The sequence below is a fragment of the Eurosta solidaginis genome, chromosome 3 (assembly GCF_040869045.1).
Source record: "Eurosta solidaginis isolate ZX-2024a chromosome 3, ASM4086904v1, whole genome shotgun sequence".
Classification (NCBI taxonomy): Eukaryota; Metazoa; Arthropoda; class Insecta; order Diptera; family Tephritidae; genus Eurosta; species Eurosta solidaginis.
The window spans coordinates 79,143,794-79,720,509 of NC_090321.1; the positions used below are offsets into that span (position 1 = coordinate 79,143,794).

Genomic DNA, 576,716 nt, shown 5'->3' on the forward strand with positions numbered 1-576,716 from the left:
TGGTGCCATACCATAACGCCCTAGCCATAACCATACCATAGCCAGCCAATTGGTTTAGGTTTTTCGCCATATCCGTAACCCAAAAATATTTGAGTTGGAGGATTTATTAAGTTTTTGTAGATTTTATTTATTGTTTTGGACACGTTTTGACTAAGAGACTTATTTTTTGTGGTATATGTTTGTAATTTTTTGCGTTTTCATCTTTTTTTTTTTAAATTTCAGAATTTTTAGGTTAAGGCACCAATAACTGATGCCAATTGCTATGGATAAGTAAAAATATGGATATGACTATGGCGTTATAACTATGTTAACTTTGCCAGACCCTTTATTGTATATTATGTTGCACAAATCACAGAGAGAAGATTGCGCATTCACGAGTTAATTGCTTCGTTCTGGCAACTACGTCACAATTGACTGCTTGAGCGAATGAAAGAGAGAAAAAACAAGAGCTAAAGGAAAATGTCTTAAAAATTGCCCATAAAAAAACCTTATCTTTTGTTTATATGCGCAATGCGCAATCTTGTGAATGTGATTTGTGATTATGTGCTGATAGCCAGGGCTGCCGCTACATTTCTTTTTGAAAAAGAACCAAACCTATAAAGTAGTGGCCAAATAAAATTCAAGGCAATATGTGGTATATCAAGTGTTTTTGAAATTGTTTCTCTTTATCTGGCTTCACTAATCCAGTTGCGTCGAAGAGCTCTTGATGGGTAACATCTCAGAACACAGTTTAAAAAAGTGTCATTCGCTTTTTTGATTGAGCAGTTTTTGCGGTCCTAAGGAGCTCATTAGATTTTACGTCTTTGTAGATTTTGTTACCTCTTCAGGCCGATTCCGTCCCAGTCCAGCTCTTCCGAAAACCTGTTGTTATACAATTAGCGGTTTGCAAGACGCTTAGATACAGTTCCTACATTGTCTCGAAAGATCCATCTTTCAGGTTAAGAAGATAATGTCGAAATTTTGGTAAAAAAACACCGACTTTTGCTACGGAACGTATTTTGCAAGACTACCTACTCACTTCCAGGACTGCTTGATTTTCGTTGGTAGCGCCAGAGAAGAAGCATAATTCGTTGCCTTGAAAACTATTAGCCCTGTGTCGCTTCAAACAAAATCAATCGGTTTGAAATTAATTTCAAAATTTGTTTCGTTAGTTCGAAAGCCCACAGGAAGTATGTTTATGAGGTCTTCAACGTGCACGTTGAACTCTAATAAATGGCTGTATACGAAACATATTTCTGGAGGCAATATAATGGTTAGGCAAGGTTAGGTGGCAGCTGTCCAGGTCAATGGTAGCTATACGATCTGCGGTTAAGCTACGCCGTTCCAGAAAATATTACTAGCCCGACCATAGCGGGAACGATTTGATATGATCACGTTGAACCTTCGGACCATACAATCCCCTCCTTCCTTGAGGAAATTGGGATCGCTGGAACCTCGCCTGCTTTTCGGTTGGAGACGCTATAAATTGCGCTGGCAGCATTTTGGAAGGGATGCGCTATATAGCCCCTCGTCCTCGTAAAGGTTGAACAGCTGAGCATAAAGTGGCTGGATGATTCCTCCACGTCGTCCTCAATACAGCCAACACAGTTGGGACAATCTAGGATATTAAGCCACGTCGCCATGAATCTCACAGTGGTAGAGCATAGAGCTTTGATAGCAGCCTATGTAAGTTACTGTTAAATACAGATACAGCGGCGGATATCATCCCATCTACCATATCCTTCATAGCAGCGACCACGGCCTATGGAATGCTGCAGTGCTTGGGTAGCTTAAATTCCTTTCTTGAGAGCTTTGCAAATTGATTTAGGAGATGACTTGTAATAATATCCTTGCCATCGCAATAAAAACTACTAACTTTAAAGCATTTTGGTGATTCTGCTTACTTTAAACATTTTAAAATCTTCAATGCTGAGGTAAGTTTTCACTCAATTGACAAAAAATACTAATAGTAGTCTTACAATTCAAAACAAAAATATAAAAAGGTTCTCATGTGACTTGATGAAATTGTTGAAATTGTTCCTTTTTGAGAATATTTGCTATCATTAACTCAAAAATGCCAAAATGGACTGAAAAACTTTTACATATGTTTGCATTATCTACTTTAGTTTTATATCAGGAGTATACGCAAGGTATAGGCCAATATCTGATCATACGATATCACATCATGTAATCCATTTGCTGATCATCAGTACATCACATGTTATCTTTGCAGTTTGCATTTACCACAACACATTTTTTCAACACACTTTTTGCTCATACTCTCATGACACACAAACAGACCCAGACACAATTCCTTAGAAAAGTTGTTTTCTTAGCATTGTAGTAAATCTTTAATATTAGTTTTTTCTTTGAAATTTTTTGTTAGTAACATTTACAACTTTACGGCATAATTTTTATGAAAGAAAACAAGTGAACTAAACACATAATGAGTATCCGCTCAACTTTCTTTCTTGCGTCGTTTTTGAAATCAAATATATTTTAATGACTGATTTATTTACAGCGCTCAGCCCTTCATTCTTCTCTACGGCATATTTTTTTCTTATTTATGTACAGCGACACGCGCGCGCTTTGCTTATTTACTTCAACGCCTCCTTGGCGCGTTGCTCCCATTCAGCGCGCCTTTGATGAATACCCTTAAATTCGCTAACCGTTGCTGAGCGTTCGATTGTTTTGTTATTTGAATTATTGCTGCTAGTGAAGAAGCTTTTGCTCGTATTGCTGCTGTAACTGCTCTCAATCAGTTTAGTATTCAATGACTGTCGTTCGTTCGATTTGGCATTCGTTGACTGGTGGTGGTGATGGTGTTGATGATGATTTTGTTGATTCGTGTGATGATTATTATTATTATTTAGATTGTTGCTGTTGTTATTGTTGTTATTCAATATTTCACAAGTCGTAGTTGGATAAACTTTACTAACGCTATTATTGCGTTCGATGGGTATGGGGCGAAAGCCGGCGACTTTGACAGGTGGTAGAAAACTCGTGCGATTCGCGCCCACGACGCCGTTTGAGGAGGTGGTATTGTTAGCGGTATGTACGCAAATAGTGATATTGTTACTGTTTGCGGCAGTGTTGTTGTTGTTGATATTACTATTGTTATTGCTGCTGTTACTGTTATTCAAGCTTAAGCCATTTGAGAGCGCAGCGCTGCCGATACCGCCATTACCAACAGCTGATTTCATACGAAAATCCGCCAATGAACTACGATTATTAATGCCATTTGTCAATTTACTGCCACCGCTCCCCATAAATATTTGCGACTCAACTGGCGCTTCTAATTTTGGCAACTTATCGAGTTTCTCATCGCTCGCGGACTGATTCTCTTTGTCACTATCGACATTGTGTTGCGTGGAGGTGATCTTCCTCGTGCCATTGACGCTGCCATTACTTGCGTGCAGTTTGTCAGCGAGCGTATTGATATCCTCATCTTTGATTTTTAAGGAGCGTCGCGCAAAAACTTTCATTAGCTCAGGCGTCGGATCTTCACGATTGCCGCTCGATGATGTTGCGCTTGCTTGCGTTGTGGCACAGAAAGATTTCTTACGCATCATCACCACGCTCTCGGTTGCCAACTTTTCACTAGTTTCTAACTTTTCCTCAGATTTCGCAAGGGGTTTGCGATAAACCTCTTCAGTGATGGATTTCTTGCGTTCATTGCGTAACTCCTCGATGCGCTTGTCTGTTTTAAATTTCTCCTCGTTCAAGAAGAGACGCTTACGTTCTTGTAATGACATCTTATTGTTACTAACAGTACCTGCATCAAGAGGCGCGTCTACAGATTTAGCGCGCAGCAAAACGTTATCTTCAACATTCATTGATGTTGGCGGTGTTGTGGGCGTAATCGTAGCCACACCTCCATGTTTCTTTATGGGACTTCTTGGCGGCAAGGCGCTGGCTAAAACAGGCGCTTTTGTGGGTGATTTACAATTGTTGTTACCATTATTTTGACTACTCATTTCGAATACAGCCTTCTGCTTATCCACTTCTGTTGGGGAAGCCTTCTCAATTATTTCCACACTATCATTACTCAAGCGTCGCAAGCAGAGATCTTCCAAATTGGAGTTGCGCTCTTTAGCCTCTTTGGTCATTGATTGCCGTTGTTGATTTTGCTGTTGCGGTTGTGCCGTGTGTTGTTGCTGTTGTGGCGTGTGCGTATCTCGCACATTTTTAGCCAATACTACATTTGCGCTTTTGGCAATACGCGCTGGATCGACACGATTCAATTGGATGCGCATGAACTCAGGCACAGCATCCTCGCCGTTAGGTGTACTGCTGCCACTAGCCGGTTCAGCAACCTGCAGGAAAACAGAAAAAATTATTTAATCACAAAATTCTCTTATCAGAGAAACATTATATATTGATGTTAGACCCAGGGATCGAGTAACCTCCTAGCTAATATATATAAGATAAGACAAACACCCTACCTGTCGTATTTTGAATTTGAGTGAACAGGTTTACTCAATGCATATATTTTCAACCAAAACCTAGACCTCCATAAAAAATACATCTTTAAATAATCACAGCTGAAGCTAACCAGGCAGTCAAGCTTTCCCAGGCTGCTTCATCTTTACAAAGTGCCGAAATAGATTGTCTAATAGGCGGCTATTGTGTATGCGTAAAGCTTTTAACCTATCGTATCTATTGTTTCGAGTTCGAAGACCAAAGGATGCAATAAGTCAAAAGGGTAGACTGAAGCGGCTTAGAGACCAAAAATTAAGACTCCTTGCAGGTAGGCAAACTTGTTGGTTCGTCTTTCCGCGGAGGAGAAGATGCTAGAGCAGCTTCTTTAATGCCGACCTGCATTAGATTCAAAGGGAAACATGTTTCTTCTTTCGGGCGTGCCAGCGGCATATAACGTCTATAGTACTGCAGATATTTTTAGCATATCTGCCATTATTTTAGGAAACTTGACCCAAGCGGGCTTGGAATTACGACTCCAATTTCTTCCTGCAATAGGTAGAATGAGATCTTCTCTGTATACGGATAATCGGAATATCGCAAGAAAAGCTCAACATAATATTTGGGGCTTCTCAAGCCTTCACATCTAGGACCAACAAGATGTTTCAAGCTCCCTACATATCTAGCCATTCTGAGACTGACCATTTAAACTCACCTTTCCCGAAGTATTTCGCTCCCCAGTGCCATTTATACTATTCGGCGGGTTGTCCATCAAGCTAGTACACCGACGCGTTGCCTGAAAACTCTGCGCTTTGTTGGCCTGCTGCACATGTGCTGGTGCTGATTTTCTATCTACATCTTTGGCGTTTGCTGTTAATACTTCTGTTGAACTGCGCACATTGGATGTTGGCGCACTTGATTTAAATTTTGATTTCTCACGTAACGGTACCGCAGAACTGGTGGGCGTAAGATTTAAGTCATCGGTTGAAGTAGATGTTTCGATACTGGTATTAGAGTCACGTAAATTCAAAACTTTAGGACGTAACTGGTGTTGATCGACGACTTGCGACATATCTGGTGATGGTGGCACCACAGCGATTAACGATATAGAAGATCCCTTTGAAGCAATACTCTGTTCAATTGATTTTCTGTTGCTGTTTGTGGCGCCCAATGTAAGTACAGCCGGTTTTTCTTCTAAGCTCGTGGTACTGGTGGGTTTGCGCAATACATTAATAAATGGTGATTTAGGAAGTAAATCCGTATTTGTTTCATCCGGATCGCCAGAGGAAGCGCTGAGTGAAACTACTCTAGTGGGTGAGCTCTTCACGGCAATATTTTTAGAAAAGTTGTGATTGTTTGCAGTCAAACTGCCTGTAGACTCAGTGCGCGGTGTAAAAATACGTACCGGTGCTGGTTCATTCACCTCAAAACCCAATGAAGTGCAGCGATCTGGAGAAGTAACTGGCTTACATTTCAGTTGGAAGTCATTGTAGTAGGGTACGCGTAGATTTAGTGTCAAATCGGGTAAACTAGGCATGTTGTTATGCATTGTGTTGGTAGTAGAGTACGAAGTATCTTCTTGGTATGTGCGGAAGCTACGCGATTTCTCTACTAATTTACGCTGCTTTTCTGGCTCTTGGCTTTTGTAGGCAACACACACATCGCCAGCGGCGTCCAAGGAGCTGGTAGAATTTGAGCTGCCATAATTTGCATAACGTCCCACAGAATCATTGGAACGTGATATTTTCTGCTGGAACGCGCTGAGACCAACAATTTTTGGCTTCTTCTCGAAATGATGGTCCGGCTTATTTAAGCTGCTCATTGAATTAACACTGGATGCCTGTGAGGCTGTAATTTCACGTATAATCGAAGTAGATTGGAATATCTCCTGTTGAGAGCATTTCGAGAGTATGCTGCTTGTACTGCTGGTATAAGAGTCTGAAGTTGTTGTATTTGTGGAGCTATGCTGCGCACTGACTTTGCGATCAAGCGAGGATACAATCTCTTGCGGTACATAACGTTGGCGTGCAGCAGCGCCCGATTTGGGTTTTGAGGGCGATATTATGGGTTCCTTACTAGTGTTGAGCGATGATATCAGATTTGGTGTATTCAACAACGCACTCAAGCCCGCATTGCCAACAGACCCAATTTCACGCTTAATATCCTTGCGCGTTTCTTCGATATTTTGTTCGTAACTCAAAGCGCTGCGCGATTTATCCAACTTTGTCAAACTGGACTCCGTTGTCGGTTGTATATCTAGACATGAAGTGGAGATTTGTACCTTGGATTTCGAGTCACTTTCATTCGGGCTGAAATCAATTTTATCTTCCCCAGCACAAGGGGCTATAACAACACCGCTATTGTTGGAATTAGTGGTCGGAGTGGGACGCGACATTGAACGTTTGGAATTGCGTTGAATGAGGCGACGCAGAAAACCACTTTCTGTTGTCTCAGTAATAACATTATTTGTAGGCTTCTCTTTGACCTTTTCCTTTTCTTTCTCTTTTTCCTGCTTTTGTTCTTGTTCACTGGGTGTTGGATCTGTGGAAGATTCTTGTGGTGGCTCAAAGAGCGCGGTTGCTTTGGCTGTAAGCGTACGCAAACCAAACAGATTTGTAGCAGCTGTAATGGATGTGCTGCTGGTTGAGATGGATCTGCTGCTTTCATTGGTCTTCTCTAATTTCTCGATTTTCGAACGTTTAATATCTATCGTTTGCTCGTTGCTTGAAGACATTGAAGATTTCGTTTTCGATTTCGTAGGCGAAGTAATCTTCTTCGAGTCTACAGCATGTTTATCTAATATTTTGGTGTTAACGCCAGGCGGTAGAGAGCGACTTTTGGCTTTGATGTCATGTTCTATGAAATAAAAAATAAAATTCACTTCGTACTCAGCTTTAAATCAAGTTCATAAAAAGTCATACCTGATATATCTAGTAGTGCTGTATTAGCGAATCTCAGGTTCTCCTCATTGGCTTCTGGTATAGAAGTCTGGAAATAATTGAGAGAAAATTTAATAAATTTAAAACAAACAAAACTTAACTTCAGTTCCTTACCTCCAGCGTGCGTCGATGCTGCCGACTGGGTCCTTTCTTTTTAGCTGGACGCAAAGCCATCTTATGTTTGGCAGCCGAGTGTGATAGTCTTTGACATTTTGCATCAAGCAAATCTGGCTCATCTCGGCTTGAGTCAAAACTGCCCAAGCTGCCGCTTGATGAATGCCTATAAATCTCCGACGAGACGGATGTGGTTGATACCGTTGAAGAGCGTGTTATGCTACGTCCTAGCGCTGAGGTTGACGTCTTTGAACGTCCTTGCGTAATATCTTTGGTGCTAATCGTAGAGTTATTAGCTGTAGATGCAGCTAAAATCTCATCGCCATCTCCACTATTCATACTCAAAAGACTTAAGGAAGAAACTTCACTCTGATTGCCTGTAGCGGAGGAAGATGTGGCAATGTTGTTGTTGGTACTCGTAATCTGTTCGCCACTACCATTTGCGACATTGTGGCTACGTGATGTACGCTCCGTACGTCTTTGTGGCGATGCTGGACTTCGTGGTAGTCCGAGATCTTCTTCGGAAGCATCAGGGCGATTGCGATTACGTTTGCGTAGCACATCAGAAAGCTCAGCCTGCAAGGAGAAGCGAAAGAAAAAAGAAGAGTTATTAATGTAAATGCTTAGTTGGTAAAACTCCTTGTACTTATATTTGGATTTTTGTACTGATCGTAAGGTGAATCTTTTCCGCTAAACATACCCAAGTTTTCCAACGAAAAACCAGACGTGCTCGCAGGCAATTACGTTTAGTACGATTTTCTCCATTGCTTAATGGTTTTATTTTCATTTTAAAAGGATTATGTTTAAAGTCAATCATTTTCGTTTAATTTTTCTTTATTAAATATTGGGATCAATTTATATTTGTGATGTGTAGGTTGTTTTCGTATAATCTCGCAGGAGTTTTCGGGAAATCATAAGAATGTAAAACTTTACATGAGAAAAGTAAGAATTTTACCAATAATAAACTGAAATAAATAAAATAATAAATATTGCTCTAACAGATAGGATTTAATCGAACAGCCAAGCTCTGAGCTTGGTAAGCATCTCACACTAAAACATGCACCAGTTGGCTACCATTGTGAGATTATTTCGTCGGCAGAGTGGAACATCCCACTGTCCGCGCTGGCGATTCAAACCAGAGTTGTTAAGGAATGCAATCCATGCCTTCAGATTCCTGGACTAGAACTTTTAGATTGCAGCCTTTGTTCCTTTTTAGCCATTATTCTTTCTTGTTAGTTTGAAGTAATTATTCCTTATTGCAATCCTTACGTGGAATAATATAATTTAAAAGCATTGTTCTTATGGAACAACAATATCAAAAGCATTGCGCAAGTAAACAATAATAACTATTGAAAAACAAATGGAATGCAAAGGATTGCGGAATGCATTCCTCCGAGTATTGCAGTCCAATGAATGCAATCCATGAAATAAAAAAAAGAGGAGTAAAAGAAGGAAGGAAGGACGGAAGAACCGGAGAAATAATGACTAAAATTTTGTGTTCAATGTTCCGGACTAACAAAAAAGTATTACAATCCTTTGGGGCGGCAATCATAGGAATAATTTATGCAAATAAACTGCATTCCTCAATAACTCTGGTTTAAACAAACCACTATCATAAAAACTTTTAAAACGTGCTCTATCTGAGATTTTTTCCATTCACCCGAAAAAGAACCATTATTATATTTATTCGAGCTGTTGAGGAATGCATTCCATTTGGAATAATTATTCCTTTCATTGATGCCTCAGAGGATTGTATTCATCTATATCTTGTTTAATGCTTCAATGATTTATTCCGAATTATTACTTACCAGCGTTGGACTGATAAAAAAGAACAACGGGGAATGGTCACACAGTAATTAAGTCCCCTAAGGCACTATTTCACAGACACTTCCTATCAGGAGATGTTGCGGAAGAGTTATGTGAAAACGTCTTCACTCCTAATACGGAGCGAGATGTAACAGGATTGGTGACAAATACCAAAATTAAATGGGCAATAAAAGTTTTGCAAATTTCAAATCCCAAGACCTATATGGGATATTCCCTGCTACGCTGCAGATGTAAGGTAGAATGATTATAGAATGGCTGAGAATAATCTTTGAGGATTGTATACAACTGAAGCCCGTCCCGCAAGCTTGGAGAACGGCTCGAGTTGTCTTCATAACGAAAGCTGGGAAAACCAGTCATCGCAAAGACTACAGTCCTATTGATTTGAAATCTTTTCTGCCCAAAATACCGGAGTGATTAATAGATGTGTATATAAAATCAAATATGTGCGACGAATTATTCTCTTCAGCACAACATGCTTACATCATAGGCAAGTCAGTCGATACTGCATTGCATAGGGTGGTCATGAACATAGAGAATACATTGGAACCCCAGGAATAGCCCTAGGTATTTTTTGGCCATCCCCGGAGCTTTCAACAATGTCTCGAAATGAGCAATCATGAACAGTCTCAACTTGATTGAAGTTTATCCGGCCTTAACAAATTGGATCGGCTCCATGTTAAACTGCAGAAATATAACGTCGCAGTTGGGCTCTATGAGAGGCAACAAAAATCTGTAAACAGACGAACGCCGCAGCGTGGGGTTTTATCACCAATGCTGTGGACGCTGGTTATCAACCGACTACTTAGGCTGTTCGACCGAGGTCCATTCAAACTTACCGCATATGCAGATGACGTTGCAGTCAATAAGTCAACTCTCTGATAGATCAGGCACTTCGGGATATAAATGCCTGGGCATCTGGAGTCGGGTTAACCGCCAACGCGGAAAAAAGGATATAATCTTATTTACTAGGAAACATAAGGTCCCTATTTGAACAAAGCCAAAGCTTTTAGGGGTAACCATATAAGAAAAATCTAGCACAAAATTTCAAGAAGTCATCCTAGATAGTAATTCGTGAAAATACCATGTGGAAATAAGAACGAAGAAGGCCTCCGCGACACTATGCATTCGAGAGGATGCTAGGATGAATCGTATTACGGCAATTGTCAAACCCATACTTTACTATGGGGTGTTTGTTTGGTGGACAGCCACACAAAAAAGTACGTATACCAAAAAAACTGGAGGGGTATTATGCAGATTTTCAATGATAAGCATAAGGGGAGCATTAAAAACTACTCCGAAACCAGCATTGTATGCCATTCTACACATCCCGCCTGCAGACCTAACGGCTAAAAATATCGCGTTAGCCAGGCTCGACGCCTCGGGGCAGCTTGATCGCAGGCTGCATAGCCATAGCAGTATAGCGTCATCCAATATCGGGCAAACGGAATATATGGTCCCGCGCCTCAGCTTCGAAAGAGTTCTGCGACCACAATTGAGTCGGAGGATTGGCGCCTGGGTGCAGAAATGCCATAGGATAGTATAGTATATACTAACGTTATACTGATGTTTCCAAATTAACGGAAGGGGTCGGGTCTGCTGTTTACTGTGTCGTTCCAGAAATAAGTAGACCCTACGGGCTGCCAGATTACTGCAGCGTCTTTCAGTTTGAAACTATAGACGTGAAGAAAGCAGCAGAAATTCTGGAGGAAGCGTGCTAAAGCTACAATCGCGTCAATATATATATATATATATATATATATATATATATATATATATATATATATATATATATATATATATATATATATATATAGTCAGGCGGCGATTAAGGTAATAATTTGACAGAGTACTTCATCAATTAGTGTCCGGGAATGCAAAGAAGCTTTGGAAAAACTTCGCTCAGGCCGGACCATACATCTTTACTGGGTTCCCGGTCATAAAGGGATAGAAGGTAACGAAAAGGTCGACGAGTTGGCAAAGGTGGGTGCAACACTCGCTGAAACGACAATAGACTTCCCAATCCTTTTGGGAGAAATTAAAAGAAGACAGGAGTTGCATATGATCCATCAAGCAGGAAAGGCGTGTGCAAAAGCGCGGGGATGCAAAATTTCTTACATCACAACGTGGCTCATATCTCTGCAGAAAGAAGACTTATTGCTCACGATGGGCATACTAAGTAAGGTCTCCTCAGAAACAGAAGATGTAGGAAGTACGAGTTGCAGGAAGAAACCGTTGAGCAGGCTTTGTGCTCGTGCCCTGCGCTCGCCAGGACAAGGCTCTAGCTACTAGGGCGGCAGAGTTGCCAGATTCCAGGCAGCTATTAAGCTATATCCTAAAAAACGTGTAGCCAAAAGTACGGAGTTATTTTATAACGTCAGTCCTAAGTACCTAATTGGGTTGTATCCGTTTGGCCATCATATAAAGTCTGGCAACAGTATGAACACATTCAGTCTATTTGAAGTCTTTATTGACCGGCCAGTTCAACTTAACCATGTGTGATAATATTTAGTGCATCTTTTACAGCTCCGCATTTAAGGACTGACGAGTATAAGCTCCATGCAGTTGTTAATTGAAAATAATTTTTCTATTGCAATTTTCACTGTCAGATCAAGTACTTTTGGGACAACCCTTTTAGTGTATGGATGTAAGTCAATCGGTCAAGGGAATAGTTCGTACAACTTTTGGCACAATAAACAAGCAAACACAATGACCTAGCGGCGAATACTAAAAAGGATACATGTCCCAAATACAAAAACAAACAAAAATAGTTCTTCACACTGCGGTATATTGACCCCGGAACACATTTGATAAGCGGGATTAATTTTAAATAGTTTTTGATTACACAAGACATGGGCGAAGCCAATATATACTCGTATATGCGTGCACCGAAAGAAATGAAGCAAGTAAAATGGACAAATCAGGTTTGTTATTCTTGAATTAACAGCTATTCTGTAAAACTAATCGCATTGTGGTTGATTGAGCGGAGTTTTTTGTCAAGAAGACAAACTTGTATAGTAATTTCAACAGAAAAAACTGTTGGTATCAAGTTAAGGATATTCTGTAAAAATTAGAGATTTTCAATTAATCTAACTGATGTTTCTGTTAAAAGAATTTGTTTTTATTGGTAATCTCATCAGTTCACAGCTGTCAAAATGATGCAAATGCATCAGCTAATTTTCAACTGAAAGTTACGCTCACCACTTTGTTCTTATAACTATCGTGCGACAGAGATATCTGCCAGGGATGCACCTTAACGTTAAGCTAATCGTTTATCAAAAAATTTCCACCGTTTCCGTTGAAACACTTCGAAATATTATCGATAAAGAAATTATCAAGATAAATTGTATCTCGTTTTTAACCGAAACGAAAACGTGATACTTTATGTTTGAATTGTGCTGGCAATGCTATAGCCATGGTGAAGCCGTAAGGTGGCAACAACGAGCGCACATACACACACAAACTCTATGTAATTTGTTTGTGTAATTCGTTGGTGGTAATGTAAAAAATACTCTGAGAAATGTTCGTACTGTCAAAATTCATGAGAAAAGTTGCAATCAGCTTGGATAATGCTTTCACCTTTAATGACTCCGCCATCAATCAGCTTTGCCAGCATAGTTTGAAATTAATAATCAACATAAACGATTTGATTTCGTTTTGATATGGCAGAAAACGAAACGAAATCATTTCGTTAATTTGACGATCTTAACGTTAATAAACGAAACGAAATGACTTCGTTTCGTTTATTAACGTTGATTATCGTAACGAAATGATATCGTTTCGTTGGTTAAGCATGCCTGATATCTGCAATATCAACAGCCACTGTTATATTTTAACAGTTTTCATTGTTATTTTTAGGATGACGTTAATAACTGTTAGTTAGCACAGTAAGGTGACCACCGTGGTGTGATTGTAACGTACTACACTCACCACACCAAAAATCCTGGGAAAAACAACATCAAAATCTTCAGATAAATTTATTCATCGTTAAATATCAAAAACAATACACCATATTACAAACTTAAATCTTTTTTTGTTAAATGGCAGCCATGTTAATTTTAATTTTTCTATGCCAATTTGCGCTACTTGTTTGTTTTTCCTGGAAATTAACACAGACCTTCAGTGTGTGTGCAATATTAAAGGTAAGTTTCACTGTTTCAAAAAGGCTGAACATTGACACAGACTGAGGAAATATAATAGAAAACAAGAATTTCATGATCAGACCGCTGGGTAGTGGGATTATCGCGGCCAGCACCTCCTTATAGATAGAGAGGCCCTACGTAAAATGTGAAAAATTTGATCTAAATGCTCCCTTTCTCTTAAGGTTGAATTTCTGTAAGAGAAAGCGGTTTCGTGAAATTTATTTTCTTAAAGCGTAGAATGGGCACAGTACTAGGAAATATAATATTAAGCGATAATTCAATGATCACTGTGAAGAAGCGTGAAAGTCGCGGTCATCACCTCTTAACAGTCCAAGAATCGCACAAAAATTGTGAAATAAATTTTTAAAGGGTCTTTCATCCAAGTGAAGTTGCATTTTAGGAATAGAAGGCTGGTTTGACGTTCCTCGGTACTGCAGCTTGGGGAGAGCTTTCATAAAATTTGTATGTGACCTCTTGGATTATAAAGGTTAAATGTCCGAGCATTCATGTGTATATGTGAAGCGGCAAAAAAACGCTTTTAGTTCAACAAAAAACTTTATTTTTAAATCAAGAAAATAAATTTAAATAGAGTAAATTGTTTGGCGACCTTTCATATTTAATATATATTTTTGCCGGCTCGAGGTCAATTTGTTGTTACTGTTTCATCAATATTTTGTTTATATAATGTTATTTGTTTGTATAGATTTTGCAGTTTATATCCCTGAGGACGGTTACCGCGGAGTAACCGAAATATATCGGATTTTTAAAGAAAACTTGTGTTTATTTTTTAATTGACCTCGAGCCGGCAAAAATATATAATAAATTTAAATATTGATATAGAAATTGAAAATCAGTTTGGAGGTCGAGCTAATTATTATATTGAACGGAAGTTGAAAATATTGAAATTATTGAAATAATTGATCAAAAAATTTAAAAAAGATGTATTCTTTACCAAGTACCAGTAAAAAGTAATTGTACTTGTTAATTAAATTTTTTAACTACCAAATACTTGTAATTGACCAATTACCATTACCAAGTATATTCATTACTGCACAGCTTTGCTGTGGGTGATACACTTTATTTGTTGATTTAGCTGTTAAACCGGTTAATTCAGAATCAACAATTTGTGGAAGTTGCTTCAACAGCTATTTATGATGGATAAACATTTACAGAAATATGGGTTGAATCGACCCCAAGTTTGGCTGATTTCACCAGTGTTTTTCTTTCAGTGTAATAGGTAGGCGACACGAAAAGTATTGTGTATTCTAGCCAATTGTAATGCAACTAAACAAAAAATGCAAAATATTTTTTTTTGTTTTTCATACAAAAAATGTTTCTTTTTATATAACATTTTTCACATATTTTTTTTAGATTATAGTATTCGTTCTTTCAACAGATTTTCACTGCTAGATGTTACGAATATGTACTGCATAGCCAAATTATCTTCAGATTCCTGAACGAATAGTAATATTTCATAGGGAATTCTCACTAAAATTCTTCGTTATTTTTTTTTTTTTTTGTTTCCTTTTTTTAGTTTTAACGAATATTGGCGAAAACCAGATGATTATTCTTACCGCCAATGATTGCCTTAGATGCGTATTTTGTACTTTTATGGTGCCTTTAGCACCGGCCACCATTATGCCACACCACAATTCACTACGAATATCTGTTGGCACTGCAAGGCAATTTGCAGACGACTAAAATTGCAATAAAATGAAAAATTCAAAAGGAAAATTGATTTTCTGTTTTAATTGTTTTTTTTTTTCTGCTAACGAATAGCAATGCAAATTACAATCGCAACAATGAGTATTTTATATTTAAGTTTTTGCGACCGACAGACTATAAGAGTACTAAAATTAATATGTTTACTAAGGCACGTGCAATATGCAACTAAATCTACCGTTCGACGTAGTGCATAGTGAAAAGCCTTAGTACTATATTTTCCTTATGACTAAGTACCTACATACATACATATTTGTTCGCTGTTTCCCTTATTGCCTTCATCCCAACAAACAACGGGAGTCGTGTATGAATCAAAAAGGAGTCCTAGATCAGTGTGCTGGTTTTTTTCTCGTTTATGTTTAGCTGGTTATTAACTAGGGTTGCCAGATTGCATTTTTGCCCCGAGATGTATGCGTTTGGGATCGAGTTCTAGCAACAAAATTTCATCGTATATTTGGTATTGTAAAGCACTGATTGATAGCAAAAATAAAATATTAGTGTCACAAAGATCAACCAAACTCTAACATGTTAACTAGTTTCGCTGAGATATCTTTTAAAATTTACAATTGAAAATTTTTCGATTAGCTTTTAGGATTTTTTAGACGAGTCGATTTACTGGATGATTTTTTGACCTTCTATTAAAATTATAAAGCAGTTGGTGTTGGAACGTCAAAAGCTCGACAGTAAATCGACTCGAAAAAATTACTTTTTTTCAATTTTGTGTTGTCGTTTTTTTCACCACACCCCGCAGTGAAATGGAGAAATGCTCTCTGACAAACCAGTTGACGACCACTTTTCATGATGCATAAAATAGACAAAGTCAAGAACCTTTTATAAGTCCCTAAACCTAATGCACTCGAAGTCAAACTTCATAATCGCATGTTTAAAGCTCCGGGTTAGGAATAAGAAAAATAGTTACCCTACTCCTAACTTTAAGAAGATTTTAGCGGAACCGCAAAAAAGTGCCATCTTATGCCATTTAGAAACATCAAAATCAGCAAAGTGATTCTTCAACTAGTCTCATTATATAGGACTCGGATGATACTGTTATTTGCCAATATATAAGCATGCCTCTCCATTTTATGCAATTAATATTTTCCATATATTTCCCATGTATTTATGTAGCACTCCGGCGTTCCAGTTTTGGATCATGATCTAATTTCATTGGACCGCCACGTACCGGTTCTATCAGAGTTGGGAGCACTTAGCTCATGTGAAGATGCTTCTTGTTTACTAGAGCCGACTCCTGTATTTTTAGTTTAATTAATTTATTAAAATAACTTTTTATTAATTTAAACAAAATCACCAAACTAGGAACTGGTATAATTTATTTAAACGAAATTGCTGCATATGGGTCACATTGTTGTTGCATTTGTATGTTAAATCTCTATCCGTATCTGGATCAAGTTTCATTGGAACACGAACATTGATTCAGAGAAATAACAGGATTACAACGTTGTGTTGCATTTGGATGTTAAATTTTTAACGGGATTTGGATCAGCGTTAATTGCAATTCAGCTTTTGTCACTCCTCAACTAAAATCGGTATGCAAATGTTTGCTGGGTTAACTGTGTGTGTGTATGCGAGTATTTAGTATAGCAGGGAAGTGCATAGCCAGCACAACCTACTAGCGACAAGAAAACGAAAACAGACCAAAATAACGACAGCTCATCTGTTCAACATCAACAATGAATTAAGAGAATATCGTGAGTAGGCAAGCAGGGAGAAAGGTCTGTTTTAGGCAAATGTATATCATACAAGCAAGCATTCATTGCACTAGGATAATCCCATAGTCACCCCTTTAGGAAAATCTTATGAGAAAGTGATGTCAAGCTTTATTCAAAAGAAGGGAACTGTTATAAAGAAATACTTGGCGCGATGTGCCAGAGAGATTTTGGCGAAGCTTCTCCTCCAGTTTTTGTCGTGCTAAGAAGAACGTTTTCTTAAGTACTTTGGTGTTGCTTTCTCTGGGACTTAGATCAGGGGTTTCGATGTGTAAGGCGAGAACGCTATAACCACAATACGGCTGCCCACGAGTACAGATATAGACGATTGTGGCATATTACAAATCCTATTGTAGTTCAAGGAAACAAATCCAAACATCTTTTAAGGAAAATGGATGTAGAAATGCATAGAAAAGGGAAGTGTTGCGGATGTATAAGCAACAAGAAGTGCTAACGGTAATATAAAACTCGACTCCTTTCATCAAACAAACCATTCAATAAAAAGGAATGGCCTACCGGCAGTCAAAGAACAATGCTTTATGAGGTGGGTTTTGTCTAAGGCTGGGGTAACGCTCAGTCAATCCAGAGTCGAGTAAAGGTCCCACAAACCCCTACTGAATAAATACACGATATTTATGTTTTACGAACACACGCACACACGGCTGGAGATATTAGGCGGACAGCAGCTTTCCGTCGCAAGATGGCGAAGGGGTGGAGCGGCGGCTAACGGTCGTTGGAGTAGAGGAGGTTCGGTAGGGCGGTTGAACGGTCGGGTAACGGACGGACTCGTACGGTGGTACGAAAGCAGCGGCTTAACGGCGGTAGGATGGCAAGCGGCCAGTGGCTAGTGTAGCAGCGGCGGGACGGATGCAGCGGCTTAACGGCGGTAGGATGGCAGACGGCCAACGGTCGTCGTGGCAGCGGCGTGACGGATGCAGCAGCTTAACGGCGGTAGGACGGCGAACGACCAACGGTCGGCGTAGCAGCGGCGGGACGGATGCAGCGGCTTAACGGCGGTAGGATGGCAGACGGCCAACGGTCGTCGTAGCAGCGGCGTGACGGATGCAGCGGCTTAACGGTGGTAGGATGGCAAACGGCCAACGGTCGTCGTAGCAGCGGCGTGACGTATGCAGCGGCTTAACGGCGGTAGGATGGCGAACGGCCAACGGTTAGTGGGGCAGCGGCGCCATCAGCAAGGCGGGATGGGCACGGCAGTATGGCGGACGGCCAACGGTCGGCGTAGCAGCGGCGTGACGGCGGTAGGATGGCGAACGGTCAACGGTTAGTGGGGCAGCGGCGGCACCAGCAAGGCGGAATGGGCACAGCAGTAGTATGGCGGACGGCCAACGGTCGGCGTAGCACCGGCGGGATGGAAGCAGCGGCGGCACCAGAGGGGCGACGATGCGACGGCAGCGGCGGTGGGCTACGGAGCGCGTACCAGGGCCGGGGAGAGAGGGGAAGTAGGCTAGCGATGGTGTTTGCCTGGCCAGTGGCGGCTCGTTCCGGGCGGGGTCGGTTGACGGTATCGGCAGTCTTCGGCAGAATCGATAGTAGGCCGGTCGGTCACCTGGGGATGAGACTGCGAGGGCTCGTTAGTGCTGGTTTCACCGCTGGACACCCCCGCCTCCCTAGTTGCACGCTAATAGAAGGTGCGTAAGAGGGACGGGGCTGTACCAGCCGATACACCGTGGGTCGATCCGTGCGCGGAGGGGAAGTGCACCCTAACGGCACAGCGGTATCCCCTTATGCGCACGCATCGGTTCACGGCCGAAACCAGAGTTGAGGGGGAGGGCGGTATAGTCATTAAGGCGTCGGGCCGCTCAACACCCGGGGGGCGACGGGTGGCAATAGCACAAAGGCATCCGCCCCGCTCGTCCTTACCCGGGTGAAGGGTGACCCGCGCCATGACGGCGCCCCTTCCACTCAACTAGCCGTGGCCAGAGCTGAGGGGGAGGGGGTTATATAGTCATTAAGGCGTCGGGCCGCTCCACACCCAGGGGGGCGACGGGTGGCAATAGCACAAAGGCATCCGCCCCGCTCGTCCTTACCTGGGTGAAGGGTGACCCGCGCCATGACGGCGCCCCTTCCACTCAACTAGCCGTGGCCAGAGCTGAGGGGGAGGGGGTTATATAGTCATTAAGGCGTCGGGCCGCTCAACACCCAGGGGGCGACGGGTGGCAATATCACAAAGGCATCCGCCCCGCTCGTCCTTACTTGGGTTAAGGGTGACCCGCGCCATGACAGCGCCCCCTCCACTCAGCTGGCTAGCCGGAGTGGCAATTTTGTCTTTAAAAAGACAACCACTCCCGCTGGCTCACCTGCGAGAACTGAATTGCAAAAATGCAAATTCGCTGTTTATATGGGTGGTGCCGCAAACTGGTTGAGAAGTCAACATACCATTATTGTGCTTTTCATTGGTTTGCTATCAGTGGTTGTTGACTATGCTATACAAGCATAAGTACAAGGAGGTTTAGGTGGCTATGCTATAGAAAAATAAGTACAGGGAGGTTCAGGTTTAAGTGAATAAGGAAATAAAGGGGGGTTACGTTATTGTAACGCTACGTTACAGCCTCCTTAAAGGTTTTACTGTTGCATATAGAAACCATTACAATGCTCCAGACTGTGCTAAGGGAGTCCATCCGATTAAACCCTAAAGGATGTAAAATTTCGTCCATCTTCCTAAAACTAGAGTCATCAACAAGTTACACACAACACACACTATAGTAATAAGGTTTCTTGAGATTTTCCTGCTGGGAAACATGTAAACAAAAAAAAAAAAAAAAAAAAACACAAATAAAATGCTGATGTTGCAAGAATATGCATATTTATATTGTTTGATGAATGGGCATTTTTATTTGTTTAAGCGTGTGTGCTCTGTGCTAACACACAAATCTTGTAGACAAACCCTGCAGCAGTCGATGACTACCCGTTGTTGACACTGTCAATGTCAGCCGTCGCCACAGTGTTCAATTGGTTGCCTCTGCAGCTACCTAAGCTCGTATAAACTGTGGCATTGATTTATCAATACGCCCGATTGCATACCCAACCTTCTTGATTCGTTTGTTTAAGGTAAATGCTGCAAGTCAATCGTTGAAGACTTAACACTTGCCTTGCCAACCAAACTCAATCAAAGTAGATAAGGCCTCGCTAGACTGCCTCCCTCAACTAATAGTGAGTTGGGTCTGCGTTGTTTGGATCGCAGTAATACATTCACATAAAAACCGTTACATCTATGTAGTTCCTTCCGTATGGAAATAATTCTGCTAATTTTATAATAATGCTTGTATTTGGCTGTCAATGTGTATTCCCTGACACCACTCGTACCATCATCAACTATGCAATCAACGTCAGTATCCGATTCTCTTTAATGCATCATATACAATGGTGAAGACTAAAATGATATTGACGGCGATGATATTGTTAATGTGTGGGAATACCCAATAGGAAGCGGATTTCACACAAAGGATGGAATAGGAAATACTGTGGGACAGAAAAGACTATGTGGGGACTTTAGGATTCTATTCGAAATTTGTGAAATTGATTCCCAATTTTTAACAATTTTGGAAATATTTGAGGATCATTTCGAGACTATTTTATAATAAACTAGCAGACTCGCCAGACGTTGTTCTGCCCTGAATTTGGTCTATCTGCATACATTTTAATAAGTTTTTCCGTCTAACTCTGCCCTCGCCCCTCTACACTTTTTCCTAATCTTTGTATTCACTCCTCCCTCCGTATTTTTCGCTTCATCTATCTCCATCTTCGTTTCATTCTATGTCTTTCTCAGTCTCCTTCTCTCTTTTTTATTCCCTCAAGTTTTTCTCATTCTCCTTCATATCTTATTACCAGTCCCAGAAGGTGTTATGTATTTTTTCCAGTCCCAGTCCCGCTCCGAGTCTCAGTCTCAGTACAGTCCTAGACCTAATCCCAGTCCCAGTCCGTCTCTGGTTTACCTCCCGGAAAAAAGCGTCGTAAATATTAATATAAGCAAATTTATATACCAAATTTCAGGCAAATCGAATAAGACGTATGTAAATAGGTATGTGGGTATTATTAACTCATGTCTTTATTTCGGCTTCGAATGCATATTTATCAGTTTTGCCAGGTTGATGCGACTAAATCGAATATCACAATGAAAATTACTTGAAAGCTCTCAGCAACAGCTTTCATTTGATATCCATAATACTCACACATTCTAGGGGTATCCGGGTCCATGTTTTGGCCTATATCTCGAGACCCTAGTCACCCAGCGGTATAAGACTTACTCTGTATTAAAGCATACAGCAACAGCTTCAATTTGAAACCCATAATGTAAAAACACATCCTAGGTGTATCCGGCTCCACGTTTTGGCCTATATCTCGAGACCCTAGTCACCCAGCGGTGTAAGACTTACTCTGTACTAAAGCATACAGCAACAGCTTCAATTTGATACCCATAATGTAAAAACACATTCCAGGTGTATCCGGTTCCACGTTTTGGCCTATATCTCGAGACCCTAGTCACCAATAGGTATGAAAACTATCCTGTACTAAATCACTCATCAACAGCTGCAATTTGATACCCATAATGTAAAAACACTATCTGGGCGTTCACGGGCCCACGTTTTGGCCTATATCTCGAGACACTAGTCACCCAGGGGTATGAAAATTACAATCTACTAAAGCACTCATCAACAGCTTTCATTTGCTATCCATATGCTATAAACACATTCTAGGGGTACCCGGGTCCACGCTTTGGCCTATATCTCGAGACCCTAGTCACCCAGGGGTATGAAAATTACCCCCTACTAAAGCACTCATCAACAGCTTTCATTTGATATCCATATTCTATAAACACATCCTAGGGGTACCCGGGTCCACGTTTTGGCCTATATCTCGAGACCCTGTGCGTCGATCCTGAATTTTCGCTATAAACCTTATGGAGCCCGAGACCTTTCCAACGAATGCAAAACCGTGGAAATCGGTTCGTGCGTTCTGGAGTTATAGCGTCAGGAAGGAAAACCGGACTTATTTTTTCAAATTTTGAATTTTTTCTAAAAAAAAATCATAACTCAAGAATGGCTAAACCGATTTGGGATTTCAAAATCAACTAGCCATCACCTCTCCCTCCTGTATCTTTCCTAAAAATTTCATGGCAATCTTTCTATCCGTTCTCGAGTTATGGAGTGACAATCAAAATGTACACTTCTTTTTATATATATAGACTAGTAGACGCGGCAGACGTTGTTCTGCCCTAAATTTGGCCTATCTGCCCTACCCCTCTACACTTTTTGCTAATCTTTTTATTCACTCCTCCCTCCGTCATCTCCATCTTCGTCTCATTCTATCTCTTTTTCAGTCTACTTCTCTCTTTTCTCTTCTCTCAAGGTTTTCTCCTTCTTCTTCATCTCTTATTGCCAGTCCCAGAGGGTGGTATGTATTTTGTTCCAGTCCCATTCCGAGTCTCAATCCCAGTCCCGCCTCGAGTCTCAGTCTCAGTCCCAGTCCTAGTCCTAATCCCAGTCCCAATCCGCCTCTGGTATACTTCCCGGAAAAAACATCGTAAATACTAATATAGGCAAATTTATATATGAAATTTCAGGAAAATCGAATAGGATGTATGTAAATAGGTATGTGGGTATTATTAATTCTTGTCTTTATTTCGGCTTCGCATGCATATTTATCAGTTTTGCCTAGTTGATGCGACTAAATCGAATATCACAATGAACTTTAGAGCTCTCAGCAACAGCTTTCATTTGATATCCATAATACACACACATTCTAGGGGTATTTGATATCCATATTGTTTTGACCTATATCTCGAGACCCTAGTCACTTAGCGGCTTAAAACTTACTCTGTATTATAGCACACATCAACAGCTTCAATTTGATACCCATAATATAAAAAAACATTCTAGGTGTATCCGGCCTATATCTCAAGACCCTAGTCACCCAGCGGCGTAAAACTTACTCTGTATTATGGCACACATCAACAGCTTCAATTTGATACCCATAATATGAACACACGTTCTAGGTGTATCCGGGTCCATGTTTTGGCCTATATCTCGAGACCGTAGTCACCCAGCGGTGTAAAACTTACTCTGTACTAAAGCATACATCAACAGCTTCAATTTGATACCCATAATGTAAAAACACATTCTAGGTGTATCCGGGTCCACGTTTTGGGCTATAAATATAGACCATAGCCTCCCAGTTGTATGAAAATTATCCTGTACTATAGCACTCATCAACAGCTTTCATTTGATATCCATATTGTATAAACACATTCTAGCGGTATCCGGGTCCACGTTTTGGACTATATCTCGAGACCCTAGTCACCCAGGGGTATGAAAATTACCCTGTACTATAGCGCTCATCAACAGCTTTAGTTTGATATCCATATTGTATAAACACATTCTTGGGGTACCCGGGTCCACGTTTTGCTCTCAAGATCGTAGGCACGTAGCGAAAAAAAAGGTAGGCGTTGGCCGATTCTCAGACCTACCCAATATGCTCATAAAATTTCATGAGAATCGGTTCAGCCGTTTCGGAGGAGTTCAGCCTCTAAAACCGTGACAGAAGAATTTTATATATTAGATATGTACATATATATATTAGATTTGAGACTATGCAATTTTGTCGCGTTCGCGATTCACTTTCACTTTTGTCGAGTTTCAGAACGCGATATTAGATCCTCCAACCCGCACGCGAATTTGAACTTTATGCAGGGGTAATAAATTAGAAATTGACTCTCCATTTTATTTAGAAAACGTTTGTATGGGAAATAGAAATATGCTGTTTTGAGTATTTTCCCGGCAAGTATTCGAATTTTTCTCACCTTTTAAACCTTCCCTAGACCTCCACGAATAATTCAAGACCAAGATAAGATAAATCCGTTCAGCCGTTCTCGAGTTTTAGCGAGACTAACGAACAGCAATTCATTTTTATATATATAGAAGATAGATTAGGACTGGTAAAGGATCACCTCAATATTATTTTGGGAATTATTTCAAGAGTACTCTGGACCACTTTGGAACTAGTTTGCGCTCACCTCAGGATTATTTTAAGTATCATTTTGAAAAAACATCTGGATTATTTAGATACTATATCTAAACCATTTTAGGACTTTTACAGGATCACTGCCATTATTTTAGGTATCAATCCGAAAACTTCAGAATAGTTTCGAGACTCTTTCGGGACAATTTAAATTATTATTTTAGAATAAACCGATCTTGAAATGATAGTTATCCCTAAATGAGCTCGAAATAGTCTCGAAATGATCCAGAATCTGTCCAGAAATGATATCGTAAATAATCCTGAAGTGAATTCGAAATTGTTCCAAATTGTTAGTCGGGGAATGATTCCGAAAATATTCACGAATTTATCCCATAACAGTTCTAAACTGGTTTCGAAGTAATCTAAAATTGATCGCGAACTAATCCTGAAATTGACGATAACTGCTTCATATACAACCTTCACCCCAATCATTCCCCCGAGAGAGGAGTGGGGAAGAGGAATTATCTGGGGCAGGGGACCGGTTAACTTGTTCACGGATGAGTAGAATTTGGTCGGAAAGGTTGGGGGGGGGGGGGGGGGGTATTTTGTCAAGAGCTAAATGTAAGCTGCAAGTTTAAGTTGGCTGATCACTGCAGTGTATTCCAAGCGGAAGTTGCTGCGATTAAGGATGTCTTGGATGAAATGCTATCCAGTGCTACTACGGTTAGGGAATTTAACATCTATTCTGATAGCCAAGCGGCTATCAAGGCCTTGAGTTCAACTACAGTGCGATCGAGGGTGGTCTGGGAGTGCCTGATCTAGTGTGTCTTCCTCTTATGAAAAAGAAACGATAAATCCCCGTTTTATAATATGAATCGATCTGCCTTCATTTTAACGGAAAAAGTCCCGCTTTTACTCCGTTTTATTCACTCTTAATATAAATCCCGTTTTTACTGCCGACTGTCTTTTATCATATGAATTTTGGTCCACACGAGAAAAAATGACTTTGGATACAAATGGCGGCTTACGCTGAGTTACAGATAAGCTGAAAATCAGATATATGTACCTCACAGTTTTCGCAAAAATCAAGGGATTTTTTTGTCCCATACAGGATTGTTAAGAAGAACATTTAAAAATGCTTAAGCAAATAAAAATGCTCATTACCCCTGAAGATGATAACAAACATTAGAGGAAGGAACGAAACGCGTGAAAGAAATATTAAGAATGTATGAAAGAAAGTGATCATTTTATTCGAACTCGCTCTTTTTAAAAAAATTTCGGACCCTCGGCATGAGTTCATCGTTGGTCTCACTATTTTAGCTGCTATCGACGAACATTCGAGCGCAGATTTCTTAAAGGGTATCTTCGCATTTTCCTATACTTCAGACCAGAGTCTCCAGTGAGTTGCCTTAATGAACCAAAGCGTATTTACTGCATTTATGATGGCTGATCGATTTCGATGCGTTTATCACGTGTTACTTTCTTTCTAAAGTCTTTTGTTTAGGTAGTGATGAGTTGTAGTTTTCTATTGTTTTTTCCATTTTCCTAGAACCCTTATGCTGCTCGAACTTGATTTCGGAGCCAGGTTAAAGACCTCAACTTTTATTTCAGACTCCGTTAAATGGATTTACTATCTCATTGAATAAGAACTGAATTTTCATATTGTGAATAGGTGAAGTTCAATACGCTTCAATTGACTGTGTTTCAATAAAAAAGTAATTGTTTGAAGGTATTCCCCTAATTATTGTGCAGTCACTCTTTTGGAAGGGTAACACTTACCTAGATTAGATACAGCAGCGAACAGAAAAATAGCAGTGTCAGTTTTTGTAAAATTTCATTATAGTTTTATGTTTTTTAATTTTCGATATCTTAAAAACAAAATCTATAAAGTTTGAAATAAATAAATTCAAGGCGCTATATCCTCCGAAGAGATTTAATGCCAAGCTTTTCTTGCAATTTGTGTCGTGCTCCTTTTAGATTTTCCTATAAATTCGCGCTTTACGCCAACTCCGAACGGCATCTTCAAGACATAAGAGTTTTCACTGAGAATTTTTTCATGGCAGAAATACACTCGGAGCCTTTTTCTAATCACTTCCGAGGGACGACCCCGCTTAGCAAAGCTTTATTCTAATTAAAAAAGATTTTTTCTAAATTTTGATATTACTTTGCCCGGGAGTTGAACCCAAGACCTTCGGTGTGGTAGGCGGAGCACGCTACCACCGCACCACGGTGGCAACCAGTGTTTGGAAGTCTGAACTAAAACTATGGGAACCAATATCCGAAAGGTTTTAGAAAAAAATCGGAAATATGTACATATATGAAAATTTCGAACTTTTTAATTGAAGTTCTCGAAAACATCCCTTGGAAAGAAATAATGGGTGCCCCGTCATAAGGCAATAAAAGGTCAAAGTGCACCACTCCATGAATATACGATAGACGACCTAATCCGTTTGGAACAAATTAAAAGGAGACGGCAGTTGCATATGATCAGTCCAGCAACGCTTTCTTGAATTGAAGCGCGGGACAGACGAATTTTTATGTGTGCAAGTCTTACGAAATCAGGCTTACAAAGTTGCTCATATCTTTAAGCAAAAAGATTTGAGGCCCTTGATGAGCGTGCCAGCAGGGCACTGCTTTCTAGCGTCGCATATTTTTTAGGTGTCGTCAGTAAAGGTAGATGTTGGATATGTGGCCTGCAAGAATACACGGCCCAGCATGTTCTATGTTCGAGCTCTGCACTCACAAGTTCAAGGCTTCTACTACTAGGGGCGGCAGATTCGTCAGATTTTGAGGCACTCATTAGGTTGTATCCTAGAAAACTTCTACATAGCTAATATTTTCGTGGAGAACGGAATAATTTTATAACATATGCAATTCTTGGATACCTAATTGGCTCATCCGGTTTATGCAAGGTATTCATTGACAGACTCCAGAATAAAGAATTGCATCAGTACTAAAAACGGAAACCCTTTTAGCTTTAAACTGAAGGGTATCACATGGACAAAATTCCCATATATTATGGTTAAGGAGTCTATATTCTCTTTCAGAGCCGGCGTTAACAGAGGACTTAAGGTTATTGTTGTTATTGATGGATTATAAAAGCTTTGCGCTGGTATGGGCATACTAAAGCGAATAAAAGCAAATGTTATGGTAATAAACACAATAGCAAAGGACGGGGGAGAACGCCACTTAGTTGAGAAAGAGGTTGAGGGTGACGGACCAAGGGCTGCCGTCTCACTATAACTCATTTAATTTGTTGCGTAACTGTCAAAAATTTTCATATTCGGAGCAGACCTTTGAATCTGAATTGCTCCATGGTCTCTTGCTAAGAAACGGTATCCAACTCATTTCACCTTCAAAATGGTGGGTACGCTGCCGCTGCTTCTTCAAAACTTTCGTGGCTCCTTTGCTTTTCTCGATCAAGGGTGTCCTGTGTCCTTCCCTTCCCTTCGTAGCAGCCACGGTGCTCTCAGCTCACACGGCTGCTTCCCATAACTTCGATCTTAGTTGTTAATTGAAAATAGTTTTTATAATTACAATTTGCCTGTCAGTGTTATAACAACAACAGCAAGAACAACAAAAGCCATAAATCCAAAAATTTATTAAAAAAAAAAAAATATTTAAGCATTTTTAATATCTGATTTCCGGAGGGCGGACTTCGCTCGCGCTACAGAAAAGTAGCCATATCTCATTATGTGGCTCTACACAGCGGTCATATGACCTATCCTAGCGTACGAAGCCAAAGGTGTGGTTGGCAGCGCCGGACAAGTAGTACATCCACATACTCCGGTCAGCAACTAGCTCAGCCATCCGTATTATGGAGGCTAGACGTTGAAACGAAAAGCTGTACGGCCACAACGGTAGCCTAAGAATGTTCCCCATCGTGGATGTGACAACATGTTACATACCATCCACATTGAGCTTCACAAGAATTTCAAGGTAAGTTTTCCCTCAAGAACGGATTTGTCAGGCGACAAAGTCTACAAAGAGGACGTAACTTCACTTTACACTGACGGGTTCAAAACAGCCTGCGGTGTTGGTGCGAGGTTTTCTCCAAACTCAGCTAGTATCTTCCAAGCAGAGATGCTAGGTATTTTCCTGGTAGAGAATCGGGTAAGCGACAGTGGGATACGCATGATGATGAATCTCTGTAATTAAATCCAGTAAAGGACCATCGATATGAACCTAATAGTTTATGTGAAAAAAGTACTAAGTGGCATATTTTACTCCTGAAAAATGCAAAAAGCACATTTTTCGGGGACTTCGGGGACAACACTGGTGAAACGACAGAACAAACAAGAATTTAGAGCAAGACAATTGAAGGCTTACTTCACCTGGTTACTTCGTCATGACCTAACCCATAATAAACACGGGTATATTGGTTTTGAAAAAACATGAAATTTTACTATTTTTTTATTAATAGACAAAAGCCTAAAATTATAAGTAACCAAAGGCGATTTTTAACAAAAGATTAATTTACGTTCAATAAAACTTTCACAAAAATTATACTTAAAATATATGTATTTGCCTTGAAAATGATTTTCTCATATTTAGTTTATGTACTGTAATTCGTATTTTTATTTGGTCACTTCCTTAATGCAAAAATCTTTCACTTTTAGACAGTCGCACTCGATGGGCCGCATTGGTCTAGGCGGTAGTTTTTTACATTCCGAAAAACTCGGATATGGCGTACAAGGTTTTTTACAATCATCTTTTTCTCGAAATATTCTGCATTTAAATTCACATCTCTTTGTACGACAACCAGGCCATACGATTTTTGCACATTGCGGATGAACATTGTTAGGACATTGCCTTGCCATTTCACACATTTCGGATTGGGCTATATTCTTTCGTACGATTTTGCGCCGTTCTGGTTTAGGTACATCAAATTCTTGATAGCAACAGATGGGCCAATTTAATGTTTGCAGTTCACCAAATTCACACCAGGTTATTTGATATTTCCGGTTTTTATCAGACGGAGCATAGTATAAATCATCAAAACGAGGTAGCATATCAATACAGGGATTGGGACAACATTCTGGTGGAACATCTGCTGGTTTCACTTTTTCCTCACAGGGTTTTGTTTTACTTTTAGCCTTGAGCACCTCTTCGCTACATATAGGAACTTTGTACATCGTACAATCACGTGCGGGTTTAATTTTTTTTGGAGCTTTTGTTTTTGACTTCGGTATATAACAGCCACCTTTCGTGCTCGTAAGTCTTATTGGTTGGCGGAGGACAACTGGTTTGGCTATTTGTGAGCCGGTTAGCGCAGATATGCGAACGATATTTTGCAATGCCATTTTTACACACGAATTTTTGCGACACAGGTTTTAACGGATTAAAGAATTTAGATAGATGCCAAAAAAGTTTTAATTTATTGAACAAGAAAATATTAGTTCAGAATTTTTGAATTATTGTAAAATTTCGTGCTGTTTTCATTACTTAAAAATTTGGGTTACTTTTCCTTCTTAAAAATTTTTTGTAGAGTATAAAAGGGCATGAGTAGGGAAACATAAAATAAAATTAATTTCCACCAAATACAAGCAGTTCAACATCTAAAAAAAAAATACTTGGCACGATCCAAAGGTGGTATGCATTAATGATAAGCCTAACGGGAGCCCTAAAAACTACCCCGACAGCAGCATTGCATGCCATTCTGTACATCCTGCCACTGCAACAAGGCTTAAGACTGCACAATAGAGCCGGAGGGTTGGCGCAAGGGTGCGGAAATGGCGGAAAATACTACGCACGGTTATACCGATGGTTCTAAATAAACGGAAGGTGGCGGCTCAACTGCTTACTGTGTAGATGTAGAAATAAGTCGATCCACCAACCGCCAGATCACTGCAGTATCGTTCGTGTTTACGCTTCAGTCGCGTCAATACAAACATGCATATGTTGGTAGTCAGGTGGCGACCAAAGTAATAATCTCACACAGTACTTCATCAAAAAGTATCCGGGAAAGCAAAGAAGTATTAGACAAACTTTCAGGCCGGACCATACACCTATACTGGGTTCGTGGTCATAAAATTATAGAAGGTAACGAAAAGGCCAATGAGTTGGCGAATAAGGGTGCAGTACTCCATGAACGGTAGACGTCTCAACCCGTTTGGAGAAATCAAAATAAGACAGGAGTTGCATATGATCCGTTAAGCAAGAAGGGCATGGACAGAAGCGCGGGCTGAACATTTTCTAGGATCATACGCAAATCCCACAACATTAGACTCACAAAGTTGCTTATATCTCTAAAGAGAGAAGTCGTCAGGCTAACGACGGACATAATAGCTGGGCACTGCCTTTTGGCGTCACATGCTTATGTAGGAAGTGCGAGGAAGAAAAGGCTTAATACATTGTGCGTTTGGGTCCTGCGCTCGCGAGGCCAAGGCTCCAGCTACTACATACGTGCGGCAGAGTTGCCAGATCTCGAGGCAGCTATTAAGTTAGATCCTAGAATACTTCTCAGTATTTGCCAAGAGGACAAAGTTATTTAAAACATGAGTCCTGGTACCTCGTTGGGGGTTTTCCGTTTAGTCGTCAAAAAAGTTCTGGTAACACTTTGGACACATTCAGTCTATGTGAGGTTTTTATAGACTGGACAGTTCAACCTAGCCTAACCTGGGGCGATTTATGTATATCCGAAAAGATTTGGCCCGAACTTCTCTTCCAATTTGTTCCTGCTCCTTTTTAGTTTTTCCTAGAAATTGGAGGGACGAGACCTACTTGTTTTATGCTGACTTCGAATGGCAACTGCAATGCAGATGAGTTTTCACCGAGAAGCTTTTTATGGCAGAAATACACTCGGAGTGTTTCGTAAACCACTGAAGAGGGGCGATCCTTTTCTAATTGAAAAAAAAAACTCTTTCGAAATATTTGTTGTTGCCTTGCCCGGGACTCCAACACAAAAAGGTGGTCTGCGCAAAAATACTACCTTCGTAGCGATCCGTGGTAATTTTTCGGTTTCTCGTAAATATCTTTTAAAATAGTAATTTTTTTATTTCCGCCTTCGGATTACTAAAACACACAAAGCTCGTCTTTTGACACCTCTCCCGACGTTTTTGGACGTGTATTAGCCATCGACCCCTATTGTAAACTTACTAGGACTTGTTTGATCGCCGAACCCTTGGGCCGTAGAAGGGTGCTTGTTAACACTGCGGCCAAAAGTGGAGAAATTCAGGCAATTAAATCGTGATAGGTAGTCGGCTTCTTATCCGCCAACTATCTTATTGCACCCTTTGTAGACACCCTCTTCATTCGTTAGATTTATAGAGAAATCCTTGACTAACAAAGGGCTGGATTGCTTGACAAGTTGCCTTCAATAATGCTAAAACGTGGGCCATCTGCAGGCTACTTTTGCAAAAAATCTATATTGCAGCAACTCAATGTTTACATATCACCTATGGTATAGGGCTACTGGCTGAGTGAACGCGTCCGAAAAGAAAATCAAATACATGTAAATAGGGACAGCTAAGATCTCTAAGACAACTGCGTTTTTATTGTAAATTTTTCATGGCAGAAATGCTCTTGAACCACTGCCAGGGCGAACTCATTTTTCAAACACTTTTGTCAGGCCTTTGGAACTTTTGGTATGGTAGGTAAGCACACTAGCCCGACACCACGGAGGCCGTGATTCAAATAACAGTCGCAAAAGGAGATTTACAACTAAAGGAGTTCAACATCCGGAAGCCATTACAGTATGGACCCGCTAACGTATTAGATTATTAAGGGATGTCTTCTCTCTTTCCTTCTACTGTTGCACATTCCTTGTTGGCAATTCTTGGGGTGCCTTTATCGCTACAACAACAACAGGGGATTGTATGATATAGAAGTTGAACGTGGTCATATCAATTCGTTCCCGAGATGGTGGGACTAGTATCTTAATGGTGCTATTTTCCGGAACGCACGGGATCTGTACACGTCAAAAACTACTCAGGTAGTCTTCTTATCGCTAGAAGAATAAGAATATCATTCATGAATTGTCATTGAAATCTTCTAACTAACGGAAGTCCAAATTGACCATAGATAGGCGTTAGTGCCACATTGCCATTTAAAATATGGAGGTGTCTTGTGGGGCCAATGACATGCAAAATATACATACATACGTACATAGGTTGCAGATGTCGAGCTTGATTCTGGTTAAGTATTACAACATACAGATCGAAGTTGAGGTGAAGTGACCTACTCCATGGGAAGTCTGCTTTATTTTATTGCAAGACTTGGATATTCAACTCTGAAACTAGTGTGAATAAGGCTGAGGGCACATGATCAACCAAGCGGGAAAGGCGCGGGATCAAGCACGGGACTGTAGTGTCGAAGATTATGTATAGGTCTTACAACCTTAGACTAACAAAGTTGCTTCTATCATTAAAAAGAGAGGACTGTAGACTCATGACGGGTATTCTGACTTGACACTGCCGTCTGGCGTCACATGCCTTTAGATTAGGCTTGGTCAGTGATAACAGATGTAGTAAGTTCGGGTTGGAGGAGGAAACGATCGAGCACGTTCTGTGCTCGTGCCCTGCGCTTGTCAGGCTAAGACTCCAGCTATTAGGAGTGATACAGCTGTCAGATCTGGAAGCAGCAAGTGGCTTAAGTCCTAGGAAACTTCTAGTATTTGCTAAGAGGACGGAGTTATTTTATACCATAGGTCCAGGTTTTTGATAGGGTTTTTCAGTTCGGTCGTTAGAACAAACTTCTGGTAACACTACGGACTCATTCAATCTCCTCATGGACCTAACCTAAGATTGAGGGCTTTCTTATTTCTGATAGTTTAATAGAAACTATATGTTCAGCATATCATTACGCCGCTTTACGATGACTATTTTCGCTTCATTGGGTAAATTGTTTAGGTATCATAAGGAGATATGCCTTGGCAGTTCTGATCGCGGTATTTTAGCAGACCTGCAGCTTCTTACAGTTTGTTTCTTTGAAGTTAGGCGCCCATATCAGAGAGGAATAGCGCATGAGCGACTGGCCAATTGCTTTATAAGCTGTTAGCAGTATCTCTTTTACCTTGCCTAAGTGCTGCCAGCATCGTAACCATCATTACTAGATATAATTATCATCAGCATCATCATTATCATGACATACCTTATATTATCATTACCTTCATGTAATTTTTTAAAATTTGGTTTTTTTCTTTCTCTGTTCTTTCCATTTCTTTTCAGTTGCTCGTAAATTCCCTGGCCCCCTACCAAAAACAAAGATATTTAAATAGCGTTAACTTATCGATCATGACCAACCGCAAACAGAAAATGATAGGGATAAATCAACAACAACATTGCTATGTTCAATTGTTTATGCAAATATGTATGTATGTAAGTTTGCGCAAAGTAATCAAAACATAGCGCCACAAATTAAAATGTTACCGACGGTGTATGCAACGGATTACTTAACTAACTAAACTTGCATAATCATAATGGCAATCGATTTGAAGTATAAGCTGGTATTTGAGATGTAAGTTAAGAAATTTCGTTGAGTTAAAGTCAGTTGAGCTCAGCCAGACTAAATGTGGAGGATAGAAAAAAAGGGGAAGGTGTGAGGTGTATTCTTCCACTTTCAGAACTTACAATTTTCTAGAATTGGATCACCTGGGAAATAGAAGCGTAACTCTGAGCCCACGAACCGGTCCGGTTCAAGTGGTTCAACTCTTTTATACCAAGTGGTAAATTAGCAATGAGATATCTAATGGCAAATGTCGCATTCAGATGACCGCTCTTGTATAGCATTCACATTGCGCGATAAACTCTAGGTTATGATCCATTTTAGAGTTTACCAGTACTGCTAAACTCCAAATGGGGCCATTAACTCGAGTTTATTGCGCAATGTGAATGTTATGTGGCGAGGTTACTTGGGATTGAATATCTTTTGGGATAGATGAAATTGCCGGGCCTTTCAAAATGTCACTAAATGGGCTATCAAGGATACTCCTCATTTCATCGAAGTGCGTCCAGCCTTGGTGATAACAAATGCAACGACACACAAAGCCTCCAGGCCAGCTTGGCTGCTTGAAACCATACGGTCATAGTAGTACAGCACCATCAAAAAACGATTACTGGATCCCGTACTTGTACTTCGTTGGGATCTAAGAGCCAAGATAGAGGTGAAAGGTTGCCGCCAGGGGCGTATATGCGGGACGAAGCTATAAACATATATACTCCAGTGGTTCCAAACTAATAGATATGGTAGGCTCTGCGGTTGTAGTGTCTTTCAGGGGGAAGTAGTGCCCGTAATAAAAAAGTAGTAAATACACTATAGCTTAAACAACAACCGCGTAAAATTTTATATTGACTGCCAACAGCAATTAAGGCAATAATCATTCATAACAGATGGCAATGAAAAAGCGAGTGATCTCGCCAACCAGAATGGGCGGAATAAAAAGAATGAAAGAGTTGCTCATGATCGACCAAGCAGGAAAGGAGTTAGGCTGGGCACAGGCTATGTCGAAGATCATGTGCAGGACTGAAGACCTCTGACCAACCAAGTTGCTCTTAACACTAAAAATGGGGGACAGCAAGTAGTAAAGGTCCTAGAATGATTTTAGTTTCTAGGGTGTTTCAGTTTTGTCGTCAAACAACTACTACCAACACTTTGCGTACATTCAGTCAATGTAAGGAACTCAGGGAGCGACCAGTGCAACCGTATCTAAGATGAAAAGTTACATATAAATTTGACGTTATAACAAATTGAAGGGCTCAGAACCAAAAGGATCTAAGTGAAATTTTTTTTAAAATTGAGTTATACCCATATTTGTTGACAATGCGATCCAAGCCATTTTGGACATTTTAGTGCCCATATATTTGCTAGGCCAAAAACGTACTAAATTTTATTGGCATTAATGATTGGAGCCAAAAGGATCTAAGTGCGCTCCTCCAAGCAATAAAATTTAGTTGCTCTGCCAAAAGAACATGCAGAATTTTTTCAAGTATGCAGTTTTGTAGCCCGTTTAATTTTAGTATAATAAAGTGCTAAACTTAGGTTCGTAGGAAGTCTCACTGAATTGAAAGAGGTGAAGAAGCCTCTCCCCTCTCTCGTCTGTGCCGCAGACTTGGGTTCAATACTTGACTAATGTAAAAGCAGGCTTACATGTATGTTGTATTTTATGTTGTATATTTTCTGTAAATACTTAATATAATGTCACTATGCCTAATGTATGCCAAATTCGCGAAAATTTGTTATTTTGGCCGAGCAATCAACGTTCGAAATTTTATTGCAACAATTTTTGGAGCCAAAAGGGTCTAAGTGCGCTTGGATACAGAAAAAAAATTGCCAAAAATCAGCGAGACTTCCTACGAACTTAAGTTTAGCACTTCATTATACTAAAATTAAACGTGCTACAAAACTGCATACTTGAAAAAATTCTGCATGTTCTTTTGGCCGAGCAATCAACGTTCGAAATTTTATTGCAACAATTTTTGGAGCCAAAAGGGTCTAAGTGCGCTTGGATCCAGAAAAAAATTGTCAATAATCAGCGAGACTTCCTACGAATTTAAAGTTTAGCACATTATTATACTAAAATTAAACGGGCTACAAGACTGCATATTCGAAAAAATTCTACATGTTCTTTTGGCCGAGCAATCAACGTTCGAAATTTTATTGCAATAATTTTTGGAAATTTTTGCAATAATTTTTGGAAATTTACAGTTATTTTCCATCTGCAGTAAACATCCTTTGAATTAGTTGACTAACCTGCATTCATTTAGACAGGAATCATTTCAAACTCATTTACCCAGAATTTACAATAAGTAATTTACATTATAGGGTGGTGCCCTAGTACATAATATGTGTTAATGTGTATCAAATGCCAGCTAGACAAGCAGACGGTGTTAATACTACTAGCATATCTATGTATGTATGTTTAATATATCCAACCTCCCCATTTGCAACGAACAGCCTTCGTGTGGTGCCATAACTTGCAACACATTATTGTGGTGACTGGACAGCGCATGCGCGTCGACTTTTCATTCTTTTTTGCACATTTTTGTGTGCTCTATCATTTATTTGCTTTCTTTTGCATGTACTATATTAAATCTTTTTATAGATACATATTAGTGGCGAAAATGAGGAAAAAAAAACAAGTAAGTGCTTAGACACTTTGTAACCGAACATTATATACTCAGCGCGAGTTTCAATTGTACAGTTAATTTCAGATAAATTACTTTTTATAATTTTGTCACAAGGGATTTATTTTTTTGAGGCTCTAAAACTGTTGTGTAATGCTTGATCGGAAAAGGGGCGTGGCCCATTAAAAAATTTCTCCCAATCTCCTCTTACAATAAAACTTGGTAAGTGAAATTTAATTGATACAAAAGTATTTTTAGATAAGATACATCTTATTATTCTAGTCTCCCACATTCTTAAACATTCTTTTTATATAAAAGTGGGCGTGGTCTTTAACCGACCTGATCCATTTTTACAGTCCTGCTATAAGGAAAATATGTGCATTAATTCTTACTAGTATCGCCTGTGGTCAAAATTCGACCAACTTGTATTTTTTTCAACTCAGTCTATGCATCAAGTGTTGGAAATATATCAACTGGTCTAACTTACTTAAATTTTTCATTAAAATTTTGAATTTGATCTAAGACGTTGTACTTTTTGATTGTATTTTCTTAAATTTCCTACAAACTTTTCACATGTAATTATAACGTTTTGGTATGGAACTCCTTAAAAAAATATAAAAATTATGTAAAATCAAATGAAATTGACATAGAATTATGGTGAAATTACTTGAAATTGAATTGAACCACCCGGAAGGTCCCCGTTGGCGCGCTACCGAAGTTAGTTTTATGTGCTCGGTTCCCCAGTAGGCCTATATCAGCCATATACATATATCGCCCATTTACTTCAATAGTGTCATAATTCAAAAAACACGGAGAGCTAAACCGAAACACGCTTAAAAAACAATCAAAATGAAACACTTCTTTCAACACATGAGGTACAAATATGACGACGACACCACCTACATCATCAAGCAGTACAGCAAGAACAACAAGAAACTCGCAAAGCAACAACAACGGCTTAAATTTCTACCACAATGTAAAGACTACGGGATAACGCCATCACATCTAAAGGGTAAGACAAACAATATTATACATGGATTCAAATTGGACAAAACAAGAAAAGAAATGGAAAAAATACAGCAACAATTTATACACAAAATCCTCAACCTCGAAATAAAGGAAGCGAACATTCAAATCAAAATTGCTAGCAACAGTATGAATCATATTAGGGAGGATCTTAAAAAGAGATTCGACGGACAGGACTTAAACTTAGTTTTGAAAACCAAATACAATTTACCAAGAAAATAAACACTGCTACAGAACAACATTTAAACTCAAAATACGAACGCACGTGACAAAAAGTTTTGATACCTTTGGATTCAGATATAATGAGGACTGGTTTGTGAATGAAACGGATATAATTGTACCCCCAGAGAGCCGTTCGTAGTTATCAATGGGGAAAAAGTTTGCACTGCCAATATCAAAGAAAACATTTTCTCCTATTCACTTGATTGCAGACCTGGAACAAGGTATTCAAGAAATAGGAGATGACAGAGAAAACGATGCACTTAGATGCAATGTGGCAACAAAAATTAATACATTTAAAAACAAGATACGCAATAACCCGAAAGAAAAAATGATACTGAAATTTGTTGAGGGCACTAGACAGTTCATCAAGAAGCACAAAGACATAACTATCATTACAAACGCGGATAAAGGTAATAAAACGGTCATGATGTACAAGGTGGATTACAAAAACAAAATGGAACAATTATTGCAAGACAGACAAACATACAAAACAATGCGGACGGATCCAACGCAACAATTATTAAGGAAAAACAATAATATTATAAACGAGATATACAAACAAAAGAATATTAGTCTGTATTTAAAAAAGCAATTAACTTGTACTACAGCCACAGCCCCAAGACTATACAAAAAAAAAAAAAACTATACGGCTTAACAAAAATACACAAAGATAACATCCCACTTAGACCTATATCATCATCAGTAAGTGTGCTATGTTTCGTATTATCAAAATACATAGGGAAAACACTGAAACATATTATCTCGGATAGTCTCAATATACAAAACTCTTTTCAACTGAAGCGCACCTTAAATGATATCACAATTGCCGAAGATGAAATCCTAGTATCTTTCGACGTGGTATCCCTCTTTACTAATATACCAATTCACCTAGCGATAAATACGATCATGAAACAGTAACCTAGAAATGCACACAACATTATCGAAGAAACAATTTCAAGCCTGTCTCGAATTCTGCTTGAGGGATAACAACTATTTCACCTATGATGGTGCGTTCTACCAACAGGTGTATGGCATGCCTATGGGTAATCCTCTATCGCCCACTGTAGCTGATATAGTCTTAGACAAAATAATTGACGACAGCATTGCTGAGCTTAAATTAAAGGACATATATATCAAATACATAAACAAATATGTAGATGATATATTCGCTATAATTAAAACTAAGGACGTGGAAGAAATACTTAAAGCACTAAATAAACAACATACCAAAATAAAATTTACAGTAGAGAAAGAGAAAAACAACAAGTTGCCCTTCCTAGATATCGAAGTTATAAAATCGAACCAAACCCTAAAAACTAATTGGTATGCTAAAGCCGTATTATTTATCTATCATCTAGAATAATAAACTCAAATCACCCATGGATGCAAAAAAAGAACACGGCCATAAGCTTTATAAAGAAAATCTACAATTTAAGTAAACAGGAGTTCATGACCACAAATTTTAAAAAAATTAAAAATATTTTATATAAGAATGGCTACCCTAATACATTAATAGACGCATGGATAACAACAACAATTAGTCAAACCAACTGCGCGCAAAGCATCACTGAACAAAAGAATGTAAAAGAAAAGCAAATATATGCAGGCGTCAATTACATACCAGGATTAACGGACAACAAAACATTGTATAGCATCACACGCAACAACAATATAAAATTTGCGCATAAACCGAATCGAACTTTGAACACAATCTTTACACAAACAAAAGACAAAATCGACAAAGAACAACAACATAATGTGGTATACGAAATAAAATGTAATGGGAGCGCAGGAGAAACTTGCAATCGAATATACATTGGAACGACGAAGCGATCGCTAAGTGTACGAATAAACGAACATAGACTAGACGCCAAAAATAGAAAAACAATAACAGCACTATGCGGACATTTGACCAACAAAGGACACACAGCGGACTTCGAAAACGCGAAAATATTAGACGTTGAGGGGAAAGAACGAACACGAATGACGCTGGAAGCTCTACGAATACAACAAAAAATCAATACTGCAATGAATTTCAAAGAAGACGTCAACAATATAAACTGCGCTTATATGACGGCATTATCAGCCAATGGACGAAGCAGGAAACATGAATGGAGGCAGTAAATTAAATGTGAAGTTTTGTTTATTTATGTGTTAGATGTTGAAAATTTCAATGTTATAAATTGAATTCTAACTAATGTGTTAATGTTTGTTTTGTTTTATATCATATTTTATTATAAATATACAGTCTCCCTGATGAAGATGAAAAAATTTCATCGAAACGCGTAGGAGGAAAAGAGAAACTTTGTGTTTTGTCTTTATTTTATCGGTCGAAAAGCTCCAAATAATTACAATTGTAACAAAAAATTGGCCCAAAATAAATATATTACGAACTTTTAGTGAAAAACGAAGAAATGTACTACAGGAATTTAGCCTATTTCACGCCACCCGTTAGGTATGCAATTGGGGTTTCTTTTTTGTTTTTTTAATTCATACATAGTTTTTTTTTTAAGTTTTTTTATTTTTATTTTTGGTTTTTTGTATCCTAATTCTTTTTTATGTTTTATTTACAGTTTCTACTTTTTTTTTGTTACCGAGTCTTTGAGTCTTCGGCTTCTTAAGCGCCGAGATCTAAAACCGCTGAGCTACAGAGAAACTCATCAGTTGAGAAATATAGATTCACAAACTACAATATCTTAAAAGTATAAATATAATTTTTTTTTAATCATTAAAAGATAGAACCGTGTTTTTTATGGCAAAGAGCGAGTCCGAAACATCAATTATTCTCGAGTGAGAGTTATAATCTTCACACAAATACAGATACGGTTCGTTTAGTTGGAAATTGCTTCTGCATTGTTTAAGAATTATAGGTTTATAATGCCTTGAAACTCGGCATGGAACATTCAAGTTTACTTCGTTCAAAAGAAATGGGCTGGAAATCGATCTATTTAAAAGTCTAGCCATAAATAGTACACCTAGCATTTCTCTACGACTTTCAAGGGTAGGAAGATTTATTAGTTTTAACCGATTAGTGTAAGGAGGAAGATTATACGGAGTTAATTTTGTATAAATACATAGTATGTAATATGTAGGTGTGATACAAAACGAAAATTTCGAGTAGAATAGAGGATACATTCATAAAAAATTTAATTAAAATATAAAAGAATTATGTAATGCGAAAGAAGGCAGAATTTACTTAAATAATTTTTTAATGAAAGAAAAAAAATAAAGTACTTAAAGTGTGAAAAAATTAAGTGAAGTGAATAAACAGTTCCATATAAAAACGCAATAAGTGCACTTAGACTTTTTTCCGGGTTTTAATGTTATCATTGGTAAAACTGCCAATATGAAGATTATAATGTTCGGATATTTAATGTTTGGATTCCCTTTGAGATCTATGTACGTAATTAAATCCTTTAAATTTTTAAACACTCCATTTCATGAATATATATGACCATATCTACCATAAAATATCGTCTGTGAACGATATAGTACTAAGATATAACAAAGCAGAATAAATTAGAAAGAAAAGAAAAACAAACAAAAACATTGAAATTATTCACGCAAACATATTTACTAAAATGAAATTAATTTCATAACTTTAAGCTACATAAACAAATTAGGGTTATGGGATCTAAGCATCCGACTAATAAGCATATAATCCAACAAAGTTGGCCTAATAATAAATATAGCGGGTATTATACTGCCTATGCAATACGGCCGCCATGATTCCGGTTGCCGTTTTAACCTAAAATCAAAAACGTTTTTGGGACGTTTTTTTTCGTTTAATATACAACGTAAAATTTTCCGATTCAGTCAAGTTGCATTTAAATAATAATAAACTAAGCTGAAATAAAAGAATATATAATAAAATAAAAAAAGAAATAAAATAAATTAGCATAAAAGACAATATAAAAAATTGTATGTTATATTTTTGTAACTTTTTTTTTAGTATAAGACGTACTTTATCTAAAATGAGGACAAAATCTGCAAATGCAAAAACATTTTCGGACAAATTTGCATTAATTGTTATAAATAAATTTAGTTAGTTTCAACAAAAGTTAACTCATTATTTGTGATTTCATGTTTTTTTGAAAACAACTAAAATAAAAAACAAAGAATCTGTTAAATAAAGACCTGTGTATTTACGTGTAAGTGAAATTTGCCACAAAAAATGGGCCGGTCAAAAATTTATTCTATTTAAGATTTTTTGGTACGCTACAAATTATTTTGGAACAATTTTTTAGGATTTTGGTAGAGGCTATTATAGGTAAGTGGCAACAATGGGAAACCATGTTTTAATCTTTCATTGTATAGCGCGTACGCTTATGTAGGTTTGTGTCTTAGAGAACTTATATAATTGGTCCACAGATGGCGCGCTTTTGTGCAAGAAAGTAAATATCGATATTTGGAGAGATTGTTGGATTTACAAAAAACTGTTTCTTTAATTATAAACAAATAGAGTAATATTTGAGCCGTTTATTTTGAAAGTGGCATAAGTCATTTCATGTCGTTTAGGTTCAGTGGTAATTTGTTTGTATCTCTCCTCGCCTTCAGTTTTTTAGAGTCCAATATCCAAAAGATGCAATTCTTATTATTATTTTATAATTGTAGAACCATCTATATATGCATTCGTTCAAAAATAACAATGCATTTAAGACCATGAGTTGGAAATGACTTATGCCACTTTCAAAATAAACGGCTCATTTGTTAACACAAATAGGCCTATGCACTGCGGCTGATCCATACGAATCGATTCATATAACCTTTATATGATTTTACGTACGAGAACTATGCGAAACCGCCTGTCAATTGGTTGTATGGAATTTTTGTTAGCGTATTAATATATAGATTACGATCCGTTAATTTCTCTTTGAGTAATGGCTCCCGGTGGTGCCACGCCCATTTTTTAAATTTTGAATTATTTATTGTTATATTTCCACTTCGGAAATGAAACACCATTGATATAAAACTTTTTTTGCAAAGATGTAGCTTTTATCTAGAAAAGTAAACGTGGTTCTTAACCGATTTCTTTGACTTTTTTTCGAAGCATTCTTTCTAGTAAAGGCAACCTCTCTGTCGAATTTTGTTATGATAGCTTTAACGGTTTTTGATTTATGATTAATATTTATAAAACTGATTTTATCACAAGTGGACGGTCCACGCCCATTTTCAAAAAGTTTTCCAAATTTGTATCAAGAGTTTCAATATCAGTCCAACCATCAAATGTCAACCTTCTAGGTGTGTTATTTGCTTAATATTCAGGTGTTTTGTGTTTTCCAAAATGTTTTATATGTAAAAAGTGGGCGTGGTTAGCAATAGATTTCAATAAGATATCTCAATATTTGCTCAAGTTATCGTGTGCACAGACAGACGGGCGGACATGGCTAAATCAATTCCTGTTTTCACCCTGAGCATTTTGATATTTGCAATTCTATATTTATCTCGATTCGTTTATGCCGCGATGATCAACCGTTATGTTACCAAAGTTAATATACTCTGTGTGCATTGCACGCTAAGCACAAAAAGTGGGTGTGGCTTTCAGGCGATTTCGCTTATTTTCAGAGAATGTTTATGCCAAATTTCGTTCGGATTAGGAGATTCGACTTATGGCATTAAAAGTATTTTGGAAAGAGTAACAAAAAAAGGTGCAGGTCACGCCCATTTTTAAAATTTGTTTAAGTTTTGTTCTTAGCTCAACTATACCACTACTAAGGTAGAATATCAGTCAAATGTTATTAAATTAAGGAAAAGTGGGCGTGGTCTTTAACCGATTTTGATTATTCTATCTCGATTCCTTCATACCTGTACAACCAACCGTGCAGAGCACGCTGAGTATAAAAATAAATAAATAAAAAATATGTTATAGCTGCGTTTAATGGTGCAGTATTGGTGTCTCGCATTCAGTTTTCGCTTCGCTCCAATAATTGAGTTATAAAAAAGTAGAAATAACAAATGGTAATAAACTGATATGCGCAAAAACTTATGGTTTAACTACTATCGCCTCATTTAGCAACTTAGCAAATACACCATCGATACTTTTAATTAAACACAGGGACGAAGAGGCAAGTAAAGCTGTACTTAAGTTGTAGTTTTGGCGTTAACTTCCTGTTTGTACACCTTTTTCCATATTAACATAATACACCGGATCCATAGATAACTTTTTCGCTGTGTAATAAATACAAATGCACCTTCCTATAACTGATTTATTGATAATTTTTTAGGACTTGATATGTAACGTTAAAAGTATTTTCACTTCTCTTGTTAAGCATGTTGTATAAAAAATATATATATTTTTTGGACCATTACATTAAGTGCAAAAATCAATATTAAGGCGATTGAGATAAATACAGATGTTTCGCTCACGATTCGCTGATTTAATACTTTTTAACACGCTTATATTAGCTTCACTTGTATGTAAGTTTGAAACTCTCTAGGCTAGGCGTGCAAAGGAGAGTTAGATAATATTTAGGAGACCGATCTAGCGGTAATTATCGAAGACTCGCGGCAGTGGTTAAATAACTCGCTGCAAAACGAGTTGTGCTTAATAGCGGATACACGAACCTCTGTTAGCCATAGCCTATAGCTGAATGATCAGCTGCGATGAATAGTGGACACACACACTTAGTGGAGAATAGTGTAGAGATAAAATGGAGAGACACACTTCAGTTGCAGCTGAGTATAATGCATACTGAAATTTAGTATTTGTATGGACTACAAAACTTAAAAGTGTTGATGTAATGCGCATAAAAAAACACCGCTAATATCGAACTAAAAAGTTAAAAATTATTTTTTAAAATATGAATTGGAAAGCTTATACTCCAAGAAGGATGAGATAAATGCCGCGTTATTATCTATTCATTTAATATTGGCAGAACAACTATCTACGACTACATTAATGGAATGTTTCGACCGCATTAAGACAGAAGTCGATCAGGAATTACAACAAAAATACAGGTCGCTGAACCGGAAATTGGACAAGCTGGCAGGACGACGAGAAGGTAACCAAAACCAAAAAACTCACCAGTTTCATGACAAGTTCGTTAACCTCACAACAGTGGCCATTACCAAGGAAGAGGCACAACTTCTCGAAAAGGGGCTGAATCACAATATCATGGACCAAAATATAGTAAGAAAAACGGAGCAGGCGATTGTAGATGCGGAGATCGCAATATCATTGATACCACAGGAAGAACAGGAGCACGCAAGACACATGTGCAGGGAAATAATAAAAAAGGAGGTGAAAGCACAGGAAGGACAAAAATCTAATGCAGAGGAGAAAACAATAAAGAATCTACGGCATAAACTAAGGAAAAACAACATTGTCACAACGAAAGCGGACAAAAGAAGCACCACTGCGTTAATCGAAAAAGAGAAATATATATCCAAAACCGAAGATCTCATAGAGGAAATGAAATATCGTAGAATAAGAGAGGATCCCACAGATGAATACCAAAAACAAATCAAAGTTGCTATAAAAATGCAACAAATATAGTAGATTCTAACATGGCACATAGATTGGTCCAAATGAACCCTTCGGCTCCTCCACTGATTTCGCTACCAAAAATCCACAAGCCGGGCACGCCAATGAGGCCCATCATAAATTTAAAATCTGCACCATGTTACAAACTGACCAAATATTTAAAAACGATATTGAAAGATACTCTGGAGCTAAGGAACGAATATGCAATAGCTAACACAAGAGAACTAACAGGGAAACTTGAGACCGTAGAACTAAAAAAGACCAGGGAATTGGTATCTTTTGACATAAAGGATTTATACCCATCAATACCACTATCGGAGACTTTGGACATAGTTAGCTCAACAATAGTACATAATACAAAAAACAAAGTGAAAAGTATGCAAATCACAAATACGCTAAGAACCACTTTACGTCAAAACTATTTTCAATTCAACAATAAAATATACAGACAAACAAACGGTCTTGGAATGAGAAGCCCCACATCAGCAATTCTCATGGAAGTGTTCATGCAAAATCTGGAAGAAAAGTACATACAGGAGCTGAAGTCCAAATTAGGCGTGTCATTTTATGCTAGATACGTGGATGACATAATATGCGTTTTAACTACTAATAACGAAGAGCTTGTACTGGAAAACCTCAACAAGCAGCACGGTAATATAAAATTTACAATGGAAACCGAAAAAGGCGGAGGAATCAACTATCTAGACCTCACGATAAATATTGAAAAAGAAGCCAAAAGATTTAACTATGACATATATAGAAAGCCAACGGCCACCGACACAATAATACAGAACACCTCTTACACAAGAGGCATATAAGAGAGAACTTGAGGTCATATATAATATCGCTGCAAACAACAGATATAAAAAAAAGCACTGGTAGATAAGATCAGAAGGACAAATGGAGAACCAAAAAGAAATAATGAAAAGGAAAATAATAGCTGGACGACTATGACATATACTGGAAAAGCAACATATAAATTGGCAAACTTCTTCAGAAAATACAACATTAACACAGCATTCAAAACATCGGACAATCTACGGCGAAAACTAAGAACTAACACTAACTCAGAGCATCCGTTTAGAATCACGGCGTATTATACAAGCTTACCTGCGGATGCCAACATAGTTACATAGGACAAACGGGACGGCAAATAAGAACGAGGTTCAGAGAACATATTAGAGATTACAACGAAAAAATACGGAATCCAAATATTATACCAGAGTTCAACTTCGCGAATCACTTGGTCGAGAATGAATGTTCCCCAGCAAACAAGAATAAAACAGTAAGGGTTCTTCACATACAAGCAAAATGCCGACGTCTCAACGTACTCGAAAACATGGAAATCTACAAACAGAAAACATTCGACGGTAGAATAATAAACGAACAGATAAACACAATTTCTGATTTATTTTATACTAAAAAATAAAAAACACACACCTTAATGTCACTTAAATAATAATTTTTATTTTGTAACTTAAATTACAAAAACAATACAAATTGTTTCGACACTCGCGTGGTGCCTTCTTCTGGTGATATTATAATATTTTAATTATTGTTAAGTATTGCTAGGCTTTATTTGCCATCTGATGGACAATGGTTAGTTGACACAAACAACTGAAGAAGGCACCACGCGAGTGTCGAAACAATTTGTATTGTTTTTGTAATTTAAGTTACAAAATAAAAATTATTATTTAAGTGACATTAAGGTGTGTGTTTTTTATTTTTTAGTATAAAATAAATGAACGTTGTCACTTACCACTCAAAACAAAACATTCAACAATTTCTGATACAATATTCGATCTTTTAAAACTTGTTTACAAGAAACAAAGTAATCACACAGGTACAACAGACAAACACACAACAACAAATAAACACATAACAATTAACGCACGAAAACAACAAACCCACAAAGAAGGTCAAATGAATAAAATTACTGATTTTTACCTGCCTAGTCGATCAGTAAAAACTACCCTCGGTTCTGAGTGAAAACACAGCACATACACCTAAGTATGCGCAAGCATAAATTTTGACAATACCTGGTCATGTACCTACGAACTATAAATACAGGACAAACGACAACAACAGATCAGAACGAAAATCGACACTGATGTTGGCACAACGCCGAAACCGGTTTGTCTCAAAACCAAATTTGGCAAGTTTACGGAAAATCCTTCCAATATACATCATTTCAAAACAAGTTTAGTACAATAATACTTAAAAAGTAAAAACAAAAGTTTCAAGCTAATAACTAGTATTATTAGTTCTTTAAACCATGCCACAAATGCGATATATTTTTTTCCATACAAAATTGTATGAGATTTTGCTCACGTTTGTCAGCAGCTTTGTTCAAAAAGCAATTGCATATTCTGTTGCGATTCATGTATTTTTCAAATAAAAATTGTACAGGTTTTCTATCATGATTTAAAATAAAAATAATGTAATTATTTATGGGTTATCGAGTGGAAAAAATTTGTAAGATATCGGATGCCCTAGTGCATATGTCTGTAAGTGCTACCGAGTACAGAGGGTATGCTGTCAAACCTTTTCAACAAAAAACCAAATCAACAATCCGAAATTTATCCAGATAGATATCAGGACCACAGCTTTGTTGTTGCATTTGCATGTTAAATTTTTATCGGTATCTGGATCAGGTTTCATTGGAACGCAACTAATGTCAGCCCTATTACCAACAAATCTCACTTTGAACTGAGAATGAAGTTCTCAACCGAACAGCTCTCTCACTTTCATTGTACGTGCGCCTATATACGGTTAGAAATCATGAAGAGCGTCGATAAGATAATATAAAATTGGGTGGGTCTACAAGTGCGAGAGAAAAACGTGTTTTGGGAGACTTATAGCTCTTGTGCTGGTAAGGCCATTGCATTCGTTGGAATAAATTATTTCGTCTATGAAGGTATGCCTATCGAAACTTATCGAGCGGTATCAGGGGTCTGCTTCTATTGGTGCTTCTAAAAGGCGACGCTTATTGCAAAACAGGGATGACTAGGGAGTTTTGTTGAACTCGGTTAAAATTGCCTAATCGGTTAAGCACTCCCACGCCCACTTTCGATCCCACGGCCACTCACACTTTCAACTCACTGACATTCCCACCTCCTCTTACACTCTTAGCCCCACTTTTTTCTCACTTTCACTCCCACTCACATTTCCACTTCCACTTTCACTCCCTCTTCCACTCCTACTGTCACTCTCAATCCGACTTCCACTCCAACTTTTATGGTTAGAGATTCTTCAACCGAGATACGGCAACATCGTATAGAACTCTGCGATCGGACGCTTTTGAACAAAATTTTTGAGGTCGGGCGTCTTGAAATTGCAGTCAAGATAGGGTAATTTCACTCAGCAGTCGGAATGTGACTTTCAAAAGTTTTCTAGGGAATTTATGAGGCAGATTTTTGTGCCTTTGATATTGGAAACCTTGCAGTAGCAAAAATAAGCTCAGGATCGTGAACAAGGCATATGCCGAAGATATCACACTTGACTTATCCACAATGGACCTAAGTTCTATGAAATTATAACACTAAATTTTTTTTTCATACATTAAAAGTTTTTTGGCCAGAAGTGCAACATGTGAAGCAAAAATTGAGATTCTTTAAAAGTTGCTTGTCGTACACCCATTTAAAGGTTTTGGTTTTTTAGCAACACAAAAGCGCGTAAGCACGACTAGGTTGTTTCTGTTCTCCCTAATGCTTTCATTTCTCTGAGCTTATATCATAAGTCTTTCGATAAAATGAACTAAGCTTTCATTTCTCTGGGCTTACATCATAAGTCTTTCGATAAAATGAACTAAGCCTTATATAAAGTGCAACACTTTCAAACGGTGTGCACAAAACCTACAAAGTTTTACGACGTAAAAATTTTATTAGCCATCACCATTAAAGTTTACAGTAAGGACTGTATGATGCATAGAGAGACTTGTTGCTGACCGGCATTTCATGTCGCAAACAGCTGTGTTATATCGGTTAGTTGTTGCATGCTGCAACTGCAAACACTTAATTTTTTTCCTTTTTTTTGCCTCGCCACGTTTGAGTTGAATTAGGTCAGTTGCTCTCTTGTAACGCCGCTGCACATCGTTGCAATGACTTTCCCACATAAACGTTGAATAGAAATGGTGACGATGCAACTAACTCTAGGCGAAGTTATGGCTACATAAACAACGGCAATATCCTGTTTATGGGAATTTATTACCTACATGTTGTGACGAGTTGACAAAGGAGGAAAACTAACGGCAAAATAGTTGATATATTGGAATTTTTAGTAATCGCCGGCTATAAAGTGAAGAAACCCATAAATTTATGTTTGTAATATTAATGAGACATTTAATAGGCAATTTACACAATTTAAAATATTTATTAATTTCATTTAAATGGCATTGAGTTCTATGAAGCTTATATTTGGTATTTCATTAAACAGTAGTTTCTCTTAAAGACCCAAAATTTGTTATTGAAGAGCCATTTATTAAATCTTAGTAAATATTCTGAAATATTTGGATAAATAGGGAGACGTTTTCTGTAAACAAAGGAGTGACTTGTCGTCTTGCAATCTCCATGATAAAACTTCCAATGAAGACCTTTGCAACTAACCAATCACCCTATTTCTAGAGATAACTATAAGGCGGTTCGGATATTTCTATTAGTATTGGGCGACATCAAATGGTAACCACGCCCCCATTTTCGATATCAAAAATTTCGAAGAATAGAAAAAAAGACTCACAAAGTGATGAAACTTGGTAAGTGTTTGTTTTGATGACACAAAATATAAATTTCGTCAAATTTTGCAAAATGAAAAAAGTAGAAATGTAAATTAAAGTTTTGCCAGCTGTAAATCAAAGGCATTGAAGATATCTCAATGAAATTTTCCGGAAAGCAATGAGAACGTTACATACACAGGGTGAAAATAACAAAGTCAGTTAGCGACCGCGCCCACTTAAGATATTGTTTAAAATTCCAATCTAACAAAATCTTCAACGGCTTTAAATTACTAAATCCTCCCTCCCCCGCATCTTTTAGGTAGTCTTGCTATAACTCAATATATTGGTATTAAAGGTTTGCAAAATCAGACTATAACACCGCCCACTTTTTCAATATATCCATGAATATACATACGAGTATATAACCTTAAGTTATAGTACCAACAATTAGGTCAAACTTCGTAGTCAATTGTTTTCAAATTTGAAAAGTTAAGCGCTGGCATCTTCACTCTTTACTTCATTTCTTCCTATATATGTATATCTTGGGGTGTGTCTATTTGCGTGGTATATTTTGAAAAAGTAGACAGATCTTCCGCAGGACTGCATGAGGTCTTTTAAGACACAATCAAGTTTTGTTTGATTTTCACTTCGTGTAGGATTTTGACCATTCAGGAACCATTTTCGGGTCATTACGGCGCTCTTTAAGGATCATTTGTGAATTATTTTCGGTATAGTACCGGGCTATTTCGGGATAATTTCAGGATTGTTTATAGGGATCTTTTCAGACTCTCAGCCTATCACATCTGAATTGCTTTCGGGGCTACTTTTAGCATAATTTCGGGGCTGCCGGGATTATTTCGGTACAGGGGGTGGCGCAGTAAAGCAGCTTATTTCTATTTAGCAATATTGACCCAGTGAAGGTTCAATACCGGATTGACCGCTCACTTGACCCTAGAGAGCCAACGGACTCAGAATATTAATCACAGATCACAGCGTACCGAATTATCCAAATCTTCACAAAAACTTCGGGGTGTCGGGCAAAATACTCATCTTTTCCCAACGTTACACGCTTTTACTCTAATCTAGCACATTTCCTTCCTTAGCTAAAGAGTATTTAGAAGCGTGGTTGTTCGTTTCCGCAAATCCGACATCCTTTGTGTATGCTTTGCAAAATGATTGATGTGGTGAGTCCAAAGCCCAGCGCAGAGGCCAGACTACCGGATTGTAAAATATAATTTACACACTTACAAAAATGAAAAGACAGACATCACTTGAAGCTACATTTTTAGGATGTAATAATACAATGATTGCTAGAAAAGTTATGGTGTCTTGTCGGGATAATGTATCGACGGGATTTGGTCGAGTTTGACTTATGCCTGGTAGGCATTTCAGCGTATATGTGTTTTGCAGGAAACAATTTTAATAATTTCTTCTTATTTGAGTGGAAAAAGTTCGAGCAAAAAATTTTCCTATGTTAAAGTTTTGGGGATCGCGGGGATACCCATAGCATTTTCATGACGAATCATGCATAGCTTTTATTTTTCGGACTTTTTTGAAAAAAAAAAAAACATAAAAATCCGGACTTTTATTTTTTGAGGGCAGAATAAAGCTCCGTCTCTATAACTAAGTCATACAAAGGACCTTTAATAGATCGTTTTCTGTTGAAACAAGAAGGATTCGGTATGAAAAAAGTTCGTTTCATTTGGATGTGCCGTTTCATAGTTATATGAACGGACGTTTATGCTTATTCCATATAAAATACATGTCCGGATTTAATATGCTCCTACGGACTAAACAATTAAAAGTCCGAAAATAATAGCTGTAGCTTCCGTCCCACCAATTTATAGGAAAAATTAAAAGGAGCGCACGTAAATTGGAAGAGAAGCTCGGCCTAAAATATCTTCGGAGGTTATCACGCCTTACATTTATTTATTTTAAAAAATGAAAAGAAAAAAAGAAAAAAAAATCAGTAGAAGTTTTGATTTCAGAAAATGTGATCTCTAAATTAATTTATATTGGACGCATTGCTGTTAAGCTATTTGTATAGCTAATTTTGGCAATCACCAATCTTTAATAATATTTTGCCAAATCGCAATGCCAATTACTTCTTATGATTTCCCAAAAATGGATTAAATAATAAACCGCTCGCCGTTGTGAGCAAAAACTGCTTGTCTATTTAGCTTTTCGCTTAACACTCTGTTGTATGTGTGTATGTAATAATGCTGGAATTTAGATCACAAATATAATAAATAAATCGCTTTAAATCAATTATGATTTCTATTTTTTTATTATTATTTATGTGACACACTAAACGCCATCGATGGCTACGCTCAGATTTTCCACTTTTTCATGCCACCAATTCGCTCTAACCGAAAGTTATCAAATTTTTTCAATTATTGTAAGCGGATTAAAATTTCAAATAAACTCAAATCGCGACTAACAGCGCGTAATAATAATAACAACAACAAGAGCAGCAAATACGAGATGAAATTTATTGAAAAAAGATTCTTTGCAGAAAATGACTGACACTCCGAAAACTTTTCGACTTGCGATAACACTTTTCTAGTATTCTTCGATTGTTGTTGTACACTTTGGAGCGTCTGCTAAGGAACTGATTTAGTAGAAAAGTTGGTTGGAGTTCAATAGCATAGAAAGAAATATGATTTATTTACTAACCAGATTGCACAGTTACAAATTTTGTGTCTAAGTGCAGTGCAGCAGAGAAAGAGAGGCAGACAGTTGTTGCAACAAAAGCGCACATGCACCGGGGGCGCTGGTAGAAGTAGCAACGCAAGCGGAAAGAAAAATAGTAAGAAGACGTTAGTTGAAGCATCGTTGAATACATAGTTAGCCGCTTTAGTTTTTCCTCGCTTCAAAAATCTGCGCTTCTGCAACTTTTTTCTTTATCTGCATGTTGCAAGTTGCAACCGCAGACATCTAGCGCAGTCATGGCTCTCGGCAACTTGTTGGCCATTTGGTCAGTCTAGCTGTGTTGAGAAGACCAGTTAAGTCAGCTTGAGGTACGCATTGGTGTTTTCTTTTTCTTTTGTACATGCGGCATTGCGTCGATTTTTGTTTAACTGCATTAATCGGCCAAGCGTGCCACAAAGCCAGGTTCCAGTTGTGACTGCTTATCGTAAAGCAGTTTTGAGCAGCTGTTTTTCTACTTCTTCTTGAACTGATGCTCTTAAATTTCAAAAAGTATTGCCATATTGCTCGATGGCTGTGGGTGTCGGTGGGAAATCAAATGTAGTTTTTCTTGGCTTTAACAGGTTTTAGCTGCCGCGGCTGTTCTTGCTGTTATCACATTAGCGGTTGTAACCAGGTTCGTTAACTACTTTTTTGGAATACCGTTAGGCTTATTAAGGTTTACCAAACATTTCAGATGTGGATAGAGTTAAGGAATCTTATCACACACATTAATCACTATCGAACCTGAACAACTCCGCTCAGTCACTGTTCTTTACTGAATTGATTCGAGATGCAGCGACATGCACATGGAAAAATAGGTGGGGTCATTCCACGCAGGATATACATTTCGTAGGTCTGGGTTGAATCTGAATAAGCAAGAGTTTAGCGTAGCTGTATCCAGGTAAGAGTTGTGCCAGAATGACATGCTTATCCGTGGGGAGTCTGCTTTTATCAACTGCGAGCTTCGGGGTACGTGGGATTAGCCGACTCTTCATGGGTGAGACTAAGAGTCTCAATCAGAAGTCTGCTTGGATTCCAGGTTTAGTTTCTCTGATTTATGGGGAGTATTCCCGTCTCACTGTGAAGATGATGTTCGGGAGCCATATGAAGACATCCCATAGCATTTCTGAGCCTGGCATTTTAAGAGGCCTGCAGCTGCCCCAAGCCCTGTCAGCGAGGGACTTGAGAATTGCGGCTACATGCTCGCCCAAATTCAGTTCGTTATCGAACGTCACACCCTAAAGTTTTGCATGCCATGGACATGGATGATATTGCCAAAAACTGCCACGTTCACGTCGGAAATAAGATCACCGTGGACTTGGTCTTTGATAGTGCCAAGTTACGCGAGGCGAAAAAATTTGAGGCTAGAAAGATAGTTAATTTTACGGTATAGATTATTAGGAAGGGCTATTGTTGCCGTTAGCTTGCAAACAATCTTTGAAGAGACGTTACAGATGAGAGTAGTTAAGCTCTGAGCTTCACTTAAAACAAAGGGTCATCGCCTAAAGTACTCAACTCATCTATAGAAAACAGCTCCCATTCCACTCGGGAAGTTTTTGGATAGTGCTGCCAACTCCGGCCTGATTGACATGGGAATGAAGTCAAACTACTAAGAGATTTACTACTGTCGTTAAGCGATGGTCAACTGTGAAATCTTTGCTTAACCTGAGTAACCACAACAGCATGACATCAATGGGGGGGGGGGGGGGGGGGGGGGGGGATTGGAGGTGGGACTACAAGTGGGTATTCGCGTCGAAGACAATACGCTATCGTTTGTCGATCAGCCTAAAATCTTGGCAGTGGCTCAACATACTTGTCTAACGTTCTCTTACAACCCCAAATAACTTGTCGACTGTAGTTCTGCAAAGGCAGGGAGATATTACTGGCTACTTACAAATCAATAGGGTATGAGCTAGGGATCATTAATATGATTGGAAAGTGAAAATTAATCTGCTTTCAAAGCAAATAAATATCATCATCACGAGATCCGGATATCAAAGATATCCATAAGGAATAGAATGAAGTTAGCCTTGAGTGACGCCGGTACGACGGTTGGCTACCTCGAAACTGTCAGTAGCCTAATATGTTTTTATCAGGGGCCGCACAACAGAGACTGCGAACAAGCAATTTTTGGACACAGAGGGAGCCTTCAATAACGTTCGGCTAGAAGCAGTAAAAACCGTTTTTATATTTGTATACCATTTGTAATTATAGATTCGGAAAGATGAGAAGTGATCTGGCCCAGCATATGCGTGGAGAGGGACTCCGCCAGGCAGTTTACCGGCGCCACTCCTCTGGCCTTGTGTTATAGGTAGGATACTTTGCCAGCCCAACATTAACAGGGTTAAAGTGGTGAATACTGGCATCGGGTCCGACGTGGTAGAACAGTTGCTGTCCAGAGACGGCAGAGCTAGACGTGAACCTCTCATATACAGAACTAATATTCATCACCACTAGAATGCAAATCACAAAGTTTTAACCCACCTTCTCTTAATGGTCAAGACATAAGACTTTCCGAGAGTAGCAAATAAGTAACTGGGAGTGCTTTTGATAGCTAAGTATTACTCGAGACTAAACACGGAATATAGGGTCAAAACAGTTTACGGGTTTATGACTGCCTGAAGGGAACATTAGGCAAAAAGTGGGGTCTGAGACCAGAACTCCCGCCATGGATTTAGAAGGCCATTATGTGACCTATCCTAGAATGCGGACCACTGGTGTGGTAGAAGGCGGCCGAAAAGTGCAACGATCTGCAAATGGGGCTATCACAGAGGCAATGAGATCATGCCCTTTGATCACCTTATCAAGGAACTATGCAGGTAACATGAGTTAAGCCTCTCTCTATCCTGCTCAATGTAAATTAATTCTACATTACAGGAAAAACGAACATTATATGTCCTATGACAGTCCTTTTTCCCACAAGAAAAGATGGGACGCTAACCCAGAGATTAGACATCTCGCTTTTATAAAATAAAAAAATAAATGTAAGGCGCGATATCCTCCGAAGAGATCTGAGGCCGAGCTTCTCTTCCAATTTGCGTCGTGCTCCTCTTGATTTTTCCCTACAAATTGGCCGGACGGGACCTACATGTTTTATGCCGACTCCGAACGGCATCTGCAAAGCAGATGAGTTTTCACTGAGAGCTTTTCATGGCAGAAATACACCCGGAGTGCTTGCCAAACACTGCCGAGGGGCGACCCCGCTTAGAAAAATTTTCTTCTAATTGAAAAATCTTATTTCTAAAATTTTGATGTTGCTTTGCCCGGGAGTTGAACCCAGGGCATACGGTGTGATAGGCGGAGCACGCTACCCATCACACCACGGTGGCCGCTTTTATAGATGGATGAAAAATGAACTGTGGCATCTATGCGTCTTACGAACTCAGCAAATGTATTTAAGTCCGAAATGATGGCTAACCAAGATATGTAGTATTGCCAGGCGGTTCCATCGGCTTTCTTGTCAATGACCATAATATCAACAAGTCAAGGAAAGTCTGCGTAGAAAATGCACACAAGAAGGTCAAATGCCGAGCAGATAACTGATAAGAGCAGGAATTAAAGTGGGAATGAAGTCAAACATAAAGATTAGGGGGAAAGGAGCTTAAGAACTAGAAATTAAATGTATAAAGTCCACCAAACACTCATCACACTTCGTCTAAAGATCTCATGATACCACGAAGTGAATGCCTTTCTATGGAGGTCACTATTGTTCCGTAATTGCTGATGTCAACTGCAGCGCATGTGACTACCCACCAAGTCACCCACTAACCAGACAATCAATGTAATCAAACTGACGATGTGAATACCTCCCGCATTCGCCTGACTGTCGGCGCATTGTCAACAACAAAGGCTACAACAGCTATTCTAATCAAGAAAGCTTGTTACGTGTTTTTGTTGCATTTTCTTGTATTTGTTGTTGTTAATTTATTTCATACCAACATTAATAAATTAAATTTGATTAAAATCAATTTAAATTGATTGCATCAGCGATGTTGTTGGGTAAAAGCAAAAACAGTATTTACAATGTCAAGCTTAGGCACAAATAATAACCAAGATAATCAACAACATTGCACAACAGAAAATACGAATAAAGCAAAGAAATAAAAATAAAAAGATAGTCGTACTAAAAGCTATTTAGAAGCACACACACAATGCTAATAGCAAACTTTTGATCTGATTGCTGACCGTCCAGTGGGCCCCATAGCTCATAGCATTAAATGAGTTGAATGTACACTATACATACAAACATTTATCATACAATGCGCTGATTTAATTAAGTTGGTGGTGCCGGTTAGCAGAGATTGACTGCCACAAATGCCGCAGGTCCCGGCCTCGGCCACTGTCATCTCTATTTTCTTACTCACTACTTCCTTTTTTTATATTACGTTGATATTTTAATTTTATCTGCAATCGTCTTTAAGGTATTGTTATATCTTTTGAAGAGCTAAAAACTAATTTATATATTTAAATTATATGAAAATAGGATTCTTTATACATATACATGGCGCATAGACGTGATATGAACATTAGTTTGATTCATGAGCTATAATGGTGATTGAATCATCTGATATAGTGACATGATATGATGTAGTTTGTTGCATTCATTCTCGAAGTAATGTGATGTAGTAAAACAAATGGCCTATTCGCGTCACCATGATTATCAATTTACATGTTTAAAAATTATTTTTCTAGTTCGTTTTACTTTTGTAATAGAGTAACAAAGGCAATATATAATAAGCCCGAAAGTGTTGGTAGTTTGTATAATGTTCAATTAATGTTGACAAAATGAGCCACGACGTAATTTTCAGGTGATGTAAAAAACCAATGCAAGTCATGCAAGTCCATCTGCAACACGGGTAAACAAAGGATATGTACGTATATCTTCGTTATTGACCGATCTCTGCTATATACACGCACCTTCTGGGTAAATTGCATGCGTCATAGTTGCCAGGACTTTAGCAGCCATCTTGCCCAAGACCGATACAATCACAACGAAGAATCTCTGGCCGAACAAAGGTTACGCTCTATTAGTTTCTTATCATTTCCGATCTGATATATGACCTTAGTGAAAGTTTTCCAGGGTGCTAACTATCGAAGGGGATTTAAAGATGAGTTGCACTATTATAATACAAAGTCACGTTATACGAATTCATTAAAAATCACCGACTTAGAAGGTGTTCCGATCCGTACACGACATAACCAGCAGAAGAAAGTTGAGTCTCCCACTGCATTCGAAGGTGGAAGTTATCTTGGACTAATATCCCGTTTTTAATTTGCTTAAAAAGACTTTAAGTGGTTTGTGGTGTGGCAGCAATATTTTTTAGACAATAAGCGCCGATTGATTAGATGAACAAATCTTTTTAGATGCTGTGATGTCGTAGCGATATTATGTACTTATACTTAACACTGGTGGACAAAATAGCATGGAGTTTTTCTTTTTTTCTCACTAATTTGGGGTCGCTTAGTTCAAATCTGCCCTCAAATTCCTTCTAGCATATTTCAAATACATTTCTAAATCATTTCCGAAACCGAGCTCTGAAAAGGTAAAAGCTAGGATTGTCGATGCCCCACAGAACAGATAACTAATTTGGGATACAGAGTTCACTAGCCGCATGGAAGCACCCGAAAGATCTACAAGGGACGAGATCTTTGGGTTTGAAAAAACTTTACAGGAAACAGGAAGTCACCTCACTTTTCTGAGCATATCGATCAACTGATGCTACACTTTCAACATCTGGGTGTAAACACGAGTATCAAGATGCACTTACTCCAAATCCACCTGGATCGTTTTCCTGAAAATTTAGGCGACCTCAGTAAAGAGCAGGGTGAGCGGTTTTATCAGGACATCTGCACTATGGAATAGCAATATCAAGGAGATTGGAACGCGCATATGTTAGCTGATTACTGCTGGAGCATTCAGAGTAGCCTTCCTGAATCAACTCATTAAAGAAAATCTCTTAAAAGAAAACTTAACTCGATGTAATTGATAATAACAAAGTCTATTTATTAAAAGAAAAAATATTTTTACTAAAAACTTTACTACTAAATATTTCGGAGACTAGAGCTGCTAGGAAAAAAATTGCTTCTATATATGAAATAAGGACAAAAAAGTACACTGAACCAAAAACGTACATGTTTTCTTGAGAAAGTTTCATAGAAATTCACTCCGACTTTTTCTTAAAATTTAAGAAAAATTGCATATAATTTAAGAAAATTTGCGTATAATCTAAGAAAAAATTCGTAAAATTGTATTTATGACAAAAATTCCTTCTTATAATATAAGAAACCATGTATATCTTAATGTATTTATATTCTTAAATTCTATGAATACCGTTTTTGGAGGTTTTCTTAAAATATACGCACTTTTCCTTAGTATACATGCACTTTTTTGGTTCAGTGTACTTTAGCAATCATGCATAAGATCCCATCCAACTGAACCTGTGTCGACCGGTGTAATATATCAGTAGCACGAACGAGTTTATAAGTTATGTGATATTGTCATGGTCTAGAGTAGATATTGTCAAAATCAAACATAAATTGAATTATATCAGCTGTGATGTCAAAGTGTTATGAAGTAGAGAAACACTATCAGAAATACCCAGTGACGCCGCGACAATGTGATGTGATCATGTTACAATATGACGGCGAAGCGATGTGATGAAAAAACTCACTTATGTAAATATGACGGCGTTAGCATTGTTGTGACAGATTTCTTATAACTTAATTTAGTGCCATGACGACGAGTTGGCAATGTGTAAATAAACTATATAACTACACACAATTCCTTGTTATATGAGAATATTTTACGCAATGTTATTGTTACCATTTTGTCTGTAAGAATATTTTGCAATTTTTTAAAATGTTTTGGTCTGGGATGGACACGCACAACGAATTTGCCTTCAATTCGGGCCAATCTCCCACCTTGCGCCCACTTTCCAACGAAGGTTTTTTCGCTTTTACTTATTTATAATGTTATCGTCCACGATTCGAGTATTTTGAGTTTCGTCAAAATTGGTGAATGGATACTTTGGGTTTCCCCGGTACGTTTACAATTTAAGAAAGGGACTCGGTGTCGAATCGAGAACTTGGCGACCAGCCATAACCGGAGGTAAAAATAAAATTAGTCTGTAATTTAGCGACAGAGTACTCTTCTCTGATACGGATGAGGGACCAACAAAGCACAACATCCGGGGGTGTTCCTCAGGTGTGCTGCAAATCGGCCTTCCAGGAGGCAAGCAAATTGTCGGCTATGCAGATGATATTGTCGCAGTAGCAGTGGCCAAGAAACTGGATCTGCTCCAAGTATTATGCAATGACGCCGTAGCAAGGATAAAGGAAAGGTTGACGAACATGGGGCTGGAAATGGCTAGCAATAAGAGAGAAATGGTGTTGGTGACCTCAAAGCGGACTGTGTATGAGTTATTTCTAACCATAGGAGATTATCAAATAAAGTCAAAGCCTTTCTTGAAATATTTAGGATAAAACCTTGACTCAAAACTAACTTTTAAGGAGCACTTCAGGGCGGTGGGGGAGAAAGTCTCTACAGTTAGTGGAGCCCTAATGCGAATAATGCCCAACATTGGCGGCCCAGGCGAAGCTACCCGTCAGCTATTATCCAACGTAGCCAGCTCGATATTATATGCAGCACCAGTATGACAGAGGTCTAAAATGACCCACCAAAAAGAGATACTAGCAGCCTACAGTATTACTGCTATACGAATAGCATGTGCTTATCGGAAAGTGTCCGACGACGTGATCTTTGTTTTATCTCGAAAAGTCCCAGTAGATCTACTGTCAAACCGATCTGTATCGCATTGGAATCGGCCGACCATCTGAAGATGCCAAGAAGAGAGCAAGTTCACGAACATTAGTTAGATGGCAAGAAAGGTGGGAAGAATCGAGGAAAGGGCGCTGGACCTTCATGTTAGTTCGGATATAGCGAACCACCACCTCATGCAGATATTGACGAGGCTCGGCGGTTTCTCGGAGTATCTACATAAGAGTAGGATAGAGGAGGATCCTTTCTCTCTACACTGTCCCACCGCATTGGAAAACGCAGAACACGTAATGCGTCATTGACCTCATTTTCACGGTAGGCTTTCGCTTAAGCCCCGAAGATCATTGGGTTTCTTTTAAACGGTTTTATTTAGCTTGACTTGACAGGCTGGTTGGCTGGCTGGCACGAATTTTGTAATTGAAATTTAAGTAACTTCCCGATAAGCTACAAGGTTGAAACTTGGAATATAGTTCAGAACCCGTTGGCAATGCAATAATAAGAAAAAAATCGCCGCTAGGTGGCGCAAGGATTGAGATATTCACAAAAATCGTATTGGTGGTCCGATTTGGCTCATATTTGGAACACATAATACATACAAGAATAGAAAGCGACCTATGAAAAAAATCGCCGCTAGGTGGAGCAAATATCGAGATATTCAAAAAAATCGTATTTGTGGTCCGATTTGGCCCATATGTGGAACAAATATAAATAGGGAAGCTGCTTTGACGACAATCAATCATTATACTCAGCGTGCTTTGCACACAGAATATATTAACTTTGATTGGATAACGGTTGGTTGTACAGGTATAAAGGAATCGAAATAGATATAGACTTCCATATATCCAAATCATCAGTATCGAAAAAAAATTTGATTGAGCCATGTCCGTCCGTCTGTCTATCCGTTAACACGATAACTTGAGTAAATATTGAGATATATTCACCAAATTTGGTACACGAGCTTATATGGACCCATAATAGATTGGTATTGAAAATGAGCGAAATCGGATGATAACCACGCCCACTTTTTATATATATAACATTTTGGAAAACACAAAAAACCTGATTATTTAGTAAATAATACACCTAGAATGTTGAAATTTGAAGTGTGGACTGATATTGAGACTCTTGATAAAAATTTGAAAAAAAAAAATGTTTAAATGGGCATGACACCGCCCACTTGTGATAAAATCAATTTTCAAATATTATTAATCATAAATCAAAAATCGTTAAACCTATCGTAACAAAATTTGGCAGAGGTTCCCTCTACTATAAGGAATGCTTTGAAGAAAAATTAACGAAATCGGTTAAGAACCACGCCCACTTTTATATAAAAGATTTTTAAAAGGGTCGTGGACGAATAAAATAAGCTATATCTTTGCAAAAAAGAGCTTTATATCAATGGTATTTCATTTCCCAAGTGTATTTATAACAATAAATAGGAAAAACTTCAAATTTAAAAAAATGGGTGTGGCACCGCCGCTTTTATGACTAAGCAATTTTCTATGTTTCGGGACCCATAACTCGAAGAAAAACTAACGGATCGTAATAAAATTGGGTACACAAATGTTCCCTATAGTAGAAAATATTTCTTGTAAAAATGGACGTCATCGGTTAAAGACCACGGCAACTTAGATATAAAACAAGTTTAAAAGGGTCGTAGACTAAAATAATAAGCTATAACTTACCAAAAAATAGTTTTGAAACAATGATATTTCACTTATCAAATTTTATTTTAAGAGGAAATGGGGAGACATTTTTTTTAACGGGCGGTGCCACGTGTTATGTAGAAAAGCAATTTATCTGAAATGTACAATTGAAGCTCACGATGAGTATATTATGTTCGGTTATACCCGAACTTAGACATCTTTACTCGTTTTAAGTTGTGCTTGTTTTACGGGCATGGCACTAATTGAGATATGAAATTCAATGACGTAATTTAGTAGATTCTACATTTTAAGATGCCACATTGAGCAATCTGGCATTTGATCCCTTCCTTTTTTTGTCATTTTAATTTTGGTTGTCCCTATTCGTTAGCCAATTCTTCGATCTCATTTTTCTGAAAAGGAGAAACGTGGACAAGACACAGAGATAGAGGAGATTTTATAGAAGAAAGGGAAGTAGAGGAAGTGAAAGTTATTGAAAAGCTAATAGAAAGAAGACACAAAAATGAAAATTGAGAGGAAACCATTTCGGGTAAAGGGAAAAAATGTATTGCTAAGTTACACCCAGATGAAATGAGGAAGACAGATAGCTTTGCAATCGGGAAACGTCTACCAGGCGGATCCTGCTCCATGTACCAGTAAGTATTAGTATTTATAAAAACAAAAACAACAGGATTTATGTAGGCCAACTTTCGTTAAATCTGACAGGTTCGTTCGTTCCTGTGAAGTGCTAGTCAGCTATACATTGAACTTTTTAGGATAGCATACCTCAGAAAAGTATTCGATCGATACACATTGCTAAATAATTTAAAAAATAAAGTAGCATTTCTTACCTGATAGTCTCTGTTAGAAAAGAGACTCGTTGATGCTGATTCAGAAAATACGCTGTCATGTGATTGAGAGAGTGGATCGTGGCTGTAGTCACTGTAAAAGATATCAGATGATAGTACTTAGAAATTTAATGATTTTGTGTATACATTAACAATATATGTAAGTATGTTGAACTCATTATGTAAGCTACACCTTTTCCAACTGAGTTTGTAAAAAGGTAAAAGGATAAACTCCGAAGAAATTTTAGGCCGAGCTTCTCATCCAATTTGCGTCGTGCTCTTTTTTAATTTTTGCTACAGATTGGAGGGGTGGGACATACTCGTTTTATGCCGACTCCGAACGGCATCTGCAAGGCAGATGAGTTTTCACTGAGAGCTTTTAATGGCGGAATTACACTTGGAGTGCTTGCCAAAACAATGCCGAGGGGCGATTCCGCTTAGAAAAATTTTCTTCTGATTGAAAAACCTTGTTTCTAAAATTTTGATGTGCTTTGCCCGGGGCGTGAACATAGGATCTTCGGTGTGGTAGGCGGAGCACGGCGGCCTCCGGTTTTATGGAAACAAATAACAAAGGATAGAGATCTAGGAGTTTGTGATCGTTCTCAGTTAATTTTTATACTCAGTTGAGCAGAGCTCACAGAGTATATTAACTTTGATTGGATAACGGTTGGTTGTACAGGTATAAAGGAATCGAGATAGATATAGACTTCCATATATCGAAATCATCAGGATCGAAAAAAATTTTGATTGAGCCATGTCCGTCCGTCCGTCCGTCCGTTAACACGATAACTTGAGTAAATTTTTGGTATCTTGATGAAATTTGGTATGTAGGTTCCCGCGCACTCATCTCAGATTGCTATTTAAAATGAACAATATCGGACTATAACCACGCCCACTTTTTCGATATCGAAAATTTCGAAAAACCGAAAAAGTGCGATAATTCATTACCAAAGATGGATAAAGCGATGAAACTTGGTAGATGAATTGAACTTATGACGCAGAATAGCAAATTTGTAAAATTTTGGACAATGGGCGTGGCACCACCCACTTTCAAAAGAAAGTAATTTTAAAGTTTTGCAAGCTGTAATTTGGCAGTCGTTGAAGATATCATAATGAAATTTGGCAGGAACGTTACTACCATTACTATATGTATGCTTAATAAAAATTAGCGAAATCGGAAAACGACCACACCCACTTTTAAAAAAAAAAAATTTAAGGTCAAATTTTAACAAAAAATTTAATATCTTTACAGTATTAAGTAAATTATGTCAACATTCAACTCCAGTAATGATATGGTGTAACAAAATACAAAAATAAAAGAAAATTTCAAAATGGGCATGACTCCGCCCTCTTTCATTTCATTTGTCTAGGATACTTTTAATGCCATAAGTCGAACAAAAATTTACCAATCCTTGTGAAATTTGGTAGGGGCTTAGACTCTAGGACAATAATTGTTTTCTGTGAAAAAGGGCGAAATCGGTTTGAAGCCACGCCCAGTTTTTATACACAGTCGACCGTCCTTCCGCTCGGCCGTTAACACGATAACTTGAGCAAAAATCGATATATCTTTACTAAACTCAGTTCACGTACTTATCTGAACTCACTTTGTATTGGTATAAAAAAATGGCCGAAAACCGACTATAACCACGCCCCTTTTCGATATCGAAAATTACGAAAAATGAAAAAATGCCGTAATTCTATACCAAATACGAAAAAAGGGATGAAACATGGTAACTGGATTGGTTAATTGACGTAAAATATAACTTTAGAAAAAAACTTTGTAAAATGGGTGTGACACCTACCATATTAAGTAGCAGAAAATGAAAAAGTTCTGCAGGGTGAAATCAAAAGCCCTTGGAATCTTGGCAGGAATACTGTCTGTGGTATTACATATAAAATAAATTGGCGGTACCGACAGATGATGTCCTGGATCACCCTGGTCGACATTTTGGTCGATATCTGGAAAACGCCTTCACATATACAACTACCACCACTCCCTTTTAAAACTTCCATTAACACCTTTCATTTGATAACCATATCGTACAAACAAATTCTAGAGTCACCCCTGGTCCACCTTTATGGCGATATCTTGAAAAGGCGTCCAACTATAGAACTAAGGCCCACTCCTTTTTAAAATACTCATTAGCACCTTTCATTTGATACCCATATCGTACAAACACATTCTAGAGTCACCCCAGGTCCACCTTTATGGAGATATCTTGAAAAGGCGTCCACCTATAGAACTAAGGCCCACGCCCTTTTAAAATACTCATTAACACCTTTCATTTGATATCCATATCGTACAAACAAATGCTAGAGTCACCCCTGGTCCACCTTAATAGCGATATCTTGAAAAGGCGTCCATTTATAGAACTAAGGCCCACTCCCTTTTAAAATACTCATTAACACCTTTCATTTGATACCCATATCGTACAAACACATTCTAGAGTCACCCCAGGTTCACCTTTATGGAGATATCTTGAAAAGGCGTCCACCTATAGAACTAAGGCCCACGCCCTTTTAAAATACTCATTAACACCTTTCATTTGATACCCATATCGTACAAACAAATACTAGAGTCACCCCTGGTCCACCTTTACGGCGATATCTTGAAAAGGCGTCCAACTATAGAACTAAGGCCCACTCCTTTTTAAAATACTCATTAACACCTTTCATTTGATAACCATATCGTACAAACAAATTCTAGAGTCACCCCTGGTCCACCTTTATGGCGATATCTGGAAAAGGCGTCCACATATAAGGCCCACGCCCTTTTAAAATACTCATTAACACTTTTCATTTGATAACCATATCGTACAAACAAATTCTAGAGTCACCCCTGGTCCACCTTTATGGCGATATCTTGAAAAGGCGTCCACCTATAGAACTAAGGCCCACGCCCTTTTAAAATACCCATTAACACCTTACATTTGATAACCATATCGTACAAACAAATTCTAGAGTCACCCCTGGTCTACCTTTATGGAAATATCTTGAAAAGGCGTCCACCTATATAACTAAGGCCCACGGCCTTTTAAAATACTCATTAACACCCTTCATTTAATACCCATATCGTACAAACAAATTCTATAGTCACCCCTGGTCCACCTTTATGGAGATATCTTGAAAAGGCGTCCACCTATAGAACTAAGGCCCACGCCCTTTTAAAATACTCATTAACACCTTTAATTTGATACCCATATCGTACAAACAAATTCTAGAGTCACCCCTGGTCCACCTTTAAGGCGATATCTTGAAAAGGCGTCCAACTATAGAACTAAGGCCCACTCCTTTTTAAAATACTCATTAACACCCTTCATTTAATACCCATATCGTACAAACAAATTCTATAGTCACCCCTGGTCCACCTTTATGGAGATACCTTGAAAAGGCGTCCACCTATAGAACTAAGGCCCACGCCCTTTTAAAATACTCATTAACACCTTTAATTTGATACCCATATCGTACAAACAAATTCTAGAGTCACCCCTGGTCCACCTTTACGGCGATATCTTGAAAAGGCGTCCAACTATAGAACTAAGGCCCACTCCTTTTTAAAATACTCATCAACACCCTTCATTTAATACCCATATCGTACAAACAAATTCTATAGTCACCCCTGGTCCACCTTTATGGAGATACCTTGAAAAGGCGTCCACCTATAGAACTAAGGCCCACGCCCTTTTAAAATACTCATTAACACCTTTAATTTGATACCCATATCGTACAAACAAATTCTAGAGTCACCCCTGGTCCACCTTTATGGCGATATCTTGAAAAGGCGTCCACCTATAGAACTAAGGCCCACGCCCTTTTAAAATACCCATTAACACCTTACATTTGATAACCATATCGTACAAACAAATTCTAGAGTCACCCCTGGTCTACCTTTATGGAAATATCTTGAAAAGGCGTCCACCTATATAACTAAGGCCCACGGCCTTTTAAAATACTCATTAACACCCTTCATTTAATACCCATATCGTACAAACAAATTCTATAGTCACCCCTGGTCCACCTTTATGGAGATATCTTGAAAAGGCGTCCACCTATAGAACTAAGGCCCACGCCCTTTTAAAATACTCATTAACACCCTTCATTTAATACCCATATCGTACAAACAAATTCTATAGTCACCCCTGGTCCACCTTTATGGAGATATCTTGAAAAGGCGTCCACCTATAGAACTAAGGCCCACGCCCTTTTAAAATACTCATTAACACCTTTAATTTGATACCCATATCGTACAAACAAATTCTAGAGTCACCCCTGGTCCACCTTTACGGCGATATCTTGAAAAGGCGTCCAACTATAGAACTAAGGCCCACTCCTTTTTAAAATACTCATTAACACCCTTCATTTAATACCCATATCGTACAAACAAATTCTATAGTCACCCCTGGTCCACCTTTATGGAGATACCTTGAAAAGGCGTCCACCTATAGAACTAAGGCCCACGCCCTTTTAAAATACTCATTAACACCTTTAATTTGATACCCATATCGTACAAACAAATTCTAGAGTCACCCCTGGTCCACCTTTATGGCGATATCTTGAAAAGGCGTCCACCTATAGAACTAAGGCCCACGCCCTTTTAAAATACCCATTAACACCTTACATTTGATAACCATATCGTACAAACAAATTCTAGAGTCACCCCTGGTCTACCTTTATGGAAATATCTTGAAAAGGCGTCCACCTATATAACTAAGGCCCACGGCCTTTTAAAATACTCATTAACACCCTTCATTTAATACCCATATCGTACAAACAAATTCTATAGTCACCCCTGGTCCACCTTTATGGAGATACCTTGAAAAGGCGTCCACCTATAGAACTAAGGCCCACGCCCTTTTAAAATACTCATTAACACCTTTAATTTGATACCCATATCGTACAAACAAATTCTAGAGTCACCCCTGGTCCACCTTTACGGCGATATCTTGAAAAGGCGTCCAACTATAGAACTAAGGCCCACTCCTTTTTAAAATACTCATTAACACCCTTCATTTAATACCCATATCGTACAAACAAATTCTATAGTCACCCCTGGTCCACCTTTATGGAGATACCTTGAAAAGGCGTCCACCTATAGAACTAAGGCCCACGCCCTTTTAAAATACCCATTAACACCTTACATTTGATAACCATATCGTACAAACAAATTCTAGAGTCACCCCTGGTCTACCTTTATGGAAATATCTTGAAAAGGCGTCCACCTATATAACTAAGGCCCACGGCCTTTTAAAATACTCATTAACACCCTTCATTTAATACCCATATCGTACAAACAAATTCTATAGTCACCCCTGGTCCACCTTTATGGAGATACCTTGAAAAGGCGTCCACCTATAGAACTAAGGCCCACGCCCTTTTAAAATACCCATTAACACCTTACATTTGATAACCATATCGTACAAACAAATTCTAGAGTCACCCCTGGTCTACCTTTATGGAAATATCTTGAAAAGGCGTCCACCTATATAACTAAGGCCCACGGCCTTTTAAAATACTCATTAACACCCTTCATTTAATACCCATATCGTACAAACAAATTCTATAGTCACCCCTGGTCCACCTTTATGGAGATAGCTTGAAAAGGCGTCCACCTATAGAACTAAGGCCCACGCCCTTTTAAAATACTCATTAACACCTTTAATTTGATACCCATATCGTACAAACAAATTCTAGAGTCACCCCTGGTCCACCTTTAAGGCGATATCTTGAAAAGGCGTCCAACTATAGAACTAAGGCCCACTCCTTTTTAAAATACTCATTAACACCCTTCATTTAATACCCATATCGTACAAACAAATTCTATAGTCACCCCTGGTCCACCTTTATGGAGATATCTTGAAAAGGCGTCCACCTATAGAACTAAGGCCCACGCCCTTTTAAAATACTCATTAACACCTTTAATTTGATACCCATATCGTACAAACAAATTCTAGAGTCACCCCTGGTCCACCTTTACGGCGATATCTTGAAAAGGCGTCCAACTATAGAACTAAGGCCCACTCCTTTTTAAAATACTCATCAACACCCTTCATTTAATACCCATATCGTACAAACAAATTCTATAGTCACCCCTGGTCCACCTTTATGGAGATATCTTGAAAAGGCGTCCACCTATAGAACTAAGGCCCACGCCCTTTTAAAATACTCATTAACACCTTTAATTTGATACCCATATCGTACAAACAAGTTCTATAGTCACCCCTGGTCCACCTTTATGGAGATATCTTGAAAAGGCGTCCACCTATAGAACTAAGGCCCACGACCTTTTAAAATACTCATTAACACCCTTCATTTAATACCCATATCGTACAAACAAATTCTATAGTCACCCCTGGTCCACCTTTATGGAGATATCTTGAAAAGGCGTCCACCTATAGAACTAAGGCCCACGCCCTTTTAAAATACTCATCAACACCTTTAATTTGATACCCATATCGTACAAACAAATTCTAGAGCCACCCCTGGTCCACCTTTATGGCGATATCTTGAAAAGGCGTCCACCTATAGAACTAAGGCCCACGCCCTTTTAAAATACTCATTAACACTTTTAATTTGATACCCATATCGTACAAACAAATTCTAGAGTCAGCCCTGGTCCACCTTTATGGCGATATCCCTAAATGGCGTCCACCTATAGAACTATTTCTCCCTCTTTAAATACTCTTTAATACCTTCCATTTGATACATGGTGATTTTCCCTTATTTTGTCTCCATAGCTCTCAACTGAGTATGTAATGTTAGGTTACACCGAACTTAGCCTTCCTTACTTGTTTACATTAGAGAAGCGCGGGAAAATATTCACCCGGACTCCCCTCATCCGGATATTTGACTGCTATGTACGTTCAAAGCTTAGACAGAATTATCAATGTTATTTCATATTCAAATATCAAAATTTTGGTTAGAATTAATGAGATTACCTTGGTATTTGTTTTTTCGGATCTCTAATGTATAGGTCAGGTTTTCTAAGGCCCGTTTTTATAACTCCAGTTAATTCCAAGCATGGTTTACTAAAGAACTTAAAGCTTTAAAAAATAAAAAGAACCCAGTCATTTTAGTTATACAAGAAATCAGGTTGAAGCAAAGACTATTCAATTTTACGTCAGAAGTATTTTGAACTCAACTGAAACAGTGTTATAAAAAAAAAATATAAACAATTGTTTTTGTTTTTATCGGCCTAATGATAAATGATTAAAGATTCGATTCGAGCTCAAGGCCAGAACAATAATTTTTTTCTAATGATAATTATTGATATCTTTTTTTTTAATTATTCTAAATTTGAAAATTGTATTTTGTTTTTGGAATAGTAAGTAGAAAAAATAACAATAATTATCATTAGAAAAAAATTATTGTTCTGGCCTTGAGCTCGAATCGAACCTTGAATCAAAAAAATATAAATATGTAATAAAATTATTAAAAACAAGTTAGGAAGGCTAAGTTCGGGTGTAACCGAACATTACATACTCAGTTGAGAGCTATGGAGACAAAATAAGGGAAAATCACCATGTAGGAAAATGAACCTATAGGGTAACCCTGGAATGTGCTTGTATGACATGTGTTTCAAATGGAAGGTATTAAAGAGTATTTTAAGAGGGAGTGGGCCATAGTTCTATAGGTGGACGCCATTTAGGGATATCGCCATAAAGGTGGACCAGGGGTGACTCTATAATGTGTATTTATGATATAGGTATCAAATGAAAGGTGTTAATGAGTATTGAAAAAGGGAGTGGGCCTTAGTTCTATAGGTGGACCAAGGGTGACTCTATAATGTGTTTGTACGATATGGGTATCAAATTAAAGGTATTAATGAAGGTTTTAAAGGGGAGTGGTGGTAGTTGTATATGTGAAGGCGTTTTCCAGATATCGACCAAAATGTGGACCAGGGTGACCTAGGAGATCATCTGCCGGGTACCGCTCATTTATTTATATATGTAATACCACGAACAGTATTCCTGCCAAGATTCCCAGGGCTTTTGATTTCGCCCTGCAGAACTTTTTGATTTTCTCCTACTTAATATGGTAGGTGTCACACCCATTTTACAAATTTTTTTCTAAAGTTATATTTTGCGTCAATAAACCAATCCAAATACCATGTTTCATCCCTTTTTTCGTATTTGGTATATTATTATGGCATTTTTTTCATTTTTCGTAATTTTCGATGTTGAAAAAGTGGGCGTGGTCATAGTCGGATTTCGGCCATTTTTTATACCAATACAAAGTGAGTTCAAATAAGTACGTGAACTGAGTTTAATAAAGATATATCGATTTTTACTCAAGTTATCGTGTAAACGGCGACCACCGTGGTGTGATGGTAGCGTGCTCCGCCTATCACACCCTATGCCCTGGGTTCAACTTCCGGGCAAAGCAACATCAAAATTTTAGAAATAAGATTTTTCAATTAGAAGAAATTTTTCTAAGCGGGGTCGCCGCTCGGCAGTGTCTGGCAAGCGCTCCGATTGTATTTCTGTCATGAAAAGCTCTCAGTGAAAACTCATCTGCCTTGCAGATGCCGTTCGGAGTCGGCATAAAACATGTAGGTCCCGTCCGGCCAATTTGTAGGGAAAAATCAAGAGGAGCACGACGCAAATTGGAAGAGAAGCTCGGCCTTAGATCTCTTCGGAGGTTATCGCGCCTTACATTTATTATTTTATTTATCGTGTAAACGGCCGAGCGAAAGGACAGACGGTCGACTGTGTATAAAAACTGGGCGTGGCTTCAACCGATTTCGCCCTTTTTCACAGAAAACAGTTATCGTCCTAGAATCTAAGCCCCTACCAAATTTCACAAAGATTGGTAAATGTTTATTCGCCTTATGGCATTAAAAGTATTCTAGACAAATTAAATTAAAAAGGGCGGAGCCACGCCCATTTTGAAATTTTCTTTTATTTTTGTCCTTTGTTGCACCATATCATTACTGGAGTTGAATGTTGACGTAATTTACTTATATATACTTTAAAGATATTAACTTTTTTTTTAAATTTTACTTAAAAAAATTTTTTTTTTAAAAGTGGGAGTGGTCGTTCTCCGATTTTGCTAATTTTTATTAGGCATACATATAGTAACAGGAGTAACGTTCCTGCCAAATTTCATCATGACACCTTCAACGACTCCCAAATTACAGCTTGCAAAACTTCTAAATTACCTTCTTTTAAAAGTGGGCGGTGCCACGCCCTTTGTCCAAAATTTTACTAATTTTCATTCTGCGTTATAAGTTCAACTCACCTACCAAGTTCCATCGCTTTATCCGTCTTTGGTAATGAATTATCGCGCTTTTTCGATTTTTCGAAATTTTCGATATCGAAAAAGTGGGCGTGGTTATAGTCCGATATCGCTCATTTTAAATAGCGATCTGAGATGAGTGCCCAGGAACCTACATACCAGATTTCATCAATATACCTCAAAATTTACTCAAGTTATCGTGTTAACGGACGGACATGGCTCAATCAAATTTCTTTTCGATACTGATGATTTTGATATATGGAAGTCTATATCTATCTTGATTCCTTTATACCTATACAACCAACCGTATGAAATGGACGAAAACCGATGGTGTAAATCGGACTGAAAGACGACAGAAAAGTGGAAAGCTAACTGATCTTGTTGCATATATATCTGGCTTGTCGGCGCAATTTTTAATACATAGTTTTAACAAATGCGAGCAGTCCGAAGTATTTAATGTTCATGATCGCCCAAGAGCTCTTAGTGTGAATTATGCCGTAGAAGGTCTCTTGCAAGTGGATTTTGCGGAGAATTTCGTTTGCGAAAATCAAGATGAAGTCCAAAGTGCACACTGGAATCAACGGCAGCTTTCAATTTTTACCAGTGGCTTATATTATAACGAAACCTTCACTGCCAAGGTGCTGGTATCAAACAATTTGTCACATACAAAAGACACTATTGTTCCATACTTGTATATATTGTTTAAAAATTTGCCAAGTACAGTTAGAATTTTAAAAATGTGGAGTGACGGACCATCCTCACAATTCAAAAACAAATATATTGCAGCTTTAATTCCTCACTTTGAAGAAATATTTGGAATGAAAATTGTTTGGAATTACTTTGCAACATCACATGGCAAAGGTTGTATAGACGGGATTGGTGCAACCATTAAAACAATCGTTCGGAAACATGTAAGAGCGCGTGATATAGTCGTCAACAATGCATCTGACTTTATACAGGCAGTCCACATGACTCCATCAAAAATTATGATTGAAGAAGTAACAAGCAATCAAATTGAAATGATTAACGCTGAATTGCAAGTTGTAGAGCTGTTTTCAAGAGCAAAGCCCATACAAAATATTTCCAGCGCCCATCAGATACAAGTTCGCGATAATAAAATAGCTACTTTTAAGACATCCAGACAAGGATATAACTAATAACCTGTATAAATGTTTCTTTAAAATAAGATTTTTTGTGTATAGGTACTTAGAATAGCTAACCTATACATTCAGAATAGTTTGAAAATTTTAAAAATAAATCATATAAAAAAGCCGTTATTGTTTCACTTGTATTAGACCCTCCCATGAGCAAGTCCTATATATTCCAAAAGAGGAGCTAAAAAACAGAGTCTCATCCTGTCTTCATTTATCAACTAAATCAATTCGTTTACTCCTATAAAAAAGCAAATGGAAATACATAGAGTCAATATTACTCATACGCCCAGTGCTTATAAATTTGTTAGTTATATTTTTGGAACGTTTTGTGTATGCAGCTTAATAGCATAATTAAGTGCAAGTCGTTAGAAGTTATATATATTTTTGAGTATCTATTCACTTTCCCCAATAGCGTTTTCTCAAAAAATCGTACGTGTAACGTCGCAGTGATATGTTGTAACGTGGCAGTGCTCAAAAATATACTTATAACGTATGCTGTAATGAGCTCTTACGGAAACAGAAGGTGTCTATCTATGATTTCCTCTTTTTCCCATGACACATAAAACAGGGAATATTATCAGATTCGTAGATTCGCAGATTTTTCACAAAACTTCCCATAACATCCAAAACCACTTCCGAAATTACGTAACGTGGCAGTGCAACTAAAAACGGCTTAACTTTAAATTTATAACAGATATAAAGAAATGCCAATATAAATGCAATGCTATTCATCGGTCTCTTTATACGTGTCTAGTAGATTATTCATTTAGTATATACTCTGATAGTTTTAAGCTTAAACAAAGTACGACTGTAACGTGGCAGTGGGAAATTTTGACCATATAGAAGTCTATATCTATTTCGATTAGTTTACGCCGTTACGGATTACCGTTATGCGAACAAAGTTAATATACTCTGTGAGCTCTGCTCAGCTGAGTATAAAAATAAATGTTAACACAGTTTGGCACGACCTGCAACCTCAACCCAGGCGTAGTCACCCGTCACTTACCCCCAGAGTGGCGACGTCTCCCCTCATGCACTTCAGAATTCTGCAGTTAAATTGTAATGGGTTAACTGGGAAGATTACGGAGATAGTCAATTTCATGAAGCGGCACAACATCCGCATCGCTGCGATTCAAGAGACTAAACTCACAGCACGATCTGCATTGCAGACCTGCTCTGGGTATAATGTCCACAGAAAAGATGGCGAGAGCAGAAATGGAGGCGGCCTCGCGTTTATAATACACCACTCTGTGCAATATCACATATTTGATCCTGGCATCGACCGCAGGGACAACGTCTTAGAACGTCAAGGCCTATCTGTCCGGTCAGGCGATGCAAACCTAGAAATCATCAACATCTACATCCCCCCTGCCACCTGTTGCCCCGGTGGATACCGCCCTAATATCAGAGCCTTACTCACTGGAAACAATCGCATTATTTTAGGCGACTTCAATGCCCATCATGATCTATGGCATTCAAATTTTCGGGCGGACAGTAGGGGCGAGATGTTGGCGGATCAAATAGAAGAAACGACGTTCTGCACAATAAACGGAGACGCCCCCCACACGTATGGTAGGAAGCTGTCACAGTTCGCCAGATATCTCAATCGTGAGCGCAGAACTCGTAAACTGCGTCAACTGGCAGCCGATGGTATCATTGGCATCTGACCACCTGCCTATACTTGTTTCGCTCGAGCGTACCGCCGACTTCATCGTCACCGAAAAACGCACTTTCATAAACTTTAAAAAAGGAAAGTGGGAAGAATATAAATCCTTTACAGACAACCTCTTTGCTGCCCTCCCTATCCCGACTGATGCCCGCCTAGGGGAGCGTACCTTCCGCAAGGTCATTGAATCCGCCTCGGCACGTTTCATTCCCGCCGGGAGAATTCCCGAAATCCGGCCCACTTCCCGGCGGAGGCCGCAAACTTAGCGAGAGAACGTGACGTTATAAGGCAGCTTGATCCAGGCGACCCCCAAATAAGGGATATAAACCAACGCATCAGATTGCTTGTGGATGAACACAAGCGGGCGAAAAGGGAGGAGCACCTAAGAGGTTGTAACCTCTCTACCGGTGTGGGTAAACTTTGGTCCACCGTAAAGTCCCTATCGAATCCGACTAAGCATAAAGACAAAGTTTCCATCGCCTTTGGCGACAAAGTGCTGTCGGATGCGAAAAAATGCTCGAGCGCTTTCTGCCGACAATATATAATGCATTCTACGGTCGACAAAGTTAGACGGAGGGCCAACAGACACGCACATAAACACAAATTCAGCGCGTCACCAATCACCATCACCGCTAAAGAGGTTGAGGACGCCATTCGTCGCGCTAAACCATCCAAAGCAGTGGGCCCAGACGGCATAGCCATGCCGATGCTTAAAAGCCTAGGGAAAGAGGGTTTCAAATATTTAGCGCAGGTCTTCAACCTGTCTCTTTCCACCTTTGTCATACCCGAGAAATGGAGAATGGCCAAGGTGGTCCCGCTACTAAAGCCTGGTAAACCAGCTAACATAGGAGAGTCGTATCGTCCGATATCTCTCCTATCGCCAGTAGCAAAGACGCTCGAAGCCATTTTGCTCCCTTATTTCCAAGCAAATTTGCAACTAGCCTCCCATCAGCATGGCTTCAGAAAACTCCACAGCACTACCTCCGCGCTAAATGCCATTAGCACCCAGATAAATTGCGGTTTAAATCAAAACCCCCACCATAGAACAGTACTCGTAGCGCTAGACCTATCAAAAGCTTTTGATACGGTCAACCATGGCTCGTTACTGCAAGACCTGGAAGGGTCTACCCTTCCCCCATGTCTTAAAAGGTGGACCGAAAATTATCTGGGTGGACGCCAGGCATCGGTGCAATTTAGAAACGAAACATCTAAACCAAAGGAGAGTTAAACAAGGGGTGCCATAGGGTGGTGTCATATCCCCACTTTTGTTTAACTTCTACATATCTAAGCTACCTTCACCACCGGAAGGAGTCACAATCGTTTCCTACGCCGATGACTGCACAGTAATGGCCACAGGCCCAGGCCCACAGATCGATGAGCTATGCAATAAAATAAACGGCTACCTCCCTGATCTCTCCAGTTTTTTCGCCTCGCGAAACCTGGCATTATCACCGACTAAATCTTCCGCGACCTTATTTACAACATGGACGTCCCAAATGTCGACCATTTTGAACATCCACGTCGATGGCTCTACGCTACCGACTGTCCTATACCCCAAAATCTTGGGTGTGACGTTTGATCAGGATCTACATTTTGGTGAGCACGCAGCCGCAATTGTTCCGAGAATTCAGAGCCGTAACAAAATCCTCAAATCCCTTGCTGGCAGTACCTGGGGAAAAGATAAAGAAACGCTCATGACTACATACAAAGCAATTAGCCAGCCGATTACGTGCTGCGCGTCACCCATATGGTCGCCAAGCCTAAAAACTACCCACTGGAAGAAGCTACAGGCCTGCCAAAATACTGCTCTCAGAATTGCCACGGGCTGTCTTCTTATGTCCCCAGAACACCATCTACATAATGAGGCGAGAATACTCCCCATCAGGGAAAGAACCGAGATGCTGACCAAACAGTTCCTGTTCCCAGAAACCTGGGCATCCCAACAGACATCTGATTGACGAGCCAGCACCGCCTAGGGGCTTAAGGAGTCATGTCCGTAAGCATTTCGAGGAAATACGGCATCTGAGAACACAGCCGTATGAAGCGAAAAAACACAAGCAGGTCCTTGGTGAACTCCACAAACAGGCGTCGGACCTTTATGCCGGGAATTGCCCGGTGAACCCAGTACTCAAAGTAAAGTATCCAAAACTTGCGGAAGAGGAACGCATACTCCCCAGGGAAACGCGTGCCACTTTGGCTGAACTTCGTTCTGGATACTGTAACAGGTTAAACTCTTACCTATCCAGAATCAACCCCGACATACAAAATGTATGCCCCGCTTGCAATGTGTCCCCACATGACACCAACCATCTCTTTAATTGTAGTGTGGAACCAACGCCTCTAACACCCCTTTCCCTATGGTCCACCCCTGTTGAAACAGCAAGTTTCCTTGGACTCCCGTTAGAGGATATTGATGACAGTTTGTGATTGGTCGCGTCTGTTAGGTGGGGCGAAGCACTGCTACAACAACAACAACAACAACAACCTGCAACGTGACTTGAAAATAATTGCATGAAAATTCGAATATCTGGGAATTAACTTAACATCAATAAAAATGTCAGTCTAGAAGTATGTATGTATGTTAAAATTACATGCCAATAATAGCTACTTTGGAATCAAAGGGCAATTGTGCTTTGGAATATCTATGGGGCAGTTTGAACAAGATGATGTTTTTTTTTAATATTACAAATAACAAGTAAGAAGGTTAAGTTCGGGTGTAACCGAACATTACATACTCAGTTGAGAGCTATGGTGACAACATAAGGGAAAATAACCATGTAGGAAAATGAACCGAGGGAAACCCTGGAACGTGTTTGTATGACATGTGTATCAAATGAAAGGCATTAAAGAGTATTTTATGAGGGAGTGGGCCATAGTTCTATAGGTGGACGCCATTTAGGGATATAGCCATAAAGGTGGATCAGGGTTGACTCTAGAATGCGTTTGTACGATATGGGTATCAAATGAAAGGTGTTAATGAGTATTTTAAAAGGGAGTAATCCTTAGTTCCATAGGTGGACACCGTTTCGAGATATCGCCATAAAGGTGGACCAGGGGTGACCCTAGAATTTGTTTGTACAATATGGGTATCAAAAGAAAGGTGTTAATGAGTATTTTAAAAGTGAGTAATCCTTAGTTCCATAGGTTGACGCCGTTTCGAGATATCGCCATAAAGGTGGACCAGGGGTGACCTTAGAATTTGTTTGTACAATATGGGCATCAAACGAAAGGTGTTAATGAGTATTTTAAAAGGGAGTAGGCCCTAGTTCTATAGGTGGACGCCGTTTCGAAATATCGCCATAAAGGTGGACCAGGGGTGACTCTAGAATGTGTTTGTACGATATGGGTATCAAATTAAAGGTATTAATGAGGGAGTGGTGGTTATTGTATAGGTGGTCGCATTTTCGAGATATCGCCATAAAGGTGGACCAGGGGTGACCCTAGAATTTGTTTGTACAATATGGGTATCAGAAGAAAGGTGTTAATGAGTATTTTAAAAGGGAGTAATCCTTAGTTCCATAGGTGGACGCCGTTTCGAGATATCGCCATAAAGGTGGAGCAGGGGTGGCCCTAGAATTTGTTTGTACAATATGAGTATCAAAATAAAGGTGTTAATGAGTATTTTAAAAGGGAGTAATCCTTATTTCCATAGGTGGACGCCGTTTCGAGATATCGCCATAAAGGTGGGCCAGGGGTGACTCTAGAATTCGTTTGTGCAATATGGGTATCAAACGAAAGGAGCTAATGAGTATTTTAAAAGGGAGTGAGCCTTAGTTCTATAGGTGGACGCCTTTTCGAGGTATCGCAATAAAGGTGGACCAGGGGTGACTCTAGACTTTGGTTGTACGATATGGGTATCAAATGAAAGGTGCTAATGAGTATTTTTAAAAGGGAGTGGGCCTTCGTTCTATAGGTGTTCGCCTTTTCGAGATATCGCCATAAAGGTGGACCAGGGGTGACTTTAGAATATGTTTGTACGATATGGGTATCAAATGAAAGGTGTTAATGAGTGTTTTAAAAGGGCGTGGGGCTTAGTTCTATAGGTGGACGCCTTTACGAGATATCGCCATAAAGGTGGACCAGGGGTGACTCTAGAATGAGTTTGTACGATATGGGTATCAAATTAAAGGTATTAATGAGAGTTTTAAAAGGGAGTGGTGTGAAGGCGTTTTCCATATGTCGACCAAAATGTGGACCAGGGTGACCCAGAACATCATCTGTTGGATACCGCTAATTTATTTATATATGTAATACTTGCTAAGATTTTAAGGGTTTTTTATTTCGCCCTGCAGAACTTTTTCATTTTCTTCTACTTAATATGGTAGGTGTCACAACCATTTTATAAGCTTTTTCTAAAGTTATATTTCGCGTCAATAAAACAATCCTATTACCTTACCATGTTTCATCCCTTTTTTCGTATTTGGTATAGAATTATGGCATTTTTTTCATTTTTCGTAATTTTCGATATCGAAAAAGTGGGCGTGGTCATAGTCGGATTTCGTTCATTTTTCATACCAAGATAAAGTGAGTTCAAGTAAGCACGCGAACTAAGTTCATTAAAGATATGTCGATTTTTGCTCAAGTTATCGTATTAAAGGCCATGCGGAAGGACAGGCGGACGACTGTGTATAAAAACTGGGCGTGGCATCAACCGATTTCGCTCATTTTCACAGAACACAGTTAAAGTCATAAAATCTATGCCCCTACCAAATTTCAAAAGGATTGGTTAATTTTTGTTCGACTTATGGCGTTAAAAGTATCCTAGACAAATTAAATGAAAAAGGGCGGAGCCACGCCCATTTTGAAATTTTCTTTTATTTTTGTATTTTGTTGCACCATATCATTACTGGAGTTGAATGTTGATATAATTTACTTATATACTGTAAAGATATTAAATTTTTTGTTAAAATTTTACTTTAAAAAAATTTTTTTTTAAAAGTGGGCGTGGTCCTTCTCCGATTTTGCTAATTTTTATTAAGCGTACATATAGTAATAGGAGTAACGTTCCTGCCAAATTTCATCATTATATCTTCAACGACTGCCAAATTACAGCTTGCATAACTTTTAAATTACCTTCTTTTAAAAGTGGGCGGTGCCAGGCCCATTGTCCAAAATTTTACTAATTTTCTATTCTGCGTCATAAGTTCAACTCATCTACCAAGTTTCGTCGCTTTAGCTGTTTTTTGTAATGAATTATCGCACTTTTTCGGTTTTTCGAAATTTTCGATATCGAAAAAGTGGGCGTGGTTATAGTCCGATATCGTTCATTTTAAGTAGCGATCTGAGATGAGTGCTCAGGAACCTACATACCACATTTCATCAAGATACCTCTCAAAATTTACTCAAGTTATCGTGTTAACGGACGGACGGACGGACATGGCTCGATCAAATTTTTTTTCGATCCTAATTATTTTGATATATGGAAGTCTATATCTATCTCGATTCCTTTATATATGTACAACCGACCGTTATCCAATCAAACTTAATATACTCTGTGAGCTCTGCTCAACTGAGTATAAAAAGGGTCTAAGTACCAAGTACTCGTGAAGTTCGATATGTAAACATAACTAGAGCTCGCTCAGTGATTGAAGTTAACAGCAGCAACTTTACTAGAATCAAATAATCTCGGGCTTTTTGAGAAGAGCTTCGTCGGCTTCTTATCGGTAGCAGCCCATATTGGAAAGTTATTGTTCTATTATATAACGGCTTATTATCGAAAGCGAATTATTATCGTCGAGTTATCGGTTTGTTATTCTTATTTGTTTCTCATCGGTTTGTTGTAGCTGAGTTAGAGATGTGTCATCACTTTTGTAGTGAAATTTTATCGGGATCTGTTTCGTAACAAACTGATGAACAATCGACAGCAAATCGATAATACGCCGATATAAAATTGAGAAAATGCCCATAAAAAATTATTAAATAATTATTTCTACAAATACTCGGTAACTTTTCGATAATAAATCAATAAATTATTGATAAAAAGTCTTAACCTGTCGATAGCTTGTGGTAACATAAAGTTAATTGCTCAATAAATATCGAATCTATAACTTTTTAATAACAAACCGATAACTCGTCAATGAAAAATCAGTAGCTCAGTCATAAGCTTTTTTATCTACATCAAATTTATTGCACTTCGATATCAAGTCGACAACTCGTCTATAGTCCTCAAAATTTGCTATAAGAGGAAGCCTAATGGTATTTTTTGGTGGTATTAAAACGGGGCTAGTTACAGTGCCCCCTGTGTCTTCTGCTTCAGCCCAAACTTTGACACACACTTAGTCCGGTTATAAACATATAATCTAAAGTAAAGACATGAGACAAGAGACCTCGAACAAAAAGTACTTGTTTTAAATAATTTGTGCTAACAGGTTTAGGAAATGTGGAAATAAAATAAAACATGCAAGTAATCGGCACGAATGCTCTGTAAAGTAAAGATAAGTGTTGGTGCCCAAACATCCTTTACCAAAACGACACTTTGATTACGTAGAAACTAAGCACAGCAGAATGAAATCTAATTGTACATTATGCAGGATTAATTTCCTACAATTCGAACTACTCAAAATTACATAACCCTTAAAACCGCAAATGTGAGTATGCAATGTTTATGAACTCATATAACACTCACCTATCCACTAAACGCCCCTCACTGAGGCTGCGTTGACTATCAGTCATCTCATTGCTTGCACAGCCATTCGTTCGACCACCGCTTGTACCGCTTGTACCGCTTGTACCGCTCGTATTATTGACACTTGTGGTGCCGGTGGCGCTGCCACTATCGTTGCCACTACTGTCCAACTCTTGCGATGAATCATCAACACTGCGTAACTTCTGACGCTCAGCATAGAAGCTACGGTTCATGGCGCTTGGCAAAACAGCCACGCCCAGCGACTGTCGTACTGAATGTGGTGGCTGGAAGAGCACACCACCACTACTGCCCACCTGTTGATGTTGATGATGATGATACATAGACGATGTTGTTGTGTACATTTCACTACTTTCATGCACTGCTTCGTCTAATTGTTGTTGTAGCTGTTGCGTCAATTGTTGTTTTGTTTGTAAATGTTTATGTTTAATTCCTAATGCCGATGCCAACAATGCATCTCGATGTGGTGATTTGGATGCGCTACCAGTGTTAACAGTACCAACGCTATCACAACCAGCGCTGCCACCGATACCACCAATAGAATAAGATTTTGATTTTGGCAGCGATTGCGACGAATATGCGTCCTGCAGTTGTTGTTGGGTTAGTGGTGATGATGGCGATGAAGCTGAGACCACTGACGATATCGAAGAAAGTGTGGCGCTGCGCAAATTCTTTTCGCTGGTGCTGCTGGTGGGCGGTGGTAATGTATTGGTGGAATTAGCGTTCGGTGGCGTATCAGTGACGCTGGTGATGGTGCGACGACGAAAGATGCGGCGGAGATTGCGCAGCGGGTGGAAGCGGCGACGTTTCGGTTCTGGAAGTAAAAAAGATATATTGATAGACTATGATTAGAATTTGTTGTGGACTTTAATTACTAACATTTTGTATTTTTATTTTGTTTAATAAACTGCAAATTTATGGTCGAAAAATTACTTTTAAAGTTTTTATTTATTTAATTTTTAACAAAATTGGAAAATATGAGAATTGAAGAATGACAAAGTTTTTGAAGTCAAATAGAGAACAGCTGTTTTTCGAAGCTCATTCCAGCAGGAAATTTTTTTTCGCAGGAAACAGTAAAGGCTAATTTCTAAGGACAAGGATAAAAGCAAATATATCAAGTGTGATATCTTAAGCATAGACGTCAAAATAACAAACAGACCTAACTACAATTAATTTTTAAAGGGTAAAAGTCTTGAACAACGGTCGACTGCTAATACGCGTCCAAAGACGAGTCTTGAAACCAATAATCTTGACAATAATAGTTGAAAATTATCATGTGGTTGTTGTAATTTTGATAATTTTGTTGTACACAGTAAAAAATTGTTTAGGTGTTTGGCGCGGATTTAATTTCGATCCCAAGTCGGTGTTGGAGTAGTCTTTTTACAAGCGCCTACGAAGGCCGCCAAAATAGAGAGGTTTTCTGCACAAAAACACGGTTTCGGAGATGTTCAGGGTCATGCTTTGACTTTTTGTGAATATCTTTTGATAGACGCACCATTTTTCTTCCGCCTTGGAATTATTAATACTCATGATTCAATACGAAGAGCTTTCGGAAGTAGGATTATTTTTAAAATGTGGCACTGCCCATCCACGGTAGTTTTTTAGAAGTAGAGGAAAAAGGGAGGAGAAAGGGCTTTAAATCTTCTATGTGATTACATGGGGAGCTCCCTACCAAAACGCAAGAATTGACACTCGAAGAGTTTCTTGAAAATAAACGAAATTAATTGAGAAAAGGAAGGTCTCAGTAACAATAAAAATGTTTAAGTAGGTTAGATAGTAATTGAAAAGAAAAAAAGGGCTAAGTGAACCTATTACGTTTTGATATGGAACAATGTGGAGGAAAGAGAAATGAGCCTTACGGTAAATCCCCATGATGACACACTACATACTGTTAGCATCCCACTTCCCTTATGTCTCGTAAGCTTGACGGAGCATGGAGTTCTCCGCCAATCTTAAACAGGCGACTAGCATTCAGCAGAGTCAGATAGGCAATATGGCCCTTTGAGCGATACAAATTTATAGGAAAAATAGGATATATCTACTTCTGCAGCTGTGGGAGAAACTGATTAGATACATAACTAATAAGAATTACGAGGGGCAGCCTCGCACTAGTCTTTATTCCAAAAACCAAAAAACCTTTCCATTCACAACGACGAGGTCCTTTAGACCAATTAGTCTACCAAATTTTGTTCAATAAAAAAAATTTTCAATAATGAGATTAATTCACTGAATACATTAAGCTAAACACGCCTACAGTACGGTCCGATGGTGCGATACCGTATAGTACCACCAGCCACATTTCCAGAGTTCTTTAGAGACTAAATAAGGGCTGCCTAGTAACTTGTAAGACATAGAGGGCGCCTCCTACAACAATGTTGAGCGGTTGTGAGAAAAGAAGTCCAGCGACGTACATACATACAAAAGGATAGCTGAAAACTCCATTGGGACAGAATAAAACAATAACCAGAAATACCACAGAGTTGGCGCTCCGATTTAGCTTGTAGTGGGCGAATATTTGCATTACCTTACAAACAATGGAAACCTGTTTGAGGTACGAGGACTATATTATCATTATTGTAAGAGGAAAAAATGAGAGAAATCGCCCGTGAAATATTTTGAAGTCACATTTGACTCCAAGTTGCTAGGGGGATGAAGATACCAAAATCGAAGGCTGAGCATGTATATGCAATACTGAAGCCAACCGAACGTGCAACGGTGGTAACGGAGATGCTGCTGGAGCTAAGTCTCATAGACATGTTAAAATCGCATAGGTATCCAGGCGCAAAGTCATTTTGTCCTGCAATATGGAGTAACTGAGAAAGCAGCTCCCACCCATCTATCTTGTCAGGTAAAAAAGTCTTGAGCGCATTTTCATGATGACTAAATTATTCTATATGCGCACATGGCTCTAAGACACGGGGTTTATTTCCCAGCAACTTCTAAGTAGAGGTTTACGCTGTCGCTCCTGCGCACAGTCTACAAACCCTACGACCGTTTCTTTCATTAAAAACTCATCGGTAAAAATTTTTCTGTTTTACCAACTGACATTCGTAATCAGTATGAAACTTGTAATACATACCGAATTTTTGGCAACAATTATCGATTAATCATATATGCAATTTGTCATGCCTGACAGCAGTTGAGCCGCTTTCAAGTCACTAGGACAGGAATGCAGCGATTAGAGATGGGGAAATGAGCTGAGTCTTGTGACTCACAAAAGTTTAGTGTTGTTTCGATACCAACTTGCACTCGATGCCTGTACACATATAAAAGGGCCGAGAAAAGTAATCGATACCAAAATAAATATCGAAGAAGAATACTCGATACTTATTCCTAACGTAAACGTTAAAAAGCCCAGTAAAACTTTTGAAAATTAATTCGTTACTTATTAAAGCAAATCGCTCATACTCGCTACTGTTTCATTACCATGGAAAGCGCGCAAATGAAACTGATTTGCGAGCATTAATGAACTGCCCTTTATAAAAAGATTAGATTACGATAACGTTAAATAAAATTTCACTTAAGTCTATGGAAAATTTATGTTCGTTCGTGTACATTTCCATATTTAATTTTAAATTTCACGTCAATCTTGTAAAATGTACAGACTACTTTGGTTTTGTGTGCCGGTTTAATTAATTTAAATGTACTTTGATTTTTTTGTGTGACCTAGTTTATAAGCTGAACTCAATATTCTCAAAATCTATCATTTTTAGGAAGCACTCCTTCAAGAGAAAGACTGAAGCCCTACGAGCTGTTTGGACCTTATCAGTACGATACGCCAAATCCTGAAGAGGCCTCAGAAATTTGTAGAATGCAATATCATTTTTGAAGCATATTTATATGATAACTATAAATTTTGGCGGAAATTATCAGAGCAAAATTTACAAAAATACAGGAGGATTTATTTGAGTTGAGCAATCGATACCTCGTACTCGATACCCAAAAGAAGGTACATGTACGAGGTAATCATCTACGAAAAATACTCGGTACTTGAGAAAAATACTGGAGTATGTACCCATTGTTACTCGTATCGGAACAACACTACACAATAGGCTTGGGGATCTATTGAACAAAGTACGAAATAACTAGATCTTTTAATTGAACTAGTTCGCTACCCTACAAGAAACGCTGATAGTTTTACTAACCCACTCACACTTGTAATTGACAATGCTGATCCTGCGATGACGTAAACATTGATACTCAAATTTATGTATGTTCCTTTGTTCGCTCACGCATGTCCGCATGTTCCCAACGACAGCCTATAATCATGAAAAAGGACTCAAACTGGGAAAGCTTCGGACACCTGGTACAGAACAAAAGAACATACGGCAGATACCATTATGCATGTGGGACAGATACATAATTCTCAACGGAATTTTATGTATGCGAGAACAGTTTATCCGATTTAATCATATTGTCACTACTGACTGTCATATGACAATCAAATGATTATCACGGTTGTTTTGTTATTTTTTAAATTCCGCCATTTTCAACCGACGAAAACCATATAAAAAATAAGTTTAAAAAATGAAAAAGAGAGCATTTCAAAGCTCCATGCTAAAAGAAAAAAAATCGAAAATAATATTAAAAAATACCAAAAGCTGTCGGAATGTATGGGGCGCACTCAAAAATTTGATACGCGAAAAATAATAGTGGTTAGTGGTGATTCATTTTTAAATGTGTTTCCGCATGAGGAAACGCTCTGCTGTTGTTTTGTTATTTTCTGAATTTAAATTGAACATTCTGAACTCGAATTCTTATAAAACTATTTATTTTAAACAAATAAGAAACACGTATGCTTTCATCACGTACAAAATTAAATACGTAATGAAATAAAGTAAATAAAAAGCAAAAAGCATTGTTTCATTTATGGCGGAATATAACAATGGTCATTTTTGATAGTATAACAGTCAAACCTGATATCTACAGTAAACTATCAATTATGACACTTTTTGATAGTTAGAGTGGCAGCACTGATCCAGGAAAAGGAATGAGAGTGAGCAGTACGGCTATATACTTAATCAGTAGGCCATTTTGGTGTATAAGAAGGAGACAAAAACTCACACGTACACAGTTGTTTACATCACATTTGCGCAAGTCCCCTTAAGTTTGTGATAGAAAGTTTGTATGAGGCGCTGATCGTTAGGGTGACATTGCTGACAATCAGATGATAGTCAGTATTCTTGTAGGGTAGTTAGTTCAGTAAAGTGAACTAAACTTTTATGTGGCAACTTTGCAAATTAAAATTTCAAAATGTATGGCAACTCACTTTATTATCACAGTTAAAACAGCTGATCGAATTTCGCGATGCTTAGCGCCATATCGTAAATTTGTGAAGTTTTATAATTTATTTTAGAAGTTTAGTATTTGTTATGGTTACGCATCTATGATGGAATCAGTAAGGAAGGCGGTCGGCATGATGTGGTGGTGCACAGTGGCTAGTCATTGTCGGCTGGGGCGGGTCCTTGCCAACCTTACTGTTCCTGCGCCATAAGCAGAAAAATGTTCCTATCATGCCTATCAAAACGAGCAGCTGTCAAATTCAAAAACCTGGCAGAAGCGCAGAGACCGACTCAAAACGCTTATCAATACAAAATAAAACAACATCCGGCTGAACCGGATGTCACGGACAGACCGTTAACATTCCAAAATTTAAATTCAAATTCAAAAAAAAAATAAAAAAAACTGACGCAAGAAAAAATTACCGAACCGGACATGACCGGTTACTACTCTGAAAATCAAATTCAAAAAAAAACCGCTGAAAAACCAAACAATAACAAAAAAGCTGAAAAAATTAAAAATAAAAAAGAAAAGGGCCGAATATACATAGGGGGCGCCGCGGGTGGTGTTGCGACGCCCGGTGCTTTATCCCACCCTCAAATAACCATGGCCACCGACGCACCTAATCTTTCGGTGGCCCCTTACCTGTCTTACCTTATGCCTTCTAAATAATTGGCGACACCAGCATTCCCATTTCAATTACAAATTTATTTATACTTCATTTTCATTACGGCTTATTACTTAGGATTATGATTAAATTTATATAAGTTTACAGCTAGGTACATTAAAGTGAACTAAATGATGCCGTACAAAAGGGAGGTTCACTAGGAGTGATTAGTAAGAAAAAAAGGTATGTACATATATTCATTCCTTTTGATATAAACTTGATTTAGATCCAGGTCACATTTACTTTGGTACTGAATTCAAAAAAAAAGTAGACCATCCCAATTGGAGGGTAGGCAGGGGTATACATGGAAGCTTCCTTATACCTGCTCACTTTGTTGTGGGCATATGTCGAATAGCATTGTTTTAAATGAATATGCTTAGTTATACGTAAAGACAGACCTATTTGTTCTTACAAATCTCTTGTTTTAAACTACGAACTTTCTTCAAAATACCCTGAAACATATGCAGGTTAGAATTGACCAATAAACGTTTAGCGTTTGACGCAATACTTCAACGTCTGTACTTAAAATTTACATTTTTATTTAGGTGTACGGTGTAAATTAGGCTTTTATTTAAAATTTAAAATATATAAAAAATAAATAAATACTAGGCGCGCTATACCATCGGGGAAATACAGACCGACTTTTCTAAATTAATCATCTAAAACATGTTTACTTGCGAAGTTGAAAAATACAGAAAACTCCAATATACATATGTATGTATGAATATACTAATTTTCAATAAGAACAAATAAAAATAATTTGACACTTTTTAAATATTATATTTAACTTTTACATTTCAAGTATGTGTATATAACATACAAATTGGCATGTCTAGTCCTTTAAGGCTAAATATACATACATAGTCAAGGTATTTATCATCATGCATATGCATCTGATATCGAATCTTTAATCGTATTTATTTTGACTTTAAATTTAATAATCCGAAATTTCCAAATTGGGTATGCCTTCTTGGTTGTCTTTCGTTAATGCAAACCTTACCTAATCTTAGTCAGAAAATTCTATACGAAATTGGCATAGCCAGGACATATGCGAAATTTTATTTAGGGTTAACACAAAGCATAGCATTAGTTTTGCGTATTTAACGCAAAGGTACAATAGTGGTGGAATTCAAACGTAATACAACGGCTGGCATTCTCCAGCTGACTAAACTTAGGCAAGTATTTCATAAGGGGGGGGTTGCATACATATGTGCAACCTAAGTGGTCATATGCTTATATATACATATACCCCTACTCACTACGCACCTTGGTATATTGTCTAGGTGGCTGCACTCAACGCGCACTCTAATTGGGTATATGTCTATATATGCACATAACTATACCCAATTTAGGTAGCTAATCATACGTGTAAATGGGTGGCGATTAGATGTAAATAGTGTTAGTGTCGTATATCATGTTTCGTGTGCCTACCCTTATGTACGTGTACCTAGGAGTGTATGTAAGCTCCACTCAAGGGGCTTTGGAACGGACTCACCCCTTTATGTGGTTATTGCGGTAGTTGTTCTGGTTGAGGTGGCCGGCTCTGGGTGTGCCCGGCTTATTTCGTTGGGCCTATAGGTAGCGGCCTTTGCTGCTGCGGTTGAACTTGCTGTTGTTGATGTTGTTGATACTGCCGCTTCAATTCCTTGGCTGTTGTTGTTGAATCTTACCATTTGTTATTTGTGCCAATACGTTCATGTTGCCAAAGACCGTTTTACGTATTCAATACAAAATCGATTTTATAAAGTTGCAATTAATTTAAAAAAATTCCCCGGTTTGTTGTTGTTGCCGTTTCAACGGGCACATGAGCATATAAAGTGTTTGCCACAGGTGGTTGTAATTCTACTGCATCCACATTCATGTACACATAACCGCTTGCAAATGTGTGAACAAATTTTTCAATTGTAGTGAGACTCCTCGCTGTTTTTAATGCGTTCAGCAAAATTCGTATATTTTATACTTAGTAAGATATGATTGATTGAACATAAAATGGAAGTTCTGCTTTTTATAGTTGATAGTAAAGAAATGTATTATAAAACTATTGCCAAATGTTGTCCTTTTTGATCACTTTTATTTTCCTGCAGATTGATTGATAACGTTGCCGATATCTTTCTGTAACTTCGGTAATATTTTTTTTTACTTTTTCTGCAAAGATATAGCAAATATCACTTTTCTGGTGTGTATCGGGCGGAAACTCATGCTAGAAGAGAAAAATTTTTCTCGTCATGGCCGGTCTGTCTGTTCCCTTCTTTTCCGATATTTTTCATCGCAACCTTTGCCACATCGCTAGGTGTGTTCCCGTGAACACGCTCTCAAGTAGATCGCAGCCATATACCGTAGCAGCAGACCGTAACAAACCTGCTTCGCTTAGAAGGCCCGACGATGGAGCGAACAGGAAACCGGATCCGCTGTGGGAAGCCACTGCCAGGGGCCTCCAATGCCAATCAACGTGGGGCACGACTCACCCCTGAGATAAGAGTCTCAAAGTCCTACTACGAAGCTAGCCGGGCAACATGGGGCCATCAAAAAAAAGTTAAGTCAAATTTGGGAATTAATTCTGTTTCCTAGTTTAAAAGGGCTTTGCGGCAATTAGACATTTGTTATGGAGAACTCGTCAAAACTCCGAAAGGTTTCAGTGGTTATCGCCCCCACAAAAGGCAAGACAAAAAAAAAATGAGTATAGACATTTTGATATGGAGAACTCGTCCAAACTCCGAAAGGCTAGTGGTTATCGCCCCCACAGAAGGCCAAAAAAAAATTTGGGTAGACATTTTGATAAAGGAGAACTCGTCCAAACTCCAAAAGGCTAGTGGTCATCGCCCCCACAGAAGGCCAAAAAAAAATGTTGGATACTCAATGGGAACGCTGACATCTCCTGTTCCCCGAAGGCACTCGGGCTCCAAAAAAAAATCAAAAAAAAACACAAACTCATTCATTCTTGTCCCTAGTGCTCCCAACCGCAACGCATAAGGGGGTCTTAAGGACCTGCCTCTGGGACTGGTTGGGGCCACTAGGGTCAATGTCCTACACGCACAGGTTAGTCCCAACACACCCAGCCGCAACGCAGGGGCAGTCTCCAGGGGCTTGCCCCTGGGACTGGTTGGGGGTGTTGAGGCCTCCCGTCCATTCTCGCTGGACACCCCTCCTGCCTCCGCCGCAATGGGTGGAGCGGTTTCGAGACCGCTCCCCCAGTCTGGTGGGACAGGAAGGGGTGCCACTCTGAATCCCAGCTCAACCCGTCACAATCCAGGTGGCACTATGTGTTGCCACCTGAGACGTGGGATGAGCTGGGGTCCTACAACACATATACTCACACACTCATACCAAGACGATACAAAATTCGGCAAGGAAACAAAAAAAACTACTTTACAAAAAAAAAATTTAAACCCAATTAGCGGACAAAATTATTCCTTAGCCGACTAACGGACAACATTCCGGGAAAATAAAAACCCCAACTACAAAAAAAAATAAAGTGCGTGCAGCACTGCCTCATCGGGTGAATACAAAATCCCGATAACTGACGTTAAGTCACGTGGCTCCGTCAGCCACTGCCCCCGATGACCAGCCCGGACAACCTGATCCGTCCAACCATCCCACCGCAACGTAGGTGGCAGCTTCTGTGGCTGCTCACTCGGACTGGTGGGATGGTCAACCTCACAGGTTGACCCGACTGACCCCCGCGGCCAGCGCCTCAGGTGCCACGTTGGGCGCCATCTGTTATGGCGCCCTCAGCAACTGTCATCGATGATCATTCTGGACAACTTGATCCGTCCAACCATCCCACCGCAACGCAGGTGGCTGCTCCTGCGGCTGCACACCTCGGACTGATGGGATGGTCAACTTCACAAGTTGACCAAAACGACCAGCGCGACAGCGCCTCGGGCACCAAATCACGTTGGGCGCCATCTGTTATGGCGCCCTCAGCAACTGTCAACGATGATCACTCCGGACAACTTGATCCATCTAACCATCCCACCGCAACGCAGGTGGCTGCTCCTGCGGCTGCTCACCTCGGACTGGTGGGATGGTCAACTTCACAAGTTGACCCGGAATGGCCAGCGCGACAGCGCCTCGGGCACCAAATCCCGTTGGGCGCCATCTGTTATGGCGCCCTCAGCAACAGTCAACGATGATCATTCTGGACAACTTGATCCGTCCAACCATCCCACCGCAACGCAGGTGGCTGCTCCTGCGGCTGCACACCTCGGACTGATGGGATGGTCAACTTCACAAGTTGACCAAAATGACCAGCGCGACAGCGCTTCGGGCACCAAATCCCGTTGGGCGCCATCTGTTATGGTTACGCATCTATGATGGAATCAGTAAGGAAGGCGGTCGGCATGATGTGGTGGTGCACAGTGGCTAGTCATTGTCGGCTGGGGCGGGTCCTTGCCAACCTTACTGTTCCTGCGCCATAAGCAGAAAAATGTTCCTATCATGCCTATCAAAACGAGCAGCTGTCAAATTCAAAAACCTGGCAGAAGCGCAGAGACCGACTCAAAACGCTTATCAATACAAAATAAAACAACATCCGGCTGAACCGGATGTCACGGACAGACCGTTAACATTCCAAAATTTAAATTCAAATTCAAAAAAAAAATAAAAAAAACTGACGCAAGAAAAAATTACCGAACCGGACATGACCGGTTACTACTCTGAAAATCAAATTCAAAAAAAAACCGCTGAAAAACCAAACAATAACAAAAAAGCTGAAAAAATTAAAAATAAAAAAGAAAAGGGCCGAATATACATAGGGGGCGCCGCGGGTGGTGTTGCGACGCCCGGTGCTTTATCCCACCCTCAAATAACCATGGCCACCGACGCACCTAATCTTTCGGTGGCCCCTTACCTGTCTTACCTTATGCCTTCTAAATAATTGGCGACGCCAGCATTCCCATTTCAATTACAAATTTATTTATACTTCATTTTCATTACGGCTTATTACTTAGGATTATGATTAAATTTATATAAGTTTACAGCTAGGTACATTAAAGTGAACTAAATGATGCCGTACAAAAGGGAGGTTCACTAGGAGTGATTAGTAAGAAAAAAAGGTATGTACATATATTCATTCCTTTTGATATAAACTTGATTTAGATCCAGGTCACATTTACTTTGGTACTGAATTCAAAAAAAAAGTAGACCATCCCAATTGGAGGGTAGGCAGGGGTATACATGGAAGCTTCCTTATACCTGCTCACTTTGTTGTGGGCATATGTCGAATAGCATTGTTTTAAATGAATATGCTTAGTTATACGTAAAGACAGACCTATTTGTTCTTACAAATCTCTTGTTTTAAACTACGAACTTTCTTCAAAATACCCTGAAACATATGCAGGTTAGAATTGACCAATAAACGTTTAGCGTTTGACGCAATACTTCAACGTCTGTACTTAAAATTTACATTTTTATTTAGGTGTACGGTGTAAATTAGGCTTTTATTTAAAATTTAAAATATATAAAAAATAAATAAATACTAGGCGCGCTATACCATCGGGGAAATACAGACCGACTTTTCTAAATTAATCATCTAAAACATGTTTACTTGCGAAGTTGAAAAATACAGAAAACTCCAATATACATATGTATGTATGAATATACTAATTTTCAATAAGAACAAATAAAAATAATTTGACACTTTTTAAATATTATATTTAACTTTTACATTTCAAGTATGTGTATATAACATACAAATTGGCATGTCTAGTCCTTTAAGGCTAAATATACATACATAGTCAAGGTATTTATCATCATGCATATGCATCTGATATCGAATCTTTAATCGTATTTATTTTGACTTTAAATTTAATAATCCGAAATTTCCAAATTGGGTATGCCTTCTTGGTTGTCTTTCGTTAATGCAAACCTTACCTAATCTTAGTCAGAAAATTCTATACGAAATTGGCATAGCCAGGACATATGCGAAATTTTATTTAGGGTTAACACAAAGCATAGCATTAGTTTTGCGTATTTAACGCAAAGGTACAATAGTGGTGGAATTCAAACGTAATACAACGGCTGGCATTCTCCAGCTGACTAAACTTAGGCAAGTATTTCATAAGGGGGGGGTTGCATACATATGTGCAACCTAAGTGGTCATATGCTTATATATACATATACCCCTACTCACTACGCACCTTGGTATATTGTCTAGGTGGCTGCACTCAACGCGCACTCTAATTGGGTATATGTCTATATATGCACATAACTATACCCAATTTAGGTAGCTAATCATACGTGTAAATGGGTGGCGATTAGATGTAAATAGTGTTAGTGTCGTATATCATGTTTCGTGTGCCTACCCTTATGTACGTGTACCTAGGAGTGTATGTAAGCTCCACTCAAGGGGCTTTGGAACGGACTCACCCCTTTATGTGGTTATTGCGGTAGTTGTTCTGGTTGAGGTGGCCGGCTCTGGGTGTGCCCGGCTTATTTCGTTGGGCCTATAGGTAGCGGCCTTTGCTGCTGCGGTTGAACTTGCTGTTGTTGATGTTGTTGATACTGCCGCTTCAATTCCTTGGCTGTTGTTGTTGAATCTTACCATTTGTTATTTGTGCCAATACGTTCATGTTGCCAAAGACCGTTTTACGTATTCAATACAAAATCGATTTTATAAAGTTGCAATTAATTTAAAAAAATTCCCCGGTTTGTTGTTGTTGCCGTTTCAACGGGCACATGAGCATATAAAGTGTTTGCCACAGGTGGTTGTAATTCTACTGCATCCACATTCATGTACACATAACCGCTTGCAAATGTGTGAACAAATTTTTCAATTGTAGTGAGACTCCTCGCTGTTTTTAATGCGTTCAGCAAAATTCGTATATTTTATACTTAGTAAGATATGATTGATTGAACATAAAATGGAAGTTCTGCTTTTTATAGTTGATAGTAAAGAAATGTATTATAAAACTATTGCCAAATGTTGTCCTTTTTGATCACTTTTATTTTCCTGCAGATTGATTGATAACGTTGCCGATATCTTTCTGTAACTTCGGTAATATTTTTTTTTACTTTTTCTGCAAAGATATAGCAAATATCACTTTTCTGGTGTGTATCGGGCGGAAACTCATGCTAGAAGAGAAAAATTTTTCTCGTCATGGCCGGTCTGTCTGTTCCCTTCTTTTCCGATATTTTTCATCGCAACCTTTGCCACATCGCTAGGTGTGTTCCCGTGAACACGCTCTCAAGTAGATCGCAGCCATATACCGTAGCAGCAGACCGTAACATATTTCAAATGTAATAGTAAGTGTTTCCATTTTGCTTTCATAAATTTAACTAGAAAAATGTGTGCTTAATACATAATGATTTGTTTCAAATGCCAATGCGAAGTGAAATATGGAAGCACTTTAAAGAAAGTCGTGAAGAAAACAAAATGAAATGCAAGTACTGCCGAATTTCAATAGGTTTTCCTGGCGGCATATGTGGTTGAACAATAGTTCAATTAGGTGATCCGAACTGAACGAACTAGAAGTGAACTAATCTTTTCATTGAACTAAAAAATCCAACTCTACTACACAAGTTAATACACACTCTCACTCGTGTCCCATCCTTAGAAAATAGATAAAGTATAATTGTCGCTCGGACGTCTTATTTACTCTTTTACATACGCTTTCTTTCATATAAGGACTATACCCTAAAACCATCTCTAGATCTAGGAAACGCTATCGATATCTCTAGAATTGGTTCATAATTGTCGTTAATCGAAAGGAAAATATTTAATAGGAAATCGAATTATTTAATTACTGGTTAAGATTATCTCAGTATATGCATGACCACAAACCTTGCCTTAGCTTGCTGGGTCATATTATAGGAATGGGGCAATTCCAGTTCTGCGAAGTGTACAAATGCATGATTTTTTTTTTTCATTTTATCACTTCATAGAACTAGAATTGCCACCCTCCGAGAAATATATTTTGATTGAGAAAGAATATTAATCGTAATGAGATGAATCATTTCTCTTTGTTTGGTTTTGCTGTTTTGCAATAATTTTGATAAGAGACTCACTATGAAGGCATACGTAGTCATTACTGTCATTTAAACTAAATCATCTCAAAAAGGTGAATAAATTAGGAGAGAAGCGTTTACTTCTCCTCAAGCTGAAGTTTCTGCATATGCCAAAATATGTAAGTAGTTAACGCAATAACACAATAGAGTTTGAGTCGAGTCAAATATCATCAATCAAATTTCACTGTCTTATGTGGTATATGAGCTGTTGTGTTCATATATGAACTTTTGCGCCAACTTTCTACTAAATTGCACGTGTCCTGGTTTTTTTTTGCAAATTCAGTACATTTTATTTATAACCCGAATTAGATACGTATATTTAATTATGTTTGCTTGTAGCGCGTGTGAATTTAAAAAAGTCAATGATAGATAGTGTGCTTTGCTAGTGGGTATATTATGGTGGTCATTATACAAAACTTTCCGATTTCGTTGAGTCGCTCCTTTCAAACGGTAATGCCAAAGTCAAATATCTCTATTCTCTATGGAGACTCATTAATTTCAAACTGAAGTTTTTGATTTCTAATACCCAAAATCGATAATACTATAGCCGGCGATTTACAATAAATAAATATATAAATACTTGGGGCGATTTAAGTTAAGAGGTGTCGCACTGTGATAAAGCTCAGGTTTTAATATTGTAACGAATTTAGGTAAACTCCGCTTATTTTACACCTTCTGCAAACGTTTGAATTGCTAAATTGTCGAATAAATAACTCCAATATTCAGTAATGCAAAATAGTCTTTATTAGATTACTTTGGGAGTAGTACAATTATACTTCACTTCGCAACTGATAGCGTGTTTAAATCAAACTGAACTGACTACTCAGCTTGCTTTGCTTTTATACTCTATGTTGCCTTGTCCGCAAATTTCTCCAAATGTCTAGACGCTTCTCCTTCTAGAATCTTCTACTTGGTTACCAGCTATATGCATGTGTATTTGTAGTTTATAGCCTCTCGCATAGCCGTATGCGTGTACTACTTCGGCTGATGAATACACGTGTTTATGAGTATCTCTCTGTTGCCTTGTACGTATGTGTGTAGATGATGATTGAATTGTTTACGTACATACGATTGGCTGCTTAGTATCAGCTTAGTGATGGTAGTATCGCTTAGGGATACTAATATTCGTCGCAATATGTTGAGTCGTTATATGATAATCTGAGCTTGGATCCATGAAAAACATGGCTAAACCATTTCCAATTGCAAGAAAAACTTATATGCGATATCACCAACTATAGCATACTCGATTTTTGATATTGAAAATCCAACAATTGACCTTCAATTTGTTGAGTCCCATACTTACAGCAATCTTAGCTGCCCACTCCAATCGGAACCAAAGTTTACATAAGATATTTTTGACGTAAGCATTACCGCCTGAAGGCGTAAGACTAGAAAAAATCGTTTTTTCATATATACGGTACATACACGGTCAAAAATTGAGACTGAATATGAAACCAAATATTCAAAATTTAGACTATGTCCCGGCTTTTGTGAAAATGAGTGCGAAAAAATTGGTTTCAATTTCAAACCAGAGAAGCGTCCACTGAGAACTAAAAAAAAGAAGCGTTGTGCGGTACGTATGCATGTTTTGAGGCGACCTGTTCCGACCTATTAGTTTGCGAGGCATTTGCTAGTTTTAATGAGCTGTTTTAATGATTTTTACTTCCTTTAAGTGCATTAGGTTTGCTCCATTTTTGTATATATTGAGGTAAATTGCAATCAATTTCAGAGTAACTTTCCGTGGAGCTAGGGTCTTGAAACTTTGAAAAAGCTTCATAACCCGATGACTATGCAGTATGAGGGAAACAAATTTCGCTGGGTGGCGCACGGCTGGTGAAATTTAAAAAAAAACTCGTCCAAATTAGATCAGAGCAAAGTGGATATGCATTAAAAGGAGAAAAATATTCGCCAGGTGGCGCACGGGTCGAGATAACTAGAAAACTCGTACGAGAATAGAAATATCGCGATCGGTTTTCAAGTGATTTTCGGGTGAGTCTCTAGGACTTTATTTAAATTTGACTAATGTCAGGCCAAAGTTGTTGATTAGCTATCAACAATTCTGAACACTTCACTTTTGTTATTTTTTCACTGCCACTTTGATTTGGCGTTTTTGCTCGCCTCTCGAGCACACAGCAAGTCTAAATATGGTAACGTTTTCATGTCCGATAATAATTGCCTTGCCCAAATTGCAATAAACAAATAGAACAACAAATTATTATCGGTTGATATTTGCCCAACCGGACGGACAATGTCGAGTGTTTATCGCTACTGATAACGAATGGGCGAATAAAAGCAAATTATCGAATGTTTTTTTTTTTCATGTTAACATATTGACATTTCATGAAGGTTCATTAAGTAAACGTAATATGGAAATTACGTCATTAGAGCTTCAGACTTTAGTGAACATAAAGTAGAGATTACGATTTCTTCTCGAACACAAGCGAGATCTTTGAGACCTGAGAAATCGAGAACTCGACTTCTCGCGAGATTCTCGACATAAACTTAATCGCTGTATGGACAGTATTTATACACTTGGTTTTTTTTAATTGTGACTTTTTTGTTGATTATATTGCTTTCCAATGACACTTAACTCAAAACATATTCATTATACATATCATTTTGTTCACAATATTTTATTTTTTAACAAGACATCGAGAACACGGCTTCTCGGGAGATTCTGTTGTTGTTGTTGTTGTAGCGATAAGGTTTCTCCCCGAAGGCTTTGGGGAGTGTTATCGATGTGATGGTCCTTTGCCGGATACAGATCCGGTAGCTCCGCCAACACAGCACCATTAAGGTGCTAGCCCGACCATCTCGGGAACGATTTATATGGCCACATTAAACCTTTAGGCCATCCCTCCCTCCCCACCCCCAAGTTCCATGAGGAGCTTGGGTTCGCCAGAGCAACGTCTGTTAGTGAAACAGGATTCACCGCGGAAAATAAGGCTGACAATTGGGTTTGGTGAAGCTATATATTGCGCTGGCAATCTGAAAGGGTTGCGCTACACAGCCCCTTGAATCTGGTATTTTAGTGGCCTCTTACGACAGGCATACCTACCGCGGGTATATTCTGACCCCCTAACCAGCTGGGGGGTCTTGGAAGATTCTCGAATCTCGAAATGCTCGTAATACTCGCGAGCTTCTCGTCTTTCAATTCAGTAGCTGCATTGACAGTATTCTATACATTTCGATGATTTTTACATGTGGTTTAGTAGACATTTTCGCTTGTTCTCGAGAAGAAATCGTAAGCTCTATATAAAACAGCCAATTAATCGATTAAATTGAATTTCGAGAAGCTCGCGAGCCTTACGAGTAATTCGAGAATCTCGCAAGAAGGCGAGACTTGCGAGAAAGCTCTAATTTATAGATCAGACAAATTTTGAAGGCTATCTTCTTATGAAAATTACACTTGGAATGTCTTGCCATATTATTATCAAAAGACGACCGGATCACAGCGATAGCTCAATGAAAAAGTCGGCAGTATGTTCCAAAAGGAGGGTAGTGATCAAAGCCCATCAAAACGACAGTACTTTATTGCGAATACAGCAGCGAACAGAAAAATAGATGTGGCAATTTAAATTCAGTTATTATACCTTTCATGAACATGAAATGGTATATTAACTTTGGTCCAATGTTTGTAACGTTGAGAAATATAGAAGATAGACTCATCATTAAGTATACCGAATTGATCAGGGCGACGAACTGAGTTGATATAGCCATGTCCGCCTGTCCGTCCGTCCGTCTGTCTGTTTGAACGCAAATTAGTCCCACAAATTTTGAGATATCTCAATGAAATTTGGCACAAGGGTGTATTTTTGTATTGTATTAGACATTTGTCGTATCCGGTAGGATCGGACCACTATAACATATATCTCCCATACAACCGATCGTTCAGATAAGACGATTTTGGTCATTCCTGCCGCAATTTAGAAAGTATAAATGTGAAACTCGGTGATATACTATATTCTAATATATCATAGAAGATATCCTGAAAAAATCACTTTGAACGGAACTATATATAATTTATTTAATAATTTGGGAAAAATTTAAACAACGTGACATCAGGACGGACAAAGTTGCTTGAAATAAATGTTTTCATACATTTAAAGCGATAAATTCCCGGTTAACTCATATAAGGGAACTATATATAGTTATATCCCATACAACCGATCGTTCAGATAGAAAGATTTTTGGCCATTTCTCCCTTAATTTAGAAAGTATAAACGTGAAACTCGGTGATATATATTTTAATATATCATAGAAGATTTTCTGAAAAAATCACTTTGATCGGAGCTATACATAGTATATATCCCATACAACCGATCGTTCAGATAGAAAGATTTTTAGCCATTTCTCCCTTAGTTTCCAATATAAAAACGTTAAACTTGGTGATATTTATTCTAATATATCATAGAAGATTTTTTGAAAAAATCACTTTGATCGGAGCTATATATAGTATATATCCCATACAACCGATCGTTCAGACAGAAAGATTTTTGGCAATTTCTCTCTTAGTTTCCAATATAAAAACGTGAAACTTGGTGATATATATTCTAATATATCAAAGAAGATTTCCTGTAAAAATCATATCGATCGGAGCTATATATAATATATATCCCATACAACCGATAGCTCAGATAAGGGGGTTTTTTGCCATTTTTTATTTTATATTTATCTTAAAAATCGTTTAGGTATGCACATCTGTTCACTATATATACTATATAGCCGAAGACAGTCACCTTATTTTTTATTTTTTTTTATTTTTGTTATATTAAGAAAAAAATTCTAAGAATTTCTTAACTCAAAGCACGCAAACCAATTGCAAAAACAATTTAAAAAAAAAACAATATTTTCGAACTTTTCACGAGGAGTTCTTTGCGGTTTTTCGGGTGTGCTGTTAGCCCAATACATTATAGGTCTCTTACAATTTTCTTCTTTAAAAAAAGTTGTTCACACTTTGTAAACAATTTTTTTTTTTGAAAACGTTTTTGATATTGGTTTGCATAGTTTCAGTTACAAAATTCAAAGAAGTTTTTTTCTTAAATTATCGAAAATAAAAAAAAGAGAATTTATTTGACGAGCTTTGATTAGCATTGCTTACTGCTAATTTCGTATTCGTAAATTTAATTCGTTGGTAAGCTAACCATATACAAAAATGTATATCTGTAGAAACGGTTCACATACTGGGTACTTGAGTTATAACTATATACTATAATGAAAAGATCACCAAATCAACGTTCATAAAATATGAGCACCCGATAATAATGAAAAAATGGACAAGGTCGTATCTTGTCATTAATTTCGTTATCATCAAGTGACAAAAAAACCCGTAGAACTACAAATGTTTAACTAAGAAAAAGTTAATTATGAACTTTTGTTATTTCAGGTGAATATATGTGCTATGTACTAATTTGAGAATGTTTTGAAACAAAATATGAGTTTTATTAATACCTATATGACACTACTTTATTTTCGTGTATTTTTTCTTGTATTTTACCTTAAATTTTTTGTCGCACTCCCTCCTAATACGGGTTCAGTACTGGTGTAAGTGTGTAAACTATATTTCAAAAAACTTACGAAATACAAGGAAAATACAATCTAGTTCATTAAAAACAAACGAGCCAGTTTGTATTTCGATAGGTTTTTTTGACATTCGGCCGTTTTTTCTTAATTTTTTTCTGACACATGAAAATTTTGTTTTTAGTTTGAAAACTTGGTGCATAAAAACACAACTAAAATAAACTTTCTTGTGAAAAAAGTGAACCACTAGGGACCGAAACAATTTTCGCGTGTTATTTGCATTGTTTTTATTGTTAAAAGTGTTAATGTAACAATAAAATGTACAACATAAACAAAAACATGTCAAACTTACTAATTTTGGGGGAATAGTGGTCTCGCTTTTTCATGATAGAAATTGTTTTTGTGTTTTGAAGTTCCGATAAAGTTTCGTCAGTTTTTTTAGCTTGGAATCCAAGCAAAAATAAACTAGTGTCATATATGCTTAAGCGCACTTTTTTTCTGTAAGCCTTAAAGTTTTTCTAAAATAAAACGACAATTGTATTTGCTTTTCAATCACGCATAGCACACTCGACTTTTTTTATACTCAGTTGAGCAGAGCTCACAGAGTATAATAACTTTCATTGGATAACGGTTGGTTGTACAGGTATAAAGGAATCGAGAATTTTACCAAAACTTTTAATATCCTTACAGTATATAAGTAAGTTATGTCAACATTCAACTCCAGTAATGATATGGTGCAACAAAATACAAAAATAAAAGAAAATTTCAAAATGGGCGTGGCTCCGCCCTTTTTCATTTAATTTGTCTAGAATACTTTTAATGCTATAAGGCGAACAAACATTTACCAATCCTTATGAAATTTGGTAGGGGCTTAGATTCTAGGACGATAATTGTTTTCTGTGAAAAAGGGCAGAATCGGTTGAAGCCACGCCCAGTTTTTTTACACAGTCGACCTTCTGTCCTTCCGCTCGGCCGTTAACACGATAACTTGAGCAAAAATCGATATATCATTACTAAACTCAGTTCACGTACTTATCTGAACTCACTTTGTATTGGTATAAGGAATGGCCGAAATCTGACTATGACCACGCCCACTTTTTCGATATCGAAAATCACGAAAAATTAAAAAAATGCTATAATTGTATACCAAATACGAAAAAAGGGATGAAACATGGTAATTGGGTTGGTTTATTGACGCAAAATATAATTTTAGAAAAAAAAACTCGTAAAATGGGTGGGAACCTACCATATTAAGTAGAAGAAAATGAAAAAGTTCTGCAGGGCGAAATCAAAAGCCCTTGGAATCATGGCAGGCATACTGTTCGACGTATTACATATATAAATAAATTAGCGGTACCCGACAGATGATGTTCTGGGTCACCATGGTCCACATTTTGGTTGATATCTCGAAAACGCCTTCACAATCCCCTTTAAAACCCCCATTAATACCTTTAATTTGATACCGATATCGTACAAACACATTATAGAGCCACCCCTGGTCCACCTTTATGTCGATATCTGGAAAAGGCGTGCACCTATAGAACTAAGGCCCACTCCCTTTTAAAATACTCATTAACACATTTCATTTGATACCCATATCGTACAAACAAATTCTAGAGTCACCCCTGTTCCACCTTTATAGCGATATCCCTAAATGGCGTCCACCTATAGAACTATTTCACCCTCTTTAAATACTCCTTAATACCTTCCATTTGATATCCTTGTCATACAAGCACATTCCAGGGTTGCCCTAGGTTCATTTTCCTACATGGTGATTTTCCCTTATTTTGTCTCCATAGCTCTCAGCTGAGTATGTAATGTTCGGTTACACCCGAACTTAGCCTTCCCTACTTGTTTGTTCTGCTTTCTCAACTATTAATAAAATTAGAAATAAAATATGAAGTGCAAATGTCAAGAGGGTTGGCCCAAGTATCTGAATAATAAAAAAAGTAAGGACGGGACTGTGTTCGGCTGTGGCGAAGACTTCATTCCTTTCATGAATGGGGCTGAACAATAATCTTATCCCATTCGTAATATCCAAATCATCGGATGTATAAGATATGAAATATATAGTGAACAGATATACATACCTAGCGATTTTTAAGATATATACAAAATAGTTGGGTACTTTGTGTGAGGATGCAAACTTTCACGCTTTTTGTGGTCTGCATGAAATAGCTATTATCATAAATCACTTATCTCAACAATATATGACGTAAACTTAAGTATTTGATGAAATTTGAAGCTTCTAGCCGTTAAAAAGGGGGCGGAAATGACAGTTTATATGGGGTATATAATATATATACCACCGATCTCTATCATATTTTCAGACAACAATAAATGATATATACGAAAGCATATGGTAAAGTTCTGCACTGAAAGAAAAAGACTAGTAAAATCAACCGAAATACGGGTCAATTCAACCGAAACTTCTGTCAACTTTTATCCATCGCAACAAGATGTAGAATCAACTGCGCACAAATCGTTGATTCGTAATTTACCGTTTTAGTAGTCAAATGAACAAAAAAGTTGTTGCGACAGCTTTGTACGAAAGTACCTATGTTGCCACATACATAAATACGTAAATATGTGAATACATAAATACGAATGCTTCTAGATATCTATACATATGTACGCACTTACTAAAAATAAATGTAAGGCGCGATAAACTCCGAAGAGATCTAAGGCCGAGCTTCTTTCCAATTTGCGTCGTGCTCCTTTTCAATTTTTCCTACAAATTGGCGGGACGGGAGCTACTGGTTTTATGCCGACTCCGAACGGCATCTGCGAGGCAGATGAGTTTTCACTGGAGCTTTTCATGCCAAACACTGCCGAGGGGCGACTCCGCTTAGAAAAATTGTCTTCTACTTGAAAAACCTTGTTTCTAAAATTTTGATGTTGCTTTGCCCGAGGTGTGAACCTAGGGCATTCGAAGTAGTAGGTGGAGCACGCTACCATCACACCACGGTGGTACTTACTAAACGAACTTCAATTGGGCACACATCAAATATGCTGGCACACGTTAAACATTATACACTTTATTATTTTGTTTTATTAAACACACTTTCACCAAATTTTATATTTTATAATTTATTTAAGTAATTTATAGTTTTATAGTAGTAGTCACAAAACTGTTTCTCAATTCTTTCAGTTGCAGCTCAGCTCATTCTCAATTTCTTCTCTCGCATGTAGATGCCACACTTGATTGTTTCGAACAAAACTTGTAGTATAAATGTTTGACATAACATTTTAAATAGAGAACTTGTTAGTTATAGAAAAGTAAAGAATCAAATATCAGGAAGGTAATTCACCACTGGAGTAACTTAACATGTAATTCGGCAAGTTTAATTTTCGTAACAATTTAATTTGAAGCGATTCCAAAACAACTTAAATTTTTATGTTGTCGGAAACATCAACATTAAAAAGGATGTTTTTTATTATCTTATTAGATTCGTTTGCGTGAGTGAAAATTCGTAAAAACTTGAACAAAATGTTACTAACTTTGGAAAAATCCTGTTCGTTCAAACAAAACTTTTGCAACAAGAGGGCGCGATTTTGCATTTCGCTTGGAGGAGAAGTTGCAAAATTGTACCCGATAAATATATGTCCCGGTATCTCATAATTTTTTGCATAGTAAATTAAAAAAGGGTTTTTTTCGTTTTGTATTGATAACTGAAAAACTAGTTTTTTGTTGTTTTCACATTGTGTGTGTTTTTTCGATTTGGTGGTTTTCTTATTTTGGTGTTTTTTTTTAACAAGTGGCACCATCGTCATAAGTACAAAGTAGAGAGCGCAGTGAGCGTAAAATTCTCTTTGAAATTTGCACATGTATTGACTGTTGATCGCTGTTGAAATGATTAGTGAGATCAGTTGTGTTAACCTAATTTGTTCGCTTGACAAAGAACTCGGTCGAATTAACCGTAATTCGATCAATTTCACCGAATCTCCGTTAAGTCAAGAACAACAGAACAGATTTGTTGATTTTACTAAATCGGGCAGAAATTACGAAAACCTGAACAATCTGAACAATCGGTTGTGGGGGATATATGCTATATATACGACCGATCTCATTCATTTTTTCAGACAACAATATGTGCAATATGCAAAAGCATGTGATGAAGTTTGAAGATTCAATCTAAAAAATTGAGGAAGATATGACAAAAATCCTCTTTTCTGAAAAATCGGTTGTATGAGGGATATTTATTAGTCCGATGCGGCAGGTTCCGACAAATGTCTATTCGGACATTTAAATATACCCGCTCACCAAATTTTATCAAGATATCTCAAATTTTGATGAACTAGTTTGCATACAAACATAGAGATGGACAGACGGCTACGGTTGTCTTTAAGGTTTGCTTTATAGTGATTGTGGTCTGTGATCGTCGTGTTGAATGTAATCGGCCATTATGGCTGTTAACCAATAACTTCTTTTGAATAGTTCTAAATTTCTCTGCTGGGTGGACAATTGAAATCACCAACTCATGAGTAAATAGCATGGTAATAAATTTAAATATACGGTGACCGCACGGCTCAACACGAGTGAAACGACTTGCAGATGGCCATTATAAGGCTAAGAGTGACTGTCAAGTGTTTGGTTGAGGACCACCGCACAGCAATTTAAAATAATTTTCCACGTGTGAGCAATAATTATTGATGTTAACGTTGTTGTGGTTGTTCGTCAACTTTATTGACATGGCTGAGTTAACTTGAAATGAGTTAGATTGGTTTGGTATGGAAATGTGGAAAAGCTATGCAGTATGGTTGAGTACAGCAAATTATGTTATGTATGTTAGTCATGTCATATAGCCAATATATGTATTTGGTTGGATATGGTTCGTGTTTGTTGGCATGTAACTGGGTCATCAAACTACATATTTTTTATGGTTAATATAGCTTTTTTTGCAAATGAATAGATGTCACATGGTAATTGACGGAACAATGGCGGCGAGAAGTTTAAGCTCGCGTTGTGTAATTGGTTATATATAAACTTCAGAGCTCTTTCAATTTGGGTGTGGTCTTTTGACGTAAATTTTAATAGAAAGGACTTTACTCGGATACTTGAAACAATCTATGACTTTCATCACTTTTCACAAATGAAATTTTATATTTGTTAAATTTTCAGCAACAAGTTTAAACGTAGATTTTGTAATCCTTTTGTTTTGGAGCAGAGTTGTCTACAAGTGTCTATTTAGAGATTTTTCAACCGAATAAAATTAGAAAAGTTAGGTTAAGTTGAACTGACCGCTTCCTTCGCTTTCTCTTTGGCATGAAGCTTCCAAGGCAACTTACAGTCTGGTATAATATCCAGATATTTTTTCATGTAATTTCTTAGGATTAGTTCAATAAGGAACCTCATATTTCGTCGAAAATAATCTAAATCGGTTTTTTGCCGCGTTGGCGGTTAACCCGGTTCCACATGCCCATGCATTTACATACATCCCGAAGCCCCTGCATCCCGAACATCTGCCGCGTATGATGACTGAAACGTCATCTGCATGCGGCGTGAGTATGTCTGGTCCTCTTCTGAACCGCCAAAGCAATGGGTTGATGATGGGTCCAAAGCCTTAGTGATAATTCCCCACCCTATGGCGTTCCTCTGTTTAAAAATTGTTTTTGCCTTGCATAGACTACATTGCGAAATTCTTGCGAATCCAATTTGTTAAGGCCGCATGTATCTCAATCGAGTTGAGACTGTCGGTGAATGCAAGTCTCGAGGCATTGTTGAAAGCCCCAGCATTTTCCAGAAGATTATCTGGGCCATATTCTCGGCGTTCCAGGGCTTTCTATACACAGATCTAAAATGGCCCACCAAAAAGATACACTAGCAGCCTGCCGTATTACTGTTATGCAATTCGCATGTGCTTATCGGACAGCGTCCGACGACGCGACCCATGATTTATCTCGGAAAATCCCAGTAGATCTACTCTCATGTGAAATCGCCGATCTGTATGGCATTGCAATCGGCCAACCATCTGAAGATACCAAGATAAGCGCAAGGTCACAAACAATAGTTAGGTGGGAAGAATCGAGAAAAGGGAGCTGGGCCTTCATGCTAGTTCGAATATAGCGAACTACCACCTCACACAGATTTTGAGCGGACACGGCGGTTTCAAGGAATATCTATATAAGCATAGGATAGAGGAGGATCCTTTCTGTCCACAGTGTCCCACCGAATTGGAAAACGCGGAACACGTCATGTTTCACTGCACGCGTTTTCACGGCGAAAGACTCTCCGTACACAGAGTTTTTGGAGAGAAGTCTTCCATCAGGAATTTAGTTCCCAGAATGTGGATGTGAATGTGTGCTTGCTATGCAGTATCGACTGACTACAATAAGAACACAGAGCAAACATTTGAGACAGATGAAACAATTAGAAAAATTTCTAAACGAACGGTAGTTCAGACGAACGAATTGTCAATTAGCGATTTCGGCTAGCAGTGGTATTCTCTATCATTTTTGTTCGCCTCCGAAACGAATATTCGTTTAGCATTATTGAATGAGGCGCTAAATTAAATATTGAGAATCTCGCGGGAAATGTCTTTGCGAACAAATTCGTGAAATCGCATTGTCGCCGATGTGCTTCAACTCACTTGATTATGTTGTTCACATCTATCATCTTCACATTAGCTACATTTAGAAATTAATTGTAAATTATATCAATTGTCATTAAATGGTTATAGGGTCTACACACGATGCGTCTGACTCGCGAGTAAACTGTGTAACATGTATATGACTCGCCGTCTAAATCAAACTCATTCTGATTTTCACGAGTCAGCCAGAGTCATGTCTATGTGACTAATACTAAAATATTTTCACTAACATATCGAAACTGACTCTTGACTCTGACTCACTGTGTGTAGACCCTATTATAGATGTCGCCATTGAAATGTGCATGCTTAAATAGCAAATAAATTAAAAACATACAACAAAGAGAAAAGAAAAATAATTTAACAAGTGAATGAGAAATATCGAATCACCAAACATTGTTGCCAGAAAGAAAAATTAGCAAACAAGCCACGTTTTAAACTTGAACTATTGACACACATTTTTAAGCCACTGTTTGCTGATTGCTTAGCACATGAAAAAAGGTGTTTCTGCCCATGCTGAACACACCCTTATCTTTTATTTCAAATTATTTATAATTTATTATTTTTACGGCCTTTTGACACACCTTTAATAGTGCAAACAAGTACGCAAATTTCGGTTTTAATTTGACGCTTCAAAAGTCACGTTGACTGATCCATTTTGGCAATTTAAATGGTTTTTATTGTTTTTTGAACTTTTATTTTTTGCTTATCTAGAAAAAATTAAAAAAGGTCGCTTACGAAGCAACGCCTGAGCCACTTTCTTTTGTCACGCCTTCATTTTATTTTACTTTCTTTCTTCACAAGCTACACTTGTTCATTCTTATTTATGAGCTGTAAAGGTTTTTCAGAACAAGTTCAACTCAGTTTGTCAGTTAAACTACGCTTAAACTTATTTTGTAGTTTTTAGTCTACTTTAACTGAAGTTTAAGCTAAGCATAAGTTGTCGATCTGGCAGTGTTAAACTCGAGTTAACTTATTGCCATCATCCAGTAAGTTTTCTAGCTCCGTATCACGCTCAATTTTTAAGGGTGTGCTCTGGATAATTTTCAGACTAGAGAAGCAGAGGTCGTGATAGTTTTCTACACATTTGTTGTGATATGCAGATGTCGGCGTTGTGTTTCATTTAACACATGCTGCTATTTTTGAAAAAGTAGGTTTATTAAGGACTGCGTTGCCACACTAAAGACAAGAAATTAACAAACTATCTGACTCACAAATTGAACCAGACTTCTGTCTGGATTTATCCGCCTCAAATGTTGTTGTTGCATTTAAATGCAAAATTATCTGGTTTAGGATCTTTCCGACGGGATAATGGCTTAACGGTTATTTGCGTTCGTTCGCAATGGCGTTGAATATACCCAGCAAGCATTTGGGCTTGAGTACCATTAGAGATTATGTTGATTACTAGCATATGTACTTCTTCAATCCTTGTTTCAAAGCAGTGGCTGAACTTGAGGATCATAGCGTTCTCAGCAATAAAAGCATTTTTTATAAAGCAAAAATGCTGTACTCAAGTGTGGTTTGAACTCAAATGTAACATTCCAATAGCACTTTATTTTCACGAAAATAAAATAAAACATGTATAATATATTTTAAATCCATAACGCTTCATTACTACCACCAAACAGGTGTGTATTTCTCACAATAAACAGCTGTAGGCTTTGTTGGCAATAACTTAGAGAAGGCTTTTTTTCAACTCTACCTCAACTCGATATCCAATGTAGGATATCAACTTAAGAAATGTGCTCTGATATTTATTTGAGAACTATACGTTTCTCAAAATCTCTCAAGGGTTAGAGAATAATTTGAGAATGACGTTGGAAATCAAGTGGAGAACTATAAATTTCACAAACTTTCTCAAAACTGGGACAGTTATTGGAGAATGATGTTAGATATTAACTTGAGAACTATCAGGTTTAAGAATAATTAGAGAATGATGTTGGATGTCAACTCCAGAACTATATATATATATTTCTCTAAGGCTTGAGAAATATGTTTTCCAAGTTTGTTGGGTAAACAAAATCCAGTTGTTGCCGTATCAACAAAATATCTACTAAGGTAATATAAAACCAATTTTGCCGTACAAAAAGGCCCACCCTGAAGACGGCCTTAAACTGTGACTGCAAAACTGATCTGAAGTTTGACTAGATTCTAAGCAAACTTAGTTTAAGCTTAGTGTAAGCAACTAAAAAAAACTGTACCTTAGACTAATGAAGATGGCTCAAAAAAACTTTACTTTCGATGCAAAAATTCTAAAAAGTCTCAAAAAGTCTGTGCTGTTATTGGCCCTCCAATGCATATTTTTGGCTAATAGACTGATCGATGTTCGCATCTTCGCGTCTTCTGATTGTGTTAATTTCATTTGATTAATGTGAATCATCTCAAATTATGCTAACTAGTTTCTCACAAAGTTTTAAATTTGTTGAATGTGGCTGTTAACTTGTTTGTTTGTTTATTTTCAAACAAATATTTTATTCTATTAACTTAGTTAAAAATTTGTTTATTTCGACAAGCTGATATTCTGTTTATTCGAAAACACTCTATCAAGCTTAAGTAATTGGCATTGACCTTGGTTTCTTTCGTTGTTCATGGCATTTTATCAATGTACGGTAAAAAATTTAATTATGTCACAAAACGAATTGTACAAGGTCGTGATTGATGCCAATAAAATCTCGAAACAAGAACGTAAAAAATAAATTAAGTGAAATAATAATATGTAAGTAACGAAGACTCAACTTTGACTCAGAACTAAGAGAATTAAATGGGTTGATAAAAGCTATGCAAAGTTTTATAGCTTCACAGCTCCTGCAATAAAATTATGAATGTATCTTACAGATGTTTAACAAACGAGGCTCTGGCGTCCCCAAGTTTCTAATGGAACTAGGGCGTTGAGAGCTGAATGGCCTAGAATGCTCAATGTGCTCATATTAAATCGTTCTTGTTACAGCAACGTACCAGGGCCCGTATCACGTTTTACGACCTGTGATCGAAACTCAATTTTTAAATCACAATAGTTCTGAGATGATGTATCGGATTGATGGATATGTGAACCAGCGACAAATAGTACTCGTTAGATCCCTAACTTATAATATTTTTTTTTTTAACAGTTACATAGTTATAGCTTATGTGAAAATGGTTTTCAGTCACTGCTCGTAAACGTAATTTATATCCGACAAGGGATGATCAACACCGATAACACTTCCTAAACCTTCGAGAAGTGTCTTTATCGCTACAACAACAAAACCAGCTCGAATTCGGACTAGGGGACCTAAGAATTGTCTTCAAATTTTTCGTACTTAGCGTATTTGCGTCCTACAGTTAATAGAGTCCCATCTCGGGCGAAATTTACAAAAGATCATATGAAGTTTTACCCTATATTATATCGTTCAACCATTTCTTATGGGGAATTCTAGATAATGTTTATTTTTCGGTCTGACTTTAACAATATAATGGCAGGGGATAAGACACAGCTGTATTCACTCATTGTATCCCTAAAATATACTTCGTACTTACGCCTCTGACTTGAAACCTTTTTTTTTCGTCAAATTTTTTGAGTAAACTTTTCTTACGGTTTTTTGCTGCCCAGTACCTCAAGCGCTTCGCTGTATGCACTTCTATATTTCCTTTTTTTCTGAAGGATATACCGTTTTCCTTTTTCAGCTTCAAAAAAAAATATATTTAATACTTGGCGCGATTTACCTCTGAGGAGATTAAGGTCGAGATTCTCTTCCAATCTGAGTCGTTTTCCTTTTAATTTACCGTACAAATTGCTGGGATGGGTCCGCCTCCGAAGGGCATCTGCAACGCAGATGAGTTTTTACTGAGAGGGTTTTATAGCAGAAATTGCGAAACCGACATTTTTTCTTAATTTTTCATGTAGCTTTGCACAGCACTTGAACCCAGGTCTTCGATGTGGAAGACAGAGCACGAACCCATCATAGCGCGGTGCCTGTTTCAACTTACGGTAGCGTTTATGGCCTGTCATAGGTGGCGCGTAATTTGGCTGACATGAGATTGTAATTGGTGTTGATGTTGGGCCTCAATTCCTTGACAGTTTGATAAACTCCCTTTTTTCTAAAGTTTTGTTTATGCGGATAGCGGCAGTATTTTCATCTACATGCCTGAACGACCGTACTTGGCGATGCAGTCTCTGCCACTACGACTCGAGCACCGAATATGCTCTAATCTGCAAGACCACTCCCGTAAATATTTCATGAACGTGAAGTTCGCTTTGGTTTTAATGAAGGCAGCAGTCAAGCGGGTAGAGAAACCATCGACATTAAAGAGCGGAACATTCCAGGCATAAGCCTTTGTTGTTTCCAATCAAAAATAAAAACCAGGCGAGATATACCTCCGAGGAGATTTAGACTGAGCTTCTCTTGAAATTTGCGTCGTTTACGTTTTTAGCCTTCTTCATGTTATTTTATTGCCGTCACACCAATGCGGTCTAATCAACCGTAGCCTTAATCGCAACCGTTATAAAGACACTCCCGAAGTTTTTGTTTTATGTATTATATATTCATATTTGTAGCAGGATTCCCCTCGCGTGGGTAAGGTAGACAATTGGGTTGGGGAAACTCTGAAGCTATACAGATTTATATTGCGCTTATCAACCCCTTGAATCTCGGTAGCTCGCCTTAGTCTATTTCTTGGTCTTCTCATAGTCATTGTCACCAGCTTTGTCGACCACATCATAACCATCGTAACTATTATTTCCTTGATAACTACCCCTCTTCTTCATTTAATGCTCTCATTCTCCTTCTTTTCCATCTTCTTATGTTTTCCTTTTACTTTTACTTTAATTTAAATTTTCTTTTTCCATTCGTTCCCTTTTCATTCTCGATTCTGTTTGCCTGCTTTGGTTCATGTAAGATGAATTCCAATTACGAAAAAGTTAAAGGCTTGGTGGAGTTGCCCATATGTCATCCGTTTTCAACAGCAACTATATTTCAATTTGATAACAATATCAAGCTTTAAACGAAGTATTTCCTATCTGCAAGTATAACGGAAAACCGGTAGATCTTTTAAAACAAGCGATAAATTAAACAGCTACATAAAATAAAAGTTGGCTGATCTGGTAATTCGACACCTAACCGCGTAGGTCAACTCTAACCTCAAAAATAGGAAAAAAAACTACGGGCAAATGAGCGTTTCTTTGAGGGTAGAAAAAAGTCTTCCTTAAGGGTTTTATAAAATTGGGATCCTTTATACGTTTCCTGAAGATAATAGTTCGAAAAGCTAGATAAAAAGAACAGCCAACTTTTTTATGTTCTGCTATTTGTTACAAAAAAGGAAGACAAAAGCCATCATCCGGTGGCAAAGAGCCTGAGCCAGATAAATAAATTTGCATGTAAATGCAACAACAACGGTTTGAGCCATATAAATCCAGATAGAAGCCTGGTTCAATTTATGAGCCAGATAATTTGTTAATTACTTGTCTTTAGGTTGGCAACGCTGCCTTTAATAAACCTACTTTTTCAAAAATAGACGGCGCTGCTTAGGGTTTCGCCGTATGAGTTAAATGAAAAACAGCGGGACATCTGCCTATCTCATTTCACGTGTGCGAAACTATCACGACATCTGCTTCTCAAGTCTCTCAATGATCCAGAGCATTCCCGTGAGAATTGAGCGTGAGCCGGAGCTGTAAAACTCACTGGATGACGGCAAAAATGTTCCTGAGAGCAGAATATGAAACTTTGATTAAATTTACGATTTTAAATTTTTTTTATAATCCGCTGCAAACTGAAAGTGCGAAAAAACAAAAATGACTAAAAATGGAAGTTAGGTATTGCTTGCAAAATCTATTGCAAAAATAAAGAATTAATTAAAATACATTATTACTTATGTACTTATAAAATTGCTCATTTATTTATTTACAAGAAAAATCAAAACAATGCATGCAATATAACATTGCAGCCCACAATCGAAATCTCGGTCGTCGGACACTTGACAGTTGTCAATTTCTTACAAGCACGCACTCATTTATTTACTCCAATGCTGTGTTGCTTTTGATGTAATTCGTTACGTGATGCGCTGTTGGCGACGTGATTTTTCTTGAGGCTCATCCGACAGTAGCAGTGGGCGTTTAATGATTAATTGGAAAAGTGGCTGACTAGACTTAGCACTTTATTTATTGTTGATATATGGTTTATATGAAGGCATCAATACTATAAATTTAATAAAGGCGAAATAGCCTCCAAATTGAGAAAACGTTGGAAAACTACAAGGTGTTTGGGCAAATATTAAAAGTTTTCGAGCGTATCGTTTGACTTAATAAACAGAAATAATAAGGTATTTGCAACAAGCTTAAAACTTTGTCGCAACCAGCAACAAAGGCCAGCTAAAGGCAAAGTACGCGCTCAGGGTTGTCAAGTTTTTATGAAAATTATTGGCGACATTATTCATAATATTTAACTTTTTGGTACAAGAATATTCTGCGAATCATTGCCATTGAAAAGAGTGCTTTAAAAAACAAACAGAACAAGTAAGAAAGGCTACGTTCGGGTGTAGCCGATTACATACACAGCTGCCAAATTACAGCTTGCAAAACTTTTAAATTACCTTCTCTTAAAGGTCTAAAATTTTACTAATTTCCTATTCCTCGTCATAAGGTCAACCCACCTACCAAGTTTCATCGCATTATCCGTCTTTGCCAATGAAATATCGCACTTTTTCGGTTTTTCGAAATTTTCGATACCGATAAAGTGGGCGTGGTTATAGTCCGATTTCATTCACTTTAAACAGCGACCTGAGATAAGTGCCCAGAAACTAACATACCAAATTTCATTAAGATACCTCAAAATTTATTCAGTTATCGTGTTTACGGACACACGGACGGACGGATGGACGGACGGACGGACGGACATGGCTAAATGAATTTCTTTTTTCGCCCAGATCATTTTGATATAGTATATATCTATCTCGATTAGTTTGTGCCGTTACGGGGTACCGTTATGCGAACAAAATTAATATACTCTGTGAGCTCTGCTCACCTGAGTATAAAAAAGTAGTTCTAAGCGGAGTTGTCACCCGGCAATGGTTTGGCTAACACTCAGAGTGCATTTCTGCCATGAAAAGTTTCTCACTGAAAATTGATCTTCCCTGCAGCTGCTCTTCGGAGTTGGCATAAAACATGTAGGACCCGTCGCGTCAATTTATAGGAAAATTTCAAATATAAGCGAAATCTGGATATCTCCTCTGAAGTAAATCGCGCCAAGTACTTATTTATATATTTAAGACAATGTCCCTAAGAGGCTTACTATTCAAGCAAGACAGGGGTAGCCAATTTCTAATTAAAGGCAAAGGCCCCAGTGGCGTAGTGAGGTTTTCTTGCGCCCGGGGCAAATTATAAATATGCCAAAATCAGTTTTAATTTGCTGAATGAACGTTGCACCTAGCAGATGATACTGAGATAGTCAAGAGTATTTGAAGTGCCACCTGCAAGTTTGGGAAAACATCTTCACCATTCGAGATTATAAAAGTAAGTAATTCTAACGGAGTTTTAGGTTCTATTTCTTTTCTACTGCGAAGTAATATTTTGCAGCCACATTATTCGATAAAAAGTTCTGTTCCATCGAAATCTGTATTATAAAATTCACCCAAGTTCTTACAATTTCTTTCTAAGTCGGCATTATCCTTGCTTAACAAATTTCCAACGTCTAAGAGAAATCCAAATTTAAAATTGAGGTCATTTAGTCGTGTAAATCTTACACGTATTTCTTGTTGGAGATGATCGAGAACACTTTTCATAACGCAAGAAATTTCACAATCTGCGGAAAGACCAACATCTCTAGCCGATTCTCCGTGCATTTTGCGGCTCCTTCTAACAGGTTTTACTATATCAATATCCCAATTTTCACAAAGAGACTTCGCTTTTTCTATTGCACTTCACAGAGAGTGTCACGAATTTCGGATAGTTCATTCGCTAATGATTTAAAATCATGATGCGCTTCTCTAAAATTCATCCCCGGTTCTTGTAATCTGAGCTTCGTTTCTGGTATTACTTGTGGTGTTAGTGTCCTCTGATAATTGTTCTAAGTGTTCTACTACATTCTTAAGCCGATCGACGATAACGCTAACCGCTTGTATCTATTGTGGCGCTCCACCGCGTTTCAGATTCACGTTTGACAGTCTTTGTTAAAGCATTTTTTAATAATTCCCATCGTAACGTTGAACGTGAGAAAAAAATATATATTCTTTCAATTATTCCACAACCTGTCGCAAGTGTTCCGGATATATGCATGCATTTTTTAGTATAGAACATTTTTTCCAGAAATTAGTTTTAATAAAAATACAAATTATCCAGGAAGTTTTGCTGTGCTGATCATTTGGCGCCCCCTGCAAGTAGCGCCCGATGTAAGATGCCCCCGCCCCCCTTGCCTCCTCACTACCCCACTGAAAGGCCCTGCGATTGAGCTGTTAGCAATATAACATCGGGGCTGTTCCTTAAAAAAAAACGGTATTAGCAAACAAATTACGCATTTCATATATTTGGTTTTCAAAAACGTTAAAATTTCATAATTATCTTTATATTCTAATTCATCACATTTCCAGAGGATATAACATAAAATCCTCTTATCTAACTTTTATTCCGAACACGTTTGTCTCGATGTTTTCCAAATGTGAGCAGCGGGTTTCGTACATCCGATGTGCTCAGGCGAAATTCAAAAAATTTAGAATTTTTACTTTAACGAGTGTTTGATGTGCATGGCAGGATGCGCAAGCAATTTTATGAAAAAGATTTGAAGGATTATTTCATGAACTTTTTGATATGCGCTCTTTATTATGAAAAAACTTACAAAGTTTACAAACGGCGATAGTTACTAGGACATGTTTCTGAATTTCACCTCTTCATCAGCTAGCTTCTCGGGAGCTGAGTATTGAACTCGAAATCTAAAACATTCATACTTTATACTAGTGTAAAGGCATCCACTTTATCAGCCATATGAATGCCCGAATATGAAGGCCAGAATATGTAGAAGATCAGATACGACTAAAGTAAGGAAAACGTAGACCTTATAACTTTAAGCCGTTGGAGAGTTGAAATCTAAAGCAGCTATAAGATATTTCGCAGAGAAGTAATAGTAATAATAAGAGTTGTGTTTTGAGTACGAAGTTTTAGGATGTTCATGTACTTATTCACTAATGTATAAAAAGTGAAGTATGAAGGAAGATACACTCAGTCGCGTCAAGTGAAATTTACTTGAGTATTTAAGCCAAGGCGAATTTAGTACCAGGTGTTGTTATCCCAACAGCTGATTGCTTCTTCTTGATTATATTCCATACAACGCCTAGTACAACAATATGTCAGTTAATCGAAATCATTGAAAATTTTCTTTTGACTCACGTTTTTCTGCACGACGAATTGGTTGAATTCGCTTTGCTAGCACCTTGTATAGACTCGCCTTGGTTCAGGCTCTATGAGTAGTACTTTATGGACAAAGAATTTATAAAATAGGATATAAAGGGTTCAAGGCATGAACGAAAAAGTCTCGGTATAGCTTCTGTCATTCGATTTGATGCCAATCTTGAGATTCGTACACGGTTAGAAGTTTGAGTTCAAATTTGAAACAGTTTATCGGTTTACTAACTGTTTCTTTTTAACTTTCTTTGAAACACATTTTAATAGCACCTATCGGAGTTTTTTTTCTTGTTATTGCATTGTCATCGGGTTCTGAACTGTATTCCAAGTTTCAAGCTTGAAGCTTATCGGAAAGTTAATTAAATTATAATTACAAAATTCGTTCGCAACGGCCAGCCGCTACACAGAGTCAAGCTAAAAAAAACTGTAAACGCGTTTTTCTTGAAAACTTGTTTTCGCCCAATAGGGTCGTTTCAGTTCACATATGTAGTCCAAAAAGTTTTAAATTTAGGTCAAAACTATTAATCGTGTAAATGTTGTTGATTCACTCTTTTAGCTGGCTTTTTGCATAACGGAAGCAAGCATACAACAACGTATCAATCAGGACTAGACACTAGACTTCCTTCCAGTAGGTTAGGGGTTTAGAATATACTCGCGGCAGGTATGCCAGGCTACAAAGACATCGCAAAATCCCGGGTACTCGATCCGGAGTAAGTTGCATTACTCAGAAAGCAGCAATCTGTGACGCGTGTACCAACTGCGATGTCGCTAAAAACTAGTGCCGCGGAGTTTCGGAGTTTCATGTCTGTTTGTAAGCTATTCTAAATTGTTAACTGAGTATATTGGTGTTAAGCCGGTGAAAAATGAAGTATACATTTATAAAGCGTACGGAAAACGTATGCAGCCAACAAAGGTGCGCCTGATTTCCTGAAGCATATTTGTGTCAGGTCTATACTGAAGGTTTTGCCGAGTGTTGTCGACGTTGTTGGGCCTTTGCCGGATATAGATCCGGTATGTTCCGGTTACAAGCACCATTTAGGTAAAAGTCTTACCATCTCGGGAACGATAAGGTATGCCACTTAGTTCGGTGAGGAGCTTGGTGTCACCAGAACCTCGCTTGCTAAATATGTGTACATTTATATTTGTAACATTATTTCCCTCGGATAGGTGAGGTTAACAATTGGGTTGCGAGAGCTGTGAAGCTATAAAGCTTTGTATAGCGCTTATCTTGAATCCCAAGCATTCAGAGTAGAGCTTGTTGGTTTTTGCAAACACCCAAATCTTCTAGGATGTACGTAGAACATGTTATATGGTGTGTTAAAATAGCATCCTTTGTACAACACAACTTTGATCAGAAGTTCGGCCTTAGTCTGCTAGGTACATATTGCTATTTGATGATTTCTTACAAAATTATAAAAACTCTTAAGTTCTGCGTATACACCTGACATACAAAACAACAAATTTATATATATTTTTTATCTGCAATAATAATACTCGTATTCGTTACCTTTGAAGGCCAAATGCCAACAAAGCGTATGTTTTTTCTTGAAGTGTTGTTGTTTTCACAGTCACTCGCACCTCCACGGCTGACTGCTATTCACTTCAATTGAAGCTCTGTTTACAAAGCTGTAGCTGCCAGCACTGTTGCCAATTTGTTTTTGTTTTCATTGCAAAAGTTGTGCAGCTTTATTGCTGCTGAACAACCCACGATATAGTCTTACATACTTATTCTATCCGGTGTGCCAAGCCAGAGGTGTTTGTTCATTAATTAAAAAAACAAAAAACGAAGAACAAAAGAACGAAAAAAGTACAACTGAAACGCGTATTGCGCAATTAAAAATCGGGCTTAAAGCACAAATGTAAACAAAAACAAAACTCCGAAGATATGTAGAACAACTGGTGAGCGGTGGAGTGTGGGTGTAGGCAGCTGACGCAAGTGAGCTTTTCCAGCTCTTTAAACATGTAGAATTTGATATGCAATTGTTGCTGTTTTGCTATAGACGACCTTCTAAACCACCTCATGCGCTGTCTCACATTTCTTCTTTGTAGAACTTTCGCTTAACTTTCGAAAATGTGCTCACAAAATGATTTTTTGTTACTGGTAGCATTTGTAGCCCTTAACGCTTACTAAGTGGTAAAAACTACAGGGCAACTTGAAAAACAAATACATAATGAAATATTCACGGGTTTCTCTGGTAAAAGAAAGTGGTTTGAATATTTCATCAAATTTTGTCGTTGTGGTTGTAGCGATAAAGACACTCCCCGAAGGTTGTGGCAAATATTATCGATGTTGAGGATCCTTTGTTGGATAAAGATCCGATAAATCCCGGTAACAAGCACAATTAAGGTACCGGCCCGACCTTCTCGAGAACTATTTGACTTGATCATACAAAAACTTCTAAGATTTAAGGCGGTTGATGGAAGAACCCTCCACCTTTTCCTTGAATTGGAAATTCTGAACTTGAATTGTAATTTTCTGAACTTTAATTGGAATTTCTGAACTGGAGCTGTAACTTTCTGAATTTGAATTGTAAATTTCTGAGTTTAAATTGGAATTTCTGAACTTGAATTGTAATTTTCTGAACTTGAATTGGAAACTCTGAACTTGAATTGTAAATTTCTGAATTTAAATTGGAAATTCTGAACTTTAATTGTAATTTTCTGAACTTAAACTGAAAAAGGTGTAGAAAAACTCAAGGTCCAAGTCCCGAACAACTGGAATTTTACACCCTGTTCAGGTAGTCTTTTTCTTTACAAAAAATGGTTTCATCTCCAAACAAATTGAATTGTTAGTTGGTATAATATTCGACGCAAAGTCATCGCTTTATAACAAAGCTCTTAGGATTTGTTTCAAGGATGCTTTGTGACAGGATTGGTTAAACAGTTTTCAGTTTTACTCTAAGCACAATATTTTTTTTTAATCTGAAATGAGTTGTCTTTGAAGTAATTTCTGAGATGGGGAGTTCTCTATCCGAGTTCTAAGTCGATGCTTTCCAGCATACTATAATACTCTCGGCGTTCTCGCCTTTCAATCGTATTCTGAAATAGACTGCCCTTACTCCCCTAGTAGTGTTTGGTAAAGTTATTTATGTTGTAGCGATAAAGACACTCCCCGAAGGTTATGGGGATTGTTATCGATGTTAATGGTCTTTTGCCGAATACAGATCCGGTATTTTCTGTTAACGAACACTACTAAGGTACAGCCCGATCATCTCGGAAACGATTTATTATGACCACATTAAACCTTAATCGTTGTAGTTTTGTTTCCATGATTTTTTTTAACTAAAATCAAAATAACTTTTACCACATTTTTAACTTTTTTATGTGAGGTGTTTTAATTTTTGGGTCTAGATCTTTTTGACTCATTAGCAAGCCAAAAGGAATCATTGTATTTTGGCATTTTGTGGAAAATTACTCGCAGCGTATAACGCTTTTTCTATCGATATCGATTTTGTTTCATTTGCGTGCAACGTGATTGTAAATATTTAGAATAACATAAACATTATAGAAGTTACGGTTTATTTATCCATCATTAACCTCGAGTGCATTCACCGCAATATCGCTGCCTATTCATATAGTAATCTGATCTTATCTTTACAATATTTGCACTCTATACGCTATTAAAGCATGTAAATAAACTAATAACTTTTGTAAATATTTACTTAAAAGGTTTTCTACTGTCAAATTCAATCGCTAAACTTAATGGATTTTAGATGCCGACAAAAATTAAGATAAGACTATTCAGGAAACGTGATGTGTTAGTACGTAGGTATTTTAGTCGAAGAAGGGTTAGTCGTAGATAGGAAAAAGTTTCATAGAGTAGAAATATTTCTATAAACACTAGCGAACAGAAAAGTAGCAGTAGTCATTTTTATTAAATTTGGTCAATTATATTCTTTTTTAGTTACGATATTTTACGAAAAAACTTCGCGCGATTTAATTATGGAGATTAGAGCAAATAAAACAATTTAAATTTGGCCAGCTCAATGCCAGATTTGGACTTACAACCGCAACGCAAGTTATAGTCTTTGTACTCCCAACTCCTTTTAGCGTTGGCGGCACTAAATAGTCCCAAAGCGTACTTAAGTCAATTGACATGCGTTCTCTTTCGGATTTGGAATTGGTGTTATTGACATTAATTCTCATTTAAAGGCACTTTAGTGTCAATTGACGCTAGTTCCATTGACACTTTTGCACGTCACCTCTTCAAAGAGGATAAATATAATAAGAGCCGTCACTCGTTATTTTTTTAGGCATTTACTCGATGTAAACTGTTATGAGGGACATATTTGAATTGCCTTCCATTTATCCATGCGGTGTTGTCACTTTATGCAAATTGTGTTTTTTGGAAAAAGAATTAAATAATTAATTAAATACAGTCGGAAAAATAAACACAAATACCCCATGAAAATGTATAGGAAATGTATTTATAAACATCTCACCCAAAAAAAAAGTAGCGACTACCTCATAGTTTACATCGAGTAAATGCCTAAAAAATAACGAGTGACGGCTCTTATTATATTTACCCTCTTTGACCTCTTGCTCCATACAAAGCGCGAAACGCAAAAGAAAATCTGAAATACCCGTCGGGAAAAAAATCAGTACGAAGTTTGAGAGACCTATAACTTGTACTTTGTTAGACTAAAATAAATAGAGCTAAAAAACTGCACATTCGAAAATGTAAAGATCTACAAATAATATGATACAAGCCAACCTAATAAAACCGCACTGCGTTTATTTAGCGCACGCAAACAACTGGCGTTTTTTGCCCTAACCCAAATAAGCATGCGTTGCGACAATGTAAAGCACGTGTGCAAACGTCAAATCTAAATGTCACGCAGAACAAAAATTGGAAATCGAGTTAGGTTTTCACGCAGCAAATTCAATTTGGGTTGCTCTGATACAATTTGTATGTGCGTGAGACATTTTTGACAGGAAATGTCTTGCGTGCGTTTATATTAGGTTGGGTTGATAGAAACTTTCGCAAAATTTTGTCGAATTTTAGAATTTTTTCGGCAGCGTTTTTGAAATTGATTTGCCAAAATTCATAGAACTTAAAATATGGAAAAAAGGAATTTAGCTAACGAACTTTGAAATATTTCGAAATTCATGTATATTTACCCAAGAAACTAGTAAATGAAAAAATTAGGTTTATTGGGTTAAAAGTGTGTTTTTCATTTAGAAGACTGAAGTTTTGTCTACTTAAAGCTGGTAATATTATTCTGGAAAGGGCCATTGTAAACATACTTGGCTCATTGTTGTCGTTTCGAAACAATTTTCCATTTTTTTGTTTTTAAATGTTGTTTTCATTAAGCAAATTAATACTCATTGACAACCCCTATAAACGTTTGCACTTTTCTTCTTGTTTTGAACTGAAGAAAAAGGCACAAATACAAATTCACACTTTCATATGAAAGTACAAGAAAAAGCAATTCCATATGAAGCTCGGTTTGATATTCAAATTAACACTAATAAATTGATAACAAAAAATTTTTCAAAAATATTGTAACACTGAGAAAATTTTTTATTCAAAATTTATCATTGAGGGGACTATCAAAATTCTTTAAACAATTCAAATAATTTTTTATTTTCTTTTTTCAATTTAAAAAAAGTTTCAGAGTACATATAGTTTTGTATACGCATTGTAATTTTCACCTAAATATAAAAAATTTTAAATAGCCCTGCTCATTGAAATCACAATTGATTTCCAATTAATGTTATTCAGGATTGATGTAGTCTTCTTATATTTTACCAAACCCGAAAAACATAAAAAAATTGGTATTTGGGAAAATTTTTACAGGTGTGTTTTCTTAATTGATAAATATATCATTGGAAAACCAAATTTTGACCAGTAATTTACTATTTTAGGGGTGTACGGGGAAAATCGTGTATGCCGTCATTCTGAGATCTTCAAGATCTACCAAAAAATTGATATAACTTCTTGTCTCACATTTTTTGGTGTCACACACTGTAGTTTATGTTATATGAATTCGTGAGGAGAATTTCCAAATTTTGAAAAATGTCTTTTATTGGTCGCTATCGAGTATAGAACAAAGGAGCGTTGTGCACCTCTGGTTGGGCGTATAACGTGAGCTTGAATGGCCGTAATGGAATCCGTTCATCTTTTTTGTACAAAGATAGCTTAGTCACACTAAACACGATTCAGACAAAGTAGACACCAGATTATGTTTTCATTGAGGCAGCTGTTTTCAGAATTTCCATCGAATTGGGGACGATGTATCGATTTGCCACGATGTATCCATACCACTAAAATAAAAAAAAAAAAAACAAGTATGGTCGGATAGGCTGTGCCGAAGATCTCATACCTTTCATAAATAGAGCTGAGAAATAATCGGCCGTATAATATATGTAATATATAGAGAAAAGATCTCTAGAGGCCCCAGCGGGCTAGGGGACTTAGAATCTATCTCCGGCAAAGGACCATCAACATCGATAACACTCCCCAAAAACCTTTGTGGAGTGTGTTTATTGCTACAAAAGCATCTCTACGATTTTTTCAGACATGCATATAAATATGCACTTAAACGTTTAATGGACTGCGAAGTGCATAACTTTATCTTTGTTGCGCAGAAAATTAGTACTGCTCAGTTGCAACTGAAATGTGTCTCTCCATTTTATTTCTACACTATTCTCTACTTCTTTGACCGAAGTGTCCACGGTTCATCGCAACCGATTCAGCTATAGGTTATACACTATGAACAACAGAGGTGAGTGTCTCCGCTATTAAGCATAAATCAATTTGTAGCGAGTTATTTAACCACTGCCGCGAGTCTTTAATAAGTGCCGCTAGATGGGTGATGTTAAGCGCTTTTTACCAGCAAATGTAGATATATATGGGGTATTCCATCCCATTTCGACCAATTTTGAACCCGACCTCTTTAGAATTGGCTGAAAGTTTTTCTTCTTTTTCTAGCTTACGAAAGACGTTTTTCAGAAGTTTTTCAAATTTTTCATCCAACTCAAAAAAAGTTATGAATTTAAAAAAAAACACCGTTTTTGTTTTCAAAATGCTATAACTTTTTCAAAAATTTACCGTTTGGGATTTTTTTTTTTTTTAAAACCGTCTTTCGTAAGCTAGAAAAAGAAGAAAAACTTTCAGCCAATTCTAAAGGGGTCGGGTTCAAAATTGGTCGAAATGGGATGGAATACCCCATATACATGTAAAAAAACGGCTGATACCTCAAAAATTAAGGGAATAGTTTGCCCTCAAACAGACAGACGGACAGATGGGCATGACCAAATCAAATCGGCTCGTCATCCCGATCTTTTGTTACACATGTTGACGGGTCCAGCTCTTGGCCTTCAAGGACTTACAATTTTGAGATTCGTGACAAACTTAATATACCATTTCATTTCCATAAGACACATTTTTTGGCATCAAGTATTCGAAAAATTGCTTTTAGGGAAGTTTTGAGAAGCAAAAAAAATTATCATCTGATATCAAAATCCTGAGCTTAGGATTAACTTTCTTCCAAGAAAACAAAATTAACTATATCTAAAAGTTCCAAAGTAAATTTAAGACAAAAAGTTCACAGTTGCGGGTGCCTAAAAGGTGAATACATAAATTGCATCATCCTTCAATCGCTCAAAATGCTTGCCGCATAGCTTGCGTCAAGCAGCCGGAAGCACCAGACAAAGAGTAGATACTTACTAAAGTAGAAAAGTGCAATGCAAATTGGAGAAAGGGAATACTTCATTTCAGGCATGATTATGCAACTTTTGCTTTAAGGTAAGTTAGCAATTGCATCGACACACACAAATAAACCCAAGCACGCTTAGAGGTGCACTACTTCATAGAGAAAACACTTAACTGCCGCCACAAAACTAAACACATTACGAATCGCTTTGGGAAATAAAACAAAAAAACTGTGATAAACTTCATGCTTTGCCGAGAAATATGGCGTAAAGTTGGGAAATATAAAATGAGGAGCAGGAAAAAATTATTTAATCGAGAAAAAAAAACAAAATGTGGTAATAAGGTGTTTAACGTCTTAACAAAGTGTCAGAAGCAAAACTGCACGAATGTAGGAATTGAAGTTGGAAGTCGTCGGTGGTAAGACACTTGAGCTACTTGAGTAAGTACTTCGCACTGAGTTCATCGCGAGCGTAAAAGTGACATTTAATGACAGGTTAACGCAGTTTTTTTTGCACTAGATTTTCTTTTCATTAAAAAGTGTGCGGAGCAGCTAATGCGTATATAATGAGTGTTACACGTGATGCCGCATCGCATGGCAGCGCCTTTTTCATATTTTGTAATCTTAATTAACTACATTTTTTTAAGGAAAGCAAAAGTTTAGTAGGCAAGACACTTCTATACAAAGAAGTGATTATACAGTCGCCTTCAAAATCTGAGTAGTGCTGAAAAAATGTATGAAAAATTGATATTATCGCGACCATCTTTGTGAAAAATTTAAAAGGGGGTGAGGTTAGTTTATTTAATTGATATTCTATAGCTATTGACCAAATTTTCATTAATCCTTAATTATTGTGAAGAAAGATGAATTGTATACCTGAGCAGAGCGCTCTCATAAAAAAAAAAATTGATTGCTGATGGCGAAACTTATGATGAAGTGGAAAGTGTTACTGGTTGCTCACCAACAATGGTACGTAATGCCTTCAAGTAACAACCACGTGACAAAAATCGTGGAAGAAATCCAGCAATGTCGGTAAGAGAAGTTAGGTCCGTCGTCATCTAGTCAAAGAAGTTTCCATTTGCGGCTACTACTGAGATTACAGATGCCTTAAAAGTGTCTACAAACGTTGACTGTTGTTGTTGTCGGCGTTTACGTGAGCACGATCTGGGTGCCCACATTCGGGGAAAAGTACCGTTGTTGACTTAAACGTAATGACAAAAGAGATTTCAATCTACCAAAGAATATTTGAGTTAGCCTTCGGCCAAATGGCGCAACATTTTATAGTCGGACGAGTCGAAGATTGTCATGTATGATGGAAAGGGATCACGCGAATATGTAAGTAGGCCTACTGACACAGATTGCCCTGGCTAGGCGTGGGACCCATTCATTGGGTTAAGGGAATTATGACTGGCGCTTCATATGTTGATATACTCAAGGACATCACGCTGTCACATGCCAAAGGCGAGATGTCACTGTTTTGGACGTTCCAGGAAGACAACGACCCGAAATAAACGAGAAAAGTAGCTAAAAGGTGGTTTGAGGAAAGCCTGGAATGATTTGTTACACTAGCAAGTTTTAACCCGTCCAAACTTCGCTGCAGTTTTTCTAAATATTTGGTTTTGGGCGCAACTGTATATAAGGTGGTACACGTTTCATTTTATCAATCGATAGCGATGAATCCGTGAAGCGCTTCAAAGGAAAAATGTATCGAAAGTTATGTTTGAGAAGCTACTTGATGCACAAACTCGTTGCATGTACTTTTAAAGATATTGACCAAAGTAGTTATATGAGTGACTTGTATTCAAAAATTGATATCCCGGAAACTAATCACGCTAGGGATGTCTAACCAACGGAAGGCTCTTGGCCACGTCGTAGGGCATAGAATGATTTGTACATCGACTAGTGTCTGAAAAATAGCTTCCGATATAGGTTTCTATCTCGCGGCACACTCACCATATAAGTTGCGCTATACTCTTTCTATTTTGCGTCATAAGGTCAACCCAGTCATAAAATTTAATCACTTTATCAGCATTTGGTAATGAACTAACGATTTACGTTATCGAAAAGTCGGCTTAATTATCTTTTTATTTCGCTCATTTTTAATGGGTCTGTGTTAGTGAGGATGGAATTAGGGATGCAAAGGATATATCAATGCTTACGAAAGATCGAGGTGTTGTGCCGCTAAATCGATGTTGTTACATCCATGTTACGCCTGTAAGAACATCGATGCATCGTTTTTTGATGAACGAAAAAGAGCATTTTTTAGAAAATTACACATGCTCCAATGTTTAAATTCCTCAGAAATCAGGGTGAACGTTTTTTGGTATTTCTTTTGGCTGTTCACTACGAAGATCAAGAACTCCGAAATGTAATAAGTACACTGAAAGAAATGGTGCTAGTAAAATCAACAAATCGGTACTGTTGTTCTTGACTTAACGGAGATTCGGTGAAATTGATCGAGTTATGGTTAATTCGACCGGATTCTTTGTCAAGCGAACAAATGAGTTTAGTCATTTCAACAGAAGAAAAATTGTCGCTCTTAAGTTAACAAAATTTTGTAAAATTGACAGATTCCTAATCAATCTAACTGATTTTTCTGTTAACACAACTGATCTCACTGGTCATTTCAACGGCGATCAACTGTCAATACATGAGCAAATTTCAAAGAGAATTTTACGCTCACTGCGCTCTCTACTTTGTACTTATGACGATGGTGCCACTTGTTACAAAAAAAAAAAAACACCAAAATAAGGAAACCATCAAATCGAAAAAACACACAAAATGGGAAAACACAAAAAACTAGTTTTACAGTCATCAGTACAAAACAAAAAAACCTTTTTGAATTTACTGTGCAAAAAATTATGAGATACCGGGACACCTATTTATCTGGTACAATTTTGGAACTTCTCGTCCAAGCGAAATGCAAAATTGCGCCCTCTTGTTGCAAAAGTTTTGCTTGAACGAACAGGATTTTTCCAAAGTTAGTAACATTTTGTTCAAGTTTTTATGAATATTCACTCACGCGAACGAATCTAGTAAGATAATAAAAAACATCCTTTTTTAATGTTGAGGTTTCCGACAAAATAAAAGTTTGAGTTGTTTTGGAATCGTTTCAAATTAAAGTGTTACGAAAATTAAACTTGCCGAATAAAGCGGCAATTACCCACCGACGTGTGCCGTACCTTAATTAGGTGTTTTTGCATAAAACTGCAAACGGTCAAAAATTAGGCAACTCTGTCTAGTGCTAGAGCGATCAGCTGACACGTTCTTACGGAAAAAATCAAAATTGTTTTGATTTCTACGTTCCGGGCTACGTACGTACGGCAAGTGTGGCAACTACATGCGAGAGAAGAAATTGAGAATGAGCTGAGCTGCAACTGAAAGAATTGAGAATCAGTTTTGTGACTACTATTTTCATTTCTATATTCATATGTATGTATATGTAGCAAGCATGCGTATTTATGTATTCACATATCTACGTATTTAAATGGCGGCCGCCGTGGTGTGCTGGTAGCGTGCTCCGCCTACCACACCGAAGACCCTGGGTTCACACCCCGGGAAAAGCAACATCAAAATTTTAGAAACAAGATTTTCAATTAGAAGAAAATTTTTTAATTAAAAAGGAGCACACGACGCAAATTGGAAGAGAAGTTCGGCCTAAAATCTCTTCGGATGTTATCGCGCATTACATAAATTTATTTATTAAATGGCAACATAGGTACTTTAATACAAAGCTGTCGCAACAACCTTTTTTGTTAATTTGACTACTAAAACGGTCAATTACGAATCAACGATTTGTGCGCAGTTGATTCAACCTCTTGTTGCGATGGATAAAAATTGACAGAAATTTCGGTTGAATTGCACCGTATTTCGGTTGATTTTACCAGTCTTTTTCTTTCAGTGTATGTACATAATTGATTTTGGAAGCATAAATTTTGTTCAAACTTTTCATGAGATGTGCAAAAAAATTTAAATAAAAATATGAACAAAGAACTTTAAAATATCGATGCATCGCTCATAAAGATCGATAATTTCGACATCGATACTTTATTATTGAAAAACATCGATGTTCGAATATGTACGAGAGATGTTGCATTCCTAGATGGAATAGTACATATGTATGTACTTAAGTTGTTTATACTAATGGTTACAAATAATTTTAGATACCTTTTTGCAAGCGTTTATTAATATCAGAACTATGTTATTGTTGTTTTTAACGCCTTCTGTTGTACATGTTTCCGTTTCTTTTAGATTAAATATCAAAACTTCACACATTTATTCAACCCTGCGTACATCAGTTTTGGTATGTATGTATGTAGATGTATAATATATTTTAATCAGCGACTTTGGTATTATTTCAAAAGCGATATTTAAATGTTATAAGCCCGACACTTCTAATTCAAATGGGATATTTTGTTTTTTACTTTTTGGGCTAAATCAAAATTGCGACACTACCTTTCCGGCGTTTTTTTAATGCAAATCTAAATTGAACTTTGATTTGAAGATATAAATTTAAATTCGCTTAAATTATTCCTCACAATAAATAACTGAGACAATTGTCGATTAATTTGACTCGATGAGCTCATTGTTTAAATAAAACGTTTTGTATCGCTTTGTTAATTTTACTACTTTTAATTAAATTTTTCACAGATATTTGGATTTTTTATTAATCAATTGGTTTCTCAATTTTTTTGTTTGTACTTAATTTTTCTCATCACCATTCGTTTTAGTGAAAATCGAATAAAGAAAACATCGAAAGCACTTTTGCCTCACACAAACTTACACACACACACTTGCAATTGCAAAATTTCACACTTTTTCATTCATTAGCTTAGTTATGTTGTTGTAGCTGCTTTCTGTGTTGAATTTTCCTACGGTTCATAACTAAAATATTGAATATTCAATAATTTATTTAATGCCACGAAGCGGCCACACGCGCGTCACCTTTTCTGTTGAAGTCAAAACAACGGAATGAATGGAAAAAATCGGCCCGGCATGAAGCATAATAATCGAAAAAATTAAAAAACCTGCAGCGCAACGGCTGCGAAAAAGCAACAAAACACAATAAGAAAATGCTGAATGCTGGCGGCAGCAGAGGCAGTCCCACCACGCTGCTCCCAAGCTAACGCTACGCTAATCAAAACAATCAGTATTACCATTTAAATCCAACTGGTCGCTTGGCAAAGCTGAGCTGCGCCTGCGTTAGCCGCGATGCTAAAAGCGGCAGAACGTAAGCAAATACTTGGCAGCAGCGACGCAAAGCAGACAACCACAAAAGCAATGGTAAATAATAATGTTGATTATGATAGTAACAAATGAAATAATAATGACAATAACAATAACAACAAAGAGTGAAGTACACAAAAACCTTTGCTATAAACTTTGCGATAAGAGAAAAACTGTGAAGTTTAAATGGTATGCAGGGTTGCGCTGAGAGAAGTCACAGTAGCAGTGGTGCCGGCAGCAGAAAAACCGGTGCGCGCTCATGTCGTAGTACTACACGAAAAAAATATCGGTACACCCAATCAACTGTCGGTCGGTAACCTCAACCAATCGATACGCATTTAAAGAAAATAATTTTTTTTTTGGTTGAGTCGTCCGTTAAATATGGTCGGACGAGCGTATGCCTCCAGTTTTTAACGTAAGTTTGCTCTACCTAATGCGCAATAAAAGCGATTCCATAAACCCAGCTAATTCCGCCGGAATGACCTTCCTAAATATTCATGAACACAGTCGGCTTAGAAATACAACTGATAATAATTCTTACTCTACTCTGGACTGGGTGGGCGATTGAAAAGTAAAGTGATTCATTTTATTTTGTTGATTTTCCGACAGGGTGGATAATTGATGTATATTGGAACGATTTTCCGTCATCCCTTGAAGACAAAGCGGTTTCGGCGTTACGCCATCATTAGTGAAATATTTCGTTCCCCTCTCGGCAAAATAAAGATAAACTCTTCAAGTTAGGAACGATTTCCCGTCATTCTATGCAAATTTTGATTTGGATACAAATCGCTTTCGGCATTGTGCCATTTTCAGGGTTCAATTTCGTTCTCTCAGTACAAGTCATTTATGTTACCTGCCCTGCGGTTTTATTATGTAAATCGTTTCGAAAGCAAATACTACGAAAAAATTTTCTTCGAACGAGTTACGCAATAAGTCCCCTGCTATATGGTAGAAAAATATGAGTATTGAGAACATCAGATAAGTCGGGTCTGATAGTGTTCGAGAGAAGTGTTCTACAAAAGATTTACGGGTCCCTACATGTTGACGACGGCAATGAACAAGAAGATTTAATGATGAGTTTTATAGAAAGGAATGCTCCGGCCAAGGAGGTATTCTCATCGAAACTTCCCGATGGAAACAGTTAATTATAATTTAGTTCCATATCTCTTCTATGATATTAACTACCGCGTCGTCCACTACAAATTGTGAAAATGAATTAAATTTAAGAAATTCACATTTTTACTGTCAAAAAATTTTCAAAAACGACGTTGTCAAAAAAACTTTTAAGCGACGACCTTACTACTGGCTTATTTCGGTTTAATTTTCAGTTCCGATTCGTTTTTAATTGCAATTCTGCTTCCCGTTTCAGTTTACGTTGCGGTTTTTGGATCCGGTCTCGTTTGGCTCTGGTTTTGGTTCCGATTATGTCTCCGCATACGGTTTCGAAGTTTGGCTCCGATTTTGGCAGCGGTTTGCATTCCGGTTTGGTTCTGCTTTGTTGTTGTTGTAGTGTTAAGTCACTCGTGATTCTTCTTACTTCGACCCCGATTCATTATCGGCTCCAGCCTCGATCCGGATGGAGTTTGCATCTCAGTTTTGGTTCAGATGCTGCTCCAGTATCGCTCTAGTTTAGGTTCCGGTTTTGGGTGATTCCATGTTTGGTTACGGGTTCCCGATTCGGTTCAGATGCAGCTCTACATCTGGCTTAGGTTCTGTTAAAAGTTAATTTTTTTCTTAGCTTTTGGTTCATATGTGGCTCAAGTACCCACACTGTTTAAGTTCCGGCTTTGGTAGTTCCATTTTTCATTTCGCCTTTGACTCAGCTGCGAGTTCCAAGTGTAATTCCGCTTTCTTGGGTTTCAGTTCAAAAGTTTCGCCAGCATCGGTTCGGTTCAGGTTCCGGCTTCGGTTCCAAGTTTGGTTTAGGTTTTGGCTAAGGTTTCGATTTCAAATTTAATTCCGTCGTTTTCGGTTTCGGTCTAGATGTGGCTCCAGTACCAATCTGATTTGGTTTCTGGCTTTGGTGCTTCCAATTTTCGTTCCACTTTATTCGGAAGATTCGGTTCCAGTATGAATACGATTTTGTGTCGGTATTTGGTTTCGACTGCGAGTTCTATGCCGATTTGACTTTGATGTTAGTTACGGTTTTGATTCGATTTTGGTTTTGGCTTCGGTTTCTGACCGTTTATTTCGCTTCTATACTTCTATCATATCTTCAACTCCTTTCGTCTCCTCTATCTTTTTTCCTTCTTTTCCTTTTTATTATCATTTCCTCGCCTTGCATTGCCTTCCACAACCGTGACGGTGGTCATAAGCATCCTTACCATGACCCGATTCATTTACGTCATTATTATACTGCTTTTTCTTCCTTCTTTTCTTTTTTTGCCCTCTTCATTAAATTCACTTTTTCTTTTTCTGGGTCATTTCCACTTCACTTTTATTTATTTTTCGGTTTAGTTTTTCTGCTGCGTTCATTTTGCGGTAGTATTGCTTTCATCAACTTTACCATGCCCATTAGTCCTACGTTTGATTACAGTGTTGTGACTACACCTATACTTACGCCTACGCTTGTTTTCTGGATTACCCAAAGCCATGAGTTTCCTTTCATACAAAAAATTTTAATATATTTCAATAAATTTTTGTATTTTTCTTTCATTTTATCATATCTCCGTGAAAATATCAGTAAGAACCCTCGTATCTGTAATAAGTATAAGCCTAAATGTATACTACAAATAGGCGTTGCTAAATTGTTACTTATACGCCAGAGTGGCCAAAAAAGAATATGACCTGACCCAAAGAAAAAGTTTTCACGTTTCCTTTTAGTTAATTTTCTTAAAACCTACTAAGAAATATAAAAGTTTGGTATTGATTATATGCTACTTTTCTAAAATTTATTTCATATCCTTAAGAGAAGAGATCTTTTATAAAGGAAATGTAATTACTCAAATAAATAAATGTACAATATTTTCAAATAATCAACCACTGTACAACATCCGCGCCGTCACCTACATACATACCCCAGACTGCTTCGTCTATCTCGTTTACCTACACCCAGCTAAACTCATTGCGTCGTTGTGTAAAATGTGGCGGCGAAAACGCTGCTAACTTCGCGGCCTCGTATGCGCGGTGACCACAATCAATCTCTATTAATTTTTAGGAGAGTCATAAACAAAAACTGTGTGGACGCACAAATCAACACCTAAACGTAAGAGCAAAGCAAAACCTCGCCAAAGCAGCTGTTTTTTTTGTTCTTGTTACAACTATTTGTTTTATAAGCCAAATACTCCGTTTCGCTTGATTTGCTCCCACTTCTCGCTGTTTTTTTTTTCTTACTTATGTTGGATTTTTGTTTTTCGGTTTGGTTTTATTTTTTTCTTTGCATGCAAATTTTATGTTTTTTTTTATATTTGTCGTCGATTGTCATAGTAAAATTAAGCTAATGGGTCGTCTTACAAGATATATGGTAACACTGGCGGAGGATTCGGGTATGGTTGTAAGCTCAAGTGCAAGTTGAGAATTACCTTTATTAAATACATACACACTTGCTGACCAATGAATATATATATATATTGTAACGAATTCTGATAATTATGCACCTTCTACTAACGTTCGAATCGCTGAACTGTCGAATAAATAACTCCAAAATTCAGTATCTATTGCAAAATGGTCTTTATTAAGACTACTTTGGGAATAGTACTTCACAATTATACTTCACAACTAATAGGGTGTTTGAATCAAACAGATTACTCATTCCTTAGCTTGCGCTGCTTTTATAGTCTTGGTTATCTCGTTCGCCAATTCTCCTAAGGTCTAGTCGTTTCACAATCATGTGTTCTAGAATAGCTGCACCTCATGCTTGGTTACCCAGCTATATACATATATATTTATAGTTTATGCTTTTCAGCCATATGCGTGTGTATGTGTGAGTAGCTACTTCTTTTCTTAGCTGATGACTACATATGTGTATGCGAGGTATTCTTCGTCGCCTTTTATGTACGTAAGTGTTGCTTGCCTCAATGTGTGCATGTACATAAGTGTTTTTGCTGTTGTGATTATTTACTAACAGCATTGTGATGCCAATATTCGCCACAATATTTATATAGTTTACTAGTTCGAGTACAATAACTGTTTTGGTTTGAAATCAATTTGTCACATATATGTTGGTTTTTGAACAGCTTGGACATATAATATTTCCCCGGAACCCTTGACGATGCACATTACACCCAGTTTATGTAATGGAATTCGCTTCATAATGGTGGAAAGGAGTTCCTGGAAGTTAACGGCATTCCAATAATTGTGATCTTTTTTTAAAGTGTGTGCATCTAGAAATCGATGTCGTTTCGTAAAGCCTCGACCGTTTGGGCGGCTTTGAACTGGCCCATCTTTGCACAAATTTGTTATGACGAGTGAAGTGACGGTCCTGTTTAAAATTTGGATTTATGCATTGCATTGGCCCTCTGATTTACTCGTCTCAACATAGCTGATATTGTCACCGACTTACATTATCACCTATTTAGGGGCCCCTGAGTGACTGACAATATTTATAAAAAAATCCATTTGTTCCTATAATTTATGTATAATGTTTCAATGAAAGCTTGTAAAGTAAAGTTTTCTCTCGACGGATAAATGTCATGCTCTACAAGTCGCTCATCATATCTGTCCTGATGGAGGGCTCGGGATCATGGATGGTGTCGAGAGAAAATTAGATGGTACTTGGCGTGTTCGAGATACATGGTCTCCGGAAGATTTATGGTCCTGGCTGTGATGCCAACGGCTAGTATCGAAGGAGGTACAATGATGAGCTTTATGAGCAGATATGACGATGGTGTAGCGAATGAAACACAAAGGCTTCGCTGGCTAGGTCATCTTATGCGAATGGAGGAATACGCTTCGGCCAAGAAAGTATTCCAGTCGGCACCGCCGTTTTGGAATCAAAAAAGGGAGAGACCTCAACTGAATTGGGAGAGACAGATAGATTAAGACTTGACCTAATACGGTGCTCTCAATTGGCGTCAGTTATCGCGAAGCAAACAAAGCTGGCGTGACTTTTTAAGAAATGGCCAAAATCGCATAAATCGATGGCGACATTGCTAACGACGTGGACCCGGCAGCTTGCACAAAAATTGGATATCCACACTGATGGCATAACGTTACAAACTGTTAAAAGACAAATATACACTTTTCAGCTACCGATGTACGCAACACTCAACGGAGAAAAAATAACTCAAACACTTGGCGTATGCACACACTGTAGGTAGCTTCCTTCAAAGCAACACGACCGGTGATCCATGTTATAAATCCGCAAAATGTCAAAGACATTACAAAAGAAGAGTGCACACTTCCTAGAAGGTCGGGGGTCAGATCAGATCCAGATACTTTTACAAGTGAAGTGCTACATGCGATGTGTCCCAACATAACACAAACCATTTATTCAACTATAAGTGGAACCTACACCCTTAACAGCAACTTCTTCATGGCTCAAACTCATTGAAAATTCACTTCCGTTAGAGAATTTTGATGATAGTTTCCTAAGTGATCGAGCTTTATGAGTACGACGAAGCACTGTTACAAACAGCAACGGACCTAGTTCCGCAGCATGACCTTCAACATTTCTATTCCTTAGAGCCTTATTACCCGCCGTTTACCGTCACTTATTCTATCAATAGCGCAGATTGAAGAAAACGCTGCAGGCATTTCCCAAAATATCGATCCGCGCCGCATTGGCTCCAATTATACAACGGCCGGTCAAAACTTGAATTATCGCTACAAAGATCAGCTGCATTGAATCTTACAAAATTGGGCTTTATGTCAATAACTGGCTAAAAGGATTCCCAAATATTACAAGTAAGGATGATAACGCAGGGCTTGTTCTGCGGAACCGATACTCAGCTAGCCAGACTACAATTGGGTCGTGGAACTCCGACTTTATCTACATAGTTATCTATGTGGTGTGGCTATATTTTCCGTAAAGCCTTTCGGCCTAATTCTGATCGACTGACGATAATTTTTTCAATCTGTCTATTAATTTGCGAATGCAAGCCATTCTATTTAACGCCTAGATTTCAAAAAAGTCGCCATTGTGGTAAATTTCGTCAACTTCTACCCTTGGCCCAGAAATCTCTTAGAGAGCTCCTTCGATCTAACGAAGAAGCCCAACAGCGTTGGAAACATGTGTCAGTTACTATATACCATCGATGACGACACCAAAGAACATCAGTCAGCTCGCAAGAGCAGCGAATACGGTGAGAAAAGTCGAGTCGCCTCGGAGGAGAGGGACTATGTCAGCACGGCTTAGATGTGTCTCGACAGTGGAAGTAAGGGATTCCGTGATAGGACGAAGAAGGAGAGATAAGGAAAGCTGGACACGTTGACTGGGAATTAATTACTGAAAATTCACCAAACAATTTCATTGAAGGAATGAAAATTTCAACCCGCGGCGAATGACTATAGAAACAATAATATCAACCTGGTAATGAACGTACCTCATATATATATATGTATATTGGGGCGGGTCGATTTAAAAATCGCTCGTTGCTCTGTGAAAATCGTATTCTAGGGATCAAAATAAGAAACTTTACCGAAGGAACCATACCTCTAAAACGAATTCTGATAATAATTTTTTTAATTTCTTTTCTATTACTAAGTAAAATTCATTTTTTCATTTACATATGTTCTGACTAAATAAATTTCTAAAGAGAAAAATAAACTCCAAAAAGAAAAAACATAGGCATTTCAAAGTGGGATTTTTCAAAATTTGCCCCTACGACCCAAAGGGAGGGGGGACATCAGAATTCGTTTTAGAGGTACGGTTCCTTCGGCAAAGTTTCTTATTTTGATCCCTAGAATATGATTTCCACAGAGCAATGGGCGATTTTTTTTGCCTCCCACAAAGCGACCCGGCCTAATGTATATACATGCTAGCAAACCCGACAGACGTTGCTCTGTCTTAGCTTTGGTGTATCTGCATAACGTTTAAGCAGTTTTTTCCTTTTCCTTATCTTTTTATTCACTCTTCCCTCTGCCTTTCTCTTTTTCTGCGTCTCTTCCTCCCTCTCTTTTCCCTCACTTCTTTTACACGCCATCTATTCATATCTCTCTATCTTAGTCTAAGTCTATCTCTTCCTACTTCCCTCTTTTATCTCCTCTCTAGTTCTTCTCTATCTCTTTTTCCCAGTCCCACTCCAACCCCAAGTCCAAATCTTAGTCCCAGTCTCAGTCCCAGTCCAAGTCCCTGTCTCAGTGCCACTCCCAGTCCAAGTCGGTCCATGCTCCATTTCCCGAAGTGTCATAAATACTAATCTAGACAAAGGGCTCCTTAAATGCCCAATTTCAGTTAAATCAAACAAAGAACATAATTTGTTCGAAAAGATCGGTCCCTGGCCCTCTTCGCGGAAAAAAATATCGTAAATTCTAATCTAAGCAAGGGGCTACCTACATACAAAATTTCAGGCAAAGCGAATTGTGAATAGAATTTGTTCGAATAGATCGGTTCTGTCAAACTGCACACGGTGTGCAAATTTGATTGAAAATCGAATAAGTAGCTTAGGTGTCGATCACGGACAAACAACGTGACATGGAATTTATATATATTAAGACGTATGTTTATCAGCTGCTGTGCGTTAGATACGCGTTCTTGTTACGGTTCAAGGTTGGTTTAGAAACATTTGTTTCCTATTAGAAAAAACTCGAATTTGCTTTATCTCCGCATTTATTTTGGGAAGGTATTCACAATTTATTGAAAAGATTCCATATTTGAGTGGGATGGCAGTGGGAGTGAGAGTGGGAGTAGAAGTGTGAGTTGGAGTGGGAATGAGAGTGGCAGTAGGAGTGAGAGTTGGAGTGGGAATTGGTGTGAGAGCGGGGATGGTAGTGAGAGTGCGAGTGGAAGTGAGACTTGGACTGGGAGTGGGAGATGGGGTGGTAGTAAGAGTTGGAGTGGGAGTGGGAGTAGGTATCCAAGGAAGTTCAATAATAAGCCATACGGGCTTTACGCATGAACAGTTTGGCGAATAAAAGCAGGTAAGAAAGGTATAGATTTTGACGGAGATGTTCAAAATCGGGAACACTTGATGACTTTTTGCCTACAATGAATTACTTGGTTGAATTGTTACGGGAGATCCAGTATCGGCTAGGCAGTGTCAATTGATGATTATAATGCAAATCACAGTTCAGTTGTGGAAAAGCTTTGCAATGATCGAAAAGAGAAGTAACTTTAAGCTTCCCAAGCAGTCGGTTATATGTACCGGAGCGACTCGAGATTTTTCCCGACCAAGGACTGTCATTTCAGTGTGACCCCATTTAATATGTTTCATCCCTCCCACAAATTGTCATCCTCCCAGCAGCTCCTTGCAGCAGGACTGCCAGGGCCACAACAGCAATTGCGTCCTGGCCTTCCACAACCCAGGCGTAGTCACCCGTCACTTACCCCCAGAGTGGCGGCGTCTCCCCTTATGCACTTCAGAATTCTGCAGTTAAACTATAATGGACTAACTGGGAAGATTACGTAGATAGTCGATTTCATGAAGCGGCACAACATCCGCATTGCTGCGATTCAAGAGACTAAACTCACAGCAAGATCTGCATTGCAGACCTGCTCTGGGTAAAATGTCCACAGGAAAGACCGCGAGAGCGGAAATGGAGGCGGCCTCGCGTTTATCATACACCACTCTGTGCAATATTATATATTTGATCCTGGCATCGACCGCAGGGACAATGTCTTAGAACGTCAAGGCCTATCTGTCCGGTCAGGCGATTCAAACCTAGAAATCATCAACATCTACATCCCTCCTGCCACCTGTTGCCCCAGTGGATACTGCCCTAATATCAGGGCCTTACTCACTGGCAACAATCGCATTATCTTAGGCGATTTCAATGCCCATCATGATCTATGGCATTCAAACTTGCGGGCGGACAGGAGGGGTGAGATGTTGGCGGATCAAATAGAGGAAACGACGTTCTGTACAATAAACGGAGACGCCCCCACACGTATGGTAGGAAGCTGTCACAGCTCGCCAGATATCTCAATCGTGAGCGCAGAACTCGTAAACTGCGTCAACTGGCAGCCGATGGTAACATTGGCATCCGACCACCTGCCCATACTTATTTCGCTCGAGCGTACCGCCGACTTCATCGTCACTGAAAAACGCACTTTCATAAACTTCAAAAAAGGAAAGTGGGAAGAATATAAATCCTTTACAGACAACCGCTTTGCTGCCCTCCCTATCCCGACTGATGCCCGCCAAGGGGAGCGTGCCTTCCGTAAGGTCATTGAATCCGCCTCGGCACGTTTCATTCCCGCCGGGAGAATTCTCGATATCCGGCCCCACTTCCCGGCGGAGGCCGCAAACTTAGCGAGAGAACGTGACCTTATAAGACAGCTTGATCCAGGCGACCCCCAAATAAGGGATATAAACCAACGCATCAGATTGCTTGTGGATGAACACAAGCGGGCGAAATGGGAGGAGCACCAAAGAGGTTGTAACCTCTCTACCGGTGTGGGTAAACTTTGGTCCACCGTAAAGTCCCTATCGAATCCGACTAAGCACAAAGACAAAGTTTCCATCGCCTTCGGCGACAAAGAGCTGTAGGATGCGAAAAAATGCGCGAGCGCTTTCTGCCGACAATATATAATGCATCCTACGGTCGACAAAGATAGACAGAGAGCCAATAGACACGCCCATAAACACAAATTCAGCGCGTCACCAATCACCATCACAGCTAAAGAGGTTGAGGACGCCATTGGTCGTGGGCCCAGACGGCATAGCCATGCCGATGCTTAAAAGCCTAGGGAAAGAGGGTTTCAAATATTTAGCGCATGTCTTCAACCTGTCTCTTTCCACCTTTGTCATACCCGAGAAATGGAAAATAACCAAGGTGGTCCCGCTACTAAAGCCTGGGAAACCAGCTAACATAGGTGAGTCGTATCGTCCGATATCTCTCCTATCGCCAGTGGCAAAGACGCTTGAAGCCATTTTGCTCCCTTATTTCCAAGCAAATTTGCAGCTAGCCCCTCATCAGCATGGCTTCGGAAAACTCCATAGCACTATCACCGCGCTAAATGCCATTAGCACCCAGATAAATTGCGGTTTAAATACCCCCACCATAGAACAGTACTCGTAGCGCTAGACCTGTCAAAAGCTTTTAATACGGTCAACCATGGCTCGTTACTGCGAGACCTGGAAGGGTCTACCCTTCCCCCATGTCTTAAAAGGTGGACCGCAAATTATCTGGGTGGTCGGCAGGCATCGGTGCAATTTAGAAACGAAACATCAAAACCAAGGAGAATTAAACAAGGGGTGCCACAGGGTGGTGTCCTATCCCCACTTTTGTTTAATTTCTACATATTTAAGCTACATTCACCACCGGAAGGAGTCACAATCATTTCCTACGACGATGACTGCACAATAATGGCCATAGGCCCAGGCCCAAAGATCGATGCGCTATGCAATAAAATAAACGGCTACCTCCCTGATCTCTCCAGTTTTTTCGCCTCGCGAAACCTGGCATTATCACCGACTAAATCTTCCGCGACCTTATTTACAACATGGACGTCCCAAATGTCGACCATTTTGAACATCCACGTCGATGGCACAACGCTACCGACTGTCCTACACCCCAAAATCTTGGGTGTGACGTTTGATCAGGATCTACATTTTGGTGAGCACGCAGCCGCAATTGTTCCAAGAATTCAGAGCCGTAACAAAATCCCCAAATCCCTCGATGGCAGTACCTGGGGGAAAAGATAAAGAAACGCTCATGACTACATACAAAGCAATTAGCCAGCCGATTACGTGCTACGCGTCACCCATATGGTCGCCAAGCCTAAAGATTACCCACTGGAAGAAACTACAGGCCTGCCAAAATACTGCCCTCAGAATCGCCACGGGCTGTCTTCTTATGTCCCCAGAACACCACCTGCATAATGAGGCGAGAATACTCCCCATCAGGGAGGAAAATGAGATGCAGACCAAACAGTTCCTGTTGAATACCCAGAAACCTGGGCATCCCAACAGACATCTGATTGATGAACCAGCATCGCCTAGGGGCTTAAGGAGTCATCTCCGTAAGTATTTTGAGGAAATACGGCACCTGAGTACCCAGCCGTATGAAGTGAAAAAACACAAGCAGGTCCTTGGTGAACTCCATAAACAGGCGTCGGACCTTTATGCCGGGAATGGCCCGGTGAATCCAGTACTTAAAAAAAAGTATCCAAAACTCGCGGAAGACGAACGCATACTCCCCAGGGAAACGCGTGTCACTCTTGCTCAACTTCGTTCTGGATACTGTAACAGGTTAAACTCTTAACTATCCAGAATCAACCCCGACATACAAAATGTATGCTCCGCTTGCAATGTGTCCCCACATGACACCAACCATCTCTTTAATTGTAATGTGGAACCGACGCCTCTAACACCCCTTTCCTTATGGTCCACCCCTGTTGAAACGGCAACTTTCCTTGGACTCCCGTTAGAGGATATTGATGACAATTTGTGATCGGTCGCTGCTGTTAGGTGGGGCGAGCATTGCTACAACAACAACAACAGAAGTAACTTTAACCCGCCCAGCGTGTGACCCGCTTTTGTTATTGCCCAATTGGGGAAAGTGAGAGAAAATCCAAAAACCACACGCAACGGGACATAATTTTTCGGAACAAGTACACCTCTTAAATGTTTTATCCTTTGGAGTTCAAATGATCGAAGCCAAGATGGAACACCTACTCTAAAGCTGTACCGCATCGTGTTGAGCATGACAATCCAACCTAGCCTGATGCGGCTGGTTGGATTCTTATTTGAAAGCCATATTCAAAAAAGTGAATTTTGCAGATGAAAAGGCTTTCTTAAACTTCCTATCTCACATCTCTAATTGAGGATGTACCCAAAAAAATGCTTGAATTTATTTTTCAATGAATACAAATTTCAAGTGTTTTTGTTTCTTTTATTATTTCAGCAATGACGTTGTCAGAAAAAGTGAATTCATAATTATAACCAGACAATACGCAACAAATAAAACAATAATAATGAACAAAGATGCTAACGATAATAAATAAATGGATATGCACATTGATGTATGTGTGTATGTTTGTATGTATGAATTGTAGGTAAGTGGCGGCAGTGATGCATCAAATGCTAGACAATAAAAAAGCATAAATACAGAAAAAACAACAAAAGCTCCTGATGTGGCAAAAGGCTGAACAAAATTTAGAAATTAAAACAACAACAAAGAGTGCTGCGATCCGTAAAGAGAATTTCGCTATATGCGCCGGCATATGCCTTTGGAACCTCATGAACCAAACTTTGAATAATTGCATCTCTACAACTTTATAGTGCATGTATGTATGTATGTATGTACATATGTCTGTCAATTTGTGACTTTTTCAACAAAAAGAAGTGCTTTCAAATGACGAGACATACGTAAATTTGGTTATGCTGAGTGTACTGTGGGCAAATATTGCATTTTCGCATGAAATTTCACGATGCAGTCTGATCAAAACCATGCATCGAACTTGACTTGATAGATACTGTGATTTTTGCGGAGACAACGTGATTTGTGGCTTCTCAGTTGCAGCGATTGTTATCCGTGGCCATGACTGAACAGTGATACTCTTTGGTTATCCATCTCAGTTTAACCAGTTTAAACGACTCTTATTTTATCTCAATCACAGTTTCTAAACTGCAAATCACAGCTTCATTGACTCATAGTCTCGGAGCTAACTAAGCCTGCGGTTTTTAACTAGATACAAAACTGTCCAGAGTTAGTCAGTCATGGCATTTGTTTCGAAGCTGCCAATGCGATTACTTCGATTTTTCAGTGGCTGTGACAGAATCCCAGGTACACAGGTTGACAACCGCACATTCAATCAAAAAGTTGCATTGATGTGTTTGCCAAATTACTTAGTTAAGTGCGGCCCAGCTAGTCACCGTTTATCCCTAGGGGGTACGAAACAAATTTCCTATGTATTAGCTCAAAGCAAACTTTAATGCGATGTTATACGAAGTCAATTGTCTACAGTCGAAATACTGTCTAATGTGATGAGACTCCAAAATGCTGTACGCAAATCCTTCGACAAATTGTCATGGAACTACACCCCAAATCTTTCCACAGCGCCTTACCGCTTTACTTAATAATGAAAAAATTGTGTGTCCAACCCGCCACGTTGTATGATTTTTTTTAGAATATCCGGACACAGTTTTTGGAGACTGGGTATCCAACTTAATAGCAAAGTTTTTTCACGACAAACAGAGGTCATATGTACTCCTACGTACGGAATCAATGAAGATAGAGAAGATCAGATCAGCATGCTTCAAGACTCTCAACCCGTTTACCACAGAAGAGTTACAACTTGCAGGAACAAGCCAGAAAACACATAAGACGCCAGGGCGAGACGGAATCGCTGCAGAAGATATAAGGCAATTTTAAATATGTTTAGCACAAGCCTAAGGAACGGATTATTATTTAATTTCAGGGGTAAAGAGGGAGAGCACATGGATTAATTTAGTCCTGATCTATGTGACGTCAGCTCTTAAAATGATCTATGACATTATTCTTAGTCGGTACGCAGATGACAAAAACCGGAATTATTTCAGTCCTTAACACAAAAGAAGGCCATAGAAGCTAGATCAGGTCATGACAAAAACGAAAGAGGGACTAGACTCGAGCTAACTCCTGCTTTAAGCAGAAAAGCTAAGTTAATACTTCGAACCGAAAAGCAAATACCGCCAATGTTCGCTTCGAAACCTTGATTGGAAATACAGCCTAAAAGAAGCTTATTAACTACCATCGATCCATTAGGACTGACAAAAAGAGGGCTATGAGAGGCAAAAAAGCAGAAGAAGCAAGAGCGAATGACAATCGAAAGCAAAAAAACAGGGAAAGCGACACAAATCACAGATGTTGAAGCATGAAGCACTAGAAGCTATGGCAAGGCAAACTACGTACTGGACTACCAAAATACTATTAGGACTCGGGTACTTCAAAAAATACCTATGCAGATTGGAAAAGGTAGAATATCCGAAGTGCATGTATGGCGATGCATATATGAACAATGCTGAACATATAAAAAAAGAAGGGCACCTTGAAGCAACGCCGAAGCGGTCTTGTGGTGGTCGGCGGATTCCGAAGTGGAATTTTTTAGGTACAATGTTTTTCGGTGAAATTATCGTGCATAACTAAGTTACTTAATTAGCGCTTTACCGTTTAAACTCCTATGGCCGTCCAACAAGGCGATGCTTTGTTGGGTGTTAACTGGCGCAATCGGCCACTTCCATGGAATTGAAATCGCTTTTCCCCTGGTCCTTCCAAGGGAGTGGGCCGCTCCCTTCCTCTGCTTCCGTAGGCGGGTTCCGTGAAAATACTTTCCTAGCCGGGGCATCATCTTTCACTTCCATCCTGCAAAGAAGCTGATGCATGCGTCTTATCAACTCCTGTTGTTTGGTTTGTTGTTATAGCGATAAAGACGCTCTCAGGTTTTGGGGACTGTTATCGGTGTTGATCGTCCTTTGCCGGATGTGGATCCGGTACATTCCGGTAACAAGCACCATTAAAGACAAGTCCGACCATTGGGAACGATTTAATATGACCACATTGAAATTTCTAGGCCATACCGCCTTCCACACCGCTATAAGTTGCGCTGGCAACCCCATAAAAAGGTCGCGCTACACAACCTCTTGAAACCCGCTGGGGACTTTCCAACTCTTCGCCGCCATATTTTAATAGCTCCGCAGGCAATGCCTCAGCGCTGGGACCCTTGTTTTTTAATCTGGTTGTTGCATTTCTGACTTCATCATCATCGATTGCGGATTCGGTTCATCATCCCTGGGCGGTACATTGCTGTCTCCATTTTCTCCACTTAATAATACATAACAGACAAATGTTCCCTCCATAATCTAAGTAGTCTGTGGACATCGATTACAATTATTTAAAACCTTCCGTTTTTTAGTAAAATTTGCGCACTTTGATCTTGGTGGCTAGCAACTCAAGCTTCTCGCACTCACGTCTTTCTGGCTCCGCGTTTTTCTTCCTGTAAAAGCGTCTCGCTTCTCTTTTCAACTGGCGGTAGCGTTCGTTAATAATTTTAATAAAATGCCAGATGTATGACCCGGGTTCATGTGAAAATCAAATGATGAGAAGTACAACGTGGTCCGAAAATATTGCAACGTATAAAAGCTCAAAGACTAGATAACATCATATTAATAAATGCAGTCGCTCCTGGCGAGTTGGATTCCTTTCACCAACGGCCTATGCAGCAGAGGGGAGGGGGGGGGGGGAAGTATTCATATTACTTGGTGTTCCCAATAGACGTCACCTATAGTAAGGATGGGATCACCGGCGTGAATTTCTCGAGTCAGTATAAAACGTCTTGGGCGCTTCAACGCTAAGATTTAATAACTGATGGCTCAACCGAGAGATCTGAACATACCTTTGTTAAACTTTGGTGTGCGAAAGCTTCTTAGCTCTTCTCTCCACGGGAATTGCACCTATGTCGAGGTTTTTTTGGCTTGTTATATTCTCTTGTTTAGATAAATTATTGCTATCCTTAACACCGTAAATTTAATTTAATTTCAAACAAATTTTCAATTTTCCCAACTACAAGTTCTTGGTGCATAATCCGCAAGCTTGCGAGCTTTCATTAAAGCGTGAAACTGTTTTAGATAAACGAACAACGGCCTCTTTACGTAAAAGTACAACTACATTACGTTATTCGATCTCTTTTGCATTAGCGCTGCATCAGCGAGAGGTCAACAAGTCAACACCCTTTCAAACGAATATGGATGCAATACACGAAGTGCCCGCCGGCCAATCGATAGCAGTCAGTTGTTGTTGGGCTAATGTGGTCGTTGCAACAACGTTGTTATGCCAACCTGTTGCATGAACCATCCTATCATCTTTTCGAAATTTCAATTAAATTTAGCTTTTCCTCATTTTGTAGCTAAGACGAACTCTACTGGGTAGGGCACATATTGTAGACATAACAATAACAACAGGAACAAAGAGTGAACGCAAATCATAATAATGTTGCATTAATAATAGCAATAATTCAGATTTTTGCCCCACACTCAAGTGCTCTGAAGAATGCTCCAAGTGCTTCCATATCTAGGCTGCTGCTGATGGCTTTGTTGCACAATTTAACTTTTGATGCTGTTGTTGGTATACCTTTTTGTCGTTGTCTAATAATTATCTGCGCAATTTCCGAACAAGCTGTTTTCGTGCGTGTCCCCGTACTGGGCCATCTGTTCATGTACTGCAGCAGTGACAAAAAAATGAAATAAAATGTAATCGCTAGATTCGTTCCGAATGGTCGGCTGGCCAATAATCGCATGTATTTTCGTGAATGAACGATTTTTTTTTGCAAAAAAGACGAAGACTTTATAAATATTTAGACTTAAGCTAAACGGAACTGTACGATACCGGGCCGCATCGGGAAGTTTGGATGACCTCATTACAGTAAGGGGTGCTGCAGTGGCGAATGGATTTATTCCCCATATTTAACAATCGACCGCTGAGTCGACAATAGTTGTGGGTCAACGCCACCCAACAGACCCAACAAACGTGGAGAGTTTGCATTTGGAATGGGCTCGTCAGGCGATCGAAGTTGGTCGAAGGTAGTATGAAGAGGCAATATTCGGCTAAAGGAGACAAGAATGCTTTCAAGAAGCAGGACCGCGAGGCATGCCAGCCGTGTAAGCACGACAAGTGGGTCTAAAGCTGTGGGAAGGATGGGGTACAATAGCGAGGTAGCAAATCCGGCTTTCTCGGAGGGGCCAAAGGGAGGTAACGCTAAAACTCCGGCTTCTCCCGAGAGGATGAGTGTGACAGTGGCGCTCGTTGATCGCAGCCATTCATTCGCACAGATGTCTTTGGAAAGATGGAGATCTGTAGAAAGGTTGCTTATTGGATTAATGCTCAAAATTATGCGGGAATAACCAAGTAAGTCGCTTCCAACCAAAGATTCGGCGAGCTTAAGGTGGATTTAGGAAATTGTAGCAAAACCCCAGACGAAAGTCACGATTGAGGTGTTGAGACCCCCACAATACCGAAAATTAATGAATGGATGCCAAAGCGTTATACAGAGTCAGAACAAGAAGGAAATAAAAAGCTTAGCACTACATCTTCCAAATAAGCAAGCATGCCGCTGAGAAAAACAAGTCCGAGGTTGAAAGGGAACTGGAAAGCCTAAAAACAAGAGACAGGAGAGAGACGGAGACGTCACAACGAAGGTATTGGAGGGGTACGAACAGCCGAATGGTGCTAGGAGTACTACAGATTAACCTCCAAGCGTCGAGTGAACTCCCCCTAACTGGCGCTGGTTTAGCCATTACTGCATGCAACCGAAAGGTAGGTTGGGAGCTGCAATCATGGCAAGGAAGAAGCCAGCCAGTCAACCATGGCACATTACTGCAAGACCTGGAAGGGTCTACCCTTCCCCCAACTCTTAAAAGGTGGACCGAAAATTATCTGGGTGGACGCCAGGCATCGGTGCAATTTAGAAACGAAACATCTAAACCATAGGAGAGTTAAACAAGGGGTGCCATAGGGTGGTGTCATATCCCCACTTTTGTTTAACTTCTACATATCAAAGCCACCTTCGCCACCAGAAGGAGTTACTATCGTTTCCTACGCCGATGACTACGCAATAATGGCCACAGGCCCAGGCCCACAGATCGATGAGCTATGAAACAAAATATACGGCTACCTCCCTGATCTCTCCAGTTTCTTCACCACGCGAAACCTGACATTATCACCGACTAAATCATCGGCGACCTTATTTACAACATGGACGTCCCAAATGTCGACCATTTTGAACGTCCACGTCAATGGCACCACGCTACCGACTGTCTTAGACCCCAAAATCGTGGGTGTGACGTTCGATCAGGATCTACATTTTGGTGAGTATGCAGCCGCAATTGTACCGAAAATCCATAGCCGTAATAAAATCCTCAATCTCTTGCTGAGAGTACTTGGGAAAAAAGATAAAGAAAAGCTCATTACCACTGACAAAGCAATTGGCCAGCTGGTTGCATGCTACGTGTCCCCGAAATGGTCGCCAGCCCACTGGAAGAAGCTACAGCCCTGTCAAAATACTGCTCTCAGAACCGCCACGGGTTGTCTCCTTATATCCCCAAAACACCATCTACATAATGAGGCGAGAATACTCCCAATAAGGGAAAGAAATGAAATGCTAACCAAACAGTTTCTGTTGAATATCCAGAAACCTGGGCATCCCAACAGACATCTGATTGATGAGCAACACCACCCAGGGGCTTAAGCATTCACCTCCGTAAGAACTATGAGCAAATACGGCACCTGAGAACACAGCCGTATGAAGCCAAAAAACATAAACAGGTCTTTGGTGAACTCCATAAACAGGCATCGGACCTCTATGTCAGGAATTGCCGGGTGAATCCAGTTCTCAAAGAACAATACCCTAAACTTGCAGAAGAGGAACGCACACTCCCTAGGGAAACGCGAGTCACTCTAGCCCAACTTCGATCTGGATACTGTAACAGGTTAAACTCTTACCTATCCAGAATCAACCCCGACATACAAAATGTATGCCCTGCTTGCAATGTGTCCCCATCTCTTCAATTGTAATGTGGAACCAACGCCTCTAACACCTCTCTCATTATGGTCCACCCCTGTTGAAACAGCAAGTTTCCTCGGATTCCCGTTAGACGACATTGATGACAATTTCTGATCGGTCAGACCTATTGTATGGGGCGAAGCACTGCTACAACAACAAGAACAACAGGCTCACGGGTTCATACTATTTGTGCTGACTGATATTGTAAAGGGAGCTGCGACGGGCAGGATCGCTGTTGCTACGATTTACTGTGGCTTTTCAGGAACTGTGGCAAAAACACAGATGTATGTTAGTTGTTGGGCAACTGTATGGAACATTAAACGGATGGCAGGACAGGTGTACTGATGGGAATCGCAAGGAAATATTTATCCATCATACGTATGGCATGTCTAGGCTCTGATAGAATGGTGGTACCATAATCCTAAAGGTCCCTCTGGTTTGCCGACTGTCTGCCACTAACACTAGCCTTACCTAATCTAGACTTTAACTCATCTTGGGGTTGTTTGTTTAACAAAAAAGACTGTTGTTTAGATATTTGCCAAAAACATAATCCGAGTTGGGTTAACTGAAAGCAAACGAAAGTCGATTATATCTATATATATAAAAATGATTTGGTGTTTAATTGTAACGCTAAAACTTGAAAACGACTGAACCAAATCAAATACTTCCAGGGTGGTTTGTTTGTTGTTACCCCGCGGAGGTTTAGTCGAAGAAAAAATTAAAAAATATTAGGGGGCGTGTCACCTCCCATACAATCTTAATTTTTAAAGCTGATTATCTCTAAAAGAGTTCAACGTAGGGAGCTGAAAATTGGTACAGAGGTAGGTGACATCAAAACCCTTCTCATGCTGAATATCTCTAAAATTGTTAAAGGTAGGAACTTGGAAATTGGTGTGGAGATAAACGACAACAATTCCATATTAACGCAAAATAATAGGAGTTATACGAAAAGGGGGCGTGGCACCTCCCATACATACTTAGCGTTGGAAGCTGAATATAACAGAAAGAATAAATGGCAGGATCCTGAAAATTGCTATAGAGCTAAATGATATTAAAACCACTCTCACGCATAAAAGTGGGGGTTATCAAAAAAGGGGGCGTGGCATCTCCCATACACACTTAATTTTTAAGCTGAATAGCTCTAAAAGGATTTAAGGCAGGGACCTGGAAATTGGTACAGAGCTATATGATATCAAAACAATTTTTGCGCATAAAAGTGGGGGTTATTGGAAAAGGGGGCGTGGCACCTGCCATATAATCTTACTTTTTCAAGCTGATTATCTCTAAAGGTAGGGAGCTGAAAATTGGTATAGAGCTAAATGATATAAAAACCATTCCCACGCATAAAAGTGGGAGTTATCGGAAAAGGGGGAGGCGCCACGCTCCCATACAAACTTAATTTTTCAAGCTGAATATCTATAAAAGCGTTTAAGGTTGGGACCTGAAAATTGATCAGGAGATTAACGATATCAATAGCATGCTTATGAAAAAAACAGTAGTTTTGGGAAAAGTGGGCGTGGCACCTCCCATGCGTTCCTAATTTTTAAGGCTAAATATCCCTAAAAGCGTTCAAAACGAAAATGGGGCATGGCACCTCCCATACGTACTAAACTTTTGAGGCTGAATATATCTAAAAGGGTTGGAGGAGGGGCCTGAGAACCATTATGGAGGTATACTATATCAATACTCTTACTTACTTAAAATAGCCAATACTCAGTGAAAATAAATTGGAGCGTAGTAGGCGGTCATTCCATTTGACAGTTTAAAATATTATTTCTAATGTAATAATTGAAGCGGTAGCTTTTCGTGTTAAATAGTTTACATTTACGAAATCAACAGTTGCGAATGTGTGGATTATCAATATCTGAGCGGTTTTATTGATATTTTGTTTAAAAAAGTGATTTAGTGTGTCGGCGAATATCTATTTACATTGGACTATATATAGTTTATCGTTAAATTGCATCCTTTTCCTTAGTTGGGTTAGCTCATTTTTGGATTTTTCAAAGGTAAGTTAACGGTTGGTAAAACCTTATGCGAGCTGTATGCAAATTTATGATCATTTCCAATTAGATATTTGTTAACATGCCAAGAATTAATGTGCATGGTAACACTGGTCGGAATTCTCACAGCAGAAGGAGAATACGAAATTTCAGAGCACGTCAAACAGAAAGAGAAAGTGTTATTGAGAGGGTATCAGCTCGAAATAGACTGCTGGAGAATCGTGCGCACCAGTTAGAAGATGTAAACTAAACGTACAATCAGGAAGAACGATTGAGAAGAAGGGAAGTTCACAATCAGCAAGAACGATTGAGAAGAAGGGAAGTTCGTGCTCGCGAAAGTGATGAAGGAAGATCACAACATGCAATTATTCGACGACAACAGCGGCAACAACAAGTTTCTTTGGTGAACACTGAACGGGCAGGCGTTCGATATGAGCCAAACATTCAATATAGCGCATATGTTCAAATCGGTCAAATGTCAGTAGTTAGTAGAACAAAACTACAATCCAACGTTTAAGGTAATTTTACTAAGCGCAATACTTGACAGAAACTGCAGAACTTTCCTCCAATTATACAGGTTCATGGGCAAATTTTTCATCTCGCTGGATTGCTGTTGCCGCATCAAGATCAAGGACAGAAATATCTACAAATTTACTTTCTGGGAGATTCACATGATGAACTAAATCGACGTTGTACTATCTTCAATGCAACGAAAAGAGAAATAATCGATCAATTGCAGCAAATGTTGCACGAACACAATGACCTCATCAAACTGTTTACGACTTCGTTGGAACGTATGCCAACAGATGATCATAGCATAATCATATATGCGGACAAGAGACCAACAGGAACTCATGAAAGACAATATAATGCACCTACAGTTAGCGAAATATCAGTTGTTGTTGTTGGAGAAAATTTGGAGTCGCGTGATATTGACATAAAACGTGGAACTGAAAACGCACAAAAGCGGATAAGTGAGACACATCATCATCATCATTTCATTGACCATCAATATGCGAGTTTTGCTGCAACACGATAGAACTGCATAGGTTTCTTCAAAACAGCTGCTGAGAATCGGCAATGGACAAGGTCCGATAGATGCTTGCAGTGGATTAATATCGATTCCAACTGCGATTTGCCAATTCGCTTCAAGTAAGGATGAACTAATTAGCAGTGTATATCCAAATATCGCTCAAAATTATGGTAACTACGAATGGTTAGCCGCACGCGCAATTTTAGCAGCAAAAAATATTGATGTCAACGACTTGAATTAGACGATTCAAAATCGAATTCCGGGAGATCTGCGTTCTTATAAATCTATTGATCGCGTTGAAAATGAAGACGAAGTAGTAAATTACCCAGTGGAGTTCTTAAACTCTCTGGATTTGCCTGGAATGCCTCCTCATCATAATGTTGGGTCTGTTGTTATTATGCTACGCAATCTTCATGCTCCCAAACTGTGCAATGGTACACGAAGCTAATGGACAATTTAATAGTGGCAAGCATTTTGAAAGGCCCGTTCAAGGGAGAGGAATGCTTACTTCCCCGGATTCCATTAACTTCAACAGATTTGCCCTTCCAATTCAAACGTATGCAGTTCCCAGTGAAACTTGCATTTGCGATGACAGTTAACAAGTCACAAGGGCAGTCGTTGGAAGTATGCGGCATAAACTTAGAAATACCATGCTTTTCACATGGTCAGCTGTATGTGGCGTGTTCCCGTGTTGGAAAACCGTCCTCGCTATTTATTTACGCTCCGGAACAGAAAACTACAAATGTTGTGTATCGTGCAGCCTTAAACTGAATACTAAAATTATATATTTTTGAAGTTGTATACACAATGAAGTAGTGAAAAATCGATAATTTTCTATTAAAAATAATACCGGTGTAATAACATTTTTGAAATGAAATTAATAAAAAAATCTATTTTGGGCAGAACGAAGTTTGCCGGGTCAGCTAGTAAAATTAAAAATTTTAAATGATTTTCTTTCTAAATACTTTATGTTTTTATTTCCCTTATATTAGGTCGGTTGAATGTTTGTCCGCATTTTCAATACAAATTTTGCAATCGATTTTTAAGTAACTTTCTCATTGAGCTACAAACGTGAAACTTCACATATAGGTTAAGACACCGAGACAATGCAACAAAAGGTGTAAATTAAAATCAATTAGGTGCCGCACTGATCGAATAATTAGATGGGAATTTGGAAATTTGAAAGCGGCTTTTAAGTAATTTCTCGATGAGCTGGAGACTTGAAATTTCAAACTTAATTCAAATGCCGATAACAGTATAAAACATAATACAAAAGGTTTCGATAGGGAGCGCACGAATTGGGATATTAAGAAAAATCGTACGGAACGGGGGAATCTTGCTATAAATTTTCAAGAGACTTCCCATTGATTGAGCTACAAACTTGGAACTTCATCCACATACTCACTTGTAGCGATTCAAGCTTGGCATATATGAACACTTTTCAAGTAGCTTAAAAACTAATGTAGCTTGACATATTTTTCTGATATGTACTATATTATATACATGCAAGTATTCTATGCATTCTGAATTAATAAAAGTAAGTTTTTCACCTTGTAATAAATAAGGCACTTTTCTTTTCCACCTAAAAATAAAAAGTAGAAAATAACAAGTAAGGAAGGCTAAGTTCGGGTGTACCCGAACACTACATACTCAGCTGAGAGCTTTGGAGACAAATGTTGGAGTTGAATGTTGACATAATTTACTTATATTCAATTTTTTGTTAAAATTTTACTTAAAAATTTCTTTTTTTTTAAAGTGGGCGTGTTCGTCCTCCGATTTTGCTAATATTTATTTAGCACACATATAGTAAAAGGAGTAACGTGCCTGCCAAATTTCATCATGATATCTTCAACGACTTCCAAATTACAGCTTGCAAAACTTTTAAATTACCTTCTTTTAGAAGTGGGCGGTGCCACGCCCATTGTCCAAAATTTTACTAATTTTCTATTCTACGTCATAAGGTCAACTCACCTACCAAGTTTCATCGCTTTATATGTATTTGGTAACGCCCGGTCCGATAATTATCGCACTTTTTCGGTTTTTCGAAATTTTCGATATCGAAAAAGTGGGCGTGGTTATAGTCCGATTTCGTTCGTTTTAAATTGCGATCTGAGTTGAGTGCCCTTGAACTTACATACCAAATCTCATTAAGATACCTCAAAATTTACTCAAGTTATCGTGTAAGCATTTTTTTTATATAAATGCACAAAACCACGAAAAATTTATTTGTCCATTTATATAAAGGAAATGCTTAAAATTTATTTATTTTCTTTTTATTTATTTGTAGTTATGTAAACTCAATTTCTATATTCCAACAGATGCCGTCTTAAGCTCACTAAATTTAACGAATATGTTAAAGAGTCGTTTAAGTCGGATTAAATTAGCGTCCCATTAACACTTAATACACGATTTTTTATGTCATCCTACTTAGTTTCGAGCAGTCTTGTTGCTCAAAATTTAGTGCACTGCCCTCAACTATGGTTTTGTGGTAGGAGAATACAATAGAACTAATTAGCAGCTTGAAAACAGAACTAATTAAGTATACACTTTGTACTTTTCTCTATTTGTTCCTTAAAAATACAGTTATTGCACACATATCACATGATCGTTCCCAAAAATGGATACGATTCAATACATACATTTAAAAATAAACAACTATAAGAAATTTTTTATTTTGTTTCATAAGACAAAAGCTGTTTGTTCAATTTTTATTATACTTGAAATTTTGTCTGGGAATTTGCCTAAAAACTTCCTCAAGTTTAATTCATTTAACCTTGATTAAAAAGTACTCTTATTCCTAAGATCTAGAGGAAAAAGCTTTTGTTTGTTTTTTATTCACACAACAAAATTTTGTATAAATAGCGCCCAGAAAATTTAACTTACTTCACTTAAAACTTAACAACCGACGGCAAGTCTTAAACTAAAATGAATTTACGCAGTTTTTTCGCGGTCCTATTTTTCGGGCTTTGTTGCCTTTTGACTAATACGAATTCGCGATATCGCATTATGGGTGGCAGACATCGGAATATACACGATAGTCCATATGTGGTATCAATAAATAATACCGGCGGATATGTATGCGTTGGTTCTTTAATCACTTTTTGGCATGTGGTTACAGCTGCGCATTGCGTGATAAATTTTAGAGAGGAGAGCATCACTGTTGCAGCTGGTGTATCCGATTTACGCGATTTACGAGCAAATGGACAAGTTCGCAATGCACAGCTCGTATATTATCCATGTGGATTTCGTTTCGAATCACTGGATATGGATATAGCTGTGATTAAAATGCGTGTGCCCTTTTTCGAGAGAGATACAATAAAAACAATTCAACTTTGCCATACCACATTATACCCTCGCACACCAATGCGTGTTAGTGGATGGGGTTGGACAACTCCATACAATGGGGCCTTTTCATCTATACTCCAATCTGCTGTCCTTTTTATATTTGCAAAGGACGAATGTGCGGATCGTTATGCGATGGAAGGGATAGTTTTAACCGAATCAATGATTTGTGTTGCAGTTCAGGGAGCTGATACGAGTGTGGGAGACTCTGGTGGACCGGGCGTTGTCAATGGACAACTTTGTGCTGTGGTATCAGCTGGGTTAACCCCTTATAGCTCCTTTTATCCGACTTTATATACAAATATAAATAATGAAAATGTTCGAGCTTTTATAAATTACGCGGTACAAAATTAATTCCAGGGTATGCAGAGTGGAAGTGTTATTTACAAATAAATGTTTATAATTGCGACTCAAACAAAAAAAAATCGGTTGTATGCAATTAAAGTGTGACACATGCAAATGCCTTAGGCTGTGAGATCAAACTTTAATCTAAGCTTTAAAGTTCCATGAAAAAAAGAAGAAAATTACGAAATAAGTAAGACAAACTTGACCGATCCATATCGGTAAAAAACAGCTGATCCAACCAACCGTATGGAAATCAATGTATTTGTTATTGATAGCATATCGCCTTTTGTTATGAGTGCTGCTCAACCCCTATACAGTTATAGCAATTTCGTTTTTGTTTTGCCTTGAAGAATATGCATAGATACAAATTCACATTTTGAACATAAGACAATTTTTCATAGCACTCCTCCCATATGCCCTCACATATAAATTCGATTCATATGAAAGTGCCTGAAGTTCATATGAAAGTGCAAAGAAAGAGCACTTCCATATGCACTTCGCTATGAAATTCAAATTTACACTAACAAATTGACACCAAAAAATTTTCCAAAAATTTTGCAGCACTGGGAAAAATTTGAATTAAAAATTTATTCATTAAGGGGCCCATCAAAATGCGTTCAACTTTAAAATAATTTATTTTTTTTTAGCAATTTAAAATAGTTTCAGTGTACATATATATAATTTCGTATATGTATTATGATTTTCACTTCAATATAAAAAATTTTGAACAGCCCTGGTCATAACCATACCATAGCCAATTAATTAGTTTTTGGTTTTCCGCCATATCGATAATCTATAAATTTTTGCTTTCGCTAATTTATTCACATTTTGGAGATATTATTTTTCATTTGAAACTTTGAAATTTTTGTGTGTTGTAAGAAAATTTGTTCAATGTTTTGGTTTCATTTTGAGTTTTCTATATTCTTTTGACAATCCCTACTCCAGTGAAATGAAAAAAATAAAATCAGCTGATGAGATGAGCCAACCATATAGTTGAGCAAACCATATAGTTGAGCCATGCGTAACTGACTTTTAAATCTACTCAATAAACACACTTAACAATGTTGGATTTGCAGTTTGAAACAATTTATTACGCAATTTTTTTAAATTGGCAATTTATTATATGATAAATTACGTAATAAATTGCCCAAATCATATAAATTGCCAATTTGGTGTGTGTTTTTACATAGTATTATCAATATATAGTCAATTAATTGTGCTCCATTTTTATTTCTCATAAATATTTTTGCAATTTCTGTTAAAATTTTAAAATGAAAGTTCAGCAGGAATATGTCTTTAAAAAATAAATGTAAGGCGCGATAACCTCCGAAGAGATTTAAGGCCGAGCTTCTCTTCCAATTTGCGTCGTGATCCTTTTAATTTTTCCTACAAATTGGCGGGATGGGACCTACTTGTTTTATGCCTACTCCGAACGGCATCTGAAAGGCAGATGAGTTTTCACTGAGAGCTTTTCATTGCAGAAATACATTCGGAGTGTTTTCAAACACTGCCAGGGGCGACCCCGCTTAGACAAATTTTCTTCTAATTGAAAAACTTTTTGATGTTGCTTTGCCCGGGGCGAGAACCCAGGATATTTAGTGTGGTAGGCGGAGTACGCTACCATCACACCACGGCGGCCGTCGTGCTGTTTTTTTTTTCATTTATATAAAGGAAATGCTTAAGATTATTATTTTTTATTTATTTGAGTAATCTGTACACACGCCGTAGGCTTGCGGAATTTATGGGGGAACTCGTTAGGACTCGCTCGCTCAGGGAATTCTAGTGAAACTATTTTTACATTTTATTAGTGAAGAACTTTCAACGTTTAACCACAAAAAATTTGTAAATCTGTCCAATTCACTGAAATATTTAGCTTCGGTCAAACTCTAGTAGTCGCATAGACAACACCAACAAACAATAATGACATTTGATGACAACTCCGGCTGTGAATGGACTCGCCACGATGCAACCGCTAACGTGAGTCGATCAATAAAGTACGAGATTCGTATGAGGATGACGATAACGGTGGTAGTGGTTGTTGTTGTTGTTTTTTTTACTCTGGACTTTTGCAAAATGTGCAGCACGAACGATTGAATCAAGCATTTGAGGCAATAACAAAAAACAAGTAAGGAAGGCTAAGTTCGGGTGTAACCGAACATTACATACTCAGTTGAGAGCTATGGAGACAAAATAATGAAAATCACCATGTAGGAAAATGAACCTAGGGTAACCCTGGAATGTGTTTGTATGAAATGGGTATCAAATGGAAGTTATTAAAGAGTATTTAAAAGGGAGTGGGCCATAGTTCTATAGGTGGGCGCCATTTCGGGATATCGCCATAAAGGTGGACCAGGGGTCACTCTAGAATGTGTTTGTACGATATGGGTATCAAATGAAAGGTGGTAATGAGTATTTTAAAAGGGAGTGGGCCTTAGCTCTATCGGTGGACGCCTTTTCGAGATATCGCCATTAAGGTGGACCAGGGGTGACTCTAGAATGTGTTTGTACGATATGGGTATCAAATGAAAGGTGGTAATGAGTATTTTAAAAGGGAATGGGCTTTAGTTCTATAGGTGAACGCCTTTTCGAGAAATCGCCATAAAGGTGGACCAGGGGTGACTCTAGAATATGTTTGTACGATATGGGTATCAAATGAAAGCTGTTAATGAGTATTTTGAAACGGAGTGATCCTTAGTTCCATAGGTGGACGCCGTTTCGAGATATCGCCATAAAGGTGGACCAGGGGTGTCTCTAGAATGTGTTTGTACGATATGGGAATCAAATGAAAGGTGTTACTGAGCATTTTAAGAGGGAGTGGGCATTAGGTCTATAGGTGGACGCCTTTTCGAGATATCGCCATTATGGTGGGCCAGGGGTGACTCTAGAATGTTTGTACGATATGGGTATCAAACGAAAAGTGTTACTGAGCATTTTAAGAGGGAGTGGGCATTAGGTCTATAGGTGGACGCCTTTTCGAAATGTCGCCAGTAGGGTGGGCCAGGGGTGACTCTAGAATGTGTTTGTATGATATGGGTGTCAAATGAAAGATGGTAATGAGTATTTTAAAAGGGAGTAATCCTTAGTTCTATAGGTGGACGCCTTTTCGAGATATCGCCATAAAGGTGGACCAAGGGTGACTCTAGAATGTTTGTACGATATGGGTATCAAACGAAAGGTGTTACTGAGCATTTTAAGAGGGAGTGGGCATGAGGTCTATAGGTGGACGCCTTTTCGAGATATCGTCATTAGGGTGGGTCAGGGGTGACTCTAGAATGTGTTTGTACGATATGGGTATCAAACGAAAGGTGTTACTGAGCTTTTTAAGAGGGAGTGGGCATTAGGTCTATAGGTGGACGCCTTTTCGAGATATCGCCATTAGGGTGGGCCAGGGGTGACTCTAGAATGTCTGTACGATATGGGTATCAAACGAAAGGTGTTACTGAGCATTTTAAGAGGGAGTGGGCATTAGGTCTATAGGTGGACGCCTTTTCGAGATATCGCCATTAGGGTGGGCCAGGGCTGACTCTAGAATGTGTTTGTACGATATGGGTATCAAATGAAAGGTGGTAATGAGCATTTTAAAAGGGAGTAATCCTTAGCTCTATAGGTGGACGCCTTTTCGAGATATCGCCATAAAGGTGGACCAAGGGTAACTCTAGAATGTTTGTACGATATGGGTATCAAACGAAAGGTGTTACTGATCATTTTAAGAGAGAGTGGGCATTAGGTCTATAGGTGGACGCCTTTTCGAGATATCGCCATTAGGGTGGGCCAGGGTGACTCTAGAATGTGTTTGTACGATATGGGTATCAAATGAAAGGTGTTAATGAGTATTTTAAAAGAGAGTAATCCTTAGTTCTATAGGTGGACGCCTTTTCGAGATATCGCCATAAAGGTGGACCAAGGGTGACTCTAGAATGTTTGTACGATATGGGTATCAAACGAAAGGTGTTACTGAGCATTTTAAGAGGGAGTGGGCATTAGGTCTATAGGTGGACGCCTTTTCGAGATATCGCCATTAGGGTGGGCCAGGGGTGACTCTAGAATGTTTGTACGATATGGGTATCAAACGAAAGGTGTTACTAAGCATTTTAAGAGGGAGTGGGCATTAGGTCTATAGGTCGACGCCTTTTCGAGATATCGCCATTAGGGTGGGCCAGGGGTGACTCTAGAATGCTTGTACGATATGGGTATCAAACGAAAGGTGCTACTGAGCATTTTAAGAGGGAGTGGATATTAGGTCTATAGGTGGACGCCTTTTCGAGATATCGCCATTAGGGTGGGCCAGGGGTGACTCTAGATTGTTTGTACAATATGGGTATCAAACGAAAGGTGTTACTGAGCATTTTAAGAGGGAGTGGGCATTAGGTCTATAGGTGGACGCCTTTTCGAGTTATCGCCATTAGGGTGGGCCAGGGGTGACTCTAGAATGTGTTTGTACGATATGGACATCAAATTAAAGGTATTAATGAGGGTTTTAAAAGCGAGTGGTCCTTAGATGTATATGTGAAGGCGTTCTCGCGATATCGACCAAAATGTGGACCAGGTGATCCAGAAAATCATCTGTCGGGTACTGCTAATTTATTTATATATGCAATACCACTAACAGTATTCCTGCCAAGATTCCAAGGGCTGTTGATTTCGCCTTGTAGAACTTTTTCATTTTCTTCTATTTAATATGGTAGGTGTCACACCCATTTTACAAAGTTTTTTCCAAAGTTATATTTTGCGTCAATAAATCAATCCAGTTACCATGTTTCATCCCTTTTTTCGTATTTGGTATAGAATTATGGCATTTTTTTCATTTTTCGTAATTTTCGATATCGATAAAGTGGGCGTGGTTATGGTCGAATTTCGGCCATTTTTTATACCAAGATAAAGTGAGTTCAGATAAGTACGTGGGCTTAGTTTAGTAAAGATATATTGGTTTTTGCTCAAGTTATTGTGTTAACGGCCGAGCGGAAGGACAGACGGTGGACTGTGTATAAAAACTGGGCTTGGCTTCCACCGATTTCGCCCTTTTTCACAGAGAACAGTTACCGTCATAGAATCTATGCCCCTACCAAATTTGAGAAGGATTGGTAAATTGTTGTTCGACTTATGGCATTAAAAGCATTCTATACAAACTAAATGAAAATGGGCGGAGCCACGCCCATTTTGAAATTTTCTTTTATTTTTGTATTTTGTTGCATCATATCATTCCTGGAGTTGATTTTTGACTTAATTTACTTATATACAGTTAAGATATTAAATTTTTTGTTAAAATTTGAATTAAAAAAAAATTTTTTTTTAAAAAGTGGGCGTGTTCTTCATCCAATTTTGCTAATTTTAATTTAGCACATATATAGTGATAGCAGTAACGTTCCTGCCAAATTTCATCATGATATCTTCAACGACTGCCAAATTACAGCTTGCAAAACTTTTAAATTACCTTCTTGTAAAAGTGGGCGGTGCCACGCCCATTGTCCAAAATCTTACTAATTTTCTATTCTGCGTCATAACGTCACCCCATCTACCAAGTTTCATCGCTTTAACCGCCTTTGGCAATGAAGTATCGCATTTTTTCGGTTTTTCGAAATTTTCGATATCGAAAAAGTGGGCGTGGTTATAGTCCGATATCGTTCATTTTAAATAGCGATCTGAGATGAGTGCCCTGGAATTTACATACCAAATTTCATCACGATACCTCAAAATTTACTCAAGTTATCGTGTTAACGGACAGACGGACGGACGGACATGGCTCAATCAAATTTTTTTTCGATACTGATGATTTTGATATATGGAAGTCTATATCTATCTCGATTCCTTTATACCTGTACAACCAACCGTTATCCAATCAAAGTTAATATACTCTGTGAGCTCTGCTCAACTGAGTATAAACAAGTAAGGAAGGCTAAGTTCGGGTGTAACCGAACATTACATACTCAGTTGAGAGCTGTGGAGACAAAGTAAGGGAAAATCACCATGTTGTAAAAATAACCTAGGGTAACCCTGGAATGTGTTTGTATGACATGTGTATTAAATGGAAGGTATTAAAGAGTATTTTAAGAGGAAGTGGGCCATAGTTCTATAGATGGACGCCATTTAGGGATATCGCCATAAAGGTGGACCAGGCCTGACTCTAGAATTTGTTTGTACGATATGGGTATCAAATGAAATGTGTTAATGATAATTTTAAAAGGGAGTGGGCCTAAGTTCTATAGGTGGACGCCTTTTCGAGATATCGCAATAAAGGTGGACCAGGGGTGACTCTAGAATTTATTTTGTACGATATGGGTATCAAATGAAAGGTATTAATGAGTATTTTAAAAGGGCGTGGGCCTAAGTTCTATAGATGGACGCCTTTTCGAGATGTCGCCATAAAGATGGACCAGGGGTGACTGTAGAATTTCTTTGTACGATAGGGGTATCAAATGAAAGTTGTTAATGAGTATTTTAAAAAGGAGTGGGCCTTAGTTCTATATGTGGACGCCTTTTCGAGATATCGCCATAAACGTGGCCCAGAGGTGACTCTAGAATGCGTTTGTACAATATGGGTATCCAATGAAAGGTGCTAATGAGTATTTTAAAAGGGCGTGGGCCTTAGTTCTATAGGTGGACGCCTTTTCGAGATATCGCCATAAAGGTGGACCAGGGGTGACTCTAGAATTTGTTTGTACGATATGGGTATCAAATGAAAGGTGTTAATGAGTATTTTAAAAAGGAGTGGGCCTTAGTTCTATATGTGGACGCCTTTTCGAGATATCGCCATAAACGTGGACAAGGAGTGACTCTAGAATGTGTTTTTCCGATATGGGTATCAAACGAAAGGTGTTAATAAGTGTTTTAAAAAGGAGTGGGCCTTAGTTCTATGGGTGGATGCCTTTTCGGGATATCGCCTTAAAAGTGGACCAGGGGTGACTCTAGAATTTGTTTGTACGATATGGGTATCAAATGAAAGGTGTTAATGAGTGTTTTAAACGGGAGTGGGCCTTAGTTCTGTAGGTGGATGCCTTTTCGAGATATCGCCATAAAGGTGGGCCAGGGGTGACTCTAGAATTTTTTGTACGATATGGGAATCAAATGAAAGGTGTTAATGAGTATTTTAAAATGGAGTGGGCCTTAGTTCTATATGTGACGCCTTTTCGAGATATCGCCATAAACGTGGACCAGGGGTGACTCTAGAATTTGCTTGTACGATACGGGTATCAAATGAAAGGTGTTAATGAGTATTTTAAAAGGGCGTGGGCCTTAGTTCTATAGGTGGACGCCTTTTCGAGATATCGCCATAAAGGTGGACCAGGGGTGACTCTAGAATTTGTTTGTACGATATGGGTATCAAAAGAAAGGTGTTAATGAGTATTTTAAAAAGGAGTGGACCTTAGTTCTATGGGTGGACGCCTTTTCGGGATATCGCCATAAACGTGGACCAGGGGTGACTCTAGAATGCGTTTGTACAGTATGGGTATCCAATGAAAGGTGTTAATGAGTATTTTAAAAGGACGTGGACCTTAGTTCTATAGGTGGACGCCTTTTCGAGATACCGCCATAAAGGTGGACCAGCGGTGACTCTAGAATTTGTTTGTACGATATGGGTATCAAATGCAAGGTGTTAATGAGTATTTTAAAAGGGAGTGGGCCTTAGTTTTATAGGTGGATGCCTTTTTGAGATATCGCCATAAAGGTGGGCCAGGGGTGACTCTAGAATTTTTTTGTACGATATGGGTATCAAATGAAAGGTGTTAATGAGTATTTTAAAATGGAGTGGGCCTTAGTTCTATATGTGGACGCCTTTTCGAGATATCGCCATAAACGTGGACCAGGGGTGACTCTAGAATGTGTTTGTACGATATGGGTATCAAATTAAAGGTGTTAATGTGTATTTTGAAAGGGCATGGGCCTTAGTTCTACAGGTGGACGCCTTTTCGAGATATCGCCATAAAGGTGGACCAGGGGTGACTCTAGAATTTGTTTGTACGATATGGGTATCAAATGAAAGGTGTTAATGAGTATTTTAAAAGGGCGTGGGCCTTAGTTCTATATGTGGACGCCTTTTCGAGATATCGCCATAAACGTGGACCAGGGGTGACCCTAGAATGCGTTTGTACAATATGGGTGTTAATAAGTGTTTTAAAAGGGAGTGGGCCTTAGTTCTATGGGTGGACGCCTTTTCGGGATATCGCCATAAACGTGGACCAGGGGTGACTCTAGAATGCGTTTGTACAATATGGGTATCAAATGAAAGGTGTTAATGAGTATTTTAAAAGGGCGTGGGCCTTAGTTCTATAGGTGGACGCCTTTTCGAGATATCGCCATAAAGGTGGACCAGGGGTTACTCTAGAATTTGTTTGTACGATATGGGTATCAAATTAAAGGTATTAATGAGGGTTTTAAAAGGGAGTGGCCCATAGTTGTATATGTGAAGGCGTTTTCGAGATATCGACCAAAATGGGGACCAGGGTGATCCAGAACAGCATCTGTTGGGTACCGGTAATTTATTTATATATGTAATACCACGAACAGTATTCCTTCCAAGATTCCAAGGGCTTTTGATTTCGCCCTGCAAAACTTTTTCATTTTCTTCTACTTAATATGGTAGGTGTCACACCCATTTTACCAAGTTTTTTTCTAAAGTTATATTTGCGTCAATAGACAAATACAATTACCATGTTTCATCCCTTTTTTCGTATTTGGTATATAATTATGGAATTTTTTTCATTTTTCGTAGTTTTCGATATCGAAAAAGTGGGCGTGGTCTTAGTCGGATTCCGGCCATTTTTTACACCAATACACAAAGTGAGTTCAGATAAGTACGTGAACTGAGTTTAGTAAATATATATCGATTTTTGCTCAAGTTATCGTGTTAACGGCCGAGCGGGAGGGCAGACGGTCGACTGTGTATAAAAACTGGGCGTGGCTTCAACCGATTTCGCCCATTTTCGCAGAAAAGAGTTATCGCCATAGAAGCTATGCTCTAACCAAATTTCACAAGGATTGGTAAATTTTTGTTCGACTTATGGTATTAAAAGTATCCTAGACAAATTAAATAAAAAAGGGCGGAGCCACGCCCATTTTGAAATTTTCTTTTATTTTTGTATTTTGTTGCACCATATCATTACTGGAGTTGAATGTTGACATAATTTACTTATATACTGTAAAGATATTAACTTTTATTTTAAAATTTGAATTAAAAAAATTTTTTTTTCAAAAGTGGGCGTGGTCGTTCTCCGATTTTGCTAATTTTTTTAAGCATACATATAGTAATAGGAGTAACGTTCCTGCCAAATTTCATCATGATATCTTCAACGACTGCCAAATTACAGCTTGCAAAACTTCAAAATTACCTTCTTTTAAAAGTGGGCGGTGCCAAGCCCATTGTCCAAAATTTTCTTAGTTTTCATTTCTGCGTCATAAGTTCAACTCACCTACCAAGTTTCATCGCTTAATCCGTATTTGGTAATGAATTATCGCACTTTTTCGATTTTTCGAAATTTTCGATATCGAAAAAGTGGGCGTGGTTATTGTCCGATATCGTTCATTTTAAATAGCGATCTGAGATGAGTGCCCAGGAACCTACCTACCAAATTTCATCAAGATACCTCAAAATTTACTCAAGTTATCGTGTTAACGGACAGACGGACGGACGGACGGACATGGCTCAATCGAATTTTTTTTCGATACTGATGATTTTGATATATGGAGTCTATATCTATCTCGATTCCTTTATACCTGTACAACCAACCGTTATGCAATCAAAGTTAATATACTCTGTGAGCTCTGCTCAACTGAGTATAAAAAGGAAGCCGCATTGAATTTTCAAACGGAGATGAGGTGGGAAATGAGAATGGAAATGAAAAATTTCTTGCTATTTTTGTTGTTATTGCTGCTGATAGCCGGCACTGCGCTAAGTCTTGCAAAAAAATGCAACAATTTTAATGCACCCACGAACATCGATTTTCCAGTTGAATTTTTTTCCTGTCGCTTTTTTTCTCTTTTGCATTAGATTGATGTTTGTAATCTCAAGATTTTATAGCTGGTGGGCGCAAGTACAATGGCAGACAAAACAGAGTTGCAAAGAAATTGAGATTTATTGTATAAAAAAATATTTGTTTTGTTCTAACAAAGTTGTGGCCATTTAAGTTGCAGCAGTTACGAAATCTATTATGGCTGAAGTGAATTGATTTTGAAGTTTCATGTGCTGAGTGCATTTAAATGTAAAGGAGTTCCCGACAGACGCCGTTTGTCTGAACGGAGTAGCGTTTCGGCAGTAGCTTGACAAGTCCTCCGAGTGTATTTCTGCTATCATAAGCTGTTCAATAAAAATTGTTTGACTTAGAGGAGCCTTAGAGTTCAAAATTGGCAGGGAGTACAAAGTTATGAGACTTGTCATTAAATACCTATGAATGTAAACTCTAGCTTTGAATCCAACGAATTTCAGTGGAAAATATAAAATAGCACCCAGTATGTACGAACTCGCTGCATAAGATAAAAGGCTTAAGGCTTTTAGCTGCTCACTTAAGCCCCTCTTCCGTGATAGGTAGGTATACAGCCAGGTTTGTCGCAGTTGCTCCTGGTGCGTTGTGGAGGTTTCCCGGAAAATGTTTATCTATGAGCAGCTCTTTGAATGCAGAGGAAGGGGCGGTCCCCACTCCGCAGGAAGAACCAGGTGGAAAACGATTTAAACTCGCTTGGTGCGACAAATTTCCGCCAGTTGGTAGTGCGAAGAAGCGACTGGCGCGCCTTGTTGGACGGCCATAACCGTTTGAGTCTGAGTCATGGTACCATCAGTGGGAGTTTACGCTTACAACATGGTTTTCGCACTGAACAAACCTGTGCATTTTAAAGTGCCGATGTGAAGTTCGCTACCAGGTTTGTTAGCTCCTCCATTGAGGGGCTTTGTGGGGGCGATTGCGGTAAGTCTTAAGCTAACAACTCATTATCAAGTTCTCAGTTTTAATTATGTGATTATACCTCACAGTTTATTGTTTATCGAAAAAGTCTAAACTACTTCAATGTGGTATGTAAAAGTATGTTCCTCAAGAACAAGCCATTTTTTAACCCACCCATAAGCCAATCATTACAAATAACAAGGTTGTTAAAAGGTCACTAAAAAGTGACTCACCACGGGACTTTCCAATTAGGGATTGTGTGTCATTGCATCCGCTTTGATGAGTAGGTGACCTTTCTTGAGATCTGCCACCATATCTTTCATCATCCTTTGCCTAGTGAGATTCCTGAACACAAATCTGCCAAGTCTATCATCAACTACATCTTCGCAATGGAGACGACCATTGATAAGATATGCGAAACTATGAAGGGCTTCTCTTTATTTCAAATCAGTGTTAGCAGCGAAAGCAATGTCAAAATAGACATTTATCAGAGAATATACCTTACCATCAAGAGCTGTTTTGGTCGAAAAATTTAAAGGAAAGAAAGTTCTAAACTTACAAAAGTCACGATCTTGAAATCACCATAGCTGTCCTGACGGATGGCTCGAAATCATAGACGTTGCGGAAAAAAGGGTTGGATTATTAGATAGGAAAATTTAAAGGCCCATGTGGTCAGCATATAACCTTCAGAAGAGTAGACAAACTCAAGATGAGAACAGCTCTTAAGAAGTTATGGATTACGAAGCTTCAATTGTAATTTCAAAATGTTGGCACTACCAATTGATTGCATTTCTAATTTCGATTTACGTTCCGCATGTTTTAAATCGAAGTTAAAGCCGAAGTACCTAGGATTGAAAAATATTTAGTTATAAGGGGAACCGTCCCGGCAAATTAAGTGATTTTAGAAATATGCGCTGCCCCTTCGAAAATATCCTATTTCCGAATTTGCTTCAAAAACCCCTTATCTTATAATCTCAACACATTTTGGCATTAGATAGGACGTTTATGGAAAAAAATTGAGACAGGGCGTTTTTCTACGGAGCTCCGAGATAGGGAGTTTTTAGAAACAAATCCTGGTACAGGGTGTTTTCCGGAATTGTTCAGAGATAGGGCCTTTTCGAACTTTCAAAGAGATGGGGTGATATTCTTCTTAGCAGTCGAAATACTAATTCATTCTGCGTTCTCCTTTTTGAATACGGTTCTGAAAAACTATAGCACTGCGAGATTTTGTATATTCAGTATGAAAACACGCCAGAACGGATGTGACAACCGGTCGCTTACTGTCTTGCCCTTCTAACCTTCTAAACAAGTCCACTTTACAAACTGTAAAATAATCTGGAAACATATTATATATTTTGGTTTGTACTCATTTCTACCGAAGATAGTTAATCTCGTTCATCGCATCTAATGATACATCAAGGCTGGGTGTTGGCGCATTTTTGGCGTTGATACGATGAAGCCAGCGCCAAGGCGTCAAGCGAATTTCTAGCGTTTTTCGATAGTGCATTGATGGCGATACTCGCGCCTTTCGGGATAATGCATAAAAAGCCAGAATTTGCTTGAACTGGGTAGCTGAAGCTGGGTATTTTGTTTCTGTAGCAAAAACAAATCGAACCTGAGCAAGTGCTCGCATATTGGGATTTCAAGAGTCTCCAAAAATTTAAAGTGTTTGCGCTTTCGCATACGCAATGGGAGCACAATTATGCCATGAAATGCAGATCCCTGGCTTAGGCGCATTGTGTTGTATGAAATTTGTTTGTCAGCCATGAGTTAAGAAGTTATTTGCGCTGCTATAGCAGTTAAATTGAGGTGTTAAGATGATGATGGTAGCGCTGGAAGTTTAGCTTTCAAATATGCCTAAGTATGACTTAACATGTTATTGCTTGTGCCATATACTCGATTTTCTTATGTCTGTGTCTGTAGCCATTAAGCAGCACCTTTTGGCAGCCGAATCTAACTGCTACTAGATGTTGCTTCAATGAAATTTTGCAAAGATGAGATTGTATGGGTCTAGTGTAACAGGCGCTATTGGCCATCATCGGTATCAACGCAATAAGCCAACAACACAAAAAGTTACACAGCTTTATAGCTCTTGCTTATCTTCAGGAATGGACCGTTAAGTACCCTGTACAAGCGTCAATAAAGTTGTTGGAGTCATCTTTTTTGTAGACTCACTGGGCAAGACTAGCTGGCAGGTTTGGCAGCACGTAGTCGTTTCAGATAAAAGAATCTGCTGATGTTTCATACAGATCCAACAAAAAGGTATTGATTCCTTTTCAGTAGTTCTCTTAGATACTTAGGCATTTCAAAGCTGTTTCATATTCTGACGAATATTACTGACACTAAGTGATACTCACATCACTAGTCTGATGCTAAGTAAATGAAGCCACAACATTAATAAATCAGACAGTCACTTGTATCTACATAAACGAATCAATCATTATGTCTACACATATGTACGTACACGCAGCGGAGAAGCAACGCACAACCACGTGCATATATCTGAGATACTCCCGAAAGTATGCAATCATTTGTGCAAGTATCACTCACATATACACGCGCATGAGTTTTGCGAGAAGCTATAAAATCGTGCAGCTGTAGTTATAGGTGAGAAATTTAAAGCTGATAACTAACTAGTAAATTCTGGAAATAGAAGCGCCTAGAAATATGTCAACGAGGAAACGACGTTAGTAAAAGGTTGCAAGTAAGAGGAATTGCAGTAAATTCGTTACAATATTAACAAAAACAAAATACTTTCAAAATTTCTTATAAAATATTTGTGTACAATTGTTTTCATTTGCTTTCAAAACAATTTAATTCTTGTATACTAATGACTTTAGCATATTTAAGCAAAACGATAATTGGATATCATCTACGCTTTTTTGGTTTGTCTAGCAAAAAGTCAATAAACCCTACAAGATATTGAGACGACGAACTGTTGAGGAAATATTAATGAAACACGCATGTAGGCACCAATAGCGACTGTGAATGTGTGTATGTATGTATATTCGAGTAATCAAAGTGTCATTGAGTTCAATTTGTGGTGGATGGGGTGTGGTTATATGATTGCTCTGAATGCTGCTGCGTAAATTGAAATTGTAGCAAAGAGTAAAATTATCTATAGAAACTTATGATTGATTCGAGCACCCGCTCATGTGAAAATTTTAAGTACGTTTATGATTGATAGTTAGCTGTAATACATTATGTGGTTTGTTATCAAAGAAAGTACAGTGAACATTTGTGAAAGAAATACATTTCAAATGACTTCTTATACGAAAAAATAAGACTGAAAGTAGGATGTTTCTTCTTTACGTACACTTTCTCGAAAGGTCTGCCAAGATACGATAAGACTTATTGGAGACACCAGCAACCGACGTTGAAGGGCCCATTAGAATTCAACTTTACGTAGACTTGCTCGAAGAAACTGCCATCGCTCTTGTGTACTTATTGGAGACACCAGCAACGTCGGTTGAAGGGCCTCTTACGCTTCTTCTTTACGTAGAATTTCTCGAAGGATTTCACTCTCGTGTGCAATGAGCTTTATACTTAAACAGCCTGTCCATAGCTGTCTACCCCTAGCAGTGGCATAACAATAGGGTGGCAGGGCTGGAAAATGCCACGGGCCTCCACCCAAGAGGGTCCCGGACCAAGAGGCCGCGAGCTCAAAAATATTTGTTAAATTGTACCTGAGTATTTTATTTTATTTTATTTGAAAAGTATATTTTTATAAGTTCTGCTAAAAATCCAAAGTGAGACAACTAAAGACCATAATATATAGGAGCATAGTATCAAAAGACGGAATATTGTACGGAGATTTTATATCTAATAACGGAAGTGAGCATTTAACTTCAATAATATTAAAAACATTAAACCCTACTAGATGGGCAGGGCGTTATAATGTCGTTTGTCAAAGAGCGCTAATGAAAACATTCTTTTAAAATGCAAATCAGATAAAAAAAAATTAAGCCGTTTCACTCAAAAAGAAGATCGAAAACTGTAAGCGAATAGTGTAGCAGAAAAATGGTCCACCCATGAATTTTCTAAACTTGCCAGAGGATGGTAAAACGCCGTTTTGATGAGCTTTGCGAAGACGAGCGTCTTCAAGATCCGAAAAATTTGTTCAAAGTGGACATATTTTATTGAGTATTGGGCATCATTATAAACCAACTGACATCGCGTTTTATTCCAATGAATGAAATTGCTTCAACTTCCAGTATTTTGCAGCCTTCCACTTTAAGTTTTAAATGACACTGGTCGTTTAAAAAAAGCTCTAGAACTTGTTGAAATATATAAAAAAGATATATCCGAATCATTTACCATAGAAATTCTCAGTTTTCGACCCACTATCAGAGACGAAATAGAAAAATCGCCGTGTATTAGAGACCTCGTTGATTTATTAATAATAAAAAATCATTTTATGTCTTTCAGCTTTCCTGAGTATGCACTGCATTACTGTTATTTCTTACAATTCCTGTAACTACAGCTAGTGCTGAACGATCAATTTCAGAACTAAAGCTGATAAAAACCTACTTAAGAAACTCTCTGAGACAAGGCAGGTTATGTAACTTGGCTATTCTACTTATTGAATGATGTTATAGACGCTTTTGCGGAACAGAAATCTCAAAAAAAAAAAAAATTTCTTAACAAATATCTTATTGAAATTAAACTGTTATTTTTATTTCATTGTAAATGCATCCAGGTTTCCGCATAGTGCTAGCATGGTGTACATTCCATTCTCTCTTGCCTAAGAGAGTAGCCCTATGGCCATTAGTGGGACATATACAACGTGCAATTGAGTGCGCTGAAAATCTCGAAGTTTATTAAAATTAAACTGAAAGAACTTGCCACGGGCACCAGATTGTATAGTTACGCCACTGACCCCTAGAGCTTTAAATTGTATCAGCTTGTTTTCTTACAAATATTGCGGTCAATATCTATTTAATTTTAAATTATCCTTTTGAAACTATAATCTTCCTGATGAAGGTTTTTGCCACCGAAACGCATGTGAGGAAAGAACGTTTCCATTGTTATCACTCTTTCAAGCACTTTATAATTTTTTCCATTTAGCCTTATGATATAACAGTATTCTCAATTTCAAAGTAGATAAAACTTAATATTTCATTAAAATGGAGTCCTAAACGTCTGCAAAACTCTGTCAGCTTAACATTAGTCAGGTTTGATGGCTTTATGTGTATCCAACCACAGATATTGATTTTTTCTCTATTTGCATTTCTTACCGTGCCCGCTTATCACTTATTAGGCTTCCTTTCAATCTTCATTAAGTGCAATTCAAACACATTACCAATAAGCGGCTCTTTGAAAAGTTTTTCTGTGCTATTTCCTTGCCGTTCGCTGCAGTTTTTGCAGAGTCAGTACATGACTTATTTCTATATTTCTCAACGCCGAGTCAATGACTTTTGACACTCAAGTATGATGATTGAAGTTGCAATATAAAAAGAAAATGGAAAGAAAAACTTCCAAAAGGACTATAGAAAAAATGCTATGGTTTCAATCATAAATCTAAATCAATTTGGCGAAATGACTCAAGCGGCTATGATCTATATCTCTAAGAGGAAATCCTACAGGAATGAGGTGGCTGCAGTAAAAAAAAAATAAAAGAAGTTACTAGTTCAAAAATAATATAGCTCCAGGGTGCTATAGGCCGTACCTATTTCTCCGGAAATTTCAATACAAAAACTTTAGAACTTTTTTTTTTCGTTTTTTTACTTCCATTTTTTGCTGTTTCACTCTGCTCGAAAAATATGTTCCAGACGAAATACATGGATCAAGAAACGTATAAAATGGAATGACGAAAATTGGTAATTAGGGAAACTATTTCGGTGATGAATAGATAAAAGAAGAATGGATTAAGGTACATTTTATCATACATATTCCAGCACCCGCTGTGTCAAGCTTATAATTTTTTCTCGAATATCAGTTACTCTAGAAGAAGAGGCCTTCAACCATATTGAGTAGGAAAACAAGCTATGAAGCAGTTCGAAAATTGAGCGCTGGAACGTGAGTCCCAAGTAACAGTCGAGTACAACCTTTTACACAGCAACTGCAGCTCTTTAGAGATATTGGGACCAATTGCAAATGACGAATTGAATGGTAACAGAAGAAGTGGGTGATACGCAGGCGGGTCTTTTTTTGGTGCCGTCCAATTCCATACTTTTTGGGGTTACATATTTCTTAATGAATTGCGCAAATCAGGTCTAGCTGTACTTAATAAGGTGAGTTTAGTCGAGGGTAGGGTTGTGGTAGCAATCAGTTAATCCAAGCTCATATACATAGAGGTCCACAAACCATCCACAGAATAAAACCATAGTATTTATGTGCTTAGATCGAAACATACATTCAAACACGGTTCGAGGTGTTAGGAGCAAGAGTGTACTCTCGTAGGGAACGAAGTGGCTTGCCTTATTGGCATGCGACGAACGGAGTAGTTATGAGCGGACAGTGTGAAATGATAGCGGGAATAGTTCAAGATGTGAAGTGCTCAACGACAATAGCAAGCAGCGGCGAGGGTCACAATCACGACAGTTAGAAAGCGGTATGATAGCGGTGGGACAGTAGTCGGTAAAGGGGCTGGGCGTATCGAAACCACGACACTCGCACCATGATGGCACCAGAGACGAGGGGAATAAGTTGCCTGTTGCCTAGCTGTTGTGTTTGCCATGCATCTGTACAATGGTATAGTTTTAGGCGCAAGTGTTAAGTTAGACCTGCCGATTTGAAATTGCAGCCGCGTTGGATCAGGGCAGAAATTATATGTTAAAAACTATAAAGGCCTCCTACGAGTATATTGTTTTGAATATCTCTATTTAGGATATCTCTGCGGAGATAAGAGCGTCAATTTTAACAGAGCACGTGAGACCCGGAGGGCAGAGCTTTTAACCCTTTTAATGTTTACTTTAAATGCAATTGTTTAAATATTTTCCATGCCACATTTAATCATTTCATTCTTTGACTAACTTACCAGCATTTGCTGCTGTTTCACCACCTCCTCCACCAGCACCGCCACCACTGCTGCTACTTTCGATCATATTTGTCACCGACAGCGGCGTTGATGTAAGTTGTTGTTGGTTTTTTGTAGACATAGTGGTCATATGGTAATCGGGCAATGACATTGGACCCGATGCACTACAACAACTTGCTCCATCCACAACATCTAACGGTGGGGAGTTCTCCCGAACGCATGACATCAGACTGGCGGACATGCTGTAGCGTCTGCAAAGGTAAGAACAGAAAATAACGTTTGATTAATGGTAAGTCTAGAATATTGAAGAAAATAGATAAAATATTGTGGCGAATGTTGACATCACTATGCTTTTAGTAAATAATCGCAACAACAAAACACAGCAAGCAGCGACACTTATGTACAAGGCAATGAAGAACATTCCACACACATAACCAATAGCTCGAAGTGAAGAGATATCTCACATACACATATGTAGTCATCAGCTAAGAGCAGAAGTTGATACTCGCACATACACACTCATATGGCTAGTAGAAAAGCATAAACTACAAATATACATGTATACAGCTGGTAACCAAGCATGAGATACAACTGTTCTCGAACAGTTTTCGCGAAATGACCAGACCTTAGGAGAAATGGGTGAACGAGAAATCCGAGAGTATAAAAGCAGCGCAAGCTCAGGAATCAATCAGTGATCAGTTTCATTTAAACACGCTTTTGTGAAGTACGTGATATTAAGTATAATTGTACTACTCCCAAATTACTCTAAATAAAAACCATTTTGCAATACTGAATATTGGAGTTATTTATTCGACAGTTTAGTGATTCGAACGATAATAGAAGGCGCAAAATAATTGGAATCGCCCAAATTTCGTTACAATATTTTACACATGACATAACTACATAATACAGTGCTCTCTATTTGGAATTATGTGCCTTTCTATGGGGCAGATAATCTATTTGTCACGAAAAGACTTATATCCGCGTCCGCCTTGGCCTAAATTTGGAAATAAAAGTAAATAGCATGGGTTCAATGTGCTATTAAGTTGCCCTGGAATTCTAAGGGCTATGAATTTATCCCTAGAACATGTGAAGAAAATTGGATAAGAAATTAAGGCAAAGGTTAAGGACACAGCAGCTGTGTATATAAAAAAAACAGTATATACACATGCACTTTACCTTTATATGGACTGCTAATTTTGTAACTTTATCTAAACTTATGAAATTGTTGTGCAGCAAACTAGTACTGCTAAATTTCAGTATGCATTATACTCAGTTGCAACTAAAATGTGTCTCTCCATTTTATATCTACACTATTCTCCACATCTAGTTATGACCAAAAATGGTGTGAGTCCACTATTCATCGCAACCGATTCTGCAAAAGGTTATACACTACGACGAACAGAGGTGTGTATCTCCGCTATTCAGAAAAACCTTTTTTACCGAGCTATTTACCTCTGCCGCGAATCTTCCGTAATTGCCGCCAGATGAGTCTCCTAAACTTTATTTAAGTGATAATAACCATTTTTTTACCCGCAAAGGTAGATGGGTACATCTGTAAAACAAAACACGGTTAGCCCTTCCGTAGTAAAACGAGTAAAGTTTCTGAGATGGCAAAATGTGTAAAGTCGGAATTTCTTTTTGAGGTGTAAACATCTTTGCTCAAGGTACGGGGAAATACGGATTGTAAGCGTAAATGGTACTACCCTGTATCGTAATGTGAGAACAATGTACGTGGTAGAGTTGATATGAGGAAAACCAGATACCAAATCAATTAATGCTAAATACCAAGCAAAAAGCAAATCTCTGATTTATGTGCAAAGGAGAAAATGATGTGGATGATAATAGCGATATGCACAATTCAAAGTTTATACCCTCAGAGCTCCCACAACCCAAATATCAACCTCACCTATGTAGGGGAAATCCTGTTACAAATATAAATGCACCATAGACATATTTAGCAGGCGGGCCTCTGGCGAACCCAAGTTCCGCATGAACTTTTTCTTTATCGCAACAGCAACAACAAAAATCGTCACGTTTGCGAAACGAAGGCAAGGAATGCAGAAGGAAGGAAAAGTAAAAAGAAAAGGAGAGGAGATGAAAGGAAAGATTGGAAGTCAAAACTGAAGCTGTCACCGAAACTGGGCGGCGTGTTTTTCGATGAGTTATCGGTATGTTCAATGTAGGTGTGTTTTACTGACGAGGTATCGTTTTGCTATCGAAGTGCTATACATTGGCTACCATTAAAAAAATGATCAATTATGTACTGATTTTCAGTTGACGAGTTACCGGATCGTTATCGAAAAGTTATCGATTTGCTATCGAAAAATTAACGGTTTTTTAGCAAAACGTTATCGATATGCTTATTATCAAAAAGTTGTCGGCACTTTCGCAGCGTTATCGATTTAGTATCCATCGACAAGTTCTTAAAAAGTTATCGATTTCTTATCGGAGTGATTCCAACTTGCTATCGGCGTTTTAGCGGTTTGCTTACTAAAAATTTATCTATTTTTTTATCAATAATTCATCTTGTTGTTATGAAATAGATACCTATAAAACTTCACTATACATTCGATGACACATCTGTAACGTCGATACTTTATCGAAGCGTTATCGAATTATTATCCATCGACAAGTTATTAAAAAGTTATCGATTTCTTATCGGAGTGATACCAACTTGCTTTCGGTGTCTTAGCGGTTTGCTATTAAAAAGTTATCAATTCATTAAAAAGTTATCGATTTTTATCGATAATTAATCTTGTTGTTACGAAACAGATACCTATAAAACTTCACTACACATTCAATGACACATCTGTAACGTCGATACTTTATGGAAGCGTTATTGATTTAGTATCAATCGGCAACTTATTAAAAAGTTATGGATTTCTTATCGGAGTGATACCAACTTGCTTTCGGTGTCTTAGCGGTTTGCTATTAAAAAGTTATCAATTTATTAAAAAGTTATCGATTTTTTATCGATAATTAATCTTGTTGTTACGAAACAGATACCTATAAAACTTCACTACACATTTGATGACACATCTGTAACCGGCCATAACAAGCCTAAAATTCTGAACACACAGTCTCTAACGTCAGAGAATTTGTATGTGGCTTGTTAGTGTAATATCGACTCTAGAAATTCTTAGAAAATTACACTAGTAAAGTAGTCGATAATGATTTGAGAACTATTGTCAATCAGAGAAATACATAAGGGTGTTTGTTGGGAACGAATCAATAAGACGCCAATGACTTGGCGATAACGAGCCGATAACTCGATGGTAATATTTTGTCTGTTGGAGATCACCATTATAATATCCCTACGTGAAACTCTTTAAAAAAATGTAATATTGTTTCAGCTTTGACTCAACGCTTTGAATAAAAATATTAAGCGCTCTTTACAAGCCCTGTGCACACTCACACCCTGAAATCCTATCTTAGCGACTAGACCACAACCAAGTATGTTGCCCATTTGCAAATTTCACACGAACTTAAGCGTCGCTGTATTTATATCGAGTCCTCACACACAAAGCCTTAACACCCCCGTGCACACATCCAAATGCTCTTATTTCTGAGCAATTAATTACTACCACTTATATACGTGACTCCCACTTCCTGACCTCTTATAACACAAGGAATGCGAAGTAAGTACATAGTTCGAGTATGTTTGGTTGCCACCTAAATTATCCTTCAATTAACATTTCCGCTCTGCTGGAATTTCCTTGTATTCATTGGAAGTAATTACGGATTGACATATGACATTGCGACTATCCTTTGAGCATCGCATGCCACAGCGGTTGAAAAATGAGTTGCGTACGATACCAGTTGGAAAGTGAAGGAAACGAGATTATTGCCGTACATACAAATCTACTTATTTACGATGCTGATATTTGCAACATTTAATTTCCCTTTGGTAAACGCAGCGCAAATTAGAAAATATGTAAGCATATGAATTAAGTTTTTATGTTTGGAAGTATGTCAATTAAGCTGATGTGAGGAGTAAGGACGAAGGGTGGAGATAGTAATTGTGGTACATATTTGCGAAGCGTTGAGTTAATTAGTAAAAGTGAATTTATTCGCGCGTGTAAATAAAATGTGAGCGAAGTATCGTTCCACATTACAACAAAACGGCAGTAGAGCGAAAAATCTGTTGGTGGCAAAGGATATTTGTTTAAACTAGGACAAGCATACATCGTTTGTATTGCCCTATTAATGTAAACCTGGTTCTATACAAATATTAGAAAAAACATTTGACACGGTCTTATAAATATGAATTTACATACATATCTATGTATTCTAGCCTACCCGGCAGACTTTCGTTTGTCCGAAAATTTATTTGCCTACATTTACAAAGTGAGACATGCTCCCCCTTTACACTCTCTAACCCATTCTCTTCTAATTATACTCAGCTGAGCAGAGCTCACAGAGTATATAAACTTTGTTTGCATAACGGTGCCCCGTAACGGCATAAACTAATCGAGATAGATATAGACTTCTATATATCAAAATGATCTGGCCGAAAAAAGAAATTCATTTAGCCATGTCCGACCGTTCGTCCGTCGTCCGTAAACACGATAACTTAAGTAAATTCTGAGGTATCTTACTGAAATTTGGTATGTAAGTTCCTGGGCACTCATCTCAGATCGCTGTTTAAAATGAACGAAATCGGACTTTAACCACGCCCACTTTTTCGATATCGAAAATTTCGAAAAACCGAAAAAGTGCGATAATTCATTACCAAAGACGGATAAAGCAATGGTTGGTGGGTTGACCTTATGACGCAGAATAGAAAATTGGTAAAATTTTTGAAAATGGGCGTGGCACCGCCCACTTTTAAAAGAAGGTATTTTAAAAGTTTCACAAGCTGTAATTTAGCAGTCTTTGCAAATATCTTGATAAAATTTGGCAGGCACGTTACTACTATTACTATATGTGTGTTAAATAAAAATTAGGATGACGAACACACCCACTTTAAAAAAAATTTTAAAATCAAATTTTAACAAAAAATTGAATATATGCACAGTATATCAGCAAATTATGTCAACATTCAACCCCAGTAATGATATCGTGCAACAAAATACACAAATAAAAGAAAATTTCAAAATGGGCGTGGCTCCGCCCTTTTTCATTTAATTTGTCTAGAATACTTTTAATGCCATAAGTCGAACAAAAATTGACCAATCCTTGTGAAATTTGGTAAGGGCATAGCTTCTGTGACGATAACTATTTTCTGTGAAAATGGGCGAAATGGGTTGAAGCCACGCCCAGTTTTTATACACAGTCGACCGTCTGTCCTTCCGCTCGGCCGTTAACACGATAACTTGAGCAAAAATCGATATATCTTTACTAAACTTAGTTCACGTACTTATTTGAACTCACTTTATCCTGGTAATAAAAATGGGCGAAATCTGACTATGACAACGCGCTCTTTTTCGATATCGAATATTTCGAAAAATGAAAAAATGCCAAAATTCTATACCAAATACGAAAAAAGGGATGAAAAATGGTGATTGGATTGGTTTTTTGACGCAAAATATAACTTTAGAAAAAACTTTGTAAAATAGGTGTGTCACCTACCAAATTCAGTAGAAGAAAATGAAAAAGTTCTGCTGGGCGAAATCAAAAGCGCTTGGAATCATGGCAGGAATACTGTTTGTTGTATTACATATATAAATAAATTAGCGACACCCGACAGATGATATTCTGGGTCACCCTGGTCCACATTTTGGTCGATATCTCGAAAACTCCTTCACATATACAATTTAGGGCTATTCCCTTTTAAAATACTCCTTAACACCTTTCATTTGATACCCATATCGTACAAACACATTCTATCCCGAATAAGCGTCCACCTATAGAACTATGGCCCACTCCCTTTTAAAATACTCTTTAATAGCTTCCATTTCATACCGATGTCATATAAACACATTCCAGTGTTACCCTAGGTTTTCCTACATGTTTTTCCCCCTTAATTTGTCTCCAAAGCTCTCAGCTGAGTATGTAATGTTCGGTTACACCAAAATTTAGCCTTCCTTACTTGTTTATTTTCCGTTTTCTTCTCATCCTTGTCCAACTTTATTCCATTTATCTTTCTTCCATTCCCAGTCCCAGTCACAGTTACAGTCCCACTACCACTACCAGGCCCACTTCCAATCCCACTTCCTATCAACGTTCCCGTTCCACTTCCTATCCCACTCCCACATCGATTCCCACTCCCACGACATCTACATATCTCAGCTATGTTTCCTCACATATGGAATGTCTGTACCCAAAATTGCTTCACCTGACTGACTGATTTCACTATTTTTTTTATAAACAACTACGTAACATTATGAAACTAACGCAGGTAAAATTTTTAAAATCGTATTCGTTTTTATATATACGATATAGATAGATAATTGAGACGAGCGCCTGGCATAATATTCCTCCCTGTAATGCACTTACTCTCCCAGTAAACAGATGCATTTTTCGCTTCTGCTAAACAAATCTTTATATTTTTTTACATCTCTCCCCTGCTCTTCATGTTTGATCATTTTATCTTTTTCGTATCTTCCTTTCTTCACTTTCTCGATTTCACTCTCTTTTACTGCCACTTTCTTTCCTCGCCCTCTATTATTTTCACCATCTCCTTTCTTTTTCTTGTTTCGTACTTTTACGTACTATATTTTTATCTCCATTCCCTACTTCCACGTTCTTTCTGCCTTCTCATGACTGCATCACTCTATAGCAACGTAACTCAGAAGACAAGAATACAATGCCATCTTTGGCTACGTCAGGGTAAACAATGAGGGTCTTCCAGCATAGCGAATGTTGCCATCCAAGATCATTGGTGGCAGATTTTCATTCCCTTCTTTTCCGGGAAAAACTGAGATAGAGCACTTGCTTAACTGGATCAAAATCGGTTTGATGTTTAAACGCTCATCGTAAGAAGAGGAAGATCAGCAATTAATATCCGCTGCAGCGTTTTGCTTTTATTTAGCTCGTCTAACAAGCATCTTCGAACTAATAGATGTACATGGATAAGTACGTAAGTATGAATATCCGAACATGCTTTGTGCCATCAAGTTTACCACACAAACCGACTTTTTCGCACACAGCCATGGAACAGCGATAAATATGCAACTTTTGACGCGTTTAATTAATTAATTAATCAAGCAACAACGATGGTGTTGAATGCTTCACAAATATATCATACTTGTTGGTCGCCTATTTGGTTGATCTGCTTTTTTGTGCCCATAGTCTGTCAACATTTGCCGACTCTTGAATGGTGCACTTGACAGTTTTGTCGTCTGGGTTTGTTGGTATTGCAGCAATGTCATGGTGAAATTAATTGAAATTATAAACAAATCAACAGTTAACTCAGACAATATTTATGTACCATTGACAGTACAATAGGGGGAAGATAGTTATGAAAATAGCTCATAAGGCCTTAGTTTGATTTGCACTAATCAAGTTGGATATGTATGTATGTTAACAAACATTTTAAATGTTTTATAAAAAAAATATGTGTGTAAGTGTGGGTCATAAAACCGTTACATTTTCGGAACTGGATATTTTGCAGACTGGATAACGTTTCAGAGTTGGGTCCATTTCCAGAACAGGCAGCTTTTGCACAACCGGATACTTTTTTAGATTTATGTACATTTTCATTGTTTGAAATGGTTTTAAAACTGCTTTGTTTTAATGCTGTTTTTGTTTGAATTGTTCTGGTTATATTAGAAAAGAATCAAACCTTTTTAAAATTGCGGATTTTGCTTCTTTTTGACCCCCTCCCCCTTACGTGGCGCACCGTGACCCTTACTTAGACAACCTCACGTAATTGCATGTCGCCGTTTTTGACTAACCTCTGGCAAAATTATAAAAAACGAAAAAGGAAAATAATATTTCGATGTGCACATAAACAGAAGAATAACGCGTTGTTGTTGTTGTAGCGCTAAGGACACTTACCGCAGGTTTTGGGGAGTTTTATCGGATATAGATGTGGTATGTTCGAAGCACCATTAAGGAACTAGCCCGAACATCTCTGGACCGCCAAGTACGTGCATATCACAACTGATCCCTTATAGCTATAAAAAATGTGGCACAATTTACATTGGGAGGTCCTAAACCAGGAATACTCCTTTAGAGTACTACATGGAACACCTACGGGCGCTTACTTTCCAAAAAAATCTCCTAATGAACTTATCAAAATCATATCTGTAACTGGCTGAAATAATGGCACGAAACTTTCTATTCAGCAAATACCAAAATGCTGAAATTCCGATAACTTCCGAGCCAAAACGCAATAAACTAATTCTTTTTTGGACCAAAACGTAATAAATAGAAACAAATATCTGTCTTAACTTCGAATCCAGTTGTCCGATAGATATGATTTTTTTTCTTATTGTGTGCTCTCTCATAACTACTATAATATCAGAAGTATCATTTTAAAAAGCGCCTCTATTTAAGACTGGAAACTTTTTCTCATTTATCTAGGAACTTGCTACGAGTAACTTATTTTGGTTTGGAACTCTTCTCATGTAAAATTTTTGAAGCGTATTTTTTATTCACACGACCCACTGAGTAAGTTCACTTTAATATAATAATAGTGTTATGGTGCTAAGAAGTATTCCCTTTTAGATTTGTAGCGAATTTCAGAATAAACAGCAAAACTTGCTATTAACTTTTTATAATAAACTGGAATATGCATTTCGATCTTTATCTCTACATACACTGAATCATATTGACTCATCCGCAACCTTCATGACGATTACTAAAGTCCGCGTCACAATGAAATTGTTCATATAGATGCGTTTAACACAAACTTATGCATTCCAGTAGCATCGCCACAATCAACCAAGATGTTGCGTTTATAAATATTAAGGAACTTCAGACTTGGCAATTGAAGTTTATTTCGCCTTACCCATTCACATACAAAATTTCGCGAAGCACTGTTATAAACATTCTCCCTCTACAACAAAAATACTTGCTAACATATTTTATATAGCAGTTTTTAATTGCGAAAAATGTTAGAAAAGTTACCAACGAATGGGAAAAATAATTTCACTTGCAAGTTGGCTACTTTTTCATGTCAGATGTCGCCGGTGTCGCTCAATCTACCGTTCTCCATAAAAATACGTGCAATCTACTCATAATGCATAAGATTGAGTTAAGCGCATCTATATGAAAAACTGATTATGCGACGGCTCTTTAAAAATCTTTCGTCAGTTCTGGACGTTTAATGTATCACTTTCGTCTTATTCTCGAGTTACAAAATACCTAACTTAACGAAAAGAACTTAACGATCAGCTTTTTTCATGTGGCCAGACGTTCACTTACACTGAAAGAAAAATACTGGTAAAATTAACCGAAATACGGGTCAATTCAACCGAAATTTCTGTCAATTTTTATCCATCGCAGCAAGATGTTGAATCATCTGCGCACAAATCGTTGATTCGTAATTGACCGTTTTAGTAGTCAAATGAACAAAAAAAGTTGTTGCGACAGCTTTGTACGAAAGTACCTATGTTGCGGCATTTGCAAGGCAGATGAGTTTTCACTGAGATCTTTTCATGGCAGAAATACACTCGGAGTGCTTGCCGAAGAGTGGCGAAGGGCGACTACGCTTAGGAAAATTTTCTTCTAATTGAAAAACCTTATTTCTAAAATTTTTATGTTGCTTTGCCCGGGGTGTGAACCCAGGGTCTCCGGTGTGGTAGGCAGAGCACACTACCATCACACCACGGCGGCCGCCATATACATACGTAAATATGTGCATTAGACTGAGTCGATTTATTAACCTATATCGCGCCATAGATTTTTCGATAGGATTTGGGCTCAGGAAAAGAGTTCCACTACGCATACCCAAAAAAATAATTTCTGAGCCTGCAAAATTTCAACGATTTCTTCGATTTTTTATGCATTTTTTCATTTTCAAGGCTCCAAATCATATTTTATGTATTTTTTTCGTGTCAATTGGCAAATGCAAAATTGGTAAATGCAGTTTTTTGAAAAAAAAAAAAATTTCTTTTATGGAGATTTAGAAGAATTTTGGTCGAAAAATCGATTTTTTTTTGCAGGCCCAAAAATTATTTTTTTGGGTATGCGTAGTGGTACTTTTTTCCTGAGCCCAAATCCTATCGAAAAATCTATGGCGCGATACAGGTTAACTTTCGTCCATACAAATCGACCCAGGTTAATGTGCATACATATAGTACACAGCATACATAAGTACAAAGTAGAGAGCGCAGTGAGGATTAAATTCTCTTTGAAATTTGCTCATGTATTGACTGTTGGTCGCTGTTGAAATGACCAGTGAGATAAGTTGTGTTAACAAAAAATCAGTTAGCTTGATTAGGAATCTGTCAATTTTACAGAATTTTGTTAACTTGAGAGCAACAATTTCTCTTCTGTCGAAATGACTAAACTAATTTGTTCGCTTGACAAAGAACTCGGTCGAATTAACCATAATTCGATGAATTTTACCGAATCTCCGTTAAGTCAAGAACAACAGAACCGATTTGTTGATTTTACTAGCACTATTTCTTTCAGTGTAATAAATTCTTTTTTTTACCCTGAGCATTTTGATATATGGAAACTTTATCAATTCTTTTATGCCGTTACAATGAGCCGTTACGCGAACAAAATGAATATACACTCAGTGCTATACACAGCTCAGTATAATAATAAAAACTCAGCTCGTCCTCCGACTAAAAAGCTTAAATAATAAGTAGTATGTTGCATATTTCCACTTGCACAACTATGACAAGTGCCTGTCTGATATATTTAGTCTCATTGATTGATATATTTAGTCAATCCGACAGGATACTGGCTTTCCCTCCACAACGACAAATTGAGCACAAAGTTCACACTTGCAACATTTTATAATTTGCTCTAATTTTTATATAGAGTTATAAAGCCATAAATGTTTACATAATATACACAAATGCATGTATGTAGATGAGCATTATTTAAAATTAGTTCATTCCCTGCAAAAAATGCGATTAGTCTAGGATGAATCCGGGTTGAGTTGCAAATATGTATGCGACCAATGCCAGTTTTGATCTCTTTGTATCCGTTGAACTGGTTCCCTTTTGTTTGAGCATGTCCTATGAAGATACTAATTGTACCCATTTACATCCGAAAGGGATCGATAGCACCAATCCCCTTTGTACCCATATGGGAACATATGAAGACTAGTCCCTTTTCGGTTCAATAACGGGATCTGTAAGTCCTGCCACAATTCAAAATAACTTTTGTATACAAATGAAGTACATACCTGAATTAGGAGTAATAGAGGGTGGAGTTAATTTTTTTTTTTATTAAAGGATCATTAATAAAACAAAAATACTTGATTTTCTTCCAAGGAAAAATTAGTCCAGCCGATAAAAAAAATCGAACTAACATAAACAAACGCCGCGATACGGGTCTTCTAATTTAGCCTCTATTTTCACCCCTCACTCTCAGAATCGACCTAACTTTTGTTCCACAGTGTTATGTACAAATTTACAAGAACATGAAATATATTGTTACGAATATTAGCAAAACTAAGGAGTGCTGCCAGCTCTAAGCCGATCTAAGCAGTGACGTGAATGCACATCAATAATTCAATCATTATGTATCTACATAAACGAATCAATAATTGCGTCTACACATATGTACACATTCCGACGAGCAACATTCACATACAAGGCAGCGAGAGATGAGATGTCACACACCGATGAATTTACTTATACGCTTATGTGTGTGCGGGAGACTGTAAACTACAAACACATGCATATACCTTATCTGAGTTGTCACAAGAGAGAGCAATAATTTGTGCACGTAGTTGTGGCTGGCGATTTTGTAGCCGAAACAACTAGTAACTTCTGGAAATCGAAGAGCCTAGAAGTATGCAGCGTAAACTATAAAAGCGATGCAGGCGAGTAAGAAGTAATTCAGTTTGATTTGAATTGTCAAGCAGTTACGAGTAAGACGATATCTAGCGAGCAATAGTACTATTATTTTGAAAGTCAGTTTCCTTTAAGATATGAGTTTGGTTATTAAGCTATTCGTTGCACAGTTTGAGTGTTATTGTGAAGTATTTTAATAAAGGCCATTTTTCCGTTATTCAATATTGGAGTTATTTATTCAACAGTTTAGCGATACGATCCTAGCAAAAGGGCAAATAAGAGGATTTGCAAATAAAAATTGGTTACAATTGGTGTCAGAAGAGGAATTGTTGAATAAATTCTAGAGGACAACAAGGACATGGCAAAGTTAAGTGAATTGAAGATCCCGCAACTGAAGAAGGAGTTGGAGAGCCGTGGATTGAATACAAGCGGCGTTAAACTCGAACTTCAGGCACGGCTACGAGAAGCAATGGAAGCAGAAGGAATTGATGTGGAAGAGCATGTCTTTCATCTTGATGGCGAGGAGACAACAAAAATTGAAGAGAAGAACGAAACATCGCAGACGGTTACCAGTACAGACTTGAACATGATTTTAGCTGCAATATCTGCTCAAACATCGACAGTGTCATCTCAACTGGCAGAACAGCAGACATATATGGAATCGCAGGAGAACCGTATAACATCCAAGATGGAAGAACAGAAGACTTATATGGCATCACAACTAGAATCGCAGGAGACACGCATAACATCCAAGATTGAAGCACAAGAAATGCGTATGTCAGAAATGTCGACACAGATTACATCAAAAATGGAGACACAACTGAAAGCACAAGAGGCACGCATAACAGTACAACTCGAAGCACAAGAGGCGCGTATATCATCAAAACTCGAAGCACGTATGGACGAGAAAATAACGCAGTTTGAGGAAAAAATCGAAGCCGAGGTGGATGCTTTTAGAGGTCGTATACAAGAGTTGCAATTAAACCGCCCAGCTGTTTCAGCAAGCAATACAAAGGTAAAAACACCATCCTTTGACGGTTCTGTTCCTTTCCAGGTCTTTAAGCTACAGTTTGAGAAGACCGCAGCAGTGAACAACTGGAATGCGGAAGATAAAGTTGCTGCACTATTCGTGGCATTGAAGGGGCCAGCAGCGGAAATTCTACAGACGATTCCCGAAGGAGAGCGGAACAATTATGAAGCATTGATGGCTGCTGTAGAACGACGTTATGGAAGCGAGCATAGGAAAGAGATATTCCAAATTGAGTTGCAAAACCGCTACCAAAAAGCAAATGAAACATTGCAGGAGTTTGCTTCAGATATTGAAAGATTGGCTCATCTTGCAAATGCGGACGCACCCGTGGAATACACTGAAAGGGTAAAAATCCAGAGTTTCATAAATGGCATACGGGACGTGGAAACGAAGCGAGCTACATACGCAAACCCAAAGCTGACATTTTCTGAAACGGTATCACATGCATTGACTCAGGAAACGGCCTCACTATTGAGTAAACCAGCATACAAAGCTCATCGTGTAGAAGTGGAAAGACCAGATTGGGTAGACACTATTTTGGAAGCACTGAAGGGATCACAACAGAAAAATGCCGGAGTTATTAAATGTTTCAAGTGCGGCAACCCAGGTCATATTGCACGACATTGCAGCAGCGGTCCCAATAGCTCCAACAATGTGGGTGGTCGTAAACGCAGAGCAGAAGGTGATGAGCAAATATCCAAGACCACTCAATCGTTAAACTAAATCGAGTCAGCCGCAAGGGGCGACAGCTGGCTCCCGCAATTGAATGCCCCATAATCTCTATCTCGCAGATTGGAAGAAGATCGAGCAACCTTACTGTTGGAGGACATGTGGACGGAAAGGAACGGTTATTGACTGTAGATACGGGTGCATCTCATTCCATCATTCGAGCGGATTTAGTCAACAAAAAGATAAGACCATTGCTTGGAGCAAGATTACGTACAGCCACGGGAGAGGACACCCAGGTAATTGGAGAAGTAGAATGTGAAGTCGCAATTGGGAACGTCATGGTAGTACACAATTTTATAGTGGCAGAAATTGTTGATGAAATCATAATTGGAGTGGACTTCTTAATCGACCAGGGCATCAAGATCGACATGCAAAGCAAGACGATGCGATATAAAAACATGGATGTACCACTTAATTTCGGCTACGAGAGAGGCTACAGCAGTAAACGAGTGCTGGTGGAAGAGAGTCAGCAAATACCACCAAAATCCGAAGCAGTCATCTGGGCAAAGGTTGATGGAGATTGTGGGACAAACAAATTGTGGGTTGTCGAAGCAGCAAACAAATCAGCACTAAACATACTTGTAGGAAAAACCCTGGCTATGACAAAACAAGATGGACGTATTCCGGTAAGAGTACTCAATGAGTTCAAGTCACCACTCAAACTGACTAAAGGAGCTATTTTGGGAAGATGCCAAGAGGCTGAAGTGGTTATCAACTGTGAACAGCTCCAGGAACACGTTTCAGCTAGTAATACTGATCTTTCAAATGACATCACGGCATGGATGCAGGGACTAGAGGAAGCATATCAGAGTAAGGCAAAACAACTGCTCCTAAAGTACGCGAACATATTTGACCAGGATGATTCTAAACCAGGCCGCACCAACGTTGTGAAACATCAAATTGACACTGGAGATGCGAGACCGATCCGTCAAGCTCCACGTAGTGTTCCACTGGCGAAGCGGGAAGTTGTGAGTCAAATCATTCAAGAAATGAACGACAGCGGCGTCATCGAACCATCAGCTAGTCCATGGAGCTCGCCGGTAGTACTTGTAAAAAAGAAGGATGGAAAAATGAGGTTTTGCGTGGACTACCGGAAGTTGAATGACGTAACGAAAAAGGATAGCTACCCATTGCCAAGAATTGACGACACTCTGGACTCGCTATCTGGTACGAAATGGTTTTCCACGCTGGACTTGAAAAGCGGCTACTGGCAAGTGGAGGTGAAGGAGGAAGATAAAGAGAAAACATCCTTCAGTGTCGGTGATGGTCTTTGGCAATTTACAGTGATGCCTTTTGGACTTTGTAATGCACCAGCTACTTTTGAGAGACTCATGCACCAGGTACTGAAAGGACTACATTGGAAAACATGCTTGGTGTACCTGGACGACATCATCGTATTGGGCAAGAACTTTGATGAACATCTTAAGAACTTGGAGGAAGTTTTCCAGAGAATAGCTGGCGCTGGTCTGAAGTTAAGTCCCAAACAGTGTGCGCTGTTTAAAAAGGAAGTCAATTATTTGGGTCACAAGGTAACGACAGAGGGCATCTGCACTGCGAACGAAAAAATAGAGGCTGTACAGGATTGGCCAAGACCACAGAATCTACATGAATTGAGAAGTTTTCTTGGGCTGTGCACATATTACCGCCGATTTGTACCAAATTTTTCCAGCGTAGCCCATAGCCTCCATGAGCTTACAAGAAAAAACAAAGCTTTTGAATGGAAGAAGGAGCAAGAAGTGGCTTTCCAAACATTGAAGGAGCGTTTGTGCACTGCCCCAATGTTAGCATATCCGATTCCAGGAGCAACATTTATTCTAGATACAGATGCAAGTGGATATGCTATAGGAGGCGTTTTATCACAACTGGTCGATGGACAGGAGAAGGTAGTTGCATATTACAGCCGTTCGATTGGAAAACCAGAGAGGAACTACTGTGTTACGCGGAGAGAGCTGTTGGCATTGGTAGAGTGCATTAAACATTTTCACAAATACCTCTACGGCCAGCGATTCCATGTCAGGACAGATCACGCAGCATTGAAATGGCTTCTGCAGTTCCGTAAGGACAATTGGCACGGTGGATCGAGCGACTTCAAAGCTATGACTTTTCCATTGAGCATCGAAAAGGTAGTACCCATGGAAATGCCGATGCAATGTCACGAAGGCCATGTAGTTTGGAATGCAAGCACTGTTCAAAGGCCGAGGCTAAAGAACACATTATAGATGTCCGGCTAATGACTATAACGTGTACGGATGAATGGGACAAGGAACAACTAAGAAAGTGTCAGCTAGAAGATACAGATCTGTCACATGTTATGCAAGGGCTCGAACGAAACGAAAGACCAAGCAGAGAGGATATGTCAGCAGAGAGTCCCATTGCGAAGTCATATTGGGCACAGTGGAACAGTTTGGAATTGATATCCGGTTGCTTGCATCGAGTATGGGAGAGTGAGGATGGTCAGTGCAAGAAGAAACTTATAGTTGTTCCCAGAAAGAGGATTCCTGACGTGCTCAGCGAGTTGCACAATGGTCCAAGTGGAGGCCATCTTGGAATCACGAAGACACTCGAGAAAATTAAGCAGAGATTCTATTGGGTTGGTTGCCGTCAGTCGGTCACCGAGTGGATTGCCAATTGCGAGGTATGCAACAGAGCGAAAGGGCCCAAAACCCGAAGTCGTGGCCAGATGAAGCAGTATATTTCAGGTGCACCATTTGAAAGGATCGCCATGGATGTCGCAGGTCCATTTCCTACTAGCAACCGCGGAAACAAATACGTACTGGTGGTTATGGATTATTTCAGTAAATGGCCAGAGGTATACCCAATCCCAAACCAAGAAGCAGAAACAGTAGCAGAAGTGGTTAAAAACGAATGGGTTGCAAGGTATGGTGTACCAATGGAGTTACATTCTGACCAAGGCAGGAATTTTGAATCAGCTGTGTTCCAAGAACTGTGCAAGAAGTTGGGCATTCGAAAAACACGGACAACTGCATTGCATCCTCAGTCCGATGGTATGGTGGAACGTTTCAATAGAACATTGGAGGAGCATTTAAGGAAAGTAGTCGACAAGTACCATAAGGACTGGGATACACACATATCATTATTCTTGATGGCCTACCGATCGGCAGTACATGACACAACGGGCCAAACTCCCGCGAAGGTAATTTTTGGCAATGACCTTCGACTGCCAGCTGATTTGAAGTATGGGATAGATGCCGATGCGGAGAGGAATGTCAAGAAATCCACTGATGTCTTAGAAGAAGAGCTGAGAGAGATACACGATCTGGTAAGGCAACGAGCAAAGTGTTACGAATATTAGCAAAACTAAGGAGTGCTGCCAGCTCTAAGGCGATCTAAGCAGTGACGTGAATGCACATCAATAATTCAATCATTATGTATCTACATAAACGAATCAATAATTACGTCTACACATATGTACACATTCCGACGAGCAACATTTACATACAAGGCAGCGAGAGATGAGATGTCACACACCGATGAATTTACTTATACGCTTATGTGTGTGCGGGAGACTGTAAACTATAAACACATGCATATACCTTATCTGAGTTGTCACAAGAGAGAGCAATAATTTGTGCACGTAGTTGTGGCTGGCGATTTTGTAGCCGAAACAACTAGTAACTTCTGGAAATCGAAGAGCCTAGAAGTATGCAGCGTAAACTATAAAAGCGATGCAGGCGAGTAAGAAGTAATTCAGTTTGATTTGAATTGTCAAGCAGTTACGAGTAAGACGATATCTAGCGAGCAATAGCACTATTATTTTGAAAGTCAGTTTCCTTTAAGATATGAGTTTGGTTATTAAGCTATTCGTTGCACAGTTTGAGTGTTATTGTGAAGTATTTTAACAAGTAAGGAAGGCTAAGTTCGGGTGTAACCGAACATAACATACTCAGTTGAGAGCTATGGAGACAAAATAAGGAAAATCAATCTGGGGTAACCCTGGAATGTACAACCACAACATGTGTATCAAATGAAAGGTATTAAAGAGTATTTTAAGAGAGAGTAGGCCATAGTTCTATGGATGAACGCCATTTAGGGATATCGCCATAAAGGTAGACCAGGGCTGACTCTAGAATTTGTTTGTACGATATGGGTTTCAAATGAAAGGTGTTACTGAGCATTTTAAGAGGGAGTGGGCCTTAGGTCTATCGGTGGACGCCTTTTCGAGATGTCCCCATTAAGGTGGACCAGGGGTGATTCTATAATGTGTTTGTACGATATGGGTATCAAATGAAAGCTGTTAATGAGTATTTTGAAAAGGAGTGATCCTTAGTTCCATAGGGGGTGTTCCACCAGGGGTGTCTGTACGATATGTGCATCAAACGAAAGGTGTTACTGAGCATTTTAAGAGGGAGTGGGCATTAGGTCTATAGGTGGACGCCCTTTCGAGATATCGCCATTAGGGTGGGCCAGGGGTGACTCTAGAATGTTTGTACGATATGGGTATCAAACGAAAGGTGTTACTGAGCATTTTAAGAGGGAGTGGGCATTAGGTCTATAGGTGGACGCCTTTTCGAGATATCGCCATTAGGGTGGGCCAGGGTGACTCTAGAATGTGTTTGTACGATATGGGTATCAAATGAAAGGTGGTAATGAGTATTTTAAAAGGGAGTAATCCTTAGTTCTATAGGTGGACGCCTTTTCGAGATATCGCCATTAGGGTGGGCCAGGTGTGACTCTAGAATGTTTGTACGATATGGGTATCAAACGAAAGGTGTTACTGAGCATTTTAAGAGGGAGTGGGCATTAGGTCTATAGGTGGACGCCTTTTCGAGATATCGCCATTAGGGTGGGACAGGGGTGACTCTAGAATGTTTGTACGATATGGGTATCAAACGAAAGGTGTTACTGAGCATTTTAAGAGGGAGTGGACATTAGGTCTATAGGTGGACGCCTTTTCGAGATATCGCCATTAGGGTGGGCCAGGGGTGACTCTAGAATGTTTGTACGATATGGGTATCAAACGAAAGGTGTTACTGAGCATTTTAAGAGGGAGTGGACATTAGGTCTATAGGTGGACGCCTTTTCGAGATATCGCCATTAGGGTGGGCCAGGGTGACTCTAGAATGTGTTTGTACGATATGGGTATCAAATGAAAGGTGGTAATGAGTATTTTAAAAGGGAGTAATCCTTAGTTCTATAGGTGGACGCCTTTTCGAAATATCGCCATTAGGGTGGGCCAGGTGTGACTCTAGAATGTTTGTACGATATGGGTATCAAACGAAAGCTGTTACTGAGCATTTTAAGAGGGAGTGGGCATTAGGTCTATAGGTGGACGCCTTTTCGAGATATCGCCATTAGGGTGGGCCAGGGGTGACTCTAGAATGTTTGTACGATATGGGTATCAAACGAAAGGTGTTACTGAGCATTTTAAGAGGGAGTGGACACTAGGTCTATAGGTGGACGCCTTTTCATGATATAGCCATTAGGGTGGGCCAGGGGTGACTCTAGAATGTTTGTACGGTATGGGTATCAAACGAAAGGTGTTACTGAGCATTTTAAGAGGGAGGGGGCATTAGGTCTATAGGTGGACGCCTTTTCGAGATATCGCCATTAGGGTGGGACAGGGGGGACTCTGGTATGTTTTTGTACGATATGGATATCAAATTAAAGGTATTAATGAGGGTTTTAAAAGCGAGTGGCCCTTAGATGTATATGTGAAGGCGTTCTCGCGATATCGACCAAAATGTGGACCAGGTGATCCAGAAAATCATCTGTCGGGTACTGCTAATTTATTTATATATGCAATACCACTAACAGTATTCCTGCCAAGATTCCAAGGGCTGTTGATTTCGCCTTGTAGAACTTTTTCATTTTCTTCTACTTAATATGGTAGGTGTCACACCCATTTTACAAAGGTTTTTCCAAAGTTATATTTTGCGTCAATAAACCAATCCAGTTACCATGTTTCATCCCTTTTTTCGTGTTTGGTATAGAATTATGGCATTTTTTTCATTTTTCGTAATTTTCGATATCGATAAAGTGGGCGTGGTTATGGTCAGATTTCGCCCATTTTTTATACCAAGAAAAAGTGAGCTCAGGTAAGTACGTGGGATAAGTTTAGTAAAGATATATCGGATTTTGCTCAAGTTATTGTGTTAATGGCCGAGCGGAAGGACAGACGGTGGACTGTGTATAAAAACTGGGCGTGGCTTCCACCGATTTCGCCCATTTTCACAGAGAACAGTTACCGTCATAGAATCTATGCTCCTACCAAATTTGAGAAGGATTGGTAAATTTTTGTTCGACTTATGGCAATAAAAGTATTCTAGACAAACTAAATGAAAATGGGCGGAGCCACGCCCATTTTGAAATTTTCTTTTATTTTTGTATTTTGTTGCATCATATCATTACTGGAGTTGAATTTTGACTTAATTTACTTATATACAGTAAAGATATTAAATTTTTTGTTAAAATTTGAATTTTAAAAATTTTTTTTTTAAAAAGTGGGCGTGTTCTTCATCCAATTTTGCTAATTTTTATTTAGCACATATAGAGTAATAGTAGTAACGTTCCTGCCAAATTTCATCATGATATCTTCAACGACTGCCAAATTACAGCTTGCAAAACTTTGAAATTACCTTCTTGTAAAAGTGGGCGGTGCCACGCCCATTGTCCAAAATCTTACTAATTTTCTATTCTGCGTCATAAGTTCAACCCATCTACCAAGTTTCGTCGCTTTATCTGTCTTTTGTAATGAGTTATCGCACTTTTTCGGTTTTTCGAAATTTTCGATATCGAAAAAGTGGGCGTGGTTATAGTCCGATATCGTTCATTTTAAATAGCGATCTGAGATGAGTGCTCAGGAACCTACATACCAAATTTCATCAAGATACCTCAAAATTTACTCAAGTTATCGTGTTAACGGACGGACGGACGGACGGACGGACGGACGGACATGGCTCAATCAAATTTTTTTTCGATCCTGATTATTTTGATATATGGAAGTCTATATCTATCTCGATTCCTTTATATATGTACAACCAACCGTTATCCAATCAAACTTAATATACTCTGTGAGCTCTGCTCAACTGAGTATAATAAAGGCCATTTTTCCGTTATTCAATATTGGAGTTATTTATTCAACAGTTTAGCGATACGATCCTAGCAAAAGGGCAAATAAGAGGATTTGCAAATAAAAATTCGTTACAATATTGTTACGAATATTAGCAACACTAAGTGGTACTGCCATCTCTAAGCCGATGCTAAGCAGTGACGTGAATGCACATCAATAATTCAATCAATATGCCTACACATATGTACGTATACGCAGCGGAAAAGCAACAAACACATGCAGATATCTTATATGAGATATGCAATTATAATTGTGGAAGTGTCGCTCACAAACACACACGCATATGAGAGCTATACACGTACATCTGTAGTTATAATTATAACAGATAACCAACTAGTAGATTCGAGAACAGAAGCGCCTAGAAGATGCAACGAGGAAATCAAAGAGTATAAAAGGCCTCAACAATAGAGGCGCTACAATCAGTTTTGATTAACCACGCAATCTGTCGGGAAATAGTAGAGTTATTTATTGTGAAGTACTTTAATAAAGGCCATTTTGCATTATTAAATATTGCAGTTATTTATTCAACAGTTTAGTGATTCGAACTTAGCAGAAGGTTGCAAATAAGAGGATTTGCAGTAAATTCGTTACAATATACACACCTACATATGTTAAACCGCAAGCAGCCAAGTTGACTGTTGAGTATGATTCTGTATATCGATCCAAAATAATAATAATATTGTTTATTCGAGTCATATATCCGGGGAGATTAAGCCCGCTTCTCTTCCAATATGTGGTGTGCTGTGTTTAACTGTTCCCATTGGTTTTTGCCCGCCTGACTCCGAACGCATCTGCTAAGGCAGACGACTTTTTTGCTGAGAAACTTTTCATTGCAAAAACACAATCGAAGGATTTGCCAAGCCGCCAAATCTCTTCGATGTAATTTGTTTGCCCACTTTTCAAAAAGGAATAAAAAATATTCTCCGAAAAGTTAACCCTGACTACGGCGTAGTCGTTAGGTCCTAATAATTTAGGTTCGGTTTAGGGCTCCGCATTTTTCTTAAATAACTTAATTCAGTGACCTGTAATCTTTTTTATTTTATTCATTTCGTTGCCGTTTTTTTTTAATATTTCTTAAAATGGGCTACATAGATTTCAAACTGACTAATCCCAACTGTACCCGAAAGGGCTTAAAGGGGATTAATTATGCCCAAATGTAGACAAGAGAGATCAATCGGAGACCATTCTCTTAGGGATTAATTGCACGATGTGCTACAAGGAATTTCTTGTTGTTAGGTAAAAACATTTTATGAACATCGTTGTGTTCACCCATCCAACTAATAGGCAATGATGTGTTGAAGTGAATAATAGATCTTAGTTTTTATACAAACTTTTTTATTGCTCTCTGTAAATAGTTTCATTAAGCATGTTTCATTAAGCATGTTTCATTTAGTTTTTAATATTTTCTAACATGACAACAACCTTAACTTTTTTCACACTTTTACAGTACGGGCTAATATAATTTGCTAAACTAAAATATTCGCTTGTCGCTGCCTCGTGTTTTTGATGGGCGCCTAAAAGTAGGCAGCGTAAAATTTTTACATAACTCATTTTATTTATTGCTAGCGGTTCAAAGCAGCTACACAACACAAGTCCACTCACACAAGCGCACAGTTTGCAAATTTTATTCGCTTTTATTCATTTGGACGCTGTTTTTTCTTTCTTTGGTTGATAAATAACTCTCTTAATTCCATGAATGGTACTTTTTTATGTAAAGTAGAAACCTTTCAAAAAGTCTAGATTTTATATTCTGGTGTGACAGAAGGCAATAAACAAAAAATAAGGCACTTTGAGGCGACACTGCTTGTCCCGCTAACCACGTAAATCTTATATTAATTAATCAATTATTCTCCAATGAAGCTCTCATATTAAGGTCGCTCCCAAGCCTTACTTGTTTACATAACGGTGTCTCTCAGGAATGTGATGGAGTCTAGTTGACAGCTGGGCAAGGAGTTCCAGTAGCGCGGCCATGCTTGATGACGACTCGTACGTCCTTGTTCGTGCACTAAGGGCGACGTGAGTAATGTAGATGCGAAATGCGCTAATCAATCCGAGTATTAGCTAGGGAAAAAGAGAAGGATCCTATGGAGGCCAGTTGGGCTCGTTAGGATGAAGGGCTCGCGAGATTGGTACCGTCTGTTCACCCTGAGGTACGGCTACAAGCGGCACGCTACATAAAAGTGTAACTCTCACCAATTTCGTAACTGGGTCGTTCGCTGCCAATTAAATACCACTTCCAACGATAAGGAAGAACAGGCCTCTTATGGGAACACTTTTCTTTGTCATAAAGACCAGATAAAACGATTGAAGAACTATGATTTGAGGAAATGTACGTGGAATGTCCGTATACTTTTGAAGGAAGGTTCATTGCTGCCTAATTGACGACGTCCTGAAAACAAAGGCAAGGGTACCACAACACAGAAAATGCAGTAAACTAGGCAAGGCCGAAGGACATATAACTTACCGCTAAGTACTATCGTTCGAAGCCGCAACGAGACGCTAGCTGCCATTCGCATCAAAACGATATTTTTAAATATAAGCTACTTGGCTGTTTCCTGAAGATGTTTTCTTCTTGTAGCACAACATGCCATCGACAACTTCAAGGAAACTTGCAGTTTCAACAGGGTTGGAACAAAAAGACATGGGTATTAGAGGCGTTGGTTCAGGTTGTGAATTGCGTATGTTGGTGTTTATTCTGAGTAAATAGGAGTTTAACATATTACAGTATCCGGATCGAGGTTATGCCAGAGTGACGCGCGTCTCCCTGGAAAGTCTGTTTTCCTCAACTGCGAGTTACGGGTATTTTATGCTGAGAACCGGGTTCGCCGTGCATAATACATATGCCGATAATATGTCTTTGCTGATTCTCTGTGGATGACTCTGAGGACCTTTTTGTGCTCTTTTCGTTTAAATGGCATAACTCTTTTGTGTCTTCTTCGGTACTCGCCATCGCCAACACGTAGCTCTGGGAGTACGCCCGAGCATATTTCAACAGGAAGTATTTGCCATATGTCAGTGCGCTGAGCTGAACCTTTGACACGGATGCTCCAACGAAACAATCGCCATACTCAGTGACAGCCCGGCAGCACTCAAGGCAACGTCGGCGTTCGAAATAAAGTCAGAACCAGTGCTGTGTGAAAAGCTAAATCAATTAGGAGCACACAACGTAGTACTGTTGGACTGGGTTTCAGGCTACAGGAGAGCCGAGATAAATAAACAGGCGGGTAGCCTGGTTCTAAAGAGGTTTCTGCCAATTGGCCCACAGGAAATTAGGGGGCATTTATAATTTGAAGAGAGGGTAAAGAGAGAAGAGCACTGGCGCATTGCGCCAGATTTGAGAAAATCTTAATTACTGTTAGGAGGTTATAGTACAGATCTCTTGAAAAATAACCTAAGAATTTTAACAGCTATTCTTACAGGGCACTGTAGATTTAACATCCACTGCAGAAACTGGGAATACAATCGAACAACACATGACGATTTTGTGATCGATCAGCGGAGACGGCTAAACATATCCTCTTGGAATGCGGCGCAATCTCAAGACGTAGGACTAAGCTTTTGGGCTCACCATAGCCAGAACATTCCCAAATTCAATCCCTCAAGCCAGGATAACTACTAGGCTTCATGAAGGAAGTCGGCTTGGATGAGGTGCTGTGAAACAGATGAGGGCCCAATAGACCAATGGTCACAGTGCACTCCTCAATCAATTATTTATCTTTCTAATCAACAGAGTTACGAAACATCGTTTACTTTTGATTCTCAAGCCTACGAAATAGACATTAAAATTTTCCTAAATATCGGTCTAGCTGTTTCAGAAGAGTTCGTGTAGTTTTCGCATTTTGTCACCAATAAGCTAATTTATTAATTTTATTACATTCACCAAACAAATTTTACCTTCTTACTCTCGTTGTTTGCCTTAACCATTTTGCTGTCACAATAGTTCACCTCTCCCCACAAGTTTGCACCAACGACCAACGGACCAAACTGAAAAGTTTATGTTCACGCAGTAATTGTGAGTATTAACAATGCAGCTACAGGAATCAACAAGCGACAAAAATCACAACAACAACAAACAATGAAAATTAAAAAGGCAGTACATTATATGAATAACAATTAAAGTCTTGCTATTGTTATGGATGCATTTTCCCAAACAACCACCCATCGCTCTCGGCCACATCAAACACTCCGCTAGCCAGGGGGAGGAGGGGGGCAACATTTGTGTCAGTAAGACGAAGTTTTATTTTATATTGCATATACAATTTTAAATATCTTTCATAGCTTTGGGTACTAAGAGCAGTGTTTTGCAGTGAAGAGGTTGTCTCGTTAGTTGTAAGGAGAGGAGGAGGATGCAAACGTGACATGGCCACAACACAAACTGTCTGCCCTCGAAGTGTTCTCATTATTGTTGGTGTAGGTTTTCGTATGGCATTTTGTGTATTTAAATTGCTGTTGTAAGTCATAGTTGTTGCTACAGCTGTTGTTGAATTGTTGTTGCTGCTATTGTTATTGTCGTTTCCGCACAAGCAAGCAAGCTCTAATCACTCTTTCACATTGTTTTTGCTTTTTCTTCTTGTTTGTTTATTGTTTTTTTTTTTTTTATTTGGGTTTTGGTTGATGACTTCTTTTGATTTGCATTGGTTTCCGTCGAAAGCGTACCAACTGCAATAACAATTGTAAGCTTATCGCGTAGTTTGTAGCAATACCAAGACAATCGTAATGCATTTTTTTGCATTTCTTTTCCGATGTTTCCTCACAAAACTTATACGGCTAAGCAACAATATCAGCCGTACTGGAACGATATTCTATAAAAGCTTGCAATTAGTGGCAAATGGTGAGGACGTTGAATGAGGACAAAACGAAGTGATGTATATTGGAACGATTTTCCGTCATCCCTTGTCAAATTTGGTTTCGAGACAAACCGGTTTCAGCGTTGTGCTATAATAAGTGTCGATTTTCGTTCGGAAGAGGCACAACTTCTCGAAAAGGGCTTGAAGCACAATATCATGGACCAAAATACAGTAAGAAAAACGGAGCAGGCGATTGTAGATGCGGAGATCGCAATATCACTGATACCACAGGAGGAACAGGAGCACGCAAGACACATGTGCAGGGAAATAATAAAAAAGGAGGTGAAAGCACACCAAGGACAAAAAGCTAATGCAGAAGAGAAAACAATAAAGAATCTACGGCATAAACCAAGGAAAAACAATATTTTCGCAACGAAAGCGGAAAAAGGAAACACCACTGTGCCAAAACCGAAGAACTCATAGCGGGTGGCAGCCCTGCAATACTCGGATAATAGCCCTGCACTTCAGTTATTGGTGTCATTGAAATCAAGAAGTCAGGTCGTTATTCAGTCGTTGAAGCTGAAAGTCGAAGAGAGAATCGTCGATCGTTAAGTAGTACAAGTCGTTTCATTTAAGTTGAATTATTTAAGCTGAATATTTTCAAATCCAAATTAATTATCTAATTTTCACTACCAAACTATTAATTGTAATTTATTGAATTCATCGAACATAGAATATTTAATCAATAAATAACTTTCAGTAATAATAATTATTAATTATAATTACATGGATCCCACTGATGAATAAAAAAAAAATGTTGCTATAAAAAATGCAACAAATATAGTAGATTCTAACATGGCACATAGATTGGTCCAAATGAACCCTTCGGCTTCTCCACTGATTGCGCTACTAAAAAAACAACATCAGCCTTGAAATCCAGCGGAGAGCCAATAAATGCTACTTTGGACTAAGTAGGCAATTGAAAAGTAAAGTCCTCCCTCAGCAAACGAACACAACAAAATGTTGAACAGGTTTGGCTCAATTGTCAGAAGCGGGGACACCGTAGCAAGCAACTGCTTTATCAGACCCCGCCTCCAATAGGGATAAGGAAACATCTCCGTATGCACTTTGATGAGAACCGGCACCTGCCTACCCTAATCTACACAGAATCCGCAAACAACTTCGCTAGGTCCGCCGGGTGAACACGAGTCACGCTGGCCCAACTTCGATCTGGACACTGTAACAGGCTAAGGATTTTATTACGGCTTTGGATTTTAGGTACAACTGCGGTTGCATGTCACACCCAGTAATTGGACACTGACATCATCTGATGAAGCTTCGCTGGTAGTGTTCGAGAGAAAAGCTCCTCGAAAGATTTACGGAGCTCTACGCGTTGGCGAGTACCGAAGAAGACTTAGAGATGAGCTGTACAAGCTTTATGCACATCTATATAGTCCAGCGAATTAAAACACAGCGGATACGCTGGCTAGGCCATTTCGGCAAACTAATAAAAAGGTTTTAAAAAAATTATAAACAATTAATTTATACAAACGGGTCAAGGTAGCTTAAATTCAGTGTGGTTTGGGTATCTTTAACTCAACGGCGAAATATCCAAATTTAGAAGAGCTACCGGGTTCTGGAGTATATCCCAAATTTGAAGCTCTATCTTAAAAATCGATTTTGAACTTTCAAAATTGTCAACTAAAATGTATGGATAAACATGAAAACGAGTTAATAAAAAGGACGTTAAAGACAGCTCGCGAAGCTTAGGACATATTACAAGGACTAGGCTGAGGTATGACTTTTCCAGCCTGACTTTCGGCAACTAGAGGGCCCATTGGGCCTGTCTGTAATTGAAACTGACGTCAGTATGCCCTATATTTATGGGCTTACTCCGAAATTCCTGCTTTTCAACCAATATTGAAGATTTGCTTCCCATTTTTTAATCCATGCGTCCAAAATTTGCCCTGATCTAGCCAATCTAATCCCTTATATGAAGGATATAAAGGAAAAGAGTCATATAAGAAACAAATTTTGAGCGATTTATGAGCCTACTAGGAGTCATATCAGACTCTAATTTAGGCTCATTTAATGTATGAAATTAACATCATATCGCAAAAAATATATTCATTCCGGACTCATAAAGGAGCTCATAGTGAGCTTAGAGGATTCGAATTAGGATTCCTTTCTGACTCTTCTTTTGACTCCGGATGCTTGCTGGGTATTGGGATTGCACTACACAATTGGTTTGTGTTTTGTTTGGTGGCATTATTCACCTTTATTATTTATTTATTTTTGAGTTTCTTCTTCTTCTCGTGCTGCACAATTTCCTAGGTACGCATTTTAATTTTTGTGTTTCTGTTTTTACAAATGTTCGCATAATAATCACTTTGCACTTTATGCTTTGAATGCGTTTGCTTTGCGTTGTCAAGAGAAATAGGGCGAAACAAATTGAAAATGAACGCTGCTTTGGGCTGCGATACTTCTAGTAAGAAACTGGGTTATCGTTTATGAAATAGGTTAAGCATAAAACGCGTTGTGTTTACAAACAAGTTACTATTAACCAAAAAACTAGATCAGTTATGTGAAATTGCGAAACTTTCAGTTCATTCACAAAGACAAAATTTTCCAGAAAAGCGCCAAAATGCTTAATCGACTTTTTACTTTTGAAAAGAGTCGAATGCCTATCATCATATGCATCAGCTGATTATTTTTAATTGCTCTTTGATAAACCGTGAAGAAGTTATGGCTTAAGCTCTTTGGGCCTGAGCGACAACTTGTATGTATATCCAACAACAACACTTTGTCTACTGTAAACTTTTCTTTCTGTCGTTTGAGTGTTTTGGGCGGTTATGTGTCGATTTAGCCTTCTGCCCTTCCCTTATTTAACTCTTCCTCTCCTACTCCCTCAGCCACTCAAAAAATAGAGGAGATGTAGTAAATTTAAGATCTTACCAATAGGGGGCGTGGTACTGCCCACTTTTTTAAATTTAATACATAGATAAAACATCCAGATGTCACCTAGAAGATATATGCATAAAATGACATATGTTTGTTGTTGTTGTTGTATTAACAATAAAGACACTCCCCAAAGGTTTTCGGGAGTTTTATCGATGTTGATGGTCCTTTGCCGGATATAGATCCCGTACGTTCGGGTAACAAAGCACCATTAAGGTTCTAGCTCGACCATCTCGGGAACGATTTATATGACCACATTAAACCTGCTAGGCCATAACGCCATCCCCTCATGGAACTACGGGTCGCCAGAGCCTTGGCTGCCAATGAGGCAGGATTCGCCACGGGTAGGCGAGGTTGACAATTGGGCTGGAGAAGCTATATATTGCGCCGGCAACCCCTAGAGAGGGTTGCGCTACACAATGAATCAATTTGGTATTTTATTTGCCCCTTACGGCGGGCAAACCTACCGCAGGTATATTCTAAGCCCCCTAACCTGCTGGAGGGTAATGATATATTCTATATTGTTCTTAAACGAAAAATTGTTTACGTCGTATCTTAACAAAAATTACCCAAAGTAGCGTTACCTACTAGTTTTACAACCAAACCTCATTGGACAGCATAAAAGTCTGTTGTGATACCAGATAAGATAAAGCATAATCAAGTTATAGTAGGTAGGGACAGGTAAAAACCCCAAGCAATATTGTAAGCGCTATGAGATCCGTGTTACCGCTCTATGGTATGCTGCTATTAGCCTAGATTATCTAAATTAAAATTTTAAATTAAAATTTGACACAAGCATAAGTGAGATCAAGCGCTCCCAGACTACCCTCGATCGTAACACTGTCGAATTCAGGGCTTAAATAGCCATTTGGCTATTCCAGTAGATGTTTACTTCTCTAGCCTCAGTAACACAGGATAGCATCCTATCCACCGCTTTCATAATCCCGGAAACCTTCGCCAGTGATCGAGCAGCTTACATCAAGCTCCTGTGAAGATCCACTCATAAGGGAATGATTGGAATGAAGCTTCGTCAGGGGACAACTATCGGCTCACAATAGTCCGTCATGTGTGCTATAAATTCGAAGTTAGTTGAATGCCCGAAGTGTAGAAGCCCATAGCCTATGTCACTAAATTAAATCTACGACCGGACAGCAGTTGCTTTGTCTACAATATCCATAAGGGATCTAATGTCTTTTTGTAAAAAGAAAAGGTTCTTTTTAGTGAGGATTGACAGCCATTCCACATGACTCACCTTACCTAGTCATCGTGTATATACAGATAGCGCTGAAAAATATCCCACACGATGTTCTAATAATTTACCCCTGTAAAGGATTGCCAGGTCATCTGTCTAATTTATACCTTCATCTTGGTTTCGGTCCATCCATACTCCACTGCAACAGTTCCGTTGCAACAAGGCTTTTGTTTTTTTTTTTAAATAAATTCAGCCAAGCCCTCTAGATGTCTAGAACGCTTTACATTCTCCATTCCCTTTTAGGATTTGTTCCTGTTGGTGTCTCGCTGTTTTCATAGGTGTTTCTCATAACAATCGAGTATGGCATTACAATTTCAGCTTGAACTGTATCCTGATTTTACCTTTCCTATAAAAGTTCCGACATAAACACGCCATTAATCAGACTGTTTTGCAAGATTAAAAACTACTTGAAATTTGTTTGCCTGAAATTTGGTATATAGGTACACCGAGCAGATCACTTCTTCACATTCTGTTAAAGAACAAAACGGAAAGTCCTACGTAATACTAGAGATAATGTGCGGAAAAGGGGGGATTCGAACCCCCGACATATTTCCATATGTGCACGCTGTACAAGCGTGTGCTTTAGACCGCCCAGCCACCTTTCCATACTAGCCCTTTGCCTAGATTACTATTTACGATACTTTTTTTCTGGGAAGTGGACCAGGTACTGATCTATTTAAACAAATTATATTCATTGTTCGGTTTGCCTGAAAATGCTTTGTGAATAAATTAGTTTTGACATTCCACAAGCACATGAAATTTTAAAATTTTTAACTGTTCAGAAACATTCTAATTGCAGTTCAATATTATTAGCTCCAATTTTCACCTTGAATATATACATAAGAAGCTATGTAAAATAGGGTGGTTTGAACTTTCTTTGTTATTAGGAAATTTTGCGGGTTCAGAGCAGGACTAAATCAAATGAAAAGTATCGATTTAGACGTCGCACGGTGGGGTATTTGATCAATCTAGCTGGCCAAAAGTCGATTTTTAATAATATTTTTTTAAATATACTCCATGGCGTTCCTAGATGTCCACTGAATAGCATACATACCCCAAAACCCACCTTCATCGCCAACGGAGCTAACCGCGCACATTTAAAGTTGTATAAAAATTGTGTGCAGTTCAATGTATTTTTGGATTAAATATACCCTTCTAACCTAAATAGTTGTTCACTTGTTTAGCCTTAATCAAATCTAGTTACATTTTCTTTTAGGACAGCTAAATGTGTTTTTAATTCATATTGTAACGAATTTACTTGCAATTCCCCTTATTTGCAATCTTCTGCTGAGTTCGAATCACTAAACTGTTGAATAAATAACTCCAATTTGTAATAATGCAAAATGGCCTTTATTAAAGTACTTCACAATAACACTCAAACTGTGCAACGAATAGCTTAAATGAAACTGACTTTCAAAATAATACTGCTATTGCTCGCTAGATATCGTCTTAATCGAAACTGCTTGACAACTCAAATCAAACTGAATTCCAGCGCCTCTACAATTATCGCCTTTTATACTCTTTGATTTCAACCTTCGCATCTTCTAGGCGCTTCCAGAATCTACTAGTCCAGCAGCTCTCAAACTTCTCAGCTGTAACTACAATTGCACAATTTTATAGTTTTTCTCATTGCATACTTATAGGAGTATCTCAGATATATGCATGTGTTTGTGCATTGACTCTCCGCTGCTCGTATACGTACATGGTACATATGTGTAGACGCAATTATTGTTTCGTTTATGTAGATACATAATAATTGATCTATGGATGTGAATTCACGTCACTGCTTAGCATCGGCTTAGAGATGGCAGCGCTCCTTAGTTTTGCTAATATTCATAACAATATGTTACATTTTTTATACCGCATGTTTTAACTGATTTATTCTACTTGTAATATTATTACTTTTCAATAATAAATTTTTTAAGAACCTTGCATCTTTTCTTTTTTTCATGGCATATCATGTCAGTAATTTTTTGGCAATATATAAGCTTGTGTTTGTTTCAAAGTTAAATAACAAGAACGACTGCGCATACGCGCGATTTTTTGATTGTTGATCAATTTTGTAAGAGACCGATACCCCTATTGACAAAAAGCGGCAACCTTGTGAAAACATCCTTAGTGGCAACACCTAGGCGAAAAGTCCTAAAATGTAATACTATATCGATGTACCAAATTTGATTCAAATCGGTTGAGCCGTTTCCGAGATGGTAGTGGATATACAAAGAAATATAAAAAAGGAGGTGAGGTGGCAACCCTAAGTGGCAACCCTACTTAAAAGTGTCAATATAAATGCGGAGTAAAATATCTTTCGTTTGATACCCATATTGACATACATATCTCAGTATGCCAAAAAATGACCACGGGTCCTTCCAAAACCGGGGGCTTGATCCATAGTAATTCTGCGCGGAACACCATGAATTTACTGTCAAATATTTCCTTTCATAACAATGGCGTGAGACAACTACATTTTTAACAGAAATAACTGCTGTTTTAGTTTTGGCCAGCTAGATTGATCAGACGAACAGACTACATGATTCCCTATCTGCGCTTCGAGGGAGATCTTAAGGCCACAATAGAGGTGGACGGTTGGCGCAAGGGTACGCAAATGGCGGACGAGGCGATACATGTGTACACCGATGGTTCCAAAGTAGTGGAAGGAGTAGGGTCTGCGGTATACTGCGCTGATCCGGAAATAAGCAGATCCTACGGGCTGCCGGATTACTGTAGCGTTTTCCAAGCGGAAATATTAGCCGTAACCAAAGCAGTAGAAACCCTGGAAGAGATTAGCTTAAGCTGCAACCGTGTTAACTTTTATATTGACAGTCAAGCAGCAATTAAGGCAATAATCTCGCATAGCACAGCATCTAAATGCGTTTTAGAGTGTAAGCAGTCCCTGGAGAGAATCGGGACAGGGAGAAGCATACATCTATATTGGGCCCCAGGGCATATGGGAATTCATCTAGATGGTAGTTTTATTACGAGGGTCGAGAGTCTAAAATACCTTAGCATTTGGTTTGATGCAAATCTAAATTGGCAAGAACACATAAACAAGCTGAAAATGAAATTAATACCACTGAATTTCTCGATATATAGAAATCGGAAATTAATTCCAAAAAGACAACTATGGCTTCTATACAACTCTTTGTTCATGTCATATATTAACTATTTGAATCCAATATTGAATGTTTGCTCAGAGCACCTTATAAATGAATTACAAAGAACACAAAATAAAGTAATTAAAAACATTTTAAATTTACCGCGGAGAATATCAAGTGAGCTGTTATATTGTAATAGGCTAGATATTCGCAAATATTGCATCTCTAAGACGCTAATAGCGTTCTACAAAAAAAAAAATTATTTAATTAAACATAATTTGAACATACAAGAAGAACAAACCCCAGAATATGCCCTTAGAACTCGAACAAATATCAAACCACGTCTTTTTCGAACAGAAAGATGTGCAAAATCAATAAAACACTATGGTGTAAAATTATTCAACAAACTTCCCAATGAAGTTAAAAATGCAAGAAATCTGCAAAGCTTTAAAACTGAAGTCAAACGCCTACTTTTTGCAAACTATAATTTTAATTTTCAGCTGTAAAAAGTAATTGTTAATTTTCCTCTTACTTATACTGATATACGGAAATGGTATTTAAATCATACATTACTTATAATACGTTATTTCACAGCTAAACTAATTTCTTTTCTTTTAATTTATTTTATTTTGTTTTTCTTACAGCTGCACTCTCTATGTATCCTCATTAATATTGATGGCAAATAGTTTTACATAAGAGATAAGCTATCTTCTCGCAGAAAAACATTGTTTCTTTGACAAAATTGTTGTAAAGCAAATCAAATTTTGTTGTCAATAAAGAAAAAAAAAAAGATGGGAATGAAAAAGCGGACGAATTAGCTAAAAAGGGCGCATCCCTTGAAGCTTGCTCCGTAGATGTCCCAATTAGATTGGGCGAGATTAAGCGAATGCGAGAAGTGCGGGAAAGGCGTGGGTTCAAGCGCGGGGCTGTAAAGTGTCGAAGATTATGTGTAGGTCTTACAACCTTAGACTAACACAGTTGCTTCTATCATTAAAAAGAGAGAACTGTAGACTCATGACTAGTATTCTGACTGGACACTGCCTTCTGGCGTAACATGCCTTTAAATTAGGCTTGGTCAGTGATAGCAGATGTAGGAAGTGCGGGTTGGAGGAGAAAACGACCAAGCACGTTCTATGCTCGTGCCCTGCACTTGCCAGGCTAAGACTCCAGCTATTAGGATTGATACAGCTGTCAGATCTAGAAGCAGCAAGTGGCTTAAGTCCTAGGAAGCTTCTAGTATTTGCCAAGAGGACGGAGTTATTTTATAACATAGGTCCTGGTTTTTGATAGGGTTTTTCAGTTTGGTCGTTAAAACAAACTTCTGGTAACACTACGGACTCAATCAGTCTATGTGAGGTCCTCATGGACCGGCCAGTTCAACCTACCTACCTAGATTGATCAAATACCCCACCGTGCGTCGTTGCAAGTAGTTATTGCTAATATCCAAGAAAAAAAAGGTGTGAATACTAAGTACTCGTAAAATGTGTAAACATACAGTCTAGTTAACTAGAGCTCACCAAGGGGTTGAAGTAAAAGAACAGCAGAGGTGACTTTACCTGAAACAAATAGTTTCGGGCTTTTTTATAAGAGCTTCGTCGGCTTCTTGTCGGGAACAAATTATACCGACAAGGTATTTCTTTTATTATCGGATTATTATTGTATTATTATTTGTGAAATTTCGATTGCTCAGTTTGCTATTGTCTTCTTGTTGGTTGCTATAGGTTATTTGTGTTTCCTCAATTGAAGTATTGTAGGTATTTGTTTCATAATAAACCGATGATTCGACGTTAACATGTCGATAAATATTTCGTCACACTTCCATTAGAAATCGATAACTTTTCGATAAAAAATCCATACTTTTTTGATAACAAAACTGATAACTTTTAAATAACACGCCGATAACAAATTGGTAGCACTCTGATAAAAAATCTACACGTTTTCGAAAACATATTTATATCATTTCAATAACAAACATATAACCAAGGATAAATTTTAAAAGTTGATTTCATTAAATTTCAATTTAATTTATTTTAATTAATTTTAATTTATTTTTGTTTTAATTGAACAAAATAATAATTAATTTAATTTTATTTTGTTTTATTTTATTTTTCTTTATTTTATTTTCATTTTTCATTATACTCAGTTGAGCAGAGCTCACAGAGTATATTAAGTTTGATTGGATAACGGTTGGTTGTACAGGTATAAAGGAATCGAGATAGATATAGACTCCCATATATCAAAATCATCAGGATCGAAAAAAAAATTTGATTGAGCCATGTCCGTCCGTACGTCCGTACGTTAACACGATAACTTGAGTAAATTTTGAGGTATCTTGATGAAATTTGGTATGTAGGTTCCTGAGCACTCATCTCAGATCGCTATTTAAAATGAACGATATCGAACTATAACCACGCCCACTTTTTCGATATCGAAAATTTCGAAAAAACCGAAAAAGTGCGATAATTCATTACCAAAGACAGATAAAACGATGAAACTTGGTAGGTGAGATGAACTTATGACGCAGAATAGAAAATTAGTAAAATTTTGGACAATGGGCGTGGCACCGCCCACTTTTAAAAGAAGGTAATTTAAAAATTTTGCGAGCTGTAATTTGGCAGTTGTTGAAGATATCATGATGAAATTTGGCAGGAACGTTACTCCTATTACTATATGTACGCTTAATAAAAATTAGCAAAATCGGAGAAGGACCACGCCCACTTTAAAAAAAAATTTTTTTTAAAGTAAAATTTTAACAAAAAATTTAATACCTTTACAGTTTAAAAGTAAATTATGTCAACATTCAACTCCAGTAATGATATGGTGCAACAAAATAAAAAAATAAAATAAAATTTCAAAATGGGCGTGGCTCCACCCTTTTTCATTTAATTCGTCTAGGATACTTTTAATGCCATAAGTCGAACAAACATTTACCAGTCCTTTGGAAATTTGGTAGGGGCATAGATTTTATGACGCTAACAGTTTTCTGTGAAAATGGGCGAAATCGGTTGAAGCCACGCCCAGTTTTTATACACAGTCGCCCGTCTGTCCTTCCGCATGGCCGTTAACACGATAACTTGCGCAAAAAACGATATATCTTAACTAAACTTTATTCACGTACTTATCTGAACTCACTTTATCTTGGTATGAAAAATGAACGAAATCCGACGATGACCACGCCCACTTTTTCGATATCGAAAATTACGAAAAATGAAAAAATGCCATAATTCTATACCAAATACGAAAAAAGGGATGAAACATGGTAATTGGATTGGTTTATTGACGCGAAATATAACTTTAGAATTAACTTTGTAAAATTGTTGTGACACCTACCATATTAAGTAGAAGAAAATGAAAAAGTTCTGCAGGGCGAAATAAAAAATCCTTGAAATCTTGGCAGGTATTACATATATAAATAAATTAGCGGTATCCAACAGATGATGTTCTTGGTCACCCTGGTCCACATTTTGGTCGATATCTGGAAAACGCCTTCACATATACAACTACCACCACTCCCTTTTAAACTCTCATTAATACCTTTAATATTTGATACCAATATCGTACAAACACATTATATAGTCACCCCGGTCCACCTTTATGGCTATATCTCGAAAAGGCATCCACCTATAGAACTAAGCCCCACGCCATTTTAAAATACTCATTAACACCTTTCATTTGATACCGAAAAAGCGACCACCCATAGAACAAAGGCCCACTCCCTTTTAAACATACCCATTAACACCTTTCATTTGATACCCATATCGTACAAACAAAGTTTAGAATCACACCTGGTCCACCTTTATTGCGATACCTCGAAAAGGCGCCCACCTATAGAACTAAGGCCCACTCCCTTTTAAAATACTCATTAACACCTTTCGTTTGATACACATATTGTACAAACGCATTCTAGGGTCACCCCTGGTCCCCTTTATGGCGATATCTCGAAAAGGCGACCACCTATACAACTACCGCCACTCCCTTTTAAAACCCTGATTAATACCTTTAATTTGAGACCCATATCGTACAAACACATTCTAGAGTCACCCCTGGTCCACCTTTATGGCGATATTTCGAAACGGCTTCCACCTATAGAACTAAGGCCCACTCCCTTTTAAAATACTCATTAACACCTTTCGTTTGATACCCATATTGTACAAACACATTCTAGAGTCACTCTGGTCCACCTTTATGGCGATATCTCGAAACGGCGTCCACCTATGGAACTAAGGATTACTCCCTTTTAAAATACTCATTAACACCTTTCATTTGATACCCATATCGTGCAAACAAATTCTAGAGTCAACTCTGATCCACCTTTATGGCGATATCCCTAAATGGCGTCCACCTATAGAACTATGGCCCACTCCCTCTTAAAGTACTATTTAATACCTTCCATTTGATACGCATGTCATACAAACACATTCCAGGGTTTCCCTGGGTTCATTTTCCTACATGGTTATTTTCCCTTATGTTGTCACCATAGCTCTCAACTGAGTATGTAATGTTCGGTTACACCCGAACTTAACCTTCCTTACTTGTTTTATTTTATTTTATTTTTTTATTTCGTTTTACATTTCTTTTATTTTATGATATTTATTTTTTTATTTTACGTAATTCAATTTTATTTTATGTTTTCATCTTGTTTAATTAAATTTAGTTTTTTAATTATTTTCTTTTTTTTCTTTTTGCAATTCTTATTTTATATAAATCCTACCAAATAATGTACAAATATGTTACAACCAACAAAACCCTAAAACGAAGCAAATTTCAACTTAAACCTAATAACCTAACCACGTGCTTTGTTTTTGTAAACACTTTGTGTATCAGTAATAAATATTACGCATTTGCTCGTTTTCCCTGCTCTTTCTTTCCAACATAACAGCAGTGTATATATCTCTTGCACTTGCGTGCACAAAAACTGCGTATATGCCCAGAGACTTTAAATATAGGTATGTAAGTGACGTGTTTGCCTTGAGATGCCGTGTGACCACGCTCATATCAACATACCATGTTCCCACAGTACGCTACAGTGTAGTGACTGCACTTACGCTCTCATTCTTTCTTACTCCATACAGCATACTAATACCACATACTACGCCTATGCAAACACATTCTCGTACTCCATATAATACATATAACAATACTACACACTACGCCTGTATTGACATTCTACATCCATATATTCTCCACATAGCATACCACTTACAGATACTACTCTTACGCTTACACCTTAAGCTAACGTTCAGGAATACCCTATACCATGAGCAAAGATGTTTGAACATAAAAAATCAAGCTTCCAACTTCACCAGATATGAAATCCGTGCATACCGCAAGAAGTAATTTTTCTGGAGGTGGTGTACCCCTCCCCCGAAAGGTCAAAATATACAATATTACGTGCGGTTGGGCGCATATTGTGGATCACCCTAATATATATGCATATGTATGTACATACTCGCAAATATCTGTAGCTGTAAACAGTATGTAATTTTCTATTTACCGCTGAATGGCTTCATGTTTATTTTTATAACTCATCAAATTCCGAAATACAGTACTACATATATAAATGAAGCAACTTTTTTATCCCTTTTAAATTTTCAGTCCTGGTACTTGGGATTTGCTAGTGGGTTCAGTAAGATAATCCTGCTATTTTTGGCCAGAAGTAGGGTAAGCACAATGGAGGGGCAAGGTAGAACGACAAGAGGTCTTTGCGAGGGAAGCACAGTTCGGAGCTAGCGTGTTGATTTTGTGGTTGGGAAGCGAATTCGCCGCCAAGAACTATTGTTCTTCGTTCGGCTGTTAACGATTTGCATACGATGACTGCAGCCGTCAGCTTCAAAAACGTGTTGGCAACTTTCGACGCCTGGGTAGGCAAGGAAGGGGTCTTTGGCCCTGTAGCCGGAAAATTCAGCCTCTGTGATACAACATCTCTTTGAGGTTCATTGGCTTCGCCGCGCCTCGAAATATGATTATGGTCACCTGCAGCTCCAGGCTCCAGCACAAAAATATACACCAAGCTGATAGAAAGTACACGAAACCAAGCCGATCAGGGCGCGATTGACTGCAGCGCTAGTGTCTTGAATGGGCGCACAATACGAGGTCCAAAGATCGAATCAAACAGGTAGTGTCACATATGTACGTCTCCGTGTAGAGAATAAAAGTACATGTAGTCTTCTAAGCAAACATTGTCGTCGAGCAGCTGCTCACAAAACAGACAGCTGATGATTACTCCACTTGACACTCACACCTGATCACTGAGAGCTGTATTCGGCACAATGATGTAGCCGAGCTGTGAAAGCGCTTTTATTACGTACTACATACGGCTATAGATTTCCAGCGAATCCGCGAAAACTACTGGCACGAGGAGGAATATCGAAAGACGCAGCACGCTTCTTCTCTTTTAAACTCACGGAAAAGAAATCGGTTTATAAACCCACAGTGATTGAAGTAAACACAGCCAGCATTTTTTGAAAATTTTGATCAAAAAATATTTAAATATCATACCCCAAAATGATTAAAAACGTTCAAATTTAAAAGCATTTTCGGGAGAAAAATGTACCTTAAATATGATTATTTTCGAACAATACTTTATGATTCCTATTTCGAAACAATTTTTATTCATATTTGATATCATTGTAAAATTGAGCTTTAATAGTTTTAGAGTAATATTTGACTGCTTTTCGCAGTCCTTTTCTGATCATATTCGTGATCATATTTCAATCGTTTTGGTTGAGATTTTTGAATCATTTTTTAATGCGATTATGATGCATTTATTCTTCATATCTCATTCAAAATAAGATACTACATAATAATCTTATTTCATCAGGGGAAGAAAGCATGCGGAAGTGAGCTATTCGAACCACAGGTAGCTCGCTAAACAAACTTGACCGATATACACCTGCAACATCCAACACCAGCATTACCGTCTACATCTTGGAATACGGATACGATACGGGAAGTTGAAGCCATATCCAGGTATGTCAACATAGTTCAAATAGCTCACAACATTTGTATTGTCCAAACATTATGTATTTTCTGGGAAGCCGAAGGTGGAGAAATGGTTTGGGAAATCTTCGGTCACGAGAAGCATTACATTATTTTTTGTCTTGAAGAATATCTTTTGTATAAATTATAACATTTTTTATATATGTATTTTTTCCTAGCTTGATGATTGAAAAAATATGTGTATGTGAAAAAATTAAGATTTTTAATGAAAAGTAAAATTTTAACAAGTATAAAGTTCATTATTCGTCAATAAATATATTCATAAAAGATTCAGAAAGCTGAATTAAAAATGATTATAAATTTTTGATCACTTAAAGTAAACACATCTGATTCAAATATGATTCCAAAATGTGATTGAAAAACTATATTTAGTTCATCGCAAGGTATATTTGATTATTCTTTTTGTTGATTTTTATGAAATATTTAAATTTAATCATCAAAGGACTTCAAAGTGATCCCAAAAAGTGATCGGAAAATGATTTTAAGTTTTTGATCATCAAAAGTATTCATATTTGATTATTTCTTTTGTTCAATTGTATGATAACTCATTTAGTCAGAAAGAGTAATCAAATTGTATTGCTATTTAGAGGAATTCAAAATCACCTAAATGCTGAGTGGGAAGTTGCTCAGAATAGTCCGTAGAGTATTTGCAGCATATGTGACTTTTTTTAGAAAAAATTGGCCCAACCTAATGCAAGCAACGACAGTCGGAAACAGCGAGAATTACTCTGGGTTCACCACCGATAGGTATGCTGAAGTGGAAACGACAAGCCCTAGGCTGATTTCTTTCATAGAACAGTTGGTTATACTTTTGCGGTTATATTTACCTAAAATGTAGTGTCACAAACTACTGAGCTCTTTACACTATTTCAAGATGAAAATCCAGTCGACCCTTTCTAAAATCGAAGTGAGGATATCTAAAATCCAATTAACAATTCAAAATTCCAACTGACGCTTTCGAAAATCCAATTGACAGTTTTAAAATCAAATTGGCGCTTTCGAAAATTCAACTGACTATTCTGAATTCCAACTAAACATTTCCAAAATCCATCTGGAAAAGATGTACTTTTTGAAACGTCACTCAGCAACCTGTCAGTTAGCAACAAGTCTTAAACTCATATTTCCCACTTTTCTTCCACCGTTAGCCTCTGAAGTATGTCAAGGTCATTTCCATTTCGGATGACGTAATAAAAGACTTTATAATTCCATCAACAACTCAATAAAATAAACAAACAGATTTTATTGCATAATAAACAACAAAGTTAACAAAAAAGTGAATGTGAACAAAAACAAAAACAACTTAGGACAGAGATGAGAATTGAATGATGAATATTTACCGTTGCATATTCATAAAGCCGCCACCATTACTACCGTTAGTAGCAACATTATGCTCGTCTTCGTCACTGTCACTGCTATCGAATGCTGTTGAACGTGGTCGCTTTGCTTTGCCACCTAAATGACAAATCAATAACATTGTTGCGGTTGATATTGTTGTTGTTGCTATTGGTTTTGTGGTTGTTGTTGTTTTATGATGCTTCGATGAACCCACTGGTGATGGCTTTGCATCGCTAATGAATCTTCAATTTCCATTGTCGCATATTTAAGTATATAAAGACACTCTCAACTTGTTGAATATGCAGAAACACTCACAAAAGAATAGATTTAAATTTTTATACTCAGCTGAGCAGAGCTCACAGAGTATATTAATTTAGTTCGCATAATGGTGCCCCGTAACGGCATAAACTAATCGAGATAGATATAGGCTTCCATATATCAAAATGATCTGGGCGAAAAAAGAAATTCATTTAGCCATGTCCGTGCGTCCGTCCGTGCGTCCGTTCGTCTGTCCCTAAACACGGTATCTTAATGAAATTTAGTATGTAAGTTCTTGGGCACTCCTGGGCGTGGCACCGCCCACTTTTAAAAGAAGGTAATTTAAAAGTTTTCCAAGCTGTAATTTGGCAGTCGTTGAAGATATCATAATGACATTTGGCAGTAACGTTACTCCTATTACTATATGTGTGCTAAATAAAAATTTGCAAAAACTTCCATTAATTGAGAATAAACGGTATACACGTACATATATATATATATATATATATATATATATATATATATATATATATATATATATATGTAGTATGTTCTGCCATTTCTGCACCCTGGCGCCAAACCTCCGGCTCGATTGTTGCCCCCGGAACTCTTTCGAAGCTCAGGCACGGTACCATATATTCCGTTTTCCGATATTACATGGCGCTTTACCGCTATGGCCATACGGCGTGCACTCAAGCTTCCCCGAGGCCTTAAGCCTTGATGCAGTGGATACCGCGATATTTTTGGTCACGGGTTCTGAAGGCGGGATTTATAGAATGACATTAAATACTGCTGTCGGATAGTGTTTAGGACTTCCGCTATGCTAATCATTGATAATCTGCATACTCTTTCAAGTTTTTTGGTATACGTTCCTTTTTTGGGTGACTTTCCACCAAACAAGAACCCCATAGCATAGTATGGGTTAGACAATCGGCCTAAATACACAATAACCCCACCAATAGGCCCCACCTGAATCCTGGTATCCTCTTTCAAGCATACAATGCCGTGGAAGTTTTCTTCGCACTTTCTTCCACATGAAATTTCCACGACAAGTTACAATCTAGCATAACTCCTAGATAATTTGTGATATATTTTTCTTGTAGAGTTACCCCTCCAAGCTAAGGCTTAGTCCAATTAGGGACCTTATATTTCCTAGTAAATAGTACCAGATGGGTTTTTTTCGCGTTGTCGGTTAACCCGACTCCGAATACCCTGGCATCTGCATCCCGAAGTGCATAACTTTTCAGAGAGCTGATTGTTTTTAGGCATGTGCCGCTTATGATGACTTAACGAACATCTCGAACCTCAAATATTATAACTAAAGCTGGTCCTAAGCTATGTTACAAGCTAAATTCTCTAGGTTTTCGGAGTTACTTAAATCTCGAAGTCACACATTTCAAATTCGGATGATTTTTTGTTTTTAATATTACGATCCCTGCGCCACCTAGCGAACGTTTTTTTCTTCATATCCTCATTGTCATCGGGTTCTGAAGTTTGTTTTACGTTTCACAACTCTAGCTTTACGGGGAGCTACTCAAAAATCAATTGCAAGATTCTCCAGTTTTGTACAGAAATTAACAGGCATAATGAAACCGCCCTTGCATAAAAGAAATAATAAAAGCTAAGCAAGCCACGCCGCCTCCGGTCTTACATGGCTTCGATGTCCTGTCAGAAATAACAAACGACGAAAATAAGCCCCTTTTGGATAGGCCGTATGGGTAGAATTACCGCTAGCAGGAATAATATTTAAAAGCTCGTGTTTTTTAAAGGGTTCTATTTAACTTGACTCTGTGTAGCGTTATTTACGAATTTTGTGTTTGAAATTTAAGTAACTTCCCGATAAGATACAAGCTTGAAACGTGGAATATAGTTCAGAGCCCGATGACAATGCAATAAAAAGAAAAAACTCCGCTCGGTGGCACATGGGTCGAGAAATTCGTATTTATGGTGCGATTTGGCTCATATTTGGAACACATGTTACATACATGAATAGAAAGTGACCTATGAAAAAAATCGCCGGCAGGTTGTAGGCGAAATTTGGGTAAATAAAATAATTTAAAAAAATATTTAAGTTCAACGGTTTTATTGAAAACAGTACTTACATTAAGTAATAATAATACTAAAAGCTAGAAAATAATTAGGTAGGTCCTAGGTACTAGTCATCACACTCCTCACCAATCTAGGGCATTGATCAGAAAAATAAATAAAAGCGTGGGCCGTGTTAAATTTCCCTTCATAGTCAACCACTCATATCTTTATAAATGATATTTTCATATATGTATAAGTAGAACGAACTTAACCTTAATTAGGTCATGCTACGCCTGACGTTTTTAGAAATTCCCCGCGCCCAACGCTTTTATTTATTTTTCTGATCAATGCCCTAGATTGGTGAGGAGTGTGATGACTCGTACCTAGGACTAACCTAATTATTTTCTAGCTTTTAGTATTATTATTACTTAATGTAAATATTGTTTTCAATTGGCGCCGGTTGGCGGAGCGAAGAACCGACTAGGTATTGTTTTCAATAAAACCGTTTAACTTAAATTATTAAATTTAATTTATGTACGGTCTTTACTTCAATTATTAAAAAACTATTTACATTTAATCAACCTTTTCATGCATACACATTTTTTTCACCAATCGATTTAACCGGTTTTTGTTTCATTGTATTATTTAAAATTTATTTGAAATTATTAACATTTTTCAATTTATTTTTTTTTTTTTAATTTCACTTTTTAGTTCGCTACGAGGATAAACCAACAATCGCCTTTCACATTCACGGGCCTCCATGGCGTATACTTCACTTTTTGAAGGTCAACTCAACAGCGGATTAGTATCAGATTTAGGAAAATTACACCAATTTTGATGAACAAAACCGTTAACACACACAACTGTTTCCTATTTCCACCTGATGGACTTAAATTGTTCTCAACTTTTCTCGAACTTCATGCTGAAACGACCTTGCAATGTAGCGCACAAGGCACGCACGTCGGCCTTTATTTTTTCAACAAGTACATCGGTTTGTTACGTTACTCTAGTTCTCGGTCATCTGTCACTCGCGAAGTCAAAATTCGGAATGGCAACGTTGATTATTGTTGATCCACTGATACACTGCCTCAATTAGCATCGCAACTGCAACACAAGCAAAAAGCTCATCAATAACAAAAAAAGGAAAATGAAAAAAAAAAAAAACACTGAAGGTGAGTAATAAATGTACCAGCAAATCAGTCAACCAGTCCGCTCTCCAAGGCCAGCGAAAGTAAAGTTTCGTATGAAATAAAACCGTACGTAATTAATATTTCAACAAAATGTGGCACTCAGCAATTATCGATGATGGTCAACCAACGACTAACCCACTCATAATGCACAAGGGATGCTGCATGAGCAGAGAAATATTTGTCGACAGCGCTTGCAATGGAGGAGGTTGTAGTTGTTGTTCTGTTGTAGCAGTGAGGTGAGAGTAGTAACGTAGGGCAGTTACAACAAAACGCATTTATGTTCAAGCACGCAAAACAACAAAAAGTAGTTAGATAAAATCGTAAGAAAAAAAATCAAGGTCAAGGAGGGGATGACTGCGTGTGAGCTACTCAAATAAAGGATGTGTTAAAGCGCTTGCGCAAAGAGAGAATGTTTAGAGGTAATCAACAGTGTTGCCAGGTTAGCCTTTTGGAGGCTAGATTTAGCCATTTTTTTTTGCCTTTAGCCTCGAAATTTTGTGTTTAGCTTCGTGACTTTTTTCTAGCCTTTTGTGCTCCGAATGTATTTTTAAAAATTTCTAAAATAAATAATTTCAATAGTTCCTGTTCCTAATACCTAATAATATGAGTTCTCTACAAAAGATTATTTTTTTTTTCTGCTGAAAATTTCAAAGCCAGATGTATTTTCTTACTTTGAAAAAGAGAAGTATAGTTATTCTTGAAGTCAAATAGCATTAATAGAGCTGCAGTGGCGAAAACTTATAACTATACAATGGAAAAATGCACACTCCACCATGGAATTTTGGTCGGAAGTCCGAGAACATAAAAATGCATTAAACGAACCTCCTTTTTTAGAACTTGTCGAATTCATATTTAGTTTTTTAGTATTACCACTCAGTAACGCGGAGGTTGAAAGAGTTTTTAGTGGCATGAAAATTCTGAAAACTAAATTAAGGAACAAACTAAAAATTAAAATGCTTAATGCGCTGCTTAATATTAGATGCTCGTTAAAACGCTTATCTAAATGTTGTAATGACTTTGAAATTACCGATGATCTCATATCTATGGTAAATAGCCAAACTTTATACCCAGACTTAAGCTCTTCTGATTCTTCAGACGGGGAATATTTTATATAAATAATTAGTTTGTAATATTTTTTTTATGTATATACACTAGGGCGGGTCGATTTAAAAATCGCTCATTGCTCTGTGAAAATCATATTCTAGGGATCAAAATTAGAAACTTTGTCGAAGGAACCATACCTCTGAAACGAATTCTAATGTCCCCCCCTTTGGGTCGAACTTTTGGGTAGGGGCAATTTCAATTATACCTGCTGTGTCTTGTGGTGGCTTAAAAAAAAAAAACACAAGAAATTTTACGATCTGCAATTTTGTCACAGTGATAACTTGCTTTTTTAAAACGGTTGAATAAAAAACCCACACAACTATGTTTACGATATGCAAATGCATCACAGTGATGCCTTGGTTTTAAAAGGGGGTTGTAAAATGCTAATTTCTAATAATTTTTTTTAATTTCTTTTCTATTACTAAGTTAAATTCATTTTTTCATTTACATATGTTCTGACTAAATAAATTTAAAATTAAAGAAAAAACATAGGCATTTCAAAGTGGGACTTATCAAAATTTGCCCCTACGACCCAAAGGGGGGGACATCAGAATTCGTTTTCGAGGTATGGTTCCTTCGGCAAAGTTTCTTATTTTGATCCCTAGAATATGATTTTCACAGAGCAATGGGCGATTTTTTTGCCTCCCCAAAAATCGACCCGGCCTAATATACACATATGCAATCATTTAAAATAATTCCATGTGTTAGTCAAAGAAAATGTGCCTGATATGTTTTGAAACAGGAAGTTATGCTTAAGTTATGTTTATAAGTTTTTATTTACAAATGTGTAAACTAAAATATAACAAGTAAGGAAGGCTAAGTTCGGGTGTAACCGAACATTACATACTCAGTTGAGAGTTGTGGAGACAAAGTAAGGGAAAATCACCATGTTGTAAAAATAACCTAGGGTAACCCTGGAATGTGTTTGTATGACATGTGTATCAAATGGAAGGTACTAAAGAGTATTTTAAGAGGAAGTGGGCCATAGTTCTACAGATGGACGCCATTTAGGGATATCGCCGTAAAGGTGGACCAGGCCTGACTCTAGAATTTGTTTGTACGATATGGGTATCAAATGAAATGTGTTAATGATAATTTTAAAAGGGAGTGGGCTTAAGTTCTATAGGTGGACGCCTTTTCGAGATATCGCCATAAAGGTGGACCAGGGGTGACTCTAGAATTTATTTTGTACGATATGGGTATCAAATGAAAGGTATTAATGAGTATTTTAAAAGGGCGTGGACCTAAGTTCTATAGATGGACACCTTTTCGAATTATCGCCATAAAGATGGACCAGGGGTGACTCTAGAATTTGTTTGTACGATATGAGTATCAAATGAAAGGTGTTAATGAGTATTTTAAGAGGGCGTGGGCCTTAGTTCTATATGTGGACGCCTTTTCGAGATATCGCCATAAAGGTGGAACAGGGGTGACTCTAGAATTTGTTTGTACTATATGGGTACCAAATGAAAGGTGTTAATGAGTATTTTAAAAGGGAGTGGGCCTTAGTTCTATAGGTGGACGCCTTTTCGGAATATCGTTATAAAAGTGGACCAGGGTTGACTCTAGAATGCGTTTGTACAATATGGGTATCAAACGAAAGGTGTTAATAAGTGTTTTAAAAGGGAGTGGGCCTTAGTTCTATGGGTGGACGCCTTTTCGGGATATCGCCATAAACGTGGACCAGGGGTGAGTCTAGAATGCGTTTGTAAAATATGGGTATCAAATTAAAGGTGTTAATGAGTATTTTAAAAGGGCGTGGGCCTTAGTTCTATAGGTGGACGCGTTTTCGAGATATCGCCATAAAGGTGGACCAGGGGTGACTCTAGAATTTGTTTGTACGATATGGGTATCAAATGAAAGGTGTTAATGGGTATTTTAAAAGGGCGTGGGCCTTAGTTCTATAGGTGGACGCCTTTTCAAGATATCGCCATAAAGGTGGACCAGGGGTGACTCTAGAATGTGTTTGTACGATATGGGTATCAAATGAAAGGTGGTAATGAATATTTTAAAAGGGAGTAATGCTTAGTTCTATAGGTGGACGCCTTTTCGAGATATCGCCATTAGGGTGGGCCAGGGTGACTCTAGAATGTGTTTGTACGATATGGGTATCAAATGAAAGGTGGTAATGAGTATTTTAAAAGGGAGTAATTTTTAGTTCTATAGGTGGACGCCTTTTCGAGATATCGCCATAAAGGTGGACCAAGGGTGACTCTAGAATGTTTGTACGATGTGGGTATCAAACGAAAGGTGTTACTGAGCATTTTAGGAGGGAGTGGGCGTTAGGTATATAGGTGGACGCCTTTTGGAGATATCGCCATTAGGGTGGGCAAGGGGTGACTCTAGAATGTTTGTACGATATGGGTAAATGACGAAAGGTGTTACTGAGCATTTTAAGAGGGAGTGGGCATTAGGTCTATAGGTGGACGCCTTTTCGAGATATCGCCATTAGGGTGGGCCAGGGGTGACTCTAGAATGCGTTTGTACGATATGGATATCAAATTAAAGGTATTAATGAGCGTTTTAAAAGCGAGCGGCCCTTAGATGTATATGTGAAGGCGTTTTCGCGATATCGACCAAAATGTGGACCAGGTGATCCAGAAAATCATCTGTCGGATACTGCTAATTTATTTATATATGCAATACCACTAACAGTATTCCTGCCAAGATTCCAAACGCTGTTGATTTCGCCTTGTAGAACTTTTTCATTTTCTTCTACTTAATATGGTAGGTGTCACACCCATTTTACAAAGTTTTTTCCAAAGTTATATTTTGCGTCAATAAACCAATCCAATTACCATGCTTCATCCCTTTTTTCGTATTTGGTATAGAATTATGACATTTTTTTCATTTTTCGTAATTTTCGATATCGATAAAGTGGGCGTGGTTATGGTCGGATTTCGGCAATTTTTTATAACAAGATAAAGTGAGTTCAGATAAGTACGTGGACTAAGTTTAGTAGAGATATATCGGTTTTTGCTCAAGTTATTGTGTTAACGGCCGAGCGGAAGGCCAGACGGTGTACTGTGTATAAAAACTGGGCGTGGCTTCCACCGATTTCGCCCATTTTCACAGAAAACAGTTACCGTCATAGAATCTATGCCCCTACCAAATTTAAGAAGGATTGGTAAATTTTTATTCGACTTATGGCATTAAAAGTATGCTAGACAAACTAAATGAAAATGAGCGGAGCCACGCCCATTTTGAAATTTTCTTTTATTTTTGTATTTTGTTGCATCATATCATTACTGGAGTTGAATTTTGACTTAATTTACTTATATACAGTAAAGATATTAAATTTTTTGTTAAAATTTGAATTTAGAAAAAAATTTTTTAAAAAGTTGGCGTGTTCTTCATCCAATTTTGCTAATTTTTATTTAGCACATATATAGAAATAGTAGTAACGTTCCTGCCAAATGTCATCATGATATCTTCAACGACTGCCAAATTACAGCTTGCAAAACTTTTAAATTACCTTCTTGTAAAAGTGGGCGGTGCCACGCCCATTGTCCAAAATCTTACTAATTTTCTATTCTGCGTCATAACATCAACCCATCTACCAAGTTTCATCGCTTTATCCGCCTTTGGCAATGAATTATCGCAATTTTCGGTTTTTCGAAATTTTCGATATCGAAAAAATGGACGTGGTTATAGTCCGATATCGTTGATTTTAAATAGCGATCAGAGATGAGTGCCCAGAAATCTACATACCAAATTTCATCAAGATACCTCAAAATTTACTCAAGTTATCGTGTTAACGGACAGACGGACGGACGGACGGACATGGCTCAATCAAATTTTTTTTCGATACTGATGATTTTGATATATGGAAGTCTATATCTATCGCGATTCCTTTATACCTGTATAACCAACCGTTATCCAATCAAAGTTAATATACTCTGTGAGCTCTGCTCAACTGAGTATAAAAAAAATTTAGTCAATTAACCAAAAATTTCTGGCCTTTTTTTAGCATCTTTTTTTTCTAAATTTAGCCTTTTGTAACCTTTTTTTTTGCGAATCTAGCTTCTTTTTTTTGCATCACCTGGCAACACTGGTAATCAATAGCAGTTAACCCGTTTGACTAAATTATCTCTCTTGAGTGGATATATCTATGAGTCAAGTAATGATTACTGTTAGTGAGAATAATGCGTGCCAAGTAACCAAAAAGCATTTGATTTGTACCAAAATGTGAGATAATCCAGCGGCATTTATGTACGCAAAAAAACGACTCAACTCAAACTTGAGTATAAACAAAAAGTACTCCAAAGCAATTGCACTCACTAAATTTTCAATTGCTTTATGCCCAAAAAAAGGCAAACGCAATAAAACGTGAAGAAAATCATTCCTACTTTAAAGATTTTAGTTTATTGCGCATTTTAAGTAAGGCTCACTGAGGCGCACGTGATAAGGTTAGCTAAGGTTGAGTGATAGACACCCCGGCTGGTGAAGTTCACTTGAACAACATGAAGGTCCATTTTGATAACGCATCAAATAACAACGACGTAAGCTGCAGCTACTAAGAGAGTAGATGCGCAGTTTCCAATATAACTGATATCGACCCTGCATAGGTCCTTCAGAGGTCCTAAGGAGCCGATACCGAAACACTTTTATCTAGATTTGGCAAAAGCTATACAGCTGCAGCAGAAATGGTTTTCCAGTATGATGAGGTGCAACGCATGTACTCTCATTGGACAGTGACCCGTCAAAGCCCCTATTACCATTTTATAAGCTTTTATTTAGTTTCACTTGGCTGTTGTCTGTAATCAAATCTTGCATGTTAAATTTGATACTCTTCCCGGTGTCCGATTGAGCTGAAATTTTGCACGCATGTATAACTCCGATGACAATGCAATATTACTTTGCGAGAATTCGATAAATTAATCGATAACAGAGTTATCGGTAAAGATTTGTGCTCACAAGCAATAAAAGCCTAAGTCCCAGACAAACCCGGCCTAGCTACAGCGGTACCTATCCGTGGAGTCTGAGCCTTAGGCGATTCTTGCTTGTAACAATAGATATTTATATTGCATATTAATGAACTGCGTGAACCAGGGACACGAACTACTGTAGAAATTCCATGCCATTACTACGCGGGTATGGGATTCACCATGCCATTTTATATGAGAAAATTTTCTTACCACGTAGTGAATCCCACGCTTACTTCCATGTTCTTTGTTTAGAGGGATGGTGAATAACCTACAGCGGCTCAAGAGCGCAGGTAACTTCGCTTTGTTTGTGTATACAACGAAAGTAGAAGTTAGGCTGTTATCGCTAAATGTTGCATACTTTTCTGCGCACTTGCTTTTGTTTTACAGATTTTTGGCGATGGAATTTTAGATAAGCGAAAGTTGGAATTTGATTTGAAAATAGATTTAACCCACGGAGCAGAGATCTGCAATGAGTAGTTGTAAACTGAACGCGACATAGGCAAAGTCACAATAAAATATAATTTTAAGTTAGTTACCACTGTTTGACACAATTTTATATGTGCTCTCTCTCAAAAATGCTTCAACTAACTTAGTCACATTTTATTTCATTATGCATATGCCCCAATATATTCGGATCATGATATAAAAAATCGTGTACTCAGTCAGGGTTATTTAAACGTAGCGATTCGTATGTTGTTGTTGTTGTTGTAGCAGTGCTTCGTCCCACCTAACAGCCGCGACCGATCACAAATTGTCATAAATATCCTCTAACGGGAGTCCAAGGAAACTTGCTGTTTCAACAGGGGTGGACCATAAGGAAAGGGGTTTTAGAGGCGTTGGTTCCACATTACAATTAAAGAGATGGTTGGTGTCATGTGGGGACACATTGCAAGCGGGGCATACATTTTGTATGTCGGGGTTGATTCTGGATAGGTAAGAGTTTAACCTGTTACAGTATCCAGAACGAAGTTGAGCAAGAGTGACACGCGTTTCCCTGGGCAGTATGCGTTCCTCTTCCGCGAGTTTTGGATACTTTTCTTTGAGTACTGGATTTACCGGGCAATTCCCGGCATAAAGGTCCGACGCCTGTTTGTGGAGTTCACCAAGGACCCGCTTGTGTTTTTTCGCTTCATACGGCTGGGCTCTCAGGTGCCGTATTTCCTCAAAATGCTTACGGAGATGACTCCTTAAGCCCCTAGGCGGTGCTGGCTCATCAATCAGATGTCTGTTTGGATGCTCAGGTTTCTGGGTATTCAACAGGAACTGTTTGGTCAGCATCTCATTTCTCTCCCTGATGGGGAGTATTCTCGCCTCATTATGCAGATGGTGTTCTGGGGACATAAAAAGACAGCCCGTGGCGATTCTGAGAGCAGTATTTTGGCAGGCCTGTAGCTTCTTCCAGTGGGTAATTTTTAGGCTTGGCGACCATATGGGTGACGCGTAGCACGTAATCAGCTGGCTAATTGCTTTCTATGTAGTCATGAGCGTTTCTTTATCTTTTCCCCAAGTACTGCCAGCGAGGGATTTGAGGATTTTGTTACGGGGTGCACGACAGTCGGTAGCGTAGTGCCATCGACGTGGATGTTCAAAATGGTCGACATTTGGGACGTCCATGTTGTAAATAAGGTCGCGGAAGATTTAGTCGGTGATAATGCCAGGTTTCGCGAGGCGAAAAATCTGGAGGGATCAGGGAGGTAGCCGTTTATTCTATTGCATAGCTCACTGGCCTGGGCCTGTGGCCATTGTTATGCAGTCATCGGCGTAGGAAACGATTGTGACTCCTTCCGGTGGTGAAGGTAGCTTAGATATGTAGAAATTAAACAAAAGTGGGGACAGGACACCACCCTGTGGCACCCCTTGTTTAATTCTTCTTGGTTTTGATGTTTCGTTTCTAAATTGCACCGATGCCTGCCGAACACCCAGATAATTTGCGGTCCACCTTTTAAGACATGGGGGGAGGGTAGACCCTTCCAGGTCTTGCAGTAACGAGCCATGGTTGACCGTATCAAAAGCTTTTGATAGGTCTAGCGCTACGAGTACTGTTCTATGGTGGGGGTTTTGATTTAAACCGCAATTTATCTGGGTGCTAATGGCATTTAGCGCGGTGGTAGTGCTATGGAAATTTCTGAAGCCATGCTGATTACAGGCTATCTGCAAATTTGCTTGGAAATAGGGGAGCAAAATGGCTTCAAGCGTCTTTGCTACTGGCGATAGGAGAGATATCGGACGATACGACTCTCCTATGTTACCTGGTTTCCCAGGCTTTAGTAGCGGGACCACCTTGGCCATTTTCCATTTTTCGGGTATGACAAAGGTGGAAAGAGACAGGTTGAAGACATGCGCTTAATATTTTAAACCCTCTTTCCCTAGGCTTTTAAGCATCGGCATGGCTATGCCGTCTGGGCCCACTGCTTTGGATGGTTTAGCGTGACCAATGGCGTCCCCAACCTCTTTAGCGGTGATGGTGATTGGTGACGCGCTGAATTTGCGTTTATGTGCGTGTCTGTTCGCCCTCCGTCTTTCTTTGTCGACTGTAGAATGCATTATATATTGTCGGCGGAACGCGCTCGCGCATTTTTTCGCATCCGATAGCACTTTATCGCCAAAGGCGATGGAAACTTTGTCTTTGTGCTTAGACGGATTCGATAGGGACTTTACGGTGGACCAAAGTTTACCCACACCGGTAGAGAAGTTACAACCTCTTAGGTGCTCCTCTCATTTCGCCCGCTTGTGTTCATCCACAAGCAATCTGATGCGTTGGTTTATATCCCTTATTTGGGGGTCACCTAGATCAAGCTGTCTTATAAGGTCACGCTCTCTCGCTAAGTTTGCGGCCTCCGCCGTGAAGTGGGGCCGAATTTTGGGAATTCTCTCGGCGGGAATGAAACGTCCCGAGGCGGATTCAATGACCTTGCGGAAGGCACGCTCCCCTTGGCGGGCATCAGTCGGGATAGGGAGGGCAGAAAAGAGGTTGTAGGCGTAGACTACGGGACGCCCTTGGGCGTGAACAGCAAGGAGCCACAAAAGATTTATAAAAGTTACGTGGACGTCGGGTTTTGGGGTCAAGCCCAGAACAACCTGTCCGATGCAACCATCCCTTCCACGAGACACACTGAACAGAGTATGACCGTCCTAAAAAGATTCTTTTCCGGCAAATGCGGCAAAACCATTTCTCAGGACCGGGGTCAGGAGACGGAGCCGGATTGGATTCGATACCTTCCCAGAGCAAGAGAATATGGAGCAGTCCCGCTGCAAGGAGCTGCTGTGAGGATTACAATTTGTGGGAGGGACGCAACAAATTAAATGGGGTTACACTGAAATAACAGTCCTTGATCGGGAAAAATCCCGAGTCGCTCCGGTACATAGAACCGACTGCCTTGGGAAGCGTAGCGATTCGTATCAGCAATTTGGTTGAAGATGCTGATATCCGAAGTGAAGCCACTTCGATATGTTTTCTCGAAAATCTGTATATTCATATGCCTGTATGTGTGTATTTAACGTTTTGTTGTTGCAAGAACACGTGAACATGTATATGTACATATATACAAATTCATTTGAATGAGTTGAACAAAGCATGGGGCGCATTCCAAAAGCACAACTGCTGGCGAAGTTGATTAGTGATAACTTCTTGGAACGCACAGTTGCAACTTTACGACAAATCAGTGAGCATAACAATTTTCCGCTCCATTCACTCAACGTTTTTATCGATTGGTTGTTGACAGTTGGCTCAACGTATCGTTTCGAAAGCACAATTTCTTTCACTCAGCTGATAACTGATTAACTGAGCTAGCAGTTGCGCTTTGAAATTCACCCATCGAAGCAAACTTTTCCCTCGTATTTCAATTAAAATTTCATACGAAAGCAGACCAAACACGAAATAGTTCATGAGAGACCGTTGTCGCTTGTATCCATATGCATCATAGCTTATACTTACACATCAATTGTTGTATGTAACTGAATAGATCAGGTTAGCTGCGCTTGGTTGATTTATACGTACTCATACTCAAATTGCTGCGGATATATTAGAGTATCAAAAAAGTTACCTGATGCCAATCTCTGCCACAGCAAAATTTGTTGGTTATGAATGTGTATTTTTTCTGATTTATTATTAGTATTTATGACCCAATGCCAAGATGAGCACGTGCCGAGGGCTTAATGCTATGAGGGTGTATAAACATTTCATATCGCTAACGTTGCGCCTCAGGGTACCAGGGCGAACCTTGTTGTACTGAAGCCCTTATCCCTCTACAATGGACCTCTGGGGGGATGGACCGTTTCTGTCCTATACCCGTGGGAACAAAATGAACAAAAATAATATTAAAGAAAAAAAAAAAACACTTTTTTAAATATAAGCTTTTATTATTGGTTAATAAAATTAACTAAAAAGTAAAAAATAAGTTGACTGTAAAGAAATATAATACTTTTATAAGTTCATTGTAACTTTTAACGGTAATTAGGCTTCTTCGTATGCGACAAAAAAGGTTCATATTGTACATAATTATATATTTTTAACATTAAAACTTTGCACCTAAATTATTAAATCTTGCAGTTTATATCACAGTCCTAATTGTTCTAATAAAAGCGTGTTAAATTTTGATGGTATAATTAAGAACATTTAGGACCTCCTCTTCTTGCTATCACAATGTAATACGCTAATTATCGTTAGAGGTTACAATGAACGTATAAAGTGTTATATTTCTTTACAGTCAATTTATTTTTTACTTTTTAGTTAATTTTATTAACCAATAATAAAAGCTTATTTTTAAAAAAGTGTTTTTTTCTTTAATTTTATTTAGATGAGTCTTGGTTAACTCAATAATTTCAGCAAACCGCTTTCTACCCACTTCCGGCCAGAAGGATTTCGCTACCTCGCAACAGGTAGTGTCCACCCAGATTTTGCTTAGCAGACCCGAGGCTGTGAACTCCTGCGTTACCCCAAGCCGGCAAATTGATGGCAGCCAGATATCGACGTGGAGGGCGCCGCCTCCATATAGGTGCCTCCTTCTTCAAAATTTCCGTAATGGTTGCTTTTCAGGTTTCTAATCTCTTATTGACCCGAATTAAAGGGAATTAAAAAGGCTTTTCTTACTTTGAATAAAAAGTACAATTTTCTTTTTATTAAACTCGGTAGTCGCACTAAAAAGATGTCTACACTCGTTGCTGCCGAAAACTATCCCTTCTTATGATGGCCGCCTTTTCTTCTTTTTTGCCGACCTCCCCATTTCCAACTTGTTTCAACACCTGTTGTCCATTCACAATAGACAACAGGGTTACACCAAGTGGGAAACAGGGTGAAATCATAAGGCTGCTGTTACACCATCCCCCTTTTCGGAAAAAAGTTTGAAGTCGACAAGTTGATCAGGTTTGTCGGCTTCAACCTTTTTTGGTGGTATGGGTTTAAATACCTTCCGAATAGCAAATTGAACAATTTGAGAAAAAAATTGGACTTTTTTGGCAGATATAGTTAAGTCAACTTATTTAATATAACTAATTACATTTAGAATTAGAACCTTTGCGGCAGATATAGCTAGGTAATCTAGTTAATTTAATTAATTACATTTATCTGTTCTTTAAGCCTACATATTTACATATATGAATATTAATAGTTTTTATACCTTTTTGTTTGTTTTCTTTGTAATTCAAAATTTCATTTATATCGTTTTTGTATAGTAACTTATACATACATTTTCTATTTGTTTATTTTACTTACGTTATGTATTGTTTTAATCGTTTGACATATTTTTATTTAAATTTGCATTTACTTAAATTAAGTATGGTTTTAAAGTATGATAAATTTTGGTTTAAATTTGCTTTATTATCGTAATGAAATAGTAAAAAAAAAAGTTTTGACTATCTCAAAATGAAATTGGGTACATCCGATTATATTTATCTAGGTACTCCTCTTATGCGGTTTTTATGTACCGTTTTGTATTTTTTGTTTTCATTATCCAAAATGGTTACACCGTCTATATTAGTTACTAGGTATGGACCCTGATATATGTTTTTATGTTTTTCCCGTGGTTCTTTTTGAACTAAAACCATATCGTTTATGTTTACTACTATTGGTTGTGCATTTTTGTCATATGCATCTTTATTCCTTATTTTGTGTTTTTCTACTAACTCTTTAGCCAAGGCGTGGCACTTTTGCATTCGGTACTTTACTTCTTTTGAATAATTTTCGATATTATAAATTGGTCCAATTCTTTCGTTATTCAGTTCAGATGGCACAATGGCCTTTTTACCAAAAATTAGTTCAAAAGGAGTAAGTTTATTATCGAATACCGTATTTGGCGTTGTGTTATGCCAAAACGTAAAATATCTCAAATATGTATCCCAATCATCAAAGGAATCATCTAAGTACGCACGTAGGTACTCGTTAAAAACTCTATGGTTTCTTTCGACAGTTCCTAAGGTTTCGCGGTGATATAGTGTAGAAAATTTGTGATTAATATTTAATAAACTGGTTAAATTTGCAAAAATTTCATTTTTGAATTCAGTTCCTAAGTCTGATTTAATCAATTTCATGGCCCCGTATATTAAAATAAAGCCTTCGAATAGTGCTGACGCGATGGTTTTTGCACTTTTATCAGGCATTGATATTGTAACTAAGTATTTTGTCAGATCGCAGATTATGTTAAGCGCGAACTTATTACCATATCTCGATTCGCGTTTTTTAATTTTAGAGAAATTTTCTCTCAATTCTTTGAATTTTGTTTCGAAATTTGACATTAGCAGAAGGAAGACTTTTGCAGCTTTGTATGCTTGGATATTAAGAAATTTTAATGAAAAAGGATGAAATGATTTTATAGTCTAAATCGAGTTGTGAAAAAGTTGCAAGTTTGAGGTATGAATATGAACGAATTTGAATGAAAAAGAAATTTGGAATGGTTTTACAATTTTAAATTGTTTGAGTTGTGAATAAGAACAAATTTGAATGGAGGAGAGATTTCAAATGGTTTTATAACCTATATTGTATTAACCTAAATTGAATTGTTGCTGCAGATTTGAGACATGAATGTGAACAAATTTGAATTGAAAGGGAATATGAAATGGTTTTATCACCTAAGTTGAATTAATAAAAGTGGCAAGTTTGTGTTATGAATGTCAATTTTAATTGAAAAGAAATTTAAAATGATTTTATATTCTAATTTGAATTTTGTATTGAATGTTGAAGTAAAATTAATGAATTAAATAAATTTGTTATTTATTTGAAGTTGGAGTCACTTGAGAGACAGCTGGGTTGTATTCCCTGTGAACAATGAATTAAAAAAAATTTTTGTTTATACCGGGTGTGCTACCATATACGGTATATAAGAGAGAATCCTGATCTATTTTTCCAATTTTCCAAGACAGTATTAATTTTAGACGTGATATGTTTATTGCAATTTACTATCTATTACAATATTGTTTAACGTGACGGCCGCACCGTTGCACAAAAAAAATCATTAAATTTTACGTGACGGCCGCACCGTTGCACTAAAAAGCATTAATTGTTTTAGAATTTTTAAGGACGAACCGTTTTTATCAAAAATATATGCATTGTTTAACGTGACGGCCGCACCGTTTCACAGCAAAATGTTTCTTTTTGTCATAAGGCTGCTGTTACAAGGCCCATCTTTAGGGAAACAGACCCCAAGTGGCCAGGGGAACTTAGTATTCCCTACATCTACCTAGTTTCGGTTCAGTTGTACCTATACGCGCAAAGAGATCCCCGTGACAATTGCCAGCATTACTGCTATGGCCCAGCTCCCAGATGATGATCATAGAATAGCAAGCGAGGTCAGGTACCCCCATACCACCCTTGATCACGCCACCGTTGAGCACAGGGCTTTATTAGCTGCTAGGATATATGAGTTGATATTGAATTCTCTAAGCGTAGTAGCACTGGAAGGCATCCCATCCACCGCATCCTTGATCGCGGCAACTCTAGCTTAGAAGCCACTAAAATTAATTGGCAATTTACATCGAGCTCCTTACGAAAACTCCCCTCCAAGCTTCCCGTCTAACTTTGACCCATTCGTACACCAAATTACGACTTCACAGCCTTAGAATAATTTCCTACCCCACTCTTCTCCCAAGGGAATGACTTGAAGTTTACTGGTGGAGCAGTTGTTGGCACACAATAGTCTGTCTTATCTGGGATAGAGTCAATGTTGATAAGAATGCTGGAATTCCCGATGTAAGAAACCCCATAGCCCATATAACGATGTCTAATTAGCGAACGGCCCGTACTCGCCTTGCCCGCAATAATCACCGAATGTATGTTCAATGCCAAGGTAGGTGTTGTTTTAAGAGCGCCGCTGATAGCAACCAGCGCAGTCCGTTGAGCTGCACTAACGTTTTGGTAAAACTCGCCGTCTCACTAGACCATTACCCCATCTAGCAAGATCGACTTGACAACCATTTTATAAAGCCAGTTTGTTACCCTTGGCGAGAGTTCCAAGTTCTTATTGATGGCCCCCTGCAGCATTAGAATGCAGCCGTGGCCTGCCTTTCCAGTCCCATCCTCTAATTAGCCCTCCATGACAGCTCCCTATCCAATATAATCCCTAGATATTACACCCTATTACAAAGTACAAACGATATTAACCCAATCGAATATGAGCTGCAATCGCAGATCTTGTATCAATTCGCAACAAGAGCCAGCTCCGTTTTTCTTGGATTGATTGACAGTTCACGTGGCGCAGCCCACGAAGTCACACAATCAATCAAGCCCTGCAAAATAACGAGCAGGGTGTCCAGAAAGTTTTTCCCAGAAACGGATGGTCATCTGCGTAGGCAAATTCTCTGCAACCACAGCTTCGATAGATGATAGGGTTCGGATACACTACGACAAAAAATATCGTTCCAGCACTGAAAAAGACAACATGAGGCAAATGGGAGGAGCATTTAAAGAACTGCTAACTCCCTGCATGTTCCGGTAAGCTGTGGCCAACCTGCAAATACTTGTCTAACCCGACAAAAGACAATGATAAAATATCCATCGGCTTTGGCGATAAAATTTCGTCGGACTCGGAGAAATAGGCCAGCGGTTTTTTGCCGGCAACTTGTAATGCTCCTTCAGTGGACAAGGCCAGACGTCGTGCAAACAGACGAACACGTAAACACAAACACGCCGAGTCATCCATTACCATCACTCAAACAGAGGTGGGAAAAGCCATTAAAAAGGCCAAGTACTTTAAATCAATAGGCCCAGGTGGAATAGCCATGCAAAAGCTAAACCACATTTCGTTGAAGTCCTTTATAATTCCCGAACAATTAAAAATGGCAAGAATAATTCCACTACTAAAGCCTGGGGACCAGCTAACGAAGGCGATATCTACCGATATCACTCCTTTCGCCAGTAGCGAAGACATTGGCAACCGTCCTGCTCCTTCATTTCACTACGAATGTTCGCCTAGCCATCCATCAAGATGGTTTCCGCAAAATGCATAGCACAACCAACGCGCTAAACGCCATAAAGACTCAGATGAATTACGGACTGAACCAGGAAAACCCCCATCATAGAACGGTGCTCGTGGCATTTGACATGTCAAAACCTTTTGACACATTCAGCCACAGAACGCTACTCCAAGACAAGGAAGGTTCAAGCCTCCCCTTGTCTAAAAAGATGGACCCCAAATTATGTGAATGGTAGGCAAGCGTCAGTTTAATTTTAGTTACTATCATTTCCTATGCTGACGACTACACGATAATGACAACGGAACCTGGCCCTCCAAATCCTAGTCGCTTGCGTGCTGCACCTAGGGAAAAGATAACGGAACGTTGCTAACCATGTATAAAGCAAGAAACCGGCCGCTCATGTGCTAAGCGTAACCAGTTTGGTCGCCTACCCTCAAAAGCAGACACTGGAGAAGCTGCAGGCCTGCCAAAATGCTTCAGTCTGAACTACCACCGGATGTCTTCATATGACCCCTGAACATCATCTACATAGTGAGGATGAAGAGCTCAATATTACAGAGCGTATCGAAATGCTAAAGAGACAGTTGTTGTTAAATTCTCACAAATTTGGACATCTCGCAACAACTGCTTGATCTAGACACGCCTCCAAGAGGGTTGAGGAAATATATTCATAAGAACTATGATGACATCCAGCTCCTACCAACACAGCCATTTAATCCAGATAAGCATTAGGAGCGCCTGGGCAAAGCCAAGACAGAAAAAGAAAGCACACTACCAACGGAGACACGAGTCACCCTGATCCAACTTCGTTCCGGATACTGTAACATGTTAAACTCTTCCTAGTCCAGAATCAACTTCGACATACGTATTGCATGTCCTGCATACGATGTGACCCCACATGACATCAAACATATTTTCAATTCGAATGTGCAACCTATGGCTCTAACACCAACTTCCTTATGGTCCGCCTCTGCTGAAACTGCAACTTTCCTTGGACTACCGTTAGAGAACTTTGACAACAATTTGTGAGGGGCGCACTAATCGAATGGGGGCGAAGCACTGCTAACACAACAACAACAACACGATTATCATCATCAAATTCGCACAAATCATCAGCCTTTTCAATCAACTTAGTCAAAACTTTTGGTTACTTAAATATAGCTCTTAATATTGGCTCATTACAAGTAGTTTGAGTGGACAAAATTCGCAGTTGCTAAAGACGTGACAGGTTCATTATGAGCCCCAGCGATGTATCATGCAATTAATGGAGTTTTCTGTTTGTTCTTTTTCTTCTATTTTGTCATGTTTTTTTTGCTACTTTTCTCTGTTTCTTAAGAAATTTCTCTGGTGTTTCATATTTGTATTTTTTCTAAAGAAACATTTAGTCAAGAAAACAGCAAAAGTAATTATCACCTTGTAAACTTCATACAAAGGGAAAATGTTATACGAATGTACATAAGGGGAAAAAACCTGATGTTGCTTAAGTATTTGTGAATGTGCTCTTGAGAACATTTATAGTCCACTTCATAATCTATTACCCAGTTTAATGTATTTCTATGAGGTAGGTCACTGCTCATTTAAAGGAGGACAAATGGCCTTTAATGTGTAACTGTTGTAGTCATATGTAGGATTGCAGCTTTGTACCTTCTGCTTTCGCTTGATATGTTAATTCTCCAGAGAAAAGGAGTGCGAAAAATGGTGACATATGGAATGGAATATAAATATTGAAGACTAAGTAGTAGGACCCCCAGAGAGTTAGGGGGCTTAGAATATACCCGCGACAGGTATGCCTGTCGTAAGAGATGACTAAAATACCAAATTGATTCAAGGAAATGTGTACCGCAACCCTTTCAAGGTGTTGACAGCGCAAAATATAGCTTCTCCAAGCCAATTGTCAACTTCACAGATCCGTGGCAAATCCTGTTACTTTAGCAGCCGAGGCTCTGGCGACCACAAATTCCTCATGGATCTAAGGGGTGGGAGGGCGGTATGGCCTTGAAGGTTTCATGTGGTCATACTAAATCGTTCCCGAGATGGTTGGGCTGGTGCCTTAATGGTGCTTGTTACCGGAAAGTAACGGATCTGCACTCGACAAATGACCATCAATATTGATAACACTCCCCAAGGCCTTCGGGGAGTGTCCTTATAGCTACAACAACAACTAAGTAGTAAGGAATATTTAAGTTATAATAAAGGTAGCCAAAGAAGACATAAACACATGCCTGCACCCAGATCGACGCGTAGTGATAGACCGACGGAAAGCTGCCAATGACTTCGCAACACCACTCCCTGCTCAGACCTACTCTGTGCGAGCGCAAGTCAACACGACGGAATGCAGTAGCAGTGGCAGCATATCTCTAGAGCACTTCGTACCACCGCCGAGGAAACAATTGGTTACCGGCGACCACAGATAAACAGCGACCACGAAAAAACAATTGGTTCAATGAAATATGTCTCGTTGCAGTTGAAAGAGAGGAAGCTATAAGGCAACAAAAAGAGAGTTGAAGAACGCTACTGCGATTTCAAACGGAAAGCGATACGTCTTTTTGGGAAGAAAAAAATTGAGGGAGAAAGGCGAGAGTGCGCGGGCTTGAGCTGCTAGCCATTAGGAATAACACGCCGCAGATTTGGTCAAAAAGTTAGGCGAGAGCGCGAAGGTTCTAAGCCCGGGGTACCCTCCTCTCAAACGACCAGGTAACCAATGTCCATAGGGTGCTTAGGTGAGGGAAGGCGTACTGCTATGTGTTATTCAATACAGAGAGGGATGAAACGCTCAGGAAAGATGATGAACACGAGCCCGCAATCAGTGATAATAGAATTAATATTCCTCCATCCGACTAAGACGATATCAGAATAGCGATAACGAGAACAAAAAAAAACAACAGACGGCGGCGCTACGTCAACTTTTGTACAAAAAATGGTCAAACGAGTGCATGCCCGACGATTGCAAACTAATGTCGTTTTATTTTCTGAAAAAAAAAAAAAAATGTTACCCTCATGTTGCACTCTAGAGTTCTAGATTTTTGACTAGGTCACCTGACGCTTTGCCAAATGGCTCTATTTGTAGGGAATTGTATCCCTTTTATTATTCAGTGAAAAATATTTTGTGAAAGGAACACACAGTCTCATGAGAGAGCTGAGAAGAACTAAAAGGACGACACTATTTTCAGAAAAGAAAACGCCATAAGCCTTTTTTCAATTTCTCTAGAAGGGGATCCTGCAAATTGCGCCACCAATAGCGGAATCAGCCTTCTTCGAGCGTATTGTGCAAAAGACTGATGCCCGCCGGGAAGCGGCTGATTGGGCGTATCTATTAAGTGCGGTTGATAAATCTACCAACGAAAAGAATTTCACTATGCGCCAAATCTTGGAAGAACCCGCGAAAAAAGCAGCCTCCGACAGCATGAAAAGGAGCTGCCTATATGCCGCTATGTTTGAATTTAGCTTCTCCGCAAAACTTATACCGCTTGCCTTTACTATAAGGAATGCTAAGGAAATTGGTTAACGACCACGCCCATAACGTCGTGAACGAATAAAATAAGCTATATCTTTGCAAAAAGAGCTTTATATCAATATATTTCTTTTCCCAAGTGGAATTATAACAAGAAATCGGAAAAAATTCAAATTTTTTAAAATGGGCGTGGCACCGCCCCTTTTAGACTAAGCAATTTTCTATGTTTCGGGAGCCATAACTCGAAGAAAAGTTGCCGGATCATGATAAGATTGGGTACACATATTTTCCTTATAGCAGGAAATATTTCTAGTAGACTAGAATAATAAGCTATAACTTAGCGAAAAATAGTATTGTATCAATGATATTTCACTTACCAAGTTTTGTTGTAAGAGGAAATCTTTTAAATGGGCGGTGTCACGTGTTATGTAGAAAAGTAATTTATCTGAAATGAATTGTACAATTGAAGCTCACGCTGGGTATATATGTACGTTTTTCATTCAAAATATAATGAGTCAATGCAGTGCTCGGTTGATTTTTTCAATTTGTAAACAGCAAAGCTCTTGTACATACATAAATACCAAATACCGGCAATACGTGCCGGCCTATTAACCTAGTGGCAAATTGGCAAGCGAATAGTTAACAACATTGCCAAATTGTCAATGGTTTATATATACGTTGACATGATGAAGATTTGCTTAAAAGTTACCAAATTGAATCTTCCGCTTTTAGCACTGATACAAAGGTAATATGACATAATGCGTGCTTTCGATTTTAAAGGCCCAGAAAAAAAGAAGCGAAAAGAGCTTCTGATTGGATCAAGCCTTACGAATAATTTTAATATGTATGTAACATGCCAATTATTTAAAGGGTTTCATAAAATAATTTACTTCATGTTAGTCTAATATGGTTAACAGCGAATCTAAATTAAAAGTACATATAGCTACGAATACGAAAACGGCCGTGGCAGATTTGCCAAATTTTATCAATTTTCATTTACGACAATCATAATCATAATTTAAGAAATAAACTAAAATGAATTTTGTGGCTGAAACTATGGAAACCAAACTATAAAAACGTTTTCGAAAAATATTTTAGAATTTTACGAAAATTAAAATTTTTTTTATTGAGGTTTCAGAATGCTGTTTAATAGCCCAATAAATTTTAGTCTAAAAGAGTACGTGTTATAGGTCTCTCCCACTTCCGCTTTCACTCTCACTCAAACTCTCGCGCTTACTTTCACTTCAGCTTCCACTCCAACTCTCACTCCTACTCCCATTTCAATTCTCACTTCCACTCCCAGTGCACCCCGATTGGGGATATAAAGCGAATTGGGAATGTGGCACCGCATATTTTTCCAAAAACCGTTTTTCTGAGCGATCCTTGAACCGTACAGAACGAAAAAAAAACAAGTAAGGACGGGACTGTCTTGGGCTGTGCTGAAGACCTCCTACCTTTCACGAATGGAGCTGGGAAATAATCTTATCCAATTCGTAATATCCGCATAATCGGATTTAAAATATGTGTAATATATACAGAACAGACATATGTACATACATAAGACGATATTTTCGATAAATTATATATAATAAATAATAGGGTGGGTCGACATTTTTAGGTCGGACAGGGTATACATGAAAACTTTACAATCAAATGAAAATTTTTTTAGTAGGTCACGAAAAAAAACCTTAAAAATCAAAGTCGAAAAAAGTAAAAAAAAAAATTTAATTTCGCAGGCGTGAAAATTATTTTTTTTGGTGTGCGTAGTGGAACTCTTTTTTCCTGAGCCCAAATCCTATCGAAAAATCGATGGCGCGATATCGGTTAATAAATCGAACCAGTCTAATAAATAACCCTTGCACTAAGTTTCACGTTTCTTGTTGTCTGCATGAGAACTATGTATATATGATGTAAAGGTAAGAGTTTCGTGAAATTTGAAGCCGCTAGCTGTTAAAATGGGGCAGAAATTACGAAAAGTTTCCTATCTGAACAATCGGTTGTATGGGACATGTGCTATTTATACGACCGATCGCTTTCCCGACAAACTGGTTTCAGCTTTGTGTCATCACTGTCAATTTTCAAAAATTTTCGAAAAGACTTAAAACTTGTACTGTTAGATGAAATTGACTTGACGACAAAACCGCACACTCAAGAAAAATTCAGATAACTCGAAATAAAAAGTTCGAAATTTTCGTAAAATTTCCTAGATTTTATAAACATTTTAGATTTTTTTTTTGTATAATTAAAATATCGAAAATAAAAGCGTTAGCTGCTATTTTTCTGATCGCCGCTGTAACTAAAAATCGATCGAAAAATTATCCAAAATTGCTCCACCTAGGGGATTCTGCACGTGACTTCTTGTTCCAAGTATCTAGATCAGCCGGAAATTACTTTAAAATTTAACGGAAGATTCCCCAATTTTGAGATAAAATTGGTGAACAAACTATTAAGCGACCTAATATAAAGGTAGTGAAGTAACTAAAAACATTGAATGAAAATGAAAAGCACCTATTTTAGAAGTACCCAGCTATCATATCATAGCATATCTACAATGAATTTTAAGCCCCAAAGATGGATGATTTAATTTTGAAGCACCCTACTCTTTTCGAAGTCAAACATTTTACAAAGGTTGTAAAGGATAAGTTTCTTGATTGACTTGGCATTATTTTTATAGACAATTGACCCAAATCGATGACGATCAACGACCATCGATGACTGAATTCGAATGCCAAACAAATTGAACTTTATTTTGATGCTGCCAACTAACAAAGCAGCGGAGCGTTGAAGCGTGTGGGTAGTGGATAAAAACATTTTTGTTCTCCATGGAATGTGTATATGAGAATGCTTAAACCCAAATCTTGCATTTAAAAATTTTGGTTTTTTCGTTCATACGTAAAAGTTGCACAATGCTATTTACTTACAAATAAAATGTGTAGACACATGTAAGTAAATACGGAGGTACCAACAAAAGTTCGCCTAGTTTGTGACTCTTCAATGTTAAAAATTGTCTATCTCAAGCGTGCTAAGGGGCAGCTTTTACCTCCCTTTAACGCCGGCACCTTATTTCGTAGAAAACTTTCAGTTACATGTAGCGTTGCGAAATTTCCCGTATTGGCCGGGAAATCCCATATTTTTCATAAATTTTAAAGTGTCCCGCCGGGAAATGCTATGTCCCGGCATTTTCACAATATCAAAATTAATAACTTATAATCTGCTACGAAACATGGCCATATTTGCGGCTTCGATTGTATTCAGGTCATTAGCATATTGCATGCAACTCTGTAAAGAAGAAAAATTCATCCCTACTGTGGTTCAGAATATTGTCAATGTTTGACATATCGCACACCTAAATACTCATTTTGCATGGGGAAGTGTTGTGTTTTAAAATAACGTTAGCAAAATGAATCCATAGAATATTGAATTCGCATTAAATACAGTAAACGTAATAATTATTAGCCTGTTTCATAAAAATATTTGTTATAAATAAATGAGTTTAAAAAGTTTAATTCTGTCTAAAAATTATTTCGCCGAAATGAGCAACCCGTGCAAATAAATAGGTGTTTCTTATTTTTCAAATGTCCCGGGAAATTTTTAAAAATCCCGGGAATTTGGCTCAAATTTGAGATTTGTCCCGGGAACCCGAAATAAAAATCGGACAACCCTAGTTACATGTCAAAAAACTGTTGGTTAGCGTTAACCCGTGATAGAGAAAGCAGCCCTTAACCCTTAACACAATACTGTTTTTTAAGGTTCAAATATGGAGTGCTCTCTGGGTATTACTTAATTACTTAATTGGCGCTTCACCGTGGAAACGGTTATGGCCGTCCAACAAGGCGCCCAGCTGGCTTCTTTTCTCTGCCAACCGGCGCCAATTGGTCACACCAAGGGAGTCTAAATCGTTTTCCACCTGGTCCTTCAACGGAGTGGGGGCCGCCCTCTACCCCTGCTTCCATAGGCGGGTTCCGATAGAAACACTTCCTCGCAGCCGCTGCGTTTTATTTCACTCTCTGGGTATATCCTCGTATAAAATGGTTGCATTAGGTATAAGCAGATCTCATCAACTCATTGAGATATTCCTTGATTGCTCAAGTCTCCAAAAAAACCGACAGACAGGCCACCTTAAAGGCAAAGGTGTCAGTTTTCGCTGGCGTCCACAAGGCCTCTCAATGTCTCCTTTTTCTGACTCCCTGGGCACAGCGATATTGGATGAAATTAATTTGCAGATGAGATAGCCATGAAAACTTCCGAAATAGCCACAAGCGAGGCGGCCACCGCTGGGTTAAATCCTGAGGAAAATCGGGGAATATGAGATAAGGGCAACGGAGTAGCTGTGCACCAACCGAGTTGATTGCAAGATCTCAAGGTCCTTATGGCGGGCAACTTCTTTAGGTCACCGCTGGGTTAAATCCTGAGGAAAATCGGGGAATATGAGATAAGGGCAACGGAGTAGCTGTGGACCAACCGAGTTGATTGCAAGATCTCAAGGTCCTTATGGCGGGCAGCTTCTTTAGGCCAGCGCTGGGTTAAATCCTGAGGAAAATCGGGGAATATGAGATAAGGGCAACGGAGTAGCTGTGGACCAACCGAGTTGATTGCAAGACCTCAAGGTCCTTTTTAGAATATGAGAGGAACTAGCTTCCTTCTCAAGCAAAACAAATCTGCAGTGAGAGTACTTACGGCTGTCATCGCAGCTCTTTGCACTATTGCACCAATGCTCCGACGGTGGCGCGTACCAACAAGCTCCCTCTTCAGAAGCTGTCAGAATGAGAATGAAGAGGAGTCGATTAATCACTCTCTCTGCCGATGTCCAGGACTGCAAGCAAGGCGACTCAGATTTCTGGGCGCACGGTTTTTTGACAGCCAGGCAGAGGTTGGGAAGGTGGATATCTTACTCCTAATTAAATTCATCAAAGAAAGCAAGTGGTGGAGTAAACTGGTTGAACGTGGAATGGTGGGAAATTTCCACGCACGCCCTCTTAACCTTACCTAAAATATTAGTTCATTTCAAACATCGAAAGCAGGCGGCTAACTTCGAGAAATGGGTAAATAATTTTTTTGCTTATGGATGAATCTCTTGAAAGAATTGCATTGGTCTAATACTCAGAACTATTTTTTCTAGTCCACTGATCGTAATTTTATTAGACCTCTCTTTTGCAGCACATATTCCAACTGTTACCGGTAATATTGGAGACGGCAAATTTCGTTAGCGACCATTGTAACCACTTCACTGTCTTTTACATCCTAAAACCTAGTTTACATATAACGAGACTATCTTCATTTTCGTCCTAATCGTTAATTATATAACTAGATTTGCCATATAAATTTGTCCCTTCGATAATCGGTAAATATGACGAAGTTTTAGAGATGCGGATTTTTTTTATAGAAAAACTTTCACCTCTAGAGTGTAATCTCTAATTAAAAGCACAAAATAAAAGAAACACGTGAAAATTTGTCGGAAAATACTCTAGTTCCCAGGGATGGAACATGTGTAAACACGTAGAATATCTATTGACGATTAATTGTACATTAAGGCATGTATCAACGTGGTCTAAGATACTTGTCAATTTTGTGACTGATAATCACAATTTTGTTACCAGGGTAGAAAAGAGGCATAAGTAAGTACTTTGACATTGTTGATTACGAATTTGATTATACTTACTTCTTATTGAATTTCGAATTTTCTTTTATTTCTTTTATTTCACTTTGCTAATGCGGGCAATTACATTCGGTTCACTACATTTTTCACTTAAGGCCCAAACACATTCGATTTTTAAATCGTTTTGGCGTTTACGCTACGTCAACAACTGATTTTGAACACACACGTCTCCATGGCTATGTTCTCAATTAAAAACCAATGCAATGGAAACACCAAAGTAACACCAAAAGAATTTTAAAATTTACGTTTTGCTAGCGTTGTCAGTCGATTTCCCCGCAGTCTTCTTGTTTTGATCGATTATATTATATTTTTTATTAATAGAGATCAATTAACAAAAAAAAAATTGTTTTTTTAACTAAATAGTTTGTTATTTATGTACATTTTTGAAGAAAGAAAAATTAAAAATTTGAGTTTTCTTTTTGCGTTCATTGTGCCAGGAAAACTCTAAACGTGCGTTCTTTCAGTGACGCCAGCGCCAAAACGACGCAAAATTCGAATGTGTTCAGGCCTTTATTTATGTAAGTTTTTCCGTTCGATCCTTTTTTTTTTATTTCTCTGCTTGACTTACCTGAGATTTTACTTTTTGGAGTTTTTGTGGTCGTGATGCTCGATTTTCAATTAAATTCGACGTAGAGTATGTATTTGTGTATAGCTAATTTAAATGCGCCAACTTCGTCCTTCTCCCCCTACTCTCTTCCTCTACACTTTTAGCACTTAAGGAAAAACAGATTTCTACGAATCTTTTGCGTCTTGTAGTCTATTGGTTACAGTTCACATCATTGCAAAAAAGTTGAGGTGGGCACTGTAAATAAAAGAAACGGAAAGCAAGAGGTTAAAGTTGAAATAATTTTACGTAATATTTGATTGTTTAATATTTAACAAGTTGATTTTTTACGTAAGAATGGATGCTGATATGATCACTAAAGCTCAACAGACAAGTATGCGTTTCTAACCAACCTTGAGTAGGAAGGTATCTTCAAAAAGTTCGTCGGTTGATATAACCACAATTGTCACAATTGAGACACAGAAGCTTTGGACTGCGCTAGCCACTGAAGTTCCGCTCCTCTCACATATTGATAAGAGCGATACCGTTGAATATTCATGCGTAGATTCGTTGGATCTCCTAACTGTTAAGGTTTCGTTAGTATGGTGAGCTATAACCTTACGTACGAGAAATTCCGGCAGTAGGGAACCCTTATGCTCAAAGTACACTGAAAGAAAAAGACTGGTAAAATCAACCGAATGGATAAAAATTGACAGAAATACGGGTCAATTCAACCGAAATTTCTGTCAATTTTTATCCATTCGGTTGATTTTACCAGTCTTTTTCTTTCAGTGTAGAAAATTGAAGACCATGACATATTGTTGTTGTTGTAGCAGTGCTTCAACCCATCTAATGGGTGCGATCACCTACAAATTGTCATCAATATCCTTTAACGTGAGTCGAAGGAAACGAGCAGTTTCAACAGGGTTGAGTTGAAGAGACATGGGTGTTAGAGGCGTTGGTTCCACATTACAATTGAAAAGATGGTTGCTGTTATGTGGAGACACGTTAAATGCGGAACATACATTGGGTATATAGGGGTTGATTCTACATAAGTAAGAGTTTAACCCATTATAGTATGCAGATCCAAGTTGTGCCAAATTGACGCGCTTCTTCCTGTGCAAGTTTCTTTTCTCGACTGCGAGTTTCGGGTATTTCGAATTTACAACGGGGGCAATTATCGGCATAAGCCTATATCGCTATAGTGCGATTTCTTTAGCCTGTTGCTGGAGAATATAACTTTAGCAGCAGGTATAATACCGCGGGTATACAATCTATCAGAAGACATATTGACATCCGCCAGTTCTGCATTACCTTTACTTGATAGAGATGCGCCAAAGATAGGTCTTGCAGTGAATGAAGTCAAGTCGAGTTCCTGCTTTTCTGCGCATTGGTGCTTGGCAGCCACGTCATTGTTGACAGATATTAATTCGAAACTTTGAAAAACTATATCTGTTTGGAATCCAGCATTAACAGCGAAAACAATATTAGAACAGAAATCTAATATGGAATTTCTCTCGGCAACTACATAGTGCTACTTTGACCTGAGAAGATAATGGTAAAGTAAACTGCTCACTTATCTTGTTTGGTTGATTTTCCGACAGGGTGGTTCGGCACAACGCCGAAACCGGTTTGTCTCAAAACCAAATTTGAAAAGGAATGACGGAAAATTGTTCCAATATACATCACTGCTCACTCGACGAACAGAAATCACGCTCTCGTGGAATATTGACGATGTCAAGAGATGAGAGGATGGCTCTTAGAGTACTCGAAAGAAAAGTTTTTCGGAAGATTTATGGTCTTTCTCGGTGTGTATCGAAAGATAATTTCGACTCCTAATAAAAGAGTCATATCTTAAATATTTTATTAACAAGGACGTATATCACATATTCCGTTAATTGGGTCGTATCTCAGGGAAGGAAATCATTAGGCTAGGTCGCTATAGTGATAAGATGTATGAACGTTACGCATTGTGGCTAAAAACTCCAAAGGCTGGCTAGGCCATGTTATGAGAATAAGATATGGCGTCTCCACTTAAAGTATTCCGATCGGCAGGCGGATTTAGGAAGCAAAGGAAAGGCTGCTCACGACTGGGTTCAGAGGGACAGGTGGATGCAGATTTGAACTTTCTTGTTACTCCCAACTGGCGTCATTTATCGCAAAACAGGGGAAGGTAGCTGGCATGTCTTGCTAGGTAAAGGCCAACATTGTCTAGGCGGTTAGGCACCAATTTGTGTTGATGAAACTGTGGCATGCAGCTTGTTTAATTTTTCTCCAAACTGGGGGACGAACATGTTTTATGCCGACTTCGGAATGTTATCTGCCAAGGCAGATGATTTTGCGGAGAAACTTCTACAAACAGAAATAAACTCGAAGAACTTTCCAAACAACTATCAGGGGGCGATCGCTTTTTAGAAAATTGTTTATACTAGTTGTCCCGTACTTAGTGGCGCGCCATTGTTTAGATAGGCCAGCACACTATCACAACATCACGGCAGCCGTCCTGCTAAAATTGTTAACAAGGTGGGGGAAAAAATAATTCACACAATAACAATTTTGCACTTCCAAAAGATGCCTCAGCGTCCACATTTCCAGAAGGCAAAATACTTGTGAGGCATCCCAGCTCAATATTTTATCTCATACCGAGGCTTCCTTGAATGCGGTGGTCTACAAAGCGAAGGCGTTTCTTGGGAGAAAGTAGTTTACGCCAACAGGTATTGAGTACTTTATGGGAAACTATATAGGATCGGTCACGTGTTCCATTATAATGAACTGAATTGCTAGTGAGATTACAGCACAGAATGTCTTATGGTGCTTAAGGGTAGGATTTGTGTGCCAGAGGATTTCCCCAACGAAGCATATATATATCGCTAAATTATTTAGGTCAATAAAAAATCGCCGAACCCATCCATCAAACTGTAAATTGCTTTTCTTTTATCTTGATAGTCCCACAACAATAAACTGTTTGAACTGATACATTTTTAAGTAGAGCATTTCGTAAGAAGTTTTTAAATATTCGCTAAATCCTTAAGTGTTTGTTTATCAAATAAGTATGTTCGTAATACCCAATAGGGATTTCGGTACCAAAATCAATGGCTTTGAACTGACTACGACGAATGCGATCTTCAAAGACACGCAACTAAATCAATACAATCTTAATCAGTATAATCGCGAGAACTACGAGGTTACAGCGATTTCAAGGTCTGTTGGAACAACACAAACGGATGGAATGACAAGGAACACCACAGGAGCTGCAATTTCTCTGCCGGATTTATATACGTTTTGGTCAACCCAGAAGGTCGCTTTCAACATACAAGATATCTCAAGGTATTACTCTATATACCGTCGGATCTGAATTAACTCGCAAACTTTTTCAGCAGAAAATTGATATTGCATAGCTCTTAGAGTATTAGCAAGAGTTCAGGTCCCAAGCAGTTCAGATCTAGCCATCACTACATATGTCTGGAGAGCGTCCTAATCTTCATGTTGATGCTCAGTCTAAGGCTTAAGTTGCGTAACGAATGCTCATAGCCTGTTTCTGTTTACATCCCCCATTTTTTAAATATTGAAACAGCTAAGGAGGATCCTTCTGCTGAAACGTCAGAAACTGGCTAACCCAAAAAGTTATATCTATCGTTACCTTGACTTCATCTACTAATGCTGACATAAGTAATCCCATACCGCCACGCCATTCATCTTCAAAGATTCTGTAAAATTAATGGCACCACCACCGCTTTCCAATCCTAGTGCCAACTGCGCCTATTCAGTTGAATATATATGTGTAAATATGCGTAAGTACACACGTCAAACAGGCAAAGCTCCGCACCGGTAAGATCTTTAAGCAAGGACGCGAGGAAAACTACAAGTTACGACATGGTAAAATAAAATCACTCATAAGATAGAAATTCTAGTAGCTAAACTGCATGATAACCAAATATGTCACATTGATATCCAGCAAACTAGTGTCACTTTCGTTACATCCCTAAAAACTAAATAGCAGTGTTCTTGACGTTGTACAACATTGCGTTAGCAGCCATCTCTCGGCTACTTAAAAAGCTTGTAAAGTTGGAAAAGACAAAGACGCGCAGCTGACAAATATAAACAATTGCTACAGAGAATAATACTCGCCAAAAAAGTTACTGGTTCTAAAGAAGTAACAATGGAGCAAGTTGAGCCCTCCGCGATAATCCAAATGACAACTTAATGAGCCGACACTGCCTTGCAGGCAATAAACAGTTGTTTCATCCAACGTTGCACAACATTCGGCGTTATCTTCTTCAACTTCCTTTGAGCGTATAGCATAATTGGAATACAGTCAGCCCACATTGTAGGTAACGGTTATGATCTACCAGCGAAACTTACGTTATGCTGGCCAAACAAAGATCAGGATACGGTTATCGTTTTGATTCTGATCTAACCAAGGTTTTCCGGTTAAACTCAATGTACGTTTTGGGTATGGGGTTGCCGTACAACGGGAACAAACTCATCTTTCAGTAAAGTTACTTTGTTACGAGGCTTTTAAAAATGTATAGGACTGCCGTTTAATGATCTCCACATCAGTTGTTGTTGTTGTTGTTGTTGTTTTAGCGATAAGGTTGCTCCCCGAAGGCTTTGGAGAGTGTTATCGATGTGATGGTCCTTTGCCGGATACAGATCCGGTACGCTCCGATACAGCCCCTTGAATCTGGTATTTTAATCGCCTCTTACGACAGGCATACCTACCGCGGGTATATTCTGACCCCCTAACCCGGTGGACATCAGTTCTTGAATAAATGTACCATCAAATCAAAGCAAACTGCTGCTACAACAACAACAGTGGGCATGATTTGAGATGCTCCTTAATCTTTTTATACCTTTCATGAAAATGAAATGGTATATTAATTTCGTCACGAAACCGAAAATTGTAAGTCCTTAAAGGAAAATAGATAGACCCACCATTAAGTATACCGAAATAATCAGGTTGAAGAGCTGGGTTGATTTAGCCATGTCCGTCTGTCCGTCTGTCCGTCTGTCTGTTTGTATGCAAACTAGTCCCTCAATTTTTGAGATATCTTGATAAAATTTGGTGAGCAGGTGTATTTGGGTGTCCGATTAGACATTTGTCGGAACCGACCGGATCGGACCACTATAGCATATATCCTCCATACAACCGATTTTTCAGAAAAAGGATTTTTGTAATATCTTACCCAATTTAACAGATTGAAGCTTCAAACTTCACCATATACTTTCGTATATTGCACATATTATTGCCTGAAAAAATGTATGAGATCGGTCGTATATATAGTATATATCCCCCACAACCGATTGTTCAGATAAGGAACTTTTCGTAATTACTGCCCTATTTTAAGAGCTAGAGGCTTCAAATTTCAGCGAATGCTTACGTATATAGCATATATTGTTGTCTGAAAAAATCATAAAGATCGGTGGTATATATAGTATATATATGGTGGTATATATAGTATATATATATAGCATATATATATATATTTTCGCAAATTTTAGCCCCATTTTAACAGCTAGAAGCTTCAAATTTCACCGAATATTTACTTATATAGCATATATTGTTGTCTGAAAAAATCATAGAGATCGGTTTTATATATAGTATATATCTCATACAACCGATTGTTCAGATAAGAAACTTTTCGCAATTTCTACCCCATTTTAACAGCTATAAGCTTCAAATTTCACCGATTGCTTACGTATATAGCATATATTGTTGTCTGAAAAAATCATAGAGATCGGTTGTATATATAGTATATATCTCATACAACCGATTGTTCAGATAAGAAACTTTTCGCAATTTCTACCCCATTTTAACAGCTAGAAGCTTCAAATTTCACTGATTGCTTACGTATATAGCATATATTGTTGTCTGAAGATAAGAAACTTTTCGCAATTTCTACCCCATTTTAACAGCTAGAAGCTTCAAATTTCACCAACTGCTTACTTGTATAGCATATATTGATGTCTGAAAAAATCATTGAGATCGGTGGTATAAATAGTATATATCTCATACAACCGATTGTTCAGATAAGAAACTTTGCGCAATTTCTGCCCCGTTTTAACAGTTAGAAGCTTCAAATTTCACAAAATGCTTTCGTATGTAGCATATATTGTTGTCTGAAAAAATCATAGAGATCGGTGGTATATATATTATATACTTCATATAAACTGTCATATTGACCCCTTTTTTACGGCTAGAAGCTTCAAGATTCATCAAATTTCATCAAATAGTTACGTTTACGTCATATGTTTTTGAAATACGTGATTCGTAGCCATAGTTTTTACATGCAGACCACAAAAAACGTGAAGCTTTGCATCCTCACACAGATTACCTACCTATTTTTTATTTTATATTTATCTTAAAAATCGTTTAGATATGTTCAAATTTCACCAAATGCTTACGTGTATAGCATATATTGTTGTCTGAGAAAATCATAGATACCGGTGGTATATATAGTATATATCCCATACAACCGATTGTTCAGATAAGAAACTTTGCGCAATTTCTTCCCCATTTTAACAGTTATAAGCTTCAAATTTCACCGATTGCTTACGTATATAGTATGTATTGTTGTGTCAAAAAATCATAGAGATCGGTGATATATATAATATATATATGATGGTATATATAGTATATATATATAGTATATATATATTTTTTTTACGATTTCGGCCCCATCTTAACAGCTAGAAGCTTCAAATTTCACCAACTGCTTACGTGTATAGCATATATTGATGTCTGAAAAAATCATTGAGATCGGTGGTACACATAGCATATATCTCATACAACCGATTGTTCAGATAAGAAACTTTGCGCAATTTCTGCCCCGTTTTAACAGTTAGAAGCTTCAAATTTCACAAAATGCTTACGTATATAGCATATATTGTTGTCTGAAAAAATCATAGAGATCGGTCGTATATATATTATATACTTCATATAAACTGTCATTTTGACCCCTTTTTTACGGCTAGAATCTTCAAAATTCATCAAATTTCATCAAATAGTTACGTTTTCGTCATATATTTTTGAAATACGTGATTCGTAGTCATAGTTTTTACACGCAGACCTACCTGTTTTTTATTTTATATTTATCTTAAAAATCGTTAAGGTATGTAGATCTGTTCACTATATATTTCTTATCTTATACATCCGATTATTCGGAGATTACGAACGGGATAAGATTATTTTTCAGCCCCATTCATGAAAGGTATGAAGTCTTCGGCACAGCCGAAGACAGTCCCGTTCTTACTTGTTTTTATTTTACTTATTGATCGGGTCTGTGCATATTTGAAATTTTTCGTAAATTAAGATCATCATCATGTCATTCTGACTTTGCTCCAGCGTATCAGAGCAAAACAAGTTCTCATTCATTAAAATAAATAAATGTAAGCCGCGATAACCTCCAAAGATATTTTAGGCCGAGCTTCTCTTCCAATTTTCCGTCGTGCTCCTTTTAATTTGTCCTACAAGTTGGCGGGACGGGACCTACTTGCTTTATACCGACTCCGAACGGAATCGTGGCAAAAATGCGCTCGTAGTGCTTGCCAGTGCTGTTTGGAAAAATTTTCTTCTAATTGCCCGGGGCTTGAACCCAGCATCTTCGGTGTGATAGGCCGAGCACACTACCACCACACCACGGCTCTCACTCATTATAGCTTTAATTTTTAATAAAAAAGATCCTAGATTTGAATGCGTGCTGCTAATCAAGACTTGAAACCGTTTACTCGTTTGAGTTCCCAGCAGGGTGTTTTTATTCACATCCAATGCTTCTTTGAAAATAAACGCAAGGAAGTAAAAAAAAGAATTCTTGAATATTGGCAGAAGCCTTATACAGCCAATGTACATATTGCGGTGAATACGCACTACCCAAAATCCGCAATGTAAAAGAGGAAATAGCAGCAGGAAGTATAAAGAATTTATGCAAATGAGTTTGCGAAACAATAGTTAAGGCAAAAACAAGTAAGGAAGGCTAAGTTCGGGTGTAACCGAACATTACATACTCAGTTGAGAGCTATGGAGACAATATAAGGGAAAATCACCATGTAGGAAAATGAACCTAGGGTAACCCTGGAATGTGCGGTTTGTACGATATGGGTATCAAATGAAAGGTGTTAATGAATATTTTAAAAGGGCATGGGCCTTAGTTCTATAGGTGGACGCCTTTTCGATATATCGCCATAAAGGTGGACCAGGGGTGACTCTAGAATTTGTTTGTACGATATGGGTATCAAATGAAAGGTGTTAATGAGTATTTTAAAAGGGAGTGGGCCTTAGTTCTATAGGTGGACGGCTTTTCGAGATATCGCCATAAAGGTGGACCAGGGGTGCCTCTAGAATTTGTTTGTACGATATGGGTATCAAATGAAAGGTGTTAATGAGTATTTTAAAAGGGAGTGGGCCTTAGTTCTATAGGTGGACGCCTTTTCCAGATATCGCCATAAAGGTGGACCAGGGGTCGCACTAGAATTTGTTTGTACTATATGGGTATCAAATGAAAGGTGTCAATGAGTATTTTAAAAGGCAGTGGGCCTTAGTTCTATAGGTGGACGCATTTTCGAGATATCGCCATAAAGGTGGACCAGGGGTGACTCTAGAATTTGTTTGTACGACATGGGTATCAAATGAAAGGTGTTAATGAGTATTTTAAAATGGAGTGGGCCTTAGCTCTATAGGTGGACGCCTTTTCGGGATATTGTTATAAAGGTGGACCAGCGGTGACTCTAGAATGCGTTTATACAATGTGGGTATCAAACGAAAGGTGTTAATTTGTATTTTAAAAGGGAGTGGGCCTTAGTTCCATGGATGGACGCCTTTTCGAGATACCGCCATAAAGGTGGACCAGGGGTCACACTAGAAATTGTTTGTACGATATGGGTATCAAATGAAAGGTGTTAATGAGTATTTTAAAAGGGAGTGGGCCTTAGTTTTATAGGTGGACGCCTTTTCGGGATATCGTTATAAAGGTGGACCAGGGGTCACACTAGAAATTGTTTGTACGATATGGGTATCAAATGAAAGGTGTTGATGAGTATTTTAAAAGGAGTGGGCCTTAGTTTTATAGGTGGACGCCTTTTCGGGATATCGTTATAAAGGTGGACCAGGGGTCACACTAGAAATTGTTTGTACGATATGGGTATCAAATGAAAGGTGTTAATGAGTATTTTAAAAGGGAGTGGGCCTTAGTTCTATAGGTGGACGCCTTTTCGGGATATTGTTATAAAGGTAGACCAGGGTTGACTCTAGAATGCGTTTGTACATTATGAGTATCAAACGAAAGGTGATAATGAGTATTTTAAAAGGGAGTGGGCCTTAGTTCTATAGGTGGACGCCTTTTCGATATATCGCCATAAAGGTGGACCAGTGGTGACTCTATAAAGAGTTTGTACAATATGCGTGTCAAATTAAAGGTATTAATAACAATTTTAAAAGGGAGTGGTGGTAGTTGTATATGTGAAAGCGTTTTCGAGATTTCGACCAAAATTTGGACCAGGGTGACCCAGAACATCATCTGTCGGGTACCGCTAATTTATTTATATATGTAATACCACGAACAGTATTCCTGCCATGATTTGTTGCACCATATCATTACTGGAGTTGAATCTGGACATAATTTACTTATATATACCTTAAAGATACTAAATTTTTTGTAAAAATTTCACTTTAAACAATTTTTTTTTTAAAGTGGGCGTGGTCGTTCTCCGATTTTGCTAATTTTTATAAAGCATACATATAGTAATACAAGTAACGTTCCTGCCAAATTTCATCATGATATCTTCAACGACTGCCAAATTACAGCTTGCAAAACTTCTAAATTACCTTTCTTTAAAAGTGGGCGGTGCCACGCCCATTGTACAAAATTTTACTTATTTTCTATTCTGCGTCATAAGTTCAACCCACCTACCAAGTTCCATCGCTTTATCCGTCTTTGGTAATGAATTATCGCACTTTTTCGATTTTTCGAAATTTTCGATATCGAAAAAGTTGGCGTGGTTATAGTCCGATATCGTTCATTTTAAATAGTGATCTGAGATGAGTGCCCAGGAACCTACATACCAAATTTCGTCAAGATACCTCAAAATTTACTCAAGTTATCGTGTTAACGGACGGACGGACGGACGGACATGGCTCAATCAAATTTTTTTTTCGATACTGATGATTTTGATATATGGAAGTCCATATATATCTCGATTCCTTTATACCTGTACAACCAACCGTTATCCAATCAAAGTTAATATACTCTGTGAGCTCTGCTCAACTGAGTATAACAAACAAAAAATTCCAACGAGGGATAAGCCGCACAACTAAAATGAAAAACATAGGGAACGAAATATTAAAACTGAGAGAAGCACAAAAAGTTGTCAACGGATATGTAAACGAGTAAAGCGGCAATTACCCACCGACGTGTGCCGTACGTACGGATGTTTGTCGTACGAAACACGTTTGAGCGAACCCTCAAGCCCGTAGGAATCAATGTGTGCGTCTGTGTACATGTACATAACACATTTGTGTGTGCATTGTTTACAGCAAAGCACTGTTGCCATTGACCAGTTTGCATGCATGCTTATGGAAACATCAACTTTTTCCAATTTAATTTTTGATGTTGTAAAAGGCTGGAATTAATATTAAATAAATATAAATAGATCACATATTTATAATCTGCACTTTTACATAATTATTTCGAATTATTTTCACAATTTTTCAAACTTTAATTAGGTGTTTTTGCATAAAACTGCAAACGGTCAAAAATTAGCACACAAAATTTTACTAGGCAACTCTGTCTAGTGAGAGAGCGATCAGCTGACACGTTCTTAGGGAAAAAATCAAAATTGTTTTGATTTCTACGTTCCGGGCTACGTACGTACGGGCGTTGCACGTCGGTGAGTTTTCGTTTACATTGCACACTCATAAGATAGGTTGTGTCAGCTGACACCGTTTTGGTACGTACGTTCGTAACTGCCGCATAAAAGTACGCAAAGCAGTTTTGTCTTAACCATGTAAAGGAAAAGGTGGAAAAGGGTGAGGTGTAGAACACAAACTGACACAATAAGATATAATAAATATGCACATAGCTGGGTCAGGTTTTAAAGCTAACATTAAGCACCCAGCAACAATAATTGGGGGAAGGAAAACGTGACAAAATGTAATTTATTTGTATTTTATTAATACTTGTAAAGATGAAAGGTTGAAAGAAAATAGCGAAAATGATTTGAAAAGCAAGGCATAGTAACCTTAAGGTTCCTCCCTATGGGGTTGTTAGAAACGGTGGCCACCGTGATGTGATGGTAGCGTGCTACGCCTACCACACCGAAGATCCTGGGTTCGCGCCCCACGTAAAGCAACATCAAAATTTTAAAAATAAGGTTTTTAAATTAGAAGAAAACTTTTCTAAGCGGGGTCGCCCCTCGGCATTGTTTGGGAAGCACTCCGAGTGTATTTCTGCCATGAAAAGTTCTCAGTGAAAACTAATCTGGCTTGCTGATGCCGTTCGGATTCGGCATAAAACAAAGAGGTCCCGTGCCGTCAATTTGTAGGAAAAATTAAAAAGGAGGACGGCGCAAATTGGAAGAGAAGCTCGGTCTAAAATCTCTTCGGAGGTTATGGCGCCTTACATTTATTTTTTTATTTTATATTGTACATAAATCTGTCCCTAAAGCCGTGGCATTACGGCAAATTCAAGATTTTGGATGGAAGTACAGTACTTGAACAATATTTTTGTGCTCGAAGTGAGACAGAATAGAGGCAACGAACAATATCCGGAGTAACGAATTAGAGGTTTACGCTGATTACTTTATCGGCGGCGGCGGTGTGGGCGGCGTGCCGGCGTAGGCCGGTGTTGTTACTTTAAAAAGCTTGATGTTTCTATTTAAAAAATAATAATATTTAGGAAAGGTTTTGTTTGTATGTATTTAAGGAATTCAACGTTTTGGCCATTTCGGAACGATCCGGGGTGTTTGCCTCATAATCTCGCAGATGGTTCAAAAATTTTCAGGAGTAGCTCCTTGCGGAGGGATTGTCCCTCATTCACTTACTCCAGAGAGGCTTCGAACCTAACCCTGGTCTTTGGAATTGGAATTGGTACTCATTTATGGCTCCTTGGTGGTCACGCACAAAGGCGACTTACGGTTGCTATTAATGGTCTATTAATACTCATGACTCTCGTGGCACAGGGCGCATCCAGTTTTTTTCGAGCTACAATTATCGATGTGCGAACAGTTGCAATCCCGACCACCAGTCGTTACCACGCCTCCTGACCCTCACACCATATGCCAGCACAGACGCTACAGTACTGCGACTTCGAACTCATACCTTCGTCGTCGTCACTTTCCTAGAAGCTATAGCTCCCAAGACTTTCTAACGGATGTTTCTGTCGCACTATGCTGCCGAGCTACACCAGGGAAACACCTTGAGACGTTAGGAAGTGACTATTCGGCCAAGGATGCCGCCCTCGAAATCATAAGCAGTCTAAGTGGATGTCATTGCGTAACTCATGGGTGAAAATTTAGACCAAAGTTTGCAGACGTTTGTGTTAACAGCAATGATTTCAATAGTCTTCGTTAAATCAAAACGATATTTTAAAATGAAAGTCGACCGATTTTAAGTTGAAAGATGTTAACTGCTGTTTTCCGGCCTTATGTTTTCAGACTAGTTCGACTGTCCACTACATTAGGGCAGTAGCACACACGGTCATTAGTTCGACTGTATTGAGAAAGTTTTTCCTTCACCACTTTGAGTGTTATTGCGAAAGACAAAGCATCACCTGGTAAATATATGCGCCTACGTATTCACATTTGTAAAAGGAGCCGTAACGTGTAGGTGATATTTAAACTTGGTTGATAGGCTATAATCAATGTGATTCACTCCAAGGGACTAGTTTTGGATAGGGCCGCCAACTTTAGGAAATGTCAAACCGGGAGATTTGGTTGTTGAAGGATGAAGTGTTAAAATAAAAATTAAAATTTCAGACGCTATTGTATAGTTTCGCAAATAAACAACAGATGTTTGAATGTAAGCCCAAGTGATTTTTCAAAGCCTTCTCATACGTACATATATCCTCAACTTAAGTATGAGGTAAGAATCATTTCAAAGGAGTGTTTATGCCCATTGAACCTACTAAAGGATTTTGCATCCCTGATTTCGCTTATTCTGTCAGCCAATCGCAATCAGCAATTTTTAAGTCGGCACCTTTTTTGGGTATTTTCCTTTTTTAACAACTTGAGGAGAATTTGAAAACATGTTCGCCTTGGGTCATTTTATTTGAATTCATTGTTCATTATATAATATTTTGAAAAAAATATGTAAACTGGCCATTTAAATTTATTACATAAGTTTTCTCTTAGTGTTTTGTTTTAATAACTTGGTGAATTGGGTGAATCGAAGTCCGTGGTAAGCGGCGGCGGCGTTTATCGGCTATAACGAATGCAAGTGAAAGCATAAGCGCAACTCAACAACCAGATATTTAGTTGCATAAATGAAGGAAAGGAACGGAAAGAAAATGAAAGAAAAGGGAAGGAAAGGAAAGCAAGGAAAAGAAAGGAAATGACATGAAAGAAAATGAAAGCAAATTAAATGAATTGAAAGGAAAGTAAATGAATTTGGTTGAATTTCAACTGCTGGCCGAACTCTAGTATTTATAAAAAGGCAAGAAAGATACATGAAACAACCAAAAGTAGTAATAATTTGCAGGCAAGTGTGCAAACGAATCAAAAAATTAACGAATGTTCTGCAGTAGTAGGCGTTATCGCTTCCTTGGCATATATAATAGAAGAAGTCTTCTTCACAAATAAGTGTTTGATACTGATTCAAACAACAGCAATCCTTAGCGGTGCCCGTCTAAGTTTAGGGAACATATTGTAGCGAATATTAGCAATTCCGACACACCACTATGCCGGAGTAAATAAATGCTGCAGAAACAGAAATGTAAACAGATGAGACAACAAATAACTACGTAGACATGTACTTAGCAGCTAAGATCGTATACGGCACTACGCACACATGTAAACAGCAACAAAGAGCGCATACAACATTACTCACATACAACTAGTCGAGAGGGCTGTTTGCGAAAAGTCTAGACCCTGGTAGAAATACGCGAACAAGGCAGCTGAAAGTATATAAGCAGCGAAGTCAGGGAAAGATTCATTCAGTTTGATTTTAAAATGTTGTAAGCAAAGTACGCGAATATTTTCAATTGTGAAGTTCTACTACCTTAGCAGTACTGTAAATAAAGAACATTTTGATGTACTGAATATTGGAGTTTATTTATCGGTTCTTGTGATACAGATGTGTGTGTTTTACCTTCCCTAAGAAAATCGATGATCAAAAGGCATCTTTCTATCAGCTTCGTTGACAGAATATACAACATAACCACTCACCTGATTATGTACAGTTTTGCAAATCATTGAAGTTTTGTACGAAGCATTTTAGTGGTGAACACTAAGGTTTAAAGATCTTGATCGTTAGTTTAGCCAAGCAGCAACCAAATCAATTGGGCAACTTTTTTAGCTCTATACATACGTATATGGCCCAATATAGCTAAGAATAGCCAAAAAGGCCATATACAAGGACAATAATGATCAATAGCACATTCTCTCTTCAATAAGTTCTAGCCGAAAGGTTTCAAATGCCCAAATAGGTAGTGGAATGTTTCATTATGGAGAGCTTATGAGAATAAGCACCTTTTGGTGGAAATTACTAAAATAAAATCTACGAGCATCATATTGAACTAGCCCTCTCAGTAAACTGTCTGTGTGTCTCAAATTTGCGACTTCAACTTCTACCTACCACTTATCTTCAGAAGATCCTGCATTCTGCCCACAGCGACTGAAATTACTCCTCCGTCTAGGCCAGGATTTTCGCTTACAATTGATAGCATTTATAAGATGCAAAGAACGAAAACAAGTCAACAAGTACTTAATAAGTAAGTAAGTAAATCAACCAGGAAATGAGTCCAATGACTCCACAACATTAAGGAATGAAATGATAATAAATTGTTTTTATCGGAAATGTCTCAACTGTCTCGACGAGATGTAGCGCGATTCTTCAACTTTTAAAATTAATATTTTTCAATATATCGCGCACTTTAAATGAACTCAATGGATGCTGTGAAAGAATGCCAACAATACAACAATAACAACTGCCATTCAACCGCTAACGATTGTAGATAAATACTCAATTTTTATGTAAACAAGAAACAGCTGTAAGCTGTAATCCATAGAATTGCCTGCCTTTCAAAGCTTGAGAGGACGTTGTAGTAATTTATCGCAAAACAAATTTGTTATCAGTTTCTGGACGACGGACGAACAATGAAATGGCGCAGAAGCTAGACAAAGAGTGAGTTTCTGCATGCCTGGTTTGTAAAGCTGTGCTAAGATAAGTTTATCATCGCATCAGACTTTGGCAGCGGGAGCGAGAAACTAATTGGCAAAGCAAGCAGACGCACTAATCAAATTAAAGGTTTTTTGAGTTTTGATTAAACTTGAGGAAAATTATATGAAATCAAATAACAAAGTTGGTCTAGGCTTCCCGTTGTGCTTATTGCACAACTTTTTTATGCCTTAATTTAAAGACTTGACATGATAATGTAAAAAAAATAAATAAATGTAAGGCGCGATAACCTCCGAAGAGATCTAGGGCCGAGCTTCTCTTCCAATTTGCGTCGTGCTCCTCTTGATTTTTCCCTACAAATTAGCCGGACGGGACCTACATGTTTTATGCCGACTCCGAACGGCATCTGCAAGGCAGATGAGTTTTCACTGAGAGCTTTTCATGGCAGAAATACAATCGGAGCGCTTGCCAGACACTGCCGAGGGGCGACCCCGCTTAGAAAAATTTTCTTCTAATTGAAAAATCTTATTTCTAAAATTTTGATATTGCTTTGCCCGGGAGTTGAACCCAGGGCATACGGTGTGATAGGCGGAGCACGCTACCATCACACCACGGTGGCTGCTGATAATGTAATAATGTGTCGATTATTCACACCTGCCCCTGAAAATAAACTTTAGTAATACGTTCAAAATTGTTGTGTGCACAACAAAATTAAAGCTTAATTATTATTTCTTACGATTAAAGTCAATTATTATACATAACTTTTTAACAAAATTAATTTGATTTGCGCGCATTGAAAAAAAAGCCGTGAATGCTAGACTGGGTCAGTCCCCATACGAAAAAAAAAATTTTCAAAAGTTTACCCCTTAATTTGAAGTTAAGCATAGAGTTTCGGGATTTTTGATGTGTAAACATTTTTGCTTACGGTATGGAAGTACGGAACGTAAACGGTAGCAGTATGTAACCGTGAGCGTAGTTTTTTAGAAGTGATATGGTATGTGGAGTAATACAGAATGTAAGCGTTAGTGTAGTCACTACAACGGAGCGTAATGTGGGAACAACGTACGTGGTAGAATTGATATAAGCAAAATCAGAAGGGAAATCAATGGACGAAAATTAGCGAAGACAGAAAAACAAATCGAAGACATGTGTCTAAAGAAATAAAGTGAACCAACAAAGGAAATGAAGTAAATATAATAAAATGAAACAGAAGAGGAAAAGAAAGAGAATAGTATAAGGGCAATGTCGGTAATGAGGGAAGAGAAGGGAGAGGAAAGGCAATGAAAAAATAAAAGGAAGATGCAGGAAAGGTTAGCTTATTAGTCAAAATAAAAGCAAAACCGGCGCCAATCGGCGCCAACCGTTACCATACGGCGCCTTGTAAATTTGTTATCGAACTATTACCAGGTTTTTATCGATGAGTTATTGGTTTGTTATCAAAGTCTTATAAATTTCCTTTCGAAAGGAAATATGTTTAATGAGTAGGTGATATTTTATCGACGAGTAATCGGTTTTTTATAGAAAAAATATCGTTATTTTACTAAAAAGTCATCGGTTTACTATCGATATGTTTTCAAAAAGTTATCAATTTATTATCGGTTTGTTATTGAAAACTTGGCGATTTGTTTAAAGTTATCGATTTGTAATCAAAAAGTTATCGATTTGATATTGGAAAATTATCAATTTTTATCGGTGTTACCAATATTAGTTCTTGGGTTGATATCGATTTGTTATCGACGACAAATCGATTTTTTATGAAACAGATACGGATAAAACTTCACTATAGAATCAAGGACACATCTGTAACCCGGCTAAACCAAACTGATAAGAAATCAAAAAGAAGCCAATGACTCGGTGATAACGAGATGAGAACTCAACGATAACAAAATAGCCACGTGTCGGTATCGGTCAATACAGCCAAGAAGCCGACGAATATCTTCTCAAAAAGTTAGAAACTATTTGTCTCCTTCAAAGTTGCCTCCGTTGTGGTTAAGAGTCAACTCCTGGGCGGTACGCAGATGACAAGAAAGTAAAAATTCCATATAAAAAACGCTCAAGAAATGCTCAAGAAAATTCCTTGTTGTAAATTTTCTTGAGGTAGTACGCAGTTTACAAGAAATTTAGTACGCTACTTTACTAAAATTTTTCCATCAAATTTGCATACGGCAACACTGGTTTCCGCAAGAAATATGTCAAGTGCCATATATTTCTTGAAGAAAAAAGGTAAACGAACTGGAAAAATTAGGTAAGCACATGGTTTTTAAATTTTTCTGCAATAAATAATTATTATTTTATTTCAGAAATGGAAATAACAATAGCTGAAGCACCAAAACGCAAAAAGCGCATAGTGAATTTCACGGTGGAGGAGAAACGGGCACTTATAAGGGAAGTGACATTATTTACATTTCTTTTGTTTATGTGCCCTTCTTCTTGCTTGTTTCACTATTCACCGTGAATTTTTAAACGTCAAAATTACTTCCATACTACTATTTTTCACGCAAGAAAAAAAGCTAAATTTTTCTTGAGCAATTACTTATGATCTGCGTACCGCTCTTAAGCGTGAGTACAGTTACAAACAAACATACATACAAGTGAAGCTAATATAAGCGTGTTAATAACATCTAATAGACCCTGGCGTAGTGAGGTTTTCTTGCGCCCGGGAAAATGTTTGGTGCCCCCTCCTCCCCCCTGGCTGAAGAATGAAACAAATATTACAAGGTAAAACCGGTGAGTCAGATTACGTTTAAAAAAAAATTAAAATTCTCACGGCTCTCACATTTTGTTATTTTATTTTGATTTTGTTTTCATTACAAAAAAATTTATATAAACAATCATTACATTTTTATTTTATTATATTAAATATTTTTACGTTAAGCTCAAACTTTTTATGAGAACCACCGAATTCTTAATCGTTGGAGTGTAATCATTTTGAAGTCATCATAACTGTGGCACCCTCATCCTGAAATATAGGAAACATTGCTCTCGTTGCTGAAGGACAACAACGGAGGGTCTTTTATTCCGGCGGAGGAATTTAGTTTTGTCCGCCAGCTTCATGAATCTGCGAATGCAGACTGGAATCAACAAAAGAAAACTATGCTGCAAAATAAACATTTAGATCCCTTGTCTCTTCAAATTTTTCACATCACAGGACTTGGCACTTATTTAATGTACATACGGCCATATTGTTCACGACGTGCACCTTGCACGTAATACAACAACTGGACAGCCACTTCGATGGCATAACGTTACTACTGTGGAACCCCAACAACTTTTGGTTGTGACGTTCGAATACAGTCTCTGCTTCAATACAAATGCAGCCAAAATTGCCTAGAATGCAGAAAGATGCATCAAAATTCTCAAAACGCTGCAACGAAGAAAGTTGCAGTGCTGCTAAATTTCCCACTTAGAACTGTCACGGAATATCTTCTTAAGACGTCTGAGCACCAAGGCATCCCAAAAGACTATTGATTGATGTAGTTGCGCCTCAAAGGCAATTAAGAAGACATCTGCATAAGCCCTATTACTATTTTCACACACACGGCTTATTGAATAATAAAGGCAGTCTTCGACATTAAGACGCTTATTGAGCTCAATCTTCCATACAAGATTCGAATCTATAATTATTTCTTTAGTGACTAATCGAATGCCTAATGAAATCAAAAGCCCAATGCAACTCTGTTGGGAGCGTTCAGTTTCTTAGTTTTTGGTGTGTTCAGTGCTTAAAAATTTCATTTGTCAAATCAAATGTCATTGTCTGTCATATAGCATTGTCAGTTTATTCGCTTAACATTTCATCCTTCATACTAATCGAGCAGTTACTTCTGTGTGAAAGCAAAAAATTTACGATTTCCTTAGAAGGTGAAATGAGATCATTAAGTTTATTGTCATTTTATTCGCTTAACATTTCATACTTCATACTAATGGAGCAGCTACTTATGTGTTAAAACAAAAAAAAATTAACGATTTCATTAGAAGGTGAAATGAGATCATTAAGTTTCTGTTTGAAAACAGTATATGACGAGATCTGGTGTAGTATGATCCAGAGCAACACGAAGGCAGAGTCTGCGACTTCCTTCAACGTCAGGCTCCCGCCTGTGCAGACATCGCCGAAAAAGAATGCTCACTTCCGAAGGATATGCGCGTTACTCTGCCCTAACTTCGATCTCTATGTATGGCCCCAGCCTGGTGTATAGCGCAAATCATCTGTTCGTCTGTAATGTAGAACAAAAATCTGTAATAGCACCTTCTTTTTTGTAAAACCATATTGAAACTGCTCGATTCCTTGGAACTCCGTTTGCGGATTTTATTAAATTTTTTATTTACTAATGTTATGAAACTAAAATTTAGTATATTTTGCAACAGAGCTTTAGCTTCGCTTCTGGTGTCACTTGTGGTGTTAGAGTCCTCTACTACAATCTCTAGCCCATCGACCATAACGCTAACCGCTTGTGTTCTGGCGCTCCATCGTGTTTCAGATTCACGTTTGACAGTTTTTGTTAAATCATTTTTTAATGATTGCCATCGTAACGTTGAACGGGAAAAAAAGATATATGCTTTCAATTATTCCACAACCTGCCGCAAGTGCTCGGGATATATGCATGCATTTTTTAATATAGAAAATGTTTTCCAGAAATCAATATTTTCCAGAAATCAGTTATAATAAAAATACAATTTATCCAGGAAGTTCTGCTTTTCGGACCATTTGGGCTCCCACGCGAGTAGCGCCTGGGACAAGATGCCCCCTTGAATCCGCCCCCCCCCCCCTCACTACGCCACTGCCAATAGAATACAAAAAACAACATGCCAACGTATTTAATTACGTTGTATTTTGTTTTGTACCATGAAATGTACAAAACTGTACAAATTAATCGCATTTTCCACACTCTGCAAGTGACTGACCGCCTGTGTTCTGCATATGAGCACCAAAAGGCTGAAATGAGCCGAAACAGTCAAGCACAACAAACGGTGCAGTGCACCTTGCTTAAATGTGATAAATTGTCTGATAATTACAAAAATACAAAATAAATATTTTATACAAACAACAATAATAACATTTAAACTAGTTTAAGACCAACCTTTATTTAAACGCCAATGCTAAAGCAAATCAAAGGTGAGAGGCGCGGAACGGACAGTCCCCCACCGTTGAGTTCTGCTCCAAAAATTTTGTGTATGGTCAATCGTATACAAACACACACTCTCACAGACAAAAAACAGTTACGTCTATTGGCCGCACTGAATCCGGCCTGAGCAATGAACAAAGCCACAAAAATTAATACAGACAAGAATTACTGCACAGAACCAGCAAAGAGCAGCAAATTCCAAAGTCTCACTTCCTTCAACCCTACCTGACAGGCAAAAATTTATTCTTGTTCATTTAAAAGTGTTTACCTACATACATATGTATATGAATGGCATTTTAGTTTGGTACTTTTTTCTTGTTTTGTGAAGTATTTCGTAATATTCACAGTGCTGCATTTTTGCTGGGGTAGGAAAATAAAACAAACCGACAACAACGTTCATGTTTGCCGCTCCCAATAAATAACTCAGCATAGAATCAAAAAATTTACTTTATATTGCAGTTGCTACTGCATAAATATCTACTTGCAATGCACTGAAACTGAATCCGAAGAACCAGGTCATTTGATGGAGCTCTGAATTAATTTCTTTAGGAACTGGAACGGGATGTAATAAAATCGACACAACGTTTCAAGAGAACCAAAGCCTCAATTTCAAAGGAACTGCGATATGATTTTAGGTAACAGAAATCGGGGCTAAAAGAACCTAAATTCCATTTTAGAACACCGGTTCGAATAAAACAAAAGAAATGGACAAAATTGCGTAAAAAAGCTAAACTGATAAATACCGGGTGTAATTCTGCCATGAAAAGCCCCTTAGCTATTCTCTTTTTCTCTTCGTCCTGCCTACCGCCTTTCGCTTTTCTCCCTCCGGCTCCTGTTTCACTCTGTTCCCTTCTGCTTAACCACTTTCTCTTCCTTCGGGATTACTATTTCTCCCCTTTTAACACCCTTTTCTTTCTGTTAGCCTTCCGTCTTCCCCCGGTGTTTGTGGTTGGTTTTTTAGCGATATATACACTCTCCGAAGGTTTTGGGAAGTGTTATCGAAGTTGCTGTAAACAAGCACCATTAAGGGAAAAGCCCCACCATCCTGAGAACGATTTAATATTACCACATTGAACCTTTTAGGCCATCCCGCCACCCAACTCCCCCAAGATACAAATTGCGCTGAAAACCCCTTGAAATAATTGCATACACAACTCCTTGAATCATTTGGTTATTTTAGTCGCCTCTCACGACAGGAATGCCTGCCATTGGTATATTCTAAGATCTCTTACCTGTAGGGGATCGTTCGTCTTCCCTTCTTCCCTTTCGTTTACAGCAGCCCACTCTCTTCCTCTTATCACTCCTTTTTGTCCTCCTAATTTTCCATTAAATCTGGGAACGATTTGAACTGAACATTGAACCTTCTAGGTCATCCAACTCCACCTCCATGACCTACCTATCACTTTCTTTCCCTTCCGCTTTATCTTTATCTTTGGCCTTATTTTGATCTCTATCCTTATCTCTATCTTAATCTTTCTCTCTATCTTTATCTTTACCTCAATCTTTATACTTATCTTTATTTTTGACTTTATATTTTTTTTTCTTATCTTTAGTTTTATATTTATCATTATATTTTTCTTTACCTTTTTCTTATCTTCCACTTCTTTTAGCCCTTCACATTCTCCTTTCCTATCTTCTTCTACCTTCTCACTTTCAATTTCCCCACCAGTTTTCCTCGAATTTTCTATTTCCATTCTCTCCCTTTCCCTCTGCTTTCCTTTTACCTTTATATTTTCTTTCCTTTTCCCTCTGTTTTTCACACCTTATTTTCACCTTCTTCTTCTCCTTTTCTCTACAACGTATCTACCATCTCTTCTTCTACTACCCCTTCCTCTTCCCCTCACATAGAGGATAACTGTTGCAAGAGTATGTACTTCAAGATGTGGCGATTTCATATTTTTTTGGTATTAAAATCGGACATTAACCACGCCCACGTTTAAAATAATTAAAGAAGATTTCGTATTTATAATTATCAAATCATGAATTTATTGGTCTAAAAAAAGAATTTTCCCTAGAAAGCAAAAATATTAAATGTATACATTTTTTCAAAACGGATCTTCACGTCCTTAAGATAAAGATTTGTCCCGGGATCGGAACTGTTCTAAATATCCGCGACCTAACCGAGCCAGAGTCCAAAGCACCAATTCTTTGAATAACCATGTACCGCACACCACTCATATCTGCATGTGTATAATCGCGTTTCCAGCAAAATTTAATGGAATATGTTGAGCAATTATTTTATATGCTTTTACCGTAAGCTCCTGACTCTTTAGGCTCACTCTCACGGTGTCAAAGCACATCAAATTTAATTGCATGATCAGTGGTCCCCCAACTATCAGCTTCATGTTCTCTGCCCAAACACTGCGTAGCCGAATCATTGGTACCATATTAGTTTTTAACCGGGTGTAAGATCACAAGCTCTAATCTTGGTAAGGTACCGAGTCTATCAAACCTAATACCATTTTAAGGATAATGGAATCTGGACAACTCCACCTTGAGTTCCATTACTATTCAAGTGTTAAGGGATGTGAACAACCTTTTCTGAGCACCAAAGATATTCTGCATCACAGCTAAAAGATGTGATTACAACCTTTTTGCCACATCGAATTGAAATGTTCGTTCACTGTAGGATACGGGAACTCCCCAGCTACTAATCACATTTACTAAAAATCGTTAATCGTTTAAGATGGCCTAACGTATTTTCCAAACATTTCAAAAGGCAAAGCGTAAACTTACTCTTACAATTATCAACTGTTATCCACAAACGATAGGCATCTGCTTTGTCACAGTTTACTTCCACAATGCATCGCACAATTTAAGGATGTGTTCAACCCTTTATTTTACCTTCCGCAAAAGAATCGTTAAAAAATGTATGCTTAGGCTAGAAAAAGTAAAGAAAATGCTTTACCCTTGTGACCGAACCACGAGAAAACTTTATTGCCAACTTGCTAACGAAGCAGACCGCATTACTCCGAAGAGAATGCTTTGTTCCAAACTTCAACGGAGAAGAGAATGCATAGCTTCGTTAAGTATGCCTTATTGTCAGTGGACTCCCACGCATATAAGGAAAGAACCAGCCATGCGAGGTAAAACCACACCGCGAATCTTCCACCAAGGGCCGATCCCAAGAGCAGGATATGAGACCTATAGCAAGGCGTTCGTTAGGGGTCAGAACTGACGATTTTTTCGCTTGATGCCGAAGCTCAATTTTAAAGAAAGTAAAAAGTTTTTAATATCACTATGTATATTAGGTATTTACTTACATTATTGTAAAACAAACTGTTTATTTACCATAAACATAAGTACATACATACATGCATGCATTTGTCGAACAAAAGCTATTTACATCAATTAGTCATTAAATATTTGTCCAACCTCGAAAATGGGCTTATCAAGAGCTGCACATCCAATAGGCAATGTTTCGGTTGAGTGCTTTAGCTAATTTTCATTTTATTGTGCTACTGAGCGACTCACAAATTTGACTACGATTATTGTATTTGTTGTATGATTTCATTATAAGTATTTCCTATTTCCATACTGGTACATATATGTATATGCCTCTGTACATTTGAGGGTGTGTCGGATACCCAGTCTGCCGGGTGTCATATTGAGTTTATTCGATAAATTGTAACTAATTACAATTTCGTTATTATTAGAAGACAATTTTTATACTCAGTTGAGCAGAGCTCACAGAGTATATTAACTTTGATTGCACAACGGTTGGTTGTACAAGTGTAAAGGAATCGAGATAGATATAGACTTCCACATATCAAAATCATCAGTATCGAAAAAAAATTCCATTGAGCCATGTCCATCCGTCCGTCCGTCCGTCTGTCCGTTAACACGATAACTTGAGTAAATTTCGAGGTATCTTGATGAAATTTGGTACGTAGGTTCCTGGGCACTCATCTCAGATCGCTATTTAAAATGAACGTTATCGGACAGTAACCACGTCCACTTTTTCGATATCGAAAATTTCGAAAAATCGAAAAAGTGCGATAATTCATTACCAAATACGCATTAAGCGATGAAACTTGGTAGATGAGTTGAGCTTATGACACAGAATAGAAAACTAGTAAAATTTTGGACAATGGGCGTGGCACCGCCCACTTTTAAATGAAGGTAATTTAGAAGTTTTGCAAGCGGTAATTTGGCAGTCGTTGAAGATATCATGATGAAATTTGGCAGGAACGTTACTCTTATTACTTTATGTCTGCTTAATAAAAATTAGCAAAATCGGAGAACTACCACGCCCACCTTTTTAAAACAATTTTTTTTTAAATTCAAATTTTAAAAGAAAAGTTAATATCTTTACAGCATATAAGTAAATTATGCCAACATTCAACTCCAGTAATGATATGGTGCAACAAAATACAAAAATAAAAGAAAATTTCAAAATGGGCGTGGCTCCGCCCTTATTCATTTAATTTGTCTAGGATGCTTGTAATGCCATAAGTCGAACAAAAATTAACCAATCCTTGTGAAATTTGGTAGAGGCTTAGCTTCTATGACGATAACTGTTTTCTGTGAAAAAGGGCGAAATCGGTTGAAGCCACGCCCAGTTTTTATACACAGTCGACCGTCTGTCCTTCCGCTCGGCCGTTAACACGATAACTTGAGCAAAAATCGATATATCTTTACTAAACTCAGTTCACGTACTTATCTGAACTCACTTTGTATTGGTATAAAAAATGGCCGAAATCCGACTATGACCACGCCCACTTTTTCGATATCGAAAATTAGGAAAAATGAAAAAAATGCCATAATTATATACCAAATACGAAAAAATGGATGAAACATGGTAATTTTATTGGTCTATTGACGCAAAATATAACTTTAGAAAAAAACTTGGTAAAATGGGTGTGACACCTACCATATTAAGTAGAAGAAAATGAAAAAGTTTTGCAGGGCGAAATCAAAAGCCCTTGGAATCTTGGAAGGAATACTGTTCGTGGTATTACATATTTAAATAAATTAGCGGTACCCGACAGATGATGTTCTGGATCACCCTGGTCCACATTTTGGTAGATATCTCGAAAACGCCTTCACATATACAACTAAGGGCCACTCCCTTTTAAAACACTCATTAATACCTTTAATTTGATACCCATATCGTACAAACACATTCTAGAGTCACCCCTGGTCCACGTTTATGGCGATATCTCGAAAAGGCGTTCACATATAGAACTAAGGCCCACTCCTTTTTAAAATACTCATTAACACCTTTCATTTGATACCCATATCGTACAAACAAATTCTAGAGTCACCCTGGTCCACCTTTATGCCGATATCTCGAAAAGGCGTCCACCTATAGAACTAAGGCCCACGCCTTTTTAAAATACTCATTAACACTTTTCATTTGATACCCATATTGTACAAAAAAATTCTAGAGTCACCCCTGGCCCACCTTTATGGCGATATCTCGAAAAGGCATCCACCTATAGAACTAAGGCCCAATCCCTTTTAAAATACTCATTAACACCTTTCATTTGATACCCATATCGTATAAACAAATTCTAGAGTCACCCCTGGTCCACCTTTATGTCGATATCTCGAAAAGGCATCCACCTATAGAACTAAGGCCCACGCCCTTTTAAAATACTCATTAACGCCTTTCATTTGATACCCATATCGTACACAAAAGTCCTAGAGCCACCCCTGGCCCACCTTTATGGCGATATCTCGAAAAGGCATCCACCTATAGAACTAAGGCCCACTCCCTTTTAAAATACTCATTAACACCTTTCATTTGATACCCATATCGTACAAACAAATTCTAGAGTCACCCCTGGTCCACCTTTATGGCGATATCTCGAAAAGGCGTCCACCTATAGAGAACTAAGGCCCACACCCTTTTAAAATACTCATTAGCACCTTTCATTTGATACCCATATTGTACAAACGCATTCTAGAGTCACCCCTGGTCCACGTTTATGGTGATATCTCAATAAGGCGTCCACCTATAGAACTAAGGCCTACACCCTTTTAAAATACTCATTAACGCCTTTCATTTGATACCCATATCGTACACAAAAGTCCTAGAGCCACCCCTGGCCCACCTTTATGGCGATATCTCGAAAAGGCATCCACCTATAGAACTAAGGCCCACTCCCTTTTAAAATACTCATTAACACCTTTCATTTGATACCCATATCGTATAAACAAATTCTAGAGTCACCCCTGGTCCACCTTTATGGCGATATCTCAATAAGGCGTCCACCTATAGAACTAAGGCCTACACCCTTTTAAAATACTCATTAACGCCTTTCATTTGATACCCATATCGTACACAAAAGTCCTAGAGCCACCCCTGGCCCACCTTTATGGCGATATCTCGAAAAGGCATCCACCTATAGAACTAAGGCCCAATCCCTTTTAAAATACTCATTAACACCTTTCATTTGATACCCATATCGTATAAACAAATTCTAGAGTCACCCCTGGTCCACCTTTATGGCGATATCTCAATAAGGCGTCACCTATAGAACTAAGGCCTACACCCTTTTAAAATACTCATTAACGCCTTTCATTTGATACCCATATCGTACACAAAAGTCCTAGAGCCACCCCTGGCCCACCTTTATGGCGATATCTCGAAAAGGCATCCACCTATAGAACTAAGGCCCACTCCATTTTAAAATACTCATTAACACCTTTCATTTGATACCCATATCGTACAAACAAATTCTAGAGTCACCCCTGGTCCACCTTTATGGCGATATCTCGAAAAGGCGTCCACCTATAGAGAACTCAGGCCCACACCCTTTTAAAATACTCATTAGCACCTTTCATTTGATACCCATATTGTACAAACGCATTCTAGAGTCACCCCTGGTCCACGTTTATGGTGATATCTCGAAAAGGCGTCCACCCATAGAACACAGGCCCACTCCCTTTTAAAACACTTATTACACTTTTCGTTTGACACCCATATTGTACAAACGCATTCTAGAGTCAACCCAGGTCCACTTTTATAACGATATTCCGAAAAGGCGTCCACCTATAGAACTAAGGCCCACTCCCTTTTAAAATACTCATTAACACCTTTCATTTGATACCCATATAGTACAAACAAATTCTAGAGTCACCCCTTGTCCACGTTTATGGCGATATCTCGAAAAGGCGTCCATCTATAGAACTTAGGCCCACGCTCTTTTAAAATACTCATTAATACCTTTTATTTGATACCCATATCGTACAAAATAAATTCTAGAGTCACCCCTGGTCCACCTTTATGGCGATATCTCGAAAAGACGTCCACCTATAGAACTTAGGCCCACTCCCTTTTAAAATTATCATTAACACATTTCATTTGATACCCATATCGTACAAACAAATTCTCGAGTCAGGCCTGGTCCACCTTTATGGCGATATCCCTAAATGGTGTCCATCTATAGATCTATGGCCCACTTCCTCTTAATATACTCTTTAATACCTTCCATTTGATACACATGTCATACAAACACATTCCAGGGTTACCCTAGGTTCCTTTTACAACATGGTGATTTCCCTTACTTTGTCTCCACAGCTCTAAACTGAGTATGCAATGTTCGGTTACACCCGAACTTAGCCTTCCTTACTTGTTGAATTTCCAATTAAATGGATATTACATTCAATACACTTAGTTACTACATTTTAGTATTTACATATAGAACAATTAGTCAGAGACTAAGATAACAAGTTTTGTATAGTGGTCGTCCATTGTTCTGTATTTTACATAACATTTAATACGTTCATACATATATAGAGAAGCTTGCAGTGTAAGGACCGGTGAAGCTTTCGACATAAAAATTGGATGGTGGATGTCTGTCATTATACAATTGGCGTTGCGGTCCCGTAGCTGGGTATGTAGGTATGGTAAGCTAACTTCTGTTTTAGGGATTAGTCCAGTTAAGAACGCCACTTACTATATCAACCAGCACAGGCTTCATTGCCTCGGCATAGAGGATAAAAGAACGGCTATAGATACATATGTGTCCGGACGGCGAACCGAAGCCTAAACTGTAACTAGATGGACAATATGAAACCTTCAGTTTTTGTTTTAACTTTCACCGACAGTAAGACTCCACCCTCAATATACAACCGTAGCGCTGAGTCACAAAGAGTACAATGCAATAGCTTCAGCTGATATCAACCTTTACGACTTCAAACATAGCAGACATTACATATTACATTAAGGGGACAAATCAAGGCCAACGAAATCAGGTTATGCGTTGACTTCACAATCGAACCCCAACAACCTGCCCCTCGCAGGAGCATTTCAAGGAGGGAATGGTTATACAGCTTACGGGCCCATAGATCGCGACTATATTATATAGGTGAAGAAGACGTACTTATGTGTCTATAGGGCGAGCCAAAAGCGTTGGCTAGTCCTTTAAAAATCTTTACTTCGACAATATAAGTAGCGGGTTAAACTAAGGGCTGTAGGTGGGCGAAACTCGTAATGCCATCAATCTAAGTTAGTCTAGTGAGGTATCTACTCCCATTGAAAAGACGGGAATGTACACAAATTACATGATTGCTTGCAGGTCACTTAGCTGTGATCAAGATGCAAACATGGCTTCAGGAGGACGTGGCGGTTACAAGGTTTTGTGATAGATAAGTATCTGAGGTCCTCAATAATTAATTTTCATTTATTTATAATTCGGGTTGGTTTAAAAGTTATTTAAAATTGTATATATCGAAAAGAGTACAATGCGTATAGTTTTGGTTTGCCGGACGTCTTGCTGTCTAGTCCCGACAGTAAGAAATATACAGCCACTTCAAAAAAAATTATAGAAGTATTCGAAAATTGGCCAATATGATACAAATATAAGATCTCTTGGGATAAAAATACTAGCAGAACTGAGTAAATAGCCGAACACGCAGTAAAACACATATAATTACAAAGCGAGTATAGAGAGCAAAAACAAAACACCGTTACAAATGGAATCGAAAATCTGACATGCACTTGGAAATGCCAGTAGCAAAACGCAGACAGCTAGGCTTAACTGCTGCAAACCGGATCGAGGCGAACCAGTACTAATCAATAAGGCGACAAATAGCATACATAAGAGACGCACAAATGGGCAAATTAAGTAAAGAGTGGCCAGTTAAGAGGCCCCCGCAGCGTTGTCATTGTCGTCACACACATTTCGAAGCACGTTCAGCAAACGCATAATTTACAGCCCATTTTTGTGCATTCAACTTGTGCGATTTCAAGTGCATGGCTACGCATGCGCAAACCACTCAAGTGTTACGCCATGCGTTTTCAATGGCGAACTCAATGTTTGGTTTTGTTCACGCATAAATGACTTTGGCTTTTAAGGCTAAAATTCACATAAAAATTGTATTTTACGCAGTTTCTGTTCATTTTAAAAGTTCTCGATGTGCTGCGTTGCGTTTTTACGGTTGTTCACAAATCATTGCAATCCACACATGAGCGTCTACCGTGGGAGGGTGGTCAATTCAGACGACTGAACATGCACAAAGTGTTTTAATTGTCATCGAGGAGTAATACAGTACCTATATGAATATAAAGAGAAGAAATGATCCCACCATAGTCGTTCATACAACTAACACATCTGGGTCTGTCCCAGATATTAAGGCGCCTTGCTTAACTCCCAAGTTCCATGTCAACACTGCCAAACCCAAAGATAGATGAATTTTAGGAAACCCTCGGCTGCGCGCTTGGATCAACAACTGGCCAGAAAAGCTTTGAAGCACGTCACGAGGTGGTTGTTCATACAACTAACGCAGCTGGGACTGTACAGGATATTAAGGAATTAACGTCCATAAGGTAGTGCCATATTAACACTACAAAAACCAAATATAAATGAACTTTAGGAAACCACGGCTCACATCACGAGGTGGTGTCAGCGTAGCGCTTACCTAAATAGCTGTAGGGAGCTGGTAGCTGGTAGCGACATTCATTTCACAAGTGCCTACAAGGGCCTACTAGAGAATAGCGTGGCATTTGTCAGGGATACTGTTATTCCCAAATAATTTTTATCAAAATTTGTTTCGATGCTGCGAGTGAGGACAAGCAAATCTCTAACAGCCGCCTAATTATGGAATTTATTAAGTTTCCTCACAGTAAAAGCGGCGGATAGCATTCCATCTGCAGGATCCTTGATAGCAGCGATCTCCGCATGGAAAAAGCTGCAGTGATTGGGCTACCTAAATTCCTGGCTGACACTGAGCTCCTGGCAGTATCTATCTATAACCCCCACTCAACCGTGACGCGGACCTCCCAGCAGTCTTCTGATGAATTCTACAAGGGTCGATTTGACTACCTGTGATAGTAGTGCGATTTCAATGGCCGCTGCAAGGACATTATTGAGGATCCTTTGATGTCAAGGAAAGCGCCATCGCAAAATATTTGCACTGGAGTGAAGCTTCTACCAGTGTCATACCCGAATAAAGAGCCGGTAGTTGAGTGGTACAGTAGTCCTGGAAGATATGCAGAGCTTTTTCATTTAAGGTAGGGCTTTTTCTAGCAATTCTGGGTCCTAGTAGTCAATGCGCTGCATAGGTAGATAAGCTTTCACCGGTTTCCGTACTATCGAAGGCATTGAAATCTTGTAGAGGATCTTTTAACGGAGCCTTCGAGAATTAAGAGTATCATGAATATATTTTTGGCAGTATTTCAGCATCTTCATCTTCATCTTTGGCATAACACCATTATCTTTTATAATGGCATATTTTTGCCTTTCACAGGTCACGATAAACCCACTGGTTATCGCATCCAGAAGCAACTTCCATTTGTTGTATGAGATTACGACCGGACCGAAAATTGCCTTCGCGAGAGAGTGCGTGTTCTGATTTCGTTCCATTATCTTTCAAGAACTCCAGCGGAAATTAAAATTCGCAGTTTTCTCTAGTCTGAGACTTCAAAGCCAAACGGGGGGAAAGTTATGAACTGAAACGCTGTCGATTTAGTAACATCGATTGTGTGACATCAAATCATTTGCTGATGTTGGTATATATACTGCTTCCTTTGACCAGAAATTTTTTGATTTTTGAGAAATTTGGTTGGTCCGTGGCCAATTGGGTGAATCGTTTTGATGGCCAAGTTTAAAGTTTTCAACCGGGCTCTTGAGGAATTTTCGAAACAGGATTCCTTGGAAATACGGATATTTTTTTCACACGCATATCTGGAGGCAGGGTTTGGCATCAGGTAATTTTGAAGAGTAGAAACTGGGCATACTATTTCGAACAGGGAACTGGGGTCGGGGTTTATTCTAAGCATCTATGGGTTACTAAGTTTTACAAACTTTCTCTCTCTTTAAGAGTCTTCCAGGTGGATTGATATGCCATAGAGAAAGCAGCTATAATCCTCCAGGACTGTACAGTCTCAGAGATAGAGTTCTTTGTTGAAAGCCAAGCTACCTTAAATGATTTAGAATCCAAGTTGCTTAATCCATATAAATGAGACAATCGAGGGAATATCGAGGAATACATTGCTGCAACAAGGTCCTTATGGCCATGTTTTGTTAAAATAGGAACGAGATTTTTTCCCTAACTTAACAAGTATGCAGTGAAAGTATTTGCGTATGTCCTCCCAGTTACTGTACTATGTGGTAGTTGAAAATTAGAAGGAAAAGGAACACATTCATCACTTTCTCTTCTCTGGGACGGTAGACAAGCTAACTCAGATTTTTGGCGTATGGTTTTTAATTTGGCGGCGATAAGGAAGGTTATTAGTTCTTTCCCACTAAGGATTATAGAGGAAAGCAAATGCTTTAATGAAAACTTGGTGTTTCTGATTGGACGAGTGTAGCCTCACCGTGTGTTCACCGAGGGCATATACAATACACAAAAAAATCCAATTGGAAGTGTGGAAACTTCCCTTGCATGCCACCTCAATCTAGCATGAACATGTCTGCAAGAATTTGAAGGCGTTGAAGCTAGTCGCAGTTCCGCCGCAAGTTTAAGTTGGCTGATCACTGCAGTGCAGACGCGGTGGATAAAATGTTATCCAGTGTTACTACGGTTAGGGAATTCAACATCTACTATGATAGCCAAGCGGCTATCAAGGCCATGAGTTCAACTAAAGTGAGATCGAGGGTGGTCTGGGAGTGCCTGACCTCGCTTGCGATTGCATCGAACTATTTTATAATTAAGATTATCTGGGTCCCGGGCTATAGCGATTTACCGGGCAACTGTCAAGCGGATCTCTTAGCCAGCATCGGTAAAAGTGAACCGGATGAAGATGGCTGTCGGGATCTCGGGATTCCGCTGGCCACCTGTGGTTTGCTCCTCCATAGCTGGGCCTCGAGCCAGCTCAGCAAACGTGGGGCGGACACCACCTCTTGAGGGTAGCAAGATCTTTCTGTCGAAAGTGGATGGCAGGAGGTCTGCCGAAGAACTTGGGTTCACTAAGGGTCACCTATCAATGGTCATTGGCGTTTTGATAGGCCACAGTCTCATGGGTATCCATGCGGTACGTCTCAATATACTGGAAACTCCATCCTGCTGCAGCTGTATGGAGAATAATGGGGTGGAATCGTCAAAGCACATTATGCTTGATTGCCCAACTTTTGTCAGAACAAGGCGAAAGTACTTCGGTCGCGACTCACTTGGACCTCCGGGGATTTTATCCATGGTTGAGATCGGTATCATTCCCGAGAATTTATCGAAGGTTGAGATCGGTATCATTCGGAACTTTATCGTTGCTACCCAATTGGTCCAAGTGAGCTTCCCCTATCAGAGTAGCTACCACCAAAACCAAACCTAAACTAACCTAGTCGCAGTTCTGCTATGAGGTTTTATTTATTTTTGAAGTGGTGCATAAATTTAGAGGTACTTAGAAAAGGGGACGTGTTTGCCGGAACATATAATTTCTGCGCAATTTTTAAAATAAATATGGTCTAATGTTAGATATTCCTCTAAGGTCTGGAGTTACGTGCTTTAAGTTCCTTTTTTACCAATATTTTCCTCTATGCTGAGACGTTGCTGCTCTTCTGCAGGTATAGAGTGTCCAAAAGCTATTACGTAGGGAAATTCGGGGTTGAGTGTTTGATTTCCCACTCCACCGATTTCGGAATGCATTATCGTCGGTTGGAGTGGAAGTCGGAGGCAATTATTCTTGTTTCCATAAATTTGGAGTGGTACTCTGTACAGAGTATGTTATCGCTTGCCAGCTATCCCTGTTTCGCGTTAACTGACGCCAATGGGACTTATGAATATCAGCTCAAGGCAGATCATGACAAGACGACCGTTCACAGCAGTAAATGGTTATACATCGTAGTCCGTCTCCACAAATTTAGCCCCACGGCTACGCTCAATTTCTTACTTGTCGCATGCATTGGATGTTGTAAAGTCGAAATAAAGGAGTAGCCGCACATAAGCCGCGATTAAGTATGGTCTCGAAACTGTAAAAATGGATCCATCCTCTTAAGTTTCTGAGTTCTGTATTCTTGCGCAAAAGGAAGCATCAACTTGCAGGGACTATGGTACACTGTTTGTCGGAGTATGTCCAAATAGGATTGAATTTTTCGCTTCACATCTTCATTCTTTGGAGAATGTTAAACATTTTTGTATAGAAAATTTCATCCCATTTTTAGATAAAGCCTTACTGCTCCATTGACCTCACTCCTACCCACGCAACCCCCGCAACAACTTTGCTTTTGCGTTAATTTTATGCGATTTCATTTATTTATGTTTATAAATTTATTAGCATTTCCGTTGTCATTCAATTTCGAGTTAAAATAAAATTTTAATGCCTTTCAAATTGCCATTTGCAATAAATTGGCTACGACCATTTGTTTTTTTTTTTTTTTGTTTTCATTAAACTTATCTACGTGCATCCATCTTGTCAAAGTGCTTTGTTGTTTTTGTTTTTCTGTTGATTTTACAAACAACACGGACAATGTGTCATCCGGGCGTGACCAACAATCCAACGACTGGAGCAGTTAAGCAGTAAGCAGCCAATAAGTCCAATCAAACAGGCTACCAGCCAACGCAAGCCAAAGTGCCAAACTTAGCTGCCTCTTGCCGGTACACTCATACACTCCCCAACATCCCACCATCTCTATCAACCGAAATGTGGTAATCGAGTAATTTTGGACTTTCGACTGTCGCGTCGCATCGCATTCGTTATGTTTTGCTGTCATTTTGGTCGTGTGCAGTGTTGCCAAGTTAGCCTTTTCGAGGCTAGATTTAGCCTATTTTTTTACCTTTAGCCTCGAAATTTTGGGTTTAGCTTCGTGACTTTTTTCTAGCCTTTTTTACTCCGAATGTATTTTTGAAAATTTCTAAAATAAAATAATTCCAATAGTTCCTGTGAACACCCAATACCTAATAATATGAGTTCTCTACAAAAGATTAATTCTTTTTCTGCTGAAAATTCGTTGAAAATTTCAAAACCAGATGTAACTTCTTACTTTGAAAAAGAGTAATATATAGTTATTCTTCAAGTCAAATAGCATTAATAGAGCTGCAGTGGCGAAAACTTATAACTATACAATGGAAAAATGTACACTCCACCATGGAATTTTGGTCGGAAGTCCGAGAACATAAAAATGCTTTAAACGAACCTCCTTTTTTAGAACTTGTCGAATTAATATTTAGTTTTTTAGTATTACCACTCAGTAACGCGGAAGTTGAAAGAATGTTTAGTGGCATGAAAATTCTGAAAACTAAATTAAGGAACAAACTAAAAATTAAAATGCTTAATGCGCTGCTTAATATTAGATGCTCGTTAAAACGCTTATCTAAATGTTGTAATAACTTTGAAATTACCGATGATCTCATATCTATGGTAAATAACCAAACTTTATACCCAGACTTAAGCTCTTCTGATTCTTCAGACGGGGAATATTTTATATAAATAATTAGTTTGTAATATTTTTTTTATGTATATACACATATGCAATCATTTAAAGTAATTCCATGTGCTAGTCAAGGAAAATGTGCCTGATATGTTTTTAAGCAGGAAGTTATGCTTAAGTTATGTTTATAAGTTTTTATTTACAAATGTGTAAACTATAATATAAAAAAAACTTAATGAATTAACCAAACAATTTCTGGCCTTTTTTAGCTTCTTTTTTTCTACTAAATTTAGCCTTTTCTAACCTTTTTTTTTTGCCAATCTAGCTTCTTTTTTTTGCATCACCTGGCAACACTGGTCGTGTGGCATGAATAACCAATTTTCCGCATTTATGGCTGCCACAGTCATGTTGCACAAGATCCGTCGAACCAGTTGTCTTTGTTGAATGCTGATGCAACTTATGTTGGCTGTTTTTCTTCGCTTTTGTGTTTTGTTTTTCTTTGTAAAATTTTATTTTTAATCATTTGTTGTGGTTTCTATAAATACGTTTTTGTCTTGTCTTTTTGCGATGACTAATCGTAAGTAACAGAACTATCCATAGTGAGGGAATCGTACATTGAAATGTATGCTCGTGCAGAAAAGGCAGGCAAATAAATATTCAAGTTTCTGCATTGTTAAATCAGATAGATTGAGTCATTTTGCTAAATATGTATAGGTCATGTTTTGATACTTGTATCATCAATAAACATGGAAGATCCATTTGGCTGGGGTGTCATTTTCATTTTTATACTCAGTTGAGCAGAGCTCACAGAGTATATTAACTTTGATTAGATAACGGTTGGTTGTACAGGTATAAAGGAATCGAGATAGATATAGACTTCCATATATCAAAATCATCAGGATCGAAAAAAAATTTGATTCAGCCATGTCCGTCCGTCCGTCCGTCCGTTAACACGATAACTTGAGTAAATTTTTAGGTATCTTGATGAAATTTGGTATGTAGGTTCCTGAGTACTTATCTCAGATCGCTATTTAAAATGAACAATATCGGACTATAACCACGCCCACTTTTTCGATATCGAAAATTTCGAAAAACTGAAAAAGTGCGATAATTCATTACCAAAAACGAATAAAGCGATGAAACTTGGTAGGTGAGTTGAACTTATGACGCAGAATAGAAAATTAGTACAATTTTGGCCAATGGGCGTGGCACCGCCTACTTTTGAAAGAAGGTAATTTAAAACTTTTGCAAGCTGTAATTTGGCAGTCGTTGAAGATATCATGATGAAATTTGGCAGGAACGTTACTCCTATTACTGTATGTATGCTTAAAAAAATTAGCAAAATCGGAGAACGACCACGCCCACTTAAAAAAAATGTTTTTAAAGTCAAATTTTAACAAAAAATTTAATATCTTTACAGTATATAAGTAAATTATGTCAACAATCAACTACAGTAATGATATGGTGTAACAAAATGCAAAGATAAAAGAAAATTTCAAAATGGGCGTGGCTCCGCCCTTTTTCATTTAATTCGTCTAGAATACTTTTAATGCCATAAGTCGAACAAAAATTTACCAATCCTTGTGAAATTTGGTAGGGGCTAAAATTCTGGGACGATAACATATTTCTGTGAAAAAGGGCGAAATCGGTTGAAGCCACGCCCAGGTTTTATACACAGTCGACCGTCTGTCCTTCCGCTCGGCCGTTAACACGATAACTTGAGCAAAAATCGGCATATGTTTACTAAACTCAGTTCACGTGCTTATCTGAACTCACTTTGTATTGGTATAAAAATGGCCGAAATCGGACTATGACCACGCCCACTTTTTCGATATCCAAAATTACGAAAAACCTAAAAAATGCCATAATTCTACACCAAATACGAAAAACGGGATGAAACATGGTATTTGGATTAGTTTATTGACGCAAAATATAACTTTAGAAAAAAACTTTGTAAAATGGGTATGACACCTACCATATTAAGTAGAATGAAATAAAAAAGTTCTACAGGGCGAAATAAAAAACCCTTGAAATCTTGGCAGGAATACTGTTCGTGGTATTATATATATAAATAAATTAGCGGTATCCAACAGATGATGTTCTGGGTCACCCTGGTCCATATTTTAGTCGATATCTGGAAAACGCCTTCACATATACAACTACCACCACTCCCTTTTAAAAGCCTCATTAATGCCTTTAATTTGATACCCATATCGTACAAACATATTCTAGAGTCACCCCTAGTCCACCTTTATGGCTATATCTCGAGAAGGTGTCCACCTATAGAACTAAGGCCCACTCCTTTTTAAAATACTCATTAATACCTTTCGTTTGATACCCATATTATACAAACGCATTCTAGAGTCACCCCTGGTCCACCTTTATGGCGATATCTCGAAAAGGCGTCCACCTATAGAACTAAGGCCCACTCCCTTTTAAAATGTTCATTAACCCCTCTCTTTAGATACCCATATCGTACAAACAAATTCTAGGGTCACCCCTGGTCCACCTTTATGGCGATATCTCGAAACGGCGTCCACCTATGCAAATAAGGATCACTCCCTTCTAAAATACTCATTAACACCTTTCATTTGATACTCATATGGTACAAGCAAATTCCAGAGTCAACCATGATCCACCTTTATGGCGATATCCCTAAATGGCGTCCACCTATAGAACTATGGCACACTCCCTCTTAAAATACTCTTTAATACCTTTCATTTGATACACATGTCATACAAACACATTCCAGGGTTACCCTCGGTTCATTTTCCTACATGGTTATTTTCCCTTATGTTGCCACCATAGCTCTCAACTGAGTATGTAATGTTCGGTTACACCCGAACTTAACCTTCCTTACTTGTTCTAGATGTAGGGTTTAAATAAGGATGATGACACTTATTTTGTGATTACTCCATCATTTCCATTTGTGAAGTTTTTAAGGAGAGGTTATGAGATGATAAGGTCATACAAACTCTGCCTAAGACATTCTCTTGAAAGGTGGCCTTCATATCCAAAAGAGTACAGCTTTCAGACGAAAAAACCCAAACTCTTTACGTCGTTCTTTCTCACACCCCTACTAAGCCTAATACTGCACGAGACATTAGAAGTTAGCTCACCACTCTACCGTATAAGCAAAGGAAACGGGATTGCCTAAAAGGTCTTCACTCCAGACACTTTTCCCGATATAAAGAATATGTTTTAACATTACACATATGCAATTTCTCAATGACTCCTCTCCTTTTACAAACCAGCTGAATTACTTCTAATGAGAATAACACTTCAACGAAGTCAGGGAGATGCATCAATTGTAATGTCAAGTAACGCGCATCACAAATTAATTCCAGATAATGAGCGCTACATATACAAACAATTAGACAATCGAAGACTCGAGAATGTGTTCTTTGGTTAAAGAAATATTTATTAAAGCCCCGCTTCGTATTGAAAATTATAGGAAAATAATTCCCAATACTCCACTTCCACCACAACCAATATTAACGCGATGGGGTACATGGTTGGAAGCAGAACTTTTTCATGCCAACAATTTGAAAAAATTAAGGAGGTTTGTTCTGAAGCACTCAACTTTGAAATTTTATACCCAACTGTGTAAAGCACACACGGTATTATAATTCTGTATTAGAGCCAAAAAAAAAATTATTCAAAACTACACTCAATTTTACCAAACGCAAATTTAGAAAAAACAATTGTAGTTTATTGTGGTCTTAACTACAACTAATTTTCTTATTTTGTGTAATAGAATCTTAAATTTCATGGACTGATTAAATTATTTTATTCACAGATTATTTTTAGCTAGCCTTTACCCGCGGCCCTGTCCGCAAGTAGAAATAGTCCCGAAAACCATCTAGAAATTATCTCGGAAGTGCTCCAAATAATCCCGGAATAATCCCGAAACTACCATGACGGGATCCCGGACAGATCCCAAAAACCACCCGGAAATGATCCCGGTAGGGTCCCAAATTATCCGGAAATAGTCCCAAAAAAGTCACAAAATGACCCTGACGGGATCCCCGACGGATCCCAAAATTCATCCAGAAATTATCCCGGAAGGGTCCCCAAAGGTCCCGAAATAGCTCCGAAATGACTCCGAAGGGATACCGGCCGGATTCCGAAAACCATCCAAAAATGATACCGGAAGGGCCCCCAAATGATCCCGAAAAAGTTCCAAAATTAACCAGAAGGTATTATATGTGTTTAATTTATGAACGTTTGATAGTAAACAAGTAAGGAAGGTTAAGTTCGGGTGTAACCGAACACTACATACTCAGTTGAGAGCTATGGTGACAACATAAGGGAAAATAACCATGTAGGAAAATGAACCGAGGGAAACCTTGGAATGTGTTTGTATGACATGGGTATCAAATGAAAGGCATTAAAGAGTATTTTATGAGGGAGTTCTATAAGTGGACGCCATTTAGGGATATAGCCATAAAGGTGGATCAGGGTTGACTCTAGAATGCGTTTGTACGATATGGGTATCAAATGAAAGGTATAAATGAGTATTTTAAAAGGGCGGGGACCTAAGTTCTTTAGATGGACGCCGTTTCGAGATATCACCGTAAAGATGGACCAAGGGTGACTCTAGAATGCGTTTGTACGATATGGGTATCAAATGAAAAGTGTTAATGAGCATTTTAAAAGGGAGTAATCCTTAGTTCCATAGGTGGACGCCGTTTCGAGATATCGCCATAAAGGTGGACCAGGGGTGACCCTAGAATTTGTTTGCACAGTATGGGCATCAAACGAAAGGTTTTAATGAGTATTTTAAAAGGGAGTGAGCCTTAGTTCTATAGATGGACGCCTTTTCGAGATATCGCCGTAAAGATGGACCAGGGGTGACTCTAGAATGCGTTTGTACGATATGGGTATCAAATGAAAAGTGTTAATGAGCATTTTAAAAGGGGTAATCCTTAGTTCCATAGGTGGACGCCGTTTCGAGATATCGCCATAAAGGTGGGCCAGGGGTGACCCTAGATTTTTTTTGCACAATATGGGCACCAAACGAAAGGTGTTAATGAGTATTTTAAAAGGGAGTGGGCCTTAGTTCTATAGGTGGACGCCGTTTCGAGATATCGCCATAAAGGTGGGCCAGGGGTGACTCTAGAATTCGTTTGTGCAATATGGGTATCAAACGAAAGGAGTTAATGAGTATTTTAAGAGGGAGTGGGCCTTTCTGGACCAGGGGTGACTCTAGACTTTGTTTGTACGATATGGGTATCAAATGAAAGGTGTTAATGAGTATTTTTAAAAGGGAGTGGGCCTTCGTTCTATAGGTGTTCGCCTTTTCGAAATATCGCCATAAAGGTGGACCAGGGGTGACTCTAGAATTCGTTTGTGCAATATGGGTATCAAACGAAAGGAGTTAATGAGTATTTTAAGAGGGAGTGGGCCTTAGTTCTATAGGTGGACGCATTTTCGAGATATCGCAATAAAGGTGGACCAGGGGTGACTCTAGACTTTGTTTGTACGATATGGGTATCAAATGAAAGGTGTTAATGAGTATTTTTAAAAGGGAGTGGGCCTTCGTTTTATAGGTGTTCGCCTTTTCGAGATATCGCCATAAAGGTGGACCAGGGGTGACTCTAGAATTCGTTTGTGCAATATGGGTATCAAACGAAAGGAGTTAATGAGTATTTTAAGAGGGAGTGGGCCTTAGTTCTATAGGTGGACGCCTTTTCGAAATATCGCCATAAAGATGGACCAGGTGTGACTCTAGAATGCGTTTGTACGATATGGGTATCAAATGAAAGGTGTTAATGAGTATTTTAAAAGGGAGTAATCCTTAGTTCCATAGGTGGACGCCGTTTCGAGATATCGCCATAAAGGTGGGCCAGGGGTGACTCTAGAATTCGTTTGTGCAATATGGGTATCAAACGAAAGGAGTTAATGAGTATTTTAAGAGGGAGTGGGCCTTTCTGGACCAGGGGTGACTCTAGACTTTGTTTGTACGATATGGGTATCAAATGAAAGGTGTTAATGAGTATTTTTAAAAGGGAGTGGGCCTTCGTTCTATAGGTGTTCGCCTTTTCGAAATATCGCCATAAAGGTGGACCAGGGGTGACTCTAGAATGAGTTTGTACGATATGGGTATCAAATTAAAGGTATTAATGAGAGTTTTAAAAGGGAGTGGTGGTAGTTGTATATGTGAAGGCGTTTTCCAGATATCGACCAAAATGTGGACCAGGGTGATCCAGAACATCATCTGTTGGATACCGCTAATTTATTTATATATGTAATACCTGCCAAGATTTTAAGGGTTTTTTATTTCGCCCTGCAGAACTTTTTCATTTTCTTCTACTTAATATGGTAGGTGTCACAACCATTTTGTAAAGTTTTTTCTAAAGTTATATTTCGCGTCAATAAAATAATCCAATTACCTTACCATATTTCATCCCTTTTTTCGTATTTGGTATAGAATTATGGCATTTTTTTCATTTTTCGTAATTTTCGATATCGAAAAAGTGGGCGTGGTCATAGTCGGATTTCGTTCATTTTTCATACCAAGATAAAGTGAGTTCAGATAAGTACGTGAACTGAGTTTAGTAAAGATATATCGATTTTTGCTCAAGTTATCGTGTTAACGGCCATGCGGAAGGACAGACGGACGACTGTGTATAAAAACTGGGCGTGACATCAACCGATTTCGCCCATTTTCACAGAAAACAGTTAACGTCATAAAATCTATGCCCCTACCAAATTTCAAAAGGATTGGTAAATTTTTGTTCGACTTATGGCGTTAAAAGTATCCTAGACAAATTAAATGAAAAAGGGCGGAGCCACGCCCATTTCTAAATTTTCTTTTCTTATTGTATTTTGTTGCATCATATCATTACTGGAGTTGAATCTTGACATAATTTACTTATATACTGTAAAGATATTAAATTTTTTGTTAAAATTTTACTTTAAAAAATTTTTTTTTTAAAGTGGGCGTGGTCCTTCTCCGATTTTGCTAATTTTTATTAAGCGTACATATAGTAATAAGAGGAACGTTCCTGCAAAATTTCATCATGATATCTTCAACGACTGCCAAATTACAGCATGCAAAAGTTTTAAATTACCTTCTTTTAAAAGTGGGCGGTGCCACGCCCATTGTCCAAAATTTTACTGACTTTATATTTTGCGTCATAAGTTCAACTCATCCTACCAATTTTCGTCGTTTTATCGGTCTTTTGTAATGAATTATCGCACTTTTTCGGTTTTTCGAAATTTTCGATATCGAAAAAGTGGGCGTGGTTATAGTCCGATATCGTTCATTTTAAATAGCGATCTGAGATGAGTGCTCAGGAACCTACATACCAAATTTCATCAAGATACCTCAAAATTTACTCAAGTTATCGTGTTAACGGACGGACGGACGGACATGGCTCAATCAAATTTTTTTTCGATCCTGATTATTTTGATATATGGAAGTCTATATCTATCTCGATTCCTTTATATATGTACAACCAACCGTTATCCAATCAAACTTAATATACTCTGTGAGCTCTGCTCAACTGAGTATAAAAATGTTCAATGAATTAGAACGAATAATGAAACCTACATTAAAATGGATGAAGAAATGCTATCTTGTTCCAGTTTTGCATTAAACCGGTTGATGTGAATGTATACCTTCAAGTGTTAGCGATTTTAATAACTAAGTTTGGCAAAAAGCTACACTCATGGAAAACTATTTGTACTATAGGCCAGCGACAAGTACCCCAAAAATGACATAGGAGTGACCACATCATTCCTAGTAGCTAATAATAGCCCACCTTTATGTTTTCGAAGATGCTGAATTCGAATCTGAAATTTATTTTATCCGAAAATTGGGGGAACATTGTCAAAATCGACAACTACGTCAAAAATGAGTAAAATTATTTTTCATGATTTTTCGTGTTCAACTCGCTGTCACTCAGCCAATTATAAATATTTTTCTTTGAAAATTGTATGGCATATTTAGATTTAGATTTAGATTTAGATTTATTTATTAAGTCTATGGTTTAGTAACCTTACAGACTAAGACGTACATAGGTTATTAATTATATTGAAAATAGTACATACAAAGTTTTTCTTTAATCATTGCGATTTACAAATATATCTAAATTTATTTCTCTACATAACAAATTAAATTCCGATAGCAGTCTGATAATTGGTTCATTTTGAGCATACCTGGTTTTGCAGAGGTCAATAGCAAATAAATCATGATGTCGTAAGTTTCTGGCTGGAACATTGAGTTTAATAAAATGCAATAAAAACGGACAATCAATAGTCCCATTGAGAACATCACGAATAAAAACTAAGCCAGATATCAATCGCCTACTGGCAAGAGTATGCAGACTGATCAGTCTGCACCGCGGAATATAAGATGGAATAGGCATATTAAACCTAATACTGGATAATGCAAATTTTAGAAACTTTTTTTGTATACGTTCAAGTCTATTGGAATGCACATCATAAAACGGATTCCAGATTATAGAAGCATATTCCAATTTGGACCTTACAAATGTACTAAACAGCAATTTTTTAGTATAAGCATCCTTAAATTCAGAACTATTCCGTCTAATGAAAGCTAGATAGGAATAAGCTTTAGGTATAATGTAATTCAAGTGATCAATAAACGTGAAATTGGAGTCAAAAACAACCCCAAGGTATTTGATTTTGTAACTAGAACTGGGACAGAGCCAGAAATAGAGTACGAAGATATGAGTGGCAATCTAATTTTGTTGAAGGTGACCGAGCAGCATTTTTCGATATTGATCATTAGCATATTTCGATCACACCATTCCTGGAATTTGTTAACCTCATTTTGCATAATTTGAATATCAGAGAAGCTCTGAGCAATCGTTGATGAAAATAACAGAAAATAGAGGACCAAGGATACTACCTTGAGGAACCCCAGAGGTAGCTCTATATGAAAATGATTTTACGCCATCAACAACAACATAGTTAATTCTATCTATTAGATATGATTTTACCCACGACAATAAAGTAGAATGAAAGCCAAAATTTTCAAGTTTTTTAATTAATAAGTCGTGAGACACTCTATCAAAAGCTTTTGACAAATCAGTATAGATTGTATCTACCTGAAAGCCCTCAACAAAGGCTGAAAAACAAAAAATAGAGAAAACAGTTAGATTAGTGACCGTAGATCTGCCCGGTATAAAACCATGTTGAGTATACGAAATATAGGGCTTGATAGCAAATGACAATTTAGAGCTAATGATTATTTCAAATAATTTAGCAATATTAGTAATTTTAGAGATTGGACGATAGTTCGAAACCAGATTCTTACTCCCACTCTTAAAAACTGGAGTAACAGAAGTCACTTTCCATTCATCTAAAAAATGGCCTGACCTAAGAGACAAATTAAACAACAAAAGTAGCGGATACACTATAGATGACGTGCATTGTTTGAGAAAAAAAGCAGAGATATTATGAGCATCTAATTGCTTGGAGCATTTTAGGTCTTTTATAGCTGCGAAAATATCATCCTCAGTTAAAACTAGGGAGCCAAAATTAAGCGAAGAAGCTAATTGCCCAGCACTAGAAGTATCAAGCTGAACACAATTATCAACAAAATTAGACTTAAAAAATTCAGCAAACAGATTTGCCCTTTCATTAGCGGTGCTTGCACTCATGTCATTGTGAGACACTGTGGACGGAATAACTGACGAAGAACATTTTGAATTTACAAAACTCCAAAAAGCCTTGGGATTAGATTTAATATTCATTTCAAACCCGAGTAAATAATTTTTATAAAGAAATTTATTTAGACAGTTAAACTCAGTCAAGTATTTCTCATACATTACTCTGTGCTGCAAATTACCAGAACATTTATAAAGCTTATGAAATTTATTGCGAAGATTCTTTAATTTTTTTAAGCTCCGATTATGCCAGGGTAGTTTATGGGCCCTTGGCGGTAAACGTGGAATATTTCCAAAAGATATACTACTTATTTTACTCTTAAAAATGTCAAAACAATCAGTTAGAGACCGATCTGTGAATAGGGTTGGCCAATTCTCACTTAATATTAGATCATTAACAAGATCAAAATTACACCGCGAGTAATCAAATTTAAGCATCGAGTCAGTGCAAAGATTTGGATATTTATAAAACTCAAGTTCCAAGATAAGTGGAATGTGGTGTTTATCAGTGACCGATAAAGGAACCTCAGACTTATACAATTGAAATTTTAAATCAGGACTAATGAAAATAAGATCCAAAATCCTGCTCAACTCATTTAGAAAACCATTAATTTGCGTTAATTGTATACCAAATAACCCATCAATTACGCATATTTCACTACACCTATTCACATTACTTGGAATAAGCATATCTTCATCAGCAATAGTAGACCACGCAATTTTATTTAAATTAAAATCACCCAATACACAGAGTTGTGCATGATCATTGGGGAGATTTAAATTTAAAATATTATCAATATGATCAAAATACAAATTATCAGAGCTATTAGGAGGAATATAAGAAACACAAATGAAAAGCAAATCATCACCATTCGAAATTGACACACACAATTGTTCAATACAGGAATCAATATTACTTAAAGTTACTTCAGCAGCACATATAATGGACTTTACTGCTATCAAAACACCTCCTCCACGCATAGTATTCGTTGCCACACCATCTCTGTCTCTTCGAAAAACAGAATAAAAGCTCCTGTTAAAGAACTCCTCACTGCAGAAATCAGCATTAAGCCATGTCTCTACCAACACGATGACGTCATAATCACATTGAGATGTAGCAGCATAAATAGAATTGAATTGACTTGTTCTCATACCAGACATATTTTGATAATAAATTTTGAGATTTTGATTAAGATGAATATTACGAATTCGCTTATTATGACTAACTTGTAGGGTCTCAATTGAATCTCTGTTTCCTGCATATTTTGGTCTCGCTTTGGAAAAAACCTAAAAGGTCTAACAGACACATTTGTTGGCCACAGAGAAGCATCGAAAACTTTGCTAGTCAGTAGATAAAACACGTAATTTGAAAGAAACTCTTACGAGAGAGTTAAAGTCAGCATCTCTTTTGATCAGTTTAAAGCAAGCAATTCTTGATGGATCGATGTTGGTATGTTGAGAAATATATTGAATAATGTTATCCTCTTTAACAGACGGCTTAAAAGAAGATAAGTGTAGCCATCTATATCGCACGAAAACATCCAAATCAGCATTCACATTAGTACCACTAACAACATTATATGGCTTATCAGCGTTTGATTTAAACGAAATTTTTCTCTGTCCCTGTATACCAACTTCATTCGATGGAAAACGATCAGCAGCAGAGGCAGCGGCACCAGCAAATGTTTGAGAGATAACACCAATAGAGTTAGCAGCATCATTATTTGTAGTAACACAAGCAGAATTATTATTAATACCCTCAAGTAGAGTAGGTAATTTATTTGTCTCAGCGATCACAGCAGAATGCACAGGTTCATTATTTGCAGTCATACAATTAATATTATCATTGGCACCCACAGGTAGAGTAGATAGTGAACTTCTCTTAGCGCTGTCGGCAGAATGCACAAGCTGAGCAGCAGGCGATGGCAGAGGAGATGATTGTTTTTGCATTGACTTAGGTGCGCCAACCTTAGTTTGTGAGCGCGTACGGATTGCATTGTTGGAATCGACAGTAAGCTCAGATTGCCTCTCACTTGCTGTGAGAATTTTAAAGAAATCTTGTAGCATATCAACATTTTTGAGAGCTTTGAATATTTTGGCGCGCGAAAATAAAGCAACACACTTGTCACATTTATACACAATATTTTTGTTGTTTTTGAGCAAATTAATTGCATTACCCATAATATTAGAGCAATTCACATGAACTTTGTTAGAACAAATGCCACATATTATAGAGTCATTCGGTAAACATTGATTATTGCATTTAAAGCAGTCATCCATTTTTCTCCCCAAAAAGGCGAATGAATTTAGCAAACTAAGTAGAAATTATAAAAGCTAAAGTAGCACAAGAGAACACGTCTGTTCGCATCAACAGTCACTCGATTGATTTGTGAACGTAAACTAGTAAAGGTTGTTCGAAATTTTTAAAGCATTTTCCGATTAGTAGGGAAATTTTGGAAAAAAAAATTTCTGCTAATCCGACTCGGCGCATACTTTTGCAAAAGTTGTGTGACAAAGTTTTTATTTTTCAATATCTAAATATGCAGTCTCAAAGAGTAGTATATATAGAAGTTTTCCAGAAAATTTCAAACCTTGATCTTTATTAGAAAAAAATAGACAGCGATTTCAATAAACCGAGCGCGATGCCGTCTTAATAGTCCGGCAATAAAATTCCTTAATCGATTAGCCATCCATATTCTTCAAAATTTTTTTTTCGATGTTAGAAGACATTGCTTGATTCCATTCGTGAATTTGCGAAATACATCTCAGTACGTGTTTTTGTAATGCAAGCTTAGACGGTGGTAACCTATCGATACTTGGATTTTTTAAAATATTAGATACTACACGATGATTATAAAAATTCTTGCGTACATTTTATTTTTGTAATAAAAACGAAATAAAAATAAAAGAACAAAGTGATAGAACAGTGAGAATTTTAAATTTGCGTGTTTCCATTAGAAGAAAATTGAAGAAAAAATTGCAAGCTCGTCAAATTACAAGCAAAATAAAATGTGCACTTTCTTTTCGGAACAGCCCTTATGTACGTATTATGTATAATATACAAAAATTTAAGTGCCACAGAAACAAGAAAAAGTATGTCACAAATATTCGGCATTAAAGTGAACTAAATAATGCAATTAAATAGTTTCAGAGTGTACAAATTCGAATTACTAACTAGTAAATGTACACATCTGAAACATTTTCATACAATTTTTTATTACATGGTTGTTTACATATTTATATTAGTGGGTCAATGCCATTACATTGGTTGTTAGTTTAAATATAACATAAACCAATTTTGATTACAAAGAAAAAAAAAACCAAATAAAAGATTCATTGCATAACACACTTCAAATTTGAATTTATTTGTGCACTAAAAACATACATAAATGGTAATACACGAGATTTAATTTGATGATCATGCTTATGAATGGCATTGAATATTTGACAAAGTTACCAACAAAATAAAATTGTGTAGCTCAGAAAACTCCCACAATTATTTGGTGTATTAATATATGTAAATTTAAGCTTTATCTCCAGAACTTGTGAAGTATTATGTGTAAAAATGGGTATTCACGACTCTAAAACTAATCGTATTTAAACAGTAGCCGTGTTTTTTACACGTGTATACTTCTACGTATGCGTGTAAAAAAACGCGTATGCTTGCTTAGATAAAGTTTAGGAGACCCATTTAGCGGCAGTGGTTAAATAACTAGCTACAGAACGGGTTGTACCGAATAGCGGAGACACGCACCTCTGTTGGCCATAGTGGACACACTCCATTTGTAGAGGTTGAGGTGAAACATAGACACATATTTCAGTTGCATCTGAGTATAATGCGTATTGAAATTTAGGAGCACTAATTTTCTGCGCAGCAGCCCTCAAGTGGCCCAATGAAACCAGGCTAATCCTGTTCACGCGATCGATTTATATATATATATAATAACTTTTTTTTTTTTTTTTTTTATTTTGCCGAGTCTTTGATGGGCAGCGGTTTGTCAAGCGTCACGATCTGAGACTGCTCAGCTACAGAAGAAATTTCATCAGCCAAGCGTAATACTTAAAGAGAACAGAAGCAAACGTATTATACATTAATTTAGAGAGGTGAGAACAATCTTTTTTATAGAAAAAAGGGAGTCCGAGCTATCAAATGTGTTTGAGTGAGAGTTATAATCTTGGCATAAACGCCGAAAAGGTTCATTTTGTTCGAAATTCGTTCTACATTGTTTCAGCAGAAGAGGTTTGAAGTGTCTCGATGTCCGAGAGGGAACGCAAAAGTTCACTTCATTCAGAAGGAATGGGCTCGAAATTGATCCATTTAAAAGTTTTGTCATAAATATCACACCAAGCATTTCCCTTCGACTAGCAAGAGTTGGAAGATTGATAAGCTTTAATCGATTAGTATAAGGTGGAAGATTAGTTAAAGAGTCCCATTGGAAATTTCTTAAGGCAAATAGTAAAAATTGTTTTTGTATTGATTCGAGACTGTCTGCATGGACTTGATAATGCGGATTCCAAATTATCGAGCCGTATTCTAATATTGGCCTAACTAATGTTGTAAAAAGTGCTTTAGTTATGTAAGGGTCGTTAAATTCTTTTGACCACCGTTTAACAAATGCAAAAACACCTTTGCCTTTATTCACTGTAGCATTAATATGAAGATTGAAACTAAGTTTGGAATCCATCATGACTCCCAAGTCAATAAAATTATTTACAGTTTCTAGACTATAGTTGTTAATTGTATATGAAGCTGGTGGCGAAACTCTCCGAGAAAAACACATGAATTTACATTTTTTGAGATTGAGCGGCATATAATTTACATTGCACCAGGTAACCAAGTGATTTAAATCCATTTGAAGCAAGGAATGTTCCTCAACCGAGGCACATGATTTGAAAAGTTTTACATCGTCTGCGTACATCAAGATTTTTGAGTATTTAATTGTACCAGATATATAATATAATTCAAATAAATATTGTATAATGCATAAATAAAGATGAAGCTTTCATCTAAAAGTATTTAAAATTAATAAGAAAGACTAGCAAAAAACTATCGTCAGAAATCTTACAATTTTTATGTGACTGGTGGAGTTAATCGAATTGGCAAGTGAAAAAGTAATAAATTTTAATTCAGTGTTTAAATTTTCAAACTTCTTCTCACAGAAAAAATTAAGTATTAGATATTTTTATTACAAATTTTTCCTGAAAATTAATATTAACAGTTCTGTTGTAATATATTATTATTTGTGATTAATTCTGCAGCAGTATAAATGATGTCTTCTTCATCAGGTGTATGTAAGGACTCGTCATTTCGATTTGTTCGCAAGTTTTTAAAGTAATCATATTTAAGAGGAGGAATGAATTTCAGCAGATCCATTATGTCTCTCATTTTTTCCCTTGTTATAGATCTACCTTTAGGATATAACAAAGGCGGATCTACATTTTTCAAACTTTGTGGTCTACCTGCCACGGATTTCCTTATTTTGATGGCATAAAATTCTAAATCTTCATCATAGTCATATTTGAATTGTATAAGGTAATTCAATAATTGAATGTACGTTAATTTATATTGTTTCTTGTCACACTTATGCTGCCGCAATCACACAAATTTTATAGGCTGTATTGTTTTGATTTCGAATTCAAAACTCATAGCGAGCATTTTGTATTAGCAATTTAGGAAGATTACATATATGCCGCTATCATTTAGCGTTTGCTAGTGAATTTAAGTTGCATTATTGAAACGATTTCCATTACAGTACACTGAAAGAAAAGGTGCTAGTAAAATCAACAAATCTGTTCTGATGTTCTTGAGTTAACGGAGATTCGGTGAAATTGATCGAATTACGGTTAATTCGACCGAGTTCTTTGTCAAACGAACAATTAGTTTAGTCATTTCAGCAGAACAGAAATTGTCTCTCTTAAAATTCTGTAAAATTCACAGATTCCTAATCAATCTAACTGATTTTTCTGTTAACACAACTGATCTTACAGGTCATTCCAACAGCGAACAACAGTCAATGCATGAGAAAATTTCAAAGAAAATTTTACGCTCACCGCGATCTCTACTTTGTACTTATGACGATGGTGCCACTGCTTAAAAAACACCAAAATAAGAAAACCACCAAATCGAAAAAACACACAAAATGGGAAAACTACAAAAAACTAGTTTATCAGTTATCAATACAAAACGAAAACCCCTTTTTTGAATTAACTGTGCAAAAAATTATGAGATACCGGGACACCTATTTATCGGGTACAATTTTGCAACTTCTCCTCCAAGCGAAATGGAAAATTGCGCCCTCTTGTTCCAAAAGGATTTTTCCAAAGTTAGTAACATTTTGTTCAGGTTTTTACGAATTTTCACTCACGCGAACGTATCTAATAAGAAACATCCTTTTTTAATGTTGATGTTTCCGACAACATAAAAGTTTGAATTGTTTTGGAATCGTTTCAACTTAAACTGTTACGAAAACTAAACTTGCCGAATTACATGTAAAGTTACTCCAGTGGTGAATTACCTTCCTGTGATGTTATGTCAAACATTATACTAAAAGTTTCGTTTGAAACAATCTAGTGTGGAAACTACATGCGAGAGAAGAAATTGAGAATTAGCTGAGCTGCAACTGAAAGAATTGAGAAACAGTTTTGTGACCACTATTTTCATTTCTATTTGCAAAGCGAAGTTCAAAACTATAAATTAAATAAATTATAAAATATAAAATTTGGTGAAAGTGTGTATAATAAAAGAAAATAATAAAGCGTATAATGTTTAATGTGTGCCAGCATATTTGATGTTAGCCCAATTTACGTTCGGTTAGTAAGTGCTACCGTGGTGTGATGGTAGCGTGCTCCGCCTGCCACACCGAATGCCCTGGGTTCACACCCCGGGCAAAGCAACATCAAAATTTTAGAAATAAGGTTTTTCAATTAGAAGACAATTTTTCTAAGCGGAGTCGCCCCTCGGCGCAGTGTTTGGCAAGCACTCCGAGTGTATTTCTGCCATGAAAAGCTCTCAGTGAAAACTCATCTTCCTCGCAGATGCCGTTCGGAGTCGGCATAAAACAAGTAGGTCCCGTCCCGCTAATTTGTAGGACAAATTAAAAAGGAGCACGACTCAAATTGGAAGAGAAGCTCGGCCCTAGATCTACTCGGAGGTTATCGCGCCTTACATTTATTTTTTTTTTTGTCGCAAAAACTTTTTTTGTTCATTTGACTACTAAAACGGTCAATTACGAATCAACGATTTGTGCGCAGTTGATTCAATATCTTGTTGCGATGGATAAAAATTGACAGAAATTTTGGTTGAATTGTCCCGTATTTCGGTTGATTTTACTAGTCTTTTTCTTTCAGTGTACGGAGTTAATCAAAGTGGCTACTGAGATAAATTATTTATTATTCATTGGCCAACAACGTTTTGCCTTTTTGTGGTGCTAACATTTATTGGGTGGGAAAGTTTTTATAAATATAAAAAGTTGTGACTATACCAAGTGCTTTTACATTTAAATTTAAGATTTTTCCAAAAGTGGAGTAAGTCGATTTGTGCAGTGAACGGCTCATATGTATATAGATGTAAAAAAAAAACACAGCTAGTATAATAATGTATTTAAGCAGTCCCGAAATTATTCAAAATAGTTCCCAAAACAAAGCCCGAAGTAATTTCGAAAGCAAAACTAAAAAAGTCCAGAAATAAGCCTGGAAAATTCTTGAATTAATTTCGAAAAAGCCCCATATCAATCTCAAAATGATCCTGCAAACCATCACGAAAAAAATCCGAAACAGTCACAAAGATCACTTCAATATGTTTTCGAAATTATTCTGGCATGGTTCAAAAATATTCCCGAAAGAGTCCCGAAAAATTGAACTGATATAGTCTGAAAACTGACCCGAAGACAATCTCGATATTATCTGCAAATATGATGCCGAAAAATTCTAAATACAATTTTGGAATAGTTGTTGGGTGAGAGTGCCCATACCTGTATGCTATTTATTTAAGCACCACTGTAATTCAACGCAATGAGAATAATTGTAACATGTCCAATAATATTGTACTCAAAACCTGTATTCAAGACAGTAAGCATTATGCGCGTATATACATATACCTAATCAGGAATTCATCAACAGCTACTGTAAGTCGTATTTCTTATCATATATATTCATATGACTCCAAAGGTAATATTTCCATATACTTATGCACACATGTAAAAAAAAAAACTACAAAGCAAAATAGGTATATGCATCCACTTATATAAAGATTTTAGGAGTTGTATGTAAAATCTACATATGTCCGTCTCGCACTGAGTTCATACAAACATAAATTTTATTGCAAATTAGTTAAGTTCTCTTTGAGTACAGTTTCGTCTGGAACGCAGATAATTATTTACGTACAGACATACATAGGTATATAGAAACATATATAAATAAGTATATGCACCTATGCACACAAAATTCCACAATAAGCCAGAGATAACTGTAATAACTGGTTATTATTTAAAAACATTTAAGTACTTACAAATAAGTAAAAAAAAAAAATTCTGTAACGCTCTCACCCAATATATTCTTTATACGAATATCATTGACATAACTACACATTCCCCGCATACTTCTTGTCATCAGCAGCGGGTTGCATCATATACAAAAGACTCTAGCTCGTAACGATAGTCAAATTCATTGCATTACTCACATGCAGTTTTTGATTTGCCCCCTTCAGATTTACTTCAATTTGGTAGCGTTTAGCGAAAGAAGCAAACATAGAGGGTTTATACTGCTGAAGCTCTTGCGCTCATTCATATATCATTAGATTTTCTTCAGTAGAACAGCATAAGTCTTCTCTTGGAATTATCAGCGGTATTATTATATTCGTTAAATTTCTACCGCGAGTTCTGCGCAATTGTTAAATAGTTAGCCTTTATTTGTCGATTTGTTACCCTGAGCTTTCGTAAAAATGGGAAATGAGGATGAGTCCCAACAAAGCGCTGAAGCTTTATCGTCTTTAAAACAACAAAGATCCATTATGAAACAAAATATAACGAACATGAAAACAAAGGTAGAAAAAGAAGGGGAGTCAGCAGATTCCATCACATTAGAGTGCAGACTCCAAATATTGGAATCTCATTTTAAGCAAATAAGCCACATTCAGGGTCAAATAGAAAAGATTAACCCCGAAGATAATTCTAGGAGCGACATAGAGGAAAATTATATTGAGGTAAAAGGAAAGATTATGCGGCTTTTGAATAAAGGGCGGCATGCAAGCATAGCCGACGCAAGCTTTGCGAATGCTTCTAGCAGCCATCCCTTCACCCATCCAAATCGATTGCCGAAACTAAAATTACCGAAGTTTGATGGCAAATATTGCGACTATAAAAGATTTTCGCATTCATTTTCAAATCTTGTTAATAATGGTTCCTCGATCCCAACAATAGAAAAGTTCAATTATTTAATAAATTGTCTTTCGGGACAAGCTTTGGCTATAGTAGAGCCATTTCAAATAACAGAAGAAAATTACTCGAAGGCACTAGCACGTTTGAAAGAGCGTTACGACAACGACATTCTTATTTTCCTAGATTACGTTTCGTCGTTGTTTAGTTTACAAGCAATTAACAAAGCCGATCCCACAGCTCTACGCACAATGATAGACAAGGTATCTGCGATTCGCTCATCTTTGCTTTCGTTAGGATCAGAAATCGATATTTTAAACTCAATGATAATCCATATAGTTTTAGCAAAGATAGATAACGGCTCAAAAATCATGTATGAAGAAAAACAAGAACAAACTTCACTTCCCACTTGGGATCAATGCTACGCTATTCTTACTCGGCGGTGTCAGCTTCTCGAAAGCCGTGTTAAAGGTTCGGAACCTCGCGAGCAACAACGCGATTTCAAGACTAAAGCCAACCAACAGAAATCGCATGCCTTTGTTAACTCTAAGTTGACTTGCTTCTACTGCAATTGCTCAGAACACGTAATAGGAAGCTGCTCTGCGTTCCTGGCGCTTCCAGTCAATGAGAGATTTGACTTTGTAAAACGTTCCGTAATGTGTGTAAATTGTTTGCGCAAGGGGCATGCAGCCACTAAATGTCCATCTAAATTTAAATGCCGCGTGTGTAAAGCATCTCATCACACGCACCTACATGTCTTTTCTGTTGCTAAACCATCAGCCGTGGCTTCTGTTAATCATGCTATTGATTCGAATAAGCTACAAGCCTTCAGTGCTCAAAGCACCTTAGGACAAGGCAATACAATGCCCATGGTTGCTCGATCATTTAAAAGAGCCATAATACCAACTGCTGTTGTCATGGTGAAAGACAAGTTCGGAATTTTTCAGCCTGTTCGCGCACTTTTAGATTCTGGTTCCGAAGTCAATTTCATGACCGAAGAAACTGCAAAACGTTTGCAACTCAGTCGCTTACAGTTCAATCAAGATATTTCGGGCATTGCAGACATACACACTCAAATCAAACACGCTGTAACTGCCACAATTCGGTCACGGTTTACTGACTTCGAATGGTCAGCTCGTTTTGCGCTTACTAAATCAATATCGGCAAAACAACCCGGCGAATATATACGAACGGAAAATTGGAATATTCCAGAAGGAATCAATCTAGCAGACCCTTTGTTTAACAAGCCTCATCGAGTTGATATCTTGATTAGTACAGAAATATTCTTCGAAATTATCTATAACGAGAATATTTCCCTTGGCAGAGGTTTGCCTTCTTTAAGAAATAGTGCATTAGGGTGGATAGTTGGCGGAAAGGTTGAGGTTAACGCAAAACCTCAATCGCTAACATGCAACGTGGCTGCAGACTCCACAAGTCTTAACGAATTGCTACGTAAATTCTGGGAGGTGGAAGAAGTTGCTCAACACTCCTCGCCATTATCAGAAGAGGAAAAGCGTTGTGAAAAACACTTCTGTGACAATGTTGCAGTCACTAAGAGTGGGCGTATACAAGTCAGTCTACCGTTTAAAGAATCTCCATCAGTTTTGGGAAGTTCATTTGAAGTAGCTCGCAAAAGATTTCTTTCACTTGAGCGGCGCTTATATCGGGATGAAACTTTACATAACATGTATTGCGACTTCATGAATGAATATGAAAGTTTAGCGCATATGTCGAAGATCGGCAGGGCTAATCTTGAGCACCAACACTATGTTATACCACATCATTGTGTTTTGCGCCCAGAAAGTATCACAACAAAACTGCGAGTAGTGTTTGATGCGTCAGCATTAACTTCATCAAATCGCTCACTGAATGACATTCTAATGGTAGGACCCACCATCCAACAAGAGTTGCTTATAACTCTTTTGTCTTTTCGCCTAAATCGTTACGCATTAACAGCCGATATTGCGAAAATGTACCGACAGTTTCTAATCAACCAAAGTGACCGTAACTTTCAGTTGATTTTATGGCGAAAAACCAAGGATAGCCAATAAATATATATCAGTTGAATACCGTGACATATGGTATGGCCTCAGCCCCTTTCCTTGCAATCCGATGCCTTTTCTTTATCGCTGACTCCTTTCAAGACACCTTCCCTATTGGTGCTAAAGTTTTAAAAGAGGACCTATACGTTGACGATTTGTTGACTGGCTCTGACACTGAAGAAGGTCTGCAGCAAATTCGAAGCGAAGTTGCTGAACTGCTCTCCCGCTCAGGGCTGCACTTAGCAAAATGGAACTCAAACAGTTCAAGTGTAGTCTCGGAGAAAGCAAGTGAAACTCCCATAAAGTCAGGCAATGAAACTATCACAAAGGCCTTGGGTATGTCCTGGAAGCCGATGGTTGACATGATTTGTTTTAGGTTTGAATTTCTCAGTAATGCAAAAATTACCAAGCGGTCTATTTTGTCATGCGTGGCTAGAATCTATGACGTATTAGGCTTACTAAGCCCCATCGTAATTCGATGCAAAATCTTGATGCAGGAGATATGGATTCAACAAATTGAGTGGGATGATCCTCTGCCAGCGGGTGTGGCCGACTTATGGTTACAAATCTCAGAGGACCTACCACAAATTAACAATATAGAAGTTCCAAGATTTGTCTTCACGTATCCGTACTGTGTAAGCGAAATTCATGGTTTCGCAGATGCATCATCTCGTGCCTACGGCTGTGCAATTTACGTTCGGATGCTCGTGCAAGGTTCCGTTCGGTGCACGCTTCTTACAGCAAAATCAAAAGTGGCTCCTGTCAAAAGCCAAACGATACCAAAACTCGAACTATGTGCAGCATTGTTGCTCAATAGGACGTGGAATCATATCAAACACAAGCTTCAGAGCTACGTACAGAAAGTCTACTTTTGGACAGATTCTAAGATTGTCTTACATTGGCTCAAACAGCATGCATCGACATTAAATTGTTTTGTTGCAAATCGGGTTTCAGAGATCCAAGAAAATAGTAGAGAAATTTATTGGAGGCATGTCCCAACAAAAAGTAATCCAGAAGATATTGTATCCCGGGGATGTAGCGCATCAGATGTGCTTAAAACAATGTGGTTTACAGGACCACCATTCCTTCATTTCAATGAAGATAAATGGCCTGTATTAGATGCGTGCACAGAAATGCTAGATTTAGAACGTCGGCATGTTGTATCCTTTAAGTGCAACAATGAAAACTATCAAGAAAACATTTTTAACAATATTATTGAAAATTGTTCATCGTTTCGTAAGATTCTCCGCATAATTGCATACGTATACCGCATTTTCAATAGGGTTCCTTCAAATCCAAATTTGATCGCAAAGAATGTCGCTCAAACTTCGTCAAGAGAGCTCGATAATGCCTTTTGGCGAATCGTATCTAACATACAAGGGTTAGAATATAAACAAGAAATCAAAAGCCTAAAAAGGGGCCAATCTTTAACAGCGAGCCTTCAACGACTTTCACCTTTCCTTCAAGAAATGGAAATCGGTAATAAAACCTTTTTTATCCTTAGAGTGGGTGGACGTCTTCAAAATGCGGACATGCCTTATGAAGAAAAACACACAGCAATTCTTCCAAAAACTCACCGGTTAACAAAACTGTATATTTCCTTTCTGCATTATACAAATTTACACGCAGGATCCAAAGTTTTACTAAGTATTCTTCAGCAGCGCATATGGGTAGTAAATGCGCGCGAAGTTGTGCGAAAAATAGTGCGCAATTGCGTACATTGCTTTCGTTATAAACCTAAACTCATTAGTCAAGTTATGGGAGATTTGCCAAAAGATCGCGTAACAGCTCAGATTCCCTTTACTGTATGTGGAGTAGATTTTTGTGGGCCATTCTTCACTTCTCTTCGTATATGAGGAAGGCCGCCTTATAAAACATATGCGGCAATTTTTGTATGTTTTTCCTCAAAGGCCACTCACATTGAGCTTGTCTCAGATTTGTCGACGAATTCCTTTCTGCTTTGTCTAAAGCGCTTCATTTCTCGGCGTGACACGCCATATCGTCTATACTGTGACAATGCCACAAACTTTGTAGGTGCGAGCAACAAGCTTAAAGAATTTCACGCTAATCACTTTAATCAAGGGTGTGTGGAAGCAGTGTTGCACTACAGCAGTGAAAATGGCCTTGAATTTCGTTTTATACCTCCGAGAGCACCACATTTTGGTGGCCTTTGGGAGGCAGCGGTAAAGTCCGCAAAAACGCTTTTAGTAAAAAATATGGGCCAGGCAAGTTTAACGTACGAAGAGCTGCAATCATTGCTCATAGAAATTGAAGCAATATTAAACTCGCGGCCTATATTTGCGCTCTCAAACGACCCTAATGACGGGCCAGCGTTAACGCCAGCGCATTTTTTAATTGGTAAACCGCTTAAGGCTATACCATCCGAGAAAGTTGAGAGTCACACAAATATGGCTTCATTGACAAGATTTCAACAAATAACTTTCCTAAAAAATCAGTTTTGGCAACAATGGAGACGCGATTATTTGCAGGAGCTTCAGCAGCGTATGAAGTGGAACAAAACAGAAACAAAAGTGAATCTAGGACAGGTCGTGATTGTTCAAGAAGATAATTTTCCGCCACAGCAGTGGCTTCTAGCTGTTATCATAGGTGCAAGCCCGGGTGCTGATGGAAAGATTCGAGTGGTCGATTTACAGACAAAAAAGGGAATTATACGGCGTGCAATTCATAAACTCGCCCCTCTACCTTTTACGGAAAACGCTTGAAAGCTAAGAAGCTTTCAATGGGGGGAGTATGTTGGGTGAGAGTGCCCATACCTGTATGCTATTTATTTAAGCACCACTGTAATTCAACGCAATGAGAATAATTGTAACATGTCCAATAATATTGTACTCAAAACCTGTATTCAAGACAGTAAGCATTATGCGCGTATATACATATACCTAATCAGCATAGAATCATGCTCGGATACCTACAAAGCACTTCATTACCATGTAATTAGTTTTTAGTTCACTCAAGACAAATAAATGAAGAAGACGTGAAATTCCATTGTCTGGTATTTTAATTTGTTTTGCGATCCCCGAACAATAGTCTTAAGATTCAAAACAGTCTCGACACAACCCAGTAATGGTCCCCAAGTGATTCCAAAAATCCTTAGAAGTTCCTGTATCTACGATCTTCGGCGGATGGTTGGCGCAAGGGTGCCCAAATGGCGGACGAGGCGATACACGTGTACACCTATTGTTCCAAAATGGTGGAAACTGGAAGGCTGCGGTAAACTAAGCTGATCCGGAAACTAACATATACTACAAGCTGCCATATCACTGTAGCGTTTTGCAGGCAGAAGTAGTGGCAGTAACAAAAGCAGTAGGAACATTGGAAGAAATTAGTTTAAACTGGAGCCACGTCAACTTTTATATTTACAACCAAGCAGCAATTAAGGCGAAATGTCGCATAGCACAGCAGCTAAGTGCTATAGTGTTAGCTATTCCTGCAAATATTCCGGACAGGGAGAAGCATACATTATATACATTGGGTCTCAGAGCATATGGGAATAGATGGAACTGATAAAGCCGATGAACTAGCTAAAAAGGGCGCATCCATCGAATATTGATCCGCGTAGACATTTCAATTAGATTGAGCGAGATTAAAGGCGTGGACCCAAGTACGCGGTGCAATGTGTCGAAGGTCATATTTATGTCTTACAACCTTAGACTAACAGAGTTACTCCCATCATTAAAAAAGTGGGCTGTAAACGCATAACGGTTTCTGATTGGACAATGCCTTCTGGCGTCGCATGCCTTTAAATTAGGCTTGGCCAGCGATAGCAGATGTGGGAGGTGCGGGTTGGAGGATCAAACGATCGAGCAAGTTGTATGCTCCTGCCCTGCGCTTTCCAGGCTAAGCCTCCAGCTGGCAGACCTAGAAGCAGCAAGTGACATAGGTCCTAGAAAGCTTCTAGCATTTGGCAAGAGGACGTAGTTATTTTGTAACCTAGGTCCTAATTATTTATAGGGGTTTTCAGTTTGGTCGTTAAACAAACTTCTGATAACACTACGGACTCATTCAGTATATGTGAGTTCCTCATGGATCGGCCAGTTCAACTTAAACAAACCTAACGATCCCCATTTAGTTCGCAATGATCGCTTTTGGAGTGTTTGAGAAAGAAGTTCATCGGAAGATTTATGGCGATGTTATAATGATGAGAAGTTTTGCAGATAGCGTAGCGAATAAAATCCCAAATGCTTCGCTGACTAGGTCATGTTAAACAAATGGACAAATACGCTCAGGTCACGAAAGTATTTCTATCGACAACCACACCTGGAAGCAGAGGAAGGGGGAGACCTCCACTGAGTTCGTGTTCTTGTTCCATTTCTTCTCTTTCAGCTTTCATAGACACACCAACAAGTATACCGAAGGGATCAGGATGCCGAGCTAAGTTCATTTAGCCAAAACCATGTCTCACTGTTTGAACGCAGGCAAATCTCTTCACTTTTGAGGTATCTTGAAGAAACATGGTGAGCGGGTATATTGTGATGCCCGATCGGAACACTATAGCATATGCCCCCCCTACAATCGATCGGATTATAATAGAACTGATTTTTTTTTACAAAGAAATTCTAAACAAATTTTTAAAGTGCAGCTTTCCGCATGAAAAGTTTATGAGTATGCATGTATTTAATTTCTCTGTAGATCATAGATCATTAATGCATGTAATGCTAAATTAATTTCCATTATTTTGCATCATTAAGTTTTATTTGAACAATTTTCCCCCAGCATTGGAATTTTCCAATGATTTCCATAATTTCAAAGCTACACGTTTATTTATTTAAAATGTTAACGCAGTATTTTGCCTCAAGAAGGCCAAAAGTCCCTTCGTGATATTTCAACGCTGAAAAATCACAAGGAATGTTACGCATGTGTGCCCGCTGAGTTCAGAGGACCGAAGAGAACGCGTAAGCATGACGCTCACGGATGCTTGCAGTGACAAACGCAACGTATCGACTTTATTTAATGAAGAAGTGACAGCTGCCAACCACTACGCAGCCACCAGCAGTGTTGCGTATGAAAAGGCTACATAGAAATTTAAAAATTGTAACATAACAAGAAAAATTCGAAAACAAATTAAGGAAGCGAATGAATGAATAGATCATGAAAAATTAGAAGAAGCTGCAAAGTAAAAAAAATCATTAAAACTTATTATTAAGAGGAAAAGTACAGTTCAAGTGCTGGTGATGGTAAAAGTAGAAAGAGTTTGAAGCTAGAAAATAATTGAAAAACATATACCTCTGGAATACAGGGTCGTCCATTAGAAACATGAATATAAATCTAAACTTTTTTTCAAATGAGGTTAAACCCTGCCTGAAATGTCTTACCCGCTTCTACCGGCCAAGAAGATTCAATGTGGTCATATCAAATCGTTTCCAATATGTTCCGGCTAGTAGGTTAGGTCATCGTATCTTTATTCGGCAAAAAACCATCAACATCGATAACACCCCGAAAACCTGCGGGGAGTATCTTCATCGCTGCAATAACAACGGCAACAGTTCTCAAAGGATTGTGTATCATTCGATGAATATGCGGAGAGAGGAGTTGCATATGATCAACCAAGCTGAAAAGATGTGGATCGAAGCAAGATCATGCGAAAGTTTTACTATTTAAAAAAAAAAATACTTCATGCAATTTACCACCGAGGAGATTTAGACCGACCTACATGTTTTATGCCGACTTCCGAGCAGCAGCTGCAAGGCATATGAGTTTTCTCTGTGAGGCTTCTCATGTCAGAAATATGCCAAGCCACTGCCGAGCGGCGACTATGTTCAGAAAAACTGTTTTCTAAATTTCAAATATTGCTTTGTTAGGAACTTGAACCCAGGAGCTCGGGTGTGGTAAACGGGGCACGCTGCCACCACATCACGGCGGCCAGGAAAATTTTTTTATAGCCTCTTAATTTTTTCTGCTTGCTTTCGGGCTTGATGAGAATAGCTTCGACGACTTATTACCGATAGCGAATCATCATCGTCGAGTAATAGGGTTACTGATCGATTTTCTAAAGATGTTTAATCGGTGTCTGCTTCATAGCAAACCGGTGAGTCGTCGTTTAAAAGTCGATAAAAATTGGTAACATTTCGATAAGAAATCGAAACCAAATCGATAACGAATCGGTGACTTTCCGATAACATGGCTATAAAAGATGGGTGACACTCTGATAACAAATCGATAACTTTTCAATAGGATGGGACTGGCTGATCCGTGCGGACCTCACATAGACTGAATGAGTCCATAATGTATTTTTCGATAGCTAATTGATAACTTTTTAACAACAAATCGATAACTTTCGAAAACAAAATGATGACGTTCGATAAGAAATAAATAACTTCCGATAACAAACCGAAAATTTTTGCATAACAAATCTAAAATTCTTCCACAACAAATCGAAAACTTTTTCATAGCAAATCGAAAACTTTTTCATAGCAAATCGAAAACTTGTCCATAACAAATCAATACTTTTTCGACGGGTTACTGTTCGATTTTCTATAGAAGTTAATCGGTGTCTGCTTCATAGCATACCGATTAATCGTCGTTTAAAAATCGATAACACGACGATAAAAACTTGGTAACACTTCGATAAGAAATTGAACACAAATCCATAACGAATCTTTCCGATAAAACGGCTATAAAAGATCGGTGACACTCTGATATCAAATCGATAATTTTTCGATACAGTGGGTTTAACTGGCTGGTCCGTGAGGACCTCACATGGACTGAATGAGTCCAGAATGTATTTTTCGATAGCTAATTGATAACTTTTTGAAACCCAAACCGATAACTTTCGATCAGAAATAGATAACGTTCTATAACAAATACATAGATAACTTTCGATAATAAATCGAAAATTTTTGCATAACAAATCGAAAACTTTTTCCTAGTAAATCGAAAACTTGTCCATAACAAATCGATACTAAAAAATCGGTAACCATAGCACTTCCCAAGACAATACTTACGCTTACATTCCGTATTCCTACATACCGTGAGCTGAGATATGCCCATATCAAATTGTGGCGCAGCAGAGGGAAAGCTTGGCCTAAAACTTATGGAGTTCTAATGTTTGTTGGTTTTTAAGTTTTTTTTTTTCTCCGGAAAAGTTTGCAGTCTACAAAACGAGCAGTTTTTATAGTTTTGGTGGACCCTGTGTGAATTTAAAACATATCTGCGAGCACATTTCAGGGAAAATGTAAATTTATATTAATGCTGATGATGCGGTGAAGCATTTCGAATCACAAAAGCACCACAAAAAACACCAAATTTGCTTCAGACTTGGGGTTTGATGTGTACGCCGATCACCATTAATAATGTTAAGACCCACAGTATGAGCAGGAGACGTATTGGAAGAGCCATAACAACTATTCACATGTTTAGTTGTGCACATAAATACATAAAAACGTCCGTTTACTTGATTGAAAGATGGGTAGAAGCACTCAAAGACCGCAAATACGGGCACCTCATTTTCCCAAATCGAACTTTGCTATTGTTTTAATTTCTTGTCTTCTGACTTTCTTTCATTGTTTCGTTGTTTTTTTTAGTCCCTCTGTGCCACTTGACCACAAAATATGAAGAAGAAGAAGAGCAAACTCGTGGCTGTCAAACAGTAACAAAAAATAAGAACCACAAAAGTTGTATTCACCCAACCACGGTTGGACGCAACGGATGGCCAGTTAACTGAGTAACCTCTGACCGGCGAATGTATGGAAATCGTAGTAAGACCGCAATATCGAGAAAGCCATACAAATATCATAGCGAATGCTTTTTGTGGTTTTTACTTTACTTTAATCTGATTGTTCATAATTGCGTTTGTAGCTCGAGTTTCAGTTCAGTCTGTTGAGTATCTGGGTATTTATTTGGATCAGCAATGCGAATAAATAACAAGTAAAGGTGTCTAAGTTCGGGTGTAACCGAACATTATATACTCAGCGTGAGCTTCAATTGCACATTTCATTTCAGATAAATTACTTTTCTACAAAACACGTGGCACCGCCCATATAAAAAAAATGTCTCCCCATTTCCTCTTACCATAAAACTTGATAAGTGAAATATCATTGATTCAAAACAATTTTTTGCTTAATTATAGCTTATTATTCTAGTCTACGACCCTTTTAAACTAGTTTTATATATAAGTTGCAGTGGCCGTTAACCGATCCCGTCCATTTTTAAAAGAAATATTTTCTTCTATAGGATAGATTTGTGTACCCAATTTTATTATGATCCGTTAATTTTTCTTCGAAACATAGAAAATTGCTTAGTCATAAAAGGGGCGGTGCCACACCCATTTTCAAAAAATTTTAGTGTTTTCCAATTTAATGTTATAATTCAATTTAAAGAGTAAAATTCTATTGATACACAGCTCTTTTTCGCTAAGATATAGCTTACTATTTTCGTTTACGACCCTTTTAAAATTCTTTTATAAAAAAGTGGGCGTGGTCTTTAACCGATCTCGTCCATTCTTTCTAGAAATATTTCCTGCCATAGGGAAAATATGTGTACCCAATTTTATTACGATCCGTTAATTTTTCTTCGAGTTACGGCTCCCGAAACATAGAAAATTGATTAGTCATAAAAGGGGCGGTGCCACGCCCATTTTTTTAAATTTGAAGTTTTTCCTATTTATTGTTATAAATCCACTTGGCAAATGAAATACCCTTGATATAAATCAAGGTATAGTATATATAAAGATATAGCTTATTTTATTCGTCCAGGACCCTTTTAAACATCTTTTATATAAAAGTGGGCGTGGTCCTTAACAAATTTCGTTAATTTTTCTTCAAAGCATTCCTTATAGTAGAGGGAATCTCTCTGCCGAATTTTGTTATGATAGGTTTAACGATTTTTGATTTATGATTAATAATATTTGTAAAATTGATTTTATCACAAGTGGGCGGCGCCACACCCATTTTAAATTTTTTTTCAAATTTTTATCCAATCTCAATATCAGTCCACACGTCCAATATCATCATTCTCGGTGTATTATTTACTAAATAATCAGGTTTTTTGTGTTTTCCAAAATGTTATATATATAAAAAGTGGGCGTGGTTATCATTCGATTTGGCTCATTTTCAACACCAATCTATTCTGGGTCCAGATAAGCTCATGTAGCAAATTTTGTGAAGATATCTCAATATTTACTAAAGTTATCGTGTTAACAGACAGACGGACGGACATGGCTCAATCAAATTTTTTTTCGTTACTGATGATTTTGATATATGGAAATCTATAACTATCTCGATTCCGTTATAACTGTACAACCAACCGTTATCCAATCAAAGTTAATATACTCTGTGTGCAAAGCACGCTGAGTATAAAAAAGGCTTGGAATGAGCACACTTCGTCGAAATGTTGCAGTTTCAGATTCTTACGTATAGAAAAAATTTCCTTCAGCCTTAATAAGTGGACGGGGAAGCAGCTCATTGGCTAACATTTACTGAGCCAGCATACACCGAAAAAAATTAAAAATTAAAATAAAAAAATCAACTATTCGGTTTTTTTTTCTTGAATTAACACGCAATCGCTAAACTTGATTGCATTATTGTAAATTCAACCGATCATTTCCACAAAAGCCAATTTTTACTGACTTACTTAATTAAACGGTTATGCCCATCCAAAAAGGCATGCCGTCCAACAAGGCACGTCAATCGCTTCTTCTCTGGGTTATCTGGCCCCAATTGGAAACATCAAGGGAAATTAAATCGTTTTCCATCTTGCCCTACCAGCGGAGTGGGCGCCGTTGATGTCTGGGTAAAGCTCGTAGAGGTCATAAAAAAATCTTCATCGGTACTCGCCATCGCCAACGCGTGGAGGTTCGAAGAACTTTCTTCTCGAACACTCCCAGAGCCGCTTCATATGATGTTGTCATGGTCCATGCTTCTGCACCAAATAGCAGGATGGGTGAGATAAGTGACATGTACAGTATGATTTTCGTTTGCCGCGAGGACTTTACTTTTCAATTGCCTACCTAGTCCAAAGTAGCATTTATTGGCAAGAGTGATTCTTCGTTGGATTTCAGAGCTGATTTTGTTGGTAGTGATGATGCTGGTCCCCAAATAAACGAAGTCTTTTACTATTTCGAAATTATGGCTGCCAACAGTAACGTGGTTGCCAAGGCGCGTATGCGGTGACTCTTTGCTCGATGACAGCAGTTGCTTCGTTTTGTCCTCATTCACCATCAAACCCATCTTTTCCGCTTCTTTTTCCAGTTTGGAGTAAGCAGAACTAACGGCGCGGGTGGTTAGGCCGATGATGTCATCAAAATATGTTCCATAGTGGTTAAGTTTTGCAGCTTCTGCAATTTTCTCCAGCATAAAATTAAAGAAATCACATGACATAAGTCTTGCGGGGAATTCGAATTCAGACATAACGGCATATAGGAAGCTCTTTTTCATGCTGTCGAATGCAGCTTTAAAATCGGCGAAAAGGTGATTTGTGTCAATTTGTGTGTGTTTTTACCAAGATTTGGCGCATAGGGAAAACTAGTCAATGGTATATTTATTAGATCTAAAGCCGCACTGAATAGGTCTAATTAGCCGATTCACAGTGAGATTCAATCTATTGAGAAGGCTGATTCCGCGATATTTGGCGCAGTTTGCAGAGCCACCCCCCCCCCCCCCCCTCTTCTTGTGGACTGGGAAAAGAACACTAATATTCACAGGCAAACTTCTCCTAGTCTACTTTTACTCTTTTCTAGTCAACTTTTACTTTGTACAGCGTCACATCAAGCATTTCAGGAGTCTTCGCTGATTGGGTCAGTTGCTTTGGTCTAAGAGGGAGTTGACACTTTTTTTTACATTTCTCCGAATACTTAGGGACCTAATGCTTATAACTAACCCTCGTAATATCGGATATTCTTTAAAGCACATTCAAGGTTATCTTAAAGTCAAATTGTCGTTAGAAGGGAATAAAGCTTTTGTACAGAAACCTCAAAGAACGAAAAGTCGCAAACAGTCAGCACTTGGCAACCGAGAAACCCTCGAGTTAGGGCATGCCGGCTTTAGAGTTCATGACAGTTTTGATTGAAGGATTTACAATCTTTTTGGATTTTCACTGTACAAGCAAATTATACCCTTCTGGCATTTCTTACGTCTTAGGCACAATGTCATAAAATTAACTAACAACAAAGAATATCCGCATTTCTTTCATAGCGCGCAAATTTGTACGAACATAATTTTATTACAACAAATATATATACTTGCGACAGCACAAGACCCCTCATTTAATTAGAATCTAAATGCGTTAAAATATTAATTAAAAACCCAACACTAAAAAGGCAATCACAAGATGTGAAAAGTTGTTTAACAGCCAGCTGCTTAGACTGGCTGAGTTTTGGTCTTAAAGCTGCTGAAGCTTACAGGCTTACAAACCAACAAAAAACCAGTAAACTAAAGAAATAATAATAGAATGACGTTCGCATAATCAAATAAAAAAAAATCAGCCTAGACTGTCAGATAAATGGACAGACAAATGGCAAGCGAGCTTCGTCAAAGTTGGCATGTTGGATAATGGCGAATGACAGAATGCGAATTTATCATGAGAATTAAATGTTGATATACGAGTTTAGAGATCAAAAGAAGTTCGCTTAGAGAAATAATAAAATTAATATTTGTATGCAATAAATCTTCTGACTGCTAGACAAATCTAAGACAAGGTTAAAATAACAAATATATTGTTACGAATATTAGCAAAACTAAGGAGTGCTGCCGTCTCTAAGCCGATGCTAAGCAGTGACGTTAATGCACATCAATAATTCAATCATTATGTATCTACATAAACGAAACAATAACTGCGTCTACATATATGTACCATGTACGTATACGAGCAGCGGAGAGTCAATGCACTAACACATGCATATATATGAGATACTCCTATAAGTATGCAATGAGAAAAACTATAAAATTGTGTAGTACCGAGACGTTCCCAATTGCTACTTTACATTCTACTTCTCCAATTACCTGGGTGTCCTCTCCCGTGGCTGTACGTAATCTTGCTCCAAGCAATGTCTTATCTTTTTGTTGACTAAATCTGATCGAATGATGGAATGGGATGCACCCGTATCTACAGTCAGTAACCGTTCCTTTCCATCCACATGTCCTCCGACAGTAAGATTGCTTGACCTTCTTCCAATTTGCGAGATAGAGATTAAGGGGCATTCAATTGAGGGAGCCAGCTGTGGCTCCTTGCGGCTGACTCTCTTTAGTTTAACGATTGAGTGGACTTGAAGATTTGCTCATCTCCTTCAGCTCTGCGTTTACGACCACCCACATTGTTGGAACTGTTAGGGTTGGTGTTGCAATGTCGTGCAATGTCGTGCAATATGACCTGGGTTGCCGCACTTGAAATATTTAATAACTCCGGCATTTTTCTGTTGTGATCCCTTCAGTGCTTCCAAAATTGTGTCTACCCAATCTGGTCTTTCCACTTCCACACGATGAGCTTTGTATGCTGGTTTACTCAATAGTGAGGCGGTTTCCTGAGTCAATGCATGTGATACCGTCTCTGCAAATGTTGGCTTTGGGTTTGCGTATGTGGCTCGCTTCGTTTCGACGTCCCGTATGCCATTTATGAAGCTCTCTTTCGGTGTATTCCACGGGTGCGTCGGCATTCGCCAAATGTGCAAGCCTTTCGACATCTGACGCCAAACTCCTGCAAAGTCCCATTAGCTTTTTGGTAGCGGTTTTGCAACTCTATTTGGTGTATCTGCTTCCTGTGTTCGCTTCCGTATCGCCTCTCTAGAGCGCTCATCAATGTTTCGTAGTTGTTCCGCTCTCCCTTGGGAATAGTCTGTAGGATTTCAGCAGCAGATCCTTTCAATGCCACGAATAGTGCGGCAACTTTATCTTTCGCATTCCAGTTGTTCACTGCTGCGGTCTTCTCAAACTGAATCTTAAACACCTGGAAAGGAACAGAGCCGTCAAAAGTTGGAGTTTTTACCTTCGTATTGCTTGCTGAAACAAGTGGGCGAATTAGTTGCAATTCCTGTATACGACCTCTCAAAGCATCCACCTCTGCCTCGAATTTTTCTTCAATCTGCGTTATTTTCTCGTCCATACGCGCTTCGAGTTTTGACGAAGTTGTGTTTCCATCTTTGATGTAATCTGTGTCGCCATTTCTGAAATACGTGTCTCATGTGATTCTAGCTGGGATGCCATATATGTCTTCTGCTCTTCCAGTTGAGATGACATTTGCGACGACATTTCGGATATACGTGTCTCCTGTGCTTCCATCTTGGATGTTATTGTCGATGTTTGAGCAGTTATTGCAGCCAATATCCTGTTCAAGTCTGTGCTGGTAATTGTATGCGATGTTTCGTTTTTCTCTTAAATTTTTCTTGTTATCTCGGCCCCATCAGGATAGAAGACATACTCGTCCACATCAATTCCTTCTGCTTCCATTGCCTCTCGTAGCCGTGCCTGAAGTTCGAGTTTAACGACGCTTGCATTCAATCCACGGCTCTCCAACTCCTTCTTCAGTTGCTGGATCTTCAATTCACTGAACTTAGCCATGTCCAAGTTGTATTCCCAATCTTCGGAATTTACTCAACAATTCCTCTTCTGACACCAATTGTAACGAATTTTCTGCAAATCCTCTTATTTGCCCTTTTGCTAGGTTCGTATCGCTAAACTGTTGAATAAGTAACTCCAATATTGAATAATGGAAAAATGGCCTTTATTAAAATACTTCACAATAACACTGAAACTGTGCAACGAATAGCTTAATAACCAAACTGATAGCTTAAAGGAAACTGACTTTCAAAATAATACTGCTATTGCTCGCTAGATATCGTCTTAGTCGTAACTGCTTGACAACTCAAATCAAACTGAATTACAGCGCCTCTACATCTGTCGCCTTTTATACTCTTTGGTTTCCTCGTTCGCATTTTCTAGAATCTACTAGCATTGTCCATGAGCTCTCAAACTTCTCAGCTATAACTAAAATTGCACAATTGTATACATCTTCTAGGCGCTTCCAGAATCTACTAGTCCAGTAGCTCTCAAACTTCTCAGCTGTAACTACAATTGCACAATTTTATAGTTTTTCTCATTGCATACTTATAGGAGTGTCTCAGATATATGCATGGCTTAGTGCATTGACTCTCCGCTGCTCGTATACGTACATGGTACATATATGTAGACGCAGTTATTGTTTCGTTTATGTAGATACATAATGATTGAATTATTGATGTGCATTCACGTCACTGCTTAGCATCGGCTTAGAGACGGCAGCACTCCTTAGTTTTGCTAATATTCGTAACAATATTTATATGCTCCATAGGCATAGTTCTACGAGGAAACTTGAGATCGGAATATTTTCGTAACGAACGGAGATCCTGCAAACTACGCGTTTTGTGCCAAAGATTGAAGCCCATCGTGAATAGGCTGATTGGAGCTTACAAGTGCAGCTCCAGGCGTGGTAAATCTTCCATCGACCAGCTTTTCACAATGGGCCAAACCTTGGGAAAACTCCGCAAAAAAAGAGTTTACACATCATCCCTTCTTCGATTTTAAATCCGTTTTCGAAAGCATGAAAAGGAGCTGCCTATGTATATGCCGCTATGTCCGAATTTGGTTTCCCTGCAAGAATTATACTCCTATGCAAAATGACGTTGACCAAAACTATCAGCTCAGTCAGAATAGAGGAAAAATTCTCCGAGTCGTTCGAAGCTAAACGACGTTTCAGACAGGGTGGCTCCCTATCCTGCGATTTATATAATATGAAGCTGAAGAAAATGATACAAGCTGTAAAAGCGTGCAATTACTGGCGTATGTTGACTGACATTGATAACATCAGCACCCGCGCCGGACGGGAAAGCATGCTCTAAAAGTCATTTATCGTACCCGTCATGCTATATAGTGCAGAACCAATGACCATGACAACATCAGATGAAGCGACACTGGGTGTGTTCGAGAGAAAAGTTATTCGAAAGATTTACTGACCTCTACGCCTTGGCGACGGCGAGTGCCACAGAAGATTTATTGATTAGCTGTAACGCTCTTAGCAGACATCAACATAGTCCCGCGAATCAAGACACAGCGGCTACGCTGCCTAGGCCATGTTAAGGAAAGATATGCTCCAGCCAATAAAGTGTTTTTATCGGAACCAGCCTACGGAACCAGAGGAAAGAGCGGCCTCCACCCCGCTGGAAGGGCCAGGTAGAAAATGATTTATGTTCCCTTGGTGTTACCAATAGTAGTAGTAGTAGTGACTGTTATGAAAAAAATTTGAGATAGGGCATTACTTACATACTTACATTCTTCAGCCGAATTCTGAAATAGGGCGTTATTCGAATACTTTCTGAGATAGAGCGTTTTCGGAACTGCAGCTAAGATGGGCCGATATTCCGCTCAGCAGTCGATTTGTGGTCTGTACAAAATTTAAATGAACAAAATCTTAAAGTAATGTTCTACAAACAAAAAGGGTCAGTACAAAATTTAAAGGAACAAAATCTTAAATAATGTTCTAAAAACAAAAAGAGAGCACAGTAAGGACAACAAACGAAAAAGCAAACGCGATGACTGTGAGTACGCAATGGATAGAAATAGATAGAATGATGGCAAGCTTTCTAAAGAGGCTATATAGAATCCGCAATGTAGATATCATTATTTCTTCTGCGCAAGGTCCCAAGAAAATAAGGAAACGAGAGCGTAAAATTAGAACGCAAGGTTTACCACATCTGTGACTCGAGAAATATTTGTCTTAGAAATATGTATGTTCTTGTGGGTTAGTTGTCCCTAGCTTTAAATCAAGGGTCTGCATTACATAGCACAATTGTGCACTCATTGCACATGGGAAAGGGCAATCACTTTCTATTTTGCCCTCGTCTAGGCCGTTCTTCGTCAACGCGATACACGAGGGGAACTCTACTTCTGCCTCTGTAAAAAATTACGTTATTGATAGCAACTACAAAAAAATGCTCGAAGAATATTTAAAAAATAAAAAAAACTAGACTATTCTTGTCTTTTCATTACTCTTTCTTCTTTGTTCAACCTTTTTCAGTCTCAATAGCTTTTATTTGCCATTAAATAATGTATTTATTATTTGATTTAATTTTATTTTTATCTAATTTAATCATGTAGTATTTAAGGCTTTTTATTTTCATTTATATATATTGTTACGAATATTAGCAAAACTAAGGAGTGCTGCCAGCTCTAAGCCGATCTAAGCAGTGACGTGAATGCACATCAATAATTCAATCATTATGTATCTACATAAACGAATAAATAATTGCGTCTACACATATGTACACATTCCGACGAGCAACATTTACATACAAGGCAGCAAGAGATGAGATGTCACACACCGATGAATTTACTTATACGCTTATGTGTGTGCGGGAGACTGTAAACTACAAACACATGCATATACCTTATCTGAGTTGTCACAAGAGAGAGCAATAATTTGTGCACGTAGTCGTGGCTGGCGATTTTGTAGCCGAAACAACTAGTAACTTCTGGAAATCGAAGAGCCTAGAAGTATGCAGCGTAAACTATAAAAGCGGAGCAGGCGAGTAAGAAGTAATTCAGTTTGATTTGAGTTGTCAAGCAGTTGCGATTAAGACGATATCTAGCGAGCAATAGCAGTATTATTTTGAATAGTAGAGTTTCATTGAGCTATCAATCAGTGTGGTTATTAAGCAAGCTATTCGTTGCATAGTTGAGTGTATTGTGAAGTACTTTAATAAAGGCCATTTTGCATTATTACAAATTGGAGTTATTTATTCAACAGTTTAGTGATTCGAACTTAGCAGAGGATTGCAAATAAGAGGATTTGCAATTAAATTCGTTACAATTGGTGTCAGAAGAGGAATTGTTGAATAAATTCTAGAGGACAACAAGGACATGGCAAAGTTAAGTGAATTGAAGATCCCGCAACTGAAGAAGGAGTTGGAGAGCCGTGGATTGAATACAAACGGCGTTAAACTCGAACTTCAGGCACGGCTACGAGAAGCAATGGAAGCAGAAGGAATTGATGTGGAAGAGCACGTCTTTCATCTTGATGGCGAGGAGACAACAAAAATTGAAGAGAAGAACGAAACATCGCAGACGGTTACCAGTACAGACTTGAACATGATTTTAGCTGCAATATCTGCTCAACCATCGACAGTGTCATCCAAGATGGAAGAACAGAAGACATATATGGCATCACAACTAGAATCGCAGGAAACACGCATAACATCCAAGATTGAAGCACAAGAAACGCGTATGTCAGAAATGTCGGCACAGATTACATCGAAGATTGAAGCACAAGAAACGCGTATGGCAGAAATGTCGACACAGATTACATCAAAAATGGAGACACAACTGAAAGCACAAGAGGCACGCATAACAGTACAACTCGAAGCACAAGAGGCGCGTATATCATCAAAACTCGAAGCACGTATGGACGAGAAAATAACGCAGTTTGAGGAAAAAATCGAAGCCGAGGTGGATGCTTTGAGAGGTCGTATACAAGAGTTGCAATTAAACCGCCCAGCTGTTTCAGCAAGCAATACAAAGGTAAAAACACCATCCTTTGACGGTTCTGTTCCTTTCCAGGTCTTTAAGCTACAGTTTGAGAAGACCGCAGCAGTGAACAACTGGAATGCGGAAGATAAAGTTGCTGCACTGTTCGTGGCATTGAAAGGGCCTGCAGCGGAAATCTTACAGACGATTCCAGAGTACGAACGGAACAGTTATGAAACATTGATGGCTGCTGTAGAACGACGTTACGGAAGCGAGCATAGGAAACAGATATTCCAAATTGAGTTGAAAACCCGCTACCAAAAAGCAAATGAGACATTGCAGGAGTTTGCTTCAGATATTGAAAGATTGGCTCATCTTGCAAATGCGGACGCACCCGTGGAATACACGGAAAGAGTGAAGATTCAAAGCTTTATAAATGGCATACGGGACGTCGAAACGAAGCGAGCCACATACGCGAACCCAAAGCAAACATTTTCTGAAACGGTATCCCATGCATTGACTCAGGAAACGGCGTCATTATTGAGTAAACCAGCATACAAAGCTCATCGTGTGGAAGTAGAAAGGCCGGAGTGGGTAGACACAATTTTGGAAGCACTAAGGGGATCTCAACAGAAGAATGCCGGAGTTATTAAATGTTTCAAGTGCGGCAACCCAGGTCACATTGCACGTCATTGCGATCTTGGTCCTAATAGTTCCAACAATGTGGGTGGCCGTAAACGCAAAGCTGGCGGAAATGAGCAAGAGCGTGTCGAAAGTAAAGAACGAAAACTTGCCCCGGCTGTTGAATGTCCTGTGATATCTGTGTCGCAGATTGGAAGGAAATCAAGCAGTCTTACCATCAGAGGGAATGTGGATGGTAAAGAGCGTGTACTGACTGTAGATACGGGGGCATCTCATTCCTTGATTCGATCTGATTTGGTCTACAGGGGAATAAAGTCATTACCTGGAGCGAGGTTGCGTACGGTCACAGGCGAATATAACCAAGTTCAGGGAGAAGTAATATGTGAAGTCCTAATTGGGAAGGTCATGGTTCTACACAAATTCGTTGTGGCGGAGATCGTTGATGAAGTTATATTGGGAGTGGATTTCTTGGTTGACCATGACATCAAGATCGATATGCAGAGAAGGGTGATGCATTATGAGAACCAAGATGTGCCACTTAACTTCAGTTTGGAAAAAGGGTTCAGCAGTAAGCGAGTGCTGGTCGAGGAGATTCGACAGAGACCACGAAAGTCAAGGAAAGTAGATCGAGCAAAGGTTGATGGATCGAATGTGCCAAATAAAGCGAAATTAAAAGTACCTGCGAGGAAAAGACCGGCATCAACAAACCCTAATGGACGCACTAAATTCACTGAAAGAATTTTTCAGAAAGAATGCAAGGATGATTTCAAGCCAGCGCGCACTTTTGTTGGGAAACGTCGGAACGATACTGAGTATGTGAAGCCAATCCGTCAAGAACAAGCTCTACAAAGTAGTTCTTCATTGGCCAAGCAACAGAGTGCGAGAGAACGATCCAGAATAATGAGTAGTAAGATGGAACACAGGTACGACAGGGAAAATAATTCGGAAGGTTTCCGGAATGGAGATTTGGTACTGTTAAACAACCCTCACCGGCGGAAAGGTGTCCCAGCCCAATTTCGGTGCAGTTGGGAAGGCCCGTACAAGATTGTGAAGAAGCTCAGTGATACCATCTACCGCATACAAAGCATTGAGAAACCACGGAGTAGAAGAGTGGTACATTTGGCGATGCTAGCAGCGTTTAGATCGAGAGATTTGTCTGATCGGGACGATCAGACTTAGGTGGAGGGCAGTGTTACGAATATTAGCAAAACTAAGGAGTGCTGCCAGCTCTAAGCCGATCTAAGCAGTGACGTGAATGCACATCAATAATTCAATCATTATGTATCTACATAAACGAATAAATAATTGCGTCTACACATATGTACACATTCCGACGAGCAACATTTACATACAAGGCAGCAAGAGATGAGATGTCACACACCGATGAATTTACTTATACGCTTATGTGTGTGCGGGAGACTGTAAACTACAAACACATGCATATACCTTATCTGAGTTGTCACAAGAGAGAGCAATAATTTGTGCACGTAGTTGTGGCTGGCGATTTTGTAGCCGAAACAACTAGTAACTTCTGGAAATCGAAGAGCCTAGTATGCAGCGTAAACTATAAAAGCGGCGCCAGCGAGTAAGAAGTAATTCAGTTTGATTTGAGTTGTCAAGCAGTTGCGATTAAGACGATATCTAGCGAGCAATAGCAGTATTATTTTGAATAGTAGAGTTTCATTGAGCTATCAATCAGTGTGGTTATTAAGCAAGCTATTCGTTGCATAGTTGAGTGTATTGTGAAGTACTTTAATAAAGGCCATTTTGCATTATTACAAATTGGAGTTATTTATTCAACAGTTTAGTGATTCGAACTTAGCAGAGGATTGCAAATAAGAGGATTTGCAAGTAAATTCGTTACAATATTTTTTGTTTATTTCGGATGTCAATTCATTCTATCTTCTGTACTAATTGTTAACGCAATAAATCAAACTTAACTAAACTATACTTAGCCAAACCAAACTATACTCAACTAAATTAAAGTAAGCTAAACTAAAATAAATTAAACTGAAGTAAAGTAAACTAAACTAAACTAAATCAAACTAAACTGAACTAAGCTAATCTAATCTAATCTAAACTAAAGCAAATTAAACTAAACTAAACTAAACTAAACTAAGCTAATCTAAACTAAACTAATCTAATCGAATCTAAACTAAACTAACCCAAACTAAAGTAAAGTAAACTAAGCTAAACTAAACTTAACCAAACTAAACTCAACTAAATTAAAGTAAACTAAACTAAAGCAAACTAATCTAAACTAACTAATTTAAACTAAACTAAACTAATCTAAACTAAACTAAACTAAACCAAACTAAACTCAACTAAATCAAGGTCAACTAAACTATATACAACTAAACTAAACTAAACCTCACATACACTGAATGAGTCCGTAGTGTTACAAGAAGTTTGTTTAACGACCAAACTGAAAGCCCTATCAAAAACCAGGACCTATGTATGTTATAAAATAACTCCATCCTCTTAGGCAAATAAAAGCAGCTTTCTAGGACCTATGCCACTTGTTTCTTCTAGCTCTGAAAACTGTGTCACTCATAATGGCTGCAGTCTTAGCCTAGCAAGCGCAGGGTACGAGCACAAAACGTGACCCCCAGCCGGTTAGGTGGCTTAGAATGTACCGGAAGGTGTGTCTGTCGTAAGAGGCGACTAAAATACCAAATTGATTCAAGTGATTGTGTAGAGCAACGCTTTCAAGGTGTTTTGAGCGCAAAATATAGCTTCTTCTACCCAGTTGTCAACCTCACCTTCTCGTGGGGAATCCTGTTACTTTAACAGCCGAGGCTCTGGCGACCGCAAGTTCCTCGTGGATCTAGGGGGTGGGAGGGGGTATGACCTTGAAGGTTTCATGTGGTCATACTGAATCGTTCCCGAGATGGTCAGGCTGGTGCCTTAATGGTGCTTGTTACCGGAACGTGCCGGATCTGCATGTGGCAAAAGACTATCAACATCGATAACACCCCTCAAGGCCTTCGAGGAGTGTCATTACGGCTACAACAACAACAGCACAAAACGTGTTCGAGCGTTTCCTCCTCCAATCCGGACTGCCTAATTCTGCTATCACTGTCCAAGCCTATTTTAAAGGCAAGTCCCGCCAGAAAGTAGTGTCTTGTCAGAATACCCGTAATGAGTCTACAGTCCTCTCTCCTATGAACCTAAGCTAACTTAGAAGTTTTTAAATCAAACTCCATTTTCAGCTTCAAATAAATTTGGCACTGGTCAAGGTCAAGCCACTGTTCCATTAGAATAAAAAAATCTACAGCTTTTTAAATTGCAATGCTATCACTGAAATTTTTATTTATACATTTACCTTTTTTTGTTCGCTCCATCATACTTTATTATTTATTTAATATGGGATTTTGGTTTTTTTTTTTTGTTAACTTTATTATATTAATTTCTTCTTTGGTTTTACACAATTTCTGTTGCTTATGCAGCTACATTTGTATGTATTTGTGATTTCATTTTAATTCATTTTACCACTATTCTGTATTATTTTCTCACTTATGTTTTTATACTCAGTTGAGCAGAGCTCACAGAGTATATTAAGTTTGATTGGATAACGGTTGGTTGTACATATATAAAGGAATCGAGATAGATATAGACTTCCATATATCAAAATAATCAGGATCGAAAAAAAATTTGATTGAGCCATGCCCGTCCGTCCGTCCGTCCGTCCGTCCGTCCGTCCGTTAACACGATAACTTGAGTAAATTTTGAGGTATCTTAATGAAATTTGGTACGTAGATTCCTGAGCACTCATCTCAGATCGCTATTTAAAATGAACGATATCGGACTATAACCACGCCCACTTTTTCGATATCGAAAATTTCGAAAAACCGAAAAAGTGCGATAATTCATTACAAAAGACAGATAAAGCGACGAAACTTGGTAGATGAGTTGAACTTATGACGCAAAGAAGGTAATTTAGAAGTTTTGCAAGCTGTAATTTGGCAGTCGTTGAAGATATCATGATGAACTTTGGCAGGAACGTTACTGCTATTACTATATGTACGCTTAATAAAAATTAGCAAAATCGGAGAAGGACCACGCCTACTTTTAAAAAAAAAATTTTTTAAAGTAAAATTTTAACAAAAAATTTAATATCTTTACAGTATATAAGTAAATTATGTCAACATTCAACTCCAGTAATGATATGGTGCAACAAAATACAAAAATAAAAGAAATTTTCAAAATGGGCGTGGCTCCGCCCTTTTTCATTTAATTTGTCTAGGATACTTTTAACGCCATAATTCGAACAAAAATTAACCAATCCTTTTGAAATTTGGTAGGGGCATAGATTTTATGACGTTAACTGTTTTCTGTGAAAATGGGCGAAATCGGTTGATGCCACGCCCAGTTTTTATACACAGTCGTCCGTCTGTCCTTCCGCATGGCCGTTAACACGATAACTTGAGCAAAAATCGGCATATCTTTAATGAACTTAGTTCACGTGCTTACTTGAACTCACTTTATCTTGGTATGAAAAATGAACGAAATCCGACTATGACCACGCCCACTTTTTCGATATCGAAAATTACGAAAAATGAAAAAAATGCCATAATTCTATACCAAATACGAAAAAAGGGATGAAACATGGTAAGGTAATTGGATTGTTTTATTGACGCGAAATATAACTTTAGAAAAAACTTTATAAAATGGTTGTGACACCTACCATATTAAGTAGAAGAAAATGAAAAAAGTTCTGCAGGGCGAAATAAAAAACCCTTAAAATCTTGGCAGGTACTACATATATAAATAAATTAGCGGTATCCAACAGATGATGTTCTGGGTCACCCTGGTCCACATTTTGGTCGATATCTGGAAAATGCCTTCACATATACAACTACCACCACTCCCTTTTAAAACTCTCATTAATACCTTTAATTTGATACCCATATCGTACAAACTTATTCTAGAGTCACCCCTGGTCCACCTTTATGGCGATATCTCGAAAAGGCGTCCACCTATAGAACTAAAGCGATATCTCGAAAAGGCGAACACCTATAGAACGAAGGCCCACTACCTTTTAAAAATACTCATTAACACCTTTAATTTGATACCCATATCGTACAAACAAAGTCTAGAGTCACCCCTGGTCCACCTTTACTGCGATACTTCGAAAAGGCGTACACCTATAGAACTAAGGCGCACTCCCTTTTAGAATACTCATTAACATCTTTCTTTTGATACCCATATTGTACAAACAAATTCTAGGGTCACCCCTGGTCCACCTTTATGGCGATATCTCGAAACGGCGTCCACCTATGGAACTAAGGATTACTCCCTTTTAAAATACTCATTAACACCTTTCTTTGATACCATTGTACAAACAAATTCTCGGGTCACCCCTGGTCCACCTTTATGGCGATATCTCGAAACGGCGTCCACCTATGGAACTAAGGATTACTCCCTTTTAAAATACTCATTAACACCTTTCATTTGATACCCATATCGTACAAACGCATTCTAGAGTCACCCCTGGTCCACCTTTATGGCGATATCTCGAAAAGGCGACCACCTATACAACAACCACCACTCCCTTTTAAAACCCTCATTAATACCTTTAATTTGATACCCATATCGTACAAACACATTCTAGAGTCACCCCTGGTCCACCTTTATGGCGATATTTAGAAACGGCATCCACCTATAGAACTAAGACCCACTCCCTTTTAAAATACTCATTAACACCATTCGTTTGATGCCCATATTGAACAAACAAATTCTAGGGTCACCCCTGGTCCACCTTTATGACGATATCTCGAAACGGCGTCCACCTATGGAACTAAGGATTACTCCCTTTTAAAATACTCATTAACACCTTTCATTTGATACCCATATCGTACAAACGCATTCTAGAGTCACCCCTGGTCCACCTTTATGGCGATATCTCGAAAAGGCGACCACCTATACAACAACCACCACTCCCTTTTAAAACCCTCATTAATACCTATAAATTGATACCCATATCGTACAAACACATTCTAGAGTCACCCCTGGTCCACCTTTGTGGCGATATCTCGAAACGGCGTCCACCTATGGAACTAAGGATTACTCCCTTTTAAAATACTCATTAACACCTTTCATTTGATACCCATATCGTACAAACGCATTCTAGAGTCAACCCTGATCCACCTTTATGGCTATATCCCTAAATGGCGTCCACCTATAGAACTATGGCCCACTCCCTCATAAAATACTCTTTAATGCCTTTCATTTGATACACATGTCATACAAACATATTCCAGGGTTTCCCTCGGTTCATTTTCCTACATGGTTATTTTCCCTTATGTTGTCACCATAGCTCTCAACTGAGTATGTAATGTTCGGTTACACCCGAACTTAACCTTCCTTACTTGTTTACTTGATCTTTGCACCTCTTATTTGGTGCCACTTTTGAGCGTTTTTATACTCAGTTGAGCAGAGCTCACAGAGTATATTAACTTTGATTGGATAACGGTTGGTTGTACAGGTATAAAGGAATCGAGATAGATATAGACTTCCATATATCAAAATCATCAGTATCGAAAAAAAATTTGATTGAGCCATGTCCGTCCGTCCGTCCGTCCGTCCGTTAACACGATAACTTGAGTAAATTTTGAGATATCTTGATGAAATTTGGTACGTAGATTCCTGGGCACTCATCTCAGATCGCTATTTAAAATGAACGATATCGGACTATAACCACGCCCACTTTTTCGATATCGAAAATTTCGAAAAACCGAAAAAATGCGATAATTCATTTCCAAAGGCGGTTAAAGCGACGAAACTTGGTAGATGGGTTGACGTTATGACGCAGAATAGAAAATTAGTAAGATTTTGGACAATGGGCGTGGCACCGCCCACTTTTACAAGAAGGTAATTTAAAAGTTTTCCAAGCTTTAATTTGGCAGTCGTTGAAGATATCATGATGAAATTTGGCAGGAACGTTACTACTATTACTATATATGTGCTAAATAAAAATTAGCAAAATTGGATGAAGAACACGCCCACTTTTTAAAAAATTTTTTTTTTAATTCAAATTTTAACAAAAAATTTAATATCTTTACTGTATACAAGTAAATTAAGTCAAAATTCAACTCCAGTAATGATATGATGCAACAAAATACAAAAATAAAAGAAAATTTCAAAATGGGCGTGGCTCAGCCCATTTTCATTTAGTTTGTCTAGAATACTTTTAATGCCATAAGTCGAACAAAAATTTACCAATCCTTCTCAAATTTGGTAGGGGCATAGACTCTATGACGGTAACTGTTCTCTGTGAAAATGGGCGAAATCGGTGGAAGCCACGCCCAGTTTTTATACACAGTCCACCGTCTGTCCTTCCGCTCGGCCGTTAACACAATAACTTGAGCAAAAACCGATATATCTTTACTGAACTTAGCCCACGTACTTATGTGAACTCACTTTATCTTGGTATAAAAAATGGCCGAAATCCGACCATAACCACGCCCACTTTATCGATATTGAAAATTACGTAAAATTAAAAAAATGCCATAATTCTATACCAAATACGAAAAAAGGGATGAAACATGGTAACTGGATTGGTTTATTGACGCAAAATATAACTTTGGAAAAAACTTTGTAAAATGGGTGTGACACCTACCATATTAAGTAGAAGAAAATGAAAAAGTTCTACAAGGCGAAATCAACAGCCCTTGGAATCTTGTCAGGAATACTGTTAGTGGTATTGCATATATAAATAAATTAGCAGTACCCGACAGATGATTTTCTGGATCACCTGGTCCACATTTTGGTCGATATCGCGAGAACGCCTTCACATATACATCTAAGGGCCACTCGCTTTTAAAACCCTCATTAATACCTTTAATTTGATATCCATATCGTACAAACACATTCTAGAGTCACCCCTGGCCCACCCTAATGGCGATATCTCGAAAAGGCCTCCACCTATAGACCTAATGCCCACTCCCTCTTAAAATGCTCAGTAACACCTTTCGTTTGATACCCATATCGTACAAACATTCTAGAGTCACCCCTGGCCCACCCTAATGGCGATATCTTGAAAAGGCGTCCACCCATAGACCTAATGTCCACTCCCTCTTAAAATGCTTAGTAACACCTTTCGTTTGATACCCATATCGTACAAACATTCTAGAGTCACCCCTGGCCCACCCTAATGGCGATATCTCGAAAAGGCGTCCACCTATAGAACTAAGGATTACTCCCTTTTAAAATACTCATTACCACCTTTCATTTGATACCCATATCGTACAAACACATTCTAGAGTCACCCTGGCCCACCCTAATGGCGATATCTCGAAAAGGCGTCCACCTATAGACCTAATGCCCACTCCCTCTTAAAATGCTCAGTAACACCTTTCGTTTGATACCCATATCGTACAAACATTCTAGAGTCACCCTTGGTCCACCTTTATGGCGATATCTCGAAAAGGCGTATAGAACTAAGGATTACCCCCTTTTAAAATACTCATTACCACCTTTCATTTGATACCCATATCGTACAAACACATTCTAGAGTCACCCCTGGCCCACCCTAATGGCGATATCTCGAAAAGGCGTCCACCTATAGACCTAATGCCCACTCCCTCTTAAAATGCTCAGTAACACCTTTCGTTTGATACCCATATCGTACAAACATTCTAAAGTCACCCCTGGCCCACCCTAATTGCGATATCTCGAAAAGGCGTCCACCTATAGACCTAATGACCACTCCCTCTTCAAATGCTCAGTAACACCTTTCCTTTGATACCCATATCGTACAAACACATTCTAGAGTCACCCCTGGCCCACCCTAATGACGATACCTCGAAAAGGTGTTCACCTATAGACCTCGTGCCCACTCCCTCTTAAAATGCTCAGTAACACCTTTCGTTTGATACCCATATCGTACAAACATTCTAGAGTCACCCTTGGTCCACCTTTATGGCGATATCTCGAAAAGGCGTCCACCTATAGAACTAAGGATTACTCCCTTTTAAAATACTCATTACCATCTTTCATTTGATACCCATATCATACAAACACATTCTAGAGTCACCCCTGGCCCACCCTAATGGCGACATTTCGAAAAGGCGTCCACCTATAGACCTAATGCCCACTCCCTCTTAAAATGCTCAGTAACACTTTTCGTTTGATACCCATATCGTACAAACATTCTAGAGTCACCCCTGGCCCACACTAATGGCGATATCTCGAAAAGGCGTCCACCTATAGACCTAATGCCCACTCCCTCTTAAAATGCTCAGTAACACCTTTCATTTGATTCCCATATCGTACAAACACATTCTAGAGACACCCCTGGTCCACCTTTATGGCGATATCTCGAAACGGCGTCCACCTATGGAACTAAGGATCACTCCTTTTCAAAATACTCATTAACAGCTTTCATTTGATACCCATATCGTACAAACATATTCTAGAGTCACCCCTGGTCCACCTTAATGGCGATATCTCGAAAAGGCGTCCACCGATAGACCTAAGGCCCACTCCCTCTTAAAATGCTCAGTAACACCTTTCATTTGATACCCATATCGTACAAACAAATTCTAGAGTCAGCCCTGGTCCACCTTTATGGCGATATCCCTAAATGGCGTCCATCCATAGAACTATGGCCTACTCTCTCTTAAAATACTCTTTAATACCTTCCATTTGATACACATGTCATACAACCACATTCCAGGGTTACCCTAGGTTCATTTTCCTACATGGTGATTTTCCTTATTTTGTATAGCTCTCAACTGAGTATGTAATGTTCGGTTATGGCGATATCCCTAAATGGCGTCCATCCATAGAACTATGGCCTACTCTCTCTTAAAATACTCTTTAATACCTTCCATTTGATACACATGTCATACAACCACATTCCAGGGTTACCCTAGGTTCATTTTCCTACATGGTGATTTTCCTTATTTTGTATAGCTCTCAACTGAGTATGTAATGTTCGGTTACACCCGAACTTAGCTTTCCTTACTTGTTATGATGTGGTTTTGTGGTTTTTGCACATTAATATATTTTGCATTGAAGCCAGTATTTGTTCTCTTTAATTACACTTTATACTTGCACACATGTGTACTTAACATATATGAAAGCAACTAAGTATGGTTTTGTGCATTATCTATATAGTGTTTTTCAAAGTATTTTTTATTTCATATTTTTCCCTTCTTCTATTACTTATTTCGAGTTACTTCTTTAATTCTTGTCTCCGTTTAGCATTGAAACCTCAAATAGTCAAACATCTGACTCTTACTACTTAGCGTTCGGCCTAGTTGTTGTTGAAGGTGTAATACCAGCAAGGTCTACACATAACGTGTTTGACAAGGAAAGTGATTATAAATGTAATGAAATATTATCGCTTTGAGAAGGTTTTCAGCCATAGTGTTTTTCTTGACACTATAAAAAGTGAAACGCTTTAAATAGTATAGTGCCTAGTGTTCTTCTAGTCTAGATTTACGTTTATATGTATACATGAAATTAAAAGGCAATGATTTACAATGATTCGCCTAGAACTAAGGGATGGACATTTTCGACTATAACACTACTGCATTTTCTAAAAGCTCGGATTTTCTGAGGAGAAAACTCTTAGGAGAAGAAATCTTGATCTTTCTTTGTAACAAAGTTGCTAATAAATCAGTAGAAGCCTTTCGATCATGTCTAACTTTGCTCTGAGCAACCACCGATCTCTTAAGAAGATGGCCTAACAGAGCAGATTGTACCTACACTATTTATAACATCACCAAAATCTAAACAGAAACGTTCTCAAATTTGTATAGATAGAACAAGTGCCAGAAAAGCCTTTCAAAACAATTTTAGTTTTAATAATTACATAAGATGTGTATAAAAAATTTAGTTGCTGTATTATTTTCATCGTCATTGGGCCCTTATATAACCTTAATATCGGCAAGTTTTTATTATCTTCTTAGAGTGCATATGCTGAATAAAATGTAGGGATCTAAAGCATGGCTTCAAATTCAGACTCAAATTTTTAACGATGTATTAAGCGACAATTATTTCGTTATATTGACATTAATTTTATTTTAATTTTGACAAGTTTACGCATGCATATTTCAATTGCTCACCAGCCAAATATTTAAATTCATGACCTGAGTTCTACTCAATGAGTCACAGCATACTGAGTTGTTTTTCTGCGAAATCAAAAATAAATTCGCACTGGTTTTATGGATTATTTAGTCATACAATATATATATTTTGTCCATATGTTTCAATTTTAACTGCCAACATTTAAAGTAAATGAAATCAAATAGACGATATTGAATACATTAGGGCATCCAAATATTGCACAACAAACTTTAAACCACCCGCTACACCAGATGTAGAAATTACTTAGTCGTCTTTTTGTAGCGACAAGGTGACTCCCGGAGCCTAGGCAGGTTGTCGCCTTCTCACATTACCTCACCATTAAACGAATGTTCAGTAAACCAAACCAAAGAATACTTAACCCCAAGCGACCGGCAGCAGTGAGCTGCTTGAACCGCATGCAAAAGAATGGCTCTGGTAATTTCCTAGCAAATGGCGGTCAGAAGCTGTCCCCACTTCTACATACGGCTCCACCCTCCATTACCGAATTACGATCTGAGGTGAACAATTACTTAAAGTTCGTCTAGATCGAAAATTTTGATGTGAAGAAGATATTAGCTATCTACAACTTCGAAGAAGTCCTTAACTTGATATCCAATTTAGTGCCCTTGCAGAACAGGTATTTTCTCAATATGAGAATCAACAGTAATGACAAAAAAATGCCAATTTTTCTGAGAGCATATTGATTTTCCGTCTTGCCTTCTTCTTTTGCTTCCGTAGGCCGGTTCCGATAAATACTTTCTTAGGCGGAACATCAACATTAATCCGTATGACATCGCATAGCCAGCGTAGCCGCTGCGTTTTAATTCGCTGGACTATGTTGATGTTTTCGTAAAGCTCGTACCGCTCGTCATTAAATCTTCTTCGGTACTCGCCGTCGTCAACGCGTGGATGTTTACAAATCTTTCGAAGAACTTTTCTCTCGAACACTCCCAGAGCTGCTTCATCTGATGTTGTCATGGTCCATGCTTCTGCACCATATAGCAGGACGGGTAAGATAAGTTACTTGTAGAGCACGATTTTCGTTTGCCGAGAGAGGACTTTACTTTTCAATTGCTTACCTAGTCCCAAGTAGCATTTATTAGCAACAGCGATTCTTCTCTGGATTTCAGAGCTGATCTTGTTGTTTGTGTTAATGATGGTTCCCAAATAAAGGAAGTCTTCTACTATTTCGAAATTATCGCTTCAAGTTGAAATCAATCGTAAAATGCTTTTTGGGTAAAATATTGCGAACACCCTTTAAAATGCTGCCTGCTGAAGTAAATTAATTGGTTTCATGTTTTTAAAATTAAAAAAAAAGCACAGCATTAAATTAATCCACTTGATTCGTTAAGTATGTAATGTCATCAGTCAATTGATTTTATTGAAATGCTGAAAGCAACGGTAGTTACTCATATAGCTGATGCGCAAAAATTTATTATTTCATTTGCACATATGGAATTTAAAAAAAAAATTAAATTAAATTTATTATAAAATAGCGGAAACTGAGTTATTGGCACATCGTAGAAGGTTCAACAGACACGGAGCAGTCGAGTGGCAATGCTAACAAATATTATTAACGCTTAAATGCACATTCAATCAAAATTTATTGCCATACAAATAAGTAAGCTAAATGCGCCATAAATTTTAATTTACGACTAGAAAATTTTTGAGAAAAAGAATCTTTAACCATCGTTAAAAAGTACCTGAGCATGAGGTTTACTTTCAAAGAGTCGGATTTCATAATATTTCTATCATTTAAATGGTATTTTAGTAGCTTTGATAATTTGGAGAATCATGTTTTTAAAAATTATTGTAACGAATTTTGGGGCATTCCTTATTATTTTGCACCTTTTGTTATCGTTTGAATCGCTGAACTGTCCGCTAAATAACTCAAATATTCAGTATAGTTAAATGCTCTTTATAGACAACAGTAGTGTAGTAGTACTTCACACTTAAATTACTCGCGTACATCACTTATAGTGTGATTAGTTCAAACTGGTTCATTATTCCTCACCTTGCGCGGTTTTTATGCTCTCAGTTGCTTAATTCGCCTTTTTCTCCGAGTACCCAGACCTTTCGCGAACCGCCGTCCCGAGCACTTGCTTGTTCATTTCTCGTTTCTCTATAAGATAGTTGGTTATTTAGCTACATACATGTATATGTGTGAGTAATGTAACCTTCGCTCTTAGCTGATTACATGTATGTGTGAGTATTTCTCTTTCTTCTTCGCTCTTAGCTGCTGATTACATGTACATGTGTGAAATATTACTTTCGCTCTAAGCTTTGCTGTTTACATGTATGTGTGGCTGCTTGCTTTGATGTTGTTGTGCATTTATTTACTAGCAGCATAGTGACGTATCGAACGGCTAATATTCGCCACAGTATTACAGGCCATCCATAACCATCTAAGCCTTTCAGAATAATTAACAATTTGGAGTTAAGTACGAATATGAAGATAATCCCGTTATATATAAACCAGGTCTTAGATGCGTGCGTGGCATAGACTATGACCAACAACTCTTGTAATAAATGCCAAAGCGGTTATTGCATTGGTCGCTCAAAACTTGCATTGATTTTTAAATTTTTTTTTTCCGAAAGGTGTTTGGATTTTCCCTTATACAAAGTCTGAACAATTTTTTGTATATGCAAGAGAATTCGAAACACACTTCGAAAAACCAAATGTCAAAAATCAATACGATTTTTTGGGAGACCTGTAACTTGCACTTTGTGGGACTAAGATTGATTGGGCTACAAAACCGCTTACTCAAAAAAATTCATTGGACTCGAAATAAAAAGTTCAAAACTTTCGAAAAATTTTTCTCGAATTTTCGAAAACCTTTTCGAGATTGGTTTGCAATTATTCTGTTCGCTGATGTTGCTCCGAGGAGATTTAGAACGAGCTTCTCTTACAATTTGCTTCGTGCTATTTTTTAATTTTTCCTAGAAGACGGCGGAACGGGACCTACATATTTTATGGCGACTTCGAAAGACATCGGCAAGCCTTAAAAAAAATTGTCTCTAATGTATTTCTGTGGCTTTTCGGCATAACCGAAAAAGTCACTTACGCTGTTTTCGAGAAATCCAGCCTTAAGGTTTTCAAGTATTTTTCAAAAGGTGCAAACTTGATTGGCTTTTTCTTCTATAATATCACTAGAGCATCCCGCAGACTTTGTTCAGCCCAAAAGTTGGTTTGCCTACATTTAAAAATTGTGCCTCGCTTCCCCTTCCCTTCATCTTTACCATTCTCCTCTACTCTATCTTCCATTTTTCTTATAATTCTTGTCCATCCCTTTATTCCACTTGTCTCCCTCTGTAAGTGTATTACGTCACCTTCGGTCGGACTCCAGCAAAAACAGTTTAATATAGTAACTGACGTGCCAAGAATTACCTGAAACCCAAAAAAGAAAAGCATTTATTAGAACTCGTCGGATTTTTCCTTAAAAAATATAAACAATTAAATATAGTTCGCTTAAAATGGCAAAACCCCGTTTTTGCTAAAGTATTAAGCGCTTATTATAAAAAGGCGTGAGTACCAAGTACTCGTGAAGCTTAATGTGTAAACATACAGGACTATATCTAGATTCTAGAGAACTGAAGTTCTTGAGTTAACTAAAGTTCGCTGAAGTGTTGAAGCTAAACCACAACAAAGTTAACTTTACTAAAAACGAACACATTCGGGCTTTTTGAGGAGAGTGTCGTCGGCTTCAATCAAGTATTGTTCCATTATTGGATTAATATCAATAGCGAATTACTATAATCGAGCAATCGGTTCGTTATGCGCTTGTTATCGCCGAGTCAGCGGCTCGTTATTGGTTTCGTTTCGGATTGTTATCGACGGGTTACAGATGTTCCATCGCTTTTATATTTAAGTTTTTCGGTATCTGTTTTATAGCAAGCCAATGAGTTGTCGATAACAAATAGCAACTACGCCGATAACCAAATTGGTAACACTCAAATAAGATATCGATAGATTTTCGATAACAAATCGATAACTTTTTAAAACCCAATCGTTAGCTTTTCGATAATAAACCAATAATTTTCCGATAACAAATCAATAACACGCCTATAACAAATTGATAATACAACAGATCGATAGTTTTTTGATAACATATCGAAAAATGTTCGATAATAAATCGACATATTTTCGATAAAATATCGATAGCTTTTTGATAACTTTTGATAAAATATCGATACGTGTGTGAAAATAAACCGATCACTTTTCGATAACAAACAAATCACTGCTACAACTACAACAACGACTTTTCGATAAAAGTACTTCTGAAACAAACCTATAACATAGCGATATCTCGTCGATAACAAATGGGTAACACGCCCAATAACGATAAAGAAACGATAACTCATGGATAACATACTACTTCGATAACAAATTGATAGCACGCCTTCCGGTCTTGATGTCGGCTTCGGTTTTGACTTCTAATCTCTCATTTCCATTACATTGTTCGTACTTTATGGTTCACTATTGAATTGGCCCGTCAATAAAGACCACGCATAAACTGAATGTGTCCATAGTGATTTCACACAGAAGATTAATGAAATCATTATTTTTTTTAATCAAATAATTAATTTCTTCTTTTACAAAAAACAGTTGCTTCATTTACCAACTTAGAGGGATTGCGGAGCTAACAAATGAGGCTTGCATCATTCAGATTCATAAATTGTTTAACCCGATCGGGTCTCACCCAGGACTGCTTCCTTTAGAGATTGGTGAGACAATTTATGTACAGGGCATAAATAGTTTTATGAAGGCGTATTAAAGGACATTAATGATTTTGCATTGTTCGTGCATCTCCTGAGAAGATGTCAAACAAATAAGCTTCAAGTTTAAAATTTAATTTCCAAACAACAAAAACTAATTTAACAACGCTTTGGCATACATGCATATGCGATAAGTTCACGTGCAATGAGTAGACCGGGGAGGGGTGTAACTGGGGCTGCTTTACGGCAGCACGCACATGTTTTGAGTTTCGATGCCTCATAAATTGGGGAAATTAGAAAATGTTTCGTTTATGGCAAAAAAAACTAACAGACAGCCGGTTTATGCCGACAAACATGAGACGATCGATAGCTCCCGCTTGATAATTGCACTGACAGACATTGCTCGCATACAAACATACATATGTACATTCGTATATACTCATGCAAGTGTGTAATCATAATGGAATAGGAATTTCTAAAAATACTAAAGTCACTGAGGCGAATCTACAATACTTAGTGAGGAATGAGGGCTGCCCCATTAAAAAAGAAAAACATGAAAAGAACAAACCTAAAAATAATAGAAGGTTGATGAACAGTGGTGGTCAAATAAGGTTACAAAAGCTATTTTGCAGGACCGAAACTCGTTTGCTTGAGGATGTTGAAGAAGACATCAAACATGTTAAATCATCATAAGGGAACGTACCCAAACTACGTGACCCATTTTCTACAACTTTTTATCCCCCTCCCCCCTCGGTGAGTATATTTTAAGACCACCTCCTCCTTAAGTTTTCACGTAGTAGCTCATAAGTATGATTTTAAATTATTTTTTAATTTATTTAATTTATATTTGTTTTTATTAATTCGTTACGCGAAGCACGCGAGACACGTCGTCCACTGCATTACGTGCACGCTTTTCTGATGATTTTTCATGGAAATTTTTTACGCGAAATAAATTCCACAAAAAAATTGCAAGATTTCCTAGAAATTATTGACTACGTGACAAAGTCTCAATCCCTCCCCACTCCTCTGTGACCAGGTGTAATACCTAAAGAAATCCCCCCTCCCCCTAAACGGGTCACGTAATTTGGGTACGTTCCCTAAGTAGTAGAGCCGCACGGGCAATGACGGATTGAGTTTCCTGGCGCTTATCTTCAACTTGTCTCTGCCCACCTTCGACATCCCTGAAAAATTGAAAATGGTGAGGGTGGTATCGATACTATGGATACCTGGATATCAAGCTAACCAAAGAGAAGCATATGGTCTGATATTTCTACTGCCGCCAGTAGCCAAGACACCTGAGCCGTCCTGCTACCTCATTTCACCGCAATTTTGCAGCTTGCCATCTGTCGAAAATCATATAGCACCTCCACCATGCTAAATACCATTAACACTCAAATAAATTGCGGATTGAAGCGCAAAACTCGTCAAAAGCTTTTGACGCAGTCTATCACAGCTTGTTACTGCCAGATTTGGAAGGGTCTTCCACCAAGTCGCAAAAGGTGGACCGCAGATTACACAAGTATACACGGTTTTGAATCTAGGCAACTAAAAGTGGTTTTTAAGACAATTTATGACGCTGAATCCGGTTTTTCATTCCGTTTTTTAAGATTTATTCTAGTTTTTAATACAGTCAATAAATTAATTTTTAAAGATTTTTGTCAAATAATATTCATTTTATTAACTTAAAAGTAACACATCACAAATGAAGATTGGTAGAACTTTGCCTTTTGTATTGTTTAGTATCTGTTTCGCGTATTAGAGTCCAACAGTAGTCGCTCATCATGCCATCATCCCAAAATCCTAGGTATCGTCCTTCAATGTTGACTAGATCTTGGTGTAGCCACTCTCCTTGTTCGTCGCTCGTATCACCCAAGTTTTCGGGAAAAAATAGAGATGGGAATGCAGAAAATGCATCTTTATAGACATTCTAGCTCCAATCTTTCGATAATTTTCCAGCATACCTTCAATCATTTCCTTAAAATTAGAGGATTTGTGATTACCAAGAAAGTGGTGAACGATATTTTGAAAGGATGCCCATGCGGCTGCTCCATAGGGCGTTAAACATTTTGTAAACTTTTTATCAGCCCATTAGTTTTCTAATATCAGGTCCGAAAAATATTCCTTCTTTGATTTTTGCATATGACAATTTAGTAAACAACTTGACTAAGTACTGAAAAGCTGGTCCTTCACGGTTTAATGCTTTGGCGAAGTTCTTCATAAGGCCGAGTTTAATGTGGAGGTGGCAGGAAAATGTCTTGTGGATTTCCAAGTGGTTCAGCGGAGACGTTTTGCTGTCCAGGCTCATATTGAGTACGACTTTGCCATTCTTTTCTCACATAATGATGTTCAGTTGCGCGGCTATCCCACAAGCATAAAAAACAACAAAATTTCGTGAATCCAGATTGCATCCCATTTAAGATACCAATTACCTGTTGAAATAAATTTCGGAATACATGACTTATGAATGTCTGCTACTCTGAGACCAAAGTAGTGCAGATACGCATCTTTCAGCGCATTTGTTATTATTTTGCCACTTTTTTATACTCCGCTGAGCAGAGCTCACAGAGTATATTAACTTTGTTCGCATAACGGTAATCCGTAACGGCATAAACTAATCGAGATAGATATAGACTTCTATATATCAAAATGATCTGGGCGAAAAAAGAAATTCATTTAGCCATGTCCGTCCATCCGTCCGTCCGTAAACACGATAACTTGAGTAAATTTTGAGGTATCTTGATGAAATTTGGTTTGTAGTTTCCTGAGCGCTCATCTCAGATCGCTATTTAAAATGAATGAAATCGGACTACAACCACGCCCACTTTTTCGATATAGAAAATTTCGATAAACCGAAAAAGTATCAAAAAGAGTCAAATTTTAACAAAAAATTTAATATCTTTACAGTATATAAGTAAATTATGTCAACATTCAACTCCAGTAATGATATGGTGCAACAAAATACAAAAATAAAAAAAAATTTCAAAATGGGCATGGCTCCGCCCTTTTTCATTTAATTTGTCTAGAATACTTTTAATGCCATAAGTCGAACAAAAATTAACAAATCCTTGTGAAATTTAGTAGGGGCATAGATTCTATGACGATAACTGTTTTCTGTGAAAATGGGCGAAATCGGCTGAAGCCACGCCCAGTTTTTATACACAGTAGACCGTCTGTCCTTCCGATCGGCTCTTAATACGATAACTTGAGCAAAAATCGATATATCTTTACTAAACTTAGTTGAGGTACTTATTTGAACTCACTTTATCTTGGTATAAAAAATGGCCGAAATCCGACTACGACACGCCCACTTTTTCGATATCGAAAATTACAAAAAATTTAAAAAATGCCATAATTCTATACCAAATATGAAAAAAGAGATGAAACATGGTAATTGGATTGGTTTATTGACGCAGAATATAACTTTAGAAAAAACTTTGCAAAATGGGTGTGACACCTACCATATTAAGTAGAAGAAAATGAAAAAGTTCTGTAGGGCGAAATTAAAAGCCCTTAGAATCTTGGCAGGAATACTGTTCGTGGTATGACATATATAAATAAATAATAAATTAGCGGTACCCGACAGATGATGTTTTGGGTCACCCTGTTCCACATTTTAGTCGATATCTCGAAAACGCTTTCGCATATACAACTAAGGACCACTCCCTTTTAAAACCCTCATTAATACCTTTAATTTGATACCTACACATTCTAGAGTCACCCCTGGTCCACCTTTATGGCGATATCTCGAAAAGGCGTCCACCTATAGAACTAAGGCTCACTCCCTTTTAAAATACTCATTAACACCTTTCATGTGATACCCATATCGTACAACACAGATTCTAGAGTCACCCCTGGTCCACCTTTATGGCGATATCCCGAAATGGCGTCCACCTATAGAACTATGGCCCACTCTTTACAAGGGACCTTTTAAAACACTCTTTAATACCTTCCATTCGAAACCCATGTCATACAAACACATTCCAGGGTTACCCTAGGTTCATTTTGCTGATTTTCCCTTATTTTGTCTCCAAAGCTCTCAGCTGAGTATGTAATGTTCGGTTACACCCGAACTTAGCCTTCCTTACTTGTTTAATCATATAACAATCACAAACGCAACAAAAACACATTGAATCAACTTTGCAACACTGTCTCCGCATTTTTATTTGCTCTAATCATATTATTTTACAGTTACTGTTGAAATGACTTATCAAACAGTGCCACTATTTAAAAGCTGCTATAACAGCACAATGGTGCTATCATGCGAGAACTCGGAAACTAGAATCAATCTTAAAAAACTGAATGCAGATGCGAATTCAGCATATCAAATATAGTTAAGAATCGTTATCTCCTCAGATCCAAAAGTTAACCTGAATTTGTAAACTTGTATTATTTGCGGCAGGCATCGATCCAGTTCAGGAACGTACATCTAAACAAAAAAATTTACCTAGAGCTGCATCAGGGTGATGTCCTATCGAAACTCCACTACCATTAGACCGACTTATCTTTATTTCCAGTTTTTTCGCCTCGCGGTACTTGGTACCATAACCGACCAAGGAAAAGAGAGATTAGAAGTCAAAACCGAAGCGGAAATCAAAACGGTTTGTTATCCATTAATTATCGTTTTGTTATCGTTATTGGGCATGTAACCCATTTATTATCGACGAGCTATCGGTGTTTCAGAAGTGTTATCGAAAAGTCATCGAATTCGTCTAGGGTTATTTGTTATAGAAAAGTTGTTGGTTTATTATAAAACAGGTAACGATATTTTATCAAAAAGTATCGAAACGTTAAGATATTTTATCGAAAATATGTAGACTTTGTTACCCCCGGTTGCCGCAATCAAGTTCCCCCCAAAGGAAAATAGGGCACGATGATCAGCTGGGTACGCTTGCATTATCGACTTAGCTCGCCGGATGGGGTGGGTTTTGCAATCATCATAGGTGTCAAAAACCGCTTAGGTAAACCGCAGAAACAATAAAAAAAATCGTACCCCTTTGCTGCCACTAACATAACCCCCTTACTCACCTGACCTCAACCGTGATGCCTCGTCGCCGTCGTCCTGCAGTTCGCCTCCATACAATCGAGGCAGGCCCATCTGCCTTCACAACTCCCCCCTACCATTGCCCGCCATGGCCACCACTGCCTGGCCCCATAGTAAATACCTGTCCTCACGTCCGTCTGTCCATTACCAACAGATCACCCCGACATCCCCCATTCACCACACACTACATCTTCATCCTTAGCAATTCATTATTTATTTAGTAATAGCTTATATCTACGACACGGTTAAATTTCATATTTACAGGTGTCATCGCACCTAATAGCTTATATTCCTAATGCACATTGAGCGGCATGCATCAGCCGTGCTTTTATACAACTAAATCGACCTATACTAAGTTCTCCGATTCTTCAGTTATTACTACACCCGATCACTTTCATCAGTGCATTAACTCAAACTTACTTCATCTCGCGTTTGAGAACGAACATGTACAAATTCAAATGTATGTATATACGTGTAGTGTAATATAGTGGTTTAGGAAAGGGATACTTGATCTAAACGAATTTGCTTAAACAAAAGCCTGAAGCGAAGGCATTTGAGCAGGGAATCGTTTACCGGTATTCAGCATTCCAACCGAGATAACAAACAACTATCAACACGAATAGGGGTGCGCGCCTCTATGATTAGCCACTACGATGAGATGCTCTTACCATTCCGTCCTCGAATGCCTTGCAGTTAGCTCTTCACTTTGAATTAACGAAATATGTGACCGTCCCCTTTTTGGACCTTTAACTGAACTAAATAACCTTGCGTTGATTCACGCGCTTTTACACAGGCATACATAACACCACGGCCGCATATTTCGTTCATTCATTCGTTTTAAGAGTCACCAGGAATATGAAAATGTGAAATGTGCCAGTGTGAATTATATGTGAGCGCACGCAAATAGTAGTGTCAGTATGAATAGAGGGAATCAGACAGGGATTGAGTGGGGCGACAACCGCGAGACATAATCTCTTGGCACAGACACCCAAGCAAAACAAACAAAACCTCACCAGCTGATTACCCTAAGGCGCCTTTGGTAACTAGCAATGGGGCACACAGCGCTCATTGCGCTTTACTATTATGTTTCTATATCAAGCGCACCACTCACCCTCTGTCCCACGCTCAAGACAGTGGTCACTCACAAACAACTCTTAGATAACAACCACAATAATTAATCAACAATATTTTCACCATTGTGCACGCTCTTAAACTACCTCCTAGCTTCCATGCGCTGGCTACAAGCAATTCGACCAGCCACCGTTTAGTTGCTTTTGATGAAGAGATTCACGGTTGCCGCTATAACAAAAGTTACCCTCGCCGATGCCCGCAACAATAGTCGCTCTTAAATAAACCCGCTTTCAACAACAACAGCATTATTAAAATTATATATGGCGCTCGTTATTTTCTGCCGTTCATCCACTGCTTTGGCTATCCAGCTTCCTTGTGCTGGATACAGACACGTCTGTTGCTCTTGACGAATAGATTCGCGTTTGTCTTTTTCCTTCTCACAAAAATCACCCCCTTTGATCAGCGCGCCGCCACCCACTCCCTATGCACATATATGTGTTATTATGCTGCTCGGGCGAGTGGCCACTGTTCGCGAGCACTCCGTGCTGCGCGCTCAACCAAGCGTTTCTGCCTGCACTAGCGTTTTCTGCTTGAAGCAATTGTGTATTCGAACTAATTAGCAACGCATGGCCCCAGCCGAACTTTTGGTTTAAAACTAACTACCTGGTTGTATATACTGCTCCCGTGTGCTGAGTTCTTGTCGTTGAATCGCTGTGATGATCGAACTGTTGTGCCGGCGCCTACAGTCCGTCCACGCTGCTCTGCTCTCTTACTTGGTGTTTCGTCGATTCTTTTCTCGCGCTGGCTTGCGCACATTCGTATTCAACACCAAATTGCCGTGGAAATATTCCAAGCTTCTTAGCGCTTCGATGCCCTGTCAGTGTGAGGCTGCAATTTTGTGACTCCTCTGCCGGCTTTGCTGCTGAGACACTGTGTGTTGTTGATCTTTTACAGTATTTTCTTGTGAATTGCCATTTACGTAGGGCGATGGAATCAAATCTGTCGAATGAGATGCCATTCATGAGAATCTGCTCCCCTTTTCTAATTTCGATTGCAAATCTTACCTAGTTTATTCTTCGCCGTGTGTTCTGCTTGGTGGTTGGAGTTGAAAAGGCCGGAAGTGGCAGTTAAGTTGGTCGCGGCAACCATTTGCACTGAATTGGACAATCACGCGCAAGGTTGCATCGTACTTCAAAACTTTTCTTTGACTGACCACTAAGGTCGAAACACATCTTTCGCAACAACTTATAGATATTTTATCGAAAATATGTAGATTTACTATCGAAAATTTATCGATATGTTATCAAAAATGTTTCAATCTGTTATCGGAGTGTCACCAATTTGTTACCGGCATTTTCATGATTTTTTATCGGAAATTTATCGATTTATTATCGAAAAGCTATCGGTCTCTTGAGTGCTGGAGTGCTATCAATTTGTTATCCGCGTGTTATCGACTTGTTATAGACAACTCATCGGTTTGCTATGAAACAGATACCGGAAAAACTTCTATATAAAAGCGATGGCACATCTGTAACCCGTCGATAACAAGCCGAAACTTTTCGTGTGCGCCTGTTGGTCCTGGTACCTAGTTGGGGGTTTTAATGTTTGGTTGTCAATTAAATTCCGGTAACAGTATGAACACATTCACTCTATGTGATATCTTTATTTACCGGCCAGTTCAACCAAATAAAGTAATTGGGCAGTTTATGAAAGCAGGACCTACCTTTTTTGGAGGTGTACTCAAAGACGCGTATTCAGGACTAAGAACGCGCACCGAACTTTTTTTGATTGTTCAAAAATTATGAGTAAATTAATCAATACACAAAAATTATGCATAGACGTTACTGACATTTTTAAACGGTTTTATTTAGCTTGACTTGAAAGTCTGGCTGCACGGCCGTTGTGAACGAATTTCGTAATTGAAATTTAAGTAACTTCCCGATAAGCTACAAGCTTGAAACTTGGAATATAGTTCAGAACCCGACGACAATGCACAAATAAGAAAAAAACTCCGATAGGTGGCGCATGGATCGAAATATTTCAAAAAATCGCATTTGTATACGCTTTGGTTCATATTTTGAACAAATATTACATACAGTCCGGTAGAAGTGACATCAAAATATTTTGTAGTTCGAGGAGGGAAAAGCATACGTGGCGCAGAGTCGAGTAAAGTCTTTGAAAGGATTATGTATTGAGGACTTAGATGGTAACAAATTGTTAGGAAAGATTCCATGTAATAATGAGTCATTAAATGAACTAAATAGAATGAGAAATAATAGGCAATTAAATAAAGACTAAAAACTTGAAAATAAAAAAATAAAAAAAATTTTTTAAGTTAAACGGGTTTATTGAAAACAATACTTGAATGAAATAATAATAATACTAAAAGCTAGAAAATAATTAGGTAGGTCCTAAGTACTAGTTATCGCACTCCTCATCAATCTAGGGCGTTGATCAGACAATTAAATAAAAGCGTTGGACGCGTAAATTTCTATTGATAGTCATAATCAAAATCAGGTTCTGCTACGCCTTACATTTTTAGAAATTTCACGCGCACAACGCTTTTATTTAATTGTCTGATCAACGCCCTAGATTGATGAGGAGCGTGATGACTAGTACTTAGGACCTACCTAATTATTTTCTAGCTTTTAGTATTATTATTACTTCGTATAAGTATTGTTTTCAATAAAAACGTTTAACTTAAATTTTTTTTAATTATTTTATTTTAGGCAACACAAGTAAGGTCACAAATCCATCGTAAAGCGTGGCATCCTCACAAACCTATATGAAAAATCGTTTAATTTGCCTGCGCTCGTATCGTATGTTACGATCGGGGATCGAAAACCATTTTTTTTATGGATATTATGAGACGAATCGTCTCCATCTCACATACATATTGTAACGAATTTACTTGCAAATCCTCTTATTTGCAATCCTCTGCTAAGTTCGAATCACTAAATTGTTGAATAAATAACTCCAATATTGAATAATGGAAAAATGGCCTTTATTAAAGTACTTCACAATACCACTTATACTTTGCTACTCGCTGGCTTAATAACCAAACTGATTGATAACTCAAATTAAACTGAATTACTTCTTACTCGCCTGCCCCGCTTTTATAGTTTACGCTGCATACTTCTAGGCTCTTCGATTTCCAGAAATTACTAGTTAGTTCGGCTACAAAATCGCCAGCCATAACTACGTGCACAAATTATTGCTCTCTCTTGTGACAACTCAAATAAGATATATGCATGTGTTTGTGCATTGCCGCTCCGCTGCTCGTATACGTACATATGTGTAGACGCAATTATTTATTCGTTTATGTAGATACATAATGATTGAATTATTGATGTGCATTCACGTCACTGGTTAGCATCGGCTTAGAGACGATAGCATCGCTCAGTGCTGCTAACATTCGTTACAATATATTATTACTACGATTCACAATCTTAGAGCTATTGTGATTTCAAAAAACGTTTTCGATCACGAATCGGTCCCTGGTTTTCATGGTTACGAGGCAATAGCGAATCTGAGGGAGTTGATTTAATAACTAACAAATTAATTCTCACAAGTTTTACTGAGCTTTTTAATGGGTATGATACGAATAAGTATCGAGTGCATTTTCTCGATACTTTTTTGGTATCGATTACTTTCATCAATTATTTTAAACGGGTACAGGTATGGAGTACAAGGGGGTATTGGAACAAGACTATTTGTACTAAGTATTGTGGGTATAAACCAGGGTCCGTATCACGTTATATGATCCGTGATCGAAATCAATTTTTTAAATCGCAATAACACAGAAATGGATAATCGGATTAGGGAAATATGTGAAATGGTGGCTACCAGTACTCATTAGATCTATAACTTATTATCATTTTTACGACTCCTTTGGGAAATTCATATTTATCTTTTGAGTGAAATTGTTTTTTATACGTGATCGTATAACACGATACGCGCACAGTACAACGGAATATAATTTTTCACTCGACAAGAGAAAGGTGAATTTTATCTGCCCGCCAGTGTAAATGCATTTGTAGACATGCACATTTATGCATCGAGTTATAGGAGAAGACATACCAAAAACACACATTTGAATGCAATAAAAATATGGCAGAAAATATGAGAAGCATCGTTAAAATTTCACGAAAAAAGTCCGTGCAATTCTTTATTTTTTCAATAATTTTTTATTTTTATTTTACGGCATTTTTAAATGATCACGAACTAAAGATATGTAAAGAAAATGCCTAACGCAATATTTTGTACCTCGATTTTGGGTGAGGAGAAAAAATGTAGCATCAAATGTATAACAAGATAGGTCTAGCATCTAGTCAATTTCATCTCTAACTAGAATTTGGCGTACCATATTTGACCAGGCCGAAAGAGACACTGTTAAGGACCAAACAGTTGGTTCACTTTCGAACAACAAGCTAGAGACATGTGCTCTTCCCACCATATTTGTCTTAGAGCTGATGCACGGCTTTAACCAACTCTTATGGCGTTTTGTTTTCTAAAAATAATATTACCATATTATCTTTCAGTGTTTCTGTGCTAGTTCGAGAAATTTTTTTGTTTTTTTTTTTTTTTTGAATAAATAAGGGAATACCACTACCAACGAACTCGCCCCTTTTTCAGAACGCCAGGTAACAAAATTCTGAAGGTAGGTTAGGTTAGGTTGAACTGGCCGTTCCATGAGGACCTTATATAGACTCAATGAGTCCGCAGTCTTAACAGAAATTATTTTTAACGACTAAACTGAAAGACCCTATCAAGAACAGGGACCTACGTTATAAAATAACTCCGTTCTCTTGCAAATACTAGAAGCTTTCTACGACTTAATCCACTTGCTGCTACTAGATCTGACAGCTGTATCAACCCTAATAGCTGGAGTCTTAGCCTGGTAAGCGCAGGACATGAGCACAAAACGTGCTCGATCGTTTCCCCCTCCAACCCGCACTTCCTACATCTACTGTCACTGGTCAAGCCTAATTTAAAGGCATGAAGGCAGTGTCCAGTCAGAGTCTACAGTTTAGTGATAGAAGCAATTTGGTTAGTGTAAGGTTGTAAGACCTACACATAATCTTCCACACTTTACAGCCACGCGCTTGAACCCACGACTTTCCCGCAGGTCTCTTAATCTCGCCCAATCTAATTGGGACGTCTACGGAGCAAGCTAGAGTGAAGGTAACACCAAGGTAAAAGTTTTTCAGAAAAGAACGCCAATAGCCTCCATTTTGGAAAAGGCTCTGCGGGTAGACCGTCGTTTCCCGGCAAACATAAATTCTTACTTCAGAGTAATTTGCACATTCAATGTCGCAGTACATTGAACTGCAATTTAAAGAATTTGCATATTTCGGAATTTATGGTGAGAAAGAAAATTTAGCAACGTCACATTTTGCACCAACGACCGACTTGGCAAATCACCAATGTTGTGACTTCATTTACGGCTTTTTGTTGTTTTTTTATACTCAGTTGAGCAGAGCTCACAGAGTATATTAAGTTTGATTGGATAACGGTTGGTTGTACATATATAAAGGAATCGATATAGATATAGACTTCCATATATCAAAATAATCAGGATCGAAAAAAAATTTGATTGAGCCATGTCCGTCCGTCCGTTAACACGATAACTTGAGTAAATTTTGAGGTATCTTGATGAAATTTGGTATGTAGGTTCCTGAGCACTCATCTCAGATCGTTATTTAAAATGAACGATATCGGACTATAACCACGCCCACTTTTTCGATATCGAAAATTTCGAAAAACCGAAAAAGTGCGATAATTCATTACCAAATACAGATAAAGCGACAAAACTTGGTAAATGAGTTGAATTTATGACGCAGAATAGAAAATTAGTAAAATTTTGGACAATGGGCGTGGCACCGCCCACTTTTAAAAGAAGGTAATTTAAAAATTTTGCAAGCTGTAATTTGTCGGTCTTTGAAGATATCATGATGAAATTTGGCAGGGACGTTACTTCTATTACTATATGTACGCCTAATAAAAATTAGCAAAATCGAAGGACCACGCCCACTTAAAAAAAAATTTTTTTAAAGTAAAATTTTAACAAAAAATTTAATATCTTTACAGTATATAAGTAAATTATGTCAACATTCAACTCCAGTAATGATATGGTGCAACAAAATACAAAAATAAAAGAAAACTTCAAAATGGGCGTGGCTCCGCCCTTTTTCATTTAATTTGTCTAGGATACTTTTAACGCCATAAGTCGAACAAAAATTAACCAATCCTTTTGAAATTTGGTAGGGGCATAGATTTTATGATGTTAACTATTTTCTGTGAAAACGGGCGAAATCGGTTAATGCCACGCCCAGTTTTTATACACAGTCGTTCGTCTGCCCTTCCGCATGGCCGCTAACACGATAACTTGAGCAAAAATCGACATATCTTTAATGAACTTAGTTCACGTACTTACTTGAACTCACTTTATCTTGGTATGAAAAATGAACGAAATCCGACAATGACCACGCCCACTTTTTCGATATCGAAAATTACGAAAAATGAAAAAAATGCCATAATTCTATACCAAATACGAAAAAAGGAATGAAACATGGTGAGGTAATTGGATTGGTTTATTGACGTGAAATATAACTTTAGAAAAAACTTTATAAAATGGTTGTGACACCTACCATATTAAGTAGAAGAAAATGAAAAAGTTCTGCAGGGCGAAATAAAAAACCCTTAAAATCTTGACAGGTATTACATATATAAATAAATTAGCGGTATCCAACAGATAATGTTCTGCGTCACCCTGGTCCACATTTTGGTCGATATCTGGAAAACGCCTTCACATATACGACTACCACCACTCCCTTTTAAAACTCTCATTAATACCTTTAATTTGATACCCATATCGTACAAACGCATTCTAGAGTCAACCCTGATCCAACTTTATGGCTATATCCCTAAATGGCGTCCACCTATAGAACTATGGCCCACTCCCTCATAAAATACTCTTTAATAACTTTCATTTGATACACATGTCATACAAACACATTCCAGGGTTTCCCTCGGTTCATTTTCCTACATGGTTATTTTCCCTTATGTTGTCACCATACCTCTCAACTGAGTATGTAATGTTCGGTTACACCCAAACTTAACCTTCCTTACTTGTTTTTTTTTTTTTTTGTTTGTTTATTTGCTCATAATAAATGTTTTTGTACGTAAAATTATGTCTATACGCAAATTTTGTTATGCAGTTGGTCCCATAGCCCGACAATCGAATATGTGGGAGGCCAATGCCCCCGCTGCTTGAAGCCATCAGAAGCAACAGAAAGGTGAGATGCACGATCTCGTGGGTGCTTAATATTTTGGCAGAGATTTATCGTCTATGTAATTAAAGAAAAGGGAAAATTGCCATAAGCTAAAAGGTGCGAAGTGTTGCAAATTATTTTCACTATTTTCAAAAACATTTTAATTGCAATTGCACTTTCATGTCTTACAACAATTTATTGCTAATTTCTGCAAGAGCAGATGTAAACGATAAACGCAGTTAGTTGTTTTTGTTTACAATGTAGTATACACAGCTCAAAAAGAGATCTCAAATTACCAGTAAAATTGTTGTGAAAATAAGTTGAATGCAACTTATAGAAAACAAAGTTCGGCTAGGTGACGCGCTAGTCAAGATAACTGCAAATCCTTTGAAAACGGGGGGAATCTTGCGATCGATTTTTACGTAACTTCCAGGTGAGCTAGAGACCTGAAACTTGGGCCGTGAGTCAGAACCCAAAATTCCAAAAGCCTTTTTGTAGGCAGCACTAAAAAGTGAAAATAAAAAGATGATACAAAAATTTTAAGGACTACCTTTATATAAATGGACCAAAAAATAGAAGGCAATTTTTCCTTTAATGCAGACATAATCTTGTTGAATTTTGATTAAAAAAACTTTAACAATAGCTCTTGCAAAAGAATTTTGGGATTTAAAAATATAAAGGTGGAGCGCAATCTTTCAATTTAAGGCAAACTATGTACTTGGGATTAACTAATTGATTATATAAAATTTAAGCACGCGCTCTACCTTTATAATCTTAAATCCCAAAATTCTTTTACAAGAGCTATTGTTAAAGTTTTTTTAATCAAAATTCAACAAGATTATGTCTGCATTAAAGGAAAAATTGCCTTCTATTTTTTGGTCCATTTATATAAAGGTAGTCCTTAAAATTTTTGTATCATCTTTTTATTTTCACTTTTTAGTGCTGCCTACAAAAAGGCTTTTGGAATTTTGGGTTCTGACTCACGGCCCAAGTTTCAGGTCTCTAGCTCACCTGGAAGTTACGTAAAAATCGATCGCAAGATTCCCCCCGTTTTCAAAGGATTTGCAGTTATCTTGACTAGCGCGTCACCTAGCCGAACTTTGTTTTCTATAAGTTGCATTGTCTGCAGGCCTCTAACTAAGTGCCAAGTTTCAAGTCTCTAGGTAACCGCGAAGCTAATTAAAAATGGATTGAAAGATTCCCAAATCAAAACTAATTCTCTTAATATCTCGATCCGCGTGCACCACCTAGCGAATTTTTTTTTTATCAAATGTTGCATTGTCACCGGGTTCTGTCTCACGGCCCAAGTTTCAGGTCTCTAGCTCACCGGGAAGTTACTTAAAAATCGATCGCAAGATTCCCCCCGTTTTTAATGGATTTGAAGTTATCTTGACTAGCGCGTCACCTAGCCGAACTTTGTTTTCTATAGGTTGTATTGTCTCCAGGCCTCTAACTAAGTGCCAAGTTTCAAGTCTCTAGGTAACCGGGAAGTTAGTTAAAAATGGATTGAAAGATTCCCAAATCAAAACTTATTCTTTTAATGTCTCGATCCGCGTGCGCCACCTAGAGATTTTTTTTATCAAATGTTGCATTGTCACCGGGTTCTGACCCACGGCCCAAGTTCCAAGTCTCTAGCTAACCGGGCAGTTACTCAAAAATCGATCGCAAGATTCCCCTCGTTTTTCATGGATTTGTAGTTATCTTAATTAGCACGCCACCTAGCGGAACTGTGTTTTCTATAAATTGTATTGTCACCAAGCCTCGAACTGTGTGCCAAGTTTCAAGTCTCTAGGTCACCGGGAAGTAAGTTAAAAATGGATTGAAAGATTCCCAAATCAAAATTAATTTTCTGAATATCTCGATCCACGCGCCACCTAGCGAAATTTTTTTGATCAAATATTGCATTGTCACCGGGTTCTGACTCACGGCCCAAGTTTCAGGTCTCTAGCTCACCGGGAAGTTACTTAAAAATCGATCGCAAGATTTCCCGCGTTTTTTCAGGGATTTTCAGGGATTTTCGCTTATCTCGATTCGTCTGCCACCTGGCGGCATTTTGTTTTCCATGAATTGTAGTGCCATCGACTCGCAAACTATGTGCTAAGTTTCAAGTCTCTGGATCACCGAGAAGTTAGTTAAAAGTTGATCGCATAATTTCCATTTTAAAATGAATTTTCTGTATATTTCGATCCGTGCGCCACCAGCGGATTTTTTTCACTTGCATTGTAATGTCTCCCAGATCTGAACTATGCTCTAAGTATCAAGTGTGTAGCTCAACGGGAAGTTACCGAAAAACACTTTTCCGTGGGTCAAAAATTCGTATGGAAATGAGGGGACAAACATGAAAGCGACTTAATATAAAGGTAATAATAATAAAAACAACTTAAATTGAGTCGGATAATTGAAATGAAGGGGGTCATTTTTCGCGTTCGTCCGCCCGAGGCGCTGGTAGAAGTTAAAAGTAGACGACATAGGTTAGGTTAGGTCGGTGGGAAGCTCACTTGTACACGTTTTAAGTCCGTCGTGTACAACATACTCTTACCTTGAAACAGGTTCCAGTTATTTGCCGAATCGCAGCGTGGCAACGATAAAACTACGAATGGGGCACACAAGCATATAACCTAACCTAACCAACCCCTAAGGTTGACCAGATAAGCGTAAAGTGACTGGACAACTCTTTCCAGTCTTTATCCATACAGTTAAAGTGCACTGCATGGACTTTCATTGGGCAGAGCACTGTTACCAATAAGTGCCCTGTTAACTAATTAATAAGCAACAGCTAGGAGCTAGGAATCAACAACTGCTCAGAAAGTCCTCGGCAAGAGCTGACTCAAGGCCCACCTGTCCAGAAACAGAGAGCAACTGGCCAGCGAAAACCGAAAGTCTGCACTGGCAGATACGTTTAATTCGCCAGTGCCTGCTCGGGCCAAGAGATCTGCCTGATAGTTGCAAGAATATCCGTATGCCCTGAAACCCGATAAAGTTTATCAAAATTTAGTTAGATGCCACTGAGGTCATACATACGATCTCGACCTCACGGTGGCAGATCTTAGCTCTTTGATAGTCGCCTGACTATCTGAGTACATGTTAAATTTTGTAATAGTAACAGCCGCTTCAAGTATACTATCTGCCATATCTTTTATTGCGACCACCTTTATCTGGAAGGCACTGCAGTGATCGGTCTCTCTAAAATTTCCGACTAACAACGGCAAAATACTCGACGCAAGCCTCTCGTCCCCACGGACCTATTCGTGAGCAGGTTCACCAAACTCACATCCCATTTTCATTCTCCACCCCATTCCTCACTTAAGGGAATGGGAGTGGTGAATGTGGCAAGAACCGCGCGACCTGGCGCACAGTAGTTCTGCCATTTTGCCCACGATGACAGCCGAAACGCCAATAGACTTCCCAATCCGTTTGGGAGAAATTAAAAGAAGAGAGGAGCTGATTATGATCCAGCAAGCATGAAAGGCATGTGCAAAAGCGCGAGGCTGCAAAATTTCTAAGAGCATGTGCAAAGCCTACGATATTAGACTCACAAAGTAGTTTATATCTCTGAAGAGAAGAAGACTTAAGGCTCACGTTGGGCATATAAACTGGACACTGCGATCTGTCGGCACATGCTTATGAGTTAGGTCTCGTAACTAACAGCAGGTGTAGGAAGTGCGAACTGTAGGAAGAAACGGTTGAGCACGATCTGTGTTCGCCAGGTCAAGGCTCCAATTATTATGGGTGGCAGAGTTGCCAGATCTAGAGGCAGCAATTAAGCTAGGTCCTAGAAAACTTGTAGTATTTGCCAAGATAACGGAGTTAATCTATAACCTAAGTCCTGGTATCTGATTGGAGTTCATCCTTTTGATCGTCAAAAAAATTCTGGTAACACTATGAAAACATTCAGTCTATGTGAGGTATTTATTGACCGGCCAGTTCAACCTAACTACACCCTAATGTAGTAGTCCCATGCTATTCTAATTGTAGTTAATATAAACTTCAATAAGTGAAATTGCTTTATATGAATATAGAACACAATTGACCTTATACATATATACGAGTATGTGTGTATATCAAAGAAAGTCGAATTTTTATTTTCATGTTTCTCTACTTCGAAGAAGCTATAAAGGCCGTCGCCACACATTGGTCGCATAAGCAATAACAAGAAAAAGAAAGTTATTATTTACTTAGCTTTTGAGGTAAAATGTAATTTTGAAGTTTGTGTTATGTAGAAATTGAAATACTTAGCTACCCATTTTAACCAAGATTTAAAAAAAGTTGTTTTTATGTCACGTTCATTTCATCAATTTATGCCCATTTTCTCTTTTGTTTTTGTAATTTGATCTGCTTTTATTTCAAGTTCTGTAGAATTTTTGACTTGTGTGCTTTTTGTTTTTCCTTTTTTATCAATTATTTCATTTGTACAAAAATTAGGCATAAAAGGCGAACGAAAGGTAAGATCAGCAAAAAAGAATGGCCTGAAAATAATTTTATTTCGTACTTCGAAATTGTTTGTTTTAGATGAAGCCTGGGCATTGGCGCATTTTTTGTGGTGTTGACACCATGCACCAACGCTGAAACCGGTGTCAACTTAGTGAGATAGCGCAACGAAAGCGTGCGAATTTTTGACGTGTGTGAGTTGCTGGAATTGTTTGCGCTATTAGCCATCATCCCGTCGCAAAGATCCTGAGCCAGATAAATAATTTTGCTTGTAAATGCAACAACGATTTGAACCAGATAAATCCAGATAGAAGTCTGGTTAAATTTGTGAGCCAGATAATTTGTTAATATCTTGTCTTTAGTTTGGCAACGCTGCCTGTAATTAACCTAATTTTTCAAAAGTAGATGTCGCTGTTTGGCCTTAAACCATATAAAACAACGGCGGCATCTGCCTATCACAACTCATGTGAACAAAAATATTGCGACATCTGCTTCTCAAGTCTCCCAATGATCTAGACCAGGAATGGACCTATTTTCGGCTCCTAAATCAGTTTCAGTGCCAGCGAGTGCTAGGTGAAACGTTTGTGTGTTTTGGGGTGTTAGGGCAGTAAAAAAATACATTGGAAATATCGTACGCTTCGTCTCAAACGATATTCATCGCAAGAAGGTTGCGGAAACAACTTCGAAAACCAATTCCCAAACTGTGCTGCAATACTACAAAAACATACATTTTTCGGCAAGAAATACGAAAATCGGAATAACCATAGACTGAAGTCGACTTTATGTTAAGCAGCGCATTATTGACATTAATTTCGCCTCCACATACATTTAATTATATGCAAGCCGATTCATTTTGCAATATATACATAAAAGTATTTAAAAAAGTATTTTTAAAGTAGTAGCATTAGAGGAAATAGTAGTAGAAAAACGTACTAATGCACGTTTCGTATACAATCGTGGGAAAACGAAACCCTTTTCAGAATTGGTGGCATCGCATAAACACCGACTAATTTTACCAGTTTTATTATAAACATAACTGCTTTCATTTATAAATTTCAAATTATGGAGGAATTTTCAAATTTTTTCAGCTCACACACATATATCGTTAAATCCACACTGAAAAAATTATTGGAGCATGTGTTGCATGTGTGTTTAATTTACGGCGACCATTTTTCTTATTTTAAAACTTGCTTTGTTTATGATTTGAATCATAAAGGAACTCTTAAAATTACAACTGAAAACTCAGTTCGAGTTGAGAAACACAAAAGCGACATTACATATTTGTGGCCTTTAGTGCGAGCGAAGCCGCCGGTAAATAGAGGCTAGTTTATGCTAAAACGCTTAATAATTTGAACATTTCCACATATATATATAAGGCCAAATACTCTCTCTTTATCAATTTTATGTGTGTTTGTATATTATTTTCTTCTTGTGTTCTTCGCCCCACATACCTGCACTTGATCGTCCCTCACCTAGCACTTACTCACTGGATGACAGCTATTGAGTCGAATGATATTTGCGTGTCAGTTTCGTTGTTTGATGTTATTGGCGCTACTGGCGGCACTGGGTTGACCGTAGTAGTGGTAGTTCAGCTTGTGCACCAGAAAAAGCTGTCAGCAGATGTCGCTCGTTTTTAAAGATTTTAGCAGTCATAAGTGAAGTGAGTTAGCGTGTTGCCAGCTTAAAACGGATTTGTTTTGTTTGTTGTCCGGTTTTACTGGTGCCACGAAATAGTGTGTCAGCGCCAGTAACTCCATCCTCGATGTCAACTCTATAGCTCAACACCGCACAGTAAGGCTGAGTAACACAGCACTGTGCTGTGTTATTGTGTTAACACACAGTAATGTGCGGCACGCACACGCACACTTATCGATTAATTTATAACACAGTGGCACACTCGATGGCACAAAGCTGACTGTGCAATGCCGCTCAAACTGGTAAATGCTCATAACACAGTAACACGCTCTATAGCACAGAGAATGACACTCAGATCGTAAGTGCACATACATAGATAGTCCATTGTACTTGTGTGTTGATTGTATTGCTTTCCAATGACACTTCACTCAAAACATATTTATACACATGATACAAATATTACAAGATAAAACCGGTGAGAGGATAATGACATTTAAAACATTTTAAAATTCTCACTGCGCTCTCAAAATTTTTATTTTATTTTGATTTTGTCATAAAAAAATGGTGTCCGCAGGGGCACTTACTATCCTCTTGACCAGATGATATGACTTTGAAAAATTGGAGTATGAAAGAAGATAAATGTTGCCATGATTCACTCTTCTAAATGGCGTCAAACGTGGCGTTAGAGGTAAGTAACACAATACTGTGCTCTGATATTGTGCCTACACTCATATCGACTTGCGATAATCAGTTATAACACAACTGTGTCAACACAATGTGTTAACACTGCAAAGTGTGCCTGTGCTACTGTGTTAACACTCAAAAAATAGTGTCATTACCCACCACTACCGCACAGAGTTACACAGCCTTATTGTAGTTACTAGTACTATCTAGTTAGTATAGTATTTTGAAGCCATTCTTTAGAACGCAATAAAAAATGTTTTGTTTTGCTCCAAGTTTAATTAAAAACTATGTGTCACGCACACAAACACACACAGGTGATTTTTAATGCACGTTCAGATGTAGTCAAATTTGTATTTATTTATTTATATTTTTATGGCCTCAATTTTAAATACTCGTTACCTGTTGGCTGTCAATTTAAAATGCAATTACGTGTCCACTCATTTGTTCATAATATTTCAACCGTATCTGCATTTTTATTTAGCGCATAATTAGAAATTGTCGCACGTTTTTTCTGTGACGTGTAAAACAATGACAAGAGGCTCAAGTGCGCCTAAATCTGATACCGTTTTAGTCATTTTTCCTTATAAACTTTATTCATAGAAATTGCCGGTTCTGTGTCTTCTTTTTTACCTCTCGGTGGAACTCTTTCTTCTTTGAGTCAAGATTGCTATTGCTGTATGTTGAGGCTTTAGACAGCACGACCTGCAACCTGGTACTCGACACGACTCTTTCTTCGTACCTCTAGAGCGATAAAGGCGCCAAGTTAAATGCTGATGTATCGGCAGAGACAACGTACATATCGCACACCTATGTAGGACAATAGGGAACAAAGTCAGAGATCTGAAATACCTCCGCATTCCCCATTTCAATACATTCATTCTAATTTGCATAAAAAACAAGTAAGGAAGGTTAAGTTCGGGTGTAACCGAACACTACATACTCAGTTGAGAGCTATGGTGACAACATAAGGGAAAATAACCATGTAGGAAAATGAGCCGAGGGAAACCCTGGAATGTGTTTGTATGACATGTGTATCAAATGAAAGGCATTAAAGAGTATTTTATGAGGGAGTGAGCCATAAAGGTGGATCAGGGTTGACTAGAATTTGTGTGCACGATATGGGTATCAAATGAAAGGTGTTAATGAGTATTTTAAAAGGGAGTAATCCTTAGTTCCATAGGTGGACGCCGTTTCGAGATATCGGCATAAAGGTAAACAAGGGGTGACCATAGAATTTGTTTGTACAATATGGATATCAAAAGAAAGGTATTAATGAGGGTTTTAAAAGGGAGTGGTGGTAGTTGTATATGTGGTCGCATTTTCGAGATATCGCCATAAAGGTGGACCAGGGGTGACTCTAGAATGCGTTTGTACAATATGGGTATCAAACGAAAGGTGTTAATGAGTATTTTAAGAGGGAGTGGGCCTTAGTTCTATAGGTGGAAGCCGTTTCGAAATATCGCCATAAAGGTGGACCAGGCGTGACTCTAGAATGTGTTTGTACGATATGGGTATAAAATTAAAGGTATTAATGAGGGTTTTAAAAGGGAGTGGTGGTAGTTGTATAGGTGGTCGCCTTTTCGAGATATCGCCATAAAGGTGGACCAGGGGTGACTCTAGAATGCGTTTGTACAATATGGGTATCAAACGAAAGGTGTTAATGAGTATTTTAAAAGGGAGTGGGTCTTAGTTCTATAGGTGGACGCCTTTTCGAGGTATCGCCATAAAGGTGGACCAGGGGTGACTCTAGAATGCGTTTGTACAATATGGGTATCAAATGAAAGGTGTTAATGAGTATTTTTAAAAGGGAGTGGGCCTTCGTTCTATAGGTGGTCGCTTTTTCGAGATATCGCCATAAAGGTGGACCAGGGATGACTCTAGAATATGTTTGTACGATATGGGTATCAAATGAAAGGTGTTAATGAGTATTTTAAAAGGGCGTGGGGCTTAGTTCTATAGGTGGACGCCTTTTCGAGATATCGCCATAAAGGTGGACCAGGGGTGACTCTAGAATGTGTTTGTACGATATTGGTATCAAATGAAAGGTACTAATGAGAGTTTTAAAAGGGAGTGGTGGTAGTTGTATATGTGAAGGCGTTTTCCTGATATCGACCAAAATGTGGACCAGGGTGACCCAGAACATCATCTGTTGGATACCAAGATTTCAAGGGTATTTTATTTCGCCCTGCAGAACTTTTTCATTTTCTTCTAGTTAATATGGTAGGTGTCACAACCATTTTACAAAGTTTTTTCTAAAGATATATTTCGCGTCAATAAACCAATCCAATTACCATGTTTCATCCCTTTTTTCGTAATTGGTATAGAATTGTGGCATTTTTTTTTTTCATTTTTCGTAATATTCGATATCGAAAAAGTGGGCGTGGTCATAGTCGGATTTCATTCATTTTTTATACCAAGATAAAGTTAGTTCAGATAAGTACGCGAACTTAGTTTAGTAAAGATATGTCGATTTTTGCTCAAGTTATCGTGTTAGCGGCCATGCGGAAGGACAGACGGACGACTGTGTATAAAAACTGGGCGTGGCTTCAACCGATTTCGCCCATTTTCACAGAAAACAGTTAGCGTCATAAACTCTATGCCCCTACCAAATTTCAAAAGGATTGGTAAATTTTTGTTCGACTTATGGCATTAAAAGTATCCTAGACAAATTAAATGAAAAAGGGCGGAGCCACGCCCATTTTGAAATTTTCTTTTATTTTTGTATTTTGTTGCACCATATCATTACTGGAGTTGAATGTTGACATAAAATAAAAAAATAAAAAAAAAAAACAATTTACTTATATACTGTAAAGATATTAAATTTTTTGTTAAAATTTTACTTTAAAAAAAATTTTTTTTTAAGTGGGCGTGGTCCTTCTCCGATTTTGCTAATTTTTATTTAGCGTACATATAGTAATAGGAGTAACGTTCTTGCCAAATTTCATCATGATATCTTCAACGACTGCCAAATTACAGCTTTCAAAATTTTTAAATTACCTTCTTTAAGAGTGGGCGGTGCCACGCGCATTGTCCAAAATTTTACTAATTTTCTAGTCTGCGTCAAAAGTTCAACTCAACTACCAAGTTTCATCGCTTTATCTGTCTTTGGTAATGAATTATCGCACATTTTCGGTTTTTCGAAATTTTCGATATCGAAAAAGTGGACGTGGTTATAGTCCGATATCGTTCATTTTAAATAGCGATATGAGATGAGTGCTCAGGAACCCACATACCAAATTTCATCAAGATACGTCAAAATTTACTCAAGTTATCGTGTTAAGGGACGGACGAACGGACGGACATGGCTCAATCAAATTTTTTTTCGATCCTGATGATTTTGATATATGGAAGTCTATATCTATCTCGATTCCTTTATACCTGTACAACCAACCGTTATCCAGTCAAACTTAATATCCTCTGTGAGCTCTGCTCAACTGGGTATAAAAATAAATACAAGGCGTGATATATGTGCCTCCGAAGAATTAGTCGAGTTTCTCTTCTAGTTTGCGTCGTGCTCCTTTTAATTTTTCTTACAAATTAGTGGACCGGGACCTCCATGATTTACACCGACTCAAAACGGCACCTGCAAGGCTGATAAGTTTTCACTGAGAAGCTTTTCAAGGCAGGAATGCACTCGCCGTGGTGTGATGGTAGCGTGCTCCACCTACCACAACGAGGATCCTGGGTTCACGCCCCGTGCAAAGCAACATCAAACATTTTAGAAAGAAGATTTTCCAATTAGAAGAAAATTTTTCTAAGCGGGGTCGCCCCTCGGCAGTGTTTGGCAAGCACTTCGAGTGTATTTCTGCCATGAAAAGCTCTCAGTGAAAACTCATCTGCCTTGCAGATGCCGTTCGGAGTCGGCATAAAACAAGTAGGTCCCGTCCCGCCAATTTGTAGGAAAAATTAAAAAGGAGCACGAAGCAAACTGGAAGAGAAGCTCGGCCTAAAATCTCTTCGGAGGTTATCGCGCCTTTCATTTATTTATTTTTTTAATGCACTCGGAGTGTTTGCTAAATTATGCCAAAAAGCTTGTTTCTAAATTTTAGATGCTGCTTTGCCTGGGACTTGAGCCCAGGATCTTTGATGTGGATAGGCGGGCCACGCTACCACTACACCACGTCGGCCGTCGATCTGATACTCTATTAAATATTAGTTTCACTTATCACTGAGAGAGGCCTTGGAAAAGCTAAAATTCAATTGTGGCATACAGGGAGGACAACCTGTTTCTTGTCTTTCAAGGTTTGCCATACATTCGTTGTTGTTATTGAAGAAACACAACTTCGCATTGCCTAATACGCACAACGACTGGGAGCATTGTCAACCAAAAGAGCATTGTCAACCAAAAGCGGAGTTGGTACCGCAGAACCATTGAACTGGCATTATTTGTCATGTGGCGTAGGTATGCCAGGGTTTAAACTGCGTAGGTAATACTTTAACCAGTTACAATACCAACAGCTCTACTATACTTGCCATGGTCCTCTTTAAGGGTCCGAACATCCCAGACACAAGCTTATTTCATTATTACATTTGAACCGATTTTTATGAGCTGGTTCGCAAGCCTAGGTTAAGTAAGGCCCGATAGGTTAGGTTAGAGTGGCCTTCGGTGCGAGCACCAGTGCACTTAGGCCCAAAAAGGTCCCATTGGGATACCACGTGCATCTCTCCCCTACCCAAACCAACAGGTCGATACAGCAAACGTTAGGAGTTGCTTAGGTTCCAACTTAGCCAGATCACAAAGATCGTCAAAGAAGGGAGATCTCAGAGATTTCTTCCTCTTGTGCCAAAGCGCGGGACAATCGCACAGAAAATGTTTGACTGTTTCTATTTCCTCTTCATCTTTGCAGCTCCTGCAGTAATCATTATAGGGAGCACCCAGCCGTTGTGCGTGCCTCCCGATTGTTATGTGGCCGGTTATAAGTCCAACCACCAGAGATATACCCCTACCCAAAAGGAGACTTTTTGTGCGTCTCGCGTCCCATTCAGGCCACACGAGCTTAGAGTGGTAGCAGGATTCAAGATTACTCCATCTCACAACCGCTTCCCTAAGGAAAATCCCTTTCAAAATGAGCTTCAGGTATCTCAATCCCTTCCAGGACGACGAAAGCGGAACGAATGTGCCCCCTCTTGCAAGTTCATCAGCCATCTCATTGCCCGGTATATTCGAGTGTCCAGGCACCCATACCAGACTGAGGGAAGTTTGCTCAGCGATCTCGTTAAGAGATTTGCGGCACTTCTCTACTGTCCTGGACTTACATGTGACCGATCCAAGTGCTTTTAGTGTAGCCTGTCTGTCAGAGTAAATACAAATTTGGTTATAGCCGTGAGCAGCCTTCCCCAGGTGATCAGCGGCCTCATTTATAGCAGCCACCTCCGCCTAAAAGACGCTACAATGATCGGGTAGGCTAAATGATAGATTCCACCCTAGTTGAGGTGCAAAGACACCGCTACCCACCTCATTATCCAGTTTGGAGCCGTCAGTATATATCTGCAGCCTATCGCTCAGGTCCGGCGGCTCCTTCAACCAACAATCCCTATCCGGGATAATAACCTCGTACTTCATATTGAAAAATACAGTCGGAGCGCAATAGTCCCGATATACAGGTTTGTTGCAGTAATTGATATTGTGCGTCGCTTCATAGAAAGCTGGAGATCTTTTCTGTCGTAAACTCATAGATCTACCTCATCCTCTCTTGACAACGTCCATGCTTCCCAGCCAAACATCAGAACAGGTATGATGAGCAACCTTCGAAACTATTTGGCGACTTTTTCGGAACCATTTTGGGGCCATTTTGCGACTATTTGAGAAGATCTTTATTGGTTTCTTATTGGTTCCAACTGATGTTGACGAGTTATCGCCTTTTTACAGAAGTGTTATTGGTTTGATATCGAAAATAACTGTCATCGACGAGTTATCAGCTTGTTATCGGTTGTTATCTATTTTTTATGGTCGAGTATCAGTTTGGTATCGACAACAACCATTATTGGCGTGTTATCGGTTTGCTATCAACGAGTTATCGATTTTTTATTAAACTGCTACGACGAGTTATCGATTCGCTATCACATTTGCAACATGTGCTTTGAAACAAGTTCCATCAGTGTACGCATGCATTGCCTCGTCCGGCATTTGGGCACCCTTGCGCCAACCATTCACCTCTAATATGACCATACGTTCTACACTCAAGCTGCCCGAGATACTCATCCCTCTTGTAGTCGTTAACGCTATGTTATTTGTCACCAGGTCTACAGGTGGAATGTGCAGAATGCGATCAAGTGTATCCGTCGGGGTTGTTTTCAGGACTTCCGTAATGCTGAGTGCTGTTAGCCTGCATACCCCCTCAAATTTTTTGGGGTAGGTTTTTTGTGAGGCTGTCCACCAAAGAGGGACTACATAGTATAGAATAGACTTTACAATCGCTGCAAACACCCAAACAGAGAGAAGGCGATAGCGTGGGGTCTATCAGCCCAGAATTCTCTTAAATGCATAAAATCTCGTCGGCCCTTTTTCACTCTCTCCTAAATGTTGAGCTTCCACGACAACTTACTGTCTAGAATGATTCCTAGAAATTGTGTACAAGGTTTCTCCTGCAGGGTCACCCTTCCTATCATAGGTCAAGTCCAATGTGGAGTTAAGAGTGATACACGATCATTAGTTTTGCTGAAGCCTTCGAAGAAATTCGAAAAACAAGACGGTTATGGAAAACTTTAATTTTAATTTTATTTTTGCAGGAACGGGGGATTATTATTTAGGTAGCTTGGTTGTTTACCATACGATTTCCAAAGCTGAAATAATTCTGGTTTTCATAAGCTCTGTATTTCCTTCTAAAGTTCTTTCGAGCTCCGCAATCGTTGTGATATAGTTTTATCTGTTAAACCTATTGAAACTTCTTAAAGTATGCTTCTTGGTTAACCAAACAATGAAAAAATGACTATGCCAAAAAAGTCCAAAGGTCAAAAGGACATTGAAAGGAACTACATAGCTTTTCGTGGCCAAATAATAGACTTTAGCCAATGGCTTCTGCACCACAAATCATAAATTCATTTCACACCTAGAAATATTAAAAGATTTAAGTATATACATAGTTGAAAAAGTGCAATTCAGCTGAAATTAACGCAATTAAATTTAATTCAATTAATACCTCTCTATTCAGCACTTCCATAGCACAACGAAAAGAACAAAAGCAGCAGGAAAGAAGTAATCGCAATAGCTAAACAAAAACGAAACCTAGAAAAGTTCGCAGTTACAATGCAAGTGGAAGCCACAAACCAGCTACTAACAAAGCGCACCCAAATGCAACCCGACCAAGCAAGGCACCGCCGATGGGGGCGCATGCGCAACTCAGTTAAATCATCATGACAACAAACTTCTCACATAGTCACAGCTACTCAGTCACTCAGTCAGTTGTTGAAAACTTACTTAGGCGTTTCAAAAAAGCTGCAATTGCTACATTTTAGACATTCACATTTTTGTATGTCAGAATTCGCATGGAACGTATGCAAAATGCATATGAAAAACTTAGCAACAACAATGGCAAATAAAAATTAACTAAATGCACTTACGTTCACTTATCTGTTTATTGCATTTTTTAGTGAGACTAAAAAAATGCAATTAAATTTATGAATAATTTTTTTACGCTCGAAATGATAACTAATAAATTAGCGGAATATTTAGAACAAAACAGAATGTAAAAACGACTGTTGATTGCTTACATGAACTAGGAACTCAATAAATAAAAGCAACAAAATATTTAATTTTCATAGCGAGAAACCGTTATAATAAACTTGTACTTTACATTAGATAGATACAGATACCTGCAGGGATGATGACCATCTGGAAACTGACGTTCAGAGTGTGCTAAAGTCGTGGAGGGAGAACTTCTGATTATTTCTAGATATCGAGGCAGAAGATGAACACGATACTCTAATCTCTTATGGCTGAAACACGTTCCGGCACCCGATTATGAAGAAGTCAGATTGCCAATATCCGGACTAACGAAAAACAAGACGTTGGGTACCGACGAACTACCCACCGAGCTGTTCAAACAAGGAGAGACAGAGTTGGTAAGCCGTTTAATCCAGGCAAGCCTAAGCAGGCCCTAAGCCAAATCCACACAGAATCGGTACACAGTTTTGCCAGAGCGCGCCCGGTAAACCCTGTTATCCTACCCTTGCAGAAGAAGAAAGCACACTACCAAGGGAGACACGAGTCACCCTGGCCAAACTTCGTTCCGTATACTATAACAGGTTAAACTCTTACTTGTCCAGAATCATCCCCGGCATACGTAATGTATGTCCTGCATGCGATGTGTCTCCACATAACACCAACCATCTTTTCAACTGTAATGTGGAACCTGCGCCTCTAACACCAATCTCTCTATGGTTCGCCCCTGTTGAAACTGCCAGTTTCCTTGGGCTCTCGTTAGAGAACTCTGATGACAATTTGTGAGTCGTCGTGTCCATTGAATGGGGCGAAGCACTGTTAACACAACAACAATAAGAGTTGGTAAAAGGCATGGATCAACTCTTATGTAAAACTAGCAGACCGCATACGTTGTTCTGCCCTAAATTTGGTCTATCTGCATACATTTTAATAAGCTTTTTCCGTCTAACTCTGCCCTCCCCCTCTTCAATTTATCCTAATCCTTTTATTCACTCCACCCTCCGTCTTTTTCGCTTCATCTATCTCTATCTTCGTCTCATTCTATCTCTTTCTCAGTCTCCTTCTCCTTCTCTCTTTTCTCTTCTCTAAAGTTCTTCTCATTCTTCTTCATCCCTTATTGCCAGTCCCAGAGGGTGGTATGTATTTTGTTCCAGTTCCATTAGAGTCCCAGTCCCAGTCCCACTCCGAGTCTCAGTCCCAGTCCTAGTCCCAATCCCAGTCCCAGTCCGTATCTGGTTCTTCTCATTCTTCTTCATCCCTTATTGCCAGTCCCAGAGGGTGGTATGTATTTTGTTCCAGTCCCATTCCGAGTCCCAGTCCAAGCACCACTCCGTGTCTCAGTCTCAGTCCCAGCCCTAATCCCAGTCCCAGTCCGTCTCTGGTCTACTTTCTGCAAAAAGGAAAAAAGGATCGTAAATACTAATATAGGAAAATTTATATACCAAATTTCAGGCAAATCGAATAGGACGTATGTAAACAGGTATGTAGGTATTATTAATTCTTGTCTTAATTTCGGCTTCGTATGCATATTTATCAGTTTTGCTAGGTTGATGCGACTAAATCGAATATATATCACAATGAAAATTACTTTAAAGCTCTCAGCAACAGCTCTCATTTGATACCCATATTACACACACGTTCTAGGGGTATCCGGGTCCACGTTTTGGCTTATATCTCGAGACCCTGTGTGTCGATCGCAACCAAACCTATGTGCAAACCATCGCGTGAGGTATACTTAGGCAACTTACGTGAAAGTTTGAGCAAAATCGACCAGCGCATCTTTGATTCTATAAGCCTCATACAAACGGACATTCATTTTCATATATATATAGATATTGTCGGACGAACAAGGTAATATCGAAAGCCGCGGTTATTACCAAGGAATCAGCCTGCTTAATACCGTTTAAAAGGCTCTATCTTGCGTACTGGTTGGAGGACTAAAGCCCAAAGTCAAAAAGTCTTTGGAGCTTTTTAGTACGGCTTCAGACTTGGTTAATCTACTATCGACCACATCTTTACGATATACCAGATCCCAGATAAGATAAGGAAATTGACATCCACACTCTTTTTGTCGTGCTATCTTTATGTGGTGCTATGTCTGACTTTGAGTTACCTTCTTGCCAAATGACATTGATCAACACTAACAGCTCCATAAGGAATGGAAAGGACCTATCCGAGCCACTTGAAACCAAACGGTGTCTCAGACAAGGCGACTCGCTTCCGTTCGATTTCTTTGATCTAATGCAAAAGATAATTCTAGCAGCAGAGCTAAACCGTAATGGTACAATCTATCATAAGGGAAATTTCTGCCGAATGCTAATGATATCGATATCATTGGCCTTACAAGCACGCCGTAAGTTCTACCTTCTCTGGCTTAGATAGAGGCAAAAAAGTGGACCTTCCGCTAAATGAGGGCATGATAAAGCACTTGCTTTCGTTCTGGAAATAATAGGCAAATTCGCTTCTTGGAAGCCACCACACTGTTGACGGATATTTAATCGAGATGGTTAGGACTTCATCCAACATTAATAGAGAAAACATTGTCAACTTAGAAACGGAGAGTAACTCTTTCCAGCAAGTGCTACTTTGCACGTAGTAGGCATTCTTAAATGACAGTCCTCCCTCGATGAACAAAAACCTGTAGAGCGTGAGTCGGTCATCATGCCTGCTGTGATGAGGGGCTCGGATTCATGGGCAGTGTCGAGAAAAGATCAGTCGACTCTTGGAGAATTCGAGAGAAGGGTCCTTCGGAAGATGTATGGTCCTGTGTATGAAAGAAGTATAATGTAAAGCTCATTATACTGCCATATGATCATCTCTGGAAAATTTCGGGGTTTCTTAATAATTTCGGGACTATTTCCAGATCACTTCGGATCTAGTTTTCGGTAATTTCGGAATTGTGTTCAAGATCCTTTCGGATCTTTTTCGGAATCGCTTTCTGGGTAGTACAGGAACTATTTCGGCATCAGTTCGGGGGCGCCTCGTCATTTCGGAGTTGTGTTAGGAATAATACCCGACTATTTCGGTTCCGTTTCGGAATTTATTTCAAGCTTATTTCGAAAGAATTTCGAGATTGTTTCGGAAATCATTCAAGGACTACTTCCAATCATTTCGGGACCATTTTGAATCAATTTTTGGGATGATCTAGGGACTATTTTAAGATCTTTTTGGAAACTATCTTTGGTAAATTTCGGGGCTGTTTTCGGTATTATGTCGGGTCTACTTCGATATTGTGTTCGGCGTCATTTCGGTATTTTTTCGGGATTGTTTTAGGGACTTTCAATGATTTTTTTTTTTTGGGTAATTTCGACATTATTTCGGAATTATTTTTGAACTATTTACTTTCTTCGGCTTTCGGCAATATTTCGGGATTGCTGTCGGGACAGCTTTGGAATTATTTTGGTTCGGTGTTGGGGTTGGTCTCTGGATCATTTAGGTGCGAGATCATTTGGAATGTATTTCAGGATTGTTTCAAGGGTTATTTAGCGACCACTTCAAAATCATTTCGGGAACTACATATTCTAAAAATGATCTAGGGTCTACTTCAGGATCATTTTGGGACTATCTGGATAATTTCGGGACTGTTTTCGGTATTATGTCGGGACTAATCCGATATTGTGTTCGGAGTCGTTTCAGGCTTTTTCGGGATTGAGTTATTCAGCTTTTTTTCGCACTCTTTCGAACCAATTCCGGGTTTGTTTTGGGGATGCAAAGCACCATAACCTCCGAAGAGATTTTAGGTCTAGCTCTTTTCCAATTTGCGTCTTTTTCCTTTTGATTTTTGTCAGGAGCCTTTGGGCACTATTCAAAGACTGTCTCGGGATCATTTCGTCACGATTTCGGGACAGTCTCAGGATTTTGCTCAAGATCATTTCGAAAGTATCACAATATTATTTTTGGAATTATTTAGGGAATACTTCAAAATTATTACGGGACCATTTTTTAACCGTTTTGAGGCAATTTTGAGGCACTATTTTGGTTTGGTTTTGGGACTAGTTTTTTAGAACAATACCGGGACTATTTCGGAAGTGCTTCCTGATTTCCTTGGAGTCATTTATATCTTGACAGACATTTCACGCCGTGAAAACTGTCGACAAAAGTTTACTTTGGCACTTAAAAGTTAATGCCAATTCTTTTATTCATAAGCATGATTCTCGAAAGCTGCAAAATAATTCGACCAAGAAATTCAAAACTATATTATACAACATGTAAGGTAAACATAAAAACCAAAGCAATATGTTTTAAGAAACTTAGGAATGTTTGCTTCTTTAACACAACGCAAATCACAAGAGCAACACGAAACCCGGACAAAATATAAACAAAACAAGTAAGGAAGGTTAAGTTCGGGTGTAACCGAACATTACATACTCAGTTGAGAGCTATGGTGACAACATAAGGGATAATAACCATGTAGGAAAATGAACCGAGGGAAACCCTGGAATGTGTTTGTATGACATGTGTATCAAATGAAAGTCATTAAAGAGTATTTTATGAGGGAGTGGGCCATAGTTCTATAGGTGGACGCCATTTAGGGATATAGCCATAAAGGTGGATCAGGGTTGACTCTAGAATGCGTTTGTACGATATGGGTATCAAATGAAAGGTGTTAATGAGTATTTTAAAAGCCAGTAATCCTTAGTTCCATAGGTGGACGCCGTTTCGAGATATCGGCATAAAGGTGGACCAGGGGTGACCCTAGAATTTGTTTGTACAATATGGGTATCCGCGGCGGCCACCGTGGTGCGATGGTAGCGTGCTCCGCCTATCACACCGTATGCCCTGGGTTCAACTCCCGGGCAAAGCAACATCAAAATTTTAGAAATAAGATTTTTCAATTAGAAGAAAATTTTTCTAAGCGGGGTCGCCCCTCGGCAGTGTCTGGCAAGCGCTCCGATTGTATTTCTGCCATGAAAAGCTCTCAGTGAAAACTCATCTGCCTTGCAGATGCCGTTCGGAGTCGGCATAAAACATGTAGGTCCCGTCCGGCCAATTTGTAGGGAAAAATCAAGAGGAGCACGACGCAAATTGGAAGAGAAGCTCGGCCTTAGATCTCTTCGGAGGTTATCGCGCCTTACATTTTTTTTTTTTTTTAATATGGGTATCAAAAGAAAGGTGTTAATGAGTATTTTAAAAGGGAGTAATCCTTAGTTCCATAGGTGGACGCCGTTTCGAGATATCGCCACAAAGGTGGAGCAGGGGTGACCCTAGAATTTGTTTGTACAATATTGGTATCAAAAGAAAGGTGCTAATGAGTATTTTAAAAGGGAGTAATCCTTAGTTCCATAGGTGGACGCCGTTTCGAGATACCGCCATAAAGGTGGACCAGGGGTGACTCTAGAATTCGTTTGTGCAATATGGGTATCAAACGAAAGGTGTTAATGAGTATTTTAAAAGGAAGGGGGCCTTAGTTCTATAGGTGGACGCCTTTTCGAGGTATCGCAATAAAGGTGGACCAGGGGTGACTCTAGACTTTGTTTGTACGATATGAGTATTAAATGAAAGGTGTTAATGAGTATTTTTAAAAGGGAGTAATCCTTAGTTCCATAGGTGGACGCCGTTTCGAGATATCGCCATAAAGGTGGACCAGGGGTGACCCTAGAATTTGTTTGTACAATATGGGTATCAAAAGAAAGGTGTTAATGAGTATTTTAAAAGGGAGTAATCCTTAGTTCCATAGGTGGACGCCGTTTCGAGATATCGCCACAAAGGTGGACCAGGGGTGACCCTAGAATTTGTCTGTACAATATGGGCATAAAACGAATGGTGTTAATAAGTACTTTAAAAGGGAGTGGGCCTTAGTTCTATAGGTGGACGCCGTTTCGAAATATCGCCATAAAGGTGGACCAGGGGTGACTCTAGAATGTGTTTGTATGATATGGATATCAAATTAAAGGTATTAATTAGGGTTTTAAAAGGGTTTTAAAAGGTTGTTGTATAGGTTGTCGCATTTTCGAGATATCGCCATAAAGGTGGACCAGGGTGTTTGTACAATATGGGTATCAAAAGAAAGGTGTTAATGAGTATTTTAAAAGGGAGTAATCCTTAGTTCCATAGGTGGACGCCGTTTCGAGACATCGCCATAAAGGTGGACCACGGGTGACCCTAGAATTTGTTTGTACAATATGGGCATCAAACGAAAGGTGTTAATGAGTATTTTAAAAGGGAGTGGGCCTTAGTTCTATAGGTGGACGCCGTTTCGAAATATCGCCATAAAGGTGGACCAGGGGTGACTCTAGAATGTGTTTGTATGATATGGATATCAAATTAAAGGTATTAATTAGGGTTTTAAAAGGGTTTTAAAAGGTTGTTGTATAGGTTGTCGCATTTTCGAGATATCGCCATAAAGGTGGACCAGGGTGTTTGTACAATATGGGTATCAAAAGAAAGGTGTTAATGAGTATTTTAAAAGGGAGTAATCCTTAGTTCCATAGGTGGACGCCGTTTCGAGATATCGCCACAAAGGTGGAGCAGGGGTGACCCTAGAATTTGTTTGTACAATATGGGTATCAAAAGAAAGGTGCTAATGAGTATTTTAAAAGGGAGTAATCCTTAGTTCCATAGGTGGGCGCCGTTTCGAGATACCGCCATAAAGGTGGACCAGGGGTGACTCTAGAATTCGTTTGTGCAATGTGGGTATCAAACGAAAGGTGTTAATGAGTATTTTAAAAGGAAGGGGGCCTTAGTTCTATAGGTGGACGCCTTTTCGAGGTATCGCAATAAAGGTGGACCAGGGGTGACTCTAGACTTTGTTTGTACGATATGGGTATTAAATGAAAGGTGTTAATGAGTATTTTTAAAAGGGAGTGGGCGTTAGTTCTATAGGTGTTCGCCTTTTCGAGATATCGCCATAAAGGTGGACCAGGGGTGACTTTAGAATATGTTTGTACGATATGGGTATCAAATGAAAGGTGTTAATGAGTATTTTAAAATGGCGTGGACGCCTTTTCGAGATATCGCCATAAAGGTGGACCAGGGGTGACTCTAGAATGTGTTTGTACGATATGGGTATCAAATTGAAAGTGTTAATGAGAGTTTTAAAAGGGAGTGGTGGTAGTTGTATATGTGAAGGCGTTTTCCTGATATCGACCAAAATGTGGACCCGGGTGACCCAGAACATCATCTGTTGGATACCGCTAATTTATTTATATATGTAATACCTGTCAAGATTTTAAGGGTTTTTTATTTCGCCCTGCAGAACTTTTTCATTTTCTTCTACTTAATATGGTAGGTGTCACAACCATTTTTAAAGTTTTTTCTAAAGTTATATTTCGCGTCAATAAACCAATCCAATTACCTCACCATGTTTCATCCCTTTTTTCGTATTTGGTATAGAATTATGGCATTTTTTTTCATTTTTCGTAATTTTCGATATCGAAAAAGTGGGTGTGGTCATTGTCGGATTTCGTTCATTTTTCATACCAAGATAAAGTGAGTTCAAGTAAGCACGTGAACTAAGTTCATTAAAGATATGTCGATTTTTGCTCAAGTTATCGTGTTAACGGCCATGCGGAAGGACAGACGAACGACTGTGTATAAAAACTGGGCGTGGCATCAACCGATTTCGCCCGTTTTCACAGAAAATAGTTAACATCATAAAATCTATGCCCCTACCAAATTTCAAAAGGATTGGTTAATTTTTGTTCGACTTATGGCGTTAAAAGTATCCTAGACAAATTAAATGAAAAAGGGCGGAGCCACGCCCATTTTGAAATTTTCTTTTATTTTTGTATTTTGTTGCACCATATCATTACTGGAGTTGAATGTTGACATAATTTACTTATATACTGTAAAGATATTAAATTTTTTGTTAAAATTTTACTTTAAAAAAAATTTTTTTTTAAAGTGGGCGTGGTCCTTCTCCGATTTTGCTAATTTTTATTAGGCGTACATATAGTAATAGGAGTAACGTCCCTGCCAAATTCCATCATGACATCTTCAACAATTGACAAATTGCAGCTTGCAAAAGTTTTAAATTACCTTCTTTTAAAAGTGGGCGGTGCCACGCCCATTGTCCAACATTTTACTAATTTTCTATTCTGCGTCATAAATTCAACTCATTTACCAAGTTTTGTCGCTTTATCTGTATTTGGTAATGAATTATCGCACTTTTTCGGTTTTTCGAAATTTTCGATATCGAAAAAGTGGGCGTGGTTATAGTCCGATATCGTTCATTTTAAATAGCGATCTGAGATGAGTGCTCGGGAACCTACATACCAAATTTCATCAAGATACCTCAAAATTTACTCAAGTTATCGTGTTAACGGACGGACGGACATGGTTCAATCAAATTGTTTTTCGATCCTGATTATTTTGATATATGGAAGTCTATATCTATCTCGATTCCCTTATATATGTACAACCAACCGTTATCCAATCAAACTTAATATACTCTGTGAGCTCTGCTCAACTGAGTATAAACACTCAATAACAAGTAAGGAAGGCTAAGTTCGGGTGTAACCGAACATTACATACTCAGTTGAGAGCTGTGGAGACAAAGTAAGGGAAAATCACCATGTTGTAAAAAGAACCTAGGGTAACCCTGGAATGTGTTTTTATGACATGTGTATCAAATGGAAGGTATTAAAGAGTATTTTAAGAGGAAGTGGGCCATAGTTCTATAGATGGACGCCATTTAGTAATATCGCCATAAAGGTGGACCAGACCTGACTATAGAATTTGTTTGTACGATATGGGTATCAAATGAAATGTGTTAATGATAATTTTAAAAGGGAGTGGGCCTAAGTTCTATAGATGGACGCCTTTTCGAGATATCGCCATAAAGATGGACCAGGGGTGACTCTAGAATTTGTTTGTACGATATGAGTATCAAATGAAAGGTGTTAATGAGTATTTTAAGAGGGCGTGGGCCTTAGTTCTATATATGGACGCCTTTTCGAGATATCGCCATAAAGGTGGACCAGGGGTTACTCTAGAATTTGTTTGTACTATATGGGTATCAAATGAAAGGTGTTAATGAGTATTTTAAAAGGGAGTGGGCGTTAGTTCTATAGGTGGACGCCTTTTCGGAATATCGCCATAAACGTGGACCAGGGGTGACTCTAGAATGCGTTTGTACAATATGGATATCAAATGAAAGGTGTTAATGAGTATTTTAAAAGGGCGTGGGCCTTAGTTCTATAGGTGGACGCCTTTTCGAGATATCGCCATAAAGGTGGACCAGGGGTGACTCTAGAATTTGTTTTGTACGATATGGGTATCAAATGAAAGGTATTAATGAGTATTTTAAAAGGGCGTGGGCCTAAGTTCTATAGATGGACGCCTTTTCGAGATATCGCCATAAAGATGGACCAGGGATGACTCTAGAATTTGTTTGTACGATGTGAGTATCAAATGAAAGGTGTTAATGAGTATTTTAAAAGGGAGTGGGCGTTAGTTCTATAGGTGGACGCCTTTTCGGAATATCGCCATAAACGTGGACCAGGTGTGACTCTAGAATGCGTTTGTACAATATGGATATCAAATGAAAGGTGTTAATGAGTATTTTAAAAGGGCGTGGGCCTTAGTTCTATAGGTGGACGCCTTTTCCAGATATCGCCATAAAGGTGGACCAGGGGTGACTCTAGAATTTATTTTGTACGATATGGGTATCAAATGAAAGGTGTTAATGAGTATTTTAAAAGGGCGTGGGCCTTAGTTCTATAGGTGGACGCCTTTTCGAGATATCGCCATAAAGGTGGACCAGGGGTTACTCTAGAATTTGTTTGTACGATATGAGTATCAAATGAAAGGTGTTAATGAGTATTTTAAGAGGGCGTGGGCCTTAGTTCTATATATGGACGCCTTTTCGAGATATCGCCATAAAGGTGGACCAGGGGTTACTCTAGAATTTGTTTGTACTATATGGGTATCAAATGAAAGGTGTTAATGAGTATTTTAAAAGGGAGTGGGCGTTAGTTCTATAGGTGGACGCCTTTTCGGAATATCGCCATAAACGTGGACCAGGGGTGACTCTAGAATGCGTTTGTACAATATGGATATCAAATGAAAGGTGTTAATGAGTATTTTAAAAGGGCGTGGGCCTTAGTTCTATAGGTGGACGCCTTTTCGAGATATCGCCATAAAGGTGGACCAGGGGTGACTCTAGAATTTGTTTGTACGATATGGGTATCAAATGAAAGGTGTTAATGAGTATTTTAAAAGGGCGTGGGCCTTAGTTCTATAGGTGGACGCCTTTTCATGATATCGCCATAAAGGTGGACCAGGGGTGACTCTAGAATTTGTTTGTACGATATGGGTATCAAATGAAAGGTGTTAATGAGTATTTTAAAAGGGAGTGGGCCTTAGTTCTATAAGTGGATGCCTTTTCGAGATATCGCCATAAAGGTGGGCCAGGGGTGACTCTAGAATTTTTTTGTACGATATGGGTATCAAATGAAAGGTGTTAATGAGTATTTTAAAAAGGAGCCTTAGTTCTATATGTGGACGCATTTTCGAGATATCGCCATAAACGTGGACCAGGGGTGACTCTAGAATGTGTTTGTACGATATGGGTATCTAATTAAAGGTATTAATGAGGGTTTTAAAAGGGAGTGACCCTTAGTTGTATATGTGAAGGCGTTTTCGAGATATCGCCCAAAATGTGGACCAGGGTGATCCAGAACATCATCTGTCGGGTACCGCTAATTTATTTAAATATGTAATACCACGAACAGTATTCCTTCCAAGATTCCAAGGGCTTTTGATTTCGCCCTGCAAAACTTTTTCATTTTCTTCTACTTAATATGGTAGGTGTCACACCCATCTTACCAAGTTTTTTTCTAAAGTTATATTTTGCGTCCATAGACCAATACAATTACCATGGTTCATCCCTTTTTTCGTATTTGGTATATAATTATGGCATTTTTTTTATTTTTCGTAATTTTCGATATCAAAAAATTGGGCGTGGTCATAGTCGGATTTCGGCCATTTTTTACACCAATACAAAGAGAGTTCAGATAAGTACGTGAACTGAGTTTAGTAAAGATATATCTATTTTTGCTCAAGTTATCGTGTTAACGGCCGAGCGGAAGGACAGACGGTCGACTGTGTATAAAAACTGGGCGTGGCTTCAACCGATTTCGCCCTTTTTCACAGAAAACAGTTATCGTCCTAGAATCTAAGCCTCTACCAAATTTCATAAGGATTGGTAAATTTTTGTTCGACTTATGGCATTAAAAGTATCCTAGACAAATTAAAAGAAAAAGGATGAAGCCATGCCCATTTTGTAATTTTCTTTTGGTTTTGTATTTTGTTGCAACATATCATTACTGGAGTTGAATATTGACATAATTTACTTATATACTGTAAAGATATTAACTTTTCTTTTAAAATTTGAATTAAAAAAAAAAGTGGGCGTGGTCGTTCTCCGATTTTGCAAATTTTTATTAAGCAGACATATAGTAATAAGAGTAACGTTCCTGCCAAATTTCATCATGATATCTTCAACGACTGCCAAATTACAGCTTGCAAAACTTCTAAATTACCTTTTTTTAAAAGTGGGCGGTGCCACACCCATTGTCCAAAATTTTACTAGTTTTCTATTCTGCGTCATAAGGTCAACTCACCTACCAAGTTTCATCGCTTAATCCGTATTTGGTAATGAATTATCGCACTTTTTCAATTTTTCGAAATTTTCGATATCGAAATAGTGGGCGTGGTTATTGTCCGATATTGTTCATTTTAAATAGCGATCTGAGATGAGTGCCCAGGAACCTACATATCAAATTTCATCAAGATACCTCAAAATTTACTCAAGTTATCGTGTTAACGGACAGACGGACGGACGGACGGACGGACATGGCTCAATCGAATTTTTTTTCGATACTGATGATTTTGATATATGGAAGTCTATATCTATCTCGATTCCTTTATACCTGTACATCCAACCGTTATCCAATCAAAGTTAATATACTCTGTGAGCTCTGCTCAACTGAGTATAAAAAAAATCTGCAGATATTCAGAAAAAAAGTTATAATAATGCCTTATAAAAAATTTTAGCACTTGGCTAAGTTGATGGTTTCAGCATTGAAAAATGTTTATTTGTACAAAACGCAGCACAGTGAGGCGCGTATTTTTTTTCTTATTTTTTTTTTTTATAGTTTTTGCTTTAGTGGCCAAACACTTGAAAGTCAGTCATTGCAACAGACTAAACTTCACACATAAATAAAATTATAACAATAACATCTATACATACATACATATATAACTAAAGATATGTTTATAAAGAAATTTGTATATAATTTGTTACTACGAAATGAATTGCGTTACTTGAAATGAAGTAGCTAAGACCAAAGTGGTATTTAGTCTTGCTTATTGTTGTTATTACTATAGCCAATATATTGTTGCAGATAATAATAATATTGCGTGTGTATGAAGGTGTGTTCACACAGAAACCCATGCAATATATTAAACGATGTCCACACGGAACGATATTAGAGAAAAATTACAAAGTTTACAAACGGCTATGGTTACTAGGACATGTTTCTGAATTTCACTTCTTCATCAGCTAGCTTCTCAGGAGCTGCGTATTGAACTCGAAATCTCCAACATTCATACTTTATACTTTATCCCCTCAGTCATATGAATGCCACGCTGTTCGCTTTGCAATTGGTCTCTAAGTGTTGCCTTTTTGTTGCTATTCCTTTATTTTGTTGCTATTATATTTATTTTATGTAGGTACATACTTATTCTAATGCTTTTTAATCCTAATTGTGTGGTATAGTTATAGCCGCGCTCCAAGAGCTTAGTAACATTGGGTTTATAGCATTGCTTTTGTAAGCAGTACTTCCGCTGTTCACTATTATTATCTGTATTTAATTAGCGAGACATGCTTGTTGTTGTTGTTGTTGTAGCAATAAGGTTGCTCCCCGAAGGCTTTAGGGAGCGTTATCGATGTAATGGTCCTTTGCCGGATACAGATCCGGTACGCTCCGGTACCACAGGACCATTAAGGTGCTAGCCCGACCATCTCGGGAACGATTTATGTGGCCACATTAAACCTTCAGGCCATCCCCTCCCTCCCCACCCCCAAGTTCCATGAGAAGCTTGGGGTCGCCAGAGCCTCGTCTGTTAGTGAAACAGGATTCGCCGCGGATAGGTGAGGTTGACAATTGGGTTTGGAGAAGCTATATATTGCGCTGGCAACCTGAAGGGTTGCGCTACACAGCCCCTTGAATCTGGTATTTTAGTCGCCTCTTACGACAGGCATACCTACCGCGGGAATATAAAATAATTGTATAAAGCAATATGAGCACTGTCTCGCTAATTAAATACTCATACAGATACGTCAGATTTTACTTAAAAAAATTTAACCCAAAGTCTCTCAAGGCATTTGCTGCTTTGATGTTGCCAAACTAGTGGCAAGTGAATTAAGAAAGTGCCGTGTGAGAAGGGCACTTCACGAACAATGTAGTGAATTATTTTGAGTTTTTGTTGTTGTAGCGATAAAAAAAAACTTCTCGAACGTTTTGGAGACTGTTGTTGATGGTTCTTCGCCGGATATAGATACGGCCAGTCCCAGTAACAAGCCATTGAGGTACAAGCCCGGGGGAGGATTTAATGTGACCACATTTAACCTTCTAGACCATCCCGCCCCACCCTCCAGTTGCATGGGACGTGGGGTCGCCAGAGCCTCGGCTGCTAAAGAAATAGGACTCACCAAGCGTAGGTGTGGTTGAAAAGTGGGTTGAGGAAGCTATAAATTGCGCTGAACAACCGCTTGAATAATTCCGGTATTTTGTTCGCCTCTTGCGACAGGTATACCTGCCGCGAGTATATTTTTAGCCTCCTAACCCGCTGAAGTTTATTTCGAACCTCATTTATGTAGGTGCCGTGTGGACACCATTTTAGCCACGTGTAAGTATGTGTGGATATTAGTTAGTTGGCGGCAGTCGCGCACTAAATCGCAAATGTAACGCAACACTTGCAGCCAAGAAACAGCCGTCAAAGCCACAAATAATAGATTTTGTGAAAAACTTAAACTTGCACACATGAATATATCATAAACGTCATATAAGCATACTTACTACACAATATGATTTTCGATATCGCAATTTTTCTCCACCCAAAAAAAAAACTTACAAAGAAAAAATATTCATAACAAACGGACAGATTGGAATTACTACAGCGAAGAGTACCCAAAGAGATAAATATATAATTCAGCCGTTACTTCCATAGGGGGTTTGAGGGCACGAAGGCTCGTTCCAATTTGAAAAGCCTCCCTGCAAAAAATCGTGCGATATATCCATAAAGAGAGCGGTCTGCGATTGATCTCTTTTGTCCACAATGAGGTATAATTTATCCTCTATAGTTCCTTTGGGTATATTTGGCATCAGTCAGTTTGAAATTTATGTAACCATTCGGCTGTGCCGAAGACTGCATACCTTTCATAATCTTATCCCGTTCGTAATCTACAAATAATCGGATGTATAAGATAAGAAATATATAGTGAACAGATGTACATACCTAAAAGATTTTTAAGATAAATATAAAATAAAAAATGGCAAAAAGCCCCCTTATCTGAACGATCGGTTGTATGGGATATATATTATATATAACTCCGATCGAAATGATTTTTACAGGAAATCTTCTATGATATATTAGAATATATATCACCAAGTTTCACGTTTTTATATTGGAAACTAAGAGAGAAATGGCCAAAAATCTTTCTATCTGAACGATCGTTTGTATGGGATATAACTATATATAGCTCCGATCAAAGTGATTTTTTCAGGATATCTTCTATGATATATTAGAATATATATCACCGAGTTTCACGTTTATACTTTCTAAATTGCGGCAGGAATGACCAAAATCATCTTATCTGAACGATCGGTTGTATGGGAGATATATGTTATAGTGGTCCGATCCTACCGGATCCGACAAATGTCTAATATAATACAAAAATACACCCTTGGGCCAAATTTCATTGAGATATCTCAAAATTTGAGGGACTAGTTTGCGTTCAAACAGACAGACGGACGGACGGACAGACGGGCATGGCTATATCAACTCAGTTCGTCGCCCTGATCAATTCGGTATACTTAATGGTGATTCTATCTTCTATATTTCTCAATGTTACAAACATCGGACCAAAGTTAATATACCATTTCATGTTCATGAAAGGTATAAAAATGGTTCAGCTGTTCGGTGGCATCATTCAACCGACGCTTGTACTCAGGAAACAACAGTTTCCTTACTTTCTTGGGTTCATTAACGAGATTCGGGATGGAAACACAATTTAATATCAAATCACTTGGCCAAGATAATATCACCGACTGGTAATTCAACTCCATCTCTCTGCGATGACCCGTTGCAATCATTTACTCATAAACATAACCACGCCCAATTTTGGATTTAGAACTTTTGAAAACTCGTAGCATGAGTCGCTCATACTCAACCCTACCATAGCTTATGTTCGACCAAGCCCCCTGTAGGTATGTGATACCATATATCTGTGGCAATTTGAAAAAACAACGTATGTCGAGTTAGGATAATGGCGACACATAGACCTATATCTAAAAAGCTAGCCGCAATTCACCATTCTAACTTCCTATATTTTGTAGCAGCCATTTGGCGCTAGGGCTATGAGTAAGTAACGCAGGGAGATCTGTAACGGATTTCTGTTATGCAGCCAGAATATCACTTTTTCCTAACTCGACATAGGTAGTTTGTTTAAATTGCTACAGATATGCATATTTGTTATTAGAAGCAAAAAATAAATAGTAATGGGGAAAACAACAACAAGCGATGGTAATAATTCAGAAAAAAGTTAATAAATTATTATTTAGGTTTCTAACGCGAATTGATCATTCACTCGATTACTTTGGAAGCATCTTCTCTTCAGTATGTGAACAAAAGGTGCGCATACTCAGCAAAAAAAAAAGGGAGCAAACTGATGAGCTTAAATGAGACAGCAAGAAAAGTGTGTTAATTAGATCATATTTAGATATATAGCAATTATAAATTTAATAAATATAATCAAATAATAAGATCACAGTAAGCTGAGTAAGTTTAAGAAGCAGAGCTGCAACCTACAAGGCTGTATTTGTGTTTCCACTAGTACTTTTTGTTTTAAGCTAGTTAATAGCCATATCTCTTAAACATTAGGGTGGATAAAACGTATTCGCTGTGTAGAGTACTTCTACCAAGCTCGGCGAAGATGATGTTGCTTATAACCGCGGTTTTCTGCACCATTTGCTCGACTGTCGAACGAAACAGCGTACACATGAAAGCTCTGTACGAGAAGGCCGTGTTGAACGATAGATTCGCATGCGGATACGTACCGCGGAAAAGTTAATCGCCCAATGTAGCATATGACAACTGGAGGCGACTTATCGACGTCGCACCGGTCTGAAATGGGGCGATGCAAAGTACAAGGTTTCAGCAGAAAAATATGCAATAACTGTCTGGTTGCCTTCTGATCAAAAGACACGAACCCAAATTCATCCGCCTTTGAATAACGGTGGATATATCCACAGGTTAGTTTAAACGGGCCAGTCAATGAATGAATATTTACATAGTGTTGCGAGAAATTATTTGAAGACCAAATAGAAAAATTATTATTATTGTTATATTTATGCGAGTTTATATATTTGAAACACGTGTGATAAAGGGGAGTTTTTAGACTTCACCCCTATCCAGAAAGATCTGTTTCCCTTGATATGCAAACGGTTCTGTTTTAATAAACAACTTTCCAGTTAAATCCTGTTTACAAATCTTAGTTGTGTAATGTGGGACATTTATTGTAACTAGAGTTCGTCCACTGATTGAAATTCAACCTCTACAAACGGCACTATACCTTTGCTTTGCTTTACTTTCTTTCCCTACCTTTCTTATCCTTTTTCCTTCCTTTTCTTTTCTATTTTTCCTTTCCTTTTCTTCGCTTTATTTTTCTTCCATTTTTATTATTTGCTTTATTTTTCTTTATTTTGCTTCCATTTCCTTTCATTTCTTCTCCTTTCTTTTCATTTCCTCTTCTTTCCTTCTCTTTCCTTTCGGTTCCTTTCCTTCCCTTTCTTTTGCATTCCATTCATTTTCTTACGTTTCCTTACCCCTCCTTTCCCATCCTTTCCTTGTCTATCCTTTTATTTCATTTCCTTTATTTTATTTTTTTTTAATTTTATTTTTTATTTTATGTTTTTTTTTATATTAATTTTTTAAGTTTCTTTGTGGTGTCTTATTTTATTTTGTTTGATTTTTATTTTTGTTTTTATTTGTTGAACTAATAAATTGGCACACAAAATTGTTGCAACAACAAAACGAGTAAATACCCCAACTTAAATATTTTCGTATTTTGTAAACAATTTGCATATCAGCAAAGAAAATTACACATATACTCATATTTGCTAAGTTTAGCGCTATACTTCCAACAAAACAACTTTGTACACACTCTTCATTCATTTGATCACTCATTAATTTGCTTTAAAATAATTGAAGTTTTATTTTACAATCTTATTTTGAATCAACCTTCATTACTTACATACGTAGCTTAGGCCAAGTGCGATGGGCTACCGATTCGTAGGAAATCCATAACCATTATTCGAATGGATAAGTACTTTGTTGAACAACCATAAAACGGTCGTAATTTAACGTGAAATTAATAAGATTTACGTTGCTGCCAAATAAGGCATTGAGCGGATTTGAAGCAGAATGAGTGGGACGTGGCTTAATAAGTACGTTTGAATTCATATTATAAAGTAACGAGGCTAGATAAAAGAACCGGCTGGTTGTGAACTCAAGTAAAACGGACTGTAGTTAGGAAATATTTTGTCAATGTAAACTTAATTATGTAGGTACTGTGAGAAAATGAGGATGATATTACTTACTTAAAGCCAGTACAAAGTGAAAAGCCATTTACCTACAAAGATAGATTTGATGAGATGATTAATGGTTTCATTGTCTGCTCTTCAATATATTTTCGTAGTTCAAAAAGTGTTTATATGGGCTGTGGATAGTGCGGTGAACCGGTGGGTCAATAAAGACCTCATATAGACTAAGTGTGGGTTGGAAGAATTCATCACATCTACGTTGGAAATATCTCGTGAGTTTTAGATTTACTCACTGCTAAAAACGGCTGCCAATGTGTAGGGACTACACGCTGTTTTTAGTAGGCGTCAAAGTAGCAATGACTGACTTTTTATATTTGCTAGAAATACCATCTATGATATTATCAGATCAAATGCGATAGTAGTAGATTTTTAGTTTAATATTCATTATCCAGAGAAAGAATTTGGTTTTCTTTTCGCATTAAAAAAAAGTTTATCAAGTATTCGTAAAGTTCGATGTGTAAACATACAGGTGTACGTCTAGAAAACTAATGTTTTTCATTTAACATTAATTCATACCACGGACAATTCATCCCAAGGACAGTTCCTCCCACGGACAATTTATGCCACCATTCATCTCACCGACATTTCATTCCACACACAATTCATCCCAAGGAAAATTCATCCCACGAACAATTCATCCCAAAAAGGCTCATTCCATGAACAATTCATCCCAAGAACATTTCATTCCGCGGACAATTCACCCCACGAACAATTCATCCAAGGACAATTCATCCCGTGAACAATTCATCCTACGATCAATTCATCCCAAAGATGTTTGAATTTTATTATGCATTTTATATAAATCTAACTAAATAGGACAGATGAATTTTTGCTCAGAAGATGATAGAATTACAGATGATGGGTTTTTCAAAGCACAGCCGAGGGACGACCCCATTTAGTAAAACTTGTCTATATTATTATTTTCGCTGGACAAGTATGTGACTTGAACCTGGGATCTTCCATATGATCAGTGTGTACCTTTTTACCACAGTGGCCAAAATGTAAATATACATTAGGGTGATCCTTATATATGAAATCTCCTATTTTGTACAGTCTAATCTCTTCAAATTGTAATACCAAGGCCTCAAATATCCGTATAAATTTTGTTCTCCATTATGGGATGCCGCACAGGAGTAAAAGTTAAGATTTCTCTATGGAGACTCTAAAAATTTTAATTTAATTTTTTTTTATTCAATTAGGTTATTGATAACATTACAGTAGTCGATATCAAATAAACAATTTTGGTTCTGACTGGAATCTATTCAAGAGTATCGCATAGTGTGTAAAGTTCATATTTTAATATATCGACTGCTGAGTGGAACAGCGCCCTTTCTCGGTTGTGATTTCAAAAACGCCTCCTTTTAAAAAAACGTTTGAACAATGCTTTATTCAGAATTTGTTTCAAACATGCCATATCTGAGCTGAAGTTTAATACATTTTGATATTAGCTTTGACGTTTAAGCAAAAATTTTCATTTGGGCACTCTTGAATCGCATTTGAGAGAGTGTGCTTTTGAAACAAATTCTGAATCAGGGTGTTATTGAAAAATATTCCTATATAGGGCGTTTTCGAACTGGCAACTGAGGTAGGGTGATATTCCACTCACCCGTCGACATTGAGTTTTCATAGCGTGTTACATAACATCTTAGCCGTTTTCAGTCAGGACCAAAATATATATGTGATAATCTTGACCTTAGTACTGCCGTTTGAAGGGGTGATACTGCAAAAAATGATTATTTGATTAATAAGAACAACCCTAATATGCATACATAACGTATGGAATTATGCATATTTGCATATTTTTTTACATATGAACATTAGTATTTACCCCCAGGATGTTAAAACAAAGAAATAAAAACACAAAGCAAAGAAGCAAAAGTGTGTATTTAGCCCCGTTTGTTTTTGCACTTGAGATTCAGCCAAGCTCAACGGATCTCTATAAATTCAGATATTTACATGTGTACGAGTAGATTCAAAATTTATGTGTTCCAGAGATGTAAATTTTTGGGATTTTTTGGCTTTTTCAATAGCATAAAATGGCGCATAATCAGTCAAAATAATATAGATTTTAAATTTAGTTGCAGCTTTTTGACATAATTTTCTATGAGCTATCTGTCAAAAAAGCTGAAACTAAATTTAGCATAATCATAGTCAAAATAAAATAGGTTTTAAATTTAGTTGCATCTTTTTGACATAATTTTCTATGAGCTATCTGTCAAAAAAGCTGAAACTAAATTTAGCATAATCATAGTCAAAATAAAATAGGTTTTAAATTTAGTTGCATCTTTTTGACATAATTTTCTATGAGCTATCTGTCAAAAAAGCTGAAACTAAATTTAAAACCTATTTTATTTTGACTATGATTATGCGCCATATTGTTTATTTTGATTCGAGTTGTAATAGTCCCCGGATCAATATCCACCGATACCGGGATATTAGAAATTTAAAAATGTCGGGACTGACGTCTGCAATTCGTACGTGTTTTCTGTCTGCTCGAGGCTCTCAAGGAAGTGAATATGAACCTTATTAAACAATCGAAATTTGATACTTACATCTGAAGAGGTCATCATTACGCATGTGTGCACTAACAAATACAAAACCGTTTTGTAAAACAAACAAATAAACACTACAAAACATGCTTAAAATAATTAAATCTTTAGAAGCAAGAATGAAAATAAAATAGCAAAAATGAAACCCTTACAGCAGGACAATTTTTGGAATGACGCAGTGATATGCACATTTAAGATTATTTGGAATATACAAATTTAGTCCGAAATCATAGCTCAGTTTGCTACATTTTTTTTCTACAACCATTTCCAGTTGTGAATAAGAAAGCGTCACTTCAAAATAAGAAAAGGCAATTGTAAATTAGAAACCGGAGCAGGATGGTTTGCGCCAGGGTGCAGAACATACAATTCACAGATATACAGATGGCTACTAGTTAACGGAAGGGGTCGCGTCTGCTGTTTACTGTGTCGATCCAGAAATAAGTAGATCATACAGTCTGCCAGATTACTGTAGCGTCTTTCAAGCAGAAATTATAGCCGTGAAGGAAGAAACAGAAATTCTAGAGGAAGCATGCTTAAGCTGGAGACCCGTCAATATATATATTGATAGTCAGGCGGCGATTAAGGCAATAATCTCACACAGTACTTCATCAAAAAGTCTTCTGGAATGCAAAGAAGCTTGAGTAACTTCGCTCAGGCCGAACCATAAATCAATACTAGGTTCCCGGTCATGAAGAGATCGAAGGAAACGAAAAGGCCGATGTGTTGGCAAAGGAGGGAGCAACACTCGCTGAAACAACAATAGATGTTCCAATCCGTTTGGGAGGAATCAAATGGAGACAGGAGTTGCATAGGATCCATCAAACGGGAAAGGCGTGGATCGTGTGCAAAGCCTACGATATTAGACTCAAAAACTGGGTCATACCTCTGAAGAGAGAAGACATAAGGCTCACGATGGACATATTAACTGGGCACTGCCTTCTGGCGGCGCATGCTTAAAAGTTAGGCCTCGTCAGTAACAGCAGGTATAGGAAAGGCGAGCTTCAGGTTCTGTATTCATGTCCTGCTCTCGCCAAGTCAAGATTCCAGCTATTAAGGACGGCAGAGTGGTCAAATCTCGATGCAGCAATTAAGGTAGGCCCTAGAAAACTTCTAGCATTTGCGATAGGACGGACCGACACAGGGGTCCGTTTAGCATGCGCACATGTGTTGTTTCACTAAGGTCAATTTTTTAACGATGGGAAGAGCATGCGAACTATTTAAACGACTCAGTTTTGATCTGCGAGAACGGACAATGCCATTGGAGTATGGAGCTGATGCTTAAAATCACCGTGTTCGACAATGCCGATCTCCATGGAAAATCTCTAAGGAAAAGTAAAAACATAGATACAGGGACAAATTACAACAAACTTATGTTGTATGTAGAGCAACAGCTGCAATATTTATGTAGATTAATCGGTGGATGGACCGAACATATCAGCAATTCAAGAAGACTGCGCGAGAGCATTCCAGCATGCAACGTCGTTCCGTGGAAATGCTCTCTCACTTCATGATATTTCACGTTTCGTGGAATGGCAGGAAATGTGTTTTGGAGCTCATATTTGGGGTCTAAGTTAGGTTTGTTTGCGAAAATCGCCTATAAAAGTTATATGGAAAATTATTTTGATAGAGCTTTGGTCACTTGTCAGTGCCGATAAAAACAGAAATTCCCTGTCAATTAGTTGCGTAGCATAGTAGGAGTGAAACGTTACGTTGGTAAAAGGACCCCGATGAAGCTCTTCGAATAAAGAAGTATCTAGCTCGCTTGAGAGTTGCGAATGTTGGCAGTAAGCTGCGATTACTTCTCAAGGACACTCTCTTTCTTAATGTCCACATTTGTCGTGAACCTCTCTAAGAGAAAACCAAATTGTTTGTGTTATGAACTAAATCATGTCCTACAAGTATCTTCAACCATCAACGTTTTCTAAGAGTTTCGTGCTGATAGCTGACCAGCATTTGCGCAATTTTCATTTAACTGGGCTAGATCACGAAGTCTTGGAACATAGACAGCGTCATATATTTATCGAAGGTGAACTTTCCCCCTTCTTCCAAACACGTAAAAACGCCTCATTCGTTTGTACATCTGTACATCCAGGACAGGATTCCTAGGATGTTGCTATTGGCATCTCATCATGTCTATTGCAAAGGCAGGTCAACGGAAACTAGTTCCCATCCGATTGTAAAGAAAATAAAGGGCTCCATATAGCACAAAAATATCGCTTGAAAAACCTCAGGTTGCTTGAGAATTTGAGGGGATATGGCTGAAATCATTGGCAAACTCCTTTGCGATAAAACTGTGCCAGCAGAGGGAGGTGGGAGCATAACTAACCCAATTAAGCAGAGATACGCTACAAAAGTATTCTGCTTCTCTTTTCTGGGTTTCTGATCAAAGAAAAATTTTCCGGGAATACTGTGGGTATTTTGAAGGGTTATCAAGGCATGCTCAGTTAATTGGCAGTCATGCGGTTTTATTTGCTACAGGCTAATGAGGCCAAAATATCATAGTATTGCGCTGTCTGTTTGAAGCGGAAGAGGTCTGATGCTCCAATCGGAAGTCGAGGGCAGAATTTACCATTTGGTCAAATAGCGAAGTGACAATTGAGGCTGTGAGTTCAATAGTGGTGCGATAGAGTATTGTTTAGAATAACATGCCATCTGTCTTAAGAAACTGGAAGCCATTTCGTGTTGAAGCTGCTTAGAGGAGGATATGTTATGGAGTCATCACGTTACTTCATGCTCAGCCGTCACCGTTTGCAGCCACTCAACCTAACCTAGTATGAGAACTACGCTGGCCTAGTTGTGTACAATCGAAATATATGTAAATTAAAAAGAAAATTTTAGCTTACCATTTAATTCAGCAACAGACAAAAAGACTGAATATGATTGATGCGAATATTGAAAGTTGCCAATACTATTTGGGCTCGCTGCAACAGCTGATCGCACAATTACACAAAAAATAACGGTGCTTACTTGTAATTCATTGACCATAACACGAATTGCAATACAAACAATTAAAAACGGCTTAATGCAAGCCTTGGTCAAAGATTAGCACAGCCGAAATGATTTCAAACACTCAATTACAATTTTGCATTAAAATTTATCAACAGTACATTTGAGAACAAACACAAAAACGCACTTAATGACCACCATTGAAATAACCGTTGCTTTATCAAACAAAATCATGGTTCACCACTCTCGTTGGTGTCGGCTAAGCGGTGCACAAATTCACTTAACTAGACTACAAAGCGATGCGAGATTTGGAAATGCCAAATGCATTCCATCAAGATTTTATTGTTAGCCGATTTTATATTATCGAAAATAATAGCAAAACACTTTTACTGTTACAAACTTTTTGTACAAATTTACAGTCCAAAAAATTTTGCAAATTTACATAATCAAATAATAAACAAAAACAAAATTACAAAGTAATATTCGAAGACACAATAAATTTTTTAACAATTTGAAAACACACACGAAATAATAATGACAGTAAGGAAATTTCAGTCTAAAAGCAAGTAGAATTGCCAAGTGAGTAAAAATGAATTACAAAGGCAAAAATAGATGTGCAGAAGGTCTGCATGCAGCGCTGCCAGTTTTGCTGCTGCTTTAATAATTTGCGAACTACACTGAAAGAATAAGACTGGTAACATCAACCGAAATACGGGTCAATTCAACCGAAATCTCTGTCAATTTCTATCCATCGCAACAAGATGTTGAATCAACTGCGCACAAATCGTTAATTCGTAATTGACCGTTTTAGTAGTCAATAAAAAAAGCTGTTGCGACAGCTTTGTAAGAAGGTACTTATGTTGCGGCATTTGCAAGGCAGATGAGTTTTCACTGAGAAATACACTCGGGGTGCTTGCCGAACAGTGCCGAGGGGCGACCCCGCTTAGGAAAATTTTCTTCTAATTGAAAAACCTTATTTGTAAAATTTGTATGTTATGTGAACCCAGGGTCTTCGGTGTGGTAGGCGGAGCCCGTTCCCATCACCACGGCGGCCGCCATATACATACATAAATATGTGCATACATATAGTACACAGCATACATAGGTACAAAGTAGAGAGCGCAGTGAGCGTAAGGATTCTCTTTGAAATTTGCTAATTTATTGACCGTTGATCGTTGTTGAAATGACCAGTGAGATCAGTTGTGTTAACAAAAAAATCAGTTAGATTCATTAGGAATCTGTCAATTTTACAGAATTTTGTTAACTTAAGAGCGACAATTTATCTTCTGTTGAAATGGCTAAACTAATTTGTTCGCTTGACAAAGAACTCGGTCGAATTAACCATAATTCGATCAATTTCACCGAATCTCCGTTAAGTCAAGAACAACAGAACCGATTTGTTGATTTTATTAGCACCATTTCTTTCAGTGTATGTTAAATTTTCACTCTTATTTTTTACACTCACAAAATATTGACTTTATAAATCCACTCATTTTTTAATATTTTTTTGAATAAAAGTTTGGTATTTTAAATGAGTAAATCAGTTACTCGTGCTTCGTTTTTCGTTACCTAACACTGATTGTATGCAACAAATTTTGTTTAAAGAGGTCACGCAGTGTGCTGCTTTTGCATACCGTAAACCAGCAGCAATTCCGCACCTAAGTATTGGGCTTAAAAGCCCTTTTTTGTCCACCAGCCTTTTGAACTCCTCTGGTGGGGCTTCCACGTCATGAGCTATGTAGCACGTTGTCAGGAAAAGGGATGGTTCTTTCTTTCCCTCTATTGCGATTACCGCTAGGTCTTCTGTGCTGAAGTTAGATAACATAACTGCAGCTCTAATCCTGATCTCCGTCTTTGCGTAATAAACGCTGAATCGGCGAGTGCTGAGTACAGATACCTTTCCTCCATATGGGAGTCATGGCTCCTGTATCAGCGCCTCAAGAGTTAGGAGGGGCCCGCTTAATGCCACTTTACTGTGTTGGAGGTTTATCTGTAAGACTCGGAGTGCCATTGAGCTGTTTGTCTCCCTCCAAATTATCCGGCACTGCGCCCACGTAATGGATTTTTTCCGAGTCTGGAGGTCCGTTTCTCCCTCCCCTGTTCGAAGCGTCTTTGTTACACTCGCAGCATCTTTGAGCTGTTTGTCCACTTCCAATACCTCAGTCTCTTCGCTTACACCCTTGATACCACTATGATGCTACTATATTATTTTTCAGGCAGAAATCCATGCAATAAAAGTTTGCGGTGAAAATTGTCAAATCCTCGAGGAGTATTCTCATTATGTCATACCCATATTCAAGCCTTGCAGTCTTACATAACTACTTCTAAGCTAGTGTATGAATGCATTTGATTCCTCTAAATGAATTCGAAGCCAAAAACAAGGTTTTATTAGGATGGGTTTCTGGGCATCAGAGACATGAAGGTAATGTACAGGCAGACTACCGAGCCAAGCAGGGTGACATAGCAGCACTCTATGGTCTAGAGTGGACTCACAAAGGCATACACTAGGCAAGCAATAGGTAAGTAAGGAAACAAAGAATTTTAGAAAATACTGGATAGAATTTTAGGGCAAAGACAGATCACATTATTTATACTCCCAGCAACGAGAGTATCAGCTAAACTCATTAATCTAAGCACAGACCTACAAACTCCCGTTGGGTACTTCACTGTAGTCTACGATATCAGCTAAGTAGTTTAAATTTATCCGATACACCATTCTGTCGCTATTGTGAGTTGGAGTATGAAACGCCGGTTCACATTCTCTGCAAATGCGTCGCTCTGTCAAGGCAGACACTCTCACATCTAGGTGGTCTGACTCTTAATCTCCTCGTGATATGGAGTTAAAAGCCTGAAGAGGTACTTAAATGCATTGAAAGCATCCAGCCTTACAGGCTGAAGAGTCGTGCACAATAGGTCTCAATTAAGATCGCAATGCATGGAGGCCTAATAATATTAACAATGTCTCAGCTTAATGGTTGGAACACTGATGCGATGCCGGTTCGAAACCCAACAACGTTTTATACGAAAGTTCTGTGGAGAGAGATTTTCAACAAACTGGTGTATAAATATGTATGTGAGGCGATTTTTTGACGTTCAAGCAAAATCTACCTGTAAAGGGGAAGCGAACCTAAAAAAACGTCTGATGAATTAGGGTGCACTGCTGCAGTTCTCTGATCTCGTTACGCATACATACATATGTACAATAAATACACGAATTTAAATAAAATATACAAACACACCTTTTCCAAGCGCTGTGGTGTCAACCAGATAAACCTGTTTAGGTTTATTGACAACCAAAGGTACAAAAGAAATAAAAAAACTAAAGCAAATATTTCACAGATCAGCAGCAGCAACTGGAGTTGGAGCAGCGCGATTGAAAATAAGAAACATTTTATAATGTGTATATATGTACATACATATGTATGTATAGCCCAGTAGTTATTGTTTAAATGTGTATTAGAAAAATATAAATAAATAAATAAAGGGAACACTTTTGAAAAAGTGACGCCGTGCGCTGCAACATGCAGAGGCGTCATGCAGATATCTGTGACAAAGGAGTTAAAAACATGCAGGGATTATACTACAGTCACTCTAGCGAGTATAACTTAATAATGAAGTATCGACCTATGAACGGTTATTTAATTGTTCACCTTTTTATGCTCAGCGTGATTTGCACACAGAGTATATACATAAACTTTTGTAGAATAGCGGTTGATCTTAACGGCATAAACGAATCGATATTAATATAGACTTCCACATATCAAAATTCTCAGAATGAAACAAGTAAGGAAGGCTAAGTTCGGGTGTAACCGAACATACTCAGCTAAGAGGTTTGGAGACAAAATAAGGGAAAATCACCATGTAGGAAAATGAACCTAGGGTAACCCCGGAATGTGTTTGTATGACATGGGTATCAAATGGAAGGTATTAAAGAGTATTTTAAAAGGGAGTGGGCCATAGTTCTATAGGTGGACGCCATTTCGGGATATCGCTATAAAGGTGGACCAGGGGGTCAATTCCCTAACTGTGAGAAACTGAACAATGTACACTTATTGAAAACTCATTTGCACACAAAATGTACACTTTAAATTTTCATGCGATTCTGTAAATTGTCATGCACATTATTTTGCTGAATCAGCGCTGAATGTAAAAGGCATATGTCAGTGAGAAAACGCCATGAAAAGAAAAAAGTTATTCTGAAACAGTGAGTATGACTTTTGAATGTCACAATAGTGTACACTGGCCTTCAAGAAAACTCATGAAGTTTTTATCAGTAAGTTTTCTTGTTCAGAGTTTTGCTTTACAGAATCACAATTTCAAAGTTTACACAATTTCTTATGTAGACTTTAAAACTCATAGATAGTGAATAGGCCCCAGGAGTGACTCTAGAATGTGTTTGTACGATATGGGTATCAAATGAAAGGTGTTAATGAGTATTTAAAAGGGAGTGGGCCTTAGTTCTATAGGTGGACGCCTTTTCGAGATATCGCCATAAAGGTGGACCAGGGTGACCCAGAACATCATCTGTCGGGTACCGCTAGTTTATTTATAATGTAATACCACGAATAGTATTCCTTCCAAGATTCCAAGGGCTTTGATTTCGCCCTGCAGAACTTTTTCGTTTTCTTCTACATAATATGGTAGGTGTCACACCCATTTTACAAAGTTTTTTCCAAAGTTATATTTTGCGTCAATAAACCAATCCAATTACCACGTTTCATCTCGTTTTTCGTATTTGGTAAGAATTATGGCATTTTTTTTCATTCTTCGTAATTTCCGATATCGAAAAAGTGGGCGTGGTCAGTCGGATTTCGGCCATTTTTTATACCAAGATAAAGTGAGTTCAGATAAGTACGTCAACTAAGTTTAGTAAAGATATATCGATTTTTGCTCAAGTTATCGTGTTAACGGCCAAGCGGAAGGACAGACGGTTGGGGGAGCCACGCCCATTTTGAAATTTACTTTTATTTTTGTATTTTGTTGCACCATATCATTACTGGAGTTGAATTTTGACATAATTTACTTATATACTGTAAAGATATTAAATTTTTTGTTTAAAATTTGACTTAAAATTTTTTTTATTAAGTGCGCGTGTTCGTCATCCGTTTTTGCTAGTTTTTATTTAGCACACATATAGTAATAGGAGTAACGTTCCTGCCAAACTTCATCACAATATCTTCAACGACCGCCAAATTACAGCTTGCAAAACTTTTAAATTGCCTTATTTTAAAAGTGGGCGGTGCCACGCCCATTGGCCAAAATTTTACTAATTTTCTATTCCGCGTTATAAAGGCAACCCACCTACCAAGTTTCATCGCTTTATCCGTCTTTGGTCGCTTTATCCGTAAATTGTCGCACTTTTTCAGTGGGCGTGGTTATAGTCCAATTTTGTTCATTTTAAATAGCGATCTGAGATGAGTGCCCAGGAACTTACATACTAAATTTCATTAAGATACCGTGTTTACGGACAGACGGACGGACGGATGTACGGACATGGCTAAATGAATTTCTTTTTTCGCCCAGCTCCTTTTGATATACAGTTGTGGTCAACTAAATAGATCCAACTTACACTTTATTCGTCTCTCTTAACGTTTCATTATTTTCTCTTAGATAACGGAAAAATTGTTCCCCTTTTGTAGAGTTTGTGAGTTGTTGAGTGAGATACCGTTTGATTGAAAATATTTCGATGGTTTTACTTGAACTTAAATAAAAAAAACGTTAGTGCATTGTTGCTTAGAAAACTAAATAGAGCCTTTTCGAAAATTATCAAATTCTAAGTACACAAAAACAGTTAAAATTCTTCATTGAAGTAAATAGAGAAGAGCAACAAGAAATAAAATATTATAGCCATTGAATTTCATAGTCTGACGTTTTGGTACGATGGGGAGGTCAAAACATTGTACTCCAAGTCAGCGAGCAGTAATTATTGAGCTTAGCAAAGGTGGAAACTCTCAAAGGCGAATTGCTTCACGTTTAGGTTGCTCCAAAAAGATGGTAGAGAACGCCCTAAAATATTTTAAGAAAAATAAGACAACTGATGCCGTTGCAAGGAAAAAGCGACCACGAAAAACATCGGCATATACTGATCGCAAGATAGTGCGACTGTCAAAATCTGACCCCCGCCTGACTTCCTCTGATATTAACCGAGAAATATCTAAAGAACTCGCAGTTCCAATATCTAGTCGAACGATCCGGCGTCGTTTGGATGAAGCAGGTCTTTTTGGAAGAGTGGCACGTAAGCGCCCTTTACCTACTCCAGCTCAACGAAGAAGACGAGTAGAGTCTACGCGCTCACATGCCAACTGGACAGCAAATCAGTGGAAGTTTGTGCTATGGACCGATGAATCTAAAATAGATAGGATATCTCCCAGTGCAAAACGATATGTTCGGCGGCCCCCACGCTCCCAATTTAACCCCAAGTACACATCAACCGTTGTAAAGCACGGTGGGGGAAACATAAAAATTTGGGGATGTTTTTCTTGGAATGGCGTAGGACCGATCCACAGAATCCGCGAAACTTTGACTGCCCCTCTTTACGTAGAAATACTAAGAGATGCTATGCTGCCTTGGGCCGAAGAAAACATGCCAGTTATTTGGAAATTCCAACAAGATTCAGATCCGAAGCACACGGCCAGGATAACCAAGCAGTTTTTTGAGGACAATAGCATTAACGTGCTTGAGTGGGCATCAAATAGTGCTGATTTAAACCCCATTGAGCATTTGTGGGCGCACTTGAAGAGGGCAGTAAGCCAAGAGAAATGCAAGAATTTGGACGAACTTTTTGAAAAGGTGAAGGAGCATTGGTATGCTATACCTCTGGAAATATGCCGCTCTTTAATTAATTCCATGCAGCGTAGATGCTGTGAAGTTTTGAAACAACGTGGATTTCCAACGAAATATTAAAAGAAACTTTAAGAATTCTACTTTGGAAAAACGTATTTGTATTGGCTTTATTTAAGAGTCCACTGGAACAGCTTCACTGAAGTGAGCATTTAAGTTTAAATTCCTATTAATATTAGATATTGTTGAACTAGTATTTTAGTTTGTGTTAGCTTAGTCTTGCAAAATAAAAAAAAGAAAACTAAAACTGAAACTGAAATAGCTATTTAGGCCTGGGAAATTTATAAGTAGGCTTGCTGGCGCCATTTAATTGGCCACATCGGTATAGAAGTCTATATCTATCTCGATTAGTTTATGTCGTTACGGGGTACCGTTATGCGAACAAAATTAATATACTCTGTGAGCTCTGTTCAGCTGAGTATAAAAAGGAATTGTTTTAGCCATGTCCGTCCGTCCGTATATCTGTGCATCGCTAAAAATGAGTGAAATCTGATGATAATCACGCTCACTTTCTGCAGGAATGTTAATGGCGACCTGGTAACTGAAGAATAGCGTGCTTAAGTTCTGGAGAAAACACTTCTCCTCACTGATAGCTCTACCCTAATCGTCGATGACGGAAAACATGTTCCGACACTCGACTATAACGAAGTGTGAATGGCAATACCTCGGGTAAAAATTGGCAAAGCTCCAGGTAATGACGGACTACCTGCTGAGCTGTTCAAATACAGAGGCGAAGAGTTGGCAAAGTGCATCAACTCCTATGCAAAATATGGTCGGATAAGCGCATGCCTCCACAAGAAAGTCGATCCCGCAAACAGCCCCAATTACCGCGAATAGCAGGCCTAATATCGCATAGATCGACCAGATCTGCACGATTTTAGCTATTATAAGAGCGTGCAATTACTGGCGTATGCCGATGATATTGATAATATTGGCCTATCCAAATGCGCCGTGAGTTCTGCTTTCTCTGGAATAGATAAAGAGGCAAAAAGGTGGGTATTGCTGTAAATGGGGACACAGACGTAATACTTGCTGTCATTCAAGAAAGAATAGGCGCCTTGCCAACCAAGTCACTCGTGACGGATAAAAGTTCGAGACATTGAAGGACTTCGTCAATGTGGTAACCATTATTACCAGGAAAAGCAATATTAGCTTAGATATCAAGCGGAGAATAACTCTTGCCGACAAGTGTTACTTTGGACTGAGCAGACAATTAAAACGACGAAAACAAATCACGCTCTACAAGTCGGCAATCATAGCATATAGCTCGGAATCTTGGACAGTGTCGAGAAAAGATGAGATGTTTCTTAGAGTATTCGAGAGAAAACTTCTCCTGAAGATATATGATTCCGGCTGTGATGGCAACGGCGAGTATCGAAGGAGGTATAAAGATGACTTGTATGAGCTTTGCGCAGATATGACGATAGTGCAGCGAATAAAAACCCAAAGGCTTCGCTGGCTAGGTCATATTATGCGAATGGACGAAGACGCGCCAGCCAAAATAGTATTTCAGTCGACAACGCAATTTGGGATCAGAGAAAGGCGGATACCTTTACTGAGATGTAAGAAGCAGGTGGAGGAAGACTTGACTTAACCTCCGTTGAAACGGACAAAATCGCCAATCAATGATGATGATGTATTTTGGTTTTATGAGCCGAGTCAAAGAATACCAGATAATTTGATAAAAGAGGTTTGAGTTCAGGGAGTGTGAGTTTTAAAATATATATTAGCCTAGGTCAAAACAAAATTTGCAAATACCGCCCCTAAATCTGAGTTTTATGCTGAGGGATACTGAATAAAACATTTTTATTTATTATTTACGTCTTCAGATGTCTGAAGTCTTTTTTCACATAGTCGCACCTGTTAACAGAGTTGTAGCCCTTTGAAGTATATTACCTGTTTTACCTAAGAACGGAAAAGTTACTATATGAAAACTGGCAGGACATTAGAAGCAAATATAGGGCTTCTAAAAATCGGGTGCCAAAAACTCAAGTTACAATAAATACAAAAACTATTTCAGCTGTTTTCCAAAAACAAAAACATTAATAAATTGTTTGCGGGACCTCTGAACATACGCTCTTACATTGCAATGTCTTATCGCTACAAGAAGGATGAAAGAAAAAGCATAAGATTTCGTTCTGACAAGTAAAAGGCGTCTAACCGTTGATCAAAAGTTCGCATTTGTATTTCTTCATATTGAGGGTGGCAAACAGTGATGTTACATCCAAATATACCACCTTTAGTAAAATCGAGGGCAGTTTCACCCTCTATAGGCCTATGACTTGCTACGCTCCTGCAAGCTCGTATATGTGTAGGTGTATAAATGCATATGAAGTAACCAAACGAGCAAGGCCCAATCGATGGAAAAACTGCAGTCAGGCAAAACTAGATGAAAAAAAAAACAAAAGAAAACAAGCAAAGAAAATATTGAGCCAAGAGAGAATGCAACGATATTGGTCATACAGAAGAAATGCATTTGCAGGTACATACTTTTAAAGCAGGAAATGAACCTACGCCATGCACTTTTGAGTATTGTTGTTTTTTTTTTTTTGCATAGTCGTACGTTCATACGCCTTCGAAAGCTGCTACAAAATCACTTCAGTCTGAGGCAAATACAAACTCACAACAGTCTAGGTATACGGTCTTATGCTACGTTTCCACCAAACCCAAACTCCGTGTTTGCCAACTCTTTTATGCAAAATATCTCTTGGCAGAAATGCAACTTTTGATTTTTGCTTTCGCATTATTGATACCGAAGTTAAAACGCGTTTTTCGATAGCTTTCGCGATATTTTTATACTCAGTTGAGCAGAGCTCACAGAGTATATTAAGTTTGATTGGATAACGGTTGGTTGTGCATATATAAAGGAATCGAGATAGATATAGACTTCCATATATCAAAATAATCAGGATCGAAAAAAAATTTGATTGAGCCATGTCCGTCCGTCCGTTAACACGATAACTTGAGTAAATTTTGAGGTATCTTGATGAAATTTGGTACGTAGGTTCCTGAGCACTCATCTCAGATCGCTATTTAAAATGAACGATATCGGACTATAACCGCGCCCACTTTTTCGATATCGAAAATTTCGAAAAACCGAAAAAGTGCGACAATTCATTACAAAAGACAGCTAAAGCGACGAAACTTGGTAGATGAGTTGAACTTATGACGCGGAATAGAAAATTAGTAAAATTTTGGACCATGGGCGTGGCACCGCCACTTTTAAAAGAAGGTAATTTAAAACTTTTACAAGCTGTAATTTGGCAGTCGTTGAAGATACCATGATGAAATTTGGCAGAAACGTTACTCCTATTACTATATGTACGCTTAATAAAAAATAGCAAATTCGGAGAAGGACCACGCCCACTTTAAAAAAAAAATTTTTTTTAAAGTAAAATTTTAACAAAAAATTTAATATCTTTACAGTATATAAGTAAATTATGTCAACATTCAACTCCAGCAATAATATGGTGCAACAAAATACAAAAATAAAAGAAAATTTCAAAATGGGCGTGGCTCCGCCCTTTTTAATTTAATTTGTCTAGGACACTTTTAACGCCATAAGTCGAACAAAAATTAACCAATCCTTTTGAAATTTGGTAGGGCATAGATTTTATGACATTAGCTGTTTTCTGTGAAAATGGGCGAAATCGGTTGATGCCACGCCCAGTTTTTATACACAGTCGTCCGTCTGTCCTTCCGCATTGCCTTTAATACGATAACTTGAGCAAAAATCGACATATCTTTAATGAACTTAGTTCACGTGCTTACTTGAACTCACTTTATCTTGGTATAAAAAATGAACGAAATCCGACTATGACCACGCCCACTTTTTCGATATCGAAAATTACGAAAAATGAAAAAATGCCATAATTCTATACCAAATACGAAAAAAGGGATGAAACATGGTAAGGTAATTGGATTGTTTTATTGACGCGAAATATAACTTTAGAAAAAACTTTATAAAATGGTTGTGACACCTACCATATTAAGTAGAAGAAAATGAAAAAGTTCTGCAGGGCGAAATAAAAAACCCTTAAAATCTTGGCAGGTATTACATATATAAATAAATTAGCGGTATCCAACAGATGATGATCTGGGTCACCCTGGTCCACATTTTGGTCGATATCTGGAAAACGCCTTCACACCACTCCCTTTTAAAACTCTCATTAACTCCTTTCATTTGATACCCATATCGTGCAAACAAATTCTAGGGTCACCCCTGCTCCACCTTTATGGCGATATCTCGAAACGGCGTCCACCTATGGAACTAAGGATTACTTCCTTTTAAAATACTCATTAACACCTTTCGTTTGATACCCATATTGTACAAACAAATTCTAGGGTCACCCCTGGTCCACCTTTATGGCGATATCTCGAAACGGCGTCCACTTATGGAACTGAGGATTACTCCCTTTTAAAATACTCATTAACACCTTTCTTTTGATACCCATATTGTGCAAACAAATTCTAGGGTCACCCCTGGTCCACCTTTATGGCGATATCTGGAAAATGCGACCACCTATACAACAACCACCACTCCCTTTTAAAACCCTCATTAATACCTTTAATTTGGTACCCATATCGTACAAACATATTCTGGAGTCACTCCTGGTCCACCTTTATGGCGATATTTCGAAACGGCGTCCACCTATAGAACTAAGGCCCACTCCCTTTTAAAATACGCATTAACACCTTTCGTTTGATGCCCATATTGTACAAACAAATTCTAGGGCCACCCCTGGTCCACCTTTGTGGCGATATCTTGAAACGGCGTCCACCTATGGAACTAAGGATTACTCTCTTTTAAATAAGCATTAACACCTTTCACTTGATACCCATGTCGTACAAACAAATTCTAGGGTCACCCCTGGTCCACCTTTATGGTGATATCTCGAAACGGCGTCCACCTATGGAACTAAGGATTACTCCCTTTTAAAATACTCATTAACACCTTTCTTTTGATACCCATATTGTACAAACAAATTCTAGGGTCACCCCTGGTTCACCTTTGTGGCGATATCTTGAAACGGCGTCCACCTATGGAACTAAGGATTACTCCCTTTTAAAATACTCATTAACACCTTTCATTTGATACCCATATCGTACAAACGCATTCTATAGTCACCCCTGGTCCACCTTTATGGCGATATCTCGAAAAGGCGACCACCTATACAACAACCACCACTCCCTTTTAAAACCCTCATTAATACCATTAATTTGATACCCATATCGTACAAACACATTCTAGAGTCACCCCTGGTCCACCTTTATGGCGATATTTCGAAACGGCATCCACCTATAGAACTAAGGCCCACTCCCTTTTAAAATACTCATTAACACCATTCGTTTGATGCCCATATTGTACAAACAAATTCTAGGGTCACCCCTGGTTCACCTTTGTGGCGATATCTTGAAACGGCGTCCACCTATGAAACTAAGGATTACTCCCTTTTAAAATACTCATTAACACCTTTCATTTGATACCCATATCGTACAAACGCATTCTATAGTCACCCCTGGTCCACCTTTATGGCGATATCTCGAAAAGGCGACCACCTATACAACAACCACCACTCCCTATTAAAACCCTCATTAATACCTTTAATTTGATACCCATATCGTACAAACACATTCTAGAGTCACCCCTGGTCCACGTTTATAGCGATATCTCGAAAATGCGTCCACATATAGAACTAAGGCTCTTTTTTAAAATACTCATTAACACCTTTCATTTGATACCCATATCGTACAAAAAAATTCTAGAGTCACCCCTGGCCCACCTTTATGGCGATATCTCGAAAAGGCATCCACTTATAGAACTAAGGCCCACTCCCTTTTAAAATACTCATTAACACCTTTCATTTGATACCCATATCGTACAAACAAATTCTAGAGTCACCCCTGGTCCACCTTTATGGCGATATCATGAAAAGGCGTCCACCTATAGAACTAAGGCCCACGCCCTTTTAAAATACTCATTAACACCTTTCATTTGATACCCATATCGTACAAACAAATTCTAGAGTCACCCCTGGTCCACCTTTATGGCGATATCTCGAAAAGGCGTCCACCTATAGAACTACTATATTTTGATACTTGTATCATCAATAAACAAGGAAGATCCATTTGGCTGGGGTGTCATTTTAATTTTTTTACTCAGTTGAGCAGAGCTCACAGAGTATATTAACTTTGATTGGATAATGGTTGGTTGTACAGGTATAAAGGAATCGAGATAGATATAGACTTCCATATATCAAAATCATCAGGATCGAAAAAAATTTGATTCAGCCATGTCCGTCCGTCCGTCCGTCCGTCCGTTAACACAAAAGCTTGAGTAAATTTTGAGGTATCTTGATGAAATTTGGTATGTAGGTTCCTGAGCACTCATCTCAGATCGCTATTTAAAATGAACGATATCGGACTATAACCACGCCCACTTTTTCGATATCGAAAATTTCGAAAAACTGAAAAAGTGCGATAATTCATTACAAAAGACAGCTAAAGCAACGAAACTTGGTAGATGAGTTGAACTTATGACGCGGAATAGAAAATTAGTAAAATTTTGGACAATGGGCGTGGCACCGCCCACTTTTAAAAGAAGGTAATTTAAAACTTTTGCAAGCTGTAATTTGGCAGTCGTTGAAGATATCATGATGAAATTTGGCAGGAACGTTACTCCTATTACTATATGTACGCTTAATAAAAATTAGCAAAATCGGAGAAGGACCACGCCCACTTTAAAAAAAAAAAATTTTTAAGTAAAATTTTAACAAAAAATTTAATATCTTTACAGTATATAAGTAAATTATGTCAACATTCAACTCCAGCAATAATATGGTGCAACAAAATACAAAAATAAAAGAAAATTTCAAAATGGGCGTGGCTCCGCCCTTTTTCATTTAATTTGTCTAGGATACTTTTAACGCCATAAGTCGAACAAAAATTAACCAATCCTTTTGAAATTTGGTAGGGGCATAGATTTTATGACATTAACTGTTTTCTGTGAAAATGGGCGAAATCGGTTGATGCCACGCCCAGTTTTTATACACAGTCGTCCGTCTGTCCTTCCGCATGGCCTTTAATACGATAACTTGAGCAAAAATCGACATATCTTTAATGAACTTAGTTCACGTGCTTACTTAAACTCACTTTATCTTGGTATGAAAAATGAACGAAATCCGACTATGACCACGCCCACTTTTTCGATATCGAAAATTACGAAAAATGAAAAAATGCCCTAATTCTATACCAAATACGAAAAAAGGGACGAAACATGGTAAGGTAATTGGATTGTTTTATTGACGCGAAATATAACTTTAGAAAAAACTTTATAAAATGGTTGTGACACCTACCATATTAAGTAGAAGAAAATGAAAAAGTTCTGCAGGGCGAAATAAAAAACCCTTAAAATCTTGGCAGGTATTACATATATAAATAAATTAGCGGTATCCAACAGATGATGTTCTGGGTCACCCTGGTCCACATTTTGGTCGATATCTGGAAAACGCCTTCACACCACTCCCTTTTAAAACTCTCATTAATACCTTTAATTTGATACCCATATCGTGCAAACAAATTCTAGGGTCACCCCTGCTCCACCTTTATGGCGATATCTCGAAACGGCGTCCACCTATGGAACTAAGGATTACTTCCTTTTAAAATACTCATTAACACCTTTCTTTTGATACCCATATTGTACAAACAAATTCTAGGGTCACCCCTGGTCCACCTTTATGGCGATATCTCGAAACGGCGTCCACCTATGGAACTAAGGATTACTCCCTTTTAAAATACTCATTAACACCTTTCTTTTGATACCCATATTGTACAAACAAATTCTAGGGTCACCCCTGGTCCACCTTTATGGCGCTATCTCGAAACGGCGTCCACCTATGGAACTAAGGATTACTCCCTTTTAAAATACTCATTAACACCTTTCATTTGATACCCATATCGTACAAACGCATTCTATAGTCACCCCTGGTCCACCTTTATGGCGATATTTCGAAACGGCATCCACCTATAGAACTAAGGCCCACTCCCTTTTAAAATACTCATTAACACCATTCGTTTGATGCCCATATTGTACAAACAAATTCTAGGCGATATCTCGAAAAGGCGACCACCTATACAACAACCGCCACTCCCTTTTAAAACCCTCATTAATACCTTTAATTTGATACCCATATCGTACAAACACATTCTAGAGTCACCCCTGGTCCACCTTTATGGCGATATTTCGAAACGGCATCCACCTATAGAACTAAGGCCCACTCCCTTTTAAAATACTCATTAACACCATTCGTTTGATGCCCATATTGTACAAACAAATTCTAGGGTCACCCCTGGTCCACCTTTGTGGCGATATCTTGAAACGGCGTCCACCTATGGAACTAAGGATTACTTCCTTTTAAAATACTCATTAACACCTTTCTTTTGATGCCCATATTGTACAAACAAATTCTAGGGTCACCCCTGGTCCACCTTTATGGCGATATCTCGAAACGGCGTCCACCTATGGAACTAAGGCCCACCCCCCTTTTAAAATACTCATTAACACCATTCGTTTGATGCCCATATTGTACAAACAAATTCTAGGCGATATCTCGAAAAGGCGACCACCTATACAACAACCACCACTCCCTTTTAAAACCCTCATTAATACCTTTAATTTGATACCCATATCGTACAAACACATTCTAGAGTCACCCCTGGTCCACCTTTATGGCGATATTTCGAAACGGCATCCACCTATAGAACTAAGGCCCACTCCCTTTTAAAATACTCATTAACACCATTCGTTTGATGCCCATATTGTACAAACAAATTCTAGGCGATATCTCGAAAAGGCGACCACCTATACAACAACCACCACTCCCTTTTAAAACCCTCATTAATACCTTTAATTTGATACCCATATCGTACAAACACATTCTAGAGTCACCCCTGGTCCACCTTTATGGCGATATTTCGAAACGGCATCCACCTATAGAACTAAGGCCCACTCCCTTTTAAAATACTCATTAACACCATTCGTTTGATGCCCATATTGTACAAACAAATTCTAGGCGATATCTCGAAAAGGCGACCACCTATACAACAACCACCACTCCCTTTTAAAACCCTCATTAATACCTTTAATTTGATGCCCATATCGTACAAACACATTCTAGAGTCACCCCTGGTCCACCTTTATGGCGATATTTCGAAACGGCATCCACCTATAGAACTAAGGCCCACTCCCTTTTAAAATACTCATTAACACCTTTCATTTGATACCCATATCGTACAAACGCATTCTAGAGTCAACCCTGATCCACCTTTATGGCTATATCCCTAAATGGCGTCCACCTATAGAACTATGGCCTACTCCCTCATAAAATACTCTTTAATGCCTTTCATTTGATACACATTCCAGGGTTTCCCTCGGTTCATTTTCCTACATGGTTATTTTCCCTTATGTTGTCACCATAGCTCTCAACTGAGTATGTAATGTTCGGTTACACCCGAACTTAACCTTCCTTACTTGTTAGACATGTTTTAACAGTCTTACGAAACTGGCAAACACGGAGTTTGGGTTTGGTGGAAACGTAGTATTAGGCCATAAGTTTAGGTCTCGTATCGAAAGTAATGACCTCCACCCTTTGGCTGTGATCGGAAAATATGCAACTTTTGCTGGCTTTTTACTCGCAAATGCAGCAGCAATCATTTCCAAAAACTAAAGAATAAAATAAAAATGCAAAAATGGCAATTTTTTATTCTTGTTTGTGCTTGTAAAATCCATTTCATTGAACGGCGTTCATTTCGGTTAAGGCTTGAAAGGGAACGCATACGAAAGCCGCAAGAAATGTTGGTAATATTATGAGCAAGACTTTTGTGGTTTTATGTAATGATATCATTTTGCGTTGTAACCTGTTAAAATTGTAAAAATACTTCTGAACAAAGTTTGGTAGAAGTTAAGCAGCTTAGGAGTAAGGATTGCTCAATAACCGCATTACGATTGGATTTACATGCTTTAATAACTTTTGGTTTGACTTTAAAATACAATCTAGCCGGCATTAGTAAAGTGTGCGCTAACCAATCCAGAAGAAAGGCGATTCCGCAGACCGCAGATCTGCTAAATCTTCTCTCGACCATATACTCACAACACGTTAAATCCTGAAGGAGATTGTAGGTTTCAAAGCAGCTTTTAACAGCGCAGAAAGGAGTTGCCTGCAAAGCTTACAAGGCTTTGCTAAATGACGTTGAGCATCACCATCAGCTCCGTAAGGTTTGGAAAGAACCTCTTGGAGCCAGTCGAAGCCAAGCGAGGCTTTAGACAATTTAACCTAACGCTGTGGAAGATAATTTTGTAGCAGATCTAAACTGCAAAGGTTCAAATTCTATAGGAGTGTACAATGTCCGTCGTATGTTGATGATATTAATAGCACAGGACTTAACAAATGCATCGTGGGTTGTGCTTTCTCTTGCCTGGAGGGACGAATCACTTGCTCATATTAAAGAAAGAATAGGCGCATTGGCGCCTTGGCTGCCTCATCGGTTTCCGTTTGGGACAGTCCCATCCAATTTGTGCGATTACTTACGATTTTCCATCAATATCCTCAAACGGAGGTCCAAGGAAACTTGCAGTTTCAACAGTTTGGAACCAGAGATACATTACTAATAGAGTGCTGGTTCCAAATTGTAACTGAAAATATTTTTGGTGTAATGAGAGACACATTGCATACAGGGCATATATTCTTATGTCGACGTTGATTCTGAATAGGTAACACTTCAATCTGGCAGCCGAAGCCAGGACTTTCCCGGCCATCACAAATGTGTTTCAATTAAAAAACAAAATTTCTTATTGGGGGTCGCCCCTCGCCAGGGGTTTGGTAAAAACTCCGAGTGTAATACTGCCATGAAAAGCTTCACACTAAAAATTCGGCTGCCTCACATATGCCTTTGGGAGTCGGCATGAAGTGTGTTGGTCCCGGGACGCCAATTTGAAGAAAAAATTAAAAAGGAGCACGACGCAAATTGGAAGAGAAACGCGGCTTGAATCACCTCGGAGTAAATCGCTTTCTACAATACTCAGTTCAAAACTATGCCAGAGTGACGCACGTCTGCCACGACAGCCGATTCTATGTACCGGAGTGACTCGGGTTTTATTTCGCCGCCATGGGCTGTCATTTCAATCTAACCCCATTTTATATGGCAGCCACGTCATTGTTGGTGAGTATAAATTCGAGACTATGAAGGACTTCAAACAATTTCGGCTGTGAAATCAAACGGAGAGTAACTCTTGTAAACAATATATGGCTAGGTGTCGAGAGACGATGGGGTGGTCGTGGGAGTGTTCGAGTTAAAAGTTCTCCGGAAGATGTATGGTCCTATGGATGATGCTGACGGCGTGTACTGAAGAAGGTATAATGATGAGTTGTACGGTAAATATCCGCTTAAGAAGTACTCCTATTGACACCTGTTTGTAAGCAGAAAAAGTGGAGACCTCCATTGAGTTAGGAGAGATAGGCGGAAGAAGACTTGACCTCACTTGAATAAGCTCGCAGGCATTTTTTACTGAGTCCAACAAAACGCGCTGTTCATTTCTTCTACCAGGCAACCGTATCAAGTTTTACTTAACGTTTTCAAAGCTCCTTCCCTCAACGGCAGGTATCGATAGATCCGGCCCATGACAATATCTACATGAGGCTTATACTGTTTTCACACAGACGGCTTATTGAATAATAAAGGTAGTTTTCTACATTAAGACGCTTATTGAGCTCAATCTTCCCTACAAAATTCGAATCTATAATTATTTCATTAGTAGCTAATCGAATGCCTAATGAAGTCAAAAGCACAATGCAACTCTGTTGGGAGCGTTCAGTTTCTTAGCTTTTGGTGTGTTTAGTGCTTAAAAATGTCATTTGTCAAAGTAAATGTCATTGTCTGCATGGCGGAACGATACAAGGTGGCCGCACCGAACAGCTGATTATAACCTTTTTTATTTGATTTGATACATAAACTTCCGGCGCAGTCCGATTTTGACATTTGTCCATCGAATTTACAAAAACAAAGTACATGGAATTCTTATTTATGTATGTAGGTATGTCACCATGCTGCCACCTTGTATCGTTCCGCAATGAGTGGCTGTCATATAACATTGTCATTTTATTCGCTTGACATTTCATCCTTCATACTAATCGAGCAGTTACTTCTGTGTGAAAGTAAAAAATTTACGATTTCATTAGAAGGTGAAATGAGATCATTAAGTTTCTGTGTAAAAACAGTATTATACAGTTAGTGTTCTCGTTGTTGCAGAAGCGACAAAGGTCGCTTGGAGCAAACACAACCGTTGATAAGTCGTTAAGTGATAACTTTCTGAACGCATCGTTGAGTATTTTTGATCAATTCAAAGTTTGCACATTTACGTCAAATTATGGAGAAAACATCTTTTTCGCTCAGCGCGTTTATTCGGCTGTCTGACAGTTCTTTTTCATTTTCAATTCAAGTTGGCTCAACTCGCCGTTCATAGAACAAATTTTCTATAACTCAGCTGACGGAAAAATGATATTAAGTCTTACTCATCATTCCACTTTTGATGACGGATGATGTTTAACAACTTCACCGCAAGGATGCGCAAGAAATGGCTCATCTACTCAACTTCATATTATGGATATCTTGCTTTCCTTCATGCATTTTTCAATCAAAACCGATTTTGAGAACGTACAAGAAAGGTATCTCGACCGAAGGTTGGAGGTTGGTTATACGATAAGGTCCTTACACCAAAGCGTACTAGATGTATATCCGACAAAGTTATACCCATTGCGGCACTCTTTTTTCTAATTCGTTTTAATCTATGGAACTATCTCAAGGATTATAGTCTTATCACACCATTGAACTTTTCCTCAACCAATTTAACAGTTCAGCCCTTTTTACTTAAATGCGCCCATGATGTACCCGATATTTTTAGAGCTATACCTGGAAGGAGTACCAAATCTATACGTTTGATTTGAAATTCTGTCCTGTCTGCATATGTCTTTATAAGGGTCTTACTAAGGGTTCATTAATTCCAGGTGTCTCTTATCTGTTTGATCTCATCCTCGTAGTTGTTTTTAGAGGGAAGTTTTAAATTACAGGTTCTAGTGTTTTCAACTGACATTTTTAACATCGTGATGTCCTACAAATCTAAGTGTTATTTGCCCTATCCACAAGAAGGGGATACTGCAAACAGCACCAACTATCGCGGAATCAGCCTTCTTAACATCGCATATAAGGTCCTGTCAAGTGTATTGTGCGAAAGATTGAAGCCCACCGTGAATCGGCTGGCTGGACCATATCAGTGCGTCTTCAGACCTGGTAAATCTACCATCAACCAGATTTTCACAATGCGCCAAATCTTGGAAAAACCTGCGAAAAAAAATTGATACACATCACCTCTTCGTCGATTTTAAAGCCGCCTTCGACAGCACGAAAAGGAGCTGCCTATATGCCGCTATGTCTGGATTTGGTTTCCCCTCAAAACTTATACGACTGTGCAAAATGACGTTGAGCAACACCATCAGCTCGTTCGGAATTGGGAAGGACCTCTCCGAGCCGTTCGAAACTAAACGAGGTTTCAGACAAGGTGACCCCTATCGCGCGATTTCTTTAATTTGATGCTGGAGAAAATTATACTAGCAAACCATACCACCCGACCATTTCGGCAACGATTTAACATGGCCACATGGAGCCTTATAGGTCATCCTACCACCTAGTTCTAAGATGCACTTGGGGTCACCAGAGTATGATACACTCATATTTGTAACCGGATTCCTCTCGCGTATAACACTTGGGTTGCGGAAGCGGTGCAGCTATAAACTTTGTATTGCGCTTACCATCCAATTGAATCCCTGGTATATATTACCGATGTTGATAGTATTTTGTCAGACAAAGATCCACACGTACCGATAATTGGTTCCATTAGGGACTAGTTGGACTATGTTGCCAGTCCCTTCTTCCAGAAGCAATTTAGGAACACTTAGGAGTAGCGATATTCATATTGCGCTCGAGCAACCTCTTCAATCCCCCCACAAAGGCTACTCTACTAATCGGTAAATGCATGCTCAAGTGAGTTAAATAAATATCTTACCTTAGATAGAGTTGCTTTCCTGAAGCAGTTAATCAACTTCGACTTTGTTTCCGTAATTAAATATTTCCAATATTGCTTACTATTTTCCTTCTTAAAGGTCACTGCCTTCTGCATATTGCCATTCTTTATTTCTTCAAAGTCATCTGCATACAGACACACATACATACAACAGTGTTGTTGGCGCTTATCGTAGTCCCTGGAGCAAAAACTGGATTGTTGCGGCAATTGACCGACCGGTTCTTTCGCACCACGCGAATCCCGCAAACAGAAATGCATACGCGAACTTGTCTTTATACGTAATTAAGTGGAAATGCAGAAGATGCAACAGCGGGAGAACATTTAGGTACGAATAGCGGACGTAAGCACTACAGTCATAATAATAAAATAAAATAAGAAACAAAAAACATTGAAGACGAGTTGCACGAAAAAAAAGAACTACACCAAAAAAAGATGCGAGCACTACGGATACCCGGAAATCTGGTTGTTACTTTAAATGTGGAATGTGACTCTTATGTTACGTATGTTTGTTTCTTTGTGTGTACATCGATGCTTGAAAACAGTCGGGTTGCGGCGAGATGCCACCAATAGTATGGAGCACCTATAAGCCTGTCATGGGCTACTCGTTAAAAACGATTATTGGGGCGGCGTTTTTCTTCGATTTTTATCACTGCTCCCTTCTTTAAGCGGATCGAGAATGTATCTTTGAAGTTAGATAAACAGGGCCGTCGCTCTGATTTAGCGATTTCTTTTTGGGTTTCTGGAATGAATGGACCTTTTCATAAGCCACATATGGACAGCTATTTTTATGCTGCGTTAGACCACCAAACTTATTTTATTTATTATTAATTTTTTCTTCATTTGTTTTTGTTTTTTTTAGAAAAACCGGTTTCCTATTATGATCCACGTTCACATTCGTAACAGCAAACCTTTTTTACCCTTCCATCTGTTTTTTTTTTTTTTTTTTGTTATTCAACTCCAACAGATTTGCCGCTGGAGCTCTTGAGAATAATTGGATTTCAAAAGACGTTGCTACACTGCATACACTGGGCTTATTTTCGCAACACTTTCAAGTTCTCTTATTTTTATAAAAAAATACTTTAAATTCTAAAGGTTTGCATTTTTTTCAATTCTAATGCAAATTACAAAATAGCAGATGAAACAGCAGCGGTAGCCCTAAACAGGCGACACTTCACACTTGGCTAGCAGCAGCTTTGCCAAAAAAACCATAAACAAAAACACAACAAACACGGATTGCTTCCTGGCAAACACAGTTGTTCCGTTCCTTTTGCTGGGAGCTATACAAAAGAACACAAATACAGCGCTGCTTACACAGCTTCACTTTAGCAAGTAACTATTTATTTTTTGTAAAATCATATTAAAATTAATTCAAACTTCGTAAAATATAAACACTAAAAACACATTACATTTAAAATTCTAAATCGCTTCATTTTATGTATAAAACGCGCTATTCACTGGACGCACCACCAAGACGACGACGACAACAAGAATCCGTGCTAAGCAACAGTTTCGATCGCTCGCATCATTCGAACTTAACTCGATTTTTTGTTTAATTCCAACTTGACTGCTTGATTGTTGTCGTTGTAGTGGTTGGTAGTGGAGCAGCTGCTCCAACAATAACCAGGAGCGCATCAACCATGTCGGGGTACAAAGGTATTCGTAACATAATATAAATGGCGCCTCTTCTCTAAATTTACGAAATATCATCACACCCGGCATACATTGTTCTGCCCGAAAATTGGTTTGCCTACTTTTCAAAAGCGAACCTAGCGTTCCCTTTTCACTCTATAACTCACTCCTACTTCCACTAGCACTCTCATTCACACAAACAAGGCGCGCCAGCCACGTCTTCGCTGCGCTAGCTGGCGCCAATAGGTAACACTAAAGGAATTTAAATCGTTTTCCACCTGGTCCTTCGGATCCGGCGGATTCGGGGCCGCCCTCTTTTTCTCTCTTCTACTTCCTCTCCCTCAAGCTGCCTATTTTTCTTCACCTCATTCCCTTCTCTACTTGCCTTTCATTCCTATCTTCCTCTCGAATTTTCTTCATTTCCTACTCCTACTTTCTTTCCAGCTCCTCAGTCTCTCTCTATTTTTCTTCTCTTATCCATATCTTCCAATTCCTATTCCTATCTCTTATTTACCTTTTCCTCTTTTTCAAGCTATGGCTATTTGTAAAACTTCCTCTTTCCATCTCCTTCTAAACTACCGCTCGCAGGTAGAACCCTAATAACACATTCTATTCGATAGCCATATTTTGAAAGCACATTCTGGTGTCACTCTTGTACACATTTTGGTCTATACCTCAAAAATTGGTCTACATATGGAACAAAACCCACTTACAAAACTAACGCAGGTATGATCTCTAAAAATGGTTCATTCGATCTTGAGTTATAAAGTTATCATGAGATTTTGAATAAGCTTTTATATATAACTCTAGTCAACTTTAACTTTAGTTTAAACGCGCACTGAAAACCCGTGCATGAGTTAAGGCTTGGTTTCCTCGAAAGCGGTGCCGCTATATAGAGGCCGTTACATAGCGGTAGAGTACGTTGTCAAAAATATTGCAATGGAAAAGTAATTATGTGGAAACTAAGAAGACGGAGAAGTTCACCGTAACGTAATATAGCGGCCGGGCATAAAACAACCCATGACGGTATTGCCAAAGGGTTAATATTTTGTCAAATATTTCAAAATATTTATAAAATAAACAACATTTTTGAATTGAAAGTTTTTTCTTGTGAGTTTATTAAAAGAAAAATTATAAAAAGACTAAAAAAAACATGCAAAAATGTAAAATTAACTTGTGCAACTCGTCTGTCGTAACAGTTCGTAGTTTCCAACAAAGCGTTGGCGCTAGAAACGATGGGTATACCGGCCGGTCCTTAGCGGTACCTCTTTTGGAGGAAACCAAGCCTTTAGTAAGCTAGTAATAGATGACTGAAGGCTCTATGGTATAGAAAGTAAAGGTTGAAACAGGTCAGTTCTATTTTGCTTTGATATTTTACATCAAAGCCGCCCCTACCTTACACTTTCTCTATTTTTTCACTAAATTACGAAGAAGTTGCATTGTACTTAAAGATACATTTCATCACATTGGACTCTCGATACTTTTTTGGACCCTTCTTTGCGTCTATAAGAGCCCTTATCTTATGCGGGCCTTAAGCAGTTGCCCACACTGCCTGATAGATAATACGGCACTGAAATCAACAACATACATGGGTAAGTATGTGTGTCATTATAGTAGCAAAAACAATCTAAAAACAAAACAAAAGCGGTTGAAGAAGAAATAAGAGCATAAAAAGCAAATGAAGACTAAAGAAATATAAATAAAAATTTAAATGAAACTTAACAAATAAAAACCCCACGATAGGAAGTGCCTTCAAAAACATATGGATGGATGCTTGTGTTTTGGTTCTCAAAAGGCAAAATGCAAAGTAATCTTGCCCCCTTCTTTTAATTCAAGAGAGAACGTTGATTGAGCCATTGAGCATATTGAGTGGGAATTAATGAGTGAGAAGCATTGAGAAGTAAATTCATGATGCCATATATAAGAAAATTCTTTTCTAATACGGAGCATAGTACCAGTGCTGCCAGAAAAAATTTTGCGTTGTTGCTAAAAAAAGGAATAATGAGCTAAAAAGCAAAATAATTTCAAACAAGTTCAAAACCAATGAAAAATATCTTGACATATTTTTTTGTTTACTAAATTAAAAGTTGACTAAAAATACAATGTAGAGGATACTAAACTCTCTGAATTGATTTCAAAAACAGGATACTCACATTATTATTATTTCTAAATCAAGACTGTGAATGTCCCTTTATTTTTCAACGTTTTATTATTTTAAATTCACATATGTATATCTAATCTTTTCTGCCTTTATTTAGTTTTCCGGTTCATTTAAATTTTCAGTTTGTTGAATTGCTCAAGAATTCATATGTTTCAACCAGGGCCCGTATTACGTCTTACGATCAGTGACTGCAAATTAAATGGGGTCGACCAGTTTCAACATCCACGTCGATGGCACTACGCTGCCGACTGTGCTACACACCAATGGGTGTGACGTGTGATCAGGATCTACATTTTGGTGAGCATGCAGCCGCAATTGTACCGAAAATCCAGAGCCGTAATAAAATCCTCAAATCCCTTGCTGGCAGTACTTGGGGAAAAGAGAAAGAAACGCTCATTACCACTTACAAAGCAATTGGCCAGCCGATTGCATGCTACGCGTCCCCGATATGGTCACCAAGCCTAAAAACGACTCACTGGAAGAAGCTACAGGCCTGCCAAAATACTGCTCTCAGAACCGCCACGTGCTGTCTTCTTATGTCCCCAGAGCACCATCTACATAATGAGGCGAGAATACTCCCCTTCAGGGAGAGAAATGAGATGCTAGCTAAACAGTTCCTGTTGAACACGCAGAAACCTGGGCATCCCAACAGACATCTGATTGATGAGCCAACGCTGTCCAAGGGCTTAAGCTTTATGAGGAAATACGGCACCTGAGAACTCAGCCGTATGAAGCAAAAAACCACAAGCAGGTCCTCAGTGAACTCCACAAACAGGCGTCGGACCTTTATGCCAGGAATTGCGGGGTGAATCCAGTACTCAAAGAACAGTACCTAAAACTTGCGGAAGAGGAACGCACACTCCCCAGGGAAACGCGAGTCACTCTAGCTCAACTTCGATCCGGATACTGTGACAGGTTAAACTCTTACCTATCCAGAATCAACCCCGACATACAAAATGTATGCCCTACTTGCGATGTGTCTCACATGACACCAACCATCTCTTTAATTGTAATGTGGAACTAATGCCTCTAACACCCCTCACATTATGGTCCACCCCTGTTGAAACAGCAAGTTTCCTCGGACTCCCGTTAGAGGATATTGATGACAATTTGTGATCGGTCGGACCTATTGGATGGGGCGAAGCACTGATACAACAACAACAACATCAGTGCCTGCAAACCATTTCCACTGAAGTGATAACTATGCAACTATCAAACTTTTTTTGAAAATGATAATAAATAATGAATCGAACGAGTACAATTTGTCGTTAGTTCAAATATGCCATTAATCCGATCCACCTTTTCAGAGCTATTGTGATTTAAAAAATGAGTTTCGATCACGTATCGTAACATGTAATACGGGCCATTCTTTGGATTTTTCCTAATTTTGCAAGTGAAATAAACATGAACAACTTTAGCCCATTTTGTTTAAAGTGGAATTTTTGATTTTCATGCAAACCAAAAAACAAACAATTTATAATTTGCTAAAATGTCTAAATGTTAGCTGGTGGTAAATTACCACGGCCAAATTAAAATTGACTAAACTAAATTGCATTTTTATTAAAACAAAACATTAAAAAAATTCTCTGGGTACGTATATTTTTGACCCAATTCTGATATAGGGCGTTTTTCAAAGAAAATGAGATATGGGCCTTCTCGAACCTGTACCATGATATTATCATTCAACTTTACGGTCATATATAATCAGACTAGAAGTTTCTGAACTGAAAGAAATAAAGTGTATCCAATAATGATTTTGGAGGCTATACATACAGTTTTCATATAACTGATATTTATATCGTTTTTCAAGTTCCAAAATAATCTTTATAAAGTTAAAATCTAAAACTATCATTCAAAAGGTCGCCAACGAAAAGAATCCTAAGCGATTGCCACAGGTCGAAAATGAAAATGTTCGCAGACACACACATGGGTATAATCGTCGATCGACCAAACTTCTACAAGGGCCACGCTCAAGGAAAACATTAATGTATAATAACACTAATGCGGGTTAGTGAAATCATCATAGTACTTCACCTAGTAGCATAGTCGGGCACAGTGCACTGCCATTAATTTTTGAATAGTAGAGTAGTAAATAAATACCTGCGCCATTTACCTCCGAGGAGCTTTAGCCCGAGCTTGTCTTCAAGTTTGCGTCCTACTCGGAGTGTTTGCGGAACCATTGCCAAGAGGCGAGCCAGCGTAAAAAACTGTTTTTGCAGTTTGCCCGCGACCATCACGGCGGTCGTTAAAAGACATACTAAAAAAGTTTCAACTAAAATTAAAACCAAAGTGTTTTCACCTCGACTACATTTTGGTATGCAATTAGGATCACAATCACTAAAGTTTGCTACGAATTTAAGTAGAAACATAGTAAATGTTGTTTTTAGATTTGATAAGATTAAAGATAGTTCAAGTGCGCCTTTAATAAATTTTATATTCATGCCCACAAAAATAGAGGTACGATTTTCCATAAATGCTACTCGCCTATAAAAAAGATATAATACGACCTGGTAGAGGGGGATACCTCTCCTAGGCTCCTAGTGTTTCGTAAATAATTTTTGATTTATTTCAGACCTGAGGGAGTTTGTTCCCTCGCCCCTCCGGATCCCAACTAAATTCCCAGCAAACACAGTTTCTAACGTTAGAGAAATATTGTAATTTTACATTAGAATTCTAATATAGCTCTCATTGTCACAGTTATCGATTATTTGCACGACATGATCACTCATCCTTAGTGTTATACAAACAAAATAAAAATAGTGAAAAGTTGTGTGGAAATATTATAAGTTGCGAAATAAGTTTTTTTATTCATAATAATAAACACTAGTAAGTGAAAATTAATCAAAAAAGTTAAGAAAGGAAAGCGAGCAGATTATTGAAGTGCTATTTGAATGGCATGAAGAAAACGCTTCCTCATCCGTACCTCAAACCAAACGCTGAGCTTAATCTTTAAGTACGGTTTTAATTTAGTATAATAGAAAAAGTCTTTGAAATATGTTCATTCTTAATACATAAGCTTATAACCAAATAAAAGTATTTGATACAAATAATGATAGAATGAAAATTCCGCTGATTTTAAATAATTGAACTTAATTGCGCATCACTTCAAAATTCTCATTAGAAAATAACGTTAGAATTCGATTAGAATTCTAACCCTTTTCTCGATATCGAGAACGAAGTCCCCTTTTTGTCGAGAATGCTATAATTTGCGACAGTTTCGCAAATCGGCCTCTAACCTTCTACCTTTGAGAAATACATTAGAATTCGATTCGCCTTCTAATCGTTTTCTAATGTAAATGTTTGTTGGGTTACTTTAACTTCCAATTCTAAACCAAGGTGGCACTAATCATATTTTCAGGGAAAATTCATTAAGTTAATTAAGTGTCTTCTTCATCGGGGGGATGGAATGCACAAAGTTAAGCAACATTTTACTAAAGTACTTTTTTCCCACGGCTGTGGCAGGGGTCTCTGGACCCGGCCACTCCGAGCCAAGGGAAAACGGGGCCGCAACAGCTACTTTAACCGGGGGAGCGACTGCGTTGGAAACGACGGGTCGGCTCCCCATGGACGACAAGAGGGCAACCTCAGTCAACACAGTCTTAGGTGATCGGACGGGGGCAAGCACCAGTATGGCGGCGAAGGTAATTGCGCTGGCAACGGCGAACACTGACGCGCCTGCTGATGCTGGGCGCCCGTCTGACGCCGGTATGGCGACTGTTCTCCCCACGGCTGTGACACGATCTGGTCACACTGAGCCAAAGGAGAAAGGAGCCATAATGAAGACATCATCCGGGGGTACGACCGCGAGGGCAACTACGGGTCGAACCCTTCTCAAGAAGAGTCCCACAAGGGATCATTCCACAGGAACAAGAGAAGGGCTGCAAAAGTCATGTCAAGGTATGAGGGTGTTCCGCTGGAAACGCTGTCAGAGAACGCCAGGAATTCGGTGGAAAGGGCGCGAGCTCTACTGCCGAATTTTCGGGGTTCTCTGCCAACAAGCGCAACCCCATATAAGCGTCAAAGGTCCGATGAGGACATCAAACCACCGCCGAAAAGGCACCAGAATCACCCCGCGGTAGCCAAACCCAGCTTTGCCGAGGTAGCCAAGGGCCGGATCCTTATAGGAATCCTGGACCGAGGGAATGACCGTGGTGCAATCCCTAAAGACCAGTGGCCGTACGTCCGGAATGAAATCGGTAACGCCGTTCTCGACGTGCTGATGGAGTCTCCGGGTAGTCCGCCGCGAGGTTCTGATGCAGGATGGTCCCAGGGCCAAATCAAGGTACTCGCTTGCGAGGACGCAAGGTCTGTTGCGCTGTACAAGGTAGCAGCCGCAAAGCTGGTACAAGTCTATCCCGGGGCGATTATCGAGGTCGTCGACTGGAAGGACATTCCGGCTCGGCCAAGGGCCAGGGCATGGGTTACAGCGGTTCCAGCAGAACCTGAGAGAATTCTCAGGATGCTGCAACTGATGAACCCGGCTCTCCCAACGCAGGACTGGAGTGTCATCCAAGTCGAGGACGCTGTAGGACCTAGGAGACAGGTCGTGTTAGCCCTGAATAAGGAAGCTCTCGAGCCCCTTAGACGGAGCAAAGGAAGAGTGTTTTACGGCCTCGGCGAGGTCGTAATTCACGTATACCGTGGGGACGCACAGCGCGCATCCCTTTCGAGTGCCTCTTTGGACACGGACATTGAGGCACCCGAAGTGGAAGCGGAAATCTCCGACACCGAAAGCCTGGTTTCCGCCACGTCAATTTGCGCAGGGGCTCTGGGCAATTTGTCGATGGAGGATGCTCTGCTGGATAGCGACGGAGAGGATCCCAACATCACGGTGATGGAGGCAGGGGAGTCTGAGCAAGCTCATGCTGAGGTTGCTCCAGATAAACCTGCACAAAAGTAAGGCAGCCTTGGCTGCTCTCATCAGTCGCCTTTCTAAAGGCGACGTCGAAGTGGTCCTTATCCAAGAACCCTGGGTGAACAACTGAAGGATTTGCGGATTGGGGGCCATTGGGTTTAAGCTCATCCGAGCTGCAGATGAAGGTAAAGTGAGAACATACATTTTAGTAAAGTCTGAGCTAAATATCTTTCTCTTACCTAATTATAGCAATGGTGACGTTACAAGCGGAGGCACCCAATTAACGCTAGCCTCCGTTTATATGCCGTACGACGGAGAGAAACCTCCTCCGCAAAAGACGGTAAAGGATCTGGTGGCCGACTCAAGCAAAGGCCATCTGCTAATCGGGACAGACGCAAACGCCCACCACGTGCAGTGGGGTAGTTCCGACATAAACACTCGTGGTGAGTCACTTTTTGAGTACCTTTTAACAACTAACCTTGTAGTGTGCAATATAGGTAATGAACCAACTTTTATTACTAAAAACCGTAGAGAGGTTATTGACCTCACTATTTGTAGCGAATGCGTTTATGGGTGGGTTAAAAAATGGCGTGTTCTTGAGGAACATTCCTTTTCAGACCACCGGTATATTGAAGTAATGTTAGAGTTCTTCGTCGATCAGCCCATTGCGAGACGTAACCCACGTAATACAAACTGGGAACTACATAATGAGCTGTTAGCAAGAGAACTATCAGAACTGCCCCCACAAAGCCCCTCATCAACGATGGAGCTAGAGGGTCTGGTAGAAACCTTCACATCGGCATTCTCAAAAGCCTTAGAACAGGCCTGTCCATTGCCAAAACCGCGCGGTAAGCGTAAACCTCACTGGTGGTCCCATGATCTGGACCTACTTCGTAAATCCTGTAGAGAACAGTTAAACAAAGCCAAATTCTTTGATAACGGGTCACAATGGCTAGAATACAAGGACAAACTAAGGACCTACAAAAAAGTCCTGAGACACGCGAAGAGAACTTCATGGAGAAATTTCTGCACTGGAGTCGAAAGTGTCGTGGACACATCCAGGCTACGGTGCGTGCTTTCTGAGACGCAAACAGCTATTAGCTTTCTGCCGAGACCGAATTGGACCTGGACCAGCAAAGAAGGGGAAACTCTAGAGCTGCTCCTGGACACACATTTCACGGGAAATATGACCAACGCACCGAAAGTACCTGCAGCAAACCAAGCTGTGAATATACCCATCACTGAGGAGAGAGTGAGGTGTGCAGTCAAAAGTTTTAAACCTTTTAAGGCTGCTGGACCAGACGGGATTGTACCCGCTCAACTTATCTACTCTTTGGAGTTATCAGCCAACTGGCTGCGGAACATATATACCGCTTGTTTGGCTATGAACTATATTCCGTGTGCATGGAGGAGCGCCACGGTCATATTCATTCCTAAGGCAGGCAAAGCCTCTCACTACGAGCCGAAGGACTATAGACCTATCAGTCTTTCATCCTTCGTACTCAAGACCCTAGAGAGAATAGTTAGCGATTTTCTCACTACAAGCATTGATAGCAATCTCATTTCGGACTATCAACACGCGTACACCAAAGGTAAATCTGCGGAGACTGCGCTACACAGCCTATTCTCTACTATAGAAACATCCTTGTTCGAAAAGGATTATTGTCTTGTGGCCTTCCTAGACATTGAAGGAACATTCAACAATATAAGTCCAGACGCCGCTAACAATGCTTTAACTGATCTGGACGTAAATATACCCCTAGTGGGACTAATTGATCAACTGCTCAGGGGAAGGAAGGTTGAGATAACACGATTTGTCGCAAGGGGCACGCCCCATGGTGGTGTCCTTTCCCCTTTACTATGGAACCTAACGGTAAACTCGCTATTAAGAGATACTAGTTTGGGGAGCGGGAAGGTCGTGGCATATGCTTATGACCTAGCGATTATCTACAGAGGCAAGTTCCCTCAAACTTTGTGCGACTTGATGCAGGTAGCATTGCGAGAGTTTTCCTTGTGGGCTTCCCGATGTGGACTCAGCGTCAACTCCGATAAAGTAGAGCTTGTCTTATATACCAAACGATACAAAATACCATCGTTTAATCTACCAGAACTAAATGGGGTGCGCCTAAGCCTGGCAGATAAAGCCAAATTTCTAGGCGTAGTTTTAGACAAAAAGCTGAACTGGAAGGACAACGTTATCCAGCGACAAAAGAAAGCGTACATTGCATTATATACGTGTAAAACATCCATTGGCAAAAAATGGGGACTCACCCCCAACATATGCAGATGGATTTATACCGCGATTATCAGACCCATACTGCTGTATGGGGTAGTCGTATGGTGGCCAGCCTTGAGCAAGGCGTCAAACCTAAACTTGTTGGGTAAAGTCCACAGATCCAGCATGATAAGCATAAGCGGGGCTCTAAGAACAACGCCTAGCGAAGCTCTTCAGGTCATTCTTAACATCTTTCCATTGGATCTGGCTGGTCATCGGGCAGCGGCAACGTCAGCCCTGCGTCTAAGGGAGTTGTCGTGCTGGAACAACAGGACCACAGGACACTCAAGTATACTAAACAAATACAGTTTTCTCCCTCCTAGCACGGATCGCTGTGCGACCACAACAGTTGCGGAAACCAACTTTAAGATAAACATACCCAGCAGGGATGACTGAACGGAGTCGGATAAGTGCCTTGCTATGAGCAACAGCTAAACGGGAGAGTTGGGGTGGAGTATACTCAAGGGACCTTGACCTCCAGCTCTCATTCAGACTACCTGACCACTGCAGTGTATTCCAGGCAGAAGTTGCAGCCATAATGGAAGCCGCAGCTAGGATAGGGACATACATTGTCGGCAAAGAAATTTTTATCTTCAGCGACAGCCAAGCTGCCATAAAATCTATGGGCTCCCACTCGTTCAATTCTGAACTAGCACTAAACTGTCGCCGATCTCTTCAAGAGATGGCTCAACAGAACCGTGTACACCTCACATGGGTCCCTGGACATAGGGATATCGAGGGAAACTGCATTGCAGATGAACTCGCTAGGCAGGGTACAACCAAGCAGGTTCTTCCTGGACAAGAACGCTTAGGTATGCCCCTGTCCACATGCAAGCTAATGCTAAAAGAGCATATCTACCGTCAAGCCGGCGAAAGATGGCTACAAACATCGGGATGTCGAACATCGAAAGAAACCTGGCCTAAATGGGATCCTAAAAGGTCCCGTCACGTGTACAACCTAAGAAGGGATACAATTTCCACGCTTGTGGGGGCACTAACGGGTCATTGCCTCATAGGTAGGCATGCAGAAAGGCTAGGAGCGCCTTATCGTCGTTGCTGTAGGAGTTGTAAAGAAGAAGAGAAACAAACGCTCATGCGCAGAATGTTTTCATGGTTTAATGTTAACAATTTATTATACTCAGCTGAGCAGAGCTCACAGAGTACGTTATTTTGTTCGCATAACGGTAATCCGTAACGGCATAAAGTAATCGAGATAGATATAGACTTCTATATATAAAAATGATCAGGGCGAAAAAAGAAATCCATTTAGCCATGTCCGTCCGTCCGTCCGTAAACACGATAACTCGAGTAAATTTTGAGGTATCTTAATGAAATTTTGTATGTAAGTTCCTGGGCACTCATCTCAGATCGCTATTTAAAATGAACGAAATCAGACTATAACCACGCCCTTTTTTTCGACATCGAAAATTTCGAAAAACCGAAACAGTGCAATAATTCATTACCAAAGACGGATAAAGCGATGAAACTTGGTAGGTGGGTTGACCTTATAACGCAGAATGGAAAATTAGTAAAATTTTGGACAATGGGCGTGGCACCGCCCACTTTTAAAAGAAGGTAATTTAAAAGTTTTGCAATCTGTATTTTGGCAGTTGTTGAAGATATCATAATGAAATTTGGCAGGAACGTTATTCCTATTACTATATGTATATTATATTAAAAATTAACAAAATGGGATGACGAACACGCCCACTTTAAAAAAAAAAAATTTGTAAGTCAAATTTTAACAAAAAATTTAATATCTTTACAGTATATAAGTAAATTATGTCAACATTCAACTCCAGTAATGATATGTTGCAACAAAATACAAAAATTAAATAAAATTTCGAAATGGGTGTGGCTCCGCCCTTTTTCATTTAATTTGTCTAGAATACCTTTAATGCCATAAGTCGAACAAAAATTTATTAATCCTTGTGAAACTTGGTATGGGTATCGCTTCTATGACAATAACTGTTTTCTATGAAAATGGGCGAAATCGGTTGAAGCCACGCCTAGTTTTTATACACAGCCGACCGTCTATCCTTCCGCTCGGCCTTTAACACGATAACTTGAGCAAAAATCGATATATCTGTACTAAACTTAGTTCAAGTACTTATCTGAACTCACTTTATCTTGGTATTAAAAATGAGCGAGATCCGACTATGACAACGCCCACTTTTTCGATATCGAAATTTTCGAAAAACGAAATCGAAAAAAGGAATGAAACATGGTGATTGGATTGGTTTTTTGGCGCAAAATATAACTTTGGAAAAAACTTTGTAAAATGGGTGTGACACCTACCATATTAAGTAGAAGAAAATGGAAAAGTTCTGCAGGGCGAAATCAAAATCCCCTTGGAATCATGGCAGGAATACTGTTCGTGGTATTACATATATAAATAAATTAGCGGTACCCGACAGATGATGTTCTGGGTCACCCTGGTCCACATTTGGGTCGAAATCTCGAAAACGCCTTCACATATACAACTCAGGGCCACTCCCTTTTAAAACCCTCATTAATATCTTTAATTTGATACCTATATCGTACAAACACATTCTAGAGTCACCCCTGGTCCACCTTTGTGGCGATATCTCGAAAAGGAGTCCACCTGTAGAACTATGGCCCACTTCCTTTTAAAATACTCTTTAATACCTCCATATGATACCCATGTCATACAGGCACATTCCAGGGTTACCCTAGGACCCCAGCGGGGTAGGGGGTCAGAATATTGCCGCGGTAGGTATGCTTGTCGTTAGGAGCGACTAAAATACCAGATTCAAGGGGCTGTGTAGCGCAACCCTTCAGGTTGCCAGCGCAATATATAGCTTCTCCAAACCCAATTGTCAACCTTACCTATCCGCGGCGAATCCTGTTTCACTAACAGACGAGGCTCTGGCAACCCCAATCTCCTCATGGAACTTGGGGGTGGGGAGGGAGGGAATGGCCTGAATGTTTAATGTGGCCACATAAATCGTTCCCGGGATGGTCGGGCTAGCACCTTAATGGTGCTGTGGTGCCGAAGCGTACCGGATCTGTATCCGGCAAAGGACCATTACAGCGATAACACTCCCCAAAGCCTTCGGCGAGCAACCTTATCGCTACAACAACAACAGGGTTACCCTAGGATCATTTTCCTACATGGTGATTTTCCCTTATTTTGTCTCCAAAGGTCTCAGCTGAGTATGTAATGTTCGGTTACACCTGAACTTAGCCTTCCTTACCTGTTTTGTTTAAATGTTTCCTTAGACTCAAGCAATAAAGTAGTATTTGTATGGCATATTTACGAATTACTTTTTGTGTGTTAACAAACAAGGGTATATACGTCCTACCTCATTGATTTTTCAACAACTAAAGGGCTAATTAAACTTCCTTAACACTAACGCCATAGTCGTAACCATACCCATATCCATAACCATCTCCAGTGTGATCAATTAATGCTGCCTTAACCTAAAAATCGTAAAAATTTCATAAAAATTAAGAAAACGCAAAAATTACAAAAATATTCCACAAAAATAAGTCTCTTAGTCATAACGTATCCAAAACAATAAATAAAATCTACAAAAAAAAATATTAAAATCACCAACTCAAATATTTTTAGGTTATGGATATGGCGAGAATCCAAAAACCAATTGGTTGGCTATAATAGCCGTGTTTTTTTATACACGCGTATACGTGAAGGCCAAATTACACTTCCTTAACCCTAACGCCATAGGCGTAACCATACCCATATCCATATCCATCTCCAGTGTGATCAATTAATGGTGCATTAACCTAAAAATCGTGAAAATTTCATTAAAATGCAGAAAACGCAAAAAGTTACAAACATATTCCACAAAAAATAGGTCGCTTAGTCAAAACGTATCCAAAACAATGAATAAAATCTACAGAAAGTTATTAAATTCTCTAACTCAAATATTTTTAGGTTATGGATATGGCGAAAAACCAAAAACCAATTGGTTGGCTATGGGATGGTTATGGCGTTAGTGTTATGGAATGGCACCATTAATCGATTACATTGATTTCCATAAGGTAGGTTCGATCAGCTGTTTTATCTGATTATGGTTTTATGGTTACAAGTCACAATTAATTGGCCCTTTATACGTTTGCGCGTAAAAAAAACGCCTATCCTCGCTTAGATAATGCTTAGGAGACCCATCTAGCGGCAGTGGTTAAATAACTAGCTACAGCCACAGGGTGTACCGAAAAGCGGAGACACAACCCTCTGATGGCCATAGGGTATAACATATAGCTAAATCAGTTGCGATGAATTGTGGACACACATAGAATACATATAATTAGAGTAGAGGGTGAAAGAAAAACACATATTTCAGAGTATAATGGGTATTGAAATTTAGTAGTACACATTTTATGCGCAGCAAGTTCAGAGGTGTATTTAAAGTTTGACGCTTAGCAGTCCATATAAAATTTAAGCGTATAGACGTTTACGTGTAAAATAAAACACGGCTAATATGGTTATGGCGTTAGCGTTATGATATGGCACCATTAATCTATTACATTGATTTCCATCAGGTAGGTTCGATCAGCTGTTTTATCTGATTATGGTTTTATGGTTATAAGTCACCATTAATTGGCCCTTAAACCACTACCAATAAGATGATTTTAGTTTTACTCACCCAGCCACAGTTTTCATTTTACGGACCACTGGCTTATACTAAGGGGTAAGTTGAATATAAATCGCTATTAAGTTTTGAAACTTATTTGGTGCCAATGTAGACGCGGGAATATGTTTTAGAAGCAATTGACAACACCTTAGTACAGGCACCCACCAATTCTTAAATGTCATTTCACATCTTGACAAACACGTGTTTATGTTTTTTGCAGCCGACGTTTCTCCATCCAATTTGTAAGGTATTCTTACAAAAAAAAAATAAAACTAAATAATGGAGGAAGAAGGTCCCAAGGAGGCAGCCATAGATTTTGTGCCAGCTCTTTGCTTTGTGCCACGCGGCGTTGCTAAGGAACGGCCAGAAAAGATCGTACTCACGCAGGGCGAGTTAGCGCGAATCATTGAAGAAACCAAAAACAATCTAGAGGAAGATGGCGAGGATGAAGATGACGACGAGGATGGTGGAATGGATGTAGATGATGTAGTCCGTCCAGGTGGCGTTAATCGCAATCCAGATGATGAATTTGATTTGGCCAACTATGACAATGAAGGTACTACAACTACAGCGGATATTGGCGGTGTTGTTGATGCAAATGAGCAGCTACCAGATGAAGATAATGATTCCGAAGCTGAAGATGAAATTATAAAACCAACTGATAATTTGATACTAGTTGGACATGTGCAGGATGATGCTGCTTCCATGGAAGTGTGGGTTTTCAATGAGGACGAAGAATCTCTGTATACACACCATGATTTTATATTACCAAGCTTCCCCCTATGCATTGAATGGTTGAATCATGATCCGGGCAGTGACACGACTGGCAATATGTGCGCAGTTGGTTGCATGGATCCCGTCATCACTATTTGGGATTTAGATATACAGGATTCTATGGAGCCCATATTTAAATTAGGCTCAAAGGGTAATCGTAAAAAGCATAAAGAGGCCTATGGGCATAAAGATGCTGTACTGGATCTCTCTTGGAATCGGCACTTTGAACATATACTAGCCAGTGGCTCTGTAGATCAAACAGTGATACTTTGGGATATAGATGAAGGACAACCGCACACAACAATTACAGCATTTAAGGAGAAGGTACAATCGCTGGAATTTCATCCAGAAGAAGCTCAAAGTATATTAACAGGTAGTGCTGATGGCAAAGTACGTTTATTTGATTGTCGTAATGCCGATACAGTTGATAGTGATTGTGTGAAATGGAAAATACCAGGTGAAGTGGAGAAAGTACTATGGAATCCATGTGACACAAATCATTTTGTTATTGGCACAAATGACGGAAGTTTGCATTATGCAGATAGTAGAGAGCCCAAAAAACTGCTGTGGACTATAAAGGGACATGAAGAAGAAATATCGGGCATTTGTTTCAACAAGGAACTTTCGAATTTGTTGACTTCCACATCGACTGATGGTATGCTAAAAGTGTGGGATTTCAATGGAGGTGCTATCAAAGAGGTATATTCGCACGATTTCCAAATGGGGCGATTGCAGTGCATGAAACAATGTCCAGAAGACCCATTCACATTAGCGTTGGGTGGTGAAAAGCCACCGCGTTGTCGAATCTACAATATAAAGAACTTTGAAGTGGTGAGGAAAGTTTTCAAAATACCTGAAGTGTTGGGGTAGAGGAAGAGGGTTATAGGTATACAGAAACAAGTAAATGTGACTTCGATATATGACTATAATTTGTATTAAAATGTACACGCATAATCCATGTATAAAACTAATTTTTTATAAAAGAATAAAGTTTCATCGAATTTGTAGTTTTACATAGTGTTTTCAAGATAAATTCAACGCATCGCTTATTTCAAGAGGCTGAAGAAAAGTTTCGAGTTAACAATGTATTTTTAGGTAACTATAGAGTTCAACTTACCTTACAGGAATGCTGCAGCTCCATTAGTAAAATATGCCCTGAGGTTGTTGTAATGACAAGAAAAAACCTTAACATTTTTGGAATGACTCCGAAGTGGTAGTTCTGGAGACGAATAAAAATTCCTGTCGTAGAACTTATGCATGCATAGCTAAGTGTTCAGTGATCGTATCATTACAAAGTCTCAAGGGTTGCTTTCATACATTGTTGTTGTTGTTGTTGTTGTAGCAATGCTTTCATATATTGGTCTCTTTTCCTTGCCTGGCAACAGCATAACCAGTACTACGTGCTCACCTCTTACAAAAAGCTGCGACAACTCCCTTTGTATTTCTATATTCTTTCTATTCAAGCTCTTAACCTTTTGCGCTGGTAGCTGAATGCCAAGCTCTTGCAAACGCAAACTACAATCCTCCGACACACCACACATCTTGTTTACGCCATATTTATATTTACGTCGTTGATATACTTCCTTTACATCGCGCAACCATAGATTCCAGAATTTGTCAAAGCAAATTAGGGTTCCTTCCAAGCTACCACGTATACCATGTTCATGTCGCACTAGCACACGCACGCGTCTTTTCTCTTCCATACATTCTCTCAATGCAATCATGGGGCCAGTCACACCATCAATATATGTAAAAATGCTATTCGTATGCTTGAGTTTCCGACTGCCACCTTGTACAGGCATTTGATGGGCCTCGAAGCGTCGCGCTTGTGTTTCTTCACCGATGATGGTTTGCTTTTTACATCTGAAAGGATTAGAGCCAGTGGCTGTCTCTTCTGCAACTTTTTTGGCACCTTTATTTGTTGCTGTGACATTGCGCTTATTTAAATTTGTAATGCCAAACCTTTTGAATGCACTCTCGAATGCCGCAAGATTTTGGTATAGAACTTTGGGTTGCTGCTCACTGATACGATATCCTGGAGCGTACAGAGCACGTAATGGATCAAATTTCTCACTTGTTATATCCAATTCACTATCTACAGATTGGGGAGAATCTGGTGGTTCCACTTCCCCTGTGGTGAGAACTTCTATCATAGCTGTTCCTTTAGCTTCTTCTTTCGTTTCTTTAGCATGCTGTGCATTGATTTGTCTTTCTTGGCTAATTTTGTCTAGTTATTTAGTTTCTTAAGTAAATTTATATTAATCTTCTGCAAAAATTCGATTTAGCGCGCCCATGGAAGAAAGATGAACAGCTGATTTAATAATGCTAGCAGAGTTGCCAGGACTTGCCAGATGCAGCCGTGAAGGTATAAAGGCCGCGGCACAATGACAATTGTCATATATATGTGTTTGACACAAGCTTATGCATTCCAATAACACTAGAACAATTAACCAAGATGCTGCTTTTGTAAATATGAAGGAACTTCAGACTTGACAATTGAAATTTATTACGCCTTGCCCATTCGCATACAAAATTTCGCGAAACACTGTTATAAAAATTCTCCCTATACAGCAAAAATACTTGCTAACATATTTGTGTCGTATTCGATTGTTATATCGCAGTTTTTTATTGCGAAAAATGTTAGAAAATTTACCAACCAGTGGGAAAAATAATTTCACTTGCAACGCGTGCCAACACCCTTAGACAAAGCAAATGTCAAATTCTTCTTCTTATGTTTTGCTTGTAACAAAATTTGGAGTTGGCTACTTTTCAATATCAGATGGCGCTAGTGTCGCTCATTCTACCGTTCTCCATAAAAACACGTGCAATCTACTCATAATCCATAAGCTTGTGTTAAACTCATCTATATGAAAAGGCTTATGCGTCGGTGCTTTAAACCCGTAAGAGTTGAATAATTCGTTGACCTCATATTCCACTGTTGTTGTTGTTGTTGTAGCAATGCTCGCCCCACCTAATAGCCGCGACCGATCACAAATTGTCATCAATATCCTCTAGCGGGAGTCCAAGGAAACTTGCCGTTTCAACAGGGGTGGACCATAAGGAAAGGGGCGTTAGAGGCGTTGGTTCCACATTACAATTAAAGAGACGGTTGGTGTCATGTGGGGACACATTGCAAGCAGGGCATACATTTTGTATGTCAGGGTTGATTCTGGATAGGTAAGAGTTTAACCTGTTACAGTATCCAGAACGAAGTTGAGCAAGAGTGACACGCGTTTCCCTGGGGAGTATGCGTTCCTCTTCTGCGAGTTCTGGATATTTTTCTTCAAGTACTGGATTCACCGGGCAATTCCCGACATAAAGGTCCGACGCCTGTCTATGGAGTTCACCAAGGACCTGCTTGTGTTTTTCCGCTTCATACGGCTGGGTTCTCAGGTGCCGTATTTCCTCAAAATGCTTACGGAGATGACTCCTTAGGCCCCTAGGCGGTGCTGGTTCGTCAATCAGATGTCTGTTGGGATGATCAGGTTTCTGGGTATTCAACAGAAACTGTTTGGTCAGCATCTCATTTCTCTCCCTGATGGGGAGTATTCTCGCCTCATTATGTAGATGGTGTTCTGGGGACATAAGAAGACAGCCCGTGGCGATTCTGAGAGCAGTATTTTGGCAGGCCTGTAGTTTCTTCCAGTGGGTGGTTTTTAGGCTTGGCGACCATATGGGTGACGCGTAGCACGTAATCGGCTGGCTAATTGCTTTGTATTTGGTCAAGAGCGTTTCTTTATCTTTTCCCCAGGTACTGCCAGCAAGGGATTTGAGGATTTTATTACGGCTCTGAATTCTTGGAACAATTGCGGTTGCGTGCGCACCAAAATGTAGATCCTGTTCAAGCGTCACACCCAAGATTTTGGGGTGTAGGGCAGTCGGTAGCGTAGTGCCATCGACGTGGATGTTCAATATGGTCGACATTTGGGGCGTCCATGTTGTAAATAAGGTCGCGGAAGATTTAGTCGGTGACAATGCCAGGTTTCGCGAGGCGAAAAAACTGGAGAGATCAGGGAGATAGCCGTTTATTTTATTGCATAGCTCATCGATCTTAGGGCCTGGGCCTGTGGCCATTATTGTGCAGTCATCGGCGTAGGAAACGATTGTGACTCCTTCCGGTGGTAAAGGTAGCTTAGATATGTAGAAATTAAACAAAAGCGGGGATAGGACACCACCCTGTGGCACCCCTTGTTTAATTCTCCTTTGTTTTGATGTTTCGTTTCTGAATTGCACCGATGCCTGCCGACCACCCAGATAATTTGCGGACCACCTTTTAAGACATGGGGGAAGGGTAGATCCTTCCAGGTCTTGCAGTAACGAGCCATGGTTGACCGTATCAAAAGCTTTTGACAGGTCTAACGCTACGAGTACTGTTCTATGGTGGGGATATTGATTCAAACCGCAATTTATCTGGTTGCTAATGACATTTAGCGCGGAGGTAGTACTATGGAGTTTTCTGAAGCCATGCTGATGAGGGGCTAGCTGCAAATGTGCTTGGAAATAAGGGAGCAAAATGGCTTCAAGCGTCTTTGCCACTGGCGATAGGAGAGATATCGGACGATATGACTCACCTACGTTAGCTGGTTTCCCAGGCTTTAGTAGCGGGACCACCTTGGCCATTTTCCACTTCTCGGGTATGACAAAGGTGGAAAGAGACAGGTTGAAGACATGCGCTAAATATTTGAAACCCTCGTTCCCTAGGTTTTTAAGCATCGGCATGGCTATGCCGTCTGGGCCCACTGCTTTGGATGGTTTAGCGCGACCAATGGCGTCCTCAACCTCTCTAGCGGTGATGGTAATTGGTGACGCGCTGAGTTTGTGTTTATGTGCGTGTCTATTGGCTCTCCGTCTATCTTTGTCGACCGTAGGATGCATTATATATTGTCGGCAGAAAGCGCTCGCGCATTTTTTCGCATCCCACAGCACCTTATCGCCAAAGGCGATGGAAACTTTGTCTTTGTGCTTAGTCGGATTCGATAGGGACTTTACGGTGGACCAAAGTTTACCTACACCGGTAGAGAGGTTACAACCTCTTAGGTGCTCTTCCCATTTCGCCCGCTTGTGTTCGTCCACAAGCAATCTGATGCGTTGGTTTATATCTCTTATTTGGTGGTCGCCTGGATCAAGCTGTCTTATAAGGTCGCGTTCCCTCGCTAAGCTCGCGGCCTCCGCCGGGAAGTGGGGCCGGATTTCCGGAATTCTCCCGGCGGGAATGAAATGTGCCGAGGCGGATTCAATGACCTTGCGGAAGGCACGCTCCCCTTGGCGGGCATCAGTCGGGATAGGGAGGACAGCAAAGCTGCTGTCTGTTGCAGATTTATATTCTTCCCACTTTCCTTTTTTGAAGTTTATGAAAGTGCGTTTTTCGGTGACGATGAAGTCGGCGGTACGTTCGAACGAAATAAGTATGGGCAGGTGGTCGGATGCCAATGTTACCATCGGCTGCCAGTTGACGCAGTTTACGAGTTCTGCGCTCACGATTGAGATATCTGGCGAGCTATGACAGCTACCTACCATACGTGTGGGGGCGTCTCCGTTTACTGTGCAGAACGTCGTTTCGTCTATTTGATCCGCCAACATCTCACCCCTACTGTCCGCCCGCAAGTTTGAATGCCATAGGTCGTGATGGGCATTGAAATCGCCTAAGATAATGCGATTGTTGCCAGTGAGTAAGGCCTCGATATTAGTTCGGTATCCACTGGGGCAACATGTGACAGGAGGGATGTAGATGTTGATGATTTCTAGATTTGCATCGCCTGACCGGACAGATAGGCCTTGACGTTCTAAGACATTGTCACTGCGGTCGATGCCAGGATCAAATATATGATATTGCACAGAGTGGTGTATAATAAACACGAGGCCGCCTCCATTTCCGCTCTCGCGGTCTTTCCTGTGGACATTATAACCAGAGCAGGTCGGCAATGCAGATCTTGCTGTGAGTTTAGTCTCTTGAATCGCAGCAATGCGGATGTTGTGCCGCTTCATGAAATCGACTATCTCCGTAATCTTCCCAGTTAGTCCATTACAGTTGAACTGCAGAATTCTGAAGTGCATAAGGGGTGACGCCGCCACTCTAGGGGTAAGTGCGGGGTGACTACGCCTAGGTTGTGGAAGGCCAGGACGCAATTGCTGTTGTGGCCTTGGGACTGGGCGCCCTTGGGCAAGCATTGGGGTACCCTGATGATTTGGGTTTGCGACCTGGCAACATGGCGCGATGAAACCCGTCGAGGGGTTGCCGTCGCGGAGACCAGAACATCTAGGAAAGTGGCACCACCCAAGGCAGGAGCTGCATTGAGCGGATGTCGCAAACCTATATATTCTGTGCTGGCAGACGGTGCAAACGGAGGCAGGGACTAAGAGTCTGTTTCCCTGACCTGCACGATTGCTGCCAGAAAAGAGGGGGGAGAAGAAGACGGGGGCAGGGGCTGATGCTCAGCATTGCTACCAGCTCTACTACGAAGGTAGTAGTTATGAGTGGTATCAGCTGTTTGGGTTGTTGGCGCCGTGGGGCGCGAGCAGCAGCGGGTACTTGTTGTGGCTTGCTGAGCAGCGAAGCTGCTGGAAGGTAGTGGGGATACGCTTAGGCGTAGACTACGGGACGTCCTTGGGCGTGAGCAGCAAGGAGCCACAAAAGATTTATAAAAGTTACGTGGACGTCGGGTTTTGGGATCAAGCCCAGAACAACCTGTCCGATGCAACCATCCCTTGCTCGAGACACACTGAACAGAGTATGACCGTCCTAAAAAGATTCTTTTCTGGCAAATGCAGCAAAACCATTTCTCAGGACCGGGGTCAGGAGACGGACCCGGATTGGGTTCGATACCTTCCCGGAGTAAGAGAATATGTAGCAGTCCTGCTGCAAGGAGCTGCTGGGAGGATGACAATTTGTGGGAGGGACGAAACAAATTAAATGGGGTCACACTGAAATGACAGTCCTTGGTCGGGAAAAATCCCGAGTCGCTCCGGTACATAGAACCGACTGCCTTGGGAAGCGCATTCCACTCTTGTTCCGGAGCAAAGCAAACAGAGGTGGTAAAAGTCCAAAAGTATCGAGAGGTTATTTACCATTGAAACGAAGTCGAAAAAAATTGTGCGTCTATCAAAAGACATTCACGATAGATAAATAAATAAATAAATGTAAGGTACGATAACCTCCGAAGATATTTTAGGCCGAGCTTATCTTCCAATTTGCGCCGTGCTCCTTTTATATTTTCCTACAAATTGAGTCCGAACGGCATCTGCAAGGCATTGTGGATAAGACAAGTGTAATAACTTCTGCATAGACGTCCAAATTACAAATAGAATGAATCACATGATTTTTTATTGGCTATCGCTGTCTCATTCTGTATCTCTTTCTATCACCCACTGAAGATAGCCGGCCCTATGCGCCGCCATATTGAAGACGCTGTCAAAATGCTGCCAAAACGGTTAAATGTAGCCATATTGAACATCCTGTCAGGCAGTTGACGCATAAGATATGACACTTGCTTCATCTACAATAGCCATCATCCAGTGAGTTTTCTAGCCCCGTATCTCGCTCAATTCTCACGACAATGCTCTGTATCATTGAGAGACTTGAGAAGCAGATGTGGTGATATTTTTGCACACGTGAAATGTGATAGGCAGATGTCGCCGCTGTTTTTCATTTAACTCAGACGAAAGACATCTATTTTTGAAAAAGTACGTTTATTAAAGGCAGCGTTGCCAAACTAAAGACAAGTAATTAACAAATTATCTGGCCCACAAATTGAGCTAGACTTCTATCTGGCTCAAAACGTCGTTATTGCATTTACATCCGAAATTATTTATCTGGCTCAGGATCTTTGCGACGGAATCCTGGCTAATGTCTGTAAAGCTAAGGCCACACTGAGCTGCACTACACTGCGCCTCAAAATATTATTTGCATGTATTCTTATGGAACAATTCACACCTAGCGGCAGCAGCACTACGCGGCGTGGCCATGAGCGGCAATGTTGATCAAATAGGCAAAAAAGTGAAGCGCCGCTGCCGCTACATGTCGCGCCGCTTAGTGTGCACGCACCTTAAAGCAGATGAATTTTCACTGAGAAGCTCTTCATGGCACAAATACACTTGGAGTGCTTGCCGAAACCAAATATAAAGATGTTGCAGGCGCAAACTTCGGTGGCAAGCAGCGGAGCGTAACAAAATTCTAGTAGGTCACTTTCACCACACCACACCACACAAAAACGTGTTTCATAAATTTTGATGTTGCTTTAAGCTTGGTTTCCTTCAAAAGCGGTGCTGTTATGTTATGGCCGCTAAAGAGCGACCGGTATACTCACCGCAAAGCGAATTCGGGGTTCGCCTGGACTCACCGTTTTCAGCGGCACTGTTTTGTTGGAAACTGCGACAGACGATTCGCGAAATTTAATTTTGCATTTTTGCGTGTGTTTATTATTTTCTTTCAATAAACGTACAAGAAAAAATTTTAATTCAAAAATGTTTTTAATTTTTTTATAAATAATTTCAATTATTCGACAAAATGTTCACCGCTTTAACAATAGCGTCGGGAAAAAACGCTGAGGAACGAGTTTCTACCGTCACGTCGGCCGTAATATTTTATGCCCTGCCGCTTTTTTACGTTACGGTGAACTTCACCGTCTTCTTAGTTTCCACATAATTACTTTTACACTGCAATATTTTTGACATCATACTCTTCCGCTATGTAGCGGTTGCTATATAAGGGCACCGCTTTCGAGTACACCAAACCTTTGACCGGCGTTGTGAACCCAGGATCTTCCGTATTGTAGGCGGAGCACGCTACCACCACACCACGGCGGCCGCCAAGATATTCACGAAGAACCAAAAAATCTCCCCGAAAGACACATAAACCGGGGGTGTGATCCATAGTATATTTAGGAAGAACACCTTTGGGCAACACTGCCTCTATTAAGCCCAGTTCTTCAAAAACAGATGTCGCTGCTTGGCCTTGGAATGAAACACAACAGCGACATCTGCATATCACAACTTGTGTGTACAAAAAATATCACGACCTCTGCTTCTATCCCTGCACTCCCCTTGCGCGTGATACGGAGCAAGTAACGAATAAGCGAGCCAAGTGTGAATCGCGCTTTTATTTTTTTGGGTTTTGCAAAATTTCTAACCCTTATAAATTTTATGGCGGCCATTTGAATACCCCTAATTATCGAGCCCTTCCCGCAATTTAAGTGTAACCAACAAAAAGTAAATTTTACAGTAGCCGGTTTTTTGTAATTATCTTCTGACAAAAAATAGCTACTATCATGAAATTTGGTATGTGTATAAAATATTTCTTGAGCCTACAATTAATACTTCGGGTTTTGACCACACTGAACCGAAAGTCCTGTTATCTGTACTTGCGTTTTTTTTTTTACTGTCATGTTGGCTCACTTTCCAAACACTATTTTGTTGGTTACCTTAAATTATAAGTTATTCAATTATATTTTTCAGATTACATAGGGGCACATTAAAGGCGTATTTATTGTAATTTTTTAGTACATACATATATTTGTAATTAAATTATACAATTACGAATTTGAGCACAATATATTAAACATTATTGTTGTAAACAAAATAATTCAGTCATCTCCGTCTGTCTCAGGCAATGTATATATTATCCTTCCAGTATGGGATAAGCTAATAGATTCATAGTGAAATTGTTTTGGTATGATATTTTTTTCGCAAAGAGCTTTTAGGTCGTTATATTTTGAAGATGAAATGTGTAAGAAGTGATCATACAAGGTAACAGGACCCTTACTAAGTACCGCACAATTGTACCGAGTCGTATACCTTTTTTTTCGCTATCGTCAAAATAACCATAGTGTAGTTTAACCAATGGAGAATTTTTTTCGAAGATAGTGCAAAGCAAAGACGTAAATGATATTTTAACTGAAGCTGGAAGCAAAGCTTGAGAAAAGGTTTTCCAATCTTTAAAATCCGAATTATGAATTGAAATGCATGTATAATTTACTGGTATAGTTCTTGCGTTCGAAATAATTGTATACCATTCACTTGGAGCCCAAACATTTCTATCGCGGTTAAAAGACTCAATAGTGCTATGTATGGAGTCCACGGGCATCATGGTATGCCCAGGTAACAGGTAAGTTAATTTAATGTGTTTTATGTTAGCAGCCTTCTCTAAGAAATATATTGTTACGAATATTAGCAACAGTAAGGGGTACTGTCATCTCTGAGCCGATGTTAAACAGTGATATCATGCACATCCATAAATCAATCATTATGTATCTACATAAACGAATCAATAACACTGGACCACGAATTTCAACTTTTTCTCTTTATCAGAAACGCCGTTATGAAATTCGTATGTAAAATCACCCCCTGATTTCGAAAATTGGGTTCATTTTTGATTCTATGGTACCGTTTTTGAGATATTTGCAATTTACCGTTATTCGAAAAAAACAAAAAGATGGCTCCTTTAATTACGTATATCTCACGAACGGGTTAAGCAATTGAAAACACAGAATCGGAAAGACGATAAAATTTGCTTTAAACGCATCATACATTGTTTTTTGCTCAACCAGACAGTTTTCGAGATATTAGCTTATTATTTCAGATTTTTGTTTTTTTATGAGAAAATATGAAAAAAATTACCCTTTGCGAGGGAAGCATTCCAAAACCACAACTTTTTTCGAGATATTTTTTCTTTACGTAAAGCTATGTTTAATTAGAAAAAAGATAAGCTATCATCGAAGAAAATCGAAGCAAAACTACGTAAGTTATAAGCGATAAAATAAAAATACCCAGGTTGCACAACTTCAATGTATGTATACATACATATATTAAAGGTACAAAGTGCAAATGGGATATTATCTGGATAAACGAATAACACCATAACAATGATAATACTTTTTCTTTAAATAAATCAAATAGTACTTTTAATACTCGAATTGTTTTATAGTAGGTAGAGTGGTTGCATCGAAAGGAAGAGTGGTTGGGTTCGAAACCTTCTGTAGGCATGTAGTTATAAACATGCATTTCCGTTACTTATGGGTAAGTATTCAGGTAGATTTTCAAAATTATAAGACACAGACAATATTTAAAGCCTACATCTAAAGCAGGTAGTATTTTCTTTTCGCGGCTTCGTATAAAAATGAACCTTTCGGTCTAGGTAAGATTTGATTTTTTCAATTATATTCTTGTTCCGAGTATAAATATGAGTTAATGCGCCTTGAAACTTCAAACAAAAGTACTTGGCGTTGGAAGATCAAGAAGAGTAACCTATGCCAGCGTACCTACAGTGACATTACCAGTACTACATTCAACGGCTGTTGGGGATCCAGTTCCATTGTCAGCAGTAATATCTGAGTGCTGGGAATCAAGTTGTGCTGAATTTCGCATGGGAAATGAGAGAAACGTTCTGTCACAAGCACAACTTAATGATTGGATAAGAAATTTGGAACTACCCAAGGAAAAGGTCGAGATCCACACTTCTCGTATGCAACAATTTTAATTTGTGTCATCCGATGTTAAGGTGATATATTGTAGAACTCGTCACGAACCATTTTCTAAACACTATACCAAGAAAGACAGAATATGCTACTGCAACGACATTCCTGGTTTATTCAAAGAGTTTGGTCAAACATATGATTCAAAAGAGTGGCGATTGTTCATAGAAAGCAATAAACTGAGTTTGAGGGCTGTATTATTGCATATTGGTAACAAAAAGCCTTCTATCCCGATCGCACATGCAGTAAATACAAAAGAAAACCTACGAGGAAATGCAAAAACTACTCAAATTTATCAAATATGAAGAGCATGATTGGAAAATATGTTCTGCTCTCAAAGTCGTTGCAATGCTATGCGGTCTACAAAGTGGCTACACCATGCACTGCTGCTTCCTCTGCAAGTGGGATAGCCGAGGTCGTAAGGACCACTACGTCAGAAAGGAGTGGCCTGAAAGAGACGAGTTTACCGTTGGTGTGGATAACATCAAATACACCCCTCTTGTCAAGAAAGAGAAAATCATACTTCCACCCTTACACATCAAGCTCGGTCTCATTAAAAACTTTGTTAAGGCTTTGGACAAAGAAGGCGAAGCATTCGACTATTTGAAAACAATTTTTCCAGATATTTCTCAAGCCAGATTCTTCGTCTTGCCGACGAAAGTGACGAACATGGCGAAAGGTTTCATAAGCAAATGAAGTTAATTGAGAATCGATATCAAGGATTCTGGGACGTCGCAATGATGGGCGATTACTGCTGGTTTCTCATAAGAGAAACCGATCCTAAACTGAATAAGCGCCAAAGTAGAACACATAATTATTTCGACTACATAGTAAAATCAAATTAAGATAAAGATTGTTAGAATATAGTATAAACATAAATAAATTAAAAACAAAGTTAAAAATATGGGTAATTTCATTCATAAATTGAACTTTTAACTAAATAGAAACAGAGCATAGCTAGATATTTCACTCTTCTTTATACTATACATACGTTTTCTTCGATGATAGCTTATCTTTTTTCTAATTAAACAGAGCTTTACGTAAAGAAAAAATATCTGGAAAAAAAGCTGTGATTTTGGAATGCTGCCCTCGCAAAGGGTAATTTTTTTCATATTTTTTCATAAAAAAAAACAAAAATCTGAAATGATAAGCTAATATCTCGAAAACTATCTGGTTGAGCAAAAAATAATGTGTGATGCATTTATAGCAAATTTTTTCGTCTTTCCGATTCTGTAAACTTTTTTGCTTGACCTGTTCGTGAGATATACATAATTAAAGGGAGCTATCTTTTCGGTTTTTTCGAATAACGGTAAATTGCAAATATCTCCAAAACGATATCATAGAATCAAAAATGAACTCGATTTTCGAAATCAGGGGATGGTTTTACATACGAATTTCATAACGGCGTCTCTGGTAAATTTTGGCCGCCGGCCAGTGTAATTATATCTACACATATGTACGTACACGCAGCGGAGAAGCAACGCACGAACACATGCATATATCTTATCTGAGGTGCTCACAAGAGAGGGCAATAATTTGTGCAAGTATTACTCACGCAACCGGCGACCACCGTGGTGTGATGGTAGCATGCTCCGCCTACCACACCGTATGCCCTGGGTTCGCACCCCGGAAAAAGCAACATCAAAATTTTAGAAATAAAGTTTTTAAATTAGAAGAAAATTTTTCTAAGCGGGGTCGCCCCTCGGCAGTGTTTGGCAAGCGCTCCGGGTGTATTTCTGCCGTGAAAAGCTCTCAATGAAAACTCATCTGCCTTGCAGATGCCATTCGGAGTCGGCATAAAACATGTAGGTCCCGTCCGGCCAATTTGTAGGCAAAATCAAGAGGAGCACGACGTAAATTGGAAGAGAAGCTCGGCCTTAGATCTCTTCGGAGGTTATAGCGCCTTACATTTATTTTTATTTTATTTTTATTACTCACGCGCATATGAGAAGCCATAAACGTCGTTGTGGCTGGTGATTTTGTAGCTGATAACTAACTAGTAAGTTCTGGAATGGAAAAGCCTAGAAGTATGCAACGAGAAATCAAAAAGTATAAAAGGCCGCGACAGTAGAGGCGCGAAAGTTAGTTTCATTTAAGCTGTTAATCAGTTGAGCTAAGCAAGTTATCAGTAAGCGAAATATATGTGTTATTGTGAAGTACTTTAATAAAGGCCATTTTGCATTATTGAAGAGTGGAGTTATTTATTCAACAGTTTAGTGATTCGAACTTAGCAGAAAGTTGCAAATAAGAAGATTTGCAGTAAAATCTTTACAATTGGTGTCAAAAGAGGAATTGTTGAATAAATTCCCAAGATTGGGAATACAACTTGGACATGGCAAAGTTGAGTGAATTGGGGATCCAGCAACTGAAAAAGGAGTTGGAGAACCGTTGTTTGAATACAACCGGCTATAAGATCGAACTTCAAAAACGGCTACGAGAGGTAATGTAGTCGCAAGGAATTGATGTGGACGAGTATGTCTTTTATCCTGATGGGGACGAGACAACAACAAAAATTGAAGAGAAAAACGAAACATCGCAGACAGTTACGAGCACAGACTTGAACATGATTTTTGCTGCAATATCTGCACAAACATCGACAGTAACATCAATGTCGTCGCAAATGTCAGCAATGTTGTCAGAAATAACATCGAAGTTTGAAGCACAAGAAACGCGTATGTCAGAAAAGTCGACACAGATAACATCCAAGATGAAAACTCAACTGGAAGAACAGAAAACGTATATGTCATCACAGATGGAATCCCAAGAGACGCGAATAACATCAAAGATGGAAACACAACTGAAAGAACAAGAAGCACGCATATCAGTACAACTCGAAGCGCAAGAGGCGCGTATAACATCAAAGCTCGAAGCGCGTATGGACGAGAAAATAACGCAGTTTGAGGAGAAAATCGAAGCCGAGGTGGATGCTTTGAGAGGTCGTATACAAGAGTTGCAATTAAATCGCCCAGCTGTTTCATCGAACAATCCAAAGGTAAAAACATCATCCTTTGACGGTTCTGTTCCTTTCCAGGCCTTTAAGCTACAGTTTGAGAAGACCGCAGCAGTGAACAACTGGAATGCTGAAGATAAAGTTGCAGCTCTATTCGTAGCATTGAAGGGGCCAGCAGCCGAAATCCTACAGACGATTCCCGAAGGAGAGCGGAACAACTATGAAGCATTGACGGCCGCTGTCGAAAGACGTTATGGAAGCGAGCATAGAAAACAGATATTCCAAATTGAGTTGCAAAACCGTTACCAAAAAGCAAATGAGACATAGCAGGAGTTTGCTTCGGATGTTGAAAGATTGGCTCATCTTGCAAATGCGGACGCACCCGTGGAATACGCTGAAAGGGTTCAGAGCTTTATAAACGGCATACGGGACGTCGAAACGAAGCGAGCCACATACGCGAACCCAAAGCAAACATTCGCTGAAACGGTATCACCTGCACTGACTCAGGAAACTGCCTCACTTTTGAGTAAGCCAGCGTACAAAGCCCATCGTGTGGAAGTAGAAAGGCCAAATTGGGTTTACACAATTTTGGAAGCACTGAAAGGATCACAACGGAAAAACTCTGGAGTTATGAAATGTTTCAAGTGCGGCAACCCAGGCCACATTGCACGTCATTGCAGCACCGGTCCTAATAGTTCCAACAATCTGGGTGGCCGTAAACGCAGAGCTGACGGAGATGAGCAAATCTCCAAGTCCACTCAATCTTTAAACTAAAGAGAGTCAGCCGCAAGGGGCGAGAGCTGGCTTCCTCAATTGAATGCCCCATAATCTCTATCTCGCAAATTGGAAGAAGATCAAGCAATCTTACTGTCGGGAGACATGTGGATGGAAAGGAACGTTTACTGACTGTAGATACGGGTGCATCCCATTCCATCATTCGATCAGATTTAGTCAACAAGAAGATAAGAACATTGCTTGGAGCAAGATTACGTACAGCCACGGGAGAGGACACCCAGGTAATTGGAGAAGTAGCATGTGTAGTAGCAATTGGGAACGTCACGGTACTACGCAATTTTAAAGTGGTATAGTGTTGATGAAATCATAATTGGAGTGGACTTCTTAATCGACCAAGGCATCAAGATCGATATGCAAAGCAAGACGATGCGATATAAGAACATGGTTGTGCCACTTAATTTCGGCTACGAGAGAGGCTACAGCAGTAAACGAGTGCTGGTGGAAGAGAGTCAGCAAATACCACCAAAATTCGAGGCAGTCATCTGGGCAAAGGTTGATGGAGATTGTGGGACAAACAAATTGTGGGTTGTCGAAGCAGCAAACAAATCAGCACTGAACATACTTGTAGGAAAACCCAGGCTATGACAAAACAAGATGGACGTTATCCGGTAAGAGTTCTCAATGAGTTCAAGTCACCACTCAGACTGACCAAAGGAGCTATTTTGGGAAGATGGCAAGAGGCTGAAATAGTTATTAACTGTGAACAGCTCCAGGAACACGTTTCATCTAGTAATACTGATCTTTCAAATAACATCACGGAATGGACGCAGGGGTTAGAGGAAGCCTATCAGAGCAAGGCAAAACAACTGCTCCTAAATTACGCGAACATATTTGACCAGAATGGTTCCAAACCAGGCCGCACCAACGTTGTGAAACATCAAATTGACACTGGAGACGCGAGGCCGATACGTCAAGCTCCTCGTAGTGTTGCACTGGCGAAGCGTGAAGTTGTGAGTCAAATCATACAATAAATGAGCGACAGCGGCGTCATAGAACCATCAGCTAGTCCAAGGAGCTCACCGGTGGTACTTGTGAAGAAGAAGAAGAATGGGAAAATGAGGTTTTGCGTGGACTATCGCAAGTTGAACGACATCACGAAAAAGGATAGCTACCCATTGCCGAGAATTGACGACACTCTGGACTCGCTCTCTGGTACGAAATGGTTTTCCACACTGGACTTGAAAAGCGGCAACTGGCAAGTTGAGGTGAAGTAGGAAGATAAAAAGAAAACAGCCTTCAGCGTCGGTGATGGTCTTTGGCAATTTACAGTGATGCATTTGGACTTTGTAATGCACCAGCTACTGTTGAGAGACTCGTGGACCAGGTACTGAAAGGACTACATTGGAAAACATGCTTGGTGTACCTGGACGACCTCATCGTATTGGGCAAGAACTTTGATGAACATCTTAAGAACTTGGAGGAAGTTTTCCAGAGAATAGCTGGCGCGGATCTGAAGTTAAGTCCCAAAAAGTGTGCGCTGTTTAAAAAGGAAGTAAATTATTTGGGTCACAAGGTAACGACAGAGAACATCTGCACTGCGAACGAAAAGATAGAGGCTGTAAAGGATTGGCCAAGACCACAGAACCTACATGAATTAAGAAGTTTCCTTGGGCTGTGCACATATTACCGCCTATTTGTACCAAATTTTTCCAGCGTAGCCCATAGCCTCCATGAGCTTACAAGAAAAAATAAAATTTTGGATGGAAGAAGGAGCAAGAAGTGGCTTTCCAAACATTGAAGGAGCGTTTGTGCACTGCCCCAATGTTAGCATATCCGATTCCAGGAGCAACATTTATTCCAGATACAGATGCGAGTGGATATGCTATAGGAGGCTACTACTGCGTTACACGGAGAGAGCTGTTGGCATTGGTAGAGTGCATTAAACATTTTCACAAATACCTCTACGGCCAGCGATTCCGCGTCAGGACAGATCACGCAGCGTTGAAATGGCTTCTGCAGTTCCGTAATCCAGAATGACAATTGGCACGGTGGATCGAGCGGCTACAATGCTATGACTTTTCCATTGAGCATCGGAAAGGTAGTACCCATGGGAATGCCGATGCAATGTCACGAAGACCATGTAGTTTGGAATGCAAGCACTGTTCAAAAGGCCGAGGCTAAAGAAGACATTATAGATGTCCGGCTAATGACTATAACGTGTGCGGATGAATGGGACAAGGAACAACTAAGGAAGTGTCAGCTAGAAGATACAGATCTGTCACATGTTATGCAAGGGCTCGAACGAAACGAAAGACCAAATAGAGAGATGTCAGCAGAGAGTCCTATTGCGAAGTCATACTGGGCACAGTAGAACAGTTTAGAATTGACATCCGGTTGCTTGCATCGAGTATGGGAGAGTGAGGATGGTCAATGCAATAAGAAACTGATAGTTGTTCCCAGAAAGAGGATTCCTGACGTGCTCAGCGAGTTGCATAATGGTCCAAGCGGAGGTCATCTTGGAATAACGAAGACGCTCGAGAAGATTTAACAGAGATTCTATTGGGTTGGTTGCCGTCAGTCAGCCACTGAGTGGATTGCGAACTGCGAGGTGTGCAGCAGAGCGAAAGGGCCCAAAACCCGAAGCCATGGCCAGATGAAGCAATATAACTCAGGTGCGCCATTTGAAAGGATCGCTATGGATGTCGCATGTCCATTTCCTACTAGCAACTGCGGAAGCAAATATGTACTGGTAGTTATGGATTATTCAGCAAATGGCCAGAGGTATACCCAATCCCAAATCAAGAAGCAGAAACAGTAGCAGAAGTGTTTATAAACAATTGGGTTGCAAGGTATGGTGTACCAATAGAGTTACATTCTGACCAAGGCAGGCATTTCGAATCAGCTGTGTTCCAGGAAATGTGTAAATCATTGGGCATTCGAAAAACACGGACAACCGCATTGCATCCTCAGTCCGATGGTGTGGTGGAACGTTTCAATAGAACCTTGGAGGAGCATTGAAGGAAAGTAGTAGACAAGTATCATAAGGAGTGTGGGATACCCGCATACTATTATTCTTGATGGCTTACCGATCAGCAGTGCATGAGACAATGGGCCCAACCTCTCCTTAAGTAATTTTTGGCAATGACCTTCACCTGCCAGCTGATTTGAAGTTTGGGATAGATGCCGATGCGGAGTGAAATGTCAAGAAATCCACTGGTGTCTTGGAAGGAGAGCTGATAGAGATACACGATCTTGTAAGACAACGAGCAAAGATTATGAGTGACAAGATGAAAGCCCGATACGATAAAGCAATTAATTCGGAAGGTTTTCAGGAAGGAGATTTGGTGCTGTTATACAACTCACAACGAAAAAAACGTTTGTCCCCGATGTAGTGTACCGCATACAAACTACGAACCAAAATGAAAGTGGTTCATTTGGAAAGGCTGGCAGCATTTAGATCGAGAGATTTGTCTGATCGGGACGATCAGACTTAGGTGGAGGACAGTGTTACGAATATTAGCAACACTAAGGGGTACTGTCATCTCTAAGCCGATGCTAAACAGTGATATCATGCACATCCATAAATCAATCATTATGTATCTGCATAAACGAATCAATAATTATATCTACACATATGTACGTACACGCAGCGGAGAAGCAACGCACAAACACATGTATATATCTTATCTGAGGTGCTCACAAGAGAGGGCAATAATTTGTGCAAGTATTACTCACGCGCATATGAGAAGCCATAAACGTAGTTGTGGCTGGTGATTTTATAGCTGATAACTAACTAGTAAGTTCTGGAATGGAAAAGCCCAGAAGTATGCAACGAGAAATCAAAAGGTATAAAAGGCCGCGACAGTAGAGGCGCGAGAGTTAGTTTCATTCAGGGATGCACCTTAACGTTAAGCTAATCGTTTATCAAAAAATTTCCACCGTTTCCGTTGAAACACTTCGAAATATTACCGATAAAGAAATTATCAAGATAAATTGTATCTCGTTTTTAACCGAAACGAAAAGCTTTCGTTAACGTTAAAAACGTTAACAAAAACGTGATACTTTATGTTTGAATTGTGCTGGCAATGCTATAGCCATGGTGAAGCCGTAAGGTGGTAACAGCGAGCGGAAATACACACAAACTCCATGTAATTTGTTTGTGTAATTTGTTGATTGTAATGTCAAAAATACTCTGAGAAATGTTCGTACTGTCAAAATTCATGAGAAAAGTTGCAGTTTGGCTAATGCTTTCACCTTTAATGACTCCGCCATCAATCAGCTTTGTCAGCATAGTTTAAAATTAATAATCAACATAAACGATTTGATTTCGTTTTGATATGGCAGAAAACGAAACAAAATCATTTCGTTAATTTGACGTTCTTAACGTTAATAAACGAAACCAAATGACTTTGTTCGGTTTATTAACGTTAATTATCGTAACGAAATGATATCGGTTCGTTGGTTAAGCATGCCTGGTTTCATTTAAGCTATCAATCAGTTTGAGTTAAGCAAGAATATAAGTGTTATTGTGAAGTACTTTAATAAAGGCCATTTTGCATTATTGAAGAGTGGAGTTATTTATTCAAAAGTTTAGTGATTCGAACTTAGCAGAAGGTTGCAAATAAGAGGATTTGCAGTAAAATCGTTACAATATTATCATTGCTTGCATAGCTCTGTTCCTGTTCTTCCCAACACAACTATGACAATATAGACTTATATCAGAATGAGTCCCCCTTTCATCCACGATATTTAAGAATTGGAAAATGGAAATTTCGTTGCATCCACGTTTTCCATCCGATTCACCCCATAAAAAGCAATAACCGTTTCTTGTGCTGTTCTCGTAAACGCTTTCATTATAAAAAGCATATTTTCTTGAAAAGAAAAGGTTTACGCTTTTCCGTGTGGTGTATTCAATACTTTCTGAAGGTCGAAGCTGGCGCAGATATACGTCCCATTCTCTTTGCTTTTTCTTTGGTCCTTTAAGAAAATTTCTTTTGATTTATCTCTGTCCCGTATGTTCATTTTATGTTCTTCAGTTTGTTGTAAAAGGTTTTGTGCTTTTCTGTCCGAATACTTATACTTTTCACAAATAATGCATTTGTCCTTTTTTGGCAAATGTAAGCCTATATGGTATTCATTTTTGAAAATGTTACGAAAAACTCTTGGGGATAACTTAGCTTAGCTGATTTGTATTTATCAAGTGCTGCGTGTAACACTTATACAAAGTTGGCACGTTTCGAAAGTACTGTGGAAGATATAACTTAGTACTTTTGTTCCTACAATAGTGGGAAGGAACTGCTGGTAGGTGTTCAATGAATGATTTCAAATGAGCCACATCTATTTCGTCAAACTTATTATGGGGAGGAGGTTTTTTTTTGGTCAGGCAAGAGGTATTTGAAGCGTTATGTTTTTTTCTAACACATATTAACGTGTTTTGGGAAATATTGTTTTCTGTAAAAACTGCTGGCAAACTTTAAAACGCTTTTCGTTAAGGCTATCTGATGTTCTCCTTTGATCATGTACTATAGAAGCCAATCTCTTTGTCGTATCTTGTTGCCTAAGCCCCAAAAGTGTTCATTTAGCACCAACCGATCTTGTTCACTAAGCTTTTCACAACACTTGTTTCCACACTTTTTACCTACGCAGGGATTTGGTTTAACTTCATACAGCTTTTGTTTGTGATGGCCAAACAAATTACAGAGCAAAAAAATAACTTGTTTTCTCCATTTCAGTCTGGATTTAGGCCAAATCACAGCTGTGCTACTGCTATGGTAAAAAATTTAGATGATATTAAATTGCAATTCGACGTTGCAGATCTAACTATTCTCTGCCTCCTAGACTTCTCTAAAGCTTTTGATTCAGTAAACCATCCCCTGTTATGTTGGAAACTTAGGAGCTTTTATGGGTTCTCTGAATGCTCCATGAAACTCATGTTTAGTTATCTTACTGGAAGATTACAAAGAGTGAAAAGTGAGAATACATCATCAGAGTTTAAAGCTATCAAGGCAGGTGTCCCGCAGGATCTATACTTGGCCCGCTTTTGTTCAGTATGTTTGTTAATGACGCTTTTTCTGTATGTCAATTCGTTAGAGTTCATGCGTATGCTGATGATATTCAATTATATCTTTCCGATCGTATTGGTCTTGTGGAAGATCTATGCTATAAAGTGAATAGTGATTTGTCTGCTGTATTGTCCTGGGTGCAGTAGAGTGATTTATGTTTAAAAGATATTCCGCCTGTGAGTATTAGTACATGTACTCTTGTGATCACTAATGAAATGAGGAACCTCGGGTTTATAATAAATAATAAGCTTAGCTGCTGTAATCATATAATATATATAAATTAATTAGCAATGTCTTTATAATTCTGCGTATGTAAAGATCCTTTGCAGCGTTTACCCCACAGGAAACACGCCGAAAACTCGCTCTCTAATTAATTGTACCTCATTTTACATATGCAGAAATAGTCTATAGCAAACTGGACTCACAATCTGTTAGTAAGGTGAATGTAGACTTCAATAATGCAACGAGGTATGGTTATGACATAAGTCATTATAGCCATATATCAGCATGGCGCGACAAAATCCTGGGCTGTACCATTATGCAATATATGACCGCAAGAAACTACATTTTCGTATACAAGCTGTTAGAGTGGAAAGCTTCAACTAACCAGATCTCAGAGACTCAATACCTTGGTAATTCCCAGACATAGTACACTTTTCATTAGCGCTATCAAAATGTGGAACATGATTCCAGAAAGTGTTAAAGCTCGTTTGAATAGACACAACTTTAAAACGGAAATATACAGATATTTTTGTGATCTTGCTTTCTGACTACATACCACTTACTGCCAATATCTTCCTTTTTCTTTTCTCTCGTCTTCTATTTCAAAACTTCCCCTACTATCTGTCTTATTTCCTATTTTCATTTATTAAATTCTATTGTATTAGTATTAAGCGTTGATTTTTTTTACATAAATTTGTTATTATTATGTTTTGTTGTTATTATTACTTTTCCAACTATTGTTAGAATAAGATAACATCCTGATGTACATATAAAAGACCTATTAGTCTTAGTTGTACAAAAATAAAAAAAGAAATAAATAAATAAATAAAAAATAAATACCGACAAGACAGAAGTCACAGCGCGTTTGTTCAGGCCAACAATATCAATATCATCAAATACAAACATTCCGGGGGCTTTTCACGCAGTAACAGCATTTCTGTTGACCTCATGAAAGCAGTGCTTAGACGTAACTTTAGGAGAATATAAATTGCGATAGACTGGTAAAGCGAGAAATTTTGAGAAATAATCATTTTTGATTACCTAAAAATTCAATTCGTCCATAGCTAGCTGAGCATAGACCTATGGCACACGGTAACGGTACTTACTCTGCACCAAATATTTTGTTTATTAAAACTTAAATAAAGTCTAGCTGTCATGTGATGTTTATCAGTAATTCCTGTATTTATTGAACTGAAAAGCAAAGAAAACAATTGCTAACAAAATATTAATTAATGTCTCCATTGTGCCGTGCCAATAAAAAATAAGCAAACGTTGTTTCTTCAAGTCAAGGCGAATCAATACCCGAATCCGCTTTGCTTCAAGTTATCAAAAAATCGTATCAAAAACAACTTCAAAATTAAGGCTGAATCTATTTAGAGCAAATGCTAAGTTTTTTTTATTTAATTTTTCATTGTTTACAATTTTAAATAAACAGTCTTAATGAATAGATAAACATATTTCAATACGTTTATATTTTTTCCAAGTAAATTCTTTTGTGCGCATAATATTTGGAGTAATAATTTTTCCTATAAAAGGGCCGTTGGTGTCAAGTCTTTTACAGTTTTATATTCAACTTCGATTAACTTTGTATCTAAATAGAAATGAGAGCTCTGACGACTTTACTAGCTGCCCTAGCAGCTTTGGTGTTGATGGTGAACGAGGTATCATCAAACAGTAATCGCCAAGCTGACCATGCAAATGATCCTTCTCAACGTGGTGAGGACCACAATCAACTACGAGATGGTCCTGCTGCTGCTATTGTAGCTGACCGTAAATTTGGCACTGCACATTTTAGAAGTAAATTGTTAAGTAGCTGTTTTCAAGGTACTAGAGGTGGTAAACTTGGCGACATAAAAGATTTAGGCCAAGGTTTTAATGATAAAGTGGATAGCTTACCTGACAAGCCTTCAGCAACCAAGGAAAAGGGACGGAAGTAGACGTATAGTCAATGATGTCACTTACGAGCCAAAATATTTTGGGAAATTGAACCTTCTTCATAAGTTCTTAATAATAAAATACATATATAATGAGGTGTAGAATAATAATGTCATCATTAAAAAATTAATTAAAATTGTATGCAATCAATTTACATTAAAATAAAAAAAGAACTGGAAAAAATAGTTAGTAGAGTCAATAAAGTTCAGTTCAAATTTGAAAAATATACATATTTATTTTCTTACATTTGCATAAATTCGCGAATCAACCGAATGTTATTATTTTTAAATTATATAGCATTTTCAGGTCAAATGAAACTTTTTTCATTTTAAATGAAACTTTTTTCATTTTAAATGAAACTTTTTTCATCTTAAATAAAACTTTTTTCATTTTAAATGAAACTTTTTATTTCAAATGAAACTAAGGTAATTGTCAATATATTTATATCGTACTTTATAACACTAAGTATTAATTAAATTTTTCTTTAAGACAACTATTTCTAATTAGCCACATTGAAGGCAAAATTTTTGCTTACATTTTCTTTGTGAATTTAAGCTGCAGTTAAGGTCGGCTTAGTTTAGCCCTTGCCTTTCGATCGTTTCAATTTTTAATAGATAAACTAGCAGGGTTATACGCTAGGCAACTTATATACTACAGTTTAACCACCCATTTAAAATAAGCACCTATATTTTTTACTTGTATCTACTCCTCTTATATATAAAGCACATTCTTCTTCTACACATACTTCGTTAATAACACAGGAATAAAGCAAAGTAGAGAACAAATAGAAGGTACCAAAGAGCATGATGTGAGCGTATTTCCTATTCACTGTCTGACACCATCTAACACATCGGTTTAATCCTCTGAATTATGCTTTTCTCTTTGACCAACGTCTTACCAAACAACATAGAACGATATCAAGGTATTGAGAGAAACATTAATTTTACCAACTATATAGTAGAGCATGTGGCTGTGGAGAAATCTTTTTTAACTATGCTGAAAACCATAACGGTAAAAAGTGATCTTTTCTACTCTATGGCGTAGTTACATTGCACTTCACTCGTTTGGGCCTTTGAAAACATATATATTTGTTTTTATTCCAGTATTTTTCATTGTATATTGTATTTAAATGTAATACTTAGAATATATATATTAGAATGGGTCGATTTAGTCACCGATATCGCGTCATCGATTTTTCGATAGGATTTGGGGTGAGGAAAAAAAGTTTCACTACGCATACCCCAACAAATAATTTTCGAGCCTGCGAAATTTCATTTTTTTTACTTCTTTTTTACTTTGATTTTTAAGGGTTTTTTCATGACCACCACCACCATGCGGCCACCGTGGTGTGATGGTAGCGTGCTCCGCCTACCACACCGTATCCCCTGGGTTCGCACCCCGGACAAAGCAACATCAAAATTTTAGAAATAAGGTTTTTAAATTAGAAGAAAATTTTTCTAAGCGGGGTCTCCCCTCGGCAGTGTTTGGCAAGCGCTCCGGGTGTATTTCTGCCATGAAAAGCTCTCAGTGAAAACTCATCTGCCTTGCAGATGCCGTTCGGAGTCGGCATAAAACATGTAGGTCCCGTCCGGCCAATTTGTAGGGAAAATCAAGAGGAGCACGACGCAAGTTAGAAGAGAAGCTCGGCCTTAGATCTCTTCGGAGGTTATCGCGCCTTACATTTATTTCTTTTTTATTTAGATACAAGTAAAAAATATAGGTGCTTATTTTAAGTGGGTGGTTAAACTGTAGTATATAAGTTGCCTAGCGTATAACCCTGCTACTTTATCTATTAAAAATTGAAACGATCAAAAGGCAAGGCTAAACTAAGCCGACCTTAACTGCAGCTTAAATTCACAAAGTAAATTTAAGCAAAAATTTTGCCTTCAATGTGGCTAATTAGAAATAGTTGTCTTAAAGAAAAATTTGATAAATACTTAGTGTTATAAAGTACGATATAAATATATTGGCAATTATCTTAGTAGTATGGTTTCATTTGACTTGAAAAAAGTTTCATTTGAAATGAAAAAAGTTTCATTTAAACTGAAAAAAGTTTCATTTAAAATGAAAAAAGTTTCATTTAAAATGAAAAAAGTTTCATTTAAAATGAAAAAAGGTTCATTTGAAATGAAAAAAGTTTCATTTGTCTTGAAAAAAGTTTCATTTGACTAGAAAAAAGTTTCATTTGACCTGAAAATGCTATATCCAGTGCCTAGCATCCTCCGGTAATGACTGAATCGGGACTTCAGTTGTCAGTGGCTTATGATAAAAAGGGCTACCTATATAATGCTTCCATGCATTCCACTACACTTCTTGATTAAGTACTGTGTGAGATTACTGCCCTAATCTCCATGTGACTATCAATATACATCAGGAACGTAGCGACGGGGGGCGGTTGGGAGGTTTAAACCCCTCTTTGCCTCCGGATCATTTGATTTTTTAGGTAATTACAATTCAAATATTTGATGTTTTATGTCTATGTTAATATATTTCTTTATAATTCTGCTACGTATTCACTTTGTTGGTGATATATATTATATTTTTAATATGCAAGCATATGTATGTATGCAATGAACACTTATATATTTTAATCATATTCTGTTTCATAATAATTCTGCAATTTATGAAATATACAAATGTACATGTTAACTTTTACTATAATTTCATAAAGAAGTTTCCTTGTAAATTTACCTAACGACCATCTACATACATATCAGAGAACAGCAAAAATCGAACACAACAACGTTCGGCAACAATGGCAACATGATCGCGTTCAATGATCCAACTTGCTTAAACGAACATAATCGACATTGATTTAAAATCAACCAACTTATTGCATGCGTGAATATAATCTATTCAGGCGTTTGCTCGTTTGCCTCAACAGCGATTACATTCATCGGAATGAAAAGGCAAATATTTTTAACATTTAAATAATGTTAAATTTACAGCATTTGTTTGGAGTACACATTTTCTATTTTGAAATATAATGCAAATTTTATATTATTTTCCATGTGGAAAACACATTATTATAATGTAATATCTACATTTTTTAGCATGTCAAAAACACATTTCAAAAACCTAAAACTCAAATTATTTGGTAAATGAAAAATATTGTGTTTTTCACATTTTAAAATGTAAATATTTGGCGTTTCTGCTGGCGTGTAAAATAATTTTCCTTAGGACGTTTACCGTAGTGTAACCGAAATATATCGGAAGAAAAAAACCTATGTTGTTTCATTTATTAGAAAGACCTTGAGCCAGCAGAAACGCCAAATATTTACAAGAACACAGGTCGCAAAGAATTTTTTTCTACTCGATCAGTTTCTTTCTTTTGAATTTTATATACGTATACTTTAGATCTCATGCATAGGCTCAAAAAGCATTAATTCTACTTATTCCTGAAGGAGGTACTTCTGTTTTTTTTTTATCAATTTATCTATGATTAATATTACAGGAATGCGATTCTATGGCTTTTCCTAATGTTCACATGTTGTTGAAAATCTTGTGTACGCTTCCAGTAACAACGGCAACGAACAAGAGATCTTTTTCAACTCCTAAGCTGATTAAAAACTATTTGAGAAACACGATGAGTGAAAATCGATTGAATGGCTGTGCATCACTAAGCATCCACCGTGATTAAATTGTTACCGTTGATGAAGTTTTAGATGAAATGGCAAAGAAAAGCGGACGCATGCGCTTGAGTTTTTAATCTAACCTTTTTCATATCATATTCTAAATATACGTACTTTAATGTTAAAGCTAAAGACAAACTTTTTTTATTTATTTAGCTGAAATTGAATTTTTTTTGAACCCCCAAGGCAATTTTCTGGCTACGCCCCTGATATACATATATCTTAACGCGACTGCAGCTTAAGCAAGCCTCCTCCGAAATTTCTGTTGCTTTCATTGACACAATAAACAGCAGACCCGATCCCTTCTGTTAATTTGGAACCATCCATTTACACATGTATGATATTTCTGCACCCTGGCACAAAACCTCAGGCTCAACTGTGGCCCCAATATCTCTTTCGAAGGCTGAGGCACGAGACTATATATTCCGTTTGCCCGATATAAGATGGCGCTATATTGCTATGGCAAAAAGGCCTGCACTAGAGTTGCCCCGATGCCTTAAGCCTTGTTGCAGTTGCTAACGCGATGTTTTTCGCCATTGAATAGGCAGGCGGGATGTGTAGAATGATATGCGCTGCTGCTGTCAGAATAATTTTTGGGCTCCCGTTATGCTAATCGTTGATACTCTGCAAACCCCCTAAAGTTTTTTGGTATACGTACTTTTTTGTGTGACTGTCCACCAAACAAGAACCCCATAATACGGTATGGGTTTCACAACATACTTCTTTGTTAATTTAATCGATAATAGATATTGAAATCATGGAATGATATATCTCAAAAACTGTGTCGCCAAGTAAAATTTTCCGAAGTTTCCAATTTCGCAGAGAAGCATAGCATACAAAACTCTCGGAAAAAACAATATTTTAGTAAGAAAGTCTAAAATCGAAATAGTTTTTGGGAACTTATTTGGCGTCATCACAAATATCTTAAACTTTAGAAAAGAAAAAGGTTACATTCGTACTTTTCCAACCTGTGGTACCTGATTTATCTATAATGAAAAGTACGCTCGAGATGTGATGAGCGCCAATCGGCTGACATGAGAGCTTTAAACTCTGATTTCTCGAAAAAGATCTATGAAACTCAAAAAAATGTATCTCATACTTTTATCCTTCTTGTTGCTTACTCTGTGAGATCCCATTGGGTTAAATTTAAATTCATCTAGTTAATCGCAAAAATGCAGACGGTTTTTACGAATTCAAGAAACTGCGTGTTTTTCGATATTTTCGCTGATATTTCGGAATATTTATTTGGATTTTTCGGCATTACATACTAAGGAACTACCTACATTAAATACCATTAAATACGGGACATGTTCGGCATTATTTGCGATTTTTATTTCGATATTATTTTGAAACTATTTTGAACAAGTTCGGTCCCGCCAATCTTGAAAACTTTCTAGAAATTGTCCTGTCTTATCATTAAATAAAAAAAAAATTGCGGCAAAATAAGCCGGACACTTCAGTGCATCAGTCATGTGTGCGCTATTACAACAGCAATGTTTTGTAAAAGATAACATAATAAAACCCCCTCGTCGCCCCTCGGCAGTCATGGGCAAGCACTTCGAGTGTATTTCTGCCATGAAAAGCTCTCAGTGAAAATTCATCTGCCTTGCAGATGCCGTTCGGAGTCGGCATACTTAAAACAAGTAGGTCCCGTCCCACCAATTTGTGGGAAAAATTAAAAGGAGCACGACGCAAATTGGAAGAGAAGCTCGTCCTCAAATCTCTTCGTAGTTTATCGCGCCTTATTTTTATTTATTTATTTAGGTAAAATTTTAAAGCGGTTCGACAAACCAACTGCTGTACTATGAGAGGATAAAAAGGTGACGCTGTCGTTGATCCATCTTTTGGTTCATGGTATTATCAACACTCATATTGTAGCACCCCCAAATACATACATACGTACATATATCCTATATGGGTTGCGTTGGATTACATGAAAATTGAGTTAGTTCCCTTAAATGCAACACTTTTAGATCCTCTATATAAGAACCCACAGTTTTCTTTTGTTTTCTGTTTGTCTTCCGATGTCTGCCAAAATTCAATTCGTCCCTAGCAAGCTGAGCATAGACACAGGGCCGAATTAACCCTCGACGGGGCCCTAGGGAAGCATCAATTTGGGGGCCCTTTTTCACGTCCGTTCCCTTCTTTTTTCGATTAAAAAATACAAACTTATATCTTTCATAAAAATTTTATTGGCATAATGTAATAATATCAATACAATTACTATCTACATTTTAAACATGTCGTTTTTTACATTTTTTTTTGCAAATTCATCAATTATATCATCAATATCGATTTTGTTCAATAAATCTGACCCATTGCAAAGTATACCTAACATCTCGAGTCACTCTTGTCGCGTTGTAGCTCTTTCAGCAGCTTTGATTCTTTTTAATTGCGAGAAGGATCGTTCGGCAGAACAATTTGTGATCATTAATTACTGTTAAAAAAATGCGAAGAGCTATTTCTGTGTTAGGAAATACATTGGCTAATTGATTTTCTATTACAATCTTATACAAATGACTCTGAGTTTTTTGTGTATCTGCAGTTCACGTAACTTTGGAATTGTTTCATTTCAATGAAAATTTCTTCCAAATCTCTAGAATAAAAATGAACTAAGTTATTTATTTTTCGTGGAGGTTTTCCTAACTTAGACAATAGTTGATGAGAAATGAAAATCCCTCTGAAACTTCCATATACACTTTCGCACGTCGTTTGATTTCACTGTGAAGATTGTCGACGATTTCGAGGAAACGTTTTGTCCTAAAATTATTGCGAGGCCAAAATTCTACTTCTGCACTTCTGGAGCATTTCCGTCATTAGGTTGGTTTTTTCTACGACGAGTACGTTTTACGATTTCTGTATAACCTACACCAGGTAATAATTGTTTTGTTTTTTCCTCGAAATCATTGAACTTTTCACGGAATGAAACTAAACTCTCTTCTAACAATCCGTACAAAAACCCACACGTTTGCAAATCTGCTGTTTCACTTTGCATTGACTTAAGGGCCCATTACTGATACTTAGCATAGACTTGACTTTACTTGGCGTAAACTTGGCAACTTAGCCACGATTATACTCCACTTAGCGCATACAATCTGGCATCATAATCAGTAAATGTCAATTTGTATGACAAAATGTCAAAATGAAAAGGAAACAAACAAATGGCATCTCAAAATGTAAACGTCACTTAGAACTTACATAGAAAATCAAAATTCAACAGACTTCAAAGTCAAGTGTTGCTAAGTTTTGAGTAATCAGTAACATGCAATGTTCAATTAACAGAACTGTAAGTGACAGCTCTCAAGTCAAGTCAAGTCTATGCTAAGTATCAGTAATGGGCCCTTTACTCACTGAACGCATAGCAGTCAAAATAGAGTTCCATAAAATCAACATGAAATCAAATTCGAATTTTTGCATTTTATTCGCGATACACGTCGCCTCATAACGAGTATCAGTATTTTGTGATTCATCATCAGCAATGATTTCTAGAGCCTCTAATATGATATCAAATGAATCGTAAACTGCATCCGTCGCATTCGAATGTGCTTCCCAGCGTGTAGTTGATAATGTCTTCAAAGTTTTCTCATTGTTTATTTTATTTTTTAATGCGCTCCAACGATAGGTGGAAGTGGAAAAAAATTATATAATGTCTGCATAATGGCGGCCACCGTGGTGTGATGGTAGCGTGCTCCGCCTACCACACCGTATGCCCTGGGTTCGCACCCGGGAAAAACCAACATCAAAATTTTAGAAATAAAGTTTTTAAATTAGAAGAAAATTTTTCTAAGCGGGGTCGCCCCTCGGCAGTGTTTGGCAAGCGCTCCGGGTGTATTTCTGCCATGTAAGGCTCTCATTGAAAACTCATCTGCCTTGCAAATGCCGTTCGGAGTCGGCATAAAACATGTAGGTCCCGTCCGGCCAATTTGTAGGGAAAATCAAGAGGAGCACGACGCAAGTTGGAAGAGAAGCTCGGCCTTAGATCTCTTCGGAGGTTATCGCGCCTTACATTTATTTTTTTTATTTTAATGGCGAAAAAATCTACTGCATAAAAACAGCACTTCACAGCATGCTCTCCAACCAAATTAAGGGAATGCGCGGAACAGGGAACGTAGATCGCATTCTCATTCAAACTCAATATTCTTGCTTGCATACCTTTATACTTCCCGGACATGTTTAATGCGTTATCATATTATTGCCCTCTACAATTGTGAATATCTAAACCACAGTCTTCAGTAAAAAAAACTTTAAAGTTTGATTCGCTAGACTTTCACCAGTATGACCTTCGAACTGAAGAAAAGTTATAAACCTTTTTTATTATTCAATATACTCTCCTTTCACTTCGATGCACTTCTTTGCACGCTCATACAATTTGTCAAATGAGTCGGAAATGTCCTTTTTAGGAACCTTGTCTAGTTTGTCGGTCGTTGCCTTTTGAATGCGGTCAATTGAGTTTTATTTATTTGAGTAAAATTTATTTTCAGTTCTGATTGTATTTTTCTTTCACTCTCTATAATTTTATGTTTGTAAGACAATTTTAGAAGCCTTTTTCATTTTTCTGCATATTCTGCCTACTTGTTAATCTGGCCCTGCATAGACCTATGGCATACCGTAACGGTACTTACTCTGCACCAAATACATATTTTGTTTATTAAAACTTAAATAAAATCTAGCTGTCATGTGATGTTTATCAGTAATTCCTTTATTTATTGAACTGAAAAGCAAAAAAACAGTTACTAACAAAATATTAATTAATGTCTCCATTGTGCCGTGCCAATAAAAAATAAGCGAACGTTGTTTCTTCAAGTCAGTGCGAATCGATACCCGAATCCGCCTTGCTTCAAGTTATCAAAAAATCGTATGAAAAACAACTTCAAAATTAAAGCTGAATCTATTTAGAAAAGATGATAATTTTTTTTTATTTAATTGTCTCATTGTTTACAATTTTAAATAAACAGTCTTAATGAATAGATAAACGTATTTCAATACGTTTATATCTTTCTTTAGTGCGCATAAAACTTGGAGTAATAATTTTTCCTATAAAAGGACCGTTGGTGTCAAGTCCTTAACAGTTTTATAATCAACTTCGATTAACTTTGTCTCTAAATAGAAATGAGAGCTCTTACGACTTTACTAGCTGCCCTAGTAGCTTTGGTGTTGATGGTGAACGAGGTATCTTACTTACTTAATTGGCGCTTAACCGTTTAACCGGTTATGGCCGTCTAACAAGGCGGGCCAGTGGCTCCTTCTCTCTGCCAACCGGCGCCAATTGGTCACGCCAAGGGAGTTTATATCGTTTTCCACCTGGTCCTTCCAACGGAGTGGGGGCCGCCCTCTACCTCTGCTTCCATAGGCGGGTTCCGATAGAAACACTTTCTTGGCCGGAGCGTCATCTTTCATTCGAATAACATGGCCTAGCCAGCGCAGCCGCTGCGTTTTGGTTCGCTGGATTACATTGATGTCTGCATATAGCTCGTACAGCTCATCGTTAAATCTTCTTCGGTACTCGCCATCGCCAACGCGTAGAGGTGCATAAATCTTTCGAAGAATTTTTCTCTCGAACACTCCCAGAGCCGTTTCATCTGATGTTGTCATGCTTCTGCACCTAATAGCAGGATGGAACGATAAGTGCCTTGTAGAGTATAATTTTCGCTTGCCGAGAGAGTACTTTACTTTTCAGTTGCCTACCTAGTCCAAAGTAGTATTTATTGGCAAGAGTGATTATTCGCTGGATTTCAGAGATGATGTTGTTGCTAGTGTTGATGCTGCTTCCCAAATAAACGATCTCTTTTACTATTTCGAAATTATGGCTGCCAACAGTAGCGTGGTTGCCAAGGCGCATATGCGCTGACTCTGCTCGATGACAGCAGGTACTTCGTTTTGTCCTCTTTCACCATCAAATCCACCTTTACCGCTTTTTTTCCAGTTTGGAGTAAGCAGAACTAACGCGGGTGTTTAGGCCAATGATATCAATGTCATCAGCATATGCCAGTAGTTGCACGCTTTTATAGAATATTGTTCCAGAGCGGTTAAGTTCTGCAGCTAGTATAATTTCCTCCAGCATCAAATTAAAGAAATCGCACGATAGGGGATCACCCTGTCTGAAACCTCGTTTAGTTTCGAATGGCTCGGAGACGTCCTTCCCAATTCCGACTGAGCTGATGGTGTTGCTCAATGTCATTTTGCACAGCCGTATAAGTTTTGCGGGGAAACCAAATTCAGACATAGCGGCATATAGATAGCACCTTTTCGTGCTGTCGAAGGCGGCTTTAAATCGACGAAGAGGTGATGCGTGTCGATTCTTTTTTCGCGGGTTTTTTCCAAGATTTGGCGCTTTGTCAAATCTGGTCGATGGTAGATTTACCAGGTCTGAAGCCGCACTGATAAGGTCCAATCAGCCGATTCACGGTGGGCTTCAATCTTTCGCATAATACACTTGAGAGGACCTTATATGCGATATGAAGAAGGCTGATTCCGCGATATTTGGTGCAGTTTGCAGTATCCCCGTTCTTGTAGACTGGACAAAGAACACTTGGATTCCAATCGTCGGGCATGCACTCATCCGCCTATATTTTGCGAAGAAGCTGACGAGGTATCATCTAACAGTAATCGCCAAACTGACCTTGCAAATGGTAAGGACCATAATCAACTACGAGATGGTCCTGATGCTACTATTGTAGCTGACCGTAAATTTGTCGCTGCACATTTTAGAACTAATTTTATAAGTAACTGTTTTCAAAGTAGTAAAGGTGGTAAACTTGGCGTAAGTGGTGATGGTGGATTAAAAGCTTTAAACGAAGTTTTTAATGATAAAGTGGAGAGCTTACCTAACGTGCCTTCAGCAACCAAGGAAAACAACTTCTCGCTTGTCTAAAAAAAGTTTACCGCTAATTAAGAATGGCATCTGTACAATCTAGAAGCGAATAATCTCAATCAGGAAGGAGCTGGAGGAACATGGAGTACTACAGGGTGGTATCCTTTTTCCATACATATCTAAATTCCCTTCCCCACCAGAATTTCTTCGCCCACGACTGCATAGCACTGCAACGATCTCACATAGATGAGCTATGCTTTAAGATAAACAGTTATCTCCCTCGCATGAATCGCCGCTGTAACCCACGAAACCTAAGTCTACATTGTTCCTCCGACCCCTCAGCTGACACTGGACAGTCACGTTGTTGGTATTATACCAAGAAATTAGCCAGCCGATTTTGTAATACACGTAGAAAATATGTTCCCAAGATTAACACGACACCCGCTAGGGGAAGCTGCAGGCCTGCCATAACTCCGCACTCAGAACTGTTACATGATTTTTCCTTATGTCGCTTGAAATGCTTCTTATGTCATTCTAGCAGACAACTTGAATACTTGAATTAAATGACAATGCTTGAGTGGTCATGCCTATTGAAAAGGCGAAAACAACGCATGCGGGTTCATGGGTTTAGAATATATCAGGTATGCCTGTTGTAAAAGGCGACTAAAATACCCAAATGATTCAAGTGGTTGTATAGCGCAACCCTTTCAAGGGGTTGCCAGCGCAATTTATGGCTTCTTCAACCCAATTGTCAAACTCACCTACCCGTGGCAAATCCTGTTTCTTTAGCAAAACTAAAGGCGGGATGACCAAGAAGGCCACATGTGGTCGTATTAAATCGTTCCCGAGATGGTCGGGCTTGTACCTTAATGGTGCTTGTTACCGGAACGTACCGGATCTGTATCCATCAAAGGACTATCGATAACACCCCACAAAACCTTCGGGGAGTGTCCTTATAGCTACAACAATATAAACCGATATTTTCAAATTTTTGTACCAATAGTTTCTGTGCAGTGAAAACTGTGGGTCCAACATCGTAAAGATGCCTTGGACTGTTCCAACAACATGCAGCAATTCGACTCCCCACCCGATTTTAGCATCTACTCTTTGAGAAAACGCTTTTAGCGACCCTATTGATCATAAATCTGGTTGTTACATTGCATAGGAACTTTCCAAATGCGTGACATACAATGGGTGCGTCAGGGCTTAGTATTGATAATAATTATAATAATAATTTCGCCCGATGTACCTCCGAGGAGATTTGGGCAGAAAATCTCTACCAATTTGTGCTGTGCTGTGCTGCTTTTTCATTCCTCTTGCAAGCTGCGTGTTAACGATAAAGTAACGGTCAGTCGAATACGTCCCGGCTGAAGAAAAAAGTTTGTAGGGTTTAACTTAGTACAAACTTATGGTAACCGTAGACATGATGCTAACTTGCGCACCTTGTGCAAAACATACATGCCTGGTTTTTGAATATAATTTTATTGACAAGAAGATCTTGGTGATGTTATCGTAAGATAAGGTAAATAATACTAGACTCTTTATGACATTAAACAAAAACATTGCTTCCCTTTCAATGGAAACAATTTAATATGTAAATTTATACTTACAATTGAAAGTAGGTGTCATCGTTCCAATTTCTTAGCTTACCAATCGACAGTCCATGGGTTCGTAGCAATTTATAAAATGAAGAGTTCGGCGTTGTGCCATCCTCAGTGTCATTTGTAGATCTCGCTTACGCCCTCCCTATTAAATGCTACTTTAAAATCGAGATAATGCCTGTCGATTCTCTCATAAAGTGTCTCCTTCCTTGTTTGGTGTATCGTGAAAATTTAGTCGACAGTAGATTTACCTTGAAGCCTCACAAATAAAGACGAATAACAATAATTCTACAGTTGGTCCACCATGTCCCGGCGCTTTATTAAATTTGACCAGAGGTATTTTCATTATTACTTCGCCATATTCCGGTGATGGAATATAGTTACATCATCAGAGATCCAAGTATTGGGCTCGTCAATCACCTGATTCACCTCCGTGGGATTTAGGCCGAGCTTCTCTTCGCGGACCTTTGTATTTTCGCTACAATTCGGCGGGACGAGACCTAAATGTTTAACGCCGACTCCGAACGGCATCGGCAAGGCAGGCTAATTTTCACTAAGAATACACTCGGGAAGTGAATCCAGGACCCTCGGTGTGGTAGGCGGAGCATGCTACCACAACACCACGGCAGCCGCCTTCGATATTAAGCAGTGGAAAATACCTATATATTCGGCTCGGCCTGCAAATCTTCCGTCATCCGCCGAAATTTCTGAATCTCCTCGCACGCTCGCCTTTCGGATTGGCGTTTTTTTTCTCCTAATGAGTAAGGGTCTGAGTTGACGATGTGCTGAATCGAAGAGTTCGTCCTGGTTTCGCGGTAGGTATGTCTGTCGTAAAAGGCGACAAAAATTTAGAGACTTGAAGGTTCGAGGTTGCCAAGAAGTCATTCCAGAGGCAGTCGGTCTGCCACCGGAGCGTACCGTATGTATATAAGGAAAAGGATTGACTATATTCACAGCACTCCCTAATTAATCAAGTAACTTCGAAGATATTTTTATACCTTACCCGGGTACTGAGGATGACATGGTGGAGTTTGAATTATTCGATTGTAAGACCACAGCTGCCATCGCCGCCTGCTTTTACTTTTGAGTCAGCAAGCACTTTTAAATATCGTTGCGGGGAGAGTGTCGCATGTTGTAACTAACATGCGATGAGTTAATGTATATGGGAACGATTTTCCATCCTCCCTTGTATATTTCATCTTCAGTGTAATTTTTCGAAAAATTCGACTATGCACTGGAATCCACGCCTGTGAGAAGTATTAGGGGCAACAACTCCTTTTATTCATTATTTAACAAGGCTGTTGCAGTAGACATCACAAAACCTGAAAGTCCTCATGCCTTTCCCAACCTATTTCTGAAAATATGCTGTTGCAGGCATCATCCTTAGTAAGAAACCAGATTTGTTAAATTCAAAGGGTTTTCACTCCGACACTCTTGCAACATATCGGCGAATTTTGATGTTTCGAGTTTAGATCGATGCTTAGGAACGGTTGAACGAGTCTGATAGCTGTATTCTACTTAGTGTTGGACATCGGCATAGCAGATGGTGTGAAATTTCCTCCTCGTCATTACATCTGTAGATGCGACAGTAGTCATAAGATCTGACGCCAATCTTGGCAACATGAGTAGCTACAGCAACATGAGTAGGACAGTGAAACGACTTATTTAGAATCAAAAGGGTGTGTCTGCATACCTCCCTAGTGATAGTCTTGTGTGGAAAGCTTCCACTCAAGAATAACTCCCTAATACTTACCTTTGTGAGTCAGGCATAGGTTTTTGGTCTAAATTTTGAGTGGGGTTAGATTTAATATTTTGTACTTTCTTGTGAAAAGACTGAGTTTGATTACTTCCAAGAATGTTAAGGAACTTCCCCTGGATAATCATTTTGTGACCTTGAGGCGTAAGAGTTGGTTAGCAGTCACAACCCTAAGTACGGGACAGATAATCCTTCGTTACTTTCTCTGACTTACCAGTCTACGAATCGTTTTTACACCTAGCACCATGTTAATCTCTTTAAGAGAAAGCGGTTTACAGATGAAATCCTACTCGAAGCGTGTCGACCTGCAACCTAAATAAGGCTGAATGGTTTGCTTCCGGGACAACATTATTCAAGGCACCTACACTTCATAGCATATTTTAAGATAGGTTAAACTGGTCGTGGTTAAGGACCATAGTCCCCTTTTACACCTCACAATTCTTGAATTCAAATCTGCCGCGACATGGCGAAGGTAGTGAGAAGAGCGGGGAAGAGTAAAACAGCTTCCGTACCATCAAATCGTTTAAATTTTTCTTGCTATCTCTTCCGTTCTCTGCTTGTATGCCGTTTTTGTTTCACACTTGCTCTCAAGAAAAATTGAAAAAACAAAAATTTACGCAAATAGAAAGCACAAAAGGGAAAGTCAATAGAGTTGGATTCAAGAATTGAATGGTGTAAAACGGGACTTATAAACATTCGTCTTGGTGGTCCTTCTGTCGTGACTCAAACCTCCACACGAGTTGTTAATAGAAAACATGGCTAACTCTTCAAACCCAGAGCGAACTGCCCTACAGAAAATGCGATTAGTCTAGGATGAATCCGTGATGAGTCGCAAGGGAATATGCGAATTTGGCCAGTTTTGATCTCTTTATATAAGTAATCCCTTTTGTTTGAACATGTCTATGGGGATACCGATTCTACCTGTTTACGCCTGAAAGGATAGTGTAGGACGAGTCCTCTTTATACCCCCACGGGTATTGTTGGTTTGATCATTACTATACTCTCGTTTACATCCTGGTAATGTCGGAGATATCCTCTTTGTTAGCCTATGGGTACAGTTGGGCAGATCCTCCTTTCTACACAATCAAGCATCAATTATATATCCCAATTTAGACAAAAGACATCAATCGCAGATCACTCTTTTTAGGGAGTAAACGCAAGATTTTTTGCAGGGTAAATATTAATTTAAGATTTTTAAATAAATGTTTGTAACAATCATTGGACTTTAGGAATACCTATATCATTGTATAAATAGATACGACCTTGGCAAATATGTATATCACCCACTAAGCCATACTTCTTTAACAACTAATCACATATAGTCCGGGAAGCAGCTGCTTTTTTTGAGGTCATCAATGCATTTAGCTGAAATGTTGGTTGGTGGTTCTTTCTTGTATCAAAGACATCAGCCATCGGATTGACAGTGGACTCAGTACCTAGATTTCGATATGCATACGTAACTACCTAATGATTATCAAAATTAGTCGCAGGCTTCCGGACCTCAATCACTCTTCATTGTTTGCTCTATGTGTTTGTATTTTTTAATTACGAAAAAAAAATATATGTACATACAAGCAGATTTAAGTACTTATTATCTCTTCGTATTCATACATTTTATCGCTATCGGCGAGGCAGACAAAACGCAGTTTGGTTTGATAAGCGCAAAATAATTGTTTACTATACCCAAAATACTCTTTTTCGAGAGCAAGTATGAAAGAGTGAAAGAGCGTAAGAGTGCCAAGTTTGGCATGCCGTCAGTTGTGCGTAAATGAATGAAATTTACGAGGGCTGCTACTTCAGTTTTTGATACAACAAATAGTTATATATTAAATATATTATCGGTTAGGATATGACCACATGCGACTTTCTCGGCCATACCGCCCTCTCACCCCCTAAATCCATGAGAAGTTTGGGGTCGCCAGAACCTCTGCTGTTAATGATACAGGATTCGCCAGGATAGGTGAGGTTGACAATTGGGTTAGAGAAGCTATATTTTGCGCTGGCAACACCTTGAAAGGGTTACGCTACACAACCCCTTGAATCTATGTGGTATTTTAGTTGCCTCTTACGACAGGCATACCTACTGCGGGTATATTCTAACTCCGCAACCCGTTGGAATCTTCGTAAAGCTTTGTTTGCGGATATGCGGCGAGAAAAGCGCACTAGGATATACTTCAAAACCTTCGTACGAACTCCTTACTAACAACGGTTTTTCAATCAGAACTCCTTAAAGGCAGAACTCTTCGTCTAGCGTTCTCAAATTTCACATCTTTTGTCAGCTATTGCATTTACATAGCTGAAAAACGCGGTGGAATTCGTGTATACAGCAAAGTCTGGAAGAATGCTCGTAGCGTGGTAGCTCCACAAATTACTTCCGAGGCAGTCGGGCTGGTACAGGATTCATATCCGCAAAGGGGAGTGTGTGCAACTCAACTCAACGACTCATCTACGGATATGGCACATTTCACTATTAACCTCTTGATTTTCCTTTACGCTGGCGAAAAAGATCAACTCATGTTGCAGTATTTGAAGATGGTTGTAGCTCAGAGCACCGAGTTTGTATCTGACAAAGGACTGTCACATCGGCAACTCATCTCAAAAAACGAAGACGATACAGAGACAAGAATTGCACATGACCAAACAAGCATATAGGGCAGCGCGGGTCTGCAAACTACATATGGTACATTGGTATCAATATTTTGAGTTTTGATTAATTTCGATCCAAAGTTATTAGGTATATAATATTTGTAGAATGATTTGGAAAGGAACCCAACCATATCAAAACTTGTCATGCAATGTCACGTTCCTATACTTCTAAATCTTGCAAACATTCGTACCAGCCCTCGTAATGAGCATATCAAAAACCTCTGCTTACCTGCGATCATCGCTCTCCAACTCACTCACGCACCCACAAACACACTCACTTTTTATCACGGTGGCCACTTTTGGTCCAAATGGATCAATTGTGGTCCTTTTTTCAATTTTCGTCCTTTTTAGGCTGTAGCCACGATTTTGGTACTTTTCTTCCTTTTTCACTGAGGTTAAAATTCACAACTCTGCCCACAACATTTGGCACACTTTCATTAACCCACATATAATTTTCAATTTACTTATGTAGGTATATGGAAATCGTATCACAAAAATTACAGCCAATAAAATGTAGCAGACCAATGACATTTCATATATTTTAGGTGAGGCATTAATAAGAAAAGTGACGGATCTAAGGGCAAACACATTACACAGACTTATTGGAAAAAATTCTTGTTTTAGTATCCAGAGAATTCAATCGGTTATCAAACACTTTTCGTGATAGATGTTTTTCACTAGTTGAGCTAAAAAAAATGTTTTCTCGAATGCACGTGTGCTTTTAAGAAATTTGGCAGGGCTTTCCACTGATGGAGCCATTACGATGGCCGTCGAGTTAAAATTTGAATTGAGAACTAAGTAAAATAATGAAACTAATTGGTTTTATGTTTGGTAACACTTTCCAATTTTTTACAAAGAAATCCTATGTAAAAATTGCAGGAGTATTGTGGTGTTAAGGCACGCCGAATACTTTAAAACTAGTAGCTTGGCATAAGAAATGTTTTAGCTGTAAGTGAGGCAGGAATACTTTTCGAAAGCGGTAACTTTATAAATGAATAACGAATCGCGATTGAACAAATTTACTTTTATATTCAGATTTTGAAGCAAATGTAAAAAAGATTTGATTTCGAAAGAAATGTTTTGTGTTTTATTCTCGTAGGTACAAAACCCCATAAACTTCAATAACAACGCTGTTAACTAATTTCTAGTACCTACTTAAATGTAATCGAGTTCCGTTATTGCACAGTTGAAACTTTTAAGACGTTTGATTTTTAATCTGAAGCATGGGACTAGATTCAGTAAATGTGAGTTTTTCAAAAATCACACTTACTAAATCTAGGCTATGGTATGAAATTTCGACGTTCAGGGGGAAAAGTAAGCATCATTTATGATTTACTGAGTTTGATCATAGTTTGGTTACACCAAAACGCAAAATTTTGAGCCTTTTCTTACTAAAACCTAACTGCTCTATACATTTTATTTCTTTCCAATTAACAACATAATGCTGGAACTAAGAGCTTTATCAGCAAAACTACATTCAAAACGTATAGTTAGTGAAGGCATAGACTTATCCTAGAAATTTGAAAATATAATACCTAAAAGTAGTGTTTTTGTTTGTGCAGTTTGAATTAAGTCTCCTATTCGCTAAGTTTATTAAAATTTTGTATAGGAAACCATGGAAACATCCTGAAAATTTATATTTAACAACGACTACGACACTTTTGTGAATTGCTTGCATCAAAAATTTGGTCCTTTTTTCTGAGATTTGGTCTTTTTTTCGATGAATTTTGGCCTCAAATGAAAACATGGTGTGGCAACCGTGCTTCTTATCACAGCTGCACGGCTGTGGGTTCCCACAATGCATTTACCATTAACTAGGCGATCCGATTTACTGCTGATTCTGCAATTAGCTTATGTCGTCAACAAACAGGCAAACTGTCGGATAGTAGCTAGCTTTACGTTGGCGCAGGTACGGAGATAATATATATATACATATATATACGACCGATCATGTTTGGCAGGCCTGTTCAGTTTTCGAACGCATCATTACAGTTGTGTTCGAAAGCGCGTCCGCAGCAAGCGGGTGGCTCGGATTGTTTTATAAAACGAAAATTAAAAACAAAACGAAAGAATGCAAATTTACTTGATCGCGTTGAAATGCGGGAAAGAAACAACTAAATAAATGTGCATGTATATATTTTAGTATGAGTGAAAATTGTAATTTAGTTTTCAACAGGAAATTATCAATGAAAATAAAAGAGAATTGTGATTTTGCACAAAGGCCAACAAACATTAAATTTAGATAAAAAAATGCATTTGAATAAAATTAAAATAAACAAATGAATTAAAGTATATAAAAAAAATAATAATAATCAAAAAACGAACAGGAAAGAACGTAAACAAATAAACATAAAAAATATATAAAAATAACTCAAATGTAGGGGCTAAAGTGCATTTGTTTGTTTATAACAGGCATGCTTAACCAACGAAACGATATCATTTCGTTACGATAATCAACGTTAATAAACGAAACGAACTCATTTCGTTTCGTTTATTAACGTTAAGATCGTCGAATTAACGAAATGATTTCGTTTCGTTTTCTGCCATATCAAAACGAAATCAAATCGTTTATGTTGATTATTAATTTCAAACTATGCTGGCAAAGCTGATTGATGGCGGAGTCATTAAAGGTGAAAGCATTAGCCAAGCTGATTGCAACTTTTCTCTTGAATTTTGACAGAACGAACATTTCTCAGAGTATTTTTGACATTACCACCAACGAATTACACAAACAAATTACATAGAGTTTGTGTGTGTATGTGCGCTCGTTGTTGCCACCTTACGGCTTCACCATGGCTGTAGCATTGCCAGCACAATTCAAACATAAAGTATCACGTTTTTGTTAACGCTTTTAACGTTAACGAAAGCTTTTCGTTTCGGTTAAAAACGAGATATAATTTATTTTGATAATTTCTTTATCGATAATATTTCGAAGTGTTTCAACGGAAACGGTGGAAATTTTTTGATAAACGATTAGCTTAACGTTAAGGTGCATCCCTGGTTTATAAACAAAAACTATTAAAACAAAGTTCTCATCCCGCTTGTTTGTGGTTTTATTTCTACAATTTTATCGCACATATTTATATACATCGTATGTTTTTACTAAAAATAATTACGCCAAGCCTTTGTGGCGTAATCAAGCATTGATCGCGTATGCGGAGTGAATAAGTGAACGCGCTTTTAACTTCAAAAGTTTGATATGCGGACCATGTTTTAGCCCTAAATAAACAAAACATAGAAATATATGTATATATAATGAATATAATGAAACCAAAACAGCCAAAATCTGCATCACTAGTATTTGCTGTTTGTAATAAAAAAGGGTTATATTTTAAAAGGTGAGTACGTACGAAGTAAATGAAAAGTTGTGAAAAAAAATCAAGAAAAAAATTTATATTTTTCGACCCATCTTCATAGGGCCGTTTTCACCATTTCCAGTTAAGCTAGATAGAGGATAACAATCTATTAGATAGCTTCATTTGACATTTTCGTTTTCAGCAACACAGGGTGACCAACCCACGGTTAAATCGATAATTGTGAATATTTTGTAGAACAAATCAGAAAAATTATTGTGAATACACGCACACTAGCTAAACAGCTTACTTATGGACTTAAAGCTGTAGACATTGGTGCTTTAACAGTAACCGTATCGGTAACGTTATAACAGCTGATTCGACCAACCTTATGGGAATCAACGCAATCGATTATTGGTGCCGCTAGATCGTAACCGTATCATAGCCAACCAATTGGTTTTTGGTTTACCATCGTAACTATAAACAGCTGATTACGTTAGGGATACGACTACAGCGATACAACATACGGCACCAATGACTCCCGCTTAGCTGCGACGCTTCAGTTAGCATGAAAATGACAATAATTTCGATAAATTATAGATAAGTGACTAACTGAAGATGGTGTAAACGGTTTTGTTAAGAAGGACGTAAAGGTTTTGTTAAGAAGGACGTATCTTAGACATTCTGTTAAAATGTTTGCATCCTCGGTGAAATTTTTAATAAAGTCATATCTCAAAAGTACGGTTTAGTTAAGAAGTTGAAATTAATTTAATTCCTTGTCGCGATTGGCGATTGACTTAAGGCCATTTTCACCATCTCCAGTTAAGGTAGACTTTACCCCTGGAGGATAGCAGTCTATCAGATAGATTCTTTTGACATTTTCGTTTTCACGAACACAGGGTGACCAACCCCAGTTAAATGGATCATTTGATTGTACTTTTGAGAACAAATCGCAAAAATGTAAAGTGAATACACGAAACTAGCCAAACAGCTGAGTTTTGTTAACACTTTTTACTTACCTGGGACGCGAAGCTTTAGTTAGCATGAAGAAAACGAAAATTTCAATAACTAATGCACGGTTTTCAGTACAAGTTTAATACCCAGTTAAAATTGCCAAGAGTTTAACCTTACCCCTTGTTAGATAACATACAATTTTGCTGCTCATCTCAGCTTCAGCGGCCAAAGTGGCAGGGTTAAAATTTAGATAACTTTAACTTTTGTTAAACTCGCACTGAAAAACCGGGCGTTTAGGATAAGTGATGGCCACGTCACAATGAACTTTTTCATATACATACACAGGTGCGTTCAACTCAATATTATGCATGACAGTAACACCGCCACAATCGCGCAAGATGTTGCATTTGTAAATATAAACAGCACTTCAGACTTATCAGATGAAACTTATTTCGACTTGTTCATTCTCATGCAAAATTTCGCGAAGCACTGTTATAAACATTCTCACTTTACAAGAAAAATACTTCCTAACATATTTTGTCTCTTATTATTTTATTAAAATGCAGTTTTCAATCGTGAAAAACGTTGGAAAAGTACCAAAGAGTGGGAAAAATAATGTCACTTGCAAAATGTGAAAGCATTCTTTGCATTCAGCAAAAGTTGAAGATTGTATACTTGAAATCTTTTTGTCGCTATTGTAAAAATTATGTATTTTAAGTGCAGAATTCTCCGATTCTCCGGAATTTATTGACACCCTTACCAAACCCCAACATTGTATCTTTTCCGCTTTTGATTTATGGCTTCTGAATTTGAAAACTTTGTTTAGCCCTATTCGTTATTATTCCATTGCTTTTTTTCGAAATTTTTCATATCAAAAAGGGGGTGGTTTTGTTGTCTGATTTGGTCCATTTTCAATACTTATATATTCTGGGTCAAGATGAGCCTGTGAACCAAATTTGACAAAGATGTATCTATTTTGGCTTAAGTTATCATTCTAACGGAAGGACATGAATCAAGTCAAACCTTTTTTCGCTGAAATTATGATATTTATTTATCTCCTTGCATGTCTTACAGTAACGTGCCATGGTTGACCGTATCAAAAGCTTTTGACAGGTCTAACGCAACGAGTACTGTCCTATGGTGGGATTTGTGATTTCATCCGCAATTTATTTGCGTGTTGATGGCGTGCAGCACGACCACCGTTATACGATGAAAGTAATAATAGCATTTTCAAGGAAAATCGGGTATAAAAACATTGAAATAAATTTAAGCTGGAAAATCGTTCAAATCATTTATTATAGCAATCGTAGCTCCAGCGATTTAGGGAAATTCTATCCGTATAGAGTCCGTAGAAAGTATAGAATGTTTATCGCACGATTTATGCAAGCACTCGCGCACCATGCATTTAGCGGTGCAGATGGAATATAAAATTAATACTTTTCCAAGAGTCGCTCCGTACATAGAACGGGGTTCATTGAGAAGCATATTTGTGAGTGATCACACCTATTTTATGGGGCGGAGTACTGGCGCGTATTGTCAAATGCGACTCCATTTTGTAGTAATGACCTCACCTGTTTGGTTTTATTGCGTCATGAAAGGTTCAAATATTGTGTCAGAAATAATATTTGTATGTTCGTTGGTTTTGTCCGTTTGTCTGTTCGAAGGTTTTTTGTTTTGTTGATGTTGATGGGGAACATTTGTTTTATATTGGTTTGTTCATTGTTGCTCTTAGTTGGACAATTTACATGCTGCTTTTCCAATATATACATTAGACTGGGTCGATTTATTAACCGATATCGCGCCATCGATTTTTCGATAGGATTTGGGCTCAGGAGAAAAAGTTCCACTACGCATAACCAAAAGAATAACTTTGGAGCCTGCGAAAAAAAAGCGAAAGGGTAAATTTTTAGACAAAAACACTCGCCAAAATCAAAAAAAATTTTTTTTCAAAAAGCGGTTGTAAAAACGTTGGCGATAACAGTTTATTAAAAAAAAAATATTTTTTTTCGGTTTTGGGGAGTGCTTTGGTCGAAAAATTGACCATTTCCCCATTTTTTTTTTCGCCGGCTCGAAAATAATTCTTTTGGGTATGCGTAGTGGAACTTTTTTTCCTCAGCCCAAACCTATCGAAAAATCGATGGCGCGATATCGGTTAACTTTCGTCCATACAAATCGACCCAGGTTAATATACATACATGCTATTGGCATCCAAATGCTTGTACTTACCTCTGATTATTCATCTCCGTTTTTCATGATTCCTTCTAAATTTATCTGTACCTTTTTTATATCCATTGTTTGCAGCAATATTATATAGTATATTGTTCCAAGTTCGCTCCTATATAACTCGTGTGCTAGAAGTCTATGTACCAAATACCGTAATACTGTATAGTTGTGCTGTTGTGGGGTATTCTAGGGGCTATGTTGCTGTATATGTTGTTCCGTAACCCTTTTTGTTTTCGGATACTTGTACAGGGGCCCTGTTATGTAATTCGATTCGAAAGAAATTTCATTGGGATTTGAAAGAAAACGTATATAATTTGACAAATTTTTCATCGTATTTTCTTTCGAATCGAGTTACAGAATATGGGTCCAAAGTTTCTTTGGAACCGTTTATCGTACTCTTGGAATTAAGGTCTGTTTTTATATAACCAGGCTCCCAACTTGTTTTCTGTATTCTGATTCATGGAGTCCGGTTCCACGGCTCCGTGCATCTCTATTGTTTATTTAGTAAATCAATCTATTATCATTTTGTTTTTTACACTTACGCCCCTAGCGCCGGAAAATCCGGTTATAAATACTTGAAGAAAATCTTTAAAATAGATTTTTGTATTCATTTCGTTATGAATGAATATAAACTGCAATTTTCTACTACGTGCTTTCATAGATTTTAGAAATGCATTTGTAATTAGATAAAGGCCAATGACCGATTTCGAGCCACTTATTTTTTCGCTGATGTGTAATTGCATTATTGAATGGGAAAATATGAAAATGGAACACCTGCTTCCTGTTCATTTATCATTTTTATTATAAGCGGTGTAATAAAAGAATTCGTAAAAAGTTATATAAGGCGGAAACAATATTTTTATTTTATTTAATAATTTGGGAAAAATTTAAACAACGTGACATCAGGACGGACAAGGCGACAGCTGTTTCGATTATACCTTGTAAATCTCTTCAAAGCCTTTTCTCCCGGGAGTGGGAGTCGAACTCGCACCCCTACGATAGTTGAAATGGTTGTAAACGCATTCAGCTACGTCATGCCTGTTGTGAAGTCTTTCCCAATTGCCTTCTTTTTGCATATTTTAATCTTTTACACATTGCATACTTCGTATGCAATTATGTGTTAAAGCTATGCTTGGTACGGCGGTTTTCAAAGAAACTTTGGTTTTGTTGCTGCTTTCGTTCTATTTATAGAACTACAACGAATTAACCAATTTTGTCTGTTTGTATGATTTTTAATAATCGGGGATTGCCCATATTGGTTTTTTTTTTTTTTTTTTTTTTAAATGTATGAAAACATTTATTTGAAGCAATTTTTTAATTTTATAATTTATTTAATAATTTGGGAAAAATTTAAACAACGTGACATCAGGACGGACAAGGCGACAGCTGTTTCGATTATACCTTGTAAATCTCTTCAAAGCCTTTTCTCCCGGGAGTGGGAGTCGAACTCGCACCCCTACGATAGTTGAAATGGTTGTAAACGCATTCAGCTACGTCATGCCTGTTGTGAAGTCTTTCCCAATTGCCTTCTTTTTGCATATTTTAATCTTTTACACATTGCATACTTCGTATGCAATTATGTGTTAAAGCTATGCTTGGTACGGCCTGCAAGTTTGTTTATTTATAAAAATATTTCGAGTACAACACATACAAAATATAGTACAAGTACAGTGACGAACCATAAATTTGTATAATCTATATTATGCACTCATTTCTTTGTATAAATAAAATTAAAGAAAAAAAAACTTTTTTAAAAATAAGCTGTTATTATTGGTTAATAAAATTAACTAAAAAGTAAACAATAAATTGACTCTAAAGAAATATAACACTTTATAAGTTCATTGTAAGCTTTCACGATAATTAGGCTTTTTCGTCTGCGACAAAAGAATTCTATATTGTACATAATTATATATTTTTAACATTAAAACTTTACACCTAAATTATTAAACCTTACAGTTTATATCACAGTTCTAATTGTTCTAATTATCAATAGATTGTCAATATTTCGTTCAACGGGCACGCGTAATTGCCACATCTGCTCAAATTTTCCAAGTTTTTCCATTCTTGATTTAACTTAAGCTGTTATGCCAATATTTTTCTGCCAGTTTTTTTCAAATAGGTAATTTTTCCAAAAGCAAAATAAATTACAGAAAAGATTACAGAGTTAAACAGCCTTAAAAATTCAGCTATGTTGGTTATACACAGAAATACAACAGAGGGTTGTGTCTCCGCTTTTCGCAAGCGTTGAGCTTCACCACGCGTGACACGCGTGATTCACCACGTCCAAATATCACAATCCACGGATAGATACCGGCGGGTTTGTATGGGACTTAGGCTGTTATGCCAAAGTAAATACAAATCTTTACCGATAACTGTGTTATCGATTAATTTATCGAATTCTAACAAAGTAATATTGCATTGTCATCGGAGTTATACATGTGTGCAAAATTTCAGCTCAATCGGACACCGGGAAGTGTATCAAATTTAACTTGCAAAATTCCATTACAGACAACAAAAGTGAAACTAAATAAAAGCTTATAAAATAGCGTCAACAAGACAAAATTCACATATCGCTCATTTGCTGCAACGTCGTCATAACTCAAAAAACATTACTTTTGAGTTAATAACATAAACGTACTCAATATCATGATCTATATTGTATAAAAAAATCTTCGTGATCAGTTATAGATTAAGCACGTGGTATAAAAATGAAAAAATGCCTTTATATGCGCAACATATGGCAGTTAAAATCTTTGATGAGTTATGACGACGTTGCAGCAAATGAGTGATATATGTACATATGTATATATAGGCGAGTGGTAATTTGTTAAAACAATCTAACTCGCGTAAAGATAATGTTATGAAAGATTATTTTTTTTACCAAATGTCGATCAGCATGTGATCATTGCGAATTACAATATTTTGTAGCAGCCATATAGCGAAAAGGGTATCAATAACTAATATTGGGAAACCTATAACGTATTTCTGTTAATATGCAAAAATACCATATTTATTTTAAATCGAGTTAGATTTTTTAATAGATTGTCACAGATATGTATATTTGAATTTTATTTGATTTCTTGTTGATTACGCTCTCAAATACCTTATAAAATAAAAAAATGCATATAAAATAAAACTAAATATTCTTTTCTACCTACTCAAGTGACTGTAAAACAGTGATGGGCACAAAGTATATTAGCTCTATAAATTCTCCTCCAATGTGATCCATATGGATCAATTTGTTGTACACTGGATCACTGCCCATTGAAACGCAGGGTCCGTCGTTTAAGGTAAACATAATTACTAATATGTGTATGTATATTAGCATGCGCGGTTCCAAGGGGGGGGGGGGGGGTATTTTTTTTTTGTATTGACTGTAATGAAGTATATATTACAAATCTACATAGTAGTTTCTTATCACAAAACGGATTTTTACTAATTTTTAATTTTTCTGTACAGTATTATATTTATGTAGGTCTGAGAAAAATTCTTTAACGACAATGGCCCCGTTTTGAAAAAAAGTTGCTTTAAGTTTTAACCATCCCAAAAAATGGCAACATATTTATGACACGACACTATCATTATAGATATGTTAGTGTAAAGTACGCAAATTTAAAAAAATATTGTAAATGGTTCTGGTACGCACACAAAGTTTTCAATGCCAAAGTCAGTTTTAATTGAAAACTTTCAATAACAAAGTCAAAACAAAAAGCGCAAAATTTTTGTGAGATTTGGTAAGAAGATTGTTTCTATTCCTCCTTAAATGTATCCTTTATATATATATATCTTATTACTTTAAAATTTTTTTGTACATCTGGAAGATATTTACCTCCGATAAACTATAGAGAAATTTTTAAGTAGGGTTGACACTTAGTGTTGCCACCTCCCCTTATTATTTATATATCTCCGTATATACACAATTATCGCGGAAACGGCTGAAATTGTGAATGAAATTTGGTACATAGATGGTGTATCACATTTTTAAACTTTCTACCTAAATGCTGCCACTGAGGATATTTTTACAAGGTTGCCACGTTTTTGAAATTTAAGAAACAAGTTCCACGCCATATGTCAATCTGGGCGACGAAAGGTATTTCACTCCGCATTTCAAAAGAGAAATTCTTAAGTAGGGCTTACCACTTAGGGTTGCCACCCCACCTTATTACTTATATCTCTTTGTATGTCCACTACTATCGCGGAAACGACTGAAATTTTGAATGAAATTTGGTACATAGATGGTGTATCACATTTTTAAACTTTCTACCCAGGTGCTGTCACTGAGGATATTTTTACAAGGTTGCCACGTTTTTGAAATTTAAGAAACAAGTTCCACGCCATATGTCAATCTGGGTGACGAAAGGTATTTCATTCCGCATTTCAAAAGAGAAATTCTTAAGTAGGGCTTACCACTTAGGGTTGCCCCCTCACCTTATTATTTATATCTCTTTGTATGTCCACTACTATCGCGGAAACGGCTGAAATTGTGAACGAAATTTGGTACATAGATGGTGTATCACATTTTTCAACTTTCTACCTAGGTGCTGCCACTGAGGATATTTTTACAAGGTTGCCACGTTTTTGAAATTTAAGAAACAAGTTCCACGCCATATGTCAATCTGGGTGACGAAAGGTATTTCTCTCCGCATTTCAAAAGAGAAATTCTTAAATAGGGCTTACCACTTAGGGTTGCCACCTCGCCTTATTACTTATATCTCTTTGTATGTCCACTACTATCGCGGAAACGACTGAAATTTTGAATGAAATTTGGTACATAGATGGTGTATCACATTTTCAAACTTTCTACATAGGTGCTGCCACTGAGTATATTTTCACGAATTTGCCACGTGTTTGAAATTAAAAAAACCCAGGAGATATAGCAATATGGGTATAAAATGAAAGGTATTTCATTCCGCATTCCAATCGAGATATTTTAAAGTATGGTTGCCGCTTAATCCGACGGATATGGGGCTAACGCAATAGCCCCGCGCACCGCAGTGTTACCCATGCTTATTTCGGTTTAGTGATGCTGCTTATCAGATTTTTTAAATTTCTGTGCAAAGGGCCGAATCCCGATTGTCTCAGAATATAAATAGCGCCTATTAATACATATTTCTGTGTGCTATACACAGAATTTTTTGGTTGATTCATAACAAATGATTATTTACCCCTATAAAAAACCACTAATTATGTTTTTGCCTCGCTTCCAATAATTCGAATACTTTTTCGCCTTTGAACTATAGATAACAGGACAAAAGGCGTCTTTTTATTTCTCTTTCCACATTTTTGGACGGGTTGTTGCAGTCGACCTCGGTTTCAAAATGTTTTCCGCGGAGAACTTTTGAACGGGTAGAAAAACTTAGCACTCGTGTTTCTATTCTTAATGCTGCTATAACTACGCGTCCTCAGATACCCCAATTCAAGACTTCTGTATAATTTTCTGTGGGACGCATATAGGTGCAATACATTTTCATACTAAATTCGTAAAAAAAAATTTACCATCACGGCAACCCATATCTAATATTCCGCTCCTTTTTTTGTTTCCCTGCGTCGCTTTCCGCGACAGCAACCCCGGTAATTTTGACACTTCGTTCAGTGTCAAACGCATGTTCCACGCAGGTTCCACACTAGTTTGACACTGACCGAAGTGTCAAACGGCAGTGTGTTAGAAAGAGAAAGGAATTGTTTCCTTCTCATACATATCATACTTGTAAACCTGTACTATGGTAATTACGACCAAATTACGAAATCAATTTTGTTGACTTTTAATGTATATTAACACATCGAAATTGAACTTGAATTTGAATTTGAATTTGAAACATGAATTTGAATTTGTATTTGAAACATGTAACACAAATCCATTCGAATCCTAACATTTATTTTATATTCATTGATTTCGGGTGAGCATATAATTTTTTCTTAAATAAGTTATTATCACAATACTTAATATTTGCAGGTAATTCGTTCAAGCATTTTTACCCTTTATAAAAAATACTACCTCTTTCAGACAGCGTTTTGTAATTAGGTAATTTAAAATCATTTCTCTGTCTCGTATTTCTGTCATGAACCTCTTAGTTAAATTTAATACTTGTTTTTAGATAATCAGGCAAATTTCCGGTTTTTACTCACTCAAATTAAATAGAAGGATAATCACAGATGGTTAATAAAATAACACTGTGCGACAAAAAATCTCCCTTTTTGAGTTATACCTGAAGTCGTAGATCTAGTCATAAGTATGCATACTCAGAATTTCAAATATACCCTCGAAAACTGGAATTGGGGGCGAGGTTTTTGCTTTTCTATACGGTTCACTTTATACTTCTGCGTATCGTAGTAGAAAAAGTAGTCAAGGAAACTCATTATTGAAAGTGAAAAAGTGACGCAAAAACTTAAATTTTCGATGTACATATTTTGCAAATTTTTCTGAAACTTCTAGAGATAAATAGGTAAGCATTTGTATTCAAATATGTTCACTCGTATTAACTAGAAGGATAATAACAGATGGTCTTGAAAGAGATCTTGGGGTCACAACTGAGTCGGAGGGTTGGCACAAGGGTTTGGAAATGGCAGAACATACTATACACGTGTATGCTGAGTTGGTGGAAGGGGTCGGGTCTGCTGTTTACTATGTCGATCCGAAATAAGTACACAGATCCTATCGTGTAGAAAGCAGCAGATTTTCTGCAGAAAGCGTGCTTAAGCTGTAGTGAAAGTCAGGCGGCGATTAAGGCAATAATCTCTAACAGTACTTCATCAAGGTGTATTGGAATGCAAAGAACCATTGGAGACACTTCGCTCAGCCCATACATCTATATATGTATACTGGGTTCACGGTAATAAAGGGATAAAAGGTAACGAAAAGGACGATGGGTTGGCGATGAATTGACGTCACAAACCGCTTGGGAGACATCAAAAGAAGATAGGAGCTGCATAAATAGCAGCGCGGTGCTGCAAAATTTCTAAGATTATGTGCAAATCCATAAGGATCATGATGAGCATACTAACTGGAAATTGCTTTCTGACGTATGCTTATCACTCAGGCATAGCCAGTAACAGCAGACGTAGGGAGGGTGAGCTGTAGAAGTAAATGGCTGAGCACGTTCTGTGTTCGTGTCCTGCGCTCGCGAGGTCAAGGCTCCGGCTACTAGAAGCGGCAGAGTTGCCAAATCCCGAGGCAGCCATTAAGCTATGTCCTCGAAAGCTTCTGGTATTTGCCAAGAGGACGGAGCTATTTCAATTCGCATAAAACTATGCACACATTCGGTCTATGTAAGGTCTTTATTGTCCGGCCAATACAATCTAACCTAACACCGTTGAGAGCGGAAAATGTCTTACTTCCGGCGTTTGTTCGCAGAAAGAACAGACATAAAGTTATAGGCGAAAGTATGTTTCCACCTATGAAAAGGTGGTTTTAGACTTCTACCTATAGATTTTGTTATCTAGTATATTGGATATTCTGGGCGTGAAGTCTTTGTATACTAGACTAGACCTACAAAATGGTGAATGAATCGTAAAAGATGTATAAATTTTTTTTGTCACACAGTGGTATTTATCAGTCACAAAATATGACTTTTCAAACCGATGATTCGACATTTCGACATGTGATATCGCGTTCGATAGTTTAATTTTGTTATTGTGATAATCTAGATGTTCATTGATATGCTGCATTTTAGGTGCATTCGTATGGACATACGCAATAATAATAGAATAAACACTATATTCTTTGTTCATTTTTTTTTTACCAATAAATCGAAATGTAAACAATATGCACTTACAATTGCGGCGGCCGCTGTCGTGTGGTGGAAGCGTACTTCCCTACTACACCGAAGGTGCTAGGATATAGTCCCGGGAAAAGCAGCGTTAAAACTTTTCAAACAAGTTTTTTCAATTAGAAACAAGTGTTTTCGATAAATATAAAATAAAAATTCGTAAATCGGTATTCCTCACACAAAGTTCCATGTTTCTCGTTGTCTGAATGAGATAGCTTTGACCATGAATCACTTATCTGAACAATATATGACGAATGATAAAATTTGAAGCTTCTATCTGATAAATTGAGGAGGACATGACAAAAAAAATCTTTACTGAAAAATCACTTGTATGGGAGATATATGCTATAGTGGTCCGATGCAGTTGGTTCCAACAAATGTCTATTCGAACGCCACAAAACACCTGCTGACCAAATTTAATCACGATATCTCAAAAATTTGCGTTCAAACAGACCGACAGACGAACATGGCTAAACCCCCTGAGATCGCCATTCTGATCATTTCGGTATATTTATTGGTGGGTCTATTTCTTTTTCTTTAAGCAACTTATAATTTTGAGATTCGTGTCGAACTTAATATATCATTTCATTTCCATGAAAGGTATAAAAACATTACAATATTAAATTCATTAAAATTAAAAAAAATGTGTTATTTTATTTTTATGATCAATTTCAAGCTTCAAGTTTTTGAGAATCCTCGATGTTTTTTGCGAGTAAGAATAAAGAAGTGACCAATCATACTGACGGTATTAAAATCACATCTATGGGAGTAAAATCTGTATTAATAACTCTGTGACTTCCCGACATAACCGAAAAAGTCAGTTACAGCACCCTTAGCCAAAGCAAATGTCGCATTCTTCTTCTTATGCTTTGCTTGCAACAAAAGTTTGCTTTTTCATGTCAGATGGCGCCAGAGAAGCTCGATCTGCCATTATCCATAAAAATACGTGCAATCTACTTACATGCATAAGATTGCGTTAAACGCATGTATATGAAAAACGTCTTATGTGACATGGGTTTTAAAGTCGTTGAAGTGTTGGTCAATAGATTCAAACTTTCATGAATTTCTTTTATAATTTCATTGCTTGGGTTGCCAAAGTTAATATATTAATAAAAATAATTAAAAAAAAAATGTTAAGTTAAACGGTTTTATTGAAAACAATACTTACATGAAGTAATAGTAATACTAAAAGCTATAAAATAATTAGGTAGGTCCTAGGTACAAGTCATCACACTCCTGGTCAATCTCGGGCGTTGATCAGACAATTAAATAAAAGCGTTGTGAGCGTGAAATTTCTAAAAATGTGAGGCGTAGGCGTAACCTTATTAATGTTCAGTTGGCCTTACTTATGACTATCAATAGAAATTTGATGCGTCCAACGCTTTTATTTAATTGTATGATCAACGCCCTCGATTGATGAGGAGTGTGATGACTAGTACCTAGGTCCTACCTAATTATCTCTAGCTTTTAGTATTATTATTACTTCATGTAAGTATTGTTTTCAATAAAACGTTTAACTTAAATATTTTTTAAAAATTATTTTATTTATTTCAATTTTAATTGCAACGATTTCTCATTCTATTTAGTTCATTTAGTGACACATTATTACAAGGACTCTTTCCTGACATTTTGTTACAATCAATACATAATCCTTCCATAGACTCTACTTCTTGTCCCTCCTCGAACTCCAAAATATTTTAATGTCACTTCTACCGGACTGTATGTAATATTTGTTCCAAATATGACCCAAATCGGACATCATAGGTCGCTTTCTATTCATGTTATGTATTATGTGTTCCAAATATGAGCCAAATCGGACCACAAACACGATTTTTTTAAATATTTCGATCCTTGCGCCACTTAGCGGCGATTTTTTCCTAGGCCGCTTTCTAATCATGTACTTATTATGTATTCCAAATATGAAATTTTTGAAATATTTCTACACATGCGCCACCTATCCGAGTTTTTTGTTATTATTGTATTGTGATCGGGTTCTGAACTATATTCCAAATTTCAAGCTTGTAGTAGCTTATCGGGAAGTTACTTAATTACAAAATTCGTGCCGGTCAGCCAGCCAGCCTGTCAAGTCAAGCTAAATAAAACCGTTTAAAAATAAATAATTTTCCATAAATTTATACCTGGATGAGTTGTTCGGTTATTAACTGAATGTTGGATAATCTAACTTAGCGGCGGTATCCCCTTCCTCTGCTTCCAAACTGCGGTGTCGATTGAAATACTTTCTTGACCGTAGCGTCTTCGTCCTTTCGCATAACATAACCTATCCATCGAGGCTTTTGGGTTTTTATTCGCTGCACTTACCTTCATATCTACGTAATACCCATTATTATACCTCCTTCGATAGTGGCCGTCGGCAACTCGCACATGAACATAAATTCTTCCGGAGAACTTTTGTCTCGAACACACCTAGAGCCTTCTCATCTTCTCTCGACACCGTCCATGATTTCGAGCAACACATCAGGACCGTTATGATGAGCGACTTGTAGAGCGTAATTTTTGTTCTTCGAGAGAGGACTTTACTTTCCAATGGCCTACTCAGTCCAAAGTAGCATTTGTTGGCATGAATTATTCTCCGTTTGATTTCGAAGCTAACATTGGTTTTGCTGTTAATTCTGGTTCCTTGCACTTTATCATACTAAAATTTTAGATTATATAAAACAACATACATAAATTTGTTCTAAAATTTCAAGGACAACATTTATTTTTTGGCAAGGCGACGATTTTGATTATTTTAAATAAAATGTGTGGTTTGTTTTTTTACAAAAAGGATTTGTTGAAGGACTGTTAGTATTTTTTGTTATTTTGTATTTCAGTAATCTAGCTTTTATTTATTCGTTTATTACATTTTACATATATGGCCATTGATTAGTATTCTCCATATAAAACTTTACTTTTGTGACCTTCGTTGATAATTTGTAAACAAAAATATTTATATTTGCTTATTATAAATAAATTCTTTTGTCTACAGCATTGTTTACAAAAATGTATGCATTTTCTGTGATTGTTGACATATGGCTTAAAGAATGCCAGTAACTCACAGCTGTTTTAATCTGTAATATTTGAACATATTTCTTTGATTAGCTATTTCTAACATTTGATAATGAAACAGATGATTTGGTGTGTTAGAAATTGAATTTAATGGTAGGATAGGTCTACTTTTAAAATTAAAAATTATATTGAGAGTATTGTTTTGTTACGAGTATATCGAAATTTGCTCAGAACAAGGAAAATTTCTTCAGATATCACGGTTAGGAATTTGAACCGTACGAAAAAGTTAAGGCTCAAACTTTTAACCGTGTAAATTTAATTTTCAAGTTAAACTTAGTTCTATCCCACACCTTGGCAACATTAAACCGAGTTTAACTTTAAATGATGTTTAAACTCCACCGGAAAAGCTGGGAAGGCATGCAAAAAATATCAAAGGGAATGAATGTTAGTAAAGCAAAAATGTATAAAGCCACCTCATATATGTAAATATGTACATAAGTACATTTGAATAAATGTACAGACACAATATTATCCATATCAATCAGCGGAATTTTTATTTATTTATAAATCCAATTGTTGACAAAACTATTGTTAGCACTTTGACTCAGACAGCCAGACCAGCATAAAAACAGCCCGATTTACATATATGTAACAATATTGAGACAGTATTGTAACGAATTTGCTTGCAAATCCTCTTATTTGCAATCCTCTGCTAAGTTCGAATCACTAAACTGTTGAATAAATAACTCCAATTTGTAATAATGCAAAATGGCCTTTATTAAAGTACTTCACAATAACAAACTGTGCAACGAATAGCTTGCTTAATAACCACACTGATTGATAGCTCAATGAAACTCTACTATTCAAAATAACACTGCTATTGCTCGCTAGATATCGTCTTAATCAAACTGCTTGACAACTCAAATCAAACTGAATTACTTCTTACTCGCTTTCCCCGCTTTTATAGTTTACGCTGCATACTTCTAGGCTCTTCGATTTCCAGAACTTATTGTTTCGGCTACAAAATCGCCAGCCACAACTACGTGCTCAAATTATTGCTCTCTTGTGACAACTCAGATAAAATATATGCATGTGTTTGTGCATTGCCGCTCCGCTGCTCGTATACGTACATATGTGTAGACGCATAAAGATTGAATTATTGATGTGAATGTTTGTAGTTTGCGCACATAGGCATATAAGTAAATGCATCTGTGTGTGACATCTCTCTGGGCTGCCTTATATATGTGTATACTTGATTTAATTATTAACGTAAATACTGCTTGGCATGGCCTTAGCATCGCCTTAGTGATGGGATAATTTAGTGATGCTAATATCCGTGACACTGCCCTCCACCTAAGTCTGATCGTCCCGATCAGACAAATCTCTCGATCTAAACGCTGCTAGCATCGCCATATGTACCACTCTTCTACTCCGTGGTTTCTCAATGCTTTGTATGCGGTAGATGATATCACTGATCTTCTTCACAACCTTGTACGGGCCTTCCCAACTACACCGAAATTTGGATGGAACACCTTTCCGCCGGTGAGGGTTGTATAACAGTACCAAATTTCCCTCCCGGAAACCTTCCGAATTATTTTCCTTGTCGTACCTGTGTTTCATCTTACTACCCATTATCCTCGATCGTTCCCTCGCACTCTGTTGTTCGGCCAATGAAGAACTACTTCGCAGAGCTTGCGCTGGACGGATTTGCTTTGCATAATCAGTATCGTTCCGACGCTTCACAACAGTAGTGTGCCTTTGCTTGAAACCACCCTTGCATTCTTTCTTCGTTTTAGTACGTCCGATAGGGCTTTTCAATGCCAGTGTTTCTCTCACAGGTACCTTCGGTTTTGATTTGTTTGGCCCATTTGTTCCATCAACCTTTACCTTTGAATTTCGTGGCCTTCGTCGAGTCTTCTCCACCAGTACCCGATTACTGCTGAACCCTTTTTCCAAACTAAAGTTAAGTGTCACATGTTGGTTCTCATAACGCATCACCATTCTCTGCATATCGATCTTGATGTCATGGTCAACCAAGAAATCCACTCCCAATATAACTTCATCAACAATCTTCGCCACAACAAATTTGTGTAGAACCATGACCTTCCCAATCAATACTTCACATATCACTTCTCCCTGAACTTGGTTATACTCGCCAGTGACCGTACGCAACTTTGCTCCAGGTAACGGTTTTACTCTCCTGTTGACCAAGTCAGATCGGATCAAGGAATGAGATGCGCCCGTATCTACAGTCAGTACTCGTTCTTTGCCATCCACATTCCCTCTGACGGTAAGACTGCTCGATTTTCTACCAATTTGCGACACAGATATCACAGGGCATTCAATAGCTGGATCTAGCTCTCTACCTCTTACTCGCTCTTGCTCATCTCCTCCAGCTTTGCGTTTATGGCCACCCACATTGTTGGAACTATTAGGACCAAGATCGCAATGACGTGCAATGTGACATGGGTTGCCGCACTTGAAACATTTAATAACTCCGGCATTCTTCTGTTGAGATCCCTTCAGTGCTTCCAAAATTGTTTCTACCCACTCTGGCCTTTCTACTTCCACACGGCGTGCTTTGAAAACTGGCTTACACAGAAGCGACGCTGTTTCCTGAATCAGAGCATGCGATACCGTTTCAGCAAATGTTAGTTTTGGATTCACGTATGTAGCTCGCTTCGTTTCCACGTCCCGTATGCCATTTATGAAACTCTGGATTTTTACCCTTTCAGTGTATTCCACGGGTGCGTCGGCATTTGCAAGATGAGCCAATCTTTCAATATCTGAAGCAAACTCCTGCAATGTCTCATTTGCTTTTTGGTAGCGGTTTTGCAATTCTATTTGAAATATCTGTTTCCTGTGTTCGCTTCCGTATCGCCGTTCTACAGCAGCCATCAATGAGTCATAACTGCTCCGTTCGTACTCTGGAATAGTCTGTAAGATTTCGGCAGCTGGTCCTTTCAATGCTACGAAGAGTGCGGCAACTTTATCTTCCACATTCCAGTTGTTCACTGCTGCGGTCTTCTCAAACTGTAACTTAAAGACCTGGAAAGGAACAGAACCGTCAAAGGATGGTGTTTTTACCTTTGGATTACTCGCTGAAACTGCTGGACGATTTAATTGTAACTGCTGAATCTGATCTTTCAAAGCATCCATCTCAGCTTCCATTTTATCTTGTCGTTCACTAAAACCCTCCAACTGCGATGATATGCGATCCTCTTGCGCTTTCAACTGCTGAGCCAACTGAGATATCATATATGTCTTCTGTTCTTCCAGTTGCGATGCCATATATGTCTTCTGTTCTTCCAGTTGAGATGACATTTGCGACGACATTTCTGAAATACGCGTTTCTTGTGCTTCAATCTTCGATGTAATCTGTGTCGACATTTCTGAAATACGCGTTTCTTGTGATTCCATTTGTGATGACATATACGTTTTCTGTTCTTCTAGTTGAGATGACAGTTGAGATGTTATATCTGTCTTTTGCGATTCCAGTTGAGAAGCCACTGTCGATGTTTGAGCAGATATTGCAGCCAAAATCATGTTCAAGTCTGTGCTGGTAACCGTCTGCGATGTTTCGTTTTTCTCTTAAATTTTTGTTGTCTCCTCGCCATCGAGGTGAAAGACATACTTTTCCACATCAATTCCTTCTGCTTCCATTGCCTCTCGTAGCCGTGCCTGAAGTTCGAGTTTAACGCCGCTTGTATTCAATCCACGGCTCCCCAACTCCTTCTTTAGTTGCTGGATCTTCAATTCACTGAACTTTGTCATGTCCTTGTTGTCCTCTGGAATTTATTCAACAATTCCTCTTCTGACACCAATTGTAACGAATTTGCTTGCAAATCCTCTTATTTGCAATCCTCTGCTAAGTTCGAATCACTAAACTGTTGAATAAATAACTCCAATTTGTAATAATGCAAAATGGCCTTTATTAAAGTACTTCACAATAACAAACTGTGCAACGAATAGCTTGCTTAATAACCACACTGATTGATAGCTCAATGAAACTCTACTATTCAAAATAACACTGCTATTGCTCGCTAGATATCGTCTTAATCAAACTGCTTGACAACTCAAATCAAACTGAATTACTTCTTACTCGCTTTCCCCGCTTTTATAGTTTACGCTGCATACTTCTAGGCTCTTCGATTTCCAGAACTTACTAGTTGTTTCGGCTACAAAATCGCCAGCCACAACTACGTGCACAAATTATTGCTCTCTTGTGACAACTCAGATAAAATATATGCATGTGTTTGTGCATTGCCGCTCCGCTGCTCGTATACGTACATATGTGTAGACGCATAAAGATTGAATTATTGATGTGAATGTTTGTAGTTTGCGCACATAGGCATATAAGTAAATGCATCTGTGTGTGACATCTCTCTGGGCTGCCTTATATATGTGTATACTTGATTTAATTATTAACGTAAATACTGCTTGGCATGGCCTTAGCATCGCCTTAGTGATGGGATAATTTAGTGATGCTAATATCCGTGACAGTATGATAAAAAGAGGAATTTCAGAGTCAACAAATAAAATTTAGATTATTGAAGATAATGGTCTGATGAGACGGCGACCACAAAACAATCAAAGCTGATTATTTTGAACGCGGCAGCCACAAATATAATTTATAGCAAAAGGTAGAGGAAAATAAAAAAAAAAAAATGTATCATGATAAAAAAAGGTCCAAAAGATTGTTTTTAACTTATATTATCTGTTATTTACTTCTATTATTGTTTTTATTTGCAAAAGGACGTCACTATTTGTCGCTTGTCAGCAGTGTCGCCAGAACTTTTTCATAAAAAAGGCTAGATTGACAAAAATAAAAAGCTAAAAAAGGCTAAATAAAAATTTTTAAGGCCAAGGAAAAAAGCTAATAGTTTAAGGCAACTCTCTAAGCGTTTTATTAATTTTTTTCATAAAAGACATAACATAATATTTAAATAAGTTTTTACTCCAATTTCATAAAAAACAAAAAAATAGTTAGCAGATGCTATCTGTGTTTTAATTTACGAACGCCGATGAAACTATTTTCATTAATGAAATCTACTTTTCGCCCTTTTAAGGAACCCAAGAAAAGTGTAAACTCTACATTCCACACTGTCTGAGAACCTCTTTTTCAAATTTTTGGTATGTGTTTTACAGTGACTCCAAACGATATCTTGCAAATGAATGCAGTTTTGAAATATGTAGGTTATTATAAATATGAATAAAGGAGTTTGAAGTCAGATGGTGTGTTATTATAAGTCCGAACAATTTTATATATGCAATAAAACATATAATAACCCACATAGCATATGGAAGATTGATTAAAGTATAAATCACCACAATGAGATATTTTCGAATTCTTTTGACGACTAAAAACTGTTTAATCAATTCTGCGATCAAAAGAAGACTCGAAATCGACTCCCTCTTATGAGTGAAATATTATACCCAGCCAGCATTTCTTGAAAATTTTGATCAAAAAATATTTAAATATCATACCCAAGATGATTAAAAACGTTCAAATTTAAAAGCATTTTCTGTTCGAAAATTAACGTATCGTCGGGAGAAAAATGTACCATAAATGTGATTATTCTTGAATAATCATTTATGATTCCTATTTCGAAACGCTTTTTATTCATATTTGATATTATTGTAAAATTGAGCTTTAATAGTTTTAGAGTAATATTTGACTGCTTTTCACAGTCATTTTCTGATCATATTCGTGAATATATTTCAATCGTTTTGGTTGAGATTTTTGAATCATTTTTGAATGCCATTATAATGCATTTATTCTTCATATCTCATTCAAAATATGATACTACATAATAATCTTATTTCATCATGGGTAGAAAGCATGCGAAAGTGAGCTATTCGAACCACAGCTAACTCGCAAACAAACTTGACACCTGCGACTACAACATCCAACATCAGCATTATCGTCTGCATCTTAAAATACGGATACGATACGGGATGTTGAAGCCGTATCCAGGAATGTCAAGATAGTTTCACTTACCTGGGGTTCAAATAGCTCACGACCGATGTATTGTCCAATCATTATGTATTTTCTGGGAAGCTGAAGGAGAGAAATGGTTGGGGAAATCTTCGTTCACGAGCAGCATTACATTATTTTTGTCTTTAAGAATATCTTTTGCATAAATAATAAAATTTATATATATATTTTTCCTTAGCTTCATGATTGAAAAAATATCTGTATGAGAAAAAAATAAGATTTTTAATGAAAAGTAAAATTTCAACAAGTATAAAATTCATTATTCAGTCAACAAATATATTCATAAAAGATTCAGGAAAAAAAAAGCTGAATGAAAAATGATTATAAATTTTTGATCACCTAAAGTAAACACATTTGATTCAAATATGATTCCAAAATGTGATTGCAAAACTATATTCAGTTTTTGATCATCACAGGTAAGCATATTTGATTATTCTTCTTGTTGGTATTTATGAAATATTAAAATTTAGTCTTTAAGGACTTCAAAAATGATTCCAAAAATTGATCGAAAATGCTTTTTAGTTTTTCATGATTAAAAGTATTCATATTTGATTATTTCTTTTGTTCAATTGTATGATAACTCATTCTTTAGTCAGAAAGAGTAATCAAATTGAATTGATATGTAGGGCAATTCAAAATTGAATCACCTAAATGCTGAGTGGGTATTTATTGAAAAAGCATCAACAAAATGTAAAGCGATCACAAATTGATCACATTGGGGATCGAAATATGATTGAGTAAACAATTTCTTTTTCAATAAATCATATTTCACTCATAAGAGGGAGTCGATTTCGAGTCTTCTTTTGATCGCAAAAGCTTTAAAACACATTTAAAAATTATTCCCACAAGACTCATAAATGATGGTAAATATGACTCGAAAAAGACTAAATACTGATTAGAAATATGGGTTAAAAGAGGCTCACCAAGTCTATTAGCGCGTAGGATACCATTTTCTCCCGACGAGGGAGTCTTTTCTGATCAGAAAATGAGCGCATATATGCTTATTTTGATCATGCTGGAGACTCGAAAAAGACTCTAATATGATTAATAATTTCAAAAAATGCTGGGTGGGAAGGTTATACTATGGTATATCAATCCTTATTAAACCTCGTTATTATAACAGCTTATTTAAGCCTGATTTTGGGTGGGCTATATATAAGCCTTATATAAAAGGTCCTAATACAGCAAGTAGCTTCTTTTAGTAAGGCTTTATGTAAATAAGCCTTATTTTTGTTGGTCCATAAGCCTTATAATAAAGTCGTTGTATTCTACCTTACGGCTTATAATAATTCCTTACGTAAGTTTTACTTTATATGAGCTATAAGCCTTGCACACAACGGTATCTTTCAAATAAATGTTGTGCCTGCTGACATAAGTGCAGAAAAACAAGAAGTTATCCCATTCGTGTGGATGCGATTTGTCGAGTCCGTCATATTACGCAGCGTATATGTATGTATCATTGCCTGTCTAGGACTACGACCTCGCGATCTTTCATGTTTGGCATTCTCGGATACTTCTCTGATTTAGCGGCGTCCCTTCTTTCCTTGTATTATTTGCAATACATAGCTCATTACTCAGTAATAAAAATCCTTTGGGGAAGACAATGAAGACAATCTAAATAATGTTTTTGTTCAGTTCCATGTTCCAAGATCCGGAAACATATTGTGCAGGTTTTCCTGAGTTCAAAAAGAAGAACATTATTTGGTTATCATTTTTTGCATGCTCGGCCGGCCTTTAATTTAGAGCTCTAAAACTATCGATAGTCAGTGGCGGATCATTAAAATCACATTTTATTTCGACTTCCCAACGACTTAAGTGGTCGCCATTTCTTTCAAATCATACTCCATACTACTCTAAAAAAACGGAGAAAAAGTAAAGCGTACTTGGCTCATTTGGAGTGCAACAAAAGAAGCGCTTTTTGTTTTCCATGCCGGCTTTTCAGCAAAATTTCCGCAAATACCCGATCAGCTTTCACAAAATCTTCAGGTTATTCTAAAGAAAAAGGTTGGAAGAGGTTGCACGACAAAATTCCTGAACACGAAAATAGTCAAAATCATAAAACTTGCTATATAGAGTGGCGCCAATATGAAATGAGAATTCGAAATGCAAGTTGAGTGGATTTTCTCTTAGCGGAAACCCTTAAAAATGAAGCAGCTCGCTGGAGAGAGATACTTCGCAGAATTCTTGATGTTGTTTTATTTCTTGGAGAAAAAGGATTGGCATTTAGAGGGTATAATTCATTGATCGGAAATCCAAAAAATGGAAACTTTCTTGGTATTTTGGAACTGATCAGCAATTATGACCCCCTATTGCATGAACATCTGGAGAAGGTGAGGGAATCTCAAACGAAAAAGAATCGTCTCCAAGCACATTATTTGTCTGATGGAATACAAAATAAGTTCATAGAAATCTGTGCAAGTCAAGTAATTAGAAAGATAGAAGGCGAGAGAAAGCCCGTCAAGTATTATACAGTAATAGTGGATGCAACCCCTTATTCGGCGCATATTGAGCAGACTGTTTTTATATTGCTTTATGTTTTATTAGACAGGGACTCCGGAAAATGGAAAATCCATGAACGCTTCTTAGAGTTTGTCGATTGTAACGCAAAAACAGGAGAAGCTATGGCTGAGCTGATTCGCAGCACTCTAAAAAAGCACAATATTCCCCTGGATGACTGCCGTGGGCAAGGGTATGATAATGGCAGTAATATGAGCGGTAATTACAAAGGAGCGCAGAGTCATATCCTGAGAGATAACTCCCTGGCAATATTTGCACCTTGTGCTTGTCATAGTTTAAATTTATGTGCAGTGCAAGCTGCTGAATGTTGTACAGAAGTCATCACATTTTTCAGTATTACGCAGAAATTGTATAATATCTTTAGCGCAGGCCCTCAGAGATGGGAAATTCTCAAGGAAAAAACTAATTGCTCGTTGCACAGCATGTCACAAACACGATGGTCTCCTCGTGTGGATAGTGTGAAACCTTTTGCAACTCACATTCCGCTATTGAAAGCTATTGATGAAATCAAGCTTTTGAATCTGAGTTCAGAAACAGTAACGGATTCGAAAGGTATTGAAGCATATATAGGGAAATTTGAGTATATCCTCTTAGCCTCCATTTGGCTCAAAGTGTTGACGGTAATCAACCATCGCAATCTGGTACTGAAAGCTAGGAATGCCACACTAGACGTGGAAACAGAAAATATACGTAGCCTGATTGATGAGTTGAAGAAGTTCAGGAATCAATGGTCGATCGTACTTCAAGAATGCAAGGTTCTGGCAGGGAGTATAGGAGTTGTGAATACCTTCGCAGAGAAAAGAAGAAAAGAGGGAAGATAATAAAGCGCCAGTTCGATGAATTGCCTGGCGAATCACCGAGTGTGATTCCGAAACTCAATTCAAACAGCAAGATTTTTACATTCTTTTGGACTGCTTGATTGGTAACATGAGAAAACGTTTCGAAGCCGCAAATGTCATTGCGCTTAAATTTAGTTTTTTGTGGAAGTATCAAGATCAGGGGGAAATTCCCCTATTCCAAATCTTATGCCTGATTTTTCAGTGCGAGTTTAAACTCTAGTTAAAGTTGACTAGAGTTAAACCTTGCCACTTGGTTCGATAACATACAATTTTGCTGTTCATCTAAGCTTAAGCGGCCGAAGTGGCGGAGTTAAACTCTAGTCAACTTTAGCTGGAGTTTAAACTCGCACAAAAAAACCCCCTCCTTAATGTCTGGTTTTCATTAGTTCAAAATTATTGACTTCAAAACTGCCTCAATATGCAATATGATAAGACTTGCGGTCAAATTGGACATGAACCCAATACAAGGGGGCTTCTTGTGAAGTTTGGGTACTCAGGATGCCAGTAAAATTTCTGAATCTGCTGAGATCAGCAGGTGTAAAACCAGCGCTTACCTAGACGACAAGTCCAATCAGTCTCATTCTAATTTCTCTCAAAGCCTTCTAACGGAATTCCAAAGAAACTAGCAGATTAAACATCGTTGGACCATATGGATATTGCTTTTAGAGGTGTTGGTTCTACTTTGAAAAGATGGTTGGTGTCAGTGGAGACACGTTACAAGCGGGACATAATTATTGTATGTTTGGGTTGATTCTGGATAGGTAAGAGTTCAACCTGTTATGGTATCCAGATCGAATTTGTTTGCCTCTACTGCGAGTTCCAGGTATTTGATGGGGTTAACCGGGCAATTCCTGGCATGGAGGCCGGACGCCTTTTTGTGGGTATCACTGAGGACCTCTTGGTGATTTTATTTTACAAACGGCTGAGGTCTAAGGTGCCGTATTTCTTTATAATGCATGCGAAGACTACTTCTTATGTCCCTGGGAGGTGGGGACTCTTCAATCAGATATCTGTTGGGATGCCCTGATTTCTGGGCATTCAACAGGAACTGTTTATTCAGCATTTCTTTTCTCTCCCTTATTGGGAGCACTATAGCCTCACTGTGTAGCTGGTGTTCTGAGGACAAAAGAAGACAGCCCGTAGCAGATCTGAGAGCCCCTTGGGCTCGGCGACCATATCGGGGACGCGGTCAATTGCTTTGTAAGTGGTAATAAGCGTTTCTTTATCTTTACCCCAAGTGCTGCCGCCAATAGATTTGGGGATTTTGTTACGGCTCTGGATTTTAGGTACAATTACGAATGCATGCTCGCCATGTGGATCCTCGTCGAACTTCACACTCAGTATTTTATGTAAGATAGTCGGTGGCGGAATGCCATTGACATGGATCTTCAATATGGTCGACATTTGTCTTCACCAAGATATAAATAAGGTGGCTGATAATTTTGTCGGTGCCAATATCAGGTTTCGCGGGGCAAAGAAATTGGAGAGACTAGGGAGATATTTGTTTATTTGTTTTTTGCACAGCTCACCAATGGATGCCATTATCGTTGCCATAGAGCTTCGATATACAGAAATTAAATAGAAGCGGGTAAAGGACACCGCCGCTTCCCAAGGCAGTCGGTTCTATATACCGGAGCGACTCGGGATTTTCCCGACCAAGGACTGTCGTTTCAGTGCAACCCCATTTGTTGTGTCCCCCCGGTGGCACCTCTTGTTTAATTATTCTGGGCTTAGATGTTACGTTACTGAATTGCACGGATGCCTGCCGTCCAGACAGATAGTTTGCAGTCCATCTTTTGAGACTAGGAGGAACGGTGGACCCTTCCAAGTGTTGCAGTACCGTACCGTGATTTATTAAATCAAAAGCTTTTGATAAGTCTAGCGCTGCGAATACTTTTCTATGATGTTGCTCTAGGTTTTATCCGCAATTTATCTATGGGTTAATGGCGTTTAGCGCTGTGTTGGTGCTATGTAGTTTTCGAAAGCTCTGCTGATGATTGGAAAGCCGCAGGTTTGCACCGAAATGCGTAAGCAGAATGGCTTCGAGTGTCTGGGCTTCTGGTGTTAAGAGAGATATCGAATAATATGATTCTCCTATGTTAGCTGGTTTACTATCAGCTTATGTTTGCACTCTATATTCACATTAGGGTGTCCCCTAAAAAATAAAATGAATGATTTTTTCAGTCCCAACCATAGAAACGGCAATACTTTGGTCAAAAATCTAACATATTAGTTCTGGTGCCGATTACAATTAAAACACGGGGGCAAAATTTCGTTTCGTGAAAACAAAAAATAAGTTCAATAGCAAAGTTTGAAACTTTTGAAGACCACCCTAATGTGCATACACACAACATCATTGTTATACAATACCTCCATAAATCATTCAAATTTATCATCATCGCTTTACTTCTTTTCTTTTATTTTTACCAAATATCACCAAGACTCGTCATATGTCTATAAATTGGATTGACCAAATGACTACTCTGATAAGTAGTACACGAGTACATTCAACTAGTTTTTTTATCATTAACAGTAAGAAATTATTCAACGATTTGACAATAATATCAAGTGGACATACATTTTGAAATTGCAATCTTAATTTGGATGTCAAAGAGATTTTTTTCCATTGAAAAAATGACTACGAACTTTTATCAGAAGCTTTTTATACTCAGCTGAGCAGAGCTCACAGATATAGACTTCTATATATCAAAATCATCAGTATCGAAAAAAAAATTGATTGAGCCATGTTCGTCCGTTCGTCTGTCCGTAAACACGATAACTTGAGTAAATTTTGAGGTATCTTAATGAAATTTGGTGTGTAGGTTCCTGTGCACTCATCTCAGATCTCTATTTAAAATGAACGAAATCGGATTGTAACCACGCCCACTTTTTCGATATCAAAAATTTAGAAAAAGCCGAAAAAGTGCGATAACTCATTACCAAAAACGGATAAAGCGAAGACACTTGGTAGGTGGGTTGACCTTATGACGCAGAATATAAAATTAGTAACATTTTAAAAGAAGGTAATTGAAAAGTTTTACAAGCTGTAATCTGACATTCGTTGAAGATATTATGATGAAATTTGGCAGGAACGCTACTCCTATTACTATATGTGTTCTAAATAAGAATTAGCAAAATCGGATGACGAATTTGACTTTTTAACAAAAAAATTTTTTAAGTCAAATTTTAACAAAAAATTGAATATCTTTCCAGCATATAAGTAAATTATGTTAACATTAAACTCCAGTAATGATATGGTGCAACAAAATACAAAAATAAAAGAAAATGTCAAAATGGCCGTGGCTCCGTCCATTTCCATTTAATTTGTCTAGAATACCTTTAATGCCATAAATCGAGCAAAAATTGGTAAGTAAGAGTGAAATTTGGTAAGAGCATAGCTGCTATAACGATAACTGTTCTGTGTCAAAATGGGCGAAATCGGTTGAAGCCACGCCCAGTTTTTATACACAGTCAACCGTTTGTCTTTCCGCTCGGCCGTTAACACGATAACTTGAGCAAAAATCGATGTATCTTTACTAAATTTAGTTCATGTACTTATCTGAACTCACTTTATCTGGCTATTAAAAATTGGCGAAATCCGACTATGACCACGCCCACTTTTTCGATATCAAAAATTTCGGAAAATGAATACCATAATTCTATACCAAATACGAAAAAAGGGATGACAAATGGTGATTGGATTGGTTTTTTGACGGAAAATACATCTTTAGAAAGAACTTTGTAAAATGGATGTGACACCTACCATATTAAGTAGAAGAAAATGAAAAAGTTCTGCAGGGCGAAATTAAAAGCCCTTTGAATCATGGCAAGAATACTGTTCGTGATATTACATGTATAAATAAATCAGCGGTACCAGATAGATGATGTTCTGGCTTAATATATTCAACAAAGGGCCACTCCTTTTTAAAACCCTCATTAATACCTTTAATTTGATACTCATATCATACAAACACATTCCAGGGTTACCCCAGTTTCTTTTTCCTACACGGTGACAAGTTGCTCCACTTTTTAGTATTACCATCTGTATGTATCCATGTAAAAGTCGATTCTATGTCCACAGTTCTCAGTAATATTCGGTTACACCCGAACTTAGCATTCCTTACTTGTTTTTTTTATCACTAACGGTAAGAAATTATTCCACGATTTAACAATAATGTGAAGTGGGCATAAATTTTGAAATTGCAAGCATAAATTGGCCGTAAAAGAGATTTTTATCTATTGAAATGAATGATTACGAACTTTTATCAGACGCTTTTTTATTAGAGAAATAAAATATGGAAAACAATTTTTTAAACGGTTTTATTTAGGTTGACTTCACAGGCTGGCTGGTTGGACGGCTGGCACGAATTTTGTAATTGAAATTTAAGTAACTTCCCGATAAGCTACAAGCTTGAAACCTGGAATATAGTTCAGAACCCGATGACAATGCAATAATAAGAAAAAATTCCGCTAGGTGGTGCAAGGATAGATATATTCACAAAAATCGTATTTGTGGTCCGATAGGCTTAAGAAGTTTTCGTGGAATTTGAATGTGAGGTATACAACACAGCTAAGAACGTTTTGGTTGTTTTTTCCGTCTGTCTTTGATCTTTGGAAAACGCTAGGAACTTTCACCAAACGTGACACGTTAGCCTTGGTTTCTTTTTATGATGACAGCCTAGAAAAACGGTTTAAAGATCGCAATTTATGGGTATACACCTTTAATAGTCTAATCCTTTTAAGAGATGATAAAGGAAATCCCGGGAATTTGAGATGTGGAGTACTTTTCAATAACAATAATAACTTAGCGCGATATACATACATACTTCCGAGGAATTGGCGTCGTACTACTTTTTAATTTTTCCAACAAACTGGTGCGACGGAGCTACACGTTTTATGCTGAGAAGCATTTCATAGCAGAATACTCTTATAGGTCTTGCCAAACAACCGCCGAGGGGCTCTCTCGCTTTAAATTAAATCTCGAAAATAATTTTATGTTAATTGGCTAGTCTCTTGAGTCCTTGATTAGTTAGCCCACTAGACCACGTCAGCCGAATTTGCTAACGTGATCATTAAACGAAGAGACAAAGGCAAGACAAAGAGAGCAAAGTAAAAGTTGTGGTGTGTGATTTGTGGTGAGAAAGAGACTATACCCGAAGTAATGTCGCCCTTTCACGACGAACAAATAACGCTTAAACGTATCTTATCTTACTGTCGGTCTCTTATCTACACTTTGGTCAGGTATTTCTATCGGCACTCGAATTTGGCAGCGAAGATTGGGGAAGATATCCACCGAGAGTTGGTGATGGACGAGGACTTGGTCATTACAAAGGCTTACAAGTACGAAATATTCATTTTCTTCTCTTTCTAAAACACAGGCGTTTGAGACTCGGCGAAGTGTCAAAAATTACGGGGTCTGATGCTTTGGGATCGACGCATTATATCAAAAAAGGAGAGGAATTTCAGATATGAGTTGCTGTAATGGCTAGTTTTTTATGGAGATTGAATTTTGCAATATATCGCACCTACCGAAAATCAGATAGATATATGCCAAATAAGTCACTAATTCACATCGTACTGATTTACGTACATATGTCCTTATGTATGTATGTATGTATGTGTACCTACTCGGCTTATTTGTTTTCATTTTTATTTTTAGCTCAATAGTAATCGATCAGTTATTTCCCATCAATCGCAATTCCCTCTATTAGGGGTGGTAGCGAAGGTGCGCATATCAATACGCATGTACAAATGAATATACGAATGTAATAAGAGATTGTGCGCATGTGCACCCACGCATACAAAACAATTAATTAAGGCCACAATTGGAAAAAGAGCAACTTCGCAATAAGTTGGCAATATGACTAGACCCTGGCCTCTTTAGTGACAGTCACAAATTTATATATACTGTGTGAGAACTATTTATTTTTTATTTATATGTATTAGTACACAGCGGCATATTTGTAGTTATAAATTTGTAATCAAATTCAACATTTGTTTTGAGGGAAGACAAGAAGATCAAGTCTTCCCTTACTCCTTTTAATCCACAACTACAATGCAATGGCCAAAGTGATCTAGGAGGCTAAGGTCATGATGAAAATGATTTATTATGTGTACAATTTTCCTTCATAAAAGTTATAAGAGGAGGAATATTAATCGATTTAGCGCATTCTTTGCCGATGTGAAAAACTGTAGGAAAAGCCAGTTATTTTTCGCATTTAAGGGAAATGGTTTTTAAGTTTTTTTAATCTCATATGAGAAAGTATAGGGTTTCAAAGAAATTACGTAGTAAATATAGGAAATTGGCCGTGATGGCCAACCTTGTTGTTGTAGCAGTGCTTCGCCCTATCCAATACGCGCGACCGATCACGAATTGTCATCAATATGCTCTAACGCGAGTCCAAGGAAACAGTTTCAACAGGCGTTGGTTTCACACGGCAATTGAAGAGACCGTGCCTATTGGACGATTTGCAGCCAGGGAATAAATTCGGCTCTATTCGAACGGAGCCTTCCCGATACCGGACCACCTCTGGAAGTATTGATGACCTTACCACAATAAGGGACGCTGCTGTGGTTGACGGTTTTTTCCCCATATATAATACTGGACCGCTGAGCCCGCCTGGTCGGACAGGTGGTCGTACGACCAAGATGAAGGAATCATTACGAAATTGTAATAAGGAGGATGAGAAGAGGAGGACTCAGTCGCAAGCTAAGGACGACAAATACGCATTAAGCGATGCGTCAGACTCGAGGAGCGAGAGCACTTGGAATGGGCCCATGAGGCCGTAGAAGTAGGAAAAAGTTTGCTGCGAGAAGCCCTCGGTTCTGCAACCGGCTTTTCCCGAGAAGTTGAGTGATGTGGCAAAGCAGTCACTAACTGTGGCGCTGGTTGATCGTAGCAGTCCTTTCGGGCAGATGACTACTGAAAGTTGGAGATCTGTAGAAGGGGAGCTTATTAGCTTAATGCTTAAGATGATGTGGGAACAACTAAGTAAGCCACTTCCAACCTTTGATTCGGGAGGATGGTATAATGGTGTGAAGATGATAGCGTGCGACAACATCGCGAGCTTGCGGTGGCTGGAGGAAGTGGTTCCAAACCTCCAAAGGCAAGGCACGAACGCGTGGTTTGAGGTGGTGGATAAAGCGCAAATCCCCACGCTACCAAAACTTAAGGAATGGATACCATGCGTGATGAAGTCGGAGGATACACTACGACTTCTGCAGAATCAGAATCCGAACATATCGACACAGGAAAAAAGACAGGTGGAGGTAGCCGACGTCACCACGAAAGTGTTAGAAGAGGGCCAACAGCCAGATGGTGCTGTGAGGCGCACAGAAGAACACCCGGCACAACAGTTACAAGAGGCTGAAGGGGGCTTCGAACACTCTAAACCAAAAGGGTAAGGGGAGGAAGACGACGTCACGACGAAGGTGCTAGAGGGGGAAAAACAGCCCAATGGTGCTGCGAGTCCTACAGATAAACCCCCAACACAGTAAAGTGGCGTCGAGCGAACTCCTCCTAACCCTTGAGGAGGGTTCGTTTGACGTGGCGCTGATCCAGGAGCCGTGGCTCTCATCGAGAGGAAAGGTTCCTGGACTTAGCGCGCGCGGATTTGGCGTTTACTATGCGCAAACGGAAGGGCGGGTGTGACCTGTAGTAATGGTAAGGAAACAGCTGCATCCATATATGCTGCCTAATTGCATTACTGAGGACGTCGTAGTGGTGGCCGTTGAGCAAAGGAATAAGCAGGCATTTATCCTGGCATCCTGCTACATGGCCCATGCTGCGGAGGTTCCACCGATGGAGTGCAAGAGGCTAGTACAGGACGAATGGCGCAAAGGGCGGTTGGTCCTAGGCGCGGATGCAAATGCGCACCACAATGCGTGAGGAGGAGCAGATACGAACGAGAGAGGTCAATCTCTATTTTGTTACATCCTGCAAACCAATTAGCAGATAGCCAACAGGGGAAATGTCCCTACATACATTGGTGCAACATCCGGCAATGTTTTGGATATTTCACTGAGCTTCGAACGTGATATATTAAGGTATGATTGGATGGTTCTTGATAGACCATCCTTCTCCGACCATGCGTATATTAGCTTCAGCAACCCCCTAAAGAGGGTAGAGAAGGGAGGAACCTTTAGAACCCTAGGTCAACAAACTGGACTAAATTCCAGAAACAGGTGGAAACGAAACTGGGACAACCCAAAGAGGTTGAGAATGTGGAAGAACTGGAGGAGTCTAATGAATTCCTAACAAGGACGCTTATGATTGCGTATAACAAAGCTTGCCCTCTAAGAAGATTCAGAGGAAAAGCAAAGCCGCCATGGTGGAGCAATGAGCTGAGTCTTCTAAGAAGACAGGTAAAAGAAATGTTTCAGTTAGCAAAGACCGCGGAAAGCGAAGCGTGTCGGGACGAGTACAGGAATCTACTGAGGATCTACAAGCGTGAAATTTCCAGGGCGAAGAGAATCTCATGGAAAAGTTTCTGTACGGACATAGAGTGGTCCAGCGAAACAGTACGGTTGAGAAAAGTCCTAGCACGCGGAAACATAGTCCAGGGACTAATAAAGAAAGAAAACGGGGAATGGTCACGTAATAGTGGGGAATCCCTTGAGGTGCTTCTCGATACACATTTCCCATCGGGAGATGGTTTAGAATAGCCAGCAGACAGCACTCACACTTCGATCACGGAGCGGGTAATGCCGGGCTTGGTGACCGATACCAAGATCGAATGGGTAGTGAAGACGTTTTCTAAGTTTAAATCGCCGGGCGCAGAGGGTATATTCCCGGCCTTGCTACAAATTTCAAGCAGGGCGATCGTGGAATGGCTTAAAATAATATTCGATGGGTGCATAAGACTGAATCATGTACCGCACTCTTGGAGAACTGCTCTTGTAGCTTTCCTACCAGGCGACTCGATGAGGGTCCCGTAAAACTTACGGCTTACGCGGATGACGTTGTCATAAGTGGAAAGTGCCTTCCAACGATTAGCTCTTTGATGGATCGGGCGCTTCGGGATAGTCATACCTGGGAATCAAATGTCGGGTTGAAAGTCAACGTGGACAAGACGGATATGGTCTTGTTTGCAAAGAGGTACAAGGTCCCAGGCCTAAGTTAGGAGGGGTGACCCTACAGGAGAAACCTTGCACAAAATATCTAGGAATCATCCCAGACAGTAAGCTGTCATGGAAGCTCAACGTGGAGGGGAGGGTGAAGAAGGCTTCAACGGCACTTTATGCATGTAAAAGAATGCTGAGGTGTACGTGGGGCTTATCGCCCTCTCTTTCTCATTGGATTTTTACAGCGATTGTAAGCCCTATCCTATACTAGCCGTAACCAAAGCAGTAGAAACCCTGGAAGATAATAGCCCAATCTGCAATCGTGTTAAATTTATATTGACAGTCAAGCAGCAATTAAGGCAATAATCTCGCATACCACAGCATCTAAATGCGTAATAGTGGCTTAAGTCCTAGGAAGCTTCTAGTATTTGCCAAGAGGACGGAGTTATTTTATAACAAAGGTCCTGGGTTTTGGTAGGGTTTTTTCAGTTTGGTCGTTAAAACAAACTTACACTGGTAACACTACGGACTTATTCAGTCTGTGTGAGGTCCTCGTGGACCGGCCAGTTCAACCTAACCTAACGTTTTAAGCGCTGGAGGTGTTATCTCTTCAATCAGATGTCTGTTGGGATTCCCAGGTTTCTGGGTATTCAATAGAAACTGTTTGTTCAGCATTTCATTTCTCTCCCTAATTGGGAGTACTCTCGTCTCATTGTGTAGGTGGTGTTCTGGGGACATAATGGGAATATCTTCTTCTAGTGAGCAACCTTTAGGCTTGGCGACCATATCGGGGACGCGTACATGCAATATGCGCGTGCGTCCAATATGGTCGACATTTGCCGCGTCAGTTTGTAAATAAGGTCGCAGTTGATTTGGTCAGGTTTCGCGAGCCGAAAAAACTGGAGAGACCAGGGAGATAGCTATTTATTTTATTACAAAGCTCAACGATGTGTGGGCCAGGACCTGTGACCATTATTGTGCAAAAATCGGCCAACCTTGTCTTTGTAAGCTATTTCTACCCATGCTGGAAGGAATTAAGACCCATAACCTCTTGTACGGAAGGCTGTTAGCGTAATGGTTTGTAACCCCGCTCACAGACTTGAAATCATTAAAAGCATACTTACGTATAAGCAGCTGGAATATTGGTCAACTCGAAATCATCCTCATAGACCAGATCTCTGACAACCATAATAAGATGTAATGAAAGCTACGCAAAAATAACTTGAAAAAAAAATATATATATACCGTGACAAACTTCTTCTTGAAAAAGAGCCCAACCAGCTATATCTCTCCCAATACTAGTATATTGATTTATGAGGGGGTGAAGGGAGATCTAGACAAAACGGATAGATGGACGGGTGAGAAAAGGTGGAAGGAAAAAGGGGGAAAACAGTAGACAGAGGAAAACATTAGGACACGTAGGAGGGGTTGGGACAAAGGCGAGAGGTGAGGAAGGGAAGGTAGGTGAAAGAAGCAAACTAAGAAAATGAGTTAGATTGAGAAGAAGAGAAAAGAGAAAAAATAAAGGTATAGAAAGATCAATATATAAAAGGGAAAAGTAAAAGGTAGGGACTAGGAAAAGAAATTAGAAAGATAATTGAAATGGAAATGTGAAAGGAAAATGAAAGGGGAAGTAGAGGGAAATTGAATAAGAAACGGATAAAAAAGTAAGGTTAAAAGGAAAATTAAAACGAAAATAAAAATGCTAAGGAAAAGGAAAGAGAGAAAGAAATGGGAAAGGATACGTAAAACAAAAAATGAAAGGGAAAGGTAAATAGAAAAGGAATGGAATGCCATGAATGTGATAGGAAGAGAGGTGAAGAGGAATAGTAGGAATAAGGGTAAAATTAAGAATGAAAGAAGTAGAAAGTTGACGAAGAGGGTAAAGAAAACAACCTTAAGTAGCGCTTTAATCGGAATCACGTTCATTCCGACAACAATGATAAATGCATTATTTAATATCGAATTATAGAGGGAAGTTTTGTCCACACGAGAGATGGAATAGGAGGATTGGAAACGCGTCCTTTCCAACCTCCAAAATGAGCAACACTTTCCGCTGAGCTGCTGTTACTAAGTTAATCGGAATCCGATGCAAATATTAAAACTACTTGGAGTAGGTCAGAATTGGAAACACATGCTTCCAACCACCCTACGAGGGGGACTCAGGTATTCGTCTTTTGGAACTGACAGTTACTGTGCTGAGTGGATTCAAATGTATTCCTACAGCTTACCTATTAATAGCGCTACATTGAATTAAATGTATTAATAAAATATATTACTTTAATTTTAAGGCTTAAGAAGTTGTATATTAATAAATAAATAAAAATAATATTCTTATAATATAAATCACTTTTCATTTAACTTCAGACTGAGACTCAGCGAAGCGTTGTCAGTTTTTGTCATTATGCATTTTATTATAATTTAATCTGGAGTAATAAGTAGAAATACTTATGAAACAATCTGTGTGTGAACAATGACAAAAGAAAGATAATACCATTCAACTACATCAATTTTTAATATTTTCTTCAATTACCTACCCGTCTTTTAAATATTATTTAATTAAGCGTAATAACAAATGTATTCAATCCGCTAGTAAATAATTAAATTGATCAGGCAGTTACAAGCTTATCCGCATGCACAATAGCGGCCTTATTCCAAGCGTTACCCGTAAATTTGTTACCAGAATATTATGTAACTGAACATCGTTACAAAACAAAGATGGGCAATTGAGACTAAAATGGAAATGTGAGCTAAATTTTGTGTTGAAAAGTATTACAATTGTTTGGAAATTCTTGTACAGTAGATACTATGAATACATTTTTTTGTTCAAACAAATGTTTATCAAACAATTTTGCATGGTAACTAGATTTTACCACCTATTTTACTGGTAACGTTGTTATAACCCTGCAAAAATCGCGATTACTCCATGCGTATGGAGTACTCGCTAACGACCAATCGAGTGCTCCAAAATTAACCACAATTCATACAAAAAATATGGTCAAATTAACATTGCGATACCCTAGGACTGGACCATATAAGTACTCCAGCTCAGCATTACATCACAGTAATCCATGGAGTACCCAGTATGACACAATTAATATTGCGATGTCCTAGGACAGGACCATATATTCCAGCTCAGCATTACATCAGAGAAATCCATAGAGTACTCCAGTATGACACAAGTGGACCACATGATCCCACGATTTTTGCAGGGAATATACGAAATACGAAAAGTTGTATATCATTGTAACCGAGTAGAATTATGTTGTTACCGGGCTTGAATTAAGGTGTAAGTAGCGTACAATCCTGCCAACTTTCCATCGCATTAAAGTATTTAACGATGACAAGCTTTCAAACTACACACTTTTTTACATAAAGGAAATTAATCCTCTTTGGTTTGAGTCGGAACAGCTTGCATGTTGGTTTACGTTTATTTGCCTTTAGTCTGCAACAAATACAATGGGAAAACCTTTTTGGTGAATCAAAAAATTTTAAAATTGGTCCAAAAATAGGTGGTTATTTAATCATATTGTGGCGAATATTACCATTTCGATACATCACAATGCTGCTACTAAATAAATGCAGCCACACATACATGTAAACAGCGAAGCTAACAGCAAGGAAAATATTTCACATAAATACATGGAGGCAGCAGCTAAGAACAAAAATTATTACTCACACATACACACGCATATAACTGAAAGACAAACGTGAATTTCAGTTACATAAAAGAGAAATAAATAGACAGCTATTCGAAAAGTCTAAAGCCTAGGAGGAATATGCGAACGAGGCTACAGAGAGTATAAATGCAGCGCAAGCTGAGGGATAATGAGTCAGTTTGATTTTAACACGCTATAAGTGATGTAGGGCGGGTACTGTAATTGTTAAGTACTACTACTACAGTAGAGTTGTAAATAAAGCGCATTTTGCTATACTGAATATTTGAGTTATTTATTCCACAGTTCAGAGATTCGAACGCTAACAGAAGCTGCAAAATAATCAGGAATTTTTTGAAAATCGTTACAATATGTTACCCAAGGCGCCACGCGTCAAGCTTTTTAAAACTAGAAGCTTGTTCAATGTTAAGCTGTTTGTTGACTCACTAAAACTTTGGTACTTCTGAGCTCTAAGCTTTTTGATTCTTCATACTTTTAAAAAGCTCAAAGCCTTAATGCTCCGAGTTTTTGGAGGTTTCAAGACTACTGTAACTATAAGATGTTTACCCTTTCTTATTTTCAAGTTATTAATTAAATTATATAGGCACTCGCCCTTTTAAGCATTTAGTTTAGTGATGCGTTAAGCATTATAAGGCTTTGGACTTTCAGAGATTTTTCGAACGTTTTCAACGTGCTTTTAAGCCCCTTGGAGCTTTCACGTGTTTAATCTCTGAACTTTCCTGGTAATAATGATTATTATGCATAGATTTGCTTTAAGCTTTAAATTTTCCAATCATCACGCGGTTAAAAAATTTGAGCCTAAATTTTAAACTATTCCTCGGCTTAAGCATATTTTGAAACCTTTTTCTACTAAACTGGGAACCTGCCAATTTCAATTTTATTGGGTTTCAATTTAAAACCTATTTGAACAATAAGTCTAAAATCTTAAAATAGTTTTAAAACAAAACCAAAAATCATTTAAATAATCGGGGATTGCCCATATTGCTTTTTTTTTTAAATGTATGAAAACATTTATTTGAAGCAATTTTTTAATTTTTTTATAATTTATTTAATAATTTGGGAAAAATTTAAACAACGTGACATCAGGACGGACAAGGCGACAGCTGTTTCGATTATACCTTGTAAATCTCTTCAAAGCCTTTTCTCCCGGGAGTGGGAGTCGAATTCGCACTCCTACGATAGTTGAAATGGTTATAAACGCATTCAGCTACGTCATGCCTTAGTTGTTGTAAAGTTTTTCCCACTTGCCTTCTTTTTGCACATTTTAATCTTTTACACATTGCATACTTCGTATGCAATTATGTGTTAAAGCTATGCTTGGTACGACGGTTTCAAAGAAACTTTGGTTTTGTTGCTGTTTTTGTTCTATTTGCAATTTCCAATTTTGTCATACAAACAAACAGACAAAATTGGTTAATTCGTTGTAGTTCTATAAATAGAACAAAAACAGCAACAAAACCAAAGTTTCTTTGAAACCGTCGTACCAAGCATAGCTTTAACACATAATTGCATACGAAGTATGCAATGTGTAAAAGATTAAAATATGCAAAAAGAAGGCAAGTGGGAAAAACTTTACAACAACTAAGGCATGACGTAGCTGAATGCGTTTATAACCATTTCAACTATCGTAGGAGTGCGAGTTCGACTCCCACTCCCGGGAGAAAAGGCTTTGAAGAGATTTACAAGGTATAATCGAAACAGCTGTCGCCTTGTCCGTCCTGACGTCACGTTGTTTAAATTTTTCCCAAATTATTAAATAAATTACAAAACCAAAAATGTTTTGAAAATCCAAAAATAAAAACTTTTAGTCAGTTCTGGGCCGGTTTTCGGTATTTCTTTCGCAAAAACTATATGAAGAAAAGGTGTACATTTTAAAACCCAAGCTCACTGAGTCTACCTCCTTTGAAACAAAGCCAAAAAGCTTAAAAAATAGCAACTTGTATACACGTCTTTTTTTAAGCAACCCCAGACAGTTTAAAATTGGTGCTGACACTTTAAAAATGAAAATTTCATTTGTGAAATGTGCTGCAAGTCATAGATTCTTTATAGAAACATTTTGTTATAGATATAAGGTGTTATAATATGTTTTCATAGAGATATGTGATAGCTCAGTAGGTAGAGCAATCTACTGGAACCCGTGGCACGCCAGTTCGAACTGCAAGTGTGAAGTTCTCCAGTTTAAAATTAAAACTCACTTCTGTGCACTCATATCCAGCACGGTATTACCTACCTTTGAAACCAAATTTGGTTTGGTTATATATCTAGTACAAAAAAGGCTCAAAGTTTTAGCTGTATATGCTTTCTAAAAGTTTTAAGATTGTTAAGGCTTTTGAAGCTTTGATTCTTTCAGAGCTTTAATGGATAAAAAGAAATCCTCAGCCCATTCTTTGCCTCTGACAGAATCAATCAATCCATAGTTTAGGACTTGTCTTGCTATACCGACTTAGGGGAAGTCTGAGTCAAAGGATTTATTGTAAATGAGCCTTAAGTGTCTTTAAACTTTGCGTTTTTTGACAACCGACCTAAATGTTTTTCAGTCAGTTTTGCACTACTCGGTTAAGCTTTTTTAAAAAGGAAGAAACTTTTGCATGTGAAAATGAAATCGGTAATTGAATAATTTGAGGAGCAGAGCAGTTATGGCTAGTTTAGCCCAATAAGCGTTATTAAGATACACACAATCGCAATCTCGGTAAATAGCTTTCAATTTAGTACACGATCCATTTAACGTAGCCCCACTTACCCTAAATAAATAAGACTCATACTAGGTTGGTTGATAACGTGCTCTCATTGAGCAGCAGTAAACTGTATATCCAACTCTCCAAGAACTTGCCTGGGACAGAAAAGAAAAGGAATAGAATAATCTGGAAAATATGCTTCCGAGTTCGAAATTTCGTTATCATCATTAAAAGCCTAAACCACCACTTGAGCATATAGTATTTTGCCCCAAAATGTATATTTACCGCCGATAAACGCCCTGTACAAATGAGTAGGCGTATTTTCATAAAAATTCACCTTACGACTCATCACTCGATATCACTGACCTCCACATTCAAATTCCTTATTCATTGAAGATTTTGTGCGATTTAAAATAAAATTTATTTTTTCCCCATTGATTTCCTTTTGCGAATTCGTGAATTGCATTTTCAAGTTCAAGGTACAATAGCATTTAACCTGATTACATTTTTTAATAATGCTTCATTAAAATGTATAACATGATGTGATAAACATTTATAATGTTTATTAGGGCGTACGAAAAAAAAGTAATAATATTGATATTAATGTATTTCACTTGTCACCTACCACCAAAGCTAAGGCTTTGAAATAAGCGGGTCCATTGTGAGTTCCTACAAATGAAGAAGCAACCCCGAACTCCTTATTGATCTAGGCGGTGGGAGGGCGGGATGGCTTAGAAGTTCGCATGTGGTCATAACAAATCGTTCCCGAGATGGTCGGGCTTGGTACCGGAACGTACCGGATCTGCATCCGGCAAAGTCCTTCGGGGAGTGTCCTTATCGCTACAACAACAAATGAAGAAGCCTCCATCATTGTGAATTCATACAAGTGGCGATTACTTAAATTATTTGCTCAACAGTCTGATTGCATTATTTACATATTTTAAAATGTTTAGATATGAATATAAATATGTAGTCTGATTTTCAGTATACACAAAGGTGGACCAGGGGTGACCCTAGAATTTGTTTGTACAATATGGGCATCAAACGAATGGTGTTAATGAGTATTTTAAAAGGGAGTGGGCCTTAGTTCTATAGGTGGATGCCGCTTCGAAATATCGCCATAAAGGTGGACCAGGGGTGACTCTAGAATGTGTTTGTACGATATGGGTATCAAATTAAAGGTATTAATGAGGGTTTTAAAAGGGAGTGGTGGTTGTTGTATAGGTGGTCGCATTTTCGAGATATCGCCATAAAGGTGGACCAGGGGTGACCCTAGAATTTGTTTGTACAATATGGGTATCAAAAGAAAGGTGTTAATGAGTATTTTAAAAGGGAGTAATCCTTAGTTCCATAGGTGGTCGCCGTTTCGAGATATCGCCATAAAGGTGGAGCAGGGGCGACCCTAGAATTTGTTTGTACAATATGGGTATCAAAAGAAAGGTATTAATGAGTATTTTAAAAGGGAGTAATCCTTAGTTCCATAAGTGGACGCCGTTTCGTGATATCGCCATAAAGGTGGGCCAGGGGTGACTCTAGAATTCGTTTGTGCAATATGGGTATCAAACGAAAGGAGTTAATGAGTATTTTAAAAGGGAGTGGGCCTTAGTTCTATAGGTGGACGCCTTTTCGAGGTATCGCAATAAAGGTGGACCAGGGGTGACTCTAGACTTTGTTTGTACGATATGGGTATCAAATGAAAGGTGTTAATGAGTATTTTTAAAAGGGAGTGGGCCTTCGTTCTATAGGTGTTCGCTTTTTCGAGATATCGCCATAAAGGTGGACCAGGGGTGACTTTAGAATATGTTTGTACGATATGAGTATCAAATGAAAGGTGTGAATGAGTATTTTAAAAGGGCGTGGGGCTTAGTTCTATAGGTGGACGCCTTTTCGAGATATCGCCATAAAGGTGGACTAGGGGTGACTCTAGAATGAGTTTGTACGATATGGGTATCAAATTAAAGGTATTAATGAGAGTTTTAAAAGGGAGTGGTGTGAAGGCGTTTTCCAGATATCAACCAAAATGTGGACCAGGGTGACCCAGAACATCATGTGTTGGATACCGCTAATTTATTTATATATGTAATACCTGCCAAGATTTTAAGGGTTTTTAATTTGCCCTGCAGAACTTTTTCATTTTCTTCTACTTAATATGGTAGGTGTCACAACCATTTTATAAAGTTTTTTCTAAAGTTATATTTCGCGTCAATAAAACAATCCAATTACCTTACCATGTTTCATCCCTTTTTTCGTATTGGGTATAGAATTATGGCATTTTTTTAATTTTTCGTAATTTTCGATATCGAAAAAGTGGGCGTGGTCATAGTCGGATTTCGTTCATTTTTCATACCAAGATAAAGTGAGTTCAAGTAAGCACGTAAACTAAGTTCATTAAAGATATGTCGATTTTTGCTCAAGTTATCGTGTTAACGGCCATGCGGAAGGACAGACGGACGACTGTGTATAAAAACTGGGCGTGGCATCAACCGATTTCGCCCATTTTCACAGAAAACAGTTAGCGTCATAAAATCTATGCCCCTACCAAATTTCAAAAGGATTGGTTAATTTTTGTTCGACTTATGGCGTTAAAAGTATCCTAGACAAATTAAATGAAAAAGGGCGGAGCCACGCCAATTTTAAATTTTCTTTTATTTTTGTATTTTGTTGCACCATATCATTACTGGAGTTGAATGTTGATATAATTTACTTATATACTGTAAAGATATTAAATTTTTTGTTAAAATTTTACTTTAAAAAAATTTTTTTTAAAAGTGGGCGTGGTCCTTCTCCGATTTTGCTAATTTTTATTAAGCGTACATATAGTAATGGGGGTAACGTTCCTGCCAAATTTCATCATGATATCTTCAAACGACTGCCAAATTACAGCTTGCAAAATTTTAAATTACCTTCTTTTAAAAGTGGGCGGTGCCACGCCCATTGTCCAAAATTTTACTAATTTTCTATTCTGCGTCACAAGCTAAACTCATCTACCAAGTTTCGTCGGTTTAGCTGTCTTCTGTAATGAATTATCGCACCTTTTTGGTTTTTCGAAATTTTCGATATCGAAAAAGTGGGCGTGGTTATATTCCGATATCGTTCATTTTAAATAGCGATCTGAGATGAGTACTCAGGAACCTACATACCAAATTTCATCAAGATACCTCAAAATTTACTCAAGTTATCGTGTTAACGGACGGACGGACGGACGGACGGACATGGCTCAATCAAATTTTTTTTCGATCCTGATTATTTTGATATATGGAAGTCTATATCTATCTCGATTCCTTTATATATGTACAACCAACCGTTATCCAATAAAACTTAATATACTCTGTGAGCTCTGCTCAACTGAGTATAATAAAAAAGAAAATCGGAACTTTAATGAAATACTTTCAAACACGAAAAGTTGCTTTATAGTAAATCAAATGACATATGAGTACTTGGCGTACGTTTTATCACAAGATGAAGAATTACTGAGTCCATCGCCAGTGAACAGACAACTTCTTAGAGAAGTAGATAACCCATTCCACTTGAATGCAACGGATTTTCGAAAGCTGTACCGACTAACCCCAAACTTGGCTCATGATATTATTTCTCAACTTGATGGTCAATTAAGGGGTACAAGAATAACTGCGATACCAACAGAGAAAAAAATAAAGTAATACCGCATTTATTTATTTTTCGCATTCCTTTCCTGCTTTTTGCATTTTTTAGGTTTCGTTAAGCTGTGCTGCCACCTTTCTACTATTAAAACGCAATTAAATGTCATTTATTTTGAGTCGTTAAAACTAACTTAGTAAATAGTACAATCGATAAGGCAAGCGACAAAATCGTTAATTAAAATCTCGACAAATCGCATCGTTATAAGTTAGTGAATTCCACTACAGGTGATCGACGCTGTTAACTATTAAAAACTTTTTTTCCTAACATTCGTCACTTGTACGAATTCACAATGAGCAAGTAAAATAACTAAATGTAAGGCGCGATAACCTCCGGAGAGATCTAAGACCGAGCTTCTCTTCCAATTTGCGTCGTGCTCCTCTTGATTTTCTCTACAAATTGGCCGGATGGGACCTACATGTTTAATGCCGACTCCGAACGGCATCTGCAAGGCAGATGAGTTTTCACTGAGAGCTTTTCATGGCACAAATACACTCGGAGCGCTTGTCAAACACTGCCTAGGGGCGACCCCGCTTAGACAAATTTTCTTTTAATTGAAAAACCTTATTTCTAAAATTTTGATGTTGCTTTGCCCGGGGTTCGAACCCATGGCATACGGTGTGGTAGGCGGAGCACGCTACCATCACACCACGGTGGCCGCCAATGGGCAAGTCCAAACGATATTTTAGAGTCTGACCATTTATTGTCAGTTCAAAATACTATTTCGGAAGAGTGCAATTTTTTTCAAGTTGACGAAGGGATTTAGCAATTATTTGAGATATCTTTCTTAAAAACTGGCTAGCTGCCATTGAATGTAAATATTACTAACATTTTATTTAGTTTGCGTTTTCTTTTCATATTATGTAGTAAAATCTTTCTTTGCAATACCCTTTTCTGTGTGGCATTCGAAAAAATGTGTTGAAAATTGTTTCGATTTTGCTCAGCCAAATGAAAAGAAAAATATTTACGACCCGTAGGGAAAATCTATAGTTCAAAACTGGTGCGATTCTAGTGCATTCGGAACCACTAATAGTTCGCCATCGATCTCTTTACATGCTTTCAACTGGCGAATTTAACATAGCGATGTCCTAGGCGGTGGAAATTGTATCCGCTGCTTACTTACTACTTAGTTAGATAAAAATTTCCACTTTAGAACTAGTTGCTTTATTGGCAATTTTTCGATAGGAACGAAGTAGTGCAAAAATTTACAGTATAGATCTAGTTCTTTTCTTGGCAATATTTCATTGGCTCCGAACCGGACCTAAATTCTACATGTTGCTTCTAGTAGGATAGTATCCCCTTTTTCGATAGTTCCGAACCGAAAGGAAAGTATGGGAAAAAAGGCACATGGTCGGTGCTCTTTGAGGTGACAGCAGTTTTTATTTTGTTGGTGGCCTTTTCTCAAATATATGTATCTTAAATATGAAATACAAAAACCCAAACTGTCAATTTTATAACTGGAGTTACTAATGAACTAGTACTTATTTGGCACTTTAAGTTTAGTTTCGAACCAGAAATCTATATCACTAGTTGCTGGATTTCCTCAGGACCTTTCTATCTATCGAGTTGAATCCGCTTTAAATGTTGGGATCAAAGTCGTAACAGATATAGATAGATATCGCTTATGAAAGCACACTTTTCTCACAGTTCCTCTGACATTGGAACCCAGTCGATATGTCCATCATCCACTCTTTCACTTTGCTCTTAAACGTTAGTAGAAATGGAAACGTTTCCTGTTACATACCTTACAATTTTCGAGGGAAATTAATGAAGTAAAAATGCCAGACTCTATGAACTCTAGCTTACCCTAATGGTTATAAAGTGAATGTTTAAGAGAACACAAAACTATACATGAAGACGTCCGTTAGTATATATTAATAGAAAGCAGATACAATTTGTATTCATACATACATAATATACACATATGTTATATGGCTTCAATGGCATCACAAAGCAATAATTTGATTATTAAATTTGCCTTAAATTGCCATAAATTCCAGCGGCATAGACCGGTTGAATGAGATGAAGATGATACGCTTTATCAATTTTATCACACATACTACATATGTACGTTGTTACTTTTGATAATTAGATAAGTACATATATGGAAGATTGATTTACATGGGCATTAGATCTTATCGAAAAACAAAGTAAGCGAACGGGATAAGCGAATCGAGATAATGGTACTGCCCCTTACTAAGTACCTATAGCAGACTGCTTTCTAAGCACTTCGCATTAGCCCAGCACTGGCCACTCATCACCAGTTCTAATGATTTTGGCAGGTGGCTTGGAATCACGTCTCAGTTGTTGTGACACACGCAGCGCTAATTTTTGTGTGACAAGTATAAACTAGCTCCTCGGAATCACGTCCATTCCGACAGCTTTAATAATCAAGTCCCATTTCTCCCCATCACAGTCCATGCCGACAATTTATTTAATTCTGAATATTCTATTGTATACAAAATGATTTAAAATCAATGAAAAATTATGAATATATTTCAATTTTGGCTCAAATCGTCTTAACATCGGATGGACTAACAAATTTACACTGGGATTGATCATGGATTTCAACCAATTTCGTAATTTTTCACATTACAGTACAGGGTTTTGGTCATAAAAACCATGCTCTCACCAATCGTAAAAGCCCCGTCGCATAAGCAGTTTTTCGTATAGTTAGATGCGTTTAACTTAATCGTATGCATTATGAGTAGACTGCACGTATTTTTATGGAGAACTGCAGATTGAGCGACACTGGCGCCGTCTGGCATGGAAAAGTAGCCAACTCGCAACTTTTGTTACAAGCAAAGCATAAGAAGAAGAATTTGATATTAGCTTTTGCTAAGGGTGCTTTCACATTTTGTAAGTGAAATTATTTTCCCACTCGTTGGTACTTTTCTAACATTTTTCACAGCTAAAAAGTATTTTTCGTTTATAGTGGGAATGTTCATAACAGTGCTTCGCGAAATTGTGTATATGAATGGGCAAGGCGAAACAAACTTCAATTGCTACGTCTGAAGTTCGTTTATATTTACAAACGCAACATCTCGGCTGATTGTAACTATGTTGCTGGCATGCAAAGATTGCGTTGAAATGAGTCTCAGCCATAAGTGAGATTGATAAATTTGGGATCGACTTATGGTTTTAAAAGTATTAAGCAATAAAGTGGGTGGGGTCATTGAAATTTTTTAAATATTTGAAATTTTCTTAATGAAGTCTACCACATCACTATTGAGTTAGAATATCAGTATAATTTAGTCACAAGCCTTTAAGATCAATCAACACCTTTTTCGACACTATATCTCATTACAATCCAATTAAAGTTATAACAATACAGTTGCAGGTGATTATAAAATAGCTCTTTCGTATAAATCATTGGTATTAGTAAACCGGTCTAATTTTTGTCAACATTTATGTTTATTTGTACAAAAAAATTTATTTTTCCAGTACGCCCTAATGAAATACGAAAGAAATTGTGAAGTCACATAGGATACATGTGTATACCGATGTTCCTAAATTATACTGTGCCGATACAGAAATAAGCAGATTCTACAAACTGCCACCACTGCAGTATCTCTTAAGCGGATATTAGAGCCTTGACGAAAGCTCCAGGCGGGTCCACATATGTATGTATAAATGTATACATACCCAGACTGCTATTAAGTCAAAAATTTCACATAGCACTTCACCAGAAGTGTCCTGGAATGCAAATTCAGTCTATGTAACACGTATAACCTAACCATCCCAACGAAAAATATTGAGCTCTTCTATTCTTATCTTTAGGGCAACAAATATCGTTTATTTTCCTATAGGGTATGTATTATTCTAGTATGCATGTAACTGAGTACGTATATTTGCCTGCTTGATGTCTCACGTAGGTGTTTTACCATTACCTAAAGAAATATGTACGCATGTATGTACGAGTTATGAATAAAATACTTTCTGTGATTAATATATGCAAGTGTTATTCAACCCGATGCGACGTGTGGTATACCCAACAGTTGGACCCTCGCAATAAATAATTGTGTCAAGTTCAAATGTTTTTAACCCATTTTAGTGGTCTTTCAATGCGTAGCTTTAACAGAGGAATTCATATTCTAAAGTGAATATAATGAATGTATTTATGTAGTCCCCATATGTATTATGCAATCGCAAATGTAACTGAAATTTGTAAAATAAAATAAAATAAAATTGGCTATATTAACGAAGTACAATGATTGAATGAGTGCCAAGCAAATTGTATTAGAATGATGAGCTGAATACAAATGGGCTGCACGTTTAAGCTCAATGATGCCTGATATGAACGCACATATGTACATATATGTATATGTATGCACTAATGAAGTGTTTTAGTGGGACCATATCCACTTGCATATTATGTTTAGGGTTCTGTCTTTACTGGATTTGATAAAGAGGCAAAAGTAGCGGGTCTTGCGGTAACTGAGGACAAGGCGAAGTATTTGCTGTCATCCAAGAAAGAATCGGCGAATTCGGGTCCTGGCAGCCACGTCACTGTTGATAGATATAAATTCGAGACTGTGAAGCACTTCGTTTATGTGGGAACCAGCATTAAAAGCAAAAACAATGTCAGCTTAGAAATCAAACGGGGTATAACTACTGTATACATGTACTACTATGAAATGAGTAGACAATTGAAAGGTAAAGTCTTCTCTCCACCAACAAAAATCACGCTCTACAAGTCGCTCATCATACTTGTCCTGATGAATGGCTCGGAATCATGGACGGTGTTGAGAGAAGAGTGTTCGAGAAAAAAGTTCTCGGTAATATTTATGGTATTGTCCGTATTGCGGACGACAAGTACCTAAGTTCACATAATGATGAGCTCTATGAGCTTTACGCAGATATGAAGATAGTGCAGCGAATTAAAGTTCAAAGGCTCGGAGGAGCTTTAGCTACGTTCCTGTTGTTAATATTTTCGCGGAAAATACTTGTATATATGACATCTAGTAACGATGAGTTATAATTTTGAAATAGTGAAGAACTAGTTCATATGGAAACCAACCATCGCACAAACCACAACGTCATCCTAGACGTCCAGCAAAGTTTCACTCTTTTTCCTTTGAGTTGAGCTGACAATTGAGAGTCGTCTCCCGGCAAATGAAAATCAAGCTCTACAAATTATTTTTAATACTAGCTCTGATTTATGGTACAGAGAGAGGCATGGATGCTCACAACATCACATGAGTCGGGAAATTTAAAAGTTCTTACGATCCCTACGTCTTGGAAACGGCGAGCTTTATCCACAGCTGCCAAGCTGGCGTCAGTTAGCCCAACGAAAAAGCGACTGAACAATCAAAGCCGTTTAAGCAGCCAATTAAGTAAAGACTAAATACGAAAAATGGATAAAATTTTGTCTAAATTAGTAACTGTATTACTGATACGCCTAGTGGTGGTCAAAATTTTGAAATAATCGCAATTTTATTTGATAGCTAACCTCAAAACAAACAATTTGAAATTCAAATGAGTTTAGAAAATAACTGTGTAACATTTTCACACCCTCATTTGATCAGCTTGTAAAATAAATGAATGAAATCATCCAATTATAGGGATGCTCATTAATATTTATCAATCGCTGCTTGCTCGTAATTTATGACGGAGAAATGCTCTGCTTATCTAGATACGCCAACTGAACTGAAATATTATTAAACGACTATTTAATGTCTATATTAGTAACTACTGTTTGATAGACACTGAGAATGATAAAAAAGGCAAATGCTAACATAGTTATACATACGGATGATATCGCACACCCAGATCAGTAGGGAGCTTAGTCAAAAATGTGAAATTTTGAAGTTATACATACTGCCAGGCTCCCCAATTCAAAACCTACCAATCGGTATACTCAATTTCATGTTAACTTCACACTAAATTGAAGAATGCTTGGTAAAAACTACAAATTTCATAGGCGCATATGGGGAAATCAATCAGTTTTCTGCCTTTCCTGAAAATTTAGATTTTTTGAGTTGATAGTTTTTTGATCTGTTTATATCTCTATACATGTATATAGGTACTTGGGCACATGTACCTACCCTACATTTCATTCAAATATTTAATTCGCGCAAGTTGTTTTATTATGGTTTAGTGAATGCAATTCCAGTTAAGAGCCTTTGATTTGTGGGCGGTAAATTCAATTCAAATTACAGGCAAGTGTAATGTATTTGTGAAGTCTGGGGACGAAACTGTGTTATTAAGTTCTTAATTGAGAAAAACGCAGTGTTACTCTTCTATTCACATACAACACTAGATATATGTAACGCACCGCGAGAAAAGACCCCTAACTCGAAAAAAAATGTCTTTTCACGATTCAGGTACTACAAATGAAAGTTCGTTATAGAAATTGGTAAAAAGCGGAGATCGATATCTTTATTACTTTTTGAGTTCTGAGCAGTCAATGTCGACATGCGAAGGCTAGCGCACACAACTCAATCACTATACCTGGTATCAGTATATTTTCGTGGAGCGACACATAAAAAATAAATAAATGTAAGGCGCGATAACTTCCGAAGAGATTTTAGACCGAGCTTCTCTTCCAATTTGCGTCGTGATCTTTTTAGTCGGGATGAGACCTACTTCTTTAATGCCGATTCCGAAAGGCAAGGCAGATGAGATTTCACTGAGAAGCTTTCCATGGCAGAAATACACTTTTTGGAGTGCTTGCCAAACACTGCCGAGGGGCGACCCTGCTTAGAAAAATTTTTTTGTTTCTAAAATTTTGATATTGCAACACATATAAATCCAAATAAATTAACATAATAACTGGCAGTGCCAAAGAGCAAACCCCGCAGGTTTGATGAAGTGTTACCAAATGAGGTTGAACTTTGCCGGGTATGAGTCCAGTACTCGCTGGTACATGTACTTTCTGGTACTAGCGTGTCTGCATAGCAATGATTTTTTTGAGACCCCTTAAATATTCGCGTCATATGATTTTGTGTCACCATCAACTGCCACTTACTGAAGTGAATTAACACTTTTTTATATAATGCAATTTTGCTTCATGCGCGAAAACTGACTTGTTGCATTGTGTCACGTTTAACAAAATTAGGGCTTAAATTTATCATTCTAGTTTGAGAGTTAAGTTGAAATTTTGTTGTTGATTTAATTAATTCACAAATCAAATTAGACAATTACAGTTGTAAGCCTCACCGACGGCGAATATGTACATTGGGGTGGACCTTATAAATCAAATAAACAATTTTTTCAGCCTCATTGCATCAAAACAATTACATATAAAATTGTATTCCGTTGTGTCATTCAGGTGTTAATGCTAAGGTTGCACTATGGACCCTTAAAAAATAAAAAAATTTATCTTTTGATTCATAAATTCGATTATACTATAATTGCAGATATCACATATGTATAAATTATTCGTCGTTGTATAGGGATGCAAGCTTAAATTACTCTATGAGGACTAAATATATTAAAATTTGAAATTTAACCATCTTGCAACCGAAATTTATATGTAATATTTCCAACTATAGTATCATCGATTTTGGGTAGTAGAAATCGTAACTTTGTATCCTGTGCGACGTCCCCTTATCGCTTTCAATGGAAACCATACATAACAACATATACATGATATTTTTGACCTCGGAATTATTTTGTTGTTGTATTAACGACAAGGACACTCCCCGAAGGTTTTGGGGAGTGTTATCGATGTTGATGGTCCTTTGCCGGATATAGATCCGGTACGCTCCAGATATAAGTTTGCATTCAATAAAGGAGCACGTCTCCCGTGTAAAAAATATATTTTTTTTAGAATTTCCAATTTGTAAAAGTTTAACTGGCGCCCGAGCAGGGACCGGCGTGCGAAAGTAGTATTAGCCCGAAAAACAAAAAGTACGGCTACGCGTGTGTAAATTAAACGCGGCATACACTGGATACAAGTAGCGGCTAGAACCCTCAATACCGGAAAGGAAACAGGATAAATTCGAACCACTCATCAACCCCAAGGACCTTCGCTGGACCAATGTTTTTTATGTAAGATTTAGCTATGTAAGAAAGCAAAAAGTAACAAAAAGTGAAATCGTTTTTATTATGTAAAAGAAATTGCGAGATAAAAAAATTATTATCGAAGATACAACTGTGAAAAGGAAAAATTCAGATAAAAAGTTTAAAAAGAAGAATAATAATAAATCTTAGAAAAAAAAGAAACAAAAGCAAAAATAATAAGTGAAATTTCAGGACTTGACTTCGCAAATTTTTGAAAGGAAAAGATTTTTTTCAGAAAAAAGGAAACAAAAAAAGGAAAGAAAAGAAAAATTCGTATAAAAATTTTAAGTAGAAGAATAATAAGAAATGTTAGAAAAAAGCAAACAAAAAGTGAAATTTAAAGAACTATTCTTGCAAGTTTTAGAAAGGTAAAGATTTTTTTAGAAAAAAAAAACGGATCAAAAGCGGTTTAGTAAAAATTAATTAAAAATAATAAAAACTAAAAATTTTAAGGAAATCTAATTGTTCTGTTGAGAAAAATTCCGGATACCGCGGAAGAATTGGTTAATCAATTGAATCAACTCAGGTTAGAATATGGGTCTTCCCAGCATGGAAATCCCCCACAACAAGAAACCCCCTCTACCTCTGACTCCCCATTAGTAGAGACAATCGTTAAAGAAGTTATGGAGAGAATTAAAACTCCACCAATAAATGATTTTCATCAACCCGACCATAACGTGACAGTGAACGTAAATAACATTAATGAATTAGACAAAATACCAGATATGGTCAAATGCCTACGCGAGTTCTTGGGACGTCCAGGAGAATTTAACTCCTGGCGGAAAAGCGTCGACAGAATATTTAAGGTTTACGAAGGATTGAGGGATACATCAAAGTACTTTTCTATACTCCATACAGTTAGGCACAAAATTGTCGGCGACGCCGACACTGCGCTAGAATCGGATAGCACACCGCTCGATTGGGCACAAATTAGGAAATGCCTTATGATGCATTATTCAGATAAAAGAGACATTGGTACTCTCGAGTACCAAATGACAACTCTGACCCAAAGAAACGACGACATCCCGACGTTTTACCAAAAAGTTTACCAACATCTGTCCCTTATCCTAGACAAGATATCCTGCCTAGACTTAGGAGAGGAATCAATTAGAACCATGACAAATTCGTACAGGGATAAAGCCCTCGATACCTTCCTTCGCGGACTTAACGGAGACCTTCCTCGTCTCCTTAGCATCCGCGAACCAACCACACTATCACAGGCATTACACCTGTGTCAGAATCTTGACAATATGGCATTTCGTATGAATCATGCAGATAGCATGAACAAAACATTCAACTACGCACCATCCCGACCTCCTCGACAAAACGCAAATTATAATAACTATAGACCATTTTATCCCGAACTGACATATTCTACGACGCCTAGAACTAATTTTATACCAAGAACGCAAACATTTAATCAACAATCGAATAGATATCAACCACAAACGTATCGTCAACAACAACCATTTACGTCACCTAATAACTACAATTACCCTCAAAACAACCAAGGATTCCGTATGAATCAATTCGGTTATAACAATCAAGCGAACCATCCTAATACGAATAGGCCTAATTTACCCCCTAAACCACCTGTCCCTATGGACGTAGATCATTTTATCCACTGAAGGCAGGTAATTTACCAAAACAGGCCAAATAACAATAAAAATAATTACGCACAGAAGCGTCCCCTCTCATCTCAACATATGCATCAACCCAATAAGATTCAAAGGAACTTCCATGTTGATACGGGATCAGCGAATCCAAATGAGCAACAAGTATATGAAGATCCTGACCACATATACGGGGGGAACACAAACCCCAATAGCTATGGAACGTCGAACCAATTTCCAAAATCATATGATAATGTAATGAGACAAAATGGAATGGAGAATTGCGAACAGGAATGCTACAACCTCGACACCATTCATTTTTTAGATTAACCCCGGCTTCATTTCCTTATTACGAATTCGTATCTAGAAGTGGAGACGCACTAGACTTTTTGATAGACACCGGGTCTAACAAAAATTATATACAATCTACAAGAATTAGGAACCCAATTCCAAACGAAGTCCCTTTTAAGGTAAAGTCGGTAGCTGGTGATATCGAAATTACACACCACACATTCGTAGACATTCTAGGACCAGAGGTAGGAAAAATAAAATTCTTTATACTTCCGTAATTAAAATCATTTCACGGGATTATCGGTAATGACACATTAAAACAATTAAAAGCCACCATCCATACCGATAAAAATATTATGACCATACTTACGAATACAATCATACCTCTAAAACAACGAATATCCGAAGAAGTTAATAACGCGGTAATAAGGGTTCCCCATCTTTCTGAAGAACGAAGAGATAAGATCAAGGACGTAATAGCAAAATGCCCAAATTTATTTTCGGACCCAGACGAAAAACTGACGTATACTACGCTGGTCAAAGGCGAAATTAGAACAACGACAGACACCCCGGTCTACTCCAAACCGTACCCATACCCAATGGCTCTGAAAGAAGAAATAGAACGTCAAGTCGAAGAACTTCTTGCTAATGGAATAATAAGGAGATCTAAATCTCCTTACAACTCCCCGGTCTGGATAGTCAATAAGAAAACCGACGGTTCAGGCGAAAAAAAATATCGAATGGTCATCGACTACCGGAAACTTAACTCCGTAACAATCCCAGACAAATATCCAATACCCGAAATTAACGAGGTCCTGGCCAACCTCGGAAAAAATAAAATATTTACCGTTATAGATCTTAAGAGCGGTTTCCATCAAATACCCCTTCGTGAATCTGACATAGAGAAAACGGAATTTTCCGTGAATAACGGAAAATACGAATTTCTCCGATTACCTTTCGGGCTTAAAAATGCCCCTTCTACGTTCCAACGAGCATTAGATGACATACTTCGCCAGCACATCGGAATTAGATGCTACGTCTATATTGATGACGTTATAATATTCGGTAAAACCGAAGAGGAACACCTAAGGAATATTAAATTAGTATTTAAAACATTAGAAGAAGCGAACATGAAGATACTAGATAAATTCGAGTTCGCAAAACAGGAAGTCGAATTCCTAGGATACTTCGTCACTCCCGATGGCATAAAAACCAATCCCAAGAAGGTAGAGGCCGTAGCACAGTTCCCAGTGCCAAAGAACCTGAAGGAACTAAGATCATTTCTAGGTATGTCAGGCTACTACCGTCGTTTTATTAGGGACTACTCCAAATTAGCCAAACCCTTAACTGCACTCCTTCGAGGAGAAGCCGGGAATGTTTCAAAAAATCAATCTAGGAAGATCGAAATAAAACTCGACAAAGAAGCTTTAAATGCATTTAACAAATTAAAAACTTCACTAATATCAAGGGATATTGTCCTCGCTCACCCGAACTTTGAGAAAGATTTCGAATTGACCACTGACGCTTCCCATTTTGCAATAGGAGCCGTCCTTTCATAAGACGGAAAGCCCATCACCTATATTTCAAGAACCTTGAGCAAGACAGAAGAGAACTATGCCGTCAATGAAAAGGAGATGCTCGCCATAATCTGGTCTCTTAATTATTTGCGCAGTTATCTGTACGGCTCTAAGAAAGTTAAGATAGTGACCGACCACCAACCTCTTACGTATGCCCTGAGCCACAAAAATACAAACAGTAAGATGAAAAGATGGAAAGCCATCTTGGAAGAACATAACTATGAGCTTATCTACAAGCCCGGTAAATCGAATGTAGTCGCAGACGCGCTATCAAGAATACCCGCCCAAATAAATTCGCTTACACCCACTACCCATAGTGATAAGAGTTCAGGACACAACCTAATACCCTGCACGGAGGTGCCGATTAACGTGTTCAAAAACCAAATTTTTCTCGAGCATTCAGAAACGCCATCTTACGAATTCAAAATAATCTTCCCAACTGTACACCGGCATACAGTTAACGAACCATTTTTCGACGAGCAAAAGATTATACATTTCTTCAAAAGATACCTAAACCCATCCGTAATCAACGGAATCCACACCGACGAGAGGACTATGGGTATAATACAAAACGTCTATCCACAACACTTTAGCAGCTATAAATGCAGGTACACCCAGAAGTTGGTGGAAGACATAACTAACGAACAAGAGCAGGAAAATATTATTTTGAAAGAACATCTAAGAGCACATAGGAACGCGACCGAAAATAAAATACAGATCATAGAGAAGAGTTATTTTCCCGGGATGATGAACAAAATCAAGCGACTGATAACAAACTGCACGGTATGTAAAGAAAGCAAGTATGAAAGGCACCCTAACAACCCAAAAATAGCAGCAACCCCATTTCCAACCTTCCCAGGACACACAGTCCATATAGACATCTTTCTAACCGAATGGAAGAGAGTTCTGACTGCACTAGATAAGTTCTCCAAATATGCAGTAACAAGAATGCTAAATAGTAGGGCCATCGAGGATGTAAGGAGACCCTTAAGGGATATAATATTTTCCTTCGGCGTCCCGATGATAATAGTGATCGATAATGAACCATCGTTAAATTCCATTTCAATGAAGTTTATGATGAAAGACGAATTAGGCATCGAAGTTTATACTATTCCCCCATATAAAAGTCATATTTGTAAAAAAAAATAGGAGGTTAGGAACAAAACCAAGCAAATTATATAGCAGGGAAGTAGTTAAAGAAGACGGGAACAGCACGGTAGTGACCGAGAGAGGACAAATCGTCCATAAAAGTAGGATACGGAATTAACTACTACAATAAAATTTTCCTTTTCCAGAATCTTTTTACCACTATGCCTCGCAGAAGTACAGATATTTGACTATTTGAACTCCCAATAATTCACAATAGAAAAAGGAACGGCTAGACTACAGACAGGACAATTTAGGATAATACACGAAATAAACATCGACAAATATACAGAAATTCTGGAACATATAGAAACAACGACAAAAGCAGAAAAATTCTACAGAAATCCGAATTACCCTTTTATATCCCTCCTAATATCCCAAGTGAAGGCCCATATTAATAATCTAAGGATAGAAAAAAGATCAAAAAGGTCACTCAATTTTTTGGGCAGTGTATGGAAATGGATTGCGGGAAGTCCAGACCATGAGGACCATGAAATAGTTCTGAACAAAGTAAATAACGTTTTAGAAAACAACAACAATCAAGTCCTCATTAACAAACTTACAGTAGAAAAAGTTAATAAAATCACAAATATTACAAACCATATTATGAAGCACATGCAAAACGACAAGAGTAAAGAAATAGAGGCATTTTTAGAATTAAAATACAAGTTAGAAATTATGAAAGAGGAAGTCGTGAACATCGCTGACGCGATACATTGGGCAAAGGCCAATATAGTAAATTCATATATTTTGTCGACCGAAGAAATTGATATTGCTAAAAAAATCTTTGATAAGAATAATATCCCATTCGTAAATTTAGACGAAGCGCTAGAATTTTCCGAAATTAAAATAGCGACCAATGGCAAGACAATCATCTATATTATAAGTTTACCAACAACAGAGAATCAAATTTGCCAAACTATCGATATCAGAGCAGTAAAGAAAGACAATAAAATTAACAAAATAAATTTCAATTCAATCCTTAGCTGCGAAAAAACTATGTATGGAATAAAAAGAAATTGTAAACAATATAACGCACTACAAATATGCTCGAAAGACGATTTGCTAGATTTAAGTAATGATTATTGTATTAGTAATCTTTTAACGAGCCGTTTGCCAAACTGCACCGTCACAAACAGTCAGCAGATTCCAGACTTTGAGGAGCTGTCACCTGGAGTTATATTCCTAAACGACTTCAGGGGCTATGTCCTAATAAACGAAGATTCTACAACTCTAAACGGAACCTTTGTCATTCACTTTAATAACGCTACAATCCAAATTAACGGGAAGAAATTTTTCAATGCGGAAAAATCAACAAACAAACCCCTACCTGCGATACTCCAACCAATATCACTATCAAACAGAAACGAAGAAATACTTTCTCTAGAAATGTTAAAACAGCTAAACATCAACAATACAAAAGAGATTAGCCTCACAGAATCAGTGAACAGTAAGCGGTAAATGGAAACCAAATTAAAATAAACAAACTCACCTGTGGGAAGCGCGTGATCAGCAGTTTTCACTTTCATCGCGGTAAGGCAAACGTAGGTTAGATTGTAAGCATTATTATTGTGTAAAGTCAGACATAAGTTTGCATTCAATAAAGGAGCACGTCTCCCGTGTAAAAAATATATTTTTTTAGAATTTCCAATTTGTAAAAGTTTAACTTGCATAACATCGAAACATCCCTTCAGGCAGGAGAACTGATACGTGATGTACCACAATAAAAGAAGGCTTTTGCACAAGGTTGAGTTTGGTTTAATTTTATAACTATTTTGTGATTATGGAAGAAATATTTTAGTGTATTTTTACCATCTTATTGCGATGAATTAAAGACTTTTTTAGGATAAATTAGGAACTTAACTTCTATTTTAGCCATATACAAAAAAAAATTAAGAACAAAGTAAAGCATATGACAATAAAACCAGGCAGGTGATCTCAGTAGACCACAACAAACAAGTAAGGAAGTCTAAGTTCAGGTGAAACCGAACATTATATACCCAGCTGTGCACTTGAAATGCTGTTGTTGTTTGTTTTGTGTGCTTAATAGTGTTACAAGATTGCGCAATAATACATATGGTTCTATTGTGAACTAATTTTTCTTCGAGTTATGGCTCCCGAAACACAGAAAATAGCTTAGTCATAAAAGGGGCGGTGCCACGCCCATTTTTTTAAATTTGAAGTTTCTCCTATTTATTGTTATAAATCCACTTGGGAAATGAGATACCATTGATATAACGCTCTTTTTTGCAAAGATGTAGCTTATTTTATCCGTCCACGACCCTTTTAAAAATCTTTTATATAAAAGTGGGCGTGGTCCTTAACCGATTTCGTTAATTTTTTTTCAAAGCATTCCTTATAGTAAAGGCAACCTCTTTGCCGAATTTTGTTACGGGTTTAACGATTTTTGATTTATGATTAATATTATTTGTAAAATTGATTTTATAGCAAGTGGGCGGTGCCAGGCCCATTTTAAAAATACTTTCAGATTTTTATAACGAGTCTCAATATGAGTCCACACGTCAAATTTCAACATTCTAGGTATATTATTTACTAATAGCGTTTGCTTTTCTGAAATAAATTGGTGCCTAAGTAAACGGTAAAGCCTTAATAGAGTTACTCCTACCCCAGAAAATTTTCAACATTGATAGTGCATGCAAAGCACATAAATGGCTACCCCGTGTATTAGCTGATTTTCCAAACGCGCTGTCAATGATAATAAAAATTCATTAGAAATTATTTCAATTTTTTTCGCTAAAAAATTGTGAAGTTACGAAAATAAATTGTCACGATCAGCTGGTTTAGCAGAGTTACACTGCCACACCGCCATTTTATGCAGGGTAAAAGTGTAAAGCTTTTGCGTTGCGAGCGGGCAACAATTTTCACAAAAGAACGAAATACCCCGTAAAGGCGTTATATTTACAACCATTGCGCGGCGTACAAAAAGCGTAACATTTTTGCCAGAAAAGAAAACGCTATAAATAATCAGATTTTTGTGTTTTCCAAAATGTTATATATATAAAAAGTGGGCGTGGTTATCATCCGATTTCGCTCATTTTCAATACCAATATATTCGTGTACCAAATTTAGTGAAGATATCTCAATATTTGCTGGAGTTATCGTATTAACGGACAGACGGACGGACGGACATAGCTCAATCAAACTTTTTCGATACTGATAATTTTGATATATGGAAGTCTATATCTATCTCGATTCCCTTATACCTGTACAACCAACCGTTATCCAATCAAAGTTATAACACCCTGTGTACAAGTACAGCTGGGTATAAAAAAGGGAAGGGATAATTTGTACTCTTTTGTAACTTTTTTAGTACTTTAGCAATGTAATATGCGGAAAAGGTCAAACTCGATATACCTCACGTATTGAAAATGGGAACATGACAGAAAAATGAGGAGAAAAAGAGGCAATAGGAAGTGGGTGAGTGAGAGTAAAAGTAATAATAAGGGTAATGTTTTGAGAAAAATGAGTAAAAAGAGGTTTACAGAAAGGGAAGAATAATATAAGGATAAGATTAAGAGTAAGAGGAAAACAGGAAGATTTACGGAAGAATAAAATGCAGTTGAATGGGCCGATTAAGGTAAACTAGAAAATGGAGAGTAGAGAGGAAATAAGAGAGGATGAAAAGGGTTAGCCAGAGGAGAGGCAGGTAGATAGATAGAGACAGTCGGAAACATATGCGTCGGGTTTGATCATACGGGTATTTCATGTTTGTCTAAATGTTCCCAGGGTCAGCCAGAGGGCCACATATTTCTTTTTTGCCATCAATGAATTTTCTATAAGCTCAGATTTTTGGAAGCGTCGTTGCTGTGAAACCTTTGCCGCTTTATATTTGTATGCCAGCCACCATTTTCTGCTAAATGTACCTACATCCGAACACTTCGTTTTCATAGATAAATGTTGGGTCTCGGGACCGTGTACCGCCGATCCCTGGCTTTCGTGTTACCAGATACTCTTCCACGATTCAATGACATTGTATCAGGTCGTCAACCATCTCATTGAGGTTAAAAGTCTGTTTCCATGTTCCTTACTTCTGGACATTTGGATACTCTGAAGATCCAGCTATTCAGTTGCGTTGACTAAAACTTTTCCATTTCAGCTCAGAAAAAGAAATCCTCCGACAAGAAAAATACAGACCGCAAGCGCTGTTTTCCCTCGCGTTACTTCACATTACAGAAAGGAATTAGTTTAGTATTTTTCTTATGATACTGAAAAAATCAATGCTGCAGATAAGTCAAGAAGCAACACTTAGAATTATGAGGGCGAGCCATGGCTCAACTATATGGTTGGCTCATCTCGTCAGCTGATTTTTGTTTCTTCATTTCACTGGAGTAGGGATTGCCAAAAGGAGATGGCAAACGCAAGAGGCAACCAAAAAATTGACACAAAACACAACACAAAAGAATTGCAAAGTTTAATGCTTTCATTCCATTCCATTGCCTTACCACCAACACGTAGATTTTGACAATCAAAGGTATGTTGTTGCTCTAGAGATGAGCCAACCATAGGTTGAACCGTGGGACGAGCTTTGTCAAATGTGACTCCATTTCGTAATAATGAATATAAAGAAATAATACCTGGCTGTTTTTATTGAGTCATAAGTAAAGAATTAATTCATAAATCATTCAAATGTCATTGTCTGGATAAATAATTTACTACCTCTCTAGTATTTGCAACATTGTAAAAGTGAGAATCGAAATGTCGCTGATTTTAAGCCGGAAGCACATTTTAAATTTTTTACTCCATACGTCGTGATATGCTTATGTCATGATATTTATGAAGTGTCGAAATTGTATTACAGTAAGGCAAACCATTGACATTTTATTTTTTATTAGAAGGATTTTTTTAAGAGGACCTATATTCCCACTTTAAAAATTTAGTTTCGCCCACATTTATTCAACTATTTTTTATTGTTTTGCTCTTATTTTTTTTATTATTCATGTGTTTACATTAAATATTTACTAATTGAATAATGCATTAGCTATTGATAACTTATTGCAAGTTTTATATTTATAATTTTGGAATCAATTAGAAAATTTCCATAAAATAATTGTTATGGAAATAGATCTGTTAGAAGCGCATAATAAGGAAACTTGTGTTGAACTGGTTGGGTATCGATTATACTGCTTTCTTGTTTCGATGAGAACTATCGATTAATATTGTGACGAATATTAGTGACACTAAGTGATACTCACATCACTAGTTTGATACTAAGTAAATGAAGCCACAACAACATTAAAGCAAGCAGTCACTTGTATCTACATAAACGAAACAATCATTATGTCTACACATATGTACGTACATGCAGCGGAGAGAGGCGCACAAACACATGCATACATCTGAGATACTCCCGAAAGTATGCAATCATTTGTGCAAGTATCACTCACATATACACGCGCATGGGCTTTGCGAGAAGCTACAAAATCGTGCATCTGTAGTTATAGCTGAGAAATTTATAGCTGATAACTAACTAGTAAATTCTGGAAATAGAAGCGCCTAGAAATATGTCAACGAGGAAACCAAACAGTATAAAAGGCAGCAACAGTTGAGCCACGATAATCAGTTTGATTTAAGGAAGCTATCAGTTGCGAAGTATAAGTGAAGTACTTTAATAAAGGCAATTTTGCATTATTGAATAGTGGAGTTATTTATTCAACAGTTTAGTGATTCGAACGTTAGTAGAAGGTTGCAAATAAGAGGATTTGCACTAAATTCGTTACAATATCTATGGTTATGTCACAAAACGTTTGGTAAAAAAGTTAAAATGATCTCGTGCAGGACGCTATTTTTTCCGAGTGAATATCTACTGAGAAGTTCAAACAAAAAGAAGTAGTAGTAGTAATGAGAGCTCAGGAAACCCATAAGAGCACTGCCACCGCTCTACAAATGGAAAATTCATACTATACGATGTAATATAGTAAGACAATAGCTAGAAGCTTATTACTTATAGCATCGGTACCAAGTTCTGGCATAAAAGGGTCAACCAGATCACTGACCCTGTAAACCCCATGAAGGCTGCTCCTTTACAGATTTTTAATATCGCATTGTTTGGCTAAGTCTGGCATGCATAATATCTCTCCGTTGTAAGGATCTGGCGACGGTCACAACAGGAATTAGCGTTTTAAACCACAGTTCCTATTAACTATTTTTTTTACACGAATAGTGGGTTTGGTAAATCTTTGCTATACTTCTTTCGATGTTGACTTTTCAGCTAAGCTTACTGGGAAGTTAGACCCCATGGCAGTTCAAACTGAGGTATTTTATCTTCGGTTTCTATTTAGTCCTCTATGACAGCGCCAATCGAACAGCTCGCCCGAATCCAAGATAGTTTGTATTAGGTGTAATAATGTCAATAGAACTAGCGTTAATTGACATTAATTCGCTTTTGAAGGAGAACTAATGTCAGTGACATTAAATCTAAATCCGAAAGAGAATTAATGTCAGAATAATGTTGGAATCAACGGCATTGACGTTAATTCTCTTTGCAAAAGCGCAAAGTTGCACAAATTTTGATTTTAAAATCGTGCGATTTTTAATTTTAAATTTTCTATTCATATTTTCTTAATTTTTGGAAATTAATATGAAACGAAAATTTTGAATCAAAAACCGCGCGATCTCTTATTCCAATATTTCGCCTCCCGCGCTTGCCATGGAGATTAAAGCGAATAAAAACAAGCAAGGATGTCTAAGTTCAGGTGTAACTGAACATTGTATACTCAGCGTGAGTTTCAATTGTACTGTTCATTTCAGATAAATAACTTTTTAAATTTTTGTTACAATTTATTTATTTTTTTTTAGGCTGTAGAAATGCTGTGTACAGCTTGATCAGAATAGGGGCGTGGCAACGCAACGCCCATTAAAAAAATGTCTCCAAATTTCATCTTACAATAAAACTTGGTAAATGAAATATCACTGATACAAAACAATTTTTCGCTAAGATATACATAGCTTATTAATCTAGTCTACGACCCTTATAAACACCCTTTGTATATAAGAAAAATATGTTCATCCAATCTTATTATGATCCGTTAATTTTTCTTCCCGAAACTTAGAAAATTGCTTGGCCAAAAGAGGGGAGGTACCACGGCCATTTTCACAAATTTAAATTTTTTGCATTTTCTTGTTACAATGTCACTTGGGAATTGTGACAACATTGATATAAAGCTCTTTTTTGAAAAGATATAGCTTATTTTATTCACCCTCGAATTTTTCTTCGAAGCATTCCTTGTAATAAAGGCAACGAATTTTGTTATGATAGGTTAAATGGTTTATGATTTATGATTAAAATTTTTTGTAAAATTGATTTTATCACAAGTAGCCACAGCCCATTTCAAAAAGTGGGCGGTGTTACGCCCATTTTCAAAAAGTTTTTTAAATTTTTATCAATAGTCTCAATATCAGTCCAACCATCAAATTTCAACATTATATGTGTATTATTTACTTAATCAGGTTTTTGTGTTTTCCAAAGTGCTATATATGTGAAAAGTGGGCGAGGCTATCATCCGATTTCGCTCATTTTAAATACGAATGGGAGATGAGGAACCAAGGAACCCATATACCAAATTTCACTAAGATATTTCAATATTTACTCTAGTTATCGTGTGCACAGCCATACAGAAGTACGGACGGACGGGCGGATATGGCTAGGTCAATTCATTTTTTCATCCTGAGCATTTTGATCGCAATCTTACCAAAGTTAATATACTCTGTGTGCAAAGCAGCTATGAAAAAAATGTTTATGCCAAATTTTGTTAGGATTGTGTTCGACTTATGGCATTAAAAGTATTTTGGAAAGATTAAAAAAAGTGACGGGTCACGCCCATTTTCAAAATTTGTTGGAATTTATATTTCGCGTTAAAAAATTAACCCACCTACCAAATTTCATTAGCTTAGTGGTATTCGTTTTTGAATTACATATATATTTTTTTCCATTTTTCTAAATTTTCGATATTCGATAATTTTGATATTTTCATTTTGAATACCAATATATTCTGGGTCCAAATAAACCCGAATACCGAATTTGGTGAAGATATCTCAATATTTGCTCAAGTTATCGTGTTAACGGACGGAAATGGCTTAATCAAATTTTTTTTCGGAACTGATGGTTTTGATATATGGAAGTTTATAATTATCTCGTTTCCTTTATACTTGTACAACCAACCGTTATCCAATCAAAGTTAATTTACTCTGTCTGCAAAGCACGCTGAGTATAAAAATACATATTAGTTAGCCTACTCAAAGCCAGATTTGAACGATCTAACAACCGTATGTTCTTAGTTGTTTTCAGTAGAGCAGCAGTATTGTTAAGACTACCCTTTTTGTATAGCTTTTTTGTAGTTTCTTATACTTCTGATCTAAACTCCCGACCCAGTTTAAGTTTTTTTTAAATGCTGATGGGCGTAAATTATTTGTAAGATATTGTAAGAGATATTTAATGACAGTAGCCCAATTTATTCCAATTCGTTCTTTCGGGGTGTATGTACCGGGAAAGGCTGTTTAGATATCTGAACTTTTTTGCTTTGTTTCCCATTCCACAAACCCAGTTCATCGAGACCATACCTAAACCGTTCATTCAACTCACTTACCAAATGCAAACGACGATCAAGGCATTTGTAGTTGTAAAAGTTTTTAGACCATCAATGCTTACATTGATAATTTCCCATCTCGAATCCGGTGCAATTGCACGATAACTTACCTAATTCATGCCACACTTTAGGTGTTTGTAATATAGAAATTAAATAAATTATTATTTTATAATTTCAGCTAGTGCATGACATTCAGAGCGAATCGCCTCTTGTTGATGGAGCTCGGACTCAAGCATCAACTACATCCCAACAGTATTGTTGACCACAGAAAATAGTTCAAATTATCATCCGTCTGGAAAAAAAACTTGACAATATGCCATTTAAGGATTTATTTAACGGTTGTCAACCGATACAGTTATACATTGTATTGACAATGTCTGTCGCATATTTTATCATTCAATTGATTCTAAGTCACATAACACACGCGCTTACCTTGCTAATGGCATCATATCATATGTTATGCAATATTTTTGCGCTCACCGGCTGCATAGTAACAATTAAGGTAAGATTGTGAAGTTATCTTTGATACAATATTTATTTATGGATGGAATTACTTATTATAAATTTTGATATGATATTCATAGAAATTCTGAGATAACAACTTGGTTTAATAAACGAAGTATTTTTTTTAATATTCATTTAAGTTGTTAAATTACAAATCAGATCAAGATTATTGAGTGTAAATTTTTATTTTTTTTATTTATATTATATTTATGAATTTTTAGATCGGCTTAGAAGTTTTGCAATATGATACATGTCGCTTTCATTTGAAAGTAGTCGAAAAGCTTTCACGTCTCTCTCAAGTATCGATGAATGAATGATGTGAATAATAATATGTTAATACGTTGGACCGTCTGATCGATCTGTGGGTTTCCTTGAGACCGGTTATCAGCAGAGCGAATTGCCTTTTGAATAGGCAGGTCTACTAAAACAACTCTCCATTCAGTTGTGCAAACTGCCTCGACGTACGGTGACAGCGGAGTTGGTGGTGCAGTGTTGGGAAAAGGGTGAAGGTGTACACGCCGCAGGATGTGTTCTGTCTTCTATCCACAGGATATTGTTGTTGTAATCGCCGAAGGCTATTTCGGTTCTATCACTATCTGGCCTTGGTTGAGGACCTCGCAATTACCGTTCAGGACACACCGCATGATGTTTTGTGGGAACATTACAAACATGCAAGCCCGATTTTTAATTTTTTGCTTGTTTATATAAATTTTTTGTGTGCAAAATTCAAAGAAGATGAACAATGAAAATCGATTCTCTTACTGCCGTTAACAAATATTTCAGAACACGAAAACCAGGTAAAAATAACTGTAAGAATGTAAAATGTGTCCTCGGCAGACATTGTTCGGAGTGCACCAGCAGTCTGGGCTGTTATTATTCTTCGAGGGGATATATATTTGTGAAAACTGGGCACTCCAGTGTTCTTAGTTTCGTCGGTATCATTCCATGCGTCAGTTTTTGCAACTGTTGTGAACTTGGATGAATTTCTTTGTTGTTTGGATCTAAGCTGTATGAAAGCTGGGGGCTACCCACTATAAACTACATCTGGAAAAGTGATAAAGTGGTTGGGTGACCGCTGGGCTGACGCCACCAGGATATATTAACGCCAGTCTCGCAATGGTGATTGGAATGTTGACAAGGCACTGCTCAAAAGGTATCAATATATTTAGTATTAGTTGCATGGAGGAAGAGCAGGTGGAGTCATCTAGACACTTCATATATAACTACCCTGGAGGAATTATCGAGGGTCGATAAGAGCTGCATTAGTTACTGTTTCAGACGTTAGGTTAGCTGACAAACGAAGCTGAACTATAACGATAACGAATAAAATTTATTGATTTGGTATTTACTCTGAACATATCGGGTATATAATAATAATGAAATAAATATTGATAAGAAGATCTCATCTTACTTTTGAAAAATATTAATTCGAAATTGTGGAGTACTTTGTCGTTGAACGGATAATCATTTACACACTAGTTGGCGCCTAACTGCGAAGACCGCAATTAGCGTTCCTGCAGGAATTGGTCTTGGTCTTGAAACCTTCCGTCATTTGTCGTATTTTCTGGTTCTGGTATCGGAGAAATACTATTATCAAAAAATCATGTTCTATTAGTTTCCCGTCATACTTCGTGAAGCGAAGATCATTTAGATATAAGCCATCCACACTAACGATGTTCAAGATATGCAACTTCGTCTACGTAGCGTAAAACTTGCGAGCAGTAGCACAGGGAAGCTTTTCTCATCATACCTGTCTTGATTTATGGCTCCGTGGATGATCCTTAGAATATTCGAGAGCAAATCTTTCCGGAATATTTACGGCACTTCCTGTGATGTCAACGCCGTGCATCGAAGTTAATGATGACTTTTACACTGATTTGTACATAGCGCAATGAAACAAAAATCAAAAGGGTTAGATGCTGTTGCATATTTTGTATCACAAGTACGCCTGAAAAGTTTGGTGAATGTTATTGATGTTGACGGCCTTTTGCCGTATATAGATCCGGTACGTTCTGGTAACAAGCACCATTAAGGTACAAGCGAGAGCGAGTAGGCCTCCTCTATTTAAAAAAAACATGATTCGCTACGAATAGTGGAGGTTCGTTATTGGGTTGGAGAAGCTATTATTAACTGCGCTGGAAACCCCTTGAAAGGGCTTGCGCCCGATTTTTGAATTCAGAAGCTCATTTTGTAACCACTAACCAGTGGTTTTGTAACCAGGAACTAACGATTTTCCATCATCCCTTGTCAAATTTGGTTTCGAGACAAACCGGTTTTGGCGATGCGCCACCATCAGTGTCGTCAACAAATCAAAACGAATTAGGTATGTAGTACTTTTTAAGCCAACTTTAGCGTATTCGCTAGCCTTACAAATTACCTATAGATATTCACTTAATTTTTTATACAAACGCTACCGATACACAATATTCAAGAGCAATTATTCATGGATGACCAAATTGATTTTAATGCACATAAATGATCAACGATTAAAACAATTACGGGAAGCCTAGCTAATTTAAAAAAAAAGTAGGTGCAGTTGCTCCACTATGACAACAATGGACACGAGGAAAAATACTCATTAACGTTTCTAATAAAGGAAATTAATATGCAAATCAGAAAGACGTTAATACATGAAATAGCAAAATTTTAGATAAAAAGAACTTTTAAAAGAAAGTGCAAGTTTGTAAAGCACTTAAAGCTCGTTAACTGGGTTCATCGACGTAACAAAAATAATAAAACGAGACACAATGAGTAAAAAAATACATATCATACATATTAATATGCACATGTTTCCGTGAGACGCATGCAAACAAAGATTGATATCTTTTGAGAGCAAATGAACATTTGTCGATTGGTTGAGCGCAAAGCCAGAAATGATACGATAACCGCAGCACTGACACTATCGACCGAACACGCACCAATTTATGCCTCAACGACTGGTGATCATAATCACCGTTTAGATGCTTCCGATCGTATTACATAACATAAAAGATATTAGTAAGTTTGCATCAACATTAGGGATGTTGGAAATATAATTGTTTTCCAAAGATGCTCTGCGTCGGATAAAAATATTATTAAGTATGACTTATTTTGTTTTGTTGATTTTCCGACAGGGTGCATAAATGATGTATATTGTTTGTCCATATATTTTATTGTTGAATTGAAAATAGTTTTGACGTAAAGTGGTTCTTAGCGTATTTGTGATTTGCAAACTTTTCACTTTGTTTTTTGTATTATGACCTATTGTTGAGTTAACTATGTTCAAAGTCTCCGATAATGGTATTGATGGGTATAAATATTTTATGTCAAAAGATACCAATTTGCTGTTCTTTGCTAGTCTACGGTCTGAAGTTTCTCTATAAGTTCTGTTGTGTAGCTATTGCATGTTCGTTCCTTAGCTCCAGAGTATCTTTCAATATCGTTTTCGGCATAAACTAAACTACGGCATAAACTGTTGGAAATATAATTGTCTTCCAAAGATGCTCTGCGTCGGATAAAAATATCATTAAGTATGACTTATTTTGTTTTGTTGATTTTCCGACAGGGTGGAAAAATGATGTATATTGTTTGTCTATATATTTTATTGTTGAATTGAAAATAGTTTTGACGTAAAGTGGTTCTTAGCGTATTTGTGATTTGCATACTTTTGTGGTTGTATGACATGTCTATCAAATTAAAGGCACTAAAGAGTATTTTATGAGGGAGTGGGCCATAGTTCTATAGGTGGACGCCATTTAGGGATATCGCCATAAAGGTGGATCAGGGTGACTCTAGAATGTGTTTGTACAATACGGGTATCAAAAGAAAGGTGTTAATGAGTATTTTAAAGGGAGTGGGCCTTAGTTCTATAGGTGGACGCCTTTTCGAGGTATCGCAACTTAGACTTTGTTTGTACGATATGAGTATCAAATGAAAGGACGGTGACTCTAGAATATGCTTGTACGATATGGGTATCAAATGAAAGGTGTTAATGAGTGACTCTAGAATATGCTTGTACGATATGGGTATCAAATGAAAGGTGTTAATGAGTATGTTAAAAGGGCGTGGGGCTTAGTTCTATAGGTGGACGCCTTTTCGAGATATCGCCATAAAGGTGAACCAGGGGTGACTCTAGAATGTGTTTGTACGATATTGGTATCAAATTAAAGGTACTAATGAGATTTTTAAAAGGGAGTGGTGGTATATTATTATATTATATGTGAAGGCGTTTTCCAGATATCGACCAAAATGTGGACCAGGGTGACCCAGAACATCATCTGTTGGATACCGCTAATTTATTTATATATGTAATACCTGCCAAGATTTCAAGGGTTTTTTATTTCGCACTGCAGAACTTTTTCATTTTCTTCTACTTAATATGGTAGGTGTCACAACCATTTTACAAAGTTTTTTCTAAAGTTATATTTCGCGTCAATAAACCAATCCAATTACCATGTTTCATCCCTTTTTGCGTATTTGGTATAGAATTATGGCATTTTTTTCATTTTTCGTAATTTTCGATATCGAAAAAGTGGGCGTGGTCATAGTCGGATTTCGTTCGTTTTTTATACCAAGATAAAGTGAGTTCAGATAAGTACGTGAACTAAGTTCAGTTAAGATATGTCGATTTTTGCTCAAGTTATCGTGTTAAGGGCCATGCGGAAGGACAGACGGACGACTGTGTATAAAAACTGGGCGTAACTTCAACCGATTTCGCCCATTTTCACAACAGTTAGCGTCATAAAATCTATGCCCCTACCAAATTTCAAAAGGATTGGTTGATTTTTGTTCGACTTATGGCATTAAAAGTATCCTAGACAAATTAAATGAAAAAGGGCGGAGCCACGCGCATTTTGAAATTTTCTTTTATTTTTGTATTTTGTTGCACCATATCATTACTGGAGTTGAATGTTGACATAATTTACTTATATACTGTAAATATATTAAATTTTTTGTTAAAATTTTACTTTAAAAATTTTTTTTTTTAAAAGTGGGCGTGGTCCTACTCCGATTCTGCTAATTTTTATTAAGCGCACATATAGTAATAGGTGTAACGTTCCTGCCAAATTTCATCATGATATCTTCAACGATTGCCAAATTACAGCTTGCAAAAATTTTAAATTGCCTTCTTTTAAAAGTGGGCGGTGCCACGCCCATTGTCCAAAATTTTACTAATTTTCTATTCTGCGTCATAAGTTCAACCCACCTACCAAGTCTCATCGCTTTATCTGTCTTTGGTATTGAATTATCGCACTTTTTCGGTTTTTCGAAATTTTCGATATCAAAAAAGTGGGCGTGGTTATAGTCCGATATCGTTCATTTTAAATAGCGATCTGAGATGAGTGCTCAGGAACCTACATACCAAATTTCATCAAGATACCTCAAAATTTACTCAAGTTATCTGGTTAACGGACGGACGGACGGACAAGGCTCAATCAAATTTTTTTTCGATCCTGATGATTTTGATATATGGAAGTCTATATCTATCTCGATACCTTTATACCTGTACAACCAACCGTTATCCAATCAAACTTAATATACTCTGTGAGCTCTGCTCAACTGAGTATAAAAATGCAACGAATATATTAAATTCACACATGGCACATAGATTGGTCCAAATGAACCCTTCGGCTCCTCCACTGATTGCGCTACCAAAAATCCACAAGCCGGACACGCCAATGAGGCCCATCATTAATTTTAAATCGGCACCATGTTACAAACTGTCCAAATATTTAAAAACGATATTGAAAGATACTCTAAGGAACGAACATGCAATAGCTAACACAACAGAACTTATATAGAAACTTCAGACCGTAGAGCTAGCAAAGAACAGCAAATTGGTATCTTTTGACATAAAAGATTTATACCTATCAATACCATTATCGAAGACTTTGAACATAGTTAGCTCAACAATAGTTCATAATACAAAAAACAAAGTGAAAAGTATGCAAATCACAAATACGCTAAGAACCACTTTACGTCAAAACTATTTTCAATTCAACAATAAAATATATAGACAAACAAACGGGCTTGGAATGGGAAGCCCCACATCAGCCATTCTTATGGAAGTGTTCATGCAAAATCTGGAAGAAAAGTACATACAGGAGGTGAAGTCTAAATTAGGCGTGCCATTTTATGCAAGATACGTGGATGACATAATATGCGTTTTAACTACAAATAACGAAGAGCTTGTACTGGAGTACCTCAACAACCAACACGGAAATATAAAATTTACAATGGAAACCGAAAAAGACGGAGGAATCAACTATCTAGACCTCACGATAAATATTGATTAAGTTGGCAAAAGATTTAACTATGACATATATAGAAAGCCAACCGCCACCGACACAATAATACATAATACCTCAAATCACCCCCAAAGCATAAAAATGCAGCATTAAGGCATTTGGTACATAGACTTGAAAGAACACCTCTTACACAGGAGGCATATAAGAGAGAGCTTGAAATCATATATAACATTGCTGCAAACAACGGATATAAAAAGCACTAGTAGATAAGCTCAGAAGGACGCATGGTGAACCAATAAGAAATAATGAAAAGGAAAATAATAACACTTGGGCGACTATGACATATACTGGAAAAGCAACAAATAAATTGGCAAACTTCTTTAAAAAATACAACATTAATACAGCATTCAAAACAACTCAGAGGCGTTTAGCAGCCACGGCGTATACAAGCTTACCTGCGGATGCCAACATAGTTACATAGGACAAACAGGACGGCAAAGAAGAACGAGGGTCAGAGAGCACATTAGAGATTTTTTGTTCCCCAGCAAACATCAATAAAACAGTTAGGATCCTTCACGTGCAAGCAAAAGGACGACGTGTCAACGTACTCGAAAACATGGAAATCTACAAACAGAAAACATTCGACGGTAGAGTAATAAACGAACAGATAAACACAATTTCTGACACAATATTCGAGCCTTTAAAACTTGTTTACAAGAAACAAAGTAATCACACAACAAATAAACAGAAAACAATTAGCGCTCAAAAACAACAAACCGACAAAGAAGGTCAAACGACTAAAATCACAGATTTTTACCTGCCTCAGTCAGCCACACAAATCGGACAGTAAAACCCACCTCGGTTGTGAATGAGCACACATACCGCATACCTAAATATACACAAGCATCAATTTTGACAATACCTGTTCATGTACAGGTCAAACGCCAACAACAGATCAGAACGAAAATCAACACTGATGATGGCATAACGCCGAAACCGGTTTGTCTCGAAACCAAATTCGACAAGGGATGACGGAAAATCGTTCCAATATACATTATTAAGTATATCTGGATAAAGGATTTTTTGTCACAACAAAATAGGGCGTTAAAAGACTTTCTGAGTAAGGGGGCTTAAAGTTTGGCGAATTACTACCCCGGGCCAACATCGTACTCACAGCTATGGCGTCATCTACATAGTAAGAGGAATGCTACCTACCAATGGAGACGCGAGTCACTATTTAAAATAAAAACCTCAGTTATTTCAAAGCTGTTGAAAGTTCTTTCTTACAGATTAGTTTCACAGCGTGTCGTAGACCTTGTGCAGAATAGTAGCGAAGTACCTGAAACTGGAAATTATTAACAGATATGTTTGATGTGAGCTAATTTCACGCCCTGGAATATAAGTATTGAAAATTTTCTGCGGCCGTCAAGATAGATATTAGATTATACCTCTGATGATGCCAAGGAGCTTGGCGAAACGTAGGGTGATAGTGGATAAAATTACAAGTTTTTACTTGCACTAGCTATACTAGATGATTTGATTATGACATTCGATTAATGGAATGTTCGAATCATTAGAATGCTCTACTATTCAGTTTTCAGAACTCGATTACTTGAAATCGAGTAACCGTACATCGTCCATAAAAAATTTCTCCACGCGAATTAAAAGAAAAGCTCGGCCTGAATCTACTCGGAGGTATATCTCAGCAAGTTATTCTAAAGAAATTTTTTGCCCGATCAGACTTATATCGAAAGTCTGAAAATGTTTCAATCTGTGAGTATGTTATATCAAAAAGGCCACATTCCGCAATATCACTAAAATTATCGAGAAATATTTTGAATGTAATCATTGAACTTCCGTGAAATGACTCTGAAACAAAAGATAACACTACTCAACAAATTTTGATCAACTTTAGTCTCCAAGAATAAAATAGGCCTTTCCTAAAGTGAAATTTTCTCCTGATTTCGAATATGACTTCCATTTTCCTGTGGAAGATCTAGTTTCCGAGATATCGGCGAAAATATGGAAATTCCCGTTTTAGCAGAACACTACTTCATATAGGTACGGCAAAAATTTGTATTTTTCATTTTTTTCGTTTTAAACTGTTGAATTATGCATTATGCTAATTCCCATAAAAATTTCATGCCTTCACCTCCCTTAAGTATCTTGACCACTATGCCAAAAAACTTTCAAAAAATGTTGAAAAAAAACGAAATTTTTTACAAAATTTCAGATTTAACCTTTTAAAATCGGAAAAATTCTATTGACGAAAAACAGTTAGCCCTCCTATGTTGTAGGTAATTTAATTACGAAAATTTTACGCATACCAGTACAACAATCAGACGTGCCGTTGAGACTATAGCCCCGTTAACTTCCAAGCGTCTATCCTACAATTTTTTATAGAGACAATTTTTATTCAAACTACGTTTTTATTTTTTTATAACATTTTATTATTGGCATATGCTTGCACGTTAAACTGTATTTAATTGAGTAATATGAGTATAAATCAGCAATTCAGTAAAAAACAACAACGACAACAACATTAATTAAATACATACATATCTAAATATAAAAAAGTCAAATTGAGCGATTTTACCGTGGCGATAGTGAGGGACGTGGGTACTTTTAACTACTCGTTTATAATTTTCTGGGTTTGTCTCCCGTATTATTGTCCAGCAATAATCTCCCATCATTTCTTCATTTCAAAAACCTTGGTAATGCTTTTCAAAAATCATGAGGTCTTGGTGAAACCTTTCACCCTGTTTATCACTTTCAGCACCTAGGTTTGCGGGAAAATTATCCAAATGTGAATGCAAAACATGCATTTTGAGGGACATGTTGCATTTCATAGCACTGTAGTTTTTCAACAAGGCTTTGACCATCTCTCTATAGTTGGGATCTTTGTTGTTGCCAAGAAATCCACTAACGACTTGCTTAAAGCTGTCCCAAGCCGCTGCTTCTACTGATGATAAATGATTCGCAAAATTTTCGTCTTTCAGCAACTTTCTAATTTGCGGACCAACAAATATAAATTCTTTTAATTTGGCTTGAGTTATTTTAGGGAAAAATTTCGTTAGGTACTGGAAGGATTGCGCGTCCTTATTTAAAGCCTTTACAAAAATTTTCATTAACCCTAATTTGATGTGAAGTGCTGGCAAAATAACTCGTTCGGGATTTACTAAAGGCGGGTTTGCGATATTGAAGGCACCTGGTTCGTACTCAGCTCTTGGTGGCCAGTTTTCCTGAATATAATGGGTTTCTCTAGCACGGCTGTCCCAAAGATAGAGAAAACAGCAATATTTAGTGAAACATCCTTGAAGTCCGAGAATTATAGCTACAACCTGGGATGTATTTCATATACTATTTATTATAAATTGTACCACCGAAACTGCTTACCTTTAAGTCCGCACAAATTTTCCAATTAAATTGTTTATATTGAATGATCTCAAGTAGTATTCTCAGATTGTGCCACTGGTATTGACGGTAACGAATTTCCTTTATGGAGTAATACTGCTTTTAAACTATGCTTTGAACTGTCCATAAACAAGCGCCAATCATCCACTTTATTTTCTAATTTTAGTACTTCAAATAAAACTTGAACATCATTGCAGTAGCAAATATTTTCACTTTTAGTAAAAAAAAGAAGACAAAGTTTTGGGTCTATTTCGAAATTTGGAAGTACTTGTCGAAGGGCCCAGGCTACCCCATTGCGGCAAACGAGATCCTAGAACTTCGCTGTCAAATTTCGATAATTTCAAATCTCTGGCCATGTCATTAAGTTCGGCTTGTGAGACTCGATGTGGGATCTCTCCTTCTTGTTCACTGTCTGAATTATCTGCTTCCGAGTCACTTTCGCTTGAGGCTTCAAAACTTATAGGCGGCCTAAGTATGGGTAAGGTATGGTCATATAGTTTTGGTTTTTTAGCTGATGCCACATTTGGAAATCTTATTAATTTCCTCTTTTTTCTCGTTTTACCTTTAAGGTCTATCACGCAAAAATAGCACTGGTCGTGGTTAAATGGTTCAGTCCACATCATTGGAACACCAAACTTCATGTTATGACCTTTACCCGATACCCATCTCATTAAAGTTAATCTACATGAGGCGCAAATAAAATAAGGTGTCCCAGATTTATCGAGATTTTTTACACGGAAACCGAAATAATGAAAGTATGCATCTTTGAAAGAATTAGTTATTTTCCGAGCTGAGTTTCCAAAAATATAATGTCCGCAAATAAAGCAAAAATCATCCGGATTATTTTTACATTTAAAATCTGTTTTGCAACAAGCCATTTCGTAAACACATCTACCGATATAGTATGTATAAATTTGCACTACAATTTTCAAAACAAAATTTACAACAAAGAGTAGTGACAATTAAATACTTTATGTCTTTTTAAATTTATTAGACCCTAAGGTAGAGTGACCAAATAAAATGTCTCGCCAATTTTATCAAAGTAATACTAAAATTTTAAGATAGACGCTTGCAAGTTAACGGGGCTATAGTCTCAACGGCACGCCCGATTGTTGTACTGGTATGCTTAAAATTTTCGTAGTTAAATTACCTACAACATAGAAGGGCTAACTTTTTTTCGTCCATAGAATTTTTCCGATTTTAAAGTGGTTAAATCTGAAATTTTGTAAAAAATTTCTTTTTTTTCTCAAAATTTTTTCAACGTTTTTTGGCTAAACTACTGAAGATACTGAAAGGAGGTGAAGGCAAGAAATATTTATGAGAATTAGTATAATGTATAATTCAACAGTATAACACGAAAAAATGAAAACTACAAATGTTTGCCCTACCTATATGAAGTAGTGTTCTGCGAAAATGGGAATCTCGGAAACTAGATCTGCCACAGGAAAATGGAAGCCATATTCGGAATCAGGAGAAAATTTTACTTTAGAAAAGGCCTATTTTATTTTTGGATATTTTTTTGTCGAGTAGTGTAATAGAAACCTTTTACCAGCTATTAAAAGTGTCCTTCCCCGGGCCGTACTATACATATTTAGTTTCATGCCCTCTTGCGATTCATTAGGTGGATTTAAATTTATTCTAGTTTGCTGTTTAGAAGGTAATCGAAAGATGCGTTTAGATACCTTGGCCACCTTTAACTAGGACCAAGAAAAACAAAAATATCGGACAATTTTTTTTTTTGAGTTTCATACAACTTTTTCGAGAAATCGGTGTTCAAAGCTCTCATATCAGCAGATTGGCACTCACTCATCACATCTCAGTCCGTAGCGAACGTACTTTTCATCGTAGAAAGATCAGATGTTGCACGTTAGAAAAGTATGGACATCTTTTTTATTTCTTTAGCTATGGATATTCGCGATGAAAACAAAAAAAGCTCCCATTGAGAATCCCAATGGACAAAGTTTTCTATTTTTTGACATTCTTATGGAAATATTGAGCTGGATGTTTACTTACGTTTTTCCATGATGAAATTAATATTATTATTATTATTATTACATCATGCGTTTTTCAAATGGGAATGAGAAAGCTCAGAAAATTTTACTAGGAGACACCGATTTTTATACAAGCCATTGAAAGAATTTAATATCTGGTAAGCGATCAAAATAACCACGTTTCAACAAAGAAGACATATGTGGTTCATACGAGGTGTGTTCAGAAAATAACGGGAATTTTCGTTTTTCGAAAAAGTATTTATTTATTCATCCACATTAATGTTGTCGCCTTCAAACTAGTCCCCATTAGATATTATGCACTTGCGCCAGCGCTTCTTCCAATCCTCGAAACACTTCTCAAACTCGATCTGTGGGATAGCCTTCAGCTCTTTCAGCGATGCGCTTTTAACTTCATCTATGCTTGACGACGGCCCTTCAAGGTTCTCTTTATCTTTGGAAATAGCAAAAAGTCACACGGACCCATGTCTGGCGAATATGGTGGCAGGGGGAGCATCGTTACCGTATTGTTTTTGGACAAAAATTCACGAACAAGCAATGAAGTGTGAGCAGGTGCATTATCGTGGCGCAAAAGCCATGAAAAGCCGCACCTGTCGAGCCTTTTTCGGTCTTGGCGATCCAGAAAGCCTGCACTGTTTTACTCATTGCAGACTCACCGTATAGGCCTTTTTTAACATTCGCACACTTTGTTACACTTTATTTCATTCTTTGTGCAAAATTTGATACAAATTCTTTGATCCATTTTTTTTAACAAACGAAAATCGCCGACCTCATAAAAACACGTCTAACCTTAGCAGCTGTCACTGACAAAGTAAACAGTGAATTCAGCTGAAAATTTTATCATACTTCAGGGACATGTGTATCAACATTATAAAAAACAAGTAAGGAAGGCTAAGTTCGGGTGTAACCGAACATTACATACTCAGTTGAGAGCTGTGTAGACAAGGTAAGGAAAAATCACCATGTTGTAAAAAGAACCTAGGGTAACCCTGGAATGCGTTTGTATGACATTTGTATCAAATGGAAGGCATTAAAGAGTATTTTAAGAGGAAGTGGGCCATAGTTCTATAGATGGACGCCATTTAGGGATATCGCCATAAAGGTGGACCAGGGGTGACTCTAGAATTTGTTTGTACGATATGAGTATCAAATGAAAGGTGTTAATGAGTATTTTAAGGGGGCGTGGGTCTTAGTTCTATATGTAGACGCCTTTTCGAGATATCGCCATAAAGGTGGACCAGGAGTGACTCTAGAATTTGTTTGTACTATATGGGTATCAAATGAAAGGTGTTAATGAGTATTTTAAAAGGGAGCGGGCCTTAGTTCTATAGGTGGACGCCTTTTCGGAATATCGTTATAAAAGTGGACCAGGGTTGACTCTAGAATGCGTTTGTACAATATGGGTATCAAACGAAAGGTGTTAATAAGTGTTTTAAAAGGGAGTGGGCCTTAGTTCTATGGGTGGACGCCTTTTCGGGATATCGCCATAAACGTGGACCAGGGGTGACTCTAGAATTTGTTTGTACGATATGGGTATTAAATGAATGGTGTTAATGAATATTTTAAAAGTGAGTGGGCCTTAGTTCTATATGTGGACGCCTTTTCGAGATATCGCCATAAACGTGGACCAGGGGTGACTCTAGAATGTGTTTGTACGATATGGGTATCAAATTAAAGGTATTAATGAGGGTTTTAAAAGGGAGCGGCCCTTAGTTGTATATGTGAAGGCGTTTTCGAGATATCGACCAAAATGTGGACCAGGGTGATCCAGAACATCATCTGTCGGGTACCGCTAATTTATTTATATATGTAATACCACGAACAGTATTCCTTCCAAGATTCCAAGGGCTTTTGATTTCGCCCTGCAAAACTTTTTCATTTTCTTCTACTTAATATGGTAGGTGTCACACCCATTTTACCAAGTTTTTTTCTAAAGTTAAATTTTGCGTCAATAGACCAATCCAATTACCATGTTTCATCCCTTTTTTCGTATTTGGTATATAATTATGGCATTTTTTTCATTTTTCGTAATTTTCGATATCGAAAAAGTGGGCGTGGTCATAATCGGATTTCGGCCATTTTTTACACCAATACAAAGTGAGTTCAGATAAGTACGTGAACTGAGTTTAGTAAAGATATATCTATTTGTGCTCAAGTTATCGTGTTAACGGCCGAGCGGAAGGACAGACGGTCGACTGTGTATAAAAACTGGGCGTGGCTTCAACCGATTTCGCCCTTTTTCACAGAAAACAGTTATCGTCCCAGAATCTAAGCCCCTACCAAATTTCACAAGGATTGGTAAATTTATGTTCGACTTATGGCATTAAAAGTATCCTAGACAAATTAAATGAAAAAGGGTGGCGCCACGCCCATTTTGAAATTTTCTTTTATTTTTGTATTTTGTTGCAACATATCATTACTGGAATTGCATGTTGTCATAATTTACTTATATACTGTAAAGACATTAACTTTTCTTTTAAAATTTGAATTAAAAAAAAATTTTTTTTAAAAAGTGGTCGTTCTCCGATTTTGCTAATTTTTATTAAGCAGACATATAGCAATAAGAGTACCGTTCCTGCCAAATTTCATCATGATATCTTCAACGAATGCCAAATTACAGCTTGCAAAACTTCTAAATTACCTTCTTTTAAAAGTGGGCGGTGCCACGCCCATTGTCCAAAATTTTACTAGTTTTCAACTCACCCACCAAGTTTCATCGCTTAATCCGTATTTGGTAAGGAATTATCGCACTTTTTCGATTTTTCGAAATTTTCGATATCGAAAAAGTGGGCGTGGTTATTGTCCGATATCGTTCATTTTAAATAGCGATCTGAGATGAGTGCCCAGGAACCTACATGCCAAATTTCATCAAGATACCTCAAACTTTACTCAAGTTATCGTGTTAACGGGCAGACGGACGGATGGACGGACGGACGGACATGGCTCAATCGAATTGTTTTCGATACTGATGATTTTGATATATGGAAGTCTATATCTATCTCGATTCCTTTATACCTGTACAATCAACCGTTATCCAATCAAAGTTAATATACTCTGTGAGCTCTGCTCAACTGAGTATAAAAATGTTTGACAATTGGACACTCCAAACCCTCGAAATTATAAAAATCCCGTTATTTTCTGAACACACCTCGTACATGGCGTATAGGTAATTAATAAAAATCAAACGTTCGATTTGCATAAGATAAACGAATAGTTGTTGAGTTGCGATAACTCGAATAATCTGAAAAAATCAACTACTCGAATAGTGAAATTCGATTAAGAAACGTACAAAAATATAAAATCAAATATTAGATGAATTGAATTATTCGAATAGTTTTAAGAGCTCTGATAGACGCGTATATTATATTCATCAATATTTTTAGTCCTTTATTGTAACTCAAATATTTTCTTTGCAGCACAGCAGAAAACGTAATGAACCCCATTTCGAAGAATATATTAGCTCAGCTTACGCTGGCAGTAACTTGAATTTATCCAACTCTCCCAATAAAGACAACATTATTGTTGTGAATATGTCGGGCCCACATTCACCATCCGCAAAACGACATCGCCGAGAAATGAAGCTCCGCAATACCTTTGGATGGACTCGTATCGATATACTAACTATGCTTATCGTTTTCATAATACTGGCATCTCTTTCTTTTTCGCTAATTGTAGAGGCATTGCAAACACTCGTACACATCGATCATCAAGATACAATGCATTTGCCTATAATTGTAATGATACTAGGTTTCTTTGGACTAATCTTGAATGGTTTAACATATTTACTAATCGGTGGTTATACAATGCATCAAGGGAGTTTCTTGCATGTGACTCTTAGCGGGGACGTAGTACTGGATCGTGTACTATCGTCTAGTGGAGAACTTAAAGCTGATGAAAGACAGCTCTCAAAGCCTAATAGAGAGAGTACAAATAATGATAGACAGCTGAAGGAGGATTTAAAAGCAGAAATTGGACAATTACATTATGTGCCGAAACGACAAGGTGCTGTGGAAATGTTACGTGATGTATCGAGTACAATATTCGTAATACTTTGTGCATTGATTGTAAATATTGCAGAGGATGAAGAGCACACGGCTAAATTTATAGATCCCGTACTCTCGATATTTTCATGTGTGCTTTTGGTGTCGCTCAGTTATCCATATAGTAAGTTTATTATTTTGTGAATATTTAAGAATTCAATATCTCATATATCCAATCATTAATTGTCCTCAAGGTTATACGATGGACGACTCATTTAAAATAAGATCTCCCAAAGAGAAAAAGGTGTTAGTAGAGTTAGATTAAGAGGTTATTGTTGTTGTTTTTGTAGCGATAAAGACACTCCCCGAGGGCTTTGAGTAGTGTTATCGATGTTGATGGTCCTTTGCCGTATACAGATCCGGTACGCTCCAGTAACAAGCACCATTATGGTACAACCCCGATCTTTTCGGGAACCACATTAAACCCTTTAGGCTATCCCGCCCCCACTCCCTAGTTCCACGAGGGACCTGGGGTCACCAGAGCCTCGGCTGTTAGGAAACAGCCACGGGAGGGTGAGGTTGATAAATGGGTTGGAGTAGCTATAAGTTGCGCGGGAAACCCTTTGAAAAGGTTGCGCTACACAACCTCTTGAATCATTTGGGTATTTTAGTCGCTTCTTACGACATGCACACCTGCCGCGGGTATGTTCTAAGCCCCCTAGCCTGCTGGGCGGATTAAGAGTTTTTCATATCTTGCAGCCACGTTCGTCGAACATGAGCTGCCACCAGCAGGTGCTTGCTTTTGGCAAAAAAACAATCTGTTAAAGACATTTTTGTGATCTTCAACTTCAAGCTTTTGGTTCCTCACACCATGTGCATCGTGCGACAGCATAGCATATGTATATACCAAAGGGCCATCAGCTAAATGCAGTTGGACGATACTACCTTCCTAGAAGTTCTAAGAGAAGTCGTATGCCATCAAGGCTTACTAACCAACCAGGCAATTGCAGGGCAGACGAGCTGGCCAGAAGAGGCACCACCGACGATATCCTTCCGGGAAATGATTCGGTAGGCATACCCATGGCCACTTTCAGGCTTCGTGTGAACACAAGCACTATAAGAATCGCAAATGGACTATGGTCAGCCATATCATCGTGTGAGACATCCAGGCAAACCTGGCCCTCATATGACAAGGGGCACACAGAAGCGCTTCTGATTTTAAACAAATCAGCTCTATCGTCCCTGATAAGGGTTCTAACAGGGCATTGCTTAATAGGCACGCACGGTGCTAGAATGGGGGTAACGACCTTCGACTATTGTCGCAGCTGCAGATGTACAGAAGAGGAAGAGAGCGTCCAGCACCTTCTCTGTCACTGTCCAGCGCTTAGTAGGCGTAGGATGGCTATCCTTGGTAAACCTTTTCTACATGACCTCGCTGAGGTCTCCTGCTATGAAGTAAAGGCTCTGGAAAAATTTATAATTTCCACAAGGTGGTTTGACCCGCTTTAGGCAGGGCAGGGGTCCGCTTTTGAGACCGCATGGGGTATTACAATCGGCCCATTGGTGGCCTAAGTAGTGAGCTGTTACCATAGTGTTCAGCTCAGCCCTTGCAACCTAACCTAACCTAACCACACTGTGACCACCAGAATTACTTCTTCTTTCCACTACCTAACTCTATGACTAAACTGTAACGGCTTAAATGAAAAGATGACAGAAATAATCTAATTTAATTCATAAAAAGGCGAAGTTAACCGCCAGATCTGACATGGGACCCTGTGATAGATATGTCTACAGAAAAGATGTCGTTGTTGTTGTAGTAACGATAACGCCCCCTACCCCTAGTTATTTGAGAAACTTTGAGTCGCCAGAGCCTCGATGGCTAAATATGTGTATGATACATACATATTTGTAACAGGATTCCCCTCGCTTAGGTGGGTTGCGGAAGCTATAAAGCTTTGCATTGCATTATCAACCCCTTGAATCCCTCTACATAAATGTCGAGAAATGTAACGGAGGCGGTCTCGCATCCACTAAGCATCTTACCACATAAAATATCTATCGCATTTGTAACAAATTGTTGCTGGATTCGAAGAAATGGGCTAGCACTTCTGTCGAACTTACTTATACTTTGTATCCTTTGTTTGACAAGATCAGACGACGGGCCGTCAGAAGAGCGCAACAACAAAAATAATGAGTTGCCTATTCCTAAAACAACAACAAAGACTAATAAGTCACTGTGAAAGCCAAACCTTCCAAATCAGAATATCTTGGCCAATTTTTTAACTTTCCCCTTTTGTCGCTTCTAAAAAATATCCGGTAAGCCAGCGCTCAGCATAAAATCGAACAAGAAAAACTTCACCCGTTGAACTTTCAAAAGCGTTTGACACAAAAAGGCGCACCGTAAACTGTCTGAATGGAAGGCACACAGCTTGGTAACAGCGGGTGTCAAAAAGTAGTGTCCCATCCTCATATTGTTTTAGATATCGAAACTCCTTTACACCCCCGGAGTCACCATAGTTTCCTATGCGAACGATTGCACAATAAAGGCATTAAGCGCGGTTCCTTCCATATAATGGCTAGGATCATGAAAAACAGTTTTCCTTCTAGTCCTTTAAGTCTCGTTAATGTGATTTGTCATTAATACAAACCTAGGCTGTGGCCACAATGTGGGCATATCAGATGGCACAACAACAGAGCAGCACCAAATCCTGCAGTCGTAAATATATAAAGCAATTGGCCAGCCGCTCATTTACTAGGGGTCGGTGGTTCTGAAACGAAAAGTTATTGTCCCGGGCTTTTGGGTTTTAAGACTCAGAATGGAGATATTTTCGGGGTCAATTTATTTGGAGGCTTTACCCTTGTTAACGGCTCCCTGAACTTGTTCCCTTTCAGGTTTGGTTTCTGGTACAATGGTATATATACAGCCCTTGAAGACTAGTAGATAATTGTGGCGTGAGAAACATTTTACGTTTGAGCGTATATTTTTCAATTCAGCGGATAAGCTCAAACTCCTTAGGAAATTTACCCACTTTTGCTGTTCTAAAAGTTTCATAAGATAATATCGATCCTAGATTTTCTTTAAAACTTCCACCCCATTATTTTATCTTTGTTTAAATAACATATTACAATGATTTTCTTTTTTATTCCAGTGAAACAATCATGCTTAATTCTCCTCCAAACAATTCCTGGTTCATTAAATATGGATGATTTCGAACGTACAATGGTCATAAAATTCCCCGAAATTGTTAGCTACCATGATCTGCACATCTGGCAATTATCGGCACATAAATCCGTGGCAACCGTACACATAATGTTCCAAAATCCGCGGCTTTATACAAAAATAATTAACGACGTGCGTGCATATTTCCATGATCGTGGGATTACAGAAGTTACCATACAACCAGAGTTTCTGAGTCCTAAAACTCCATCTATTGAATGCTTAATGCAATGTAGCGCACCTGACTGCGTCGATAAGGTATGCTGTAGGGACTCACGAACGGATCTTCATGAGATCGTAAGCTCATCACCAAATGCTGGTGACAGCGACTTAGACATTCACAACCATTATAATAGTTATGCAGAGAAAGATATTGTTCCGGAAGTTACTCCGAATGTAGCAGAGTTTCAAAATGCTACTATTTGTGAAAAAGGGAACGAAATTACGAAAGATGTTTTGAATGATGATACACCAAAGCAGGAAATGGAGATGTGTGTACCTGAAAACTTGAGGAGGAATAACAAAACTCCAGCTATAAACAGTGCTGTAAATTTCGTTGTAACGAGTACAATTGACACAGCAGTTCAGAGTAAGAGTTCTGGGGAAAAGTCTGAGATTTTAAGTGATGATAAAAATGACGAAGGTCAGAGTGCCAAAGATTTAGATAATAGTAGTGAATCTATTTTTTTATCGGGTCATGTTTGATCTGTGATGATTTTACATTTATTCACATGATACAAAACAATTAACACTGTGACACATCTTAGTATTAAGAGCAGAATGATTTGAACTGAGGATAAAAAAAGTTTAAATATATAGAAGTTCGGCGAGTTTTTTCACCGTTTTAGAATTAACAGAAGCTTTTCTGGTATAATTTTTACAGTTTTTCCCAGAGGTATAGCATAGTCTTCCTACCGAGAATGTGTGCATTGTAAAGTGTTGCAAAACTTGACTAAGCGTTTTATGTACGTCCGGCCTTACATAAAACACTTCGACCAGTGCTTCACTTGAACAGATTACTTCAATGTTCGGTTTAGGTGTAGCTTGCGAAACACTCAGCAAAGCGTTCTATGTAAATCCAGCCGTTTCGATGCTATGCCGGAAAGATGAGTTCGAAATATGGACAGATTTTAAGCCGGATTAACATAAAACGCTTTGTTGCTACGTCTTACAGATGAGTTCAAGGTATGCCGCACGAATATATTGCTGCATAAATACAGTTTGTGGAATGTGGAAACGAGGAAAAAAGTTAACAACTTCTTTGTTGCCAAAGTTGAAGTCAGACTTAAGTCTGGCCCTACTGTCTTACTTACTATGTAATACAGAATAGCTTCTTCTTTCTATATTAGAAGGCTTATTATAGCTATCTGGACTACTATAAAGATTTATTTGCTTTTGGTAGAGCCATTTGAGTAGTAAATTATTGATGTAATTTGCATAAAAAAGAACAGACAATTTTTTTTATAAACATTTTCATCCACTTTCATCATTCTGAAAGCTCGTGTGCAGGGCTGTTCAAAAATTTTTGTATTGAAGTGCAAATCACAATACGTATACAAAATTATATGTGCACTGAAACTTTTTTAAATTGAAGAAAAAAAAAAATATTATAAATGTTTAAAGAATTTTGATGGTCCTCTTAATTAATAAATTTTGAATTAAAATGTTTCTCAGAGCTACAATATTTTTGAAAAATGTTAGTGTAAATTTTTAATTTAAATTTGTTAGTGTAAATTTTTAGTACCTGGGCGACCGAGCAATCTTCGAGTATACCGCATAACTTACTCTGTTCTACATGTCATCATTAATCAAACTCTACTTTTTTTATATGCACATATATTATATATTTTTACCTACCAATATTTGATTTCCTTAAAAATAGATTTCAAAAGCATATCAAACACTAACCGCAAAATGAACTGGCATGAAAAATTTGAAATGGGTAATTCCAGCCTATAGTATAAGGGATTGTTATGAGAATTAGTGAAATCGATAACTAAGTTATTTAGGTCGAGTATCTTCATGCACCGAATTATTAATTCCAAACATTTTTTAGTTATACACTATGAAAGTCTCACAATTTTATTACATTCTAAAAACTTGTAAATTTCACAAACGACAACTATCAGTTAGTATAATTAAATGTCAACTTACTTCCCCAAGCGCCATCTGTTGGTAAGTAGTTAAATGGTTAGATGTCGTTTTCAAATTGAACATATGCCTCTAGTGTTCAACGGTAGAAAATTACCTTGGTGAGATATCTTTTTGCTACGGTAAGAAATCTTTCTAATAGTAATCTGTGAGAAATTGCAATTATTCATTTCATATTTGCCAAAAATATGCATTTAAATATATTTTGCTAGAATTTGCCACGGTGCCTTGATATTGGATTTCAATATTATTAGCGTATATGAAATTTAGAAAATAAAGTCGAATCATGTGTAAGACTTTTTTACGAAGATTTTTAACTTTAATGTTCTCCTTTAAAGCTTTAATAGAATATGAGTAAGTAGAGTACTATTTCGTCTAACTACCCCAACCCTAAATGGTAACCCTACTCAAAAATGTCCCTATTGTAATGCCGAGTGAAATACCTTTCGTTTGATACCCATATCGACATATCTTATGCAAATTGTTTTAAATTTCCAGTAGGTGGCAACCCTAAATGGCAACCCTATTCAAAAATGTCCCTATTGTAATGCGGGGTGAAATGCCTTTCGTTTGATACCCATATCGGCATATCTCATGAAATTTTTTTAATTTCGAATAGGTGGAAACCCTACTCAAAAATGTTCCTATTGTAATGCGGAGTGAAATACCTTTCGTTTGATGCCCATATCGGCATATCTCATGCAATTTTTTTTTATTTCGAATAGGTGGCAACCCTAAATAGCGACCCTACTAAAAAATTTCCCTATTGTAATGCCGAGTGAAATACCTTTCGTTTGATACCCATATCGGCATATCTTATGCAACTTTTTTTAAATTTCCAGTAGGTGGCAACCCTAAATGGCAACCCTATTCAAAAATGTCCCTATTGTAATGCGGGGTGAAATGCCTTTCGTTTGATACCCATATCGGCATATCTCATGAAATTTTTTTAATTTCGAATAGGTGGCAACCCTACTCAAAAATGTTCCTATTGTAATGCGGAGTGAAATACCTTTCGTTTGATGCCCATATCGGCATATCGCATGCAATTTTTTTTTATTTCGAATAGGTGGCAACCCTAAATAGCGACCCTACTAAAAAATTTCCCTATTGTAATGCCGAGTGAAATACCTTTCGTTTGATACCCATATCGGCATATCTTATGCAACTTTTTTTAAATTTCCAGTAGGTGGCAACCCTAAATGGTAACCCTATTCAAAAATGTCCCTATTGTAATGCGGAGTGAAATACCTTTCGTTTGATGCCCATATCGGCATATCTCATGCAATTTTTTTTTATTTCGAATAGGTGGCAACCCTAAATAGCGACCCTACTAAAAAATGTCCCTATTGTAATGCGGAGTGAAATACCTTTCGTTTGATACCCATATCGGCATATCTCACACAATTTTTTTTTTTTTATTTCGAATAGGTAGCAAGCTTGTGAAACATTCTGAGTGGCAACGCCTAGGTAGAAAGTCTTAGAAGGCGATACATTATCTCTGTGCCAAATTTCATTTAAATCAGTGGAGCCGTTTCCGAGATCGTTCGGCTATACAAACAAACAAGAATTGCTCGTTAAAGTTATGAGATATCATACCGAAGTGCCTTGGTCTTATATGGAAATGTTTTTTCTTTGTACTTTCATGTGAAATTTAGGCTGCTCAAAAATTTTTGTATTGAAGTGCAAATCACAATACGTATACAAAATTATATGTGCACTGAAACTTTTTTAAATTGCAAAAAAAAAAAATATTTTAAATGTTTAAAGAATTTTGATGGTCCCCTTAATGAATAAATTTTGAATTAAAATATTTCTCAGTACTCAAATATTTTTCAAAATTTTTTTGTTGTCAATTTGTTAGTGTAAATTTGAATACCATACCGAAGTGCTTTGGTTTCATATGGAAGTGCGTTTTCTTTCTACTTTCATATGAAATTAGGTGCTTTCATATGAATCGTTTTTATATGTATGTGAGGGCTTATTGGATTGCTATGAAATTTTTTTTTATATTCAATTTGAGAATTTGTATCTGTGCCTATTCTTCAGTGCAAAACAAAAACAAAAGAGCTATAAGTGTATAGGGGTTGGCAAATCTGCTCATGTGCAATAAAATACTCTTTAAGGCAGTACCTCTATTGAAAATCATATAACTCAAATTTCATAAAACAGCGCCCACTCTAAACTAATAGCGTTTTCTGTTCTGAAATAAATTGTTGCCTAAGTAATGGTAAAGCCTTAATAGAGTTACCCCTACCCCAGAAAATTTTCAACATTTATAGTGCATACAAAGAACATTTCAACTCACCATATTCCCTCATATTAACAGAGTATATGTGGAACTTAAGAGCGAATTGAGAGTTTCACAGAGTTGCACTGCCACACCGCCATTTTATACAGGGTAAAAGTGTAACGCTTTTGCGTTTCGAGCAGGCAACAATTTTCACTAAAGAACGAAATACCCCGTAAAGGCGTTGCCTGTTTTTTAGAATAGAACAACAACCCTTGCGCGGCGTACAAAAAGCGTAACACTTTAGCCAGAAAAGAAAACGGTATAAATTCAACACTGTTTCTTTGATAATTATACAAAATTGTTTAACCATTGTTTAAATTTTCAGCTGGGTTTCCTTCCAAGCTAACAAATGCTTATTTGTGTGCGAACTTTTTTGATACGAAACTACATTAGCTTCTTTCTCTTTCCAACACTCAAGCATTTGACCTTCCTATGATTTGCATAGAACTTAATATTTTACAAACTTTGTGTAGCAAGATACCATGAAATCACCTGTAAGGCTTAGCAACGCGAAGAGTTCTATATAAAACCGTCTTCAGGTCGTGTTGCCAAAATTTAATGATAATCGTTTTTCGTCATCCCTTCTTCTTCAAAATAAAAAAAGGTATATACACTAGGGTGGGTCGATTTGTATGGACGAAAGTTAACCGATATCGATAGTAGTTGGGTTCGCTCTCACAGCTTTAAAAACATAAAGCTAAATGGAAAATAAATGCTTATCAAAATTTTTTTTTGGAAATTGTCATAGACAAAGTGTAAAACCACCCAAATAACACAAATCGCAAACGTAAGATTTTACAGCTCTGAACCCCAGACACCCCGCTCTATACATAAAAATCATAAATTTTTTATTTGAACCTTAATTTTGCAAAATAACGGTTGAATAAAATGTTGCTTTCACAAATGCTATAGACTCTTTCAGTAAGCAGAATCATTTTTAATTTAGAAAAATTATTACGTACCTTCTCATGGTAAAAATTGGAAAAGAAAAAGTTGTCTACCCAAATGTAAAGTTTGCATCATCGGTTTCAATCAATTTCTTTTTTCCCGTGATCATTTTGATACATTTTATCTCGATTAGTTTATGCCATTACGATGTAGAGTGACAGATGAAACCAATAACCTTATTATCTTGGGTAGAATAAAGTAAAATGGATATATCCAAAATTTTACATCACTTGCGCACCATACAACAACATTTGGCACATTTACTCGTATATAAAAATCTGTGAAAATCGGCGTGATATCGAGCAATCTTTTTAAGTGGGTGTAAACTATTTATTTTACTGCAAAATTTCTAAACTGTACCTACTTGCTAAGAACCATGGATCTTACTGATCTTGGTATTCTTTATTTACGTAGTTTTTTTGTGTGCTTTTTTTCATAAAAAAAAAGTTTCTTGCACTTTTAATGTTTTTTATGTTATTAGTAAAAATATATATATAAGTACTCACCGTACAAGTTTCTGAGGTCTCGAAAACTAAGTTTTAAAAACTTTTTTTTAGTTTCCGAATAATAGCAACATATGCCGACAAATGGGATAATGAATATGCCAACAAATTCTAAAACTTCGCCTTATATTAGGGATGCCAATATTTTATATTTTCGGAACCCCGGGAATTTCGGGATCTTGTATTGTAATTAATACCGGGATTAGATATTCTTTAGATTTCAAAAACCTAACCTACGAAAGTGCACAATATTATTTAGGATAACCTTTTATGCATCAAATCGTAAGGGTTAAAATTCATTCAGAAATAAAAAGGTTTCAAACTTCGTTGCATTACATTTTCAATTCAAACTAACAATCACATATTTTGAAAAAAATAATATACTTTGTATAATAAGACCATAATTTCTTGAGAACCTTTAAACTATTGTGATCTGATAAGTCATGTGTATGTTCTCCTTTTAATACTAAGCAACATTCAAAAACTTCAAAAAGTATTCCTACATTCAAATAAGTACTACTACTATAGGTTTGTATGTATTCGTATGTATATGTATGCGCGCATGCTAAATTAATATTGAATTAGGTAAACTTTAAAAAGCGGTTTTCTGACGGCACTTCATATTTCTTAAGAAATTTGGAGTCCTGAAAATGCTAGAATTTGTATTAAAGGTGAAGTTTCTGAATTTACATCATTAGCATTCATGTTTAGGCAATTGTCAAATAAAAATAAATAATTTATTCAAATAATTTTACACATCAAGCACGCCAGTAGGAAATTAGCGCATGTATGGCAAAGTTTCTGCAATCCTATCTAATGGGGATTTCCTTTCTTTCTTATTGTTACTATTTAATAATGTAACGATCACTAAATTTGTACAAAATAATGCTTTTTCGGACAATATTTTATTAAATGAGGACGCAAAATTTCGGGAGAGCTGCAAAAATCATGCAATATTTATTCCAGAAAAGAACACAAACATGTCCACTGCCAAGAGTGGGGTAGGGTTTTATAAAAAATTTTTTTTTGGGTATGCGTAGTGGAACTTTTTTTCCTGGACCCAAATCCTATCGAAAAATCTATGTCGCGATACCGGTTAATAAATCGACCCAGTCTAATATACACGAAGGAGACAGTTTGGTAAGAGAAACGCTCTACTAAGTAGAGTCTAGTTTCTTGTTTGGGATCAGGGGCGTAGCGACGGGGGGTTTGGGGGGGGGGGGGGGGGTGCTTCAGGATCATTTGATTTTTTAGGTCGTTACAATTCAAATATTTGATGTTTTTATGTCTATGTTAATACATTTCTTTATAATTCTGCTACGTATTTACTTTGTTGGTGATATTATATTTTCAATATACAAGCATATGTATGTACGAAATGAAAACTTATATTTTAATCATATTCTGTTTCATAATAATTCTGCAATTTATTAAATACACAAATGTACATGTTAACTTTTACTATAATTTCATAAAGAAGTTTCCTTGTAAATTTGCCTAACGACCATCTACATACATATCAGAGAACAGCTTGGAAATTATACATTATCTATTTTTGGATAGGGCCATTTGTTTGCTTGTACGAGGCGAAGAAAATAGAACTGAAACTAATAAAAACGACGTACTTGTTCATAAGCTTATCCCATCGTTGCAATAGACAGTGATACAGATCCCGATAGAATTAAACATACTGGCGCATAATCATAAACAAAATAAAATAGGTTTTAAATTTAGTTGCAGCTTTTTGACATAATTTTCTATGAGCTATCTGTCAAAAAAGCTGCAACTAAATTTAAAAGCTATTTTATTTCGACTATGAATATGCGCCACTGTTACGAATATTAGCAAAACTAAGGGGTGCTGCCATCTCTAAGCCGATGCTAAGCAGCGCCTTGCATGCACATTCATAGATCAATCATTATGTATCTACATAAACGAATCAATCATTATGTCTACACATATTAGGTACAAGCAGCTGAGAGCAACGCACAAGCACATTCAGATATCTTATCTGAAATGCTCCTAAAGGTATGCAATTGTGATCGTGGAAGTGTCGCTCACACATACAAGCGCATGGGGTATGAGAGAAGCTATAAAAATTATGCATCTGTAGTTGTAGCTGAGAAATTTATAACTAACTAAGTAAAATTCTGGAAGCGCCTAGAAGATGCCACGAGGAAATCACAGAGTATAAAAGCATCAGCGGTAGAGGTGCTATGGGCAGTTTTAAGTTAAGCACGCTACCTGTCGGGCAATAGATCAGTTTCATTTGAGCTATCAATCAGTTTGGTTATTAAGCAAGCTATTCGTTGCAAAGTATAAGTGTTATTGTGAAGTACTTTAATAAAGGCCATTTTTCCATTATTCAATATTGGAGTTATTTATTCAACAGTTTAGCGATACGAACGTTGGCAGAAGATTCCAAATAAGGGGAATTGCAGTAAATTCGTTACAATTGGTGTCAGAAGAGGAATTGTTGAATAAATTCCGAAGATTTCGAATACAACAAGGACATGGAAAAGTTAAGTGAATTGAAGATCCAGCAACTGAAGAAGGAGTTGGAGAGCCGTGGATTGAATACAAGCGGCGTTAAACTCGAACTTCAGGCACGGCTACGAGAGGCAATGGAATCAGAAGGAATTAACGTGGAAGAGTATGTCTTTCATCTCGATGCCAACAAGACGACAATAAAAACTGAAGAGAAAGATGAAACATCGCAGACAGTTACGAGCACAGACTTGAACATGATATTGGCTGCAATATCGGCACAAATGTCGGAAATGTCATCACAAATATCTACCAACATGTCATCACAATTGGAATCGCAGGAGAACCGTATAACAGCGAAGATTGAAGCACAGGAAACACAAATTTCATCACAGCTGGAGGATCAAAAGACATATATGGCAACTCAACTAAAAGAACAAGAGACACGCATAACAGTACAACTAGAAGCACAAGAGGCGCGTATATCATCAAAACTCGAAGCGCGCATGGACGAAAAAATAATGCAGTTTGAAGAAAAATTCGAGGCAGAGGTGGATGCTTTGAGAGGTCGTAGACAGGAGTTGCAATTAAATCGCCCAGCTGTTTCAGCAAGCAATCCAAAGGTAAAAACACCATCCTTTGACGGTTCTGTTCCTTTCCAGGTCTTTAAGCTACAGTTTGAGAAGACCGCAGCAGTGAACAACTGGAATGCTGAAGATAAAGTTGCAGCTCTATTCGTAGCATTGAAGGGACCAGCAGCCGAAATCCTACAGACGATTCCCGAAGGAGAGCGGAACAACTATGAAGCAGTGATGGCCGCTGTTGAGAGACGTTATAGAAGCGAGCATAGAAAACAGATATTCCAAATGGAGTTACTAAACCGCTTCCAGAGGCCTGGTGAAACATTGCAAGAGTTTGCGTCGGATGTTGAAAGGCTGGCACATTTAGCGAATGCGGACGCACCCGTGGAATACACTGAAAAGGGTAAAGATTCAGAGCTTTATAAATGGCATACAGGATGTCGAAACAAAGCGAGCTACATACGCAAGCCCAAAGCCAACATTCGCAGAAACGGTATCACATGCTCAGATTCAGGAAACAGCGTCTCTTCTGTGTAAGCCAGTTTTCAAAGCACGCCGTGTGGAAGTAGAAAGGCCAGAGTGGGTAGACGCAATATTGGAGGCGCTGAAAGGATCGCAAAAGCGGAGTGAAAAAGTTATCAAATGCTTCAAATGCGGGAAGCCCGGTCACATTGCACGTCATGGCGATCTTGGTCATAATAGTTCCAACAATGTGGATGGCCGTAAACGCAAAGCTGGAGGAGATGAGTAAGAGGTAGAGATCGAGAGCTAGATCCAGCTATTGAATGCCCTGTGATATCTGTGTTGCAAATTGGTAGAAAATCGAGTAGTCTTACCGTCAGAGGGAATGTGGATGGTAAAGAACATGTACTGACTGTAGATACGGGTACATCTCATTCCTTGATTCGATCGGATTTGTTCTACAGGAGAGTAAAGTCATTACCTGGAGCGAGGTTGCGTACGGTCACTGGCGAGTATAACCAAGTCCGGGGAGAAGTGATCTGTGAAGTCTTAATTGGGAAGGTCATGGTTTTACACAAATTTGTTGTGGCGGAGATTGTTGATGAAGTTATATTGGGAGTGGATTTCTTGGTTGACCATGACATCAAGATCGATATGCAGAGAAGGGTGATGCGTTATGAGAACCAAGATGTGCCACTTAACTTCAGTTTGGAAAAAGGGTTCAGCAGTAAGCGAGTGCTGGTGGAGGAGATTCGACAGAGACTACGAAAGTCAAGGAAAGTAGATCGAGCAAAGGTTGATGGATCGAATGGGCCAAATAAAGCGAAATCAAAGGTACCTGCGAGAAAAACACTGGCATTGACAAACCCTAATGGACGCACTAAAACGACTGAGAGAATTTTCCAGAAAGAATGCAAGGGTGGTTTCAAGCCAGCGCGCACTACTGTTGTGAAACGTCAAGACGATACTGATGATGCAAAGTCAATCCGTCAAGATCAAGCTCTGCGAGGTAGTTCTTCATTGGCGAAGCAACAGAGTGCGAGGGAACGATCCAGGATAATGAGTAGTAAGATGAAACACAGGTACGACAAGGAAAATAATTCGGAAGGTTTCCGGGAGGGAGATTTGGTACAGCTATACAACCCTCACCGGCGGAAAGGTGTTCCATCCAAATATCGGTGCAGTTGGGAAGGCCCGTACAAAGTTGTGAAGACGATCAGTGATGTCATCTACCGCATACAAGCAATTGGAAAATCACGAAATAGAAGAGTGGTACATTTGGCGATGCTAGCAGCGTTTAGATCGAGAGATTTGACTTAGGTGGAGGGCAGTGTTACGAATATTAGCAAAACTAAGGGGTGCTGCCATCTCTAAGCCGATGCTAAGCAGCGCCTTGCATTCACATCCATAAATCAATCATTATGTCTACACATATGTAGGTACAAGCAGCTGAGAGCAACGCACAAGCACATTCAGATATCTTATCTGAAATGCTCCTAAAGGTATGCAATTGTGATTGTGGAAGTGTCGCTCACACATACAATCGCATGGGGTATGAGAGAAGCTATAAAAATTATACATCTGTAGTTGTAGCTGAGAAATTTATAACTAACTAAGTAAAATTCTGGAAGCGCCTAGAAGATGCCACGAGGAAATCACCGAGTATAAAAGCATCAGCGGTAGAGGCGCTATGGGCAGTTTTCAGTTAAGCACGCTATCTGTCGGGCAATAGATCAGTTTCATTTGAGCTATCAATCAGTTTGGTTATTAAGCAAGCTATTCGTTGCAAAGTATAAGTGTTATTGTGAAGTACTTTAATAAAGGCCATTTTTCCATCACTCAATATTGGAGTTATTTATTCAACAGTTTAGCGATGCGAACGTTGGCAGAAGATTGCAAATAAGGGGAATTGCAGTAAATTCGTTACAATTGGTGTCAGAAGAGGAATTGTTGAATAAATTCCGAGTATTTCGTATACAACAAGGACATGGAGAAGTTAAGTGAATTGAAGATCCAGCAACTGAAGAAGGAGTTGGAAAGCCGTGGATTGACTACAAGCGGCGTTAAACTCGAACTTCAGGCACTGCTACGAGAGGCAATGGAAGCAGAAGGAATTAACGTGGAAGAGTATGTCTTTCATCTCGATGTCAACAAGACGACTATAAAAACTGAAGAGAAAGATGAAACATCGCAGACAGTTACGAGCACAGACTTGAACATGATATTGGCTGCAATATCGGCACAAATGTCGGAAATGTCATCACAAATATCTAACAACATGTCATCACAATTGGAATCGCAGGAGAACCGTATAACAGCGAAGATTGAAGCACAGGAAACACAAATTTCATCACAGCTGGAGGAACAAAAGACATATATGGCAACTCAACTGAAAGAACAAGAGACACGCATAACAGTACAACTAGAAGCACAAGAGGCGCGTATATCATCAATACTCGAAGCGCGCGTGGACGAAAAATAATGCAGTTTGAAGAAAAGGCAGAGGTGGATGCTTTGAGAGGCCGTAGACAGGAGTTGCAATTAAATCGCCCAGCTGTTTCAGCAAGCAATCCAAAGGTAAAAACACCATACTTTGACGGTTCCTTTCCAGGTCTTTAAGCTACAGTTTGAGAAGACCGCAGCAGTGAACAACTGGAATGCTGAAGATAAAGTTGCAGCTCTATTCGTAGCATTGAAGGGACCAGCAGCCGAAAAGGCTACAGACGATTCCCGAAGGAGAGCGGAACAACTATGAAGCATTGATGGCCGCGGTTGAGGGACGTTATAGAAGCGAGCATAGAAAACAGATATTCCAAATGGAGTTACTAAACCGCTTCCAGAGGCCTGGTGAAACATTGCAAGAGTTTGCGTCGGATGTTGAAAGGCTGGCACATTTAGCGAATGCGGACGCACCCGTGGAATACACTGAAAGGGTAAAGATTCAGAGCTTTATAAATGGCATACAGGACGTCGAAACAAAGCGAGCTACATACGCAAACCCAAAGCCAACATTCGCAGAAACGGTATCACATGCTCTGATTCAGGAAACAGCGTCGCTTCTGTGTAAGCCAGTCTTCAAAGTGCTATGGGCAATTTTCAGTTAAGCACGCTATCTGTCGGGCAATAGATCAGTTTCATTTGAGCTATCAATCAGTTTGGTTATTAAGCAAGCTATTCGTTGCAAAGTATAAGTGTTATTGTGAAGTACTTTAATAAAGGCCATTTTTCCATTATTCAATATTGGAGTTATTTATTCAACAGTTTAGCGATACGAACGCTGGCAGAAGATTGCAAATAAGGGGAATTGCAGTAAATTCGTTACAATACATTTGCATGTTAAATTTTTATTGGGATCTTAATCACTGTCCCTTGGAACGCGAGGTATAGGTGTTCCAGTTTTTGACAACAAAGGTATGTCCTTTGGCATCGGGTACTGTATTTCGGCGGTACTCGTAAGTTAGGTCGTAAAGCCCTTCTAATGAGATAAGTGCAATAATAAATGTAATTTTAAGCACAAAACTCTAATTTTAAGATTAGAATTACTTGCAATTTTACTATATTTAGTACAGATCATAAATAAAAGAACCCGGAAAAGAATTAAATGCTACACATTCATATTCAAGATTAAAAATTTAGTTGTAGGTATTTTGATAGCTCATAGCAAATTATGTCAAAAAGCTGCAACTGAATTTATAACTCATTTTATTTTGACTATGACTGCGCCAGTTTTTTTTTTGGTCAAACAAAATACATATTCTTGGAGCGATTCGCCAACGAGTATATGTAGGCCGAGCTTGTCCCTCAATTTCGTCGTGCTCTTTTCAGTTTTTTTTTATTACAAATCGGCGGGACCGAACGGCAGCTTCAAGGCAGATGCAATTTCGCTGAGAAGCTTTTCATGGCAGAAATAAACCACTACCGAGTGGCGACACCACTTAGAAAAATAATTTCTTAAGATATCGATGCTGCTTCTCCCGGGACTTGACCCCAGGGCCTTCAGTTTGGTACGCTAGCACCACCTCACCGCTGAATCTCTTATGCTGGATTTATATGTAACGCAGTCCATTCACTGGGCAGATGAGTTCAAACTTTGTGGAGCGTTAGGCGGTGCAAAAAGTGGAGATAAATTAACTTTTATTTATCAAATTCGAAGCCTTTAGCAGGGCAGGGCGGTCGCCGTGGTGTGATGGTAGCGTGCTCGCCTACCACACTGAATATCCTGGGTTTTCTCCCGGGGCAAAGCAACATCAAAACTTTAGAAACAAGGTTTTTCAATTAGAAGAAATTTTTTCTAAGCGGAGTCGCCCCTCGGCAGTGTTTGGCCAACACTCCGAGTGTATTTCTGCCATGGATAGCTCTAAAAGAAAAATCATCTGCCTTGCAGATGCCGTTCTGAGTTGGCATAAAACAAGTGGGTCCTGTCCCACCAATTTATAGGAAAAATTAAAAGGAGCACGACGCAAACTGGAAGAGAAGCTCGGCCTAAAATCTCTTCGTAGGTTATCGCTCCTTACGTTATTTATTTATTTAGTTTCTATATTATATAGAACGCTTTACCATGAACTTAAGGAAAAGACGTCTTCACTTTTTGTTCTGCCTTACGTAAAATAAAAACCAATAAGACTTAAACAAGTGGTGCCGTAGAGTCGTGCCTTAAACGCACTTTTGTTTAAATATTGCATATCGAAGATCCCTTCCCCGCCGGAGGAGTTGCCATTGTTTTCTACGCCGAATATTGTACCAGGTCCTGGCCTTCCCATTGATGAGCTTGGCTGTGAAATTAGCAACTATTTCTCTAGTCTTTCCAGTTTTTTTGTCTCCCGTAACTTCGTGGTCAAGGCAAATGTCGGAAAATTGGACATCCACACCGATGGCACTACGCTACCGACAGTCGTGCAACGAAAAATTATGGGTGTGGCGTTCGATAATGACCTACATTTTAACGAACATGCAGCCGAAATTGTATCATAAGTTCAGAGTCGTGACATACATTATCCTCAAGTCCCTAGCCAGTAGTATTAGGGCTTTTGGCCAGTCGCTACGCCGCACGTAGGTAGATTTTAGACATTTATGCGGCCATAATTGAATATCTGAAAGTTGTCACAATTACAAAAAGAATCACTCCCACAGCTTAAGAATAGATAGGGAAACAATAATTCTACCCCTTCCCATCCATCGCATACCTGGCGTTAGCTGTCAATTAATCGGAATTTAGCTATTTCTGAAACGCGTGTTATGTTTTTTTTTTTTTTAACCAATGTGAAATCGCATGTTTTAACGTGAATATTTTAGTTTTAAGACAATTGAATTGAGCAATTATGATGGATTCTGATATTTCAGGTAAACACAAACATTATTAATGGTGTTTGCAAGTTTTAGAAGTTATAAATTGATAAGTAACCTATTTTATTTTGGATGTTAAAAAAAATTTTTTTTTTTTAATTTTTGGTTTTCAAAACCAGTTTTGTTATGTTTCCAAGTCCGTCCAAGTGAAAATTAGTTTTGAACATTGTACTTGGCACAATTAGTTTGCCAACTGCATTAAATTTAGCTGCAGATACTTGCAGATAGGGGGTTAGATAGAGGGTTTGATATACCCTTGTTGCTGTACAACATGAAAAATGGCCTCACTGCGCAGGTATTTTTAGGTGTTACACAGTGTAATAGCTATTCTAATATAACCGATTAGTTACACAAAATATTATAATTTTTCATAAAACCAATTAAAAATTTACCCTAGATAAAGACAGAACTAAGTTATTACACTTCTTGCCGTACAACAAGAAAAATAACCTCCGCGCAGAAATTTTTTAGTGTTACACAGTGTAATTTCTATTTTTTTAATATAACCGATTAATTAAACAAATTATTATATTTTTTCATTTAATAAACAGTTTTAAGAAGATATAGGCAATAAAATATTTTTGGCCGCCTAAAACTTGAAAATCTACCTATGTGCGCCGCACTCAGAACTTCCGCGGATATAAGGAGTGATCTCCATAAGCACTATGAAGAAATCCGGCGCATAAGAACTCAGCCCTTTGAACTTGATGAGAATAAGCAGGCCCTTAGCCTCATCCACGATGAGTCGGCACAGTCCTATGTCGATAAAGGCCAGCGAACCTCGTGGAAATGATTCAAGAGATGCCAACGCCATTTATAGTTTTTCCAACCCTATTGTCAACCTCACCTACCCGTGGCGAGTCCAAGTTCCTTATGTAACTAGGAGGTGGGGCCAGTATGACCTTGAAGGTTCATAAACCTTCGAATAGTGTCTTTATCGTTACAACAACAACAAACTCTTAATTACCCAAATCAACCCCGATATACACTCTGTAAGTATGTAGGTACGTCCTACATGTAATATGTCTTCACGTAACACTAACCATTTGACACCCTTGTCTCTTTTGTCCAAAATTTATGAAACTGAAAGTTTTCTTGGATTTCCGTTAGAGGATATCGATGACGTATTGGATGTGGGAAGAGCTGATACAAGAAGAAGAAGAGATACCCACGTGTTTCTTTTTGACACCAAACATATTTTCAATGCCTCTACTGTTAAACCCTGTTGAAACTGCTAGTTTCCTTCGAACTTAAGTTAGAGGATATCGATGACAATTCGTAAGTGAATATTGGTATGGGTGAAGCCCTAATACAAGAAGATATCTGACATTTTACTGTTACAACGCTATAATTTTAATTTTTTAGACTACAAATAAATTTGAGTACACGCATCTGTAAGTATGTTATTATGTCTATAAGTAGCACAGAGGTGTTTGTGTAGGATCCATATAGCAAATCTCCATCGTTAAAATATAACCCTCTATACTACTACTCTTCAAATCGACAACAAAATAATCAACAGTCCGTCATTGTGCAACGTCGTACTTTTACTTTTCGCTTGGGGCAAGATTGTCCACCATTCTTGGGCTCAGTAATAACGTATCTACTGCGATTGGAATAGCCTGTGCCGCAACTAACGCTGCATTCAGACCAATTCGACCATTCCGACATAACGCAGTCTATAGCTTGATAGTTCGACGCCCGCTCTGTTTGTGTCTGAGTTTGTGAGGTTGGGTCGCTAGAACTTACTGCATCTGTACTGCCTATGAATAAAAAAAATATAATAATAAATCATAAATATCTTCTTTTCCGTTATATAAGGATTACGTAAAATGCTGCAAGTGTTCAAACAATCATTTTCGTTGAGGAAGTTGTTTCGATTGCCACGACAACCGCCGTATGTGAAGCTGTCACAACGTCCATATTGTAGATTGTAGGCATATCGTTTGTATGCACCACGACATGGGCCGCTATCATAAGGCTCCACGCAAATATCTGAAAAGCCGAAGTAAAAAATTCTAGACGTGTCATTCGAGTCAACAAATTTATTAAAAAATTATACTTGAAAAAAATAATAATAATAATGAGCGAATAATTCAGCATGCTGAGACATGCATGAGAAATGCTGCTTTTACTTTAATATTTAGGAACTACAAAGAAGATCGGTGGGAAATGTTCCATGAAAATGTTAACCAAACAAATCATGCCTGCCACTTGAAAAGTGTTGGATCAAGTCCTTAAACTTAAAATAGCGAACTTCAAGAGTGTAGACGGGTACATTACAGGATATTGGTATCTGATATCCGTATAACTAAATACTTTCTCAGCATAAGTTGCTGAGTTTTCCTTAAAAATCCAGAAAACTCTAGAATCATGAGCACATTTTTCTTTCCAAAAAAATTTTAGACAACGAAGACACGAAACCCACCTTTTTGGTTCAACAAGGGGATGAGTTGTCGCTTCAAAACGAGAAATCACATAAAATGATGTCAATGCACGATAAGAAGGAAATTTCTCAAAATAGTAGAGCGGCGGTCTCCAAAAAACGTAGTCACAAAAAGAGGAAACGTCGCCGGGCATGCTGTAAGGGGTGCATAAATAGGAGGCTATGACTCAAATTTAAAGATAAGTGAATATATCACAATCAAGCGTTGATATCTACCACACACGAAAGGATGGGTTGCAGCATGCCCTGGGAGGTCATGAACTAAATCGATAAAAATTGGGAACTATTACAAAATAGAAAACCTCAAAATGTGGACATGCCACTACGAGGAGGGAGTGTCACAAATAGGCAGCATGTCATTTGTAAACATGTCTGAAAATAATGTGTATGTCATAAAACAGAAGACTTCCTTCAAATAGCGGAAGATGTCATTTTGGATAAAACAAGTGTGATATCTTATCTGTCGACTGCCGGACAGGATGTTCGAGCTGGCAACTTTTGAGCGTTTTGACAGGATGTTCAATATGGCGGCGCATAGGACCGGCCATAGTGTAATAACGACAAGGTGGTCTATGTATTGACAGCCCATTTTGAAAACTCTCATACAAAACGACGGATGATAGAAAGGGCATGAAAAGAAGAGGACCTTTTTTGAAATGGTATTAAATTTAGTACTATTTTGTATCAAAGGAATAAGTACATTTTTTTACATGTTTTATGAAAAATTTCTTATATTAATATATGTTAATGGCGGGCTCTCCGAATAAACCTCTAGTTCTGCTATAAAAAGATTCTGAGAGAATTCAGCAACCCTAGCAGATTCCGTTCAAAAGTTTGCATAAAACATGCAGGCCGGTCACTCAAAGATAGATCTCTATTCTTTCTTCAAAGGCTTCTTGGACCTAATGTTTTTGAATTTGAGTGTATATGGCAAACTTGAAATATTTTGCTTAGTTTGTGTTCCGGAGGGCCAAATGAATTACAAGAAGATTATGTGAGCGCACGGTATGGGTTAACTTAATGAAGACCACAGGCCTCCCCTTATACTGCCTGCTATTCGACGTAGTATAGCTAGCTGGTCGTAAAAAAGCAGCTACTTTGACAAAATCACTTTCGATATATCGGATGTTTGTTAGGAGCGACGAGAGTTCTTTTTCAATTCGAAATGTCTTGAAATTGAAGTAAAAAGGTCCAGCCTATAGCTTCAAGAACATGTTCCAAACGGACTTAGGGGCTTAGGATACTCACGCGGTAGGCATGCCTGTCGTAAGGAGCGACTAAAATCACAAAACCTAGGTTCAACGCAGTCATATCAAATCGTTCTCGAGATACTCGGTTTATTACCTTAATGTAGCTAGTTTGCGGAGCGTGCCGGATCAATATCGGTCTACATGATATGAAGTTGGGAATTAATATAGACGAGAGCCTGGTGAACCTGATCACGAATGGTGAACGGCAGGGTTGGGGGTGGAGTATTCTGCCATTAGTTCGGTGTTGGTCCGAAAATTGGAATGCACGATCACCGCAGCGGCCTCCACATTAGGCTGGTCTCTTGGCCTGGGCGAACTGAAAGTGTCGTTGTTGGTTTATCAGCATCAAATCGGGTGACGGCTACATTATAAGTCGCAAGTCTTATAACTCCATCACTACACTATCATATTCTGTTGACACACAGATCCTAGGAGGCTGGGGTCGTATGTAGAAGTTCACGCACGGAGTAAACCTTATAATGGCCGTTCATGTGGGAATGACAAGAAATATGCTTTTGGGATGTTTGGTAATGTGATAAAAAAAATAAAAAAAAAAAATAAAAATATCTTTGAGAATTTCTTACGGATTTGGCACCTAGCAGCTAGATGTACAAAGGTGGGATGTTACACTTCACATGTCAAACCGCGTTAGGCGCTATGATGAGCATCTGCCACGTTAAACCACATTCCATTGAAAACATAACAAGATCCAGGAGATGCGACGTACAGATAAAGTAAATATGACCAATGGAGGTGGTCAAGCAAACGTACGCAGGCTTGGTTTCGGATTCGTGGTAATAGAAAGAGGAGCGCGTGTAACGCACATGTTAAAAAAGTCGTGTCTGCCAACTTCAATGCCAGGAGGGACAAAACGTATATTTGGCCGCAAAGCCGGAAAGTTCAGCCCCTACAATAATACCTCTTGCAATGAATTGAGACTGATCGACTTTGCCTGAGACCGAGACATGTTTTATACTGCTGTCCTGCCTTTCGGTCGAAAAAATAAAAAAGACTGCTAGAGGTGGAAGAAATGTTTGGATTTTTGGATGTGCGCAACCCAAATTGGCATCCAACTCGCGACAGCAAAAGGCAAATTACCTGGAAAAGGAAATGAGAAGACAAACTTGTAAGAAAAATGTTTAGAAAGTGAACTATCACAATTATTTTAAACATTTTACCTTCATGTTTTAATGAATATATCCAAATTCCTAAAATTTTGTTTAATAAACAAAATTATTTTATTACAAGTTTGAATGATAGAAAAGTCAAAACAAATTACAATTGGAGAAAAAATTGATGCCTTTGCATACTTTTGGAGGAAAACTGATTTGTACGGTTTTTACTAAACTTTTTCCTCTGAATAAAAAAGTAGTTTTGTAAAGAGGCAAATTGAGTTTCAGAGTGGGAGTTTAAAATGGCGGATTAGAGAGAGAAGCTGCCAACGTCAGTCACCTTGTAATTGCATCATGGGACCGACTTTTCATTCTATAGCATAACATTATACCAAATGGCGATTCCAACGTAGTAGCATGCAGGTTCTAAGTAAAAAAATATCATCAGCAGCAAGGAGCAACCCTTTGGAAAATATGTGCCTTTTCTATTAGGGCTGCCTGCTTGCAGATTCCGTTCTGAGCCTGCATAAAACATGTAGGTCATGTCCAACCAGGTTAGGTTGATCTGGCTGGTCAATAAAATCCTCACATAGTCCAAATTTGTTTGACGACCAAACGGAAATACCCCAATTAGACACCAGAGCTTATGACATAGGACAACACCGTCCTACTGGCAAATGTTGAAAGCTTTATAGGACCTAGCCTACTAGCTGCCTTGAGATCTGGCAACTCCGACGTGGAGCCTTGACATGGAAAGCGCAGCATACACACGAACACAGACCGTGCTCAGCCATTTCTTCCTGCAGCTCGCTCTTCCTTCACCAGCTGTTGCTGACGAGGCCTATATCATAAGCATGTGACGCCATAAATCAGTGTTCAGTTAGTATGCCCATCGTGGGCAACTTTATGTGTCTAAAGTCGTAGGTTTTGCACATGATCTTAGAAATTTTGCAGCCCCGCGCTTTTCCCCACGCCTTTTCTGCTTGACGGATCATATCCAACTCCTGTGTCCTTTTGATTTCTCTCAAACGAATTGGGACCTCTACCGTCGATTCATCTACTGCTGCGAAGTCTGTCCAGTGATTATTTGCATTCCAGTACACTTCTTGATAAAGTACGGTTTGATATTATTGCCTTGATTGTCTCCTGCCTGTGAATATATATATTGACGCCACTGCAGCCTCAGCTCGCTTCCTCCAGGGTCTCTGCTGGCAGCCTGTAGGATCCAATTATTACTGGATCGACATAGTAAATGGCAGCCTTGTATTTTTTATGGCCACAGTATGACTCCTCGTCTCAAAGTACGCAGCGTTAATAATGTCCGAATTACCTCCATGAAGCTACCTCTATTAACCGACATAAAAAAGACATAGGATTATTCAATTCATTGAAGCTGTCAAAATACACTTCGAAAGTTTTGGGAAGAGCTGCGGGAATAATAGTCCCTTGTCAGATATGAACGCCGCACGCTCACGCATTGGCATTTTGAAGTACTACCCAGACTGTGGTGTGAACGATTTGATTCTCCATTTTTAAACTTCTACCGCCTTATTCACTTTTGTTTTTCCCCAAATATTGAGGGCTGAATGACGTTGTAGATCAGCCATCGCTTATCTATTTGGGTATAAAATTTAATGAAACTTGCAAAGCAATTAATGGAGAAAAAAGGAGCTCGAGTGGCCATTTCAAGACAGTGAATATTGATAGGGATTCCAACAACCTCACTGCATTCAAGGAGTCACTGTACATCACTTTACTAATTTAGATATCGCAACACTATGAAACTAAGCGGATTAATCTTGGATGGTGTAGCTGATGATTCAACAAAATATTTACCCACCTTTAGCCATTTCCATATTAATAACACACTCCTGCGGTACAGTACATTCCTTTTGTTGATTTAATTCCATACGCCGTGTACAATTTTCTTTAACTGGACCGTTCTCCAACAACAGTAGACGCGTACGTATGGTTACACCACGTCCACATGTGGCTGTACACGGACTCCAGTCACTCCATTGTGTGGTTGGACACATCGGATCAGGTAACTCCACTTCTTCGTAGGTACAATCGGGACGCATACATTTTTGCTTCTCCACGGTAGTTATATGTGGACAACGTTTACGGCCGAGATGATTAAGGAATGTACGCGTACGCATGGTTATACCAATGCCACAACTGGCCGAACAATCTGACCATGCGCTCCACAGTGTGGTCTTGCAAACACCATCTCCCTCGCCATCATCAGTTACTAACGAAACAGCATGAGCCATGTTCTCTCCCTCGTCCTCGTCGTCTTGTGATTGGGTGCTGGGTAGGACTTAGAAGGTTATATACATACATTTATGAATATCACATAGATTTATAACTTACTCGCATTCTGGTATTTGAGCTGCACACATTTCTTTCGATACCAATTGGCGTGAACAATCCGCAGCAGCGGCCGCTTCTGGATTTATGAATTGTCGTGTACGCATACGGATTCCCTTACCGCATGTGACGGAACAGGGGCTCCAATCGCTATAAGCAGTTAGTCTGCATTCAGCTACAAAGAAATAATTGATTATATGTTTGCAAGAGCTTAAATAGATAGTAACGTACACCTGGTATCTTGCTCCTCAACGTCGTCAGACACATCGAGTTGCAAAGCTTCCAAGAAATGATCATCACAGCTTCTGGAAATAATTTTCTCACGTCTTATATATAACTTAGCCAATGGCGTCATGACACTGCTTTCTGGATTATAAAAAGGCGAACGAGGATCTTCAGGATACATAGTGGTGATTCGGTACATGCGTTCACGTGGCTGTGTTTCCGTATTAGGTGACTGAAATGAAGAGATCGTGTGAACTATATGCTGCAAGCTGAACTTAAAAAGGGGAGGAAAAATATACCATATAGCTAATACCGCTATCAGTGCCTGCATCCCATGGGTAGAGATCAAAATCTAAGGATTCTTTCCATGAACAATCTTCGGTACATAAGTCAACTCCGCTAATTCCAACAACCCAGTCAGGTGAAGGCCCTAAATAATCACAAAATATTTTATGAAATTAATTCTCCAAAATCTATGCTCTCTACTAACCAAACATCGAAACTAACGATACTTTGGGATGTGTACGATCAACACGGAATTTTGAAGAAGTGTTTGTATTAACATTAGGATACCACAGACCAGCAGCTTTTATAAGAGTTCTTAAGCGCGGACCTCTAGCGCGTAGCTCGGTTTCTAAAGCAGTAGGCGATCCAAACTCAGCAAGGAAGCGAAAACCATCTGTCGCTATATGATGGTCACCCCAAAATGAAAAATTTGCTTCATGCGAAGCCCCAATTACATCTGAAAAATGCGTTAACCATATGGCGAAGGGATAATCTTTGGGGTGTGTTTCGTTCGACCAAATACCCTCGAAGACAAACTGTTGGTTGGAAACAAGGTTATTAAAATGATCTTAAAGTTTCGAAAAAAAGATGGATATTATAAACTTACGCTATATTTAGCCTCATCGCAAGCACAGCATTCTTTTTTTACTGTGTGTATATTAGTTTTACGTTCACACACCACTTGCGTTAACTGTCCATCGTCGGAGTACCAGGCGTGTGGACCCTCGTAAACCATAGCAGTTATCGATACACAACCCGAACCCGTCGAAGGTGCAACCCACATAACTTGTATTTCCGTTTTGGGGAGATCATCTGCTTCCTGCACAGTGTTGACGCATCGTTCGCTGAATTGAGTCAGCGAATCAGGAAATAGTAGAAAACGTCCAACTCGTTTAGGGCTGGCTGGCTGTGCACGTCGACCACCAGTGTGAGCCTCGGCGGTGATTGTGAAATGTGTGAAATGTTGCACTTTTTCATGGGTCCGATCGCCAATCAACAATACTAAAAAACAGAGAGAAAAATCCAGTCAAACATTTATTTTTGGGATATATAAATATTGCTGTGGCCTATCATTAACTCAGCCAAAGCTCTGAGTGGAACAATATTCCATGAATATGAGAAAAACATTTTTCTTTGTAACTTTACTCCTGCGCATATTCTAGTTGTTCATCCTTTATTTCTTCTTTTCCTCTCTTTTTTTCCCTGGCCACCCTATTTTTCTATTCTTCTAATCTTTTTAACTGTCCCTTAACTATCCACTTATATTTTTCTTCTTCTCCCTTCCCATTAATTTCTTTCTTTCTCACAACCTCGCTTTCCTACTCCTTGCCTTGCTCGATTCTACTTGAATTCCTTATAATTTTTATTTCGTTTTTCCTAATCGAACTCCCATCTCCCTCTCCCTGTTCGTCCTTCTATCTTTCCATTCCTTTTTATCCTCACCCTTCCTCTTTCTATCCCTCTTTCCCTTCATCTCTCATACCCCGTCCCTTTCCTTTCCCCCTTGCTTTTCTTTCCCTTGCTATTTTCTTTCCCACCACGTCCTCGCCTTCTTAAACTTTTTCTGAAAAAAAACCACTTTCCCAAAATTTCATGCTTCTTTATATTAAAGATGCAAATACCCAATACCGGTACTTCCCCTGAACTTAGGGGTAGGGTAGGATGTTAGCTTGCAGACAACGAAATGTATTTTGGATAATGTAAGATAAATCGACCTATTCTAACATAACGGTCGTAACTTAACGTTTTTTTTACCAATAACCTATGTATGCATTTCAGTAGTTCCGTTGTAGTTCTGTTTAAAAGTTCGTGTTTCAGCAAAGTCATTAATATTCGTATCTCATTATTACGGAAAAATTAATTTTTTTACAGACCGTCATTTATTTTATGGATCGTCCTATTCAAATTTAATTAAATTAAATTGAATTCGTATATTTTCTGTCAAAAACTGTATATTTTCAGTTACAACCTTTTAAATCGTCTTCCGGAAATTACTTACTTACTTAATTGGCGCTTAACCGTTTAAACAGTTATGGCCATCCTAGAAGGCGCGCCAGTCGCTCCTTCTCTCTGCCAACCGACGCCAATTGGCCACACCAAGGGAGTTTAAATCGTTTTCCACCGGGTCCTTCCAACGGAGTGGGGGCCGCCCTCTACCTCTGCTTCCATAGGCGGGTTCCGATAGAAACACTTTCTTGGCGGAGGCCCATACATTTTTCGAAGAACTTTTCTCTCGAACACTCCCAGAGCCGTTTCATCTGATGTTGTCATGGTCCATTCTTCTCAACCATATAGCAGGACGGGAACGATAAGTGACTTGTAGAGTATGATTTCGTTTGCCTACCTAGTCCAAAGTAGCATTTATGGGCAAGAGTGATTCTTCGCTGGATTTCAGAGCTGATGTTGTTGCTAGTGTTGATACTTGTTCCCAAATAAACGAAGTATTTTACTATTTCGAAATTATGGCTGCCAACAGTAGCGTGGTTGCCAAGGCGCATATGAGCTGACTCTATGCCCTCATTCACCATCAAACCCATCTTTACCGCTTCTTTTTCCAGTTTGGAGTAAGCAGAACTAATGGCGTGGGTGTTTAGGTCGATGATATCAATGTCATCAGCATATGCCAGTAATTGTACGCTTTTATAGAATATTGTTCCAGAGCGGTTAAGATATGCAGCAAGTATAATTTTCTCCAGCATCAATTAAAGAAATCGCACGATAGGGGGTCACCCTGTCTCGTTTAGTTTCGAACGGTTCGGATAGGTCCTTCCCAATTCTCACTGAGCTGATGGTGTTGCTCAACGTCATTTTGCACAGCCGTATAAGTTTTGCGGGGGAACCAAATTTAGACATAGCGGCATATAGGCAGCTCCTTTTCGTGCTGTCGAAGGCGGCTTTAAAATCGACGAAGAGGTGATGTGTGTCGATTCTTTTTTCGCGGGTTTTTTCCAAGATTTGACGCATTGTGAAAATCTGGTCGATGGTAGATTTACCAGGTCTGAAGCCGCACTGATAAGGTCCAATCAGAAGATTCACGGTGAGGTTCAATCTTTCACACAATACACTCGACAGGACCTCATATGCGATATTAAGAAGGCTGATTCCACGATAGTTGGTGCAGTTTGCAGTATCCCCTTCTTGTGGACTAGGCAAAGAACACTTAGATTCCAATTGTCGGGCATGCACTCGTCCGCCCATATTTGGCGAAGAAGCCGATGCATGCGCCTTACCAACTCCTCGCCGCCGTATTTGAATAGCTCCGCAAGCAATCCATTAGCGCCCGCGGCCTTATTGTTTTTCAATCTGGTTATTGCTATTCTGACTTCGTCATAATCGGGTGGAGGGACATTTATTCCATCATCATCGATTTCAGGATTGGGTTCGTCATCCCTGTGCGGTAAATCGCTGTCTCCATTTAGGAGAGGAGAGCAGAGAGGGATCCAAGGGGTTGTGTAGCGCAACCCTCTCAACCCAATTGTCATCCTCACCAACCCGCGGCGAATCCTGTTTCATTAACAGACGAGGCTCTGGCGACCCCAACCTCCTCATGGAACTAGACGGAGGGATGGCTTGAAGGTTTAACGTGGTCATGTAAATCGTTCCCGAGATGGTCGAGCTAGTACCTTAATGGTGCTTTGTTATCGGAGCGTACCGGATCTATATCCGGCAAAGGACCATCAACATCGATAACACTCCCCAGGGCCATCGGGGAGTGTCTGTATTGTTAATACAACAACAACAACAGGAGAGCAGAGGACATCTGGACATCAGTTACAAGGTCGCTTCCTGAAATACGAACTTTTTAACAGAACTTCTGAGATACGTCGATGCTAACAAAATGTTTGAGCTACGACTTTTCTAAACAAAGAAGCAACGACAAAAAATCGTGAAAGTGGTGGCGACGGAGAGATGTGATAGTTAACAATCTAGCGTTTAGGTATGGGACATATAAGAACGAGTGGATAAACTTTATGGAGTTAAGGCTCCATTACTGATACTTAGCATAGACTTGACTTGGCTTGCGAACTGTCACTTACAGTTCTGTTAAATTAACATTGCATGTTTCTGATTACTCAAGACTTAACTTGACTTAGAAGTCTGTTGAATTTTGATTTTCTATGTAAGTTCTAAGTGACGTTTACATTTTGAGATGCCATTTGTTTGTTTCCATTTCATTTTGACATTTTGTCATACAAATTGACATTTATTTAAAAATAAATTTCAACGCTGATTATGATGCCAGATTTTATGCGCCAAGTGGAGTATAATCGTGGCTAAGTTGCCAAGTTTACGCCAAGTCAAGTCAAGTCTATGCTAAGTATCAGTAATGGAGCCTTTATTGTTCATAAAGCTCGTGGCAAACTTCATTGTACAGGTCTACAAGTAGGATATGTAGCAGCACGCACATACACCGCCACGCTCACCTGATAAAATGCTTGTTCTTGTTCGTTTTTTTTGTGGATGCTATTTGGCACTGTTGTACTTCTTAGGACCAAAAAAAGTTTAGTAGCTGCTATCGAAAACTGCTTAAATTTTTTTTCTTATATTACAAAGAAATATACTTATTTACTTTCAAACGAGCACTTAATTACATCTCCCTTTAATAACCATATATTTTGGACAATTTTAATTAACAAATTGTGATACTTTATTACCGGGGACGATTGCTAAAATACGACCAAAACCGTCGGGGGAGGTATTAATAGACGCGTTTTGGCCTCGCTTCCAATAATTCGAATACTTTTTCTCTTCGGACTATTGACAACAGGACAAAACGCGTCTATTCATTTTTCTTTCCGCTTTTTTGGACGGGTTATTGCAGTCGACCTCGGTTTCAAACTGTTTTTCGCGGAGAACTTTTGAACGGGTAGAAAAACTTAACTCAAGTGTTTGTATTCTTAATACTGAAATAACTACGCGTCCTCAGATACCCCAATTGAAGACTTTTTTATAATTTTCTGAAGGACCCATATGGGTGCACTTAAAATTTCCACTAAATTCGTTCAACAAAATTTACCATCACAGCAACCCATATCTGATATTCCGATCCCTTTTTTGCTTCCCTGTGTCGCTTTCGATGAAGCAACCCCGGTAATTTTGACACTTCGTTCAGTGTCAAAACTCATGTTCCACGCAGGTTCCACGCTAGTTTGACACTGACCGAAGTGTCAAACTTCCGTGTGTTAGAAAGGGAAAGAAATTGTTTCCCTCTCATACATATCATACTTGTAAATCTGTACAATGGCAAACTTGACACATCTATATCCAAATAAATCAGCTGATGTAATCAAGCTTATGGATATCAATTTTATTACCATAGACAACGAATTAATTTTTGGTTTTTCGCCTCATCCATAACCTATAAATATTTGAGAGAGTGAATTTATTAACTTTTCGGATATTCCGAAAGTTAAATAAAGCTTTTTGTGGAATTTGTTACTTTTTTGTATTTTCTTCCTTTTTTATAAAGTGCTCTCATAGTTTAGGCCATGGCACCAATAACCGATGCCAATAGATATGGTTATGACTATGGCGTTATGACTATGTCAGCTTTGTCAGGCCTTTTAGTGCAGGTATAAACATGATCTTGATCATACGCATTCTTTCCTATCAACAGCTGTGTCATGGTTCAACTATATGGTTGGCTCATCTGTAAAGCAACAAAATATGTCTGTTCAACTTGTCAAAATCTGTGTATTGGTGTTGGTGCGAATGGTATGGAATGGAAACATTAAACTGAGCAGTTTTTGTATGTGTAAGAAAATGTTGCCAATGTGTTGGTTTCATTTTGAGTTTGCCATCTCGTTTTGACAATCCCATCGGCCATGCAATGAAATAAATAAAATCAGCTGATGAGATGAGCCAACCATACAATTGAACCATGAGCTGTGTTCTCTGTATGCGGCAATGACTCACAAATCACAGAGAGAAGATTGCGCATTGCGCATGTAAAGAAAAGACCAGCTGTTTTTTATGAGCAATTATACGTAATTTTCCTTTAGCTGTTCTTTTTTCTCTCTTTCTTTCATTCGCTCTACCAGTCAACAGTGACGTAGATCCGCAGAACGAAACAATTTTGACCTCGTGAATGCGCAATCTGAGTAAGTGATTTGTGGGAATGATTAGCTATCATCCGGTGGCAAAATCCTGAGCCAGATAAATAATTTTGCATGTAAATGCAACAACAACGATTTGAGCCAGATAAATCCATATAGAAGTTTGGTTCAATTTGTGAGCCAGATAATTTGTTAATTGCTTCTTTTTAGGTTGGCAACGCGGCCTTTAATATACCTACTTTTTCAAAAATAGATGTCGCTGCTTAGCCTTTCGCCGTATGAGTTAAGCTGGAGACATTGGTGCTTTATCGGTAACCGTATCGGTAACCTTTTAACAGCTGATTCGACCAACCGTATGAGAATCAATGCAATCGATTATTGGTGCCGCTAAAGTCGTAACCGTATCGTAGCCAACCAATTGGGTTTTGGTTTACCGTCGTAACGATAAACAGCTGATTACGTTAGGGATACGGATACAGCGATACGACATACGGCACCAATGACTCCGGCTTTAAATGAAAAACAGCGGCGACATCTGCCTATCACATTTCACGTGTGCGAAAATTTCACGACATCTGCTTCTCAAGTCTCTCAATGATCCAAAGCATTCCCGTGAGAATTGAGCGTGAGCCGGAGCTGTAAAACTCACTGAAAGACGGCAATTGTTGGACCGGAAGCTAAGACACTAAAGGCCCCGCCATCAAGCAATTATTCATATATATGCGTTTAACAAAATCTTATGAATTATGATTAGATTCCATTTTTTTATGGAAAACGGCAGATCGAGCGACACTAAAGCCATCTGACATAAAAAAGTAGCTATCTTACAACTTTTGTTGAAAGGAAAGGATAAGAAGATCGATTGTGGTGATGTTACTGCAATTCAAAAGATTGTGTAGAACGCATATATTTATGTGAAGAATAAAATTATGTCTCGGCCATAATGGTGGAATTTAGATTTACCTAGTGATGAGCGATACATAAAGACATTCGACAATGATCGAAATAAAGCCGGAGTCATTGGTGGCGTATGTCGTATCGCTGTATCCGTATCCCTAACGTAATCAGCTGCATATCGTTACGACGGTAAACCAAAACCCAATTGGTTGGCTACGATACGGTTACGACCTTAGCGGCACCAATAATCGATTGCATTGATTCTCATAAGGTTGGTCGAATCAGCTGTTAAAAGGTTACCGATGCGGTTGCCGATAAATGCGGCAGTTACCCACGAACGTACGTAGAAAAAACGTGTCAGCTGACACGACCTATCTTATGAGTGTGCAATGTAAACGAAAACTCACCGACGTGCAACGCCCGTACGTACGTAGCCCGGAACGTAGAAATCAAAACAATTTTGATTTTTTCCGTAAGAACGTGTCAGCTGATCGCTCTCTCACTAGACAGAGTTGCCTAGTAAACTTTTGTGCGCTAATTTTTGACCGTTCGCAATTTTATGCA

The 576,716-nt window shown here is 38.2% G+C and overlaps 6 protein-coding genes across 28 annotated transcripts in view; 2 read left to right on the forward strand and 4 right to left on the reverse strand.

The window, feature by feature from the left end:
- Positions 1–2,303: 2,303 nt before the first annotated feature.
- Positions 2,304–405,842, reverse strand: LOC137244052 (serine-rich adhesin for platelets). Of its 6 annotated transcripts, none has more exons than XM_067772529.1 (10): positions 404,342–405,842; positions 242,170–242,403; positions 236,323–236,390; positions 172,443–172,693; positions 80,981–81,812; positions 62,305–62,395; positions 7,452–8,027; positions 7,320–7,386; positions 5,114–7,254; positions 2,304–4,295 (listed from the first exon to the last, which is right to left on the reverse strand). In XM_067772529.1, exons 4-10 carry the CDS (start codon positions 172,681–172,683, stop codon positions 2,577–2,579), a joined length of 5,667 nt encoding a protein of 1,888 aa, XP_067628630.1. In that variant the 5' UTR covers positions 172,684–172,693; positions 236,323–236,390; positions 242,170–242,403; positions 404,342–405,842; the 3' UTR covers positions 2,304–2,576. The 6 variants fall into 6 exon arrangements, with proteins under 6 accessions (XP_067628630.1, XP_067628631.1, XP_067628633.1 ...); XM_067772530.1 differs by lacking the exon at positions 236,323–236,390 and having other exon boundaries at positions 404,342–404,706; positions 405,766–405,781; XM_067772532.1 differs by lacking the exons at positions 236,323–236,390; positions 404,342–405,842 and adding an exon at positions 383,286–383,484.
- On the reverse strand, positions 28,223–29,296 carry LOC137246486 (uncharacterized). The gene has a single exon (XM_067777582.1). It carries the CDS (start codon positions 29,139–29,141, stop codon positions 28,416–28,418), a length of 726 nt encoding a protein of 241 aa, XP_067633683.1. The 5' UTR covers positions 29,142–29,296; the 3' UTR covers positions 28,223–28,415.
- Positions 405,843–420,085: 14,243 nt separating the features above from the next.
- nclb (no child left behind) lies at positions 420,086–421,705 on the forward strand. Its single transcript, XM_067772534.1, has one exon. It carries the CDS (start codon positions 420,178–420,180, stop codon positions 421,540–421,542), a length of 1,365 nt encoding a protein of 454 aa, XP_067628635.1. The 5' UTR covers positions 420,086–420,177; the 3' UTR covers positions 421,543–421,705.
- Lsm11 (U6 snRNA-associated Sm-like protein LSm11) lies at positions 421,584–423,014 on the reverse strand. The gene is made up of 2 exons (XM_067772535.1): positions 421,790–423,014; positions 421,584–421,731 (listed from the first exon to the last, which is right to left on the reverse strand). Exon 1 carries the CDS (start codon positions 422,823–422,825, stop codon positions 421,971–421,973), a length of 855 nt encoding a protein of 284 aa, XP_067628636.1. The 5' UTR covers positions 422,826–423,014; the 3' UTR covers positions 421,584–421,731; positions 421,790–421,970.
- A 39,366-nt stretch (positions 423,015–462,380) lies between these two features.
- The window catches only part of ZnT77C (Zinc transporter 77C), a 116,041-nt gene continuing 1,705 nt past the window's right edge, over positions 462,381–576,716 (forward strand). Inside the window, exons 1-6 of one of the 18 annotated variants that reach the window (XM_067772559.1) lie at positions 462,383–462,864; positions 463,423–463,825; positions 527,571–527,894; positions 542,963–543,710; positions 546,676–547,332; positions 562,063–562,100. In XM_067772559.1, the coding sequence (XP_067628660.1) occupies positions 527,706–527,894; positions 542,963–543,710; positions 546,676–547,332; positions 562,063–562,085 (1,617 nt within the window). In that variant the 5' untranslated portion in view covers positions 462,383–462,864; positions 463,423–463,825; positions 527,571–527,705 and the 3' untranslated portion in view covers positions 562,086–562,100. Of the gene's footprint in view, positions 462,865–463,102; positions 463,118–463,422; positions 463,826–520,395; positions 520,536–527,570; positions 527,895–542,962; positions 543,711–546,675; positions 547,333–562,062; positions 562,101–576,716 lie in introns of those variants that run through there. The other 17 variants (XM_067772543.1, XM_067772545.1, XM_067772546.1 and 14 more) reach the window with 17 other exon arrangements.
- The window catches only part of fat-spondin (extracellular matrix protein f-spondin), a 76,412-nt gene continuing 62,536 nt past the window's right edge, over positions 562,841–576,716 (reverse strand). The window contains exons 2-9 of the mRNA XM_067772541.1: positions 569,807–570,201; positions 569,405–569,735; positions 569,214–569,344; positions 568,921–569,146; positions 568,693–568,864; positions 568,160–568,629; positions 563,339–563,506; positions 562,841–563,274 (exon numbers count right to left, since the gene is read on the reverse strand). Of these exons, the coding sequence (XP_067628642.1) occupies positions 563,027–563,274; positions 563,339–563,506; positions 568,160–568,629; positions 568,693–568,864; positions 568,921–569,146; positions 569,214–569,344; positions 569,405–569,735; positions 569,807–570,201 (2,141 nt within the window). The 3' untranslated portion in view covers positions 562,841–563,026. The remainder of the gene's footprint in view (positions 563,275–563,338; positions 563,507–568,159; positions 568,630–568,692; positions 568,865–568,920; positions 569,147–569,213; positions 569,345–569,404; positions 569,736–569,806; positions 570,202–576,716) is intronic.

Coding starts and splice junctions, on each gene's coding strand:
- LOC137246486 (XM_067777582.1), bottom strand. CDS start 29,141: ATGGCATTGCAAAATATCGTTCGCATATCTGCGCTAACCGGCTCACAA.
- nclb (XM_067772534.1), top strand. CDS start 420,178: ATGGAGGAAGAAGGTCCCAAGGAGGCAGCCATAGATTTTGTGCCAGCT.
- Lsm11 (XM_067772535.1), bottom strand. CDS start 422,825: ATGATAGAAGTTCTCACCACAGGGGAAGTGGAACCACCAGATTCTCCC.
- LOC137244052 (XM_067772528.1), bottom strand. CDS start 213,723: ATGTTATTGATTTGTCATTTAGGTGGCAAAGCAAAGCGACCACGTTCA. Junction 81,813..172,442: donor TGAAACAGCAGCAAATGCTG/GTAAGTTAGTCA, acceptor TTTTACTTCCAG/AACCGAAACGTCGCCGCTTC. Junction 62,396..80,980: donor GAGGGGCGTTTAGTGGATAG/GTGAGTGTTATA, acceptor TATCTTTTACAG/TGACTACAGCCACGATCCAC.